Source organism: Anser anser (assembly GCF_964211835.1).
Source record: "Anser anser genome assembly, chromosome: 12".
NCBI classification, from domain to species: domain Eukaryota; kingdom Metazoa; phylum Chordata; class Aves; order Anseriformes; family Anatidae; genus Anser; species Anser anser.
Window position 1 is genome coordinate 9,449,502 of NC_139733.1, and position 444,675 is coordinate 9,894,176.

The 444,675-nt window shown below is 41.8% G+C and overlaps 4 protein-coding genes and 1 long non-coding RNA gene across 22 annotated transcripts; 1 reads left to right on the plus strand and 4 right to left on the minus strand.

Moving 5' to 3' along the window:
- Positions 1 to 14,758: 14,758 nt before the first annotated feature.
- Positions 14,759 to 230,727, minus strand: LOC310880496 (uncharacterized protein). Its single transcript, XM_083796368.1, has 50 exons — positions 230,039 to 230,727; positions 229,332 to 229,530; positions 228,012 to 228,136; positions 224,681 to 224,790; positions 221,930 to 222,193; positions 221,179 to 221,300; positions 219,591 to 219,725; positions 213,483 to 213,616; positions 209,852 to 209,968; positions 206,748 to 206,776; positions 205,421 to 205,570; positions 192,320 to 192,446; positions 177,482 to 177,658; positions 176,823 to 176,988; positions 161,589 to 161,910; positions 160,801 to 160,882; positions 150,442 to 150,536; positions 150,021 to 150,295; positions 148,944 to 149,019; positions 141,505 to 141,678; positions 131,333 to 131,595; positions 130,392 to 130,490; positions 129,906 to 130,001; positions 127,025 to 127,231; positions 125,907 to 125,957; positions 124,779 to 125,366; positions 122,181 to 123,285; positions 92,989 to 93,054; positions 91,414 to 91,556; positions 91,237 to 91,341; positions 89,047 to 89,255; positions 85,939 to 86,117; positions 83,846 to 84,176; positions 71,509 to 71,687; positions 68,669 to 68,806; positions 67,183 to 67,675; positions 65,810 to 66,546; positions 62,715 to 62,778; positions 61,907 to 61,989; positions 59,879 to 59,980; positions 56,737 to 59,638; positions 51,192 to 51,335; positions 49,665 to 49,920; positions 46,158 to 46,716; positions 42,369 to 42,502; positions 41,151 to 41,350; positions 37,710 to 37,937; positions 35,005 to 35,793; positions 33,568 to 33,628; positions 14,759 to 27,115 (listed from the first exon to the last, which is right to left on the minus strand). The coding sequence occupies exons 15-18, from the start codon at positions 161,714 to 161,716 to the stop codon at positions 150,277 to 150,279; spliced, it is 324 nt and encodes a 107-aa protein (XP_083652494.1). The 5' UTR covers positions 161,717 to 161,910; positions 176,823 to 176,988; positions 177,482 to 177,658; positions 192,320 to 192,446; positions 205,421 to 205,570; positions 206,748 to 206,776; positions 209,852 to 209,968; positions 213,483 to 213,616; positions 219,591 to 219,725; positions 221,179 to 221,300; positions 221,930 to 222,193; positions 224,681 to 224,790; positions 228,012 to 228,136; positions 229,332 to 229,530; positions 230,039 to 230,727; the 3' UTR covers positions 14,759 to 27,115; positions 33,568 to 33,628; positions 35,005 to 35,793; positions 37,710 to 37,937; positions 41,151 to 41,350; positions 42,369 to 42,502; positions 46,158 to 46,716; positions 49,665 to 49,920; positions 51,192 to 51,335; positions 56,737 to 59,638; positions 59,879 to 59,980; positions 61,907 to 61,989; positions 62,715 to 62,778; positions 65,810 to 66,546; positions 67,183 to 67,675; positions 68,669 to 68,806; positions 71,509 to 71,687; positions 83,846 to 84,176; positions 85,939 to 86,117; positions 89,047 to 89,255; positions 91,237 to 91,341; positions 91,414 to 91,556; positions 92,989 to 93,054; positions 122,181 to 123,285; positions 124,779 to 125,366; positions 125,907 to 125,957; positions 127,025 to 127,231; positions 129,906 to 130,001; positions 130,392 to 130,490; positions 131,333 to 131,595; positions 141,505 to 141,678; positions 148,944 to 149,019; positions 150,021 to 150,276.
- Positions 230,728 to 230,862: 135 nt separating this feature from the next.
- RFT1 (RFT1 glycolipid translocator homolog) lies at positions 230,863 to 273,455 on the minus strand. Of its 3 annotated transcripts, XM_083796363.1 has the most exons (18): positions 272,515 to 273,455; positions 272,084 to 272,222; positions 269,742 to 269,840; positions 268,439 to 268,543; positions 263,683 to 263,742; positions 251,181 to 251,267; positions 247,199 to 247,284; positions 246,784 to 246,900; positions 244,830 to 245,019; positions 244,157 to 244,258; positions 243,053 to 243,187; positions 242,086 to 242,164; positions 241,777 to 241,827; positions 239,425 to 239,555; positions 238,117 to 238,261; positions 236,274 to 236,379; positions 234,736 to 234,985; positions 230,863 to 233,783 (listed from the first exon to the last, which is right to left on the minus strand). In XM_083796363.1, exons 6-18 carry the CDS (start codon positions 251,202 to 251,204, stop codon positions 233,619 to 233,621), a joined length of 1,581 nt encoding a protein of 526 aa, XP_083652489.1. In that variant the 5' UTR covers positions 251,205 to 251,267; positions 263,683 to 263,742; positions 268,439 to 268,543; positions 269,742 to 269,840; positions 272,084 to 272,222; positions 272,515 to 273,455; the 3' UTR covers positions 230,863 to 233,618. The 3 variants fall into 3 exon arrangements, 2 of the variants coding, with proteins under 2 accessions (XP_083652489.1, XP_083652488.1); XR_014571726.1 differs by lacking the exons at positions 251,181 to 251,267; positions 263,683 to 263,742; positions 268,439 to 268,543; ... (1 more) ...; positions 272,084 to 272,222; positions 272,515 to 273,455 and adding an exon at positions 247,397 to 248,676 and having other exon boundaries at positions 233,645 to 233,783; positions 234,736 to 234,828; positions 234,920 to 234,985; XM_083796362.1 differs by lacking the exons at positions 251,181 to 251,267; positions 263,683 to 263,742; positions 268,439 to 268,543; ... (1 more) ...; positions 272,084 to 272,222; positions 272,515 to 273,455 and adding an exon at positions 247,397 to 248,419.
- A 9,123-nt stretch (positions 273,456 to 282,578) lies between these two features.
- On the minus strand, positions 282,579 to 317,901 carry LOC310880501. Its single transcript, XR_014571727.1, has 4 exons — positions 317,667 to 317,901; positions 314,454 to 314,594; positions 294,061 to 294,151; positions 282,579 to 291,571 (listed from the first exon to the last, which is right to left on the minus strand). It is a non-coding gene; the product is annotated as an uncharacterized lncRNA (long non-coding RNA).
- A 9-nt stretch (positions 317,902 to 317,910) lies between these two features.
- On the plus strand, positions 317,911 to 386,847 carry PRKCD (protein kinase C delta). Of its 6 annotated transcripts, none has more exons than XM_083796346.1 (19): positions 317,929 to 318,055; positions 355,123 to 355,335; positions 356,563 to 356,702; positions 360,097 to 360,296; positions 363,069 to 363,129; positions 372,301 to 372,457; positions 373,118 to 373,149; positions 373,811 to 373,896; positions 374,590 to 374,719; positions 375,375 to 375,475; positions 376,683 to 376,773; positions 378,138 to 378,271; positions 378,998 to 379,171; positions 379,722 to 379,813; positions 381,329 to 381,391; positions 383,598 to 383,736; positions 384,583 to 384,771; positions 385,020 to 385,148; positions 386,293 to 386,847. In XM_083796346.1, exons 3-19 carry the CDS (start codon positions 356,588 to 356,590, stop codon positions 386,449 to 386,451), a joined length of 2,052 nt encoding a protein of 683 aa, XP_083652472.1. In that variant the 5' UTR covers positions 317,929 to 318,055; positions 355,123 to 355,335; positions 356,563 to 356,587; the 3' UTR covers positions 386,452 to 386,847. The 6 variants fall into 6 exon arrangements, with proteins under 6 accessions (XP_083652471.1, XP_083652476.1, XP_083652472.1 ...); XM_083796347.1 differs by having other exon boundaries at positions 355,123 to 355,301; XM_083796345.1 differs by lacking the exon at positions 355,123 to 355,335 and having other exon boundaries at positions 317,911 to 318,055.
- Positions 386,848 to 388,501: 1,654 nt separating this feature from the next.
- LOC310880489 (6-phosphofructo-2-kinase/fructose-2,6-bisphosphatase 4) lies at positions 388,502 to 438,129 on the minus strand. 11 transcript variants are annotated; one of them, XM_083796355.1, is made up of 17 exons: positions 428,520 to 429,023; positions 417,816 to 417,902; positions 417,236 to 417,269; positions 416,308 to 416,424; positions 413,213 to 413,309; positions 410,852 to 410,918; positions 409,510 to 409,584; positions 408,554 to 408,610; positions 408,114 to 408,235; positions 406,241 to 406,448; positions 405,535 to 405,681; positions 404,816 to 404,920; positions 403,004 to 403,133; positions 402,550 to 402,612; positions 399,388 to 399,452; positions 396,049 to 396,140; positions 388,502 to 391,375 (listed from the first exon to the last, which is right to left on the minus strand). In XM_083796355.1, exons 1-16 carry the CDS (start codon positions 429,006 to 429,008, stop codon positions 396,081 to 396,083), a joined length of 1,923 nt encoding a protein of 640 aa, XP_083652481.1. In that variant the 5' UTR covers positions 429,009 to 429,023; the 3' UTR covers positions 388,502 to 391,375; positions 396,049 to 396,080. The 11 variants fall into 11 exon arrangements, with proteins under 11 accessions (XP_083652481.1, XP_083652479.1, XP_083652484.1 ...); XM_083796353.1 differs by lacking the exons at positions 396,049 to 396,140; positions 428,520 to 429,023 and adding an exon at positions 437,856 to 438,129; XM_083796358.1 differs by lacking the exons at positions 396,049 to 396,140; positions 428,520 to 429,023 and adding an exon at positions 437,358 to 437,373.
- Positions 438,130 to 444,675: the final 6,546 nt, after the last annotated feature.

Consider the following 444,675-nt stretch of genomic DNA (forward strand, 5'->3'; position numbering starts at 1 on the left):
CGCCTGGGGCAGGGGCGCAGCCCGGCGGCGGCCCGGGGCGCTCCGGGGATGCGCGGCGCCGGCCCCAGCCCCAGCCCGCCCCCGCCGGGGCCCCCCGCGGGGCCGAGCGGGCCTCGGCTCTCCCTGCCGGCGGAGCCCCGCGCCCCCGCCGCCCGGCCGGGCGAAGCGAAGCGAAAGAAAAAGGAAGCGCCCTGCGTGTGCAGCGCCGCTCCGCCGGCCGGGCGCCGCGCACCGGGCTGGCAACGGCGGGGGAAGGAGCGGCGGGGCCGAGCCCGGCGGCGGGAGCGGAGCGGAGCGGAGCGGCGGCAGGGACGCGCCGCCGAGTCGGGCTGGGTGCCGCCCGCTGCGGGTGCCGTGCCCGCCCGCCGCGCCCCCGCGGGGTTCTGCCCCGCGCGGTGCCGGCCACCAGTTGCTGGCACCCCGGCCGGAGCGGAGCGGAGCGGAGCGCGCAGGAGCCGGCGGCAGGAGCCCGGCGCGGCCCCGCCGCCACCCGGCCCCAACGCGCCGCTCCCCGCCCGGCAGCGGAGCGGCGGAGCCCCGGGCCCGGGCCGTCCGCTAGAGGGGGGCCTCGCCGTGCCGCCGGAGGGAGCCCCGCTCCCGGCCCCGCCGAGCCGCGCCGGGCAGGTGTGGCCCGCGCCGCGCCCGGGGACCGGGGACCGGGGCAGCGGGACGGGCGGCGGGGAAGCGCCGCGAAGTTCCCGCACCGGCGGCGGACCCCGAAGCGCTCCGGCGGTCCCGGAAAGGAGGCTTCGGTGCGCGCCCCGGGGGAGGCGCAGGGCCGCCGAGAGGAGCGCGCTGCCGGCAGCGCGGGCAGGGGACAGCCGCGGGGCTCAGCCGCCGCTCCGTGCCGTCAGCTGGTGCCAGCCCCAGGAGCGCTCACAGCCTCCTCCGGCTGGCCAGCTTCGGGTTGGATCGGCTCTGCGTCCTCCTTGGCGACCGGGAGGAGGTAGAAAGGCACGGCAGGAGGTTAAAGCAGCCCTGCCGGCCCCGCTGGGCGGTGAGCGGAGCCCTGAGACGCGGGGCAGCGCACGGCAGCTCGCAGCCCGCGGTGCGCTCAGCGGGAGCCCTTCGGGGCAGGGCCAGCGCTCGGCGCCCGGCGCCGTGTCCCTGCCCCGCCGGAGGACGTGGCCAGGCTGCCCGCACGCAGCCCAGCTGCCCTGCCTTCGTCTTCAAGGCTTTTCTGGCATCCGCTCTTGTGACAAACTAGCAACTTTCTAATTTCCACCCTAAATGTATTCGTTACCGATTTATAGCCGTTTGATCTTTACCGGTATTACCCTTCACATTAAATGATAATTCTGTGCCTCTGATATTTACCTAAAATGTCCCTATAAATAGCAATTAGATCATCATCCCTCAACCTTTCGGCTGTGTTTTTAATCTTCTCTCTAAATACATTTTCCATTCTTCCAGTGTCCTCTACACCTTCTGCCCTGTGCGCACTGCTCTAAACAAGGTCTTAACAACTGCCTCGCACACTGATATTAATACCTCGCCGTCTACTGAAAACACCTCACTCGATGCATCCCGGAATACATTAGCATTTTTAAGACCGCATTACAGTGGCATCTTAGTTATCCTACAACCAATAACATACCCGCACTCCTCTCCTCGTAATCTCACAGTTGATGAACCTCCAAGCTTACTCGCAGTTATTCTAATTAATCTTTAAGTGCATGACTTCTTGCTATTATATTCCATCCCATTTCTGGTACTCCAGGCAATAGATCATCTTCAGCAATTGTGCTAGCACTATTTAAGGTGATGCCATGCCTTAAAAATTGGCATCCTTAAAAATTGTTTTAAGCTCGTTTAGCATCAGCCTCCTCAGAGGTCTCCCCTCTTACACGGAAGCTCGCTCACTCTCTGTGCAACCCATCCACACCTTTTGCCATGTCAGAAATGCAGAAAAAGTGCCCCCAGCAGTCTGGTCCAAGCCTGCACCAGACTTCCCAGCACACGTTACCCACATTCCTGAGTACGCCCCATTCTTGAACCAACACTATCTCTTTGGCAACAGGCGGATCTCCAAGAACCACCGTGGTTCAGCTGTTTTCCCACAGCCTTTTCCTTTGCTTGGCACTTGTTTTGGTTTTGCTGCAGACTGTGATACACCATTTCTACAACAAAGGTAAACCTGAACACTTCATGCGCTTCACACATCTTCAAAGATCATCAGCTTCCTAATCACCAAACTTATTTTTCTTGTTTGTATTAAGTGGTTAAAGAGGGATTCTAAATTTTCTCTAAACCCTCAGTACCCGAGCCAGTAAAGTCACATACCTTGTTAGCAGCACACTGCCTTTTCCTGCTGTTGTTCCCTAACATTAAGGGAAACCCTTTTTGACACTAAGTTTTCAATCTGTGTGAACAGCATTAGACTATCAGTATCAGGAGTAAGTGTCAGCCAGCTGCTGCCTAAGCAGGGGTTTCTGTTTCTGCTCCATTCAGAGAAACATTCAGTTGGGCTTCGTTTTGATACATAAATTAGGACCACACTCCTAGAGACTGCAAGGGCCAAGAAGATCCTGCCACTACCATGAACTTTCTGAGTGCGCAGACAGCAGGCTCAAGCCGTACCTCTCTGCGCTAAGAACAGGACCGCTGGGTTTTTGCAGTCCTGTGTTTGTACCCAAATGTATCCCAAATGTAGCTGAGCATTCCCATCCACTGAATGGGAATAATTCAGTTACAGGAACATCGCGAGTGTCTGCGAGAGCAAAACCCAGAGATGATAGTTTAAGTTATAGATTCGTAAATTCAAATTAGCTACAAGTTGGTTACAACTTTTTGTCTCTACCTGTAGTTTAATGGAAGATTTGCTCGGGTAAAGATTGTGAGATGGAGCCTACATGAGTACGCACAGAGTACGCACGTGAGTGCCATATGCTGGTCTTAGTGGAATTACCATTTGTATCTTAAAGGGGAAGGCAAAAGTGCTTCTGAAATCCTGGGTCCCCTCATGATCCTTGCCTGCATCGCAAGCCCTTAATGGGGTAAAAGTAGGTGTTTGGGAAGGAAACCAAATGCAGGGGCATAACATAAGAGCAGCATGGCCCAGGATGCCCAAAGGGGAGCTGAGACAAAGCCCTGTTAACTGAGCTTTCTACTCCACACAGAGCTCGACACAGTGGCTAGCACTCATTAAGTTTTCCCTAAGTGTAGGGACTTTTTCTGCAAACGCTGCTGAAGGTGTTTAGCTGTTAACTTAGAGCTGCATGTCTTATTCCAAAATATACAGAACTTTACTACCGTGCTACAGAACAAAAATTGCCAAAGACTTATTAATATTCATTGCTCTCCACTGCTCCCGTGGGCATCAACATACAGAGAGTACTTTTGGGGTAATAACCTGAGACATACGTTTCTGGAAATGAAGTATTTGCAGTTGCTGTTTCTGTGGTCAATGAACCAGACGAATTCTAACCCAGAAGATAACCTTCTGTGGGTCACTGAGCGACATCCCTGGACTTCTGCTTTGCTCTTCCTGTTTTCAGACTTTATAGAGTCTGAAAACTATGTCGGTGTTAAAATTGGTGAGAGGCTCAGCTGACAGCCCTGTGACAGACAATCTGTTCATCCCCAGAGGAACCGTAGCACAGACGCAAGGGAAAAGCCACTGGGACTCCTCCGTTTGCTGTTGCAGAAGCATGCCGATGGCACACAGGGCTAAGTGCAACTCAGACTGTCCTCCTCCTTCAGTGGCCTTTCAAAAGATGCTCCCCCAGTTAGCAGCAGGTGCCAGATGCTCACAGCTTATGCTGCGGGCACTGGGGATGTTAATGGTTATTGAGGCAGCATTTTCCTTTGCTTCAGATATTCAAGACAGCTCTCTTTTAAAGGCATTTCATTGGCATGTAGATATGTCTGATCAGGTTCAATTGCAGGAAGGAAGAAGAAGCTGAGATCCAAGGGCTTTGGTCTGTTCCTTTGCTTCCCCATCTGACTGCCTTCTGGTGTCACAACTCCAGACTCAGGACAACAAGGTTTCAGGGCACATGCAGCTCCCTTATCAGACATTTTACATCAGTGGTAAAAAAGGCTACATGGTCTTTGGTTAGATGCCCAGCTGGCAGCAGAAGAAAGCATCTGTAACCTGGTCCCTGTAGCACGGGACCCCACCTTCTACCTTTTCTCCAGTTCAGCTTTTGGGCGTGCTCTTTTATGCTTGGCTGCTTTTTCCATCTATGTTTTTGCTTCCTTCTCATTTCATCTGACCTCTACACTCCCAATTTTTATTACTTCATATTAATATCCATTCCACCTCACTTGGGTTGTTTGTTTTTTTTTGTTTGTTTGTTTTGTTTTAACACTACAGATCCATTTTCACTATGTTAAGGAAAACAAGTTCATGAAAGAAACCTGGCTTTTACCTGCCATGATGCTGTTCACTTTTCACATACATAATTTTCCCTTCCCCTTTGTTTAGTCTATTTAGACTAGCTTGAATAATGGTAGAAAGTGTAACCCTTTACCCATAAAGGAAACAAGTAACTTACAAAGTGATGCAAGCCTCAAGCTGAGCCTTAAGAGAGTCCAGTGTGTCCGAACTGGAATCCTGCTCCTTTTTGAAGCCCCCCCTGCACACAGCTGGAGATAAAAGCACGTAAGCTTTCACGTAGCTTAACGGCTGTTCTGCAAAGCGGAATGCAAAAATATTCTCTCCCTCCAGTCTACCAGCATAAGCTATCTTTGGAAGTTTTATTATAATGCCAAAATGTTGACCCTATTATGAGATACTACCCATACGAAAGCAGTGCCATGCCATCTTGCACCTTCCCCATGGTAAGGTCTCGCATACTTCCTCTGTTGGGTATGAGGATAGTTGCAACCTTTTCACATTTTTTTCATAACTGAAGACTTTTCAGGTGTAGGACACGCTGTACAGGTCACAAAGAAGAAGGAAAAAGATCTCGGGCTAAAGCCTGGGAGGTTTAGGGAGAAGAGATTTTAAGTAACATTGCAGATTTCCCTAAGCTACTTGCAGGCAGATGTGGCTGATAACCTTTCCCCAGGAAATTATTTCTAACTCCACAGGTCTGTGATACCTAATAAAATACAAGAAGCTACAGCAAGTCCTGTTCCTCCACTATAGTTCCTTGCAGTCCCTTCTAGTCAATCTCCAGAACGCTAGCTGGCCTCCTCTCATCACCTGCTGCCTCTGGAAGCTCTCCGAGATGGCACAAGTGAAACATGTCATCAGGTAAAAAAAACAAAGCAGTCCGAAAGAGATCCTAACAAGGACCTAAAGAAAAGTCATCTCCAGCTCTGAAGGTAACCCCAGACCGAGAGCACTTCCCCTGGCACTCAGGGGAATCCTGCTACTGTAGGTTGTTCCAATCCCCAAGTCTTTGTAATGCTTACTGCACATTACCGGTGCAGTACTGCTGCGCAGCTCCTGTGCAGGAGGAACCTCTTCCAGTCGCTTGCTTCGTACACTGACTGCATGCCGACAAGCAGTCAGATTTGTTTCTGGTCAAAGGCAAAATATTCTTCTGCAATTTCAGCTGACACTTTTGAAGTTGTACAAGTAAGGAGCTGGATGTATCACCCAAGTGCTGCACATGTACTGCTGTGCCAGTGCTGTTGCTGTATTAAGCTCTATGACAGTGCTGCCAATTATCTGATAGAAGTGTGAATTCCTACAAAACACTTAGTGACTGCAGTAAGAGACGTAAAGATGTTCTTGGACACCACAGGACAAACTGTGTATGTGCAGATTAGGGTTGGTGGCGGTGCCATAAAGTAAGCTAGTGTGAAGCATTAAAAACTGATGAAGAATAGCCACTAGCATCAGGCAGCTTCGTTTGACCACTCCATCAGTCATGCATAAGGTATGGTTAAGGCTGCACTGCTCTCACACTAGAAGAAATGTACTCACATGAAACTAAAGTTCACAAGTGCTTAAGAAAATATTGGCTTTTTGCTGGAAGAATATTAAGTTGTGGAAAAGATTTGTTTCATTTTATCTCTGAAAGGGTAAAACAGTTTAAATAACCAGGTCAGGCTTTCTGGAGTGGCTGGATAGATTTAGATTCTAATATTACAATCGGATTGCATTTCTCTTTAAGTCCTTGAGTTTGCTTTCTTGATTTATTTTTAATTACAGACTGATTACGCAGGGTAAGATTTCACCGTGTGGTGTTCACTTTGGACTTCTACAAGGTTTATAACTCCTCCAGTTTCTGTGAGGTGTTCAGTTATCATGTAATATTAGCACAATAAGCAAACAAATGGAAGGACTGTATTCTCTGTCAGTGTTTACATTTCTTTTTTACGAGCATCAAGAGGATGAGAACATTGCAGAGGAGAAAGAGGAATTTCCTAACTCCCAGTACAATTTTTTAGGTACCTGGCAAGCAGCATGCATCAATATTCAGATGCCATGTGCTTCTTTGTGTCCCTCATGTTTCTGCAGTGTGGGCCATCTCTGTACATACACCACCACAGCGGAAACAACATTGACTTCAAAGCAAGTAAAATCCAGGCCATATAAACTCAGACTAAAAAATTAAATAGAAGCAAAGCAAGCATAGTCACAACATACAGAAAAGTTGAGTATATAAGTACTCAACATACAAGACACTGTAACAACTGGAATATGCATCTCTGTAGAAAAGCAGAGCCCTTCCATGTGACACTAACTTTGCTGGTTTATGGTTCTCCTAACATTTTTGAACACTTTCCAGCTTCAATTTCAAGTCAACTCATCTGCAAGATAGTTACCACTGATGCTGAATACTGAAGAACCCTTTCCTTCAGTTGGTGCATACACTTGCTAAGATTAACTACAGGATACTGACTGCATTGTCAGTATTTTGCTGAATTTGACTATAATCTTGCCAATGCTAATTAGCATTTGCAAGGAGACAGTGGAAACGTGTTTTTTTAAGAGATGTGAATGGAAAAGAGGGGCAGGCAACATGCTCTTTGTAAGTACAGTTTAGATACCACAACAAGATTATGCAAAAGCAATATTGTCATTTACCTAAGAACAAATACCCAGTTTATTTGTTTCAATACAAGGGCAAAGCGATTTTTCCCTCAAATTAGACATGTTTATGTAGTTTTAGAAAATCCTGATCAGCGCTGCCCGAGCACAGAAGACCAGATTAAGAAGACAGATTATAAACAACAGTAAAGCAGCACATCTAGTTTCATTATACAAGCCAAATGAAACAGAGAAATTAAACCAAGAGCTGGAAAACAACTAAGACTTAGAACTGTGCTGGGAATACTCCAAAGACTCATTACCAGATGAAAAAGTATGATTATCTTATTAAGCGTACTACCACCCATACAGAAGCTCTGATCAAAACAATAATTAAACCACCAATAACAATCTCTCTGCATCATTAAATACTTTTGTACAAATAAATTAACTCTGCCAGCCAGAAACATCAAATGGAGATAATTTACCTCAACCAACTAATAAGTCCAAATACTCAGAAAGCCTCTCACATTCTTACCTGGGAATCCACTATCATCATTCTTCCAAAAAAAAAGCTTTTAAATAAATGATCATGACAGCATCCCTATAAATTTCTGTATTTACACCGCCACTGATAAATCAATGAACCATGTGGCTTGAGATAACAACCTGTCCCTTTGCCAGTGGTGAAAACTGATTCTCTTCCAACTAGCACACGCAGCTGAGCAGGAATATTTATTTCTGAGCAAAGTAAATGGTCACTCAAGTGCAATTGTTGATATGCAGAATCTGGCAACAAATCAATATTGACTTTAAATAACCAATTTATGCCATTACTTTTTAATACCTATGAATCTTGTTAAAATCCCATAGCATGCCGACATGAAGCAGCAAAGGCTGCTTAATTTCTTTTGGTTTGTGGGTTTATCGAATTTGAGGTTTTAAGAATCCTGTTATTGGTGAGTGTCAGTTTCTAGCTTTTCTCTTTTATTGTCTTCCTTTGAAATATCTCCTGAGCTCTTTTATCTTCACTTCAATTTGATTTTTTGTCCTCAGTCTGAGAAAGGTGCAGGTCCAAAGTTGGTATTTGTGTATTTACCACCTTGACACTCCACAGGCAATCAGTACCAGTTTTATTTGGGGTTTCAGGGGCATAGATTAAAGCAGATATATGGAGCCTTTATTTATGTTCCTTTAAGCAATCTAAACAAGTATATTAGATAATTTGCCAGACCACACCAAACTGCATTCTTGAGCTACATAAACAGCAGTGCTTACGTATATATCATCTTGCAGCCTCATCAGCAAAAACTCTAAGATCTAAGCAATATGACTCTGAGGTCAGAGTCAAAATTTAGGCACAGAAATAAAAAAGCAGAAACCAGGGGGTTGAAATTCCTACCAAGCATAAACTACCCTTTTCGGATGCACCTCTGAGAATGGGTCGGGGCTGAGATACAACAGCAGAGCAGCACTTGTAGGGAACTTCACCAGCTGCAGCACATGCTGTACCTGGTTAGGAGAAAACAGAATAATACAGTTGCAGGTGCGTGTTACTCTGGCTGATTTTATTACTAGAAAGCCCAAAAGAGTCTAAAATTACTGTCTTGAAGTAGATGAGAACTGAGGAACCTTATGTTAGCACAAGGGCTTCATACACACTTTTAGGAGCACCTCACAAGACAAGTTTGGCCCGTTTATGTAAGTGAGGAGCTGGCAAAACCCATTGGAAGTACTGTGGAGAAAGATAACTTGGTTTCCTAGTGGGATAGACTCTACACCTTCTTTGACTAGCTACTGTTTTAGCCATGGCTTGCAAATATATAAAGCAATTGAACAGGTTTACATGTTTATTTTCTCTCTTAATTTAACAGGAAATTGTACAACAAATATAATTGTGCTGCCATAGGGAAAAAATCTAAGACCTACAGGGAGCATCCCACAGTAGATGCAGTGATCAGCACAGCCTTATATCTGTGTTCTTTAAGAAATGCCACCTAATTTCTGGAGTGTTTGTCAGGTGTGTAGTACAGTGAGAATCAGATCTCACGCTTCTGGTGTAATTCAACTAGTGCTACAGAGTCAGTGAGCAGGCCCTTCCCTTCAAGTGTCACTGAACGATTTGGGGGCTTATTTTGTCATCTTGCATGCCATCCATTAGGAACCATCTCTGGAGAGGATAGTGAACCACTGCCAGCCTGATTCATTCCAACAAACCCAGTATTCCTAAATCATGCTCTTTAGTTTCCCAAATTAACTTACCTCATGGTTTCCTCTTTGTTCCTAGAAAGATATATTGTTTGTATTCAACCTGAAAATCTGCTGGCATTAGATATATCAGGATACCCACAGGTGGTTCCTTTGTCATCCTATCACTGCAGTGGGAAGTTAGCAAAATAAATCAATAAAAACAATGTCTTGGTTGATGCCTGGGGAAAACAATCTGTGGTTGAATATATAGCTCAGCAAAAGACTGCCCCGTGAGCAGACAACACTGGGTAATATGGCTTCCACTCACTGGAGATCTCAAATAAGGATTCTGGTTTTTATTCAGCTTTTTTCCACCACTCAGGTTTCTATCTTATTTTGCATCATTTAAAAAAATCAACAAAAACAAAAAAACAAACAAACAAAAGAGCAACAGCAACAACAAAAAAACCCCACAGTTTCTTATCCTTTTTCAGATATGCACTCGACTGAGGGTTGTTTTTCCACAAGGTCATGTTTTTGTTCTCTGATTTGCACACAACATTTGCAGCAAGAGCCTAATATAAAGCTGGTTTTCAGTTAGCACTATCTGATGCACTGTTTTCAAAGACTACATGCAAATAGAGTCAGTGCTGCCTTCTGCACTACCTCCATTTGATTTTCTATTGAGACTGAACGTGAAGAGCTGCAGTCTGTTTAGATGATCATGGTTGTTGTAACAGAAAACCAAAGCTATTTCCAAAAGTGGAATTTATTAGAATCAGTGTATTTTCTTCTGCTTACAATACAAAAAAGTCTGAGCATGTTGCATCCTTAGTTATTCTCCCAGGTCTGGGAAGACATGAGAAGCAGAGTGGGTATGGAGAAGACAAACTGTTGACTAGTAAATCCATTTAGAGTAAAGACTGCTGGAGCGAAGTGATATGTAATAGAAACAAGTGACAATTTACCCTATAGCTGCATTTCTCAAGTTATTTTTCCCTAAGAATATGGTGGAATTACCGGGCTGAGGCAGAGGCAGCCAGCTCCTGCAGAGAGCAGCCTCTCTCAAGCCACAGTTGAATCCGGTACCCTGAGAAACACACAGCTCCAGGACACTCGGGGAAGTTGTTGCTACCCCAGCATGCATGAAGGTGCTGTGCAACGTGCCCTGCGTAGACATACATCTACACCGCATAGACACAGGTCTACGTTTTTGTCTTTGTACTCTAGACTTAGTGCCAGAGGAATGATACTCAGAGCTTGAGCTGACCCAAGAAGGCACGAAGCAGTGTCTGTCACGACCTAACTATTTCAGTACCCTCGGAAGAAGGGTACTTTGTCCTACTCTCATCAAGTCAACGTTGATTTCATAATTGAAGCCATTGATAAATGAAAACTGATAAAACATAACTGAAGCCATTTCATAACTGAAGCCACTGAAGAACATCTACTGGAAAGCACAGCCTTGCTTTCCTGTTCAGGGAAGGAAGACTGGCACTCTGCGTGCTGAAGATTTACTTGATAAATTCATGTTTATCTTTAATGTAGCATACAAGTGCATATGCAAAAAGTGAAATACATAAACAATAAACAAAGGCTGTTTCCTGTGGGCTGCAATACCTACTCTATGGAATATTTTTCATCTTGTCAATCAAATATAGGAGCTATTCAATAGAGGTAGTTGCATAATAGCACAGGGCTTCCTGCTTTTCCAGGATTCTCAGGTTTAAATTCCCCTCAATGCAGAGCCAGGTTCCCCATCGTGTTCCTGCTACAGAAGTGAAGCTGTGTGTCTCACTGTCAGGGAAAGCATTTGTTAATTGTTTCAAAAAAACAAAACAAAACAAAACAAAACAAAACAGAGTGAATAAACATTTAGCTAAATAGCTAAAACATGCATAAGGTGCCCTACGCAACTTTCAGTGCTATCAGCTGCAGCACAAGATGCTCGTACAGCAAGAACAGTCATGCCAGATGTTAGGCATGAACCCACTTGTTTCCACTGTACATCCACTGTGGTTGTGTTGTTTTAGCTCTGTGATGATTGCAGGGAGACCCTGCTGAGGCACTAAAAACCCCTCTATGCCCTAGCCTTACCAGAGACCACTCCTGGACCAGAGCCTTCATGCTTTGTTTGCATGCAACACAAACGGTTGGGAAGCCTTACGGTGGGACTAGGAGGCAAGACTTGGTCACCTTATTTATGAGAAAGAGCCAATGGAATCAGTATTGTAAAACAAGGAAAAGACACACACACACACATACACATTTAAAACATTCACAGTTTGCTGCAGCAAGAAAGAGCGTGCAGGGTTTATTACAAAATAGCTGATTTTACAAATTGCTGTTTTATGTCGCTTGTATTGATTTGATTTTATTTTGGTTCAAAAACCAGACAGCAGAGGGTGCCAAACCCCCAAGAGGGAGAGCACCCAGACCCACTGAGCTCTCATGCATCACTTCAATTCCCCCGTGTTGATAGCTGTACTCCAGCACGAGTGGTCAGGCCACATCGAGACACTTCAGCGCTGCATGTTCCCATCTGCGCTGATAGCTGTACTGGAGTGTATTATCTCATTTGGTTGTGTCAGCACTTCCATTACAGTTTATAACCTCTTACTTTGTGGATCAATCTAGGCTATTGCAAGCCAAGTTATTTTCTCTCTGATGTGCAATTGGCACTCAATGTTATCTCAGGAATCTGAAGCCATGTTTTGTTATCAGGATGTTCCAGAGACGACTCACTAAATTAAAAGCAAGCTCTTGATCATAAAGAGCTGGGCATAAACCCTCCCCCACCTTTAGCATGTGGTACAAATATGACAGAGACACTGATGAACTAAATCTGTTTAACTTACATTGTTTGTATGTACAACACTGTTATGTATGTTGTTTGTACTTGGGACAAAGAAACATGAGATTAAAACATCAACAGCTCTGAAATCCCATTCTCATCCTACAGCAAATTATGAACTGAAGCAGTATTATATTGTCAGACATTTCTTCCTGTTCTAATAAAAAGATACACATTCTACATTTTCTGCAAACACTACTTATGGGAATGAAATGGAAATGGTTCCTCGAGTAGTAACTAGTTACAATAGCTTCTAAAAAAGCCCACAAATTATTCTGATTGTATTTAGGAGCCAAATCCTGAAGCCTTTGCTGCATTCAGATTCTTGTTCTTTGAGTCAAAATTACTGCACTTGGTCCAAAGAGCATTTGTTTCTCTTCTGTTTCTTGACAATTCCTGTCCTGAAGATGAGCACACTCAGGTGGCCAATTTTACTGTTCACATACCTGATATACATAATCACTGGCCTATTATTTCTACACAGGAATGGGATCCATCATTCCTAATTGAAAATTTTGCAGATAGCAATCGATAATTTGTAAACAGTTACTCACTTCGAATGAGTTATATAGGCTCTGTTTACTTAATCTAGCTACTTGTCAGCTTTATCAGTCACTTATCAACAGAAGCAGAAAGCTGGCCACATATTACCCATTCATCATCCTTTTCTGTCTCTGGAACATGCACAACATATATTGGTATATGCCACAGAACTGGCAAAATAGTTCATAATATAACGAAGTTGCCAGCAGAACTATGTATAATAGTTACTTTCTCAATGCCAAAAACATATAGGATGCTTCGTAACAGTGGCAACATTTTAACGCAGTCTCAACCATAAGGTCTAAAGAATTATTGCAAATATGACAGTGTTAGCTCACACAGGAGGTGTTGTGATAGATGTCAGGTTGGACTGGGAATGCCCGAGACCCCTGTGCAGTAATCTGGGGAGAACATTTCCTGAACTGAGGAACGTTCAGGGCAGGAGATGCTGCAGGAGAGGCCCTGCAGTCCCTCAGACTACAGAGAGGTACCATTTTAATATCTTCATGTAGTATCACATGATACCAAACTCAGTTTGTGCAGAAATAAATCATTCCTAAGGCACGTCGTCACAGAAATTATCTGTAATTGTTCACTGCACAGGTAGTGTGCGACCCTCGGTTTGCAGCCAGCAGTATTCAGGGTTGTACACCCCTGAAGGGAGGAAAAACCTGGTAATTTCATCTCTCTATTATAGTAATAAAATCCAAAAAACAATACGGTCTCACCTTTCCATGCCTCACTAAACCCGTTGGTGCTCCAAGCTGAAGGGAAATGTTTTGACTGAAGTGTGAAGTTTATCCCAGCCACAGGGCCTCGGCTGGGGTTTCTCCCAGCAGATCTCTGCCCCGGGTGCCCAGCTGCCTCTCAGGGCACTCTCCACAACCCTGTCTCTGCCGAGTTGGGGACAGCCGCCAGGGCCAGGTAAGCAGCCTTGAGGGAGGACCCAGCCTGAGCTGCCCTGCTCTGGACTGGACTGAAGAGAAGGTTCCAGAATGTGTGGGGCGCCACCCCAGCCACTCAACATGACTGCCCCAACATGGCAGCCTCACAGATTCTACCGCCTCAGATGGCACCCTGCACAACCATTTTTCCCGATACTTGTTTTACTGTGTGTACAGGCATCCCTTACCCCCTCCTCTGTGCCTCGTACTTAACCTTATATATTTATTTTTCCCTCACAAATGCTCTCCCATGTCCCAGCCCAGCTGGGCTTCATCCAGCTCAGAAAGTGAGCACGGGCACTTCAGTCACGGTTTCAAACAAAACAAAATTAATGCATGCCCTCACAAAACAGACATGTTGGAAAGGCAAGGTTAGACAAATCACCAACTCTGCCCTCGTCCAGCAATAAATAGTTCACTGTTAAAAACAGGACACACACGCCCTGCCTTGCTCAAACGAAGGCGATTGGGCTCAGTACAAAAACTTGACTAAAAACACCAGGAGAGAAGTATGGATACCCTATAACTTTTTAACCAAAACTGATGGGAAGATGAAGACTTCGAATGGCTTTAAAAATACAGCCCTTTCTATTAGCTCTTTACAGAGAAAGTGGAAAGCTGATGTAAGGATTTGGGATATACTATGGCATGTAAAGATTTTTGATTGAAAAAAAAACATGCTGAAATGCATAAAAGGTTATTATTTTTGAGTTCCCACAAATCTTTCATTACCTACAAATTAAATATTTGCTCCCATTCCCCCCAGTCCCCCAAGATGTCTCTGTTACTACCTTCAACTCAGGGAGGATAGTTTTGTGGATTACTGTCGTGATCAGCAAATTTCTTTTCAAGGGGAAACTTGTCCTATTTTTAAATTCAATAATTTAATTGAGAACTGTAAAAATAAAAACTTACAAATACGAAAATGGTGTCTTCAAATTTAGGTAAATTGCTCAAAAATGAGCTAGTGGTAGAACAGAAGCTGACAATCTGTGTTTCACTCATAGCCCAACAGTGAATTGGGAAAGGGGGGAATTGCAAATCTTGCTTGGCTATTTGCCTCCTGTGAACACTATTTTGGGTAACCAGAACCTCCTAAAACTGATACCCTTCAGGACATCATCAAAAGGAATTTGGAATGATGTTAAAAATCACTGTTAATGTCACTGATCCTTAGCTCAGCTCTCATCTCAGTCACCAGTAAATTCTGCAGCATAGATGAGCCCTTTGGAGAGCTTAATACGTTAAGAGAATCCATTACTTTTTGTTGATTTATTTTATAATGGCTCATTTACATGCACTAGGAAAGTGTATTTTTATACTAGTAGAAAGGCACAGATTGCCTCTTTACATTCATACAGGTTTTCAATTTTAGACAAGATCTTTAAAAAATTGACAGTATTATGAAGTTCCAAGAAGCTTTTCAAAGTCACTTAGGTTTCTAAAATCTATTACAGTTATTTTTTTTCTTCCTATTCCAAAGGTTGTATTGTTGGACTGGTGGCACTAATGAATCCTGTTGGATATGTTGAGCAATATGAAAAATAGGGCACTAATGTTTTAAAGTCTCTAAAACATTTCTCAAATTGACTGTAAAACATGGCATTTCTACAATACACGATTGTTTGGCAGGATATAAAAGCTTACTGGTTCTCATTTGGATGATTTGCATAACTCGTTCATGGCATCATTTGTAAATATTATGCCCATCCCAAGCTGCTGCTGATAAAAGAATAAAATTGCTTTTGCCAAAGCATATCACGCTAGAGATGAGAAAAAAACTTCCTGTGCAAAAAAGAGTAGAGCTACACAAAATGAGTTAAAATTATATACTGCACTAATCTCGGGAAACCAATTTTGATGTCTGCTAGAGAACATAAAAGTGAAAAAAAAAAATTGTTCACTTTCACTGCACAAAGTGGTTCTGCACATGTTGGGCAAACCAAGGAGCACTGGCTCTTCCCCAAGGGCTGTTTGCTGTGAGCATCCTGTGTGCCAGCACCCAGAAAGTTCCTTGGCGCATGCCGCCAAGACAGACTGGGCTGAGAAGGGTTTTTCTGGCTCCCCAGGCTCGCTGCTGATTAAGACGTAACCAGCAATTCTGTTTCACGCAGACAGATGACAATTCAGTTTGCTCACTGACCTGTGTTGACTCTTCGGTACTAACAAAACCAAAACACCACTACAAATCTATGTCACCCAAAAGACTGAATACAGAGGAAAAGCTCATTTACTCAGCAAGGCGGGGCAACCTCCATATAATCATTTTAGAGTGTGCTTTAATATTCATGACTGTCCTAGATGGTGGCAATTTTGAATCACGCTACAGAGTTCACCAGCCTGTGCTTGGTTAGGAGAAGTCCTTCGAGGGATGCTGGACTTCCTGGGAAACAAGGCCATGGTGAACATGATGCTGCCCATCCTTGGTGGCTCTGTCACAGTTCCCAAACAGACGGACTTAGATCTGGAAAGCACATCTGTTTGTTCCCTGTCAGAGTCAGAAATATGTCATTGTGTCTACCTTCATGAACTCCCTGATTAAAAAGCACAAATGAAGATTTTCATCTCTATAGCTAGAGTATTTGGAGGGAAGGAAGAAGAACGTAACTAGGACATAGAGTGCAACTATGCCTGACTGCTTCTCAGAGTTTCAAACTCACTATATTAGCAACCATGCTAACGTCCTTGCGCTAATTTTTATGCAAGCAGTTGAACTGGCAGTTGTAAACTTTTAGGAAATATGCCAGGCACTGAGAGATGCTGATATCTCTAGATGTGAGGCTAACACTTTAACAAGGCACCATTTATACATTATCTGCGGCAGAGCTCTGAAGTTACTAGTGTGCCGCTGGGCAGGGAGGGTAATATACTGCTCAGCCCCACTAAACCTGACAGCTGGCTTAACTGAGGCGTTTGTCTCCTCCATGAGGAATATAACAGAGCAAATATCTCAGAAAAGATACCATGACTTCTTGAATAGGTGGAATTTAATGACTTGATTTGGATAGTGCTTTTCCTCCTCACCTTGCATTTTTCTGCTTCTTAAACTTAGCAGACTACAAATGAGTGGCATTTTTCAATTGAACCTTAAACTAGGAAAAAATTTACAAGTCAGCAGCCAAGGCAAAGGAATCCCCAGAGAAAGTGCTTGGCATTATTTCCTGTGGTGATTCTTTGTCTGCCAAGTTGAATTTGGGAGAAGAGGCAGAAAAGAAAATGAGAATTTGCTTTCATTAAAAAAGATGGGGAAAAAAAGAGTAGGTGACTAATTACATCTTTAAGGTATATGTATTCTGTTCATATTGTATATAGATGATAGTAATAACCTCATGTATAGGAATATTTTTAAAGTACAGAGTTAGCAATTTAGTAGACACAGCAAAATAAAAGTATTATAGATTGCATTTCTTATATCTCAGTTGTAACAAGATTAAAACAAGATTTCAAGCCATTAAAATCAGCGTATTGCCAAAGTAAGATTGGAACATAATGCTGGATATACATGTGTTATTCACTAGAAACCAAGATCATCTCAGTTAATGAATTTGTACTGATGAGCGGAGTTCAGAGCTACTGATTCTTGAAAGCAGACCCAACTAGCTGGGCTGCAGCATTGCCTTTGGCAATATATGGGCAGTAAAGCTTAGAAGTATGCAAAAATCTTGTTTTTAAAGAAGTATTCCTAATCAATAATCCTACATTTGAGCATAGAAGGTACAATTAACCTTTCAACTTGGTTCTTAGAGCTTGGTATGGATATTTTTAGACCATAGCACAAGATTTGGCTGTTCCTGCTGCAGTGACAAGCAAAGCTTTTCTTTAAAAGCTGTAGAAAATATGAGTTTTGTGCAGTGAAAGTATGAAATGATAAGGAAAGCTACAGATTTGTATTTTAGAGTTGCAAACACCATTGCTATATCTGTGCTATCCGCTGTAAAGTCTGTACTATAGCACAGCAGTAAAATGCTTTCCTTTGCACAAATTTTTGAGTTTTGGGAATACTTTGCCCCCAGATTCCTTTAGAAAAAAAAAAATCACAAGTTCTTCCAAAATAGACTATGCAAAATAAGATTATAAAAGGCTGGTGTCTCTCCAACAGCTACACCATTATTAGAACACAAGTTGCATGTGCAAAGAATCTGGATTCAAGTTCCTGGTCTGCTTTGCAGAAAGAGGAAATTGAACCTGAGACTTTCACCTTAAATACCAGAAGCCAGATACTCAGGAGATTGATCCTACTTTGCAGGTTTAATAAGAATGGGATCCAAGAAATTATTTTTCAAAACCTCTATCTTCCCACAAACACTTTATTTCACAGAGTCCACATTCTTCATGAAAAAGCAGGGTATAAAGTCCCATCTGAATCTTTTTCTCTGTATTATCCAAATAGCTTTATTTCATGATCCCTACTTAATTAGTGCTAAACATGTATGCCAGCACTGGGTCCAGAAAACTCACCAAGCAGAATTTTAAAAAGTGAGTATGTAGCATTTGTCAAATCCAGAATCCAAACTAGCTGAGGGAATAAGAAAGCCAGAGAATCACATTTCTTTAAAGCAATTTTGAGTAAAACCAAGCCATAGAACCAATATTGTTATGGCATCATGACAATTATTCACGGGGCTTGGCTGGAAAGATGACAAGATAAATGAATAAAGCTGACTGAAGCTGTTGGTGACCTGGTCTGGCTGACAGCACATAGCATCTACCTAGCAAACAGCATGATGCAACAAAAATGGAGGGTCATCTATTCAAGAAAAAATAGAAAAAGCAGAAAAAAATTTGGAGCTGGAGATCACAGTGCTTACCAAGTGTGGCAGTGACACATGGCCGTGTCCTGGAAATTGAATACCTTACCATGCTCCCAGGGCCTCCCCAGCAAAACGTAGAAGAGGCAGCTCAGAAGAGATCCAACCCCAAAAACAAAGCACCTAACTTGCTTGACTGCTGGCCTCGTTAAGTGCCCGTGACAGGAAAAACAAGGCTGACCATGTGGGAGTCAGCAAGATGATCTTGGCTCCATCACAGAGCCCCAGTCCTCTCTCTGAAACAGATGTAAATAACCTTGAGCCCTTTGGGAGGAGCAGGTATGGACCTTTTATTTGACTGAAGCTTCCCTCTGCAGCGAGACTTAGGTAAGAAATCAGCAGCTGGAAATCAATAGATGGGACTAGCAGCAGGAGAAAGATAACCATAAACTGCACCTTCTGAAAGATAGTGTTGTGCATGTGTTAATCCCCTTCCAGTCTATAAATCCAGGAGCTGTTGCAATTATCATGCTGAGCAAGGAAAACCAAAAAACATGATGGCGGAAGAGGCCCAAGAATGTATTAGACACTTCAGTGAGATTTTTATTTAAGGAGTCCCTCGGTTTAATTTCATTCTCTCTGAACATAGAACGGGATCTGGTCATTTAAACACAACTGCCCCGAGTGGGGCCCTAAATTAAAGGAGGAGGAGGCAGCAGCAGAGCTGATGCTTTCCCCTCTTAAAGCAGCTGCAGACATTGCATTTCTGCAGCGTGCTTTGGTGCTCACTAACCTTTGGGTTGACTGAGGGGCCAAATAAGCTGGGGAGCTGTGCTGTGGATGAAAGAAGAGGGATTAAACCTTTGTACACACCTTGAATCCCCTGCAGGCCCGACGTAACAGAGCGACTCAAAGCCCTGCGCATAATGCTCTGTTGAAGAACAATACAAGATAAAAATTCTCAAAAAAAAATCCTTCTTTTCCTCAAAACAGTTCAAAACAACAACAAAAAGAAACTATAAGCATGTGAAAACTAGGCTGAAAGGTCTCGCTTCAGTAAAGCATTATTTGCTACCCTGACAGCTCTACCACTACAGGTCATATTTTTATTACATTTGATGTATCTGTTTTCAAAGGGCTGACCACAAAATAAACCTTGACATAGCCAAAATTGGATGGCACTAATGAAGTACCAAGACGACCACATGCTGTTCCTCTATGCTAGCAGCAAACGATTGGTAATTAAACAGCTGCCAGTGGGGGGTGCTTGATGTATTTTTACTAACATTTTGTGTATATTGCCTACATGCTCCAGAGTGACCAGCTAAGGTGGTTTACATGGCATTTGAAGCTGAACTTCCTGAGGTGAAAACGCAATAACCTGACAGAGCACAATATTACAAGTGCTTCAACCTGCTAGCTTCCTCATGGTGGGTGCACAATTAATTTTTGATCTGGAGAGGACTGACTGACATTTACAGGCTTTGCAGACACTGCTTTAGAACCAGGCTTTCTTTCTGTTTCTGTAAAGTACAATGCACAATTCAGCTAACACCAGAGAAATAAGGTCTATAGAAAACTTTGCAGCTGCTTAGTGGTCTGAAACCACTTTTTTCTTTGGTAGAAGAAAATGACTGTATCACGTATGAAAAGTTTTTGGGTTGGGGATTTTTTTCAAGTGAGAGTGTTGTGTAGTACAAAATGAGTTTTACAGATAAATACCATAACGTTTGATGCTGAAACCCAGAGATTAGCTGAACCCAGCCTGAGGGATGCACACTTAAGGAGCAAACATTAAAAAAAAATACAAAAAACTTTTCTTTTGGTTTTGTTTATTACTGCTTAGTAGAAAGCATCAGATGGTCCAAGAGAACAAATTAGACCCACAGTTTTAAAGACTTTAAGCTGTTAAGCAGCGTGATTTCACAGGAAGATTGCAGAAGACACACTGTCTTTTGAAGGAAAATCGCAAATATTAACACAATAACAAGTAAGCAGAGATTTTGAAGATTTGCCAAGCATCTTCAACATGAAAAAGCAAATCATGTTGCATTTAAAATAACATTTGATGAGTAAGGACTTGTAATCCCTACAGGAACATGACTGGATCTCTAGGTAAAGGCGACATGTATAAGCAATCTCTGGAATGCTGTGCAAGGCCTCTGGGCTTTATGAGAAATGCTGAAGGGAGCATACAGCATGTAGTCCTAGAAACAATGCTCTACACGCATACTGCTCTTTCACCAAAAAAATAAAAAAACAAGGAACACGTTCAATTCAGGTTGTGTCAGTATTTCTCAAAGGACTGCCAAACTTTGTGTTTACCCTGAAACAGGACACAGTTGCCATTGGCATGACTGTGTTTACGGATCAAAGCAGTGGCTTTTGCCAGGTCCTCCTGCTGCTGCAGCATCACTGGATGGTGAACGGTGCCTGCTGGGGAGGAAGGGTTGCTCTCATGGAGCACAAGGAGCGGACAGCTCTTCAGGAATTTCTTTGTGTGTTGCAGACCATACATCAACACTGCACTGTGCAATTTAAAAATCTAATATTCAACTACCAAGCTGCCACATTTTCAAGAAATCCTTGGAGAAACGTAGGAATCCTATCAAAGCTGCAGCCTTATCACTCCTTGGAAATTTTCTGGCGTGCAGCAGAGCAGAGGGCATGTCTTATATTGAAAATAAGATCAGGCATTTCCTTTGTCTGACAGCCAACTGTGGCTAATGGGATTCTAAATTAATCAGAGTACAGAATGGGGCAGATGTAACAATGATAAATTATAACAGGGATCAACATGCAAGACTAAGGCAGGCAGGAGTTGCCAGAGGAGAGTGGCAACTGCTGGAGAAACTACCAGCATCCAAAAATGATTTAACATACAGCAGCAGTTCAGTCCCCGCAGCATAACAAGTTGAAGCAAACCTGGATTTTAAAGATGCTCTAAATTTTCTTATGTGTTGTTCTCTGTCCAGCCCTACTCCAGCATTCACATCATTTTTCAAATGATGGAGGATGAGTTGTTTCAAACACCACCACCACAAGAGCACTTATTTTTTAAGCAAGCTAAGCTGCAAATACACAGAGGAGATAAAAGACAGTTGAGGAGACTTAAGCTCATCCAAAACCTTCATTTTTTGCTTTCCAGCTGCATCTTGCCCACTGAACGTGAGTTATGACTGCATTCAAAGCTTGCCTTGTGGAAATCTCCTTTGCGTACCTCTGAGAGCAGCCCAAAGAGAAGCTCTGAGGCAGAGGTTTGACAAGAGCTGTTCTACACATTCCACCTCATAATCCCTCCCCTAGAACTACTACTTCAGGCAGACAAGCAGTGTGAGATGGATGACGATCCTTCCCTCATCAAGGGACCTCCTTGCCACAGAAGGCTGTAAATGCAAGCGTTCATAGGGATTCAAAACTTATTGGAGTGATAAAAGGAAGAAAACTCAGTCAAGGCTGTGCGAAACAGGCACCATCACTGGCTTAGGAAACATTTATGCTGCAGATCACTGAAGACTGCAAGAGTATTTTAAGTAGCACTACTGTACGCATGCCCTGTCTTTATGCTGTTTCCCTGACATTTGCTACAGGCCACTGGTGGAGACAGATATTGTGGTAGACGGGCCTTTTGCCTGACTCGATGCTTCATTATTTTCTATAGTGATGGTAAATGTCCCTGTCCAAAGAACTCAGTGCACTACAGTAAGCATCTGGATCTATTTTGTTTGCAGTGATTATCAGCTGACTCAGCTGCATAAATTAACCCAGCCAACCAGCAGAGATGGGCAGAGTGCTGTGTGGGCATCTGAGAGGTTCAGTGCTGCTGGGATGTTCAGGGACGTCTAGTCGTTAGACTTTAGCAAGGCATATTTAATATATGTAAATAGGCATTTTATAATGAGTAACGTTGCCAGTTTTTCCAGATTGCTAGCACTGTCCTCCATTAAACTTGGAGGACAAACTCACAAAACACATTATTAGGGCAGGGAGCAGTATTGCTAGCACATAAATCTGGTGATGCTCTTAATCTTGGGAAACAGAAAGCTGATACGCTCGCTTCTCAAAATTTATGTCAATATTGTTATTATAAAACCATTAGAAATATTCCACATTATTGTTCTGTTTCAACACATTTAGTCAGAATACACAAAATTAAGCAGAAACACAAAGAACAATATCATAAAGGCTATGAGAAAATGTTCTAGAAAACTGAAACTGAAATCATGTTACTTACAGGGTAAATGTAAGTGATGCAAGTTAGAATTAACATATCACTTAAAATAAAAATATAAAATAAATGTATTAATTATTGCAAAGATACTTGCACTTAGATCCACCATAAGAATAAGAGAACATTAAAACTCCCACATCTCTAGCATGGATTTATTTTGATCTGGCAACAAAATCTTCAACTATCTTAAACACATGCTGTGTGACTTCTCAGGGCAGAGTTAAATTGGTTTAGATGCTAGAATGCTATATGGCATCCTTCATGGTCACTCCCCTCCAATTTCAAGTCGGTAAAAGATGAAAATGTAGAAGAAACTTTTCTACAGCAGTGTAGGTATTTGAATGGATGCAGCAGTTTCAGTTAGCAGTGTGTGAAGAAGGCAGTTCTGGAGAATTAATGTTACAAGCATTAGCCAAAACAGATTTTGGATCTTCTTCTAACACTCTATTCATCTTGCTTCATCTATTTCATGTTTTATTCATGATTTTTTGAGTTCATTTACAAAATTACAATGCTTAACTAAAGTGGTGCACTGCTAACAGACCTTTTAAAAATCCTCACTAACTCTTTTTCATGGTGGTATGGTGCAAAATGCTACTTAAAAATGGCTTTTTTATGAACCTTAGAAAAGCTATTTAATAACTGCAATAACACACACACACACGTAATAACACACTCTGTTGATTTGATTATCACCAAATAAACACACTTTTTGGTTGGCTGAATGTACCAGGCATAATGCACGCACTGTAAGCAGCGTGGTGATTTCAGGGCATGGTGTCTGTGTTTTCTGACCACGTTCCATCAGTACCATAGGCCGTAACAGGAGCAGATAACTTCTGGAATTACCATCCCATGCAATTTTCTATAACTAGCTACACCAGGACAATTTTAAAAGAACAGCAGAACTGCCTGCTTCAGTAAATCTTCTGCTTCAGATGAATGATGGTCAACAGATTACCTAAAATTTAAGCCGGGCTCAATCAGGGACAGCGTTTCTGGTCTGAGGATCTCCCATCACTTTCAGATTAATGTTCTGTGCTGTCCTAGCTGCATCCTACCCCACCACTTCTGTAGGCACAGCATCTATAAAGGTTTTGCGATATTTCACTCTCAGAGCCTCCTGTGAGCTCTCTCCTTGGTCTGTCAAATGAACATCTTGTATTGCCACTACTCAGGTGCAGAACACCACTTTCTGCAAACATCCTGATCCCTGGCTGCAGCTTTTGAGTGGGAAGGTAGGAGTAAGGCATTGCACCTCCAGAAAAGCAGATGATATGCAGATGAATAGGCCAGGCAAAGTATTGTGTGATGGCAGAGCAGGAGGACCACCAAAGTAGTCCACAGTGCAGAACTGCCACTTAAATGTATCTGGACCGGCAGTTAAATCATCACTGTTACACAAGAGGAACCCAGAATCTCCCCCTGCCCCCCCAGATGGTTGGGGAAGGACAAGCAAGATCACAATACAAGTCACTTCAGGGAAGGCACCTCAAACAATGAATTAAAACATCTGCTGAGGACAAAGGATGGAGGTCCGAAGGATAGCCTAACCTCATGGCTGAGGAGGCCACCTCAGCTCCAAATGCAGCTGTCTTCTTAACCACATTGAACAAGACGTGTCAGTAGACAGGCTGCACCCAAGGAAGGAGTTTGGCAGACTCCTCAAAGCAGACAGCTGTGTCAGCACAAAGAGTGATGGGCTTTGCCTTTCTGACTACCACTGAAGAAATTTTGGTATTCTCACAGTTAGTACCAGCTCAGTGCTCAGGAACAATCCAGACATTGGGATTTAATAGGAAAGCAGTGGGACATCCACAAAGTGCCTGTATCAACCATGAGCCATTCTGGTCCCCATCCCTTTCAGAAAGCATTTACTCGAGCTGCAAAGGACATGAAGATGGGCAATAATCAAAGTTATAAAATGGCTTCTGGTTGATGAATGACTACATGGACTAGGATTGCTAATGCTGAGAAAGAGATGACTGAGGGGGATGATTTAGTAGAGGGCTGCACAACTGTATGTGTCAGGGAAAAGGTAAATGAACAATAATTGCTGCTAATACCAGTCATCAGGGGCATCAGATAAAATCAGCAGCTTCAACTCAAACAAGAGGAAGGTTTTCTTCAACCAGTGCATAGTTAAGCTGTGGAGCCTATTTCTGGGCTGTTGCAGAGGTTAAATTTGATATGAATTCAAAAACAACTAGGAAAATTAATAGAAAAAAAATCACTAAGCAAATAAACACACAGATACCATCTTTGGCTCAGGAAAGCAGAGCTGTAGGTACTTGGACACAACAGGAATATTTCTGATGCTTCTGCATTGCTGTAATCTTCCCGGTGGACCCTTATGTCAGTCTCCAGTCCTAACAGGTACTAGCCTGGATGGGCTTTGTTTTACCCATTCAGACTGGCTTTATGTTCTACCTGCAGTCTTTCTGCATAAAGCTCCATGATCACATGCTAAAATATGCCTTCACTCACTTGCTTGACACCCAGGGAGTGGCAGAATAACAAACCACAAGGGACAAAACATCCCCCCAGGCACTTCGGCTGTACATCAAGATACAGATCATCTTCCCTGACAACTGAGTAGCACAAGGGGCCAAGCTGGTCTGAGCGCTGATCTCCCCCACAAGCAGCCCAGCAGTGGCAAAGACTTGCTGCACCTGGTGGAGACCAACGCTGCAGCCCCTGACAGAGGGAAGCACGTCTGAGCCCAGGAGAGGAGAATGAGGTTCAGGAGGCTGCAGCATATGGGCTGGTGTTCTGAATCTCTCCTACCAATTTGTATAGCAAACCTGCAATTTCTGTGGTAGCCATGGAAACTAACGTACTGGAGTACAATGAAACACATGTAGGAATGCTGTTGCCACCACTGAGCGTACATCACTCAGCATTTCTCGACAGTGAGGGCAAAGACAAAGGTATCTTTGTAATTAGTTTGGTTGTGGCCCCTGGAGTCTAGACTGGGCTGAATAGATAGATGTCTGCAGCAGCTCTTCTTCCCTGATCAGGTGCAGGTTGGGGTGCAAGGCTGATGTCGAGGAAGACAACCATGTCCACTCCAGAAGAAAAAGACAAAGAATGGATGGTGTGGTGGTTTTACTCTGGTGGGCAGCCTAGTTCCACCATGGCTGCTCTCTCACTCCCCCTCCTCAAAGGGAAAGGGGGAGAAAATACGACACAAAGGGCTCAAGGGTTGAGATAAGGATGGGGAGATGGCTCAGCAATTATTGGGACGGGCAAAACAGACTCAGAGTAGGGAGACAGTAAGATTTATTTTCTATTGCTAACAAGCTAGAGAAGTGAGAAACAAAGGAAACAAACCAAAAACGCCTTCCCCCCATCCACCCTCTTCCATCTCCTCCCCTTGAGAGGTGCAGAGGAACAGAGGAATGGGGGTTTTGGTCAGTCTATAGCACTTTGTCTCTGCTGCTTCTGTCACTCTCTTCCCCTGCTCCCCATGGGGTCCCTCCCACAGGATGCCATCCTTCCTGAACTAATCCTGTGTGGGCTTCCCACAGGCAGCAGCTCTTCAAGAACTGCTCCAGATACGGGTCCGTACCACGGGGTCCATCCCTCAGGAACAAACAGCTCCAACCTGGGTCCCCCACGGGCGGCAGCTCCTGCCAGGTCACCTGCTCCTGCGTGGGCTCCTCTCCGCGGGCTGCGGCTCCGGCCCGTGGCCAGCTCCTGCGGGGGTCCTCCACAGGCCGCTGCCTCTGCCAGTGCAGGTCCACCTGCTCCACTGTGGTCTCCTCCACGGGCTGCAGCGTGGAACCCTGCTCCACCGTGGTACTCCGTGGGCTGCAGGGGGACAACCTGCTTCACCATGGTCCTCACCACAGGCCGCAGGGGACTTCTGCTGTGGCGCCTGGAGCACCCTCCTTCTTCACCAACCTTGGCGTCTGCAAGGCTGTTTCTCACTCCTCTCTCTCTCCCAGCTGCTGTCTCCAACATTTTTTTTCTCCTGTCTTAAATATGCTCTCACAGAGGTGCAAACAACATCGCTTTTTGGCCCAGCTCTGGCCAGCGGCAGGGCCCTTACCTAACATGGGGCAGCTTCTGGATTCTTCTCGCAGAAGCCACCCCTATGGTCCCTGCTACCAAAACCTTGCCATGTAAACCCACTGCAGATGGGAAGAAATATTCCCAGGTGAGATGTACAAAAAGGATAAAATCTATCTCATTTTGTCTCTCTTCACATTGCTAGTAATCTTGATGTCCATAAAGATTTGCTTTCTGATGGTTTTTCAGCCAGTGAGCCACAGAAGTCAACAATCATCTCACCTGGAGCAACAGGCAAAAAAAATGCTCCCAGCAGTCAATTTTCTTGTGAAGGAACTAGCTGGAGGCTGATGAAGGACTTTAGTTCAGTGTACAGCATAAACCTGTGCAGAACTGCAAACCAGGAGACTCTGCCTTTAAAATATTCAAAAAAGACGTGTTATTTCCCTCAGACGAGTTCTCCGCAGATCACTAGCTTTTGTTTAGCCACTGCTACGCAGGCTGGTGTCAAGCTATCTGCCCAGATACATTGAGAGGACTGTGCTGTGTAAGATTTTAAGCTAGCATAAATCAGGTCAGGCTCTGGCACAAGGATGTCCTCCCTTAGGATGTGAGGCAGACCTGAAAATGGAGATGTAAGCCTCTCAGGATGGTTTACACCTGTAAAAACAGGAAAATAATTTCAATGTAGAACAAAAACTGCTAACGTTTCAAACAGGTTGTATTAAAGTAGAAAAGCCCCCAAACTGCATTGTTTAAATACTGAAAGAGACCGCATGCAGTTAAGTGACAAAGGGGCTTTGAAACAGGGCAAAGCTCTAAGGTTTCCTTATAATCTGCAGCTGTCACTTGTCACCTGTAGAAAGGCTGACATAAAAAGTTGTCTAACAGCGAGGTGATGCCGAAGATGATGCTGAGAATGGGCTGTTTGGGCAGGGAGGTGAGGGGGCACCAGCAGCGGGCCAGCTCGAGGGGCGGACCGGCCAAGAGCAGACAGCTGTGCTCAGCTCCCAGCCCATGGACTAGTGGCACCTTCTATGAAATGAAACGATACGGATTTCAAGTGTCAAGAGGTTCTTATCCTCTATCAGGCAGACGTTAGAGTTGAATGCTGCGGCAGGAGTGCCCGGTCCTTGGCTGGGGAACCTGTGCATCATAACTCTCTCTCCTAATTAGGGACCTCTGAGTTCACGTTTTTAATGGCCAAAAGCCCACTTAGCCTACCAAACTACTACAATCCTAAAGATCAAAATTCAGCAGTAAGCAGTTTGTTTCTGCAGGCCTATGTGTTTACTTTCCATTCTTTTGAAAGGAAAGATCACTGCCACCAATGTCCTCCTGTAAAATCTAACCCTTGCAGTCTGGATGTGACAATTTTTCAAGCAGTAAGTGTCACTGGACTCAGCAGCTGTTCTCTAGTCAATATATACCTGTGTAGTGTCTATACCTATACCCAGGTGTGAAGTGAAGACCTGTCAGAACTGGTTCTGATTCATGCTTTTTTTGTACTTTGGTCTCACTAGCTAGTTCACAGTTGCCTTTTGGGATATCATTCTCCCCAGGTGCTTGATATCTGCAGCTTAAGATTAACGACATTATCTAATTTAGAGTGCCAAATTTGCAAACATGACAGCTCTATCACTGGACCGCTTCTCCAACCCAGCTGGCTTAGTAAACATAGCCAGAGGTACCTGGCCTGTTGGCTGGTGAAGGGCCGCTGACGGATGTGCCGTTAATTCAACGGGCTTAGGAAGGTGGTAAATCTGGGCACCGAGAGAAGGCTAGATTACATGCACGACAATGAAGTATTTCACGTGGGATCTGTACGTCATGACCGACTCCTCCAAAAGACTTTATTTACTCCAGTGGTAATTTTCATAAACAATATGCAGATTTTAGAATGAAATCAAGGTATAAGTTTAAAAACAGGACTGAAATGTCACTTACCTTCTAAATTCTGTTCACTTCACTTTTGCCTTTCTTCCTATTGACACTCATTTAGCTATTTTTCTACATTCTTGAATCCAATACTCACAATATCTGGGGGGTTGTAGATTGTCTTATTTGTCCAGAAGTACTTCCCCCCCCTCCCTGGATCCTGATTCCTGCCTGTCATTTCCAGAGACTCGTAACATTAAACAACCACAGAGAAGAGCAAGGCTTTGCAACAGGTTACAGAAAATGACACTGAAATTGGATGAGCCAAACTCCCAGCTCTGCCAAAGGGACAAGGCTCTAAAGGAAAAACTACAGCAAATATTCACTGGCAGTTGAGCAAGAAAAATTGGCATTTAGTTCACTGGTCTAAGCAGAAAAAGAGAGGCAAGAATCACAGGTTAATTCTGCTCTGTACTTGAAAGTCACAGAGGCAAAAGAGATCACGGATCCCTTGTTAATCTTCTCCTTTACAGAAAAAACAACACGTGGCTGTAGCAAGAGGTATGGGCTTATTGATATCCAGGTCAGACATTTTAAAAACTACTTGGAAGAGTAATGGTGGGAGGGAATTACATGAAAGCATGTTCCTAATTGCTGCTCTTTTTCCAGTTGAACATCATGTACTGTTAGTGAGTAAATTAAAAGTTAAGATTTTAGCAAACGCACAGCCCCATTGCAAATGTTCTGTAATTTCTAAAGTGGAATAAATAATTTCCAGTGAATTACCCCATTGCACTCTGCATATGAATCACAGAGAGATCACTATGTCCTCAAATTATTACTGGTCAATTAAACTTCACAAGTTTGACTTTACAAGCTGTGAATATCTGAAATCTGAGCTGCTGCTCAGGGCTGACATTGATTCTCTTCTCTCACTGGTTGAGTGCACAAGCTTGTCTGTGAACATTTATGGTTAACAAGTGAAAATTCATCATCTACAAACACACAGGTGTAACTGAAATTTGTTTCCTTCATAAATTTTGGGTGGTATAATTCAATTACTTAACTTAGGTCTTAATTTGATGTTATCTTTGTATTATACAAGCAGTCATAGTCAAGTGCTGCCAATGTTAAGGTACTCCGGGTGCTATGGAAGCAGCCTGTATCTTGCAAATAAATGTTCTAGAGCTGCATAAACATTTTGCAAATGGAAATATGTTTATACCCAAAACAAGTTGCTGGACTTTGGGGTAGTCACATTTCTTCATAGATTTTTATGGCTATTGAATAGTCACAGAACACTTTGTTATCTCTCAGGAGGCTAACAAATTACAAGATGCAATGCAAACTCTTCACAAAAGTTTGTTATTTTTGCAGTGAGTACTTCAGTAGTACAGCTACGAAGGTGAGAATCAGACTAATGAAAATGGGAAAACCTCACACTTGCTGTTAGCAGTACTCAGCTGCAGCATTAGGAGATCTCCCAGGCAGGCAGCCAGCGGGTTGGACCAGCAGCATCTCCAAGCAGCAGGGAGCTGGTAGGAGTTCAGGTGAGCAGCTCAGCAGCGATTAATTGCTGGCAGGGACTAAGACACAGCTCTTGTTACCCCTCTCAGACATGCTAAAGTGGCTTAAGACAGAAGGCCTGCAGCATCCCCTCCAGGGACACTACTTCAGGGTACAGACACAAGAGAGAAACTGTGTTTAAATTATGGGAGATCCCTGTACCACTTGACTCCAACTCCCAACCGATCCATCTCAGCTGGCTGACATGGTAAAGGCAGTGCTTAACTTGAGCTCTAGTAAGCCTTGGCTAACCTTTTCTTCAACCTTAACCTCTTAATTTTGAAACCTTTTCTCTAAACAGAAAACTTCAGTCTTTGTAAACCTCACCTCATTTATTCAGAATTGAGTTTTTGAGTTACTGAAAGCAGCTGTTTCTATCTTCCTTGTCTTTCTAGTGACCTCAGAGGTTTGCCACACAGAAATGCTGCTTAATTCTGATTGTTTATAAGCCTAGAAATTGGGTTATGAGCAGGACAAACACTGAGCTACAGACAAAGAAAAGGAGATGGCAGGGAGCAAAGTGCTCATGTTGTCATTCTTTCCTTAGATTCCTTCACTGAAGATGCAGAAGATGCAAACAGGTACAAAGATATATTAGGAAAAAGAAAAAAAAAAAAGAGACCTCTTTAAGCAACAGGTTTTTTTGCCTGTTCAAGTGGCAGTTCAGCCATCATGCACTTGGTTTTGACTGATGAAAACACTGGTCCAAGAGGATATTCTATGGAACAGTGGAATTTAAGAGCAGTGAGACATGATTTACCAAGAAGACAAAGCAAGAAGGAATCCCAGTAATGCACATGAGGTATATGATATGGCTGCACTAACTGAATTAAACCATGATAACCAAAATAGCTAATGCACTAGTAAACTCTTCCTATCCCACAGTGCAAAACACAGAGGCCAGTGTAAAGAGTTGTGAAAGAAATAAACAAACAGAAATCCATGACACTATTTCTCTAATCCACATGAGCTCAGAACCAATAACCTCAGATATGAGCTGCAAACATCACAGCAACTTGATTTGCACTGCAATGAGACCACACATAGCCCTAGCACAGCAAGTTCTTTCTGCTTTACTTAGAAATGCATTTGATTTTACTTTCCTTCTCTTCTCCAGAGATTCTTTAAGTTTTATAAAGGCAACAGACTTGAAAGCACAGCTAAAAGATGCAGCCCCTCGTTATGCATCATGCAGGAGCTAACCCAGACATGCTGCAACATAACCTCTTAGGCGGGACCACCTCAGTAATCTCAGCAACACCCCTGCCAGGAGAATACAACAGAAGAGCTGGGAAGTATCTCCTGGGAGCAAACCTGGAGCCACCCCACTGCAAGTTGAGTCCTTGCTGCTTTTCTTAAGCTTAGGAAAACCTCAGGTGCTGCCAGACTCTGAGCTCTGCCTTTAAAACACTTTTAAGGAGTTAATGTACAGAAGAAGTGTTACAGTCTTCTTGCAGTCTCTCGGAAGAAAACCTGTCTCTACAGAGAGGTAATGAGGAAAAAATAAAATCCTCTTTTACTTTATTTCTCATTTTCAACTTATATTTTATTTCCTCTCAATGTCCATGTTCTTTAGCCTGCCAAAAAAATCTTTTGGCCGCATCTTTCAGTCAGATGTATATCACAGCATCCCTATCATGTTTTTCTGGCCTCATGTAGGTAGTGCATGTGTCCGAGCCCAAGCCGGTCCCCACACAAGGGGAATCTGGATTTAACTCTGACATGTTGCTCTCCTCCTGCTTCCCAGCGTGGAGCCGATGTTGGCCTCTTGCAGCACCCTCCCCCCCCCCTTCAACTCACATTTGTTTTGATTAAATTCCCCTGATAACCAAAACTCTTCTGCCCTTTGAAAGTTATTGCCTCCCAATAACCTAATAAAAGAAACATCTGGAAACCTTTAAAGGTTTAGATATGTCCTATTTGATTTACTCTATAAAGGGAAGAGGAGCAAGACTGAAAGAGTACAGGAGATTGAAAACAAATATATGGTTCAAAGCTGAGAACTTCAAAACCCTGCTATTAATGCCGTGAAGGAGCAGTATAATCCTGGGGTCAGGCTCTGTGATAAATGAGATTAATGCAAATTTTGTATTCCGTTACCATCTACCTTCTCTTTCTTTTTCCAAAATACATAGGACATCACTGCATTACAAGCAAACATGAAGCAGTTTCTGTACCATGCAAAATCATCCACGTGCATATCTAATACTACATCTGAATTGCTGAATCCTGGCCTCTGGAGTGGTTAAATAAAACAAGTTTGTGGGACTGGCTGCTGTCTTACAAATGAACACCGACTCAGAAGAGCTCCCTACACTTGACCTGGAGAGTAAGGATGTGCAACTGCTGACAGCAAACAGAGGACATTTCTGTAGAAAAACATGTTCTAATCTACTTCTCCAGCAGTGCCAGGAAACATTAGAGGGTACAGTCCCACATTTGTGCACACACACATCCATGCTCTAAATACAGGTTGAATTTCAAATAAAAGGTTCTAGCCTTAGTGAAATCTTCTGTACTAACCTCTGCCCTTGCCTCCTGATTTATTGTAATTATATTTCTAATAGTTCTCAGTGAGGGAAACTTTAGCAACAGTTTTGGCTTTTGTTTTTTTATCCATTCTCCCCAAATCCACTTGTTTTTCAGATTCACTCAGGCCTTCTGTCACTGTCCAAAAAATCTTCTGCCCATCCTACAGCTTCCCATGAGTGGGGTCTTTGTGGCAATTTCTCTTGTCCATCCTCGTATTAGGTTAGGAGGCTCAACTTTTAAACATTTTCCCTTTGGTTGGGAACTGCCAGGTTAACCTCCTGACTGCTTCATTCTTACTCATTCATCTTCTAGTTTCCCACTTGAATGAGAAGCTTTTGCACATACCAATGCAAGGTATAAAAATAGGAAAAGTAGTTAAACTTGAATTGTAAAAAATATTACAGTACATTGCCAGCACTGGAGCTACTATTCAAAGATAGCTAGGTTTGGAAAGCTGTGTGGCAAGATGCCAGCAGCGTGCTCCAGCTTCACAGGAGAAAAGGAGAATGCTTTACTCAGAGATTCCCAGTTAACTTCACAGCTTGAAGGACTCTTTTCCCGCTTGAATTCAAGTACAGCTGCAACCTTCTAATCTATATTGTAGCAGGTTGTGGTACTTGCAGCCATCAGGAATAAAACATTTCTGAGCTTTTTTTCCTAATTCATAAGCAAACAAATTTTTGCAAATGTGCAAAACAAACAAGCTGATAATGTATATTTTCTGAACACCAATAACAGAGCTTTGGAAAAAAAATCATCCAGTAATGAGGTTCACAAGAATAGTGTCTTTGCTGTATTAATACCTGAACTATTCTGAAGCTTGGTAGAGACTCAGTTAAAACAAAGCATGACGTGGTATGAGCTAAGTAGGACTAATATATCTCCAAAACTGAAACCATATCAGATTTTTATACAAAAAGTAATTAACTTCTGGCACTTTCATTTCAGAATGCTGAGTTTGAAATCCCAGTGGGTTCGATTTTGAAGTGCAGAGCAACTGCCCCCGCAGCAAAATCACTTCAATATGTCACAGGTTGGGAACCTAAAGCCAACAGATGTTTTGGAGAAGCTAATCAATAAAGCTATACCAACAGTTAGATCAAGAAGAAATTATTCCAGCTGAGAGATTGACTTACATCTTTTTTCCTATGAACAGTCAGCAATTTTATCTACGTGCAATACAAAGAGACAGATTTCCTGCAAATAAAGGAAAAGTGGTTAGATTTTGTTACATTGGGATAAATCTAAGAGGATTTACTATCAAATTCACCAAAAAAAAATCTGGCCAGGAATTAATGAAAGAGGAGATGTGGCAGATGGTTGTGCTCACGGAGCAACATGGTCCTATCTACATTTTCTTCCACTGAAAGGAAGCATTCAACAATAAAAAAGGAGGCTCCTGGAAATGAATTTGGAAACTTCTCAGAATAATCTACTTAACACAAGGAATACAGAAGAATTATTTCCAAATGGGGATTTGACATTTACACTAGCAGGAATAATATATCTGGTAAGACTAGGGAGTTCAAACATACAAGAGCTGTTAATATTTCCATTTCAGTACCTAAACTTGTCACCAACTGGGGGTAAAGAAAGCTCCATGGCATTGCATCACACTTAATTAAAAAAATTATGGGAGGTCTAAAAGGGAAAAGAGTAGTGGGGAAGGGGCAAGGGATGGATTATTCTTTTTTTTTTCTTTTTTTTTTTTCCCTGAGTTCATCCATCACTGGTTACAATTATAAACAAAAAATCAAATTAGTTGCACCAGTGGTCTGTTCAAACCTGACAATTTCTGTATTTCTAGTTTAGATAGGAGGAGAATCAATGAAAGTTTTACAAAGGTAAGTTAAAGACAAAGCTTACAATGCAGAGTGCTCAATCTGTCTGCCAAGGCAAGGTTCAGCCTTACAGGAGTCATTAAGGTTAATGCAATCTATACTGATGTGACAGTAAGATGCTCTATTTTCATTACACCAGAAAGCAGCTCTGATTCACTGTGGTTAGGGCTAATTGACAGTTTCCAAATCACACAGTGGTAATTGTTTACAGTTGTAGAAAGAGAGTATATCGTTTTCACTGCTGGTATACTTGATACATTTATCCACTTAACCTCTCTCACTTAATTCCCTTTGATATGTGGAAATAAGAAATAATTGAATCCTAGTATCTTTTGACATTTACCTTTCAGTTAAGAAACTGCTTTGCCTTGTAACCAGGAATTCAGGTCAGGGAAAGCTTGAACACGACTGCCTCTTCCTTCTGAGAATGACCACCTGTGCCCAGGGAGGTTGTGGAGTCTCCTCTGGAGATATTCAAGGCCCATCTGGACACCTACCTGTGCAACCTGCTCTAGGGAACCTGCTTTGGCAGGGGGGTTGGACCCAATAATCTCTTGAGGTCCCTTCCAACCCCTACAATTCTGTGATTCTATACCAGCTCATCCAGCTACTTGACTCAGTTTGGACAAATCAAAAGTATAGACACTGGCTCCAGAAAGTTAGAAGACACATTAAGAATGGCACAAGTTCCCAAGAACAAAGTGTGTGCTCAGTCTGACTCATCTGTCCTACCTCCTCATCCTGTTCTTAAGATACTTGCTTGTAGCAGCCTCTATTGTATGTGTTCTCAACATCCATTGCTATCCTGGGAAGAAGTCTGGTACTCCGTTGTCATTGCTGAGCATCAGAAGGTCCCACACATAAGGAGAAAGACCTACTTCAGGACAGCTCTTCTTGTGAGGACAGACTGATGCAGGACTTGGAAGAGGCAGTGGGTAAGTTGGGGAAAGAACCAGAGCAGAGGGAAGCCCTGGATGCTGCATGGTTGAGGTGTGGCAAGAGAAGCCCCTGTGAATGAGCTCAGCTTCCATGCAGGGTACGGACCACAGGTGTCCAGCAGCTTCAGGGGCTTTATCCAGTCATTCCTTGCATTTGCAATTTAGTAGCTCCAGAAAGGTACTGGTGCAATACAGCTAGAGTAGGTCTCTGTAATCTTCAAAAGCAGCAGTTTAGAAGCCACGCTCCTCAAAACAACCCTCCGCCAGGCTCATGCAGGACATTGTATAACATGGTCCCAGTTTGTGCAGCTTTCCATGCAGAATGGAGAATGCTTTCGAAGGACTGTGCCATTTGGAAGCTTTCACAGACAAGCACATACTGAGGGACCAACAGAGCTGGTTATTTAAATGCCCTCCTCCATGGAGGTTTTCTAATTTGATTTGGAGATCCTGCTGACAGCACTTCCCTGTAAGAGATTTGCCTCAGAAGAGCGATCCATTCCAGGGGCTTCCACAGATACAGACAGCCAATGCTTGATGAAGCCCATTTTCTGCACAGCAAGAGGGGGCATGCTTTCACCTCCTGGACAAATGATCAAATGGTTAAAAATAAAAGAATGAAGTAAAGTATCCATTTATGCATTAATAGCCAACAACTACTAGGTAACAAGGAAATAAGATGGAGACAGTTTAATAAGGCAGGGCTAGATGTGAACATTGCTAATGCAGAAAGGTACTTTTAAAAAAAGACTTAGAGATAGCAGTTGTCATCAGTAGAGTCAAATATATTTAACTAGTATAGAATCTAATCCTCATATGAAATATAATGAATTCTGCACGAAGTAAATGAAAAGCAAACGTCTTACAGGCTCCCTGAGTGAGCCTGGACATTTCATGGTTTGTAAAACTGACTGTCTTGGTATTTGATGCGATGGCGGTCACAGGTTCTGACGCACTTTTTGACAGTGAGCAGTGCTGTGATGCGTCAGGACAGAAAAGCTTGTAGTCAGCTGGATCTCTTCATTTGTTTCACACATTTTATAAACTTTAAAATGAATTTAGGAAATGCATCAGCTATTAAGGAAGGTACCATGTGATGCTGCACCTGCTGAACTAGGTATTTCATGTTATAATAAATGCCATCGAGACTCAGATATTCATAAAATAAAAAAGGAAGGGGTAAAATCAAGTGCATGCAGACAGGTCCATTAAGTACTACCTGGTACATAATAGGGTGCAATACTGAGAAAAAAATAAACCGTCAGATTTTGGAAGTTACAAGATAGAACCCAGCCACAGGGCCAGCCACTAAATCCAGTGAGACGCTGAAAGAGATTATTAGTTTGGGGGAAGGTCCTAAAAGGTACTAGGCTCAATACTACAAAAGGAAAAAGAAAGAAAAAAAAAAGTAATTTCAGAGGGTGTTTCAGTGGCATTTGTGATGACAGTGAAAAAGTTAAGTAAGCCATTGCTGAAGGACAAAGTTAATTTGCTAAGTCTATGAGTTAAGGTGTTGTCTGTTTGCACAAGAGGTCTCTGAAGCATCCATACACACTTCCTCCAGCTACTGCTTAATGAATCCTGCAATTTTCTTTCCACGTGAGGCTGCAAACATCTGTAATTCACCGTCTTTCTCAATACATGTGAGTTTAGCAATTTCTGCTGTCTTAGAGCCGGTTATAGTGTTTGCCAGAAAAATGCAGCTCTCTTACAACACAGAGCTGCTTCTTCCAAACACGGGTGTTTTCAGAAAGTCTGTTTTAAAGCAGTAATGGGGATGGCAGTGGGTCCAAATCATCTAGGACCCTCACCATCTTGTGGCTGTGTTCCCACATCTGCAGGGTCTCAGACTGTACCTGTTCCTCACCAAGGCTGTGCTTTATTCCTCCGTTATTTTAGGAACCCTGAATCAATGAATTGTTCAGGAGGTTGTAATGTCTGAAACTTCAAAATGTGTAAATCTACTTAGTTTCAGTACCTAGGTCTGACAATAACTTCCTTCCTCTGACCAGAGTTATGATCTCTTGTTTTACACACTTAGCAAAAAATAGGATGACTACTGCATCCTTTGAAACTTCCACCACATCCCATCCCTGAGTCCTAACTTTGGACTTCCAAAGCTTAAGGCAGCAACCAGTGGAAAATATTATGAGAAAACCAGTTCTTTAATGGCCAAGAGACGAAGTACTTAAGGAGTCCTGTCTATTGCTAGCTGCAGTTAAAGCTCTTGTTCTGGTCTAAGATGAGGATCTTGCCAGGGACAAGGTGCCAGCTCCCTTCTCACTCAAGCTGAGGGCACTACTGATGTCTTTATTCAACAGTCTGATTTGACACACCAAGCCAGTTGCAGCCTATACAAACATGACAGAATGGGCTATACTTGGAAGTGCTACCCCAGAAATGCATTCGTTTTTTCATTTGCTTTTACTGTTAGCAAATTGAAAGAAGCAAAAAAAAAAAAAAAAAAAATCCTTCAATTAGCACTTTGCCTTTACTTGCCTGAAGAAGAGGAGTGATGCCTACGGCATCCTACGCGACTCAGCCCAAGTGATACAGGACAGCAACACAGACAGGATGCAGTGGTTTGTCTGCTCATCCTTCCTTGGCTATATGGCACTTTCTGCCATCCTTTCTTTTGTCATCTTCAGCCTGGGAGTCTCTTGAGTCTGTGCAGTTGCTTACTGACATGAAGGGGCTGCCAGAGCCATTCAAGGACTGTTGGTGCTACTGGAAAACAAAATAAGTCTCATCAATGATTAACAAAGAAGGCACTGAACAGACACACCTGCAGAATTACTGTCAGGCCCCAGGTTATAGCTCTGGACTCAAAACTAGGTTGGACTTTCTGTTTAACTGAAACGGTGTAGGAGGTTTGCATGTTTGTGCAACAGCTTTCTCCCGCTATTACAGGGCCTTGCATTATATTGCTGTCCTAAGTAGGCAGAATGGAAAGTTATTTGAAAGAATATTGTTGTTTGTGGTGGTTTTTAATATGTAATTGAATTTCTATGCAAAGGAAGCATTTGTTTTCTCTTCCCTAACACATCTTCCTTCCCGCTCCAACTTGGTTAATTGAACATTAACAAATTTTTGTTTGGTTGTTTTTAGGAATGTCAACAAATATCTGATACGTGTCAGCAAATCTCACAACTCACTATTTCTGTGAGATACTTATCAGTGACATCTTCCACTTCTCTGCCTTGCTAAAGTTCCCGGCAAAATCTACGTGGCTCTGGGGGTCTTTGATATTGTCCCATGCTAAAATAGTGGTGGTAATTAGACCTGGTGGTAATTAGACCTGTCAATAAGTACTGGAGCTCACTGAACTGAAATGATGTAAACAGAGGCTTGTCAATGCCACCTCTCTATGGCTCAGGCAGAGCTCTCCTGTCATGAGCCAGCGGCGTGGTGGGGTTCGGGCCTAGCAGGGTTTGGGCCTGGCTGACCCCCAGGCTCTGCCCACACACTCTGTGGTGCCCAGGACCCCCAGCCCTCTAACCAGAATCCTACTGATACTACAGTGGTTTATAAAAGCCTGGAAGGCTGCTCTGGCACACTAAGGAGATGCGGTTGTAGCTTCACCGCTCTGGAGGGCTCCCTGGCGTGACGGGCCCTCTGGGGAGCAGCAGCACCAGCTGTAGCGCAGCTGTCTGCACGCACCAGAGCCATGCAACCACCCGCACACAGGTGGGAGCCTGGGGAACGGCGCCCCTGTGCAGCTGGGGGGCACAGGGTGGCTGAGCATAACACACGGCACTGCTCTGCGCCTCTGATGCCAGCTGGGCCCAGAGCCACCGTCCCAAACCCAACGGGAGAACGGAGGTGGGGGTGACGCGTACAGAGGTTGTGCGTAGCCCCTGGAAGCAGTGTAGCCAAAGTGCTTCGCCTGAGCTTCAGAAGAACAGCAAACAGCACAAAACCTGACAGCTGGATTTTGTGGGCATGTCTGGATGCAGAGCCAAACGACAGAAAATGGAAAAGCAGAGTTCAGACCCTTCTCAGGTGTTTTCCTGCCACGGGGAGGGAGGTTCCCAGCAGGTCAACCTGAACGCCCCAGTCACAGACAGAGGGGTGAAAACACAGGTCCAAATTGTCATGTACTGAGGTCTGAAACAGAACCTTGTGTTGAATACTCAAAATTTGAAGAAAATCTAAAAACTGACACCTTGGTCAAACCCTGCACCTTGAAGTCACCTTTAATGGAGCGATTCTGTTAGTGGACAAATGGGCTGGCAAAGCAAATCAGCTGCAGATTTTCATACAGTTTTGCCAGTTACTTAGGGGTTCATTGGAGCAGTCCAATGCTCAGACACAAACAAGACAGAAGCAGTTCAGGCTTTGCAGGGTTCATCATATTCTCCCCCAATACCTTTTCTCTCTCAGGCCTGGGATTTGTTAAACTTGCATTGCGCTACACATTCCTGAGATCCGCAGTGGCTGCTAGAGCTAAGCTGAGCATTTCAGCAGCTCATCCTCTTCCCAAACCATATAAAACTTCCCAAGCTTGAGCAGTTTTCACAATTCGTCTCAGGTCTAGCTAAACACAAAGTGTCACATTTTCATTTTGACACCACCAGATGCCTGGCCCTGATACACTATGAGATGGAAACTGCTTTTCTGAGTAGAGTTTCACTCTGAATTTTTGCAGGTGCAGACCCAAGTATATTTTTAACACAGTGGAAACTAAATAAGTTAAGTCTCAAGGGTGAGTCTGCTGGGTTAGCACAGCTTCAGTATGTCTTGATGTTTAACACTTTTGGTGTTTTTATTCAAGGTAGCTCGAAGCAAATTCTGGCAAATCCATAGCAAATGCAGAGTTTGCCCATGGAGCACCTCCATTCTTTACAATCAAAACACAGACTGCAAGAACTTTCATAATCTTGGGCAAAAATCGTGTATGAAAGCTGAAGCTAAGAGCACCTGTCACTGCAGTGGCCTCATTGGCAATGTCTATGCTCTGATCTGCCTCAAATACAAACCAGTAATCTAAGCTGGGCATTGCAAGCACTGTCTACATGTGAGAAAGAGCAAAGCTCTTTCTTGTGTGAACTCCTTTGATGAATCCTGTTTTGATTCAGTCTTCTAGGAAGTGAGCGCCTCTAAGACAATTTGCTTACACTGCTTTGTCAGCAAGGCTCTCAGGGTGGTTATGGAAATTCCAACTTTCAATAAATAAAATAATTATATTTGAAAAAGGAACCCAAAAGTAAATTATACTGTATTTAACTAAATAAAGGTATTTGTGTTGGATCTCATGTAATCCCACCAGCAACAACAAATGGGTAAAGAAACATGATAGGTGAGATTTTCATAATTTCTTAAGCTATTTCCAATGCATTGATATTTTTCTTTGCGATTTCTTTAACAGGTGGAGAAAAAAAAAGAAGAAAAGTCAACAGTGACAGCTGAGACACCATAATTAGTGCAATTTGGCTGATGGAAGTTTGCAAGGATACAGCGTGCTTTTATCCTATGGTCTATGTTCCTCTGTGTACATACAAGGTAAGGCTTTTGGGCTTTTCTCGCAGTTCATTTGTACAGACACAAGTACAGTGAGCAACCACCCAAACTGGTAACACATTTACAGAAAAATGCATATACTGAAAAGAAAATCAGATAATCAATGTGAAAACAACCTCTGTAAGCCTTCCAATCAATGATCTTTACATTACTCTTTCCTCTAATCACATTGGACTTTAATAAAGACTCTCTCTCCCCAGAACACACAGTGTCCATGTAAGCTAAATACTTATCTTTGCCTGTATCCCCCTTTCCCTTCCAAACTACAGCACACTGATCAATAATTGCCATCGAGCCCCCTATATATACAATAGCTTTAGATCTAAAATAAAGCTTTTGGAAAACCTAGCATCTTCACATGAAATTCTGTGAAAAAACTTCCATATATATAGTGTCACTACCTGAAATAATGAGCCAAACCTGAAAATAGAGATAACTGGAGACCCTTTGAAGCTTGGAAAGCAGCTAGCAACCACGTGCACGGAAGGCTCAGCTTCCCAGATGGTGACGCTTGCAACATCTTTGCTTGGCTTCGCTGATGAGCTCCAGCCACACATCTCTGACACTTCGTGCAATTCCCACTACCAATGGTTTTTGTTTTATTCCTGCTTCAACGTTCACTGAGGTTTTTAAAACAAGAACATAATGAAGAGAAAATATTTATATGCAAATATTTGCATTCATACATACACTTAGCTGTTTGTACGTGAGGAGTTGTTTCCTGCGTGAATAAAAACCTTGCAAACAGACATATCAGTGAATATTATCATAATGGAGAAATCCTTCAAAACAAGGATTACAAATAGAGTTGAGTTCAATATAAGTTTATATTCAATAGCCAAAAGTCACTATTCTTTAGGAGGTCACAAAAAGAAATGCTAACTAACTCTTTTAAGTATTGAAACCATTCCTCATCAGGAAACCTGAACTAAAAGCATTCAACCTAGCACTTCCATTTTTGACCTTTCCTAACTGATAAATAATGCCTGCAGCACAGATTAATATCCACCATATATGCGAGAATACCATATACGTCTGCTAGTTACTTCATATGTGCTGTTTTTCCTCTCCTCTGGTGCCCTCTCTGCTTTGAATGTGGTTTTCATTATTGCTCTGTAAGTGTTTTGTACTAAAGCATTGGTGTACACTTGTTCTCTGAGCTTGGCTTTGCTGCACTGATTATATTAAAACCTTTACAATTTACAAAGTGTTTGGATTCATTTGGCCTATCCATTTTTGCCACCCTACAAAAGGGCTGAAATGAATGAATCAATTTTTAAAACAAATAGGACTTGACAGCAGAGACATAGATTTGTGTGAATGGCAAAAGGTGCCTAATTAAGAGCTCTGGGGATGATGAGGCTTTTATTTCTCTAATGAAAAGGAGCTTTGTGAGTTTGCAAGTATTCTCCAGCTCCAGCAGGATGGATCTCTCCTCTGGGGAGAAAAAGACAATTCATTTTTCATGCCTCCACTGAGCTATTGGCATCCATTCTGCCTTCTGGGTCAAAGCTTTCAGGTGACCACCAGTTTCTAAATGCTGAAACAAATACCTAGAAGGGATGTTCTCACTTTCCAGACAGCACAGAGCAACCGTTTCTAAAAATCAAAGTTTCTCACTGATGTCCCCTAATGTACCTGGTATTTTCTCTCTAAAAAACGGAAAGATCCCAGTTCCATGTTGTGTATGTTCTCCAGACATAATGGCAACACTGTGGTGTTGGATATAAATTAAACTGATTAGCCAAGCACAGTGGTCTCCCCATTGTCTTCTGTAATAAAAATATACAGAACATAAAATAAAATGTTAATGGGCAGTATTGTGCTAACTATTGTACTGCTATTAGGAAACCAAGGAGGAGGTGGCTGTGACCAGTAATGCAGCTTGCTGTGAGCACTGCCGCTCATTTGAAGCCCCCCCAGTGGGAAAAGGCAGGGTGTTTCTACATCTGATTACTCCTTGTACAACTAATCTGGGTTTGCTTAATCCTCACCCACAGAGCGCTACATGCATCTGCTTTAGAAGTCTGTTGGAGTATTTTAGTGGGTGCTAAAACCAAAGAAAGAGCCCTTAAAGCAGCAGCTTTACTTTTATTTTATATATATTAATAAAGAAACAGGACCATATGAAAACTGGGGAGGACTTGTGGCTGCTTCAGCCTTCAGTTGTTCTATTGTGCCACAGCAATTACTGCGCTAGCGTGGGGCAGGCACCAGGAAGAAACCAAGCTGCTGGGTTTCCATCATCTTCACAGAACTTTTAAAGACCTTCTGGAAAGTGTTATAATACCAGCATCCAAACTGAGCCTGTGCTTTGCAGAAAGTTTAGTTGTACTGTTCCATGAGCAACGTAACAGTCTTATTTACAGACCCTGGATGAGGCTGGACTTCTTAGCCCAGGAGAGTGCTTTAAAGCACTCTCAGGCTCCTCATAGTCTTTCAGCTGGTGTTGTTCTCTAGTCCTCCATCATTTCTCACGAAACTTTGTCGTCTCGATTATTTTGTTTTAAAATGAGATAAGCCCAAAATCCCAATACCCCTTTGTGTGCCAAATGTTCCTTGGCGCACACGTGGCAAAGTGCATCCAACACTTTTTTGCCCTCAAGCAGCACTGCAGGGACCCACAGCCTTCAGTGTGGCAGTGCACGCACAAAATCAGAGACAGATGAGGAAAGCAGGAGCAAAGTTAAACATGCTCATTTTCCTCAGAAAAATCACGAGTTAGTGAGGATTTGACACAAGTTACAGATCTTTAGTAATGCCTGAGCTCGACCTGCGTACAGCAAAGCACTGTGTTGCTGTGTGAAAGAAGTCCTTACTGAAGAGCATCCCAAAGCATACGCCCATGCCCTGGCACTGAGCAGCCGGCAAGTTTCAGGCAGGAGACAAACAGGGCAGAGCCTGATGCAGAATATTTGTGTGCTGTGGACATACTTAAAGGCATACTTGTGTGGACAATTCAGTCCATGCAAGTGAGCAACACTGGCCATTTTGGCCATTGTACCCATTAAGACAGGTTGGTCACATCTGATGCCACCTTTTAAGTCTCCATAGGCATTAGGGAATCTGGACCAGAAATCACAGACACAATGTCTGTGCTTTAGTCTGCCCTTATTCAGAGAAAAATCATAGTTATGCCTAACAATGAGAAGCAAAGAATAAAGGCAAGCGGAAAAAAAAGCATTTCCCCCATATTCAAGAAGCAGTGCGGCTGCTGAAGCTGCAAAACCAAGCAAAGATCTCAACGAGAACATACAAATGCAATCTCTGCAAGAGTCTGCACACAACAGTGGATGCTCTGCATCCAAATAAGAGCAAAATGGCAACGTCCCAGGCAAGGATGCTTTCATCTAGGAGTGTAGTACATAGAAAACAGAGCAGAGCTTGTTACCCACCCACTTATAAAATATTAGAGGTAATGAACCTAAACAAAGCATCTCATTTTTCCTGGCAAACAAAAAAGAAAATCATTTTAACTAAACTGGCTTAAGTGAAACATGAGGAGTTGCTGCCAGCAATCCAATTTAGGACTTTACTTTTTTTTTTTTTCTTTTTTTAGTTCATAACCTTTCAAATGTGCCTGCTCAGGCTAACTCTCTGGTGAGCAGGACTGTTTATTTCACTGGACGTCTTTAAAGCTCAGTGGGGAAAGTTTGTATTTCTTCCGATTTTCTCCATGATAAAAACATCCAGATAGGTAGAAGGTTTGTAGGACGGAAGAGGACAGACAGAGCTGCTGTTTCAGCTTATAAAAAAAGGGCAATCCTTTGATTTTATATATTTGTATACCCCACACAAGCATCATTAGTACTGGAAAATAAAGAGAAAGAACCTGTCTACAATTTCGATCTTCATATGCAAGTTTGCCCTTAACTGGGTGGGGATAACTGTAAGTTAACTATATGCTCCAAAAGCCTCAGAAAGGTTAAGATTTGCTGTATTGTGAGCTCAAAACACAGCAGCCATTTTGGCTGAGGGTAAATGTAGTTTAGAACTGCCCTATTTCTAAAATACAACAACTGATGTTCAAAACCTTCAAAAATATGTATATTTTAAATTTCAGTAAATACATAGCTAGAAATTTATCAGGAAGAAATACTTCCACATACCTCCAAAAAACAGGAGTAAGTCTCTTATAGAAGTTACCAACCCACTGTGGTTCTGAAATGCAGACTGCAAAATTAAAATTACAGCCAGATTTTCATATATATATGTAAATACTTGCACTTTTAAGTAGTGACTTGGAATTTGCATAAAAGCCTCCAAAGCAAAAACGTTGGAGATCATATTAAATAGTAGTATTAACGATCTTCATGATGTGCTCTGAATACCAAAAATGAGTTGAATTTGAAATATAACCTGAAAAATTCAAAGTGGATCCAACGTTAAAAATGAAATCTTGAATAACAATTCATACAACGCTGAAAAGTAACATGCTTAAGAGCAGGTAAGACAAGGGTCTGTTGGGAAAAACCTTTCAGGTTTCATTATAACTATGAATCTCCCCTTGTGCTGTCTGGAAGGCCTGATGAGACCTGCAAGTCTTTCAAAACTAATATTGGTTAATTTATGGTTTCACATACAACAAACATTTTTGCATGCATTGGCAAATAAGTCAGTCACATTTCAGTAGTGATGACTGAATTCATGATTTTTCAGGTTGACTGAAATTGAAATCCTTGAGTTATGTTTTGATTTTCAGAAGATTTTTTTTTCAGGATTAAGTCTAAAAGCTGTAAATCAAGACCATTTTTTATACCATGCAAAACAGTCAGACCTGCTTCTCCTGCATATCCTACCATCATAGAGACCTCGTCTAAAGAGGTTTACAGCATCCCATTCTGGTGTTGCTTAAGTTACAGCAAACATGAAAATAACAGCGGCAAATGGAGGAAGAAAAGTGGGCTGGGTTGAATTAGGATGGTTGATGCGATAAAAGAAATTGCCAAAAGAAATTGATGTGCTAGAAGAAAGTGGAAGTTGGTGCCAAAATTATTTGAATCAGTTTTGGAATTTTCATCTGTATTTGCACAGGCTGCTTCTCACCCAGGGAGGAGTGGTGCAAGCAGTGCTTGCTTGCTTGAGCAGTAACATCGGGAAGAAACAAGTGCTCTGTGTAGGTTCACCAGACAAAAAATCCCAACCGATTATTGCAGCTTACAGGGTCAGGCTCAGCACAGCCATGCAAGGCCTGGGGCTGGCAAACAGCTCCAACCAAGAATTCCGAGCATCAGGAAAACGTGTGGTGACAAAGAAGGTCCAAAGGGAAGCCGAGAAGTCAAGCTGCAGGTTGGGCTGGTCAGGGCCATGCCAATGAGAGCCAGCTGGCCCTGACAGACAGCTGCACTGGCTGCGGAGAGCCTTGTATTCTGAGAAAGAAATACAAACCATTGGGAAAGAAAATGCAGCCTTTCAGGCTTGTTTTACCCAGCCGCAGATCTGCCGAGTTAAATCCGTGTAAGCCACCGGCACAGTGAGGGAGAGCCTGGCTGAATAACATCCTCCTCCTCCTCGGTGTGTGCATGCAGGCGTCCATACAGCCTTCTCCTTCCTTTAAGAGCCATCGAAGCGTGTAATTTCAGGAAGCTGATCAGACCATCCGTGCGGCAGTCAGTAGATGGCAGTTACACCTCTGCGAAAGGCTAACCTCAAAATCGGGCAGATGTTACTCTACCGAAAAAGAGCTGATGGAAATAATACTTAAATACAAAAATAAGAACTGAGTTTCAAACGTCTTTGGATTGGGATGGCTCGGCTAGAATTTGTTGTCTTAGGTAACAAAATGTTTGTTCCTTCTGGCTTTCTGCTGCTTCTGCATCAAGACAGCCCACCTACCCCCCCATGTGTGAAATCCCACAACTCCTGATTTCATTAATATTAGACTTCATAAATTTTACCTTTTGAGCCTAAGAAGCTCTGGCTACATCCTGTGAACAACGCATGGCAAAGTGTCTTGTTTCTCTGAAGTCGCCAGAATCAGTTAAATCTGGAAAGAATGAGCTTTAAAAAAGGAACAGAAATCCCCTGACTCCCAGGTCCTATGGGCAGGGACAAGCACATGCTCCCAGGAAAATCCAGAAGGGCCAAAAGGCAAAATAAAAACAAGCAGTACAAAAAGAAACTACTCAGTTTCTTCCAATTCCACAGGGCGTTTACTTCAGGCTCAGCAGGAATGTTGGGCCAAAATTAACAGAGAAAAGGCATCAAACTTATTTTTATCTTAAGCAGGTTTCTTTTTCCTTGCTTCCTCACCCATGTAATCATTCAGAGATTTTGAAGCACAAAAAATACTCAGAAGGCTGAAGAGAAATAGTTACTATTTATTTGCTTCCAACTGAAATTAAGGACTATATCCTTGCCTCCAAGGGCAGTGTTTTCTTTGGTTTTATATCCACACCCATTGAAACAATCAGCTTTCCAAACAATTTTTCACAAAGTCGAAGGCAGTGAGTAATGCTGTAATAAAAGGAATGATTTTTAACCATCTGACAGCCTTTCATTTTCTTCCTGGATTGCTAGAGCATTAACAGCAGACACTGCTCATGCAGCCGTGAGAGCTGCTTCCTCGCAGGGCTGCCTCAGCTCTCCAGCTCCCGATCCTGCCCGTCCCCTTTATTCCTGAAGGATGACACTTTCCCTCTGTTTCCTTTCAGAGTGAAAAAAAATCATGTAATATCATAAGTTTGGGAATAGATCCTTGTGCAAATTATTCATAAGCTATGCATTATGCATAGGGTATTGTGGTGGTACAAGGCAGTAGCTTGTACTCGCATATTTACCGTGTGCAGACATTTAATCTACATGCAGCCTTATACATCGGCCACTTAAAGTCTGGTTTCTCATGTGAATAAAATATAGGATTTCCACAGCCTTCAGCAGGGAGGTGTATCGCAACATCACTGCCTTGCTGCAGGTACAATCTGTTTCAGGTTCTTTCCTTCCCACTGCTGAGCCAGCTCAGCTCACAACAGCACCATCCTGCTGCACCAGCTCAATGCTTGCAGCTTGGCCCCGAACCTCGACTCCACTGTCAGTCCAGCTGCAACCGTGTGCAGCAAGTTCCTTCCAAATAGTTGTTGTCAACTTTGGGGAAGCCGTGGAGCTTCCCACAGGTGATTCTGAGCAGTTGCTCATCTTTCCAGACCTGCCTTTAAGGCCCTGTGTGCGGATGTAGCAATCAGGCATCCGGGGGCTCTGAGCATCAGCAACCAGCAGCCGTATGGCTCAAGAGAGTTGTGACATGAACCTGTCTTAAATCCGTATGTTAGGCTATTTCACTGTTTTGTTGGTGGAACTCTTCTTAAGATGGACAATAAAAGTGCTTTTTCCTTCACTGTTCTTTTCCAAGTATCTTTTCCCAGGCACAGTCACACAACCCATGAACACACCAAGAGCAGCAGCTGGAAGTCCCTCCTTGACTGCATAAAAGCAGTGCTTGAGCAAGTAGCTAATTGTGATAGCGGGGAAAAATAAAAATAAAAAATTTCAGGAGAAACAAATTGTTTGGAAGTTTCTGAAGCAGGACTTTATGAGGCATAATCTTCATTTACTCTTTGCAATTCCACTCTGCTGCGTAAGAAAACAAAGCATCCTTCAGTTTTTACAAAAACATTTGAGACTTCTTTAAAACCCAACCCCAAAAGTCAAAAGCACTTTTCTTTCCTCTGGAACTGTCATTTCTTGTGGAAAGTAGAAAGCACCCACAAAAGTTTGCATTTCAGTAAGAACTCCATTTCCTCGTGGAAAGAGCAAAGTTCGATCTGAATTTAAGCAACACTCTTCCCTTGGCTGTGATCTGACATGCTGTAAGCCCCCATTACTTGGGCTGCTTTTTCTGTGAACAGAAGATGATGAAAAATATTCTTCACAGACAGTCATCAGCTGCATCGTTTCCAATTGTACAAACCCTTTTTGAATGCTTATCTGTTTAAAGGGCTGCCCAGTACTAACAGGCCCTAATCTGTTCAGCACTCTCCAGTTGCTTACATCTGAGAAAGCAATCGATTTTATGGTAAAATACTGCAGTGCAAAAGTCTGAGATTATGACATTTCATGCCAGTTCACACTCCATTACTGGCAGACCAGAAGAGTAAAAGCAAAAAACTTTCCTAGCTGATCCCCAGCCCTACAAATCAGGTGCAGCATCTACACAAGTCCAGCAGCACCACTCCCCAAATGCATCTTAAGACCCAACTAACCATTGTATTTTTCTCCTTTCTGTGCTACCTTTGTCTTCTGAGAACACGTGAAAAAAAATTCCAGGTTTTTGTTCTAGCTCTGTGGGATGAGCAATAGATAAAGAGAGCAGAAAGTCCCCCAGATTGCTCTGGTTACATGGGCTTGGCATCCTGAGGAGGATCCTCAGGAATAATTTGTCTCCTGATGTAGTAATGGAACTTTGAAAGTCATCAGTGATTAGCAAGCCTCATTAAAAAAAAAAAATTGGCATCCTTTAAGAACAGAAAGGACAGTGACAGCTTCTGCCTCTGGAGCTCCCCAAGGGACACAGCCGTCCTTGGACCGGGAGGCCCTGGGGCTCCCTCCTCCGCCCAGCTGAGCGTGAGCGGCTCCGTTCAGCCGTGGGAAGGCTTCAGGAGGCAGGCACGTGGCTCTGCGCCGCCTCGACGGCAGCATCTGTAGGGCTAACACTGCTTTGTTTGTACAGGGGTGCACACCTCCGTGTCGATAAAGCTGTCCTTGGCTACAGCGTTGGCGACTTCAATCTGTGGGGCACTGCGAGGGGCTGGGAGAGGAAAGGCAGGGCTGTTGCAACAGAGCAGCACTGTGCGAGGCTGGCAGCCTGCAAGAGCCAGGGGCTTTCTGGGGATAAACACATTCACTAATTAGAATTTGCAATCCTTGGTGGCATGAGGTAGTAAAAATTATCCACCAGCTATTAACAGGGTGTATTTATATGAACACACAGACACACACCTCTTAAACCCAAGGCTTTCAGCTTCTCAGCCCGAGCAAACACGTTGGTAGTGTATTTACTGCATCAGTCATAACATCGGAAATTGTTGGTCTGCTAATGCTCCGACACCAGCCATGCTGCTATTGATACTGGCTGATATTGTCGCGTCGTGTCTGTCACTCGTTATACACAGGAAACCTTTTGGAAACTGCCTTTCCCTCAGCTCCAGGTTTGTTCCGCTCCTACCACAGCAGAATCTGCTGAAGCCTCAGACTGCTGCGTGGTTCATGGACACAAACACAACCTGAGACAGAGGCATTAGCATCACCAGAAGTCACATTTCTATTGCAGGAAGAATTACGGATTATTCTTTGTACAGAATTTAATCTAAGCATGCAATTCTAAAGAAGCTGATTTTGTATTTTTAAAAAAATAAGCATTCTCCCTGCCAGTGATTTCCTCTTCTCCAATGTAATGTAAATAACACTTTATACATTTCCTGTTTTATGGTCTCTCTGATTGTATCTTACACTTTCCTTCAACAACGAAAATTATTCATAAATAATAATATGTTTCCCCAGTAAAAGGAGGACATTTAGTTTATTTTTCCTTCCACCTTTTCAAATACCTTTATATGGTGTGACAATTACCCGTTCAGCTGGGCTCCTGCTGCTGTAAAAATTTTATTATTACATTTCCTTGCACTTCTGAGGCTTGGAGGGAGAGAAATGCAGCACAATGTATGGAACATCTCTGAACTCAGTTCTGTGGCAGCCAGGAAGGACAAAAGATTTCCATTCTGTGCATGGAAATCGCACTGATACGCGCTCCTTCCCAGGGAGCAGTGCCACCCTCAGAAATGAGTTGCCCAGCACACCCTGCAGAGGAAGACTCTCCTGCCCACGGGCCGTTATTGTGAACAGTTATGAAATTTCAGACCACTCAGAGCAGACCAGCCCTGAAGGAACTCTCTTCCCCAACATTCATGCACACCATTTATTAGTACAGTGGCTAAAAATCTTCACAGAACCAGAGATCACAGAGGCCCCAGAGAAACTTGAGGTGCTAGATCCAGCAGAGGTATCTCTGTGTGTGCAAACATCTTACAAGTGCATACATTTTTTTTGTGCTAGAAAGCACAAAATTCATGCAAAATTTGAATTGATAGTAGCCCCCATCCTAGCAACCATTAGCTTTTTCTTTTTAAATGCTGCAACACCAACAGGCATTTTCAGTTTTAAGCAATTACCTGCTTTCATATCAATGTACATCATGTTTGAAGAGAATCTTGTATTAGAGGATGCTAATAAATAGATGGTTGCAAAAGATAACTACATGGAAACACTTACATGGATACAAAAAGAGAGACTCAAAAGCCAAAGCTTAACTGCGGTAGGCAGGATTGAGAAAGGCTGTTAGAGTACACAATATAAAGATGTACTGAAAAGATGTGGGAGACACCATGACAACCTCAGCCTCTCTGGGAAGACAGCTGAGTGGCATTTACTTGGCATGTAAATAAATGACCTTAGTGGCCTGACACTCACTCTTGGTGACCAGAACATGGGAGCTGGGGCCCAGCGAGCAGATGGAGTGCTGATAGCGTGTGCCGAGGAGCCGAAGCCTCAACAAAAAGTCTTTTGTTTCCTCTTTCCAGCTCTCCCTGCAACACCTTTTTGGGTAGAACAGTTCTGGAGGAAAAAGAAGAAGAAAAAAAAAAAAGGAAACCCATGATATTAGTGTAGCTACAGAGATGTTTATAAACCCAGCACAGAAAGGGAAGCTTTTTTTCAAGCCTGTTGTCTCTTGCAGTACTGCCAAGAGCGGGGGGATCAGAAAGTACTGTTCACATTAGGTCTTCCACAAAGCAAAGCACACACCTCTCCAGTCTGAGTGTCTTTCAAGGAAACAAACATCTGCTGCTGCCAGTAATGAGGCTTACATGTAATCAGAAGGGGACAACGGAAAAGCTTTTCAGTCACTCGATAACCTGTGCTGCCGCCGCAGCCCGACCCGTGGCGAGCGGGCAGCGCAGAGCTGTGCTGGGGCAGCATGTGCCAGCTCGGCGGGGTGCCAGCCCCAGCCCGGGCGCTTTGCTGCCTTGGAGAATTTTTTGCCTAATTAACAGGCTAGGTGGGGGGGGAGTTCTTTGTTTTCCAGACCCCTGCATCACAGACCAAAAAAGCTTCCTTCCTTTGCTTCTCCCCCGACTCATCTTCTGTGATCGCTGCTATTCTCAGGAAGGCATCGGGCATGTTGTAATCTTCCTCCAAGCTTCATTTATCCTAGAGCGCGTACTGGCTTTGCCCTGAGCTTGCTGTTTTCTCTGGCTGAGCACAGGGTATGTGAACGTACACGGCGCGTCGCTGTCTGTGTGCGGGCTTGCAGGGTGCTGAGGCCTGCACCGCACACCTCCATTACGGCTGCTGCCCAGGCTGGCAGGCTCAAAGCAATTGTGCAAACACACTGTGTTGGTTTTTTTTCTGTATGCACGTTCCCTGAGACTGGCGAGCATCTTGATCTGCAAAATGCTGTTTTGCAATTCCAGCCCGTGCATGCAAAGAAAACTGCGCTGGCTCTTAACGCCCTGCAAACTGCTCACGGGGCCTCTGCAGCTCGTGCCAGAGGAGGGGTGCAGCGTGCGTCCCCAAACGGGCACCGGCGGGTCACCAAGGCAGCGGTGGGGTGGGAGTACCGGGGGCTTGCACTTCCCCCTGGGGAAAGGCACAGATGTAAGGAGGAGGAAAGGAAAGCGGCTTGGAGCACTACAGGGACGAGAGGAGAGACGGACACTGCAGGTAGCAGCTTCTTGTAATTTGGCCACACTGGGGCTGCAACTGCATTATTTCTGATGACATAGTCCAAGAAAGGACTATGACCAGAAAGGCATGACTGAGAATATCACAAAATGGTTTGTGCTGGAAGGGATCACAGAATCCACCCAGCCCCAACCCCTGCCATGGGCAGGGCCCCCTGCCCCCAGCCCAGGCTGCCCCCAGCCCCATCCAACCTGGCCTTGGGCACTGCCAGGGATGGGGCACCCACAGCTCCTCTGGGCAGCCTGGGCCAGGGCCTCACCGCCCTCTGAGTGAAGAATTTCTTCCTTACAACTAACCTAAATCTCCCCTCTTTTAGTTTAAGCCATTACTCCTCGTCCTATCACTACACCCCTGACAAAGAGTCCCTCCCCAGCTTTCCTGCAGCCCCCTTTAGGCACTGGAAGGCCGCTGTGAGGTCTCCGCGGAGCCTTCTCCGGGCTGAACAACCCCAACTCCCTCAGCCTGTCTCCACAGCAGAGGTGCTCCAGACCCTTCATCTTCGTGGCCTCTGGACTTGCTCTAATACGTCCCTGTCCTTCTGGTGCTGGGGTCCCCAGAGCTGAGCACAGGCTCCAGGTGGGGTCTCATGAGAGCAGCGCAGAGGGGCACAATCCCCACCCTCTCCCTGCTGCCCACGCTGCTTTTGGTGCAGCCCAGGATAGGGCTGGCTTTCTGGGCTGCAAGCGCACATTGCTGGCTCATGTTGAGCTTCTCATCAACCAGCACCCCCAGGTCCTTCTCCTCAGGGCTGCTCTCATCCATTCTCTGCCCAGCCTGTAGTTGTGCTTGGGATTGCCCTGCCCTAGGTGCAGGACCTTGCCCTTGGCCTTGCTAAACTTCATGAGGTTCACATGTGGAAAATCACCCCTGTAAAAATGGGACTAGCTTCAGGTGCGGGAAGAAATTGCCACATGTGGGAGCACAGACAACCCCCTGCCACTCCTTGGCCTGGGCCCCTGCACAGAGAAGCACCACCGGGTGCCTGCCCATCCTGCCTCCTGCTCTTTCAGGGACCCTGTGCGCCCAGAAATACTGAGCGAGGCAAAAAACAAAACAAAACAAAACACACGGGTCTGAAAACACTGCAGCAGCAGATGACTTGGATAAAAGCATGGAAGATGTTCTCACTTGGATTGCTGCAAATCAGAAACACCTCTACTGACAAAGATGCAGCAACGTCTGTCTGGGTGAGCAAGGTTGGAATCAAGCTGACAACAATTAGGGCTCTCTCATTATTTTTCTCCTCCGCTCCAGTTGTTTACCTCTGCCTCCCTGCCTGCTCCCTGCTTTGACATGTTGAATAAAATGTATTTGTTCACAGTCTCACAAATCCTTTCTTGAGAGCCTTGCTTGCAATGTTCAGATTTCACATGGTCACAGGGTTTTGCCTTTAAATTTCAAGCTCCTTAGGGCAGAGACAATGTCAAATCAGTGTGAAACATCGCGCATACTAATGAGGCTATAGAAACAGTAACTGTACATGTAGTTAACATCCTTTCTAATCCACACCCTTTAAGCAGCAGCATTTTGTAATCCACACTGCCAAGAATCAAGGGCAGAGAGCAGGGATGTCTTCCTCCTGCCATTAGATTTTACAACTAGCAAAGTACTTTTTCTGGTTTGCTACAGCACATCCAAACTGAGCATGTCCGTACATTGTGCTCTGGAGCCAAGAGATCTTTCCTCCCCTCTGTGACAAATTGTAACTCAATAGGCTTCAGTTGCTTAGAATGTATTGCTCCCTGGAAAGAGTTAATAAGACTCCATAAAAAAGTTGTATTATAACAGCTTCTGGCAGTGGCCCATAAATACCAATCACCTCAATACAGGATTTTTGGCAGGGATTTAGGTGCAATTTTCCATTCAAATGGCTATTTTATTAAGAATCCACAAGTAGTTGCTGGCCATTTCACTCGAGTATGGATGAACTCTGCACAGCCACCCCTTCCTCTCGAAGTAGGCGCCACACGTTGGGATGCAGCAGAGACACGGGACTGCAGCCCCTAGCACCTGGATGCCACAGGATGGAGAGCAAGAGCTTACCAGTGGGACCAGGAGAAACACATCCCACGATGACCCTGTGACTTTAAACAGACATGATGGGGAATATTTCACTGACCGCTTCAGCATTTTGAGATGGGCAGCCAAAGAGACAGGCAGGATTTAGAGATGGGCTTCCACGTTGTTCAGAAGCCTTCCTGCCTCCCACATGGAAGACTTTGAGCAAGATTTTGTGCCACTGAGGTGGCCTTTTCTGCTCCCCCGGGTTCATCCTCACAATTTCAAGTGTTAGTGCTTTCATGTCAGAACCTAACACAAGGCAACAGTACAAAGGTGAAAAGCATTTTACAACAGAATGAAAATCATAACAGCATTCAGGAGGCTCAAAATGACTCATTTCCCAAGGGGAAATTATTGGTATTCTCTCTGCAGCTACTCTGCTGGTGTCAGTGTTATTAAAAAGACAGAGCAGGAAGACAGATAAACAAGAAAGTCTTAAAAAGCAAATACGTTCTAACTAGTGGTTATCACTGCACTTAATAATTAGGGTACTAATTAAGAGGGTAAGTAACACACTAGCTATTAGCTTCTGGTAATTAGTGTTGTGTTTTGTTGTTTTGTTTTTTTTTTTCCTCTAGATAATAACAAGCTGAGAAGAAAATAAAAAGGCCTGAATCCATTCCGCTATTCACCCTGTCCACATCATGAAAACCTATTATGCTTATTAATATTAATCATTACTACCACAAAACAATACTTCCCAATTTCGCAGCACCTTGTAGCTTACCATTTTACCCATACAGACTGGACCTTGCTGATGTCTAACGGGATTTCCAATCCTGACCCATAAGCCAACGCCTCACACTGCCCAAGCTCAGTTACCTTGCTGTGCTGGTGCTAAGGGATGCACGCACATGCGGCTGATCACCGTGGGTATGCCACAGCACAGCATGATGCTACCATTGCTGGTGAAAGCACAGAAAAAGTCCTTCTGAGAGCAGGGCCAAGATTTTCCAGAGCATTGTCCTCATAGGTGGGAGACTTGGATTCAAATGCCTGAAGCCAAATCAAGCAAGAAGCAAATCTGAGTTGTTTCATATACCTGTCAGTCCAATGTCAGGTTGCACTTAGGGATAACATACCCAAGAATTTTCAGTCCTTCTTCCCCCTCAAACTACAGCCCTGCAAAGAAGCAGAGAGCAGTGCCCAGGTCCCACTGTGCTAAGGCAGGTGGAGGGAGGCAACTTCTTTGCGGGGCACAGCATAGGCTGACCTGCCCCTGCCTCGTGGCTCCCCAAGCACTTCAAACCTCAACAATGATCACAAGGAGCAAGAAGTGATATGAAGGGATGTTTCTTCGATATCCTTTCAAGATGTGAAGAACAGGGCCACAAGAAAGTGGTATGCAGCGTGTGCACCTATGTCAGCATTTTGGTTGCTGTCAGGAGGGAGCAAACCTCCCCATTGCCCTCCACTCACCATGCTTCAGTTTGCACTGCGGAGCACGAGATGACGGCTGCACCCCTTGGGGTTAAGCCAACCCTCAGCCATGCACCTCATGTGCCAGCCCCTGGGACCTTACGTGGCTCGTGGGGAACCATCCCACGGGAACGTGCATGGTATGGATGTGGACGGGAGGCCTTACCTCCACACTCACGGCATCACACCGCTTGCCAACGGGGATACAGCCAGTGCTGCACTTGTTCAAAAAGGAATACACTTTAGGTAAGCAATTAGCCATATGGTTGTTTATGACTATTTGTGCGGAAAAAGAAGATGCTCGAATTATGCGAATTGGGTTAAAAGTAATTCAACAATAAAGATTTTGAAAAATCTCACATTTCTATCTTTTCAATGTCACGAAGAAGAATAACAGATGACTATTTTCTTGTATGTATTGCTTTTGCTGATTTCAGGGGGTTTATTAAGATGATAAAAATACTTAATGCTGAGCTACATTCTGTGTGTTGACTTTCAAAATAAGTCTTTGTGTGGGCAGCGGGTAGATTAATACTCCCAGATTAGCCCATGGATAAGAATATCCATACAGCCAAAGTAATTGTAACACATCAATAATGTAAAAAAGTAGTATCTTGCTAAAGCACAATTTTTCTAAAAGAGATGTTGAATGACTATACACAGCTGGACACAACGTACTGGTGCTAGATATCAATGAAATCGAGTCCTATCTGGGGTAAAACACAACAGCCACTCTAGCTAACAAAGTTACAGAACTTCAATAAAAGACAAGGAAGAAAATGTCACACCTTACCTTGCTTTTAGACTTCCCTCTTACATGTATCTCCTCACACACTTCTGGAAAGCATAGGAATGGTTCTCAAAGTGCTATTGTTTCGAGTGAACTGGACTTTCATTGACTTCTAGAAAAAAACACTTGGAACAACAAAATCAAGAGTTATTATCTGCTAAAGCCATATTCCTGTGCTTTCATATATTACAATACCATTTTATGAGCAGACAGACACACGTGCATGCACATCGGTCCCACTGGGGAAACAAGGTTTTTTAAAACAAACAAACAAACACACACATAACTAACAGCAAATATAAGCTTGTTAGAAAATGTTTTTTTAGTTCATGTTATATAAAATGAATCAGGTGCTAAATTTAAAATTGTTGGTAAGTAAACAGTAGGTAGCATTATAGAGAGCCACTCTTCATAAAATTCTAATTATCCCTCTCCGATTTGTTGTGACATGCCCTTGCACAGATTATGGGTTTGGACCAATGCCCAATCTTCTTTGAAAATGCAAAGTAATCACGAGAGCTTTGCATAACCTCTGATTGGTTTTCTGTGTACGGTTAGGACATTTTGTGAAGCTGCTGCAAGTGAAGGTAGCTCGAGCTGTCTCACTGGCTTCTTCTCACCCTTTCCTGGCTCCCGAGGAATCAGCATTTCTCCCCATTGCGCACACTGCAAAATAGAGCTCCTCAGAGACCCTTACTGATGGGCCAGTGATGATCCCTACAGAAACTCACTCTAAAGTCATTCATAAAAAGCATTTCTCTCAAGATGCTCTCCATCAGTCCCCCTGGCAGGGTCCGCTCACACGAGCCAGATGTTGTCCACGACCCAAGGCCGCTGGGCTGATGCAGCACTGTCTGGGGCTGTGCTGTTCAGCCCTCTCCTGGGGGCAGCTCCCATTGATGTTCCCATCTGTCTGGGACGTTGGAGAGTGAAAATAAAAGGGGTTTAATAATGTTCCTCTTGAGTCTTTCAAGTGGGAAGTAAAGGAGAGCACTGGTGGGTTTGGAAGCAAACAGGTCACCAACGCTTCTTTCAAATTAGCATTTTTTTTAATTTTTTTTGTGTCTTAGTCCTTTGTGTCCTAGCACACAGGGTAAAAGACAACTGGGTAAATACGATCTCCATGAAAACCTGAGAACCGAGGAATCCCATGGGCCTTGGGTGTGGAGCACTGGCCATCCCCATGGCCCAGTGCCTCACCACTGCAGTTTGATGAGCGCTTAGGACGTACGGGGCAATAATCAGTACGTCAGCTCTAACACACTGTATTGTGTGTTTAACCCCAAGGCTATTACCATTATCCAGCTTAGCCAAATGAACGCAGTAGAAAAACATTTACAGTTGCTGGAGGATTAATCTTCTGAATGATGCATGGACGTGAGAGAAAATGCCTTTGATTTATATAATGCTGTACTAGGGGATATAATTTCAATTAGTAATTGTTAATTTTGATTTAGTAGGTTACACACTAGATATAGCAAGTTTATTATGGTTACATTACCTAATTTATTATTATATATATTTACTGTAACGGGAGTATATATTAATCATTAGATACACTGATAAACTAGGGACTATTCACTGCACTGCAGCACTGAAATGACACAGTCAAGCCAGTAACAGACAGATGACTGTCAGATGCTGTGAATGATGCATCTCATTCTGAGTTTTATCCTGGAACAAATAAAAAGCTAGGCAATGATTATCAGGTTTTGAAATTAATATATCTGTTTTAACAGGCAGTATGTCAGATGTAGTAGCTAATGTACTTGCCCAGAGAGTCCAATTCTTCTCCAAGTGGATGATTTATATATTTTAATATGAAATGTATCACTTACCAAACAGTTTTTTCAGTACTTGATATATACACTCCACCTGCCAAGAATGTTTTGATGCTGTAATATATCCCATTGTCTTGCTTCTTTCAGAGGAATCTGTTTCTAATTCTTTCCGTGCCTCCTGTGTCTGAACAGTATCAATCGCATCTTTCACAAAGTGAGTCTTCTGATGGCTACACCAAACCTTTGCCCAGTGCTCTGCAGAGTCCTGTAAGCAGCTGTCCTGGAGCAATCGGGACCTCGTGAGAGCAGCCACAAGCCCCCTCCGTACAGGGCCACAGCGAGCACCCCGGACGCCTTCTTCCAGCCCATGAATTATTTTACACATATAAGTCAGCATAGCGGGATGTTCCCAGCCGCTGGGCGGAAGGAAATCAGCACCCGGCTGTGACAGCCATCGACAACTTCAGTCCCGTCAGTAAGGGGAAGGGTGTCCCTTTTTGCCCGTCCTTCTCTAGTGACCTTCTTCCAAAAGCTGTACGGTGCCAAAAGCCGTTTGTCCAACTGATTCTCCAAACCTTCGCAACCGCCTATGCGGCACGCTGCAGCCTCTCAACCCCCAGCAGCCAACACTCACCTTATGTTTTCCTTGTTGCAAACTGTACATCCTTTTGTCTCGTTCTTGTGGAGACAGCCAGGGGACACCAGGGAAATGGTCCCTTCACCTATGACACGGCTACTGTCGCAGCTCAGGCTTTTCTTTTCCATGACAAAACGCTGCTCACAGGCCATTTTTTCTGACCTCTTCTCTTTCTTACTGCTGCCTTTCAGCATATTGCAGACTCGTCTGTATCCTTCTCATACCGCACTGCCCAGAACCGGAGGCAACGGCAGACGTAGACCTCACCACTTCCAACGAAAGCAAAGTAACAGCAGTTTGCCACATGCACAGGACACATCCAACAGCGCATCCCAGGATAACATGTGCCACATTGCACCACGTTGCTGGTCTGTATTTAGTTTGTCAACGTGAGATACAGCGTTTCCCCATCTTGTGCTCGGGGGCTCACGTACCCCTTTTATCTTTCCAGTCAACCTCAGCATCCCATGGGCAGCACTGACGCACCCTGCGATGAGACAAGGGATGCCAACAAGGTGACCAAGCTCTGAGATAATGCCCAGGTCGAGGTTCCTGTACCTCACCCACTAACTACACCCCATCAGCATCCCCACAGCAGCAGAGCAGACGGCTGCTGTGGCTAACAAACACCCAGGTTATTTGGCTGGGATGAAAGGGCAAAGCAGACATTTGGCTGACAGGTGGATGATGGACAATACACAACCCAGAGGGGAAAGGGAATTGTTACCTGTAGACATGAGTGACTACAAATCATGTCAGTGGCAGAGGGAATCCATCAGCACAGACCAAAAAAAGTACTTCCAGCTCAGCAAAAGTAATTGGAGAATTTCTGAGAAACACAGGAGACAGAGAATGGTTTTTTGACTACCACCACCAAACTCCTCTTCCCCAAAGCAGATCTAGAGAACACAAATGTGTTATATACAGGATTTCCAAGGCCAAGTGCAGCAGAAAGGGCACTGTTTGCAGAGTAAGCAGAAGCGCTGCTTAGCATATGAGGAGCATATGCAGCAGAGGAAAACATAGTCTAGTTCCAGCACTGAAACAAAAACAGCCCCAGAGCGTAGATTTAAAAACCATCTGCAGGTTTCTAAGTAACCAGCCTGATTTTTCTGATGCATTGAGGGCTGACTGGTTCCCAGTGAAATCAATAGGAGATGTCAATTGCTTGGTGCTTTTGAAAATCAGGCCAACTCTTCAGGAGTGTTCGCAGGGGCCTGAAATGCCTGATTATGCCCCATTTGAAGTCTGAGCCTCGATACACAGCACTGCGCCTGCTGTTCGGAAACGTGTCTCACAACACGCACATCCTCTGCGAGGATGAAAGAGGAACCCTCCCTGCGACAATCAGACTGGGGACAGAAACCTCTGCTTCTTCTCCCCGCCTTTCAAATTGAATGTACCATCTTCAATTATGAAATGGGAAAAACCCTTTTATAGATGCTGCAGCACATTATCAGACGCCGCGTGTTACATAATGCAGATACAAAGGAATGGGAATTTAAATTTGCAGGAAAATAGAAGCCATGATGTGCACCTAACTGGGACCTGTCCTAACCAACTCATGGGCAGAAAGTAAGCCAAGAGGTGAGGACAGGATGAAGCAATCAGAGTTACATCCAAGCCTTACAAAATATATTTCCTAATTAAAAAAAAAAATCCAAATACTTGTCTGAAGCTCTGTCTTCCTAGTGCTGGCTACCAGCATACTTCACTAAGCGCTTTGGCTGGGTCTGGGGTAGGTCGGGTGCTCAGCCCTTGCCTCCTTTATTACCATTTGGTGCCAAATGGCTGCGTTGGAAAACGCACAGCATCCTTCCTTGAGAGCTTTCCTATCTGGTGCATGCTCTGACATCTCTAAGTAGTGATTTAGTGCTGAATCACACAACAAAACTGACTATATCCTTTATAAATTCATAAATCCTGGGTAGGACAGTTTTCCTATTATGGCCGCAGTATTGTTTCAGAGGTATAACCTGCATGGCTGAAGGAGAGACAATAAACTGTGATGCTGTGAAATCCATTGTATTTATATATGAGGCTGCTTTTGGTCTCCATTTCCTAGTCACAAATAAACCAAGATCTTTGGGGTTTGCAACAGTGATATGCATAGATTGCAAATGGTGACACATTAAATCAGTTGGCTCCTATATTTTCTTTGCGTTATTTTATTGTTTCCTGAAAGCTGATGAGTACTTTTCTCATCCTACAGACTCTTTTCCACCATGTGGAAAAAGTCTAGATGAGCTTCGGCTTTCTTCACAGTCTTCCTTTAACATATATGAGGCCATGATTTATATATTTACAGCCATGCCTACCTTGCAGCAGACACAAGCAGCGTGAAAAAACGCATTTCTTATATGGCTTTTTTGTTCGTCACTTTTCTGTCTTGTACCTACCAACGCATCTTCCTAGAGTTACTTAAATTACTTTATCACAGAAATTCATACATGCATTGAAAATACTATTCAAAGCATTTTCTGAGAGTTTTTGGCAGTACCATTGTGTCTAGAATATAGTCCTGGCCCAGGACCAGAGGTGTTAAGATAGTGCCATCACAAAAGGAGGATTTTCGCAGATCCGTATAATGCAGTACGAACCCATGCACGTGAGGTGCAGCCAGGTGGTCATATGCTCTGCTCTGGTCCCCAGAAGTTAAATATCAATAGTTTTAGGGGACCACACAAGGAAGGGAACATCTCCCACTATAAATTCACTCAAAAAGTTAAAAAGAAAATTAAGCCTGTGAACCTACCTGAGCTGCGTGCCAGCTGTGTGAAGGAAACATTTCTCTTTCTAAAACAAATCAATGAGAGTGCTGCAGGAAGGACAGCCATTCTGTAAATTTCAAATCAGACAAAGATGACAGAAAATGGTATAAAGGGTGTCGATAGCTACCTTGATGGAAACAATATCTTAAAAAAAAAAAAAAAAAAGATACCCATTTATATCCTGCAAATTGTGTCTTTGAGTAGGGGGCATTCAAGACACAGGAGAAAAAGTGCAGAGACTGCTCTTGGTGCTGAAGGGACACGTTTAGGTTGTGAAAACAAACAAACAAAAAAACAAAACAAACAAAAAAACTTCTGTTTATTTTCTTCTCTGGTGATGCTGTCAAAAGGATGTAACAGGATTTCCTCCAAGTTCAGTTTAATACTAGGGAAGTGTTGCAGCAATCCTGTCCACAGCAGCTATTTCAGCAAGACTAATTCACAGAGTGCAGATGAAAAGCTCAAGAGTTTGGAAACTGGTTCTTCTAAAGGAGGTTTTGTGTCTGTTTTTGTTTAATTCACACCCTCAAAATAGCTTTAAAGGTCTAGGATTTTTATTATGTACTGCTGAAGTAAATGCATTTATGCTACACGAAGCAACTTCAGCTTACTGCTGAAACGGCTTTATGTTCTAATTAGTCAAATACAATAAATGGGTTGTTAAATAGTGCAGCTTATCCTTCTGCTTTTACTTATTTACTACTGCTCTGCAGTACTTGGTAAACCTTCAAATAATTCTGTAACTGTCTGCAATCAAATTTCTACAGATAAACTTTGCTGTTCAGATCTTACCTTTTTGGTATATAAGCTTGGGGAGGATCTCTAAGGAATGTCTAGAACCCCAACAGAGACATACCTGTTAAAAGACAAAAAGCAATGTAATTTCTTCTGCATCTGCCAAAACCAGAGCTCCACATTACACAGGATGCCAGTGACAAGAGCAGGGGGAGAAGCGCAGAGTGCAGTTCTGTGCTCTGGTTAAGCGAGCAGTGATTAACACGTTTCGCCAGTCAAACTTTGACTGGTGGTAAGCTCTAGTAATCTTCTGGCGTTTGATTAATCCTTTTATTTCTAGTGTAACGGTTGTAAAAGTCAGAATTTAGACAAGACTACAACTGATGCAAGATTAGCAGGCTTCGAACTCATCATACAAAGGACGAGCTGTTAACACCGAAGGACTGAACAAGGAGCAGCAGCACCATGCAGGTGCGTGCTGCAGCAGCGGGGTGCAGAGGGCTCCCCTTACCTGTCCCAAGGCTCCCGACATGCACAGCACTGTGCCAGGGGCTGGAATAAAAGTTTTCCCTGCGACACTCAGTGAGGCAAAGGCTGCAGACAGGACTGGAGCTCGTGGTGGTGCTGCCTCTGCCAGCACAGAGCAGTGGGTGGAAGCACACAGAGCCTAGCCATAGAAATCTTCCATCTTTAGATGTTAAATACTACTTCAGATATTAAAAGCCACTACAATTCACATACTGAACACTCCCAAAAGATGCTCAGGAATTAGTAATGTCAGGAAAGCATCCTCTTGTTGCAACCTAATGATGCATTAGGCACCTCCTTGTCTGAGGACTCACGAGCCCCACCGTTCCCACAGCCCAGTGCTGTGCTGACCTTTCAGCAGTTCCTACAGCAACAAGCTGGAGCAGATGTTGCACACAGAAATGATCAGAAACTTCTTTGGACTCAAATATAAAGTACAAACGTTTCTCAGCCCTATAAAGATCTGCTGGTCATCTTCTTCCTGTAAGTGGGGCTTTGCACATCTTACCCCTAATAAAGTTCTCATTACAATTTAAACTGTTATCAAAGGTCTTTGATTCCTTACTCTGTTTCATCATTGTCCATCCCAAACAAACGCATCTCTTTGTAGCATTCTGTAGGCTCAGGGAAGGATGAGTAGAGAGCAGTGGTAAAGCTGTTGCTGTAAACATGATATAGTTTCTTAATGAAGAGGAAACCTGAGGGTCCTAAATAGCTCTGTGTCTTCTTTCTGAAGGACCTAAAACCCACGAGTCCCTGCCTGCCCCCTACACTGGGTACTTAGGTTCCAAAGAAATGAGGTTTGTTTAAGTCCTTGAAGAATAAGAACAAATAGCACGTTCAGGTTCTTCCTGAATGAGCTGCCCAGTAATAATTCAAACAGATTAAATCTCTCTTGCTTATGCCCAGTGAGCTCCCGGACAGCTGAAATCGCATCTCCAATGAAGCAGATGTAGACATTTACGTGGGAAGTTTTTAACTTAAACGGAATAGTGCATTTTACAAAAACAAACCAAGAAGTGAAAAAAATTAAAACGTATGCAGTGTGCTGGCAGAACCAAGTCAGAACCTCCTGCCAGGTTTGGACACAACTGTCTCCCTGCTGGGAGGCTCCGTCCTTCCTCCCAGACACGTTCTGCCTCCTGGGCCTGTCTCCCACCCACTGCCCATCGCAGCCCCCTGCTTTCCAGCACGGCCCAGCACTCCCAGTCGGCATCAGAAGAGTCAGAGCAGCAGGACAGGAACGAAAGCTGGCCCCGTTAGCTTCCTGCTTCTCCTGAGCACATACCAAAGGGGAAGAAGAAGGGGCCTTTGCTGCAGGCCTCCCCTTTATCCTTTGTCTCTCCATCTGTCCAGGGATTTCCAGCCGCAGCAGACAGTAAACACCAAGCCCCAAAAGAGTCAGGTGAAGTCCTTCCCAGAGACAGTGCGGGCACCTTCAGGTCGTCTTCTAACAGCAGATCTAAAACCCCTCACCTCGCCTCCTGATACCCAAAGTGAATTTAGCTATTCTGTAAAGCTCTGACAGGCAGCAATGCAATTAGACTGAACGTGCTTTTCAAATCCCTCTCAACAACTGATCTCTGCAGGAAAAGTACTTGTATTTCACTCCAGTTTCCAGGTATTCGCGAAGTACAACAATGGTAGGTGAAAGACACGGATGCTTTGTACCAAAAATACTTTGCACACATGCTATTGTGTTGAGCTCACACAGACATTCTCTATTTAGATAGAGACGTTTTGGTAAAGAGGCCAAATAATCTGTTGCAGGTAGAGAAACAACCTGCTGGAGCCGCAGGGAGCTGATCGAGCCGAGCCTCCTGAGCTGTAGCGTGGCGCTTTGAGCATGGCCTCGGCTCCTTGGGTCAGGGAAGGGCTGCTTTCCTGACACCGCCTCGACGCAGCTGATTTGAACACCACTGCATCTTTCCATGTCGACAAGGAATCAGGTCAAAACTTTCTAGGAAATTTCTCCAGCCTGTTTTAGAGCTCAGTTCAAAAGATCAAAGTAGAGGAATTCTGTAGAATCCTGTACCTCACGTGGAAATGAAACATTAACAGGAAGAAATCGTGTGACTGAACACTGCTGAGCAGACATCCAGGGGCTTACTGCTTTACAAACCCCAGCACAGCTCAGCAGCAGCAGAATATAAAGCAAAGAAAGCGAGTAAACATAAACCAGCCCTTCCATCAGTGCCCACCACAAGCACAGAGATGCCATTCATTTTGTTAACGTTGTGGCATCGTTTCATTTCCCCGGCTCCCATCTCCACCAGCAGCTTGGCTGCAAAGAGCCACTTTAGCCTTTTACCAACTGTAACAAATCTTACCCTAGCAGTGGAGTTTTTATCAGTAGTTAGAGCTCCTTGCTCATGTTCAGTATTAGTGTTTTCTTCTAAAGCACTATTTTGATTAGATGATCTCTTCCCTGAGAAAAAACACTTACGGCCAGATTTTTAAAAAGCTATTAGGCTCCTGCTTAATTTAAATGTGTAACAGCAGGCAACTCAGCCTAATTCTCTACTTGAGCACATAGTCTCCTGATTTATACACACGACTGGAATAGCTTTTGCAGATGCACATTTTGCCTCTTGCTTTATCCTCCTCATGCTTTAAGAACTTACCTTTACTTATGATTTTCTTAATTTGCACTTAAATTACACAAATAATCACTTAGCATACAGACTGCGTTGACCAATTTCCTGTAGTTGCTTTGAAACTGAGTTCAGTGCACTTCTTTCATCCCAAATCATCCCATGGTGTAGGAGTTTTGGGGCCAGCCCCACATTTAAGAGAGAAACCTGTGAGTCATGGGGAGAACTATCAGAGGGTTTAAGTCCACACATCAACTCCTCCCACGCAGCCAGAGGCAACGTCGAATCTCACAGTAAAACAACTTTTGCCACTGATATATCTTCTTGCAATTTCCACGCTGGAACCTCCACAGGTTGCTTTGATTTATGAGGTTATTTGTCTGTTAACAACTGATTGAATTAATTACTGCAGAAGAGCATTTCTGTCCCAGAACAGGGAAGGTTTTTTAACATTTTTTTTTGCTACAGTAGTTGAAATGAGTGGTTGGAAATGCAGCTCATCTCTATTATATGGTGGTTAATTTCAAACACTCCTGGGACTCTTACAACTTTCTCCAGAAGATTCAAAAGAGACAAAGACCTTCTTGATCAGGGGAATAGATTTTGTGTTGTTTCTTTTTTTGGAGCAGAGGAGAATAGCAGGTTGCAGGATATGATGTTTAGAAATTTCTCAAGCATATAATTATTGCTGATTGTAATTTATACTGGAATACAGCTATGTGAGCATCACTTTCCAAAACACTTCCACCTGATCCATGCCCTTTTTCCTGAAAAGACACCAGAAAATCAAGCTTCTGCTGAGACAGACTGCAACTAAGACTGCCACCTAAGGACAGCACATACAAAGTAACACGGAGCAGACGCTAATGCTGTACACTTCGTGGTGTACAGACTCCAAGCCACAGATAAAAACACTGTTGGACTGGAGCTGCATAACCTGGGACAATTCCTAATATTGTGGGCAAGTGGGGACTGAGCACAGAAATGCCCAAGGGCATGTCCTAACACCAACAGAGTAACGTACACCTTTGTGTGGATTGCTACGTAGGTCTACAACCCCAGCTGGATGACGGGGAAGGGGACGCAAAAGAAATAGTTATATGCAGCGGACAGTAGGCGGCAAAAACTTTTCTCCTGCGCAGCTACAAGTGGCCACGGAACAAGACCAGTGGGGTTTAGGCAACCACAGACTACACAACCAAGGCCAAGGGTCACATCTAGTCTTCCTAGGAAGGTGTTGCTCAGTTAAGTGCTTTCACTCACCGCATTTTCAATGCTGCATGGACTGGATAATAGAATAGAGTCAGTGAAAAGCAGCATTAACTGGTAGTGACCCTTCTTGTATCAGGGTCACCACCAGAGGGGCAACAGTACTTCCATTTCTCTGAAACTCAGCAACTTACCCTCAGAACAAGATCTGTCCCACCAGGCTGGATTCTTAATTGCCCTGGTGTTTCTGCTTCTTCATGCTCTTAAACTTACCAGAACTTCAACATTCAGATTCTTTTTTTGTTTGTTTGTCTGTAAAATTATGCTAAGTTCTTCTTGCATGCAGTATTGTATTACACCTTTTGAGCCATCTGTTGTACTCCATCATTAATATTTTAGTACAGTTTTTCTTTAGAAACAGTTCTTCGGATCGTGTTGTGTTTTTTTTTTGGCATTGATTCATCTTTTTTTTTTTTTTTTTCGGTTCACATCTCACTTCTCAAGGCTAAAACTCCACAGGCAGGATTTCCATCAATTTTAGTTTGAGTTCTCACCTGATTAGAAGCTGCAGCAGAAAGTTTTACAATCGCACTCAGAGCGTAAGGCTTCTGCTTCTCCTGACACATCACTATTTCAAGATTTGATTACAGCCCAAAGTGCACATCACAAGTTCCTTCCCAAAATTCCCTATAATGGAGAAGATACTGAAATTAAAAACACTAATAATTATAATAATAATGAAAGTAAAAAATTCTTTCCTCCCAAATAATACTGAGGTAACTTAAAACACTGTTTTCTATTTACTTATTTATATTTCCTATTTGATTCAATCACATGACAAACCAGTAACAATATTTCTACTCACCATATCCAAGTATAAGAATATTTCTTGGTAATGCTTAACAGGAGTTGTTCTGACCTGAAAATAAAGCTAACATTCATCTGCCTACAGTACTTAGAGTAAATAAAAAAGAAATATACTACTGGGAGTATACCATGTGAAACAATTGGAAATGCTGGCGTGATTTGACATGTAACAGCCCATTTTGCTGGTATTAACAGGCCATGAAGTCACATAAAATAATAAAACAAGATTAAAAAAAGAGGAGGTTTGTAAGAAAAATGCATTTTTGATCTTTTCTCAGAAAGAAAGTCTCTGTTCTGCATTTTTTCCTACACCTCTTTTAGAGCTGCTAGGCATGATACTTTTCCCCAGCCACACTAATAGTTAATAAAACAACCAAATCCTTTTGCAGAACAAGCCTAACTGAACCAAACTAACTGACAGTTAGCTGATGCCTACCTCCAGTGGCTTCTTCAGGTCCCACCTGTGTCGGCTGCTGTTCTGACACTATCAGACAGCTCAAACGGGGAAGTTTTGCAGCGACTCCCACCGAGGCTTAGCTCCACCAGCACATGCCCATGCCATCACCAAACTGGAGACGTCATCCTACAACCCTACCGCCAGTCAGAAATCCTCCTGGGGACAGCTCTGATGCTGGGTTAAGCAAAGTGGGGCCACTGATGGACGTGATGCTCCACAGATGAGGGACAGCCCCAGCCCTGGTGCACAGCATGGACAGGGAGGATCCAGCCCCTTGGACTGAATGGGTCATTTCAGTCTCTCCAGACAGCCCACAGCCTACAATGTACAGCAGAAAAGGTCACAGGGTTGCCCACCTTTGCCTGCTGCACCTGTTCAGCAGGTGGAGATGGACAGTCATTGCAAGTCTTTGCCTCCTTTTGCCGTCTGTGCTGCTCAAGAATTAAATCATTTCACTGTTTCACCCTTCACTTGCAGATAAGGTACTGTTGGTCCTTCAACATGAGAGTCAAGGAACAAAGAAGATAATTATAGGTGGAAACAGCCCCAAACAAAAACAATGCAGTTAATGATCGACGATCCATTGAAATCACTACAGCTGAAAACACTCTTTCCTTCCATCTAGTACTCCATTCATTAGAGGGAACTTAAATTTCACTGGTTCTCCGGTTTCTCCTCTCAGCTGAGATCTTCAGACAAGATCTGGGTTGCAAAATTCATGTGGAGGTCTTAGGGGAGTTATGGTCCCACCCCATAACACCAGGTTCTGGGATGAATATGTATCATAAAATGAACTTCTTTTGAGGTATTTCTCTTTGCAGTATTAAGATGATATCTTAGCCTGCAGAGAACACATACACAGAATTTGTGATTCACAGATTCTTGAAGTGTTTTCTCTGGAAGTGAGCTAAAATTTCTAAACATGACAGAAGTAATTTGCTTCATGGAGCTGCACATAAAACATATTAGGATCTACAGAGACCTGAAATTAGAGAAAGCAGGTAGGTTTCACATGCAAACCTGAACTAGTTATGTCTGTCAATACATCCAGGAGGATACCTAGCTCATTTGAACAATCATTTCCATCCTGAGGGTGGCATTCTGAGGACAGCCACTTGCACAGCTCCTGAGCAAAGCGCTCTTCTACCAGAGTACAAGGTGATATCACCCTTTGTTTCGGGCTCTTTGTCCTCTCTCCCTCCCTGTCCACATGCAAGGGGCAGCACAGTGCCTGGGAGCTGCCAGGGAAAAGCAAAAGAAATCACAGAACTGTGGGATGGTTTGGGTTGGAAGGGACATCAAAGACCATCCAACCCCCTGCCCTGGGCAGGGATGCCACCCCCCAAGCCTGGGCTGCCCACAGCCCCGTCCAGCCTGGCCTTGGGCTCTGACAGGGACGGGGCAGCCACAGCTCCTCTGGGCAAATATCGGCTTCCTCAGCAGCTTGGTCTGAGAGCGGAGCTGACTTCTTGTAGGATCAAACACAAGCTCCAGCTGCCCCACAAATGAAGGACAAGTTCTGTGAGTATCAGCTAATCAACGGCCTCATCTTTCTCCTCGTGCAGGACCTCTGTCTCCCTACACTCCTGCCGGTCAATGAAAAGGCAGAAGAGCTTCGAGAGGTGGATTCAGTCCCTAAGAGCCAAAGTTGACCGCAGAAGGCAGGCAATGAGGACAAAGGGAAAACATCTCCCCAGTACATTTAAATGCTGAAGATGGGTGATGGGAACCTGCCAAGGAGAGGCTTCTGCTCCCTTCCCCCTCAGAAAGGCCAGTAAGAGTGGGAAGAAACAGTGCTTGGCTGCTTTGATTGCAGCAGATCCTGTTAGCACGGCTCTTCCAAGGCTGCAGCCCCAACCCCACTGATCACAGCTCTGCTGGGCTCTGAAGGAAGAGCTCGAAAGCCACCAGAAGAGCAAACACTGTCAGAACATTTTGCACGTGGGGGAGATGCCCAACGGAAAAACTCTAGAAATGGGGCACTGCTATGCCTAGCCCTGCAGCCTTCCCTCTTCCCCCTCCGCTCCTGGCGGAGGACGACACAGTTCCTGCTCCTCGCAAGGGACTTGGGTGCTCTGCACATGAAGCAGCACCAGCACGTCCTGCTGGGAGCAACGGCCGCTCGCAGGAGATGCCTCAGCACTACAGGAGGTGGGGACGGCAGGAAACGCTCTGATCTGAGGCTCTTCTTCAAGTCCTTCCATGGACAAAACCACCAGGCAGGTCATTGCTTAGCTGAAGGGTTTTGCGATGCTGCGACCAGCCTGAGCCTGAGGTTAAAACCAATCCACTGGCTGAGCAAAAGCCACTGGCAGCCCCGTGCAGGTCTGCTGGGGACAGGGGGAGAGCAGCACCGCAAGGGGGGTTAGCAGGCCGATAGTCAACAGTCTAAGAGTTTGTAATTAATAGACTGATAGTTCTGGAAATAAACTATCTATCCCAGCATAGGATATACTAGATAGAGTAGGCACCTGGTTGAGAGTTTATACTCTAACAGTCAATAATCCAAGTAGTTCTGGAGACAAACTGAATAAAAAACCTTTTCCAGTTGTCCTGTGTCTGATTTTGCTGTGCAACCCCAGACTTTTTTTTTTTAAACCACTGCATTCTCTTGTGTCAGAGACATTTCATCAATATTTGTAAAAACATACAAAGTCCTTTGGTTTGAAAAGCACTACGTTAGTACATTCTGGCTTTCAAACACGCATTTTTCCAAAATTATCATTTTTATGCATGAAGATACTTCAAAAGGAAAGATTAGAAGAAACAATGCTTATTCCCCCCTTATTTTATCTGTCATCAGTAGGTAATCTTTAATATCAAACACAACTTCCACTTCAGTCAGCACTGAAGCAAATGAGTATTATCATCATTATTCCATCGGCAGTTTCTCTGTTTCACTTGGAAGCTCCTGATCGAGACACTGCTCCTGGTTAGTGCATTAGCGCTGGCAAGATCACAGCCAAAGCCATATGAGCAAAGGTTCTTAGAAACACAAATTACTCCATGAGCTTTTAATGCAAAAAAGAGGTCAATAAAAACAAGCACCCCCAGGAAACTAATTGGAAGTGAAATATGGACTCAAACGATAAACTATAGCTCAATTTTATAGAGCTTAACGATCAAATGCATTTATTTCTGACATCCAAAGAAAACAGTATGAAAACATCAGCCTAGGAAGTGGGTTTGCACTTACCTTCCTAACTGTAGTCATAGCACTTTCAAGGAGAAAGAATCAGCAAAACCAGTGATCTCAGGTGGGTGATGTTATTGCTTAAATCATTTCATCAGAACTTCCAAATATATTTGAGTAGCATCTCAATCACTGTCCTACAGGCATCACTGACCAAAGTAACCTGTTAGCCTATAGAAAACCTGAACACACGTTAGATATGTGGCCTTTAGACACAACATCAAATTTCAAAGTTTAGGAAAAAATTAGACATTTGTGAGGATGAGAGCAAGTAAGCCCACATGGTGGGCTAACCTCCAGCTTAGAACCCACACATGGGGTGCAGAGAAAGGTATTTTAGATTAGAGCTTTCCATGGGCCCAGTTCGAATTTGAAAAGAATTACAGATTTTGCTGTGAATCTCTCCAATAGTGAAACTGTATTACTTAACAGATGGAAGAAATCTGGGACATAGGCTAGTGCCCAACCTGGAAGTGCAGGGTGTTACCACAGCAGCAAACAGCAACACCACCAAGTTGCAGAGCTTACATCTCCCTCCAAAATCTGCAAGATTAAGAGAAAGGACAAGATGTAATGTGTAGAAATTGATACAAACCTAAATACAGACCTCTGTCTGCCGTCTGACCCGTATCTACGTTAGAGCCCAACATGGACTTCTCTTATAAAGCTCAACTGCTCATAAGTGAGCCTGCTGCTCCGGCCACCCTGCCCTTCCAGCAGCCTCTTCTCCTCTCCTCCATCTTCCTGTATAATTAACAGGAATAACTGGACTGAAGCAGTGTTGGGGCACAGAGAGGAACCACTTCTGTGTTCTGCTAACAAGACACGAGCCAATTTTCATGCAGGTGCGTGTGTGACAGTTAAAAGAAAAAAATGCAAAATGCTGGCACAGCTCTCCTTTGGAGAGGTCATAAACCGCTCTCCTTTCCAGCAGGCAGAAATCATGCCAAGAGAAGTGGGCTTAGCACCTGCAAAACACTGTCTGATCATGGTGAATATACAAGCATCTGTTTTCATGCTCCAGATAATTGGGTCCTTGGGAGGCAAACTAAAAAGAAGAACAAAATCTCTAAAATTCAAATTTTGTTTTAAGTCACTCATTGTTTGCCAACATATTTTTTTATATATTTATGAAAGAGTAGTGACTGAGTACAGATGCCACCGCAGTTGTCCTGTCAAGCAGCCCTCCATATCTTTCAGGTCCTGTTCCCCTCTAACAGGCATCACTTCCCAGAGATGATGGTGTCACAGCACTAGCACTTTTTACAGTAACCTTTTTTTCTTTTCTTTTTTTTTAACCTCTTCTTTCTCTCTGCACCCACTGAAATCTGCATGAACACCTAAAAATCTGTATGACTTGGCAGATGTACGCGGGGCTCCTCACACATCAGCAGTCTGCCTAAGGCATTGTGTCCAAAGGCTGAACATCATTATAAGGTATCCAACTAGCTGATAAAGTGTTACTTCATTTTTGCTTCCATGCATTGATTTCCCCCTTGATGTGACAGCCCAATCTCCCTCACTCACCGTCAGCCACTGTTTTCCATTTCATGCTGACATTCAGTCACTCAGTCTCTTCAATATGCACCTTCCCTAGCATTAAATGTACACTTGCTATGGGTTTGGCTTGCTGAAATTCCTCAGGAAAACTTTTTTTCTTTAGCTGAAACATCATCTATGATATTTCTTCATAATTTAAGGTAATCACTCCCCCTTGGATCTTGGCATCATGCTGTCTTTTATATGTATATTGCAAACAAATACATTAGATATATCTATATGCATATTATGTGTATTTGTATTGTGTGTCTTTTATATATATATTTAAAACCAAAGTCTTCAGTGACCTCTTGCTGTCAATGTCCCTGTAAGGTGCCCACCTGCACCCGCAGCATCCTTAAAATTCACCAGCAAACCTAGCTGGAAGGATACACTTTCCTTGCTGAGCTAAACAAGCCTTCAAGCTTTAGGCATATATTTTTGCTGGGTTTCAAGGAGGTGAACCAGGAGGCACTGCAAGTCACCTGCATGTAACTGCATCTTAAAGCAAAATCAGCATTCATAAACTAAACATAGTGTATTTGTTTGATTTGATGGTTTAGTTCCTTGCAGAAAACAGGGCACGTATAATGTACCAACATTTTGATTGCCAGCGTTGGCTGTGTTCTTTCTACTGTAAAGTCGGTCTGATATGCTAAAGCATACACCCAGACTTTTGGATGATGGATTTTCTGTTAGCATCTGATATCGTTTCCTTGAGCTTTATGTCCAAAAGCTTTTGAGATGGTCTTTCTTGATACACTCCGGTTATCCCAGCCCAGTCATTCTCTGGGTGCTTAAAGCTATCCTGACTCTTTATACAAGATAAAGGGTATGTGCATCTGAAGACCAGATTCCGCCTGGCTTCTGAGTTCAGTCACACAGCACTGGGAAAGCACCAAGATCACATTCTCTCTTTAAAAAAAGATTTTAAAGAAGGAGCAGGTGCTTCCATTCTGGTACCCATCTTGACACAAAGAGCCTCATTTTCTGGGGATACACACCAAGTCAGTTTAGGGTTGTTAGTTCCTTTATACTCCATTTTCTAAACTTTCTATAATGTTCAGAAATCTTTCTCAAGAGAATATGCAAAATGAACTTAGCATCTCATAATATGCAATATAAGTAAATTCTGATTGTTCTCTACTCCTTAACATGTATTTACCATATCCAAGTGATAACTCCTACCCATCCTTTTCAAAATAATGAAACATGGTAAGACAACATGGTTAAGCTGGACAGTGTTAAGATGAACTAATGGTGTGTATTCTTAAAAAAATGGCCAAGGGTACCGTGAGATCTGGAGCACCTTCCTGGAGTCAAGTTACAGAACATCTTCATTAAACAACGACTTGCCCCTCAACCAGTGCTCTCCAACATCTCTACATGTCTCTGCTGGCACAATTTTATGCTGCTTCTTGGAAACTTTGGACAAGTATCTGAGACTTCTGTGGGTTTTTTTTTGTTTGTTTGTTTTGTTCTGTTTTTTAAAGGTTCTGGAATCACTTAGCACTTTGAAAGTACTTGGTATGAAGAAAAACAAACCAGGCCCATTTCCCTGGTGCATGTCTTTTGGATTTGGCAAGAAAAACAGAGCTACACTGGATTGGATGAATTTTGCATACACGAGCAAGTGTGCAAGCATTGCATAACCCCCGGGTTGCAGTTTCCAGATGACGGGGGATGCTCGCAGTACTCTTGATGCCTGTAGCTACCGGCTGTCAAGAGAGAGGAAATGGCACCAGCCAGGGGAACAACAAAAAGTCAAATCTTATAGCAGTAACCTGCTATTACTGTCTTTTACTTACACAAAAACAAGTGAGATGAGCACTGCAGCCAGGCAATGCACTCCTTTCCAGGCAGCGGGCAGGACAAGCAGAGTCCTGAGTGGCCTCGCAGTCTGGACCTGATCTGTACTTTGATCCAAAATAGCCCAAATTACATGGCACTTGGCATTTTTCTAATCTTGAATTTTATTCACAAGGATGTGCATCCTGTACAGAAACACAGGGTGAACAAGAGTTCCTGTCACTGCTGCTGGCAACGAAGTCCAGCACGGGATGTGCTCAACAGCAAAAGAGATTTCTATCCTGGTCCTCTCAGCCCGAGTACAATTACGTTTTAAACCTAAAACAAAGGACCTCAGCTCAAATTGCAAAAGAGCTTGTACTCATAATTGTGAACAGATTTTGAAAAAGCTCCATGTATCCATGCTGAGTACTTCTGAGTTTCTGACCACAAAACCAAACAATAAACTTTTTCAAAAGTTCTGATGCCTCAAGTCATGCTACAGACTATATTAAATTATATTTTTAATATTTCAAGGTTTTTTAGTGGTTTTTAATATTTCAAGGTTATTTCTTACTGCTAAGCAATTAAAAAAGTATAGACTGATTTCCTTGGAGCAGACCCCTCCCTCCACCAAAACCCAGACAGAATGTCAATCAAAATAGTGAATTACTAACCAAAAAAAACCACTATTTGCATGGATTTTAGTTTTATGAGATAGCATTATCCTTATGAGTGCTCTTCAAGCTGAGGTTGGAGAAGGAAAACTGCCCGAAGAGGAAAGAAGTTTTCATATCACAGAAGAAATGCTAAGGTTGAATTTGATCTCACCTGCTCCGATAATTATGAGGATTACGTCCATAAAAATGAGTGAGAAATAGGTGACAAATGGGGTGACAATAAGAAGAGGAGAAGGATCTTCTTTAGAAGAATTTGCTTTTGCTAGACCTAAAATTGCCTTTGGCCTTTCATCTAAATAGTCTCCAGGAGGTAAACAGTTTAGCAGACTACTAGCTACAAAAGATCACTACAAAAGCATCCTAAAAATGGCTATTACATTGAAATCTTGCACAATCTTTCTCCCCTGCCCAGCAATAATTGGTCCCAAACAGGGAACAGTGACGACGCAAAACCTCCACATGGGATGCTAAGTATTCTCATGGAGAACAGCAGCGTCCATTGTCAACATTTTAGCTCAAATTTCACACCTGGGTTTTTTCTAGAAGCCCTGAGGGTGTTTTAAATCTGTGACTAGAACTCACAATTGCATCAGAGAGCTTGAAAGTGTAACATGGAATAAAGTGTTCATTGCCAATGCTCAAAGCCCAGTGGCACTGGGCACAGGCTACAGCAGGTTCCTGCTGCGGAGGAATGCTGATTTCAGTGGCCCTGCTCACAAGTGCAGCCGTCCTGCTCCACGTTTTGGCATTCAGCCTCCTGTTAGCACCAAAAGGGGAGAGGGCCTGGAAGAGCAGCGCTGAACTTCACGTGCCACATCCATCACCTACAGTGTCGATGCCAACCGGCCGTGCTGCTATTCCAAGAGCCTGGCTGCAAATCAATCCCAAGCTAAGAGGAAATTGCTATGCTGAAGCTAAATAAAGCCTTTCTTTGCAAGTTCCAAACTGCGACAGACAAATGGTGGCACTCCCACGCCACATGGGGCTGTAGGAGTAGTACGGCAGGACACGGAGCAATGCTAGGCACACCCTTAGCTCCTGCTGGCAGGCACTGCCAGGCAGATTTTCTGTGCACGTAGAACTCCCTTTCAGATATACCTGTTTATCTCATTCAGTGTCACCTTCCTTTTCCCACAGAGATTGCTCCAGAAGTGATTAAAGCAGAGTTTTTGCCCAGGTGTCCATAAAGTAAGCTAGGGGGGTTTCTAATAACCCATCCCCCAAAAAGGTCCCCACAAATTACCCACAGGCTGGGTCCGCTGAAGCAGCTTTTACTGAGGAGTAAGATTTAAGTGGTTAATGTGATTAAGTGAGTAAGTGATTAATACCTTCAGATTTTTGCTAGTCACAGCATCAGGTAACTTCAAACGGTTGAAGTTGTTTATTCCCTCTTGGTTATGCTCTTTAGTTCAGCACAGCTTTCTTATTGTTTTCTCATCAATTTGACATACATCCATGAGTTAAAAATAGCAAACTAAGAGTGCATCCATCAGCAGTCTTTCCTAGAGAAAACCACATATACTGAACGTTTGAATCGCATGCAGTAACACACCCACTCTATACCCTCTGCTCTGCTGGAGTATCACTTGTTTTCCTTGTTTTATTTTTTCTCTCATTGCAAACAAACTGCTAAAGAACGCCCATGTTTTACCACAGAGGTTTTACTCCTCTATATGTAGTACAGCACACGCCAAACCACAGACAGAAGAACAGCACGGCTGCACTGAGTCCACTGGAAGCCTTGAAGCATTGTAAGGTGTATTTTAGGTTTGAAAATTTTTGTCTCTGGAAACTTTAATGAAGTCTTTTTATAGAGATAATAAACAATTAATGCTCAGTGCTGATGTGATTGTCATGTAGAGATGTTCTCTGAACTGGACAGTTTCACCAGCTGGAAGGTCACAGTGATAAAATGTATACCTCTGCTTCATGTCAGGGGCAACTGAAATGACATGGGACTAATAAGTGGCAGCTTTAATTACAGCTCAGTTACTTCATTAAAACAGCTGTTAATTTAAATTGGAAGAAGGATTCCCCATCCTTCTGGGGGAATCAGAACGAACTGCTCATCAGTAGTAGTGCTCTCCACAAAAAGGGAGAAGCAACAGCTCTGCTGAGCAGCTCAAAGGATTGTTTGAATGATGCACAGGAGAAAATTACAGGAGAAAATGCAAAGGAGATCCTGTTTAGTGCTGGTGCCACAACTGGATTCCATTAAGACAAAACCGACAAGAATATTTTAAACTTCCAAGAAAACATTAAGCAAAAGCAGAACATCTTGGAAAATCCACTTGAAATACTGTTTCTAAACTTTCCCAGCTCACTATGTCAACCTAGTGCTTTATAGGAAACGTAGTTCTGTACTTCATGTCATTATTCTCCTTTATGAGCAACCTGTGTATTTTAGGTAATAGAGCAGCTAATACTTCCCTTCTGTTGTGCCATTGCAGGCATGAAGGCAGAGACACTCCTCACTGACATCTCAGAGGTGCTCTGCTTCAGACTTTGGCAGTATATCCAAATAGAAAGTTTCCACGTTTTCGATGAAAACAACATATTTAGTAAAAGGAGAGAGAAGGAAAAAAAAATAAAAAAACAACAGTGAAATGCCATTAAAACTAGGTAACAAAGCAAGATTCTACCGCAATGGGGTGATCACTAGCCATGAATCCAGAACCTCTTCCTAAATGTTTGCTGCAAGAGCCCCGGGCTCTGAAAGTGGAGGCAGCGATCTGGCAGAGACAACATCCACTCACCGCCCAGCCAGGATTTGTTCCCTGATTCATCCAACACATGCAGCAAAGGAGCAGAGATCCCAGGGGAAACAATGCTGATTACACAACACGGCTATCAGAGGACAATCACCATTCGCCAAGCCAGTGAGGAACGCGCAATTTAGGAAATAAAAGGCAATGGTTAATCACGTAACTCTTTATACACACAGCTAAACCTAAGCACATGTGAACAGCAGCCAACTGCTCCAACCCTTCTCAAATAGGACAGAGGTTGCAGGAAAAAGCTGCTCGAAGAGTGAGTGACTAAACTAGCCAAAGGCAGTGCTCGGCAGGGCTGAGCCTCCAACCCGACGGAGGGATTAGACTGCCAGGAGAAAAGTAGCCCAGCAAAGAAAAACAAAATGAAAGGAAACGGATATGAAACGACTCACTTATTGATTTGCACTGGAGATTAATTACTTAGTTATCACTGCAGTTGTAGAAGAAAGCCATGCCAAAGGGGCATAACATCAAAAGGAAAACAAATTAAATATGTTCTCTTGCTTGCTTTGTGTAGAGATTGTGCCTGACTTCAGAAAGTTGCTGCAACAAAAGCTGAAAAACAAACAAAATGAAATAAATGTGTCCTGCATAGGGAAAAGCAACTTTCAGTTGTGCATTTAGCAATGAGTTCACGGCCAGAATCATACACTTCCCACCCCTGAGGGCACAGCAAGATTTTCACAAATCCAGAGGGATTTCCAAGAGAAACCACCCATCGCAGCATTTCAAGGTTCAGGTTGTCAGCAAGGTCTGAACCTCCTCCTTACGCTGAAAACCTGCGCTGGGAAACAGCAATCCTAACACCCAAAGATAAGCCATGCACACACGATCTTAACCGCGACTTGTGAACTCACAGAGGGGCTCTGTTGTCAGATGAGAAGGGGTTGGAAGGAGCACAGCTCCCAGCGTGTTCTGCAGCGCTCAGAGCGCTGCGCCAGGGAAACATCCCCTCCCTCCTCTCACGTCCTCTACCTGTTGCTCACACCGGTGCTGCCTCAAAGCGCTCCGGCAGTGCTGCTCTGCTCTCTGATTGCTCCTTCCTATTTTTTCATAAACAAAGCCAGATAATTTTGTGATTGCAAGTCCAACTCACAAAACACGTGTTTTGTACACTCACAAATGATCTCAAAATGATGTTGGTTTTGGTGCTGATCAGGCTTCCCACAGCAGGGAGTGAAAGCCCAGCTGATGTGGTAGGCAGGGAGTCCTCTCCCCAACAGAAAGGAGGTTTCTAACCCAGAACTGCAGGATAAAAGACATGAAAGCTGTGGGTTTTATGCACGGAAAACCTGTCACTGCTGCAGGACTGGAAACTGCTTATCTTGGCCTTTCACATGCTGTAATTTGACAGGGCCCACAGAACATCTAAGCAGGAGATGGAAATGCATCTAACAATTGAATTTATTTATCTATTTATTTTTAAATAGTAGCAGAAGTTAATCTCTTCAGCTCATGAGCAGTCCCTGTAGAAGCAGATTAGTACACGGGCCACAACAGGTGGTAGAAAGTAAAATCTTTTACAAGGTTTGCCTATGCTGGTCAGAAATATATTCGTAAGTAGAAGAAATCATTGTACTCCTGAGAGTCCTTGGGTAGGAAACGAGTTTATCATTTGCTAACAAATGATTTTGACTTTTCTGGCAAAGGTTAGAGGACAAAGATATATTAACTGGAGTAATTTAAGTCAAGTGTAAAGTAACAAAGAGTTACGTGGCCTTGGGGAAGAGTCTGAAGTTTTAGTTGCTGAAGATGTTTCAGCATTTGAAAGCAAAGAATGTTTTAGTGTTCTTTATTAAGAGCAAAATTATCACCATAAATTTCTGAGGTTTTACCTGGATGAGGCTAGAACAATTTAAATCTCTTAATAAAGTTTACTGCCAACTTCATGTGTCACTTGATACCTACATACCAACACTGCACCAGACTGCCAGGTTATACTGTCAGCTCTAACACAATCGTTGCAATGAGAGACAGCACACGTGCTCCATCATAATCTCCATGAGCGTTACTGTAATGGGGCTTACTTTGGGGCTGCAAACCACAATCTTTGGGATTTGAGAAAAACTCAGGTCCTCAGGTGGCTGGGTGAAATATGTTAGATGGAAACGTTTGGATAGATTCTTCACTTTCCCCTTGTAATCCAGGGCTGGTCTGAACAAGCAGAAGCTCCTACGACAGCCTCCTGCAACCCACATGTCCCACTGGCTCATACAGCCTGTGCACAAGCAAGTTTCAAAACTGACTGAAATAGACTTTACTGCATTACCCTAGATAAGAGCTTGCTGAAACAATATCTGAGCTCATTACCTTAAACACTGTATCACTGCTTTTTCAAATGTCAAATGGAAAGCAGGAATCCCTGTTGTGCTCAGATGCCTTGAACTTTGCTAATTCTCCATGTGTCACCCAGATTATTGCTCCTTATATCAGGCACATCAGATGAACGTGTGTGGTCCTCTACTCTCACTCGCCAACATAATGAAAGCCAGCTTACTTCCTATCAGTTTCTAAAAGACCTCAGCTATCTAAGGTTATCCACAACTTGTTCTATTATCTGCCATTAAATGAACCTTTGGAAAAAAAAATCAGGTTTGAGAGATGCAAATATTATTACCGATAATAGTTAGGAAATCAGTTCATTATCACCTACTGCCAACATTTGAAGGCTATACACAGAAAAGCTAAATGTTCAGTCCTGCTGACATGGTGTTATCGGATTACCTAGGAGTAGGAGAGGCAGAAGAAAAAGCTTGGGAATGCAATGGCTCAACTCTCCCCCAAAATATCTCCCTAGCCCAGCCAAAGGGAGATGACTCCTCCTAATGTCAAGAAAGGCCATTCCAGGGAAGGAGGAAAACAGCCAGAGAAGTAAGAAACAAAGCATCCGGGTCTATCTTCCAAGGTGGCACAAAAGGCTCAGCCTCTCTGGCTGGAGTTCATCTAGTATGTCAGAGAGACTAATAGCTGCTGAGCTGGCAATGAACAGAAAGTCCCCCTGGTCTGATTAGAGCATCTGCTTAAAGCTGGGACACCATTGTATCAGTTCTGCTCTCATAAATATTTAAGTTCTTTAGGCAAACTGGAACTGTACTAATAAAAGACTGAACAACCCTGCAGCCTCCACCATGGTGGCTCGAACATCGTCTGCTGAGGTCCTTTTAGGTAGGAATTTTGTCACATCTTTGGCAAAGACCGTCACCCCTGATGCATGGCGTTTGAGGAAGTAGGGTACCTGCACTCCCTCACAGCCCTGTATACATCCAGCTCTTCATTTCCTTTGCTCCTCTGATGTTAAAGATACTGTGCTAAAGACTTTTTTTCCAGACTGTTGTGGATTTGATCCAAATTCATTTCTGCTTTGTCTTTCATGTTAATGAAAAGTAGTATTTGTTGAATTTCAGACAAATCTTAATTTTTCTTCCAGCAATAAAAAAGGTTTATGCAGTAATAAGTCAGACTTCCTGAGAGCGCAGAGAACAAGGAGAAAGAGAGAAATGCTTTAATAACAGTAATAATATCTAGAGTTTAATACAACTTTTCCACCTTAATGCTTTGTTTCATGCTAATTTATGTTTTCTTCTAAAGTGGCACACCATTCACCAACTCTAGCTGAAGGCCACAGCAGAAGATGACCACGGGCCACATGCAGCAGATCGTGCTGCCCTTACCACAGCGGTCAGAGAAATTTTTGTCGTCAAACATGAGTTGAAGCACATGCTACATTTCATAAAATCCAATCATCACTCTGGTGACAGGTCACGGAGTGAGGCAGCCTGTTTTCTCTATGACAAAATAACTTTTCCTGAGAACCACATGTTAAATCAGGTTTAGTCTAAAGAAGACGCCCACGTGCATTCAATGAAATACCAAGTGGAAAATGAGCACAAACAGTTTTCAAGCTCTACAGCAGGATCTTGGCACACATTTGTCTGTTCTGGCCTGTTTTAACACTCAGCATTTTCTAATTGCACTTACAGCTCAACGAAAAAAAGAAGCCGGATGGTCTATTGAAAGATTGGGCCCTGAGGTTACCAAGGCTGCAGATTTCACTTTTTTGTATTTTGAACAGGGAAAAAAATCACAGGTAGCATCTCTTTCCTGTGATCTCTGCTGCAGCAACAATGACCACAGCCACCGCAACAGCTGCCTCCACCAGCAGCCTCCACCTTCTCCCAGAGAGCGTGAGCCCGTTGCTCACCCAGATGTTCTTCCTCGAGAAACCGCTTTAGGGTGGTCAATGGCTTCCTTGGTCCTGCCAGGCAGGACAGCGCAAAGGACTACGAAATACAGAGCCTGTGATCAAGTTTTTTCTTTAAGAGGGTGAAGACGGAAGTCATGCAGTTCAGCTACAGCATGGAAGATCACAAGATTAACAACCTGCCAAAAACCATGAATGCTGTGCTCCAGTTGGGCATGTATGCCCTTCCCTCCAAATTAACAGCCCCGTTCTGTCTACCCCTCACTTCTGAACAGCCATCTGGATGCAGACCCGTGCCTCCCTTACTGGCTTGGTCATAATTACCCCAAAACTTGCTGACAATTACTATGCCAGCAGCTCAGTGCAGCTTGCAATCAAAAAGAGCTGAACTGCCCTCTCCTGGGAGCAGTGCAATCAGCAGGGCAGCCTCTAACAGTCAAATGCATCATTAGCAGGTGGAAAAAGCTGTTGAAATGGGAAATGAATGCATCAGGCAGCCTCCTCCAGATGGACTGCCTAGCTTTTCAATTTGCAGTTTCACTCAAGTTGGACTTTGTGTTTTGGATTCAACCTAAACAGCATTTCTTCTCCTGCCTTCAGAAGCAAGTCTTTTTGCGTCAATTTCTTCATAGGTTTACACAGGTAGGAACCTATAGGTATTTTTAGATTAAATCAATAGGTCAAAGACTAAGCAAATGCTGTGTCAGAACAAGAGCATACAGAGGAGTTTAACAAGATATAACACAGCCTGAACAGACAACTGGTACTGTACAGAAGCTTATCTGCACTCAGGATTTTTTCCAAATTGGCTGTTAGTTTCCAAGAAAAAGGGTCCCAGGTCTATGAGCGATGAGGAGAAGTAAATCAGCCTGCAGCTATAACCCAAAGCACAGTGAAAACGAACTCACTGAAAGCAAAAAGAGCTTTCTTTGTTACATGATTTTGTGATTCCAGACTCCAAGCAAAGGACCTGTAGCTGGGGGACAGATTAGTGACAATGTGATACAACTGCAGACATCAGCCTGCTCTTTCAGGTCCCCACAGACAGGAAGACACTAGCACAGAAGAAAATGAGGAGTTAGCTTACAAAGGCTGCAGGTTATATATATAAGTTTATATATATATTTATACATAAGGTTTTTAAAGTAGTTTTAGCAACAAGAAGCTGGAATTGCCAGGAACATCACTATATTATAGACAGAAATCACCAGGTAGGTGATTTCTGCAATTTACAGAGTGGGGGAAGTGGCAGTTATTATGTTAATTAGGAAAAGTTCTAGGGAAAATATAGAAAACAGAGCCCACCAGGAATAAGATGCAACTATGCTTTTAAGATAAAAAGCATTTAAGCTACCTACCTTAGCCTCAGATGTTTTTGTTTCTTTTTTTTTTTCTTTAAACAAAGTTACATTTCTCCTATAACTTGTTCTTCCTCCGCAGGCACTCAGGATAAAGACGATCAGGTGAGTCACTTCATGAATATTCTTGCATCCATATGGCACACACAGGAAATCCATTAGAATTAATATTTCTTTACATGGCTATTTATGTGAGTAAGCCCTCCCTTCAAAGTGCTGCTGCTGTTCTCTTAACATAATAATCTTGATAAATTACTCTTCTCTTCAATGCTCCATAAGCAAGGAACATAAAGACTCAGCACTGCTACATCAAGACCCATTACTCTGCTCACTGCAAAGAAAACACCATATTTTTAAACACATTTCCACCAACAACAGATGCCCCTCTATATTTTAGAAGCTTCAGATGCCATTTTTAAGTTAAAAAAAAGAAAGTCTGCCACCGCTTGTAATTATTAAAAATATCATTTGTTGCTGACAGCTTATTGCTCCCACGTACGTTTGGGCGATATTGCCATTCGTTTCCTGATCAACCCCAGGTGCTTCTGGACTTTCAGTCTGCCAGGCATCTTTGATGGGACTCTTGATACACACACAAGCTGTCGAGTACTTTGAGCTCAATGGGCCACAACAGCTAGATCCCCACTTTGATTTCAGCTGGAGTCACTCTGCTGAGTACAACTCAGCTAAGCAAGTCTCCACCTGCTGAGGATCTGCTGAGCTTCCCATGCAAGACTTTCCCATGTGCATTTAGTTCCACTTGAATTAATTTCTCTGAAGAGCAATTGGCTTTTTTATTGTGTCTTGATCATAATCAGGTTGACTAAATCTTTAAGTGCGTGGACTGGTTCAGAAAATTCAAGTATGCTCTACTGCTCATATTCGGTTTGTGGGCATAGGATTTTGTTCATTTTTACAGAATATGTAAGTTGCAGCAGGAAGCCCTGTGATCTTCTCATCAAGGGCCTGGCCTCCTTTGCAGGACTGCTAGATGTAGGTCACACTCACAGGACCAAGGGGCCAGAGTGATTTCCAACCCTTTAATTTTCCTCCTTCCTTGTATATTCTCTCTTCTCCCCCCCAGGCTGGCATCCTCCCCCTACCTAGCCAATACAGTCCCATCCCAAGACTTTCTCTCACACATAGAGGAAGGGGTAGCCAAAAAGGCAGCATGAGCTGGAAAGCAGAAGCAGAAATGACAGAAAAAAACTGAAGACCACAAAATCTTAAAGAAATAACGGATGTTATCCTGTCCATGAGTGGTGGATAAGACAAGGGACTGTTTAGAGGAGAGAGTAGGAAGGAGAACCAGAACAGAGCAGCTGCTTTCTGTGGACTTCAGGAAAGCAGACAAACCTGGCTGTGTAAATGATGTCTCCCAGTCTCTTGCCAGAAACAGACTCAGTGGCTAGGAAGCCTTGCAAGGAGCAAAGCGCTGGCAGCAGGTGGTGCCATCTGTCCCACTCTAATTCCTTCTTCCTCAAGCAATTTATGTCCCAGGTTGTGAGGAAGGTAAGAAAAGAGAGCCCCAACTTATAGTCAGGGAGAGGGGGAACTGAAGGCAGGAGGAAGCAGAAGACTAATTTTAGCTAAATAAAATAACTGCTGAGTGATGCCTTCTCTCCACTGTCTACCCTCTGTCCCCTGTGCCTGAAGCTGACCAACTAGACAGAAAATTAAACCGCCTATTCCTTTGGCCTGAGCAGGTACTGGAGGCTGGAGCAGGACCGCTGCCCCGCAGGGCTCCCTTCCCTTCCAGCCTTTCTGCTCTGCACTGAAGGGGAGATAATTTCCCAGCTGTTACCTGAACATCCCTGCGCCCTACACCTGGCTGTGCAGATGGGTCTCCACTAGACAAAAACAGTCCGTAGGCACTCCAGGTACATTCTCTTGAATATAGTGAGCAGTGTGAGTGGAGGCACCCAGGAGATGAGCGCAGCCTGAGCTCCCAGGCACGCTCCCTCACGTGCTGCTGGTACTGCTAAGGGGCTGGTAAGGGTGCGCTGGCACCACAGGATGAGGTGTCATGTGCAGGTTGGTGTGTTCTGCTGCCAGGCAAGTTCAGCTGTTGTTGAAAACTCACCTCCACTGACATTCTTCCTTCCTTCCTTCCCTGCAAACGCCAGAGGAGCGAACCTTTCCACCTGCGCAGAGCAGCCCTCACGGCGCGGCACACGCTGGGCAGGTCAGCGGCCAGCTGAGCAGAACACTTCCCGGCACACCAGGCACCGCAACACGTGGGGAGATCGGCTTCCGTGACTCCCTCTTGTCCCTGGAAATTAACACAAGCATCAGCAACCCTTGAGCTGAAATGCAAAGGCCCAGGACATCTCTGGAGAAGATGCATCGCTGCCTCCCTCCTGTGCATCACCGTTAGTGCTAACCTGAGTTTGGCAGCACGGTGCCACCCCTGTGAAACGAGGTCAGGCACCGCCTGGCACATCTGCCCTTCCCTTGTGCCAGCAGGGGCTGATGCACTTCAGACAGGTTTGCACCATTTCTGCCAGCACTGCTTTGTCTGTGGCCAAAATAAAGGATCTTCTTCATCAAGCCTAGCTTACATCTCGCAGACGCTCTCCTTCCTTAGCTCTGTTTTCAGATGTACCCATGGATTAAGCACTCTGGAAAATGCTGAACAATAAAAGTCAGCTCCGCTCTGTAAGCGAGACCCTGCTGCAACCTCAGCAAAACCAGCCAGGAGCCACTGTGCTCTTTGCTTCTACACTGCATATAGTGTACGAGAGGCTATTTCTTCCCCTTGGACTAAACCAGGTTGAAAGAAATAACACTTTGCTCTCCTGAGCTCATGACTAACTTTTTTGGAGCAGATGTCAAAACAAATACCTTAAATACAAGGTAAAATTGGTGTTATAACAAAGCAGCAAACCCCCTCAATTTAGTTACAATTCCTGCAGTTCCTAAGTTATGAGAAAAACTAAGGGATTCACTTCTGAGTGATAAGGAAGAAATGACAGTAAGTGTTTGGCACAGCTTAAATTAATTTTATTTTGGAGCCATTCAAAATTTAGACTTTGGATGAATTCCTCACGGAGGGAAATAAAGAACTGCTGGCACAATGAGGAATAATCTCCTACCCCAACAAATGGAACAGGGCTTAATTTGATTTAATTTCCCCAATGGTGCAATGAATAATATTCTTTGTGGATCTCTGTTTCCGCTGGCCATGCTTGTGTTTTCACTGTGACATCCTCGTGTTGCAGACATTTTGCATAGGATGCTGTAAGAGAAGAGCACGGAAGGATTACAGACATCAGCGTTCTCTTATGGAACTTCCCTGACTTGCCCATCCAACCGCTGAACTGTGGTGCCATTGCAGAGCCTCTCCAGTGCAACACAGGGCATTTTGGCTCACAAAGCCCAGAACTGGGCCGAACGCATTACCTTTGGGGAAGTCTTGGGCACAGACCCTTCCCATTCCTCCTCCTCCCCTTGCAAGTCCAGTAATTCACAGCTCAGAGGAAAGGGCAGGGGAAAAGGGGGCTGGTGTGGAGCTTAAGATGCATCATGAGTTGCTTGTAACCACACATGCCTTACTGCTAAGCACTGACAGACAGAAATAACAAGCATAAAGACATTCCCCATTCCACCAGTACTGTAAGCACCAGAGTATTCAACAGTCACAAAGTAGTCTGTTTTTCACTTGCAACCTTAAAAGGAAGTGAATTACCTCAAAAAAAAAAAAAAAAAAAAGGACGTCTGTGACTCTGTGACTGCCTGGTCTTCATAGAACACCGCAATAGCAGATAAATGTTCCTCTTACAGAAATGAACATTAGCACCCTCAGATGACATTTTTCATTCTGCGAATTGCCCAATTACTTCAGAAAGACCCAGTGGTATTGTTGAGCACTGGTATAAACTCATTGATCTGTTCCCAGACTTACCAGTACACACAAAGGATGGGAAACACTCCTGGCTCAGAGTTTCTATAATGTACCTTATTGATTCTCTGGAATGCCAAACAGTGCAGTTGTTTTCACACATGCTGCACTGCAAAGCCCCCATGCACAGAGAACGCCCAGTCTTTTTTTTTTTTTTTTTTTTTTTTTGCTTTTTACTGAAATGTTTTGTATGAAAAGATAAGTCAGCTGTAAGTAACACACATGGATTTTTGCTCATGTTTGTGGAGTGGTTTTACTCAGAGAGAACTAAAGGTGGATTTGCTCAACACAGGGTTTTGCAGAGATTTTTCAGCTCAGACCAGCATAGGTTTAATAAACTTGCCCAGACGTGTCTTACGAACGCTGGGTCAGCCTTGTCCAGGACTCCAGAGTTCTCCTGCACAGCCTGCCCATGCAGGATGTACAGGAACAAGCGAGTCTGCTCGTCCCAGATCTGCAGCGTCCAGCCGCTGTACACACACGCAGAGTTTATTTGAACTTGCATAAAAAGCTAATTTTCCTGCAAAAGCCCAGGAAAATAGGAGTCAGAAAAACACCTGGCTGCCACGAAAAAACTTGTCACTGATTTTAAGGCTGCTTTCAAGCTACTTTAGAACCACACAAACTTTATCGTAACTAATGCTGTAACTGACCAGCAGGATTTCAAGGGCTGGTTTGGTTCTTTATAATGAAGCAGTTGCTAGTCAGAATGCTTTTGTTCTCTCGCCCTTAGAGGGTTCTCACTGATAATGCTTCAATCTCCAAGTATGATTTTTTTGCCAACACAGTTCTACTGCTTTCCCCAGTACTGTCTGCTTTACCAGCCAGACTGCTCAGAGCTAAGAACTTTTTCTTAAGTACTTTATATGTTTAACCACTTCTGAAGCAGAGTAGTCTCCCTCCACCTACACTAAACGTACAGTAGTTGCATTGCTCATGCAGATGTGTGCAAGTGTTGCTAAGACACTTCTCTGAAAAACCACAGGAAGCAGATCTGAGTAAGTGCGTTCCATTTTCCATAATTGGCTCTGGAATAGCTCAAGATTTGCCCCACTCTAATTTTTATCAGATTAATGCGCATCACAGCCTGCACAGTTCCCCAGGAGCAGAAAGATGCCCAATGGACCACATGTGCTTTCATTACACCTGCAACAGACAGTGCAGACAGCGAGGCAGGAAGCAGACACAACCTCCTAATGGTTTTATTCCAGTGTTTCTATGGGCTCTCGTCAAAACAGAGAGTACTTTGCAACACAGCAGATGCTGCTCTCTACAGTGTACGAACTATGGTTCTTCCTACCTTCTTTCAAGGCAGGGATTGATCCCCAAACCGACACGTGCTCTGCATAGCTGGGGACAGGTAGGTCTCTTGCTCCAATCCTCTGCGGGGCTCAGCCACTTGTGTGTGCTGCCTCTGCATCTCCTCCCACCAAGCACGGTGCTGTGTCCCCCTGGGGCTGCCAGCAACCCACAAGCTCCCAGCAGGCAGGAGTGGGGCTCCCAGCTCTCCTGAGCAACAGAAAGGGGAAAGAGAGCATCAGCAGCAACCGGGTAATGAACTGATCTTGTGGGGTTTGGGCTCTGGAAAGGAGCAGGAGAGGGGATAAAGGGCAGAAAAGCACCCAAAGTCCAAAAGGTCATCTCCCCTCTGCCCACATCAAGGGGCGCTGATTTGTTCCCCAGTGACAAGAGAAGCAAACACCCTCCAAGTACCTCCAAGTACCTCCCAGAAGAACCAGGTTAATGTGCAACTCTGATGCATACGAAAGCTGGCCTTTTCCCCTGGGATGTATTTCACCCCTAGAGTTTAATTAAACTCTCCTCCTTAAGCAAACAGTATATTCTTACAAGATTCTGAAGACAATTTATCCTTCTCCATTTGTTTTCTTCCAGCACCGTATGCGGTCATCTCTTATTTATACCACACCTTGTGCACATTCCATACAGCAAATCCACGTACCACACTATTAGCGTTCTGTAGCTGCATAGGCTGTTTCCAAAAACTTACAGTCCTGGGCTAATCCCAGCTAAGTACAGAAAGCAAAGATCAATTTTACCACATCTGAACTAGACCTGATTTAATTCCAGCTGACACATTCAAATGACAGGCTGGGAAACACAAGATTTTGTGAGGTCCTGAGCTGAATTACAACCAGTTGCAGGCAGTGGACTGGAGATGCCTATTGTGGAATACTCTGCTGCTGTTTATTAACTTCTCTGTCAATGAGGATCGCTGCTCCAACAACAGAGTGGCTCATGCAAAGTCATTGTCCATCTGCTCGCAGCTCCCATCCGGGTAAAGGACCTGCTTTCCTTGCTCAACTGAAAAAAACTCACCAGAGTTTAAAAAGCAATAGAAATGCCTCTGCAACCGCACCCAGCCAGCTGCTCGGGTTGCTTTTGAGGGGCACTGCCACAGCACAGCAGGAAAAAGCCTGCAAAGCCATTTAAAGACTTCACAGCCTCCCGCTGCAGAGCCCAGCTTCTTTCCGCCCCGTGTCACCACCCAGGCTCCTCTGCAGCCTTAACTTCAGACCAGGGCTCGGCCAACGCCACGTGCTGTTGCTTGCCATCAGCTCCAGTTACAGAAATGCTGTTTCAGCATCCCAGGACACTTTTTAAAATACTGTGCAAGAAACCACAGCGGCCAGAAATGAGTCATTAAGGACTCTAGGTTCTGATATTTGTATTATCACATACAAATGAGTTAACCAACTTCCTCCCGACAGATATAGCTACTGGGAAGCCTGGTACAAGTCTAAATAATTCACTGAGTTCAGAGTTTAGAATATAATAAACTGTATGCTGCACTCCCTGCAAAGCTTCAGGCCCCAGCACTAGGCAGGTTGCATCAGGTACGCTCACGTGATAACACTAATTAGATAATAAAACTACAATGTAAAACAAATGATGTCTAGATAAAAAAAACATAGTGGGTGTTGGAGACTTTCCCTGTCGGGAGAACGCAGGCACATGCATTATTCTGGAAAGAAGTGAAGAACGACTTATCTAATTGAAACTACAGGGGTGGAAGAGGGAAGGGGCAGGAAAGACAGACGGTAATTACAGGAGCTGGAAAGTGGCCAGGACACTGGGGTTAGAGCTACACACTTTCAGAAGCTGTCGAGAGATCTTATGTGATTACAAACCATCAAGAACCTAGTTTTAATTCACATCCAAGCTACACTTGGCAGCAGGGCATTTATTAGCAGTCCACAGCACTGCTTTTATTTGAGCTGAAGGACGGGAGTCACCTGTATCTTCACATCCCTATCCTTCCTGCCAACTTCTTTCAGCGGTTTCTCGTCCAAACACTAGCAACACCCTGGAGAGAGAGCCCCTGGTGCGACACCGCTCCCCGGGAGCTGTGCAGCTGCTGGCAGCAGCCCACTTGACCTGGCCTCATGCGAGCAACTGCAAAAGGGTTCAGGAGCGCTGCCTGCGTGGCCAAGGCCCTGCAAGCAGCACTGTACAGGGTGGGTGCAGTCACCTCAGCCGCTGCTATCCAGCTGAATTCCCACATCTGAAGATGTCTTCGTGCAGCCTTCTCTCAACGGTGCGCAGCCATCGCCTCCTCTGGGGACAAGCAGCAGCCCTGTGGCAGCAAACAAGCGATCAGAAATTCCCTTCTCCAACCTTAAAAGCCCCAAAGCCCATTTCATTGTACCTTTGACAGCGGCAGGGATCCTTTTGATTGCAGAGAACATAGAGGGTGCTGCTCCCAAGATATGGCAGTTGTTTCTGTTTTTCATGCTCTTATTACACGTTATTCCCCCAAGTTTGATTTGGAAAGGACGCGGCTCACAAGAGCTGAAACAAAAGGCCAATACCACAATTTGCCGTTTACAAATACGCTACATGTTATTTCCAGGCACGACATAATAGCAGCATAACAGTTTAAATGTATTACATGCGCCACAAACGTCTAAATTGCTGTTGATATTTTTCTGAAGGATCAAAGAGACCTGAGTAAAGAGAAATCCACTTAATTGGGAACAATTGTGAGCATTTGTGCTAACGTCAGTGCCCCCAGAGACCCTCTGGGTCCCCAGCCCCAGCAAACAAGGGCTGAGGAGATGAAGCTGCAGATGACATTTTGCTCAGTGCAGAGCCTTGCCGTTAGAGCCCTGCGTGCATGGAATCTGCATTTACTGGTAACCAAAAGAGCCACAGGCTTAGATTTCAAAATACACCTACTATCTGGGGCCTCTCTCAGCACTTCGTTTTACCAGTGTTAATATAATGCTCTCACGAACACACTTGCTGGAGTTGTGGGGGTTTTTAATTGTGTGCTTCTTCATTAATTACTTATTTGCATATTTGTTTCACTTTCTGCTTCAAAAGCAAGTCTCTTCTTTATCTCACAAGATCAGATCCACTTAAGAACAAACACCATAAAAATGCACTTTTATATAAAGGAACTCTTTTCTAAACTTGAAACTTCCCAGCAACTTCTATTTATTTCTTTCCAAACATCAGCCTCATGCATCACAAAAAGGAACCATTTTACAATCAGTACCATTACAGAAACATAAAGGTGGTTACGCAAACGGCTCTTTGGGCACCCCACAAAGCCCAGTGCTTGGAAGCGTAACACCAGATCATTTTATAGAGGCTAGGTCAGGGGAGTTTGGACACTCTCAGTATCTGAGGTTCAACCAAATGTCCCTGCAAGGCCCCCTGGCTTTCCCTAAGAAAAGGATCTATACTCCACCATGGGGGATGCACATTTTGTAGTGTTTTGTGTCCCGGGTGTAGACTTTGTGATGCTTTACTTGGCAAATCACACTCCGGATTACTAGATGGTGGAGCAGAGAACGTGGCGCAAGTGAGTGTTTCATGGCACTGCACAAGATTTCCTCTGAAAGAAGGGAGCAAGATTTGTTATTCAGCACATCTGGGGATATTTGCCCTTGAAAGTGCTGCTGAGAGAACACCAGTATTCATGACAATCCAAATTCTGGGACACTTTTGGACCCAGATAATATTAAGGAGAAAAAAATAATAAATTGAAAGGTAATTCCATTCTCGTTGTTATTATTTTTTTTAATCTCTTCTCTATGAATTCTTGCTCTCAGGGTTTTATGTCTTGGTCATCTTTTAAATCTCATCAGGCACTAACCTACTAGGCAAAAAGCAAACCTCCAGGCACTTATTATTCAACAACAGACTTAAAATTAATGTAGCAATTTTTAGTTACCTCCAAGCAAAACAAAAACATTTCCAGAAGTTTACAACTTACAGAAAGAAGAAAAAAGATGTATTTGTCTTCTTTAGGAAAGAGGAGAGAGGAAGTGTACAAGTTGCCCTGCGAAAGAGAAGGAAAATAAATCAACATACAGAAGACGACTTGCAGTGCATCTCTGACTGCAGCACATTTTCATTGGGCTGAACCTCACCTTTTGCAAGCCCAGAAGCAAAGCCAGAGAGGGTGCAATTGCACGTGGCCGTCTGAAAACTCCAAAAAAGCAGATCTCAACCTGAGACACTGCTAAGGGACAGCTTCCCAACAGGTACTCATTGGTCTTTTATTTCCCAAAGGGTAGAGAGGGAAACAAGGATGTCAGTATACGTTTGAGCACCAGAAAGATAAAAAGAGAGCGGGAGGGAAGGACCAGTTCAATCCGCATTAGACACTTGTTGCTCAACAAGGTGGTGTTGCCATTCTTTTGCTCTGAAAGCAGACGTGGCTTTCACTCCTGCCTCCAGGAGCCTCAGGCTCTACTTCTGGGTTTCTTTTCAGGCTTGCTCTGCATTTCCCCCAAGGTGAAATTCCCCCACAGGAGTGTCCCCTTCCAAACAGGGATGTTCTGGGAGCCTCCTCCCTGCCACGGGGGGAACCAAGGAAAGTGCAGCTCCCTGCAAAACCCCCAGCTGACAAAGTGTCTCCCCTTTCCCCCGTTACACACAAAGAAACATTGAAAAGGAGCAGCAGGAGCAGCTCGGGAATACAAGCCTCAGCAGATGTTAGCACATAGCATCAGCAGAAGACACTCAGGGGAAAAGCCCTCCGTGGGCTGTCCATTTAAGCCTCCGCTTGGCTCTGTTTGCCTCTTGGAGCAAATCAACCTCGGCGCCAGCCCTGCCAGACCGACAGATTGGCTTGAGAGGAGGCAGACCGGTGAGCCAGGTACCGTGAACATAAAGCATGGGGTTGCTTTTTAATTGCACAGTACCCGGCCAGAAACATTGTCCTTGCTGGCCGGCCTACAAGAAGCAACATGCCTTTTACTGCGCCAACACACAGTGACATTTTATTCGGAAATTCAATGGAATGGCATCTGCCGCTGCAATGGCCAAGCTTCTGCCTCAGCAAACCTTGGACCAGATTTTAGCTAAGTGTCCAGGCAGGTGACAACACGGCCAAGGCTCCATCCTCCTTCCACTGCTGGCATTTCACAGGGATGCAAAGGGGTGAACACCACATTCAGTGGGTGTGGAGAAGCTGCACACATCAGGTTTCTATTTCTATCCAGAGGTGCTGTCTTGCTTGACTTCAGGGAATAAATTCACCTGAGTTTGTGAGAGGAACGCTAAGGTGAGCAGAAAGGGGGAAAAAAAGAGGGATGTCAAAAGAAAGAATCAGCCTTAGGCTCTCCAGAAAGCTATAAGAAGTGTGTGGGAGAACGTACTGCCCTGTCTCCAAAATCGGCTGTCACATTCACTCTTCCTGTGCACACTCAGGAGGCAGCAAAACCCCAAAGAGCAATTCTCTACACCAAGATTTATGGGAGGAAGGGGAGAAAAGGTGTCCAGAGACATGCAGCAGCGGTGTACCCCAGGCACAGGGATACAAACAGCAGCAGCCCCATGCTACGTCCTTGTGAAGGGGTGCAAGTCACTGGGTTAGAGGAGCACACAAAACTTTCCTGAACAGGCTTTATCCCGCTGCATGATTTTGCTCTGAAGAAATTGAAGCCACTGTAACATCAAGCCAAAGCCATGGAAAAAAAAGGCCTGCAGGCACCAACGCAGGCAGCCGGTTTTATGCTTTATCTTAGCAAAGTTAACAGCCAGGCTGCGACAGGGGGACGGTAGAGTCAAGCCAAAGTGAAGACACCAAAACCTGCTTTCCAATCAGTAGAAGGCTTCAAAATTATAACAAAAAATGCATCCGATGAAGATGCAAGTACCTTTAAGCAATTCTTCGATCACACTGCCTCATCCAACTCCTCCCTCCCCCCCCAGCAGTGCCTACAGCCCCAGTGAAAACATTCACTGGAGGGAGAAGGCAGGACGTAGGGGAGGAAGAACAAGGTCTGGTGAAACTCCACAAGTTTCTGCGTTCCAGCCCTGGGCTCTGCACGAGACCTGGACACACACCATGCCAAAGGCCCTGGAATCAGCCTGCTGAGATTAGCCAACGCTCACACCATGCAGCAGATATCCAGATTTATGCGTGCAGGAGATGAGAGAAGCCACAACCTCCTCACTGCTGTGGTCATCGCGCTCCTCAGTTCAAGGAAAATTCAAGAAACTGGTGTTTGGGAAGACTTGCCAAACAGGAGATCACACAGAACACACAGCAGGCAGATAGCAGGAGGGATTTCCAGGGTTATTGCACACACATGTCCTGAGCTGCTAACACATTGGGAAGGGAGCTCCCTTCCCTCAGCAGAAACTCAGGAAATCATCCCCCCAGAGATGCTCGCCCCTCTGCAAAGCACGCTCAGCCAGCCTCCAGGAGCAGCCTCCTCCGCCCACACCCCCGGAAGGGAAAGGCAAACCCCCAAATCCTCACGGGTAGGCTACGAGATCGCAGACCGGCCGCATCCCCCTCCTTACACCAGGGACTGCCCTCAGCTTCTTGCAACGTCTCGCAGCCCCAGCCCAGCCAGCAGCGCGCTGGCAGCACGTGTTTCTCGTTATTCCCTTTTAGCCCCCGGGCTTCATGTTACAGAAGACCCACACAAGGAACTCAGGTTCGCTGTAGATTGGTGGCAGCAGAACTGGATCCAAGAAGAGCAGAATCCCGCGGCTGCTATCGAGGCGAAGTCCCAGCACAGCGTTAAATCATGGGCCCTCCAGTGCCTGGCAGAGGCTGAACCGCACGTGCGCGCAGGATTAAGTCACGTCCGACTCCAAGCCTCCCATGTACAAACACATTTTAACAGCTACCTCAGTACACCCAGATTAAAAACACAAGTGAAGAAATGCAAAAAGCTTAAGTGGGCCTTCAGCATGCGCAGCTGGGGCCAGCTGGCATGGGGCTGTCACAAAGCGCCGCGCTGCTTTGGTGGAGTGGCAACCAAAAGGCGATCTCCCCTCTCCTTGAAACACTCCTGAAACAAAGCCTCGCTGCTCAGACCTGCCAGAGCTCCTTTATTTGGACCGAAGCTCGCTCACGCTTGGCAGCAGTTCGGTGCAATTTGAAGCTGGCTCAGACCTAAAGTGAAAAGATTAATGGGATATTTGAAATCTCACTCCCGTTTTTCCTCGGATCTCACTTATGTAAAAAGCTCTGATGTTGGTTGCTGAGCTCCTTAAAACATAATCTGCACAATGTGCCACAGTAAATAAACAGATTTAAGCAGCAAGTCTGTTTAAAAGGAGTTTATTTAGAAAGCACACGCATCACTAAAGAGAGCTTATTTCTTATCTAACTCCCAGCACTTAGAAGGCAATTCTTCAGGGGTGTTCTGCAGGCAGTGTGAGATTAGTTTTGTTTGCAGCAATTATTTTCAGGATGTTCTCCACTCGTATGAAGAAGCTGGAAGTTCAGTTAGTTTCTTGGCTTGGGGATTAGAGAAAAGCTGGAGACATTAAAAGAAATGAAAACCAACTTCAGGCAAAGTTACCCGGAAGAGTGACCTTCCCTGCTCGGGTGGAGCGGCCTTCAGCGGGGGAAGCAACGAGAGCTTAAGGCTCTTGGACCCGCACGCGGAGGATTTGACAGACCGTGGCTTCAGCCTTACTTCTCGTAAGGAGCCTCAACCAAACGCAGCAAGGTGTCCGGACGGTGTCTGAATCAAGTGAACCCCCACGCACCCATTTAGTAGACAGAGAATGGGAGTTGCTCTTTGCACACAGAGGCTGGTGAGGACCTCAGCAACCGCCAACACGGCGACAATGCTGGCTGTCACGGGACTAAGCACACCGTCTATTGCTTAAAGACAGACCTTCTCATACTGCCCCAGGGACGAGTTGCATCCTTTTCACTGAAGTCACAAGTGTCCGTATTCAGGTAACAAACAGCACATGTTCTACAGTCTCCAGCGACACTTCGGGCTGGCAAAAACTCTGAATTCCCTCTGGGAATCAGGCAAAAGCTGATGTTTGTGCAACCTGGAAGCCCCCTTCAGGTCCTGCGGAACCATTATGCCCATTCCCCACGGGCATCAAGCCCACAAGAGGGGCTTTGATTTAAAACATTACAGGAGAGATGGCAACTTCAGCCCTTAGCTTTCCGTCCTGCCGCCCGGAGGAGCTGGTTCTGTGCTGGCTCAGGAGGACAGCAAGCAGCTCCTGAACCTGCAGAAGCATTTTCTTTGCCGGCTGCTCAGTCATCTGCACCTCAGGGTTTAAATGTGCAGAGACCCACAGTGCCTGGAGCTTAACTCAGGAGCTAAGATACTGAATTAATAATATTTAATCTCAAAATATTATGTTATGATTCAAGTTAGAAGAAGATTTGCACCTCGATTCTCCAACCTGAAGCCAGTTAGTCTTTCCAGTAGTAGCAGGGAACCATATTCTGCTGCGTGGACTCACACTCTGGCATTCACACAAAGCATTCCCAGCATCCTAAATCCTGCCGTGCTGTTTCCTTCCACCCCTTCCCTCACTCCCACACCCACGAACAGGCCCAAATCACCAGTTCCGAGGCACACGAGACTGTGGGCTCCCTCTGCTTGTTTGCCCCTGTTTTTCTGTGCCCTGGCAGTGCCATCTAACCAATTCAGACAGCTCCTGAGTGCCTCCTTATTTTTTCTGATGTCAGTGCCTGTGGCCTCAGATCTGAGCGCGCCCAGCTGGTACCGAGCCCATGCTGACTGTGCATGTATTGAACAGGGAGTTACCAGCTACAGCAAATGGCATCTGTTCTACAAAGTGGTTTTTAATGTTGCAACAGTGGTAAGAATATTCTGGAGAAAGTAGGCACTTCCATTGTCTCAGGAAATTAATTCCACGTGGCACACTGTTACCCTTAGTTGTGCAAGTGTATCGTAAATGCTAACTCCGCGTGACGTGCTCCAGAAAAAAAAACGCCTACACTATCTCATGCATAACCTTTTGCCCATGAAACATACGGCTCATGACTGGCTGGTATGAAGGAGCGACGACCACAGACTACTGAAGAATAACAAGCTGAGTGGAAGCTTTATAACCCGCTGGCAGATCAGCAAGAAAGTGCCTGACCATCGTGACACCCCCTCTCGCTGAAGGCAGCACGTGGCCAGGGATGCACATCGGCTTGGTTTCCTCGGGGTGGGTGCACCAAGTGCTGATTGCAAGGTATCATACAAAGCAAAAGCAGCTTTATTTGCTATCTTTGTGCAGTAAGTTAGAGAAGCGCCTTGGCAACTGTCCTCCACAGGCTGTTTTGGTCCTGTAGTACATCTTCCACTGTAACATTTCCCAATGAGCATTTCTTACCAAGACAGTAACAAAAAAGGTTAAATATTGAATGGGATTTTGAGTACGCAGATAGCTAGGCTGCTGAGCATGGCCATTTTTCTTACATTATTCTACCAACAGCTTTCCTGAGAGCCCCTTTGGCTTTCATACTTAAAGCTTACAGCACTGTTCATCCTGCCTGCAGCCAAAAAGGCTGAGCTGAAGTCTGTCTGCCTCTAATTTGATCTTAGCATCTTTACGCATTTGATTATTTACTGTAACAAGGGACAGAAATTCAGACAGACCTAGTTTTTCAAACAAATCATGCCCAGCCATCTTGAAGACATCTCTAGCTACCTGGAATAATCAAATCAAAACCCTCTGTAAAAGCAGGGATCAATGATACCAAGCCTCACCATTACAGCATTTCATAGACGACTTGGCCGAATACAGAAATGTCATGTTTTTTTCCACTGCAGTGCTCCCTGACTCAGTCCCAGGGTGATGCTTTCTAGGAATTTTCAGTGCCGTGAGCCTTTCCACCGTCTTCCAAGGTCACAGCGTTACGTGCTCTGACACCTCTCATCGTCACTCTACATTTGTCAGGTCTTGCTCGTTACTGCAAGCTGGCAAATACAACAGTTTATACCTCAGATTTAAGGCTGTTGCTCAAATCTAGACAGCAAATCTGCAAACCTGCTACTGATACTAATATAAACACCACTCACAGAAGGAGCTGAAAGAAAAATGCAGGATTACTGGTCTTTGTCTTCTCCTTTCAACCAACTCGTTTTCCTAAGGACACATAGGACAAGGAAGTACCAAAATTTTGCAGGGAGCATACACAGAAGGGACTACACAGCCATCCTGAGCTGACGTAACATGCAAATACAAGGATCACACACAAATCCCCATGTAATTCAAAACCATTTTCAGGGTGAGGATCCTGCAGAGCGCCGGGTGCCTCCCTGTGTTTAGCACCATCAGCCCCGCTGCCATGAAGGGAGCTGAAAGCGTTGTGTGATGGGAGCCCAGGCTGGAAGTCGGAGCCACGGGGAAAGCCCAGTTCAGACCTACAGGCACTGTGCTTACAGCTCAGCTGCCCTTCACCTGTCAGCCAGTCTCTCCCAGAGGAGCCCTTCAGGTAACAGGTTTCAGTCCTTGGGATCGCTGTGCTTTAGCCCTTTTCACAGGCTCACATCTCTGGATTTCAGGTACCTCCGCACCTGGCCTGGCCCAGCACTGACACCTCCAGCAGCTCTGCAGGGCTGTGGTTTCTTCCAGCCATGCCGACCACCCTCTGCAAGACCAGCCGGCTCACCGAGCACAGAGTTTTAGTTAAATAGTTAAAGAAAGGGAAAAAAAATCAAACAAACAAGCACAAAGGTTCTACTTCATTTTTACCCAGTGCCCTTTTCTTCTCTAACTGAGGCATTTCAGCCTCTGTAAGGCTCTCCTATTTCTCTGCTGATATCTCCAAGCACTGCTGCCCATTCCCATGTACTGCACCCGCATTTCTAGGTGGGCTCTTTATGTAAGCCAGGTGCTTCTGAGCTCATTTTCTTAATCCTTGTCAGGTTGACAATTATATCCATTCATCCACTGCCCATTCTCACAGTCACTGAAATACCTTTTTCAGGGCTATCACTTCTTTATATTCCAGGAATAACAGGCTGCTCTGAGCTAGTCCATCCACTCATCGTGGCACGTGCTTCCTCATCTAAAGGTCACAGATTATCCCCAAATTCTCCATAACACAGAATTACTTTTGGGGTAAATGTATTAATTGGCAAAGCTGAACAGCACCATGGCACAAACCTCTTGCTGACATCCTCCAACCCCACCGTGAACTTTCTTTGTATTGTGAAGTTGTTAGCAGGCACTCCTCATCCACGGAGCAAAACCTGAGTGGCAAGCACCCCCAGTAGAAGTGCAAGAGCTTAGCTGACAATGAGTAATTCCCCACTTGGGGAACACGTGGGACAGTATCATACAATGGTAAGTTTGTGGTTTGTACCAATAAGGTAGTGCTGATGTCAAAGCTTTGGGTGGCAACTTCTGAGATACAAAGGAAGAGCTCTGTATAAATGGGATCTCAAACTACCTTTTGCTTCGTTGTATGACTGTGCTGGCAATAGGTATGGAGATAGCCTTTAATTCATCCGTGCAGTGATCCAAACAGCTCTGATACACATCTGCTTCTTTCTACATGGTCTGTGCTAGGGCAGCTGCAGAGATTTTTGTTCAGAGCAGGAGCTTGTCACCACTGGTACTGTCCTGAGCCTTAGCAGACACTGACCTTGCAGCCTAAACCTGAAGTCCTCAAGCATCTTGCTACAAAACTGTTATCAAATGTTCACAGTGGGCGACTAGGCTAGTGAAACAAAACCTCTAATCCTTTACGAAACATCGAGTCCTCAGCTTGCAGAATTTCTGAAAAATCTGGTATGAAAAGCCCAAATGTCGCCCTTTCCAAGTGCGTAGCTACAGCTTGCTGACAGAGCTTGTTCACAGAGCTTTGAGCTGGTAACAGGCATGAATAATTTCCTGGACAAGGTAAAAGATCCATATATGTAGTGGCTTACAACTAAGTTCGGAGCAAGCCTTTCAGTATTTTAAAGTGCACTAACCATATAGGAACAATTGTTTCTGAACAATTAATGAAACAATGGTTTCTTCAAACACAAATGCTGATCCTACCCATCACTGTAAAGCGATTAAAATCCTACCATGCCCTCCTTCAACCTTTTTACTACTGATTTACTACACTCAGCTCTAAAGTCTTCATGAGTGTGTGACCATTAACAAACTTTGGGAACAGCAACACAAATCCCAGTGAAGACACCCATCTATCGATATCCTGAAGGTTGCAGCCCTTCCTCTTCACACAGCAATGATACCAAGTTGTACAAGGGCCGCTCTAGTGTGCGCCTCATGTAATGAAAGAATACTTTAGGACAGGCACTTCTCCTTCTCAAGGGTGTTTTTGGATGCTCTTCTCTGCATTCAGAGTTGACCCCAAGTGGTGGGAACTCATCCAGACATGGATAGTCCCGTTACTGTCTGTCCCTATTTCAATACAGTGTAATCCAAATAATAACAATAACAACAATAAATAAACAATAAGCAACACCAACACAATCCACCGATTCCCAGAAGCTTATCAGTCAGCTTTGTCACCCTCATAGGCATCACAGTACCGCAGGAAGGACGGGGCCGTATTTATCAGTGGTTCCTCAGATTAAAAATTAAGACATTCTCATCACACGAGATGTAGATGAGCAGTTTGTAAATCATCTGGCGAGGAAAAAAGCAGGCTCTGATATATTTAATATTGCACATTATCAGGCGTGTAGTGCTTAGCATCACTCATTTGCTTTCTTCATGCCCATGATTCAGTCCGTGGTTCACGGGCAGCCCTTTCACCAGGAGCATCAAGGGCAGCTGGGTCACCTCCGACACAGAGCACCATGCACCAGGCACCCACAGCACCCGCTCCTGGCCGAAAAAGCCACTGCAGGAATAAGGTGAGCAACAGAGAGGGTGATTAGGTGAGCTCTGCCCTAGGCAAGTTTTCACCTACTTGCTAATGGCTGCGCAGGTTTCATGCGACTTTTTACTCTGGAATGCAATAAAAGTAGTTACCATAGCAATTTCCACATCGCTTGATACTTGTGCTACCTCTGAGAGTCACAGCACCTTTTTATAGAAACTCTTACCAACACACCATGTGAACTTTTGATTTTTAGATATTTTTGGAAGAAAAGAGACAGCTTAAGTTTCCTGCGATTTTAGAACCCTATTGAAAAGTGGAGCCTTTGTTTCAGGGGGGAACACTGCATATTGCACAGTAGAAACTTATTGCATTTCAGAGGAGAGAGAAGAAAGCGACTTGTTCCAGAAGTATTCATCATCCGCAAGCCATCCACAAAGAAGATGGAAAAATGTCTGCCAAAAAGAAGCCTCTTGCTCCATCAAAGATACGGCATGCTTAAAGAGAAGTTTTGTTTCCATGGTGACTGAATTTGGAGTAAGAACATGCCCAGCATCAGACATGGCGAGATCAAAAACCCAGTTGCTTTTGTTCACTCTGTGAGCTGGGTTTTTAACCCTGCCTCATCCAAACAAACATCCCACTTGTATTTTGCTCTCCCATCTTGCTGTGTACAGCTTCTCTTTGTAAAAGGAGAAGGCAGAAGGGAAAAATAATAAGAGAAGCCTGATCATGCAATCTTAATTATTAGAAACAGCACTAGTTTTTAATACTGTACCAGAATTTTCAGAAAGCACTATTTAAAAAAAAAAATCACCAACAACCTGTATGCTAAAGACAATTATGAGTTAGGAATATGTCACTGATGTACACGTTTTTCTTTGTTTTCCTCACCTCTCAGATATAAAAGCTCACCCTCCCCTCACTCTGTCAATCTCATGGTTTTCTAAAGAATGGGAAAAAAGGGTTCTCAGCAGCCACCTTTGAAGGGATGACTACCTGGAGCACGCTCACATGTAGGAAGCAGCAATTCAGGGCTGAAGGTCCTCAACAGCCACATTTTGATCAGTCATCTGCCTGTTTATAATTCTGATCTCACCTATATCCCATAAAACTGGCAATGGCTCCACTTGAAGCAGTCAGATTGCTGCCATTCAGCCTAATACCAGGCATGGGACTTGAGACAGAGGTCGTTAGCTTGAGCATCTCACCTGACCCGTTGCCAAAGCACCGCACGATGCAGAAAGGCTGCGTGAAGGCAGCAAGGACAAAAACCACAAGTGGTGTGAACTTGTCACTTTCTGCTGCTCCTTAAATTCACCTAGGCTGAGCGTCAGGTTGCATTCACTGGAGTCCCAGTCTCTGGCGCAAACAAGATAATTTGCTGAGCAGCCGCCTGAACGGAGATTATTAAATCCAGACACTACAAACATGACTGTGGGCAGCCTAGCTTCCCTCCTAGTGCTCCCAACAACCTCCCGCACTGCAGCATGAGGAGAGGGGACATCACAGCACCACAGGAGACTTTGCAAGGAAGGCAATTAATCGCCTCATCTGTAATCTGGAAAAAAAAAAGCAATCAATAGGTTTACTAAAGAGCAATTGCATCTGTTGCTATTGCCAAAAGTCAGGTGACATTTCACAGCCAGCTCCCTGCATCTGGCAGAAATTTCATGAATTTTCACGATGCAACCGGCGTATCACCTGCTGGAAACAATGCTCCTTTCCCCTGTTCGATAAGAATGATAACCAGTTCAGGCGGAAGCAGCTGAGTGTGAAGTTCCCTCTACTACATCTCACCCCCAAAAATTTTCACGGAGGTGAAACTGGAACAACTTTGTGCCAGAGCAGTACCAACAGGCTGTCGGTAGTTCAGCACAGCAGGGCTAGATGACAACGGGACAAGTGGTGGGATCCATCACTGCTCTGGGGACATTTCTCTGCTGCTGTCACACATCACAGAATGTTTTGCCACTGAAACTGAAGGGCTAATTTTAATGCTTGCTACAGTCACTGAAAGCAAGATCTGGCACAGCCACTAAAGCCACTAGCACCTTCTGGTAGCTGCAGATGATCTACTGCCATGTAGAAGGCATGGGAGTAGTATGGAAGGGGGAAAAAGAGTCTACGGTAACTCAAAATAAAAACAGAATTCTTTTAGAAATATAGCAATCGGAGTTAACTTAAAAGGGTACTTGACAGTCAGTTGCTCTAGCATTTCTGGCCATCATTTGCCAAGTTGCACAATTTTCAGCATAGAAAACTTTATTTTTTCCAGCAAACAAAATGCTTCAATACTTCTTTCTACATAAAAGAGAATGCCAGCTGCAAGCAACATACTCAAAAAACAATGGACATTAGATGTTTCCATGTAAATGTATCTGAAGGATTAGAGCCATCATTATCCAAATTGCCCAATGCTTTCCAGTACGAGACCCTCTGTCAGTTATTTATACCACTGCCAGGCTTTAGGCTGAAAGTTTACATGCTGGGTGTATGCCTCAGGCAATTTCTTTCATCTTTTTTTTTTTTTTTAATTTCAGCTAAAGCAATACAGAGGTTTCTGAATTGAAATGAAAAACAAAACAAAACAAAAAAAAGAAAAAATGTTGCTTTGCCCACAATAAAAAGCTTTCAACCTTTGCCTTGCCTGGCTATACCACCCTTCGACTGAGCATGCAACTCAAAGCTTTGGCAACTCGTGCGGTTAGAGCAAGAACATTTTCTGGCATCGCCAGGAAAATCCACCCAAATTGAGCCACTTTGCTAGCTTTGGGGAGGGGAGGGGAATAAAAAAAAAATTAGCTGGTATTTGCCCATGAAATAAACATTCAAGATTCTTTTTCTGAAGTATGGCACTCCACACTTTGGCCTTGAAGTGTAACGTTTTGTTGACTGCTGTCAGCAGCACCGTCTGGAGTCCCAGGCTCCACGCAACCAAGCAGGCAGAAGCCTGATGCTGAATAAAACATCCCCCTTTCAGATCCCCTGGCTCTGACTACTTTTCCAACACCACATTGCCCTGTCAATAAACATTCTCAGTAGACTGACTGGAGAAACAAACAAAAAGAAAAAAGCACAGAGACAATCAAGCCCAATTAATTTAGAAATGTGAAAGGTTCTTCATCAATGTCTAAAGATGGGATTTTTTTTTTTTTAACCTGTTTCATATAAGAGACAATTGAGGCCTCATTTTCATTTGGAGCTAAACAAAATGATGGTCCAAAATTAAGCTTGTTTACAAAAGCTAAGGCTTTAAGTCCTTCCAAAAAATAATTTTAGACTACTTTGAGTTAAATGAAATGAAATGTTCTCACTCCAAGGTTAGCTACAAACACGACCGATTGCTAAGTCATATCTTGTGATATCAACAGCTGAATTCTTCAGCAAACATGCTGAATGGGACAGCTCTTGGCTCACTTAATGATGGGTGTCTAACAAGGTGGCATGAAGTGGCCTCTAGAGATCCCCCCCCCCACACTCAACTGGCTACTGAGTATAAGACCAGGCAGTTAATTTCTAGACAGCAACAGCTAGATGAAATGGGTCTTATCCGAAGATAAATTTCATTAAAAACTCTGAATATCAACTACTTCTGCTCCCAAAAGAAAAAACTGCAGGATGAAAGCTTGGCTCTCCTCACTTCTAGACGTGCTCGCGGCTGTATGTCAGGGATTCCAGCTGCAAGCATCAGCTTGACTTGCATTGCTTTCATCGTCCTTTAAAGGGTTCTCTTTAGAACTGCAACATGAAATACGTGGAAATACAGTCATAATTTCTTAGTTTGGAGAAGCATTTCTGGATCCTGCACAGTCAGGGCCTGGGAAGAAAGGTTCTCATTGTGTCATGATGCGCCAGAAGGATGCAGGGAAGGGATACAGCCCTTTTACCAGTCTCAGCCATGAACGTCATCTTTAAAAAGATAAAGGAAGCAAATAAAACCTCTTTCTTTAGATACACCACTGATGTGCAAGCATGTGCTGCTACTCCACTGCAAGAGAGCAAACACAATACCTCCCATTGGCTTGTGTTGTTATGCCACAAACTTTCTCCCTAACTGCTACCGAGGCAGCTCAAGTTCTTGTCTCCCAGCCTCTATCTTTGTTACCTGAGCTCCTCACAGCTGTCCATTTTAAAGGCATAGCTGAAGTTTCAGATTTATATTCTGGGTCAAAGGGTCCCACGCAAGTGTGAATCCAGCATCAATATGCTGAGATGTTTTGTGATAGACATATCACAAATTTGTGCTCAGGTAGCAACAAGCTTTACTTTTCACCATAATCTACTAGACACAGCCAAACCAGAAGGTGTCCCTTTCTTCCACAACCTCTGTTTAATCTCATTAATACAAGGTGTAGCTGACAAAACAAATGTTTTCAGTCAGCGTGAATTGGGCAGCACCCTTTTGAGCTTGCTTTCCAACAGAAGTTGCATACACCAGAAAAAAGGAAAGAAATACATCAAACAATAGAGCTTAATAAAGGCTCCCAATTACTATGTTTTCTTCTTCAATCCTAAAACTGACATTTATGACTAGAAAGAAAATGATAATGATGTTACGAAAATGTTCAAATAGAGAAGAAAACATTTGAGATATACTGTGCATAGGCCAAGAATTTAAAAAATGAGACTGGGAGGAGAAATGCATTGTATTTCCAAACCAACTAAAGCCAGCGGTCAGTGGGTTATAAATTGCTGAATAAGATGCCTGTTCATAAAAGCCCTCTCCATGATTTACTCATTAGTACTTATGAAAAAACAGGAGCCTACTAACGCGATCACCGGAGCCTGTTACTCAAAGCACCCTTTACAACCTTCTGACAAGCGGCCTTGCTGAAGGATGAGAGAAAGATGGCAAGAAGCAATTTGGACACGGCACCATGTCACTCAGCCCTACCAAACCCCACAGACCGCAAGAAATTAGATGGCTTAGTGCAGTGCCACATCTCCAGCAGCTCTTCTACCTGCCAGTGTCTTGGCCAGGGGAGCCAGCAATTCTGCATTAGCCATTACTTGTCCCGCAGACCCACAAGTCTTTCCAGGCTCGCTGGTGCTCTCCTTCCAGTTATTCCGATCCCCAGAGCACTGTGATTTTCTGCCAATTTTGCATATGCTGCTGTTTCCAGAAATTCCAGTTCAGTGTTTACACGTGTTTCACAATGATCACTCCTAACAACCATTGAGAGAGACAATATTATCATGTTTTAATTTCCTACAAACTGCTGGCTAAGACTGCACAGAAAGTCGTGAGTGCCAGATGGTCCAATTTATTTTATTTATTCTTTCAGCATCTATTCAGAGCCATAGGCACTTTACACATTTTGTCATTTTAAATCATAAACACTTTGCCATCACCCCTAAAATTCTGCCAATTGCCTTGGCTATTACTTTTGCTATATCATCAGCTACCAGTCAGCTTTCACAGGCTTGCCAGCACCACAGCTGAAGTACAGTTAAGAGAACTGCAAATCCCAAACTGCAAACATGTCTTAGACAAACTGACTGTCAAGCAAAGCCTGCTTGGTGGCAATCTTGGAAATCCTCTCATTAAGTCAGGTATACAAAGCACTACATGAAATCAGCAACGTTCACTTTTTCTTGGTTCAGATAACTTGAAACACTTTGTAGAGACAAGCAGAAAGTTTGAGAGCTGTTTTTATGTCTCCGGTTGGCTCTAACTTGGCTGACTCAAGAAGATGGGTCACTTAGATAAATAATGGAAGGACATCAGCTGGAAGAGACTGTCTTGAAAACAGAAAGGAAATACCAACATATTCCTTTCTTATTTTGAAGCAAGTCTATGAAGCAATACTCTTTGTTAACAGCCAAAAAGGAAAGCAGAAAGTTATCAAGCAGTTGCAAAAAGGGAATTTGAATTTACAGCTCCAGATCAGCAAGTGTGTAAGTAGACACTTGAGAGTGCTTCTGAGCAGAGCTGGAGCCCTTTGCTGAGGCAGGATCCACCTCCCCATCCAGGAATAACGGAAATTGTTTACTCATCTTTCAGCTTGAGTATGTGTGTGTGTGTGTCTGAGAATTCCTGCGACAGATCCTACAACACAAAGGAAAAGCTGCTTCCCAGCCAGTCGCAGACCTAGCCAACATGAAAGTGGGATCCTTACCATCTGCTACCTGGAAGCAGTTCAACATGCCTCATTTCATCACGAAAAACGATGAAGGCAACTGTTGTGTTACTCACAGTTATATTTAATAACAAAAACCCTAAAATCTCAGTTTCTTCTGAGGCCCAGGCTTCCTGGAGTCCCTGGTCAGAGCTGCCTCCTCTCCCAAGCACAACTTGCTCTGGAACCATCCACACCCTCTTGGTGTCTGGAGCTGCTTGCTGCATCCTACCAGCTCTGGTCCCAAGCAGTTCTTCTACATGCTAATTTAGGGGCAACTAGCACAAAGTCGGATCAGAAGATCATGGCAAGCATTTCAGGATTAGTAACAGTTCCCAAGTATTTTATTTATGGCTTGTAAATTGACTTTTTTTTTCTTTCATTTGTTTTAGCACTTACTGTGCTGTTAGATTTCGAAAAATGTCTAACATCATGGAAAAAGGCTGGGGGCTGCTTCACTGAGACCAGAAAGCGTAGAGATGGTCTGGCTTTCTTATTTATTGTACCACTTAGGTTCTCCTTTGCCACCAGTGTTGCTCAAGTCACTCTGTTGTACTGTGTATTTGCCCAACCAACAGAATTACTTCTATGCCATGGGACAAAGCCGTGATAATGCAGGCCAGTCACTCAGGAGAAGCAACAGCCTACACTTTGTTTATGTGGAAAACAGTAACTTGCAACAGCTTTAACACGTGAAATATTCTGGATCAGATAACATAACCATCAGTCTATGCTCCTCAGAGGCCAGCAACTCGCATTCAGCATCTCACCTAGGAAGAAAGCTTGCCTATCTGAAATAAGTGCTAATTAGCTAAAACTCAGTTTTGAAAAATAGTATCTGCATAGGAGAGTTTGGCAAACGCTTCTTTTCCAAAGCATTTATCTGAACAAAACACTGCATTTTAGCTTTAATTACAGCTTGACCAGCTATACTGTTGCTTCCCAGGGAACTACAAATCTGCACCACAGAAGCAGCCAGACTGCCTGGATTAACTTTTTCTTTTTTTCTTTTTCTGGAAGCACTGTAAGTCAGCTGTTTGACCGCTCTTCTCTCTGGGTGAGAGCCATACTGGATACAGCTTTACAGTCCAACTGCAAATCCACTGCCTAGGGAAGCTGCTAATCCAGAGCCTCGCAGCTGTATCGCAGTCTGAAGTAACATTTCTGGAACTGCTGAAGATGTAGAAATATTCTTACTCATTTGACAGATGGTTGGAAGGAGTTTTCCAGGCAGGAAAATCCAAAGCATTGTGTAGATGTTATTCCTTAGACTATTTATGTAAACATCAGTGGGAAGAGTAGAGGAGTATGACAGACAACAGAAGCTTCCCACCTCAAACCATACCTTGGCAGGCAGGTACCCGAACTGTGAAGGAAGTAGAAATTTTTTGTTTCCATTAAGACAGCACTTAAGAGAACCTCTGTGCAAACTTTGAGCAGTTGTTCAGAGATTACTGAAGTGATGTAGAGAATGGAGGACAGTCCTGAGAACATCTTCATGTTACACAGGAAGGATGTTTAGGGGGTAGTTTCTAGGACAAGCTGCAAACAAGCCTGTATGTTATTTATACAGGCATCCTAAAAACGCCCTTCAGTTGCTATGTGGGGGTTGGCAGAGGAGCACAGGGAGCATCCTAGGAGACGGAGCCAGTGCAGCGATGGCTGAGTGCTCTTCTGCTTCTTTTCTGCAGCACAGGGAGGAGACGAGACTGGTACTGGTCTCTTGCCCATGGTGCAAGGGTCTCGCAGAGACACTGGCAAAGTGCTCCTTGCTACACAGGACAGTTACCAGTGCTGCAGGGCCTGAATACTCCCTGCTGTCATCTGCTAAAGGACACCCTGTGCAGGATCCCAAGGATCTCTTCCCCAGCTCCAGGACCGTATTGCCACCATGATGGAAAACTGCAGGACAGTAAAATATTATCCACATTATTAGTGTTACGGTGCACTTCTTTTGTACTCTTGAAAATCCCCAGGTATTTTGTGAGCATCTGGTATGTGATCTTTCCCACTGTAAGTACAGTTCGAGTCATGCAGCTTTGCCCATGTGGCACATGCCACGATTCACAGAGTGTAGGTCACCCTTGCCTTTCAAAATAGCTTGACAAAATCCACAGCTACTAAAGCTTCAAGATGCTTGCAGTTCTCACAAGTGTGATGCCTTGGGGAGGGAGATCACATATCACAGTCACGTATTTGCCAGACAGATCTTCCCCTGGCACGGACATACAGGCAGAAAGACTAAGCTGCGGTTCCAGTAAAAAAGGCTCCCTTGCTGAGGTGGCCGCTGGGGCATTTCTGGAGTAACTCCGTTACACCCAGATCGCGTGTGGACATCCTTGGGCTAGGTCTGCTTGCCTTCAGGAGGCAGGCTGGCGTTACAGGGGAAATGCACAGGAGAAAAAACTGCTTGTGACAAACAGCCAGGCTGGGGCAGCCCGGGCACGAGCTGCTGGAAGGGGGTTCTGCCGGGATGCACGCTGCACGTCCAGCCCGGGTGTGCAACAGCCGCACTTCTGCACAACGGTGCGCGGCTCCGGCTGCCCTCTAGTGACTTGCTCGCAGGCAGCTCAGGATCCACTCTTCCAGCACGGCTTTAGCCGCTGACTGAACTCCTTTTGGAGCTATAGATCTGCTGATCCAGCTAGCAGTTAACGTCTGTAAATTTGGACATGGTTTTGATGTGTTTCACTAACCACACATTAGTATCCTCTCTCCATTTTCAGAAAAAAAAAAAAGAAAAGAAAGATACTTCCCATAGGCAGAAGCCAAATCTACCAACCACAAATGGGAAGAACAGACCATGAAGCCCTCTGCCCGCTTACGCATGTGCTAAAATCATTAGTGCTCCTCTTTCTAAGAAATATTTCTTAGCAGTGAACCAAAATATTTTCAATCAGCTTTCGTACTCTTGTTAAATGCAGAAATTATGGTTCACCCTTCCTCTTTCACCCCAGTTTACCAGCTTTGACAGATTACCTTGGGAAAGACACCTCCACAACAAAGTGCTGGGTTTGTGCGGAGCCTCCACCCTTGAACTCAGCCAGGCCTCAAACCCAGATCCCCTCGACTCCGCCAAGGAGTTATTCCACCTAAATAGCTGCTGTTTTTTTTTGTGTTTGTTTGTTTTTTAACTTTTAGTCAACAAGCATTTATTTGCAGGACAAAAAGATAGCTCTGGATCAGTCTCCTGCTTCCCTGACACCCTTGTTGTGCCACAGCCATATTAGATACTCCTGCAAGCCTGCTTGTTTAAGCATCTATAAAGAAAACTCATAGTATTAAACAGCTGCACAAAGACCTCTTGGGATGTTTCCAACCAACCCGATACATAAAATTTCAGTTACAGATTGAGCTTCAGTTTTCACTATGTCAAACCTCATTATACTCTGCTTAAACGAATGGAGGAACAATTTATTTTGTCACAGTCTGATGAGACTCCGGTGCCAACACTCCCCTGACCCACATACTCCCTTCTGAGCCATTCAGATGGAAGGAGCTGAAGACCTATATTTTTAATTACTTTGTAGCATGCAATTAAGATAACTTGGAGTAAACTCAAGGGAAAAATGAAGAAAGAAATATTAACTCTTGAGAAAACCACATGTTGCTGACATGAAGTATACTCATTTCTTAAACAACAACAAAGAAGTCAAGTTGTGACTCATCACGTGGAGTTGCCTCCCCAGTCTGAAAGCTGGGCTGTATCATTTAATTTTTAGACAGAAAATCACATATAAATTTGAATTCTATGAGTAAGTTTTAACTACAAGACAGCCACATTAAACCACAGAAGCTGCTGACTCGAGCTCTCAGACCAGACATTGGCCATGCTCGTGAAGTCACATAGAAACATGACTCACTGGTACCTCACTAATCATTTCTGTTTCATTTGTACTATTTTTTCCTTTTTTAAAAAGCAAGAGTGAGTACTGGTGATCACTATATCAGCATTGAAATGTCTGGATTCTGCTGCTGTGGCAAGAAGCACACAGCCAGACATACTGGGTTGCAAAATCTTGAACAATATATGTATTTTAGAGCCTTGAGAAATTATGTATTGACAAACAAAATCTACAGGTGCCTCATGAATTTACAGATGTGACATACTCTTACCACTGGCAGAGTTCACACATGATAAAATAACTGATTTACCTCAGGGTAAAATGTGTTGCTTCCTTTAGAAGTAAACGACAAAACTTAATTATACATCTGATACTTCCAAGTTATTTTGATTTTTTTAATCAGTAAAAACACTTCCTCTGAATTAGTTTTACTTATAGATGATGAAACCAAACCAAACAAGAATTCAAATCATGGAGTTACAGATCTCTGTAGAAGTCTCTTATTCACTGCCCTATTATTTTAACAAGATAGCGATTTGCACAGCTTACGGACAAAGTTAGTTCAATTTTAGGGTTCCTCCAACCTCTTTTATAGCACCTGTCATAGACCCTGAAACCACCCAGCCCCAAAGACCAGCAGAGCAAGCCTGAATACGTGGATTCATTGTGCTGCTTATGTCCAATGTAGCTCTGGCCATTCTGACCACCAAAGCAAGATAGAAAACCTTCTCTCTCAAGCCATTGCTGCAGCCCTGCCAAGGAGACATTTTCAAAATACAGATGTTTGCTAAAGACACCGTCTTCCAACTGGTTTAACCCCACTGTGCTTTGTGTCCCCAAGCCTTGGGGGAGCAGTCATTTCAAAGCAGCTTCCAACTATGCAGCTTGATGCCCCTCTAGCATGCACACAGCAAAATCCCTAATATATCAACCCAGCAGCCAAAAGTCCCAGCTACTCGATGAGCCCATCAGCAGGGCCGTCCGAAGCCCCTGCCCCTCACCAGCAGACGGGCAGACAAGTGGTGGAGGAAGACCCAGAACTGCACAGCCTCTGCCCCGGCTCAGTTACAGATCAGGGAGGAACTACAAAATAGTTAAATAAAGTCTGTGGAAATGCTGAAAGAACTTATCGATCACATTATCTTGCTGGGTTTTAAGCGGTCATTTTATTGTAGAGGGAATTAATCCTACCAGCCTGGCAGCAAATCTAACACCTAAGGAAAATATCCCTAACACTTCCACCTGAAGCACTGTCTGTTGCGGAGCTTAGCAGGACTGTGCCCCTTTCACTTCTAATATTTGATGTCCAAGTTTTAAGATATAAATCTTCGGTTTAAGAACAAGTTCTGTAATTCTCTCTCATTCTATCCCTTGGTTTAAACAAAGCATAAACAAAATTATGCCCCATTTAACTAGGATATTTTTCTTATCGTTGTAACACAAAAACGTAAGTGTGTTTTGAATGCAGAAATCTCCAGGAGCAGCAGTGCCACGTGAAATCAAATGCTCACTGTTCAAATCTTACTGATGCGAATAATCCCGAACATCACCATGCTGGCCAAACAACTTCTCCTTGGAGAAGGCTATATAATGTCATGGAGCACAAAGGGATGAGGGGGTATTCTCAATTAATATGCGTAATAAAATTCAGGGATTATAAAGGTAAGAAAACAACAACTGATTTTGCCTCTACACACTGGCTGGCAAAAGGAAGACATGCCATCAGCATGGAAGGGAAATGAAGCTGCAGAAGCAACAGGTATGCAGAGCTGCTGTAGTATCACAAGGGTAGCTGGAGAGAGAATTGCTAGCTGATCTCAGATTTTTGTTTTCAAAGATCAGGATTTCTCAGTAGACAGTAACTTTACCCCCCCAAAAAAAAAATCCATATATATTAACACCAGCACACCAGCTTTCCTTTTATCCATCAGGAAAAAAAAAAATCAAGTCAAAGGCTCTATCAAACTTGTCAAAACGAGAGAATGGAGAGAATGTTCCTATGTGTCAGCCTCATCAGTCACCTGGTGCCATTGCAGGGAACGCAGTATTAGGTTTCACACGGATAATAAACACTTTTTATATTTGACATTGATTTCTAGCTTGTCATTTTATTATTTTTTTATTATTAATACTTCAGACCAAAAAGGAAGAAACTGTAAAGCAAGGCTGAGAGAGATGAGAGTCTCAGTGGACGTACTGTATTTGATCTTGCTGATAATTGGCATTGGCCCTATCCGCCAAGGAAGGTGAACTCTACTATCCAGGACAACTGATCTACACAGTGCTACAAGGGCCTTATCTATTTTAATCCAGTTTTCACAGTTCAAAAAGGACATGAAAAATAGTAGTACGAGTGGGAGAAATACCTGGTTGCCATACTACTTACGTTTGTCCAATGTTGAAAAGCTAGGTAAATCTTGCTGTATTTGGGAATTCCTAATACTTGAACAATGATTGCAATTAATTTGGACAGCAGCTGTAGGCTTCATTCCTACAGCAAAGATGACAACATTCATAAAAACTTTACCTGTTCAGCCTGTAGATACCTCAGTCTAATCTGGACCCTGTGCCCTGGAAAGACACAATGAAAACAAAACTCCCAGACCTAGAGGCAGGGGGATTCTCACAGCATCTGTGCACTGAGGCACTGCTAAACTGCTTCCACTTCTGGCAGGATGCGGCACCTGAGGGAAGTAATTCATGCTGTTGTTTTTTTCCACCTGTATACAAAGCAAAATTACTACCTGACAGCAAGATGGCAAATGATTAGTTAACATTTGTGAAACTCTAAGAATTGTTATGACAGACCCTACCCCTGCCAAACGCAGGAAAATCAATTAATCCATCTCAGTGCCAATCAATCTAGTAATCAGCTGCATGAAGGCTATTTTCCATCAGTTGCACATACTTATATTTTTCACCTTGTTTTAATACAAGCATAGTTTATTTTAATGGAAATGTTGGTTTTTGTTGTTGCTGCTGCTGAGGTTTTTTTTTTTGTTGTTCTTTGGTAAGCCACACGAGGGAAATTAAATTTCATGCTAGTTTTCACCAAGTGTTTAGTCATCTCTAGCCTCTGCTCTAACATCAAGCCAGACACGAAGTAAATACACATTCAGGTTAATTCCTACAGTCAGTACCTTGATGTACTCTGAGTGAAAATATTGACCAAGTAATGATTAAGATGCAAAAATGTGACTTTTCAGTGCAACACATGCTTGGAAGTTGTCAAATTACATAGGATTGCCTCTGCTAAGATGTTATGCAGCTGGTGTGCTGGGGCTGCTGTTTACTGTAGTAACTATCTCGTTGTTATATCCAACGCCCCCATCTGTTTGGTACAGTCATCTTTTGTTTCTCTCAACTAAAATAGTGTTTTTCACAGGAATCTGCTTTTGTTCTGCGTCCTGCCTTGCCGTAATGGGGCCTCAATGCAGGATTCTACATGCTAAATATTAACGTTGAGCACTTTTACGTCTTCCATTATGACTGTTCTGCATTGGCTGGTGCTCCTGTGAGAGAAAAATAATCAATCGAGCACCTCGTGGTAATCCTGGTCTTGGGTGAAGTGTGAAACTGAATTTTAAATTCAATGTCTGATAAGCCAGGCAATTTCTGCTGATTCAGGGGTGTGTGTGTGTGAGACAAGCCGCTGCCCTGGGGAATCCAGCGCGAATCTCCCACCCACAGGCTCCACGAGACAAAGGGAAACCCTTCTGATGGCATCACACCGCGGGCAAGCCCCGGTACATCCACACAGACCAGGAGGCTTCTGCAGCGGACACTGAGGACAGGTCGTACAGGCGGGCATGCAGCTGAAGTGGAATCGCTAGGAAATATGCGCCCAGGCTGAGGAGTCTGCAGACACCTTCTTTAATAACGCACAGGCCTGCAGCCCCTGCGTCCCTGCCTCAGCCTCAGGAGCTTCTTTTCCCAAGTGACTTTTAGTATGCAGAACAGTGAGATAAAGCCAAGTCATGGTAATCAAAAGCCTCAGGATAAAGCAGCAGCACATCAGGCTAATTCAGCTATGTTAATAATGTCTTGGAAAATGTAGTACCCGTTCATTAAATGTGTAGTAGAAAGCTTCATTAAAACTTTGTTTTGAAGTAATTTTTCTGCTCTTTACTTTCTCTCGGTTCCTTTAAAGTTTTTTCTCTTGAAAACAAGAATGTAGAATTATGTAGAATAAAGAGACTGCTGACCTACATTCCCACAGCTGTATTACACTTAATTGTGAGGCACGTCAAATGGAATTCAGCAGTGTAGCGATCGGCACCGAGACAGGCTGCAAACACACCTACGTCTCAAAGGCCTGAGCTCCTCACGTGGAACCATTATGATAATCTCTTTGAAATACCCAAGAAGGATTTCCAATGACTGAATTTATCTTCTGCCGCATATCAGAGTAAGGCTTTTCACACCACAGAAGCCATTTACTCTAAAGCACTGACCAACCTGAGATAACCACAGGCCCATTAAAATCAGAACATCTTGCCTAAAAACTCCTCCAGATTGAGGGACAACATGACCATAGTTTACTGTGGTCTGTTGAAATAAAAGCAAGGAGAATAAGCCAAAGCAGATGCACATCTCTGCATATACTGGCTAGAGACTGTTAGGGAGGAGATAAAATAGCGCAGTATTAGGCGTAGTGTCAGTTGTTTTGGTTTATGCATGTTATCCCGATTCAGGATGCTGGAGCTGCTAAAGAGATGCCGTTTATTGGCAGCTGGTTGCTAACGAGTGGAGCAGCATTTCAGCAGAAAGTGGAGCAGAGGCTTGTCCTGGGCACTGGGCAGGCGGTGGGATGCAGGGACCGGCACCCCCACCAGGACCCTTTGCTGGTCCTGCCCGGCAGCTGGCTGGGAAAGCAGGAGCTGCCCGCAGCCACCTCTGCTGGCTTCATGGGTACCCCAAAGCACCCCTGAAGTCACCTTACCTTTGGTGAGCAGCCTTCAGCACGGGTCACACCCCTCAAGCCTGGTGAAGGGTTTGCACAGGCCCCCGACTGTCTCTCCTTGGCTGTGCACAGCTTACATTTGATAGATTATTGTCTACTTTCAGAACAAATGCATAGAAATGCAAAAAAGAGCAGGAGCAAAGACTGCTGAAAACCATTACTAAATACCAATCTAGATAAAATCAGCCAAAACCAAACTGTAAATGTCTGTTTCGCCACACCATTGTTCAAAAAACAGCTGATTTGAGAAAATGAATGTTAGCAAAGATCAAGGTGATTCATCCTGCCTTATAAAAGCTTAAAAGAGAAGTAAACTATAGATAATGAACAGCTGGAAGTCCTTACTCCATTTGCTTGTTTAGGTAGCAGTGAAAGAAATCCCTAATCTCTTGCTGTTACACAAAACATATTCAGAATGTGCTACAGATTTCATATTCTGAGCAGCCTATCACCTCCTAAGACTATATGTATGTTTTTTCTTTGTGCAGTACCAGAAACTCCATAAGGGAATAAAGGCCAGCAGAAAATTTCCAAGCTCATCTTAAGAGGCTTTTGTTTATCTTGCCTTATTTTGTTCTTCATTGTCTCTCAATGGCCTCTTGAATGAAAACCTAACACTTACAAGGGTGTCAAATTTTCTAGCAAGCAAGCAGTTCGAAAGATAACATTAAGCATAAACTGTCAACATGATGCAAATATTAACCCCGATCTGCATGTCTGGAGGGTGAAAGAAAAAGTCTCACTGTATGATGACACAAAGGCCTTGCTGTAAACACTGCGCATCAGGAATGTTTGCTGTTGTGTGTTTAATGAGGTCCTGCTGCATCGGGGAGAAGGAAGCAGCTGAGGCTGGTGAGCTGCTTTCACTGGATGGGTTTGGGGGAGCTTCCTTTCAGGGAAGGTGGAAGCTATGAAGCAGCGGTGGTGGCAACTAGAAAAGAGCCTTTAAAAGCACCCTGAGTTGAGCAGCAACCAGAGATGCTCACTGCGTGGTACGTGTTCTGTGTCTGCAGAAACCCAGCAGGCAGACCTGGCACCGGATTGTGTGCTGCAGCTCTCAAAGAAGGGGCAGAAGGGAGATTGGCACCTAGGGTGCCCCCAGAGCTGGAGGTTGGAGGAACACAGAAGCACAAAATAAACCAAGCTGGGCCCTTTCACTGCAGGTCAGATTCTGGCATGGAGACGCTCCAAGTGTGCAGTTTGGTGACTGTCACCGCAACGCGACTGTACTCCAATAAGCAGCGAATCCTCCTGATCTTCTGGCCATGCTGAGCTGTGAATCTCAGCCTAGAGGAAAAAACTGCAGCCTCAGCTCTGTTGTCTCTCCTATTTTGACAACTCATGAAATACTCTATGAATGTTTCATGGATGAAACACCCTCAATTCACCTTTGCCATTTGGAAACTGCTAACTGACACGGCTCTTAATGAGTCCTACGGTATTTGCAGAGACACTGTTGATTTGGAATAGTGTTATCTCGCAGATAGTTCCCCAGTATATGCAGTACTGAAGTACACCAGGGTATGTGTGACAATTATCATTCCTGTCACCTACTGCAGCTGTACAACACCTACCCTGAATATTCAGGTCAAAAATATCATCCTTGTCACAAACAAAACACCCCTGTGCCACAGGTGTTCCACATGACATCCTGGTTTAGATTATTTTAAAGTGAGATTTGTCCATCTTGCCCTGCCTTTTCACCATATCAAAATTCACACAATCCAATCAAAGAAACTCATCTCTCCCACTCTTTTTTGACAGGACACGATATATTTCTGCTATTCTCCAGCTGTACAGCATCTATAACTGCAAAAATGCTGAAAAATGGTTTCAGTAACGGTTTTTAACGGATTTCTTCATGAGACATATTGAGCTCTTTAAAAAAGAAAGGCTATTGCCTTTTAAATACATTATTGTGGATCCATATTTATGGTTCTTCAAATCTATTTCATCTTTGACTTAAAAAAAATAAGAGTTCTCAATATATCACAGCAAAAAAGATCACAGTAAAATGTTAATCCTAACAACTAGCTTCTTGATTCATGACATGACATAATAGCTACTGATTTGTTGATGAATTCAGTTTCAAAAGCTCCCATCCTACATGTTCACCCTATACTCGCAGGAGCTGCAGGACCTGAGAGTGCTCTGGATATGATCTGCAGTCGTTGCTGCCATTGCTGCCTTAGTAAATGCCAGGGCATCACTTTCTGTGCCAATAAAATGAAAAGTAAATCCTGCAATTACACCAGTCCGAAACAGCTCAGATAAAAACACTGAACGCAAAGCTCTGCTCAAGCTGAGGATTTAGTTTCAGGATTGTATTTGTTGCATTTGGTTATTATTCCAGACTGACACAAACATTACTTTTCAGGAGCCCTGCACCAGAAGGGCAGTAGCAGATACTAGAAGAGAAGCAATGCTTCACGGCCACCCCGAGGTGGGCATGGTGCCACAGGAACTGCAAAGATTTTGTTCCTGCCAGACTTCCTGGCCTGTTTTGCCAACATCAGAGATTCCTCTCAAATACCCAAATATTGATATTTATGCAAATATAACAAGTTGCAATATAAACTTTTGAAGTTTGCTCATGTGTGTTTCAGAATCAATAAAAAGCATTTTTGCTTTGAAACTTCCATCTCAAGCACCAGAAAGAAAACCCACCTTTCAAGTAAATATCATTCAAATCACGATAGTACATGCAGTGTGAAACCTGTGACATTGTAAGGCAGCAAGTACAGTACAGGTGTGCAGATTAGCTTGTAAGACCAAGATTTTGTAGTAAAAGCGCTGACAGACCCTTAAGTATTATAGTGCCTCCTGGCAGTGCTATAATTAGATTGAACATAACTATTAGTCATCTTAATTAGTATACACATTTCTTGTTTAGCACAATAAAAGTTACAAAGCAAGGATGCCACTTAATTAGGTGACCTGGGAATTGATACCTATCTATATTTCTTTTTCTTTTTTTTTTTATTGTGTCCTTACTGAGATTAAATCTAATATTTATAACTAAGTCCAGGTATTTATAGGTACACCTGTACATAAAATCACTTGTTAAATTAATATATATATATATATTAAATACCTCAAGGACCTCTGAAGTTATGCTAACAGTTCATTCGGAAACATATTCCAAGGAAAGAAATATATCGTAATTTTAGGAACTCAGGGTTGATTGCATATTCTAATAACTGTCTTATATACTATAAATCTAAAATAAAAGAAAATGCGCTCAGTTAAATTCCCATCACCCTTCCAGTTCTCTGGATGATGCCTCACTGTTTCCCTCGTGCAGTGCTTGGACGTGTTTAAAACCTCTGCCATGGGGACTGCCTAGTAGCTCCACTGTTGTGGGGAGAGGAAGGCAGTGTCAGGTCAGAAGTCCCACTGAGCTTCACCTAATCCCACAAGTGCAATATCTATCCACATTTAATACAACAAATATTTAAAACTACGTTACAGGTGCTGATAACACCAAGCTCGGCACCTGCAGCTCAGGACCAGTCTGCGTATTCATCCATCAGTGCTCCCACATCATTACTCAGTTTTAGGGTATGTACAAAGCAGGCGCATTTGCTCTACAGCCAGCAGAAAGGAGGTGGGGGAGAAGTATCAGAAGAAAGCAGACCGTTTCATGAGCATGACAAGGTAAGACCTGTAGTGAAAACAAATTCCTACCTGCTCAGAGCTTGAGCTATAACTTCTGCTCTGCCGTGACTTGGAATTCACCTGCACTTGTTTCTTTTAGGTTCTCTGCCTTCTCCACACTTGTTACAGAAGATTTCCTTAGAAGGCTGGAAAATTACTCAGGGTTACTTCACTATTTACTACTGCACAGACACTTGCCACCATACAGAAGGATGCATCAACCTAATAATCTTTGACTGAGGTAGCTTTCATTTTGAGGATCTAACAGAACTTATAAAAAGGCTGGCAATACATATCATAGGAAAGTACAAAGGAAAACACCACTTTAAATAATGGTTGTCAATGATTTAAGACGATAACATTCACCACATTTAGCACAGTTATTCAGTTACTTGAATACAATTTCCAGAAAATTTCCAATTTTTTTCCTTTCTTTTTTTTTTCTTCAAGAGCAGAACTACATAACTTTGTACTTATTTTAGAGAAGTGTTTTTAAGTATGAATGTCACCAATCACATTTTAAACCAGTGGAAACTTGGCATCAGTAATCCCAGTACGATAAAACCCTCTTGTACTTCACAAGCACCCTAATTTTTGTCGTGCTGGCAAGCCACAGAGTGCATCTGGCAAGCGGCCTGGGGACTTGGGTTTGATTTTGAGTCTCTGTCTTCACCTCAGAAAGTGGCAGAGCAAGGTGGTCGATACACGTTCCCATTTCCCAGGTCTACCACAGAGTTATTTATCTGCGGCTTACTGAAACTAGTTGCCTAAAATTGGAGCAGATGTTAGTTCTGTAGCATCAGACAAGGATGCTGCAGAATTGCTAATGATGTTTAACAATTTTAATTGCACTAGTTGCATACAAGCATTCCTTGAAAAGAAAACATGCCCGCTTGGCCATACACAGACACACCCTGTACAGTCGGGGACACAGAATACAGCAAGCAGCTGGCAGGCTCCAGCACGTGCCTGTAACCGTACAAAGGCAGTCCTGCCACCCTGTGTTTAAGCTCTGAGTGAGCAGGGAGCCTTTCAGCGCACCCAGGCCACGCTATCACATACCATAAACAGCTTAGATGTGATACAACGGCATTCTGCAATAAAGCTGCTGCTCAGAACAAGAGCCCACAAGAAAAATAAAGACAAAACAAAAATGTCATGACATTTGGTACAGAAACCAAACGTACTTTCTTGCCAGCTACCCGCTGACACTGCCAGACTTCAGCGTCCTCCCTCCAGCCCAGAAAGCCCACCACAGCAGTTAGCAATCTGTTCACACCGTCATTAAGCCGATTATCCCTTAGTGATGGAAAAGTCTCTACAAATGCCACAGTGCCACTGCTCTGTGACAAATTCTATTCCTTCTAAGGGGAGAGCATGTAATATTTACTATCCCAAGATTAATTTGAATTTAAAGAAAAAAGAATTAATGAAGAAATTTGCTTCTGTGGGCAGACCATGGTAAATATCAATATGTTTCATCAAAGCTCTTCTTTCATTAGTTCTAGGCCAATTATAGCAACCATTTCTTCTCCTGGATAATTCTTCAAGCTATTAAAAAATTGTGGAAAAACTGAAATGCTCTCTCATTTTCTCATTGCAAAAACCTTTCAAATGATAATTATTAAAGATATGGGGAGAATAGGAGGGTTATTGCTTGCCACAGATGAAGTGTCTTGCCAAAAAATGTGGAAGGGTTGATATTCAATGCACCCAGCAATAGAAAACAAAATAACATAACTCATGTATAAAATTTTAAAAAACAACAATACAGGTTTAGGAAGTAATTTTTCTTACCATGACTGGTTTCTGGTTTCTTCTACTTCACCACACTGGAAGTGTTCAGACCACAGGCCCCCTGTAAATCTTTTCTGATACTTCAAAGAAAATCTTTCAGGGATGTGGCTCCAAAGCTCTGGTGTCAGGCTGGTGGTGTCCAAATCCTTTCGACACGAAGCCCTGTGCTTGTGGACATTTTTCATGCATACTACACAGCACGAGCAGGTTGCATTATCCCCAAATAGCCAGGCACTTCTGCTAAAACAGTCTGGAAATGTAAACACATAATGCTTGCAGATAAAATGATGGTACTGGGCTTCAACTTTGGCACACACAGAAATCGAAATGGGCATCATCTATCTGATCTGATGGAATACCACAAGTCAGTCTGTATTGTATCATATTTGCCAGATTGCTTTCATAAATGATAGTTTGATAAAACAAAATGAAACAAATGAAAGGACAAGGTTCAGGACAAACCCACCATGCCACAGAGAAGAACCATTTGCGTAGACTGAAAGGGTCTCAACTGATCAACACAATACCCAGCAAGCATTCACTTCATTTTCTTTTTCTAGTTTAACATAATTCCTGTTACTTTAAAATGTCATCTGTAGGCAGTGCAGGAAAGTTATCTTATTATGTTCACTGAGAACAAGGTCCAATTTCTTCAGACAGAAATGTTAGATAACAGGGCTGTTGCCACCATCTCGCTCACAGGTGCCCTCACCACCAGTACCTCCATAGACAGGGACGTGAACAGTCAAGGTACAGCTACAGCCTCAAATACAAAAACAGACCTGGCAGCTGGGCCAGCAAAAGGCAACAAAGAGGGAGGGCAGGTGCTTAACAGGGGTGATCACAGAAGGCATCCTTGGAGGCACTGCTTTTCCACGCAGCTTTCCATGGCATTCAAACAGCAGTGCACCTTTTAGTCCAGGCTGACAAACCATGTGCACAATGCAAGAGGAACGGCATCAGGGCCTTAAGTTCCTTGGGCTGCCTCTCTTTTTAAAGCAGAAGGGTACGTGGGATCCCAGGGAGATGAAGCACCTCATTCGTTGCTTGGAAGTAGCCACTGTTGTGATGAGGTGTGACAACATGCCACCGATTACCAATTTCCCTGAAAAAGCCAAGGAGAACTGAGTCAAAGGCACATTACAGACAGGTGGATCATCAGATACAAGACCTTCCGGAAGACTGCAGGAAAGTATTTAATAGATGCATTCAGGCCAGAATCAGTTTTATGTCTCATTTAAACAAGAGTTTTCTTCACCACCATTCAATTCTCCTCCCCCAGCTCCCAGACAATTTCAGTTTAAGATCAGCATTCATGTCAGGACACCAGACAAAGTAATTCACCTGCACCAAACAGCAGCACAACCTTGATCTGAATTTGGATACAGGGAAAATGGTATCAGACAGAGGCCACATCTCACTGCTGCAAACAATTGCACTGCAGCACAGGCACATACTGCTAGAGGGAAAACCTACATGCTTCTCTGCTGCCCACAGTAAAATTGTGCTTACAACAATATAATAAATCTGCAGCACAGTGTTCGGTGAACTGTGTGCACAAACTTCAATTTAGATGTAGTCCTACTCAGATACACTGTTTAGCTGCACCCTGCTGTGCCCCACTCTATAAAGCATACATTTCCCATCCTTCAAAAAGTGACTTATAGACCTTTGGTGAAGCTTTTAAAGAATGGCGTCTTCAACCAACTCAGCACAGAAGACATAAGCATAGAAAAATAGAGATCCTGATTTTCCATTCGGTTACCCAGTGTTGTAATAGTATAATCTCATTTAAATACAAGTAAAAAAGGAATACGACTATTTTATTGTACAGGGCAATTGGGCTCAAAGCTTTAAAAATTTACAGTGCTGAGTCAGTAAGAGACAAAATTACACTGAAACTGTTCTTCAGTAATGATTATAACCTCCTGCAGGATGTTACCACAGAAATGTGCAGACCAAATGACAAGGGAGTACCCAGCCTCCTGAAGATACTGCAAAGATAACACACTCCTTACTCTGCCTTTCCTTCTCTTCCCAGCCTCCCCTCCTCCAAAATCAAAACATTAGTAAGAAAAATACACGTTTGGGGATGAAATTAGGAGCTTCTTCAGTCCCTAAGGTTGAAAGTTGAAATTAAGATTTTGCTGAAGGCTGAGACTGCATGCTAAAGAAAGGAAAGAGGACACTGGAAAAAATTCTTACGGAAAGTCAAAATGGACAAAATAACAAATGCGCAATCTTTCTTCCAGCTGGAGCTACCTGAAACATGACCTTGCAGCATTCAAAATCTTATTATATTTCCTGCCACTTACTATTAAAACAAAAATAAAGAACCCATCTGAACATCCATCAGTAAAAAGAGCCTGTGTCTCCATCTTTTGACTCCCTCCCATCTGACAGTGGTACACCCCAGCAAAATCCCCCTGAGCCTCGTCTTCTCCAGGCTGAACGGTGCCAGCTCTCGGCTTTCTCCCGGAGATATGCTCCAGTCTCAAGCGTTCCTTTGCTGGACTCTCTCGAGTGCGGCCACTCCCTGTCGCAGCACGGAGCCCAGCACCGTGCTCAGCTCTCCAGGTGCGTCTCACCAGCACTCACTGCAGGAAGGATCCCTCCTGATGCAGCCTGCGTACCATCAGCCTGGTTTTGCTGCAAGGGCAATTTCTGGCCCAGGGTCTGTTCTGTCACATCGCTTCTCAGCTGGCCAGCTGGCTGTCCCTGAGGTTGTTCCTCTGCAGGGGCACCGCTTGGCACTTCCCCTCGTGGATCTGCAGGATGTTCCTGGCAGCCCATGACTCCAGCCTGCCCAGGTCCCTCTGGATGGCAGTACCACCTCCTGGACCCCACTGCTGTCTACAGCTACCTGAAAGGAGGCTGCAGTGAGGAGGGTGTCAGTCTCTTTTCGCAAGTGTCAAGTGATGCGAGGAAATGGTCTCAAGTTGGGACATGGTTTAGTGATGGGATTCAGCACGTCAGGCTGATGGTTGGACCTGATGGTCCTGAGGGTCTTTTCCAACTTCATTGATTCTATGATTCTAATAGTAGCTTCTTTAGGTCACATCTTTCTGGGAGGACAAGCTCCAAATGTTGGAGCAGATTCTTCTGCAGCCCATGAGGAGACCACAGTGGAGCAGCTACCCCCATGGCAGCCCATGCTGGAGGAGGTTTATCCTGAAGGGCTGCAGCCTGTGGGAAGGGCCCAGAGTGGAGCAGGGTGTGAGTAAGAAGAGGATGGTAAGAAAAGAGAAATTACTATTGTGACTGACCACAGGCCCCATTCACCAATGACCTGTGCTACTCAGGGGAGGGATGTAAAGAACTCTATTTTTAATTGGCAATAAATTTATTATCCCCAGGTCAAGTCTGTTTTGCCTACTACAGTAAATGGTAAGTGATCTCCCCATCTTCATCTCAACCCACCAGTTTTTCCATCTTATTTTCTTCCGATCCTGTTGAGGAGTGAAAGGTAGGCTGGGTGGGCAGCTGGCCAGAGTCAGCTCATTCCCACCTACCAAAAGCCCTTCATATTTTAAATTCTTTCCAAGGTATTTTTTGATTAAAATTAATATATGAACTTATTAAATTCTGTAAATTACTATAAACATTTGAATTCTACAGAAATAATAAATACAGATCATCCCCCTTACGTCAGGGGAAAAATGATGCTCAAAAGGGAAAAATCAGTTTTTTAGTAGTATACTGTTTTAGTGCTTATTATCACCTCACCTCAACTTCACATGTAGTTCCAGGTAGACTCCAGTCTTAAAATTCTGGCATCTGAAATAGAGAGAAAGAAGAGGTTAATTTGTTATGAAAGCAGACACTGTCCTGAAACAAAACTTTAAGTACAGAAAGCATTAGCTTTCATCTTTACCAAGAAAAGTATATTGCTGCTGGGGAGAATTGAATAAACATTGTAGATTCTGCCTTTCCCTTGGACATACATGCACTTATTTTTAAAATATAGGGCTGAAGGATTTTACCCTAAGAAAAGTTTATTCATAATAAATAAAAGAAAAATAGTTTTGAGCTGAACTGCCCTGCAAATTAGAGCTTCACTTCAGCTTTTTCCATTTTATGAGTCAAGCCTTTTGCTTTTATTAAGGCAGTTGAAATTTCAATTTACTTGTGACTGAATATAGTCCTCCGTTCAACCCACAAAAAATGTTTGATTTATTGCAATGTTTCAGTTTCAGATCATTCCAAGCTAATATTTGTTCAGCTCAGCTAAACTGAAAACCAGAAGCATATCTGTATTTATATATAGTAGAATAATTTCTTCCATCCTTGTATAAGTGTCAGCCCAATCAGGTCACTGGTAGGAAATGTTGACTAGTAGAAACACAAAGCTTTCCCTTTATGAAAAATGACTGACCTTGCTTTAAAGCAATTTAGTTTGTGTCAACATTGCTTTTCTCATTAAATATTAGGCTCTAAGTGGCATATCCATTTGTCTTTAGTACAGACAAGAGCTTTCCAGGCAAATCCTGGAATGCTATTTTTAGGCATCTCGTAACAATAATATGTTCAAAACAATGCTTGGGGTATGTTTACAACAATTATTCCTTGTCTACTCTCTTGTAGTGGTCAACTCCAGAGAGAGTTCACTCTCTCTATTAGATATCCTTTCTGCATCCAAGTAATTGTGCAGTATCAAATAAAAGTAAACCTTGGTAGCACTTGGCTGGCTTTAAAAAAACACCATTGCAACAAGTTCATTAAATACACACAGCCACTCCTCCCAGTTTAGTGTCATCAACAAACTTGCTGACGGCACACTCCATTAAGTCATCCAAGTATTGCAGATAACAAAGGTAACTTTGATTCTGTCAGAATCAAACCACCTGCAGGCAAGAAATATTCTGTTCACTTGTGTTATCATATTTTTCTTCTTTTAGTTATAGTCATTTTGAATAATTTCACGCTGCTTTTTATACAGGTTCTCAGTGCAGATCTCCAGGTGGTGTGTATTACATTAAGTCTGTCAGTATTCTGAATAACTCCTTAGAACTTGCTGTAGTGATTACGTAGTTTTCAGCAAACTCACTCCCCTGGAATTAAACATTAAAAAGATGCCAAATGAGCCCGAAATAATCAAACGACCATGCTCAAATATATACTTCTGCCATCCACATTACTAGACCAAGTATCTAAATACCTTTGCTCAGCATATTGGTTACTAAATGTGTAGTAGAGTCAATGCAGCTTACTCAAATTGTTCTTCAGTGACAAGTCATCTCTACTGGGAAATCATCTGAGGTGTCAGTCATGCTGTAGCATACACACAGCTCAGAGCTTTTTAATGATTTATTAATTTAGTCAATCTGGTAGTGTTTTAGCACTGGTTATCAGAGAGCTGAAGTTAACAGTGTTGATTGTAGAGGATAATATCCTAACGTATCCTTTGCAATGTAATACAGGCTAGACTGGGACTGCTTTGACTAGACCCAAGTCTTGTTTTAACAAGCAGATGTCTGTCTGCATCAAAATGAGATTTGTCCTCTGCCCTCAACAGACATTATTTATAGGATCCCTTAAAGTTCTTGATCACATCTAGTGCAATGTCACATCACTATCCTTCCTCCAGGTAACGCCGTTAATCAGCATGATGTGATTTGTCATTTCTAGGTTGATGACACACAGCTCTGTGACTTTTCAAAGCCTAGCACTGCATGTGCTGTCACACCACTTCAAACAGTGAATTAAAGCAAAACTGCTTTCACTTGAAGTCAGATAAAAGAGAATGTCTGTTAATGGGTCTAGGAACTTCTTAACAAACAGCTCTCTCCCAAACTGAGCTCTGGAAGCGCAAACATCAATTTAAATCCCCGTGTCTGGAGTTAGAGTGTTAAATCTGCATCAGCTCGGTTCAGAAAATCTCAAGACAGCACAACACTTTTAGGAATATTCTTATTCTTACTCCAATAGGTTACAATCAGCCCCACTAGAAAAAGCAGGGAGATGGCAGAAGAGGAGACAGTTCGACTACCTGCCTTATCCAGACCATAGCCAGAAACGGGAGCAACACTCATCTTGCACATTAATATTCTATATGTTTCCCCAGGGAACCTTATACCTGGATCCTCAGAAGACAAACCAGGCTGAAGCATAGGTGCATGGTAGCACACAGCACCTCCAGCGCCAGGCAGCGGGGAGGGTTCCTGTGGTTTGTCACGATGTTTCGGTGTGCTTTCCCAGGGAAGCCACGGCTGCAGCAGCCCCTGCACCAGCACAGTGGGCACTGGGTGAGCACTCAGCTGGCAATTTGCGGAGAGGCACGTAGCTGCTCCCTGCCTGCTCCAGCACAGCTGCCCGTGGGCCATGCTGCACAAGCAAGTATTGGACCTTGAGGAAGCTTCTGAGCTCCACATGTCCTTGGCAAAAGACAACTTCTGGATATGCCCAGCCATATAACTAAGGAAAGATCACTCTATCTGCTCCTAGCCCCCTCAGTTTGAGCTCTTGTACCGCCATGAGTTATCAGACATAACATTAACTTGAGAAATTGATCCAAAGTAGCAAACAGTAACAGACAATGCCAACATTAAGACTTTTTCAGCCCTATTCCTAAAACACCACTACTACAATAAACCTCCTTGTTCATAATTTCAACAGCACTATGGCCAAAATGAATACAGGAACAAGACTGTTCCCTAAGCCATACAAATTGACTTGTAGAAGAAAAGGTTTGACTCTTCACTGAGATGAAGTAAAAGAATTTGACAAAAGCAACAAGAGCATGGAAAAAAACTCAGGTTTGAACTAACAAGGCAAAAGGAGTTAGTTAGGATAGTGATGTGATTTGCTGATCCAGCCCATGTCAACAAGAATTATTGTTTTTTAAATTTGTTTATTTGTCTAAATAATATTTTTTCCTCAGATAAGTCTACAACACTTTCAGGCAGGTCAGGGTTTAAAACAGGAAGATACCAAAGCGATAAATAATTGAAAAGGCTGTTTCTGAGACTGTCAGTACCGATTATACGCCCAAGCAATCCCCTGATAAGCAGGAGTGAAGAGGAGATCAGAATATCTGGCAACATGAAACAAAGTTCTGATTCATTAGAGACTGACAACAAGGCCTAAATATGTTATGTGATATGCATATTATTTATCACATTAATACTAAGTGGAATAGGGAAGTTTCCTGAGACCCGATAATCAAAATCCAGTCCATCAGCTCAAAAAAAGTTATGTGGTTAAGAGATTACTCCTCCTTGGCTGTTTAAAACAAACTGAAAATTATTTAAAAGGTTGCAAAATCCTTATTAATAGGAAAAGTTGATTTTTGTCCAACTCCTTGGGAATTGTACCTAGCTGAATACCTCTTTAATCAAATCATACCAATAGTCAGAAAATTAAAACTGTAGGATACATGTTGTTTCTAATCTTGGATATGTTAAATATCAGTATGAAAGTTATGTTTCCCGGGCTGAAGTCAGAACACTTAAAAGGACAAAATAAGTAACCATATCAGAAAAGAAATGAGAAAACTTTAATTAAGAGGCACTGAAGGCCTAGACTGGTTCTGGATTTTAAAGACAAGAGCCATTTTTCATCTTTAGCCAAAACACTTTAGTACCTTGCACTTGGTTTGCCTGAATACTTAAAAGATAACCAAGAAAAACCCAAAACAATTGTCACTGATCTCTTTGATCTTCAAAAGATGCTACTTGTTATTTCTAAACCCATGAAAAGCTTGTTGACAAAGGCATCAGTACTTACTGAATAGAGGGGGCTACTTGTGCTTCCCAGTTTTTCTACCCACCACAAGTAGAGGTGCTTTAAAGGAATCCCTGGGCTGATTGATACACTGCACAACTACAAAGGGGAAAAAATAGTAAGTTTTTATCTTTGCAATGTTCAGCCTAAGGTTTGTAAGGCCTTGGTACAAGCGTCAAATCCACTCCGGCTGTGTACGTGTGCGCGCCAGTTCTTTAACACAGCAGGAATCGCATGACCAAAATTCCGCATCTGCTATTGCTGAACCTCCACTACTTTCAAAAGCATTAAATTATCCCTCTCAAAAAAACACTGAGTACATAAAAACAGAGACATACTTTCATGCAACAATATAAGCTGCTTGCCAACAACACTAGAAACTGAAGACTTTGTTCCAAAATGGCTTTAAAAAGCATGAATTTCTATAATTAACAGATTATACACTATAAATATCACAGCAATAATCCACATTCTCATAATGATATATACCTGTTTTGAGAGTATTAAGGTCAGTTTATTTGGATGAACTTCAGATCTTCAGTAAGTTTCTGTCTTCCATGTAGGCAATGAACAGAAACAAAACAAATTCTGTAGGAAAAAAAAAAAAGAAAATAATTTGCAGTGATGTTTCTGCTATGGGAATTGTCTATAGTCTACAGCATACAGAAGCAAGCAACCAGTTGAAGCAGCTCTTATAGAGGTCATTTGGCAAACAGAAGCAAAAACACTGCAGGGCATTAGGGCTCTGCTCCTTTTGGACTAAGAATGGGAAAAAGGTGACTTATTCTGAGACCTATTCAATTTAGAAGGTTACATTTTTAGAACTGGAGGCGCTGTAATCCTTGAACTGTAAAAGCAATCACTTTTTCAAAATTAGTAGATATAATCTCTTCGCAATACCATAACACTAGTCAGTTCTAATTGAATTTAATTGTTCTCCTTTGTTGCTACAGTTGTTCACATTTTTATATGAGTATTAAAATAGATGTAAAAGTTGCAAATCTGAAGTTGTGGGATGATGTTCACTGTTGAATACACATCCCAGTTTTTCTACGTATTTTGATCTCAATATTGAAATTTCATGAAAGCATGATGGAATGCTATACTGAGGCTTGTGATTCAGGCCCTGAGACTGATTTATATTGCATCAAAAGGAAATACAAGCCAGACAAAACTTTGATGTGGGTATTTTTTCACTCAAACCTAATGGGCTTTGTCCCCTAGTGGAAACATTGGTGCTGCAGGAACATACAGAGAGGATGCAGGACTTTCTGGACTTTCAGGACTTGAGCAAACCCAATGCAACATTGAAATTAGCTCTGCTTTGTGCAGAGGAGGTGACCAACTATCTCCTGGGGTCCCTTCCAACCTCAACTATTCTTCCATTCTATGATTTTGTTGTGTATTAGAGGTTTAAAACTGCAGCTTACACTTGCGTCAGATCATGATGCATAAGTCTTCAGGGCTGTTGTTTTATGTTACTAGTTGAACTCCAGCACTGCACAGACCATAGTTCTTCTGACGTCAGCATAGCAAATCATTCTGAATTCATACTTGCTTCAAAAGATTAACCATCTACACAAAGACTTCATATTCCCCTTTTTTTTTGTACCAGCGGAACTGAATACCTCTTGCTTTGTGAACAGGGTTTTGAAGAGTTGAACCCAGAATTAGCTGAAGGTTATGCTTGCGGCTGGATGGCAGAAGTAGAGAAACAGGAAAGGAAGGTCAGATTATTCCAACAGTATCAGTAATATCACACATCTACAAAAAAAGGAAAGCTTCTGCAATGATAATATGCTATCCAAAAACTCTCCTGAAATTCAACTGTGATTCAGCAAGAGTAATTCAGGTCACAGTTTAAGCTTTTTGCATAATTAGTTTACATTTAATCAGACTGCTGGTATGTAAACATAATTACCATTCTCAGACCTTTAATTGAAATTGCCATAGCACTGCTACTAGCTACTTCTCCAAATCTGCTGAAATGGATTTCTGTTTCATGGACGCTAAGTGGGCATGACAGTTTTTTCAAGACTCTGCCACGCACCAGACTAATCCATGCTGTGCATGACTCTTCCCAGTTACACTGGTGAAACCAGACAAAAACCCCACACCGCATTTCTAATCGTACATGTAATGAATTAAGTTAAACTGATGTTAATCACGCCAAATACATTTAAGCTAATGCATTACCACCAAACTCATGACAAAGTTTCTAATCATGCCAGCAAAGCTTATCTCTAATGGGATAAATCTACACAAATTTTGATTTATGTGCAAGGGTGTCAAAAACACTTGTGATCTTTCACAGGCCTTTGTCTTCTTGAAGAAGCTTACAATTCACCTGCCCAGTCAGAAAACGAAACATTTTCATGAACATGCACAGTCTTTTTTACAATTAAAATGCCTTCACCTAAGCCTTAGAAAATATCAGCTGAAGTATTTAGAAATAGAATTTAAAACCAGTTTCTTCCTCTTAAATGTGCATTAACTTTGCATCCATTAAAAAGAGCAGGAGGAGAGCAGCTTTACACGTCCACTTCTCACAGGGCTGCTGTTAGGACACCTTGGGTCATCCCAACTCCATCACCATTGTCTCTGGTTCTGAACCGCTCCCAAACAAAGGCTGTTGAATATTCTTCTATGACTAGGCATTTCTTTATTTTTTAATGCTCTCATTTATATTTTCTTTTTGATAAGCTCAAGGGGCAGCAGCAGCAAAAACTGAGCTGGTACTGAACATGCTGGTCTCTCCCTCCAGCATGGATGACACAATTGCCAAGGGCAAGTGGAAAAGTGACAGGTAACTTCACTAATCCCAGCTCAGGATGCAATACGTTGGCAACAGCCTTTTTTTTTTCTTCCCCCTTTTTTCCCTCCTTTTTCTTTTTTTCCCCTTTAGCTCCTCTTGTGGGCTTGGCAAGTCCAAGCTTGATTCTATTTTATGGGGATGTGCAGTGAATGCAATTACACCAACAGCTGCTCAGTATTTGATGAGCAGCAGCCAAAGTCAGCCAGAAGGGTCAAGACAGCATGGAGCTGGGGGGAGATAATGTACACTTGCAAATTTTACCTTTTCTTTTTTTTTTTCCTAATTCTCCAACAAGTTTAAATTACTTTCAATGAAACATTAACTGAAGATTTGGCAAATGACCCCCTGAGACTTAAAGTTTCACAGGGAACTTGCAGTGAAATTAATTTAATAGGCAAATTTTCAGCACGCAGTTTTTCCTGTTAAACCAAAATCTTTTTACCACTTAATTTCTCACTTAATATTATCTAATTATGTCATACTTGAATCATTTCCCCTGTGCAAGTAATGCCAATTATTTACTCCCTCTTACTTATTAATGTCAGAATGTGTCTGCCCCAATTCCTTCTTGAAAACTAAATATCCTTTGAAAGGTATCTCCAAGATCTTGCCTAGTACCAATAAAATTGTAGACTTTTTTTCTCATTAAACACATTCAAAATGTTTTGCTTTGTGCTGCACTAGTTTAACTTCTAGTGTGTTTTCCTCCCAAAATAAAAATTTTGAATGATGGAAGCAAGTATAGCCTCATAGATATTTCCAAAAAAAAAAAAAAAATTACTTCACTGTTGTGCCGGGCCTGCCTCGAGTATACTTGTGAACATTTATAAGTCTATCCAGAAATCACAGATGGAGAAACAATACTTTGTAAAATGATGCTCCAACTGTGCAGCTCAAAGAGTTTTCAGTACTCTCTTAATAACATTGCTTCTGGAAACAGGCAGTTGTATAAAAAGGAAAACAAGCCTAAAAGTAACTGTTTGATAATTTCATAAATCAACTACGCAGAATCCACAGTCAAAAATGCCTAATTTAGGTAAGGAACTCAAATAAAGAGCATGGTCCCATATTAAGTGACGAGATCATCTGCACCCTTAAAGGTTTCCCAGGGATCAGAAGGCAGCAAAAGCCTTTCACATGCAGCAGAAAGGGTCTCACATCGCTAACACCTATTTCCAGTCTGGCCCAAGGCAACAATGATTAAAAATCTGTGACAAGTTCTCCTGGATCAGTGGCAGTTAAAAACACCAAATGCCAGGACAGCGCCAAGAAAGCCAGCTTTGGGTTTCAACAAGAACACAAGTAGCTCCCAGCCACTACGGAGAGGTTTGTCAGGTTTGTCACCTCTTCATCTAAATCCTAAATACAAAGCTGTACAGCTTTCTGAAGATTCAGCCTATCGCCCTCATTCAGATGCACAGGAGATGAGAAGAACAAAAGCTAGTGTGCAGACCCGCAACCTAGCTGCTGCAGCAGCTCTCACAGCAGTAAGAAGCTAGGCTGTTGCAGAGAGGATTTATTGGATTACTAAATGAATGAATCCATTTCCTCTAGTCCTCTGACCTGGGAACTAACCACAAAGTCTTGCTGGCTAACGAAGCCAAAGATTTTCCCATGACATAGCCTGAACTTTGCATGTACGTACAAGGAAGGGATCACCCTAACTTCTGTAGGGGTTGCCATAAACAAGGAGCTTCCCAATAGTTTCAGAACTACAAATACAGCCGCTGTAATCTCTTCCTTTTTCTTGGCAGAACAGCAACCCAGCACTCCAATAACAGCACCTAAAGAGTCAAGCCCTCCGATGCGCGTTTGGCACCATTCAGAAGAATAAGGCTAGAGAATGTGCTCCTGTGCAATTTCATTAATCAGCCATCTCTGTTCAAACATCTGTGCCCTGGCCGACCCACTTAAAAACCTGAATTAAATAACTGAGCTTCTTCCTTTTGAAAGGATAATCTTGTATTCTGTACTTGCACTCTTCCTGTAACACTAACACAACAAGTACCAGTTAGTTATTATAATAAGCCTTCCAACTCCTCATGCTAGCAATAATCATCCTTGAATGTTATGTTCCTTACAGTGCACGTTTTACCATTGTTTAATGTAAACTCACTGTCTGGGAATATTCATCAGACTACAAAATGAGCCGAGTTGTAGGTTATTCCAAGAGGAAAGCAAAGGTAATCTCATTGCAGTGCTGATGGCTGTGAGCAAGCTGCAGGCCTCGCTTGTCTATTTTGGCTTTAAAAATATTAATGTCTGAGTCTTCTACCGCAGTGGATGAAGGTGGGTTCTGCATTAGCACAGCATCCAAAACCTTGCTGAGGTCCAAATGGGGGGGGGGGGGGGGGATGCTACAGAGCGCTACCTCCAATTTCTTTCACCAAGGTTCGCAGAGCATTTTCCTATTTTCTATTACAAGAACAGTGATTGCTTCTGCAGGCAATTACCTGCGTTAAGAGGGAGCAATAGCTGCAGAAATGCATCACTTGATGTTATAACGCATCATAATTAGGTTTTCAGCCCTAATCACCAAGAAGGATATAAACTTTCCTTGCAACTCATAAGTGCCGCTATCAACGAGCAGCATTTTGTTGCATAAGCAATTCAAGTGATTGACACTTTTTTGTGGAACGGAATTGCATACATAAGTCCATATAAGGTGACGTGAATTTACTGAATTTGGTGCTGGAGAGCACTGCATTGTTAGGCCAACAAGTAGCACAATTGGGCTAATGATGGCCAGTCAACAGATGTCTTATCCCACTATGTTCAGGACAAAAATTTCTCTAAGATTAATCCACCAATACCTCGTGTTTGCTTCATACATGCCTTCATTCTTTTAGGGGAAGCCAAGAGGTCAAAGAAACCAAAATCTGTATTTTAATTGTGTGAATAGACAAACATTTGAAAAAATCATCTCTCTTGCTAATAAGAATGATAAGAAAACCTGCAATTTTAGAAGATAGCCTGCAATTTTTAAATGTTGCAGATTTTATTACAATTCAAAAGAATAAAAACATTTCCCATGATGTTTAACAATTCTTCTGGGGGTATTTGTTTTGATTGCCACTCGTTTCAACAATGTAACAACATAAACATACACAATAAACTTGTCTTGGAATAAATTTCCCACAATGGCCATTATGAAAATGATCAAACACAATGTTTCAAGCTTCATCACCAGATTTTTTCACTTTTCCTTCAACTCACAATCTACTGAAACAGAGAGATTCATGAAGAAAAGTTGTGTTTCAGCAACATAATTTTTTTCCAGTGGAAAAGCACAGAAGTTATACTAGCTCTCCCTAGAGGCCAGATGGGATGCACTCCAGAAAAAAGTTTTCACTAATGCTAGGGAAACACTTAACTATTCCTGCTCCAGATCTCTTGTTAAATACATCATTAGCACATACTCTAAATAAGAAACTAATCAAGAAATAAAGCTTACAGCATTATTTTTTTCTTTTTGTCTCCCAAAAGCATGTTTAGTCCTAAAGACATGCCAGATTACTGTTGTGGTGGAGGAAAAGTCTTTATGGGCAGAACATCAGCTGGCACAGCCGCTGCCAGTGCTCCCTGAGCACAGCCTGGAGGAACGGCCTGGCTGCCTCCCCGCCGCTCCTGCAAGCAGACAAAGTGGCACCAATCAGCAGCAGCTGGGGAAATTCAGAGGGACACCTCTTTTCCTAGGGCTGATGTAAAGGTCAGCTTCAAAGGATCAAGCATTTGTACGTAAAAGAGAGCCACAGCCAGGAACACAGCAAGAAGAGCCAGCAGCAGCAGTGTGTAAGCCCATTTACAGCTTTTGTACTCAGGAGCTATCCTAAAGACCTAGGGACTGAACTCAATATTGTCACCTCTGGTCTCCAGCATTCCCTGCGCAGGGAGCGATCCCCGGCTGTCTCCCAGCTGACAGAACACTGAGCGACGCAGACGTCTTCCCTCCTCCTCCATCAGAGCAGCGTGGGCAACGGCGGGCCTACAGCCGCGGAGCGGTGGTGGTCTGCCAGCTCAGCAGCACTGCGGACATGGGCAGCCAAGGCCCAAGAACAATTTGCTGAAGGTGTAAATTTAACACTGCAGAAGTGAAATCACTGCAGATGCCGAAGCTTCCTTCCTCGTGTGCTCACCCTTTCTGTCTGTCAGCCCCCGATTTAGCTCCTCCGTTGCAGTGACCTATTTAGCTTCACCAGCAGAATTGCGACGATGCTCGGTCTGAAAGGTCAGAGTTCTCCTTTAGGCAGCACACCTCCCCATGCACACACAGGCCCAACCGGACAGGAGAAGCTGGGGCTTTCATTGCAGTGTTGTGAGACACCACGGCTTAAAAGTATCGCTAGAGAAACACTGACATTATCAGAGGGCTAAGGAAGCAAATTGCCAAATAATTGCATCTTTGTCAGGGCCATTTTACTCCTTGCAGGAGTGTTGTAGGTGATAATTGACACTGTCATGATGCAAACAGCAATTGCCTCTGGGCACTAATGTGGAACATGTGCTGTTTTGAGTCATCCCCGACCTGGGGAACTGAGCGCAATCTCGCAGCAGCGTGTCGTGCGTTAGTCAGCAGCTCCAGCCCCACGGCTGCTGCGAGCTGGCTGTGGCACAAGGACCTGCTTCACCATGAGGGCATGGTTTGTTGGTGGTTTTTTTTGGCAGTCAACTGGTTTTAAAGTCACTAGTCTTATCTAGAGTCATACGACAGACGAGCGTCCAAGCACCCCGATTTTCTCCCATCTCCATACCCTGCGAGACGTGCGGTGAACCACGCTGCCCCAGAGAGGGACACGCTCGCTGTGTGCACGCCCTGCCGCTGGCATCACTTCTGAGCACCCAAAACTCCTGCAGGTCCACAGGGGAGAGAACGTGCGTGCTCCCATGCAGCCTGCCCAGTGCAGGACTGGGATCATGGGGGATATGAAATCCCCTCGGCTGATGGTAACGGCCCTAGTGAATTCACAGAACTATTAAAGTACAGCACCTGTATCTTGATTCTGCAAAAAATGTCTGCGTGCTTAAATTCACATGATCAGAAGGGTTCTCATAAGTTGTATCTCTATGAAAGTGTTCCTACAGAGCAACTTTACAGGATTAGAGTTTCAGTTAATTACAGTAGCTCCTCAATGAGCCATTTTTCCAACAGTCATTTGTCTACAATTTGTTAAAATTAGTTTTTTTTTTTCCTTTCCTTCTCGCACTAGAAGTCAGTGATGATTTGGACAAAGTCAAGCGTCCACAGACACAGAAATACTGCTACCAAAAACGAAATACCATGAAATCCAATGTTAGAAAATGAGAAAAAGAGCTGTTATAGATGTGGTGACTGAAGGAACAAAAGTAAAATAGCTTATACTCCTGTGTATTTAGGGTGAAGTCCAAAAGCTGTCATTTACATTAGACTACTTTACGCTTTCAAAAGGAAAGCATAAACAGAGGAAAAAGGTCCCCACAGAACAGACACTTGTTATTTTAAAAGTCATTCTTAAAGCAAAAGTGCAAAAGAGGAAATCACTACCAGCTATAAATGCTGTCATTGAGAAGAGAAATTTTAAGGACATGAATTACATAGCTACTCTTACTAAAGCTCTGCCTATATTTTTCATGAACATTCGAGCATTCAAGTGTCTGTCAGAAGGATACTTCTAAAAAGCAAGTATTAAGCCTGCATGTTCAGGTATTTCTGAATTTATTAAGTGCCTGTTTAGGAGTTATGTTCATGCAAAGGTGAAAATTAGCCCAGTTGTCTGCCTGAAATACTAATGTATTTTTCTGACAAGGAAGTATTTTTTTTTATTGCTCTCCTTATTGTACATCAACACAATATACTTGATAAAGGTTACCCCATAGTCTTTAAGGATTAAGAAAAAAGATCACAGAGTGACTTGCGAGTGAACCAAGCTCTGCATTCCTTGCGTGTTCCCAAAATGAGAGCCCAGACCTACAGAGAGATTTTTGTGCAGACCAAGGACACCAGCCACAGCAGCACCCTTCCTCCCACGAGGCTATGCCAGAGAGCCCTTATGGTGCCATGAAATGGCTCCTGCCTCAAAGCAAAGCTCACTTCCCGAGTCAATTGCCTTCATTTATTAATTCAAATCTCTTCTGAGGCTTCCTGCAATTTCTAGCTGTTGTGATTACTCTTGTACTGAAAATAGTCAGTGAGTGAAATGTAAATAGAAATATGTCTATTACACAACTGTATTGAACTCTCAGATAGTTTCTTAGTATTACCATGCTGTTTAAAATGTGAATAAACAGCCCTGAGGGGAAAGGGTCGTTAGTTACTAATGCACGATGCTATCTAGTTGCTTTCCAAAATTGCTGGCAGACTCTGCAGAAGGTACTCTACAACAAGCAATCATTCAAATCATTCATGCCTTCTGTCTAACGATGAAAAGACCATCAATAGCATCTGAAAGCTTTCAACAGAGCTGAAGAATTATTCCCATGGTCACTTCTGCACACCACAGCCCAACTAAAACAATTAGGAATATCAGAGACAATTAAACAAGAATGAGACTGACTGCAAGCAATGACAAGAAAAGCTTCAACTTCCATCTCATCTGCTAAACACTGAGACACTTAGCTGGCACCTCTAAAGTATTAGCAGGTGAGAGCCAATAAGAAGGCTGTACAGTGGACTACTGTAGATGCACACACTAGAAAATAGGATTTATAGTGGGAACTCTCAGGTAACCTCATTACGTGACATGACCTGAGTATAACATGGTTGAGAAGTCCGAACACTGAAGATCACAGCTACAAGTGCAAAAAAAAAAGTAACCTGAACAAAAATCTGAACTATGAGAAATATACGTAACAGAAATTAGGCTATGAAAGCTACAAAAAGAACTAGTAAAATAAATAATTTAAATGAATAAATAACAGCTTTTTAAAACTAGAAGGTGTTACTAGTAGCTGTCTTACCTAGAAAGCAGGCTAGTCAAAAAAAAAAAGCTGTTTTTTAATCTAATGCAAAGACAAATAACATTGCTCTGGGAGAATCAAGTTTTACCAAGCTACATTTCACCAACTGTTTTGCTTGTCATCCACCATGTGAATATTAGATGATCTAACAAATTCAGTTTCAGTTGCCAGATATCTGTTTGTGTGTAAAAAGTAAAACAGCCAGGCATTACAGAATCAACAGCGTATGCGGCTGTTGGAAAATTTCCTTTAGGAAAAGTTTATTATGCATAGAGTTTAATCTAGAAAACAAGACATACAGGAGAGGACCACCTAGTTAAGAAACGTTGGTTAGCCTCTCATCATTAATAACAACCTTAAATAACAAAAGGTGAGACAGAAAGAAAGGCTTAACCTCACTTAGTCTGGTAGAGAAAACCAGATTCCATTAAATATTTTAACACTGTTCATGAAAAGGCAGTAAGAGTGGAGTTCATCCTTTTTAAGTACCGAAGCAGGGAACAGGAGGTGAAGTACAGTCATAAGAAAAAAAGGCTGGATCTACAGAGCAGGGTGCACACTCATCTGCAGAGTTAAGTCAGTTAGCTTTCGAACACCAGTTAGGTGTGAACTATTAGCTAAAAACAAAGGTCACAGCAGCATACATAATATCATACAAATTTGAACTGCAGAGACTAGACAATGCCCTAGCAGATTCCACACAAGAAATTCAAATTTTATAGTTTTCAGAAGCTGGTTGACAGATTTCAATGGCTAGTAGACATGGGATTCATAAAGTCATTCTTCTTCACCAGAAGAGGCCCATTATCTTCTTATTAGTACTACCCTAACATTCCTATCCTGTTTCATTTTCTGGCAAATTTAACAGAAAAGAAAGCACATGAGTAAGACGTGAGCAAAGTCTTACAGGAAGGTTTAGTATGGCAAAGGCATGACAAGCTGCAGAACGTGGTTTAAGATTTGTAGCAAAATAAAACCTATTAATATAGCAGCAAGCACGTTGTTTGTCTTTGTTCTTTATTGCCTAGGACTAAAATCACACTACTTGGCAAATGCTTCACATGACTTCGTTAGTGCATTTCTTGCTGTCAGTTTTGTTGCTCCTTGTAGGAATTCTGAAAGATGCTCTGTATAATTGAGTGTATGTTATCCCCCACAATGCATTTGCAGCGTTTACACAAATTCACAGCGTGGGATATTATTGTCTCCAGTACGCTAGCACAAACACAGATTCAAATGCCTGTATGCAACGTGATGTAGCAGGAGCACTTGCAGACTGCTATTTTAGGAATAAGAAGTTTAGAGGGAGAGGGAATCTCTCTAATAAAATTGATATAGCTGGAAAAACTTTTGGGGGCACAAACACCCTACTTCAGACAGCTGGAAAACTGAACAGGCTTTCTGGGACACCAGCCCTTTCTTCAGCAGGAAGAAAGTATTAGGTTTTAGAAATGTAAAATATTTCATTTTGTCTTGTTCAGGCTAGCAACTTCATAGTTATTTACAGAGCAGGGCAAAAGAGAACTTACTGATGACTCCCAGTAATCCAGTGTTACAGGGTGGGAAAAGAGGACTGTCTACCCTTCCAAGAATGCTTTTGTGTTGTGAAGCTGACCACAAGTCTCACAAACTCCACAGAACTGAGAAATATGAATAGGAAACACCACCAAAATGCTTCTCTGAGGACTGAGCTGAACCTGTGAAAAAACATTAAATGCTAAAAACCTGGAGGTGCACGTGTCCTACTCTTTGGGAGAGCAGTGACTTACAAGTTTGGTGTTAACTCTCGGTGTCCCAGAACTGAACAGCTGTGAAAACAAAGCTTAAAATTAAGACTGCAGTTGCAACACTCACCCATATTTGCAGCCAGTGCTGAGGTGCCTGTCATGTGAGAGTTGACAGTGGTGCATCATCACACATGCCATAGAAGAGGCATCATTGTTCCTTTCCCAGAACACTAGGAGTTATAATTCCATCAAACCAAACTCGCTTCACTTTCAGTTTGATTTTGCCTCTGCCTTCATCATCCTAAATCAAACAGGAAGGTAAGACTGACAGTCCTTGTGAACATACACAGCAAGGTGCAGCACAGAAATCTCCTTTTGAAGTTTTCAGTGGGCTCATTACAGCAGGAAGCACAGTCCTGATCACACGCCACATTTGAGCATTCCCATCCACAACCGCGGATGCTCTGAAAAGTTTACTGACATGTTTTCATTGTGTAAATGAATTTGTTCTTGAACGAGAAACCTACCCTCTATTGTGCTCTACTCCCAAACAGCAGTGAAACATTAATTCCTCTAAAATCATCAGATTTCAGTTTTATGTTAATAAATTGGTTTTAAATGTTCATGTCGAAGTTGCTCTTCTTTTCTCTACGCTAGACTTTCCATAGAGTTCCCACTGATTTACACAAAAAATGACTAGCTTTCTATTCCGATGAGATATTTTCCATTTCCAGAAGTGAAGGCAAAGCATTCAAGTTGCACTCAAATGGCACTGATTTTATTAAAGCTATTGCTACAGAGTGCAAGACTGGTGAAAGGAGAATAAGACTCAAACTGTTTCAAAATCAAGTAAAAGTTCCTGTACTCGTCAGTGCTTGACGAACTGCATTTGCTATAGAAAGACCAAAAACTATGACTAAGAAACAAAAACAGAACCAGAAGGGAGCGATCTTGTTAAAATTCAAACAATGACAACACACTGAGGGTAGGCCAGAATCTGACACTCCAGCTCTGAATTCCCATCCTCACTCAGTACTTGGAGCCACATGATGAATCCAGCCAGCTTCCACCACTCACAAGACAATATCTACCCTTGCATCTGACTCAGCAGTTGTGGTCCACTTCAGCACCCAAAGCACCACAGTACTTAAAAGACATAGTTGCAAATTCTGCTGTAACTTACACCAGACCCTGGAGGGACCGGTTGCCCGCTGAGCACCAGCTACATTTATGCTGAGTGCCTGGAAAATGGGCTCCTGCTTTAACGTGAACTAGAATTTCAGCACCTTTCACTGTCCTCCTAAACTTGTCACAGTGGTTCCTCAAGATTCGTGGCTAGAAAAGCAATGCAAAAGGTATTTTGTGACTACATCATCAGCTTTTCATTGTGGAGATGAGCATATTGGCCAGACAAGAATGACACAGCTTCACCAACACGCTTCCAGCTCAACAGCCTCCACCTCCCATTTCAGCTGCAGCATGAGATCTCTGGGAGGGCACAACCAGATCAAGACAGGCTGTGGGAAAGCAGCTTGTGCCAGGAGATGATGGACAAAATGACGACTACTACATCAGCACGTAGCCACAAGTTGCTATTTTCTCTAGACACGGTTCTTACTGAGAACAAAGTCACCAACACATTAAAAGCAGGAGAGGATGTGATCATTACATTAAAACTGCAGAACTATTTGCTGCTTCTTTTGCTGTATTAGGCTCTTCTCTAAGATAAATATACTAAATTAAAAAATAACTGCAATTACCTTTTGAGTCATCTTTTTCTTTGGGGAACTTTTTTCAAACTTCTATGTAAAAAACCACCTAACATCAGCATGGCTTGTCCTATCCCCATCAGCATTCCTTACATAGGAATACCTGCCCCTGACACCTTCAGCAAAGAAAGCCAGTCAAGAGCAGTCCTTCCTACCTCTAACTTTCCATGCAAGGAGTACAACTTTCTCTACTCTCAGTCTCACATTTTTTGCTCAGCCTTCCAAATTTCTTGGCAAAACTCAGTCATTGCCTAGCTCTCCTGAGCTCACTTGGCTTGCACTAAGTCAGAACGTGGCTAAGACACCGACTTCTCTCTGCAGTCTTTCCTAGCTATGCACTGCACCCATCCCAGGAGCAGGTGAAAACACTGCAACGACCAATTACTATAATGAAAACATATTCCAAACATGGTAGAAATGCATGCAGAATAACCAGAATTAAATGAATTAATGTGCTAGGAAGACTAATAAAGTAATTATAACATGAAAAGTATGAAAGGTATAGAGAAAGAAAAAGCTCTGAAGCAGATCTCTGAAGTCTCTATCAGGTGCTAAGAATGAGGAATACCACCAACTGGCCACCATTGGTAACAGGTACCACGGAACATCTGGAACTCATGGGAACACCTGCATACAAACTCTCATGCTTCAGGAATGATTTAGCAATACACACTGATACTGGGAAATGATTCCCTTTTTTCCCCATTTTTTTGCTGTTAAGAAAAGTTTACAGCAGAAAAACCCTCTTAGATTAATTGCAGGATTGATCTAATGATTCTCCTATGCAGGTCTCATTGATCAGCTCTGCTAACAACAAGCCCTGTTGACATTTTATAGAACCACCAGAAATACAACAGAAGAGGAATTATGAACCCTCAAGTAAGGGGATTTCATTGTTGTAAACTGTGTGGCCATAAAGAATGAAATGCAGTGGTAAGAAGCAAGCGCTTTTAAATGCAGGGCTTGCAGGCCAGATCAGGTCTGGATAGCTCTGGAAACATTATCTGTCAGCACTCATCAACTACACCTTACCTTAAAACACCATTCATGCAGCTGGCAGTTACAGCTGCTCTGGACTAGAAAGGAGGAAGAGGAAAGGAAAGAGCAAGGTATTGCTGCACACTACTGAGAGCATTCTGAAAGATCACACAGTGCACATGCTCTCCTATTTATGTGAGGTTTTTCAAAAAAAAATTCGGCAGCTTGAGCTAATTCAACTCCCACAATCCTTGTTTTAAGAGGATTCTTCAGGAGCTATACAGTCTGATTCTACTAAGAAAGTTTAATAAGGCACTTTAAAGATGTGAAATGTTGTAAGCAGAAAAAATTTGCTTGCATTCATTCTGATAGAGCTCCTCCAGAAAAAGCACTGATAATGTGTAATACTGTACAGCTCTCCATTTTAGGTAACACTAAAACTTACAATTTGAGTGTAGGGCTGCTATCGGCATGAGCTCATAGCCATTGCATTGCAAACAGCATAACTGCTTATGCTGACACGTGCTTGCTGTCTTCAGAAGCGCATTGAGTATTATGTATCACGTTGGATTTTGCTACCGTGCTAGTTACTAGCAACCAAAATCTCATGCAGTACGATAGTTGCCAAGGTAACTACTCATCCAGAGGGAAGATGAAATCTTACTACAGTCTGTGCACTCTCTCATCTAAGAGAACATCTGCCCTAGGTAATTTAGGCACCCTGTAAATCTGAGGGGATCTCCATGCTTTAATATCCTCAACTGAAACCTACCACTCTGGTGGTTGCTCAGGGAAAGGGCCACTCTGCACAGATTTAGGAATTCTGGATCATCTGCATCACGGAACTTCGGCTCTAACAGAGCTCCCCCTGACCGTGCGAACATTACTTTGCTTCAGCCTGCAGAATGGAAACCAGGATTACCTTGGGGAGGGCAATAAAATTGTCTGATGAAATTTTGAGCATCTGAAGTGCAATGTAAGTTTTTCTTGACAGAATTTTTGAGTTATAATGCACCTGGAACTGTACAAAACAACGTTAACCACTGAATTTCCTGAAAAGAGTGCAGAAGAGGGTCTAAGATTATCTACGTGTCTGTGGAGCAAGGTCCTTTACACACTGCCGGTAACAACCTTCCAAAGGCAACAGGTGCAGCAGCAAATACAAGGGATGTAACACAGTTTTGCAGCCCCTGAGAATCATTCAGGATGTCCTCCTGTCTTATGTTGCTGTCAACTACACTGCAAGCACGGTGCTTATTTTGTCGAAGGCACCTCCATTAGCTTATGTCAAAAGACATCTCAGCCAAGCAAACAGGTTGAGCAGGAGTTTGTTAGTGCAGAGGTGTGAGTAAGGGCTGCCGAAGCTGAAGTGCATAATCCATAATTTGTATTTGAATAAAAATCTTCAATTTTTAATCTATGTACCAAGAAATCAAATACAGACCTTGAGTACAGAAACGTTTTCCCAACAGCCACAAGGTTTATTGACTGAAGTTAAGCCTTACTCCAGCTCTAAATTGCATAATGTAATGTGCTTGCAAGGGAGACATAACTATTGGTGTTCAAATGGTAACTGCTTTTACAAATTATTAGACTAGCTGCAGGAAACCTGTTTGAAAAAATCCAGCGTTGATCAACAGATTTCTGTCATAACCACTGACAATTTGGTGCAAGAGACTTGAGATAAACGAACATAGGCTGTTCCATACTAATAGTCAGATATGGGATATACAGAGCTGGACAAAGAATTACCCAAGGCTCGAGAACTTGTACAAAAGTATGTGCATACTTCTGTGCTTCCTTAACTATCAAATTATTGGGTATTCTTACTCCTACTCTCCTTTCTTTGCAGTCCACATAGCAACAAACCAACCAACACTAGTTTTCCATTGCAACAATCCTTAATACGCAGATTGCCTTTTATTTTAAGGACATTATCCCCTCTTGGGGACTTGAACTACTGCATCCTAACAGAGGAAATGAAATAGAAAAATAAGCCAACAAAAAAAAAATTAAAGCAATCACATAGCAAGGAAGAAAAAAGAAAAAAAAAAAGAAAGAACCAAACCCATGTATCCCATCAGGAAGCTAGAAAAAAGCTTAAAATTCAATCCATATACTACACTTCTAAAGGTTCAGAAGTCACAGTTGAGGCTACCGAGTGCTTCCATGAGATCCATTAAGGTTTTTTTATTTTTTTTTGGCTAAATTTTTTTAGCCAAACAATTCACTCTGTGTTCTTACAAGTGAAAATGTAGCCAGCATTATCACCTGGGTGGAAATTCAGCTTCACCTCAAACCTTCTTCACACTAGAAAACAGAACTTCCACGACTAAAATCCTTCTACTGATAATCTTTAGGATTTGCTGGTAATATGGCTCTACCCACAAGCAATACTCGAGGTTACTGTCAACATTTTGCATAGACTGGCCTAACTTATCCCCTGTTTTCCTCATTCATCTCTTCTATGTTTTTTTAAGGGGACAGATCCAGTAGTCCAGTCTCTGTCAATAGCCCTAGCAAAACTGGGGTGGAATAAGTCTAAAAAAGCTCTAAAGCTGTTGTAATAGAATGAGACAGATCTTCATTATTTATGGCAGGAGAAGTTACATGACACAGCAGATAAAATCCTAAGGAAAATCATATTGTTTAAAATTTATTGATTATTAAGCCATATAAAAGTAGAAGGCATCTCAACTGACAAGCTAATGCCAAATCGAGTGTCAGCCCTGAATACTTAAAATGCTTTTAGTTTTCTTCAGAGAATAACACGGTATGCCTACAAAGAGCAAGTAACAAAATGAGATAATCATTTATCCAAACTAAAAGCGCATGTGTGTAATAAACATTAAAAGGGCATGCACTGATCCATATATTAATCAGATTTATAACAGACCAATTTTTCTCTCCCTGGGGTGCGAAGAACAAGGTTATGAATCACAACATGAATACTTAAAGATCACACTTGAATAACCTAATTGTGTACAACAATGATAGGATGAAAGGAAACTTAATCAAATGCTGAACTGTTGTTAGATTTCGTCTTCTTAAATACAGTTTTGTGTCATGACTCTAATAAATTATTTGGATAGAAACAAATGTTGGTTTACCTTATTAACATCCCAAGCTTCCTATGCCTATTTTCTACTTGTTTTATCTCCTCTTTTGAATAGAAATAAACACTGTAACACAGAAAACCTTCACATTTTAATTTAAGTTTTGATTCTCTTCTGTACAAATCACATATACTTTTTTTTTTTTAAGAATAAATTTAATGCCTTTTCGAGAAACTAGAGTTTTGCTACATTCAAAAACTGTCAGCCAATCTTTAAATATTTATCTTTGAATTCCCCTGGTTGCATGTACTTGGGAATGTTTTCATAAATACATCAATAACTGTCTTGTACAGCTCATTAAGAAAGCTTTTTATCCTTTAGTGTAATAGTTCAGTTTACAGTTGCCTGTGAATCATTTTCACGGACTTCCATTAAGCATGCCCTTCAAACTGCAATTATTTGTCAAATTTTGTATATATGGAAGCAATCACCAGAGAAGGCGTGAAAGCTGAGAAGATGCATAAACATTTGGGACCAGAAATTGGCCCACCTCCAGCAGTGCACTTTCTCCTCTAACACAGGCTCTGCAGAGTACAAGACAGACCTAATGGATCAACCTATGCAAGACAGGCAGGTTGTCCAAAGGGTAGGGTGGGCAGACTGGTTTACATTAACCAAGACTGGACACCCTGAATTCCCTCGTCTGTCAGCTGCTGCCATTGCTGGTGGCACAGTGGCATTGTTCTGCCTTGGAGAAGAGGAAAAATCCCAACTGTGGAGAGACCGGTGGAGGTACACACTTACATCCTAGCTGGGCAAGTTAGTTTGCATTTCAGCGGGGATGGCAAAACGCACGTTCTTACCTACACTATGTTGAAGTACTAGCTATGAACACTGTTGAAAAGATTCTCCAGATTTCACACACATGCATATGCAAATACATGGATTGGTTTGGATTTACTGTACTTACATAGGAGTGGCTAAGAGCTACAGGATTGATACACCAACAAAATCTCAGTTCACTAATGCCAAAATCTCACCCACATCAAAATGTCATGGTTCTGCCAGTGCTGACTGAACACAACAGCATACCATTTAAATCAGCAGACCAAAACCAAGTAAGATACAAACAGAGAAGTGATTCCACTTACCAGACTAGAAATCCTGCTTTTAGGCACATTCTGCATACGCAGGGACACCACTGAAGTTACTGTCAGGCTATTAAGACAGCCACATACTTCATTCAAATTTCAATTACATTGGCCCATATATGCCAAAAAGATGTCACAGTCTGCCCATCGCATATCCAATCTGTAAGGGCAACTCAGCACAGATACTGCAAGATGAGATTAAAGGTGGATAACCTAGTGGCATCCATGCCTTTGACATCTCACCAGGCTGGTAGAGAAAGTTTCTACTTTCAAATGCCAAGAGAAAGGCTATGTTACAGTGAGCCAAAAAAATATGCAACAGGTTTAAAACATCAGTCCACTGCGCTAACAACAGTGAGCGTCTACACAAGCACTCTGTAAGGGAAATGTAGGACAAACAATAGCACCCAAGGCTACACTTGACTGATCCATCTAGTGAAGACAGATGTTAATGATGTTATAGAAATGGTAAGGTGAATAAAGAAAGAATTGCAGATTATTTTCTTCCAAGTGGGCAGTGCTCTTGCTGCAACAGCAGCCAAGAACAAATATTAGTGGCTTACCAGCACCCATAAACAACTTAAAGCTGTAAGAACAAATTAGATTACTTACCTGAGTTGTGTACTCTGACCTGCTGCTGGTGAAATCAATTAAATATTTCACTGTCAAAACTTTCCTTCTTAAAGGGCTGTGGGTTAAAAGAAGTTAACCTATATTGTCTATTATTGTTAAAGCAAATGCATTTCTGAATGTCAGTCTCACAAAACAAAACACTTTTGTAGATCTACAGAATACATTTCAACACACGGATATGTCTGCTGTAGTTTGTCACAGTTTAGCATCACACACTGCATTTCTCAAAGTATCAAAGCAATTTGTGATTAATGTTATAAATACCAAAGGATATCCATAAGGATTTTCCACATTCTGAAAAACAGTACTGCAATTTAATTCTACAGCATGCTTAAGTTATAAAACTAGATATGGGACACCAATCAGTTATCTATAAACTAAAATACTACTAACGCTTTTAGCAATACTAGGGAGTGACAGAAGGAATTTTGTCCAGTTACAATGCTGAAGAATAAAGGTGATGATGTGGTGACTGGTGCTACTTGCATTGTGCGCACATTGCTGCGTACTTCCTTCATTCTGATACTATTGATAGATTTCATTGCCCCTCACATATTCATGAAGGCAGAGCTGATGGATAATAGAAGGTAAAACTGGAGATTAAAGGAAAAAACTTGTTCAAAAGTGGCAGAAAACCTACTTTGCTGGCTTCCAAGGAGGTTTTTGTGTTTCTTTGAGCTAATCTAAAAACAGGTAACTCCATTTTTTTTTTATATTGTTATTTTTGTTAAATAGACCACATCTGAAACAGTGATAGCGTGCTTTTAAACACTCCTTGACATCCAGTGCTGCCACAGATTTTATTATTTGCTTTTCACAAATGAGCAGGTGGAGGAAGGAACTTCATACTGTAACACATCTCCCAATCTCCCTAGCTATGCCGGTAGATGTTTTTTTTTTTTTTTTCCTTGAATACTGTAAGAGTAAATCTAATTACCATGTGCTTTGAGGAACTGCAAAGAAGTGATACCCATTACTAACAACTGCTGTCAATAGAATTTTTTTCTGTAGCATGAACAGGAGCTTTTCGTCTTGTACAGCATTAAAAGCTCTTACCTGTGTTCCAAAATTCCAGCAGCATTTCAATGCACAGCAACGCAGCTTTCATGGCAACAACTCTGTACCCATGGCTCTGTAGCCTTGTGCTGTAGGAGGCAGGGATCTCTCAAACTCAGAAACAAAGCAATGACCTAGCAGAGCAACAGTGCGTATCCAGAGATGCTGATGGAAGCAGCAAGCAGGAGCACTGAGCACTGCAGCTTTCATAAGTCTGGCGATCCTGCAGGCTCTCAAGCAGTTGTTGGCCATGTCCTCAGTGCCACTGGGCACATCTGGAAAAAAAATCAGAACTCAGTATCCCAGCAATGCACTGGGAGACTGAGATCTAGTATCAAAGCTAAAAATACAGGCGTGTGTGTGTGTGTGTGTAAGAAACTGGTTTAGATCTCGACTTGAAATTTTTCTGAAGTGAACTTACTCTTGTAACTTGAAACTCTTCTCCACATCATTTGTGCTTTGTCCAGCTCTGGTTGAAATTTCATCTCTAGGACAGAGGTTAGCCTTTACATGCATCTAAAAGGGAAAAAAAAATCAATAACTAGCATAATTTAATCTGCCATGAGCTTCTTTGTAAGAATTCAAATTCACATTCAAAGCTGTCTGCAAATTTGAAGTATGTATTATTTATTAGTCCTACAGAGTTGAATAATGATCTTCTTGCTAAGGAGTAGTGTTTACAGAAGGTTCACAGTGTAAAGGAGGAAAAACTGCACCTGAAGAAAGCTACATTTTCCTACTGTTAATTTCCTTCTAAGAGACAGGGTCATGGCACCATTGTTCTGCACTACAAAGCCTCTCAGATCTATATGCAAACATTGTGTGAACAGTATCCTTGTGTGTATAAGCCTGATACTCACACAGAAATAAGCTCAGAATCAACCTACAGCCTCGGTGCTTAGCTATGAATTTCCAGCAAGCTGTAGTGCTGGTTAGAGTTGGAATATGTAGATAGGATCTCCCAACAGCCACGTCCTGCAACAACTTGCCCAAGGAGGCCTAAGCCATTCTTCCCAGGCTGCCATTGCTAATGGCCATGGAGCCATGTACAAGGTGACAAGAGTAGAAAAGTCTTGCCTAAAGCTGTTTTTATAGAGTAAGGCTCAAGGTCCCATTAGCTTCCTGATCTGAACCAGAGCATGTCTGGACAGTTCCGAATCATTTCCACAAGGACTGCATCACAGTAGCATTAGTGCTTAGCAAATCCCTATCACCTCTCTCGGAATACATTTCTTTCCCAGCTGCTTCTGCTTTTTAACAGAGCTGGTATTTTATTTAGGGGGAGGGAATGAGGAGAGTGAGGATTTTATTTGTTGGTTTTATTTGCTTTGCCTACATATTGAATTGCTGGCAAGATTACTCCAGAATCTCCACAGAACATGTGTTGTGGCAATTATTACAGTGGTAAACTACATAACACTTCAGAAACTTCCTTCCAAAGTAAACAGGCAGCCTCCATAACCTGATGTTACTTTCCATATCCAAAGCTGCATGACTCAAGAGCCACCCTGCATGCAACTTTTCCTTGCACTGAGTTCCTGGTCACAAAAATCTCTCAAATGACTAACAAATAACTCCAGTTACTCAGGTGTTGTCTTAACAGAGCCTCTTGGAGCTCCTCTGGCCCTGGGCCTATTTCTGATTTCCTGTGAAGCAGGAATTGAACTGTTCCACATCGCAACGATTCCTGCAGCTTTACCGATGCTTCCCCCAGGATGCCGAACACCCTGCAAGGTTCTGCACGCTGGCTGCTTGATTTGACATGTCAAGCACCTTGAAGGATTGCAGCCACAGCCCCGAGGCTGTAAATTTCTTCAAGTGTGTTTGTTCCATATGTTCAAGTGTTACACAAATTCAATGACCTATACATACTATACAATGCGATAAAGCATTCAACCCAGCCATTACTGCATATCAGCTAAAGGGATATAAATTCTTCTAGACTAGTTAGGAGAAAAAGGCATCTCTTTTTGGTTTGTGCTCTACACGGGATGTTCTGGAGATTTTACACTGTCAGTATGAAGTAAGTTGCTGCACAGTCAAGCAGAGTTGATGCACTTGTGTACAGCTTCTACGTTATTTTCCACACCTATCCCAAAATGAAACGCCGTATACAGAGACTTGCACTTTATTGCTTAATTCATCACTTCCGCAGCCGCGATTGCTGGTGAAGCTGGTGACACCACATCGAGCAGCCTATCGCACTCTCCCCTAAAACCAGCAGCAGGATCATTGCTTTGTTTCACTACAATTGTGCACATCAAATGATCCTTTTTATATCCTTTTTCTTCAACAACTGCACTGTATCTGAGAAACCTTTTATTCCTCATACTATGTCAAATGATTAATGCACTAGCCATGCTATCAAGAATTACATTGAAACGTACAGGTTGCAGTGGCACAAACATGTAGTTACAGCATAATTCTCTGCAACAAATTCAGTGAAATTTAATCATACTGCACAGTTGTACCGTAGAAAAACCAGCTGAGTGCTACTATGATCTAACTCGCAGCTTCAGGTAACGCTAACCAAAACCATCTATTATTAGGATCCACAAATGCAATGTGAAACCATTATTGAGAAGTTAATCTTCCTCTGAAGACTAAAAAAAAAATGACAAAAGGTTGTGGGAGCTGCAAAACGCCAAAAGGTAAATTGAACCTTTAAAGGAGAAATATACAGTAGAACACAGGAACAAGTTCAGGACCGTACATACAACCAGATAGACAACTCCATTGTATGTTAACCTGGACAGAAACCAAATCAAACAAAACAAAAAGCAGGTAATCATTATAGCTTCATATTTCTAAGATTAATTAGACTTTGGGTTATCTTGATAAGGTGCTCTTCTGCAAACTTCAGTCTTTTTTATTTTGCCTGGAAAGTGTATAATATCAGCCACACTATGCAAATGTAAGGTTTCTCTACAATGTGCCATGGGAGAAATTTTATACTGCATTTACCACCATCTTATTTCTATGATTCTTCCACTTTGCAGTTTCAGTGATGAACTAATGCTCACTTGAAATGTGACTGTTTTTTAAAACAGCCAAGTATCACCTCTTCTATAGAAGCAAAGCAACATGGTTTTAATTCAATGTAGACTTCATGACAATCTGTTGCTTTTGAATAAGCAGAAAAATAAATTAGTCATGTGCAGTGCTTTGGAAGCAGAAATGATCATTCTAAAGCCAAGACCGTTAATAAGCATTCACAGCCTTACAAATGAATAATTGTAGGGAACCCAAAGGCTGGCCTGAATTTGCAGCATCACTTTAAATATATTATTTAGTGAACAAATTTACTAGAATGTAGGACACAACAAATTGAAAGAAAAATAGATATTAGATGACACTTTTTGAATTCGCATCAAACCTATCTAGCTTAGCTTTCCATATTTTCTCCATAGCACAGATCATATTAATCCGTTGTGTTGCTTTCAGAGCCAAGTTATTCTCTACGTTTGACATATTTCAGGTTTACAGTTGTGTGACAAAAAATGTCTGCTTGCTTTGTTGACTTGAACAAAGTTATTCTAGGAATGAATTTGGTGTGTTGCATTTTAGCATTCAAAATATATTCAATGCAGAAATTGTGCATTAATAATGAGATTTAATATCAATGTTCTAATCTGGACTATTTTTAAGGAGTATGAATACTTCTCGTCTCATCTGTTCTGTTTCAGCTGAATCTCTTTTGATTCATTTACTGATCTCCAGAGGAGGTGGCAATGTTGCTACCTCCTGCTTTTTTCAAACCCCACATGATCCAAAACCAGGAGAAACAATGCACATATTCACCTCCTTCATAATGCCGGTGAACATAGCCTATGTAAATGCTTTGTGAATATCTTACCCATCCTCCTGCCCATACAACATTGTTCCTAGAAATCTATTTGCTGCTATCAATTTTTCTTGTGTCAAGCACTAGGTCTTTGAGACCAGCATTCTATCTCAATAATCACGGTGTTAAAGTCTTTTTCCCCTATTATTGCTTTAATCTTTCTTTTCCTTCCAATTTATCTGTTTCTTCTTCTCATGCTTCTTTGCTTATGTCTTCCTAACTACGGGAGTGAATGGCAGAAGGCTGTTCTGATCTGAGCTGTACTCATGCTTAAGCTATTTCTACCCAAGTCACGCCTGTTAGCTATTTTTCCCAGTAGTTTCCCAATAGTCTAAAACAGTTGCGATGTGGCCAGGTTTGTTCATTTCATTCATAAAGCATTTCAAACCCTGCTCTGTGACTATTTGTTTCTGAGTAAAGCAGCACTATCTCATATAAACAGCATGAGCCCTACTACTAGTGGATGGGTTTTTAACTCCAGATTTAAAGGTAACGACTAATGACTTGGAACAGCCCCCTGCATATTTTAGCAAGGCATTTCATTTTAACTTACAGTAATACTTCAGCACAAAAGTAAACTAATTGTATTAAAGGGCGTAAAATGATGTCTTAGTAATGAGATTTCACCTTCTATTCTAGCATTTTTTAAAAACCTTGTAGAGAAATGAATTTTCACCATTTTTGTGAAAATTATTGGTAACAGGATCTCTTGTACCGATAAAGCTTTATATAGCACGGGAGATGGGTACATTTAGACCATTTTTGAGGGAAAAAAACAGTACGCGTGCTCCTGCTTCATTCTGCTTTCACACTACTTACAGATTCAGGTAATATTTTCCTGCAGAAATGAATTTCCTGATTTTTGACCAGCTGGCTGGTCACAAAGTGCTGACTCCTCTATTGGCTCCAGGTGTTAAATTTCATTAAGACAGGTGGTATATGATTAGCTGAATAGCACAAATGGTAAAGCTGCTGCAGGAATGCTACAAGATCCAGCAAGAGAGGGGTGTGCTCTGAAGAACAATCCTGTTTGCCAGTTGTTGGCAAAGATCGTGCAATTCTGTATCCTGTGCCACCTCACTGCATCTGAACTGTACATGGTATGAAACAAGACCACTAAACACTTCTCATTTTCTATTCATACTGTGGTAAACCAAAGCCTAAATATAATATAGCAGTCACCATTAGGAAGCTTGACACCGACTGTCTTAGCAACTTCAGTTACCATGGCATCTCCTTATATAATGCCACTCTCTTAGATCTACTGTAGAATAGTGAATACAGGGTTTTATAGCTTTTATGCTCATTCCTGTAACATATAAAGAAAAAAAAAGAAAAAATCCAGAACATCCATTATTTAACAAAGCACGTTTCTGTGAGTTTCCTAGAATAAGCATCTGAAATGTTTGCATAGTGATAAACCCTTTAAATTTCAATAAGAAAAGGCAAATATCACCCTAAGACATCTGTGCCTAAATTTGTAGTTAGTGATTTTTTTGGCTGTCCAAATGAAGACATTAGAAGTGAAACATATTTCCAAATTACTGAGTACACAACCTCAGAACACTTACCCAAACTGCCGGGTTAAAAAGTCAAAAGCACAAACTTGCAGATTTGCCACTCACTTGAACTGACAGCTAAGAGGGAAACAAGCAAACCAATTCAAACACTCCAATACCTAAAATATATTAATTCCTAACATAATGACTTATGAATAATGAAGACTTGGAAAAATTACATCAAAACAAACAATTTAAAAGACAGAGTGAAAAGAAATGTTATGAGCATCTACAATTCTTTAAGTCAGAGACTTGCAAATCTAACCAAAAAGTGTGACTAATTCCAATTTCAGACATTCATATTTTCAGTCTTTTTTAATAGCTCATTTTCACTCCCACATATGGGCTTGTTTAATAGTCCTTATACTTTAGTAATTTATAGCAACAATCTTACAGAATTACTACCAGGACAGGAATTTAAAAGAACATCCATGTAACAGGAAAATGTCATGCAGCAGAATACCTCAGCCTGTGCCTGGCACAGTTTGACATCGGAATCATAGCTGCTGTTTGATTAACATATTTCTGAACCTCACCTTAATTTGTCTTAGCTCCCAGTTCACAAAGTTACAAATTTCTCCTCTGGAGCTTTTGGTCGCAAACAAAGAGAGATCACCATTCATAGAGCTGGAAGGGGAACTTCAAAAGCCAAATGCAGATGGTACTACAGGCGCGTCTGTACAATTTCGGTATGTTTTCTGTGGCACTTACCAGAGATTACGTTCTATGCCATTTAGCTGTATATTTAAGAGTAGATTCTGAATTGGTGGTAACAAACAGTAAATGAATTAATTGTTACTATCTAACACTGCAGTTGTACTTGATTAAAGCTTATTTAATACTGCCTGTGCACTGGATTCTTTCAGCTTTCTTGTCCTTACATAACGTGCTCAGCATTCTGCAAAAACTCCGCACACAACATCCCTGAAGAGTGCTGGCTTCAGCACAGAAGGTATAGGCCCTGGGCTCCCAACCAAGGCTTCGGTGCCAAAATCAGAACCCGTGGGTGAGAACTACCCAGGGCAGTTGATGAAGGACCACAGACTGCAGCCGAGGCTCCGCAAGCCGTGCCTGCAGACTTGAGCCTCGGACATGAGGCTTGACTGCCCTCAGGACAGTTTTTTCTCTTCAGATTGCCACCAGGCAGGAAGTGAGCAGCCTACAAAGAACTTACATGTATATTTACAGCCATTACGTGTACAAGAAGATCCACGAAGGCACTTCACAGCAGCCCACGTGATTTTCCTTGTCCTTGACACCATCCATGCTCAACGTCTACAGCCTGGTCCCCAGCCAATTTGAAAAGACCTTGCACAAAGCCTACGATGCACCTTCTCTCTTAATGCCTTTGCTTTGTGCTTTATTGAAGTTATTTGCTGGTGAAATTTAGCATTTGTAGGCCTCTTGTTATTTTCCTGAAAAAAAGTTAGATCTGCATGCAGGTGATCTGCATCAGCTACAGGCCTGATTACAACATAAATACCACTGACAAGTTCCTAAGCATACAACAAGCAATGTTCTGTACACCCCTATGACTTAGACAATCAATAGGCCTGTCTAAGACTCATTTACAGAGCAATTGTCATGGGTGGCTGATTGGCCGGTGGTTAAAATTGAATTTAGGCTTCCTATAATTCAGAGCACAATCTATTTAACTTCATATTAAATGACAGATTATATTTTCCAACTATCTCATGCAACCTTCTTGCCACATGTCACAGCAGCAATCAGGTTCAAGGCTGGTTTGGGTTTTAAAAAAAAATGTTTTTCACAAAACCTTCCACCTGAAATCTGGACTTCTGCATTGCTTAGCAGCTATCACAGCCTGCAATCAAATTTGTAAGTCTGGGGTTTCAGGTTCCTTTGTTTTGCCCCCCCCCCCCCCCTTTTTTTTTTGCTTATCTGCAAGCCTTTAGGAACAAGAAAACTGCCTGCACGTGACCAAGTACAGAACTGTATATTCACAAAACAGAAAATGGATGGCTATACCACAGTTGGTCATTAGTTGTCAAGAAGGTTAAGATCAATCCAGCCTCCTGGCTGGGAGACTACCATGTCTCAAACTCCACGCGGCCTGGTGGTGCCCATCCGGACATCCGCACGTGGCCTGGTTCCTCTGTCATTCTGCTCCAGCTGAGCGATGCTGGCCCTCCTCTGGCACACTGCCACCTCCAGCCATGTGGAAGTAGCTCTTGAAGTTCCCAGCCACGGGAACCGAGTGCTGCTGCAAGTCTCTCAGATGCCTGCAGCTGGATACCAGTAAGTTATTCACAGAGCTCAGGGAAACTGCGAGCAAGGCAGGACGCCTAGAGACAGTCCTATGCTCCTTCCTGATAGCCTACAGGTCAGAGCCTTGCTGCTGAAATTAAGGGACCTTGCACAAGTCTTCCATCTGCATAGTGTACCATAGTGTACTGTTTTTTCACCTCCCTTTTCTTCCCCCATCTTTTCCTCAGAAAAGAAAGCTGAAGCCACAAAGCAAAGCAGAAGCAGGAAGAACCTCCTGACACTCACTCCACCTTCTGCTACAAGCCTTGGAGAGCCCTGGGTTGGAGCAACGGTGAATGGGAATGTCTCAGGGGAACCTACCTGCACATACGCCCAGACAAGTTTCAACAAACAAGTCAATACAGTGATGATGCAAATTCAGCTCAGTCCTGGGCTGCAACCGAACTGATCATTCCAACTGTGCTGTTGACTAAAGAGACCTTCATTCAGTTTGTTGGGGGTTTTCTGCATTCCAGCTCTCACGCTGACAGAAGAGCGGTCATGGCTTTTAGGACTCCCACGATCCACGTATTTTAGAAACTACGGGTAAACTAAGAGCCTCTTCTGACATTGCAAAAGAAGCTTGTATGGGAACAAGTTTTTGACTGAGAATCCCAGTAAGATTTTTTCTTCCCACAACCTTTTCTTTATGTTCTTTAACAGTAACAAAAGAATGTTTTACATTTTTAAGTCAAGAAGAATTGGCTTCAGGTAGGTATTTTACAACAGGATAAAAAAAATGGCCCAGTGTAACTGTATGGCTTCAGAATATCAACCTCTTTGCATCAGCTTTCCTTGCAGCAAAGAAAACATAGCTCAAATCCATGCCTTGCACCTCAAATCTAAAATGCCAAGGTTAATCGGTTTTGAAGAGCCCAATATCTTCAGTCACCCTCCTATTGTCAGCTTCTCACACTGGACAGACTCCAGTTGAAATAAACACCAAATGCATAAGCAACGTTCTACAGAAATCTGAACTGCCTACATTGCTGAGTCTGATTTTGCAGTTGTGTCTTCAATCTTTTACAGAATGAAAGTCACTATAAAAAGCCGTAGCAATGCTGTGCTGTAACAGCAGTACTAACCAACAAGAAGAACTCGGAGCAAGTCGTCTGCCTAACTGAATGGACTTTTTTTAATATAGTTGAACCTCTACAACAAATATTAAAATAAAATATAGGTCACCTACAATGTCTATAACAAACAGGAAATACACTTTTGGGTATGCAAAAGCCCAATCCCTTTAAATTTATAAATGAGTAAGCTCTGGGGAAAAAACCATACCTTACTGGTCCAAAAACCACAGAAAAACTCAGAAGAGAAGTGTTAAAAGTGAATAATTAATGCCAAAGAAAAAGGACAAAATTCTTCCTTTGACTTGCACTGCAGACCATAGCAGAAGTACAGATGAAATGCTTTCATTTTTAAAAAGAACAAAAAGGCCCAGATTCCCCCGCTACAGACTCCATCCCGCATTTCCAACTAACCTACACATGGCATTCCTCTCAAATCAGAGACTATTAAATTATGCCCACAGCTATTCACAAAGCCGGAAAATCAGTCAGATTAATATGGCCTCGAACACTCCAAAAGACATTATTAATGATTTGATGCTGATTGCTGTTGGATGCCTTATAAGTTAACTCACACAAGCTCCAGCCTCTCTGAACTGATTTCAGTAGTCATTGAGAATTTTTCTCTTTTCCTCCTTGTGATATGGGAACACTCAATACCTGATCCAGCACTGGAAGTTCCCGTTAAAGCGCGTTACCACACGCATTTATGCCCGTGGCCAGACATGTACGGGGCTGCAGATGCTTAGGAAAAAGGACAGAACTAAGCAAAAACCTTAAAAAAAACCACCTTAAAATTGGCTCAGACAAATGTAACAAAATTATATTGATTGTGCTCAACCACAACTTTCCTAGTAGGGCTGTTAATAGAACTCTTCCAATTTCTAAATTTCAATAATCTCACATATCTCTAAAAGACTGTACCCACAACAGAAACTCTTCCAATTTTTTATCCAAACTGAGCTATGAAGCTCAGCTGAAGTCCATGTAAACAAAAGCAACCCTCATATTAACTGTATTAACTCATAAATTTTCTTTTTTTTTTTTTTCTCTAATATATCTTCTGTTGAATATGCTTTACTGGAATGGATAGCAACTCTGATCTATTCAGGAACGCTTTGCTAGTCTAGAAAAAAAAATATGTCCTAATGAAGGATTTTTCACTGTTGGCTATTAAGGCTTTGAAAAGCTCCAAATTGTCACCAACACTGGAAGGGAAAAAATGGCAAAAATAAATAAAACTTATAAGCACTACAAGAGGCTCTAGAGAAAGGCGATTCCCTCAAATCCTGCCTTGTTCCTACAGAACTGACAGCTGCTTCTCCTGACAGTTTTGGACAGGTAATGTAACTGGATGTCAGAGCAGAGTATTTCCACCCATGCTGCCTCACCAGCTTTCAGGAGCTTTCTGTAGGTATAGAACAACAGGAGGAGTGACTTGGGCAACAAGGACAGTTTTAGGAATGGGAGAAAAGTTACTGATAAACATTTTGGTCTGGCTGAGGAGGTAAAGTTTCTGTTTCAGGGCATTTCAGTCCATCACAACAGTTGCTTAAGGGTCACCAGAATTCAGTGGAAATCAGATCCAAGAGAAATCAAGACTGTGCATGTCCCTTTGCTCATGCTTGGCCCAAATAAGTTCAGCTACTAGAGGAAACAGCAGCAAATCATACCCTTGCCTGCTAAAGGCAATTGAGTTGCTGGAGCTAACAGCTGTCACCAAAGGCTTGGTTACAAATGCTCTGTTGATTGGAAAAATGCCCACAAAGAACCGTCAAGTGGTTGAAACAAAGACATTCAAACTTTCCATCAAAGTTAAATGTGCTCGCAGTATATTGCAACCACTAAAATGAGTAGTTTTTGCCAGCAGTAATTACTGAGATGCCAAAAATCAAATGATGAATTAGTTCAATAGAAAGTCCAACACAGAGAAGTGAAGGGCAGATTCATCTTATGCAGCGCACATCCTTGCCCAGGACGCTGTGTGTTTGCACAGCCTCAGCACATTTCCCCTTGCATGAAGTTTGGCATTGTACCTGCTCGAGGTGAAGGGCACATTTCCTCGCAGAAGCCACCACTTCACTCACTTCTTCCACAGCTCTGATCAAGATGCATTCCCTGAGCGAAACAGGAATAAAAGCATCGTCTCAATCCTGCAGTTAGTAATTCAGTGAACCACAAGCCAGGTCACACACGGGGTGACTGCTGAATCAACTAGCCCATTAGGAGGAATTAAACGGTGCCAGCTTTGCATTCACTGCATGTCTTAGCAAATATCCAATGCTGATGTGCTATATAATGTTTTTTGCTGTTGTTTTTGCTGTTGTTTTTCCTACAGCATGCATATTTTAAAGAAAAATATTTTTTCTTCTGCTGTAGATACGATTAGAATTTTAGAAGTAACCCCACTGCACATTTTGTCTAGGTGATGGTTGGAAGAGTGTGGGAAAGGAAAATTTGGAGTTTAAAAATAAATAAAAAAACACTACATTTACTCATTCCTCATGACTGAAAATCTTTTAAGTTAATACAACAAAATACAGTTCATTCAAACAGAGGGATGAACAGAATATCTGTTTTCCTAAGGTTCAGTAAATCAGACCTCACTGCATCTTTCTACTGAACTTCCCAACAGTTGTTGTTACTGCATTTATATTTTATACATTATGTTAGTCCCTAAAGAGGAAGAAAATCCTTAGTGGTCTTTATTGGCTAACTCAGCTCCGATCTTCTTTAAACTACAATTGCTCAGTTTGCAAACCACCCTTCCGGAAAAGAAGAAAAGATTTTTCTCTCTGAGAATTTGTTTGCAGGTTTCACTCACCCACAGGACCGGCCGGGTGAAACCTGTCTGAAGCAGCAGGTCCAAGCAGCACTAAAGAGAGCAGACACAGGGGCGCTACTTTCTTCCAACTGGCAGGAGCTCACTGGCAGCACCAGCAGCAGCACCATATTCTGAGCTGCAAACTACTACTGGTAGGATAAGAGGTCAGCTGCAGCTGTAGAAATCAGTGCATTCTCCCAGCACCTTCTGTACTTCTCTCTTCATGTCCTTGGAGAACACTGTCCATTGTAGTAGTAACACGATGTTTACATGACACTTGTAGATCTCAATGCTCTTCACAAGAGGCAGCAAATATATCATCCTGTTTTCAAGATATGGAAACGAAGTGACTTAAGGAGAATCAGTGGTTATTTCAGGAAAACAATCCAGGTTTCTTGAGTTGTAGTCAAGATGCTCTTACTGTCATAATATTTGTTAAAGCATTTCAGACAATTGTATATGGATTTGGGCACAAAAACTTACTTAACACACGGGCACATGCCTATACTGTTTACCTCAAGAAAAAGGGTGAATTTTCTCCTATGTGCTCATTAACAATATATAATTATTGTTGTAAAATGCAGTAGTACATAAATATAAATTGTATAGACAAATTTCCACCTCTTAAAAACTTCAGACGCTATTAAAATAAGTCCTACCCTTGCACTAGTATTCGATCAAAAAAAGATCAGGGAGAGGTTACTTCAAGACAAAAATATTTTCAAATTACTCTATAAAAGAGAAAAGGTAAAACACATAGCCCCAAACATACAGCTCTTTAAGAGTTTAAGATAGCTTCATTCAAAATATTTCTCCTGAAGATAAAGTGTGCTTTTACATTGTCTTCAATGTCTTTGATTGCAAAATATCAGTACAGATTTTAGAAAAAAGTCTGTCTCATTAATAGTCAAATGTTAGATATTGGAATGAAAGCTTCAATGATGCTAGCACACCAGAGTAATAGAAATGTTTTTATAGCAGTACGGAATACCAAGATTGGTGATTTCTGTACGGTTTTGTAAACCATAACAAAATTTAACAAACTGCCAAAAGGAAAGCTGGGTACTCCTTTGACAGAAAAGGTCTTAGGTAAAGGCTGTTTTATTTTCATGAAAGCACATCTTCGCACAACAAATCTGAGTGAACAATCGCAGATACCTGTAAAAACTATTTTTAAAACAACTACCGTATTTCCAACCAACTGCAAAACTATGCTGTAAGTTTAGTCCGCTAATATTTAGCGGTCATAACAGGACAGAATAATAGCTGACCATTGCAACATTACATTTCCTTTCCATGGTGCTAGCAAGACATCAACCATTGCTTCTATGGACTTAGCCTTTACTTACATAAGCGATTAAAAAAACGCACAACAAAACTCATTGATTTCACAAGATGTGACTGCCAAGAAAAATGGCTTTCATCACACTTCATAATAAATTTATCTAAAAAGTCATTTGTTTAAAGTATTGCTTCAGAAAGCTCCCTTGAGACATGCCATTTTGATGGCACTCTTTTCATTATTCAAATATAATGAAGTGATTCTGCATGGTTATGCTGGACTATAAATCACCACTGTAAAAAAGGCATGTTCAGCATGTTAACAGACTGAAGATCAGATTTTGAAGAGTGTATTATAACTGCACATGCACTTTATCTCTTGCACATACATACCAGATAGCAGCTCATACTACTTTCCCAAATTCCATCATTATTAAATTTGGGAACTGACAGGGGAGAGAGACTTTAAACAGAGACTGTAATTTCACAGTTCATGTCCAGCGCTACTGCAAACATATCATCTTTATAAAACCTCTCTGTGGTCTTGCACAGCCACCCTGAAATATCAAGTGAAGTCAGCAAAAGAAGAAAGGAGAGTCCTCCAGGTTTTAGAAAAGCTAATTTATAACAATACAGAAGTCAAGTGTAAGACAGGCACAGCCTTGACAGTTCAGAGTGCCTACAAAAGAGAAGCTACCAAGAACACCGGCAGTAGCATTTATCACAACCAACTTCAGGTTAACAAAGAATTAAGCATACATTAATGGCTAGATCTAATCAGCACCTTGAGAAGAAACTGCTCAGCTGATAGGAAAACTCACTTTTAGAGGAGAGTAAAAGGAGTCTAGAAGGACTCGTCTTCTTTCCAAAGCTGATAGGATTTATTTTTTTAATCTATACCCAGGTTTTTAACTGAGTAAGCATCAAATGCTTCTCTAAGGTTGCAAACTAAAACCCAGTGGGGACCTGTTTCACACAGTGGATTATCCAGAGAGAGACTCGTTCCAAATTTACAGGATAAGTTTTTGACCTGAGTCCCGGTCATGCCTCGCAGAAGTCTGAAGTTTGCAGTTCTCAGCAGAAGCACTTCCCTGCAAGTGGGCAGGTTCCCCTTTGTCAGAGCCACGCCGACCGTAAGAGCACTGAGTTATTTCAAATTGCTGAGAAATTAATTAAAAAGGAAATCTTCTATTATCAACGTAACTTAGGAGTGATATAACTTCTGGGCATAGGAGGAACAAGCCTTTGCATCTGCATGTGGCCCACTGCACCGTTTACTAGCTTTTTCCTACAAACTTGTTCTGAAGAATGGATGCGGGTTATCAAACAGCCCAGCTAAGCCCCCACCAGCACTCCAGTGGGTGCTGCAGTTTTACTGAGACCTCTGAACCCCTGCGCATAAGAGAATTTCTGGGGAGATCCTAGGAAGATTTAAAATTGTACAAACAGTATCAATGGAGTGCAACCAAGCGATGGTAACTGTGATAACCTGGATAAGGCATCCAAAACTTACTGTGTGCTTCTGCGTGAAAAGCAATCAGTAAGAGCAGATTACACACAAGTTTCAAAGACTGCATTCCAGTCAATAATGTCTTTCTCCTATTAATCATGCAGTTTTGCCTTACATTTTTATTGCCTTTTGTCATTATATCATATATCCATTCAGATCTTTGAAAACCAAGCCAGAAGACACAAAGAACATTACCATCACAGAAAGACCTAATCTGCAATTAATCTAATGTAAGATAAAGTATTTCAGGACTTCATAAATCATTTCCACATTAAGGATGCAAATCTGGAACGTATGCCAAGTGAGTAAGCATGGTGGAATGCTATTTAACCTGGCTGATAAGAAAACCAGAAAGATGAGGGATATATATAGTGGAAAACAGAAGAGGTTAATGCGTTTAGCTTTTTATTTTTTTAAATCAGACTTGCTAAAAACATAAGAAGGTGACAAACAGAGAAGATCTCAAGATCAGGACATCTGCTTAAATCTTAAAAACAATTGCAGCGCTGCGTACAGTTAACAGTTCAAGTAATATGCTGAACAACAAAAAGCAGACAATGTGAAAGCTGAGTCTTGAACCAATTCAGTGCTCCCTATTGCACGAGAAACTGACAAACCAACATATTTTGCAAAACTCAACAGAATACGTGTCCCATCTAACACAGTTGGCTTCAATAGAGCTAAACGTTCGATTTGACCAAACAAATTCAGTTAGCTGGTATGGAAGCAGACAAATTCTGCTTACTGCTTTCATGGGCTGCACAGGTATCAGTGTGAAAAAAAAAAATACTGACTTACTTCCTGTAATCCCACACAGGGAATAAGCACAGCAATATTTTTCCAGGTTTACTGGGCAATACCCCAAAATGTTGCTTCTTTGTAAATAAGTGAACAAAGGAAACAACCATGTTCCTACCCTGAAACGTAAAGAATTTTAAAGTAATACCAGTGTCACTGAGAAACCAGAGAAAGACATATCAAGAGACTCAGAAGACTTTTGATTATATGTGTTGCATCATCTTACTAACATCTCACAATTGTTCCTCAAAATTTTGAACCTTTGCAACTCTCATCCTGGTCAGAATCTCCAAACTTATCTTTGGGGGAAAAAAAAAAAAAAGCATGATCAGAATGGGGTAAAAAAGAGGGACGCAAAAAAAACAACCCAATCAAAATACTTTGTTTTGCATCTTTGTTTTAAACCCTCATTCAGATACAATCCTTCCAATTTCTTGCTTTTTCTCAGAAACACAGTTTAGGCTGAAATACTTTAGGGAAAGGAACTGCGACTTGAAAAATAAAAAGTGTTTTTCTACAGTTCTGTGTTCATAATAATAATTACTGTGTCTTTATGCTGTCTCTACCATCAGACCATTTCTGACAAAGAGGTAGAGATGTTCACATGCACAACTAATTTGATTGACAATGCACAGGAAAGGACAAAGGCTTGTTTTCCTTTTCACTCTCAACACGGGATTTCTGCTGAGAAACAAAGGGACAGTAACCTTGTCTGTACCTTCGGATAACTTCTGGATTACACTCCCAGTAAAGTGCTGTGCCTCGTATTTGAGCTGTTCCAGATCACAGGTTCTCCGTTCCCCCACTGAAGCAGGACCATGGTGCCATCAGGCACATATTTGCTGTGCACTGTATCCAGCCTGAATTTGGATGTTATTACTCATTTATAGTACTGCGCATGGGATCACAATCGAACTTCACAGAGCTAAGACAGACTGGTACTCCATTCTGTCAGAGAAACAAAGGGAGTTACCAGTTTGGCTAATGCCATCCATCTATTCATATTCACTGCTTCACTCTGTTCAGTTTTATCCTTGTGCTTAGCATCCCCACCCACAGTGAACTGCATATGACAATTTAAACCTGACACACTATTTTAAAAAAAATCTGTCTCATCCTATAAGGTATTGTAAGAACAATTAAAAAAGAGAAGCAAGCATGAAGGGCAACGTGGCATGCACATATCTGTTGCTAAAGCTGATTGAAACATTAATTTAGGCAAGCTTCTCATTCTTGCCGTGATCAGTCAAAATCATTCACGCTCTAAAACACTAGTCATTAACCACATCAGCTATGTACTAAAACAAGGGAAGATTGTTATCCAACTGACATCACCAAGCAGGGCCTTCAGGAACTTTGTTTCGTAGCAATGAAATGCTACAAGTTTCAAAAGAATTTAGTACAGCCATTAGAAATTAGCCAAGTTACTACCGGGTTAAGTTTTACTCAAAAATATACACTGGAAAAGCAGAGCATAAGTATTTTTCCTGGACAGCTGAACTCTTATCCACCATGAACTGAGGGAGAAAAACCTTACTTAAAGTCCCCAATTACAAACTGTGCTTCCATGCTGATTGCATTATACACCACAGGGCAGCAAAGAACTTCTTCAAACTACTGTCAGAAAATAAGATTAGAATTTTTTAGGATTTTATAATGAATACAAATTACAATCTGGCCTAAGCTCCAGTCTACCATTAAAGTTGGAAGAAAAAATAAATTATATTAGGCTACATGTTGCCAGGCACTGGTTTTCAATGGGAAAAAAAAAATCTGACATTGAAAACAAAACAAGACAAAATTATGAGGCAGGCTCACAGGCAACTGTGAGCAAGAGGGAAAATACTGCTACATGTCAAGACTTTCAAACTGAAAATAGTTGGTCATTTCAACCCTTCATTTTTCTTTAGAAAGATTTTCATAAAATCTATGGAAATAGCCCAGACAGCACAAAATAAAAGTAAAGACTATTTTATGTGTGACTAAAGTTAAAGAGAAGATATCAAGTGCATCACAAAGAGCCAAAGTTGTAAAATAAAACTGGACCCAGAGTTCTTTGCTAGCTCCGTTCCTTGGCTTTTTTTTTCTTTCATATTCTTCATCAAAAGAAAACTGCTATTAAGTTCCAGCCGGTAGAGCTGTCAAAGGTTAAAAAAGTCTGATTGGGATCCTGATTCAACTTTTGGTTTCAAATATTAATTTTAAGACTACTTAAAATTTGGAACAAGACAACATTAACAAATCAACTTTCTACTGAAACTTGCATTCAGATTCAGGTTTTTACTTGTTTTTAAAACAGTGATGACTTTCCCTGAAAACCTTTTATCTAATAATCTAAATAAATAAATAAATAAATCTCATCATCAGGGGTTTCTCCTACACCATGCTCTCTCCTTTCACCAAGTAACAGTCACCAATTTCCCCTCTTCCAGCCCTTTTGATAGGAGTAGAAATTGCTGCGACAACCAAGCCAGGTTTCATCCTACTCTATTATTCCCAGACTGCAGCACTGAATCGTGATTTATTCCCAGTTTCCAATGGGATTGAAGGCACAACTCCACTGTGGTAGACACACACCGAATTTTAAAAGTTTTAAATAATTTTTATCACCATGACTTTAAGATACACACTGAAATGAAGGCTAGCAACCCCCATCAAGTTTGTCAAATTAGAAAAGCTAACAGAAGTAAGCTGCGCAACGCAGGTATTAAGAGAACGAGTCAAGAGGTAGGAGAGGAAAACCAACACTTGTAAGGGCTCCCAAAATATCTTCCCTGTATCTTATTCTATGTACATTTTTAATAGTGCTATCCTTTAGCAATTCTCTGCCAAAAGACACACTGACCAACCCCAAAACTACCTCTCAGGTTCAACATACTTTTCCCATTTGCAAGCTTGGAAGGACGGGATGGAGGGGGGGGAGGGTAATCATTTTCAGAACTTAGTAATATCAAATAGAAAGAAAATGATGGTTCTGATTGCAAGAAAATAAAATCTGACTTTTTAAACATCACAGCTTCATACAGATCCTTGAACTGTGGTCTCTTAATAAATGAAACAGCTTTCAATATTCTCCTTCATACCAAACTTAAAACTCTTCACGCTCTTCTCTTCTTGATGAAGCTCTTTGGTATTAGTGGAGTAAATAGAGTACAGAAGTTGCTGAAGTACTGAACAGTACCTTAATGCTTATGAAGAATAATGTACACTAATGCATAAAATAGATCTCACCTTTCACCTTTAAATTCTTCAGCTGACATGCTCTGAAAGGCAGTCACTTGTTAAAACCATATATAATTTAATACAAACTCGAGGTTAAAAGGCTAAGAAAAATTGCATGAGTTTAGCACAGATCATGTTTAAACTGAAACACACTGGCCTTCCCTGTTACCATACTCAACTGCAGCATCACTGAAAGAATGTGCTTTCAACTGCAAGGGAAAAAAAAAGAGACACGCTAAGGAGACAGAACAGACTCAGGCTGGGGCATAGAGAAGATGGTACTTTTAACATTAGAAAATAAGATATTTTTATGCAAGGGAATAATTTTGAAAACTTTTGATGGGCTACTCCTAGATGCAGAAACATCTGCTATTTTATCATATGGCAAAGTAATCTGCCTGACAGGCAAGACAGAAGTGACCTAAAGTTTTTATCTTGCCAAATCTCCAACTAAGATGCATCAGGCTTTAACAGTATCTGGACACAAAACTTCCATTATGGGAACGCTCAGGAAAGGAGGAGCTGGCACTCCTCTGAGACCAGTGCAAACTGATGCCTCATTTTGACCTTGCTCTGACACTTATAGTTTGGCCAGCCTCGGTTTGTCCTGTGCTCATCTGCACATCAGACTGCATTTCACTACACAGAAGTAACCATCGGTGGGTGATTCAAGATCTAAGGCAAGCCCCAGGTTTTGTAAAGCATTTTGTAATCTTGATTAAAGAGGTTAGAGGCACCAAAATAAGTATTTTGTAGTCCTCGCATTCATTAGAATTTTCTCTGAATATCAAATATTGAAATAATGTAAGGTATTACAAGAGCGGAAACGTACCTGCATTGCTTTACAGTCATGCCCATATCCATGAACAATCCTGTATGTTTATTGCTGGTTTTACTGCATCCTTCCCTTACTGACTTTGTACATTTTCTGAAACTCTAGAGACCCTATAGCTTTGCAACTCACTCTTTACAGTCATTAAAGCAGTGAATGGGATTTTGAGTTTGCAGTTGCAACATCAAAAATGAAAAGCGACCTCTTATATTTTACAAACTATTTGCACAAAAGATATCAGCAGTTAAACACTGAAAAATGCAAAACTATTGCAAAACAAACAGCTCTTGCAGGATACCTTGTGTTTTTATGCACAAATATAACAAATATGAAATGTGAGTGATTTAAATACATAGGTGGATTTTACTAATAGACGTGGTACAGTTGAACAACCTAGCTATACCATCATAATTCCCCGGGTTTGCTTTCTCATTCAAGTATATCTCCTTTAGTCAAAACACATATCATGAAAACAGAAAAAGGCACTGTTCCTATTACACCAGGAGTACCATCTACGTAAGGGTTCATGCCCTGTATCTTTATGAGGTGTTGACCATAAATGTAGCCGTACTGAAAGAGGAGTATGTCACAGAATGGTTGAGGTTGGAAGGGGCCTCCAAAGGTCATCTAGTCCAACCCCCCCCTGCTCAAGCAGGGTCACCTAGAGAATGTTACACAGGATGGCATCCAGGCGGGTTTTGAGTATCTCCAAAGGAGACTCCACAGTCTCTCTGGGCAGCCTATTCCAACGCTCTGTCACCCGAACTGTAAAAAAGTTCTTCCTCACGTGGCAATGAAACCTCCTGTGGTTCAATTTATACCCCTTGTCCTATCACTGGACACCACTGAGAAGGGTTTGGCACCATCCTCTTTACATTTTACCCTCAGGTATTTGTAGAGGTTGATAAGATCCCCTCTCAATCTCCTCTTCTCTACGCTAAACAAGCCCAGCTTGCTTAGCCTTTTCTTATAGGACAGATGCTCCAATCCCTTAATCACCTCAGTTCTGCCAAAGTTTTGTTCTTTGTAAGCTAGTATTTTTCAATTACAAAAGTTTACTCAGAAAGCTCAAAACTGTGATGACTTCAGATGAATTTAACTTCTTCCTATTCAAGTAATAAACTACAGAATTCTGTTAGTTCCACCTGACTAGTGTTCAGTAACTGAGAATTAATCTAATTAATACTTCCTCTGATTCTAAAATCATCCTCAGGAGTTTTTCAAATTTCTGTAAACATGTCTTAAGTAGGGATTGAACAACTTCTAGCCTATAGATCTATAGAATTAGCTCTGGGTTTTTTTAGATGACATTCCTGCTCAGAACATAACTGGCAGACATATTTCTGGTGTTTAAAAAGTTCAGCAAAGCATTGCAGATTCTGCAAAATAGGACATTACACCAGGAAGTAATATGAGATGCAAAAAAGGACTTGATCCACACCAGTTTCACTTGCATTGCAACACAGGAGCATAAACACATTAGAGCAGTGAAAGAACCCACCTCCACATCATACCCACAGCCCCAGAGAACCTCGTCCTTCACTCACTCACTCTTTCCTCCATGTTCCATAGTGCTGTCTATACGCTCAAAGACCATCTACAGTCTTACAAGATAAGAACATAAGCAGTAAACTGTTAAATGGATTTATGTGAGGAACATACAGTAATTTAAACATTTAATTGATTGGAGGTACAGAGAGAATGTCTACTATTTCTTCACCATCTCAGGAAAGCAAACAGCTTCCACACTTTCACATTCTGCCTTTTGCGAGAAGTACAGGAGATTTTAGCATGTCTTTCGCTTAGTTTTCAACATACCCATATTATACATCAAACACCAGTGAAAGGAACATGAAAACTTTTACCCTTAGGTATAGAATGAGTGTTGGACAGGAACCCCATTTTAAACAAAGTACTCCATTACCTCCTCTTAGAGACTTACCAAACATTTAATAACTTTTCCTATTTTCCTGTAAGCTACCTTTTTTTTTCTTTATGAACAGAAATCCACTTCCATATATGAGTTCATGACCCCTGAGTTCATGACCCCTGGATTCCAAGATATTTATATAACCCCTAATACAGAAGGAAAAAAACAAGATACATACATACAAGAAAGCGGTAGTCCTTTTTCTGCTCTTGTATGGTCTCACTAATTCCAACTGGAAAAAAGTATCAGTAACAATTTCTAAGCACCTTCTAGTGCTTCCTTTTTACCTTTTCTAAGTTAACAAAATAAGAGCTGCTGTAAATATCTTAAAAAAAAAATATTAAAGAAACAGTAGTAGAGTATATGTCCATTAAGCTCAACAGGAGAAGGGCCCTTTTGACAGTATTCTCTCAGCTATCCACCCAAAGATCTACTGGTGCTCAGATGAACAAATGGAGATAAATATTCTTACATATGCTTAGAGATCTTTCAAGTAAAAAAAAAATCTTAAAACTTTTTTCCCCAAAGGAAAACTCATTCTTGTCAGATGGAAGGTAATACAGCTGCCAACTACAGAATAAAAAGCCAAGCCAGTTGCAACTCCTGCTGATACTGAAATACTTCCCACGTGACAAATAATTGATTTTGAAGCAAAAAATACAACCAAGTCATACACATTAAAAATGAACGAGCTATTTCTTATCTGTATAAAATATCCCTCCGTTCTGTAGCAGCTGGAATGCAACCTAAGTTTATTAACAAAAGAATAGTCCCTTGAGACATGAACTCACTGAATTGATTGCTGAGTACTGTCAAAAATATTATGAGATACAATCCAGACACTAAATCTCCACTGCTGAGAGAGCTTATTTATTTATTTTCTTGAATGGGGCATTTCTTGACATGGTGGGCGAGGGAATTCACTGTCAAGAAGGCAACAAAATTAATTGTGCTGCAAGGAACATGCCCGTTCCATTATGCATTCATCATTGTGCGCTTGAGATGCTGTATTACAACCAACTTGCTGCATTTCTCTTTTAGTTTTGTGGCTGTTCTTCAGGTTTCTCTCCTCTCTTTCCTGTCTTTGGAAGGTGAAAGCAAGAGGATCACCTTCAAATAAAATTGCTTCCCTCCTGGTCTTAGCTAATCAAAAAGCCCTAGAGCCTTTTAGGCCAGAGGTTATTTGTAATAGCAAACTTCCAGAGAATTTCACTATTGTATATAGCATTAGCACGAACAGCCATATAAAATTGCACAAATCTGATAACTGTAGCTAAAACACAAACCTTACATCATGACATCTTTGGTCTCGGTGCACTTATTCCAAGGTCAGCCCTCACCCTGAACAGTTCCATCCATCAAAGCTAACAGGTTGCAGATCGAATCAACTGCTAAGAGGCCAGAGTGCAAGATGCAGAGTAATAGCTCTCCCACATCAAGGTTATAGCTTTTGACTTTCACTGCACAGCAGGCCAAATCTAATATTCACATATGAGCTATAAGAATCATTGAGACTTCATTACAAGAAACATAAAAGAGTACACGGAGTAACTAAGAGCTCCTCTTACTTCCTGATGCGTGGTTACATTGGCAGACATTGCTCAGTAAGTTTGCATCCACCCACATTTTTTCAGATAATAGAAAAGCAAATTAAAAAAGCTCTCTAATAAAATTCTGCATCTCCTACACTTGCAGGGATTTTTAGAACATGGGAATTAAATTGTCTTCTATATTGTATTTACCTGCACTTTTTTGATGGGTAGCTAGGGATCATAGAATAAAACTATACATGAAAACAGGAACAATGAAGCAAGTGAAGAAACTGCCCTTCCTTCTCAGACAGTATCACTGTGGGTGTAATACAGTCAGAAGACAAGCCCAAATTTTTCACAGACTTCTGAAGACAAAAGCAGATTCCTGGCAACAAAAGACAACATTTCTGATTAATTTCTGATGCCCAGCAGCTACTTCTGACAGTAAGAAGCCTTAGCCAAACGCAACCCTTGTGCAACTCCTCTGACCTCAAAACACAGGAAAAAATTGGTACTTGATTTTCAGCTTTGTCCTAATTAGTGCTTGGTATTAGCAAGGGAAGTATATATACAGACAGAGCAAATCACAAGCCCAGCTTCTCCCCCGAATACAGCCTGTCAGTATTTGTGATCTGCACAATGCAAGTGTTAAGTTCAACTGTTTTGCCAAACACTTCAAGTCGATTTCAGAGTACAATGTGACCGGCACGCAGAGCTCTCATTATTTTGCTAATGCAGCATGCTTGGTGCCTAAGCACAAAACCACAAGAGAGAAAGCTGAAGCAAAGCATCCCTCAGAAAACTGATTTAACATTTAAGGCATGCACACCAGGCTTTGCAATTCATACTGCAAAGCTATTGCTAGCAACAGGTTAACAGGGCCTTCCCAGGAAAACTGTGCCAAAACAAATGAGAACCATAAACAAATAGAAGCCCGCACTATTTAACAGCTGAGAGACAGAAAGCAGGACTATTTTACCAAAATTAGATTCCATTAACTTGTAACCTTCTACATTTGTTATTAAAGATGGCATTTATAACCGATGTAGGGATTTTTTTTTCCCATCCACTGGACTAGGCTCTTGGTAGGATGATGAACAAAGTCTATAAATTGTCTTTTGTCACACTGCTTTTAGAGAGAAAAATTATATGCTAATATATAAATGAAAAATTATGATTCATTGTAAGAGCAACAATGAAATGCTCTATTTTGTCTAGAAACCTTTTCAGAACATGTATTTTAATCAGTAGCAAGGCGAACCAAAAAATGCAAACTCATGGTAAAGAGCCTGATGTTTAGGCACAAGACGTTTTCAAGTTTTCCCTGGGGAGAAAATTCAATCTGAAAGAATTCAAAACGACACAGGCATGAATTCATCACCTGCTGGCTAGCTTACTATGTCACAGCATTTTCTGATTTTCTTCTCTACATTATTTCTAATAAACAGCTATAACTGTAAGCAAAGGCATTTTCATAAAGCTCTGGCATTGCAGACGATCAGATTCTAAGACCGAAACTGTCTTCACATGGGAGAGGCAGTACAGTTCAGTAAACTGCACGGGGGACTGCAACGATCATTTGCGACTGCTCCACACAGTTTTGAAGACAGCGTTAGGTCCAAAGGAAAATTTTAAGAAGTAGAGAATGCAGCAGAAAATCTGAGCTAATCAATAGTTCTGCTCCTAAATACTTGTTAGGACTACTGCCCTGATAAGAAACAATTTTCACAGTAACTTCTATTCTCTTTTCTGCTCTGCAGCCTTTTTCTGTTCCCTGACGGAATCTCTCTGCGTAACTCCCTACAGCATAACTTAGGTGCCCTGGTATTTTATGCCCAAGACTGACAAACGTAACTCCTCAAAGGCTGCCAGCTACAAATGAACCTGGGCAAGGGACAAAATATTCCTCAGATCTTTCCTTTCTATTCCATTTATGTTGATCGTTGGGCCTTGCACTTTTCCTTCCGATACAAAGGTTTTAAAGCAATGGGCAAAGCAGTGGACTTTCCTGAGATAGCGCGAAATTTCACTGAATATTTACTTAAAGAACATGTAATAGCAATAATTTCTTGCTAACAGACCATATAAAATTGAAAGAAAATTGAAAGCTCCAAGCTTTAACTTTGCATAAACAGTTCTTGAGCCTAGAGCAGCATTCAGGATGCTGTAACATCTCTGGGAGCTTTTAAAGGCAAGAAAATGGCATCTTCCTTCTCGCTGCCTATTATCCACCTGCCTACCTCCAACTGACGAAATCAGATGGCCAATTTATAAATGCCCCTTCACCTTTATAATTAACAAAGTGTGTATGTCTACTTGACACTCCTGAAGCTCTTACAAATGTCTCTTCTTGGCACCTATCCATCCTTAAAAATTGCTGCCTAATAGAGCCAATGTGGAAAACCTTGTGTTCCTCTTTCCCTGAGCAGGCTTCGAAGAACAACGGAGCTGTTTATAAACATTACGACTGAGCATCAATAAGGAATCAGCAAACACCTTCCGAACTGCAGCTGTTTCACAGCTAAGCATCTTTTAAAACTTTGCCTTAAAACTTAATTACTATTAGGCCCTGCTTCAAGTGCATTTTAGCGCATGTTTGCTAAAACAGAAAAAAACTTAAGCATGGGCTGCTGACAGGAGTCTCTCCTGCTCGAGGTGCAGCTGCAGCCTCTCCTGCCCTACGCTGCAGTCTCACTACGTGCTGTCAAACATCTGGAGGGATGCACCGTGATATGAAATGCAGTCCCGTACCTGACTACCTGCAGTTATTTCACATAGGTCAGGTCCAAACAAGGCAGGACACCAGTGTGAGCTCAGCACCTTTGAGGCTGTCAGTAAGAAGATACGTGTATAAACCTAGAGAGACAAACTTCGGGGGGGATCACACAAGACTCAAACCATGAATAACAAAGTGATTCCTACAGCTCCTCCCACGGGCGGGGAACAAAGAGTTTGCACTTGGTTCCCTTGCCTGGAGAAGGCAGCTGCTGTGGTTCTGGAGGCTGGTCCATTTCTTTCAGCTGGGCTGTACATGGGACCTGGGGGGGATCAGCCACAGCACGTCCCCTACAACAGCCTTACTGGGGGATGAGAAGTGTCACACTTACTTTGCACTGGGCACCTCAAAACATTTACCAAGTTCATTATTTCCTCAGTTTTGTTCTTTAAACCAGCCCTTATTAGCTGCAAAAAAAAGCATATGGAACCCTGCTACAGCAAAGCTATTCGATATTTCTGTCTGATTTTGGATCAGCATATCATCTGAAGCAATCACCCCTCACATTCAACTTTAATGAGGCTAACTGAAACAGAAGGACTGAGAAAGCCACAAGTTCCATTTCCAAGCAGCATGTTCAACCGGCTTATGAAAGGTTAACATCAAGAATAAGAACACAGCTTTATTCCTCCAGGAGTAATATCATTTGATCAGTTTAAACACAGATGTTTTGAACTCCACATCTAATAAAAAGTATACCAAGGCTCCAGAGATCTGCACCAATAGGGAAATTCCTTCCCTTCAAAATAGATTCTCATTATAATGTCTTCTACTATGCAAATATCTGACAGAGAAATTATAACAGCCAAAGTAGCGGGTGGTCTGCTTGGGTGACAACGCTGATACATCTCTAATGATAATACATGATTTGTTACTGATAAAGAGCACTCAATATTCTCAAAATGCAGATATTTACGTAGCTGGACAATCAATTGATCTGTCCATAGAGGCTGAAAGATTAATGGCTGCATACTCTAAACCAGGCTTCTGAATGCCTCAGGGGAAATAAAGGCTCATTGCAATGGCCAATTCGCAGGCATCTCTTAAGATAAGCAAGCAAAATACCTTTTTTTTTTTTTTTAATTCCCCTGCCCCCTCCCCCCCCCCGAAAAAAATGAAACTCAAAACTTGAAAGTTGTCTTCTCCCTTAAAAACACCGTAATAGTCCAAATGACTTTATAACACTGAGCAAACATTTGCACATGAATAAATAAGGCTCGTAAAGAATTTATAAAATGAATTTCCTTAACCTCATCCTTAGCCTAAGCATGAGCAGTGCTGCAGTGCCGTGTTAACAATCCGAAGTACCAGAGTAATGCAGTGCTTAAAGAGCGGTTCTGGGTAAATACTCACAGCGCACTGGTAGTTTGTGATGCATCCCACTCCCTGACTTCCATCTTCCTCCTTTCTGTTGATCTACTTCATTTTCACAGTATCACAGGTGGTTCCTGTATTTCAGGTGGTTCCTTTTGCACTGGAGTGGATGCTTTTCTATTGCCTTGCAAAGATAAGGGAATTTCTGGATGGGAAAGCACAGAACACGTCCTAGAGGTTCAACCTGTAAACAGCGAACCCTGGGTTCATTGTCAAGAGAGAACTGGTGACTGTCACAGGTACTTCCTAACATGTCACAAAAGCATTCCTAAATAGGGTTGATATTTGATGACATTTTACAGCAGCTACCTTGGAGAACATGACAGGCTGCCTAATAGGTCCCCACAAAGTGTCCCTCATTCCCCTGTACAGGAGGATTCTGTGTTTACAGGTAAGGAGTATTACTGAATAGAGGAAGAGGAGAAAAGGAAAAGTTGTCTGAAATTAGATATTGCACCCTGACTTACCACAGTTAAAGATGGAAATGGATACATTTGTCTTAAAAGATTTTTGTTAGATAGCTAAAGCTGATAATGAGCAGGTAATATTCTTTTCTTTAAGTTACCTCTGCATTTCATTTTGTGCTTTACCCCAGTTCCTCAAAGCTTTACACTAGAGAAATATAATGCAATAAATACCATCAGTGAGCCATATCGGCTTCCAAACACGTAGTCGTGTACTCCAGCCTGGGTGACATACCAGGGCACAGCACTCAGAGCAATTGCAGCAGGTGTAACTCTGAACATCAGCATAACCAGCTCTTTCTAATCTCCCCAGGAACGCTCCTGGATGCTGATCTTTGACATAACTGCAAACTGCATTGTGAAAAATGAACAAAGCAATATTGACAGCACTGATTATTTAGAAACCATGACCGGTTTCATTGCAGCACTGCAGACATTCATTTGCCCTCTGATTTGAGGGTGGCATATACTATCTCAGGTATCTGTCATTTAGCCATAGGTTACGTTCCTCTAAGAGACTGACTGAATCTTGCAAACCCCTGGCAGGACAGAGGATGTGCCATCTCCCAGGAGCACAAGCCTGCTGTGGAGAACCCTGAGCACAGCAAGAGAACCGTGCCCGGGCACAGGGCTGGCAGCCTGAATTCCTTTGGTAGCACATACTGGTGACTCAGTCAAGCCCCGTGGATGGCAAAATGTGTTTTCTGGGGACTGAGATGACTGTGCCAAGTTTGCTGCAACTACAAGGTTGTGAAATGAAGGACCACGACAGGTGGGTTTGGCTGAGGCAGCAGTTCGCACAGTTGTAGTTCACGCTGCGCCTCACGCTGATTTGCAATAAACCTCAAAAAATCTCACCTGATTATTAAGGGTTTGGGGAACTCGCAAGATGAGAAGTAGCATGGGGTTCCCTACACTTCCTTGTGAGGTGTCCTGTGAGCTATTTCAGCTGGGCCAGCCTGGCCTCAGCTCTGGCAGGGTGGAGGAGATGCGCCCTGTCAGCATCCCTTGCACTCACTGCAGCGACTACACCCAGCGCGTCCTGCCAGAAACAGCAGCACCACAAAGGTCACCAGAGCTACCGAGCCCGTGCCACCCTGAGCAAGCCAAGGCAAAGCGCTGTGGTAAATGTATCGGACAGGTTAGAAGCAGGGCTCTGTTGTTGCTGAGATGGATCTAAAATTACTTACCAAGAAAATAATGCTTAATTATGAGGCCTGTGTGCTCAGCATCTTTAGGTCACCCCACTTCATTGGATATATTAATACCTCCAAGGCACTTTGGCAAATGGAAGGCTTTATGAAAATGCTAAGTAGCCACCTGCATATATGGAATTTAGGTTTGTACTTGACGCTGAACTAAGAACAAAACATTGTTTGACAAGGCCAGAAGAGAACGCTGAGTACAGCGCTTCCCAAGAGAAACCTGGACCCATGCTGGTGTACCAGCAGAGGCCTCTCTCCAAGAAACCTATAATACCCTGCTTAGTTTTCAATAAAACCTGTTAGTACAATCACTGACTTCTAATATGCTTTGTCTTGTACATCACTTGGTCATTATTCTTTGTGAACATGTCACTATTTAATTCAACTAAGTTGTATCCATGGCAATGGCTAGGAGTTGACTAAAGAAAAAGGAATGTAGTCATAGGCCAGTAGCTCAGTAACATAAGGAAAAACAGCAGCCCATTAATGAAGTGAGAGGAGGTGAACAGGAGCTAGAAGAATGCTAACAAAAGAGAGGGGAGTTGTAATGACAGTAGCGAAGGAGGGCAGGGAAGTACAGGAAGCTGCCGAACTCCGGTTGAACTGATTTGGCAAATCTTGTATTTTTAGCATTACTAATCTTCAGTGGTCACTTCGAGTATTCAAATAAATACAGACAAACTTGGAGGAAGATACCAGATACCGACTAATTCCTCACTGAATTAGGTCTATCAAATTTAAGTGCTTATCTACACTAGTGCCTTGTGCTGCTTTATATTCCACGGAACAGCAAAGCAGCATGGGCTGTAGCTCCTAAGCAAATTCACTTGCATGGATTTAAAAGGTTCCAGAGCTTCCTTAAAGGATAATACAGTTGTCAAGAAAGTAACAAGGCCCACGGTGAAAACTGTGCCTCTTTCTGTAAATTATCCATACCAGCAAACAGTGACAGCAGTATAACTGCAACTGTCTTTACTATGTAAATAACTTACCATTAGCAGCTCAAGGCAAAGTCCCAGGTTGTGAATTTATAGAACTTTGATGCTGATCTTTATTGAAAACTACACATACCACATTAGTGAGCCATCAGGAAGAAGCTTTGATGAAATTCACCCAAACTGGAAAAGCGTTAGAGGCTTTCCAGAATTACCACAGGCTACAGTGGTTAATGAAACACAAACTACACAAGCAGCACCCTCTAGTTTCAGGTTTCGTTACAAAAAAGCCTCATCCAGGTTGTAAGGCAAGAAGAGTACCTCAAGCAGTTACATCTCACAGCTTAGAATCAGAGCTTTGTAATCACGTCTCTAACAGTACATTGTGCCTTCCAGGTTTTGAGTCTGAAAGACTGAGTTAAAAGAGTTTAATACCAACACAAGATAAGTTATCGCATTGTTGTGTATGCTTCTCAGGTACAGGCTGCAGCTTATAAAATAGAAATTACCAGCTACTTATCCCCATTTCCAGCTAAAATGGGTTAACTGTTTCTTCATAAGGCAGTAAATTCTCTTTAGTAACTAAAAGTGTCAAACCTTCTGTGCACAAGAAAAAAAACTGATTTCGATCTGTTTACAAACATGAAGAGTTAAAATTCCTTCTGCATGACTGCTCTTTAAACAATAGATCTGAAATCACCTGAGCAAAACTGCAAAAGATCTTATAAACTGAAGCATCTTTGTCTATAGTAAGATGCTGTTGCATTAATTTAACTAAATCACTTTTGAAATCACTTTAGCTACCAATTTAGCACAATTCTCTCATAAGACTGCATACATCATCTTGCATCTTCCTTAAATAAAGCGAACAAAGCGTTACTTTTAACAACAAGAGCAGAATACATCTGTTGCCTCAAATATTCAATCAACTGGAGACTGAGGAAACATTCACTCGCAGTGGCAGCTGAACATATGGGGGTTACTATTACACACATTATTAGCTTAGCTTCATATTTTACCACTTTTGCCACAATAGACAATCTCAATCTTGCTATGTAAACAGAAGGGCTATCTCAGAACTGCAGGAACGATCTTATGAGAAGCTGGAAAACATCAGCTTGGACAAGCTATTTTTTCTCCTAACACATGGCAACATAAAAGATATCTAGGCTAAAAGGTGGACTAACACTTTTTCAGTTTAGGAATTCTTCCCATTACCACGTTCCTCTTCCTTATATCTGCAGCGTACTTAAAAGCCATTAAATATGGTCCTGGGGCCTCTGAAGCATGTAATTACTAAGATAAAATATGAAAGCATCTATTTGTCTATGTTGCCAGCTCTACAGGCTGCCAAAAGGACTGTGCCCTGTGCTACGTTCTCTCAGGCTTTGACAGAAAGATTTTATTTGTCCAAACCTGCCAGAGCAGATGCATCAAAATATAGACTTTTACACCACCCACAAAGCTTTTTAATACAATTGGAACACTCAAAGAAAAGGATAAAAGTCACCTATTATTCCAAAGGCAGCAAGTAGGCACACTCAGTACTACTGAAAGTGTCTGAAATCCCTCTTACATTTAGTGATATGGGAATGCATAAAAAAAAAAAACACAACTCCATCACCCACTGGCAGCTGGGATTCTGAAGTCCCCTTCAGAAGAGATCGGCGCCTGCCCCTCCACTCCCCTCGCGAGGAAGCTGTAGGCCGCGATGAGGTCTCCCCTCAGCCTCCTCTTCTCCAGGCTGAACAGGCCCAGTGACCTCAGCTGCTCCTCATACGTCTTCCCCTCTAGGCCCTTCACCATCTTCATAGCCCTCCTCCGGACACTCTCCAACAGTTTCACGTCCTTTTTGTACTGTGGTGCCCAGAACTGCACACAGTGCTCGAGGTGAGGCCGCGCAGAGCGGGACAATCCCTTGCCTCGCCCGACTGGCGATGCCGTGCTTGGTGCACCCCAGGGTACGGTTGGCCCTCCTGGCTGCCAGGGCACACAGCCTGCTGTCAACCACAACCCCCAGATCCCTCTCTGCGGGGCTGCTCTCCAGCGTCTCGTCGCCCAGTCTGTAAGTCAGAAAGAAGTCAGAAACGGTCCTTGTAGCCAGACATACTCCTGTGATTTTTTCTAGAAGTTTTAGGGTCATATACACTATTTACTCAACTTCAAGATACAGCCTAGATTAGTCAAAAAGACCATCTTATCCTTATTTTCATTTGAGGATAAACATGGAGCTTGCTTATCCCTTAATTCTTTGCAGTACTCTGAGCTACCAACCAAAACAGAATTAACTCTACTGAATGAATTGATCAGTTCTATCAGAAGTGAAATTTTAAAAAGTTGCATTCCCCCACTTTTCTGAGTTACTACTAAACTTGGGATGACAAACTGAAAGAATGCATGCCAGTTTTCATCTCCTGCCCAGTTTAAAAAAAAAAAAGAGCAAATACAGCACAGCCCACTGGAATCCTTTTCCTAGGCAGAGTAACACTAATCAGGACACTGCCAGTATCATTCAAATTGCAAACCAGGCAAGAATGATTTATTTCCGAGATATTCTAGTAAATCTTTGGTCTTCCAGCTTTATCAGCCTTCTACTATCTCTGATCCTTGCCAGAACTTCCAGCAGCTCCTTTATTCAGTAAGGCTGTGTTCCAATGGTTAATTTTTTTATGATTGTGTGTGTGTGTATATATATATATATTTACATATATATCAAATATTCATGGCTTTTTTTTCCTAGTTGAAATCTGTTTTAAGCATTCCTATCTTACTGAAAGTGGGCAATTTTAAATTTAATAGCCAGCATCTCAAACAATTACCTTCGGCTTGAGTGCATTTTGTTTGGGTTTTGGTAAGTACTTGATGTAACTTGTTCCTCTGACCCATGACACTCAGGAAGAATAGCGTCCGGGAGTGCATGGTTTGCTGTGAAGTGACTTATGGCGTACCCACTGTCCTGGTTTCAGTTAGGACACCCTAGGACACCCACAAGGAATTTCTGTAAAGTATTCCTCTCTAGGACTAGGACCACGTTCAAGACCATACAAAGAAAAAAACAAAAGGCTCAAGATGCACTTTATCCAAGCAGACAGGTTAGATAGCTTCCATGATGAAAGATATAATTAAACTTAGAGTCAGGCATCAGCATACCATTATTTTGCAGTACATTCACATGAAGGGAGAGGGATGTCTTAAGAAACAATGTTAAATCATCACACTCCAAACCATACATCACAGCCTTCAGTCAATTTGTAGAAGCACAAGTGATAAATTAATAAATTTACACTGCAAAAGTACTTTCCAAATATAGCTAAAGACCTAGGTCTCTGCCTGTCAGAATACAGTGTAGCCATGAACAGTGGACATGCATGAACTTAGCACATAGTGCACGGCTGTACAAAGCACTTGATTGCTAAAGCTACTCAAAGTACACTTACTGGGAAGAGAAAGACCAGCCAATAGCTAACCACTGACAAAGCATCTGTAACAACTGTATGAATGAATGGTTTTAAAGAGTTAGTAAGGAAAAGGGCATCATTTCTTGCAGAAGCAACTAGCATTTAGCAACTCTTGTGCATGCAACCCCACTGTACAGTAGCTCCCTACTACTTAGTGGGGTAAGTGCACGTACGTACAAGTGCATACATTGCGTGTCTGTAATTTTTTCCCCCCTCAAAGCACATTCACAGTTTGGTGTTGTGAATGAGCAGTGAAGCGTTATTGAGCATGCTGAGAAATAGACTGCAGTTGAAACTGTAGTCCTTGATGGCAGTGGGACTGGTGCAAAGCTTAAGTAAAGAGAAGCTGTGCTTCCCCATGCTCATTTTCAGTAATTATGCCAGCTCACAGTGGCACAGTTTTCACTACGATAAAATTAGTTGAAAGGCCAAGGGAAAGCAAGTCTACTCACCTCCCAGAGACAGGGGGATAGTAAGGTGCACAACCATGCACAGAAAATACTGTCTTGAACCTTCACTAATCACAAAACATGGTTTTCAAAATATTTTTGAACTGGGCAGAGATGGGGAAAATCTGAACACACGTGAAAATCCAGTCCTCGAGATTTTCAGCCCAACTTCATACATGAAAGCAGCTTAGATATGGAATAGTCCTCTGGATGATTTGTTTCTAAAGCAAGAAAGTTTGAAGTTTGACAATCCTGAACCATTAGTTAAAGCACAATATTGCCAGTTCTGTGAGCTGTCTACAGCTGTACAATAAATAGCTAAAAATATAGCTAATATAAATAGCTAAAATCAACTAAACAAGGCAAGGAAAGTTTAGTTGAAGATTACAGAATGTTTATGCTAGCCTTCAATAATGGAAATGGTCTAGGCCAACTGCTGTATTTTGTTATACTAGTTGTCACATAAATACCATCAGGCTAGTCAACAACACGCATCTGAACATTTTAAAACAACAAGTCTTTAAAAAAAATGTAGTTACGTCTTCCAAAACATGTTAGCCTTGAACTGTATTTGTACTGCATCACAGATTTACTAACAAGCTTTAACTGGTCTTGAAAAAATGCAGCAAACAAAATATGCAAACTGTCATCAGAATAAAAGCCACTTCTGTCCTGTTAGACTTAGTGTCAAAAATAGCTCAGTGCCACTGGAGTGCTGCAGACACAATTTGAAGAGAAGCTTTTCCAAGGTTTTCAATGTATTCATCAAATAATAAGTATTTCACAACATTTCCTTCAGTCCCATGGAATTGTAAAGGATAAGCTTTTTTCTAATTTTTTTTTAAAGAAATCGTTAAACAACCAAACCTCTCCATTTTGAAAAATCTTAATTTATCACTATCTCCATTTGCCTACTTGCTTAGCAGTGTTTTGCTATAATCCTATTAGTACAAAAGGAAAATAAATCTTGAAATCAACCTTTCACTTAAAGAAATGGCAAGGAATCCATTTCAGCACAGAGAAGGGCAGTTAGTGTCTGCACTGCTGCTCCAGATCTTTGCTCTCCCTTGTCTTTTCTCCTCTCAGCACTAACATGCCATAAAACAAATAATCCACTCGTGCAGTTACAGCGCTTTCAATATTTTCCTCTGTGATGCTTTGTTCCCCACCACCTGATCAGCTGGTGATACAATTTTATACACACCCAGTATGCGGGTCACACAGTGAAAGTGCCAGGCAAGCCTGCGTTAGAGCAGCAGACAGAAAAACCTGCTTTCAAAGGTAAGCCAAAAAGAAAGCGTTTGCTCTACCCTGTAGTTCAGTTTATGCCCTGAAAAAAATGGATCAAAATGATTTTCTAAATTCCAGTGGCTTTGAGAAGTCTCTCGCTAGGGGCCAAATCCTCTGCTCACTGTTGTGGACCAGTGTCTTCAGGACCAAAGTACGTCTATTTTTTTTTTCTTGCAAACAGAGATCTTAGCAATTGCATTAATTTTAGGTGTCAGAGGATGCTGTATATTTTACTTCAGTTATGCCTCCTGACTGACACTGACATCAAGTTAACACAAAAAACTATTTTGCTGCAGTTGGATGAGTTACCAACATATGTTTCCCAACTGATTATTCTGGCTTTGAATTAAGGAAGTTGTGTGTTCAGGTCTCCTTAGAGGAAAAAGTTTGTCTTGCCTTAAAAAAAAAAAAAGGCAAGATCAAGTGTAGGCAAATCTACTGAAAAATGACAGGCTTGTCAGAGCCTTGGGTTATATGACATTTTTTCCCCCCAAGAAGAATTTTTCTCTACCTACACAAGGATACTATGTCACAGTCCAACCTTCCGCAGTTGGACAAAGAAATACCTAAAAACTGTAAGCTGCTCAAAAAGCCCAAGCTGTTACTCACTAGCAATCTCACTTAACAGAAATACGTATCAAAGGTTTTTTGCGAGCAGAAATCAAATCTCCACAGTGCACTGCTGAATACACAAACCTGAAACCCATTTTGGAGATGCGGAAACAAAGCGAGGTGTGTCAGGGATTGCACCTGGACAGAAGCCTCTGGCAGGAGGCTGGTGGAGCCGTGGGAGCACCGCTGGGTGCAGCCTGCGGAAGGGTAGCGTGCTCGCGCGGGTACAGAGGGGTCTCTGATCCATTATGGATGAGCTGCTATTGAATTTAATACAAAGCAGCACAAACCTGAAGACATAATGATAGGATTTGCACTAGAGTTTTGATAACACAATGAAACTAATTAAAAGCTCATCATTAACAATCTTTGCAAGTGCGTGAAACAACTGTTTAAGCTGAGACAATAACCTTTTTAAGGGTCTACACAATCTAACATCCATGATTTCACACATTCTTTTGTTAAGTGGTTCTTTCTGCAATTAGTGTCAGTGCTGTTAGAAGTCATAGATGAAAACGCTCCTCCACAGGGAAGTGTCTTAGTGTAGACCCATTAAATACTTTTTTTTCTTTTTTTTTTTTTTTTACACCATTTGAAAGGAAGGAAGGAGGAGGATGAAATAGAAGAAAGAATCTCAAACAGAACTTAATTTGGAATCCACACCAGTTAGAGGATGTTTACTGGCTTCATTTCAAAGCTCTTCATACACCAGTCTCCCCACAGAGTAAAAATGGAGGGGAAGGAGTTCAAATTCCCACCTCCCACCTTTTTAATTTGCCTGAGCAGAGCTCCATTTCCCCATTTTAAAATACTGAAAGAGAAAGGGGGCATTGCCACTTCTACATTCCAAAATCTATTCTCTCTCAAATATCTTTGGCTATTAGGAAGTAAATTTAGCTACTGATCTAATTTGTTTCAGCTTATAAGTACTAATACCCAAGCAAACATATGTTGAGCAGGCTGGTTAAGAATATTTAATGAGAATTTAGTTACAGATTTGTAAATGGCAAGTGCAAATGTGGCAGTTGCCATAGATCCTTGTAGTTTCTTGCTGGCATTGAGCCCAGCAGGGCTTAAAAATATGCAACGTATTGACAGGGGAAAGGAAGAAAAAACTGAATATTACGTATAAAACTTGCTGTGAAAATACAATTCTGCATATGGACCTTAATGTAAATTGTATGAGCAAGACAAAATAATCCTGAATACATTTATGTATGCTTTGTGCTGATGGGATTAATGCAAATATTATAGTCACACTATAAATTCACAATGAAGTGAATGCCTACAGGCAATTCAGCTTCCTGTCCTTGGTAGCTGTGAACAGAACTGTGCTCTGTTCTACATTTGTCGGCAAATGAAATGGTGAGGAATACTCTTCAGTTGTACCTACCTCTGTGTGACATTTCTGCCTTGGAAACAGGAATGCCCTTTATTTAAGGAACAGCCAAAGGGGAGGCATATCATGTCCTCAACATGAAAAATAGGAAGAATGCAAAAGAGAGCTAATGGGCCCATTATTAAACCCTAATGCTAACAGAAGTTAAGCCTATTGCATTAATAATGATAAAGTGTAATACTTCCCCCCCTACGATTATCATATCAATTTCCATAAACTCTTGCCCCATTTTCCTTCCTAGCCCTTGTACAGGAAGGAAAAAAGTCCCAAGAACTGGACAACTAAAGAGCTGCTTTTGAAGGAGATGATTTGTCAGTATCCCATTTCCATTACAGGTCAGAAAAGAACAACCTCAATAAAAGATTTGAGTTTGAAGAGGTCTTTCTGAGTGACCTGCCCCACATGGCACATAGTGAAGAAGTTTTCCTAATGTGCAATCTGAACCTCCCAAGACTCCATTTGTGGCTGCTGCCCCTTGTATCACTACTAAGGGGAGATTTTAGTCACACCTGGTTGAATTTTCAAAAATTCCAAAAGAAAATCTCTGCGGTTAGCAAGGTTCCTCTTCTTTGGATTTCATATCCCAACTTCAGATTAGCACCTTAGAATAAAACCTTAGAAAGATGTTTTAAAGGCAGAAGAGAACAACATATTCCTCCCTTTTATTATTCCCAGAAATTCCAACTACTTCAGCTGAAATTCTTCCTTTCACTCTACTACCCAAATCCATCTAAGAAAATGTACATGAGGCATACGCAAAAAACAAGCACTCTTCACTAGCCTGAGTTGTTTAAATGTGGCAAAGTTATGAGCGTATTTTGATTTTTTTTTTTTTTTAAACATGGAAATTTTCAGAAAATCTCAACTGGACACGCTGCTTCTTACACCTTGTAATACACTAAAGGCAAAACCCCTAGGAATTAATAAAATATTACACAGGCTGCTAAGACACCCCACCAAAACAAAAAATCATTGAAGAGTGAGAACAGGAAAAGAAAACTATTTTCAAAAACCAAATTTACAAATAACTATTTCAAGTAATTTTTCTGTGACTGGTCTGAGAAGACTTCTGCTCAAATCCCCTTTATGGATGCTCACATCCTGTAAAGGTCACACAGACAGCAGAGCTGCCATAGGGGTGTCTACGCGGTCACGCCAGCCACAGCGCCCCGTGCTCCGCAGAGGGACAGAGCACATCATGGGCCATACAGGCATGAATCCTTACCTGTGCAGGGCTCAGTAGCAGCAAGTACCGCTGAGTCTCTCATGGGAAAAGCCTCCAGGTTAAATGAATCTATCTACCTTCTCAACTATGACTCAGAAGAGCTATAAAGCAATTCAGTTTTTGTGTGTTTATAGGTATTTAGAATAATGTTTATATATCCTAATTACATTTCTATGGTGCCTTCTAGTTTCTACCATAGGATTTCTTCTCATTCATGAATGGTTACATACTGCTTATTAAAGCTGATTACCCACCAAACAAAATATCTGAGTGGAGCTATAAAATCTTTATAAGAAGCCATGATCTAATACAGGATCTGTGTGGCTCATTAATAATCTGAGGAATTACCCTAAAGAAATGTGACAGTTTTATACAATATTATTTGTGTAAAAAGCATTTTTATTGAGTTTTTAAATTAAAGTGGTGTATAAACTGACGATCACAATAGCCAATAAAGAATGTGTGAATGAAGTGCTGGAAAACTGCCACAAATTATGAAGACAAGGGCTCAGAGATCAGATGAGTTACAACCAAATACAGCATCTGAGGCAAGATACCTCTTCTACAGGCAGTAACATTTATCACAACTATCAGCTCAAGTCTATTTCCACCCATAGTTCATTCAAACTTTAAAGAACTTCAGAGGATACTTTTATAAGGATAATTCTCCCCCAGCAAAGTAGGAGATGAACTTCAATGCCATTTGTCACTGGTTCCCATGGGTTCAGTGGTTTCACTTGGCTTTCCTCAGGCAACGGGCCAAGATTGGGTATATAAAAGCTCGTCTCATTAACTTCAAAATTAATTTGCACAGAACCTGTTTAAGTAAAAGTCAGAGCCCACCTTCCTTATAATGATGGGAGAACAAGTTATTTCGAATAGGCAGAGCAACTGGTGGTGTAGCTATTCATTTTACCAAAGAGAGTTAACTGTTGAAACGGCTAAACTTTCTATTTGTTGTCTTATTGTTTCTAGAAAACCTACCTCAAGTCAGCCAGCTGAGTACCACTGTTATACACAGGATTTTATATGCACTCTTAGCCAATTAACACCATGAGGTCCTTCCTCCTCCCTTTGGGTCAGCACACCTAAGGCAAGCAATCGTTCCATTACATTGACTCTCATTCTACCAACCTACCGATGTTGATGCCTCTGCTTAAATAAGCTGATGAGGCCCAGCAGCAGTGACACTTGTGACACAGGATGCTGTCTCCTCCAGGTCTTTCAAGCCTACCTGTGACCTTAAGGCCCCCTCAGCCAACCTATTCCTGGCAAAGTTCAAAGCACCAAGACCATCCAACGGTTTCATCTCTCCCTTCCCACAGATAGCTGGCACTACCATTTCACAGTGGCTTACACCCTGTAGTTTAAGGTCATCACTAGCTTGGGCAGCAACTATTCTCAGCACGTCTATTATAGACCTGCTGTATTTTCAGATGCATGAGCTGCAGCGAGCACGTTCATCAGCTGCGCTTCACTTTAGTAAGGAAAAATCCTAGTATCTGGAGAAATGAGAGACAGAGAGAGAGAGGAACACAGAACTTCCCGTTTCGTCTTTTTTGTTATAACTTGCTATCCACTCCACACAACAGGAGTAGAATCTGCCCACTAACTTTAGCAGGAAGACTTATGCAGGCAGTAGGCAACTATTTAGCATTATAATTTTTATCTGTATAGTCTGTCTTCAGGCTTCTTCATTACCTTTACTGATGAAAGGCCTATGCTTCTTTTAAACATACACAATCCTATTAGTAGTAACTAGTATTGACATAACATTAACGATTTTTATCATCAGTGGTAAAAACGTTAAATGTGTTTCTCATGTTAATTTTAATGCATAACGTTCCCCAAATGCTCCTATACTGTCTTGACACGAGCAACCATCTAAGACTAAACCCACAATTATCATAAATAATTTAACAACCTCCCAAAGACAGGTATCCTCAGGCTTACAGTTTATCTTAGAATGTTAATCCAATATTAAACAACTTAAATGTATAAATGATTGTGCAGTGAAATAGCAAACGGCAGTAAATCAGGGAAAGTCAGCACTTCTAAATAGCACCCCAGGGGCTGCCCAGCTTGCTCGAGTTAGGCAGGATTGCAGAATGAGGTTTGTCAGTTCAAATCTAACCCAAATTGGTTGCAAGCAAATTCAGCCACTTAGTTGCAGCTGAAGCCATCTGTCCATCAGACATAAAAGGACAAAAGCCCAAAGAACAGCTCACAAGCAAAAAGGTTTTTCTTTTTTCCCCGTTGCAATTTGTAGGACTGGAGTGCACCCCAGCTGTGTACAAGCTTGTAGCCATCATTAATATCATTAATGATCTTATAAACTTTCATTTTAAAATAAAGGGTAAACAGATTCTTATAGAAACAGTCTTTAAGTTGTGTTACTGAGAAAAAAACATGAACTGCAACAGCAATTTTTTTTAATAGGAAAACATTTTCACTGAGTGCGTTGCAGCCAAGCACTTTGCCATTATGCTACGCAAAGCTGTCTTCAAAAAGTAGATTCCAATGTAAGATTCCAATGTATTTTAAACTGTTGTTAAAAACACTTCTACACCAATATTCCGAGAGTATAAACCAGCTCAGTCGGTTCTAAACAGATTTCCTCTTGAAGATTAAGTCTTAAAGCTTATGTTTTTCAAAGATACTTCTGACCTGTTTTATATCTGATCATCACAGAATCAGCTAACTCCTTGAGTCACAACAAAGATTTAATTGTATCTATCAGCATCTGTGAAAGTCATTATTTGATAGTTTGGCGGGTGAGGTGTTCTTTTGCCTAAATAAATTTTTGAGAACCTTATACTGGGAATGTTGCAGTATTTCTAGTAATAATTTACTTTACACAGAAAAGCTTTTGTCTGAAGAGTTCCTAAGACTCCGCAGCATAGTATTGCATACGCAGCATTTCTTCCAGCCTCTTAAGCAGGTTAAAAAAACCTTGCTGTTCAGGGGCAGCTGCATGCACAGAACTAGTCATCACACTGATGAATTTAAAAAAAAAAATTAAAAGTGAAGTGCAGCTGCAAACTTCAGAAACATACATACAGACCTTCTCAAGCAATTCTAGCAAACCCTGCCTTTTCTTTGAGCACTGCATGCTAAAGAAGAAAATAAGGTCACAACTGGAGATGTCAAATTAATTGTCTCCCTTATCTGAAAAAGTTCTTCACTGCTGCTGGTTTTCAACATGCAACTAAAAGCCTTCTCTTCTAAGGGCTTTTATCTTCAATTAGCCAGTGCAGATACACCACACAAAAGAAACATTTAGTGACAGTCTCTCAAGTTGCACAAATAGATTAAAACCATTTTTAGAAATGTCATTGTGCCACCACTCTTCCTATCTCCAGGCCTTGCCTCTTCTAGTCACTCTCGTCTCCATTTTGATCTGCTATGTGTGCACTGTTTCTTGCCCTGAATAAAGAGTCATGTTTGCTGAAAGCCAAAGTCAGTAAAGTGAAATGTATCAATACATTCTTTCTATGTGCTGAAATGTATCAGTAAATTCTATGTACCTAAGATTTTATTATTTCCCTTAAATCTTTCACAGAAATCCTTGAGCCTGAATGTGTTCTCAGTGCCACTGACTGCAATAGGAAGGTCTTCCCAACTTATTATTCAGGCAGGATGAGCAGAGTCATTCAGCACAGAAACCCAAGTTCATCTTGAGGCTCCGTATTGTCAGGTTAAGACTAAGGCAGGACAGCAAGTGGAAAAAAAAAATGTTTCTTGTATTCAAGCATGTAAGTTCTCACTGCTAGTTTTCTAGCAGTCTGAGATTCCAGATACCAGTAACAAAGAACGTGGTATTGCAGCTAAAGGCTAACTAAAACAGATCAGATTCCCATTTACGCTTACTACCACTCTAGCAGTATAACAAAGCCCAGGAAAACCACTAGTAAATTGGTTCAGTATTCACACCCCAAGGCTCCTCAGTGTTAAACCCATAAAAGACCACCTCATTTAATTCCACACTACCTCCCAGCTGAGAAGTACCAGCTCACGCTAGAGGAAGTACAAGCTCAGCAGACAAGATGAGCCAGAGCTCTGTGCTAGCACTGCTTGTTGGCTTCTGGCTCCCAAACCAGCAATGTGCAGAACACAGAGCTCTGTAGGAGTTAGTAAACAAAATGTGCACCACTCTTAGTATCTGAGAGCTTAATGTCAGTTAATCCGAGCAACAGACACACTCTTAGTACTAGAACGACCTTCCTATTGTGTAGGGAATAGACCCACAGCACTGACATCGTCTCTAAATGAGCAGACTAAAAAGTAACTTGGAAAGGGAACGTTTTCATAAGCACCTATACTTACGCACTGCAGGACTGCTGTACCACACACATTGGCCACATTTTCCCAGCCCCCCTCTCAGTCTACCCTCACGTGAAAATTCAGATGTCAAAGTTTGAAACTCTCACTCGACTCACCAGGTAGCTGGCTCTGGAAGGGTTATGCCTCTCAGCAGCCAGCACTGCTCCAGCCAGCCTTTGACAGCAGTAGCAGTTTCCATGTGGCCTTGCCACAGGCCATCTTGACTCCAACAGGAAAGAATCACTGAACGGAAAAAAAACATCCAATTTGAAAACATTCATTATTGTGTGTAGAATAGTTTTCTTCCCACTACTTCTTTAATCCATAATTATTTAACAGCTCTCAAGTCACTGAAGGTCCAAAAAAGAATGCAGAACTTTTAAGTGTTCCACGTTCCTTTGAAATGACAATTTCAGTTAAATCCTAAGGACTTTGCTCATAAGAGGAGATAGAGGCTACCCATGGGCTCAAAGCACATTACAGTACAAGACAATTAGCTGCACTCTCTGTAGGAATTGCTTGTGAAAGAGACAGAATAAACAGTCTTCTCTTGGGCTTCATAAGAACTACTGACATGCAGATTTTATCAATCCTTTTTTTCCTAAAAATAGACCAATGGATAATATTAGGTTTTAGTACTACAGCCAGTAATAAATGAACACATTTTACTGACTCCGCTTTATTACTGAAAGATGACTTGCTTTTTAGATTTCAAAGTTAATCTTTTCCAGAGGGCCTTTATATAGCAGAGGAAAAAAGTCCATCCAATTTTTATGAGAGAAACTAAACAAGTTTCCCTTGGAATGAATAATTTTAATTATTCTAGGTTAGCATAAAGGCATACGCACTATTGTTTATCCCTAGAGCCTCAGGTCCTGGTTTCACATCCACGTTCAGATTATTTCTCAACTGAAAAACGGAATATATCCACAACTCAGAGAACACAAAGTGCCTGGACAGGACTGCTGTCCTGAGTTCTGCCTGAGTATAGAAAACTTCAAAGCCTTTCTGGGAGGCTTTGTCTCCCGTATTATCTTTTTTCAAATACCACGTGAAGTAATGGATGGCATCAGTACCCAGGAGAGTCACCAGCCAAGAGAAAACTCCAGGCAAGGGGACTTGCTCAGTAAACTCAATTCACCCTGATTGCCACTCGCAAGTTGCAGCAAGCCCACAGACGTCATCCTGACAACCCTGAGAAAGGGAAGCACGCAGCAGGAATACAGAGGTACACAGAGCTTTGCTGGAATTGCTCCGTGCTCCTGTGTCTTTGGGAGGGAGCAAAAAGCACTGCTAAAGCTCACCGCAGGCAGCAGACTTCCATTTCGTACACTCTAGGAGTGGGGGGCTTTCCACTGCTGTGTTTCCATCGTGTCTGAACCCAGCCTGCATTAGACAGAGCTGCCAAGGATGATCAAGAGACTCACTTCTCCACAGAGCCAAAGAGGGCTGGCTTCCCCCCTCAAGCAGGGAATTTACAATTTGTTGAGGACCGGCGTTTCCAGGGAAGGAGTGTTACTCTTCTGTAATGGCTGTGTGGGATTTGTGATTTTGCTTTCCCACTTTTCACTTGAACTTGATTTCTCACCAAAGGACATGGGCAGAGAAATGGTGCCAAAAACAGTGCCTGGTACTGAGAACCGTCTCAAAGATGTAAAAACATCCGTGCCCAGGAGAGGAAAGTTTGAAGTACTGATAAACACCAATATAACGCACTGCCAGGGTCTCCATTACACAGTTCTGTAAACGCCAGCAAAAGACGTGGTTTCTTTTTCTGACACTTTCCTAAACAACATCAGTTCTAATCCAAACAAATTAGACTTCTACTTCCAAAACAGCAGCGAATGTTACTGCTCAGTGGGGACTCCCATGACAGCACTTGCTTCACCGTTTAACACCCCAGGTGCCTTTGCAGGTGTCCTAAAGCACCTCAGTACTGCCAACACTTAAGCAATTGTTCAGCTCACTTGCACAAAACCCCAAACACGACACCAAAACCTCAGGCTTTGTTTGCCTCCCTCACCTTGAAGAATTTAAGCTATTTTGCAGTCCACACAAGCGGGATGAGAGAAGGAGGGCAATGACTACAGTCTCCTCCTCCTGGAAAAGGCTTGCCGTCTCCAGGAGACTTCTCCATCAGGTTGTGCCGTGCAGAACTGCTCCGATGCAGAGACAGTCACAGGCCAAGCACACTGGGCTCTCGCTTCACTGAGAGGCCACCCCACAGGGAAAGAGAAGCCCAGCGTATCTGGTCCCACTCATATTTTATCTGGAGAGTGCTCACTGGTGTAAGCCACTGACCTACTGCACCCACTTTAGCTGTCACTCCTCAGACAGCTCCCTGCTAGTCTGGCCAGCAAGTTCTAGAAAAACACCGAAATAAACTACAAGTCTCCATCACTAGTGTTTCAGAAATCATTATACAAATATCACCAGAGTTCCCTCAATGGTCTTTTCCAACTCTATTTCCTGTGACAATGACAGTCGTCACACACAAATTATTTAAAAAAAGCCATCCCCTAATTTTTTTTATTTCTTTTGGTATACAAAGATTCCTAGACTTTATAGCACACCTTTTGTAATGTCTAAGTCCTTCTGATAAAGGATTTATTTTTAAAAGTATTTCACAGTCACAATTTTTGTACGCAGAACTGCTTTTGTTCATCTGATACTTAGAAGGTAATAAGAACAGGCATTACCCGACTGCGGCCTGTTCCTCTCCTGTATGAAGGATTATGAGAGTATATTGAAAGTACTGAAAGCCTAAAGCATCTTAAAAAACAAAATATGATTGTCTTACTACTACTGGATAGCAGCCTAACTATAGCAGAAGCATGCTACACAAACTGTGTGATGTTTGAATGGCCTTGCTATTAACTACATCATTTGCTAACTAAATATATATAGCACGAAGCTCAAAATTTATTAATGCTGCCTTTATTATTAATCACCAAGCATTTGCAGTGTCTTTACTTTTTTTTTTTATACATCAAGAGGAGTTTCATGCTTATTTACATATTGTTTGGAAGAAAACTCATTATATTTGACTGTATGCTTGCCTGCTTGCTTTTTCAAATAGAGACCTCAAGAATTTTAAGTACTTATGATCTGACTGCCAGTTCTGCCGATGTAACAGGATAGCTGGATCTATTTCACTTATTTTGCCAAAAGACATACCCTTCTCCAAGTGATTCTTTCCAAAAATAAGAGCTTGGTTTGTCTTTCAGATCCTTACCCAGTGCCCTAAGCAGTCTATCCAGTGATGCTAAACCAGAATAAATTACACTATGTCACGGTTGTTTAACTAGAGACTGGTTCTTTCCATGAATTAGGTTGGGATTTTTTTGTAGTAAAACTACAAAACAACAAGATGAGCTTGCCTTTCATTTAATAAAAGTGGTTCAATATTTAACATCAATCCATCATGAAGCTAAATCCTGAACTAAGAGAACAGACTGACCTTGATTATATTCTTGGTTTCAACAATTCAGAACTCACTGCCATTAAAATCTGCCACAAGCTAAGTTCTTCAGCAGCATGTGAACAATAATACTTCCAAGAGGAAACACTCTTCCCATTGCAGAATCTTAGCTTACATATCTGTAAATATTAATCACCCAGAAATTCCCACGCAAGAATATAAAAAATTACCTCTGTTATACTCAGGAAGAATTGCTATTAAAATTGAATCTACAACTTAATTTCATTGCTACTACTCATAGCTGAGTATTTTTTCATTACTTTCAATCACATTTAGTGCTGGCAAAAAGCATTTAATTAGCTATTAAAGAAAAGAAGTTGTACGTACACAGCAAGATGATTTCATTAATGTCTCTACCAGCCAAAGGCCAGAAAATCTTGGTGTTTGAGGAACTCCTCCCAAGTAAATGCAATCTCTAATCTCTGCTGAAGTTCTGAAGAGAGACAGTTACTACTACTCCACATTTTTGACTATGAAATGATTTCAAAGCACATTCAAAAGGTAATCACGTTGGAACACGTTGTAAAGGTCTGGATACAAATTTTGACCAACAAAGAGTTCAAATCCCAAGGAAAGTCTCAATTTCCAGAAGGAGCTACTCATTGAAGATTCTCCTAAGGTACTTATCCTTCAACTGTTCAAATAAATTTAAGTCATAGGACAAAGAATCTTTATCAAAAGGTAGAGCTATTATTTACTGTGCTGTCAGTGTTATGATTTAAAGCACTGATCAAAATGAGACAGACTTCAGGAAGGGTTATTCTAAAGCTCTGTAAGTGCTGAAGTAAAACAGTATCCCATTTGCAATTTTTGAACTTGGAATTACTGAGGAACAAGACACCCTTAGTGAGGTACATCCTAGAAGCGTCAGTGCCTCTGGAAAAGAATAAGCAGAGGATTTGTGTGTGCAGCTGCTTTGTTGCGCCTAAGTAAGGTACCCTCATATTAAATATATTAAAGCATGAAGTTAACAACCCACTATAATGAGGATTCTTAATAAAGCTGGTAAATTTTTCAACGCAGATGTTCCCACAGAGGAATTAGATTTAATCAAAAAAACTTTTTATTTCTCCAGTAAAAAATGTTTGCCATATTTTTCATTAGCTAAAAAAAAATAAATCAATGAAGGTAATAGAAAGTTCAGTTCTAGTTCTGTTTTCTCCAGAAGGTTTTTAAAACAGTTTCTTCCCTTGTGTAAAGGTGAGGAAAGACCAAAAGAAATGAAGAAAAAGAGTTTCAACTTGAGAAGTGTTTTTAAAACACAAGTGCTACTCGTTAATTACTTTTACTTCAGTCATGCATCTTTAATATGCAACCCCACATCTTTACCACTTTCACTTCACCCATCCATCAGAAGCTATGGGTCCCCAAAGCCATAGCTTTGTTAAAGCTTCTAACAGAAGTTTTATAAAAGTGTTGGGATTTTTTCCATTTGGTTGGTGATTTTTTTTGGGGGGGGTGGGGGGGGGGGAAGCAAGTATAGAGTCCTGTGAAGGAACAACCGGACGTATCAGTACAGGCTGGGGGACGACCTGCTGGAGAGGAGCTCTGAGGAGAAGGACCTGGGGGGTCCTGGTGGACGACAGGTTGGCCATGAGCCAGCAGTGTGCCTTGGTGGCCAAGAGGGCCAGTGGGATCCTGGTGTGCATTAAAAGGAGCGTGGCCAGCAGGTCAAGGGAGACGATCCTCCCCCTCTACTCTGCCCTGGTCAGGCCCCACCTGGAGTATTGCGTCCAGTTCTGGGCTCCCTGGTACAAAAAAGACAGGGATCTCCTGGAAAGAGTCCGACAAAGGGCCACAAAGATGATACGGGGCCTGGAGCATCTTCCCTACGAGGAAAGGCTGAGAGACCTGGGTCTGTTCAGCCTGGAGAAGACTGAGAGGGGATCTTATTAATGTTTACAAATACCTTAAGTGTGGGAGACAGAGGGATTTGGCCAACCTCTTTTCGGTGGTTTGTGGGGACAGGACAAGGGGGCAATGGCCACAAAATGGAACACAGGAAGTTCTGCACCAACATGCAAAAGAATTTCATGGTGAGGGTGACAGAGCACCGGAACAGGCTGCCCAGTGGAGTCTCCTTCTCTGAAGATATTCAAGGCCCGTCTGGACGCCTACCTGTGCAACCTGCTCTAGGGAACCTGCTTTGGCAGGGCGGTTGGACCCAATGATCTCTCGAGGTCCCTTCCAACCCCTACAATTCTGTGATTCATGGTCTTCACTTGCACAACCGCATACTTATTTTCTACAGGGCTCCCTCCTTATTTTGTATATGAGCTCTATAAAGCTGTAAAGCTGTTGCTTCCTAATATTTTAATACTGTTTCAAAACCCCATTTCTATCAGTAATTTAATAAGCATACCTTATTGAGATGCCTGAGAATAACATAGATGGAAACCTGTAATATGCTGCTGACAGATTGTTTTTCTCAGCCTATGTACATAATCTTAAGACTAGCAAGAACATTACCATATCTCCAGTGCAGAAGTACGAGACTGATGCTGTGTTGTCAGGCAACCAACTGCAAGCTAAATATCACACTTCTCAACACATGTATCTCTCAAGTTCATTAAATGCAGGAACTACATAAAGGGAGTTACGTAACAGAAAACATAACCACCAGGTTTTCAGAAATCAGTGCAACAATAAAAGCACATTTGCAAATCCAGTTAGCTAAGACTGAATCTTATATATTGGTTATGAATACTCTCCTAAAAAGTATATAGTTCCCTAATAAGCATGAACACCTCACTGTCTATGCTTAAATGTAATATCAAGTTCAAGGATTTCTTGTGGAACTGGTGCTGGTCAGATAGCTGTTCTACTGCTCCCACAACAGCCTAGGACAGCTTTGCCTGTGGCCTTAATATAATTCATATAAAAACTATAAATTCAGAGTGAGATTTTCTTCCTTTCATAGCAGTGAGTTGCACAAGTAGGTACAAAGGAGGAGCAGAAAGTTTAGTGTCAGAAATGAAACACCTGAGCGTTATAGGAAATGAATAAAACAGTCTGCGTGTAACATCCCTTGAATGCCACAGAAACTGAAGGTGGCAAACTGTAGCGCCAATTTTCAAAAAGCACTTTGGGGACATTCCAGGGAAATACAGACCAGATCTCTGGCTTCCACAGCAGGCAAAATGCCAGACATGATAAGGAAAATTTAAGGATACGTGCATAAACAGAACATATGGAAGAAGAGTTAACACTGTTTCTAGAAGAAAATCAGAACTCACAAGCTACCGGAATTCTTGGAAGGAGACATGGAGCATATGGACAGGGAATATACGCTTGATGTAGTCTCAATGGATTTCTGTAGGGCTTCTGATAACATTTATCACTAAAAGTTCTTATAAAAGCAATCTGCCAGGGAACAGAAAGATACAAGTTGAATGGGTTATATGTTCAGCTAAGAATGATACAGAAATGAACACATCATCTACTCCAGGAGGCCTCCAGTGTGGTCCCACTGCTCTAGCTGCAGTCATGTGGAGATCATAGCACAGATTTCTGCTAAAGACTGAACTGTTCAAAATATTCATAATTCATCTGGAGAAGGGGCGAATACCAAGATAACAAAGTCTGCTTACGTTACTAAAACATCTGTTATAATAAAAACATAATTTGACAGCAGAGAATTGCAGAGGGTTCTCACTGTACTGAGTGATTTTGATTAAACAGCAGACAAAATCCCAGACTGATAAATGTAAAGTAATGTATACACAGAAAGATGATCCTAACTTTTTACACGCAGTGATTGACTTTGAAATTGCTATTACCACTCAGGAATGAGATTTTGAAGTTATACACAGTTCTGTAAACACATCAACTCAGTCTTCATTAGCAGTTTAAAAAAAAATAAAATCGAATGCTAGGAGTTATTAACAAAGGAATAAGTGCACTCCCTTTTCTCCCCATCATAACAAAGCTGTCAGACTAGAAAAAGTACAGAAGACAGCACAGACAATCAAAGAAATGAAATAGCTTCCATTCAGATGAACAATAAATACATCAGCACTATGTCTGAAAAGAGACTGCTGAGAGTACGAGAAAGATTTTTAAGATACTAGAAGCCATGGAAAAGGTAGATAGGAAACAAGTGCTCAATAGCTTTCATAATACAAGAGCTATGGGATGTCAAATGAAATTGCAACATGTAATTACACTGTAGAACGCATTGCCTTAGGATATAAAAGCTTACACAGGTTCAAAAATTAAGTGGAATACTGGAAGCATGAGAGAAATGTTAGTACGTGCTTATCTTGCTCTTCAGTATTTTCCTAGGCATCCACTTGTGCACTGCCACAAACAGGCTTTACGTTTGGGAAAGAGTATGAATATATACTGGGCCAAACAAGTATACTACAACCCACTTCACAACACCCAGGAATTGCATTCTGTAACAGATTTAACTTAGATGAAGTATTACTGCATATTCTGAGTGGTTTAGAAACAATACAAAAGAAGCCTAGGTAACTCTCAATACAGAACTTTCTCATCTTCACAAAAGAAAAAAGAAAAATCACTTAATAGACCCTACCCAGCTGTAAGGTACATAACCACAAACTGTCAGAAAAGTCAGTGCAGAAGCAGAGGCTGCAACAGTTTTTTCTACTGTTTTGGAAAGCATATTAAGAAATTAACCATGAAGAAAACAGTAAAAGATTAAAAAAAAATCTGATCTAGAAACATTAAATTATAACAGGAGGCATTTTAGTAATAGCTCCAGATCTTGCAATTTTCCATATCAGGTTCTTCCTCTCACCAAGCAGAAAGGGACATTCCCTGTTTTATTGCTGTTTACTGCTTTTGGAAAAAAAAATGTATAGGAAAATGCCACTGTTGAATTCTTAGATTACTTGTTTCCAAGTTTAACACTGAAGCAACAAATATGTTCTCTCAGCCTTACACTAATTCTGGAGCAAGAGATAGCACCATCTGCTTTGACAGCACAGCTACATAGGAGATGTTATAAACTTGTAACAGCTCGTTCAGATTATTTGTATTTCAGTGAATTCAAATCAAGGTAACGATATGCTTGTGAAACAATCCAGAGCTGGGCACTTAGTATGACTACTAAATAGACAGGGAAACTAAGGCAACAGAACAAATATTTGCTGACTGACCCAAAACAAGACTGGCAGAAGAAGGAACATAGCTTCATTCCTTTATTTAACAGCAAATCTCACTTTCTGCACAGCAGCCACACAATTTCCCAGCCAAGGGAAAAGACTTCACTCAGACTTCACTCCCATATCCTAGAGTAATATGTACAGTAGTAATATGTACAGTAGGCTTTTTTCTTATGGATTTGATCCCTTTGAGTTACGTAGTTCTGACTACCTATGCAGAAGTCAAAGCACAGACAATATAACCTGCAGTTCAGACAACTTGTGATTTATTTCTGGTTCCACCCCTGCCCTGCTGCATTGCCTCGAGCGCATTTTACCTCCCTAGCTAAACATGGCTTCACATCCCATCTTCTGCCTCTATGAGTAGTGTTCTAAGCAGACTGGAAGTTCTTCCTGGTCAGGGATTGCGTTTTTATGCTCTGCAGTACCACTGCCTAGCGCAGCTGGGTCTCTGTTATGGTGGAAGTCCTAGCAGGAGGTGACAAGGATCCCATCGCATATGCAGAGAGAGGAAAATAAGGTAATGGGAAAGGGACTAAAGGTAAACAAAAATCCGCTTTAGTTGCACATGTGGAATATTCCTGACCCAGCAAAAAGGCTCCACCTGCAAGAGAAAGACTGCCCAAAAAGCATTCCATAAAGGAAACCTGGAAGGTTGTGGGACTGCTGTGGTTTTTGCAGGCAGGTCGCACTGGCAGCGCAGACTTTTCGGCCAAGGCTAAGCCACACGGAAGGGTGAGTGTGAAGGTCGCCGAACACTCCTGGAATTCTCTCCCCCTCCTGAAACACCTGAGCAGAATAACTCTGCACCTGAAAGAAAAATGGTAACTCACTAGCCATCCAACTTCCCTCTTCTGTGGGGGATGTGTGATGCCTGCAGGACAGATCAGCAGAGCACAGCATAAAACAAGCCAGGCAAGCACACCTGTTTTCTAGGCTCAGGCAGGGCATTTGCAGGACAGGCAGGAAGATTGGGGGGCAGAACGGGTTTATTCATTGGTCAGCTTTTGACTTGAATGTAAAAAGAGCACAACGGAGAGCTTGAAGTATTCAGGAAAGGTTGGTATCTAACCCTGTCTTCGCCAAGCTGAGCAAGAATTATTACAAGGCACCTTTAAGAACTTTTGCCTATGATTTCTGTGGAATAAGAGATGGTCCTCTGGGATGTTCAAAGAGTCCACAAGTAGCAAAAAAGTAAAAGTAGGATTTGTGCCATTCCGTTCATTTAAGAAACACTTTCCACAGTTAATTTGAGCAAGAAACCCTTGCTTTTCTGCAAGAAAGCAGATGTTACAACTGTGCAAACAAAAGCATTTGCAAATATTTATGATTTATTTATAGACACTCAATGCAAGCTGAGTATTCTCCCTAAAAAAAAATCACAGAAACGTAAACAATGAAGCAGGTTTTTTTGTGATATGCACATTAGGCACTTTGGAGATTAAAGCATATTCCAGAAAGAATAAAAGTAGCGCACGAGGGGCCATCCAGTCATCTAACTAGAAGAAATTTTGTATTCAAGGCCTTAAGCCACTAGTCCCAGCAGTAGGTACGCATTGCTGCTATGAAATATGGTAATATCTTTTAAAATAATTCAAATCGCTCCTTTTGACTTTTTTTTCAAATAAATCCATTGCATTTGTCAAGTCAGTTCATTAGAGAAATGGGTCTTTACGTTAAGAGAGCTAGAGGTTTAAATACAAGAGACCTTGTCAGGAAGAGCACTTATGGATGCTTTAAGCAGCAATACTGGGATGTGGAGGAAAAAAAAAGAAAAAAGAAAAAAAGGTAAGGCCATTTACAGCTCTAGTATCTCCCAGAACATTCCTTTGTATAAATGCAGGAGAATAAGGACGTGGAAAGAAACAAGGAAATGCTCACAAAGTCCATGCTAGATTTGTGTCAGGAAGGAGAGGGACGCAGCAGAGATCTGGATTTTTGCTGTGTCCTTGAAGTCAGCCCTATGAGAGTACACTTCAGTTTCTTCTTCAGATTTAATAGGTTTCCGAGGGACAGCCTCAGGAAACCTGCTATAAAAAGTAAGGACTTTGATTACATTACTGTCAATATTTTAGGTTTAAAAGACAGACATGGGAGCCCACTCAACCTTACTACAAATGAATACCACAATTTAAACCGCACTGCCAATATACAGCAACATCCCTTTTAAACAAGGCAGCATAACTTTTTGATCTCTAAAATACATTTATATATACAAACTGTATTTAGGATAAAATATATCTTAATTTTAACTTGATTTTAATTGAAAAGAAAAGTTTCATTACTTCAGTAAGAGTAAGATCAGATAAAACCATCATATGATCAAGTTGAGCGTATAAGCTCTAGATAAGCTCTAGAACCAAAATGGCAGCATGACTCTGTTCTCAGCAGCTCTATGAACAGAACATCCAGAAATCAAACTAAACCCACATGCTGCAATTTTCAGTTTGCATCTTCGTAAAGAGATCAGGCAAGGCCTCTGATTTCAGCTTCCATTAACTTCTGAGCGCTCCAATTGCAAACTGATCCTGTAATCTCCAGTCATTTTATTGAAAGGCATTAAATGCCATGCAGAATCCCCAGTCATATTATCGCACAGTGCCTTGTATAAGCTTGTGTGAAGAAATGTACATTTTACCCTGGGTAAGCCACATCTAATTGAACTAAGACCACCCCTATCTTGTCTAAACCAGCAAAGATGGACACAGCTATCTTTTATAGTCAGTCCTGGTGTCCAGGCAAGAAGCCACCACAGGCAATGCTTTTAGTGCAGCCCATGTCCACACCAAACACAACAGTAGCGTGCCTGCAACCTCAAGTCTTTTGTAGATTAAATTCTGTAGAGTTTATACAGAGCTCCTGGCACTGCTAAAACAAGCAGAGCATAGAACAGAAATAAAATAATGCCATTTTACAGAGTGTTTCTCAAACTCTGGTCTACCTCCATATATTATGTCTGCTTCTTACTGTTAAAATGGACAGCAACACACCATCTCCTGGGGCCCACAGGAACCTAAGGTCATTTGGAGTATCTGGGCAAAAGGCACATTTTCAGCATTTACAGTAATTGGGACCTTTAAACCGCAAGTACTACATTGGTTATCTCCACACTGGAAGACCCTTCCCACACTTCCCAACACCCAAAACACTCAAGGTAACTGCAAGTAGAGCTTACACCAGGCCAACCTCACAGCACCCTAAGGTTTGCAACTGCTCACCACAGCTCATGAATGTTTGTTTCCTGTAACTTTAAACATACACCCCCCCCAACAATATCAGGGTGTACATTATTTTCAAAACATGACTTTTTTTTTTAAGCAATGAAAAAGTGAGTAAACCTGTGAATTGTAAGTACTATTTCAAAGGTAGTCACACAAGGGATGAAGTTAAAGATCATCTTCTAGAAGGAACTCAGTCTTACACACAGAATCCCTTTTTCTCCTTTACCTTCGTTTCCCTTTCCCTCACCCTTCTCAATTCTCCTAAAATGAATACACATCAAGTGGATAAAGCAGTTGAATTCATTAACATTTAAGTTTGTTCTTGCAGATAGTTATGCCTTATACAGAATAAGCAGTGAAGTGAGTATTCCGAATACAAACTGCTAAAAGTCTGAAAGAGTCCTTTTTTATTTTAAGAGCAGTGCAAGTAATATGCAAATATGGCGGACTCATTTAAATAAGAACTCACCTTTTTCACCTTTTATGTTACATCACAACTTCTTTTCCTACTTTTCCTCTCAACATGAGTGTTCTTCATGCCAATTTGTGATCTAGCTTAAGTCTCGTTTTTTTTTGTTTGTTTGTTTTACAATAATGGACAAAAATTACACAAATGCACATGAAAGCTGAATGGTCTGGTAACACACAATTAGAGCTGTCAATGTTTGAAGTGCCCAAAAACGTACAAAATGCATTGAATCAAACGAACCTGCCCATTTGCTGTCACTATTACTTCACCTTCCCACACTGCAATCCACATTTATCATCCTTAAGTGCTTATATTGGTTTGGGATTTTTTTTTTTTGATAGGACATGAGGGAAACAGGGTGCAATGTTTAAAATCTAATGCAGACAGGTTGATGTTATAATAATCTGTACCCTGAAAAAGGTACCAAAATCCAAGCTCTGTTCATCTCTGAACTGCAATCTGACACTGACTTCCTATGTGCATCTGGGGGAGTCCTTTAACCTCCTTCTGCCCCATTTATGCCACCTATCAGACACTTCATTTATGCTCTAATGCTCCAAGTTACTGACATTTAAAGGGAAAATCTACGTTACTGGAAATGTTCAAAGCTAAAAGTACTCCTCTGCCTTTCAATTCTGTGAAGAGGTACAAAGTCTGGCCTGAAAAAGGGATATTCTAGAAGCAAACAAGACTGCCTTTATAGGTGAGATTGCTATAGATAAATGGGAATGCTAGGGAGAAAAACCTAGGCAATACAAGATATCAGACATTAGATGCTGAATGTAACCTAGCAGCTATGTCAAAATAGCAGCTTACCAAACCATACCCTTTGGAAAGTCACCATAGTGTTACCAAGCAAAAAAGGCCACTCTGGGACCAGTTTTACCCATAATACTCGTCTGTAGTTCATTTACCTGATGAATCTAAATTACACAGCCTCTCCCCTGTGATTCCAGCCTCCTCCATCTTATCTTGATGAGTCTTTCCAGCACTTCTTAGTGGTTCACGTTGGCAGCACCTACCTCAGTAGCTTAGTGACAACATCAAGTCACCTGAGACAACACCTGAGAGAAATAATTAGAGTCCCTCAGCACAAAGGCAGACACTAAGTGAAGCAAACAGTGACAAACATAGAAAAACTCTACAGCTTTCATGCTAGTGTAATTGATGAGAAAAGCTCACTTGCCAGAATCTAACAGGTAATTCTAGCACGGACAACGAAATGAAAAGCCTACAGAAAAAGACAACATGTACCCAGCTACATTACAGCATGCACATGATCTTATTTGCCAAAGAAATTTAGTGTTCCATAGCAACTAAAATAATTCCCTTGCACTACTGAAAATGTTAGCTTTTCCATTTGTAATTATGACATGTCAATACTGATTTTAGTTTGATTTGATAAGGACCCCTGTATTTGTAGAAGGGACAGTTCAGACCACCAGTAGCACACGCAATTCTTTTTCCTGAAAAAAGTGAAAGGATTATTTTAAAATACCCTTTCACACGTAAGTAGACAAAATAGTTGAAATAAAAACTGATTATATAAGACCTCTAATTAACCCATTTGTCACCAACCCATCTGTTACCACCCAGTTTCATCAATTTGTTACAACAAACTGCCTCATTACATTTAGCACAAATTATGAGAAGTATAAGCCTTTACATTGTAAGGCAGCAGAAAACCTTCCTTCCTTGCAGAGAAGTTCCCAGTTGCCTAGAAAAAACAATTAGCTGTGCAGGCTGTTTGGTAGGTCATTCACTCCATCTTTTGGCAGATGAAAGGACTGCAATGCTATTGGGTTCCCCTCTTCCTCCCCTACTCCACCAACTGTTGGAAACCCAGACTGCTAGAGATACGAATCATTACAACATTGCTTATGCCACAAGCTGAAAGCTTATCATTGATCATCTCACATACAAAAAATAAAATTAGATGCCCAATAGCGATACCTTGCTATCAAGCAATACTGAACTTGAAGCTACCGCAAGTTTCTGGACTCCAGCCCTATAGGTCTCTGTCCTCACTCAAGCCAGTAGAAGTTATTGCTGAGTTAGTTCACAGAAAAAACAAGATCCATACCCAAAAAGGGGAAGTCAGAACATCCCCAGAGGCACCTTAAAAAGCCAAAAAAAAAAATACTTTGACAAATATTAAAATTTACAACAGATAAAGGAAACCACCTCATTCATTATTTACTGATCAATTCACTGAAAGTAACGTATTTACCCTGTGCTTACCTTTTCCCACCAAGCTCTTTTATTAGCAGCTGTGTAAAACCAAAACAAGGATAGAGAATTATTTAAATTATTTTAAAAACAAACATGTAATAGCTGGGGTTTTGTTTTGTTTTTAAGAAGGCTGACAGAACTAAGTAAATAGTTACCACAGAATTCTGAATGCACGTTTATGAACAGCTTTAGATAACGCAAAGACAATATCCAGCACAGGAAACATCAAAAAAAGCTACCGCATGGACCACCACAAAAGAAAATAAAATCATCTAAGGAAAGCATCACTTCTCTTTGTCTTGGGAAATACTTTTATATAACTTCACATTGCCATTATAGCGTATTGCTTTAGGCTACATTAGCACAATGTGCTGTGATATAACCCATGATTACATCAAGCAGATAAATGGCCTTACAGGAGCTACTTCCTGGTAGTTCTCATCCGAATAACACTCATTTTCTTTTGTTAGCATAAGAGGAAAGCATTAAGCCTTATTTGTAAATCCATTTAAAGAAATATAAAAATGGAATGCTTCAGTAAGAAGAAAAATTTTTGTTAAATATGTTCTCAGAAGTCCTGATTCTTAATTAAAATATCCCCCAGAACATCCCTAATTCCACAACACAGAAACATGTGGCAGAAATGCCCCCAACAGGAGTGGAAGCCTCATCCAAATAACAATGTCAGCTTGATCCCTCTCTGCCCCTTGCATACCTAACAGGGAGGAAGAACCTGGGGAGCCCCAAATTTGACCAAGTTTTACCTGTAATTTTAGAAGCAAAAGCCCCCAAAGAAATCCTTAATTAACTGAAAACTGTTTATGCAAAAACAGCTTGGGGGAGGAGAATGCTTTGTACTTCACAGCTATAGATCAGATCACAAATAACAAATAAAACCCACACAAGCTCTCAAGTACTGCCAGTAAGTAGCAAAGTACACTTTCACAAACAGAGGTCGCAAATAATAGCTTAGTTAAATCATTCGACTACGATCAACATTCGAGTTAAATAAAAATTATATCTTCATACTGAGAAGCAAATAAGATAAGTATGTTAATGGACACCTCATTATTATAAGAAGTCTAACATTTAACAAAATTAATCTCACATTTTTATGCTGATGCACACAGACAGTAAATCCCACACAACAGGAGAAAGAAAACCCCAAGCCTGGGAAAGAAACATCTGGAGAATATGTGAATCTAATGCTAGGGTAATGCTAACGTCAGTGCTAGGGGAATGCAACTACTGAAAGGCAAATGGAGATGAGGGGAGTAGTACAAAAGTGATGGGGAGAGGCAAGGGGGAGAAAAGTTGACAGAAAACAATACGGTGTTGAGGAAAGCAAAAGTGTATCACGTTAAAGCCATTAAAAATCACAACCATGTGCTGAAACAGCAGTTATAATAAACATCACAGAGGTTGCATCATTACAAATGGGAAGGTTAAAATTCATGAAGGCTAGTTAGTGAAAGATGAACACAATTTCAAAACACGTGTCTAAGGAACAGGCAGACCACACAGATTTTAGTTGTGTAGTTGTGTGTGTGTGTGTGTGTGTTTAGTTCGGTTTTTGCTTTTTTCTTCTTTTTGTTTTGGGCGGGGGGGGGGTTGGGGGGGAGGGGTGGGGATCACTGAAATTTATTAAAAAGGCTCTTGACTTATTAAAAAGGCTGAGCTAACTCTCCAGTATCCGGTACCAGTTCTACTGCTATATAATTTGCAAAGCCTTTTCGCAGGTTACTTTGGTTAAGAAACTCAGTGAAAGTTTCCCCGTTTCATTATGCCTAGAAAGTACGTATGTTGACTGTGAAAGCCTCAATTTTGCATTCCATTTTAAGCCAGGAGTTCCAAAATGCAAGCTTAACCGAAAAGGCTGACCAGCAGCATCTGTCAACACAATAATCCTTATGGAGCCAGTGAACTGTCCTTGTCCCTTTTAAATGGCTTTTAAGCATCAGAAGAACCTTGGATAAAACTTGTAGCACATTAAAATCCATATCAGTAAACAGAAATGGAAGTAGCTCTTTCCAGCACAGAGTTCATCCTCTAGGTGCTATTTGAGAGAGGCTGAGGACACATTTCCTAAAACGACCCTGAGCAGATTCTACTGAAGAACTGGGTCAAATGCAGCTTGTATCTAACACGGGAGGAAAGGCTCCACTGATTTAAGTTTACCCCTGTTCTCACATGTATCTTGCACAAGTTTCTTTCCCTGGTTCTATGCTGAGCTTGACTCTACACCTCAAGGCTCTTATCCTAGAAGAAATACAGGACAGTAAACACCTGTTGGGCTATATAATCTACAGTATATAGTGCATCTTTATGGAGGTTAATTTTAGTGCCTCTCAAACAAGAAGTCTTTGTTGCCAGTTCTACAGAGATTGTTTCCCAAACAGGTTTAAACGAGGAACAAACTAAAAAGTTATATTTAGGAAACATTCCTACCAACTGTTGCAATTCTACCACATGCCAGCTGTACAGTGCTAACCTACCTCACCCCTTCCTTACATTTCACACCTTTCAGATTCTTGTAGACTATCACAATCCTTTGCCTTTCTTGCACGTATTTAGCAAATGTCTCTATAAGCATCTGTTGCTGTGTGACCAACTGCAGGGCAAACCCACAGTGCAATCTAAACCCATGCTTAGAACTGAGATGGATGTGCCAGAGCTAATAGGTGAAAGTAAGCTAAGTAGCAAGACTGTTGCAGCTGCAGAAGTCGCAGCCCAGCGTAACTTTCTAAGAGCCACAAGCAGGTGAGGTGCTTGCAAACATCAGTGCATCCAGCACTGACAACTGAACTGCCACCAGGACCTGGGCTTGCTACACTGGATTTAGCTTAGCTCTGCTTTCACAAATCACACTCACATCTTCCTGCCTAATACAGCCTATAAAATTCCAGCCCTGAGAAGAGTGCAGTTTCATTTAACCTTTCAATGCCTTTTTTTTTACCCCCAGCCTGTCTACATTTTACCTACTTTTCTGATAACTGTAATTTTGTCAGCTCTGTAGTGATGAAATGCCCTGATCAGAGGCCAAGTTCTAGCAGCAGTCACCCACATGATGCAGCAGGAGACGGTTCTTACAGTTAAATCACCAATCCACTTACAGCCTTCTCTTTGCCCTCCAGGAATGCCGATATCTTTGGGAGCTGATAATAGTTTCACTGGTAAAATTCAGGTGCTTCTGGTTTTAAGTAGATCCATCATCAGAATTTGAGCAGTTCCTGTGAAGAGAGGCCAAAGACATTCACATTCGTCTTGAACCTTCCACCGTTTAAAAGGTGATCCAACTCATTTGAGGCTCCCTCAGAGAGCTGTTTTCATACCTATCCATAAGCACAATAGCTTTGCAGATTAGAGTCTGTCCCTGCTTTTAAAAATTCAGCAACAAGATGAAGCAATGAAAGAAGATTACACAGAAGAAACACAAAAAGGAACAGAATAAAACTCCTTCTCACTACCCTTTCAGGAGATGGCTAAAGAGAAACTGCATTTCTGTATTTAAGAGAAGACATACTCCATATAGCACAGTATCACCCATTCAGACAGGCACACAGCTGTCCACAGCACATGCAGGCAGAAGGGTTTCAAACACAGGCATGTGTTTTAAATAGGACGAGCAAGAGCACGCAGGCCTAGAAGGTGCAGAGTGAAGAAAAGAGCACAATCAGGAGCACAGAGCTTAAGGAGGAAAAGGTCATTGACTGCCTGGGAGCCATGAAAGAAGTAACCTCTCTCTTCCTTGTCTTATCCCCTTCTTGTCCATTTTGGGGAAAGGCGACTTGCTTTTCTGACACTTAATACAGCACATCATCATGATAGCTCCTTGATACGAGCTTCAGCACCGCCTCCATCCTTCATTTTGGTAAAGCAGTTGTGGGAAAGGATTTCGCAGGTGGCTTCGCGCTGTTTCACATGTCCCTAAATTAGAGATAATGAGGAAACAAGTGGTAGAAACAAAAACTTGAGCAAGGTTGAGATAAAGTAAATTGGCTACAGCATTAAAGATGAGCTTTGGGCAGTGGCCAATTGCTGGCTGGCTCAAGGCACGCGTCTGAGGGTCTCTAACCAATTACATGACAGATTTGGGCGTGTGAACAGCGCATGGGGCTACGGGGAAAGTATATGTAGTAGTGAACAGGGGCAATAAACGTCTCCTGTTCAAGAGCCATCAAGAGTCCATGTCTTTCATCCCTTCAAATGGTGACCCTGACGTGGGAGGACCAGTGCTGCATGAGCACCTGAAGTGAACCCAGTCGAATGACTCAAGCTTGCAACTGGACTGCAGCTTCAACCCCAGGACATCGCCTGAAGGACAGGTGAGCAGCTGGGCATTAATCATGGGAGCTAGCCTTTCGGCAGAGGAAGAGGCTATAGTGAAACTAGTAACACATCTCCTAATAGAAAGGGGAGTAAAATATGATCCGTTTAAGATAAAGCTATTATTGAAATTTTTGCGAAAACAAGGGTTCCCCTCAATGGCTCCCGCAGTATTTGATGTAAAAACTTGGGACCAAGCGGGGGAAAAAATATGGGAAGCAACGTCCAGTGGGGATACTAACGCTGCTGAGGTGATGACTACGTGGCAGCTGGTGACTGAGACTTTAAGATTGTGGCAGGCAGAAAAGAAAGTACAGAACACTGCTGCCCAGGCAATAACAGCAGCTGAACCAAGATCAGAGCCTGCAATGTCACCAGAGCAGTGCAATTTGATAGACCTGGGGGATGACAAGGAAGAGGGCCCCTCCCCGCTGACCCCCTCGGCTCCCGCCTTGCCTGCCCACGATAATGCCCCCCTGGGGGCCCGAGCTTTTGACCCGTGGGAACGATGGGAGCTAGTGCGCCGGGAAGCGCTAAAGGACGGGGACCCAGTAGGAATGCCTTTCCCGGTGCAGGTGCGACCCAACGGTCCAAATGAATATAACGCCTTCCAATGGGACCTAATTAAAGAATTAAGAAAGACTGTGACTACATATGGATTACACGCACCATTTACTCGGTCATTGTTAGAAAACGTTATGACTGGTCAATTGTTGGTGCCGTACAATTGCCGTCAGATAGCCGCGATGATTTTAACGCCAACACAAAAATTACTCCGGGAGCAAAAATGGAAAGAAGGGTGCGAATTAGCCGTCCTGGGTAACAGGGACCGGCAGCCTGGCGACCCCCTCCGAGGAGCCGGGATCCCACAGTTGACGGGGACCGAGCCGTCACTTGATCCGAGATCGCAGGCTAGGCTCAACGATGCCATCCTGCGGCAGTCCGCGTCTCTGGCCCTCCAGGCTATGCTGAAGTTGCCTGAAGTTGGAAACGTCCAGCCATCATTTACCAGCAGTAGGCAACAAGTTACCGAGCCTTACATGCAATTCATTGATAGATTGCGAGACGCTTTGGACAAACAAATTGACAACCGCGAGGCCAAAGAGGCCCTTATGCTAAAACTGGCAGTGGACAATGCAAACACAGACTGTAAGAAAATACTCCAAGCCCTGCCTGCTAATACTACATTAGTACAAATGATAGAGGCTTGCAATCGAGTCGGATCCATAGAACATCACACTGCCGCTTTGGCCGGAGCTTTCGCTGCTGCGCTTAAAACCGGGGGTAAACGGTGTTTGCGCTGTCGAGCCACGGGGCACTTTGCCACTGAATGCCCACAGCGAGCAGCGGGGGGGGGGGAACGCGGTAACCCTGCTCCTCCCACTCTTTGCCCACGGTGCGGCAAGGAATGGCACTGGGCTAGCCAGCGCCATCCGAAGCGTAAAGCGGAGGGACAACCTCCGCAACCGCAGCAGGGAAACGGGAAGCGGAGCGCGGGGCGGCACACATGGCTTGTGTCATGGCGACTCAAGAGCCGCGGCCCTCGGTGGCGGGCGGGCCGCCCTCGCGGCAGTCACCGCCCCGGGCATGGCGACCGCCGGGCCGCGACGGCAGCCGCCCGCTGCTCCAGCGCTCCCGCCCGCTGCGTCACCGCGGATTCCCCCACAGCCAAAACCCGAGGAAGCGCCGGACCGGATGTCTCCACAGCAACGACCTGCACCCTGTGGGACGCTCGGGTCCGCAAAATGCCTCTAAACGTAAAGGGACCGGTAGGGAAGGGATGCAGCGCCCTCTTGCTAGGACGGGCTAGCACCACACTAATGGGTCTTTTTGTACTGCCTGGAGTAATCGATGCTGGTTATGAAGGAATAATACAAGCAATGGCATGGACTCCTCCTCCTCCAATGCTCATACCCAAGGGGACTAGAATTGCACAGTTAATACTATTTGAAGCCACAGTTCCACAAGCAGAGATGCGCGACCGGCACGATGCAGGGTTTGGATCGACGGGACCCCCATCACTTTTTTGGGCCTCGGCAATCGCCATCAAGAGACCTACACGGACCCTACCACTTCATCACCCAAAGGCCGACCCCTCGAGCGCACAAATAACCGTATTAATGGATACCGGGGCAGATGTCACGGTCATTGCTCTTCAGGATTGGCCCAAAGGTTGGCCATTACATTCCACCACAAAAGGCCTTGTGGGAGTCAGTGGTGTCTCTGATACTTTTCAGAGCTGGTATATGCTTACCATTAACACTCATGAAGGCTCGCTGTATAACGTCCAGCCATATGCTGCCCTCATACCTGTCAGTCTCCTGGGGAGGGATGTGATGGGACAGGGCGAGTTCACCCTGAGCTTTCCAGAAAATTTTCGATAGCGGCCATTGATGAACGACCGCACATGAGACTCACCTGGAGGACTGATAATCCTGTGTGCGTGAATCAATGGCCGCTCCCTGCGGAAAAGGTCGCTGCTCTCCAAGAACTTGTCCAAGAACAGTTACAATTGGGACACATTACCCCCACAACCAGACACTGGAATTAACCTGTGTTTGTTATTAAAAAGAAAAGCAGAAAATGGCGATTACTTCACGATTTACATCAAATAAACAACGCAATGGAAGACACGGGAACTCCCCAGCCCAGATTACCTTCTCCTGTTATGATCCCTCAAAATTGGAATATAGTAATTATCGATTTAAAGAACTGCTTCTTTACTATTCTGCTTCACCCTGCTGATGCTCCTCGATTCGCGTTCTTGGTCCCAAAAATCAATAAGACTGAACCAATGGATAGGTATCATTGGACTGTGCTGCCCCAAGGGATGAAAAACTCCCCAGCAATTTGCCAAACATACTTAGCAGGAGCACTACGCCCCGTACGCAAACGATTCCCGCACGTATACATCTATCATTATATGGACGACAATATTGCTCTCCAGTCCGACAGAAAACTTAACGCAAGAAGTACTGCCTGTTCTACAGCAGAAGTTACAGAAATGGGGATTACAAATTATGCTGGAAAAAATCCAAATGGAGGCACCTTGGAAATATTTAGGCTGAAAGATACTGTAGCAAAGTATTCAACCGCAAAATGTAGCCATTACAACGAAAATTCGCACACTCAATGATGTCCAGAAGCTTATAGGCAATATAAATTGGATAAGAATGCAACGCGGAATTGACAACCATACACTAGCACCCCTGTTCGAGTTGTTAAAAGGGGACACTGATATTAATGCGCCCCGCCAGCTGACTAATGAAGCCAGGGCAGCACTAAACCACATAGAGAAGATCTCTGCCCAACAATGCCAGCAGCGAGCAGAAAATTTACCCATTCAGCTCTACATATGCAACCAGAGCCCACAACCTTTAGCTATTATTGTGCAATGGGACTCCAACACAACAGACCCGTTGCTGCTATTAGAATGGGTGTTTCTACCCCACCAACCGACAAAGACACTTGCCACCCGCACTGAAATGTTTTTGGATTTGATTAAGAAGGGTAGAGAATGAATTATAGAAATGGCCAGAGAAGAGCCAAAATCCATTATCATTCCGATAGTTAAAGACTACTTTGATTGGTGCCTCCAGAATAGCTTAGAGCTACAATCAGCCTTTTCGGGTTTCAGTGGTCAACTTGATATATACATCTCCCGTCTCATAAAATGCTTACCTTTTATAATAATGTACAGGTTGAGGACAAGCCACTAGATCTATGGCACCCAGTCCAAGGACAAACAGTATTTACAGAAAGGTCAGGGAGAATGGGAAAAGCTGTAGTCACGTGGGAACAAGGAGGCCACTGGCAACATGTGATAGAAACAATACAGGGCTCCCCTCAGATAGTAGAATTACATGCGGTAGTAATAGCATTCAAGCAATGGGACCAGGCTCCACTAAATATTGTGTCTGATTCACAATATGCAGCAGGAGTAGCAAAACAAATTGAAAGATCTCAAATCAAACACATCCAGAACAAGGCACTATTCTTAAAATTTAGAGTTATTATTTCTTGTAGAGCACCGTACCCACCCTTACTGCGTGATCCACATTAGAAGTCATACGACACTCCCGGGATTCTTTACAGAAGGAAGTGCCCAGGCCGATCAATTGACCAACATTGCATTGCAAGTCCCAGTGCCAAATACATTGTCCCAGGCTCGTTTATCACATCAATTCTTCCACCAGGCAGCAAAAGCATTGTCCAAACAGTTTGCCATCCCCATAGGAGATGCTAAGCTCATAGTACAGACCTGCCCGGATTGTCAACAACGATCAGGCCCACCGACTACAGTTAATCCCAGGGGCCTCTCTTCTCTTCAGATTTGGCAAACTGACGTTACTCACGTTCCCGAGTTCGGGAGGCTAAAATACGTTCACGTGTCCATAGATTCTTTTTCGCACGTGCTCTGGGCCTCTGCAATGACAGGCAAAACAAGCCGTCACGTCCAGGCACATTTCCATGCGGCCTTCGCCGCCCTCGGAATCCCTGAAGAAATAAAAACTGATAATGGCCCGGCTTATGCGAGCCACTCTATGCAGGTTTTTTTTCCATACCTGGGGTATCACTCACAAGACAGGCATCCCACACTCACCCACAGGACAAGCAATAGTAGAGCGTGTTCACCGCACATTAAAGGACTTACTGGCAAAACAAAAAAAGGGGGAGACACAGGAGACCCCGCAGAATAGATCAAACGAAGTGGTATATGTCATGAATCATTTGACACTACCTTTTCAATACAAAGAAATACCACCTACAATTAAGCATTTTAAATCAATGCAATCAGGACTGCAGTCCGTTCCAACAGGAAAAGCGATGGTTATGATGAGAAATCTGGATACTGGGGGGTGGGAAGGACCATATCCCTTAATAACCTGGGTGTGAGGGTACGTTTATGTTTCGACAGGACAAGGACCATGATGGGTGCTGGCTCGTGGCATGCGACCATGGTTGGGACCATCATCCTCATCTGCCTCTGCAGCTTCGGCACCTCAATCCAGACCAGACAAAACATCTGGGTCACCCTCGCCAACATGATCGGACAAAACCATATGTGTCTGTCTATGGCCAGCATGGGAAATCCATTCACGACCTGCCTAGTCGGGATTCCGCTAGAAGATAAGGATCTGACAAATTTGGTTAGCAGCACATCAACAGGGCCACACCTTGGGGGGGGCGGGGGGGTGGAACCTCTCAGATAAACGAAATGCCTCCAGAGAGGCAATGAACAACTGGGATGGTTGGGTGGCCCAATTACCAATAGCCCTGTTGGAGCCTCAGGAGCTAGATATCTTGGGAAGTGTTAATGCGCTTGCCTGCTTAAAGTTCAGTTATACTGGGAAAAATATTACTGCGGTTAACATCACGGCCAGCCTATCTGTGTACCGGAATGAATCTGAATGGTGTAGTATACCACCCCTAACGTATCTAGGTCCTCAAACGCACCACTGGCCTTGCCAGCCGGGGTGTTCCTTATTTGCGGCAACCGGGCCTGGCAGGGTGTCCCCTCGCATATTGTGGGAGGACCTTGCACTTTGGGACGTTTAACTTTATTGACACCTAATACGTCTATGATCTTGAATATCACGAAGCTCCATAGGCAGACGAGATGAGTGGTCAATCACTACCAGAAAGACTGCAAGGACAATCTTGATTTCTGGGAGGCTGATAAAGTTATCATAGCCTCCTTCCTTACACCCGGTGTTGCTGCCGCCCAGGCTCTGACAACACTCGATAAATTAGGGTGCTGGCTTTCCAAACAAAACAACGTCACGTCTGCTGCACTAAGTGCTCTCTTGGCAGATACTGATTCTATTCGACACGCTACTTTGCAGGAGGGAGGTGGCTTGGGGGCATAGTGTAGCAAACAAGCTAGAAAGGAGGAAGTTGGAACTGATGGGAGGGGGTTCCTGGATCTGGTGGAGCCAATGAAACGACCTGTCTGTGACATGTCTGGTGGGAAACCTGGCAGATAAAAACTGGACTGTCTACTTACCGCAAGCACCCCTAGAGCCACAGGAATTAGATATCCTGGGATGTGTAACAGCAACAGCATGCGTAAGGTTCAATTGCTTGGGCAAAAACCAAATCACGAAACAAATGGTCAACAAACTGCTCCTTATTGCAATGCATCTCTTTGGTATAATTATACAAAACTATAATAGCATCATTCCTTGAACCAGGAGTCGCTCTGCTCGGCTGTGGGATTGACTGTGGAATGGACACCCCTAGGTGCACCCTGAGCATTTTCCTCAGAGGGGTCCCCACTCTCAGCCGCTCACCACAGGAGTAGACAAGACCTCCTGAAGCCGCAGACAAATTATTTTAAGTGATATTTTCTTGTGGTATGAATGAGAAGTGCAAGAGGCCTCTTTGCGTGATTGTGCTGTGCGAGTGAGAAGCAGCATCGCTGCAAAGCAACGTCCCTAGCGCTTAGTGGCTTGTTGACTGATGTAGATTCTAGCAGGCACGCTACTTTACAGTCGTAATTCTGCATGTGATTCTTACCCTGTTGATTATTGTACCATGCTTATTGCAATGTTTTTTGCTTATGCGATGACTGATAGAAAAAATCTATAGAAAGTGTTTGGTTGGTTGAAAATAAAAAAGAGGGAATTGTGGGAAAGGAATTCACAGGTGGCTTTGCGCTGTTTCACATGCCCCTGAATTAGAGATAGTGAGGAAACAAGTGGTAGAAACAAAAACTTGAGCAAGGTCGAGATAAAGTAAATTTTTAGATAGGTTGAGATAAAGTAAATTGGCTGCAGTGTTTACGATGAGCTTTGGTCAGTGGCCAATTGCTGGCTGGCTCAAGGCGTGTCTGAGGGTCTCTAACCAATTGTATGACAGATTCGGGCGCGTGAACAGTGCGTGGGGCTACAGGGAAAGTATATGTAATAGTGAAAAAGGGCAATAAACGACTCCTGTTCAAGAGCCATCAGGAGTCCGTGTCTTTCATCCCTTCAAGCAGTGATTATTATTATTATAGATCCTGGATATGGTCCAGTCTAACTGAAACCCATTCTTTCATCCAAGGACCAAGTTATTTGGCAATACAAGGCAAACTTTGCCAAGACAGAAGCAAAGATAGGTTATTAAACACACACTAGAAGTACTAAATTCAAAATCCCTCACTTAAAACTATCTTTCTACCTCTGATGACTACCAATCTGCCTCTTTCAGTAACAAATATCGTAAGTAAACTACAAACTTATCTAGTTCATAGACTCTATAAAAAGAAATTCAGCCTTAAGTTTTACTCAATGCTAAGCAATTCCTCTTCTAAGTAATTCCTCTTTGTTCGCTACTATATATATATACACAAAACGCAAAAGTACAAAGTCAGTCCAACCACTCTCCAGTAGCTGAAATACAGCAACAGTCCTGCTTTACAGCTTTAAAAAAAATAGAAAGTTAGGAGAAAGCTGCCAGGGAAAAGAGAAAATATTGGGTACCCACGCCCTACTTCTATGACACAAAAAACCTAAGTGACACCTTTGGAAAGAAAAAAAATCTAACAAACCAAATACCTACCTGGGAGAGATACTTTTCATGTTGAATGGCCAAACCATCAAACTACAGTTCAAATGAAGTATTTCAAGTCAACAAATGGAGTACTGAGATATATAATACAGTGAAAGTGTAATCATGCAAAACAAGGACAGGCTATTCTAAGCATACAGAAAGTGTCAGGATGATAAACCACATAAGCACAGAATCAAATCAAAGTTAATGGCCACTAGCTGATATTTAACTTTCTTTCATTTCTCTTTTCTATTTTTCCATCTAACCTGCTTGGCTAATAAAATTGCCGTTGTGAGAAGCAAAGGCACGACTCAATGCTACATCAATTATTATGACTTTGTGACACACCGGTATTCAGCTGATCCCAGCAGGCTATCCTGATGCCTTATATGCAATTAATTTTTGATTGATCTAACTCACTCCACATGTAAAATGTTCACAGACATTTGAATAATTCTATTACATGCAGATTACTGCACAGAGATCATTTGAAATTAATTGCCAAGTTATTTTAGTAAATGTAATACACCATTCCAGTCCTATTGTGGTAACAGTTATGTAATTGCTTCACGAAGTAAACTAATGAAATTAACTCCCACTAATATGTGGCACAACAGGGCTCAAAAAGTGAAATCACACTGTAGATTTATTCTGTACCACTACAGGGTTGGGTTTGGGGACTTAACTTTCAACTGCAAAATTGAACAAGAATGAATGACCTCATAAAAAGGATTTTCTTTCACTGGCTGCAGGTGACCTCAGTAGGGGGCAACTTTTAAAAGAATTGATAGAATATAACTTCTCAGTACCTTGCTTGCAAAACCTAAGGACAAAGAAACCATCATTATCACAAAAGGTTGCTGGGGTTTGTTTGTTTTTTTCTCTAGCCTAGGATCATCTCAGTTAAAATCAAACCCAGCAGCAGTGTGAATCGCAGCAGACATTACAAAGGCATAACAAAATGAATAGCCAGTTTCCCCGTTAACTCACTGTATTTGCAGGACTAGGTAGGACCTGTTTGTGACATGATAGAGCTATCGTGTCCAGATTTTTAAAAGGAAGGCATTCTTCACAGGTTTCTTCTGCAAAAGACCTCTACTCTGTCCTGGTCAAGCCTCACCTGGCCTGAAAATAAGAGACAAGAAGACTGAGAGGGGATCTTATTAATGTTTACAAATACCTTAAGTGTGGGAGACAGAGGGATTTGGCCAACCTCTTTTCAGTGGTTTGTGGGGACAGCACAAGGGGCCAATGGCCACAAAATGGAGCACAGGAAGTTCTGCACCAACACACGAAAGAGCTTCTTCACAGTGAGGGTGACAGAGCACTGGGACAGGCTGCCTAGGGAGGTTGTAGAGTCTCCTTCTCTGGAGATATTCAAGGCCCATCTGGACGCCTACCTGGGCAACCTGCTCTAGGGAACCTGCTTTGGCAGGGGGGTTGGCCCCCGTGATCTCTTGAGGTCCCTTCCAACCCCTACAATTCTGTGATTCTGTGAAAAGACTTTTAATCAGATTTAATTTTGGGTACAGTCTGAAGTTCTTAATCACAATCCAGACTGCCATCTATGGGGAAACAGCACTCCTGCAGACCACCTGAAATTGATAGCGCTGATTAACTTGTTAGATTTCCTGTGTGGCTTATTTCTACTGATAGAAATTGATAGATAGAATAGATTGATATTTCTATTGATAATATTTTAAATGAAAAAATGTAGCAAACTATCCACAGAAGAACAGCCTTAGCATATTTTCAGAACTTCTCCAATGTACCAGGGCTATAGATACAACAATCCTTGACAGTGTATTCTTGCATTAAACACATTATTCCTTCAAAAAGAAATCCAGAACTGTACACTACAGGTTTTTAAAAGACCTACTTCATTATTACGTATTATTATAAATATTATCCTAATGTTAATTAACTCTTCTAAAGATTTTTACATGCATACATAAACACACATTTTAATAAAAAATGCAATTTAAATACCTTATAAGAAGTAAATTTGACTCTGACTGACGCTACAGCAAGCATGACATACTCCAAATTCCAAGGGCAAAAACTCTTTTGCCCTGTTTACTCCAAAGAAACCAGAGTAAAAATGAGTGCATATAGCATGCATTTTTAGGGAGTCTGGACTATCTGGAAATGACATTGAAAACTAGAATGGGCAGGCATAATTATCATTCTACAAAAAGTATTTGTTCAATAGTGTTTTGTTAGAAGAATCTAGCATGTGTTTTGAGTAGCTGGTACACCTACAAAAAGTAGTGTCATCAAGAAGAACACAAAAACACTCAGCCATCGATACCCATGCCGGCCTGTCAGTGATCTACCAGGTAGCCCGCAGCAAAACCCCTCTGGCCAAGTTTCTTATAGAAAGTGGGCTAACATTAACCCCACTCACAGGCATCAGTGCAGAAAATGCACCATACTGTCACTTTGGCACACTTCACATTAAGACCAATAGAAATAATAAAATCCCTAGCTGCTCAACTAGCTGTGGACACTGACTGGAAGTCTCTCTCTGATTAAAACACCCTGGATGTAACTGGCAACTGCTTTCTTTACTGTTCACCTGCTTAATGCTGCAAGCAAAGCTCCATGTCAACTTCACGTTGGTGCAAAAAGCAGCCGCTAGCACTTCTTGTTTTGCAGGGTCATGGCCTTATTTGTGGCTGGAATTATTCCTTGTCAGGCCTTAGAAGAGGACAGGAAAAGTTGGTCAGGATCCAAGCAAATAAAGTAGATGTCTGATGGTGTCAATGCTTTAAACATGGAAGTTACAAGAAAAGTGCTTTTCCTAATTATTTGAATACTTTGTAAAAAGCAGGTGCTGAAAATATCAGCACAGAGCAAAATTCATATTGTGGAATAGTCAAAAATCTGAAAAATCCCAGACTCCCTTGTCTCGGGCACACAAAGGCAATCACCCCAAGGAAGAGGTAAGTTTTTGTTACCATAGTTACTACTGGATAGCAAAGCACAATTACTAACTAGCACAAGGAAACGTGGTAGAGGAATCAAAGTCAGTTCAGATTAGCAATACAGTGGAGCGAACTACCCACAGTTAAGTACAAGATGAAATCCCTTAATGTTTCATATGGCCTGTATTTAACTCAAAATCTAAGAGCAATGTAAATCATTACAGGAGTTTAGGAAACCTTAGTCACAGGCCTCCAGACTGCTGCCTGCAAAATCACTAGCAACACTGAAAACATACTAAGGAAATAGAGTTGTGGAGATCTTGAGGTGGAAATTATCACACACAAAAAAAAAAACAGCTCCACCTGATGTTTGAGCAGCGTGAGTATTTTGTTCAAACTCACCTTCCAAGCACACATCTAGGGGAAATCCAGCTCCTGTAACCCACACAATGGTCAAAGACATTACTACAGCAGCTCTGGTCTAGAGTTACTTTTTCCATTCCAGCATTCACAGTATTACTGGTGGTAATAACTATGCTCTCCACAAAACAGATGTTGTGTCATGACCTCTTTACTGTTGCAGGCTGAATTCAGTGCCAGCAGTGAATTTGCTAGTGACAAAACAACGTTATGTTCAGCTGCAGTATTTTTCCATCTAATTCACAGCTGCAGGGGGGAAAGAAAAGTCCAAACAACCAGTCAGAACCCTTCATAAATTGTTCAAGTTATCAGGAAATTAGTTTTAGATGGCATATTTCAACTCAGATGACAGAATCCATTAGCTATTGGAAGAGTGCATTTGCTTAAAACCTACTGGCTTTGATCCTGTCTTTCTCAGAATCCACTTTGGCACCGATTTTGTAATACTCATAAACTGAAGTTTATGTCTATAACAGGGAGATATTTTTAAAACAACTAGTGTTTGTTGTTTCTTTGCTGTGAGCAGACACACACATTTAAGTCTGAAATTAGGTAGTGGAGTGCAATGGATCTAAATCCTGTTCTAAACTGCTATACATGGACTTCGATCAAATAATAATTAGAATGACTTGGGTTGAAAGGAACCATGACTCTGCTCAAGAATAAACTAGAGCAGGCACGTAAACTTGACATAGTTCAGAGTACAAGAAGGATGACTTGTTGGGGGGTCCCACAGCCCATACAGCAAAAGGACTTGAAGGAAAACACAGATGCCACCAAGAGACAGCAGAGTGAGGATGAGGAGACGTAATACGCAGCAGTTTTAAACTTTTTTCTCCCCACTACAACAATATTGTTGGCAAAGGTTAGCAGTCTATGTATCAAACAGTTTATACTACCTTCGGGATGTTCTGGGGAGGTAAGAAAAAAAATGATGCAATGAATGATCTCACACAGAAATTAAGAAACCTGTAGCATTACTTAAAAATCAGTTTCAATTTGCTAAAACCACTACTGTTTAGCAAAGGCACTCTATATAAAACCTTATGTAATTTCTCAAGTGATTGTCTGAATAGAAAGAAAAGTCAAGTCGCTCCTTGCACATATCAAAAGAACAGCCCATTTTTACATACAACCAATCTGCCGTGGCCCAGCATGAGAAGCAGAGCACATTGGCTAACGGTTATCATAGTCCCTTTGTCTAATCCTGACTTCGTAAAAGTCTTAGCCAAAAAGATCCTGAATGCCTCACCACAGAGAACAACAAAAATATACCATACAGTTTTACAAATTATTTCAGAAGCAAATTTGCAAGCTATCCCTGATCTTCTGTAATAAATGGTTTTCAGAAGCTACTTGGCAGAAATGTAACTTACTGAAGTCTATTAATATTTATGTGTACATCAATAAAAACGGGGTTTTACCAACAATCTTTCTCTAGCTACAGAAATATTTCTTTTGGTTTGTGATGTTCTGACACATGCATATTTGTTTGGCATATATGTTCATGTTCATCTGAGTGAAATCTATCTGGCAGTCATTGCACATTGTCATAACCTATACAAACACCAGAAGTTTGTGATGGCAGCAAATGGCACAGAAATTGATTAAAGTTTTAACAAGAATAATTGTTTCCAAGTGTCAATGGCCAAGTTATTTATAGATGATAGACTCAGCACCAAAACATTCCTTATTAGTTGCAGTACCACATGTTAAAAATAATTGGATGTACTGACTTGCTCAAATTTGTTACAAACAGCTATAACTTACGATTATACTTATTTTCTTTTTAGGAGCGTAAAGCTTATTAACTTTTTCTTCATAAAGTTTGTTTGTAGTTAAGAGAGGTCTTCAGCTAATATTCCATGACTGATATTCTTTAATTGTAAATTCATATGCTGTCACTGTTGCTTGTCAGTTCTAATGGCAGAGAAATATTGTTAACCATTGAAGAAAAATAGAGTATTATTATCTGTATTATTTTTTAATCTGATGAAGTTAATCATTGAGCAGACTTCCTACCTTTGTAAAGCATTAATTGTACTCAGCAAACTTCTAACCATAATTTGGGGTGTTTTTTTTTTTTGCTAATATTCTTGTGAGTAAACTAGATTATTTCTCTTGCATAACATTGTTGTGATCTGCTTATACCTCTTGTCTAGTCCAATTAAATAATCATTAAATCTATAGCAGTATGCTCATACAGCAAGCAAAGAGCAATAATTATGCCAAGATGACATGATGATTCTTGAGTAGTCTCAGTGCAGATGTCTGTGCTCTGAACTCTGCTTCTGCACAAAAAAAAAAATTCTTTCCAAGATGTTGGCTACTGTTACTAGCCTATGGACATCTCTACAATTTTTGCCTTAAATCTGAGAAAAAGTATTCATTTTCCATTAGCTTTATCAACATTAACCATCTTCATCAACTGAAATTGTGGTTAACATTTGAAAAATATGATGCAGATACACAAATGAAGGGAGGCAGATTAAGCAAGCTTTTGTTACCAGACACATATTAACCTCCTCTTATACTTACCTATCCCATCTTCCTTGAGCATTACCTCTATCCCAGTTTGATGGCACTATTTCATTAGTCATTTTTCCTTCGTATCCATGTTAAACTCCTTACTGAGTGTTCAACTCCTTACTCAAGAACAGTACTTAGTGTTCCTCCATTTCAAACCTTTTCCCTTCTGTTCTATTCACCCTCCTGGAGTACCTCTATACTTACACACTTTCTTGAAGGGACAATACTGAAGTCCACATCATCACTAGGTTGAGCTGTTTCTCTTTAAACCATTAATGCTGGTAGTGTCGTTCCGTAAAATAAATGGTAAGAACCTACAACAAACATTAAGTTAGTTTTTGATTTACTCTTCCAAGCTTTAACTGAAACCAATTAAATCACATCATCCAAGATCGGTCTTTTTTTTTTTTTGTCTATTCTGTTTTGTTTCTGCTTCCAGATCCACTATACAACCAGGTCATTCCACAATTAAAGCTAGGCTGTGACTTTTCACAAACATTTAGTCATCTATAAAACTTGGAGGCTGAGCTGCATATTCCCGAGGGTGATATGTTATTGTTCTACCACTTGCTGAGCACATCTCTCTTTACCTGTATCAGTCATGACTTCGCAACAGCTTGTCAAACCAACTCTAAATCTATGAAAACAGTGATTTGAGTTTTATTACTTTATTGGCTGAAGTTCTACCTCCTCAAACAGAAGGGAGGCTCCTTTTCTTTCATCTCCGTTTCTTGATTGACCCAAATTGTGTAAATCCTGCCCATTCACCCTGTGTCTAAAGTAGATGGAACTGTAACCAGTATTTGCTAATCTCCTTCCTTCATTCATTCAAGAAGGAGTCCAGACTTAAATTTCTTCTTCTGTTTAGACAGTGAACACGCTTCTATTTGCAATTCATGCATTAGCTTTGCAAAAACCTACTTCTCTACCACTGTTTCCTAATTCATTAAACCTAGGATCCCCTGTGCCAAGCATGCCCTTGCTGTATGTCCTGTGTATCTTGTTGGGGACAGTGTGGTCTGCACCAAACTTAACCCTTTATTGCCATATGCTCCGTGTCCTATGATCCCCATTAAAGATGTACATTCCCATCCACATGGTGTGACAGCTTATGGAGTGTCAGAGCTTTTGAGCTGCTGGCCACAACCCATGATTTCTCCCATTGCTTTGCATCAGGACTGCCCCACAGCAGGGTTAGTACAAGAGAATTGTTTTTAAGGCATGACACAAAGAAGCCTGGGGAGAGGAAAGGGGCATTCTCCAGGTAACGCAGAGGATCTCCACAAAGCAGTCAGGATCATACCAGCTATCTCCACCTCAGTCCCAACAGTCGAGGTTTTCCCATCTAAATCCTGCACCGATTTCAACCACACCTTGTTCTACCTGCAACACTCTTCTCAAACACTAAGTAACTCCTCTAGCAAGCTGAATGATCCAATCCACAGCACTACTTACCACCACCCACCCTGAAGCTACTTAAGCTTCTTTCAACCGTCAGTCTGACTCTCAGCTTGAGTTCTCATTGTCCAGCCTTTTCTCCATTCATCACACACCACCTGGATGCACTGCAGATGCTAAGCACAGGCTCTTTGCAGTGGAGGCACCCCACTCTGCACTACCTTTCTTCTCCAGCTCTTCCAGCTCAGCACTCTGATTCCATCTCCAATAATTCAAGCCCTGGTTTCAAGTCCACCTTTGCCTTCCACATACAGACTATTTTTCCTTTTCTTAGTTGTAATAGACTAGTCAAAATAGTTGCAGCTCTCCACAAGGCCCATCCTGAAGCAGCCTTAACATAGCCTTAGATACAACGCTCCCCTGACAGAGTGCAGATGCTCTTCCAGCCTCGCTCAATGCATCTTCAGCCATGAAAGCTTCCTGCTCCCCCATAGGAATATCTTTCAGGTGACCTACACCCCTAAACTTTCCTCTGGATGGGAGGAAGTCACTCCCTCTTCTCCCCACCTGGTGGGCAGTCAGCCCCAGTAGTATTCTATGTATGCCAAATACCCGGTTACCACAACAGTCTGCTGGGCATTTGTTTTCAACTTTTGTTATTCTGCTTTTCTGCACTCAGACTCTGACCTTCACTCTAGAAGACCTAGTTTACCTACAGTCTCCATCAATTTGCAATCCTCCCTCTGAGTTATTCCATTCAGACAACTTTTGACAGTTGCAAATAGACTCCACCAGCAGGATACAGTCAACATAAAGGGATAAAACATTTATTGGCTTAGATGCACAAAACCAGTGGAACCTCAGCTACCGAGCCTAGTAGAACAGAACAGTTCAGTTGGAAGGGACCTACACGGATCATCAAGTCCATGTGTGTGAGCACTTCAGGGCTAACCCAAAGTGAAAGCACATTACTGAGGGCATTATCCAAATGCCTCTTGAGCACTGACAGCCATGGGGCATCCAGCACCTCTCCAGGAAGCCTGTCCCAGTGTTCGACCACCCTCACCTTAAAGAAATTTTTCCTAATGACCAGCCTGAGCCTCCCCTGCTGCAGCTTTGTGCCGCTCCCATGCGTCCTGACATCCGTTACTGGGGGGAAGAGACCGGCGCCTGCCTCTGCATTTCCCATCCTCAGGGAGCTGCAGAGAGCCATGAGGTCGCCCCCGGCCTCCTTTTCCCCAAACCAGACAAGCCAGGCATCCTCAGCCTCTCCTCACAGGACATGCCCTCCAGCCCTTCTACCAGTTTTATTGCCTCTTCTGGATGTTTTCATGCACATTTACATCCCTGGAGCCCAGAACTGCATGCAATACGCAAGGTGAGGCTGCAGCAGCACTAAACATAGTGGGACAATCACCTCTTTTGACCAGCTGACCTTGCTAAGTTTAATACACCCCAAAATATTGTTTGCCCTCTTTGCTGTCAGGGCACACCGCTGGCTCAGTAAGCCTGTTGTCACCAGCAGCCCCAGGTCCCTTCCTACTGAGCTGCTCTCCAGCCGCTTGTCTCCCAGCCTGTACCTGTGCCAAGCATTACTCCATCCCACGTGCAGAACCCACATGCATTTACCCTTGCTGAATTTCACGCTGTTGATCATTGTCCAATGCATCTAGATCCCTCTTCAACACCTCTTGTCTCTCCAGGATTTGACAGCAGTTTAGTATCACCATCAAATGTGCTGAGGATGCATTCCACTCCTCCCCCTTGATAACACGGAACAGACCCAGCCCTGACATCGAGCCCTGGGGAACACCAGTGGCGTGCAGCCAATAGCCAGATGCAGCCCTGCTCACCATGGCCCTTTGAGCCCCGCTGTCCAGCCAGTGCATTCACACATCCCAGGAAAACTTCAGGGTGCTTCTGCTAACAGCCAGTTAGGCACAGAATCTCCGCAGGATCTTTGCAACTCCCTGGAATGGACCTTCAGGCATCCTCCCTATCTGCACTCCTAACTTTCTTATCCTGCACAGCTTCACTACAGACTTTTTCCCACAACTCTCAACCTCTCCTTAGAAAACGGGGCCAGGGTCACACAGCTGTGCAAAGCAAGCCCCAGGTCACGGGTCACACCACCTACCTGCTGTGGAGCAGGGGAAGTCCCACACAGCCCTCAGGGGAACACCAGCACCTCCCCAGTCCTAGCCTGTGCTTCAGCAAAGTTCCCAGACCAAAGCACGTTGAACTACTCTGTGACAAAGACATCTGAAGGAGAAAAATATATATAAATACCATTCTGAAGTAATTAGAGAAGTCCACACTTCGCTGTTAATATACAGTCAGCTCAGATGGGAAGACTGTTAGTGTGCACACGTGTGTGCCAAACAGCATTATCACACACCACTGCCTCTATTTTCAATGCATAAATTAATAAAACCATACTTGACCAGCAAAGCAGAAAGATGAGTAGTCTGTAGCCAAGTACAAACTATTTCATGGGCATAGTTTGCTTCTTCCAAGCATGTTCTACTAGTTGCCTAGAGAAGCACTTGTGCAGCGCACTCTCAGAGCTTTCACCTGCGGTGACAAATACCTGCAGAGAGATGGAAGTAACCCAGAGGCTGAAGAGCTCTCCTTTGACAGAGACACTATGCTCCTTGCACACGTACCATACCCAGACACATTCCTTCTTCCTCTCCTCATACCACAGCATTTCCCCCTGCCCTCCAGACTGCTGAAAATCCTTATACTAGCAAGAGAAGGCATCTAAGTACACTTTTTTGGTACTTGTTAAAGTTACACCAAAAAAGCCCTTCCTTAGGAAGGCACGATTGACACTGCCAAGCATCCCAACTGAAGCGAGGCCACAATTAAATTTTCCTGTGCAACCGTAACTTGCTCCCTCCTCGCTCCGTCGTCAGGGCTTCCTAGCAGGCTGTAACATGACCGTCAGCTTCTGCCCAAAACATTCCTCATTCTATCCCAGTGCAGAACTTGATGACCCATCAGAATTTTACATTGAGACTGGCTAGGTTGATTTTTTCAGAGAAAGAGAAGAGATCTACATACACAAGTTGGTTACGAGCAACTTCCCAACATCCAAATGGAACAATCTAAGGAATCCACGAATTCCAAACAATAACAAATTGAGGGTATTAACAAGTGGTCCCAAGGCTCTTGCTCACTTGTAGGCCTCAGTCAGTCCCCAAGACACAAGCAGAGCTAACAACACTGATACGCTTGCTCTTTCACACTCCTCCCTTTCCCAAGGAGGAGCCACGAGGGAGCAAGAGTCTGCAATACTCCTGCATTCACAGGAAGTTACAGGCAAAACCGTGAAGTCTTCCCCCAGGCTCTGATATGTTCTTCTATTTTTCAAGGTCTCTCTCCAAACCGTATCATGAAGAAAAAAAATTCAATTCTTGTTCACTAGCAGATTCAAAGAATTCAAGTTCCTTACCTCTATTTAAGGACTGCTATCTATGGGTTTTTTTTTCCATGACACAGCTTTAATTATTCCTGTCTTCTCAAATGGGTCACAGATGTAGCACGTCTGTCTTCCCGGTCACTTTCCTTTCCACTTTCTCAGTTTAGGGAGATGGCATAAAGCTCTCTGGAATTAAGTCATGCTGAAGACAGACATCTGTGAACCAAGAAACCTACCCAGCAAATGAACACACAGAACAGAGCTGTATTAGATTTGCTTACGGCGACTAAACAGGAAGTCACAAAAATTTGTCTACCTATTCCCTACAATTATGACATTCTGCCTTAGCTGCAGATGAGAGCACACATCCAACTCCATGAATGAAGCTCACTACAGCAGCACAAAGTTACAAACATCCCAACAGAAAACTGGTGGTTCCTTCTCTTAGATCACAGCAAGGTAGTGTATTAACCACAGTTCAGATCCATAAATAAAAGAGCACAAGCATCTTTTTGTGTCCAAAATGCACGAGATAAGCACTTCTGACCACTGTTTTGTTCAGATCCCCCAGCTGTTATGCTTTTGAGCGTGTCTTGCACTTAGCTTCCATGGCCCAGCTGTACATCAGACATGGAGAGCCTCAAACTTTATTTTAAGCTTATAATGAAAATAAACTGCACTGACACAACACTATCAGAATGCAAATGAGTTGGGCATTTTATGCCGACCAAAATCCCTACCTCTCAGCAGATGTACTTATGCAATGTTGTGGTTCAAAATCACTCTGATCCTTTCTCTGCAGTATTCTCTTTATATAAAGGCAATGAAGCCATAGAACTATGACCAAACAGCAAGAGACATGAAATTCACAAAAAGCACTTGAAAGTTCAGATTTAAGCACTATCCAGAAGCCAGCAAATTAGGCTGAGGTCAAGGTACCCACACTCAGGCAGCCCTTCATATGAGCTAACAATCCAACACCTCTCATGGGTGCTGAACCATCATCAACATCCAAGCCTACGCCTCCTACCTTCCATGCCTACTGGAGCAGGTTACCCACCCATCAAGGTAAAGTGTTAACTCCTAATTTCTTTTCCTCCCAGAAAATGCACACACACCCCTACTCCTCTATAGGTAAAATACTTCTGATGCTAGAAAAGAAAAAAATAAACACTTGCTAATATTGCCAAATGCATAATTTGGCTAACTAACTTCACTAAATACCAGGTTTACTCCTGGCCATTTAAACAGCATCTGCCACAACACCACCCTGTTTAAAAGCAAACAAGCCAGCAAGCAAAGCCCAGTCATTCCAATCCATACAAACATACGTTCTGGCACAAGCAAGGAGGCAGAAGGAGGGAGGGGACCATGGTGATTATCACAGAAATACTTCAGTAAGTTTCCTCAATGAGTTTGTTAGGGGACAGTGTACAAGTTTCTAGGTCGATAAACGTGTTTATACATAAGAGATCCTAGGAAAACAGCCAAATTTAAGCTTCAACCGTACCAAGATACAAATAGTACTCCAGTAAGCCTGCAACAGCAAGAGAAAGACAAAACATAAGGGAAATAAACTTTATTTGTTATCCAATTATATAGCCATCGTATATTACAGTCGTCTGAGTGTCAATCATTCAAGTACTAAAGAACCACGTCACATGAAGCATGAAATCAATTTTCTCTCCGAAGAAAAACAGTTTAATCCTCCTCTTGCTTAAACCAAAGAATTTCAGAGAAACTCTGCAAAACAGCTTCACTAAATTTACAAACATCCTACTGTGCCTCTGACAGAAGGAAGCATAAACAACTGCAAAATCTAGTCAAGTTCAATCCCAAGGTTGTCCCCAGGTTTAACATTTGCTTCTTTATAAAGCAATTAACAGCTTTCACATTAAGGATCACAAAGATAAATAAACCAGGAGACAGCTTTGTAGGTCTGTAAGTCCTGTCACTCCTTAGGTTTCCTGCCACATAAAATACAATAAAAAAACACCCACTTAATTGCTAAAGATCAAGCTTAAATAGGAATGTATCCTTAATTTGCAAACGAACAATGACTAAGCCACCTTAGATGTCTTCTTGATATATGAAATTCCATTTTCACTTGTTGAGAAGAGATACCAATAAGCCATATCAATATAAAATCAAAATAATTAAAAAAAATATAAATTCTCTTTAGTTCATATACAGCATCTATGGGAAACAAGATTTATGAGACTAGTCAGCATACTGTTTGAGCAGTGAGACCCCACATCACCCTATTTATGACAATACTAGTAGCAGAAGTACTATCACTGTACAGTTGGGATCATAAGACTAGGCAACACAGCAAGACTTCAAGCTCATTTTGCTTTAAAACTCCTTCCATCTCCAAAGCACGTCATGTGCAGGGCTACACAAAATTTCTCATTCTAGGAAGCAGTTATAATTCACCATACAGATTTGAGGTATTCCCACAATAAGGTCCCAGAGTCGTGCAGAAAAAGACAGACCCTAAGAAGAGTCTGCAAGTGCAACTTTTTTTTTTTAATTACAAATTAAGGGGTAAAAGACCCAAGCCCCTGCAATGTATGGAGCTGCACTTCATAAACTCCGTATGCGATAGAAAAATAAAAAAAGCTGCAAGACAACTCAAAAGAGAACAAATTTAAAGGCAAACAAATACCAAATTCACGTTAACAGGACAAACTGCTGTCAAGTTTATTTAAATTTCATAACAACTTCAGAAGAACCAGCAAATCTCTATCTACTACCTTCCGTCGAGGCAATGGAAACACCACCATGCTCTGAGTAGCGCACTTTTCTTTTCCTTCTACTGTTGTATTTTGATTTCTCTGAGATAATTTTTCTATCACTAAATCTCATATAAAGTATCTCTGGTGATACCCTCTGTGTGAAAATTACAGGAGTTTACAAAGTGTCTCTAACAGCACCAACCTGAAGACACTGACACTAGAGCTACGACTACCAGTATGAACGCCACAATGCCATTACAGTGAAGTATTTTTAAAGCTGTCTCAGGATCTGCAGAGTTGCTATGTAATTAAACTAAAATCTTCAGACTGCACATCGGAGCGCACTTGACATTTCTGGTCCGTTCAGACACCGCAAAGGAACACTGATCGTTATAGACGCGATTCTTGTACATTCTGAAACTGACAATTCAAGTCTTAGACCAGCAACCAAATAAACCTTTGGCAAACACAAATCAGCAACCTAATACATCATTTTAAAGTTTCTAAGCATCCCAGTTTTCCATAATTTAAGTAAAAAAATGAATATAAAAGCTAAGACTGAACATGTAAAGGAACAAGATAAAAAATCTCTTTGGAAGAAAAACAGCACTTTCTATCCAAAAACAAAAACATATGCACAAATCCTTGAAAGGCATCTTATTTAACATTCAGTTTCGGAGAAAAGCAAAAGTCTTTTTTATTAAGACATATTTGTTCGCACTTGTATTGAAAATCTCAAATAAAAACAAAAAACAATGGAGTGAAAGAAATTGTGTTTAACTCAACCTTCTGGAACTTCAGCATGGTTGCACTCCAGACCTGTTTAACCAGTGCTCAAAAACATATATATATATTTTTTTTTTTTTGAGTTAAAGCTTCAGAGTATTTTTGACAAGTTAATTAATACCATCATTAAATGAATGACGCTGAAGGAAGTAATCTTACATAGCTAGCATGGACACATGCTGTGTATTCTATTAACTTATCTGCAAGCGTTGGAACTTTCTGTTTAATGCTTTACACTTCAGGACACTGATAACTCAGATTTCTCTGCACCACATTACATTCTATTTTGGTAACAGCCGGTTATTGGTATTTGGTAATAGTTGCTACTGGTCCTTGCTCCAGTGTTTTGTTTTGTATTTATGTCAGACCATTTCTTTTCTAATGAGTTAAACAGCCCACCGTGCTCACTAAGGTCATTCTTAATTACATCTTAATTAAATGTAAGTCATAAAATACCTTCATATATGTACTTCCTATTGGTAAGAATGGAAGCTCCCTACATAACGTCTAGCAACTATGTTATGTCAGAAGGGTATATCATAGACCTTCATCACCAAAGAGGCTCTTTGAAGAAAAGCTTGAAACAAACGATGCATGAAGAAGAAATTACTCAGCTCTTTCACTGTACTGACCAGTTTAGAAGAAGAAATAATATTCAAATGGCAACCATCTACACTGCTATGCCAGTATCAACGCTTCCAACAAACTCATGTGGAAACCTTTTTCCACACAGATCAATGCAAAAGACACAGCCCTTCACTGCCAGCGTAAGAGACTTGTTTTGCACATGAGTGTTTCATGTTCCTTTCTTCATATACCGGGAGAGGAACTGGCTTCTGACAAAGTGAACCAGCTTGGTCTCTGTGCAGAACATAGTAATGATGGTTGCTGCAAAGCACACAGCCCCAGTGCTGATGTGAATCAGCCTTGCCATCCAACCCTTATCGCAGCAGAAGAATACCTAAAACAAAGGAAACAAGCAATTGCAGGAAAACTAGTCAGTACAAGATAGATGAACTGTTGCAATAAACAATAAGGTCCAACACCTCTCTTGACCACGCTAACACCATCATCAAGGTAGGCATGGCAAGTAGATGCAAGAAAGATTTGCTACATGTACTCATCCTACAAATTGCTTCAGTAGTCACAACATTTGCTTTCTTAAAAACACAACAACAAACAACTGTCAAATTGCAGAAAATGAGCATTCAGTATGTACTTGATAAATGCTGAAGTTATTTACCACACAGAAGCAAGTTAATTTACCAGGAAAACTCTGCATGGATATTTGGGTGGATGCTATCCACACAAGTCTGACATTTCACAGTAACGTATTAGGCTATTTTTCAAAACAAAAAACAAACAAAAAACACCAAAAACATTGGAAACCTCCCACGCCAACAAAGCTCTCCCTTCTAAGGCATAAAGGATTTTCCATTTGTCAAATTTTTGAATATTGAAATGCTACCATCTCTGTAATAACTAGTCTGTGCAGTTACCATGCTGTAATCTGAATATATGCAATACTGAATATTGCTTTTAGCAATTTTTGCTTGTTTTTTAGTACAGAATTTTTGACTACAGTTTTTGTGCTATCACTATTTCAGTTACTAAGAACCAAGGACATGGATTTACATACAGATAACAGAAATACTTTAAATTTTATTTTACTTGTCAGACAGATAGTCCTCTGCCACCTGGAGGTGCATCAGATACACACACGAAGTTCAATATAACCACATGTATTTGTTTTATCTTTTAATAGATATAAGCAGCCTTGCAAGCCTGTAACGGAAGTCTCCTAGCCTATGGTTATAAGCCTTTTTTGCTAATGATATTTCTCTGCTTGTGGAAACAAAAGTCATCTGATATTCGCTTTCACAGTGAAAGAAAGGTCTGAGAAAGACACTCACCTCTGAAAAAACAGTAATTACTCCACTTATGACATAAACGAGTATCAACACTGGTGAGGGAAGCAAGCCTGTCAAAGGTCTGTAAGTGCTTTCCTTGAAGTAATCATAGATATAGTGGGTACTGTGAGCAATTCGAATACCCATATTAAAGCAGTTTGCAAGGATAAAGCCTACACTGCCATACCAGTGGGTCAAGAAGTAGGAGATGCACAGGAACGTGAAGGACAAGGCCAGCATAACAAAATTGTACCTAGGAAAAAGAAAATTTGAACAATGTATACAGTTACAGTATTTACTAAATGTATCTTTGAAAAATAAAAGTCCCACAATTTAGTACAATAAGGAACAAATTCTCTCACCTTGAAACAGAAGAAAAACTTGAGAAAAAAAGATAAAAAATGACTGAAAGAATAGAAAATACACCAAGGAAACTAAACCAAGAACTACATGATGTTACATAAACTCTATTTTACTATTCAGCTGCATACTCATTTCAGAAAGTCAAATTCAGTAAAAATAATTAGTAACATGAAAACCTGAGGATTTTTTGCTATTTTATATTAGGTATTAAAGAAAAAGAATATTCAGCAACATGACACAGTTCCTGCTCCAAACAGTGCCTTTGAAGCGAAGTTCTAGGTTACGACAGCAGCCCTTGCTAGTCTAAAAGGATATTTCTTTGTGGAAAGCAGACCTCGTTAATTAAATGACTTTTTAAAAAATACTTAATTGATTTGGTATGGTCTTTTAATGGACAGCTGCTACAGAAGCGAAAAAAGCCTGATGGGAGCAGAGGGGAGGCCACCAGGCTGCAACACCAATATGCCAGGATGAACACAGAACCAAGAAATAATGCAGGCTGGAAGGGATCTCAGGAAGTCATCTAGTCCAACTTTCTGTTTAAAGTAGATTAACCTGAATTCAGATGCACAAATTAGATCCATTCAGAAGTGTACTTGATATATAGTAACTGTACATGAAAAATTTTAACAGTTGCAAGTTCCTAATGAATTTTAAATGATAGTCTGCCTTAAAAGCTGAAACTCTAAATGCATATGTATAATAAATAAGACTTCACATTTAAATTACTTTCCCAGTTAGTCATCTACCAAAAGCTAATTGAACCTTCTCATTTCTTGATTTCCGACCTTTTTACCCCAACATTTAAACATTTGCTAAAGCTTCTGTGTCTAATTCTGCATACCAGCACCTAAAGAAGGAGTTTGGGTTTCTGTGGGGCAAGGCGTTTTTATGCTGGTTTCAAATGCACCAAGCTCTTTATCCGGTCATGATAAGCTGATATTAAGACAACATTCATTAACAAACATGTAAAAAACAAAACTAGCATGCGTGTCCTTGCCCATCTGTTGCACCTGGTACAAGACAAGAACAGAGTTCTTAATGGCTGCAAAAAAGAAATTGGCTCTTGGGGGTGGGGTGGGATATGTTTCCAAGCACATACCCAAGCAGAACAACTGTCCTCTAAACATACCATACACAGATTAATTAAAGAACGTTCTGGGGACTCTACTACTTACCTGTCTACCTCTTCTTTGCACATCAAAGCAAATGTAAAACATTCTGTTACTCCATTGATAGCAAGAAACAGGACATATAAAGAGTAACACCGGAGAAGATTTGGACCTTAAAAAAAAAAACCATTTAAATGACAGATTATTTCTTTTTACAAAGATATGTTGTTTTTACACTTGCTGATAAGAGAAAAGGTTGTGATGTTATCGCTGATGATAATGGGAACTTAAATTCATTTGAAGCTTCTGGTTTAGATATCTTTACAAGAACATGAACAGAACAAACAAGGCAAAATAAAAACAAATCCAGAACGCAAGGAAGTAGCAGTTATGGTAACAGAAAAGATCTCCATTACCAAAGTGGTATTTTATTAAATGGGATTCCCCACCAAATTAAAATTAACATTATAACCCAAGCCTTCCTTTGTACAGAAATTGGTGAAAATGAATTCAATAATGTGAGGTTCTCAAGGCAATAAAATATATACGTTTTGAATACAACAGCATAAAAAAACTAGAAGGCTGTTTAACATATTCAAAACTGTGCTAGATAAAAGATATTCCAATTTTACAAGTCAGAGGTAATTTATATATGACTTGAAAATTCTCCATTCGGTCTTGGAAATAATTTTCTTGTCCTTTTGAGACTAGTTTTAACACTGGGAAAAATATTCCCATGGTTTTTAACAGGTTCTTGTGCATCCCTTAATATTCCTTCTTGAGAGCTAGCTCAACAGCAGCAATGTAGTTCCTATCACATGTCCTCCCATTTCAGTCACTGCCCAGGGAGCAGTAAACACACTGCAGACGCGCGGGGTAGAGCTGAGGACATTCTTTTCAGGCATACATAAAAGCATTAGACTAGGGAGCACTCAGAAAAAAATCCAAAAGAATATATCCACAAGTAAGACGGTCCAACAGCTTCTGAGAGACCAGATTTGCATCCAAACCTGATGATACTTTTCTTAGAGCTCCTCAGCACATTTCAACTTAAGGTGAGTATATATGTAAAGATGCTACTACTAAGGGATCTAGTTCTGGATTTGGACAAGCTAAGACATTGATTTCAATGGGAGTTTCACAGAAAAAAATCTGTAAAGAGCAACTAACAGATCATGAAAGCAAATTATTATTACAAAGCTATAATTCTGAAGCACTGCTTATATACATAGGCAAAGCCCACACCTAACAGTTTTTTTCTGCAAGCTTTATTCATTATGTAAGTAATTGTGTATCCTGATTTAATTTTATCCTGTGCAATTCACACAAAGCAATCTTACAAGGGATGCTCCACTAATTATTCATGAGAGCAACACAGCAGTGATCAGCTTCAACTTTACCAACATCAGGACTACTAAGAAAGTCAGAAACAACAGACAGTTCGGAGTGAAATGGAAGGCACTTCACAGCAACACAATCATCATTATGCGATACCACATGACTACACGTAAATGCACTAGTGCGTAAGACATGAAAAGACAATTTCTTTATTCTTCCTTCCCAGTAAGTCTCCACATCTGGTTAATACTACTGTTCAGCAACATTCCAGCTTCCGTAACAGTTGCTTCAAAAACAACTTCACAAGCTAGAATTCTACAGTCAGAATATTCTGAATTTAAGCATCTACAACAGGACAAAGAAATCAAACAGTTTAGCCAAAATAAGGCCAGGTCACAATATACCAGTGCTATTCAGTTCAAAATGAGCAATACGACTCAGTATTTTAAGCTTCTTTTAATCTGAGATGACTTTTCTCAAAAAGATCAGCTGATTTACCCAAGAATTCATAATAGCTGAGCTGCAGTTTGTTTATACAGAATGGCTTGGTTGCCAGCTCTACCCTCTTTACCTGTTCCAGAACTGAGCATTGAGCCTCCATAAATATCCAGAGCCAGCTGAGAAAAGGCATATCCAAAAACAGTGATGGTAAGGCCAATCAGAAGCACAAGTTTCAACAGCAGTTCTAATACATTCGCAGCCATAGCAATGTCATCCTGAAAAAAAAAAAAAGGCAGACATTTACATGGATCAGAATCAGTATAACAGTTATTTTGACAAAGCAAAACTATTCCATGGAAAAAAAAACAGCACACCTGCACACTGTAAAAAGGTGTCAAAACTATCATTTGGTATTGATTTATCCGTACACATGGTCCTAACTTCCAACAGTGCTCAGATACTTATTATTCTGTTCTGTGTTTTATGCATTCAAAGCTCTAAACAAATATAAGCCATCAACATGCCTGCTAAACAGGTGCAACTGCTGTTTCCTTATACAGTAAGAACTAAGCTCAGGCAAACAAAAGAAGGGTGTTTGCCCAAGGCTGCAATCTGAACCAGCAGAAGGGTCAGATTTTTATTGCTGCATGGGACTAGAGATCTGTCACACCAGAATAAGCAACTTGTCAGTTCTGCCACCACCTAAGATGCAGCTGATGACAGAGAGAAGTCAAACGTTTTTACCAGTTACGCTATATACATACATGCAGCACACTACCTATAAAATATCAAGCACACATATAGGTACACCTTTGTTTAGCCTCCCCATGATCTGAGGCACAGGAATTGTTTAACTGTGTGACCCTCACACCTGATTGAGAATTTCTTATCTAGAGCATACAGAAACCTCTTGTTCAACATTCATCGTTACTCCACAAACGATCCCGAAGCACAAGTAAAATACAATTCTCTTCATAGAATTGCGCTCTTTGGAAGCACTACTCCTTAATATTTATGAGCAAAATACATTCACAAGTCAGTCAAAGCATGCTTTCATGATTTAATCTACAATAATTGCCTAAGTACCTCTAGAAATACACAGTACACAAGTGTTTACACCTCATTGTTCAGAGCAGATGATGTTAACTCCAGCTATAATACAGTGCAGTACTATGCCACTGCATATCTTAACTTGTATTTCACTGGCTTTTTACCTACTCTCTTTTCTTTTTGGTACAGCCTCCCTTGACATATTCTCCACTTCAACTAACTTTCAATTTCAACAGTCTTTATACTCAAAGACTTTATAGTTTTTCACTTTACATGTTTTTCACTTAACAGTCTTCATACTCAGTTTAAACACACACTTCTGCCATTCACACTCCTGCACCAAAAAGCAAGCATCCGACATTCGGTTAAACCAAAAAAAAAAACATACCTGCTTCTGATCCTTTACATTCTTCCCTCTTTCCAATACTTTAGCAAAAAAGACATAAAAACTCTCTTCAATAGGCAAAAAAATGAACCTGGCCACCAGCGAACCAAGATTATTCACAATATCATATACACCTTTAAAAACAAAAGTTAACAGCATCCTGTAATTTAAGACATTTCAATTCCAAGTCTTTAACAGTGATACACATTCCAATTTAATGTTTTCACTGAACAAAGAGAACACAAGTGGAACTTAATGCAACATTACAGCTGCATTCCCCAACATCTTCTGACAGTCACAGCAAGCACAGCTCCAAATTAGACGTCTTGCCCACAGACAGATGGCAAAGCTAGAACAAGAATTTGGTAACAGCACCAGACACATTCCAAATTCGTACTGTAGAGGAAGTTCAAAGATTCTGATGAAAGAAAACCTATTCACTGACTGGGGACGGAAAGATAAGGATTTTACTGATACAAAGGAAGAGAGAGATATCCATTTTTCATGTTTTTTCTTTCTTTCTGTTTTCATTGAGGTGGACAAGAAACCCTACGTAACATTTTACTACCACTTCCATCCTCACCAAGACACTGAGCACTGCTCCAAACCCACTCAGACATCTGTGTGTGTTACTGTAACACAGTGACTGAGAGCACACCAATTCAGGCATATGGATAAATGCTTTACAGACTCACACTGAAATAAAATTCTGACTGATTTCACAGGACTCGGAATCAATGTTTCCTAACATTTTGAACACGCAAGTGCTTTTGCTCTCATTGCTCTTTTAAAGACCCTTTGAGTAAGAGGCAGCTCATTTGTTCCTCCGAGAAGGATTAGAGTGGCTGCACTTACTGGTGGCAAGCATATACAGCCAGTACTTATGGGGGAACATACTTGTGCCAGCAACTAAAAGCAATTCAAACTTGCCAAGAAACTTCTAACATCAGGCCAACAATTATAGCCTATTTTCCTTCCCAAACTGTAAGACCCGAGGTGCTGCTAATGCAGGCATCTGAACTGCTACTGCCATACATTATTCTGTAATGACGCTGAGTTGTTTTATGGAACACAACTCAGTTTTGAGAAGTAATGCTACAAACAACGATGCTTCAGCTGTAATGTCTGACAGATTCAAGAGGAAGACAAAACAGAAAAAAAACAATTACGAAAAATGAAGAGAAAGACAACTGTAATGTATCAGATACTAAACTATATGATGAAGTTAAAACCAAGTATCAGGTCCTGCACTTTGGCCACAACAACCCCATGCAGTGCTACAGGCTGGGGGCAGAGTGGCTGGAAAGCTGTGCAGAGGAAAAGGATCTGGGGGTGCTGGTTGATGCTCACCTGGACATGAGCCAGCAGTGTGCCCAGGGGGCCAAGAAGGCCAATGGCATCCTGGCTTGTGTCAGGAATAGTGCAGCCAGCACACCAGGGAGGTGATCGTCCCCCTCTGCTCTGCTCTGGTGAGGCCGCACCTCGAGTGCTGTGTTCAGCTTTGGGCCCCTCACTACAAGAAGGACATCGAGGCCCTGGAGCGTGTCCAGAGAAGGGCTACGAAGCTGGTGAAGGGCCTGGGACACAAATCCTATGGGGAGCGGCTGAGGGCACTGGGAGTGTTTAGTCTGGAGAAGAGGAGGCTCAGGGCAGACCTTATTGCTCTCTACAACTGCCTGAAAGGAAGGTGTGGGGAGCTGGGGGTCGGCCTCTTCTCACAGGTAACTAGTGACAGGACTAGAGGGAATGGCCTCAAGTTGTGCTACGGGAGGTTTAGGATGGAAATTAAGAGACATTTCTTCTCAGAAAGAGCAGTTACGCATTGGAACGGGTTGCCCGGGGAGGCGGTGAAGTCACCGTCCCTGGGGGTGTTCACGGAAAGGTTGGACATGGTGCTTAGGGACATGGTTCAGTGGGTGATAGTGGTGGTACCGGTATATTTGGATGATCTTGGAGGTCTTTTACAACCCTAATGATCCTGTGATTCTGTATCTACTCAAATTTTAAAAAAAGAAAATAAATGGCGCCATATATGCAGTTGTAAGTTTATGATCCAAAGGAAAACAATTAAAATCCCGTACAAATTAAGTTTTCTGAGCAACGTGGTCTAGAGCGAGGTGTCCCTGCCATGGCAGAGGGTTGGAATTAGATGATCTTTAAGGTCCCCTTCAATCCAAACCATTCTTTGATTCTATCTCCTTTTTTCAATCATTCTCTGAAAGATGTCTCAAAGTTAGAAAGGCTTTGAAATCTGAGACTTTCAAGTTATTTTTAAGTACTGTAAATTATTTTTAGAATCAGGTGAATAGTACCAACTACAACACTGTCACCGTTCCACAATATCATCACACTTACCCTGATCTCCAAAATTTAACACATTCAAAAATGTCATCACATATCGTTCACCTGGAAGTTCAAAATAAAGAACATAAGAATTCCTAATACATGTTCAGGTACGTCCAACATGAAGTATTCAAGAGACAAGGTCAAATGGGACAGGACCTAGTTCAGGTGTTGTGAAAACCCTCTAAACTTAATGTGAGTAGGTAACATCTGCTGCTGCCACCCTCTGAACATCACCACCCAGCTTTCTCAAGCTCCACCTCCATTTCGTAAATAGTATTCGCTCACCCTTCCCCAACATGCCTATACATCACACCTCACCCTCTGTCAAAATCTGCTTCAAGAAGGATTGTTTGAAGAAGCTCCACGTCAACCGTGCTTCCTTCCAGTTAAGGAAAGTCTGTTAAGAAAACAAATACTGAAATGTAATAACCATGATTGAAACTACAGAGCAGAAATACAAAATAGAAAGTTCGTCCATTACGCTAGCTCTAACTACTCTGTATTGATGAGGAAAACTCACAATGTCATAGCGACTAATATCTAAAATATCACTAAACTCAAGCGCAAATGTCACACTCTGGTCTGGCTGAGTAAGAATTTTTCCTTTGCTGAAAATGACTCATGTTGCAGACAGACAAAAGGACCTGAATAATCTTTCTACAGAAAACTAGCAGAAAAAAACAGAGGAGAGGGGGAAAAAAGTTGATAGCATGCCAACTCTCACTCTCATAGTAGATGTAGGGACAGTTTGAAAAGTAGTAAATAATTTACAAGTCCCACAAGGAAGAACAACCTTTATCTTCTCAACATGTAAATCTTTTTCAGAATGTCTTCCTTGCTGTTTTTTTTTTTTTTTTTATTATTTCTTTGTCCCACTTCCTTTTGAGAAGACAGAGATATGAGTATCTGTAGGTTGCTGTATACTACCATGCTTATTTTCCGGAAAAGCCGAAGTTCTGGTTTCTCTTCTGCCTCCTACCTGATACTAGGTCATTCCCCTTAACACTGTAAACGTTCCATCTCCAATTAATGGTTCATGCAAAGCTACTGAAAGATAAAGACAAACAAGCCCCTAAAAATACAAAGGGGTCAAGTTTCATAATGTTTTTCTGTTATACTCATGCAAACCGTAAACAGAATTTAATGTAAATGTTGTCTCCTAGCCATATATTCTAAAGCGCAGAGCTACCCTCAGAATCGTTCATTTACCTCTACTATCTCAAAATAATTTTCAAGGCTCTCTCAACAAAGGCTTAAAAAAAAAAAAAACAACTGTGCAACCTACCTCATCTTCCACCAATTTAGGTAATAGAGCTTTCACTCTAGCAACTGGAAATGACTTCTTTGTTGCTTCAGGAGATCCCAAAAACATTCCAAAATAAATTACATAGCACATTACCAGAACACTGGTATATAAAAGCTGAAAAGATAGATAAGGAAAGAAGAAAACCAGTAAAACAAAATTAACTTACAAATGCAGAATTACATGCTAGAATTGCATGTGGAAAAACATGCTGGAATTACAAATTCAGCAAGAACAGAACATAGTAAGTAGCTTTTACTCCCATCAAATTTTAAACTAGCTCAAGACATTGATTTAAGCCTCACCAAGAATGCTGTTGATTTTGATTAAAGAAAAAAATAGGGCAACATCAATAGTCCTTTGCCAGCTTTTGTAACGTTCTATTCAGCATTTTTAGAAAGATCATGTTAAGTCCAATTTTAAAGTCAAAAAAAGTTGACAACTGACTACCAGCTACATCTCTCACTTTGATCAGTTATAAGCTATCTACCCAGGTCACTGCAAAAACTGAAAGATAACAGCCATGTCTGCAGCGGCTACATTTTCCTATCTAGGTGAACTGACTGCACAGGCCACAACATTTTTCAGGTGCTAATATATCCATTCTTCATTGTAGCAAAGACAAACTTGTAACCCAAGTACGTGTTACACATGATTAGCACTTTCTGATAAGGTGATATTATAAGGTTGGTGGTGATAACGTTACATAGGATTATATTCTTCTACACAACAGAATCTGAAGTTGAACCTTAATACTGCCCAGTGGTGAGCAGTCTTCTAGCATTACAATGCATAACTGATTTAGAAAAAAGTCAACATAAAGCTTATTTAAAGCAATAACCTTATTTGCAAAACATGCCTTTATAGACAGAACAGGGTGCTTTCTTATACCTCCATTAAACTGATTGCAGTCAAAATGTCAAGTCGGTAAGTATCAGCAAAATACTACGTATTTAAATCTTAAACCTCACAGGAGCAGTTGGTCTCACCTCCCCAGTTATGTACCAGGCTAAACATCAAAGCTAACAGCAAATAATTATTTTTGAGGAATTAAGAATTCATAGAGAAAGACCACAGGAAACTTACCTGAGCCAAGGAAAAAATGTAAAGGCCCCACTGAGGATAAAGGATTACTAAAATAACCGTCAAAACACATTTTGACACTACCGAAAGGCTTTCAGCAATTACCTTTAAGAAAGAGAAAAGAGAGAATGTTTAGCCAAGTTAACCACCTACAGAAGCATAAAATGCTTAAGTTTCACATACAATTTATGTACAAATATAAGACTTTGAAAGTCAGTAAGGCTATCACATTTTTTCTGCTGAGTTGGCCACCTTAGATTGTAACTTCTCTGATTTCTCTAATCTTACAGTTTGATTCCTCCATTACACTTCCCCAGTCCTTTGCACAGAACATAAGGGGGAAAGTTTTGTGTGAGAAAATCACAAGTTCATGCCAACAATCATTTGAAATGCAAAGCTGTGGAAGCCATTTATGGCTTGTTAAAATCATGACTATACATTTCAAGATCAGTTAAGTGATAATTTGTAAATAAACTGATTTATTTAATAGGAACAAACTACGTTACAATTAAGTCATACAGTATTAAACAGTTCATAGCTTTTTAATGTTATTGAACGTAGGAAGATCTGGTTCAGGAATCTTTTCTTTACATTCTTTGCATCATCTTTTCAATAAAAATCATTTTCTCTCTCTCACACACACACACACCCCTTTATACTTAGCTTCTTTACTAACCTTAAGTCTTACAAACAAATGAGCTTGAGCTAAAACCCAGAATGGTTCTCCCAGAAGCTCAATAATTGCAGAAAGGCCAAATGCCACTACACCAGCCTGATAATGAGGAACCACAGAAGGATCAGGTACTTCAAGTAAGTGTAGCCAGACTAAGCCCAAGAAAACAGACCAAAAAACACCGAGAGGGACTCTAAAAAGTTAACATAAAAACAGTCAATACAAATCTTAATTAAGCAGAAGAAAGAACACATGAAAAATCAATTAAAATTTTAAGCATTACCATAATTTAAAAAAGAACGCCCTGGTGAATTCATTTCTATTCTAACTACACCATGAATATCTTTTTCTTTTTTGGAGTGAAAACTTAATGCATTCTTCCACCAGACACAAAACATTTTCCTGACCTACTCTTTGTCTACTCAAGAACCTAACATAAGGCCACCTATTTGCATTTCTTATTCTGTAGGACTCAGTAAGTCTGATCCCGCATCACCCTGCAGAATACTGTAAATCTCTTAACAGTGTAATTTTATTGTCTTCTGTGATTACCAGAGGTTTGCAGACAAGCTTTGGTGTATCTTGCTGTAATAGACACAGATGCTACTGCTCCAACTGCTAGTCTGTCTTCCAGAGACCACTGGTTCTCCAGAGAGCAACAGCAGAGGCAGATGAAGGAAATGCACGCCTGCACCTCAGTGATCTACTGTAGCTCAACAAAGCCACGTTGATTAGCAACTGCAGCTAAAAAGCAAAGCTAGGCACAGGAGTATTACCCTCTGCTGACAATGCTTCAAGAACTCACAGCCTATTGCAGAGCACAGAAAATTTTATACCATTGCAGCAGGACTTATCTGACCCTCCCATTATCAGATTCCTAAGGTATTTGACAACAAACTCCTAGGATGCATTTCAGATCATTCAAGAAACGATCTTCATTTTAAGCTATGCTTCTCTAAGAGAAAAAAAACGCACATGGTCATTTATAACTGTATCATTCAATGTCCATTTGAAAGGCAGTCAAACAGAAGAAAATTGATTAAAAGAAGTTACAAAGAAGAGATTTAATAAATTTAAATTATCATGTTTAAAGCTCTCTCTGGAACAGACTATCCCTCTCTTACACCTGGATCCAGATGACAACACACAAGCCCCCAGCTCCTGGGTCAGATCTAACCCAATGGAAGATCACTATTTTGTCTTGCAGAGGTAGTTTTCCAACATATCACAGACAAAATTGACTTCCCAATCCACCCGTCACTGCACAGCTGCTGGATCTGACAAGGGACACAGGAGAACGGTGCGTCCAGGAGCCAGAAGGGAAAAGCTAGCCATAAAATCCCTTTATCTCCAATGGGTGATTATGCACTCTGGCTGCAGCTTCACATGGACTTTAAGCATTCTACTTTCTGATATAAAACGGCACTGCAGTTAAAAGAAGTGGACGTACTTACTTCCCGTTGCTTTTTTCCAACCTTTCACATCTCTCCTAACACAAACATTTATGTTTCCATCCTCATTAAATTGTATTAGGGTTCAAGACAAAAATTTAGTTTGAGGGGAAAAAAAATCTTAAGCAGCTTCATAAACACATATCAGGTAACAAAAGAGTAAGACTAAGTAGGCAGAGAAAGAAAAAAGACTAAATATCTGGGTAACAGAGCTGTCCTTTACCAGCTACAACACAGGTGAAACTCCAGGCTGGATAACGGAATAAACAGCTCCTGATACCACCTTTGGTGACACACTTTCCTATGTGCTCCGAGACCAAGTTCATAAATACTAAAGCAGTAGATTGACCCGCTTCCTGCGGCTGTCCCGAAACGTGACTGGGATTACTAAACACTCAAGGGTGAAATAGGTACCTCAGTAAATACAAATAGCCTTTCATTTTGTATGTTCTTAGGCAATAACCAGAAATAAGTTCTAAAGAAAAAAGACTTTAAAGAGATCTTACGTCAGCCACAACAGATTAATTGTTTTGGTCCAGTTTCGCTTCGTACTCCCACTCAAGCAAGCTCTGCGGAACGCCTCCCTGGCTAGGAAGAGAACTGTTGAATAAAGTAGAGTTAGCCTAAAGATAAGGAAGAAAAAAGAAAATTATTTTATTACATACCGTTTCTGAAAGCACACAGTACAATTACTTTTTTTTTTTTTTTAAAACACAAGACTTTCTGGAAAACAAAAACCCCAGTTACACAAAGCGTTTCAGCGGCATACCCCACAGCCTACAAACCCCGAGGCCCCGCAACACCCCCAAGCACTTTAAGAACCCGATAATAAATGAAAAAAGAACCCAATCGTGCTGGGAACCCCGACGCTCCTGGGAGGGAGGCCGGAGCGCGGCCCGGGCTCACCTCACGCCCGCTCACCTCACGTTGACGACGCCGAGGAGCTCCCGAGAGAGGTGGCGCAGGGTGAAGGCGTTCAGCCCAAACGTGACCGCCCGGAACAGCACCTGGCAAGGAAAGGAAACACCTGCGGGCTGGCTGGGGCTCGGGCGGCTCCCGCCAGGCACCTCTGAGGAGGAGGAGGAAGAGGAAGAGGAGGAGCCCGGTGCCGCCGCGCACCTGCAGCAGGGCGCTGGAGGAGGCCAGCCGGGTGGTCTGGCTGAGCACGTCCTGCGAGGCCATGGGCGCCGCCGCCAGGAAATGGCGCCGTCGCGCCGCGATCCCGTCAGGAGGAGCGGGGCGGGCCGGGGCCGCGGCCTCCTTTCCCTTCCCTCCCCTCCGCCCCGACCTGCCCAGGTGCCCGCCAGCCTCGCAGGCTGGCATTCCGCCGAAAAATATCTAAGGTGACAGACACCGAGAGCTGAGAAGAGATGCCTGGTTAATAGCGTTTTCTGACAGATGGGGTTTTGCAGTGATTTCTGAAAAAACTCCATGCGGGTTTGATCAGGCCCTTTCTGAACAGAGTAAGCCCACTAGTTGTGCAGATGTAAGGAGAAGATGAAAGCTGAGGTAAAAGTGGAGGAAAAAAAACACCTCACTTAATTCCGTTTAAAAAAAAAAAAAGCTTCAAATAGCAAAAATACAATCTAAGTGGAACCTACTTGAATTTAATAATACACTGACTTAAAATCTTAAAGACAGTTAAGACCTTTCTCAGCATAAATCAGAACACATGTCCCAGACTATTTCAGATTACTATTTCAGCACCGATATGTAAAAAGAGTACAGCTGTCAGTGTTACAGAACACGTCCCACCAGAGCGTGGCTCTCAGCTCAGAGCAGTAATGTTTTTCTTAGCAATTCTACAGTCGAACCCAAACTTTTTAATTCTAACAACAGCTGTTAGAAAGCGCTCCCAGGTGGGAAAAAAGTGTCCAAGGCCTACTTGATTTCAACTTTATGACAGAATACAAACAGCAACAGTTTAAATTGGGATCTTAAGAGAAACTGGAAAACCAAATGAAATTCAAGATCATACAGAGCAGCAGTCTCCCCATCAGCCATCCTTCTTCCTCCTCTGAGATGTTATCCACCACTTTAGGTGTCCAGAGCAACATTTTTCAGACCCTATCATCTTTGCTGATAGCATTCTTTAAACAATCTGGAAGTGATGTACAGAGGTGGATGTACGCAGCAGAGGAATATATCCTGTGAATGCTTAAGTGTGGTACTAATATTGGTAACAGCTAACTTGTGTTTTATACATCAAAGCACCTAACAAAAGAGATTATTGTAAAGACAGGGCAATGGAGACAAAGAGAAGACACTGGTCTGTGTTGGTTCAAGTAATCAGACCAATGGCAGAGACAGGAAGACGATCTCAGGTTTTGCGTTATGGGAGTGTTCAGGCTCCTCCACTGCCCTTTCCTTCAGTCAGCTTTACACTTCTCACAGGGAGAAGAACCTGATGTCATGTTAACTCAGGCTCTGGGCCTTTCTTAGTAGAAGCAATGGTGACAGTGGAAATCAAAAGAGTATTTTACAGCTTGTGCTGATGCCAATAGTGGTGGTGAACTGTAGGCTTTGAATTGTCATATTAAAATCCTTCACAAGTTACTATATACGCTGCAGAGGGAAACAAAAGTGCAGTTGAGCATAAAGTATGCAGCATCTACCAACACTGTGGTAAGGATTCACATTGTTCTCTGCATATGGCTGTTCTGACAAAAGTAGGGATCTTCAAGTAATAAAACAGAAGAAATCAGCGTGCTAACTGGCGGCAAGAGTCCAACCTTTTTGGGCATCTGTCATGGGCAACAGTGAGTGACAATTAATGATGTCTTGTTGGACAGTTTGGTTTATCACCTCAAAGTTGAAACAAACAGCTGCAAAGCACAGGGAGCTAGGAAAAAAAACCCTGCAGCTTTAACTGGTTTTAATAGGAAGTGGCTTTGCCACTTACACCGTTTTGGCATTAATGCATCTAAACCACTAGATGGCAAGCAGCCACAGATGAGGCAGCCAGCAGCTAGACAGCCCGGTCAGTCCCCAAAGTACGTGGTTTGTCAGAACATTTTTTTTTTTTTTATGAACAATTTGAGAATGGTAAAACTTATGGTAATGAATGGTAAGACTGTTACTGAATTTGTATGCAGTTTGAAGAAAACTTCACGAGAAAATGTATTCAAAACCATTATTCTCCAATTCCCACAGCAGGCAATGCCCACTTATTGCATTCCTCCAGACTCCCATCACAACCTATCCCTTTTTTGGTTGTCCTGAGACAACTATTTACAACGGCGTATTCTAAGATAGTTCAGTTTCCTTAATAGCAAAGGCAGGAAGATAAACTAACCATTACAGAGGTCCTTACTCCCAAAGTTAGGCTGCATCTGGAGCTAAACTAGGCTGGATGTTCCTCCAGCACTGAACAAACATACTGCTTGGCTCAGGGCAGTTGGATAAACCCCTGTTGTATGAAAGGTACGTAGAACCTCTAGAGCAAAGAGAACCATTAGATCTACTCTGAAGTTAAACTAGTCCAAAAAACACCACACAGTTGCATATACAGGCCTCAGAATGAGTTGCAACTGTTTCTATAAACTTTCAAAAAGAAAAATGTTAGCGTTTATAACTTCATTTTACTATCACATTAATAAAGTATTTCATGACAAAAAGTGATATGAAGTCAAAGTCCACAATTTTTATACTAATTGATAAAATTTTCTTGAGCACTAACTGCTCTTAACATGTTATAAGACCTTCCATTATATCACTTCATCACAAGGGAAATCATCTTCAGCTAAACTATTACAGCAAATTTCCTTTAGGACAAAAGCTTCCAAATTAATGACAAAGTGACAATGGGCAGCAGGAATCTTAAATCAGCAGTGAGATCTTGAAACAAGACCACATTTTAAAACAACTCATTGCAGGACCAAAATTAAAGCCCCTATAAAGGATCAATAGTAAACATGCAAGTTATTAAACCAAATAAACACTACACTTTATATTTATATTAATGTAACATATTAATGTAACTTCACAGCTTTGTCTTATTTGTGCATTTTTTTCCCTTAAAGGTTGCTTTTAGGAATCAAGTTAGATAACCAACTATGCTGTGAAATCATAGACAAAGTTCTCTGCTACTGCCCAACACCTCCTGGAATAGTGCATGATGTAGATGACTACCTATGCTGTGAGCTAAAGACTGTAGATTTTTACAGCTGCTGCAAAAGCCTTTAGCTTTGGAGTCAGGACTGTTTTTAGAAATGAACAAAAAAAATCAAAAATGTTGCTGCTGGCTGAGCACCCCTGTCCCCAGATGGCATCCTCTCCAGTTATTTTGCACACAGAGACAAAGCAAGATCCCTGACAGCCAAAGCGGGCAGCTAAAGGCTGCCATCCATGTGCCCAGCCCTGCTCTGTGCCTCCGTTTGCCTGGACTCTGCTGCAGCTGAAAGGAGAGGCTCCAAGGGCAGCAGGCCCTCCCAACAGGGCATACTGCATTTAAGGTTGATATGCACCCCTCTTCCCATCCCTCCCCCTCTGACCTGCAGCCCGCAGATACCACTACAGGAGACAAGGGGGGACAGAGCTGGAACCGTACGGTGCTGGCTTTGCAGAGCCCCATGCTTTGTAGGAAGCATGAGGCTCAACAGAACTGCTCTACCTCTGCTCTAAGTCCACACTTTGCCATTTCATTAATGAGGAAAAAATACTTTTTTTTTTTCCCCTGGGATCTTTTCCAAAAGAATTTCCTTATACTGCTCAGAAGCCTTGTGTCAGTACAAGACACAAATTATGTGGGTTTTTTTTTGTTTGTTTTAGATTTTTAGAAGAATGCATGTGAGAGATCTCTTTGTTCCTGATCATATAAAGCTTGTCCCTCCACAAAAACTACTAGGAGTTTGGGGGGCAAAGCAAGGAGTCACATCTAGATTTACCAGACTTGGAACCAAACCTCATTAAGCTCTCTGGCGATCATTCCTCTCTCAGATCAGGGATGTATCTGGATGTGAGGATGTACTATTTCCATTTCAGTGCAGAACTGCAAGAAGAGATAGAAGAGATTCACAGGCCATTCACCAGCAAAGTACACTAGCAATTACTGCTGTGACAGTTTCTCTTCTCTCCAAAGTGTCCCTAAAGGGCTTTTCAGATTAATGTCCCCAGGCTTTGTGGATTGAGTTAATCTCTCAATGCATGTTACGTGGTTAAACAAAGAATTGCATCTTTTTCTGGCTACATACTAGTTCAGCAAGGATTTCATTTATGTCTTTTCTTTGGGATTAAGGGTCTCCTTGAAGAATGCAGAGGATTTTTTTCTGTGATATGCTACATTTTAAAAAAAATGCACTCTCTGCTTTCCACAGTAGCCTTGGACTACTAATTAATGTTAACACAAGTTAACATTAACTTTGCCTCACACATTTTCAGAGTACATTGGTCTTAAATACACTGCTTACATGTAATTTGATCAACTGTTTTGCTGCTTTATCAATTTCACTTTTAAATTATTTTTATTTATTGAAATATTTTAAGTATATAGTGGACTTTAATATGTAATGTAAACTAATATTCAACTCAGGAAAAGCAAAAAATGCAGCAAATACACAACTCAAATAGCCAAATATTAAGGATGGGATAGTGCCAAGTTTTCAACAACTGTGTCAAATGATTACACTGCATACTTCACAACATATTAGACAGATTTTAAGAAATAGCATATATTAGTTAGAAGAGCAAAAAAGGAACGTTCTGTGCAATGCTGTGTGCTTCCAGTAAGCTTTACGCTTTTCTTGCTCTCTTTGCACTTTAAAAATCCATAGTGTTCACAGACACTAAAATCTAAAAAAAAAATAAAATAAAATCAAAGTTATTGAATCTGGGGGAAGTAATAAATTACAGTAGTTTTGTCACTGGAGCTGGCAAGCTCCTTGCTTAAATTCTTGCAGAATTTGTACATTCCTTAAACACGTACATATTCAAATCTGCACGATCTTTACTGTTCAGTATGTTCTAAATGCTAAGCATTTCCTTTGTATGTACTTTTACGTGTTCAACTGAATTTGATTTTTGTCTTGCCTTCCTCAAGGCTAGAAATTCCAGTCATGTTCACTACAATCTAACATTCTCTTCTTACCTCTCTCATAATTGGCTTAGGAAACTTTGCATCAGCCACTCACTTCAAACACAGCTTAGTCAATTCATCTAACTATTGTGGCTCTGGAAGTCTATCAATATATAATGGAAACATCTCTATCTTTTCAGAAAGTTCATAATGTCAGCAGCAATCATAAATGAGAAGTTCTCCTGAAGGCTGTTTCCTTCACCTTGTAAAATATTAACTGTCTTCATTTATCGTTCGTGCCAGATACATGCAACTTTAACTATCATTGAGATAAGCATTATTTCCAGGGAACAATACATCTCAAATTGTAACTTACAAACATGAATTACAAATGTGATGAGTAGGTGTTGCAAAATTCTTCTTCCTTCATACACATTGTATAAGGTTAAACTTCGCAATTATGCTTGGTGCTGGTGAACGCATTATCAGTGAGAATACACAAGTATTCTCTGGGGTATAAGAGCCATACTAAAGTTGTAGAAATAGATTCTACAGCAGTAAGCACTTAAAAATCTCTGCTAACCGGTGCTTGGTATCTTATCCTTCCATAAGCTCCAAGCTACTTCCCTTGAGGAAAAGTATATTTGAAAGATACAGAGGTGCATAAAGTCTACAAGAGACTCCTAGTTGCTATGCAAACACATGCTCATATACACTATTTCCTCTAACAGTCATATAGAAATAAGGCTCTGTTCATTAAAACACTTCACAGCTTCTGAGTATTCATGCAGGGTGATCCTCCTATATTTTCAAATTCAGCAACAAATGCTATTACACTTGCTTTGACCTCAGCATCACTTGTTTTTGCGTGAAATGGCCTTAAGACTTAAAATCAACAGTGACAATAACTCAATGAACATGTTAAAATATTCACCCTGGAAGGACCCATCTAGCAAGTGCTTCTTCAATACATAGTAGAGCTTGGATTCTGAAAATGCATTAAATAAAAAATATTCTTGTAAAATATTCCAGTTTCTCTTTTCTTCTTTGAGTCACTGGAGATTTACTTATAAAGAAGCTAGAAACATCCAGGAGTTATACTTTACAGCTAGTAAAGCTTTATAGCTGACACAAAACAGGATACTTTTTTTTTTTTTTTTTACTACTTCAAGTACTTCAGTATTTGAAAGGAAAAGAATCACTTAAATGGAATACCTTCTAAAACCTGAGAATACAGGATTTGTGAGTCACCATACACCACCTTCAGATTACCATCGTATGATATTACATAATACTGTGAATGATCACCTGTAGAACAAAATTAATTATGAGTCAAGTATTTCTTCATGTCATACATTTCCATCTCCCTCAAGAGCTGACTTCCATTGTTAGCTGAAATAACCCCTCTGAGCATACAGTGATCAGTTTGGCAAACTGAAAAGATTAAAATACCTCTATCCCCCTTACGGGACCTCCTCTAGCATTCATTACAGTTACAGCTAAGTGAAATACATTTTTTGGGTTCCTCTTATTCCTTAGTGACAAGTAAGCAATCTCTTAAAACAGTCAGGAACACTCACGTTATCCTTCAACGGCTAAACTTCACTTCCAGTGCAAAACCCTGAAAATCCAATTACAAAAGCTCATTAGCAATATGGGAAGTAAAGCGACTCCTCCATCAGGAGATAACTTCTTTTCCCAAAATCTCCATTTTTGAGAAGGGCTCCCAAGAGGACCATCCACTAAAAGGTAAATAAACACCTAAAAACAACATAGGGGGTTGAAGAATGTTAGAATCCCCTAAATTTGAATACAGGGGAACAATCTTGAGAATCAAAATCATCTCTGCCTCTAATCCAGATCTGCATAAAGTCACATTACTGACCTGCGTTGCCTCAAACTATATTGAAAATATGACTTTATTGCATACCTTTCTCTTCAGAAAAAAGTACTATTATTCTGTCCTAGATTAAGAAAGCCCAAGGTCATAAGACAACGCACTTTGACAAGTCCTTAGTTTGTTCTCAGTTCATTAGGAACAAGACTACTCTCCAAGTTTAGCTGCACTGCTATCCCAGCTGGCTCAGTCTGTAGGCTTACACAGAATAAACATAGGATGGCTTAGAGTCTAGTGACACCACCTGCCCCAACCACTGTGCTGATGATGGACAAATAGAAAAGACAAGTGAGATCAGTCATTATATGAGATGCCTTTCTGAAAGTCCTCAAATACAAGATCATGCGTCACGCTAACAAAATCACGGGCTTTACCAAACCTCTTCCATTAAGGAGGACTGTAACAGTTACAATTTGTTTGAATAAAGGGAAGTATTTTTTTTCTACTTGACTGTATAGCACAAGCTCAGAGTGACAGGCAAAGCTAAAAAACAAAGTATGTCTTCAAGAGGAAATGCAATGCAACAGCTTATTTAGTAAGGAAGCAAGAGGGGACTTTTTATTTTACAATTAAACCACAACGTTTGCAACTTGAAAAAGACAAACTAGAATGTCCACTCAATTCTAAAGGTTTGTGGGTAAGGGTGGTGTTTTTTTGAAGCGGCAGCATAACAATACATGGGGCTAAATTCACAGCTGGAAGAAGCAACTAAAAGAAAAAGATAATGAGCAATTAATTTAGGTTAGTTGTTGCCTCAACTTAGCTATCCATTTTTTGCCTTTCCTCTCCCTCTTCAGACTCATGGTTTAGTTGCTGAGGGTAAAAATCTGCGTATTACAATAGATGTCATCATCCACTAATGCATTCCTGACCACACCTACAACCTGGTGGGTATATTGGCTCTAGTATCATCAAGACACTTGGGCATAAATAATTAGGGACCTTACTTATAAAGGAGTTACGGCATTTAATAGACATTTAATAGACTGTTTCCTTTCCCTGGTAATCATCGGGGCCACATGGGCACCTGGATGCTGGTATGTGTACATACTCTGTAATTCTTACCTTCCCAAGAACTTATGCTATGAAAAGTTACATATATCCTACTAGATACTCTATTTTTACTAGGAAGTCTGCATTCCTACCACGAGTCACAGCTTGACTTCTTGCCCAGTGGAAGAGAGGTTGAAAAGGAATGCAGTCAGCCCTGCAGCCCATAAGAGGGCCCAAGTAAGCCAATCGAACAACAAAAGTAGGTCTTCCCGGGTTCAAGTTTACTCAAGAAGTAAACTTACAGAAGAGGAATCTCAGTGGAAGAACTTTCATCTTCTTGACCTCACGAGCATCATGTTAGAAACCTAAAGGCATGGCACATGACACACTACTAATCTGGAGCCATAAACTGTCACTAGTGCCTTTACGTACTGTTCTGCAGCTTGTAGGTCACAGTTCACACCATGGTTCTTTCATCTGTACATTTCAAAAGGACTATGTATTTCAACATACGTTTTTAGTTCTCCATGTTCATCATACCTAAAACAAAATTCTTTTCTGAGAAACCAGTAATAAAGGAGGCTCATCACAAAATGTTACAGGAGTCATTTAAAGTTTTTGTAAATGGTAGAATACTCCCACTCACATCCTGAAGAATGTTGGGAGGTTCAAACAAAGGGATCTGACCGTATGTCTGAGACTAAACCAGCAGTGCATATCTTCTACCCACATCATACTCCTAAAACAATGTTTACTATGAAGCAAGTTCCTGTCCACTAGCATGCAAAACCTACTTGATGTTATCAGTCATGCTGAAAGTCCAATGCAAAGAGTGAGAAATTGTTCTGTCTGTAGCAAACTGTTCAAATTCCTTCCATCAAATACACAGAATCTCACAACGTAAGCACTATATAAGCGCTTAAGCACATATGGTGCTTCTAACTATTTCACTGACACTGTACCCTGAGCCTCTGACTTTAATACCTAAGAGAGGGGGAGGTGATTGAACTGTGCAGAACGAATCCCAGTAACGTTGTTCATAATGTCTTCAAGTGTGGTATGCGAGTTCACTGCAGCCTAGGAAAGCACTAGTCAGGAAATTATGAAATTAACCTTTTTTATTGCAATTATGGCAGTTTTCCAAACCTTTACATCACTAATTCCATGTGATTATTGAAAAAGAAAAGTGAGCCATGATACTAAACAGTGAGATCTAATCCGTTACACAGATATGGAATATATAATTTGCAACAATGTAGGCCCAATATCTGAGGTGCCTTGTTAATGCATAAGTACAAAAAGTAAACAATCCTTTTCACTATACAACACTGAATATGCACAGGACTGAATATATAGTGGGTTTTTCAATAAAGTCTACTCAAAACTGCCCTCATCTTTTGTTCGTTTGTTTTTTAAACTTGCTCTTAATTATTTAACAAAATATTTACACTTGCAGGATGAAGCCTGACAAGTTTGACTGACAATGGACAATATTAAAATAATTTTTTTTTTTACATATTTTTACCCCTAAGAACAATCTATTTTAAAGACCATGATCACTTGTATACATCTGTAATTAGCAGTTACAATTGTTTCCCCATGAATAAAATTGTTTGCTTTAAAGTGCCATTTACTGATTTATGTCCCCAATGTGACATTAAACATTCTTTCCTGTGCTGAAAGTGGAGAGGTTTGAAGGTGCTGCAGGCCCCTAAAACTGAGACCTACACGGGCAGAATTGGTTCAAAATAGTTATGCAATAAGTCATTGTAAATTTGACAATAGAAAATGTTGCCAAAGCAGTAAAAGCTGTTCAAATCTCAGATTTTGTTCTAAGCATATTATTAAAATCATAGGCTGCTTCCTGCTTTTTGTGTAGTGAATATAAACACACAAAGTTTCACCAGTTTAAAAAAAACACTCATTCAGTTTGCGCTTTTTTTTTTTCTTTTTGCAAACCAGACTGACATTTGGTCTATTTTCACCTGAATCAAAATCTAGCATCATTAACAAGAGGCAATGCAAAGACATTCATTTAAAGGTATTTCAATTTCATCATGATAATAATGCAGAAGTACATAAGGAGGTTACAGCTGGGTAGCGCTGCGAAGAGACAAAAGCTATTTGCTCAATACTGAACTGAAAAAACAGTAAGCTTCATCTTTGCTCATACCATCATCACTACTTTTGTTCTACAAACACAAACTAAGAAGCACAGCTGTGTGAAAAACAAGCTTTATGCTAACTGTGGGACACAGGCAACTCACGCATGGCTACTCTTCCACTGATAGTGTTCTCTTTATGCTTTTTGCTTCAAAACTGAGCAAAAGAGATACTGACCAAAATACAGTGAAACAAAAAGAACAGTAAAATTACATGAAAAGTGATTGTGAAATAGACGCTAAAAAAATGCTCAAATACTTATAGAAGGAGAAAGACAGGTTTTGAAAACAAGTGAAGCTTAATGCATCAATCATTTTAAAAGAATGATGATTCTATATTTAGGAAAGAAGTCAGACACTGAATTTCACAACCATATGTGGAAAACATTAAAGAGAAAACTGGATGGGATTGCTAAGGCAGTGTGGGACCAAGAACTGCCTTTTTTTTTTTTTTTTTTTGAAATCCACCCCGGAACACCATAGGAGGGGGGAAAAAAAAAATCGCAAAAACCTCCCCTCTGCAACTATTTCTAAAGTGAAGTTGGCTAGCAATATGCAAAAGCTGACAGCACTGTACTGCCACAGAGACTGAATTATGCTGACAGCATCAGAGCTGGTCGGGCAATTTTGGGACAGTTTCCAGTGTTACTCCCCATCATGTGCTGGTTTATGAATAAATAGGAAATTTCAGTCTAATTATCCTGTGCAATTTGTGAGATGAATAGACAGCACACGGAACAGAAAGACTTCCCAATTTTCCTTTGGAAGTGCATGAGAGGATTTTTATGGTCAATGAGCAGCACAAGTTTGCCAAAAGTTTACTGTGAACAGTAGAAAACTAGTGACTGTATTGTCAACACAGATAAAAATAAATAGACTGAATATGCATTGTTGCTACTTTCTTCTGGATACGTACCAAAGGAAAGCAAAAGATAAGAACAGTCTTGCTCATAGCTCTCTAAAGATTGCCTCATTATTAGTTCCTTCTTCCTCTATAAGAATAGATTAAACCTAATGAAAGTTTGTACAACTTAAAAAGTCAAATATTCTTTTTTAGACCTCATCTAGTTTCTGCCAAAGGGCACACAGTCACGTTGGCACTTACTCTGTTCAATCCTTTGCACATTCAGAGCATCATATCAATATTAATTGTCAGAACGCTTGCATGAGACAAGCACATAGAAATATGACAACCAGATGCTACAAACTGCACTGTATTAAATCAGATCTTATCGTTGTTGCTTTCCCCTAGTATTTTCAGCCTGGATAATGTAACTTAAGTTGCACATTCTCAATAAGCACACCATAGAGTATACATCAATATAACTAAATACAAGTCACAAAATAAATCAAAATAAAGGGAAAGGGGGAAAGAGGGAGCAGATCATTCCTTTATAAGATTAAAAAAAAACTTGGGATTCTTATTTGAAAGTTATGCCGTGCAATTCCTGAACTTCCTTTTCATCCCAATGTTTCCCAGATACTTTGTCCTTCACAAGACTGTTTTTGCCTCTGGGGAAAACACAGTATTTCCACTGTTCAAGCATTACAACTTGAAAGCACAGGACAGGAAATAAAGTATATTTAGCTGAGTGAAACTGTAAGTTGCATTTAGAGACTGAAATAATGTAGAGATCCTAAGAGTGAAAGTCCTCCTCTTATAAAAACAGCACGGAGGTTTCAAGAGCCACAGATCATCACCCATCTTCCCCTCTGGCACTGAGGGAGCATGCTGGCTCTTTAAAAGGACGTCTCTGTGATCCTCTCATTTTCTAAGGCAACAATCTGAGAGGGGTCGAATGACTCATTATGGCTCAAGGTCTCACAGGACTCACTAATGCTGCATCCCCCCAGCCAAAGAGTAAGCACATGTAGAACTCTGCACAACGCTCCCAGGAGATGCATGGGAAGACACGTACTGAAGGAACCAACAGCAACTGTCACCTCCCTGGGAAACAGACTGATGAGGCTGAGACTGAAAGGACAAAGTACATGCTTCCAGTTTACTGTTCTGCCTTCTCAAACAGAAAAGAGGAGTTGCCCACGACTGAACAGTTTTGCTAATAATTCACACTTCCACTACCTGGAATGAGAGTTCCACTGCTTAGCAATCTGCGTAAAGAAACAGGGAACACACCTGCGTAGGTCAGAATACCAACCACGACTTCACAACCAGTATCTTTACATTTGTCTTCTTGAAACCAGCCAGGATAGTCACATCTCAAAGACGACAGCTGTCTTCACTGACTGATTTCTAGACCAATTTCTCACCCTGTGACTCTTTAGCTCTTTTCTGTCACATTGTAAAACCGCAAGCATTAGAGATCTTGCATACACCTGCACAGAGAACAGTGCCTCCCACTTAAGGCCCACAGGATGTACTCCAAATCAGTCCCTACGTCACGTAGTATTTCATCACTTCTGGGGGCACTGGCTCTAAGAGATTATATAATATGCTCTACACCTACATAAACAGGGCACTTATCTGCGTAGTGGGTTTTAATCTAGGCTCTTTGCTTGCCAGCTGTTACTCTGGGAGACGGATAACGCAAATAATTAACATGCAGCACATTCTTTCAGCTGCTATGCTATGAAATAATTTCTTAGAAGTTATCCCAGAACTAGATTAATACTGATTATTAAGTACTTGATAACGATGGGCAGTTGTAGACTGACAACTGTAACGCTGAACTAACAGTATACAGGAAGTGCTGATTTTCATCTTACTGACTTTCTGCTTCTGTTTCTCTTTTTTTTTTTCCTTCAGCAGTGACAAGAGTGAATTAAGAAACTTTTTTCCTGCGTGCAGACAGTTTTTTAACTCCCCTCCCTGCACCCATATCACATCTCTGATAATAATATCTTTCATTAATGATGGGCCAGCACTACCTACCACCACAAGCTGAGTCACATTCAGGTGGGTGCCCACAGATTCAGGTGTGCCCTGCTGTTCAGAAACAGATGTCTCCCTCTTACAGCTAACTGCACAGGCTGGCTGTGCTGCACCAAATATCCACATCCGTCTTGGCAGACAGAAGACAGACAGTAACAGTCATCAATATACTCAGCTCCATGCAGCATTTCTATGAGCCACCACGTATATTTCAGGCAGAATCTGCCAGGGTTTGGTTGTTACACTTAGTTGTCAGAATTAGCAGACACTTCCCATGAAGTTTTCTCTGCCCTAAGAGCTGCAGAAGAGCCCACTGCCACTGCTTATAATGGGACAGACGTTATTTCAGCCCTTGCAAGAGTCAATGACTTCACATAGGCTTTTGAGCAGATCCCAGTTACTAATACACACACAAATTTACCAGTGTCTGTAAAAACAAGCCTTCCACAAATGTTCAATCAACCATGAGGCTCTCTGTGAGGATCTGCATCTCATCATCACTTACAGCTTGCCCAGGACCTGAAATCAGTGAACCCAGGCAATGAAGACTCACTATTTAGGAAACAGGTAAGTTCACAATTAAAGCTACACTTCTAAAAGGGAAGTTTAAAATTAGCATGTCTATATGGCTTTTAAACTGGAGTACCCAGAAGCCATAGTGCTTTGGATTAGGGCATGTTCAACTAATTTTATATAATTAACCAAGACGCAGAATTCTTTAAATGCTTAAAACTGCTGTCCATATACTGTCTCCTGCTTCCTCCTGTACCCAATCACATTCACCCTAGTATATTTGTGGACTTCAGTTTCAACAGCATTAAACATTCTAATTTAGTGAAATATGTTGAATTTGTTGAGAGCACTATTTACATTCACAAAGCCAAAAATATTAGTTACTCTAAGAGCTGAGTGTTACGGATATATCAGCTGAAGGCACTCAGTACTTGGATGCAATTCCTGGAAAAGCTTCAGGAAGCTGTTTCATTAACGGTGCTAAATCAGTAGGCTTCATACTTCTCAGTCGCACAGTTACTAAACTGATTTTTTCATTATTTGCAGAGGCTCCCAGGGTCTGAAAAAAATTTTTGGTAAAACTGGAACTACACACTCTGAGTATTAAAGGTTACTAGATTAAATTTTCTTTGTATGTGAACACATGGGTTGTGTCCTGAGTATCAGAGTATCACTGCAAACCCAATCAGGAGACTGCACTGACTTGCACTGACTAATGAAGTTTAAGGCTGCACAGCAGTATATAGAAGTACTGTTCTGGGGCAGTTGCTTAAAGATGAGAAATCACATCTGAATTTGACCTATGAGATGGTAGTCAAGTCAAAACCCTCAAAATTTTCCTAAGTGTCAGTTAAACTCACTTTCCTGTTGGATGAACTCTCAACTCCTAGCTGGAAGAATCACAAATGAAATGCTTAGTGCTAGGACCTGAAAGACTTTTTTCTTCAAAAACTACAGTTTTACTGTAATTCTGTGTCATGCTTTTGGCTGGGATGGAGTTAATTTTCTTCACTGTAGCTGGTACGGTGCAACGTTTGGGGTTTTCGATGAACATCAGTGGTATTAACACCAGGGGTTTAGCTGTTGCAGAGCAGCGCCTGCGCAGCCAAGGACGTTTCTGCTCCTCACGCCGCCCTGCCAGCGAGGAGGCTCCAGGAGCTGGGAGGAGGCACAGCCAGGACAGCTGGCCCAGGCTGACCAAGGAGATATTCCATACCATACGATGTCAGGCTCAGCAAGAAAAGCTGGGGAAAGGAGGAGGGAGGGCACTCAGAGTGCTGGCATTTATCTTCCCAAGAAACTGTTTTGCATGACGAGCACTGCTTTCCTGGAAACAGCTGAACACCCATCTGCTGATGGGAAGCAGCAATGAATTCCCTGTTTTGCTTTGCTTGCAAACAAAGTTTTTGCTCTACCTATTAAACTGTCTTTATCTCAAACCCATGAGTTTTTTTACTTAGAGCTTTCAAATTCTTTCCCCCATCCCACTGTCGGGGGGGAGGAAGCAAGTGGCTGTGTAGTGCTGAGCTGCCTATCAGTGTTAAACCACAACATGCTGCTACCACGGAGCTGCTGAAAATTATAAAATTTATCAGTTAAAAAAAAGGGGAGGGGCAGGAGGAGACAGGGAGACTCATACCCACTCCTCACTGAAAGGCAGCTATTGCTTACAACCAAACATTATGAGGAACAAAAATCTCCTTGCGTGAGGCAAACAGGCCTGCCTTGAGGCTGGAAAAAGCAGAAGATATTTGCACATGATTAGAACAGAGTATCAGTCTGCAGCCTTCAGAATGTGGTATGTTTTCAAAGAGGTTCTGATTAATCAGATTGGCTGATTTAAGCGTCTCTTCTATAACTATTAAGTCCCTTGACTACTGCCTTGTAACAGTTCATTTTAAACTGTGACTGGATAGAAGTTTGACTGTGCTGATAATCCAGTTATGTTCAGGGAATTACTGTGCACCAGTTGATTAGATTAAGAGATGAAAACAGGATTAGGTACCATTTGCCATAGCTACATCAACATAGGCCTGTGTGCATGTCATAGGGCTTGCTGCTGCAAATGAAGCAGAATCTTCTGAAGTAAAGAGATGATATAGGCAAGAGCAGCTCTTTGCTATTTAGGTTAACCTGTGAATAAGCAAGGCAGGAATGTAAGGGAGGGCTATTATCTTCTTTTTGATTAACAAAGAAACAAGCTGTCCTAATAAAAACATAAGCAAATGTTATTTTCAAAACTTTGTCCTGCTTCTGTCATCACAGGAAGAACCAAAGCAAGCCACGTCAGGAGTATTTCTTTTTTTACTACAACACACAAGTTAACTGTGTTTATTTGTGTGGGGTATACTTTCACCAGCCGTAACTAGACTGCCAATCCTAAAGAGTACATCAAAACAAAAAGCAAAGGATGTGATTTTTCAGGGGATTACCCATACACACAACCACACCACCAGACATTGCACTTGAAGGTTTTACTATTAAATAAGCCATAGGTAAAATCTAGACTAATTCTCTGACCCTACATTTCTATCTCATAGTAAAATCTGAAAGTGCTTTGTAGATTTGCAATGGGAAAGATTAGATGCATGTATTCTTGTATTTAAAGAAGAAATACTTTTTGGTGGCAGGGACATATATTTGCAGTTAACTTGCCACACATCACTGCACATTATTCTGAGATCTCTCCCAAGCATTTTAAGAGTGATTCAGCAGTAATTCCAAAGCATTTCTCAGAAATTCTTTACCATGTATGGACATAGAAACTTTTCCCCCTTTTTTTTTTTTCGGAGTGCACTGCAACTTAACAAACCAGTGCAGCAAAGCAAGATTTCTGAAGCAACTTGAAAGTGGACTGTGTTCCAGGCTTGCAAATGATCAGTTATTTCAGTTTTGGGTTCAGCAATTCACCACCAAAGAGGAAATATTACCTACCGGTTAAAGAGAGGCATGTGAGTCAAGACTCCAGGCTCCATTCCCAGTAGTGCTCAAGACCTGTGAATTCAAGCAATCGTCTACATTTCAGATGCCTTTTTTCATATTAGAAGCAAAGTATGTCACAGAGTTACTATAGCATAGGACAATGAACTATAGATACACACACAAAAATAAACTAGTTAATAGCATAAACTTTTGAGGCATTAAAAACTAAGTTATGCTTCTATACCATAAAACATTAGTAAATACTAATGTATTCGCTTTGGGAAAGGAAAGAGGTGTTGCTGAAATGAATGCACAAGGCACACAGCTCCTAAATCCTCACTGATAGATGAAGATAAACCATATTTTTTCTTCCCAGAATTTATAAAATGCCTAATTACTGAATTATGAATTAGTGAAATTCTCAGATATTTCATCCACTGCTGTTAAATAGGTTATTCTAAGATGATACAGGATCTCTTTGTAAACCACCACCTCCAGTCCTGACATATTTCTCTGAGATATATAAAAATCTGCTAAATAAAGTTAGTTATATGAAAATTGTATATTTAATAAAGGGTCTGTTGCAAACTTTAAAAATGAAAGTGTTTAATTTTCACTCCTGCCTATTCACTACCCAGGAAATGGTGTTTTCTCCTGAGATGTTTGGGTATATGCCTCGAGCAACATTTTCACAGGCTACAGTTAAGAATTTTAATTGCAGTAACCCATACACAATACAGAACAAACAAAAAATAACACATTCCTCTAAGTCATTGACATCCCCAGATCCAGACAGAGGTAGTAAATCGACAGTTGGCCTTAAGGACCACAAGAATCAATAAAAAGACATAAAACACAGATGCTATTAAATGCCTGACTTTGGGACTGATTATTGGTTTTTATTGTCAAACTGTATCTGCTGCAGGCACCAGATTCACTACAGACTTCTGTTTTGCATTGATTTTGTTAAACAGTAATCAAGAGTTCAGTATTTAGTGGCATGCAGTTCAAACTGATGCTCCTGCTTACTAGACAGAGGTTTTAAATTAATTCTTCCCATTACTTTACATATTCTCATTCGCTACGTAACTGCCTTGCATAAAAACATAAAAGAGCGATAACACGATTTTGTTGCCATTAATACTCCATGAAAATTCCCTTTACTCATTAATTTAGCAACATTTATTGATCTTCAGTGTGCAAGGCTTCAAAGCAGTCTGAAAATTGACAGATTTTCTGCATGACTTCTCATCTTTGCTGCTTGGAATTACACAACTGTAATGAAAGAGGCACATTGGAGAGAATAATTCCATCACTTACACAGCACTGAATCAACTTGACCTTATTATAAGGGGTCCAATTAAGATTCCCTTGCCATCTAGAGTTTAAATGACCCCTATTGATTACAGTTACAACATCCGAGATAATGAACCCTCTCTCCAATAAAAATGAAGTATACTTCGTCTTTGGGAAAGGTGGTGAAATCACAAAAAATAAATCCAAGAAAAAGCAGAAAAAATAGTAAATTACAGACTTTGCTTGATATCAACTCTTCAGATTGTGTGTGAATAGTCTTGCACATGTAATTACACATGCAGAAATTCATTTCTACGTTTGTAACCTCACCTTCACAATGACTTCTGGTAGAGACAATTTGTTACTACCATAAGAGCAGAGTAATGAAAACCTGAATCAATACTCATACACTCGCTGAATCCACTGCAAAGATAGAGAGACAAACCAAGTACAGCTATGTGGAAGGTTAGATTTTGAGAAGACTTTTAAGTAACTAAGAATTATAGTGGACAATATGAAATAGAAAGAACTATTAAAATCCATTTGTGTGAAAAACAAGCTGGAGAACGACAAATATAATTATGGTATGAGATTATTCCTCCCAAATTACATGAAGCAAAATATAATCAGGCAAAACTTTTTTGAAATACAAAAGTGAAAGAAAGCAAAGAAACTAATTAGGGCTTGTAGCCAACAGATGATGCTGGAAGCATGGGAAATGACAGTATGGTCTGAAAGAATTTAGATACATAGCTAAAAGACAGACAGTACTACAACAGAAAAGCAGGTCCATTTATATATGTGAAAAGAATGAAAATCAGCTAACTAGATTAAGTGTAAGTAGCTTTTTACACTTTCCTACTAACATAGAGCCAACTGTGATCACATTCCAAAAATAACTGCTGATAAAAAACTAGTGGAATCTCCGGGTAGTTCTCAGATCAGCCAGTCTCAACGGTAGTACACAGATGTGATATTAGTAGAATGATAATTGTACGAAATTTGTACGAAAACTGTACGAAAGCTAAAAATTATTTCTGAAAAAAAAAATATTTCTGAAAAAAAAAAAAGGACTAGAAAAAACTTGAAACAAATGACCACAAAAAAAGGAGAGAATGGTCTTATCCCTTATAGTCTCCAACCTTTGAAAAATTCGAAATGTTAACAATAAATAACAAGGAGCTTTGTTAAAGAAATAAAAACAATAATAATAAACTGTAAATGATGCAGTAATTTTTTGATGCTGTGCGAAAAAATAGGAGAAAGAATTAAAGGAGACATAATAAATTTTCTATTTAAAAAGTGAAAACTGTTTTGCAACACTTGAAACTGTTTAGCTCTCCTCTGAGAAGAATGCTCTGTACAATGTATGTCATGAGATCTTTTTTTAAAAAAAATTTAAGTGATAAAGACAAGAAGCAGAAGAGCAAGTTTCTGATAAGAAGAGTTTCTGATAAGAAGTGATAATTGGCCATGGTACAGAGGCAAACTCCTACCCAGAGTTGTGTGTTGTCTACCAGTATTCACCACCTCTGTAAACAAAGTTTAAAGTTTTAACAAAGACATTCGATTTTTTTACTCTGCTCAAAGTATTGTCAATGAAGTTAAAGCAGGAAAAACTATTACCAGGAAACAGTATCTGCAAAGTACAAAAGAAAATACAATTCTGGAAAACAAAACAAGAAAAAGTTAAAGATGAGGAGGAAAGGCAAGAAGCGGAAAAAAGCTTCTTGTTGCTTTTCCACCCTTCTCATTGAGCTCTGTGCTAACTGATGCCAAACACACAGTGCCATTGATTCTGTTGATCATCTACACAACAAAGCAGGGAATCCTTTGTAAAGTCACTTAACTAGCAATACAGGTATGTTCAGATGAAATGGTTGTGGCAGCAATTGAGAGACAAGATAGGGGCTCATTCAGCCACAGTAGCTCTTAGCTGGCTGGGAAGCTGGATGGATTGCTGCAGACACAACAACTGTCTACTGCCAATACCCAGATAACCTATCAAATCAGTACTGATCCGGGTGGCCACCTGCCAATAACTCCAAGAAGCTTTTTGATCATGAGTGACTCCAGCCAATAAACATAACACAGAATTTCAGGTGCAATCTATTGGTTCCCAATGCAAGACAATTTGTCAAAAAGCTTAAAGAAGTGACATTCCAGTGACAAGAGCTACAGGTATCAGGAGCAATGCTTCATTCCAGCAATGCCTCCTTAGCTAACGAACAATATCCACTCTCTGTATGGTTATCAGTCCATTTAGTGATAGATAAATAGCGAGTCTTTGAAACTACATTGGTTTCTTATCTAAGACAAGTCACAGTGGACAACTGTAAATCAGGAACAAAAAGTCAGTTAAGAAAAATGAGTATATCTGAAATCCAGTAAAAGATGCAAAACCTCCTCTGCTGCTGTAAGGTTTTCGTTCTGAAGTACTAGAACACTAAATGCAACTAAAGTGATCAGAAGATGTAGTTACTGAACAAATTATATCCTTGTTCCACAGGAACTGCATACTTTTTCCCCATAGTCCTCACACAAAGTACTTCAAATGAAACTGCCACGAATATGTAAATAATCATTCTGCTCGTATCTTATGAGGTCTAAATAGCAACAAATACGCTCTATTTATGATGTGGCATCATCTTCGGGCAGCAGACTCATACTCTCTAAAGGGTAATGATTTTAAGTCAACATTCAGCTGTGTGCTCCTCTGCCAAACCCTGAGCTGGATACTAGCAGAGGGATTCAAAGGCCACAGATTTCAGTGTTTTACTGACAGGAGCTTCTTCATGCAAGTGTTCAAGGTCAGGTACCAGAATTGTTCAGCTGCTGCAGTCCAGAACTCTGCATGGCCCAAAATGATATAGTGGGTGAGAAATATTATTAATATTAGCAGATAGCTTGCCACACTTAGCATTCATTGGACATGTACTCAGGAAGCCCAACACTATCAGTTTGCTAATTCCCATCAGCATGAGCTGAATTTTGCTAGTGCCTAACAAACTGACTTGTGCATGATCTTCCCCACGTTTCCTGTTTTAGATTGCGAGATACTATGCACCTGAAGCACATGGAGCCAAGCATATATTTTAAGGGAAAAAAAGGGTCCATCTTCAATAGGTTATGCAGCGATAAATGTTTCTATCTGTAATGAAGCATGAACATTACAGTAGCCAGACAAGGCTGTCACATCCCCCTTGTGTCACTAAGCAGCACATGGGACTGTAATCCAGTGTGCTAAGGTGATGGTCAAAACCAACCTGAAAGTACCAGGGGAAACCCAAGCTACGTGTCATCCTTCAGACTTCTATGAAGAGTGATTTGTTCATAAAAGAATTTAATTGAACTACAGGTTTTGGCCGATGATCAAACACGATAGATTCACAAAAGATAGAAAAGAGATGTACAGCTGACAGCGCTAAGAGGAACACAACACTGCCTTTTTAAATGATTTAACTGCTCTTACCATCTGCAAGGAAGCCATCAGACTTTGGCTGCCCTTCCGCTGTATTCCACTTCCTTTCATCTTGAGCATGTTCTCCTCAGGCTCCCGCAGAAAAGCAGCTTTTTACTGGACAGGAATGAAAACAAATAAGCTGTGAAGCTAATATAAAATTCAGCCTCTTAAAATCTCAAAAATAAGACCTACTCCCTTCCTCCCTCCATCCACCCAAACCTTGCCAGACAAGAGTGAAGCACTACTGGGTAATACCAAGACAGGAGAATGAGCTTTTCAGGGGAGAACATCTTTGCTCTTACTTTTCTGAGTAGTAATGTTTCAGGCTACCTTTACGAAAAGGAGGTGACCTTTTAAAAAAGAAAAGTCTGCTTCTTTCATCGTAATCAAAGGATACTCAAAGGTCACTCTGGAGACTCTGCCTCAGTCATAAGCAAACTGTGACTTCACTACCCTTTGTGTTTCATACTACAGAATGGAAATCGTCTGTGCTGAACATGTTAAACATGTCATATACAGTTGTGCTTTTTAAAATGAAAATTTAAACTCAGGACACAAATGTGTGAACAGATCACAGAATAGTTTGGGTTGGAAGGGACCTCAGAGCCCACCCAGTTCCAAGCCCTCCCACCATCCCAGGCTGCCCCCAGCCCCATCCAGCCTGGCCTTGGGCACTGCCAGGGATGGGACAGCCACAGCTCCTCTGGGCAGCCTGGGCCAGGGCCTCATCACCCACATAGGAAAGACTTTTTTTCTAATGTCTAATCTAAATCCACCCTTTCTTAGTTTAAAGCCATCCCTCTTGTCCCATCACCAGACTCCCTGACACAGAGTCCCTCCCCAGCTTTCCTGCAGCCCCCTTTAGATATCTAAAAGTCACTCTAAAGTCTCCTTTGAGCCTGTGCAATTCTACTATTAGTTCTTTAACACAAATTCCCTTAAAACAGCAACCATACTCCCCAAAAACAGTCTGTTGGACAACCCAGAATCTCACGTCTTTCCTGCACTGGGTATTTGCTCCTGTTGCTTTTTTCTTACCAAGATTTTTCCCTGTTGTACTAGTATTAGTTTGGTTCTAGATTCTTCACTGTACTTTTTCTGTGACCAAAGACAATATTACTCAGCACCATTTGCTACCTTTCACTACTCTCTGCAGATGCCATTCTGTTCATTCAGGCATCCACCTCTACAATGTTATTCTCTATCAATTACCTTCTCCAAAAACAACAACATTATCCACATCACCAGAGATATGACAGTGCAGCTCTGAAGAAAAGTCCATGTCAATAAGCAAGGAGTAGACATACTTTACCTTTGGGCTAGAAAAAAAGGACCAAAGCGTTTAAGAACCGATATCCCTGACGCAAAGAAAATGAGCCATGTTTTCAAATGCCGCTATACATCCATTTCACTGTAGAATGTACAAAAGGAAATAATATCAGTGTTGATGGAGCATCCAACTGTGGGAATGAAATGGTAACTCCTACCCAGTATGAAATGAAGCACAGTGTTTAATTGCCCTCCTGTGCTCATATCTACATCAAGCTAAAAATGCTGGAGGACATGACAGCCTTGTCTACATTCCTGATGTAATCCCCAAATTCTGCAGTCAGCAAGGACAAACTTGCTGAGAAACAAATTTAGCCAAGTCAAATGTCTTTTCAAGCATGGATGTGGCCATATGGTTTTCCATGTGATGCATCTAAAGCATAAATCTTTATCTGATGTATTTTAAGAAGCAAGGGAATAAATACATTTTCTTATTGCTGTGCCTGAAGGATTCTAACATTATTAGTGATACTTCTGTCCCTAACAAATACCTTCTTACATACAGCTTTGTGAATGAATTTCTAAACTAACAAAGAAAAGCCTGATCCAGAGCTCAAGCTCCCCATGAAGCATTTCCTGTCAAAGAAACTCACAGAAGCATCACTGGTCTGGTCTGTACACAGCACAGCAAGATTCTGGACCTCATCACTTACTGCTGAGGATCTTTTCCGGCACCTTAGGGCTCTGCAGTCTGGTGCAGAGCATTAACAAATCACAGTGCTTTTTGTCTAAACTGGAGTAATAACTTAGACCTAATTTACACTTGCTTTACCTACATAAGTGACAATAAGGTGCATATCACTTGAAAACCTGATCCAAGAGTGAGCTGTGGAAACAGAGGTTGGAATGAACTGCTGAAAAACAGAAGAAAGGAGTCATGGGGTCTTCTTGTCTTTCAAGAGGGAAAGAAAAAAATATTCAGGTAGAAAGCAATGTTGAGAGCACTCAACAGTGATGAGTCTGTATTGGATACACACAGTATTTGTTTCCAAAGGAGTATTTAAAGCTGCATTTGTCTGCTCTGTAAAGAATGTGAAAACCACATAACAGATGTTGGTCTGTTATGTAATTTAAATAGATATCATTAATACAGATACTGAAATAAATCACAGAACATGTAAAGTCAATACTAATTTAGAACAGCCATGGTTCAATGAATCTCCCCCACCTCATTACAAAGACTTGTAGCAGGTGATTTTGTGAAGATAGCAGCAACAATACTTTACATTGCCTGATGTCAGCTGCAGCCCTCAAGCATTCTTCCCTATAATCAAGGTTTGCTGTAGGAGGATGTGGGGGCTGTAATTGTCCCACTGAGGGCTTTTGATGGATGATTGTATTTCAGATATCTGGGCCTGCTATACTGTAGGTTTCTTTGATTTGGCTTTACGTTAAAAATAAAACATTCAGACCTCTGCCAGAAAAACTCATTAAAATGGTTGTTCCCAAAGTGATCCACTACAAAAGGAGAGGATAGTTTTTACTTTCTCTATGTAATTTTAAATAAAATTGAAGATACCAAATAAACACAGGAAATTTCACAGAAATCCTGGATGCATGGAATCATCTACTATGAATGTTAAGCTAGGAAGTCAGTAGATTGTCTTCAACAGAAGAAATCACCAACAGAGTATGGGAAATTCCTTTCCTACATCACTTTTCTTAGGTTTACTTCACTGAAGAGATTTAAGAAAGAACTGTCCCCGAGATATTTGCATTAGTCTTTTGCCAGAGGTTATAAACAAGGTAGCAGAATGGGACACATGCCTGTGCCTCAGCTGTTGTGCACAGCCTACTACAAAAAGAGATGAGTTTGAACCCAAAGCTTTGAATGTGTTGGCAAACACGTGGTGAGGAGCAGAACTTAGTTACAAAATTTTAAGCTACATCTACTAGAGCTCACCTCTCTGAGACCTTCATCTAACCTCAGCACTTGGGCCCACAATAGCCTGATTTTGCTCTTAGCATCGTAGTTATGTAATCTGTTGTTTTTAAATTGCATTTTACCACCTTCAAGAAATAAATCACAGTAACTACAACAGCTTTGTTTTCCCTAACTCCACAGAAATCAATAGTTACTCGTTCAAGCAAAATCATTCCCAAACTATTCAAAATTCACGTGATGTGCACAATTGAGTACTTGGACAGACAAACTGTGAGAGACAAATTAACAGATGACCTGAAAATGGTATTCAGGAATAGAAATCTTAGTTGCAGAGCTGTCCTGATTTCTCTTCCTTTACTAACATTACAGAACACAGACTGCTTGCTGTTTACATGTAACTTTCTACATTAACGGCTGAACTCACAAGTCCACCTACTTACCATATGTAAATTTGTTGCATACGAATGCCAAACAGCTTAAAGTTCCATTGTTTTTTCCTCAAGTGACATTTTTATGCCATCCCCACGACCGAGCGATGCACTGTGCTCCTCAGGGGTATCGTGTACTCCACTGTAAGGCCTACCCAGTGACATGGGAAAATATACGAGTTTATAGAAGTATTTAAAATACACAAGGGTCTGACTGCATTTTAAGTTTTCAAATTATTCATATTATTATTTCATATTATATTTCATATATTTCAATTATTTCATATTATACAATATAGACAAAGGTGATATGATTGTTTAATCTAGGCCTCCACTTTAAGAGAATTACCCAGAGTAGTGGCTTTAACAGACTGCTGATACAGAATTGAAACCAACCAGCTTTGGATGCAAATTCACACCAGTCAGTACTTACCCATACGTACCTTCAAGCTATTGTTTTATTTTTTTCCCCACTGTTTTGATGAGCATCAAGTAGCTATTTGATGATGTCACATATGTCAAACATATGTGCTCCAAATTCGATCTGTATAAAAAAATTAGATTAAGCTTTGGAAGAGGAAATGAAGTTGCATTCTTGGACTTCTTCAATGTAAGTGTTTTGGAAACGTTCATAAACCAGTCAGTTCAAGATAATTCCATATGTTCAAAGGAAAAAGAAGCTGTTTCTCCACAAATGCCTGTTAGAACTACTGGTACTAGAGAAGGAAGAAATATTTGATCAGTTGCCAGTGATTAAACTCACAACGGTGCTGAGTGGGGATCTGAGAACTGAGCTCAACATCAGAGCAGCTATTCATTTCTGTGAACTTGTTTATCGTTTCCCAACTTTTCAATTCACATCTCCATTATGAAATTTCAGCCCTTCTATCTTGCCCACTCTGGATACACCTTTCCCCACCACCATCAAAAGTGATATATGAGTGATAGCCATAGTTTTACTACACATATAAAACACTCATTTTAAGGCATTAGCTTGAGTACCTGCATACAGGAGCGATCACGAACTTATATTTAACAGATGAGGTAAATTTCTTTTAATTATTTATTAACACCTTAAAACATTTCAGTGCATAGTATTCATGAAAGGAAGCCTTTAAACATCTTTAATCTTTCAACCTAGTATTGTAATCCATAAAGCTCCCTTTTCATCCCAAGCTTCTGTTGCATTCAGTTGGCATCCCAACACGCTCCAGCCACCAATGAATCTCAAATATCTGAGCTGCTTGCAACTGTCTGCTTCCCCAGTCAAGGTGTGAAGAGTTTTGATAGCAGCAATTCAGAAGAATAAATTTTCTAACTTTTTTTTCTCCTATTGTAATTTTACCTACCCAATTAAGCTGTTTGCTGGTAGAATACCATAGGAATGTTCCTCTTCTTTTTTCATCTGTTCTTCTTTATGGCACCTTAACACTCCACAGACTGGTCTACTTTTAAAGACTATATCTCTAAGTCAGGCATTGTGACCTCTTTTATCATAATAATATAATATAAACCATAAGTAGATGCCCTAATTGTAAGAAGCACCTAGAACTGGTACCTTATTAGGCTTGCCAACACGGACTATCGAAATAGCACTTACTTGAGAGTTTAGCTAGTGATCAAAGAACAGAATGCATCGACTTAACTCTAGGCATTCAGCTTGCTACATTATTTTTAAGTTCCTTAAATGGCAGATTGAACTTGCTACTGCCCCAGAACATACAGTTGAAATTGTCACCTGTTCATTTAACTTAGAAAAAAAGGTACATTTTCATAACTAAAGCCATGCTCTCATTCATAAGGGTACCAGTAACAGTACCATTTCTGGAGCACCCTTTGTTAAGTTCTTTTTGTAGTATTGCACAGTCCATACATTGTACATACATACAAGGCTGGGCTATGAACTGAACATTCATCCTGCTTAGGAATGATTTGAAAAATTGCCCAGTCATAGGAAAAGCAAACATATCATATCCTTCCCATCCCAATTAGCAGGCCATGTGCAGGCCATTGAAGTAAAAGGCACGAGACTGCACCTGATCTACATGGAAAAACTCTCAACACTCAGCACAGCCAATTACATTACACTGTTCTAAAGTTACTCATCCTGCTCCATAAAGTTTTTGTTTCCAACTAAAAGCACATTCACTACTTATTTTTCCATGAGAGCTCTATTCTTTCTGTTTAGGCTTTCATATTAAATGCAATTTAAAACAAATAAAAAATAAATAAAAGACTCCTAGAGATAAATGTTTGACCGTGCTAGATACATATGAAATTTATGCTTTTTAATTCAGGGAGAGAAAAATCTCCTAAGTATTGTGAAACAGCTTGCCTGAGTACTACTTGCCTGAGTATTTTTAAACGTCTTTTTGCCGTTCCTTACTTGATGGCTTGCCATCAGAAACAATGGTGAAACATCCAGGACACAAATTTGATCATTTCAGAAGCCAAAGACAGTAAGGGCTGTGGATGACAATCTATTCCCAGTGAAATTATCAGGGTTTAGATATCCTTGGCCCTTTTATATAACCATAAAGCATCATGAGCTTTCAAGATCAGAAAACATCCCTGCCTGCCTGGCTCCACTGACAGTGTTAGCATCCAGGTTGCATCAGAAGCCTGAGTAGTTAAAAATCCCTTCAGAATCTTATCCATCTTTCTCCCTTCAGCTCCTTTTGGAGTTGTTTTCATATCCATAAAAATACATTAAACTCTGATGTTTGCTCTTCTAGCAAAGTTCTCGAAGACTCTGAAAACAGCCTTCCCGTTCTTTCCCTCTTTACTACTGTTAGATAATCTGTACAGAAATAGCTACTTTGTAGATCTGGCCAAAAAAAAAAAGCAAAAAAGCTTTTGAGACTTTATTATGACCCCCCACCTGCATCACTGTTTCAAGATGCTGCTGGGTGTTCTGCCTTGGCCCCTCGCAGAGAATATTTTTTTTCCCCCCGTGTTATGGGGAGAATGTCAAAGGGTTTTGTGCTAAACAACAAATGTGGGTGGGAGCCTGGGGCTCTTCTCTTAGATCCCAAGAAATAGTCCAAATACATAGCAAGAACCCATGCAAAATTAAAATAATATTATTAAAATATTTTTGCATACTGCATCTGTTCTCAACGCCCACTATCTTGCTCCTGCCTTGGTACTCTTGCCTACTGGTGTGAGTATTTCAGCTTTAGATAGAACCATTTTAGGGAGGAAGGTTAATGTCAGTTAGCTTTTATTTTTCAGATTTAATATGGCCAAAATTAAGGACCTCTCTTTGTATAAGAGCAGGATCTCTCTCAATCTATGTTCACAGACAGTTTTAATAAATAGGCTTGGCCTGTGGTAGCAGACAAGTTCATTATTGCAGAAGAGAACCGCCATGTGAGCTTTAGCAACACTTCCAAGACTATGCCTATGCAGCACCTTCAGGAAAAAGTGTTTTTTGCTGTTTCTTAATGATGCTTTTTGATCAAGCATGTCTTTAGGAAGGCTGCCCATTTCATGTGCTAGGATAACTCTGACATTAAACAGATTTGAACTTTTAAATCTGTCCATGATCCAACTAAAATTTTGAAATGAGAAATTTGTTCCTATGGCTCTGCTTCTCAGACGTCCTGTCAGCCTAACCATTTCCCGTGTAACATGCTCTAGGTGACCCTGTCTGAGCAGGGGGGTTGGACTAGATGGTCTCTGGAGGTCCTTTCCAAACTCAACCATTCTATGATACCAGTCTTAAATTATCCAGTTCAACAGACAGTTGTACAATTATTAGAAAGTCAATTTCAGAACCACTGTAGTGAAATTGTTTTTAAAAAGCTATTAACTTACATAAAGGTGCACTTGTCAAATCAGACTCCTTACTGCTGTTGAATATGTGGCATATATTTTCTAAATTAAGGTGACTGAATTTTATAGTCAGCTGTTAACTGGAAAAGTAACAAGGCTTGTCAAAGCACACAGGACATCACAATGTCATTTTTGAAGTTTTCTACAACTTCCACTACTTGAATAATTAAATCTGAACTTTTTTTCTGGTATTTTTATTATTTACATCATACTTGAAACTGATACTTTCCTGAACACATAATACTCACTAAGACCACAGGAAACAAAAGTATTCAGTCCAATAGTCCCTCTCACCGACAGCTTTTATTACTGCTGAAATGGGAAAAAAATATATCAAAGAAAATATTTTATTACAACTCTCCCTATTCTTTCTTTTGTAAGGAAAAGTAAGATGAAATGCAACAGGGAGAAAACGATAAAAATGTCACCACTCTAACAAAAACATCTAGGTTTACAGGTTTCCTACCCCATACAACTCAAGAATGGAAAAAACAACGGATTTTTTCCCCTCCTCTCAGATACCTGAGGTTGGCCAGGCTTCAAGTGGGAGGCTGGGCTTGATCTCTCTTCCAGCCTAATTGTTCTGACTCTAATCCCCCCAGCAACGCACTTCAAAATGGCTAGAAACTACAGTATAAGAAAGGATTCCTGTGACCAAAGTACCTCTCCTACAGTAAGGAGTTTATGTGCTTCATGACTGTACAATTTAATGTCAGTTTGTTCACACCCAGATTCTACTGCAGAAATGGGGTGAGAGCAGAAGTCACACTCAGGCACAGCAACTACCCTGAGCTGTCAACCGGGACCCTGCTTCAAGGGTCATTGGGAACATTAGCCTGCAAACCAGTCACCAGATGGATTTCCCTGCAACATGAGATAAACAGCTGATTAAAATCCCAGGTAAAGCACCAGAACGATGATACACTTGCCGAGAAGTAGCCTCCTCTGTTTGGGATCACACTTCAAAGAAAATGGATGTAGCAGTGAGCAACTGATGGTCAAAGACTATGTGATTAAATGGATTTATCCATTTTGTTCCCTAAGAACATTTTTCTACTATATAGAAGAATCTTAGCCATCGCAGACCCTTTTCTAGGGTGTTTCCCTACACTCTGAGGTCTTGGCATTTAGAAGGAGTATCAACACAAGTTTAGGACAATCACTATTAAAGCACAAGCAAAATCGGCACCCAAGAGCAGTTTCATTGTTACTTAGCTTAATAACAGAAGTTAATGTACCTGAGAAGTACATTTCTTATTTTTTTGTCCTCCTTGCAACAAGACAAGAGTTCCATTTATTCCATTGCTCTGGATTTGCACAAGGGTAACTCACTCCAGTAACTTCAGATGAGTTATTCTGGCAAGAACCCAGTGTAAGCAAAAGCAAAATCTAGTCTCTCATTTGTTCTTATAAGGCTTCTGATCCTTAAATATCAGACTGTCCAGAACCAGTCCATAGCCTTCAAGTCAGAGAGGAGAAAAATCTAACATGAAAAACACAAGTATGCCAAATAAATATGGTACTGTTCTATATTCTATCAACTCAAAGATGCAGAAACTTGTTTTTAAAGAAAGGTTATTGTGTTTAGCAAGAAAGCACTCTTAACTGGGTACAGCTTACTACTGAAACTGCTGCTTCCCTTCATTACTTTTGGGCAAACTGACAATCTTTTCTTAAATGGAAACCACAGTTCTTGCCTACTGTGCTTCATGAAAGGATTTAGAGTTTTGACAGCTATTATAAAAGGTTGGGTTTATGACAGATAAAACATTTACTTCTGAGGTTTCTTAAAGCATGACTTATGAGAATAACAATACAAAATCATCCCGTGTATCATGGTAAGCTCATCACAGGAGACATTACATATTTTGCTGTCTAAAAGTAGCAGCATAAAGCTTGTTAGTTTTGAGGTGAGGGCTCAGACAAGCAGACTTCCTTTTGCAAAGATTTCCCCCTATGCTGCTAATTGTTGCCTTAAACTCCTTTTCTGGGTTTCTCTCTCCATCAAAACAAATAGAAAGTGACAGTAATGACACCAGTGATGGATGGAATATGCGATCCACAATTATTTCCTGTTTCTCTCCAGGGATTGGGCTGATTAACAACATTTGAATTGTACTTGCAGTTATATACCCTTTATGAGAACATCAATGACCAGTCATGAAACTTAATACCTATCTTTTTTTTTCCCCCCCCAAAGCAAATTGCCAACTTGGGAACTATCATGGTTCTGACTGTAATCACTCATCTAAATGCTTATTTGAGCCAATTTAGTTATTTGGACCCAAAACACCCAAGTATGGCAGTGTACAGACACTGTATCTGGAATGCAGATGTTTTCTAAGATGTGGATCCTCTGCCTTGCTGCCCTGCTAGAAATGAAACTGCAGAGACCAACAGCCTCAGCTAAAAGAACGCTACCGGTTCCCTTCATCTTTTCAGCTGGTTTGTGCACTGCTTTGTAGAAATTAGCCAAAACATCCACAAGATGCATTTTTTCCCCTACAGTAAATGGTAGTGGAAATACATAATTAAGAGAATGCAGCCTTTACAAAAAACAAAAACAAACACACAAAAACAGGGAAAGTCTTTCAAAAGATACAGAAAATATTTAGATCCTGAGGAATAGCAACCCTGAGCACCTCAGAGACCCTGAATATGAAGTTAGAAGACTGTTTTCTAACGGGCCACTGTAAAGGCCTCATCTTCACACAGGCACTGACAGAACATCCTGACCATCTGCTGCTGCACAGTCCCAGCATGACAGACAAATTTCCAGATACCCTGCAACATCTGGTAGGGTACCAACTTCACCATCAATAAGCTGCACACAGAGACATTTTAGAATCATTCAGGTTGGAAAAGACCTCTAAGATCACCTGGTCCAACCTTTAACCTAGCACTGCCAAGTCCACCATTGAAACATGGCACTAAGCTCTACATCTAAAAGGTTTTTGAAGACCTCCAGGGACGATGACTCAACTGCTCTCCCAGGCAGCCTGTTCCAATACTTCACAACCCTTTCAGTGAAGAAATTTTTCTTAAAATCCAACTTAAACTTCCCCATTGCAACTTTAGGCCATTTCCTCTCGTCTTACCACTTAATGCTTGGGAAAAGAATCTGATCCCCACCTCACTACAACCTTCTTGAAGGTAATTGTAGAGGATGACGATAAGGTCTCCCCAAGCCTTCTTTTCTCCAAGCAAAACAACCCCAGCTCGCTCAGCTGCTCCCCTTAAGACTTGTTCTCCAGACCCCTCACCAGCTTCATAGCCCTTCTCTGGACACACTCCAGCACCGCTATGTCCTTCTTGTAGCGAGTGGCCCAAAGCTGAACACAGCACTCCAGGTGCAGCCTCACCAGAGCAGAGCACAGGGGCACAATCACCTCCCTGGTCCTGCTGGCCGTGCTATCTCTGATACAAGCCAGGATGCTGTTGGCCTTGGCCACCTGGGCATGCTGCTGGCTCATGTTCAGACATCTCTTGACCAATACCCCCAGGCAGCTTTCCATCCAGTCTGCCCCCAGCCTGTAGTGCTGCACAGAGCTGTTGTGCCCCAAGTGCAGGACCCAGTACTTGGCCTTGCTGAAGCTCATACAGCTGGCCTCAGCCCATCGGTCCAGCATGTCCAGGTCCCTCTGCAGAGCCCTTGTACCCTCAAGCAGATCAACACTCGTTCCTAACTTGGTGCTGTCTGTGTACTTACTGAGAATGCACTTGATCACTTGTCCAGATATTTTCCTATAGTGAGACAGGGACACACTATTTGTAAGCATAACAAAGGTATGAAGTTCTGATGGAGTATTATTCACTAAAAATCAATGTTACGTTTAGTAGAAATAGGTTCTTGTTTTATCAAAGGGATCTGAACCAACAATCAAAAAAACACCAACTGTCTTTGAGAGTGGCTCATTTATCCTACTATATTTCACTGATTAAGAATTCCATCCCCGCATGGCATGTGATTGACACACATTACGCTCGGCAGCCAAATCAGTGACCAGCACAAGGCTGTAGCAGACACCAAATTAGCCATTATGCATTGGCAGCTCTGTGCGGGTACTACAATCTCACCCAGCAGCAACCTGAAGTACCATGCTAACACAGGTAGTCAGGAACGCCAAATGACAAAAACACAGCAGTTGCTGAACATTGCTCTGCGACTGTGCAGTCATTTTAGCTCTAACAGCTTCTTTTTGCCTGCTATAATTTAGTGAGCAAAAGCTGCTAGGAGATAATAGTCCATATTAAGAGCTATTCAAGACATCTTGATTGAAACACTTGTCACTTCTAAGAAGTTCCTCAGCACTGCTAATGAGTCCAGTTATTAGGACCCTCCTAGTTTTCCTCAGCTGCAATGCATCTGCTAGCCTAATCTCTCAGAAAAAAAATTCAAACACTTACTTAATTAGGCCCTCAGGACCCTTACCACATCAATGCTATTCAAGTCTGTGAGGCTGCTAGGGATACAAGGAGCTGCTGCATTAATGATTTACCATATGGTGATCGTTTCAAGATAACAAAAGGAAAAATTCATCGGGTTTTCTTCCTTTACATTTATTTACAGGACATACATGAAGCATTTAAGACAAGTCTTAATAGGCTTTGTTACATTTTTCTTTTCAAGAATGTCAAGGTATCACAAGCAAGCCTCCATCATTTAGGCAAAATTGGAAGTAAACAGATGAGGCAAGAGATGTAAGATCAGAACTGCATCAGAGGATGACAAGACACATCACAGGATCAGCTCACTCACCCAGATTTCCAGCTCTAAACAATGCAGTTAAGGTCAAAGCAGACCACTTACAGTCCTGAAAAGTCGTCATAAAAAAAAACAACACACCACTTAGTCGTTCCACAAATCTTTAGTTAGGAATAGAGAAGTTATTTAGAGTTTAAACTAGCATTTGTATAGCCCTGCAAAGATTTCTACAAAAGCCAGTATCTGAGAATAGGAACAAGACAAAACCTGTGTTTTAAAGAAGGATGAGCGCACTCTGAAATAACTCAGAGCTAAAATAGACCATTTCCTATGGTAACGATCGGTGAAATCCGGCCTTCCACCCTCCGTCTTATTAACCATGACCAGTACTGAATAAAGAAAACTGCGGACAATATACACATTTTACAGGGAAATTAAGGACAGATCTGAAGGATAACAATGCCACAAGTCAAGACAATACATTTGATATTACTGAGGACCACACCTCCTCACACAGTTCTGTTTTACCAAGGCTATAAATCTCTCTCTCTCTCTCAACCCTCTCCCTGCTTGGCCACATTTCTACAGGGAATTTTTGTTCCTCCCCCAAAGCCCCACAACAACAAATGAAACATTTGTGGTTGGATTCAGAATTATGAATTAATATCTTTGTGTAATGTCATGAAACCGGAACATTCCTGAGGTTCTACACCAGAAATTATCTCAGAATTAGGTGCAACTGTAAGCTGGGGGCTCTAAGTAGAATGCTGACCCACTCATGTTTGGAGATAGTAATGGTTTCAGCTCGTTTCCATACAAAAAAGGTAAAGAGTATTGAAGGGGTTTTTGTTTGATTTAAAAAGTTTATACATAAGCAGGAAAGAACAGCATAGAGCACATCAGAATTAAGTGTGCTTCTAAGAAACACCAACCTTCCTCCCTCTTCCCCCTCCTCACCTTTAGAAGTTCTACCTAGCCAAAAGACAAGGTTCAGGAAAGCTTCCAAACAATACGATTATTGTACAAACAGCTTTAAAAGTTAATACATCTATTTTTATATCTTTGAAAAGAGGAAAGACAGATAGAAGATTTACACATTTTTGCAAAATGCTAGTTGTAAATGGCTTTGTTCTTCCCAATTGTGTTTAAATTATCTTTTTTTCCCCAGTTCTTTGACATTCTTCAAATAGACAGTACAGTTAGCAGCTTCTAACTGCAACTTCCAGTTAACGCCAATTCCTTTTAAATTTTTTTCTGGATAAGGTTTCATGTACTGCTGCTTTACAGAATAAGAGCTGTGCTTTCAAACTTCCAGGGTTTCGGCTTACATTGGAAAGGGGCAAAATCCCATCATTCTGCATGTTCAAGTCCATTACGGTACAAGAAGATCTAAACAGGAAACTGAAAGAATAATTCATCTCTCTAACATATAGCTAAATGAAACTAGAAGCAACTCAGCAATTCACTGCCACTGTAAAAATATGACTATTTACTTGTCTGTTCTTGAAATCAAAGCTTTCATCGCAAACTGGAGAGAATCTCTCCCCACCCCTTTCAAAAAAAAATTACACCTGAAAATGTATTGGTCTGGAACAAAACAGCTGTAAATAAAGACTGCTTTGAATCTTCTGGTGAGTTCAATCTCCTCTTGTAAAGCTGCAAGCTGTTACAACACGTGTTATTTATTTTTAGGATTAACACAAAGTTTTAAAGCATTAAAGCTTTATTACATGGATTCCAAGGTTTGTTCTAAATCAACATTTTTTCTTCAAGTGATTGCTTGAGTTGTGATGCTTGAAACTTCAAAATTAATGATGTCATCCCTGCCAGTGTATCTTTGAGTTTGAGCTTTCCACTGTTTGGGGGGGGGAAATCAAACTTGTGCTAGTTTCTACCTGACCTTCATTCACAGAATTCTGATTTTGAAGAAAAACAACTTTTTTTTGTTTTGAGCGACAGAAAAAAAAAAAACAAACATCTTCTCATCTCAATTTTAAGGCAAGAGAATTAATTCTGACCTTCTATTACAATGTCTATTGTTAATGATTAGAGATGTACAATCTTTATTACACAAATATGAAAGGACCACAACTATTATCATCACCTGAGAAAGCAGTTTCCTTTAAAATTGGTACTGTATATAGTGCTTGTTTTTATTAAAAGAACCTTACCTTTGCCAATCATACCTGAACGCTAATGTGAACTTTCCCATGCCTGTGACCCTCCCCTTCCCATCTCCATAAGGACAACTCAAGGACCCTAACAAAGCCTGATGATATTGCACCTGCACTGGATCAGAAAGCACAGACACAGCTTTGTTAGCATTTTCTGGGGAAAAAAAAAAAAAAAAAAAGGATGTTTCTCCTGACTAAACTTCACTTCCATTAATTGCTGTCTGCTTCCCCATACTCATCTGCAGTTCTGATTGGAGCAGGAGCTTTCTGCTTATTGCAGACTGCTCTGCACCAACATAATACCAGTGGTTTATTCTCAGGCGGCTTACTTTACAAGCAACTTCAACAACATCTAAGTGCACCTCACACCTACTTAAGACCTACTTGATACATCAACACTCCCTTTATGTCCATGTGCCTTCTGTGAAACGACTAGCAGAGTGAAGTTAACATAAACAAACTCTTGCACTGGGACACCAGCAGGCTGGGTTAGCCTGTAATTTGTATTCTTGCACTGTTACTCCAGGATGACTGCATAGCTATTTGCAATGCCATAAAAAGGTACAAGAGACCAAGCCCTGCCCTTCTTGGTCAGTCATGACCCTGTAATTTGTGGTAGCAACAATCTTAGTATAGCAGGAGGGGTGTGATGGCACCATGCTTAGGTGTTTCATGTGTGCCAATAAAATGGACCAGATGAAAATGTTAATCTACAGCAGGAATGAGAAGGGTTGCTGGCAGGGCTCTGCTCCAGCTAGTCTTCCAGCTCATCCATCAAGTCTCTTCTGCAGAGTCGAGAGCACAAGTTTTCTCCCCAGTTATTCTGCAGTTAAACATGGCCTTGTCCATGGTCTGCTATGTAACATTACCTGGGACTGTGCATTATTACAGAGGCTTAGATACCATAAGGCAAGCGTACTCTGTGACATTTTATTCTGCAAAACCATTAACATGATTGCTAGAAATACAAGCAGGCAGCTGAAAGCTGAATACAAAGGCTCTTCTTAAAGAACAGGTTTCATAACTAATTGAAGATGCTTTTTAAAGTAATAGAAATAAGTAATGAAATAAACAGCACAAGTAATTAAGCAATAGAAATAAGTAATGAAGAGCAATTTGAATGTACCTAGGGATGATTCCTGATTCAACTCACAAATCAGTGAGCTTCTAAACATACATCTTTTTATTCATCCATCATATAGTTTATTTTCTTCTTCCCTTGATATCATAGACTCAAACTTTAGAAAAGCCACTGGAAGATGTCAGCAGCTACAAGTATGTAGAGATTGTATAAAATCTATATAAAAATCTATATAAGGTCCACAATATGCTATCAAATATACAGGGCAAATAAAAATTAATGCAATTATACCCAAGCTAAAAATCTATCCAGAATTTTTATATTGTTTATCTTTCTCTGCTGTGTGACAAAAAAAAAAGCATAGTTAGTTGAGTCTACAAGGAAAATATAACAATGCTCACAAAAATGTTGCTATCTTATCTGAGGAAATCAATCAGGGAGAAGGGTAGTTTATGAAGGAAGTTAAAAACACCACTAAACATGTCTGCTGGAAGTATAAAAGAAGGTAGAAAAACATTCCTAAAATGTCATTCTGTGTATGTACAGAGGTCAATAAAACAGACTTTAGTCAGAAAACTGAGTTACAAGTCCTTTTGGCCCAGCTGTCACTTCTTTGAAAAACATCTAAAACAACCAAAATTCAAAGTTGACAACAGCTTAGCTTAACTCAGGTTACTTGGCATCCACAACACCCCAGTAACAATCAGTAATTGCAGGCAAAAGTAAAGTGCCAATTCTAAAACCTCTCCTGTGCAACTCCTTGTGACTGACAACACTACAGGCCTGTTAAAAAACACAATTGTACTGCAAAAAAATAAATTGAAAAAAAAATCAAGTGCTGCTTCACTTAAAACCAAATGACAAATGGAAGTTTGTTTCATGAAGATTGTTCACATGAATTCCAGTCTTCTCATACGCAAGAGATGAAGAAAGAAAATCAAAGGCCTAATAAGACTCAGACCTGAAATTCTGTACATGCACATTGTTAAATTTAAGACCATAAATTTAAGACCATTTAAGACTTCAGGGCCTAGGCCATATTCAAGTATGAAAACTTCAAAACAAAGCCTTCCAGAAAATTTGAGCTCTGCCTTAAAACTGTATTTACAAGCAGCTATTATAGTATTGCAATTACAATCTCAATTGAAGGCTAAAATATGCTGAGATATGCAATAAGGTTTACATGGAAAATAGCTGATAGTCTCAGTGATAGTCATAAACCAAGCATTTTTGCAACATTATTTCTTAGTATGATGATTAAGTATGAAGTTTGTAAAGGAAAGAAATGGTTTGAGGAAGACAGAGTGTCAGTACCATAGAGTGCATTCAAGCAATTTCTTTCAACAGCATTTGATACGGTAGAATGGCTGAGGAATAACCACTTACCTTTGAAAAACAGTAGGATGCTTTTGAGAGATGACATGCGCAATGCTATATCTCATTCTAGTGAAAATGTAAACATACCACAAAGTGAGCAGTGGGTAGTTCTGGTCAATCTAGCTAGGAACTGCCATCCTTTGAGGTTAGGCTACAGTTTGTAAAATAGCAGTATCAATTTGCATTTGTTTAAGGCCCAAAACAGACCCTAAGCACTACTGAAATGCTGGAGATCTACAACACATCCCAGCAGAGGCTGATACTATTCCAGATGACTGAAAACAGCTATTCTGCCAGGCAGGTTTTCAACTGTACTTGAAGTTTTTATTTCTTAAAACAAAGCAAAAAACTCACTCTGAACACACCACTCAAGTTTTCTTTGCTTCCTGACAAAGTAAAGTTTATTTCCCCAGGCAGCTGATCTATCAAGGCTCTGTAGTTCTTAATTGCATTTTAAACAGACAGACGCTCTGTGATGCACTCTGCGTGGTGAAACAGAATACACATCGTGAAATGTTCTCACTATATATAAAGAAGTGCTTTGCTAATGTAACCCACTGATTAGTACCTCCGCAAACAGCGAGAAGCTATTCTCTAATGCCAGGGGAAAAGATAGGAAGGGAAGAGCTGACTTGTACAGCTCTCGTACATGACTGTACAACAGAACAAGCAGAAAGCCATTAAGCCTCCTCACAGTGCTCCTGAAATAGAAAGCTCACTCAAAAAAGAAAAGATGCCAGGGTTTTTGGTTATTCTGAAAACAAAAGGTATTTTGCTAGGGCTATTTTGTATTCTACCCCATCTCCCACTCAAGGAAGACTGCCTACACAAAATGCTCAAATAACAATAACAGGATCATAAGTGGAATAAGTGTATTTATCATTCCAATTTAAAAGAAAACCGTAGTATATTCCAAAGTGAAATACTAATCAAACTGTAGCCCAAGTTCTGCACTCTGTATCTGGCTTAACACTGCAACAGTAACAGCTTCAGCCTATTTGCTCCTAATTAATAGCTTTGGAAATGCAAAATTTAATGCCCATTTTCAAACTTTAACTTCTATAACTAATATAATTTGTGTTTTATGTATTTTCACTGTCAGGCCAGTAGGGAGGCACAATGAATAAAATAATATATGTGTACGAAACCACATGAAGAAATAAACTGTGGCATACAAGATGAAATCCCCAGACAATTTCCTTTTCTAGAGAAGCATCTTAAAAGATGAGTCTGTAGAGGATGAGGACTTAGCCTTTGTTAGGCGTTTCCAAGGTGCTTTTTTAGAGAGCTGGCCTCTGTTTATTTGCTCTCACTGTTACAACAAAACACCTTACCATCCACAACAGGAACCGTCCCTACCCGATCATATAATGGCTGCAATACATCAAATCATACAAGAACTGGAATAGTATTCATTACAAGCAGGAGAGCTTTTGCCAAAATTCACTCTGTTGTGTGACCTAATTATTCATCCAACATTTAAGGAATAATAATTTGAAAACCAAGCAAAACCAAACACACCAAAAGCACCACTTGTGCTGAACGCACCTTGTACATTAACATACCCTTTTAGCTAATACATGGACCCCCACGCATCATCTCAATATGAATGTGTTCATACATAATCACACTTTTTGTACTATCAGATTGCCAATAGTTTGTTTATACCCTAAGCTTCTTAATTTATACCCTAAGGTGTCACAAGTTTTCTGTCTAGCATACTTCATGCTGTATCTTCAAACAGTGTATCTCAAATAGTGCTTTCTAAACAAAGGACCCCTTAAATTCAGTCAGGTACAATAGGATGATGTGGTGGGCGCAATTACCAGGGCTCCAGATGTTCTTCCAGCAACTTGAGATAGCTTTGCAGTGACTGAATGAAAAAAGTGAGGAACTTGTGTAAAAAAAGAAAAAATAACAAAGTTTAAACAACAAAGACAAGAAATCCTCAGTGAAGACCTCACAGTTTTGTGATGCATTAGCAGCCGAGTTAATTTAAGCATTAAATGTTTGCTTTTGTGAAGCACACAGTATTCTCGGCAGAATGGGATAAAACACACCAGCTCATCCCCACTCTGACTAGACCCCTGAAAATGACAGGCTGCATCTTACTGACAAAACAATTCCTGTGACTTTAGTATTATGGAAAGTTAACAGCACTCCACTAATGTCTCAACTTCTAGCTTCAAAATCCCCCAAACGAACCATTTCAAAAATTCTCTGATCCAAGGGGCAAAATGCATGTTTCCCTTCTATTTTGCTTTTTGTCTGTTGCTCCGGCTAATAATTTTGTTGAATGTGGTTAGTGGCACTGGCACTTTACCTCAGAAAACTGTAATTTAAAAATGGAGATGTGTTTTTCATCATCCTCCCTCGTACAAGAATCAATTCAGTGGAGAGCAGAACTAAAAACTGCTTTCATTTTGCTACACAAAAAGGTTAAGGACCAAAACAGAAGGAGAACTTAGGGCACTTCATTAAAGCCATTCATTTCTCTGAAACTTTCTTCCTCCCCCACCTCCAGTTAGGCCTAAGTCCCATCCTCTTGTTCCTGTGCATACCAGTCATAGTACTTCACTTTCAAAATACAAACAGGGCAACACTGAAAGCAGCTACACTCAGCTTCCACATCACAAAAGGTAACTCTACAAAGAGCTGCAGGGCCTGGAGAAGAGGGCACCAAGGATCTCGAAGATGACAACACAGAAATAACTCTTCTTGGGATCCTGAAGCACAGGCCTTCTGCAGAGATGACAAGGAAAGCCTTTCTTTCACATATTAGAAGATCATTAAGATTTCAGTATGTTTTCATTTCAACTACTGCAGAACACAAGAAAGGGTGGGAGCCAGAGGGAAAAATTCTTCCACACATACTTAAACTGTCAGAATGGAAATGAAGACAAGAAGTCACAGAAAGAAAAAAGAAAAAAAAAAGGAGCTGAGCTGTGATAATAGTGTATGACTCACATGCTTTAACAAACTGCCTTCAGAAATATTGTTGGGCAGGGTAAAGGCTCCCTTGTCTCTTTTCCATTTACACATTCCCAAGACTTGCTGCAAAAGGAAACACCAATATTTTCCTCCAAATCTTTCGGGAGAAACAGCTTCATGTTTTTGCAGCTGCACTTGCCAGAATGCTGTTCCCACTAGTCCCTCAAGCTCTTTCCTCAAATGTGCCACAGTTCAGATTCCTTTAAGAATAATTGTTGAATCCACTTATTAGTGCCCAAAAGAACATGCTGTGGTGGTTTAACGTCAATAAGTAGCTCAGCTCCATCACAGCATGCTCTCTCCTTCCTCAGTTGGACAGGGGGAAAAAATGGGATGAAAAAGCTCATGGGTTGAGGTAAGGACAGGGAGGTCGCTCACCAGTTACTGTCACGGGCAAAACAGACTCAGCGCAGGGAGACCGATGGAATTTATTGCCAGTTGTGAACAGACGAGAGCAGTGAGGGCTGAAGGCCAACCCAAACCACCTCCCTCGTCCTCCCTCTGCTGCCTCCCCCCAGCAGCAGGGAGCGGGGCTGCGCTCAGTCCCCAGCGCCGCGTCCCCGCCGCTCCTTCACGCTCACCGCCTGCCCTGCTCCACGTGGGGTCCCTTCCCGAGCCGGTCCCGCGTGGGCTGCCCACAGCCCGCAGCTCTTCGAGCACCGCTCGGTGTGGGCCCGCACCGCGGGGTCCGTCCGTCGGGAGCAAACGGCCCCAGCACGGGTCCCCCCCTGGGGACGGCTCCCCCGGGCCTCCTGCTCCTGCGTGGGCTCCTCCACGGGCCGAGCCGTGGGGATCTGCTCCGCGGGGTGCCCGGGGGCTGCAGGGGTCAGCCTGCTCCACCGTGGGCCTGCTGCCCTGGCACCCGGAGCACCCCCTGCCCACCTTCCTCACCGGCCTCGGGGGCCGCAGGTGGTTTCTCTCACTCCTCTCCCAGCTGCAGTTGCACTGCCTTTCTTTTTTTTTTTTTTTTTTAACCTTCTTAAATCTGCTCTCCCAGAAACACAGCCAGCACATCTCAAGGCTCAGCTCTGGCCAGCAGCGTGTCCTTTGTGCAGCCAGCCGCGACTGGCTCTTGTCTGATATGGGCAGCTCCTGGTAACAACCAAAGGCCATTCCTGCAGTTCCCCTGCCATCAAAACCTTGCCATGTAAACCCAACTCACACAGACATAGCCCCATTTTAAAAGAATGATTCTCCCATCTTACAGTTGGTACAGCTCCTGCTATACAACCCTACCAAAAGGGATCCAACACAGTTCAGTGACGGCACCAAATTTTTTCTATTTCTTCTCCTTTTACAGGATCCATAAGCATGTTTATCCTGTCAGAGCTCACAGAACAGCCCTGCAGTCTTCACCCAGTTTGTACTTTAATGAGAGCGGAAAGACAAAACAGCCCTCTAGTCATCTTGAACGCACCCTTTTGCTTGGCTCTACCTGCATAAGCAGTCAATCTAGTAGAAGGAAGAGGTCAGCTACAGGTTGAGAATATGAATATGGATGGACTAAATTTAAGTAAGAAGGCTGATGGCACAAGGCAAAAGCAAGTAAGATACATGTCTACTTCAGTTCCTTCCCTTGTAAGTGCTCTGACTGAGTTTAGAAACAAAAAGAAAAAAGATATATTACAGGTTCACAGTAGCCACGAAGTACCCCTGCACATTAAATAGCTATACTCTGACCTGTAATGTTTGCCTAACGCATCAGTAGGGACATTCCAACATCTTAAAAGAAGGATTGGTATTTTACAGCAATTAAGACCATACACAATATCTGGTGCAAAGAACAGTAGCCATCAGGTTCATTGCAGGTCTTTTCTCTTTGAAATGGATGGTTGGAAGCACTCTGCCTCCAGATTATGCCAAAATCCTTTAGAAACTCTCACTAGCACTTGCCTTAGAAATAAGGACTACAGAATCAAAATAGTCTTGGTTGCCTCCACAGCATCACACTGCATGTAGATGCAGTTCAGTAGCACAGTGCACAAGATGTGCTAGCAACCTGAAAACAGCTGTCAGACAGAAATACCGCTCTTAATAGAGGAGAACTTCCCTCCACTCTCTCTGATCCACTTTACAGGTACTGCAACCAAAATAGCGCACGCTGTATTTATAGGTCCACAAAGTACTCCAGGAGGCTTAGTCATCAGTGTGACGATGGACACACCCCTCCTTCAAGGTCTAAAAATAGGAGACTGTTAAGGACTTCTGAGCCAGACTTGGTAAGCGATGTAGTGCTACTCACCATCAGCAGAGAAATGTTATTAGCTTAAGGTTTCCCTGCAGTTACTTACCCAGTGATACCTGACTCCTCCTTAACTACTTGCCTCGAGCATAGCTAATGATTACATGATTAATCTGTACAACCCTTGACTCTAAACAAGGGCTGATAACTCTTGTTGACAAGAGCAGTTGACAGAAGTGCTTTCCTAGTCCCTCCAACACACAGTACTTCACACAAAAGACATTCTTAAAAGGCAGAGGCAAGGACAATTGAGTCCATTTGTATCACTGAATTTTAAGTACATATATTCACAAGCATGAACAGAAGAAAATGGCTTTACTGTCTTCAAAGCGAAAGTGAAACTTGAACTTTGCTTCAAGTGAATGGAAGCACGTTACACACCTGGTAAAACTTAAAATAGTAACGAATCCTGAGCTTTACATGCAATCAATTGCCAAGACAGGTTTTAGCAGAATTAAGGGGCTTAAAGAAAGAAAAAATAATGAGAGCTCACCTGGTGAAACCCCTCAAACCCAGTTTTTGTGCCTTTATTCATAAAACTCATCTGGTGCTTCTCAGCTTGTTGACAGCACAGACTTCATTAGTCCAGGTCTTCCTTCCACTGCTCTTTCAAAGAGTGCACCAAGATGAGATTTCCAATAAGTCACAGCTGATGCGTTCACAAATGAACAGCCAAAACACACAAAGAGAATTATTCCACTTAATCCCCTGCATAGTATCTATTTCCTTCTTTGTTCTCCAAACCCAAAACACTGATCTCAGCTCTCATAGAACTTTATACACCATGCCTGAAACTCCTGGTGATATCGGAAGTTCTACTGCTTAGCTGCAATTAGCTGCGATTTCAACTGCCAAAAATCATCTTCGGGATTAAGTGCTCTGCATCCTGTTATGATTGCCTCTCTCTTCCATTTATGTGCCAATGGATAAAGAGCATTCAAGAGCAGTGGGGGGGGAGAAGCAAGAAAAACAAAAACAAACAACCAAAACAGCCACGTATCATACAGACTCACCATCTATTTCCTTGGAACATGCATTTTTTTTTTCCTTTTGCTTGTTGTGGTCTAGAAAAATGTGGAAGTGTTCTGTGCAGCTGTAATATTAGAGAAAAAAATTACTTAAGCATCTCTCTTTACCAAACTAGTACTTCCACACAGTGTTACGACAGAACAGTTTCAGACCACGACTGTGGAATGAAAGTAGTTAATTCAGCTAACAATTGTCCAAAACCGTCCCAATTGGTCTGCTAGACACTATTTCTATGAAAAGCATCTTTGCTGAAATCCCCAAGAAAAGCAGGTCTGTGTTTAACCTCTGCTGTACAAAAAGAAAGTAGGATAAGCAATAGAATGATAGACAGGTACCTAATTAGCATCCTAAGTAAGTTTTCTGACAAGTCATCTCCAGTGGAAACAGAGGCTAAGAATATAAATGGGCAAAACTCCTTCCATTCTGGGTGTTAGTCTTGATTTTAATACTTAATTGACAAACTGCTTAACTCCACCAGTTTACACTCTTGTTGCTGACAGATGAGGTTGACATTACTTGTAAGAAAGGCTTGAGAATCCACCTTCAGGCATTTGTCTTCATAAAGAAACTAAAGGGAAGATGGTAGCACTAAATTTGTGACTGTGCACAGAGGTCTAGAGAAGATAGACTTAATTTTGAATCCTTTTCTAGCATACACCTACCTAGATGTATTTTATATAAGTGATTTAGTTGATTAGGTCTTCTCTGTACTTAATTTTAATGTACTCTCTTGAATTTTAGATGCTGGCTGAGCAAAAATAAAGGATTTCTGGACATGGCTCCACTCAGGACAGTGTCAAAAGGGCACAGACCTAAAGAATCTTTTCCCACAAGGTGTGTCCCTTCCCGGGTTGTCATCCGACAGACGCATGAGAAACACCCACTGACCACAGAAGAGAATAGCCTAAGGGACAAAGGTGACAGCTGTACAAACATATTTTCAATGCCAGGTTTATCTAGGACAGCAAAATATTTGCTTCTTAGCCTTCTGAAGCATCATACATTGTCTTCCCCCACAATTACCAAGAAAACTGAAAGGCAGAGCACTGCAACATCTGATTTCACAGAAAAGCCAAACGTCTTGTAAATGAAGAAGTCAGCTTTTGCCTGCGGCAAAATTTACAAAACCTCTTGACACTGCTTAAAAGGCTGGGTTTGTTTTGTTTTTCTACCTCCTGGCTCTCCCTTACAAATACTTGGGCCACATTCAGTTTTAGCATCCAAATTACAAAGTATCCATGGCGTGCTTGACACAGCTCCAGGACAACAGTGTCAAGCAGGCTTCTCTGTGCTGCAGAATGGCACAGTCACCAGCATCTGCCAGGACAGTCTGCGACTTCTCTCCAAGAGTGACTCAGTGCAGAAAGAAAAGCAGAAGAAGGATGTAAATAGAAGACTGAAGCTTTGTCTTTGTTTGGCATACAAGGGAAAATAAGTTAACTCATGAAACAAAGGAAATCAGAAGGAAATAATTCAGTGAAGAAATGGGGACTCCCTTTAGTAACTGGTTCACCATTAGTAAAGGAAACAGTCGATGAGTTAGATTCTGATAAGGCCAAAAGGGACCCTGCCTTGCTTGGGTACTTATTCATCAGTCATAGGGGTTAACATTTGGCCTGCATCAAGATGAATTCAGAAACTGATAACTCAAAGGGCTAAGTAATAGAAGGAATTTTTAACCCATCTGAATAGAAACCAATCTTGTCCTCCTTTATTACTTCTATCTTGGACCTTCAGACTGTCTGTGAACTATGCTACAGGAATCAACAGAATTGGAGGAAAGAAATCTGCTGCCTTCCACTAAAACACATCCTTGAAACTCTCAAACATTGACAGTTTTACAAACTGAGGTTGAAGCAAGTGATAGAAACATGGTCCTGTGCTCTACGTTCTTATAGTTCTACCTTAGGTTTTTCTTGAAATTATTTTAAGCAGTGCAATTAATTTCATAAGATCTTAAGAAAACCAAGCAAACTTGAACAGAAAACAAGGTATGCAGCAGAGCTGGTCAGAAACCCCTCCATGAAGTACTAAAATGAAATTTCTGATCAGGGAAAACCTACCTGGGTGATGGCACTGGTGCCATTTTGCTGGCCTCCAGTCAGAGTCACCACAGCACACCTTGAGGTGCCAAAAGGTACTTAAATCAGCCACCACCAGTTAAGAAAAAGCAACATTTTATTGTGCAGTGGAAGAGAGGTGAGGGCATAAAGGGGAAGTCTCACAGTGACACAAGAAGTCTGGATCACAAAAACCTTGGGACACTGGCAGCTTTTGTCAGGTTCCAGGACACGTGCTCAGTCCACATGGCCAGACCATTCAAGACAAAACAAGCAGGCTCAGGGAAGAGAAATGCTGCAACTGCTGACCAGATGGTATGAACGTTAGGTGATGTGTTTCGTTCCTCAGCCCAGACAAGCTCTGAATACTCCTCAGCTAAATACATGCTCCATTTAATCTAATTTCTCAGGTGTCAAGGGGCTTTAAGACTTGCATGGCTTAACATTTGTGAAACCTTCTGAAGATGCAAACAAAACGTAAATACCAATGCACCTGAAACTAACAGGCTTTTTCCTGTAACTGTCACGTTGCTTACATTGCACCTGAGTCACAGTATGGAAATCTTACTGAGGCACAGATTCTTCTGGCAAGAGTATCCACATGAAAACAGGAACAAAAAAAAAAAAACAAGAATTACACCTGAGTCAGCATCATCAACCAGACTGAATCACCGTCAGACAAACAAGGAAGTTAAAAACTGTGTAACAGGTATTTTGATTGGAAGTTTCCTCTTTCATATAACTTGAAATATTTTAAACCTTTTTTGTTGCAGAAATTGATTAGAGGGATACTGTGGAATAGACGCATGGAAAATTAAATGTTCTTCAAAGTTAGGTATCAAATTTACAGTAATAAGCTGACGTTCTCTAAAACCAAACACCTGGTTATTGATATATAGTGATAGAAACTTTTATACTTATTTGGTAGATAACAATGCAGACATGAACTTAATGTGGCTAGAACAGTTTTCCCATCATCACATGTAATCACATTATTTGCTTGTTCAGACTACAGCACTCCAAAATTTCTCCAAAGAAAAAAACTTTCTTTCCTGGTATAGAAAACCAAGTTCAGAGAATACACATTTAACTGCATAAGATATGTTGACTTTTACCCTAAAAGGTGTCAAATGCACATTGAGTAAAACGTATCTGTATTTCATGGGTGACATGGAAGAGAGCACATTGCCTCTTTAGCAGGCAAAACAGCATTGTGTGAGTACTGTAAGTGGAGAATAATCCACACTGGTGAAACCACAAGAACGGAAAGTCAGGAGAGTAGCACTGCAGTTACGGGTGATGTGCTTTGGCCAGGTATTTTGCGTTACAGGTTATCCTGCTCTTTACTACTGAAGTGCCAGAGGATTGGAATTCTGATTGCTGTACTCACGGCTGAATTTACCAGCCTTTGCTTGAGCAAAAGGCTTCACACAATCCTCAGACACATCCTCTACAGGTTAGACCAGATAGACGGAACCCATGTTAAACTCAGGGGTTTTCTTCACTCTTCTCACCCAGTAGGTCATCCACCAGCCTCAGCACCCAACCTCTCTTATGCCCAATGTGCTTATAAAGGAAGTTACTCTGCACCACTGAAGTCACAGGATGGAACTGTTACCAACTGCACTAAACTTCTCCATCAGCTTCAGCTTTTGATCTATAGCTTGGTCTCTAGCAACCAGCGCACTGTACAGGGCACTAATTCTACACATTAGGAAACCTTCATTTAGTCATGAGACTTTGCTACCAGATTTTACTGGTGCTAATTAAAAAAATAATTTTCATTTTTACAGAGTTAGTGTTATTAAAATCAAGTATTCCTAATCAAACATATTAAACTTATAAACTTATTTTATAAATATATACTGTTCAGTGGTTTGTGGGGATAGGACAAGGGGGCAATGGCCGCAAAATGGAGCACAGGAAGTTCTGCACCAACATGCGAAAGAGCTTCACAGTGAGGGTGACGGAGCACTGGGACAGGCTGCCCACGGAGGTTATGGAGTCTCCTCTGGAGATATTCAAGACCCATCTCGATGCCTACCTGGGCAACCTGCTCTAGGGAACCTGCTTTGGCAGGGGGGTTGGACCTGATGATCTCTGGAGGTCCCTTCCAACCCCTACAATTCTGTGATTCTGTGAAACCCTTTTGAAAAAATAAGTGTTTCAGCACACAGCAACAAAAGACAATATAAAGCTTTCATGGTGATTTGGACAGAAAAGATAAAGCAAATATAGTGAGAAAAAGTGAGTTTTTAGTGACTTGCTGCCATTGGTCAAGTAGCATTAAATAATTTTTGTCTAGGAAATACTCATGAGAGAGGAAGCTTTCTTTATTCTGAATCTTTGTTCTTAAAATGGCAGTATGAGAAATAATCGTCATTCCACTCAGTTCATTCCTGAAGAACCCTGGAGCTGGCATGTTCACTGCTAAAGAGTCTGAAGTAAACAGACAGATCACAGGTAAAGAAACAAAAGGCATTGCCTATATATTTTAAAAAGTCGTTCTGTGAAAGAGACCAAACAGCCTGCTCAGTGGTGTCTACATCTGTGACATTACTGTGAAGTATTGTGGGTTTGCATTTTTCTTCTCCTGAAGGAAACTATTTTTTCACCTGGAAGAAAACATTTCAAATCTCTAGCCAGCAAAATCAGTTAAGGAAGGATCCTAAAGACAGACTCAGATCATTCTGGGTTGGGCTGAACTTTCTCTGCCTTACTCTACAAATTTCTCTATCCCAAATCTCTTCTTACACCCTTATCAAACTCTTCAATAAACTTTACTCCTCACTTGCCTACCTCACCCATGGTCACTCACCTGTCCCTTCACCAAGGGGCATCCTTCCCTTTTTATTTACATGAGCATCTCCTAAAATATATTCACATCTCAAATTTAAGAAGCTACAGTACTAAACTGACTACCGTGTCATTATCTAAATCACTCAGCCATACTTTCTAATCTTTCCTTCCCCCTTACGGAAGTCATGTCATTCAAAATCATTAATTTTCTGAATTTAGACATGGTTGCTGAAGAGGACGCCTTCAAGTACAATCACAGTAAGCAATAGTAATTAATAATGAATTCAAATGGTTGCCTAAGAACGTCAGCTATCACTGAAGTTTCTAGCCACCACAGCTGCAAGACAAAAGAATAAAACTATGACCCAAACACACTAAATATTTAGAAAACAAATAAATTCCTGCTTTTCATGTTTTTACATTTTTTTTCTTGATTTCTAATAACTTCAACAGCAGTATTATCGGCCTTGATGCTGTGTCAGTTTCAAGCTGAAATTTGGCAGTCATTTGGCAGTAAGTGTGACAGCAAATAGTACAGGGAAGAATCACATGATGAAAAGCGTTCTTTCCACTCTTACACACAGGTTCATCAGGTTAGAATGCAACATCCTGTTTTGTTTTTCTTCTGGTCTTTCAAACCTATTTCTTCTGCTTATCGTAAAGCACAAACCAAAAATAAAAGGGTCCACATGACAAGTGTACTTTGCAAAGAACATAATAGGATTAGGGAAACAGTAGCATTCCTTGTTAAAAAAAATCACCTTGTTCCCTATTTGTGAAGCTTGGACTTTACTTAACTATTTAGGAAAGAGTCTTACAGACCAGCAGCCAGTCACAAGTGGAAGGCATGGAACACAAGAACAAGAAAATCAGGCCACAAGTGCAAGGACAGGTGAACTTCTTTCACCTCTGCTGTGCACTACCGAAAGAAAAAAGTAATGTTTAAACAATTACTGTGGACTCATTAAAGTAAAATATTCCATCCCACTCCCCAAAACCTTATTCAACAACCAAAATGAGTCACATAGAAAGAACATGGGAAATGGAAAGGAAGCACAATAATATAGACGGAAAAATACACATCTAAATGATATTCACTATCCCAATTCATCAAGAAATCTAACTCAAGTCTAATTACCTTCACGTCCCTTAGGATTTGTATTTATGTCCCACTTACTACATTCCTGCTGTCAGAGACGAGCTTGGTTTATTTTCCTCTGCAAGTATATTTGGAACAACAATACGAAACAGTTTTCCTTACAGGGAAAACAGAAATGCGAGCCTTTTCCATCCTGTGAGACTAAGATGAGCAGCTTCTAATTCATGAGGAAAATCATCCTCATTTTGCATCTGATGTTTGCAATGAGTAAGAGTTACAAGCTAAGTGACGAAACTTGACACCCTAGGTAATCAGATCTTGACAGAGAAAACAAGTTTCAGGATCTATGGAAGTGAACTCCGCACTATATTTCCATTTGATTTCAAACTTCCTTGTGGATAAAAGTCCTAAATATATTTTAATGCATGCCTGCACACCACTGCCTTAGATAGTTTTCTTCAGGAAGTCTCATTTTAGATGTTTCACTCACAACGCAAATAAACAATACAAAAAGGTCACTAACGGACGGCCTTAAAGACTTTGCTTGCTTTCACCAGGACCTGCATTCTTTCATGTCCCCTGGGGCCTATTTACATGAATGATTTTGTATTTGAAGTTCCTTACCTGTACTTTACATATGTCTGAGATAACGTAACACAGTAACTTAGCAGAAGTTACAGAAGTTACTATAGACTTAAATGCTTTGAAATGAAGTTTTCAGCAGACGCAGCTCAGGGTTCTCTATTTTATTTGTTCTTTATGTTTTTTCCTCAGTGAAGAACGTTTTTGCTCCCTGCTTGAGGAAGAGTGACCCTCAAAGGTAAGCCCAGTCAAGGACTGCAGATGTTTCACCTGAGTGCTCTAGGAGGTTGTGCAGAACTGTAGTGAGGCATCAACATAATAGTAAGAGTCTTTCCTCAAAGGTGTGCTTTTCAGACCCCTCTCCTTTATCTTGTAACTCCTAGATTCAAAGCCTGGAAACCCCAATATTTCAGGACCCTACTTAAACACTGGCTGAATTTCAAAGCTTCTTTTGGAACAATCAATGGTCCAGAGCAGAGTTTTAAGTTACCGGGGTTATACATGACAGATAATATATGAGTAAGAAGGAAAGAACAAAACCACAAGAGTGCAGAGAGCTGAGCTCCCATTCCATTCTTTCAGTCCATACAACACTTAACACATTTCACTAAAAAGAAATATGGTAGTCATAACTAAATAACATATAACAATCCTTACAATAAAAAAAAAATCAAAGTGTCAAATTACTTCATGCTCCACAAACAAAGGCCCTTGATATGTAGGGAGCTATTCTGAAACACAAGTTGACAAGAAACTAGGCACCATGTTCTGCAAGCACGTGCTCTGTGGATGAACCCTTCAGAACAGCAGCAGCTTGTAACTTAAGCAAACCCAGCTGTTGCAGAGCTGGGTGTGGTTTCTTTATCTTCATTCTACTTGCACTGCAGCTGAACTTAATCTTTTAATATATAACAGTAAGGAGACAGCAATGAACTTAAAACAATAGGTAAATGGTATTATTTTCATCTTAGAGAAAGCAAGTGATCACGTGACAGCTCTCCCAGTCTGCAGATACTTTACCCTCTGAAACACACTCCAGCTTCACGGGCTCACAGAAGACAACCTCTCCCAAATCAGGCACAATTTTGGTGCAACCAGCCCTTCCTCATTTGCAGTGTCAAATATAATATGAATCAGAATCCCCAAACCCAGCATGTTTCTCTAAAGTGTATTCTGAAGTAACAAAAGTTTCTAGAAAACAGGGTGGAAACATAATATGAAAACATAAGAAACCAGCACAAGAACACTAATTAAACAGCTACCTGGCTCAAGTTAATTAGCAGAGTCTTAGTAAACCCAAACTCACGACTTGTCAACCTTTCTAGTCCCTCAGATCAGATTGGTTAGAAATACACAGACCTAGATACATCACTCTTAGGCTGAGACAGTATTCCGTCCAATGATCTGCTACAAGTATTCTTTTGTACATCCACACCTAGCCCTAGCCCTCCACATGAGCTGGCCACAACCAATCCCAGGGTACGTGTGCCAACTATTCCTCCCAGCAGCACGGCTGCACCACCACTCTCACACTGATGCTACACGCTCCTACCACCCCACAACCATGTACGTGCTCAATACTACATGCTCAGATAGAAACAGCCCCCACCTACACTTAACTGGACCGCTTCCTCATTACTGTGGTAACAGCATATTCAGATGGAGAGTCAAGAAAAGGTGAGCCCAGGCTTTTCAATCTATTCCACATGACAGATGAGAGACTTGTTTCCACCAGCCTATGCCTGAAACATGACATTAAATTACCTATTAAACCAGCTACACGTTAATGAGTGTTGGAAAACAAGACAGGTTGGTGCTCAGTCCAGAGCTGCACTGAACCTCAGGTAAGTAGCTTATGTGCTTTTCTGTCTCATGGCAAAACTTCCAGCAACTTGCAGAGTGAAATTTGAAACTTGGGAAATTATGTACAGCTTAATATACCACATATAAAAGTAATACCCATCATGAGTGCACATCCGTATTTACCTGCAAGCGAAAAAGATTTTCAATAGGAATCGTCATAATAAGACTGGGGTGCCACTATGCTCTGGCACAAGAAGTTCTTGACAGCAATGATTTGAAGCATCTCTGCAAAGTAGGTATCAGTCTATGTGAGTTTCTGTTCAGAGAAAGTATATTGCAGACATTAACGCAAATCGAAATAGCTGTTGCATCTACATCACACGTTCCAATGCCACTGATTTATTGAGCTTCTCAGAAAATGTACCTGCTACTGAAAGTCTGAGCCAAGAGCTGTAGCCATATAATATTTTTAGGCTCTGAACAACAGCTTTGTACGTATGTCACAAAGAGAAAAGCAAAGTGATCTGCAATGACTCTTTGTCAATCATGGTACAATTTAAGGCATGAAATTATAATTCCATGCTGTCAAGTGAATAGTTTTAGCCAAGAGTTTCTTTAGTTCCTTAGGGTTTGCTTTGATGTTTCTGCAATATCTTCAATGAAGTATTTTTGTAGCTTTCTTTTAATGAAACAAAAAGAAAACGGTACATCTCCCGGCAACAAATCACTACCTGGAAAGACTCAATTTACTGAGGTTTTTTCAATTCCTGTAACTAAAACACATGATGCATTTCACCAAAACCAGAACGTTATTGGTATTAAAACATGGATTAAGTTCAAAAGGTAATTATTCCTAATGCCTAAGAAAGTGTCCCTCAATCTGCAATGACAGTTAATAGCTAAGAGAATAATTAGTCAAATTGTCCTGAATGGGACAATATTCCAGTTGACCTTCTCATAGTCATTAGTATGTCACTTTTGTTAAGGAGGAAGGAAAAAAAAAAAAAAAAAACAGATTTCACCCCCTCCCAGTAGTATTAAAAATGGATGATTTCTGGGCCAGTTATATGAGCTCCTTTAGAAATCCTTAAACAAACCTTGCATATAGAGGAAAAAAAAGATTTGTCTGGGTTTTTTTGTTTTGGAAAAAAAAGAAAAAAATCAAGCTGTCAAGAAGTTCTTACTTTATCCCCTAATTTAAACACTTTATTCCTTTGTTTTACTTAAGTGAATTAAGTCATACTAGCAGGTACTTCTATTGCTTTGCCTTTCAGTTTTGTTATTGCTTAGGATAATGAAACAAACTAGTTCTTCTATGCCACTTTATGTCATTGCAGCCAATGCGTTACCTCCCCTCACAAGAAGAAAACCTTATATATTTCAGAAATACAAGTTTCAGCGTGCATAAACTTATATCTGTTGACAAACTACATGCTGAAATATTAAGTTTGTTGTTAATGGCTCAGACAATTAAAAAACTGTGTGCCACCGACCAGAAAAACACTGTCATTAAAACCTATTTCACGTAGTTTGATGTAGGGTCCTGAAGAGGCAAGTAACAAGCCCCTCAAAATGCAAAGTCTTTAGAAACATGAAATCACATTTTACATTTTTTGCTATTTAGTTTACATCAGGTAAACAAAGGTAAAAAGCATACCAGATATTCTCAGTATCCATGTTGAATACTGTGCTGAAATTCCAGTAATAACAGAAAGTTAGTTCAAAGTTGCCCAAACCAGCCACTATTCTCAGCCTTCTCAACATCCCAATCACTCAAAGCATACCGAATTTCTGACTAGCTATCATTTTAAAACAGGCAAAAAATAGCATTGTGAAAATATCCTTCAAACATATCACCATTAATCACACTTGTAGTACTGGACAACAATCTCCAAAAGTAGCATTTACACTGTCATGTGCAGGCCCCCTGCTTTAAATGAAAAAATACACAAGCTCAGTATTCTGGACAAATAAAAATATCTAAATGAACAGCTAATAGGCAAGAAGTGAACAAAAGAATTCATATATATATAAATCTCAACCTACATCAGAACTACTAAGAGCTACTAGTCAATCTTTTTACACAGGCAGAAAGTAATAGGACAAGAGGGAACAGCTTTAAACTAAAAAAGAGTGGAGAGATTTGGATTAGATGTTTGGAGGAAATTCCTTACTGTGAGGATGCTGAGGCCCTGTCCCAGGCTGCCCAGAGGAGCTGCGGGTGCCCCATCCCTGGCAGTGCCCAAGGCCAGGCTGGATGGGGCTGGGGGCAGCCTGGGCTGGTGGGAGGGGTCCCTGCCCATGGCAGAGGCTGGGACCGGGTGGGCTCTGAGGTCCCTTCCATCCCACACCCTTCTCTAATTCTATGACCGTTACAGACAGTGGCTTAGTCATATACTTAGCCTTATGTTTTTCAACAGCCTGCTAATTTTTAAGTCTTGGTATTTGCCGCATACTGTTAATCTTTTGAATTATTGTGCATTCAAGTAGGTGGATTACATAGTTCCAGGGAAATTCCATTATAACTTATCATAAATGAATGCTACCACCTACTATATCATCATGTTTCTGTTGTGCCTACACATTAGTTCACTCCAAGTATTTAACTAGTTTTTTACTAAAGCATTTCAACTCTGAAATTGTACTTTTTCTAAGATGTACTTCTGTACATCTAAATACATCTGAAGTGTATTTTTTCTGCAGATGATAAGCATCTATGAGGAATTCACTTCAGAAGAATGAGTCATTCTCGCATTTTCAGTTTGCGATGACTGCACTCGTGCTTCTATTTTATTAGGATCTTTTGCAAGTTCCTAATTACTTGTATACCTGCCCTGATTAAATAAAGATTAAGAATTAAAATCACAACTTTATGATAAAACATAACCTAAGCATCCTGGTGTTAAATCATCTGAAGAACAACTTGCATAAACAATACATTCATATTCAAAGAATACACCCTGGAGTGCACATAATTTCTTCTCTGAATATCTTGACTTTTCATCTTTCTTGCCTCCATACCAAAAGAAAAACAGAGACTATTTTTTTTTTTTTTTGCATTTACAGATTAAAAATAAATTCACCCAGACTTCGTTAGACAGCACACGGCATGGATTACTCCAACTAGTTCAAAACAGCACTTCGGTTTTGGCACAAGCACAGATCTCAACTAATGGTGGCTCACAGATTAACAAAGCAATTAAGAAGACAGCTAGCTATTTTCAGCACACTTAATTTCACCTGAGAGGTTTCAGGCTGAGATACAAAGTAATGCAATCTGAAAAGGAGCCACACAAGTTTCCTGTCACCATCCTGGCAACAGCCAGCAGCTCTGGTGTCACTACACACAGCAGTAATTGAAGAGTTAAGTGTTTCATCTCCGACAGGAACATCTATTTAAGCCATCTACAAGGTTCCATCTTGTCACCATTTGATCACCAGAAACAGGACTAAAACTATAGTTACCTTGCATGTTAAGAGATACCTGTAGGAGGAGGAATTAAGAGGAACAAATTAAAAAGAATAGAAAAGAGAGGAACAAAGAAACATACAAATAACAGAAGGAATATCCAACAGAAGGATATGCCACAGACGACAAAACCAGCAGGAGAAGTCCCCGAGAAGAAAACAATGAGTTAAAGAATAGACAGATCTAAGCTGGAACATTTAGACCTGTGAGCAAGTCGATCCTGGATTCCAGCTCAGACTTGCATCCAGCTGATAGCACGTGGGAGCAGGCCACAGTGCTCAAGTACCCACTTCCAGGCTCCATATTGCCTGGAAACAAAATAGGTTACAGTTCAGATTACAGTGATGTTAAAGCTTTCTGCTATGCTATTATACTTCCATAATTTACTGAAATGGCACAAACATATCAAACAAGGTGGCTGTAAGCATTTTTTAAAGTAGTACTTTTAAAAACAAGACTTAAATGTACCTGAATGGGAGCGGCACTTTGAACACCTTTCTTCCTCCCATCTCCAGAATATCATATAACCAGAATCAGAACTCAGTTCATGAGAAAAGCAAGCCTGATCTTGAAAAAACTTACTATTTGGAGTAAGCCCAGTTTTAAAAGGTGGATGAGTGAAATGTAGCAGCCAGCCCTCCAATCAACTTGAAGACCAGGGGCACACTTACAGACAGGCTTAACTTCAAAAAAAGCAGTTGCAGTACGTGACATGCATGTCTCCCCTTTATAATATACTTACATCATACTTAAATATTTCATGCTTACTTGCACATGGCCAAAAAAGACATGGACCAAATGCAAATTGAACCACTTAAACTCCACATGTAACTGCAATCTAATTTACTCAATCATTTTACATTAGGCTGTTTCATGCATTCCAGAATCATCACAACAGCTCCAGCTGCCAAAAGGCAGAAATTTTGCTGCTGTCATCTTATTCTGTTCTCCATTTACTCTGCATCTCTCAAGCACACAAATCCTTCATTGAGTCTATGTAATTAGAGACAGAAAATTGACCATGTTTAGAACAGTTCAGTTGGAAGGGACCTACACGGATCATCAAGACCACGTGTGTGAGCACTTCAGGGCTAACCCAAAGTGAAAGCACATTACTGAGGGCATTATCCAAATGCCTCTTGAGCACTGACAGCCATGGGGCATCCAGCACCTCTCCAGGAAGCCTGTCCCAGTGTTCGACCACCCTCACCTTAAAGAAATTTTTCCTAATGACCAGCCTGAGCCTCCCCTGCTGCAGCTTTGTGCCGCTCCCATGCATCCTGACATGGGGAAGAGACCGGCGCCTGCCTCTGCGTTTCCCCTCCTCAGGGAGCTGCAGAGAGCCATGAGGTCACCCCCGGCCTCCTTTTCCCCAAACCAGACAAGCCAGGCGTCCTCAGCCTCTCCTCACAGGACATGCCCTCCAGCCCTTCTACCACTTTTATTGCCTCTTCTGGATGTTTTCATGCCCCTTTACATCCCTGGAGCCCAGAATTGCATGCAATATGCAAGATGAGGCTGCACCAGCACTAAATATAGTGCGACAATCACATCTTTTGACCGTCTGGCCATGCTGTGTTTAACACACTCCAAAATGCAGGGGTTTTGCTGGGACAGCTTGCTGACATTTTAATGAGTTAAATCAAAGAATGGAGTACTCTACCAAGCATCAAAGCTGGAACAAGGTACCTAGTGAGAACAAGAAGACAGGAACAAAAAGATGAAGGGTATGACTCCTCATTACAGCAGCAGTGAGCTGTAAAGTTTGTGTTAAGAAGCACTCAGGTAGTAGACAAATCTTTAGCAATTTTTCCTTCTACTTCACAAAAGTATCCCATGAGTGAAGTCACACTTAAGGGAGATGTCAAGTATCCATGACAGCAGTCAGCACCCACACAAGATAAAAATCATCTCACCTCCACTCGTGGAAGTTGTGTACAAAGTACTTCCACACATAGAAACAGCTTGGCTCAGACTTCCTGGCTACTCCCCAGAAAAGTCAAATGAAACTGATTTTATACATATTTGCTACCAAACAGCTGGGGGAGATGCCTATTTTCCCTCCCACACCCCCAAGGGAGCAATAAATAGCTATTCTATTTGCTTTAATTCCCTCTAGTTAATGCAGAGAAAACACATTCTTCTATAGGGCAATTCAGAATAGGAACCTATGCCAGGTGCTCTGAACCATTGGTAGAGGAAAATTGCTTTCTAAGTAAGTCCATGGACTAACTACTTAAAAAAAATGAAACTGATATCAAATATATCCCTACAGCCCACTTTCCAAAATGAAAGTCATTTAAACACCAAAAATTCAGTCAGTCCTATCTATTCCTAAAATGCCAGAAAACAGAACTCCACATACGTGTGTGGCATTTTATCAAAAGAAAAAACAACAACACAAAGGACTTGAACGATTCTTTTTCAGAGCTCCTATGGAATGTCAGTGCTACTGTCATAATTCCTCAAGGCATCTAGAACAGCCTTAACAACTTTGTAGTTCTTACAAGTATAAGTGAAAAGCAGTCTAGGAGTGCTTTCTATCTCTAGTATACAGCAACTGCTTTTTAGCTACACCTTTGCATGCTCTAAGTCTCACAGATTAAACTTTTGTTTTTGTACGGTTACATGACGACTAAGATGAACATTTCCCTCCTAGTATTCTAGAAAACAAAATGAAAGCTTGTAATTTAGGTAACTAAAAAAAATGCAAGACAAGTTCACATCACAAAAAAAACATTAAAATACCTGCGTTCATGCTAAACCTTCTACTTCTCTAGTAACTTTGTAAAGACAATATAGGTTTTAGCAAGAAGAATCCTGCTGTGACAATTCAAGAAAGCATTTTCCATTTCCTTCTACTTACACTGAAGTTATATTCCCCCCCTCAGTAAAAAGGCAAATTCAATGGTTTTGATGGCACGTCATGTTCATGACTCCCAAATGCCAACATTTACCTGATTATTCTCAGAATGTCATCTGACGCAGGAACTTCACCTCATCTACCTACAAGCAATTTTTTAGAACATTTGCTTCTAGTCCTGCTATAAACTAGCTGTAGCATGGTAAGTTAACAAGAGAAGTATTTAAATAATCCTGCTTTATGAACAACCTGATAAACCTCAACATAGGAATATTATAGGCTATCCAAAACATGTCCATTTATGAAATGTGATCCCACACAATCCAAAAAGGAAATTACTAAACAGCACCATCTTTTTGTAATTTGGTGGTCTTTCCCCTTCCCCCCCCCCCCCCCCAATAGATATATGGAGACTAAAGCAGTATTTCTGGATTTTGGTCTGCACTTCCCCAAAGGTCAGATGTAAATATATGGGCTTGTTCCAGAAACACCGCTTTGTTCTTTTTCACAGTGATACTTTTCTACTGTAGAATGCATTAATCTACATTTAAACAATATAAGGCATTCAGACAACCTGAATTTATTCTACTGCTAAGGAAGAAGGCAAAATCATTAACACAGGGAATAAACACTGGTTCTCAAACCCGTGTAGAGGGTCAGAACACCAGAACAATTTTTTTCCCCCCTCCTGAAAAGAGTGAGCAGGAAGACACACATTTAACTAGACCAGGAATGACTTCCTCCCTCCCACTCTGGACTTACCTGAAAACAAAGTTTGGACAAACAAGAGAATCATTACCACCTCCTTCTCCAAACGATTTGTATCACTGGCATGTTCCATATAACTGGCTAATAAAAGCTCCCAGACAGTTCTAAATCTGCAGGTAAAATACAGCCTTTTCTACATCCAAAAGTAAAGAAACATTAAAATAAGTCTTGCCTTCAAAATTCTTGAATCTTCTTGCCTTGAATCTTCTGCAGCCAACAGGAGAGTAAAAATAGCTGGAAGTATAGCAGACCTGTACTTCTAAAAGTTCTGTACTTATCTACAAACAAATCAAATAACAAACTTTGCTGTAGTGACAGCATGATAAAAACACTAGGTAATATTTGAATACTGAGTGGTTCTTCCATTTACCTTCGTGTCATGAAAAAATGCAGATCTTTATCATGAGAATGACTGATGGTGAACCATATCTCATATCAGACTGGAAAAAAATCTGGGGTGGCTTAGGACACAAAGCCTACTGAAAAAAATCTAAACACATTCAGGGATGTTGTAGATCATAATTAAGAAAAAAATTAAAAAAAAGTTTACAACAGCAAAAGAGAACCCAGAGCAACTGACTGTGGAACATTTAAGTACGTGTACTTTCAGTGGTGTTACCTTTAAACTTGTATAAGGGTCAGGTCAACAACAGCCAGAAGTATGTGTGTGATCCCATAAACACTTTCTAAATGCAGAAAAGCAAGGCCACATCTTAGAATTTAGTAGACACACTTGCATCAAAAAGCAGCAACTCTACAGCCTCTTTTTAACAGAAGAATTGTAACCTCCCAAATTAATTTTGACAAGAGACAACACTATCAAATTATACCAATGGCACAGTTGCACGTAGATCAGATATGCAACAGAATTTATTCAGGAAATGTCTGGAGCACTGGCCCTAGTGTTTGTGACAATATAACCTATCTCTAGACACATCTGCAAAGTAGCTCTGCTGCAGATAGGCTTTTCATCTTTAATTCTGCTGCTATCAGCCTCAATTTATTTTTATGCACAGTAAAGTCCTCAGGGAATGAATCAATTTTTTAGCCACTTTCTAAAGATTAAATATGTTGTCTTTGCCATTTAAAACCTGATGAAATGATAATGTCAAACACTACCCTTCACCCCGCTACCAGTAGCGGTAAGCAAGCGCAAGTAATAGGAGTTTGGTTCACTCGTTATTTGGCATACTCAGTGCAGAGCTACTGCTTCCACCAACACTCCTCACCAGGCAGCGTGGGTAAGAGAAGCCTGTTGACATCTCTCCCTGAATTCCCATGACTCAACGTCTATGCCATGACATTACAAAGCTGTCCACTCTGCTGAGTCTTTCCTGCACGGTTCAACAAAACTGTGACGTGTCTACGGCAGGTGACTCCAGTCTTCCATGTCACCCTCCTCCTGTGCAAATGCACAACCTATAGTTTCATTACTGATACTTGCTTTCATTTTAAATGTTTACTAGCATTTATCTGCATACTATCTTGTTTCACCGATACTATGCTCAGCTTTTGATAGCAGCACTTGTACCAATAAAAATAAACCCAATTAAACAATTATCACAACACAATAGTTGTCTAAACAGCCTATGCCAGAGTACAAGCAAGTAGAAGGATAAAGAAGGACAGCCTGGAAGAACATGAAAACAAATTTATGATGCATCATGTTGTTCATTAACAAGAAAAAATACCCAAGCAGAAAAGAATTAGCATTTGAAAATTAAGTGTCAGAAGCACTAGGTGCCAAAAACCAGTGGTAAAATTACGATATAAAATTACACAACCAGCTGATGAAATTAGAACTCAGGTACTCCCATATTCTCACGCCAGGTTGCAGTAGGTCACATTTTTCCTTTTGCAAACAAAAGCCTTGCTCCAGTCACACTGTGGGACTGATCCATGTTATTGTTTGCACAGTCTGATATCATAGCTAACGCATTCTAAGTGGACAAAAAGAGCGAAAAAACACTAACTCCCCGCCGTCTTGCATTTGCGGATAAATAATCATTATACCAATAAAAGAAATTTTAATTTATAACTTTTGTCTGACAATCTGAAAATAGCAAGCCCTGGGGGTGGGGTTGTTCAGGTGCTGCAGCTCTTATTCCTGTGCCTTGCCAGCCCTGCTCATTCACTGAAGAAGGAACGGCACAGAGCAGCTCTCTCCCTCCCTGCTGCCCACTGCCAGCAACTGTTGAGATAGGGCGGAAGCGTGATGCAAGCAAAGAGCAGACAGGCTCACATGCTCTCCCCTTACAACCTTACCTTGCTGCCACTGTGAGTGACAGATCAACAGTCTGACCAGCAGAACTTTCCTCCTTTTCTAATCCTTCCAAATTCACCATGAACACAAATTCACAATGATGCAACTCTGATCCATACAAATAACTAAGTAAAACAGGGTTAACATAAAAACAAAACTTACAAATATTATCCTAACATCTCACCATTTAATCAGTTACTACTATTGGCCAGAATTTCCTGAATGTTGGAGCCCTTGATACCTGACACCCCTGAAACATCATCCTTACAGCAAAAAACATTCAGCAGAATTGTATTCCTTGGTTGGTTGCATGTTAATTCCTCTCAAGTGAGTAGCAAAGACATAAGGTAGTTAGTACCAGCTGAAACCATGTGAAAGTCTAAATTCATTGACTTGATGGTCTCCAGTTGGTTCTCATTGACTGATGAGTTAACTTCAGCTGCAGAGCAAAAAGAATCATAGAACATCCCAAGTTGGAAAGGACCCACAAGGATCATCAAGTCCAACTCCTGGCACCACACAGGTCTACACAAAAATTCAGACCATATGACTAAGAGCACAGTCCAAACGTTTCTAAAATTCAGACAGGCTTGGTGCAGCAACTGGGTCCCTGGGGAGCCTGTTCCAGTGCACAACAACCCTCTCAGTGAAGAACCTCTTCCTGATGTCCAGCCTAAACTTCCCCTGCCTCAGCTTGACACCATTCCCACAGGTCCTATCACTGGTGACTAAAGAGAATAGATTGGCACCTGCCCCTCCTCTCCCCCTCGTGAGGAAGCTGTAGGCCGCGATGAGGTCTCCCCTCAGCCCCCTCTTCTCCAGGCTGAACAGGCCCAGTGCCCTCAGCCACTCCTCATACATCTTCCCCTCTAGGCCCTTCACCATCTTCCTCGCCCTCCTCCGGACACTCTCCAACAGTTTCACGTCCTTTTTGTACTGTGGTGCCCAGAACTGCACACAGTGCTCGAGGCGAGGCTGCACAGCGCAGAGCAGAGCGGGACAATCACTTCCCTCGACCGACTGGCGATGCCGTGCTTGGTGCACCCCAGGGTACGGTTGGCCCTCCTGGCTGCCAGGGCACACAGCCTGTTGTCAACCACAACCCCCAGAGCCCTCTCTGCGGGGCTGCTCTCCAGCGTCTCGTTGCCCAGTCTGTACGTATAGCCAGGGTTGCCCTGTTCCAGGTGCAGGACCCAGCACTTGTTCTGGTTAAACTTCATGCGGTTATTTATTTTTTTTTCCAAGTTTGGCCATCTTCTCGACGCTCTGGCAGAGCCGTGACTGACCCCACCATGGCTGACCCTAGGACCTCACTAAACCATCCGATTGGTAGTAGCGACAGGCGGGGTGTACAAAGGGCAGGGACTTAATCAATGCAAGCTTATGACCCACACTTAATGGGAATTCCTCGTTCATGGGGAATAATTGCAATCCCCGATCCCCATCATGAATGGGGTTCAACGGGATGTGGGGGAAGAAAAAAACTGACCGGTACTCCTCCCCTGTCCTGATAGGATTATTTCCATCTACGGTGTCTCTTCTGCACAAACAGGATTTTAATTTCCTGAAGCTGACACAAACATCAAAAATCAAATGGAACTGTTCAAGAGAGCTTATAAACAAAACAAGAGGTCAGAAAACCATGTTTGCATTATTTATTACACACAACAGTTCTTGCTTTAATACTCACTGAAATATAAAATCAAGTAGGAATAGACTGTGGTCAGCAAGAAAATTGCATCAGTACATACACTTCCTTATTCTACCATTCTATTCACTTCGCAAAGTAATGCTATCATAAGGGGAAGCAGAACCACTTACATTGCTCAAAATCAACACTGCCAGCGAGTGTGTTGAAACTCAATGTAAGGGAGTGTCTGCAATATATACTAAAGTCATTTTAAACACATTCTTCTGAAAAAAATGATTAGATTAAGTTACTACTACAGCCTCACACGTTCAAAACACAGTTATCAGCTCCCTACCATCAGGAAAAGGCAGCGGGGTTGGATATTGATACGATCTTAAGAGATTCTGAGGTTTCTTTTATTTGTAGCCCAAATTTTTCAATTTTTAGGGTAATCCAGATCACATCTGCAAATCTTCTACACAAGCATACGGAATAGATTTTATTTATAAAAGAGGAAAGAAGTGCCCAAGACTTTCATGTAATTACTTTCTCAAACATGTGGGCCTTTAAAAACAAACATTGTAAGAATCAGTAATGCTCTCTAGGCACGAATCTCAGCAAAACCATCAGAAAACTATTTTCTTGCCTCAGTTATAAGTGAACCATATTTTAAAAGTGCCTTCAAATAAGTAAAACTGCAGAGTGGTTGGGACATAAAGCTTATCTCAGTTTTAATCTCAAATTCTTAAGATTCACATCTGATAACCAAACCACTCTGCAATAAGTTGCTTATACAAATATTTAGAAATTTACATGCTTGTATCTGGCACCAGAATGCCCCAGGTTCTGGGGCACAAGTCAACTAACGTATATCTCATCCTTCAGGAAAAACAAAAAATCATGTTATATAAGCTCTACTAAGCACAGAAGATTATGCAACTGCAAGTTCTAAAACATAGTAAATTTACATACAGAGATTCTAGCTCCTCCTGCTTGTAGCACCCAACCACAGTGTCTCACCTGACCAACTACAGCTCTGCACATGCACAGCAACTTGCACAGGAGCAAACCCTTAAGCAGGAAAGACCAACTCAGCTGCAGATCACAAGAAGCAGCACACTGACTAATAAAGAAATTCTTCTTTTGTCAGCATAAGAACTGAAATAATCTGCAAAGTTAAGTTGTAAAAGTTAATTTATATCATTATGGAAAGAATCTTGAAAGTTTCAAGACTTTAGAGAAAAGGAAGGGTAATTCCTGTTTCAATTGGACATCAGTCCAAACATATATGGCAGCCAGACCTCCACATGATGAAATTCAGTAGCTGTTTTTGTCACTGCTAATCCACAGAGTTTGTGTTCTTGAAGGAGAGAAGTAGGAAAAACTAGAGGAAAAGCATTATACATAAATCAGGTCTTTGACCTTAACCTTGAAGGAAAAAAAAAAAAAGCTGAATAAATGACTATGCATAATGATCAAAACATTTCAAGAAGAATCTACTCAGTAGACCACAGACCCGTGCAGTGGGTAACGAGTGGAAACCCCCATCACTTTTAGATCATCACCAGACTCCTTTTTTCTCACCCCCATCACTACCAGAAAAGGGGAAATGAAAGCAGGCATTTGGTGGTTAAACTTGGAAAAGAGAAACCGATGAACCTCTGTCACAATGTGAAGCTCTGTGAAAAAGACGCTTACAGTAACTGCCATGATTCTTTTCTGTTCATCACATCGTAGAATCTGAAGCGATACTTCTGCATAAATAATCATCTTTGCATAAATCACTTATCTACCAATAGAATTAAAATCTGATTTGTTTGTTTGAGGTAACAGACACTGTAGATACTAGTGGTTCAGCTCACAAAATGTTATTACATGCTTTTAAAAAATGTTTTTTTACTCAAATAGCTCTGAAATCTTCAGGGGACTAGTTCTTACTCTCCACTATGAATTTTATTTACTTTTTGCTGCAGAAAGCTTAATTTCCCACTTTCCTTTTTAATATATGTTCATGAAATTGCTCAGAGTCATATCACCACCTAACTTCACCACATTACATGCCAAAAATTAAGTGGCCTCAGGCAAAGCAGGTTTTCCAAATGGGAGAATTCAAACTAAGTCAGCTGCAGAAGGCCCTGCTAGTTAATTTGATAGCACATCTCCTCCACACATTTTTCTGTACAGAAACAGTGCCTTACCATGGGGTTGTGAGTTATTGTGCTATCTATTCAGCTACACGAGAGATGAAATGCAAAGAGAAAAAAGACTCAGGATGATTTAATACAGTATCTCAAGGCACATTTCAGGACAATGGAACAGAGTAACACCCACATCCCTATCCCTCTTTACATCCCCTTTCCTTTTTTTTTTTTTTTAAATGATTTACCTGTTTCATGCCCTGAAATTTCAATGAAATCCAGCATGCCTTACCATTTACCTAGAAGCTGACATAGAACACCAGTAAATACTGTTCAACAGTACTGGGTTTTGTCCCCTTTTCAATTATCCTGAGTATGAAATATGTTAATAAAGCCTTCTGAGTTGCATCAGGATCTACTCTGATGAAAGAATTTCCAGCTGTAAGAGTGCTACCATGTATTTTGCACTGCTGAGTTTTAAAAGCAAAATTACACAAAACAATCAGTCAGCAAGAGTTTCTCAGTACCAGGAAATACCTCAAAGTTCTAAAGTCGCATTCCTCTACTAGTTGAGAAGATCCTCCATTTTATTTTCTAAAGGCCAAATTTTACATCTTTACTCAGTCCTAATTAACTTTTAACCCACTGACTGACTAATCAAAGACGTAAGATACAAATCTCTTTAAGCCTTGCACTTTTCTGACAGGCTGAAACAGGAATGACTATCTGTTTCAGAAACACTTTAGCCAAAGTGATACTCTAAATAATTGAAATGCAACAGTAGTTAACAAATGGCTTGCTGCATCATTATACGATAAAGTCACAAACTAAAATGAACTCTCTCTGACCACTTACACCCCCAATGAACAGGACGTTAAACAGAACACATTTTTTATTTTGCCAAACTTCACTGGAAGTATTGAAATGAGGAAAACCACTTGGCAAAAGTTAGTGTCTGCTTTTCCCCTCTCATTCAAAGTAGTTTTAGTTTTACGAACGTAACATTCATGAGTTGCTCATGCAAATAAAGTTCCTCAGATTTCAGCAGCAACACAAGTAGTTTTAAATGAGGGTCCTCATGGAGTTTATTACAGCGTTATGGTTAATTCAACAATATTTTGTGCCAAAATATGAAAGTATTATTTATTATTTGTAAGCTAAAAACAAAACAAAAAACACAACACTAAAATAGACCTAAGAACATGTACAAAGTACTACATAGTTTAATTTGCAGCAGAAATAAAAAGCAACTAAAGACTCCTCTGCTGCCTTGACCCAACCTGTGATTTTCACTGTACCCACCAGAACTCTCAGCTGGTGGTATTTTTGTGTTAAAACTAGACTTAACTTAAGCTCCCCATATATCAACCCCCCCCCAAAGAAAAAAAAAAAATCAGAAGTCTGAGTTACATACACATCATAGCCTTTCAGATTTGAAATGACACAGAACAGCCGATGAACTTCCAGAGTACCTCTTGAGCATGAAGTGCAACCTTCTGGAAAGAAGCTGGACACTGAACCCGTGGGACGTGGGTTTTGGAGATGGCTCCACACACAGCCTCCTGACGGCCGGCTCTAGCACCCTCAGCTGCCAAACACAGCCTCACACCTGCCTGGACAAACAATAGCGGCTCAGAAAACGTTGGGAGTTTCATCACGGTTTTCAGCTAGATCAGAACGAGCTCATTTAAGATGAAAATGCAAGAGTAATGACACCCAAATTAGTAATACGTTTACCCATATGAGCTAGAAAACGATGACAAAGGTCTGCTTTGGTTCCTTCAGGAGGAAGATTCACAGATTCACAGATTTTTCTAGGTTGGAAGAGACCTCAAGATCATCGAGTCCAACCTCCGACCTAACACTAAGTACTCCACTAAACCATATCCCCAAGCTCTACATCTAAACGTCTTTTAAAGACCTCCAGGGATGGTGACTCCACCACCTCCCTGGGCAGCCCGTTCCAATGCTTAATAACCCTTTCGGTAAAGAAGTACTTCCTAACATCCAACCTAAAACTCCCCTGTCGCAACTTTAGCCCATTCCCCCTCGTCCTGTCACCAGGCATGTGGGAGAATAGACCAACCCCCACCTCTCTACAGCCTCCTTTCAGGTAACTGTAGAGAGCGATGAGGTCGCCCCTGAGCCTCCTCTTCTCCAGGCTGAACAAGCCCAGCTCCCTCAGCCGCTCCTCGTAAGACTTGTTCTCCAGACCCCTCACCAGCTTGGTCGCCCTTCTCTGGACTCGCTCGAGCACGTCCATGTCCTTCCTGTAGCGAGGGGCCCAAAACTGAACACAGTACTCGAGGTGCGGCCTCACCAGAGCCGAGTACAGGGGCACAATCACTTCCCTCGACCTGCTGGCCACACTGCTTCTTATACAGGCCAGGATGCCGTTGGCCTTCTTGGCCACCTGGGCACACTGCTGGCTCATATTCAGCCGACTATCCACCAATACTCCCAGGTCCTTCTCGGCCAGGCAGCTTTCCAGCCACTCATCTCCCAGCCTGTAGCTCTGCTTGGGGTTGTTGCAGCCCAGGTGTAGGACCCGGCACTTGGCCTTGTTGAACTTCATGCAGTTGACCTCAGCCCATCGCTCCAGCCTATGCAGATCCTCCTGCAGAGCCTTCCTGCCCTCGAGCAGATCGACACACGCACTTAGCTTGGTGTCATCTGCAAACTTACTGAGGGTGCACTGGACGCCCTCATCCAGATCATCAATAAAGATATTAAAGAGGACCGGCCCCAGTACCGAGCCCTGGGGGACTCCACTAGTGACCGGCCTCCAGCCAGATTTGACTCCATTCACCACAACTCTCTGGGCCCGGCCATCCAGCCAGTTTCTAACCCAGCGAAGCGTACGCCAGTCCAAGCCCCGAGCAGCCAGTTTCTTGAGGAGAATGTTGTGGGGAACGGTGTCAAAAGCCTTACTGAGGTCAAGGTAGACCACGTCCACAGCCTTTCCCTCATCCACCAAGCGCGTCACTTGGTCATAGAAGGAGATCAGGTTTGTCAAGCAGGACCTGCCTTTCATAAACCCATGCTGACTGGGCCTGATCGCCTGCTTGCCCTGCAAGTGCCGCGTGATGACCCTCAAGATAATCTGCTCCATGAGCTTCCCCGGCACTGAGGTCAAACTGACAGGCCTATAGTTCCCCGGGTCTGCCCTGCGGCCCTTCTTATAGATAGGCGTCACATTGGCTAGCCGCCAGTCAACCGGGACCTCCCCCGATAGCCAGGACTGCCGATAAATGATGGAAAGCGGCTCGGCCAGCTCCTCCGCCAGTTCTCTCAGTACCCTCGGGTGGATCCCATCCGGCCCCATCGACTTGCGCACATCCAAGCTCCGTAGCAGGTCGCCAACCATTTCCTCATGGATAGCGAAGGCCACATCCAGCTCCCCATCCCCTTCCACCAGCTCAGGGCACTGGGTGTCCGGAGAACAACCGGTATTGCCGCTAAAGACTGAGGCAAAGGCGGCATTAAGCACCTCAGCCTTTTCCTCATCCTTAGTAACTAGGTTTCCCCTCGCATCCAGTAAAGGATGGAGATTCTCCCTAGTCCTCCGTTTCGCGTTGATGTATTTGTAAAAGGATTTTTTGTTGTCTTTAACGGCAGTAGCCAGGTTGAGCTCCAGATGAGCTTTGGCCTTTCTAATTTTCTCCCTGCACAGCCTCGCTACATCCTTGTAGTCCTCCTCAGTGGCCCGCCCTTTTTTCCAAAGATTATAAACCCTCTTTTTTCTGCTAAGCTCCAGCCGCAACTCTCTGTTGAGCCAGGCCGGTCTTCTTCCACGCCGGCTCATCTTTGGGCACGTGGGGACGGACCGCTCCTGTGCCATCACGATTTCCTTCTTGAGGAGCGCCCAGCCTTCCTGGACTCCTCTGCCCTTCAGAACCGCCTCCCAAGGGACTCGGCCAACCAGCGTCCTGAGCAGCTCAAAGTCAGCCCTCCGGAAGTCCAAGACAGCAGTTTTACTGGTCCCCTTCCTGGCCTCGCCAAGAATAGAGAACTCTACCATTTCGTGGTCACTCTGCCCCAGACAGCTTCCGACCACCACATCTCCCACCAGTCCTTCTCTGTTTGTGAAGAGAAGGTCTAGCGGGGCACCACCCCTGGTAGGTTCACTGACCAGCTGCGTCAGGAAGCTATCTCCCACGCTCTCCAGAAACCTCCTAGACTGCTTTCTCTGTGCCGTGTTGTGTTTCCAGGATATGTCCGGGATATGTCCGGGCTGCTGAAGGCAGCATTTTCTCTCCTATTTATGTTTGTCATGCTCCTGTGCTGTAACCCAACCCCAAACCACCTCACTTTAACACTCATGAGCTCCATCCCTCAGAGCATGAGTCCAAGGACGGCTGGGCCAGGACACCCGTGGCCTGCGAGGGCCTGCGGCCTACGGCACCCCACGGTAAAGGTGCTGAGGCAATGCCAGAGCTCACAGACCTAGGGCCTACCCAGCTTTAGCCCTGTCATTAAAACGACATTCACGGCTTATGAAACCACCAAAAATTATTTTAAATAAGAGCCTGGAAGAGGAAGTGGTGTGGCGAGGCAGTGGGGAAGCTTGAACGCCGCTCCCCACAGGGTAGAGGCACACACCAAGCACTCTGCGGCCAAGCTCCAGCTCCTCAGCCCCAGGCGTAGCTCCACGTCTCGGCCCAAAATAAATAAAATAAAATCACCTCCTCGCCTCAGCCGTGTCCCAGTGCCCGCGGCACCGGCACGACACCAGGGCCTTTGGCCAAGGGGCGCTGTGCTGGAGGAGACCGCGAGGGCTGGGGCATCCCCGGTGCGACGGGACGGAGGGGGCCGGGACCGGGGCCGGGGCTAGGGACGGGGACAGAGCCAGGCACCGCCACCGCCACTCCTCTTTCCTCAGCACCTCCGGGGCGCGGCGGGGGGCGGCGGCGGCGGCCGCAGGTGAGCGTGCGGCCCCGTGGGCGGAGCGCGGGGCGGGGAGCGCCGGGCCCGGGCCGTGGCGGCGGGGAGCCGCCGGTCGCTGCCCGCCCGTCTTCATCTCTCGCTCGCTCGCTCCCGGGACGGCTTCCGATACTCGGCTCCGAGCAGACGGGTGAGTGCCGGTACCTGCCCCCGCGGGGGGGGGGGGCTCCCGCTGCTCGGCGGTTCCTGCCCCGCCCGGCCCGGGGTGAATGAGGAAGCGACGCGGGCTCCGGCTTCCGTGGGGCGCACGGTGGGGAGAAAGACGCCCGGCCCGGCCCGGCCCGGTCCGGCTCGGCTGGGCTCGGTGCTGCCGTGCTGGGGCGGGCGTGAGGAGCGGCCGGCGGGGCGGGCGCGACAGAGCCGTCTCCGGCCGCGGGCGGGTGCTGGTGCTGCCGCGGGGCTGCCTCCGGAGCGGCGCCTCCATGTTGGGCTCGGGGCCGGGGGCCCAGCCCCGCGCCGCGCCCCTCGGCCGCCCTCACCCCCGCGGTGCTCCGGGACGGGGAGCCCGGGACGGGGCCGCCCCCGCTGCCCCTTCGCCGGGCACCGGCCGGAGCGGGGCAGGGCGGACCCGGGGACGAGGTCCCGAGCTCCCCGCGGCTGTGTCCCCGGCACACGCACGGAGTTTGCTCTTGGCACGAGCGTCGGCTTTGATAGCAGCAACTTTTGGGTTGTTTTTCCTTTTTTTTTTTTTTTTTTTTCCCCCTTCCCCCCCCCCCAGCCCGGCCCCGTGGATGCTCAGTTTCTGTGCAGCAGCGAAGCTGAAGCAGACAAGAGGCACTGTCTCTGAAGCGGGCAGTTTCCAGCTGACCGGTGACAGACAATGAGGGAGCAGAAACGGCGCTCCTTGGGCGTGCATGCCGGGCGTGCATCTCTCAAAAACCCACTTTCAATTCATCACTAGGGAATTCCCCGTTTGCGTTAGGGGATGAGCTGCAAAACCAGTGGGGTTATGACACCGGGTGGTTTCCTCTGACACCTGTTTGCTCGGGGGCTGCTGTACCGCTTCACCTCCACGTTACTTGTCCAGGTAGCGCAGGGTGGCGAGGCCGGGGGTGCTGCGCCCAGCAGCCGTCCCTTGGCAGCTGGAGGCCTCGGGGGACGGAGCCGGACCCGCAGAGAAGGCAGGTGTGGGGGAGTCAGTGCCAGCGCTCTTCTTGGTTTTAAAGATTACTTTAGAGCCTGAGTTACCATGCTTACACATCTCGCCGAATAGCCCGTGTCAAAATTCTGCATGCTTGCGTGTGCCCAGCTTTTGTCAACTCTTCTTTGCACCCTGACCTCGTATGGTCATTAGTCTCGTAACTATATAATAAGCCAGGAAATAACCTGTCCCAGTTTTCCATCCGTCAGATAACGCCGTGCAGCATTGTATTGATCAAATAGGAAGCTGTAACAAATATAACCATGATGGGTTTCTGAACAAAAGACTGCAAAGTGCTTCTTAACTCATTAAGCAATAATTCATAAGCATCATTTAACAAAAAAAAAGTATACGCAGCATTTCCTATTTATTTTAGTTCCTGAAAATGGTGGTTTTAAAAAATTCAAAATTACAGTGGGTATTTAATCTTTGGACTGACAGATTTTCAGTTACCCCAGGATGCTGCTGTGGGAATTCTGGGGAAAAAAGCAAATGTAAGAGACTGCAACACGTCAATTTACATTGTGGGTTTGTTCTTTTTTTTCCTTTTTTCCTGGGTTTCAAGATAAAAATCTGTTTTTAAAATACAGCTATGTGCTTTAGTTTAAGAAATGTTTAAATATTGTCATTTTCAGTTTTGATCTTTATAGTTTTAGGATTTTTTTTCTGATCTTTTCAGTTATCTCTTTGTAAAATTGGCTATAGCAAACCTCTAAAGGTGTATGATTATCAGAGTAGCATGCATAATATTTGAAACTAACAAAAAAAAGTAAAACACATAAGCAGGTATTTCACTAGGCATTATTTCTATGGTTTTATATAATTCTAAACATAAAAGAATTACAAGTTATCAATACTTTGAAATTTTCATCTTACATCTAGGAATATGGATTTAAGTATGCAGGAATTGCTGCCACTCAGTGGCTGATACAGAAGTATAGGAAACTCTTCTCACGTATGTAGCTGTGATGTATGTGCAGTTATTGAGTACAACATAAGGTTCTGTTCCATGAATCCCTGTGAGATATTTGATCAGGAAGATGCTCGTATTGTTCTGAACTGTTCTCAAACTCTTTTCCGTTTTGTATTTCATAAGTTGTGACCCTTCTGTGTAGATAAGTCTAATGAGAGAGGGGTTACAATTTTCTTATTGAATGAAATAGTGAAATAGCATTATATAATAAATCAAAAAAATGACCACACAGCTAGTTGAAAAGGTACTGTGTAAAGAAGGAGTTCTTTTAAATCTATTTCTGATTTGTAGCTTTTTGTAGATTTGTAGGTTTTGTAGCTACTTTTGTTAAAGAGAAAATTTTAGAAGAGTCTTTCAAAGAAAACGGCCTGATGCTTTATAGATTAAGGAAACATCAATAGAACCTGGAAAGATGACATCTTTTATTGAAATAACAGCTTTCCTCGGGAAAGCGTACAAGCTTTCAGGCCTCCGAGTCTATTTTGTCTAAAAGCTGCAGTCATTAAAGTTAATCTCAAATTGAGTACTTTAGGACTTCATCGTTAAAGTTAACCATCCATCCTGGTTTCCATCTGAAGGCCTTCCATGCCATCCTCTCTGTGCTTGTTCCTCTGCCCCCTGGCTGTGTTGCCCGTCTGTAGCTGGCTCTCAGCTCTGGCTGCTGCTCCTGGAAAGAGGAGCCCCTACAGCACCCCTCGATCTGCAGCTGCACTGCGACCGGAGCTGGGACTGCAGCGCTGAACGTCAGTCCACCAAATATCAGTAGCATCTGCAGTGAAGCTGCAGTGGCACGAGCCGCAGTGTGGACTGTGCCGTGTAAATGCTTTCCAGGTGTTAGCCAGCACTGGGGTATGTGCCTGTATAGGGTTCATTGACATAGGTATTTAAGTTCCCTAAAGCTAACTCAGATGTGTCTGTGCATGCTGCAATCAAAATGCACAAAGTATCTATAGTCTGCCACCCCCTTCATTAAATATATGAAGTACATATTTAACCTACCATAAAAAGAATGGAGGAAGAAAGGAATAGGGCAGAGTTTGAAATGTTTATTGCAGATGAGTCAGAGCTGAATGTGAAGGATGACAAGTGATTTACCAGTGGAGTCTGGGGGTTGGCTGACTTCATTAGGAACCAAATCCCTCCGTTAATCATCCACTGCTGAGAAAAGTAATGGGATTTTTATTCTGGAGTTGTCCTTGTGTTAAATGCAGCATCTCCATTCTGGTTGTCAGGTTCTGGCCAAGAGGCATCTAATAAACACCAAATTCATTTGTGTTCCAGCAGTTGTTTTAAATGTTTTCCATACTCTGTGAGAAAACTTCTCAGCTTTCTCTGAATCTTCCTTTACCTGAACGATCTGAGTACAGAATTTTACCTTGTGGAGGCAGAGGGATGAGCAGGAACAGGGAAAGGGGGAAAACTATCTGTCCTGTGCCCATTCACAGGTCTCTGGGCAGCACAGGAAAATTAATCCCTCCACATCCGCTTGGCTGTGCTTTGCAAAGATACAATTAACAGAGATGAGCCTGGGAGAGCTCTTTACAGCCTTGGTAAAGTAATGCTGAAATGGCTTGTGTTATGTTCTCATTTAAAAAGCAGTTATTTTTAACTGTAAGAGTTTTTGTGCTTTATTACAGAGGCATTACCACTGCAGACAGAATTGAGTTACTCTATTAACTTTTTATGGTATTCTTTGAGTAATCTTGCAGAAGTGCTCTGTAGGAAGCAGTGTGCTGTCTCTAGCTCTACAGGGCCATCTAGATTATACGCACTGCCTTTATGACTAGAAGCTGCGCCGGTGTTCTGCTGCTGTTACCGGTCACCGGTAAGGGTTAAGAAATGAGAGATCTGGCACAGGGACATCACAGATCTGTCCTTGGCAAGAGTGGTGCAAAACGTATTTCTGGTCCATCTAGACCAGACTCTGCTACTAGAAGTATCACTGACAAGGAGAATGGAAATACAATGTGTATAGCTGCATGTTTCTGATTGTTTTCCTTTTTTTTATGATAACGTATGTAAAGGAAGCATTGTGTCTACCTTTCAGTGACAGAAAGGTGCCCTGCCATCCATGCAGTAAGTTATGTTTTGAACCTATTAAATTAGCTGTTGCTGTTTTCTGATTGATAATAGATTTGACTGTTTCTGTCTCGAATGTAGAAGTGAAGTGGGGCAGATGTATATCTATAGCTCTGAAGCAAAGAGGCAGGCCATAAAATTTTTAAGGATATTTTTCCAGCTAAAAAAGTGCATAAAACTGCAGAATACACCTTATGGTATCCTCTTACTGCGGTTAATGTTTTTGCTGGTAATTTCTTTGCCATTGAGTGTAATGCTCTATCAGGAAAAGTTTATTTAAAGATACTCACGTGCAGTTGGTATTCATCTGATAATACTCGTGATCCATAAATTCTTGGAGTGACTGTTTCAGATAACTTCATAAAACTGATGCACATTAGGTTTTTAAGCCTTGCACGATGTTTGTCAGACTTCTAAGGGAGGAGGATGTGTGCTTACCATCTCCTGCCTTTTGATGAGCCATATATTAGATTTACGTAAAAAATGAAAAGCAGCACCTCTCTGTATGCCCCAGAACGGGATTATTTTGAATTCCTAGGTGCTACCCACCTGTGAGAACAGAACAGATATGCAACACATATTCCTGTCATGCTGTTCCTAATATGTTTTCTTAGAGCTGTGAGCGATATCTGGTCTTGTGTGGTTGAAAAGTAACCAAGCAGTGTCACTTTTACCCTTTGATAGCGAGAGAGGAGTTGGGATAGCCTCTGGGAGCATAGGTGATAGGTCAGTATTGCACTAGGCTTTGTGTGTTTCTGTGGCAAAGAGACCCTACTATAACAACTCTTCCCAAACCACTTAGGAAGCGTGCCACTCTTTTCTGAGAAGTACAATGTGGGCTGAAGTCCTTCCAGCTTCACTGGGCTCAGAGGAATTGCCTGAATTGTCTGAAATAGTATCCTGTTTCTCATCTCCCAAATGGCTGCAAACCTCTAAATTGGGTTGTATATTTGTGCATAAGTGTCTCTGATTTCTGTTGTGTTCAGTCTTCTTCAGTTTCATAAATGATATAAGTGTTAATGGGCTTGGTTTAATCCCACCTACCTGTAAGTATGGGGTATCTTGAAACATACACAGTAAATCTAAACCTCAGTCCCAGCTTTGTTCCCCACCCCTGCGCCATCAAGTCATATGTGCTACTGATTCGGAGCTGAAAGCCTAGACCTGTGTTGGATTAGCCTTGCTTTTTGCTCTATGTCAGTTTTGTAATGATGAGACGACCAAGAGAGAAAATTGCATGTTTTTTAGCACTCAAGTGTCAAGTTACCTTCTGAGCATGTGACAATCTCTTTTTTTTCCCCCCCATCAATGCCTGTTTATTAGATCTGAGAACACAAACAAGGATTTTAGTAGTTCCTTATCTGATTCTCTGGTTTCTCTTGGAAGAGCAGTTTAAGCTTTGACGTAGTTTTTCTGCCTAAGGAATTCATGAAATCTGTGTTTAGTCAGTACTTCTTTACACTAACTTACTTCAGTGCATTTGGTGTTTTAATATTCAATATTAGACTAGAGAAGAAATATTCTTGGTTGTGATATCAGGCTTGTCTTCCAGATAATAAAGTGGTGGTTTTAGGTTGTTTTTGTTTGTTTTGTTTCATTTTGTTTTTGTTTTGTTGAAGATTGAGATGCTTGAAGATGTAGGTAGGTACTTGAAAAAGTGATCTGAAATGCCTCACGGACAAGCTCAGTGTTCAGCCTGGCTCCCTGAGGCTGCCTTTTTCTGGGAAATTCCCCAATGAGTACAAAGGCAGCGTAGTTAAGCTATTGCTAACGCATCGTTCAGTAGCTCGGGTGAGCTATGCTTTTCTAACAGGAAGCTGTATTTGATTCTTTTTTTGAATGAGGGAGGAATCCTATATTTCTTTCTTAAAAGACAATTCTTCTGAAAAAGCCCTCTGCACAAAAATTTGGTAAGAATTTAGAAAATATGGTCCAAGCAGTTGCTAGTAGAACCCATTTCATGCTTTTTAAACTTCTATTATGAGGAAAAATTAAGACGAACAGGCACAGTGCAATAACTTTGAAAGATGGTCATGTTTGTCACATGACACTGACTGCCCTGTAGATTTTATCTCAATTTTTCTTTTTGTTTGTTTTGTAATGCCTCTGGATGACTTTGCATTTTGCTGGCACGACTAAGTAACCAGAGTAAGGAGTATTTTGTACCTTACTGATTTTGTTAGTGCCTGTTGAACTGCAGAACTCAGTATTTCTCTTGCTAAAGACCAGTTGTTTGTCAGAGTACATTCCTGGAAAACTCTTGTGAAAGTAAGGTTTATTCTTGCTTATTTTTAAAATTGTGTTTAACGTACATGCCTGTAAGAGAGCACAGATGGTTGTCTTGTATCAAGAAGGTGCTGCCAGGATTTTTGGTGTTGATAATTAACTGTTCCATTTATAGATTAAATAAATAAATAATCTTGCAGTAGGATCTGGAACCCTCTATCGTACAAGTATCTCTGCATGTGAAGGAGTAAATTTATTGTAGATGCTATTATAGATGCTTTCAATACTGATAAACATCTTCCCCCCCATCTTTTTTTTTTTTTTGAATAGCACCACTCAGCGAGCAGAAGGAGCAGTCCGATTATTGTTTCTCACATCCAGTGTGCTGGTCCACGAATGCAGCATTTTTGCTGAGCTGTGAATTGCTCAACAGCTGTTTTCTCGTGTATCCGTTGGCCAATGACTTTGGCCTTCAGTGAACTCGAGTGTTCTTACTAATGAGTCGGGAATGCAGGGACTTACTAATGAGTAGGGAGCAGGGAGATGCAGCTCGAAGCAACATGACAGCCTTCCCCTGTGAAAGAAGCACCTCCCGCCGTGCATGACCAGTGAACGTGCTGAGACCAAACCCTGCACAGACACCAGTGTTCACAGTGCTTCCTGGAGGTCTGCCATTTTATAGGAAGTTAACTACAGGCTACTCCCTGTCTTCTCCCCAGCAGCAGAAGAGAAATTTCATGCGGTAATATTGATAGATTTTTTTTTTCCTGGTAGATTTTTTTTCTACAGGCCTTTTTGGAGAAAGGTGTGATTTAGACCAAAGGATTTATACGTCTTCCTGTTAATCCCTATGGGGCTTGCATTAGGCCCTTAGTCATTTTTTTTTTTTTATTCCTCCAGTTCCCTTAGGCCCTTACAGTAAGGGAATCTGCAATCAATTTGTAGCTCTCAGCACATCCATAATTGCAGAATAGCTGTTCGGTTAGCAAGACTTGCTTCACTGCACTTGAGAAAAGTATGGAAGGTTCTCTGGGAATCTGATTGTCCCCATTTATCGGGTCTCACTTGAACAGAGGTTGCTTTCTTCTCCAGGAAGTCAGGGCATGCCTGCATCAGTCGGGTTGGCTGGCCAAACAGTCTCGGCTATGACTGCTGACTTCTGTGGTGGTGCCATGACAGCCTCGGCGCAGGTTCACCAGAAGGCATGGCTGCAGGATGGTTTGTCTCACTTTAAGGTCTGTTTCACATGCAATTATACTGCTGTCATTGCATCTGATGTGCATGCTTTCGCATGCAAATATCTCATTACGCTATTGCTAGCCTCGTTAAGTACTTCAGCTAAAATAAGCACATACACCAAAAGTTAGAACGAGTTTCATTTAGAGTGGACGATAGCGCTCTGTGGCAGCTTAGAGACCATCCTGTTTTTTTCAACAAGCTTTTCCAGATTACTCTACAAGTTGAAAGGTCAAGTTACTGGATCTGCACCACCAGCTTGCCTCACCACAGGACCCCGTGCACCTGCCGAAGCCATCCACTGAAGGGGAAATTGGGGCTGCTGCTCATGGGGAGCGGGAATGCCGAAGCTGCCGTTTGGGCACAGAGGTTGGCGGGTTGCTGCAGCAAGGCAGGAGCAGCAGTGTGAGGGTACCGACAGAGCTGGCTGCAGCAGGAGCAGTGCTGCGCAGAGCCCCCAGGGCTGCCTGGTGCCACCCGCCCTCCTTGGGCCTCGTGTGTCACAGAGGTGCTGCCGGCTCCCTCGCTTCGGCCTTGCAAGCTCCAGCTCCTTCCCAAAACCTCTGTAATACAGCCTAAGTGCCTGCCTGCTGGGGCAGGGAGAGGAAGTCTCGCTGCTGTTTTCTGTTTCAGTTTAATTTGCGAGTTCTCTATTTTCTAGCAGTGCTGCTAAGGGTTTCAAGGCAACCCCAGGAGTTTAATGTAGTCCATATTGGTATCTGTCATACTGGTTTTCTGACCTGTTTTGGGGTATTGCAATTTGGAATTAATGTTACTTTCCTTTTCCAGTGGGTGGCAGTTGAGGCAAAGAGAAATGTTTATTTGCTTGGAAGTTTATATAGATATGTATTTAAGGAATGGGAAGCAAAGCCAAAGTAGGCCAGCCCTTTATGGCCGACCGGTCTCTCCTTATGCCGGTTCTTTTCTTTGTTATTGCACCTCCTAGCTGGGAGGAAGGACAAATCAAAGGAGCTCTTGTGCCCAAAATCCGCTTTTAGTTTCAGTCTCCTGTGTGTGTGTTGTTCTGTTGCTTGTTTCCTTCTTCTCGTACTGCTTAATAACAGTGAGCCCAATCTTTCCGTCATTAGAGCTTTGCCTTATGTAAACCTAATTTCAGAACTTCGAAACAGAGAGCTGCTAACTTTTTGCAGCAGTGTTCAGCCTCTGAGATCCGTAGTTTGATGTGGAATGCCATCTGTAGTAGCACTCATTGCCATTTTTCTCTGAACTCAAGCCAGAAGAAAAATCTAAATCACATTACAGTAAGTGTTTTTAGTGTTTCAAGAGCTGACGACAATATAACAGCCTCAGCAATGCTGACTTTATATGGTTTTTCTTCTGACCAGATGCTCTGAGGCATTTCATGTCCTGCATTACATTGCCTTTGTCACTAGAGTGCTTGGTACATTTGAAATGGTTTGTGAAGAAAGGAGCTTTGTGGGTTTTTATCAAAGGTTCCTGTGTGGATTTTCAAAATACTCCCAGCCAGCAGCCAGGAATGTCCTTTCTCCTTCAAAAGCAAATCTTGACAAGAAGTCTACAATACCGATTCTTACAAATTGATTATATATAAAACCCCTAAACTCTATTTCCTTGAGGGGCAAAATTGTGACGGAAAAGTATTTTCACACGTGTTTCTTGTACAGTTAGCATATATCTTATTTACAGCCGAGTTTCAAGCATATGTTATTAAAATAGCATGCTAGATTCCAAGTGCTGCGTAACTAAAGTACAGAGTGAATTCATTTAGTGAATATAAAATTATCAATGAAATATAAATTAAGTGTGTATTTATGGAAATATTAATATATACTCTCATCTGTAAATTACTTGATTTCTAAAAGTAGTGGAGATTAGGTTAAATCTGTTTTTAAAAATGTAAGAATATGTATATCAGTGCTGAAACCAAAAGTCAGCAAACCAAAAGGTTGAGAATTGTTGTTGGGTGATGAGGCATAATTTGACTTACTTTAAGAAGAGCTAAATTTCTTTTTTTTTTCCCAAGCCATTAAAGCAGTGATAGGGCTTTTCCACTACTTTCCATGCTTTACATTTTGGGTAAATACTTAATGCTGCATCAAAAGCAGAAGATGCCTTTTATTTTCTTTTTTCTTCTTTTTTCCCTAGGGATGAACCAGTGGTTTATCTTCTATAATATGTGATTATAGCTAATTTAACGATTAATCCCCATCTTCTCCCTGAAGAAAATGAGGCCTTACATAGTTATTTAATGTACCCAGGCCAAAATAGATCTAGTTAAATTGGATAACATTATTATCAATTCATTTCAACAGCTTTGCCAAATCCAAATGGAGTCAGCTTATCACAGCTAAGCCTTGTCTAAGCTTATGTGACATTCCACTTAAAGTCAGTTTTTACATTGATGCAGTTAAATACAAAAGCTTTTGCAAACAGAGTCATTATAAACACTTACAGCGATTATCCACCTAAGTGGATACAAATTCTTCTGCTGCTGCTGTTAGAGCAAAGTTCAGCCTGACTGGTAGATGAAACTTGTAAAATGATTTCAGATTCTTACCCCTTCCGGTCACGTGAAATAAATGATGAGAAATTAATTGCCGGAGCAGCAGTGAGTTGAGTTTCATCTGGTTGATAGCAAAACTCTGATCTTACTTATCAGCAGTACTCTTTGGTTGTAATGGCTTAAAATGGAGATCTCTTTTTATGCTGAAAATATTCTGAAAGCTATGACATAGCATGTATTCAGTTTTGTTAAAGGGACACAGTCAAATAGAAAATTGTTTTTTTTCCCTTTCTTGTTACAAGAGTGTGAAAACATCTGTGGTGACTGTAATGTTCGTCAGTCACTAGAAACAAAAATCACTTATTTTCAGTTCCTTCAATTTATTTAGCTGTCAATTATTTGTTTGCCATTTGTTGAAAAAATATGGTGTACACTAAATTCTTTTGAAGGGTTTTGATGCATGCACGTGTGCACATGCAGTGATGGCATACTTGAATTCTAGAGGGTGATTTGTTTATTGCTTTTTTTTGTTTGTTTTGTTTTTTTACTGTCTTGACACCTGTGTCCAATTGACAAACAAATCTTATTTTAGGGGCTAGGGAAAAGATACGTGCATTATTTCTAGTCCAGATTTAAAAAAAAAAAAATCTATACTAGTATTATGGTTTAGATCTTTTTTTCCCTATAAGTTTGATTTCCTTCCTACTTCTGGTACTGCTTTCCAGTGTGAAAGTTGATCCTAGTACTAGAAAAATTTTTGAGGGAGTCTCAACAGAGGGATGTTTTGTTTGCTTTAAGCAAACTGTGAGGGTTGTACAGCTCTGTTTTAAATTAACAGCTCCCCAAGCCAGGCTGCACGCTTAACGCTTTTCAGACACTGTCATGAGGCAGGAGTACAAGCATTCAAATACTTCAAAGGAAAGACAGCCATATCTAGAGTTTTATCTTAAAAACATAAAAAAGGCTGTCAGACTCATGTAATTGAGAATGTTTGCCATAGGCAAGGTGTCCCAGACAGACCGAAATGGAAGAACGTATGCTCATGCTGCTGCGTTTAGTTTTACATTAGTTACCAAGGGAACCCTATTGCCTAATAAGTAAAAGTTACAGGAAACTTCAGAACATGCCTGTTTGCGTCTCTGTGCTTGGGTATTACTTCCCTGGTCCTTCAGCCCTGGTTTGGAGTTCTAGACTGCAGTAAGTAAATGAAGAAGCATGTACTTAGGGTCTTCTGATCAGACACTTACTTTGGAAAGTCTGCTTAATGTCACTTAAGGATTGCTTAACCATTGAATCTCCCACAGTAACTTGTTAGGAAATTTTGCAAAGCTACAAAAAGCGAAAACATATACTTTGCAGTACATCAGTCTCTATATGTTTGAAGTTGTTTAAAGCCTGTGAATAAATATGATAGTACAGCTTCATCTAATGCGTGTGCTCAGTGCATGAAGCAACTGGGGGCAGTGACTGGAGCTGGATGTGGGATTCTCAAGAGATATTACAGAAAGACTACTTCTGTGCTGGACAGCAGAGTTGTTCTGCTTCTTCATGACCCCCTAACATGCTGTGTTGTTGGGGTAAATTGCTTGCTGGTTGCTTGCTCAGAAAACTGTGGGTAATGCATTGTGTTTTCTTCCATTGGTCGCTTGTCTTACCTATTGCAGTAGCCTGAATGCAGGAACCTGTTTGGAGGGCCTCACTGTAAGATGTCATCTGCTGCCAGCCCCATCTCTCACAGGGCAAGTGCTGAGCCATCTGCCTGGCTTATTTCCTCGCATCCAGTGTTGCAGGACTGGCAGCGCTGAGCTCGGCCGTGTACACTGCGGAGCAATCCCTGGTTCTGAGCCCCTCTCTGTTGGAAACCGGAGAAATCTCCGGGTAATTGATGACATACAATATTGCATCAAGGCTGGAACAAAGATGAGGTCAATGTTTCTGCCAGCATCCTGGGGGAAAAGCAAATAGTCTCAAGACATTGTGGGTTTTCTTGTACATTCTTTAGGGCTTTACGGTGTATTATAAAGTTTCTAAGATTTTTTTTTTTCCTTTAAGTTAGACTTTACAGCAAGAATTCACATCCTGTATGCCAATAAAGGTAGGTTAATAAGATGGGGAGGGAACGAGAGGCGCAACTGAGAAAGAGGGTTTTGCCATCTTGGAAAAGAAGCTGGAGAAGCTTTTTTGGTTCGTTTCATCTTTCTATAGATGCCAGTGAGACTCACTTGGTGTTGCTTTGAGCCCTGTTCTGGTGCTGACTGCTTCTCTCAGATGGGAATGACTGCAGAAAATCAGAATAGCAGCATCCCGTCTGCTGCATATTTACCTGAGATTGTGTTTGGCTGAGCTTGCAAATCTTCACACTCAACTGAACAGTCTTTATTTTTTGAATCTGCTGAATGCTTGACCTGATAAACGGCAAGAAAGGTCTGCTGTATTTATCAGTGAGCAGAACCCTTTCCTTTTGGAGAGGGGACATGGTAACATGAGGTGTGGAAACTATGGGATGTCCCTGTTGTGTGTTTGGTGCAGCCACAAGCTGGAGTCACAAGTTGGACATGGACGAAAGAATGCGAGGTGTGAGCCTGTCCTCTCAGCCCCTGAGTCTTTGAGTGGCATGCAAAGACTTCAGCTGGGGCAGGGCTTTTTCTTCAACTTTTCTGAGCGCTCCCGTGTTCTGTAGAACTAGCACTCGTGTAATTTGTGTTCAGCTCAAGTTGGGGAGATGGAGGGGGCTGGCTAAAGAACCTTTGTACCATGTGCCCATTAGTTGTCTCTCCCCACAAAGTCAAACAGTAGATTTTTTTCTTTGTTGTTTTTTCTTCTTTGCAAATGTATGGTGCCCTATGACATCAGGTGCATATGACATTCATAATTCACCTGTGGTGAAAATGTTCATTCTTATACCAGAGTGATGATAACAGCTACAGGTGAGCAATTATGTTCCCAGCCAGCAATATATTTTGAGGGAGTAGGCTGGTTGCTTCTGTCCCTTTTATGTGGGTTCTGTAAGCCAGAGGCTAGTTGGCTTTGACCATTCATTTGAAAAATGCATTTCTAAGCTAGCTACCAAATCACTGATGTGCTGAAGATGTCAAAGTTCCGACCTGGCTTTCTGGAGCACACCGTGGGCACTGTGGGCAGGCTCTGTTTTCAGGTGCTCCTACATCATAAAAAATAAAAGTAAATAAAAATAAAAAAATGCATGAGCTTTGACTTTGAAAGAGTTTTTAAGATGTTTGGTTGTGTGTCCCATGTATGCAAATCCAAATGCTGTGTTCTTTATAGGTCAGCAGAGGGGACCAAACGGGCAGCAGTGATGAGGCTGGCGTGGTGCTCGGGGGATGTTGCAGCAGCGTACGGGGCTTGCAGCTGCACCAGTGAGAGATGTCAAGGGGTCTGAGGGGGTGGCAGATGAACCTCATCCTTTTACAGATTCACAGATTCACAGATTTCTCTAGGTTGGAAGAGACCTCAAGATCATCGAGTCCAACCTCCGACCTAACACTAAGTACTCCACTAAACCATATCCCTAAGCTCTACATCTAAACGTCTTTTAAAGACCTCCAGGGATGGTGACTCCACCACCTCCCTGGGCAGCCCATTCCAATGCTTAATAACCCTTTCGGTAAAGAAGTACTTCCTAACATCCAACCTAAAACTCCCCTGTTGCAACTTTAGCCCATTCCCCCTCGTCCTGTCACTAGGCACGTGGGAGAATAGACCAACCCCCACCTCTTTACAGCCTCCTTTCAGGTAACTGTAGAGAGCGATGAGGTCGCCCCTGAGCCTCCTCCTCTCCAGGCTGAACAAGCCCAGCTCCCTCAGCCGCTCCTCGTAAGACTTGTTCTCCAGACCCCTCACAAGCTTGGTCGCCCTTCTCTGGACTCGCTCGAGCACGTCCATGTCCTTCCTGTAGCGAGGGGCCCAAAACTGAACACAGTACTCGAGGTGCGGCCTCACCAGAGCCGAGTACAGGGGCACAATCACTTCCCTAGCCCTGCTGGCCACACTGCTTCTTATACAGGCCAGGATGCCGTTGGCCTTCTTGGCTACCTGAGCACACTGCTGGCTCATATTCAGCCGACTATCCACCAATACTCCCAGGTCCTTCTCGGCGAGGCAGCTTTCCAGCCACTCATCTCCCAGCCTGTAGCTCTGCTTGGGGTTGTTGCAGCCCAGGTGCAGGACCCGGCACTTGGCCTTGTTGAACTTCATACAGTTGACCTCAGCCCATCGCTCCAGCCTATCCAGATCCTCCTGCAGAGCCTTCCTGCCCTCGAGCAGATCGACACACGCACTTTTAGTTACGTCCAGCACCAACAGTGCTAGAAGTGGCCCAGCAGGGAAAGCAAAACACTGTTTTACTTCACGGCCCATGCAAAAGCCAGAAACCTCTGCACTTTGCTCTGCCTACAGGCTTTTTCTATCGCAAAAATGACCAAGTTTATCTAATGCTGTTGGACTGCAGTTTGCCTACGCATACTCAAGTACCGTACAGCCCAGCATATCAGGAAGGAGTTAGATAGTGACTTGAATTACTTGGGTTCACCAGTCTTTGAACAATATTTGAGGAAAAACAGATTGAAAGCAGTTAAACCAGTTTTTATGTTGCACCAGATGTGAACACTAAGATCCCAGTATGGTCAGAATTTAGCTGGCATAATAGCACTATCATTGACATTGAACATAAAGGTTTATTTATGCCTTACTTCATGCTGTAAGCTTGTGGTTCAGCAATGGAGGTTCCCAGGCTTTAGCCAAACAGCCTATTTGAGTTAAGTGTCAATGAAGGCAAGCATTTTCTCTTGTTGCAAGTGTTTGGACCAGTAGCATTGCACCTGTTGGGGGACACTTGTCAAGAAAGAAGAAAAAACAAACAAAATTACTTTGTTATTAAAGTTGATGAGTTCAAAACATAATTTTGATACTGCTTTAAGCATGAGAGGAATTAGAGACCTCAAATTTTGTACTTTTTCCAAACTGATTTTCACATGACCTTCTGGTGATATTAATTTTAATAGGTCATATTTCACAGAATTCTTTCAAACTCTCCTTTCGTTTTTCATTTTGTATTCCTATGATCCATTTTCTTATCCTATGCCTTTTAGTCCTGTGCTTTGCCGAAGATCCAGCTTCTGTTCAGTATTTTTGTCTCTAAATGAGATTTTTTACAGAGAAGGTTTGCAGTGAAACCGGTAAATCAAGAAACTCCAAAAAACTTTGTTTTTCTGTCATTCACCTTGCTCTTTTCTTTGCCCTGTGGTTTCTGTGATACATAGTAGTGTAATTTCTGTGATTAAATGGTATGTAAGTAGCAAACAGTCTAAAGCTTTTTCTGGGTTACTTTTATTTTCTCTGATATTTTTTTCCTTCCACAGACTCATGGCAATTCATGCGAGTTCCTAGGAAACTTACTTTTCCACAGAGAGTTCATTATTAAAACAAATAACCAATGCCAGCAGACATGCTAGCAGGATGCAGTATACTGCAATTTAATGAATATTTGAGATCAGTCATTAAGTTGTCTTTCTGTACCCTTAATTTGCTATAGCAAAACTGCTGGTTTTACAGGTGTCCAAATTTTGGAGAAAACCCAAATTAATGGTCCCAGAAAATGTGTGTGACCTTAGTATCTAATTTATTCAGCAGTGGATGATAAAACTCTGGAGGAAAAATGTGATGTGATTAAAAAGGTGCATTTTGCCCAGAACAAAGTCTCTCAAGGCAGCCTGAAGAGATGAGGATGTTTGGGTGTTTTCCCACTTCTTTTTTCTCCTTTCTTCTGAACTGAATCTGTTGTGTGTTACTGTAAGGTCCCCTGCAGTTTGCAATCTGATGTTTCCAGGATCTGTCACAATAATTAGTTTGCCTGTATGACTCTCTTCAAAGAAGAAATTTTTATTTTCTTTTAGTTGCTGAAGTTATGTATTAACCTTTCCAGTGGGTGTATTTTCATCAGCTAGCAATGCAGGCAATAGCACAGTGAGCTGATATGCAGAAGTAGCTTATAGATTGAGGCTTTTCCCTTTACAGAAAAAAGGAAAATGCTTTGTATAATCAACAGAGCTCTGGATACTTGGTGTGAAATATGGAGCAACTACGTTGCGATCAAACAAGTCTGCAAGTGCGTACAGTTCCCTGCCTTGAATTTGTGGCGGCTCCGGATAGTTTTGTTTAGTGAAATACTTTAGAAGAACTGGTACGACATTAGTGTCAGGTGTAAGGGTATACAAATAAACTAATGTATTTCTATAAAACCCCACCTTTCAAAACCTCTCAGGGTATGGAAGTTTTGGTTCTTTCACAGTGGCTGTTTTGTCCTTCTTAGTTAGATTTTCCTGTGCTTGAAAGGATCTTTGTTACGCTTTTTGGCTTCTCTTGCTGTTGATATGCAGGGCAGGGGTTTTCCTGTTCGGGGAAATGTTGGCTGGACTCAATGTGCTTTTTCCAATAAAGCTCATCGGGCAGGGTGTCATCTTGGAGTATATAACAAATTGAGTTTTATTTAGCTGGTATACTTTGGACCTTTAATGTGTTCTCGTTTCTCTCTCACTCACAGGAACACCCTAAAATGGCAGCCTTCTAATCTTTTTCAGATTACAAAGCATTTGTTATGGCTCCAGAGTTTGGCTGAAACTTAACTACAGGCTTTGAACTGTAGTTTTTTTTAGTATTTTTTTTCTTCCCCAGTGCTTGTGGAAGCATTCAAACTCCTGACCGTTCTCAGGGGCTAATATAACTTCTTACAGAACAGAAAGATCTCTGTTAAAGTACTGCTTGCTTTACTTCATTTTGCAAAGTTGTATCTACGGCGAACTCCTAACTCTTCTCTATGAAGGTGAAGGTTTCATCATTTCGCATTCTTCCTCTGGGCTTGCTCTTTGTGACCAAGGGAAGGATTCTTGGTGACACCCCTTATAAAACATAAGGGTTCCTCTTTTGTCTGCCCTCCGACATGTTTTCTGTTCATATTGTAGTTGTCCAAGTTCAGGAGACTTGGTGCAATAAAGCTATAGCACTTGCAAGAAGCTTGTGCCTCTTTGTCAAGAGCCACATGCACTATTTCAAATCACAGAATCACAGAATTGTCTAGGTTGGAAGAGACCTCCAAGATCATCTAGTCCAACCTCAGCCCTAACACTAACAAGACCTCCACTAAACCATATCACTAAATAATTGCTCTTGACTAAAGTGCAAGTGCTCGAGAGAATGAGGAACGTGCAGTTCACGTTGATTGTTGCTCCATTTACAGTGTGGAAAGCTCGTCTCCTTGGGCTGTGCCCAGTTTATCTGGAAAAGCAGGAAAAGTTTTCAATTTACAAGGCTCATTTAGATGGATTCTTCTTGGTTTTGCTCAGTTGTCAGCTACTATTTCCTGGCAGGTACACACACTGCGTCTGCTTCCTGAATGGACTCTGTCAGTGTGACTTAGATTTACCAAAGACTGGGTCTCAAAAGTTGTAGGCTATCTAAAAGAAAACTCGTATGTCTGAGAAGATACTACCAAAGAAAAAAAAGAAAAAGAGGTAAACACTGAGTCTGCAGAATTTTTATTTTGTTCTTTATTATTTGAATTACATTAGTTAAGTTAAATTTTTGCAGTTAGGCTGTACTAGAAACAGGCAGGAAGCGAAGATTGTTGTGCTGAAAAAGACAAATCTGGTGGCTTGTTGGGTTAGCACATTACTCATCTGTTACCTCATGTATTCAAGGAAAAATCCCAAGCTGATGATGTGACTGTTTCTGTCTTGCTTGAGCATAGTTAAATGCGGCCTATATCCAAGAGTTTTAGAAGAAAGAAGGAAATCCTTGCCAAGTGTGAAAGACAGGTATGATGGGTGAGTGCTCTTGGCAGACAAACTATTTCATTTATTATGCAGCTATTTGAAGTGGCAAGCTTCCAGATTTCCGCATATAAAGGAAGATAATTGCCTAACAAGGTCACTGGGAACAAGGAGTACAATGTGAAAAAAATTCTGTCCTCCTGCCCTCTGGTAGAACAGGTCCTTTTATTTCATGGTTCGTTGGCGGGACCCACTAGGCCAAAATGAGGCCAACTCCAGACAGTGTATGTATATTGGTTATGACTCCCATCACTTGTTAGAAAAATGAGTTTATGAAATGTTGGCAAATGCCCAAATGAAGGTTAATATGTGAACTACATCTGGGCCAGCTTCTGGATATGTTCATGGTGCAGGCTGTAGTTTTTATGGTACCTCCTTCCTTAGTGCATGAAGGCTGCAGGTAGCTGGGTGGGTTTTGTTCTCATCCTTTAATTCTCTGGGATTAATTTTTTTTTTTTATTTGTATTTGCTTAAACTGTTGCTCTGAAGATAGTAATTTTCTGGTTTGTTTGTTTGTTTTTTACATTCTTTGCAAAAACTTGAGTCAGTCGGCGTGTCGTTGAGACGTGGAATCATCCTCATTTTAAGGGAGGGAAACTGTTACAGGAAAACTAGAACTCTCATTTATTTCAGATGCTAATCTCGTATTTTGTTTTTAATTATACCTGTGATTTCAAAGTACATCCCAGGTGACGTCTGACATCTAGCCCTGTCCTAAGAAAGAGCTGAGTTGTTTTGGGTGAAACTTTAAAAACACCCTGCCCCTTTGAGGCAGAAAACCAGTCTGTGGAACTTTCATGTGGTGATTAGTTTTAGGCATGGTTGTAAGTAACTGAAAACAAGTCTAGTAATCAGAGAAGTTAAGCAACTTCAGTGGAGTTTGCTAGCAGTCATGCCTGCAATGCATGTCAGAGGCTATTATTGCTGTTTTGAATGAATCATTTTGGTGACAGAGGTCATAACTTAATTCACAGTTGTATATATAAGAGCATAGAACATGGGAACTACCTATTAACTACTTCTGCATTATACTATCTTTTTACTGTCTCATCATTCAAAAATGTATTTTCAAAGGAAGAGAAGTACTCTTATAGAACTATGTGCTTGTAGAGGTTAGTCTGCTTGTATTCAGATTTTTATCTGGTGCCACACTGAAATATTTGTTATATTCAAATAATACATGTGGAATAGACGCAATCAAGTGTCAGTCAGCTTCCAGAAAAGTTGTCCAGTATTTTCTCAGAAGGCACAATCTTTCTTCAGCTTCCTGGCAAAAGAGGAACTATCATTTGGAAATGAGCCAGTGATCCATCTAACGAAATACCATAGCTCAAACAATAATCAGCACCAAGTGGGAGATTAAAAAATCCTGTAATGTATGGTTTGCTGTTATATAATTTTGTTCCTAACAAAAGCCCCCTGTCACCCTCACAAAAAAACAAACAAACAAAAAAACTATTGAAATGGAGCATTTATGGGGGGAAAAGATCAGCAGAAGGAGCTGCTGCTGAAGTTAGCTTGTCCTCGCAGGTTTTTTTTGCATCAGCAACACACTATAAATGTAAAGAATGGTTGTAGCGCTGTGATGTTCCTCACATCCTCCAAAAAACCTCAATATTACTTGGTTCTATTTTAAATATTTTTTCATGCAAAAATGTTTTCGTCCAGCATTGTGAGACATCAACACTACAGGCTCTAAAAATCTAAACTTGTTCTTGCCTTAGCAAATGGCACATGTCTAGATGAGAGTACTGTGAAGCTTTGAACTTAAGCTTTTATTTTAAAAATCTAGTCCTTATGGGCTGCATGTAAAATGTGTCCAGCAAAAAACCAGGATCAACTGAAGTGACTTTAATGAACTTCAAGTTCCAGAAGTGTCAAGTCCTGATAGAAATCTTCAGGCCTCAGCAAAAGTGAGCAAAAGTGATTTGAGATTTATATAGGTATAGATATTTCATTATTTCTATTAATCTTTTCTAAAACTTATGTTATTTTCCCCTGCTTAGAAATGCTTCTAGAAGCCACAGTTGCAGGTTTTGGAGCTTAACAGAACTCGGACAGCAAGGCTGGACAGGGAAGAATCCCATGAATAGACTTTTGCAGCCAGGAAGATGAGTGATGAAGGCAAAAGATAAACTTCTCCACTCATTCCTTTGAACAAAGATGAAGAAGAAAACAAAGGCAAAGTATCTTCTGTTCCTGTAGATTCTGGGATTTATGTAGGGCTTGAAGGCTGCAGGCAGCCTGCCTAATTGGGCTTGGGGATGATGGTAGCTGCCTGGGGCAGCAGTGTGCTAGGGTGTTACGGTTTGGTGCCTTCTATGAATGTGTCAGAGCACAGTAAAGTGAGCCTGTCTGGTGCCAGAAGGGGCATACCAGGCACATAACAGCTCTTGGGGGTTTTCCTAGTCTGCAGCTCAGGACCACTCCTTTCCATCCTTCCCCTTAGTGCAGCAGGAACATCCCTTCTCTCCAGTCCATGAGCTTAAAGGCCATACAATCCGGCTTTACTTAAACTGCTGCAGAGCCGGGATCCTTTTCAGGGCTGTTTCATCCAGCACATCCATTCCTGGCATGTGTCTTGGCATCCGCCTCCTCCTAAGAAGACATGCACTTCTTTAGGAGCTCAAGTGAAGCAGCTAATCATGGTCCCTGGAATGCATCCTGACAGGGATGTCGCCACCTCCGAGGAGCATGAGAAATGAAGTTGGCAATATCTTAAGGTCGAAACACTTAACACATGAGTTATTTATTCCCTTAAATCGTGGAGTGCGTGATTGCCAAGTTGTAGCACAATGTTTTTTGTTTTTTTTTTCCCACACTGCTTAATGGCCTATGTTCTGGAACTAGGAGTTACCAGGTAAAAATTTTAAACATCGCATCAGTCATGGTGCTTTGTTCTTTATTATGTTTTCCTAATAAACTGCATGTTCCTGTCTACTCCCCTAGCTTACTTGAGCAGGAATATTTATGTCTCTAAGCTTTGCAAAATGTAGTATTTAAACCCTGAAGTGATAGTTGCTAGCTGAGGTGTGATGAGAGGAAAACAATTCTTCTAAGATATACTTAAGGGCTTGTCAGTTGATAAATGCAAGCAGACAAAAATCTCTGCTTACTGTAATCCAGAACTCACTGCCTGCAGTCTGCTAGTTTGTTGGTGATGGATCTTAGATGTGTTGTCCATGTCCCCAAATTCAGGCCATCAAAGTCTGTCCCCTGGATGATTAAGACCTGTTGTTTGGAAATGGGGGAGAAAGCTAGCAACAAAAGTCGTAATTGTTAAGTTCCTCTCCATCTTTCCCTCCCACCTGTTGCTTTTTTTTTTTCCTGCCCCCCTTCTAGACACAGTTGTCATGCAGCTTTCTAAGCTGTTTTACCCTTTTGGCTTCCAAACATGTTTGAGTCATTTGCTAAGCATCTACATCTCTCCACTTTACTTCGTGGGTTGGCTGTTGCGGACTTCTGTCTGCACACCGTGTGGTCCACAACATTCATTTCAGCTACCAGATAGCACTGAGGAAACAATCTTGAGTTCTTACAGAGCTACGTTTTTAAGTATGTTCTTTATCTCTGTTAGCTGATCTTAGTCATATTTTGCATTACTTATACTGTTGGCCCTCAGTGTAGTGTCTGAGCATCTCTTTCCTGGTAGATGCTTAGATGTTACTGTGGAGTGTTTGTAAACTTACAGGCAGAGTGTCTGGGAATGTTTGGTGTGTTCCCATAGAGCTGCACTGTGTTTTGACAGCTGGTTGATGCAGAGCTTCCAGTGCTACCACTCTCGCTGTGATTCCTCCACCAGTTACATGGCCTGTGACAGTTCTGCAGACGTGGCTGTGACTGACAGTCTCGACTTTAAAATACAGGCTCTTCCATGTAATTGGGGTTTGTGGGGTTAGTTCAACCCAAGTAATTTTGCTTTGTTGCAAGTTGAGGTGAGAGTTGGTGTTAACAAATTTCTTCCATGCAAAATATTCTAGTTTGCATCTCCAGTCTTCATAATTAAACACTGTGGCAAGTATGTGTTTATTAGGGCTAACTAAGGAACAGAGGAGTTCAAGGGTTGCTCAAGGTCCTGGTGCATTCAAGGTTAAACTCAAGGGAAAACAGTACAGTTCTTGGGACCTTGACTCCTTTTATGGATACTAACCCCTCCCTCTGCAGTAGCAGAAGTCACTGATTACTGCTATATAATCTAATCTCTCCGTGTTCTTGCTTATTTTTGGATGTGAGGTTTCAGTCACTGTTGTTTGTAGGGAGTCCTACGGATGGTGAAACCTGAAATAATGATGCTCTTTTTTCCTGTTTGAGAGATGCCTGCTGAAACGAAGGCAAGCTAGGTGTTTGTACCAGAATAAAAAATGAAGACCCTTAGCTGTAGTGTTCCTCAATGTAAGGAATTTAGACGAGGTGTTGTGAAACTTCGATCAAAATAATTCTTTGCTCGTGTGTAAGGAATAGGAGAAAAGAATGGTATGTTTTTAAGCCTGGTCTTGCCATCAATCTGTTCTGGATAAAGACTCTCTACAGACACCTTCTAGCCAGGTGGCTAAGTGGATAGCTTAAGAAACTCTTGCGAAAATGTAGTTTGCTAATGCTGGTTGTTATATCAGGAACAGAATATCGTAAAATAAATTTATCTTTCTAGTATAATGTATGTGCTTTTTTTTTTTTCCTACTTCCCTTGGTATTTCCATACTCCATCAGTCCTTATATTTAGCTATGTATACTTAGTGTTATTTAGCGTGCAGGTACTGGTAAAGGAAACTTGGGCTTTTCAGGGGTAGCAGTTTTATATAAGTAGGTTATGCTAAACATTGCATGGTATAAACTGAGGACTTGTCAGTTAAGGTGCTACGACATCAATTAAGGTGCATCTCCATCAAGCTTGACGTATAGTCGTGGCATCCAATACCAGCACTCAGTTATGTTCACGCGCCCTTCAGTTTTTCCCCAGATCATCCTTTTGGTTGGTTCCAATGCCCAGCCACCCACCAAGCCCATTGAATTGCTCTGGGCTTCAGAGGATGTTGGAATCTTTCTTAGGAAACATTTGGAGTGTCAGTGGTTTCCACTAATGTTTTTAAAAAGTGATCTTCATAGATTTACATTTAAAATCTGTGAAAGAAATTGAAGAGGGCCAAGCATTTGCATTTAGCATGATACCATCTTAAAAACAGTATTATGGTAATTCTTACTATATTTTGTTAGCTGCTACAAAGTTTTAAATAATCTTTATGATAGGTTATCAATATATTCAGCTCTAAATAGTTTAATTAGCTATTAACTTAGTAGGAATATTTTTTGCTCTTACCACGATCACAGAATCACTTTTGGTTTTCAGGCCATGTGGAACAAACTTGTTCCAGGGCCCTTGAAAAGAACAGCTTTTGAAAAACATGCCTGTTGATTATTCTTGCTTAATTGTATAGATACTTGTCTCAGAGATGAGTAGGCAGTCTACAGGTGCCTTGAAATGCTACTTGGAAATTCAGAGCAGTTGTTTTCGACTTACTCTTAGCTCCAAGTTTGCTGATTTTTGTTTCAGATCTGAAAAAAAAAAAAGGACTTTCATGTCTGGAACTTTTAATGAGTACTTGTAATGGGAGATTACCTGTCCCTGCAATTCTGAGCTATACGCTTACTTAGTCAGCACTGGTGGCCCTTGGCTTATGAGTAAGTGAGGAAGCTGGGAATTTCTGCAAGAATGGCTCATATCAAGGAAGAATCCTAATACTCTTCTCTCATGTCTAATCATAAGAACAAATTAATTAACCTAGTTACATAATGCATCTTCCCAAAATTACTGAAAGATTGTTGATTTAAATTCTGAATATAGGTTTGGTAACTCTGCCTCAAAAGTAGAATTGCTGCTGGGAACCTATAACTGGCCATCCTGGCACCTTCCTTACAGTACAACATTGACTTTCCTTGCTGATTGTTTTTGAAAGAAGTCGTAAAACTTTAGACTTTTAAGACTTCAGATTATAATCCTTGGATATGATGTCATCTTGCTTCTAGACAAGCCTTTTTCAAACCCTTTGGGTAGCTTAACTTTCTAGTAGGTAAATGTTGTTAGGAAACCGGAAAGGGGGCATGGAGGTCAGCAATAAGTGGATTACAAGTCTGAACCAAGTCATTTTGACTCTCTCATGCCAAGATCATAAATATATCACTGTGCTCCTCTAAGCCTGCACAAGGATCTGAAATAACCATTTCTTTATGTAGCTGTTGTGACTTCAGTAGTTGATGCTAGAGAACATTTAACTGTCTTGTAACCTTGCTACTGCAAATTACTTGGAGAATCTCACTGTTTTCTGTTTGGAGAGTGGAAACTCCAGAACCTCTCAGGCCAGCTTTTAAGTTGGGTGAACTCTCTGTTTCTTGGGCAGTGCCAGAGCTATGCACCATTGCACATCAGCAGTGAATACTTGTGCCATTTGTTACATGTTTGTCTCTGAGTCTTTCAGAGGTAGCAACCTTAGAAAATTTAAATCAAGCCTGGAATAACTATGGATTTAAACTCTTGTAACTCCTAATGTCCCCATCTGTACAGGTCTGCCAACGTTAATTGATGCTGCACTGAGCCTTTTAGTTAATGTTATGTATTTAGAGAAAGGTCAATATACAAATCCAATTTGCAGTGTGATTAACACAGTGTATTAACACAGGCTGATAAGAGTATGGTTAGCACCATTTTTTTTTTTTAAGGAGCTATCAGTTTCACCTAATTTGCTCATGCTAGCTGGGTGTCTTCTGTCTATCTTGAGCAACCTGGGCTGGTTCCTGCCCATGGCAGGGGGGTTGGAACCGGATGATATTTAAGGGTGCCTTCCAACCCAAACCATTCTGTGATTCTATCTTCCATTGTAAATGAATGCAGTTGCTCAAAAAAAGTGTTCAGCTTATTTGCAATGACAAAAAAAGGAATCTGCCTTCACCATTTTTTTCTATTTCTTTCTTGAGAAGTATTTGCTTTATTTTCTAAGTAACTTTTTGCCCTATAAAGAAGGGCAGAGCAGCACAGATGCAGGCTTTGGTATTCCAGAGACATCTGCATAGTCCTTACGGGTAATGTCTGAAGTCAGCAATTTGTTCTTACAGTTCCTCTCCTGTAAAATGGAAAGGGAAATGAAAGCAGCTTGAATGGTCTGTATCATTTTCTTGAGATGTGTAAGTTGTTACTACGTGTAATTTTTTATACATCCATGTTACTAACCAAAAAGGGAAATATTTATATAAAACTGCCAAGCAAGTACAGGAATGTGCATTGTAAATGTGCATTGTACTGTATTTCCATCAGTAGCAGCTGAAACACTATTCTCAGTTTCACTTATGCATAGGTATGGAAGTTCAATAATGCCTTTTGTCCAGGGCACTATTATACATATCTGTATATGTTTGGTAGTCAAAATTATATCAAACTTTATTGTACTTATTGAATATATATTAAGTATCATGATTTCTTTATGCAAATATTCTCTGAACATTTTAAAACTGGGAAAAAAAAGTCCTCAAACTTCAGCAGAACAAAATTTTTGAATGGGGATATAATTACGTAAATGATCCTTGTTCTTTGTGTTATGAGTTCTGTTCATATGGTATATATTTGTATATCGTAACCAATAACCAGTGTTTATCATTACACACCACAAATGAGCACAGAGCACTGACAGCTACAAGAGAATTATGAGGTTCCTTTTCCCTTTCGCATTTCCTCAGATTAATTTTAAGTGCCCCCCCCTTCCCTCCCACCCACCACCCACTCACCCCGATTTTGGCATTTTCTGACAGAGATAAATTTTGTGGCTTTATTTTTAGGTTTATTATTTTTATTTTTAGGTTTAATTTTAGAGCAGTTAAGAGGACCCTAACCACTAATGTTCTAATTAGAGAACTGCGTCTTGCATGAGGAAATTTGTTATATGAACATAAAAGTTAGATTTACAAAACTAAAACTACTTTGAATTAAAAATTTTCACCATACAGGCAAATACAGTTTTCAGCATAGCTGTGTTGCAGTTCAGAGTAAATATTTATTTTTTTAATATTCCCACAGAGGCAGAGTGGGGTTGTGTATTAGAGCTGGAAATGTAGCGCTCTGCATCTCCTTCCCACAGAGTTTATTCATTGGGCCAAAGTTGATTTTGGTTTTGTTTACTCTAAACAGGACTCTCAAATTATCTATGACATGGTCCAACTTTTCATCAGAAGTGGGTTACATCCACTTGCCTCTTCTCAGTTGTGTGGCTTCCCTCTTGGTCCTGGTCACATAACATGTCTGTGGCTTCGGCAGTAATTGCTGACACGGAAAAGCAATATTAGAACAGCATTTATGTACTTAGCGTCCTGTAGCGTGAGCAAACATGCAGAGCTGCGGGGAAGCGCCAGCTCCCTGTGGCCAGCGGGGTGCTGAGCACCGTCAGGCAGAAAGGAGCCTTTGGGGCTGAGCTGTGCTGGCGGTGAGGCTGGCGGTAAGCAGCGGGAGAGCTACGTGCCAGCATCCCCTGCTCGCTCATGTGAGCTGTGTCAGCGGCTGAGACTGAAGATGTGGCCACCGCCGCATGGAAGCGAAAGGTATTTCGGATATACAAAGTGCTGGGGTGATTAAGCAAGCTGCAGAGTAAATAGCATGAAAGAGCTGCTTGGCGTTCAAGGAGGAAAGAATCAAGACGGTATGGATAGAGCTAATACACAGAGGAAAGATTTGGAGGCAGGACTAGGCAGACCGTTCAGGGTAGATCCACTCAAACAAATGACACCATGGGGAAAGCGAATTTCCCGCTCCGCTGCCTGGGGACATGCTGAGAGTCTTTCCATGCTGAGAGTTAAGAAAGGGATCTTCTCTAATTGCAAGTGGGAACATTGCATTTGGAACCGCTAAGAGCATGTTGGTCTGTGTGCTTCGCTCCCCTTCTTGCTTTCTTCCCATTATGCTGTCTGTCCCTTTTAAAAATACAGTCGCACCCTGAAGATTGGGCCAAGCACTGTACGAGTGGTGCATGCTATTGCCTTAGCGGCATTGCGGTTTTTAGCTGCTTGGTTTTCTTCTTGAATATGTCTGTGTCAGTAGCAGCCATACGCTGTCCTTTTTAGCTTCACGATCTAACAGAAATGGCATATCCCTCATGGTATGTTCCCCAACCACAACACGGTACACAAGGTGGTATCTGGCGATAGCAGTGATTTAGCAAGAACTGTTACAGATTGCTATCAGAATTAGCACAGAGGAGCACTTCTGTGGCAGAAGAATATGTGCAGCAGAAAGTCAGACGTACTTGAAAGGTGCAGGGAAAGTAACCAAGACTTTAACTCATTTATCCATTTAGTGATGGAGGAAATGATAGGCCGTAATGAGCCAGGAAAGCTTGTCTGTAGGAAAATCATTACATACTCCATTGCTTCTGTGGACTAACTGGGACGTGGGAGCAGAACCATAGCACAGTTTGTGTCAGTTACTTCTTGGGGCAATCTACAGATACCCTTACGTGTCAGTAGCATATGTCTTTTCCTTCTGCGAGTAGGTTTCATTCAAATTACAAAGTTTGTATGTTGTTTTTTCAGGGTGCTCATTAGTGCAGTGACCCGATAACGTAATAGAACAGATGCTGACTTGCAGTGGTGAGGGAAGCTCTTGAGTATATGTTTTATATTTCTGTGTGTGGGTTTATCTGTCTATATGTATGTATGTACAAAGTGTTTTGCTTATGGAAACTAAACATCTCATTTTTAGATGACTCTCCAAGATTAGTAGGATGAGCACTAGAGTGGAAGCTGGACAAAGTCATGACAGACCATTATGCATCTAATAATTTGATTTGTGCTTGTTCTCCAGAAGTTTGGATCTTTCAAGGAGTAGAAGTAGCAGTTCTGGAAGGTGGCCAGAGGGTGTTTTTGACAGCACTCATCCCATAGGAGAAATTCTGCTCTCTCAAAACTCAAAATAGCCAAGTATGCAGTGGTTGTCTTTTCAAACAAGATTCTGGTTCATCTAAAGCTCCAGGGATTTTTGTTCAGTTTTTCTTTCTTGTTTACTGTATTGTGTCACAGACATGTCAGTATTTAAGCGTTTTCTTCCTCAGTAAGGGTACTAGAATGATGTGTTTTATTTGTTTAGTCAGAGATCAATTAATACGGCTGATAGACACATAACAAAGTGTTTTAATAAAAACAGCATCTGAGCTGTTGTGGTGTGTGGAGTTTATCTGTTTAAACCACAAAATTCAGGCAGAGGTCAAAAATAAAAATTTGCTCTTAACTTCTTATCTTGTAGATTAAAAAGGAAGGAATAAAATTGGTATTAAATAATATATCATCTCACCCTGAGTTTACACTATAACTTGTACTGTAAACTCTGTTCTACTTTTAAATAACCCAAGTATCTCTTAACAACCCCATATGCTTTCATTGACCTTGCTGTTAATAAGCCTTCTCCATATTTTTGTGTATATATTTTAGCTGGGAATGCCCATTCCACTGTAGAGCTTTAAATGTTCATTTCCTCTAGAAAATGACTCAGAGAGAAGTTGAAAAGCAGTTGTGATTCCATTTTCCTGCTTTTGGAAATCTTAGCTGGAGATTTGAAGTTACAGGAGGAGCAAAGACTTCTAATTAAAAATAAATTTCAGTTACACTTACTCCTTTCCAGTTTCTCCATATCAATCATTCATTATTTAGCATCAACCTGTACATACCCCAGTGTCACTTGGTTGTGCTTATTTCATCTCTTTGTTACAAAGATGAGAGATTCTTTCATAAGTAGCAATGCAAATATCCCTCTATGGCTTCACTGTTTATTTTCAGTTATTAAACCAAAAAGTCTGATTAAGTGGATGTTTATTGGTTATTTATATTTCTGACATATTTTTTGGCCTTCATATTTTAGGTAATACAAAAAAAAAAAAAAGAGGATAAAAGGATGATTCCTGCCTATGGCAAAGAGTCTTGAAGTAGTCAGGAGGAGAAGCATCGTACTCAGCAAGGCAGATTCATCCCGTCTGATTGAAGCAGACTAAATGTTTGTGGCCCTCAGGGAAAACATGGCTTCTCAAAAAAAAAAAAAAAAAAAAAAAAACAACAACCAACCCCAGCAACGCCAAATGCACTCAGGAGGGAGGATTGGAACTGTTCCTGCAACTCAATACGCAGTTAATGAGCAAAAATCTTGGCTCCTAAATCTTGTGTCCTTTTACTTTAAAAGCCCTGGTTAAAACCATGCATCCGTGAACTGAATATGGGTTTCATCTGACGAGGTTATCTGAGCAGCAGATTTCCAGTGTGTATGAATGATGATACAGTTCTCTTGGCTAATGAATATTGTAGCTTTCCAGATACTTGGAGGGTTAGGTCATAGTGCTGGCGGTAATGCAAATTTCTGGCTTGAAGGCTTGTACTCTGCAAGAGGCACTTACGCTGCACAGTCTGCTGGTGTTTTTCAAAAGTCCAAAGTAAAACTGTTCTCTAGTTACAATGTTCAGAAGACTTTTTTGTGGTTTTCTTTTGTTTGTTTTGTTTCTGTTAAATACACAATTTCTCTTTTTCCATTTTTCACTTCTTTATTTTTGATATAGAAGTATTAACCTGGTACATTTGAAATAAGACAAAATTCCAGTTTCCTTTTTTTCTTAAGCAGTAATCGGCATACTCTCTTTATGATATTTTGCAGTTTGTGTCAAGGGAAGAGATGGGAGATGTATTTTGGGTTGTAAAAGCTTAGCCGAAGTGTCATGTTTTACGTTTGATTTGAAAATGTTGTTGGCACTTTGTATTACTTGGTCTGGGAAATATAGCTTAAATTCCAGGGAATTTATAATCGTGAAGAAAATAAGTTTTGTGTGCATAGTTATATACCAGAAGGAAAACCTAGAATGTTACACTGAATCCTAGATGAAAACACTGAGTGGGAGTGGGGATGGTGCGCAGCTCCTCCCTTAAAGGTTTCTGATGGACTGGACCTACTAATTGACGCTCACTGCATATTTAGTGCTTTGCATAACCTGCTGGCAAGAACGGTCTTAAAGGACCTGAAATGTAATATCTTCAGCCATAATGCCTTCATTACTTGTTAGTGGTATTTTCTCTCTGTGAATACATAATTCCAAGGCTTTTCTCAGAAGTGGGACAGGAAGAAAATGAGCTCTTCAGAAATCACCGGAGTGAGCCTGCACGAGGAAACTTAACCTTGTGCATGCAGACCGTGAGCTGATAGCTGTCTGAGTGATGGTTATGCCCGAGAAGACAAAAAGCGCTGGTACCAAAGCTGAACGCGGAAGAGGTGATTGCTTTATGGTTATGGTGATAGCTAAATAGATCCTGTACAAAATGCTGGATTCTCTTCGGCTACCTTCCTCCAGTTTGCTGCGCCTGCAGGCTGCAGGAGTAGCTCAGCTTTCCCAGTGCTTACTGGCTGTCTCGGAAAAGTCTGAGGAAAAGTCTGAGCCTTCTTGCAGAATTGCATGCTGCCTTTGGAGAACTCGTATTCACAAGATAAACTTGAGGTACAGTTTTGCAATTTACTTGTGCTGACTAAATGCAGGCAAAGTCCTTGAACAGAGTTGAGGAAGTGGGAGCCGAGAGCTGGTCGGGGACATGCAGGAGGCATCCGGGAGTCTGCTTGCTGACAGAGCCAGACCTGGCAGGGAGCTGGGGCTCCAGAGCCTACTAACGAAGGGAAGGAGAGGGGTAGCTTCATCCCTTTCACCTTAATAAGGTTTTGCTATCATACGAAGGGAATTGTGTTACTTAATTGCCAAAAAGCACCCAAACTTCAAGTTACTTCCCTTGTCCAAAAAAGCTTCCTGATTAGTCTACCAAGATATGCGTGTATAGAAGCAGCGTTTGCCTCCTGCCTAATATCTGGAACATGCTCCTATTTCAGAATGTGATTTGATATTAATGAATTGTTCCCTCGCCCAGAGCTTCAGGAACATCTGACTAGCCAGCCGTGTTGTTGCAGTTACTGCTTATCAAGTGGTGTCAGCTCGCGCTATCAGAAGTAATGAACTAAGCCTTTGGGCATCAGGCAGTGTTTCTGCTCTTGCATCTTTCTAATGTCTGGTATTTGTGCTTCAAGTTAGTGAAGAGGATTCTTTGGCAATCTTGTTTCAGAACTGATTTTGGTAATGGTGAAAAATAGCATGCCTACAGCGTTTTGACTATGTAGTCCTGTGCTTTCAATGAGGAAGGAGAACTTGGGGGTAAAAAAAAAAGGTATTAAACTTACTATTTCTACTATTATAGAAAAAGCAGCTGACGGTACTTCCTCACCCCCAAGTAGTAGTTGTGGAATATCAAAAAAGCCAACTTTGGTGCTCTGAATGTTCCCTTTCCCTTTCCAAAAAAGGGCATTCAGTGTAAAACGCCTTTTTTTTATCTTGCAGCATATGCTGTGTAACAGCCTGTCCTGCTGTCTGTTTCAGACTCCAAAATTACCTCAACTGCCTGATCTTTTAGCGTAGAACCCAGATTTGTCTTACTCAACGCACTTGAAAAAACCACTTTAAAACAGTCAACTGTTGTTATTGGGCTAATCTTATGTTCTCATATGCTCAAATAAATCGGGCTGCTTGTCTTCCAAAAAAAAAAAAAAAAAAAAGATAAAATCAGATCTGCAGTAGATCTTCCTTGCTTACTAACTGCATTCTCCTCAAGCTTTTCAGGAGTTTGCACTTCCAAGATTTAGAGTTGGCGTGTTCAGTAAAAGGTTTCTAATGCTCATATTGTGAAAAGCTTGTCATAATAAAGATAGGGAAAGCACCAATAATTATTTTTTTTGGCCTTTGGGAATTAGTGGAAGTAGTTTTTTTGGGGAAGTACCAACCACTTATAAAGTAGCCATAAATTCAGGCAGTTCGGGGACTGCTGGACGTGCCAAAGAGGTGTGGAAACTCGGAATTATCTGTGCTTCTGGCCAAGCAGGAGAGACCCCAGGAAACATCTCTTGCTACGTGACTTATCTAGATGGATTTTCCCCGTGCTGTTGCTACACAAATAATGAAACATTTTATTATGTCATGTTTCTAGTCCTGTCCAAACCAGCAAAAGCAGAAGTATTTGAAAGAAAATAATGGGGTGAGGAGGGAAGAAGGAAATGGTAGCTACATTTTTCTCAAGCTATATTTATAGGATATTGTGAACCAATCTGCATGCACTATTTGAAAAACAAAGCAGACCCCAAAATTTATATAACTTTCACTAAAATTCAGTGTACAGGATTATCATTTTGAAATTATGAACCAGAAAATACATATATATATATATATATATATTTGTCAGTAAATTTAACAGCAAGTAAATTGAATTGTGTTAAATTTCTCATCAATCTTTTCTCACTTTTCATAGTCCTCTGGTGCAATTATTTCAAAATGTTTTATGAAGATGCATTGTTTTGGAAATACTGCTGCAGAAGTTGTAGGTGGTTAGGCCACTTTAAAGATACTCTTTTCATGCTTGACTTCCCGAAGGTAGCTGCATTTTGTTAAATATTTCCTAATCCATTAGGTGTGTTGCTTTTCCTAATCAATTAATTTTGCTTTTATCAGTATAGTCCACCGGTTCTAATTTTAAGGTCTATTTTATTTTGTTTGTAAAATCTTCTCCATATGATAGCTCATCAAAATAGTTGCTGTGAAGCCTCATGCATCTAATTACTGCTCTTGGTTTCCATAGACAAAAGAATCTGTCAAATTAGTAACTGAAGTAAATAAAACTTTCCATAAGAGATAGTTGTAACCTGAGTGGCTAAACCTGAATAACAAGTGGCTGAACCCAAATAAGAGCGGGGGTGATGCTGATGCAGGGGCCGTAGCTTTGGTTGCTTCTCCTTTTCCTGCAGGGATGCACATGCAGCATGTGAGGTCAGCCCTGTGTGTTGGAGACTGCTCTTCAAACCCTCTGTCGATGTTAAGTTTTGAAAGCAGTACCTGCAGGTAATGTTTTTTGCAGTCTCTGGCATCTGTGAGCGTTCAGCTTCACGACGTGTAGTGACGCAGCGTTTGCTGTGAGTACCTTTCTCCGCCTTTAGCTGAATGGCAGCAATGCAACAGTCTGCAGTCCTTAGGGAAGTCCAGCTGATAAAGAGTGCTGCAGTGTATCTTCTTGACAAGGCTGCTAACAGCAAATATAATAAACCTTTTTTAAACTGGCTTCCTTTTTAGACTGACTTCTTCCCACTGAACACCAAATAGAAGCCAGGGCTTGCAACAGAACCTCCTAAAATTCTCTGTAGAATAGTTGCAAGTCTGCAACTTAAGCAGTGATTACCATCATTGTTACTTTGGTCCAGTGATACGTCCTACAGCACCATTACTGTTTCTCCTCTCTTGCAGATGGGATTTTGATCGGCTCAAAGAATACCTGTGAAGGGGGAGGTATTCAAGCACTGTAGCCAGCCTGCTTCCTATGAGTTATTCTTTAATGTAAGCAAAAAGCAGCATAAAAGGGAATGATAAAAGCATAAACATGCACGTTAGTGCTATGCACAGATGAAGGATGTTAATCCCATGTCCAGCATCTCTACTTGCAGCCCTTCCTGTGTTATCATCCTGACAGTACAAGCACCTTTGTAGGAAGTACACAAAGAGGAGGCAGGTTCTTCACCATGTTTTTGAAAGTGCTGTGGGGGAAAGGAAAGTCAGCCAATAGTTCATTGCTGTCTTTCTAGAACCTTTTGTCCATTGCCAGAATGGAGGATAGGAAACTCATGTGTAAAAAAAGATGCTTGCTAGTTGGAAATAATTCATATTTTTGCATCTTAAAAAGGAAAAAAAAAAAAAAGTATTGGTGCATATTTTCAGGGATGACCACCCATCAGTCACTGATTCTGGCTGCTGGTGTTGGTGTTCTCCAAAACATTTTTGTGTCCTCAGAAGTGGTCACAGTGAGGAACTGAGCAGAAAGCAGACGTTTTTTGCCATCTGGAGCGTTTTTGTGAGACAGCAGGGAAAAGACATGGCTCTGTGCTGCTTTACATCCATTTACTAAGTCAGAACTTGATTGCTTTTCAGACTACTACAAGGAAATCAGAGAGGAGTTATCTCCTTTGCTTTTCTCTTGGACGTACAGACCTGTATTGGTGATGGAGCAGCCTGTTCTCTCTTTGGGCCTTTCAGTTTTCATTCCCTTCGATGTTCTGTTCTTGGCCTCTGTCGGTGTTTCCTCCTCCACTGCTTTGATGTTACTTCCTGCTCCGTGCAGAAGTCACAACTGCCTCTTTGTTTCTGGATTGTGTTTGAGGTGACTGGTCCTCACTATTTACAACAAGGAAGAGTTGTAGCAACAAAGGACTCTGACAAGTAACGCCTTCAGCTGCAGCGTGAGTCCCCAGTTGTCGTTGTGCACTGTTGGAAGGAGAGAAACTGTAGAATTTACCCTTTGTCCCTTGTGTCTCTGTGGAGAAGATTGTTACTGTAATATGAAATTTGTGCTAGCAAATATTGTGAAAATTATCCTTGGAGTTTTTTGAGATTGAATTTATCCAGAAGATTTCCTTAAAACTAAGCATTACAATCAAGTGAAAACTAAACGTTTGTTCGCCCAGCAGATGTTGGCATTGAGGGGAAGGTGTTTCATTTTTTTCAGTATCTCTCCATGCTTACTATAGTCAATGGTAACATGATTGATTTTCTTTTGATATTAAGAACAGTCAAAAGCTTCCAATTGTAAAGCTTCATGGAAGTTACTGTGGATTTTACAGAATCTACTCCAGATGGTGTTGAACACAGCTTTAGCTTGCAGTAGGGTGTGTCGGGGATCCTTGAGGAAAGGAATATTGTGCTGGACAGCATCAGAGAGCGCACAATCAGGGTGGCCATCTCAGTGTACTGCATACAAAACAATGCTACTAAAGCATTCTTTCCCCTATTTTTTTTCTCAGCTTGTAGATAACTTTGAAACTGTTTGATATACTGAACCTGTAGTTTGGAGTTGCAGTACTTTTGGAGTTTGCATCTCAGTTTTTCCACTATTTGATTTTAATAATATCACACCCTTTAGGGAAAGTAGTTTGGCTTTAATACTTTTAGCAGCAATACAGGTCATATGAGTAGATTGTAAAATCTCCATGTCCTAGCTGTTGTTTTATAGCAGTTCAGATCTTGACAGATACAGCTCTTAAAACTAGAGTCAACACTTTTTCAGTCGCTTCGGAAATAGTCGAGGAGACCTGAGGTGCTTGTGTCTAAAATGCAGTGAACAAAATGCATGTATTGCTCTGGATGTTTTTGCTTTTCAAATGTGACAAAAGTTTGGATGAGCACATTCTGCAGGGATTTTGAGAAACTTTGTTGAATTAAAGTGAATCTCTGTGTCTGGAGCTTTGCTGCCAAAAACAGTTTTAGTGAGGTATGTTTTTGTTTTTTCACAGCAGTACAGCCAGGACATGTCAACTGCAGTATTTTAGCATAGACAGGGATTGGAAAATGTACCTGAGGAGCAAATCCAAGCCCTCCTTTCTCACTTAACCTCCCTGCATCACAGTACAGTCTATCATATATGGTGAGATTTTACATGAGACCACTGAACATCTCTACTTTTCTGAAAAAAGCAGAATGTGTAAGGATAGAGAAACTTGGCAGGAACAGGTAGTTTGTTATGTGAAACTAAGTTGTTGAGATTTTTCTGTTAAATGGAAAGGTAATTTCTAGTTTTCTTCATAGCAACTTTGAACTGAGCTCATCATCAGAAATTCCTGGGGTTTGGTGTTTTGTCTTAACTCCTTTAATTGCTTGTGTTTAGTACTGCATTTCTGAGTGAGAATTTGAGATTGCACGGAAGCCAAGCACTGTGAAGCTAAAACAAATAACCATAGTCAAAACTGAAAAACAGCTTTTGAGAAGCAGAGTAGAAAATGTGGCCTTCAAAGTAGATTTTGTATTAGGCCACCAGAAATGAGGAAGATTGTGTGATTATATAAAGTCCATGTGCTTTTGCTACCCCTTTCTATTGTATCTGTATATTTGCTGTTGAAGTAAATGTCAAATGACAAGCCTTGTGTTCCGTTTCAGGACTGCTGTTAGTTTGAGTCAATTTGAGTGAAATCAGTGCAATTGTTAGTTTAGCGTTGTCGATGCCTTCCAATTTTTTGTTAGTGTCATTCCAGACTTACTGGAAATTGTGGTTTCTAGCTGGGCTTTTCCTTCCAACCTGAATTATCCTGCAGTCCTGTGATTCTGTCAAATAAAATTTCCTGTGGGAGCTGCACGCTGACCTACCCAGCTTGTTTCTACCTATGGCCTAACTGGGTCTTAAAGCTGTTTCCCCAGAGGTAAAAGATTATGAAATCTGGCTTCTTTTGCGTCTGCATTGAGTAGTAACTTTTTGTTATCCAGTATTGGCAAGTCACATAGCTAGTCACTTGAGGGTAGTTCTGAGTGTAGTAAGCATGAGGTCTCTCAAGCAGTTAAAATATGTTCCTCGTTAAAGCTCTTGATGAGCATTGTTGCATTTGTCAAAGGGAGGTATCTGATGGTATTTGTTAATTTTTACAGAAGCTATTTTCTCTCTTTGTGGGGTCATCTCGATCCCCAATCTCATCAACTGGTGTTCCAAGCTATTTTAACCAGTGGATTAGTGTGGAAGGGTTGTTGTTTTACTGAAAGTATGGATATCAGGCTGTGGGAATGTGAATTATAGTGGTGGCTCTTAGTTGCTCAGTGGGAAGAGCAGCAGTGCCAAGTAATCCTAAACCTGCTTTCTAACTTTGTCTTACCCTACAGAAGAGAAGGTAGGGAACCAGTCAGTTAATTAAAAACAGCTCAATAAATGTTAGAAAATAGTAAGAGTTTTTTTCCTTTTTTTGAGAATGGTTTCCACAAAGGGAGATTCTGCATGATGTGGAGATAATGGTGTTAGGAGCTATATTTTGTTTTGCTCCAAAAACCGATTTCACAGTCTTATCTAAATGACTGGTCTGGGCCTTAAAAGATATGAGAAGGATGTTAATTGCTTCTCAGGTTGATGTTTTATATAAACATTTAAAAAATAAAAAATACAAGCATATGCAGTATTGCTTGAACTGCTCTTCCTAGTGCTGGTTAACAATCTACAGATAAAAGGCCAGCTCAGCCCCTTTTTTTTCTTTCCTGTAATCTCTTCCTATTACCTTGCTAACTTTTCTCCTAATCGCACCTGTTCGTTCTCTGATTGCGCTTAACGTTCCTTGCTAGCAAATGACTCTTTTCTCTTACCTTTTGAATACCTCATTTTTGCTTCGCAGAACAAGTATTGACATACGAGCTACAGAGCCTAGCTGTATTGCTGAACATGCTGCAAGCTGTGAACTGAAATCTGCTCTGAGTTCAGGAGCTCTTGAGAACGAGGGAAGACCAGTGAAACACCAGTTGCTGACTTAGAAATTGCAGGATTCTTGCGTCTTGGGTTAAACCAAGTGACACTGTACTGCTGTAGTTTTTCCTACTCCTTTTGTCTGGTATGTGTTCCCACCTTCAAAAAAGGCTATTTTCAAAGTTTGGGGTCTCACAGTTTGAATCAGTAGCTCTGTGATGTGTCCTAGGAGTAGTACAGCACCACCTGAAAGCAACGCAGGGAGTTGTGTGTTGTTATTTGGTTTGGTTTGGTGGTATTCTCTGGAAGGTACATCGCTTTCCACATTAAGTGTCTAAGTGGAAAAAAAGTAGCATGAACTCATGATGTACGAACCAATTACTCAGCGTGTTAATGTTGACCAAGTAGTTATATGCAGTGCAATTACCTGATCATGCTTAAGAACATGTTACCCTTACTGTACAGCTAGTAGTGCTTTTTGCTGCAGTGTCCAGAAGTTATGTGTATAGTTCAATAGTTTCTTGGATAATCTTTATAAATAAAATTAACAAGGGCATTTCTTTTGTGATTTGATTGGCAATTGAAGCATCTAGGTATTCTGAAGCTTTTTGAGGTTGTGTAGGAACTGAAAAATAAAACCTTATACACCCAAAGGAAAAAAAAAAAGTGTATATATATATAAAAACAGTTTTAAGAGATAAATTTTGTTTGTGTTTGTGGCACCTTGCATTATGGGAGAGATTGGGAAAGGGATGTGTGGAACAGACAAAACCATTCTTCCTCACTTTTTGTTTCCCAACCCAGCCCTTGGTCCAGTCATGATGGTTTGTGTTTTTTTTTTTTAAACATTTATACAATGTAGCTTTAAGTTCCAACATACCGAATGATACTTAAATATACACATTCTATGATACAAATGGCTCAAAAACCTAGTTTTTTATAGTAACAAAACTCCATAATTAAAAATCAAAGGATCATCAATGTGTTAAGAAATGCATGCAGTTTGTCCGCTTGAGTTCTAATCTGTCTCTTAGTTTGGGAACTACTTCTTTAATAAGAGTGTCCATGTAACCGTGTCTGTTAATGAGTAGGGTCTCAGCCAATTAAAAACTGAGGAAGGTCTAAGTCAAAGGTATAAATACTACTTATTTTTAACAGGATACAGTTAAAAGTGGGTCTTAAGTTCAGTCTTTGATCAAACGTGTTTTTTGTTTCAATGCATGCCAGTTTTACTTAAGCTTATGATCTCAAAAGCAAATTTAAGACTTGCAGACTTCAGTGGATGGGTTGTGTTGGTTATGATGGCTGAGAACTGTGTATTGCTTTCTCCTGTGTCTCAGACCAAGTCTTTTATTCTATTCTTTCCACATAGGTGTGCATCAGCATTGCTGTGAACAATGGCCCCCTTCTTAAGGATATCTTTCAACTCGTTTGAGCTGGGACCTGTGCAGAATCAAGGGGAGCAACTACAGCCTTTCTGTGCTATTAAGATGAAGGAGGCATTGACTACAGGTGAGGTTACAAAGGGTGATGCTTTTCTGAGTATGAATAAACTGTTGAGAAATACTGCAATCCCTCTTAGGCTGTGAGTAGTAACGAGTGCTGCTGTTCCTGTCACACCAAGCACTTCAACACGGGCTTTTCTTTCAGAATGCAAGAAATAACAATGACTGTTGTTTCTACCCCCTACATAAAATTAGGCTTCTTAATTAGAACTTTCTTGTCCAGCAGCAAGAGTGCTCAGCACTTGGTAGAACGAAGTCCAAGCTTTCTTGTCTCCCGCTTCACCACCAACACATAACTATTCACAAAACACGTGGTGAAGCAGCTGAAACAGTTAAAATGTCACTTTTGCACAAGTTAAGGTGCATCGCGAGTTTTGTATGATGTAGGTTTGCAAATGTTAAATAAAGCATTGTTCTCTCCAGTCCTGCAAGAAGCAGACTGCACTCACAAGTGCTCTGCAAGGAAGATAGTTGTGGAGTGCCATGAAAAGGGATCTGAGCCGCAACAGGTTGAAGAATACCCTCCTCAAGCACAGAGCAGTACACTGTTTGTATTGACTTAGAGGATGGGTATATTAATGAGAAACATAATTGGTTACAATAGTAACTGAGGCATTTTGGCAGAATTATTTGCTTGGAATGACTTGCACCCAAGGTCTTGTTAGCACCTCCGTATTCATCAGGCCCTAAGTCTTTGAAGACCACTTCTTCACAGAATCTGGTCAAAAGGTTTGTAATAGATTCAGACATTTACCTAAAATATGTCACTGTAGCCAAACAGGATGAGAGAAGAGCCTAGGAATTGCTGTACAGGGTCGGACAGGGCCTTTTAAATCCTGCCTTATGTCTTTAGGGCTTCACAAAATGCCAAAGAATGCAGAAAAGGGGTGAATTTTCTTCTTCCTCACAACATGATTGAGCTATCTCCTTTTTGTTTAGATAAAGGCTCCAAAGCAGCTGTTTCTTTGTGTGTTGGGAGAGCCTCTAAAGAAATGGTGCTCAAAGTGTTGTTCCTGTTGGAATGTATGGAGAGGTGGAAGTGGTCTAAATAAATCCCCTTTAAAATTTTGCAGCTTATGTCTCCTGACAAGTGTAATCATCCCACCATTTCTCTTCTCTGCTTGCATGTATCATTGAAGCACTGAAAAGTGGGGGAGAAGGGTGCCGTGTACCTGAGTGGTGACTGACTGGGGAAGGGAGGCGCTCAGGAAAAGAAATTGATGCATCCATTATCAGTTTGACAAGATCTGGAATAATAACTTCAGTTCGATTTGCATGCTGAAGCATGATTGAGGAAAAGCTTATCATATAAAAAGAAAATAATTTGCCTAATGATTAGGCATTAAGCCAATTTGCAAACGTGTCAAGTATTTTGAAGCCACCAGTGTTAACAGAGAAATAAAGGATGCCTGCATTCAGAAGGGGTAGGAGAAGTGTTTTTAAAGGCTGTTCTTTTCTGAGATTGAAGTGTTCATTTTCAGTCAGATGTTGTGATCCATGACAAGTCTTGATTAGTATGATTTTAATTACAAAAGCAGCGTGGTCAGGCTGGAAATTGTTGCCAGTAATTCAGGCAACTTCTTTTAGTTCTATGTGAGGTAAGAACATGTATAGTAACTGCTCAAAACAGATCTTAATTGGGATATGAGAATAGGGAGACTTCTGTGGATGGACTGAAATAGTTCTCGCCTCTAAAAATCCAACAAAAAGTATTAGCAACATGTCTGTAAACTGCTGCTGCTTCTGCAAACTGTGAATTACTGTCAAAGGTTCTGCAAATAGCTGCAATTTTTCATGTTCCCAAGGATGATGGCTGAAGTGTGCCTTTATGATAAGTAGGTTTAGATCACTAAGAATTTTTTTGGTGTGTTTTTTTTTGTTTGTTCTCTGTCTGCAAAGTTCCCCAATTTCCAGATAAAAGCTTTTGACTGAGTAGAGGAGGAATGGTCAAGTTTTCTGTGAAATGGTGGAGGTCCTCAGGTGGCTGTTTGTGAGCATTTTAGAATGCCTTTTGGCAAGCAGAGTTGGGTGTGCTTGTGAAAGTTGTAATTTGTAATGCTGTTGTTGGCAGGCATTCCCTAATAAAGAAGTAAAAGGGTGCTACTTGTTACTCTCATTTGGATAGCGCAGCACAATTGAGCAAAGGGTATTGAGCAAGTTACTACTGAATGAATGCAGACTTTGCCTTGAGTTTCCAGGAAGTTTTGCTTTTTTTTAATAAGATGCATCTAATTCTTCCCTCATTGAAGTGAATGAAAATTTGATTGCATTTTAGGAGGCATATCACACTGCAGCTTGTTGAAGAAGGGTCAAGCTATTTAATCTGCTTTGTTACTGCCTTGATATCATAAGAACAGGTTACACACTTATGAAGAAAAAAATGGATCATTCAGAGCTGGAGAGGAATTTAGAAAGCACTTTCATTGCAGCAAATAATTTTGATAAGTAGCAGAAATTGTACAGAATGTACAAAATGATATTCGGTTACCTGCGTACAAATGGGGAGTAATAGGCTCGGGAGTAAATCAGAGCAACGGTGAGGAGGTGGCATCGCGTACCAGAGTCAGAGTGAAAAACTGGATGTGGTTGCTTGGGAGGCTGTATCATTTTGGGTGTGTTGATGGGACTACTGAGAGACTCGGGTCAGGAAATAGGCTGAAGCTTGTTATAGATAGGGACAGAAAACAGCTGATTGGTGCACTAAGGTAAAGATAGGAAGAAATTACGTTAACTGGTAGCAAGAGAGATAGAAATTGTATATTAGAAAAATCATAATCTAGCTAATAAGAATAGTGTGGCATAGTGTGGCATTATAAGACTTGAAGGAAAGAGTCTGTAGAGATGTTCTTACGGGAAACTAGGTAAGTGTTAGGTGGAAAAAAATTTATTTTGAGGTTCTTTCAGTCTTTTCCTTATTCTTTAGGAATGCAGGGTCTGCATGTGCTAGAGAAGACTGATAAAGCCTTGTAATACCATTTAAAAAGTGGCAAACATGGCAGAGAGAGTGCAATGTCAATGAAGTGACTTGCTTATGAATAGAAGTGACATGTTGGGATAACTTGGGTGTGGATTAATGAAATGTGAAACTTTTCATCTCTCAGCCACTAGTATCAATTTAAACTTAAGTCAACCTAAGATCTGTCTTAATTTATCTTCTAGCAGCAGGTATTCAGTATGATCAGATGGCCCGTGATGGAGATTGATGCCAAAAAGCAGACATGCAAATATTCCCTGTCAAGATGCAAATAACTAAACCCACTTCTGAATTCCATAACGGGATTTGTCCCTCCTGGTCTCTTGGGCTGCACATTAACACCTTCACTGCCTTTGCATGCCCTGTTTGTCAGGGTGAACTTTGCCTTTTGATTTTACAATTTTCTCTTATTTTGTGTGGCTTTCAGAGAGAGGAAAAACTTTGGTTCAGAAGAAACCCACTATGTATCCAGAATGGAAATCAACTTTTGATGCCCACATTTATGAAGGACGCGTGATTCAGATTGTTCTCATGAAAGCAGCAGAAGAGCCATTATCTGAAGTGACTGTAGGTGTGTCAGTCCTGGCAGAGCGGTGCAAGAAAGGCAACGGCAAAGCAGAGTTCTGGGTAAGGGAAAAGTTTAATTTCTTAAACCTGCCGACCTGGTTATGCTTCTTTCAAGCTGAACAGAGACCTTATGCCTGTGAGTGTTCAAGCTCTTTAGCATGTGTGGCAGGAGTTTGTAAGACAATTAATTTAGCGATGTACAATCAAAGTTCAAGAAACTGACCATAAAATCAATGGCTTTGGTATCTGAAATACTGATGTAAGTCACGCTGAGAGCCTATTTCAAAAAGCTTAATAGTCATTGCAGCAATTAGCAAATGTTTAAATTGGATCTGATCGTTGTGATTCATCCAAAGGTGAAGAAAAGTGAAGCTGATTCCAAGGCATTTCAGTTTAGAATTCCTATTTTACAAATTTATTTTTACAGAAAATTTTACTTGGGTTAATGCTGCTGAAATGGGCATTTTTTAATCCCCACTCTGTTTTAATCATATCTTATCTGTCAAAGTACATAAACCCAAAGAACAACTGCTAAATAATTGTGTGTGAATGTCTTTCAATTACTACCATAAACATCAAATAAAAAGGAATTTAAAAACATATTTTCTATTTTTCATTGAGAGGAGTAAGTGACAGGAAGGATCAAAACCCTGAACCAAGAAATCTGAAACATTAAACATAAAAATTCATTCATTCAGTTGATGTGTTGCAATGATTTCTCAATGAATTAAGGTTTTAATGATATGTCTTTTATAAAATCCTATTCTCTAGCTTCTTTATTGATTTTCAGGCGAAACTGAATAGGCTTAAATAAACACAATTGTTTTGGGGGGATGAAGTTGTTCAGACCCTTGTGAGAGCATTGTGAAAGTGTGACGAGGCATTAATGTCCCACAGAATTGTATCAAATTTTGAAGCAACTCTAATTAGTGGCCTGAATAGATAACATTTCTCAAAATGCAGAAATAAGACTCAGAGAGGAATATCTGGATATCTCATGATTTGGGTGAGAGCTGTCTAGCTGGGTGGTTAGGTGCTATAGTATTGCCCAACATCCAGTTGTACATAAAGCTGTACTCCAGACACTTTGCACAAAAAGTACATGTATTTGGTACTACAGGAACTGACAAATTCTGTATTTGGAGTATGGGTAATGCAAAGGTAATATTTGCTAAATACAAGCAGGTGTCCTTAAAATCTCATGTGTAGTCTCATATTCAAAGCCTTTTGGACTGGGGTGTTGCTGAATTTGCCCAGAACACTTCAGGAGACTTTTTTGTTGGTCGAGCTAAAGCAGGATCAGCAGGTAGCAACAGGTAGACAACTTGACGAGTCATCTTGCTCACACAATCGACAATGCTGGTCCCCACTTGGAAGGGGATGGATATGTGAATGGTATCTCTTCCTGAATGCTAGGTGGGAGTTTCAGAGGGGGAGAGGGAGTACCCAGTTATTGCTTCACATAGTATGGAAATACTTCTTTAAAAACAAAACAAACAAACAAACAAGACCTATTCTCTTTCAAGTCCATTTTTGCTGTAAGTAGCAAGATCTTGCTCTGAGTATGTGCAAGTCTAACTCAGCAAGCAGATTTTGGGGGGTGGGGAGACGAAAACTTAAAGGGACGTTTAATATTGAAGGTGCTTACAGATTTGGCTGGGTCAGTAATATCTCACTATTTTGTGCTCAACTGTTACATTCTGAAACTGTACAAGTTTTTTCCCACCTTAACTTGAATTCTGGGATGAGCAATTAGTCAGAGGAATGGTTAAAACTAAAAGTGATCAGTTTTAGTCTAGCCAGTTCAGTGTTTTGAAATCCTCTGCGTGTTACCCACAGAGCAGGTACCATATAGTCACCGTCAGCATTAAACTTCCTCCTAAACAAGCTCAGTCATGGCTTGGACCTACCATCATGCCCAGAAGAGGTATCAGTTCACTTTTCATAGCCTGTAAGGTTGGTTTTGTGTACAGAGAGAAAGTCATTAGTAGCTGTTAACTGAAGTCTTTGCTTTCTGTAAACTTTGTCAGGCAAATGTTTCTGAGTGTCAGACAGTGCCTTAAAATGAAATAAATAAATAACCTAGGCAGTATCCCACTAGGGCAGTGAGATTTATGGAGATATATCTATTTTAATTTTTCTTGTTTTTTCCAAGTTGCATTCACCAATTTGTTATTAACCCAGTGGTACTTTGCTCTTTGCTAAAGTGAAGACTGAATCAGTCTTTCAAACTTAATAGCTTCCTACCTTGTAGGAAGGCAGCAGGTTAAGCATTAGTGGTTGCTCTCTGAGCCCAGGAACTGGCTTAAAAGGCATTTCTTTTTGCTGTAGGGAGCTTTGTAATGATGCTGGTCTGTAGGACATTCCAGAGAAACCATGTGTAATAGTCTGGTGGGAAAACAAAATAAATTTTGATACCACCGCTATTTTTATGATGATAGGCAACGGTATTTAGTATGTCTGTGGTTTTGTTGTCAATAAACACACACGGCATTGTATAGACTTTAAAAACTAAGTTCCTGTGCAAATTGAATTTATGAAAAGTAAAAATAGGTGCTGACAAACGTCTTTGCAGAAAAGGGAAAGGAACATGCAAAAACAATGTGAACTTGGACTGCAATGAACTTTTGGGTAGACATCAAAGCAATGCAGCATACTAGCAAAAACAATAGAATAAAAGCACCTGGTTCAGCTGCAGCAGTGAGATATAGAAGAGGATTGTAATCCAATAGTTACTGAATATTACACTTTGATTCCCTAGAAAGAGCTGTGTAAATTCCTGAGAGTTTCAGTTAGCCACATGCTTCACTGTTGGTATCTTTCTTTCCACAGCTTGATCTACAACCTCAGGGAAAGGTGCTGATGGCTGTGCAGTATTTTTTAGAAGATGCAGGTAATGTCAAATTTGTTTTCAGTTGCTTTTGTAAAACATGGAGTGTCGCTTACAAAAAAAATATCTGTTGTGCTGGGTAGAATATTCTAATGTTGTTAATTTGTTTTGTAGGGTTTTTGTTTTGTGGAGTCATAGGGGCTGCATTTTTTAATTTCTAAATGCCTTCATACTCTGTATTCCTGTTGCGTTCAGCCATTTTGGGGTCGTTAGTATGTCTGTCCTCATGTTTTGATGTAATAGAAAAGTATAGTAAGACCCTAAATAGGCATAAATAAGTTAATTTTCTTGTTCTGATTTATGTGGTAAACTTTTGTGGATTGGGGAAATAAGCCTGAGTTTCCTGAGATTCAGTTGTGCTATTTGTTAATCGTGGAAACCAATTGTAGCAATGAGTGAATGGTTAAATGTTAAAATGCAAATCTAGTCAATGTTCTGCCATATCAGTTTAAAAAGCGAACAAGCTGTACGTGATAGAAAAGCTACACACGCTGTTTGGAAAAGAAACTATGAGGTAAGAGGAGATGGTTAATTATGAGAGGGAAAGCTTTAGGTACACTAACAAAAACAAATATTTTAGCAGAGATTTGTGTAATTTTCCTAAAGGAAATGATGTAAACCTCACAACTTGCTTAACTAGTGGTTAAAACTTTCCTATGCTAGAAATGACAAAACCATTATTTCTTGGGAATTAAACTGCTCTGACATTTCAGCTTATCAGTCTTACATGGTTTTATACTGTGTTTATAAAACATAAGTAGAAAGAGTAAGCAGTAAGTCTAAAAGCATTGTTTGTGGGTTTTGTTGGTGGTGGGTTTTTTGTTTTCTGGTTTTTTTTTTTTTTTCCATATGTATACAGGGAACATAGTTCTACTCTCATAGAACAGCAAATTGTGGAGGTTTTTTTGTACCATATGTGCAATCTGTGTAAAAGCTACTGGAAAAGCTGCTAAAGATAGAATGTGATATGCAGTAAATGACATTTCAGAGCTGACATTTTAGCTTTGCAATGGCAAAAAAAAAAAAACAGCCATTACTTTGGTCTCCTTTATGAAAAGTTAACTCTTTAAAGCTAAGTGGAGTGAATCTGAAGAGCCCATAAGTAAAAGTAAGTCTCCTAAAGCTTAGAAGCTCTCTGATTATGCACCAGTAGTATTCTGGCTTGTATTCAAACTGTTATGAACCATGATGTTAGAAAACTTTCGTCTTGGACTTCATCATGGATTTCCCATGCACGGCACTATGCATGCACTGAGGATTTCTCGGTTTAGTAAGACATACAGAAATGGACTTGTCCAGGAAGCTTAAATGTTTCTCAACTGAAAGTGCACAAAAACAACTTCATTTTTTTTCAGTTGCTCATTTAATAAATCTGAAGCTTATTTGCTTTTTTCCATACAGATATAAAAAACAGTAGAGGCAGAGTAAGTGAAAACCTTCTGTAATTTGCCATCAGATGCTAGGAAGAACAGCTAATTTGTGCTATAAGTACTAAAATAATTGTACTTAGTTATTTGTCAGAATAAATTTAAAATAGATACAATGCTCTTTCAAATGCTTGTCATTGCCTTTATTATTAGGCATTGCAGATGGCAGTGGATGAAGTGTAAATACTGAACAGATCTGTAAATCATCCAATCATACTTTAATTGGCAAGTTGAAATTCATGTGCTAATGTTCCTGTTCGATCTTCTATTTTGCAAGAACTTCCTATTTACCTTCCATTTTACAGGCAGTTACTGACCACTAACTTTTTCATAACCAAACCATTGAGGCAGTGGAGACTCCTTTTCAAGATATAGCTATACAACTACATTTTGTGAAGGAAAGTCGTTCAACCTGACACTTGGAATGCTCGCATCAAACATCAGTACACTGTAACACACTAACAGTCCTCAAAATCACAGACTTCCCTTGTGCCACTATATACTTGCTAAATTGGAAAACATTGCAGTGATTTTGGCTCATCGTTGCACTGCTTTAAATGTTTTCTGTAGTTAAATTAGCTGTTACCAGTACTAGAGCGGAGAAGTTTGTTAGTGCATTACAAGGATGTTTGTGTTGACTTCCATTCTTCACATTGCTAAAACCCTTAGTTAATAGTTGAAAGCTCAGAGACTGTTCACATTCCTTCCTGTGTACATACCATTTGGTTTTCTCTCTGACGTGCCTTTCCATACAGAACTGGATGGTAGAGTGTCTAAAATACTAAAAAAGGCTTGTTCTGAAAGTGGTATTTCAGTTGTTCCCTAGTGAAGGTATTGCTAGCAGCAGTGTCTTTGAGTTACAGGTGGTAGCTTTCGTTTGAAAAACTCCAAGCACTTTGCAAAAGTGACTAATTCTTTCTTTGGCTTGCTTTGCAGATGAAAGCTTTTGATTTCCAACCCTTCCTTCTAAGTAGAACACATTCTGCCACCTTTAGAGAAAACTGCTTTTCTTTGCTTCAGTAGTAGGCAGTAGTGTTGAGAAGTAAGCATGTTACTGCTCCGTTACCAGATTTACTGTTAGAGAATAATTTTCTTCGAATTAGCTGGTACTGAGGTCTGCTCCATGGTGGGCTACACTGAGCCATTTCATTTCTATGTTCCCTTTGCCTACTGGAGCCTGGTCGGCTACTTTAGAGGCACATATGAAAAGTTTTCCCAGTTTTAGATGCATTTTTCTTTCTAGACTTTGTAAAACAGGGACTGCTGAGCCCCCTGACTTAGAGCTGTTGAAGAATTTATTTTGCCTCCTGTCCTGTGGTCTGAAAATAAGCTTGTGCTGGAAATCAAAGCTTGTCTTCTGATGTGTGAAATACGAGAACAGGATGTTGACCCCCACTTTCATTTCAGAATACTGTTTTCTTTCTGCCCCTCGTTCTCTTGCTGTAGCATTGAAAATAGCTTATAATTCTGGAAGGCAGCTTTAGCTTTAATAGGTGGAAGTTGCAGTGCGTTTAATGCTTTGCTTGATCGTTGTTTATTTAAATGTAGTTAATGACCTTACCGAGTAAGAAAACCCAGGATCACCGAGGTGGCTTACTGTACTACCGAGTGTCTCCCTGTGTTAGCAGCCTCAGAGGTTTTGGAAATACGCTTTTTTGTCTTGCTTTTGAATTCTGAATTACTGTTTTCCTGGCTTCAGCTTCCTGGAGAAAGGGTTAGTGAATTCTTTCCTTCAAATGCTATCAGGTGGATCAGATTTGCATGGGAACCTTTGATACCTGAAGTATGCGACTTCTGGGAGAGGATTATGAACCGGAAAGCTGCAAATATTTTGAATATGTTTTTCTTTGTGTCTGTTGTGATGAGTGATGGGCGAGTGTAAGATCTGAGAATTTTTCTGAGATATTTGAAAAATAATGCACAGATTCTCTGATAGCACGGTCTGCATATCCTACGGGTCTAGATTCAGATATAAAGCAGGTTTCTGTGTGGTTGAGGCATGTTAGGGAAGAGTTGTCATGTTATCGATAAGATATTATGAGGGCTAAAAAGCCAGAAGTGATCCCTCATAGATGGAAGTGGAGAAGTTGATATGATTTAATCATTTAACTGAGAAAACACTATTTCTAAAACGTGGTAGATGTGATGGTTATTCAGTGGCACCTTGCATCTGCTTAATCTGCATCTAGAAGTGTGATTGCACAAATTTAATAAAAATGTCTTCCGGCTTAATTTTTTCTTTTCAAGGAAATAAAACATTCAAAGATAAAGTAATTTAATAAACGCAAAGTTGGTGGTGTATTTGGTTGGGAAGGTAGGTAATGTGTTGTGTAGAGCTGAGGAAATGATATAATATCTGTGTTCATAAGAAATTTGACTTAGATGCTGGTTCTTTTTTTTAAGGCTATTTTTTCTGTACCTTTGTAATTTAAAAAGGGGAAAAAGAAAAAAAGGTGTTTTCCAGTTAATTCCCTGTTTTACCACAAGAAATGAGATAATATCTCAGGTATCTGTGTATATATATCACAGATATATTCTCAGGTATCAGAACTGTTAACTAAAACACTTGAAATTAAAGCAAAAAAAAAAAAAAAGGAAAAGAAAAGAACACCACACACTGTACAACTGGGCACAGACTGCGCTCGGACTGCGCTAGTGCAGCAACTCTGCAGATGGTGTGAGCGCTACAAAGAGCGTAGCCTGGACCCAGGATTTTCTTCTCCTGGATTGAAAGGCGAGCCTTATTCAAAGTCTGTTCTGTTTTAGCTCTTTTCGGAAAGACCGCTGGCTTCATTCATGCCCATGACACAGTAGGTCGGTGTGGTGAGGCGCTAAAGGCAGCTGCAGAGCAGTGCACCTCAGCGCTTTGCTAAGCACTGGTCAAAGCGGCGCGGGCCCAGCGCGTGTCCGTGGGTGTCCCGGTCTGCACGCAGAGCAGAGCCCAGCACGCGTCTTAGTGCAGCAGAAATGCCCCAACTCTTACATGTATCGTGTGTGCCTTTGTAACGGGTGCAACAAAGGATTCATAACAGTGGTTTTGAGACCACGTTAAAACTTCTAGTGTTAGCTCCTGGGTTGGGAGAGGTAACGTGAAATTTTGTGCCAGCTTTGAGAGCAAATGGCTTGTGCAGGATCAGGTCGTTGGTATTGCTGCTTCCATGTCAGAAGCTCAAAATCCACAGGTATTGAGAAAGGGGGAGATGGCTTAAAAAGAGAGATATACACAGCAATACTAATACCTTGTGTATAATAACGAAACTTGAAGATTGCACAACCCAAAATGATTTAGCAAAGCAAATTCATGTCAAAGAAACGTAGACTTTTGGGAAACTTGTACTTCTGTAAATGTTTTTCTGTACAGATCTGTAAAGCAGTCCTTTCCTCGACCAGGTTAAAGAGCAGTTCTCTTCTGAGATAGTTCATACCAGGAAGGTTTCCCTTGTGAGAAATAAGCTTTTCTTTTTAATGATTGCTCTGTGAGATTAATATTTTTCTTGACCTGAAGGGCACGCTTAACTTTCAAACTAAGCCAAGTGCAAGGCAGTAGACCTGCAGAAAAAGACATTGAACAGAAATGTCGGTAAGGTTTATAATTTATGGTAAAGTTTCTGGCAAATCTCTTTCAACTCGATCAGCCATTTAGCTCAGGAAATGTTTTGCCCATCCCTGTTTGAAGCAAAGTCCCAGTTCTCAGTTTCTGACAGTAGCACTGTTATCTGTTCTCTATTCAGCTTATAAACAAAACCAAAAAAATGAGCAAGTTAAAATGAAAAATGAACTCTGAAGATGGTAAATATTTTTCTATTCCTTCTTTTTAAATCTCTAGTAGGGTTATTCTGGAGGTTGTTTTCTTTTGTCCTTGAACTTGAGAGGTTGAACTGAGACAACTTGACATCTCGCCTTGAGGTTTATTACAGTTCGGCTGAGTCCTAGCGATGTTGTTTTAGGTAGCTCAGTAAATGCTTCTCAGACTTCGCTTCGCACATTACGTTACTGGCTGAAAGGACTGCAAAATAGTCTGAAGGGCTGGCGCTGCAGTTGTGTATACAGGGGTATGGTTATAGCACTTCTGGAGAACTGCAGCGTTAGTTCACAGGTGTGCTTAATGATTTCTTAATGAATATCCGTCCCAAAGGAGTGTCGGGTCCTTTTGTCAGATCAGCTGCAAGTTCTGAGGAGGATCCTTGAAATATATGAACAGCGTGTCAGTGATAAATATTAACCATAGCTCTCAACAGAGGAAATAGAGGATGTTTAATGGTGTGTGCTGGGTTCAAAATGATTAATTTTGGGTTCAGGCTGCTGCTACAGAGGTCACCAGGATTTTAGTTGCTGATTCAGCTGTTTTGTCCGAGACGGTTTCTGACTGTGTGCTGGCCCAGCACAACCGTTTTGTCTGTGTGAGTCCTGGCTGGAGGGGAGCAAAGGCTGTCCCTCTGCGTTTCTTCCTCTCTCTCACCATCTACACCCTGCTGTTGGAAAATTCACTTCCTCGCAATTGTCAATTCTCTCTGCATCTCTAAAATAAAGCCTCTGTTCCCTAGCTGAGTCCGTTCTTGGCTGAACTTCTGAAAAATTTCTGGAGCAGTACACATTAAATGGTAACTTGCTAAACATACTCATAGCAAATAGAAATGAACTATACTATCGTTTCAGAGCCATCTTGGGTTCAGATACACATGACCTGCAGCTGCTGTCCAAACCTCTCAGTTTCTTCAGAAGCGTACAAAAATGTTTTCAGCTATGCTTTGATATATTGGTTGATTTTGGCAAAGGTATTTAATAACGCAGCTGCTTGTGAAGACTGTGTGTTCTCACATGCAGATTTTGAAGTTTTGCTGTGCTTTTTTGTTATTTTTCACAGTCAAAGTATGCTTAAGGAAAACATTTATTTTCCCACTTTTTTTCTTTGCACAAAGAAAGTAAGTGATGCAGCCTAGTTTACTAATTATCCTTTAAAAATGGATGTCAGTCTAATAGATTTCTACTAAGTTCAGTATCAGTTTTCAAGACGGGATAGAAACACCATGTTTCCCGTATGGTTTCTCGTACCCTGATCGGAAGTGTTGTCTGGGAACTTTGCACGCAATATCAGCAATGCTAAATTGCTGTGTTATCAACACAAGGTGAAGCTTTATCCTGTTGACCTGGTGAATCCTGTTTGTTTCTCATTCAACACTTCGATTTCAGACGTTGGGAAGATTTTTGTCCCTAATCTGTTCCATCACAGGGTACCTTAGAATACACGTGAAAAAACACACCTTTCTCTGCTTTGTTGCTGTTGCTGATGGAATCCCCCTTCTGAAGACATCCTTTCCATGGAGCAGGCAATATGAAGTTCTACCAGCTCTCGACATCATTTTCCTCGCGCACCCATTTCAGCGTGTGGTTTTCCTGAAGCATTTGAGGGACGGTGGGTGAGGCCTGTGTATTTGCTCAGCAGGGTTTAACAGAAAGATAGTGCTGTTGGCAGACATCGACGAACTGAAGTACAGCAGTTGATGGGAGTTTTTGCTGGGTGAACTCAGTAGCGTGTTTGAACAGCAGAAATGAATCCTGTTCCTGGAGGGGAAGTGGTGTACGTAGTGTCAGGGTGTCATTATGAACTTTTCAGGGCAAGACAGGGTGGGGTTTTCTTTGAACCAGATGGTCAGTTTCTCAGAAAAGAACATTAATACCTGGTGGTAAAACCCTCTATTGATCTTCCTTTGCAGTAAAATGCTCAGTCTCAGTCTCAGGGGAGACCTCATCGCTCTCTACAGGTACCTTAAAGGAGGCTGTAGCGAGGTGGGGGTTGGTCTATTCTCCCATGTGCCTGGTGACAGGATGAGGGGGAATGGGCTAAAGTTGTGCCAGGGAAGGTTTAGGTTGGATGTTAGGAAGAACTTCTTTACCGAAAGGGTTGTTAGGCATTGGAATGGGCTGCCCAGGGAGGTGGTGGAGTCGCCATCCCTGGAGGTCTTTAAGAGACGTTTAGGTGTAGCCCTTAGTGATATGGTTCAGTGGAGGACTTGTTAGTGTTAGGGCAGAGGTTGGACTAGATGATCTTGGAGGTCTCTTCCAACCTAGACGATTCTGTGATTCTGATTCTGTGTGATTCTGTGATTCTGTCTTTCCTCAATCCCTGAACTGACTTTGCCCTTTCTTTTCTAAGACGGCAAATGCTGCTGCAGGCTGATGAATTAGCTCAGGAGACTCAAAATGGTATCGAATGATATATTGTGCTCCAGGTTCAGCGGTCTGTTGGAATAGCAACAGTGGCAGCCAGCTGATAAAATGATGAAGAACAAGCACAGCTAGCAACAAGAAAAACAGGGCTCCTGGGTAACTTTGCAGTAAATGCAGGCATTGTGGTTAATGTGACTTGGCAAAGGAATCTCTTTCTATCAATATAGAAAGCAAAGTGCTGACTGATATTGATGCCAGGCAGCAATGCCACGGAGCAAATCTAAACCAATTGTGTTGGCAGTGGGAAAAGTACTTCTAAGGCTCTCTTCTTACTCCATCGCCGTGGAAGCTCTCACCCTGCAAGCTTTGCAGCACCTGCAGCCTGTGAACCATGTCCACGTTGTTCCAGGTTATGACCCTAAGCTGCTGACGAGAGCCGATGTGGTTAGCAGTCCATTTGCTTCCATTGTAGACTCAAGCTTTTTTTTTTTTTTCCCTGCCGGATGGGGATTGTCCCTCATCAGCTCTTCTCTATCTGAAAGAAATATGCCCTACAGTTAAATTACCAGTAATCCCAGTCTTGTTTGATGCACCTTTAAGTGGTTATTTCCATTACAAACTCCTCCTGTTGTTTTCAAAATGTGTAAGTAAAACTACAGAGTCTTGAGTTACGGCTGAAAGATTGTGATGTAAGAGACTCATTTTTGGAAGAGAAACTCAGAAGCTTCCTTGGAAATTAGTGGAAATAACTAGAACCCATAGTGAAGGGCCTATATTGAGCCAGTTGGACTCAGATCCTTAAAAGTTCATGTGTTTTTTTGTTTTTTTTTTTTTTCTTGGGTAATACTACACTGTATGTAGTATAGTACTATATGCTACTGTATATCTCCAGCATATACTGTTGTTACTAGAGTATTTATAGTACTATATACTTATAATCCTGTGGTGGCTGGCAGGGAGAGGAATGAGACTGGGATGTGTTGACAGACATAGCATCAAGACTTGTCATGAGTTAGCATAATGGGAATATCTAATAGAAAATTTCATTTATCCTCACTGTGTAATGATCTTGGAGGCCAGAAGAAACTCATCATTCTGTCAAAATGGAACGGTCATATGGCCCAGTGCTGACTCAAGGTCAGGTGCAGGAGGGCATGCAGAGCATGAAGAGGTTTCTACTGATGGAGAAGACCTCCTGCTTCCAATAAAACATAATTTATCTTGTGCATAAATCATAAAGTAGCAAAGCTTACAATTTTTCAAGAAACATCTGTAGTTGTCATTTCTCTAGCAAGGCTGTACTACTTTTCCTGATTCTTCCTCTCAGCTTGTTGGCTGAAGGCTTCCTCTGAATGAGCAGGAGTGGGAACTGCCTGCAAACAAGAACATGGAGACCCCTTAGGAGCCAGCGCATTTGTGTGCTCTGCCCTTGTTGGACTGACAGTCTGCAAGGACGCGTGGAATAGAGACATGAGCTGGAAACAGAAAAACAAACTGAAGGTTTTGGGGAAGCATGTATTAGTCTTTGTCATAACTTCAAGAGTTAAAAGTATGCCTTGTCTTCGTTCCTCCCCCTTAGATTGCAAACAGTCGATGAGGGAAGAAGAGGGAACAGTAACTATGAACAGGAGAGGAGCTATCAAGCAAGCGAAAATCCACTACATCAAAAATCATGAATTTATTGCTACCTTCTTTGGACAACCCACATTTTGCTCTGTCTGCAAAGACTTTGTATGGTAAGAAGGAAGTGTTAAGCTTCCCCCACCCCCAAAGGATTAGTAATTGTAAAATTCGCTTCAGGTGTATTGAAACAAAACATGACGTGTAAATTCATCCGTGGTATGAGAGAGATGGAAATAATTTATTTACTATGAGTATTGTTATGCTTCAGAGCTATAGTCGTCTCTTTCACATTAAAAAATAGATCTGAAATAACTGGCAAAAATTCCATCAGCATCACAAGTGAAATTTGGCCTGTAAGCAACAGCAGCTCTTTCACGAAAGAGTGAGATGGGTGGAACTGACAAAATAGTGCTCAAACTTTGAGATGTGAGGTGGCTGACAGCAGAGTAAAGGCCCATCAAGAGCAAGAAGCTGGGTCCCTTTCATAGGAAGGCTGTTTTTATAGTAAGTCAGATCAGGACTTCCCATGTAATTGAAACTTTGTCTTTTCGGGGTTTTCCTCCTAATGTGATGGTTTTTCAGAACATTCTACCTTTTCTTATAAGCCTTGCCTTCCTAAGACAGAGGATTCTGAATACCACAAATTAGATCAGTTTCTTAATTGGAACAAATATTTATGTAGGCAAAGACTATGTTTGTTGACATGGTAAAAATAAAATAAAAACTTTCATTCTAGCAAGCTTATACGATTTCCCATATCATTTGTTTTTCAGGGGACTCAACAAGCAGGGATACAAATGTAGACGTAAGTTGATTTTTGCCTTTTTCTTGTATGACCTTCTGCATTATTTTATAGATCTAGTATTCACTATTGAAAAATCTGTGAATGTGCGTGGCACAGTGCATGATCACCATGTTTGTTAGTAGATGTGAAACATAAATTTTGCGTGATAACTTAAGGCTTTCTAGTTGTGATTCCTACCTGAAATTTTAGTGTCAAGATTTAGACTTAGCTATTCTTCTCATGTGTGTAATGCATTTGAAAAGTTGCAGTCATATATGACAGCAGCTTTTGTGAAACCTTTTCTAAAATGAATTACAGTTATTGATGGGTTTTACAGCAAAATTCAAAAGCACTTTTTAACTTAGCATATATCTCGCTGCAGTATTCCAAACAGCAGGGGAGGCATCAAAGAGGATCAAAAGCAGAATATTGTCCTCTTATTATCAAATGCTGACAGCATTGCTAAGTGGAGGCAGATTTAGTGTAGAAATAGAGGTTATGATAACAGAGAATGGGGGGAAACAGCTTTAAGAAGATCATCATCTTGATAGAAATTATTTTGATGTGTATGCTATGGTGGAAAGGAGCGTGTTTCTCACATTGTGCTAAGAAATGCAAACACTTCATCCTATGTACGTATTATCTGAAGAAATCCTTTTTTTTTCTTATGCATGTCTTGAAGAATGCAATGCTGCTATTCATAAGAAATGTATTGATAAAATCATCGGGAGGTGTACTGGTACTGCAGCCAACAGCAGGGACACAATGGTAAGAGCTGGAACAGTGTATTTAGAGTGTAACTAAATACTCTTGAACTAACAAAACCTGTAGAAACAGCCAAGTCCATTTTGGGAGCTACTTGGCTGCACAACTAAGCTACTGTCTTCTCTTTATGATTACATGGAATGTGTAGTGGAGGAAACTTTTAAGCAAAAAATGTGCTTAAAAGCCCTGCAAGAAGGTGGGTAGTGTTGCTTGATTGTTTCTTTCCCTGATAGATGAAGGATGAATTTTTCTCTTGGATATGTTTTGTGTGTGGTGTGTTGCTACACCTAGAGGCGCATCGTGAGGGTGAAATGACATCTCTTCCTGATGTTCTGTGTGCATTTCACAGGGACTCTCCTATCCTTCATCAGTGTACTACAACATCGATTTCACTCTTGTCAGGACCCTAAAACCTCACACAGTTGTCTCAAATATTTTTAAACTCCAAGCGGTTTATGCATGTAGCTTCACGTTCACTGCTAATGTGGTGAGATGTAAAGAGATGCTGCTAAAAGCACAGTTTTGTTCAGTTACTGTCCAGTTAGGGTGGGATGTGTACCCACCTTCTTACTTGCAGTATGTTAAGGCTGGAGTATTGAGGATTAAATTGTTGTAGCTTTGTAATATCCAAGCTATTTTCTGTAAGAAGCTGGTCCTGTTTTGGGTGAAGTGGCTCACCCCTCTCCCTGCCAACAGTTTCAGAAGGAACGTTTCAACATCGACATGCCTCACCGCTTCAAAGTTTACAACTACATGAGCCCTACCTTCTGCGACCACTGTGGCAGCCTGCTCTGGGGGCTGGTCAAACAAGGACTCAAATGTGAAGGTATGGAGGCAGAGGGAAGGCAGCTCGGACCTCTTCCTGCTTTTCCAGCATGGTCTCTTTCTCTCTGCCCCCCACTAGAGATTAGCTATTGCTACACACGGTGCATTTGTATATGTGTTTTACAGAATGAGATTTATCTCATCCATGTGTTGTTTAAACACTCTCTTTTAGTAGAGAGAAAACTAGGCACTTGGCTCATGTAACCACTCAGCCAAGGTGAGCTGCTCATGCAGTCAGAAAACCTGGTAGAAGTATCATCTTGCATACAATTGAAATTACTTCTGGGAATAGGTGAAATTTGGTGAGTCTGACTCAAGGTAGCACCTAAAAGTGTCTTTAAAGTGTTCGTGGTAAATGCCATTTTTATAATTCTACCACAAAAATGCAAGATGATCTTTTCTTAAGATTTTGGTTAAGAGGATCTTTTGAAAAGATTTTGAGAAGAAAAAAAAACAATTGCAACTTCTTCCTTTTGAACAGATTTTTGTAGTCTTCATTGGCTTAAAGACTGAAATTACAACTTCATTAAGAACCATAAATCAGTGTCTAATCTGGGCTTGCTATAATGTTTATGAACTGCACAGCAGAACAGCCATTTTGTTGTAATGTTGGCCAGTATTTTCCTGATGCTTGTGTAACTGTACATTTCTTTTAGAATGTGGGATGAATGTGCATCATAAGTGTCAAAAGAAGGTGGCAAATTTGTGTGGAATAAACCAGAAGTTGCTAGCTGAAGCTTTAAATCAAGTTAGCCAGGTATGCTTTACTGCTGTTTGTCATGCAATTTGGTTTCAGAGCTTTTTATTTTTACTTCCCTTTCACATGTCACTTTTATGGGGAATGGAAATTTGGCCCTGAGGCAATGGAAACAGCTTTCTCTTCTTAATTTGACCTATAGAGAGACTAACAAAGATGGCAATAGCCTAGAGGAGAAGCTGGGGGAAGAACATCCCACCTGACAAAGAATTTTTAAACAGAAGGTTTGTGTTTTCCTGAAATACAGCTTGGTTCTTTAACGGTGCCAAGGTTATTTTCTCCCCTTGTTTGATTGCATTCAAACAGTAGTAGCATAAAGCTGAAGTCTGCCCACACTTCAACTTTAGAATTCCCTTTGAATGCTAAATTAAATAAGTAAGGAGAAATAGAGCAGAGAGCTTCCATTTTTATTAATCTGATATATATACACACAGAAAAGTCTTCTGGAATTAACACAGGCCCCACAGTTTACATTGTTGGTCTCCTGCTGCAGCATAGCCGTCTCTTGTGTACGGATTACCGTCAACTTCTGACTTGCAAATAAAGATTCAGACACAAGCTCTGAAATTAAAACAGGAGAATATATCGTAAAAGCCAACAGTATTTCCTGTCAGCTGAGCATTCCTGAGCTTTCACAGGATATTTACTTTGAAAACAGTGAGAGCTGTTACACCAGCTTTTTCACGACAAAAAAAAAACAAACTTGATCTGCTCATTACTAAAACTTGATCTTGGGGATCTTCCATACATAAAATTTGTTTGCATGTGCTCAAGAAGTATGTCACACGCTGTCTTCAGCGTGTTCAGAATGACAGTGGTTCCCACCTTGTGTTTCAAAACCCAAACACTAGTCCAAGGGGACGCTTTCCCACAGTGGATTCAAACCAAGCAATTATTCTCACTGTGGATTCAAACTGTTATAACTTTCATAGTTTTTCAACAGACAATTACATAGACTGTTCAGGAATTCTAATATTTTCTTGCAGTGAAGAAAGTAAAGCAATTGGCTGAAGCTGTAAAAAGTGTGGCTAAATAGTCTGAACTACATTTTGAGATTTTGAGAAGAATTATGTACTAGGAGTTAATTATTTAAAAGAAATGATCATACTGCCATCTGCCATCATAATGTTGTATTTAACAGCTTTTGTTGTAAATATTTCTAAAGTAATAGTGCAAATATAATTTCAAATGTTCCCTTCCTCCTCAGAAATCTACACGAAGGTCTGATTCTGGACCTGTAGAAAGTGTTGGTATTTACCAAGATTTTGATAAGAAACCTAAAGGAGGAGATACAACAGGTGAGAAAAATTTTTGTTTAGCCATTTGCCTACTAGACTGTACAAACTGTCATGTTTATTTATTCATTCTTGCCTTATGTTAGGTAATATTTTTTGAACAAGCATTGTTAAAAAAAATATGCACATAATTCTTTTTACCTGGCCACACAAAATGCTTATATAGTTTTTGACGAACACCAGTATTTTTAGTCCATGAGCATACCCACTTTTATGCAAAACGCTCGCTTTATTCTTCGTGGCATGGTTCCCCATGGTGGAAGCAGAGGATGGCTCGCTAATCAGACGTGCGTGTACAACACACCTCTCCCTTCTGTAACTGAAATGTCATGAATATTGTTAACTATCTCAATTTGTTCACAGAATGTTAGAGGCCTTTGTACAATACTGCAAATTTTAGAATTTAAGCCAAAAGACTAGTTGCAGTTAAACAGCTGAGGTAGTTTAAGGACCTGGAATAGAGAATAAGCTTCAGCTTCAGAATAAGGGTTTACTTTGTTGTTGTTTTTGTTTGGTTTTGTTTTGGTTTTATATTGCTAAAAAAGTTCCAGCATTGTAAAAGTCTCACAAAGACTGGTGAGGTGCGGCCTCACCAGAGCAGAGCACAGGGGGACGATCACCTCCCTGGCCCTGCTGGCTGCACTATTCCTGACACAAACCAGGATGCCGTTGGCCTTCTTGGCCACCTGGGCACACTGCCGGCTCGTGTCCAGGTGAGCATCAACCAGCACCCCCAGATCCTTTTCCTCTGCACAGCTTTCCAGCCACTCTGCCCCCAGCCTGTAGCACTGCATGGGGTTGTTGTGGCCAAAGTGCAGGACCCGGTATCATCTCATGATTGCCATCAGAGTGTCTTGGTGGCACAGGAGATCTGTGCAGCAGGGGTGCAAAAAAAAAAAAAAGTTAATTTTAGGATATAATCAAGCCTAACCTGTATGTTCATGCTTCTTAGCCAGGATCAAGCATAAATCAGATCTTTTCATGGCCTCTCTGCTTCGAGGGACTAGCTTCTTCTATTAACAGAAGAAAATACAAGCCATCCTTGTAAAGTACTCTGTTCTCTAAACTATGCTCTGAATCTTAGCAATAGGGGAAATTTAGGACCCTTTATTTTTGTAATTCCTGCGTATGTGTTGCTTAAAGCCAGCATCAGAAACAATCACAGATCCAAATGCAACATTATCAAATATACTTCAGTAACTTAAACTTTATTATGAACTACATGATTTGACCTGTATGTTTAGATTTGCTAATATCCCAGCAGCAGATGAACTGAAATGGTATGTCAGTACTTAGTTCCTAATAGAGAATCTGAGTCATGCAGTTTTTCTGTATATGCTGAACTTTAAACTCCCTGTTTCAATTAGCAGATAACAGCCAGTACGATAAACTCTGGGAGGGAAGCACAGCCAAGACAGCATCACGAATTGCAAGCAGGAGAAAATTCAACATAGACAGCTTTGTCTTCCATAAAGTATTAGGGAAAGGAAGCTTTGGAAAGGTATGTAACAAATTTACAGAGCTTAAGGTGACTGCCTTGCTTGATCTCTGCAATATTATGGGCTATTTTTGTTAACCAGAAAGGTCTTACAGCCACTTGACTAGATAATATTTTAAGAGAACAAAATATAGCCATCTCTGTCAAAGACACTGGAAGTTCTTTACGTGCAGCTTGTCTGAACTCAGAAGTGTTTCATAATGGACAAGGGGTTTTCAACCCAGTCAGAGGAATAGCCCTTTATCCAAAAGGGCAATTACGTTCACATTCTGTCTACTGAAACGGCCTCATAATGCTCCAGAGTAATGGCAGAGAAATGTGGGACAGCAGCGTGACCTTCCACTCCCATCTGCCTCCGCTCCTTGTGCTCCTTGCTTACCCTGTGCTTGTCCGAGGGTGATGTGACCTCCACAGATTCTGTCCTCTGTCATCTGTGAAACTCCAGCTGTAATGAAGGAACAGACTTTACGCGTCCTCTGTTCATACTCTCACAAGTCATTGACAGAAAAACTGCCCTGGAAGCTGCTGTGCCTGTGTTACAAGGTCCTTGTACCCTGTCTCCTCACATCTATGCCCAGCAGCTTCACCTTGCCAAATCTCACCATTTGCATAGCTGCCACAACTACTAAAAAACCAAACTGCTATAAACACCTTTGACTTCTCCTTACTGATATCATCAGCAACAGGCTTTTCCACACATGCTGTAATCTCATCTTTGTTTTTTTGTAGGTTCTGCTTGCTGAGCTGAAAGGGAAGAACGAATTCTTTGCTATCAAAGCTCTGAAAAAAGATGTGGTACTGATTGACGATGATGTGGAATGTACCATGGTGGAAAAGCGGGTTTTAGCACTTGCATGGGAAAATCCATTTCTCACACACCTTTACTGCACATTCCAGACAAAGGTAAGGGGAGGAAAAAAAAAGGCGAGGGCAACACAACGGATGTTGCCTTTTAATGGATACTGTTACCAACAGTCAAGTGAAAATAACTTTAGTGATGCAAGAGTTAAATCCCCCTTCTTGTGTTCTGTGTAATAGTTCACAAGCCTTGTGGAAAGTGCGATACCCATATATGCTGACGAGATCAGAATGAGATCAGAGTAACATCTACACGATCTGGAGTAAGAGACAGTTTAATTTAAAACCTTGACCCTAGCTTTATCCTCAGTGAAGGGAGCAAAGATGACTGTCACAGGTAGAATTCAGGAAATATATTTGAATGTATATTTATATTAAATCTAGAAGCCCACAGAATATGAGGTGAGCTCCTTAGCCTTGCAAGACCATGCTACTGAAACCTGCAGCAGCCTCTTGCATTCTTAGGGGTGCATGAAACAGAAATATGTCAGGACAGGACGAAAGTGGCTGCTGGGTCCCCACTGCCAGATTGCTACTTGAGGTGCGGTTGTGATAGCATCAATAATGTTTCCATTCTCTGATTATTTGCAAACAGGATCATCTGTTCTTCGTTATGGAGTTCCTCAATGGGGGAGACCTGATGTTCCACATACAAGACAAAGGGCGTTTTGATCTCTACAGAGCAACGTAAGTCTACAGCACTTCAGTCCCTAATCCCCGTGAATTGTTATAATCTTTGTGGTTTTACTACTTCTAGTTCTGCACCACTTAGCTGTTAGTCTTTCACTCGTGTTTCAGTGTCTGATGATTGAAAATGTGTTTTATAGGCATCAGTTTGATACAATGAAGCTCACTTAATGACGTATTGAGTTAGGTTTCCATCATTTGCATAGCAGTGTGATGTTTTGCTTGAAAGGATACACCTGTATGTGGAGATGCTAGGTAAACCTCAACATAAGCCAGCAATGAAAACATATGGTCTTAAAGCACACTAAAGCTGTACTGTCATGGAAAAATTAATTTCCTAAGAAAACAGCACTGGGGAGCAGGGGGAGCCTAGTAAATAATATATCACTGTTACTGATAAGTTGACATAATATTACAGGAAGATAACCTGCACTTTCTACAAGATACTAATTAAAATGGGAAAACACTTCATTTAACAAGTGTCATTTTGTCCGTTACCTATGGCTTGAAGGTAACTGAAGCTGAAGACTTACAATTATATAATGGTTTTGCATCTTGTAACTGTAACTTTTAGTTTTAGAACAATTTGAATGGGTTCATGAAAGACCTTAAAAGTAACGCAGGGTGGGGTAATGGATCTGCCCAAAAGCACCAGTGTAACCGACTGGAAAACAGCTTGCATTACTGTGCTAACTAAGAAATAAATACAGATTGGATTGGATTGGATCAAGAAGACCAGCATAAAAAGTAGTCTGCAGTAGCCAGCCTCATGGGTCAGGGCTAGCTCTGTTCTGACTCTCCCCAGCAGAAATCTGGACAAAGTCCCCCAACTTACTTGTGTTTCAGCAAACTTCTAGCAGCTTCTCCTGGAATTTTCTGTACATATTTCTCAAGTTTTGGGTCAACATTCATTCTGCAATACAGAAGTGAAAATCACTTTTTTTTTTTTTTAACAATTATGAAGTTTACATCCTGGGAGGAGGAGAAAGCATTCCTTAAGAGTTTTTCTTCACATCCTGTAGATTAACACCACCTTTTTGAGGAGAAACAGCAATGCTTTCTGTCTGCTGCAATTGGGTGGGTATAGGAGTGTAGGCAGTTGAGGTCCATTCCAAATTTAGCCATTAATGTGCCGTCCCTCCTGAAGCCGCCCCATAAGTACTGACCTCCCAGTAGCTATCTTTCAGAAGGCATATGCATATCTCTCATAAAACTGAAAGAAAAGGGACAGTGTTCCCCAATGGAAGGGGAAGGAAGCATTAAAGAAAGCTGGTGTCCCCTTTACTGTTTGGCATTAGACACCACAGATGTGTGGTGAAAATTAACTTGCAGATTATAGCATCCATCTGTATAAATACAGGTGCAATATTAAATATGGGATTTCTCTTTCCTAGTGTTTAAAGAAGTGTACAGTAATTTTCACTGCATGAAGTTTATGGCAGCTCTTCTGGCCAGCTGCATTGTCTCATGTTTTAACTGAGAAAGACAGACTAAAAGATGTTTTGGTCTTTTCAGGTTTTATGGAGCTGAAATTTTATGTGGGCTACAGTTTCTTCACAGCAAAGGCATTATTTATAGGTGAGTACCAGTTAGCACCAGCGTGGGACCTATGAATTGTCTTAGCACTTCATGCATGCTTGAGTTACTGATTGATGTAACAAGTAAAAACTGTCTGTCAGAGTTCTGATGTTATTCCAAGGGCATTAACATGCCTGAGATGAATCTGTATCTTTGTGTCTTTTCCTTGGCAACCAGAATGATGGAATGCTATTTACATTACACAAAAGCAGTTTTGTCTGTTATTTTTAAACACTCCCTTCACATCACAAGTCTTTCGAGTTTGGTGGCAATGGTGAGTGTCCTTGAGGGTCTCAGTTCCTACCGTTCTCGGAAAACCACTGAGGTGGAAGTCTTCTGCTTTTACTTTCCATGTGAAAGCAGAGAATTGATGCTTCTGCCTCACCAGATTCTTAAACAGCAAGGAGCAGATCCTGACCAACTGTTTCTTAATGTAAATATCCACATTACAGGAGATCAGAATTTTTTGTTTTGTTTTTAAGATGTGTTTTTTCCTCTCAATTTCCTTTCTCCAGCCTTTTCACCCCACCTCAGCTCTAAAACCCTGTTTGCTAACTACTTGCTCAGGTAGCTCTTACCTCTAACAAACAAGTATGAAGGATAACAGGTGCGTGCTTGAGAGCAAATTCTGCATAGCCTTAGGTAAAGGTGCCCCATGATGTCCGCTATTGCCCACCTCCCTTTATAGAAACAGGAAATGTCTGGTGGAGCACCGTCCTGTAAAGCAGTTTTCTGAAGTTAGACTTGTATTTCACCAAAAAAAAGTGTTTGTAAGGAGGATCAATGTTACCAGAAAACTTCTTGATGAAGAAAGGTGATTCTTCGAAGCCTTTCTGCCTCACAGAGAAGACAACCATAGCCTGGGAAGGTACTTAATGCATCCAGCTCTATTCCCACTGCCTCCTGCAGGTTTATACATGGGAAGGGACCAAACTCCAGGACGTGTTATCCGCAGGAAGTCTTTCCATCCCAAGTTTTCTATATATTTTTAGGCTTGCTGTTAAATTTCCCTGTGTTAAATTAGTGCTTCTAGAGTGAAATTTCACAGTATAAAATATTTTCAGACAAACTGGTACCGTTTATCAACAGGACATCAGCAAAACCAAAGGTACTTTTTCCCCTCTTGCACAGGAAGTTTACCAGTATAGTCACTGACCCTGACTGTAGTGGTTTTAGGTAGGTGTTGCATTGCAAGTAAATCCTTCACGCCCATACAAAAGATTTTAGAAGTTGCAGCTAGGTAAGTGCAGTGCCCTACATTACGATGAGCTTTCCCTGTCTCAGAAATATATTCAGTTTACTCAAGGTGAACAGCAGCTGATGTCCAAACACAGGTTTTATAGCACATTGCGTTAGAGCAGGGGCTCTTGGTTCAAGCTGCAGCTCACCCTTTTGGCAGCGTAAGTAGCTGATACTGTAAGCTCAAGTTAACAAAGAGAAAAGACTGCCCTGTTCCTATGTAAAATCTGCTCTATTCAAGGCTTTCTTGGTAAGCAGAAGGGCTGTTCAGTTTCTCTTCAGCCTGCCCTCTTCGGTATGCGCTTTTGCAGCCAGATGGACGAAAAACACTTTGCAGTCAAAGGGAGGGAATGTAGCTTTTGGAAACTACAGTTAAAAAGCTCTTCCTTGATTGAGGATTGTTATTCTGTAAAAAAAAAAAAAAAAAAAGGCATGAATAGGCACTTCACAGACTGTGGCCGCAGCACATGAACTCCCCCTCGTGCTGTAACTAGGAGCAAGTCACACGTAATATTAAAATTGGGCAGGCTTTGAATATTCATGCTTGTGCCAAATGCCCCAAGAATCCAACAATCCTTCTTTTGAGCTACGCAGTCCGGTGCAGCGCTGCTACGTTAGCTGGTGAGGCGTTAACTCACACCTCTGTCCAGAGGCAACAGAAGCACTGGGTGTGATTTTTGGATGTAAAAGCAGATGATGAGGATTATATGGGCATGCTATATACACACCTCAGCCACTTTCTTATGCTTACAAGCGATAATTCTTCTTTTCTCCCTACCATCTTCCAAGTATCAAAGTACAATTTTGCAGGTATTATGTTGATAGATGATTATTTATTTTCTTGAAAAGCGTCTTTGTACAACGTAGGGAGGGCATTTTTAATCTGTGAAGAAACTGCATGCATCTGAATACAAAAATGACATACTTGTCCTTAAATGTCTCTTTTTTTTTAATATACCTTTTGCAGAGACCTAAAACTGGACAACGTGATGCTCGATAAAGAAGGCCATATCAAAATAGCTGATTTTGGAATGTGCAAAGAAAATGTAGTTGGTGAGAACAAGGCAAGCACATTCTGTGGGACCCCAGACTACATTGCTCCTGAGGTCAGTACGTCACCACCACATACTGCAGGGGCAGATTTAATAGACTGATGTTAGAATGGCCATTGTGATTTTTCTTCCCTTTAGAGAATAATCATTCCAAAATGTAATAATAATAATAACAAGCATAGAAAAAAAAATGGATGCCTTCTTCTGTAGAGGGTTCTGAAGATAGAATACTTACAAGTACTACAATGTTTTTTTAATAGGTTTTGAAATGTTAAAATTTTCAGTTGTTGAAAAACTAGTTAAAATTTTCAGTTGTTGAAAAACTAGTTTTCTTTTCTGCTTTTACAGCTAGCATACATGCAGGACTCCTGCAAAATGAGCATGTGCACTGCAGCTGATAAAGCAGATGCAAGCAGCCAGAATTCAAAGGAGAATCTTAGAGAGTTAAATTCCTTGTGTTCATAGTTGGCTTTTTATCTGATTTGCATAGTAGTCAAATAAGGTAGTTAGCTTTTAAAGCTATAAATGTCAAAGTCTGTTGGTTAATAATCTGCTTTCATTGCCACACGTTCCTTCCTTCCCCTACTTTATTATCTTGTAATGAAACTAGAGCAGCTGTTTTCCAAGTACAATGGTATTTAAAGTCAATGGAGGAAATTTCAGAATGAGAGCAAAGATCTGTCCACTGAGCTGTCCACGTTTCCACAAACAGCAGCTGAGCAGAAAACTACAGCTGTACTTCAGTGTCAACAATCCTCTCAGACTGCTGGATTTTTCCCTCTAGATATGCTAGTTATTAAAAGATTCCCTCTTAAATTCACTGATCTGTTTTTTTGTACATACTTCTGTCTTTTACTAATTACCCATATTTCTTCCCCTGCCCCTCTTCTGTGGAACAAGATTCTGCAAGGCTTGAGGTACACGTTCTCTGTGGACTGGTGGTCATTTGGGGTCCTGCTGTACGAGATGCTTATTGGACAATCCCCTTTCCATGGGGATGATGAAGATGAGTTGTTCGAGTCAATCCGAGTGGACACACCTCACTACCCACGCTGGATTACCAAGGAATCAAAAGACATACTAGAAAAGGTAAGGCTGAAGATTGATGAGTGGGTCACGGTCCATTATTTCCTCCAGGTAGGGACAAATCTAGGCTTTTAAAAGGAGCTGTTTATCCATGTTAGCAGATGACACAAATGGAAAGCCAGGTGACCTTAATACTAATGTCTGTGTACTGTTAGCAACTTTTGTTCGTTCAGCAGTATACCAGTTATTTCTTCCACTGCCACCTACCTTTTGAGCGGATGTAAGGCCTTGTTGGCTATCTTGTCTTGCAGCTATTTGAAAGAGATCCAACAAGACGACTCGGGGTCACTGGGAATATCCGAGACCATCCTTTTTTCAAAACCATCAACTGGGCAGCGTTAGAGAAGAGGGAGGTAGACCCTCCTTTCAAGCCAAAAGTGGTACGTGGATTATTCTGTGTTCCTGTAACAGTGCTGCACATGTCTGTTGGTCACCAACCTAGGGGTGATGGGTGAATCCTCCAACTTGCTCAAAACATCCTTACAGTAGTTTATTCTGAAACCTGAAATCTTTTCTACCCTAAAATCTTCCTATTAAGACCATCTTCCTATACAGCTTTAAGAAACCTCTTCACTACCGTTGTCTTCAGGAAAATAATGAATAGTGCTGCTATCCATTCTTTTCAGATCAATGGATGAATGCAGTGTTTTGTATGCATTGATGTTAGCACTGTTAGTGCTTACTGATAGTTAACTTCAACTAGAGCAGCTCAGAAAAAGATGCATTCTCCATACTGGTGAACTTACAGCTACTTCGAATGCACATCCCTAGTGTTACCTGAAAAAGTGTGTAAAGAACAAACCATCCATTGCTTGATTTGTGTCACCATAGGCTTCCACTGCTTCATCACAAAAAGTTCACATTAAAAATTCAAATCAGTTTTCCTCCACCCCAGTACCAGAATGGATAAAACAATCTGGAAGGAAAGTACATTTTAAAGAGTGCTTACATACTTGATGCAGGAGGGGTGTTCCATTCGAGAACAGGAGGCTTCATGTTGCATTTTCCCATACAGATGGGCTCTGGAAGTTTAAGAATCCTGCAACCCATAAGCTTTGGAGGTTCAGAATGTAGAATGTAGTCTTAAATAATATGAATTCTTAGGAAATATGCACAAATATTAGTTTTATCTAGACACAAAGTAGCTGCAATAGTTGAACAAATGCAGACCTTAAAATGCTTTCAGAAATTAAAAAAAAAAAATGTTGTTAATGCCAAGGAATGTTGGGTTTAAATGTAAATGCATTGATTTTTGTCAAGATAGACTCTTTGGCTAATTCATTGAAATGTTATCACATATCCAAGTGGTTCTTTTCCAAAGCAACCCAGTGCTGTTTGTTTTCAACCAACAGGTAGTAATTTCCCAGTTGTAATGTTATAGTAATGCTTAAAATAGGCAAAGGGATTTTTTTTTCAGCAGGGTTTGAAAAATAATTTGCTAAGCTTTCATATTTAGCAATCTTTTCTGGAAAAAAAAATTTGCAACTATCGTCTCAAACTGTCTTCCCTCTCTGTTTAACACAGAAGTCAGCAAGTGACTACAACAACTTCGACAGAGAATTTCTAAATGAAAAGCCAAGATTATCTTACAGTGACAAAAACCTGATCGAGTCTATGGATCAGTCTGCATTTGATGGATTTTCTTTTATCAACCCTAAATTTGAACAGATCTTAGAAAAATAATCTCTGAACAGTTGGACTTTAAAGCAGGGTTAAACAATTAAGAACAGAAAACTCCAAGTGCTAAGTGTTACCCTTCCAACGATGTTGTCAATACTTCAGAATAATAACACAATAGTGTGATTAATTATGTCTAGCTGCTGATTTATTGGCAGTGTTCTTTTATGCATGGTTGGGTTTAAGGTATGTGAATCATGTGCATTATTTTCTCTATTTGGGAAAATGTAAATTGTTTGGTTACTTGAATGTAGTTATGTTATATATATATATATATATATATATGCTGTATATTTTGCTCGGAGGAAGACATTGGGGAACATAATATGTCTTTTTAAAAGTGTTTGAGCCCTTGGTTCTTTTATTTGTCTTCAATTAAAAGAAAGTTATGTTAAACTTTCATTCCTGACTATGAATTTTTTTCCCTAGAAATATTCAGTTAAACTCCAGTTGATTTAATCTACAGTAAAAAATAATAATTTGCAAGCCCTCTTCAATTACACAGATAATACAAATATTTTAGGAGAACTACTGGAAATGAAGAATTAAGGAAAAGCAAAGATTCACAGAACAGTCTGAAGCCTGAGATGCTTAATTGTTAGGGGCAACGGGGAAGTGCCACTCTTACACTGCAGTCTCTCACCCAAAGCAGCCAGTGCCACTCCTATGGATAATATCCTTGACTACTGCAGTTAATAAAAACCTCAAGTCTTTGGCTTTACAAGTCTGGGAAAAATTAACAAACTTTTTTTCCCTTCCACCAAAAGGGCTTTTAAAAAAACCTGCATGATAGAGTAACTCCAGTCCACTTTGACCTCTGCAGGTCTCCGGCTAGAGTGTAGCTGGGAAGTATTCTGGAGCTCCTCTCCTCTCCTCTGTATGCCAGGCTTTGGTGGTTATTCTAAATACGTACTCTGAGGAAGGAGAAGCATTAGACAGTTTGGTCTAAGTATCCAGCAGCAGCATACCACTGGGGAATACGACTTTCCACTATTAAAAGTCCAGTTCTACGGAGGGACCTCGGTTGAGGTGTTTTTCCTCCAAGAAGTAGCTGCTGTATTCTTTGCCAGCGGCAGCACTGTGCCCTTTCACCAGGTGTGTCACCTTGATCGCACCATCTGAGTGGGGCACTGACCTGCTACAGGAGCCTGCTCAGGTTGGAGCGACCAGAAATGAAAGCACCGCAGGTTGTACAGTTGCACGGCCTCTGGACTGCCTCCACTGAACGGCTGTGCCCGAGGGCCACCTGGTGGGCGGTAGACAGAGAGATTAGTTCATGCGTTTCAGACCAGGTGAGTCCTCACAGTACACTGAGAAATTACATATTGAAAATTCAAGTTTTTTTTTTTTTTTTTTTTTTGGTCCAGAAAGCAGCCTGAAAGCACTAAAACAAACAAGAAAGCCTCCCCCACAACCATACAATGTACAGTTAAAGAAAACACTGACTTATTAAACAACACCATAGCAGAGAAACTACAAGGTGAATACCACGCAAAAGTATAGTGATCAACAACGTGACAATTTGAGGATGTAATTCTAAACCACAAACTATTAATTTTGTCCTTATCTTTCTGAATGACAAGTGCCCCTGCAAATTACAGGCCATCTAACCTATACATGCAAATACATACCAGTAGGCAGCGTTTTGCTGTTGATTTTCAGCCTTGTGAAAAATACCAGCAGCATCTGGAAGATTATGTCAGAAGATTGTAGCTTTAAGCGCATGAGTCAGATCTTAAAATACCAGTCACAAGGAGAAGGTAATAGTCTTCTTACCTTTCTGCTCCACTGTGTGGACAAATCTTGATGTGCTTTTATTTAATGCATTCTTCCAACTTTTCCCTCAGTTACTGAGTTTGTTACTTAAATTACAGTTAGTTTATCTGAGTAAAGTTAGTTATTCTACCAGCTGCTTAATTCTTCTGTTTATGTATAAGCTGTTTTAAACAAGCTACAATTCCTGCACTTCAGAAAGCTGTGGAAACCAGCTGACCTGCAGGAACCCTCACCTGGCACTTCAGCTACCGTAACAGACACAGAAAGAAACACAGCAGTGCAAGGTGTAGCATTTGATCTTTATTACTTGGATCAAACGTCAAATGATTACATTTGTCTGAAAGATTACAACGAAGGCCAATGATGTAAGAAAAGATAGTTTAACCCCATTCTAAAGACTGCATCTGAGCTAGCAAGTGTACTAACAGTCAAAAGGTAGTAAAATACACATGGGAATAAATATGCAAGGCCAGGACAAGGATTTTTACCTCCCCTATCAGTGACAGATCGGTCAGTATTGCATGGTCAGGAACACGAGGGGAGGACGTACACAGCTTTTAGACAGGGACGATGATCTGCCATTCTTAACGGTGTCTCCCCAGAAAGGTAGTTAGGCATTGGGGAGAACTGCTTCACATTTACATTCATTGTCTACATTTGCTCTTACCAGCTAGAAAGGGTTGGATGCAGTCAATGGTTTAAAAGTACCTTCCTAAAGTAGAACAGACAACTTCGTATTTTTTTCTCTTCAAGTATCAGCATAACAGTTTATTTACACTTGTATACAACTCTTTTTACTGAACACCCACTTAGTAAAACATTCATCACAGTATATTCAAAAGCAGGCTATAAAAATACCTACTATACATAAAACATTTAGCCTCAGGGAATTTTACAGCACCTCTGAAAGTTTAGAGGTAAAACAAAGAAAAGGAGAAAGGGGAGACACCTCCAGCTGTGCTTGCCAGTGCAGAAGAGCGGCCTTTTGGCTCGCCTCTCACTAGGGGAAACCTTTCCTTCCACATTTCTTCAACCAGGTTCAAGTACCACACCCTGATAGTAAAACCCTGCTTTTCTGATATAGTATCCTGGGATCTGCCGCCTGTAACGCAGAATAAACCCTGACTCTTTCAATTTAAAAGCTGTCAAACAACTCCTGGTCGTGGCTGGATGGCAGAGCTCCAGAGCAGCGAGGGCTGCCTGGAGCACTGCCCCGCTTCCCACGCGAAGCACGCACGGTATCAGACAGGGGGATGTTATTCCTACACTTTGCCACAAAGGTGACCTTGTTTACTATGCATCAATAAATTAACTACTCTGAGTAGCGCTGTGTGGTCTCTCTCCTCAGATAAGAGCTATGAACACAGCTGAATTAATAAAGATCTGAAATGCGCGTTACTGAACTAACGGATCACACACACAAAGCTCTAGACGGCAGCACTTGAAGCAAGTGTTTCTGGTCATTTCACGCCCTACCCATTCCTCTTCTGAAATGAAACCCAGCGATGTGATATGGCTTACTTCCAGAGCTGAACATATTGCTGAAATTAGCTTATTAAAACAAATCACAACAGCAGCACGTTATCTTATAAACCCTGCACAAACAGAAGACAATGTAGCCCTTCCCTGCAAAACTACGAGGGCCCATTATTTCACACAGGAATTGAGCAAACAAACAAAAAAGTTTCTTTAAAAAAAAATCAACAATGTACACGGTAAAAGTTCAATCAATTGAAGAAAAGTCCTTAAATCAAAAAAAAACAAAAGCACGGTCTATCTACAAAAAAATAGTTCTCACTTCAAGAACTACGAGCCAGCAACAGTGTTGGCAGCTCACTTCAGTTGTCTGGTAACACATACAAAATACACTGATTTAGTACAGTCAGAGGGCTGTAGCCTCAACAGACATACAAAATTCCATTTTTAGCACTGGAGTTTCACAGAGAAATATAAAAGAGCAGCAAAGAATTTAAATAGTGGAAGGTTGCTTAAAAACAATAAAAAAAAGGTAGGTGCACCTTGTTAAAAAACAATTTCAGAATTTACCTACTGTTTTTCTTGCATGAGCTGTAAGAAAGGTTAAATGCCACCTAACCTTTCTGTACTGTTTCCTGATATACGTTAGATGTGGCTATAAAGAGAATCATACATGTTGAAATTCATTCCAAAAACTGCCAAAAAAATCACAGCACTAGTAAGAAAAGCAGCTTCTCCAGCCTTTGGCAGTCTGAATCCTTCTTCCCTACCTCCCAGTCTCAGAAAGCTGCTCATCCCCTCCTGTGGCCACAGCAGAAGGGGCATTTCTCTTTCTAGTTTCATTACCCGAAGCTGCTGTCTTACACTCACACTTGTATCCCACAGCCGTTACTTAATTCCGTGTCCTCCACTGTGATCTAAATATATCTGGTTCCTGGAAAACATTAAAATCTTGCTAGAACCGCAGAATCTTTCAGATAGCAAGTCTACTTTTAATGGTGTTATTTCCAAGGGGTAAGTCTCCCCATCCCATACAAATTTAAGTTGAGGTTGGTAAACCAAAAATCACTGTAAGAGACAGAAGCTAACGTGACTGATGAGCTTTCCAATTTAAAGTACTTTTGCAACGTGAATCCTCCAATGCTCAAAATGCAGAATTTCACGTGTTAAATACGCCATCAAAAAAAATCTTTGTGTAATTCTAGGCAACCATTCACAGTAAAAATAAGAGGAACTCTTACAAAAACACTAAAAGAAAGTAAAATCTAGTTAAAATCTGACAGTAAAATTGACACGGGCAATTAGCCATCTTGCAGTATTCCACAGATGAACAATAAAAGCTACTGAAACTGCACAAATTTACATATGAAAACCTAAAACCAACATTACTCTGCTTCTATGAATCTTTTTACCAATACCTTTCGGCACTGGGAGTTAACCAGAACTACAGGTTTCCTCCAAAGAAGCTGAATCACATTCGAAATGTCTTAAAGTGAAGGGGAGGCGCATTTGTTCCAACTTGCTCAGCGTTCAGCACGCTGTCTCCATTCTCAGGGACCCGAGCTGCTACTTAACGCTGTCGCGGTGGAGGGAGGGCTGCTGCCAGCAGAAACTGCAGCTATAGATGGTTAGGTACTGTCCTCAGAGCTTCTTCTCTCGATCGGTCCACGCCTACGTTCTGCAAGTTTAAAGACAAAAAGGACTTTAAAGCATGAGTCTCGTGATTAGCCACAGCTTGGCTCAACACACAACTATTACACAAAACAAAAATTAAGCAAGTTTTGATGCTTATTTCCTCAACGTGTCTTGTAAAACAAAACAAAAGGTCCCAGCCCAGAACAGAAATCAGAAGCCAGGCTCTGACCTCGTCCCAGCCTCCACGTGCTTTGTTGAGACGCAACAAGCCTCTCTCAAAAAGCATCTCAAAGACACACATCACACCAGGTCTGGTAGGACAATCGGTCTCTCCACACTATATGGAGATCACACTGTTATATTTAAAAAACAAATAAATAAATTATAACCACTGTTTTTAATCATTTTTTTCTAATCACTTCTAGCCTTTCAGACACGCGTACAGTATAAGAGAAGAACAAAGCCACACAGCAAAAGTCGTAAACCAGACAAAAACTGACAAAAGTTGGAGGGAGGGAAAGCCACCTCTCCTTTGTGTCAGGCATGCTTCAAGAAACAACTCAACATCGACAGCCAGAAAGCTGTTCTGGTCCTGCCTGTAAGCAGCTATCTCACTGGGAAGCCTCTGAGTAACTCCCTAAAGAGCTGGTAACGTAAAGTTTAAATGCACTTTGGGACACGTGGGCGGATTGGCATGTCACGCTGACAGCAGGTAATGTTCCAGTGGTTTTATAACCACGTTGATTAGAGTTGACTTTCAAAACAAGCCTCTCTAGTCCAGCTCAAGGAGAAGAGCCTCATGCAGAGAGGGGGACTCGGTACTGCTCTCAGCCTGCAGGCACACAACTCCGTCCGCCAAAACTATCCCACGAAAAGCAAACCACTCCCCTCTCCAACCCCAGGTTCTAGGATTTTCAGCCATTCCATAAGTAAATGAGATAAACGAGCAGTACCTGATTTGATTCGGGGCTAAAGTGTGCCAATGTCGTTTCTGCCCTCACTGATTCTCCTGTCAGCCCTCTCCTCTCTGCTCAGCCTTCCAGCCCTTGGTAAATCAGCCCGTTTTCCACCATAAGCACACCACGCAAAGCTTTTTGAGGACACACACGAACGCTGCCTGCCCCACTCTCCAACTGCTCTCTCTGAGTAAAGAAAACAATGCTCCTGTTTCAGAAAGATGCTTCCACAGGCAGCATTCCTTCTAGAGCGAAGGATACAGAGACAGCACTGGCATCTAGGAACATGAGGAGCTGGCAAAACAAGTCACACTCTGCATGACCACAATGGGAAAAAAAAAAAAAAACACCGCTGCGTTGGCATTCGTTTTATTTGTTCATATTTTCTTAGCAACTGATGCAACATACCCAGAAATTCCTTGAGACTGTGGAGATGTCTCCACAGGCAATCTGAGAACACTGGCTAACATCTTTTAAGCTGAGCATCTGCTGTTGATTCAAAGAAAATTAAACGGAGCATGAAATGGAGCATCAACATGCAGGAATCCAGAGGTACTGGAAATTACGTCCACAAGCAACAAGAACTAGACAGCTACAACGCAAAACTAAGAGGAAACAACGTGGTCAAGGCAAAAGATACCTCTCATTGAGTTAAATAAGGTGCGTCAGACAAAAGCAGCATCCCAGCAGCTGGGGCAGCCACAAGAGGGAGCACTGATATGCAGTTAAAGCTGGAACAAGACGCCCTCCAGTCAGAGTGCAGGCAAAAGGGAAAAGGCCGTGGAAGCAAAGCACACCGAACTGCCACGTGGAGGAAACAAAACCTGTGCAGGACAAAGCCTAATAAATAAACCCTGGGGCTTATTAGACAAAGAAGGCACCTAGCTCAAGTCCAGATGAAGCGAGACTTAGAAAGGGACTACCACCCCCTTGAACGGAAGGTGGATTCCTACCCTCAGCAATCACGTTAGGTCTAATTACGGCAGCTGGGCCCCTGCTCCCACGTGGACTGAGAAAGACAAGCGTGCAGTGAGAACAATGCTGCTGCTTACAGAGAAGACAGAGGTTTTTGCCTTACTTTTAGGACCAAAAGGCGTCCCCACAGCCATCCAGCAGCACCTTACCCGAACACACTTGAACAAAATTACTGTCCTGGAACAGCGCTACTGCTGCTTCATACTGGCGAGCACAGGAAACGCAGCAGTGGGAACCCAAACAACAGGCGCCTGGTTTTGAATGCTATTTCTACCAAGGCGTATGGGATCTCCGCAGCCTTGGAACACGACATCAAGTCAGCCAGCACCATCAGGCACGTTTCTTTTAAGATTCAGAAAGGCCAAGGTTTCTTAGACCACAAAAATATCCATAAAGAAGATAAAAAGCTCAAATTGGCCACATGAAACAACAGAAGGTGCACCTCACCGAGTCCTCTCTGGAAAGACTCGGCACAAACAGATAAACACACGCCGACACCACTGCTTCTCCTCTCCTCATCACACTCTCCCTTGTTTTGTGTTTTTCTTTTTTTCCCCTACAGAACAAAGCATTCCCCAGAAACAAAGTGCTACAGATTTCCAAACAGGACAGCCTGCCATCTTAGTTTCATTGCTACATGCAACCCTCACAACAAAGCCAGCAGATTTTGCAATAACGGGCTCCTCCAGGGAAGAGGGTTCTGAGCCGCACAGGAGTCACAAGGAAAGCCAAAACAGATGAAGTTAATAAGGGCCATCCAGAGCCAAAGAACAAGCATAAAGTGGACAACGCGAAGAAGTGCTCTTATCAGCCAGGTTCCTCCTGGTGCGCTGTACAGAGAACTCACTGTCCCTTCCCATGCAGCGTTAGGCCTTTCTTTTACTAAGAAAATAATCTAGGGAGGACTACTAAGCAATGCTGCCATAACAGGAGACCCCTTAAAGGGCAAAACTGCTTTTAAATCCCATGTTACTCCATTATACACATCTGCAAGAGGTTTTGTTTTGTTTTTTGCATGGATTTTGTCTTAACCAAAAATTGAACGTGTTTAGCTTAAAATTGCACAGTATTTCCTTAGTCACGAACCACAGAGGTGAAAGCACTCCAAGCCAGCTCTGAGTGGTTTGCCAGCACCTACGGAACGTGTCCCTGTGACCTCTCAGGGATGTCACCTCGACAGTCAGGTAGAAAGAAGCAACCGGGCTCCCTAATTAACTGTGCTAGCAGGTACAGCAGGCTCAGGTCTCCTCCTCCATGGCATATCCAAGAGGATGCAGCAATTAAACACAGAAAAGCGACAAAACCTCCCACATCATAATCACAACAAAGAGAATTCCCATTCCCCCAGGCCAAGCCCATGCTGCTTTAACTAAATATCAACTGGTACAGCAGGAGGCCCTCTGTCCAGGGGGCTCTTTAGTTATATTAGACATTCCTGAATGCTATAAACCTCAGAATACTGCGGTGTAATTTCAGAAGTGCAAATGCGTAACACTTTTTTCCAAAACCCTAGTTCTGGAAAAAACTACCGTATGAGAAACCTCCCCAGCAGATAAAAGCGTTCCACAACATGCCACTCTTGCTTACACTCAAGACACAAAGACCCCCCTCAGAAAACAGCTCAAGGACTCGGCGATTTACCGCCTTTCCCAGACTCAATGCTACATAAACAAAGCTGCTTCAATTGCACAATGCTTCAGACCATCTCGTTTTGCCCACCGTAACATTGCAGAGAAGGGAGCCAAGGCATGACACCACATCGCAAACGAGCTGCGGTCTCTCCAGCATGGGAGAAGTTTTGTTGTAATTCTGTTTAGGATGCATGCCCTGCTGTTTTGAGATCATGTGCCTGCTGGAGGGAGGAAAAACCTCCTGTTTCCATGCCTTTCAAGGCAAGTCACAACCTAGCGAGCAAATAATCTGCCTAATGCTGCTGCTGCTTTGTGAAACAGTCAACACTTCTTACTGCAGCCTAGGTAAAATTCATCGCTGTCAGAGCCAGCCAGTGGTTGCACCGAGGCACTCATCCACTCCTTGCATTTCAGCAGAACAAGTACCACCTATTTTTTCTGTCTTAGTTCCTCACTGAAAGGAAATTTAAAATCACTTCTGCCGGCAGGCAAGCTCTGAAGCCCAGTTAATGCAGAACAGCTGCTAAGGGAAGTCATTCCTATATTAAAAACACTTTTACACATTCCTGTACCTTCAATAACTGTTGCAGGCTTAAGTGAAAACTTGCTACCCTCTTCCAAACAGCATCATTGATTAGCACATCTAGAACACTAGTGCTACAGATCAGCAGGATTAAGGTTGTACAGTAACTATGGATTGTTATTTTACGCTACATAGCAGTCCAATCACTCCCAAGGGCACTGAAGTAGATAATAATGGTGCCTAGAAAACAAACTTCAGCTTTTTCGTATCTCATGCGTGATGTTGTGCTTCATAGTTTTCACAAACAAACACACTTCAGCTAACATCAAATGATTGCTGGCCATTACAATAGCTTTAAAAATGAATGCTGCAGGATCTTTACATTACAGCAATTTACAAAAACAGCTTTCCAGTGTCAGCCGATTAATGTTTGACAACCCATCCACAATAAATTAACCAGGGCGATGCAGTTTTATTGTGATTTGATAATTTTTTCAAGCCATGCACTGTACAAAGATTTACTTTGGGTTTTGAGTTGTTGGGTTTGTGGGCTTTTTGTTTGTTTTATTTCAAAGTGATTGGAATGATTTGCTTTTCAATTTATTTTGAAGTAGTAGGATGAAAACGGCACCCCAAGTTCGATAGTTGATCAGGACACAGGATTCACTGATGAGCAGGGACTGTTACAAGAGCTTCCTCAGGAGGTCTGGAAATGTCTACATTCTGTATAATAATAAAAATACAGAGGAGAATATTTATCATGCAGCAGTAAGACCAACAAAAACACCAATCACTTGTACCTTCACAGGTACACAGCTGCATTTATAGAAAAGCAGAGATTTTTATGTTTATTTTTAATGCCCCCGCCCCAGAATGCAGCAGACTGACAGCCGGCTGGTGCCCCAGAACCAGACAGCAGGAAAACGTATGTACAGTAATCACTGATCCCATGCTGATGCCACCAAAAGCTGAAGTCATTCACATTTAGGAGGGAGTCTTTTACGGGCCCAGGCAGGAATCCACTTAAACACATACTCCAGCATGTACACTTCTATCCAAATAAGCAAACTTGAAGTGCTTTGCTAAACTATGCCACGTGCTTCCTTCCCAAGCTTTAACTTTGATTGTGTGATAAGCAATGTATTATACCTGCCTCTTCCCAGACACCTTCATGGCTCAAGACTGATTGCACTGACTAGATCTCACCTCATTTTGCAGAGGTCGTATGGAGAGAGAGAAAAAAATAAGTAAGATGTTCAGTGCATCAAATTATTTAAAACAAAATCCCCCCCCCTCCAAAAAAAAAAAAAAAAACAGCACAGAAAAAAAACCACACTAGGAAGCACAGCTTTGACTCTGGCCACCCAGAACAAGTCTCAGGAATCAGGCCTGCCATGGTACCACCTCACATAAATCCAGAAGGCTGTTTAATTGCTATTCTCCGTTCTACCAAGAATGCAGATTATGAGAAACTGGGCTGAAGATCTTTCTAAGACCTTGATCTAAGATTTGGCCTACTTTAGACTAAAACACTGCCAATTCCGCTAACACATTCTTCAGGCTTCATGCTGACATGCTTGACACTGTGGTAAGCAAACTCAGCTTTCAATAATCCTCCCTCACTTCACACACACACACACACACACACACCCAAAAAAAAAGGAAAAATAGGATTTGGATTTGTTGCTATGAGCAATATCCCTTTCTGTCACTTACCACCTAAGACAGAAGCACAAAGTAGATGTTTTACCCCTGCACTTGCTTTCTGACCCGAAGAGAGGACCCAAGCAATAGCTCAAGTAGTTCCCCTGATTTATATTCAGTAAAAAGACTGGACTCCTTCATTTGAAAAGGTCAGGAACTTAAGCTGCTACAATGCTGACAAACGCACAGCTTCAATCCACTTGAGACAAATCATCCCCACAGAATGAGGTTTACACAGACTGTAAACAAGTACTCCAGTACTTTGCCTGCAGTGTGAAAATACGTCTTTTCAGCTGAAGCAGATAAGGAGCACGTTGTCCTGAAACACGGACTACAAATTACTTGTGGGGGCACGGAACAGTACAGTAAGCAATTCTTAATCAAATAGTTTCATTGTTTAACAATGTCGTTATCTGTGATGCTAAACTTAATTAAATGCTTTGACTTCAATAGAGTATTTGAAAATTTAATTTAACAGAAACAATTAACATTTGAGTAGGTTATGTAAATGAAAGCTTTTGAAACTCTCAGAGCCCTCTGAGCAGTGTTTAAATGCAGACAGAATCAACCTGGCCCTCCATCCAGCTATCCTAAAACGAACAACATATCATCACCTAAACTCCACTGCTTTGGGTAACTTTGTGGGGACAGGGAGAAGGGCATCTAGGGGATTTTGATTAAAAACATCACTTATTTCTTTTAAAATTCATTATGTCATTCTATTTCTGTTCTAAACAAACAGCTTTGTGCCTTTGTGTGCACTGCAGTGCCACTGTCCGTATGATCCTCTACGTGCACCTGAAATACAACTACACTGCCATGCCAGCATAACCACACTGTTTGCTAAACATGTTAAAAGCTTTCCCCCAAAATTAATGCCTTCAGTTAGAGAAGTCGTATTTTCAACAGCAATTCCCAAGAAACTTTAGCACATTGTAAAGTCAGCACCAGTATTTTATCAGACAAACTACAGGTGTTCAATTGATCCGCCTTATTTAACATAGATGATGTTAACACCTGCCCTAAGACATCTTTTTTTATGTTCACCACGCTTTTAGGCACTGTGAAATCAGAACGGATTTCATGAATCTAACAAACTGAACGAAGACGCAAAAGTGGTAAAGCACAAAGATAAAGAGGGAAAGAGAAAGAGCGAGAGGAAATAAGTAATATGACTATCGGATGGAAAATGAATGACCAGAAGTCCGTACTCTCAGAACTCATAATGCCTGCGTCGTTAAAACAAAAGTTCTCTGCAGACACTTCCAGCATTTCTGCACAACTACCAATGTGTACCCTCATGTAAGGTATTTTGTGTCTTGTGCCATACTGTACACACACATAAAGAACACATTTATCTTTATATTCTTTTTCACCATAAGCCATTGTTCTGAATAGCCCTTTTTTCTCACTTTATCAGACTGACTTTTAATTCACTAGTAGGCATGGCTCATAACCTCAGCAAGGACTCACTGCCATACCTAGCGGCATTAGCATGAGGACATGCAAGGGAACAGGAAATTTTTAATCATGACACACTTTACATAACTTTCATAATGCAGCAATGGAAGAGTTGGACTAGATGATCTTTAAAGGCCCCTTCCAATTGAACTTTTCTATTTTAAGAGCTTTGCATGAGCAGCAGAATCAACCCAAGCACATGACACAGGGAGAATATGAAGCTAGCGCAGCCTGCCATTCTACCTCCACTTCCAGTTTACACACACACTCAATTTCCTTTTCCCCAGTTCTGCTGTATCCTGAGACCTAGTGTTCCGCTCCAGCCTTGGCCTCCAGCTGCTGCAGTATTGGCAGCACCACCAGTACTGCTTTACCAAGTGTACAGTAATAATCACAGTGACGAAAAAACCTAACGACTTCATTACTGACTCTCTCCAAAATAAGTAACAACAGCATATTAAAAATAATTCATAACAGTACATGTTTTTTTGACTCCACTCTACTTATGCTGAATGACAAAGCCTGGAAGAACTACAGTTTTTAGATTGATATCGTGTCTTCAAATTCTCATTCATCTCCATACATATTTTTTTTTTAAAGATAAAACCCTACTTCTGTTAGAGCTCTAGGTAAATTTGCTCAATAAAAAGGATCCTCACCCCCACAACAGCAGTAAAGCTTGTAAAATGTAAATATGTAAAATTAAATATGTTCTGCAGAGTTACCAAATCATTTCTAACCACAAGGACAACGGAAAAGAGCTCGGTACATTACGTCAAGTTGTCTGATTTAAAAATATTCTTACCTCAGGTTTATCTCTGTGTGTGTTTACAGCTTCAACATTCAGGAATATAGATTCTACTTTACATCCTGTTGACAGAAAACATTTTTAGAATTTGACCGTTTTAAAAAATGAAGTTACAGTTAAGATGCAATCTAATTAATCTAATTTTCAGTTTGTAAAGGTTAAACATTGATTCATACCAGAATTTCCCAAACTGTGAACAGATAAATCTATTGAAATGAATCTATTTCGCCAGGATGAATACAGTTCTCAGTCTGACAATGCATCCCCTATTCTGACCTTAGCTTTATCATTATTTTCTTTGAAACACAAATTCCCACTTTTAAACATACAGAAACAAAAGCATCCAATCAGAAAATTCTTCTCTGTAATTTTGCATTGTTTTTTAACATCCTAGATTTACTAGAATTTCACTGTAGTAGAGAAAATAAATGCTGCCATTTTTTAGAACATGAAAATGATTACAGGGTACACCTCATGTTGCTAGCAACTCATGTTCCTCATGTGTGCAAAACAAGAGTCTTAATCCGCAGCTAAATTGGAATTTAAAGTTCTGGAGAGGATCTTCTCCTCTTCACCCCAAAATGGAAAACTTCAGAGAGTAAGAAAAATTAAATGCTCAGAAGACACAGCTATTGACTAGTACAAGCTGACCCACTTAGAGAATAATTACTCAATACACTGTGACCACACCATTTTAAGCAACATCAAATTGCCAAACACAGTCAGATCTCACATGAACATGATTTTTATAAAGCTACCCAATACAACATTAATAGTTAAATTCCCCTGACATGCCACACGTAAGTCCATCATCTACCACAAACGGCAGGTTAAGTTCTTAGGAAATAAGTGAACAGAAAACTGAATTCATAACATACTCCATAAGATTATTGCATGCCAGAAAAAGGTGACTTCAGCCTTTCCTTAGAAAGCCACTGCACTTCAATAGACTAATACAAAGTAATATGGCAAATATTTGCCTTTCCTTGGGGAAGCAGATTCTGAGGAACCCCATTTGTCACAAACACTGAGCAAACACCACAGGAAGGCAAACACTCAGAAATATCCAACAAAAAAAAGGGGGGGGGGGATGGGGGGGAAGCATGCTTCTCGCACTGGGAGAGTACCCTAGTCACCCTTCTGTTCATGGATCCCTGCAATCGAGCAAAAGAAAGCTCTGATCTCCCATGCTGGCCATTGCTGAGGCCTGGTTACACAGAGGCCTTGAAAAAAAAAATCCCTATGGTAAAGTTTAAATATAAAGCAGAGGCACATGAGTTACTGCACAGTTAACTGCTGATGTACATATTCCTAACTTATTTTTAGCTACTGACGTGCAAGTTCATAAGCACAGCAAGGTGCAGTTCCTCTCCCCTGTGTGTTCCCAACCAGACTGTCTGCTCCTCAGCCCCCCCATAAATACATTGCACTCGCTGGGCTGAGCAGTAAGGGTCTAACTGATCCTCATCCATCCCTCAGGCCGTAACAGAGTTCCCCTTCTAAAGATCAGACACTGCGGCTTCAAACGCCAGGAAGACCAAACCCCTGAGGGAGATGCTTCCCCAGAACAGGATTAGCTGGAAGGTGCGAAACACACCACGTTTGATCACACATCCTGCCTTGCTGGGCCCAAGTGAGGCATCAACTTGAAAGGATTTTGTAGAAGAATTAGTGCAGGAATATTTCACACAGTCCATGTATTTTAAGATGGTCAAATTCCAGGAAGTGGGTCAACTGAAACGTCCTAATCAGACATGTTTCAAACACTTTTAAAAAAGAAACATGGCACTTCTTTCACTGCAGTCAAAAAGGTCAAGGATAGTATTTCATACTACTTCTTTTCCTTCCTCATTTCGAGTGCGAGTAAACACTGAAAACATCCAGGCCCTCTTAAAGTTTATGAGCAAAGTCATGCAAGTTCCCACTAAAACAAAAAACAAACACACATACACAAACAAAAAAACAACTATACACACACACACACACACACAAAAGACCAAAGGACAACCTCTCTGTGGAAGCAGTCCACGACTACTGAGTCGACATATTCCAGCTTCCAAAAACTGACTGTATTTTAGAAAAGTATTAACTGTCCTACATCTTGATTTTCAAAACTCCAGCTTGTCATGCAAGGCTAGGAACACCAGATGTCACCAGAGCACAGAGTGTTACTACTTACTGTAGGAGCTAACTGCAATTAAAGGACAAAAATCTCTTCTGACATTTCCCAGTGTAACCACTAGTTACTGTGTCTCAACTTTATTTGAAACTAAACACAGAACAAAGTATGGTTGTAGACTGCTTCTTTCAGAGCAGATAATCAAAGACAACTTCGCATTTTCCATGAATAACTCAACTAGTTTTTGGTTGTGGGTTTTTTTGTTTGTTTGGTAATCTATTTCATGGGTACTTTGTCTGAAGTGTGATTAGGTATCAGAAAATACAATTAAGCCATCACTTAAAGAAAATTAACAGCAGGCACATGTTAAACTTAAAACAAAACTTACTTAGCAAGCAGCCTACAACCAGTAAGAAGTACATGTTGCAACCCATACCCTGCACTCTACAAGCTAGCAACAGATCTCAGCTAAGGCCCCCAAGCTAAGCACTAATAATAGCTGCCGACAAGCATATGCCAGCAACAACAAACGAGAAAAGCTCATGTGGCAATGTGAAGGTCCACAAACAAATACTTCAGGAAAATAGAACAAAACTATTTAAAGGGTAAGGGGAACACTTCATAATATGTTAAACCTACATTAATTTAGATTTGCTTGTTTTCTAAAGCACAATACCCTCAAACACATCAACAGAAACTGAGATCTTACTGTACTAGAGCTCAGTGGCACAAGTTTGCCAGACAAGTTAGTGAAATAGCCTACGAGCTAAATATCCAAGACAATTCTCCATTAGCAGTTTCAACCACTGGTACTTCCAGACCCTCGCTAATAAAAACGTATTTTTTGGCATAACACAAAGAAAATAAAAAACAAAAGTGAGTTGATTCTAACATAGCTGCACAGGCAGACATGCAAAGTCAGACCCGTTTGATTCTCTTTTACAGCAAAACATATGTTTTAATTGAAATACTTCACAAACTTTACCAATGGCACGGACATTAGTAACACTATATCTAGTCTTTTTGGAAACACTGCTTACCATAAGCCACTGGGGTTAGCTTTAAGACAGTATGTAGCGGGCACTTCAGGTAAGGCAGTTGCTCTGAGAAATGAAACATCAAATTATATATAAAAAACACAGATTACAAAAGCATTAACTCTATCATTATGTTACAGGCCAATCACTTAAGTTTCTTTTTATCTGGCAGCGTATCTATTTTACTCCCTAACATACAACAGAAATGCTATTAAGACAGAGTAGAAAAACAAACATCACAGCATTTCAGGTGAGAAGCAGCTCAATAAAATCACCTACCAAGCTACATGAGCACATCAAATATGAAAAATTATAGTTGTATACTTGCCTAGCACAAACAATTCCCTCTACCATCATGGCATGGTTGAATTCACTGTTTGGAACCTTAATCAGTAAATTTTCAAACTAACTTAATAGAGCAAAATAGACCATTTGTAACTTATCGAGGAAGACTTACCTGCGGGCTTGTCAAGAAAATATGCAAGCAAACAGCGCATGACAGCTTGGTGACATATGACAAGCACATTTTCCTGCCTTTCAAGTTCCATAATTACTGGCTCCAGCCTCTGAACAAGATCTTCATAGGACTGGGGATGGAGAAGCAGGGGAAGAAAAAAACATAGCACATTAAAAAGAGAACTCTTAACAGGTATATGTATATACATTGGATCTTAATTTCACATTAGCCACTTTCTAAATGTTATATTAGGACGCTGGCAACTATTGCAGTAATAGTTTTCCTGAAATTAAAAACCACCATTTAGATCTTCCATATATCAAAGAGTACGCATATAACTAAAAATAACAAACATCTCCTTCATGGAAAAGCTTTATTAAATTAGTCACTATACTCAGGAATTTCAAAAAAAATCCCTAGAATTTAATTCAGAACATCTGCAGATGTACAGGTTAAGTCTTGCACAATATTTTAAATACCTCATCTTCAAAAGCATCTCTCTTCCAAGCACAAATCTGGGAAGCCCAGCCTACAGCCATCACACAAACAGTTCACAAAGCACAAAGCCTAACTTGTTCAGGCTGCTCTTTGAAAACAAACCATGGGCTAGATGAACTGGTATGGCAATGGCAGCCACCATCTCTTCAAGTCACAAAGCAGGAGGCAGGATCTCTCTCACACCACGTTGCGAATAGCACACGCACACCAAATCTGCTGCTGTAGGTCAACACCAAGGTTTCTATACGTGTGCACTCAAGTTAATCTTCACATGCACAGCAAACAATATTTCCAGGATGCGTCACGCATTACATGCAGGGAGCACAACACGTCGCCAGGGCCCAGCAGAGCAGGAAACGATGGCAGCAGGCGGCCTTCCCCTCGTCCCAGGCAGGCATGGGGCCTGCTGATCCAGCCCTCGTCATGGGAACCACCGGTACTGGCAGCATGGAAGCTGCTTGTGACAACCACCAAGATCAACCAGACAGTCTGAGGCAACGCAGTGCTTCAAGATGTTTGTCACCATCCCAGAGGAGACTTCAGTTCAAAAAAAAGAAACACTTCTTCCAATGGATTAGGAGAACTTTGCAGCTTAATGACTGGCTCATTAGTAAGACAGGGGTCGCACCTGCAAGCACATGCTCACATGCTGCTCTCATCACCCTGATTACTCTTGACCGCTAGGGAAAGAAGATCTCACAGCTCTGGTTCCTCATTACCAAGCGTGCAACAGAAACAACAGAACAGCTGCTCCAATTACTCCCCTGCCCCACTGCCCTGAATCCTAAGCCTTTAGCACCCACACCCAGGCCATGTGGCATCTGGTAATTGCTCCACTGGAATGGCTTTGCTTTAGAAAAGCTGCCAGCAAGTTACTTTCCCAGAGGCAAGGAGTTTATTAAAGTGAAAGACCAATATGGCTATGGATTTCCATAGCTTTTCAGCCTTAACTGCTTGTAAAATAACTATTGTCTACAACGACAATGAATAGAAAAAGGTAATCTTGATAGTTTGCACGTGCAATATGCTGAAACCTTGCAATCAGTTTTCCTGCAGTATCACTGCAGGACCAGCATAGAAACGATGCTCGCAAGACCAAATACCTCAACTGTTTTTTTAAATCTGAATTTTCTTTTCAAACCCTGAATCAGACAAATGGTCTCAAGCGCTGTCCTTACAAGTCCCTGTGTGCCTTCTCCTGGAGACAGAGACAACCTTTTAATTAACTTTAAAACATTTTTCTTTCCTAAAGCCAGCATGCCTGCACTCAAGAAGACAAGGAATTCAGTCACCTTGGGAGAAAAAATAGCATACCTCTCCTTTAGGGTATCTGTATCTGTATTTGTCTTGGTCTCTCAGTGCAAACTCAAGTGGGTAATTTTCCTGTATTTCTTCATACGTCATTTCTTCACACACTCCCTAGAGGTAATACAAATAATCAAAATATGCATGTTTCCAACAGTGCAAAAAGCAAATATCACTCTGATAGTAAAATCATATGTAAATGTCATTTGACAATTGCTTTCACTTAATCTGGCACTTACAACATCTTTATGTGTGACAAATGCAACACTTGGCTGGACCCAGACTGTTACAATGAATTTCTAAATCACTCTATGAGTAAAGCTACATATATTGGCAAGCAAGGTCACTAGGTGAGCAAGGTTTACATGGTACCTATTGCAGCTCCTTTATATCTTAGAGGTGCAGTTGGAAAGTGCCAACCACCAGTTTGGGGTTTTTTGTTTGTTTGTTTTGTTTTTCTTTCCAATCCCCACCTACCAAAAATTTCTTAGCACTGTTTCTTCTACTAGGGAATGTTTTTACCAGGAAAGGCAAAACAAAATTAAATTAATTATTACATGTTAATAAAATATTTAACCTGGTAAACAGGAATTAGTTTTTCTAGCCTCTTAGAACCACTGCTTAAATTAATTTCTATCCCATAAAAGGCACGTCATTATAAAGTGACACATTTCCTTCATCCCTAGCAAACAAAGAAACATTTAAACATTCACAAAAGATGGACTTACTGCATCTATCTCATTCAAAACCTTCCACTGTTCATAAGGCACTCCCAAAGCTTCAGCAGTCTGAATTGTCCTTTTCATCTGACTGGTCCAAACTTTCAGATCCTTGATATTTTGCTCATTAATAAACTGTGCCAAGCTCTTGGCAAACTGAAATAAAAACCATGAGACACTGGATGAGGGCTCAGAAACAGGACACAACGTTCAGTTTGGGATCTGCGGGCTCTAGCCTCTGTAAGCTCATAACAACTTTTCTACATGATCTGTCAAGTTTTTGCTGAAAAAAAATACATGTTCTGTTAAGCCAAGAGGAACAGGGGAGGGAAGGAAAGGAGTACAAGGAAGACACAAGTGTTCTGCCATTCCCATCTTTATTCTCCAGGAATTTTCCCTTCATCTTTAACTTGTGAACTTTCCCTATTAATCAAACAAGTTAGGATTTTACAAAAATATAATTAAATTTATAGCCTCCTTGACAACTGCTTTCTGATCTAGGATAAACATGAATTTAAATCAATGACAGAAAAAAGAGCTGATACCAAATCACAGCACAAAGCGTGTCCATCCACATACACATCCAATAAAATCTTTAACTTGTTAAGAGGAAAAGGGTGTAGAGGCAGAAAGTTGTAATTACACAGCACAGGCTGTACACACATGCAGAGATACAATCTAAACCCAGAGGCACGCTTTTTCTGGAGGTACTTACTTCTTTACCCCTGACAGACAGTCCAGGATCTCCTCCTATTCTCCCTTTCAGATTGAGTTCACTTTCTCCATGTCGACAGAGGTAGATTGACCGAGGAGTCACATGGATATTCATGAGGTAGTAGACAATCCGGCTCTGGATGTGATCCATCACTCTGTTCACAAGGTAACTCCTTCCAACATCCATAATTTTAATATAAGAAAGATCCCTTTCATAAGCAAACAACAACAATGAAAAATGAAGATTCCATATAGTTTCTATTACCACTTATCACAATCTTCCCACACCCTCTCTCACTATAAAACACAGAGAAAACAAGCCAAAGCAACAAATAAACCCTCAATTACCCATGGAATATGTAGTAGTCCTAAGGGATAATCCTCAAATGGTGACAGGAACATCGCAGTACCCTGGAAGTACAAGATTAATTCTATTCCTCTTCCACGTGTGAGCTCCTCACAAAACTTCCTTTTTTGTTCCCTTCACTTGCAGTCTGTCTCTCAAATCTAGATCCTGTTCTTGGGAAAACAGCCCTCTACTGACAGGAAGATTCAGTGTAGGCACTCAACAGCAGCAGCTTCAAAAAGATTTCCAGCTGTTTTATGATACTGAATATTTTTCTCCAGATTACAAACACTTTTTCCCACAGCAACTATTTGCCTGACTGCACCCAGGTTCACAAAGCCATGGTCTCTGGGAACCCTTCCAGAAAACCTGCAGCATCAGATGGACTAGGGACTAGCCTGGAGCAGGACATTTACTCAACCACTCTAACAACCATTTATTAACAGTACTGCAATTTACCCCACTACTTTCTCTCAGCCTCAGAAAGGTTATAATTTCAATTTTCTTTCCTTATCCTTTCTCATCTAAGCTACAATTTCAGAGTAGCATCTAATTTAAAGGACAAAAGTCAAATAAGCTGAAAATAACCACCACTGTTTTCTAGAGATGCATTTGAGACGTTACACTATAATAACACAAGAATATTTGTAATAAAACCAAATGGAGGTGATGAGAAACAAGCATCATCATCTCATCTTTGACTGTATTCTTTGGAGTTAATCATTACTGTTCCACACAGGCACAACAGTTAGGTCCATCACAGATATTTCATGCATGAACTGATCTAAACGAACCAGCTTCACATTGCTTACACTCAATTACATTAAAATGTAGCTCAGCCTTCCTATAGCACTGGTCCTTAAACAAACCAGGAGCCCCTGGTATGACCGCAGCTCGAAATGAAATCCTGGACTGTACCAACAAAAACGGGGTTCATCCTCACATGATTCATCCCTACCTTACTTTCAAATGTTGAAAATTAATGAAAAACAATTGAATGCTTTGGCAGGAGGGCAGATAATCTAGATGTGAAACTTTCTCACAACTCTGCATGTACAGCATTATTTGCAAGGGTAAATGAATACATTTAGAAATCACATTCAAGAACAATGTGTTCCAAATTCGTCCTAGCCATGTCAACAAATTAAGTTATGCTTACAAATCACTCAGGCCCCTGCTACACATTAAAAATAAATTTAAAAAAAAAAGCAACAACCGACCAGTACATCTCATCTGGAATCATTTAGAAATGGTGGTTCTATCCCAGAAAAATCATACCATTCTCCAAGTGGGAAAATCAGAAAGAATATTGTCCCAGAATAAACTCATAAGCCAATTTTCCCTCAAGCAAGCAAGCTTCCAGGCTACGCCTCCAGAGTCAACTGTCTCTCATTTACCAGTGGAAAAAGATGTCCGGACATGAAAACCATGACTAGAAAGCCCCCATCCCTAATATGGGATCCTCCAACCTCTAATGAAACATCTTAATATAACCCAGTTGTGATCACAGTGTTACTGAATCTCTTACTTGTCAAGAGTTTCATCTAACGTCTCATAAGAGTTCTTGTAGCATTCTATTCTTTTCATGAAATCTTCGGTTGCTTCATCGTTACTACAATCGACATAATCTGGACTACCCAGCTTCACTTGCTGTTTAAAACAAAAACAGGAGAGTAATACATGAGTTTACTTCCCTTTTTAGTGGAAGTTTAAGTAAATGAGGGCAAGGGCAGAACACAACACAAAAAATTATTTGTTAATTAGAATGTATGTAGAGCAAGAAGATTTGTTATTCACAGAATTTAACTTCTGGGATAAACGCAGATAGGAAAATAAATGAAAAGTATCACACTAAAGGGAGCTAACAGTTTTTGCTACTGGAAGTTCTTATGAATGTACCTGTAAACATACTGAGCTACTTTAAACTTCTTGACTTAGAGCAGTTAAAGCAAACTTTCCTGTACTCACCACAATGTTTGCAGCAATGACCTCTGGATCTACGCATACTGACTCAACAAAAAATGTCTTCAGCCCGAACAGGAAGTCACATGTACAGAAAGAAGGAAGAAAGAAGATGAATTGGATGGAGACCAACATGGACAAGCAGCAGGCTGACCACTTCTATGCCCTTTTCTAACAGCGCCTTCCTTGGACTTTCCTCCATTGACTCAGAAGGTCTGCTTCTCCAGACCCTCTCAGCAGCAATGGATGGCTTACAGTTCCCTGAAGCATCGTGCTTTACACCCTTTGCCCCAGTAATGCTTGTAAGTGGAAACATTTTGGAGTGAGAACAATTTAGGATGGAAGAGGGAGAAATAAATGGAGAGGACATAAGTTCAGCCATACAAACGGTAACTAACACTTCTGAAATAATAAAGTAGGAACCTTTCAGTTAATGGAGTAGCCTCACTCAAGAGGTTTCTGTTTGGCTGTCTCAAAGGTTTGTGGAGATGCAAGGTTAGAGCAAGTGGAAGATTACTGGCAAACAGCTAAATGCAAAACAATCCTGGATGGAAGGCAGAAAGACACAGGAAGTCTTTGGTTTGCACAGAATTAACGCAGATTTCCCTACATGTTTCTGCAGGAAAAACCTGGCCAACGCTAAGAACCACAGTTTAAATAGCTCTTGCTAATAGTATGCTAAGAATTACACGTCCAGGACAATGCAAGTGAAGCCCTACCATAAAAGAGATTAGCTCCGAAGAGTACAAACATTAAAAGACAAGAAAAATTAACATGGGGCAACTTTTCATCACAAACAATGCTTGAGGACACAAAACACCACACTGACTGTACACCTAGCAATGATGTGCCTAATGCTAGTGCACGTCTAAACTCAGATTACAGACAGGGCGAGGGGGCAAAACTACCATCACCATGCTTGTCCAGGCATTAACTAAGAACGCTTCTGCTTTTTGACTCACCTTATACCCATTTTCTTCTCCAAATTTGTAAATAGTTTCTCTACGTTCTCGAGTTGTATTTGTAGCATCAAAGACCTAAAAATAATTATAGAGAAAGAGCAAAGGAAGAATTAGAAAAGCATCATAGCCTGTGAAAAATGGTCAGTGACAACAAAAACAAGGGTTCAAAATCCCTCAACGGGAAGGAATGCAACAAAAATAATTCCCCTTCCCTTCATTCTGCAACCTTTTATTAAGTCAAGACACTGTTATTCCCAGAAAAAAAAAAAAAAGACATAATTATGAAAATAAATTTATTTTATCTGACTCAAGGCCATGCTCTTCTTACATATCTCAGTCTGACCACAGATGATCACAGATGGAGGCTACATTACATTTCTATAGCAGCTTCTTTTGGTGATACACAGAAAGACATCTTTGAATTTTCATAGTCCCTTGTCAGAGATTAATGCTGTGGCTCTTAAAAGGTGCCTCAGTTCAACAGCCTAATGGCTTGAAAACAAGCCGAAGAACGCATAAAAAAAGATGCTGAAATCAATGCTACTGAAAATGCAAGTGTAAAACTATGCAGAAGACCTGCAAGACTAGCAAATCCTGTCTGTGAATTATAAGGAAAAATGCAGAGGCTTTTCTGAGAAAATATGTTTAGCTTTGAACACACCAGCATTTTACCAAAGTATAAAGTTTACCTCATACGCACAGCAGAACTTGTAATTGTAGCTAATGGTTTTCCCCGTTCATTAAAACACCAGAGTTGTGTCAGTATAGTCTTTAAAAAAGCAATGTTATATATTTCAGGTGAACGTACAACATACACAACAGTGTAGTTTGTTGAACACCTTATATTTTGCATCCCGTTAAATACTCAGATATACCATAATTTAAACTGAGTTTTTTGTGCTCTCTTCAGAGATTTCTTCAGTGTCAATAACACAACTGCCTAGCAATACTGAGGATGCTTTTTGTTCAATAAGTCATTGCCATCCACTCGAAACACTAAACTATCAAATAAAAACACAAGTGCAAAAAAACCCAAAAAACAGATGTACAGATGTGTTTAACAGAACATCATATAGAGTGGAGAAGGTAGACAATTTTCTTAGTGTCATTCTATCCCCTGTTAACCCCTCAAATCAAAGGTGATTGCCCAGTGTAATCCTCAACCTAAACTTAAGTGCTCCTTTCACTGCAGCAACACGGCAGATCTAATTTACAATTACAAGAGAAGAAAATCTGATATACTGAAGAAATACTGGAATAACTCAGATTGCATATTACCCATCAGAGAGACACTGTTTTGTAGAGAAAGATCTCAAGACTTTGTCTTCATCAAGAAACTTACAGCCACGTGCCCGTTTTCTTCACTGAGGTACTGTCGGACGTCATTCAGCGCTGCTAAGGCACACTGTCTTAAAAATGAAAAAGAAGACAATTCAAATGCTGGTAAAAGCCATCTTATCAACACACTTACGCCTTGAGATCAAAGTGCCCTGGAAATATAATATCATCTCCCTCAAAAACACATATTGCCAATCAGTCTCTCCGTGAGAAAACCGACAAAGGTGAACTAAGCCATAGTAAGGAAATACGGTGATGGCTATCTGCCTAAAAGACCAGTCCCATGCTCCTCTGGGCAACCAATACAACTAGACATCAACACAGAATAGCCATCATCTATTCACAGATAGTTGCTTCCTAGTTTGATTCTCAAAGAGAAAAGAAAAAAGTTAGCTTCAGCCTTTCATCTTGTTTCAACATTCACTTCAACTTGAGGCCACAACAGACCTTACAAGCATTTTTCAGTAATCTGCTTCTCTTGTTAACTATTGTGTAAAAATTGCTTATGGCAAAAAATCCGCTAAAACAGAGAGTAAAACAAAGTTAGTGTCAAGTATTAGAGAGAGACATGAAAATAATACCCCATTGTAATCACCAACCCAATGTAATTTGTACTGGAGACTGCTGAAGACACAAACACCAAAAAAATCCAACCCCAACACTTCATACTTGTGTTAAATCTGGACAGGAATAAATTCATTATCAACTTTCCTATTTGCCCAGCATTGGTGTTATCTCCAAAGTCCATTATGATTTGTAACACATAAATAATACTGTGGGCAAAATTAACATTGTGTATGATTTGCTCATTAATAGAGCAAAGTCCCATTTATTTCAAAGAACTACAATCTGTTTGAAGGGCCAACAGAAGAATCTGCCCATTTCAACAGCCTTTCTGTGCATTACTACTCTGTTCTAACTTCCAGACTGAAACGCACCACTCTCTCTTTATGTACATTCTGCATGCAGAACTTTATTTTAAAAAGAAAACATTTCAATCCTGACAGTATTTCCATATTAGTGTGGTTAACAGATGTCAGGAACTGAGATTCATCAGTCAAATCTTCACTAAATAAATATAAACTCATTGCTAACTAGGCAAATTAGCTCACACAGCCCATTTCATGTGCTATTCCCCACCATTTAGTCTAATAGGTGACATGGAGCCACACAAAAGGTTTCGTTCTACCACTAAGCAAAAGGCAGATGCTAGCAAGGCTAATGCACCACTCATCTACAAAGGTTCAGAAGCTTTTATGCAGGTTATAGCAGTCCTTAATTGCTGCTGAAGTGGAAAGGAAGGGAGAAGAGAAAGAGGACAAGCAGAAGGGGAGCCACAAAACAAAGTCCAGACAGCAGGGAAGTCCAGGTATTTTTGATGCTTGACCTGAAACAACTAAAAACAAAATACACTGTATTTTAAGCAGCCTAAACATATGACATTTACATTCCTCTAGAAATTCTTTTCCTTATCGCTTCATGGTGTACTAACTGTTCTCCTGAGCATACAAAAATGAAGAAAATCAAAAGATCATCCTAGTGAATCTTCCATAAGAAAGGCAGCTCCCCCTTGCTCTGATCTTTTCTTCATCTGTCCTTTCTTCCAAAGGTACTTTCTCTACACTGAAGAGCAGATTCTTTCCAGGAAAGAGGGGAGCCTCAAGTGCTTCTTCTGGGCACAAATGCTTATTACCCCAAGCTCACCTTCCTTTGTACAATATTAGCAAAGTATTGCAGCTGCTCAGGTACTGCACTAGTTGAGTGCATGAAGCACCTGTGTGGAGGCCAAAAAGAAACTCAGGGAGAGAATGCTAGTGCGTCACTCCTGCTCATTTGACTGGATAATGACAAATACATTCAAAGTACTGCAGGTGAAAAATCCCAGTACGCAATCCTGAAAGAAAAGCTGTGTGGTTTTTCTTTTCCTTTATGATCCACACAACCGTTCCGAAACGGCATGATAGGAATTAGATAGTGGAAAGGTCAAGCCTAGTAACTGGTACCTGACAAAGAGGTAAAAAAATAATAATTTTCTCCTTTGTTTTGTGAGAAAATTTCCTGGAATATCCATATCAACAACAGCTTACCAAAAGGTCAAAAGGAATCAAGTTTGAGTATTTACCTTCTCCACATTTTGATGCTTCAACTGAAGCAGTTAAGAAAAAAATACCCTAGATTTTAAGGAGCCTAAATAAATCACTTTTCCATCCCTTCTAGATTTCTTTCCCTGTCATTTCATATTGCGGTCTCTTAAGGGTCTTCTGAAGCATACAAAAATGAAACTTAAAGCAGTATTCAAAAGCAAATTACAGAGTACCATTATAATACAATTAGCATTGCATAGCCAAACACATTCAAAACTTACTTCCTGATTTTCAAGCCTTCCTCATTGTCAGGCAAGAAGAATTCAAAAGATTTATATTTCTTCACCAAATCTCGACGATACTGACCGACATTAAATTCTGCCAAGAAGAAAACAGTATTAGTGGGAACTAACAGTATTCACATAAAAAGGATAAACGTTACGACAGCTTTGAAACCAAACTACCTGAGAGGATAAAATAATTCAGTGTGCTTTTTTTTCTCCTTTTAAATACAAAGACAACAATAAATCATAGAAATGGCAAAAGCATATTTGAGCTGTAGGCAGCTTCTGTGGAGTCACTTGACCATATGGCTATGCCTTTCTCTGCCAGTTTGCCTGAACAATAAAAATCTCTTTTCCTGTTTTGCGGGGGTGGCTGGAAGTCCATTTCAGTAGTCTACAATGAACAACTAATAATCTAGCTTTTCCTTCTGCACATATGTGCAATATTCTGACAGCACTTCCCAAACCTTTCAGCTCTTATTTAAGCAAGGAAGGGCTCTAAACGGGACTAGCCAATCTTGCTTTTGATAAAAGACACTCAAGTTGTGGAAACAATTTTTCTCTCTTTTTTTTTTTTTTTTTTTTTTAAGGACCTTGCTCCTTAAAATAGTTCTGCTCCTTAAGGATCAGTATATACCATTTCACAACCCCTGTTCCTTTTGCTAAAACAAAAAATAATATTTTAAATGCTTAAATTGGGGGAAATGTCACTACAAGTACTGAACACAATCTTACTATCATCTGTTAACGGTGGTCAAAGAAAAGCTATTCCTTATCTGGGCAAAGGTCTACCTGTGTCTACGTTTCACACTGTATCAGAGAGGGGATTAGGGCAAGGCAGCTCTGTTTTGCCACACAGCAGGCAATGACATTGTACCTTAATTAACTTCACTCAACAGCTCTTAAAGTAGGTCTCTGAAATGCAATTAATGTTTAACTTGTTTTCTGACCTATAGGTTTTCTCTGCTGAACTGCAAAGCATTTTTGTTTAATGTTAGATCACACAAGTACTCTGAGAAGCTGCCAAGGTATCAGTACTTGCCCAACTTCATTTCTAGGGAAAGAAATAACAGACATCATTACTGAAATGAACTTAAGAATTAAAAAAAAGACACAGGATTAAAAAGTTCAATCTTAAGTTTTCCTGACAGAAGCATATAGACTGCTGTTTGGATGAGGGCAAGGAGAGGATAAAGAATAATCATTATTTGTCCCCTCCTCAAAGTTGAGTTTTGTTTCAATTCTACAATGTTGATCTATTAGGTGGATTATAGTACAAACCAGGTTATTTTGTGACAGGTTTAATGAGCACTGGCCATACTGGCTACAGGAAAAGGTGGTTCCTTGTAAGAAAGAAAAGAAAAAAAGAAAAAGAAAGAAAGAAAGAAAGAAGAAAATGCAAGAAGTTCAGATGACCCATGTTGTCAAGCCATGGCCCTTTAAGTAAACAAAAATGAAGAATTTCATATCAAGTAATAGCTACTGCAAGAGCGTCATGCACAACAAAGGAAAAAGTGCTATCTGGTGACATAATTGTCCGTCCTTATTATTAGCACCTACCTCTGTGGAGTTTTACAATGCTAACTGCTATCACAAGTACCACACAGCTAAAACCATTCAAAAAGCTTCCGAAAGTTCAGTATCTAAAATCCACACTGAAATACAATTCTATTCAGGCATCTAATTGACCTCATTTCCTTCAAAAAGCCCAGACAAAAGTCCTTTGTGTTTTTAAGCATTTAAAATTCTTAATGACAAAGGATTTTGGAAAGAACAAAAGAGAAAACAGAACTGATGGCTTACATAATTTAAATAACATCAACCCTGGGCTATTTACCTCCAGGGTCTGTTCTTGAACTCTGCAGCTTGCTTAATGCATGTTGCATGAAAAGACAGCATTTATCTTTTCTCTGGTTTACATAAACTAATAACTTTAACCATCTGTCTCAGAGGATAAGAACTGTATTAAGTACACACTAATTTTAATGCATTAAGAGCCAGAGGATAACAGATGTTAGTAACACTTGATAGTTATCATATCACTCATCGATTCAGTCCCAAACAACAGGAAGCATGAGGCCGTGTGCAATCCAGTCCATCAGTGAGGTATTTTAAATTGATCTCCGTATCAGTAACATTGCATCACTGATGACCACAATTATTGGACTGTGGTTTTCTAAGAAAACCCTGTCACACTTTCTAACAAAGGCAAACCATAACCAGCAACCTAGGATGGAAGCCCATATACTAACTTTATGTTCCGTATTTTTGTAAAGTAAGGCAGCAGTGTTGTAACTATTTGTTAAGCAGCACAGACACAAATATTTTCTGATGTGCTGCTTCCTATAACTGAAACAGTCCACTGCTACTTATTTTACTTTACTCAGGATACATTCAACCAGCCACTGAGTCAGATGTGGACAATATTTTATTTGTTGCCTGGTACTACATTTCTGCTTTTCAAAGTTCACATAGTAGAATGCTCAACACGAACACATAGCCATGGTGTAACCAGCCTAAGCCATTGCTTCCCACTCAAAACACACATATAAAGTCCTTAGGAGAATGAGAACAAGTGACTGGTTCAGTTCCTTGCACTCTTAATGTTCAGACAAAGACAGATCTGTAACCTATTCCACAAATACAGTTAAACAACGTGTTGTTACACAGAGAATTACACACTGCACAAAGTTCACAGAGAAAAGAAGACGAAGAAGCCAGAACTTTAACCCAGAAGTGCTGACTGCTCATCAGCTTGTAAACAAGCTTCCTTTTCAGCCCCATACAGAGAAGGGGGGAGCAGCTGAAGAACCGAAGTGTTAAGGGAAAAGGGCACTGTTGATTTAGGCGTCTGTCATAATATGGAGGTAAATGAACAGCCGCTAAAACTTGATCAATAAACATCTAAACAGAGCACAGAATGTGTATTACTTTAAAATATAAAATAAAAATAAAAATAAAAATAATAAAAATAAAAATAAAGCAGACATTCTAAGTAGTCAAACTGGGCAACAAAATTACTGGGAATTAGGGTTATAAAACACCTAACCTCACCCCTGCACTTCTGATGCAAACAAAAGTCAGTCCATCACCTTTTGTAGGCACTCCAATCCAATTTAAATATCGTGTCAGCTTCTTCGAGATGTAGGTTTTTCCTCTTGCTGGCAGACCCACCATGACAATCAGAGTAGGGCAGTTGGTCATACATACTGAAACAGAAAAACAAGACAGTTATTTACCAATAACATTCCCACAAAGCAAAAGCTTATACTGCAGCAGCAAATTACAATCCGTGTGCTCGCAGAGGAAGTGACTGTTCAAGCAGCTCATGCACAGTGTCTCCCTGTTTCAGGGGTTTCTTAAGCAGGACAGTGGACCTAACTGGGATTCGTAGGCTGTGTGGAATTTCAGAAAGGAAAACCAGTAGCAGTACAATGCTGGACACACAAGTTGTATATGGGTAGAAGATGAGAATCAACTGTCTTTTCAGCTATGGTTTAAGACATACAAAAACAACAGCAAAAAGGACACTGATGTCTTATGCCCCTATGCACCTCAGTTCAGTGCTTGCATTGAAAGGAAACTGCAAGGTGTACACAATTTCTAAGATAATTTTTAAATCCCTAGGACGACACCTCAACGCTGCTCAACCTTTTCTTGGTTTGGAGAAAAGCGAGGATGACATATGCAGCTTAATACATTGTGGTGTGACAAGGTGCTCAGTATTTATGATTTCTCCTTCAAATATTATTAACAAAAAATCTCTCTTGAAACAGCACAATTTAACTGCTCTTGGTTGGTTAGTAGAAGACATAAAGCACGAGTATTCTAGGCTATGAAGCACAATAATTGGATGTACAGATATACACAATCACTCTTAAATCAAAGAGATAGTTTTTAATTTAAAAAAAATCACTGTACAAAGTTGGAGGAATTTGTGTCTATACTCTGAACACCTTGAGGCATTCCTTTCAAATGACAAGGGTTTTGCATGTTTTAATGGTACAAAACTATGGATACCTTGTACGAATCTATCACCGCTACAAGGAACTGCCTAAAAAGAAAGAAGATATTAAAGTGGCTCACAGATCGCCCACATTCTGTATTTCAAAGGGACTTTACTTGCATACCACAATCCAGATGTGCACCGATTTCCTCAGTCTCTCCATTGAGGAGTCAATTCCCTCCAAGAGACTAAACCTCAGTGTCTCACCGTAATGTGTAACTAAGCTCTGCTGCACTGCGATTGCCTGAGATTCCCAACGCTTGGACTCACCCAAAGTCCTATCCCACTACGTTACACGTGTAAGTCTTGCACAGCAAGTCCATCAAAAGAGAACGAACAAATTAGCTAAGACAGATGCACTTTCTTAAACAAACACTGGAAGAAAAGAACACCACTTCTCACAGCAGAGCAGGCAAAAGCTGTACTTAACCTCAAACCCGTGAAAGAGAGGCTACTCTCCATGCAATGAACGTGACAGGGGACTGAATGCAAACCAAAGCAGATCCATCCACACACATGCAGGTCTCCAGAAGAACAGTGATAAAAGCCCTAAAAGTTAACTTTGCTGTGCCCAAGTCTATGAACAAGGATTACATTTTCTTGTCCATCTTCCTCTCCGTCCCACATTTGTGCCAGGGAACTCTGACTCCAGGAGGAAGGCAGGCTCTGGGGAAACGAAGTCTAGGAGGTGCAAAGAGGACAGTGCTTACTGAGCTTAACAGCTTTGCTTCTGGTTTTACAGGCACAAAAAAAAATAATAAAATTAAAAAAAAAAGTGTGGTGAGAGAAAAACAGAGCCCCTAAAAGTTTTAAGGGAAGTCGTTGATCTTTGAAGCCAGTGTAAAAGGTCCTTCATCTGAAATATCCTGCTTGAGTTTTAAACTATCTTCCAGAGTAATACTGCAGTGAAATAACAGTTGGGAAAACGATGACAAAAATCAAGATCTGCACAGAAAGTCTATGCACACTGCCTCAGGTCCACTTGCTCTCCAATGAACCTGTGTAAGCCACACTGGATTCCCAACCAGGCTGAGCAGAATTTACCAACTGACAATATACCCAGCCCACCTCAACTCTTTTCCTGTAGCGGGCCACACAGATCTACCCATCTCATGGAACATCTGTCTTTTAGTAATGTAACGATGGGCGAGTGCATGACTGTTTGGAGCCCCACACCGCTCCGACATGGCTGCCCCACCAATGAGGCCTGTGAGAACCCCGCGCCCCTCCGACATGGCTGCCCCACCGACGAGGCCTACAGCCTCGCGTGAAGCTCACGTCCCGTCGCTGGCACCACTCTGTACTTGGCCACCTCAGCGAGCAGCAACCAGATCTACAGCAGCATGCGAGGAGGACGCTTTCTCCCACTTATTGCCCAAGCCTGGCACCTCGTGTATTTTCACACAGATTTCCTCACAGAATGTACGAAACCCAACAAAATTGCCTGTATCCGAGGCCTATGCGTACAGATTAGCACACAAATCCCATCTGCTGCTCTAATCCCTCTGCACGGCTGTTCGGCGTGCGACCACAGGGCAGAACCCAAGGGACTTACCGGCTGGTCCCGATCTAACAAGTGGCATTCCTGTTCTGACAATGTGCCAAGCTGCCCGAGTGTCCCCTTCTGGCACACAAAGCAACTGTTTTTATTCCTTCTCTACCTCACTGTAGCATTATAAACACAGGTAAGACTCAGCACAACAAACACTGGTTTTTGTTTTCTTCCTTATCATCACGTATAGTTCAAAGGGCTGAATTTTGCTCATTAGCTCGGTAAAAAAGTCAAGTCTAAAGCAAAACGGTAAGTTCTAAAGATGTACCAAACACTCAAAAGTTAAAGTTAATTCAAGCATCCTCCATGTTATCTGATTGCAACTTTCTCAATAATGTTGCAAACACTTATTACTGCAAGTGGGAAAGAACATCCATTCAAATAACATTTAAAATGTCAATGTCTCAAAACTCACACATTCCTTTAAAGAAATGTACGCAATTTTGACATGAGGATGTGAACTGATGAAAAACAAACAAAAAAACCACAACCACACAAGTAGCATATAACTAACTCCCAAAATAAAAAAGCCTCTATGGTTCAACATCTTTCCCAATGGCTCAATGCTCAACTTCCCTTTACACAGCACCCCTCCATCATTCGCTTCACCTAAAAAAAGCTTGCAGCACAAAAGCAAAAGGAGCATATAATTGCAAGCTGCAGAAACAAGGCACAATCTACTCTCAAGAAACCAAACTCATTTTTTAACACCGCTTCAGGTAGACAAACCCTGAGGGTTTCTGACAGCGCCGACCTGGGATGTGCCATCAACGTTAACTAAATTTGCTAGAGGAACATACACATTCAGAACAGCAAAACAAAACTTAGAGGGCTGTATGTTATCACTTAAGAAAGATGTTCTACTGCTTTATTCATTTTTTTTCTTTAAAATAGACGTTTGCAATACATGCACATAAGTTTGCAAGCTTACAAACAGCAGCATCCAAAGGAAATGTATGTTGTGTCCCCTCAGTCAAAAAAAAGCACACACACACATAGAATCATGGAACATCCCGAGTTGGAAGGGACCCATAAGGATCATCATCTAGTCCAACTCCTGGCTCCACACAGGTCTACCCAAAAATTTAGACCAGATCACTAAGAGCACAGTCCAAATGCTTCTTAAACTGTGACAAGCTCAGTGCTGTGACTACGTCCCTGGGGAGCCTGTTCCAGCGCGCGACCACCCTCTCAGTAAACAACGTTGTGAAGAACACACAACACCAATCAGTGAAGGGAAATGGCCAAGTGACAAAGCACATTAAAATCAAATATCAAAATTTAAGCAAAGTCATTACCTCAGCTAAAAAAAAATAAAAATATATACTGAACAACACAGAAGGCTACATCTCAGTGTAAAATTATGACTGCCTATCCTTCTAATGTTATACACTGAACAGTCAAGGAAAAAATAAACTACATACTCGTTTCTTGCCTCTTAAGACTCTGTTGCGAAATAATGCAAGATACTGAAGAAGGTTTTAAATATGAGCTGGGACATTGTATGTCCTAGATCAGCTGCACAGAATTTCAATAGCCCTCCAAGCTTGCATCATCACGTGAAAACAGAGTTGATTATTTTCAAGTTCATCTACTACCTACCATATCATCAACTATCCCTTTTCATCTAAAAGGAGACTTTTTTCCCCCATATTTGTTAATATTTATGGTGAGGTAGTTTTTTTGTATTAGGCTGCTCTAGTTAGCCATGTGAAGTTTATTGAAGGATTCCTGCTGTTCCAATGGCCTTCAATGCAAGGCCTGCTCCTGTACTATTTAGAGGCTCATACACAAATATCTTTAACTATATGCCAACACAACCACTCTTCCGAATCACACTAGGCTTACATGTTTTCCCATATCATCTATCCAATTTAACTAATTCTTTTTCTTTTCCTGTTGATCAATACCAACAGTTTGTCAACCTTCTTTGCATGTTGCAGGGAAAAGTCCCCCATTCGGTGCTCTTCCTCCCTCTCCTATACCTGAAGAAGTCCATCCTCTTCTATTTCTCTCATCTCTTTTTTCCAAGCCACTGGTTTCGAACAGCACTTTGGTACGAGGGATACTTGTCCTCTGGCGGCCAGCCTTGTGCCACCATCTGCTCACAGCAGCTCTGCCACCCACTTGCTCTGGGCTAACATTTGCTTCCTACAGCTTTGACACCATCAGTGATCGCCCTATTGTACATCCCGACCTCATTCACTTTCTCCATCTTCAGTTCCTAGGGCTGGGACTACTGATACGTAAAAGCAGCGTCAGCTCACAGGGCAGAGTTCTCTAGAGCAAAGATGACCTCATTTTGATACTCCTCTTTTCTTTTTGGACCTGAAGTACATCCACGCTGCTGTAGGAACAGCAAATAAAACTCATTAGAACGACCAAATTCCAGCTCTGGGAAAACAAAGCTGTTAACTGCAGTTGGGGGGGAATAATCTTTAACCATAGGAAGCTCAACGTTTATCTGCCACTCTGTAAACATCCTCTGCTAGTCTCTCAAAACAGCTTTCGCTGTAGCATACTTTGCTATTTATTTTTAATTCCTGTGCTTGAAGCCCATTCATTGAGCTTGTACAAGTCCAACAGCCAATGCCAAGAGTAGCTCCAGTGCAACCCATTTAGAGACAAAACCTTTCACAAAAGACCACAGAAGATGAGTGGAAGCTATCAATAGAAATGAACATCTCTCTACTGCCCACGTCTTACTTTGGTAGGTCCTTTAGAATAGTTATCTCTATTTTCCTCATCTCAGCAGCCGTAAAAGCGCAGTCTGCTGGGTAGGGTACATGCAGTCAGAACTCCTTGATCTTCCTCAAAGAGCTCGTGATGCACAGACTAAAAGAACCAGTGCTTCAAAGACCTGCAACAGCTACAACCCAGACATACCTAACCAGGTTTCTTCTTCCTCAGATAATTTCAGCTGTTAAAACTTTTTAGAAAAACACAGAAAAAACACTTAGAGTAGGTAGGTCCCTTTGAACGCAGATCTGCTATGTCCTCCACTGGAAGCATGCACAATTCTGCTCAGCCACCTTCTAGAACAATAAAGACTAACAGGTGGTGCAGATCAATGTAATCAGCAGTACAATGACCAAAAAGACACTTTAAGAGTTCATTTTGCTCAGCCAAGAAACAGAGAAGATGTCAGAGAAACTAGCTTCACTGCACCCACCAGGAAGCTGAGGACCAGAGATCTATTCCAGACTTGAGCTCACCGTTTCTGAGCAACGATCCTTAACCTGGGTACCTGCAACAGCAGAGAACTGGAACTGGTCAACCCAGCAGTGCCAAGGCATCGCCCCGTCAGGGCAGTGCTGAGTCCCACAGCTCGGCCACAGGGCCCGCAGGTCACGCTGCTCATCAGAGCATGAGGCGACACGTCCTACACAGACATGGAAGATAAAGAACACGGACGAGGCCCCTGCAAGGGAAAAACTACAGCGTGTTCTCAGCGGGCTGATGCAAGGGAGATGGCTTTTAACACAGAAGAGCAAGTCCTGCCCCTCTCTAGGCTGTCTGAACTTAGTGGCTAGCACAAATGGCTGGAGATGTACCAGAGGTACACTGCAAGAGCAAATACCAGCAGGATTAAGAAAAACAATCTCCAAACCTGGCTTTCTAGCTAAAAGGCTTCTCAATTATAATGGGTCTTGGGAATCCAAAAATTGCTGAAAATCTACAAAAATAAAAAGACTTGGGAAACAAATTCTAAAAATCTAATTTCTTAGTCAAGAGAAACTAAATAATTCCATCACGGAGACTCCATATGTCACCAGATTACACGTGACCAATGTGCGATTTCGTACTTGGTTCTTTTATTTTTATTCATTTATTGGTAAAGCACAGTGTTTGCATCAAAGCCGTAATAAATGCCATTTTGTTTGGAAAAGAGATGCCGTGTTACAGCCAAAATGAGACGTTCTCCTTAGCCTGTTTACAAAGGCAATCAACATACAGTGCCCGAACCTTTTCTTATTGCGGCATTCTCCTCCTATTAATGCCTGCTATTCTGCAGACGCTGGAGCAACGTTTCACACCGAAATACAAGCCTGCTTACCTAGCAGAAATCAAGACGGTTTGGGCTATTTTTTTTTTTTTTGTCCTTTTAAAAAAGCACAGGCTGAAAAGCAAAGCACCGATGAAGAAGCCCGTGGCCGCCTGCCACGGCGGCGGAGCCCGCAGCCCATCCTGCATGCCAGCCGCGAACAATTCCTCGCCACAAAGCCCCTTTTGTCTCCAGGGCCGCCGCAACCTGGAGGGGGGGAACGAACCTCTGCGAGACCTAAATAAGAGTTAAATAAGTATGAAATAAAATAAAAAAATAATAAAAAAAAAACAAGCTGCAAGGCAGCTTGCTAACAAGCGATGGTTTACGAACGCCACAGCCCAAACCCTCAGAGCCCGGTGCCTTGCTCGGCTGCGCCTCGGATAAGAGGAGCCATTAACCCACACGCCAGATGGCCGATAAAGCATCGGCTTTAAGGAACAGCACAGTAACGTGTTCAGGCCTTTCTTCTGGAAGAATCTACCGAAGGCGGAACCAGAGAGACTGCAAGCAAGCAATGCCCCACACGATGCCCCTTCCAGCCTTCCCCCCCCCACCCCCCGGCCGCCCTCCCGGCTCGGGGGCTCGGTGTCCGCGGCCCCCGCGGGCGCTGCGCTGCCCGCCCCGCCCCGCTCACCGCCGCGCTGGGCGCTGTGCCCCGCCGGCAGCCCGTTGTCGTACGGCTCCCACGTCTTCTGCAGCGGGTTCTGCGTGAGCTCCCGCGACGGCGACGCCGCCGCCGCCGCCATCCTCGGCCGCCTCCCGGCTCCCGGCGGCGCCGCCCCCTCGGCCCGGCCCGGCCCGGCCCGGCCCGCGGGGAGCTGCCCGCCCCTCAGGCGGCGGCCCCTCAGGCCCGCTGCCGCCCCCCAGAGCCTCGAGCCCCCGCTGCCGCCCGCAGCCCGCGCTAGGTGGGCGGGCCGCGCGGCCCCGTCACGGCGCCAGCCTGCTGCGCCGCCTGCCTGTGGGCAGGCCACGCGGGACACCCGGGTTTTGACAGGGCGCCCCTCACAGCGCAGCCGGGACAGAGGGACGTGGATGCGGGGTTCCTTCCACGGGGGACAGTCCTCAGCGACTCTGGGTGGCTGATGGGCACGGGAGGGGACTGCGCTCTCAGCGGCCAGCACAGTCAGCCCACAGAACGATATCACAATACTTCCAACAGGAATGGTAGGGCTTAACAGAGTCCCATGGCCGGTCAGCAAACGTTGGTTTAGAAAACCAGACACTGAATAATACATGTGTTCAATTACACTCTACGTCACAAGGAAGGCTAAATTAATACCAGTGCAGAAAATCATAAGTAAACAGCAAGTTCCTAACATCTTGTTTAGCCGTAAAATAAACTCACAGCATGCAGTGGAAGAATACAGTTCTGCAGTAGAAATGGTGTGGCTTAAATACAGCATCCAGCTGCCCTGTTTCACATCAACTTTACCAGCTTTAGGGCTCCAAGAAATCCCACACCTACGTTCATTGGTGGACTTGCTGGGTTAGCTTCACCTGGGCTAAGCAAAGTCCTTAAAGAGGTGAATATTTCACTATTGCATACACCTCCATCTTCGTATTTTACACGCAGATTCTCAGGGCACTTAGCTTATGGTGGTCAAACGCAACATGCATTTTTGTTCTTGTTACCTATCAGGTACTCAGACACTTTGACATTAGCATATATATAAACATGACTCAATATGTCTGCAAACGTGTATATACATATATTCAAATACTAGTCAGAGTCCGAGCATCTGAGGATCATTTTCAGCTTTTCTACTCCACCACAAGCCAAAAGGTAGCTTTTTAAACAAGAAAAAATCTGTCCTCGGAGACATTAGGCAAGACGCTCACAGGAAAGTTGATGCTGTTCTTCCAAAACCACGTGTGCTTGACCTGCCCTTCCCTCTTCACAAAGTTCATTTCCTTCTCTTCAAGACTGATTATAGTTTTCAACCCTTGGGGCCCGCACTATGTTTTTATGTTAGCAATTCTTTCTTGATTTTGTTTTGACTTTATAGCTGACGCAGGGGGGCAGAGGGGTTACAGGATTTACGTTATAAGGGTCAGAAAACAAGGAGCAGAGAGAGGAAGGACTTTATGAACATTTAAAGGCTTCTGTCTTTTTTCTGTTAAGCATGTATTTACTTCCAAAAGATACCAAAAGCCCCGTGAGCAGGAGCAGCTTAATCTGTGTTCCAGGTCAAATCCATCGCCCCGTCGCCTGTGTGTAGACGTTGCATCGCAGCCAGCCGATCACTGACTGAAGAGCAGTCCAGCAGTCCAGCATCAGTCCAGCAGTCCAGCATCAGCCCTGATGTGTCTGCCTCAGACTTCTGATCAGGGCAATGACACAGGGATGCTCCAGCTTTCCTAACAGTTCCTCGAGTAAAGACGGCAAGTCCACAATTAACAGAACAAAGTATTAAGAGAAAAAGGAGATTCATGCCAGCTTTGGAAAGGCACTTCTCAGGCCTGTCGTGCATTCATTAAGTAGAAAACAGCAAGGTGCCATCTCCCTCCAGCCTCTACAAATGAAGTTTGTTTCTCCTTTCTGCAAATCCACTCAGCACACAAGAACCGAACTCCACTCACTGACCTACCCACCTCACACCTGAAAGCGCTGACCTGATGTTGTTAATACAAGAACAGCATTCCTCAAAGGCCTGCAGGGTAAATTACCACATTTCTAAATCTTGCCCCAAACATTAGGCGCACCACACACAAACTCTCTTGCTCTGGCAGATTTAAGGCTTTTGCACCTGTGCAAAACTTAAACAAGGGTTTGTCCAGCTGTTATAACCTCATGGTTATGGCCATGGACTGCTTTACTGAGAAGACAGTGAATACAGAAATATTGTGCCACTCCTGAGGTCTTCTTTCAGAACATGGTTTTCAAGGGTACTACGTTGAATTCCTAGACAAAGACAAAACAAACGTTGCTCAAGTACACTCCAGATAAGTGATGGAGATCAGCTTCTACACAATCACCTTGTCATCAACCCCTGTCCTAATACAAAGGCTGGAGAAGCAAGGTTGGTTTCTGCAGGTGAGCTGTTGCAGACTTGGCTTTGCTACAGGGAAACCACAAATAAGCCTCTTCTCTTTGGAAGGGTTTTACACAAAGCTTCTGCTCTCAGGGCCATGCTGAGCTGAAATCTGACCTGCAAAAATACCTCTCTGAAGAGAGAAAATGCCACAGAGAAAGGTAGCCTTGGAAAGGAACTGCTGCATAGAAACAGATCACGCATGAGCCAACTAACCAAGCTTTCCTTATTGTTTTCAAACAACCGGCTGACAAGACAGGAAAGTCTCATGTCTTCATGCATACAGCAAGTGGTAATTATTTCTCTGAGACAAGGAAAGAGAAAAGAGGAGACTGCAACAAGGCTTCTGCCTGATCGTACAGGAACCCTACCTTCTATCTGTAAATAAGCGGGATCGTATTTTAACTATATAATAGAGTTCCACTGTATCTGCAGTTTACTTTCATGGGTCTCTTTTCCCTGCTCAAGATGTCACTTTGTAGCCTGACAGCCTATAAGACATCCATAAACCACCCAACATCTGTGGCTTCTGTCTTTCTACCATTTCTCTGACAGCACCAGCTCACTGCTTGGAGTGAGAAAAGAAGACTTTCCAGTCCTCCAGGTGTCCACACCCTCGCTACGCCAAGCTCAACAGATACAGGTCATGAAAAACCAGTTCACAAACCTTTCTGCAGAGCAGAAGATTCTGCTACTTGAAAATATATTTGTAAAATGCTTAAAGAACACGCCGCCAGCCAGCGGTCACAACGCACGCTGTACATAAACAGGATATTTACAAAGAAGTCACCACACTGAGCCAAGCCCTGGAGATGAAGCATGTGCAACGTTTCAGCTGAGGCTGACCAGAGCTGGGAGCGCTGTGACAATATCCTGTTCCTAGTCGCAGCAAAACGAGAAACGGCTTCTTCGGGGAAGTTCCTGAAATACACACGGGAACGCCTCCACGATAAAAAGACGGTAAAACACAGGCTTTCCGTTCTCACTCCCCTCTTATCACCCTTGTTTAAACAAGCCCCGTGATGCCGGCCGTGCTTTCCAAGACACCGCGAGCCGCAAGCCAACGGCACGTAGAGACCCACCGGGCGTTGCGTTACCGGGATCACCGGCACGCCTGCAGGGAGGACGCAACCCCAAAACCCCGAGACCTTTCGCACCACAGAGGCCAGCCTCCGCGGCCCGTGTCACCGGGGGGCCCGGCCTCCCCTCTCCCTGGGGAAGCCTCGCGCCCCCCCCCCCAGCCCGGGCACCGGCCTCGCAGCCCCGCGGGGCCGAGCTCCGCGGGCGGCCGGCAGGCGGCACCCCGGCACCGCCCGGCGCCCAGCGGGCGCGCAGGCACCGCGCCGGCCTCGGGCCGCGGAGCTCGGGCAGCCTCCGGCACCCACACCGAAAGCGAAGCGGCTTCGCGCTTCCCAAACCCGGCACCTAACCTGCCCGCCGCGCCCTCCCCGGGGTCCTGACTGGTATTAAAGGGTGCCAGCCCTGGGTTCCGAGCTCCCAACGCGGAGTTAAAGGCTGCAGAAGGGTTATCAGGAAGAAAAGTCTTACCTGCTAATCCTGACTTTTTTCCCCTTAACCAAACACATTAAAAAACCAGACATTATATTATTGGGTGGGGGGGAGATCCCCAGGCAGTCTTAGAACTAAATCCTCCCCCTTTATTTTTTGTATGTATCACTAACAAATGATATTTCTTCATTAACCTAACACTTCCATTTCTCTAAAGCAATTCTCTTCCCACAATGTCATGAGGTACATTTTTTTCCCTGCAGTATCAGTTGTTTACTCAGCACTTTGAGGAAACCAACAGCATCCAACCTCTACGCACACAACTGGCAATAAAGAGCTAGCAAAAGCCTAAATCCAAGCGTTCCCTATTGCAAGTAGCAGGCTGCTCTAGCTGAAAGTAGCAGGTAGGAATTAGCATAGATGATCCCACCTTTAAATAGGCATCCTCATTGTCTACATATCACAATGGTGAGAGGAAAGAGAAGAGCTAACAGTCCTTCTTCCCCCTTTAAAAAGTTGTACAGACAGGGCTGTATATTTCTGCAGCTTACAACTCTGAAAGACTTCAGCCACACAACACAAGCTTATTTTAAAACAAGCTAAGGAGGCACAGAAGAATACAGATTTTGCAAAGATCTTTAGCATGAACGTTATTTCAGAAACACAGGCACGCACCAGCACAGTCTTCAGGCACACACATCTCTCGCCTATCCAGCGTCAGCGTCCAACCAACGCTCCCTGCTTCCACGCAGGCTGGGCGGCCGTACCCAGCTAACTGGCAGCCTGCTGTGCTTGAGTCACAATATTTGTATGAAGCCCACAGGATAATTCCTACCGAAGTTATAACTGATTTTCTATTTTAATGAAGAAATGATGTCACATCTACCTTTAGCAGGCTTGCAGTGGTCCTTCATTGGCCAGATCTGTGCAGCTGGAAGGAGGATTAGAGGATCACATAAACTAATTCAGCTAAACAACCTGAGGACAGCCAGCAACAGCTATCTAATATACAAGGCAGTTGCAACACTGCGAGCCAATTAAAAGAGATGGTGACCAAACACACAGCTATGCTTCACCCTTTTTGTTCACAAGCAACAACACTCCAGCATTTCAGAACCAGATTTTGGGTGGAACGGGAGAGATTTCTCCCCACGCACCTTATAAGCAACAGTGCTGCTTTCATTTTGACCAAGCACTTGCTGCGGTGCTGATACATGGTGAAAAGCTGCTGCTTGAGGGTAATGACGGCATCCAAGCTTGCACCTGCACTGAGTTTCAGCTATAATGACCAAAACTACCATAGAGCAGATGGGACACTTGGCCCTCTCTGTGACAACCCTTATTACATCAGCTCCTCGGCTGGGAACACTCTGTTCCCTCCCCTGGGCAATTCCTATATTCCTGAAGCACGGATCAGGCCCAGCAGGTTTTTCTCTCAGTGGAAGAGATGCCTTTAACAAGCTGCGTAGGTATGTTGTCACCTTTGTAAGGCAAGAACTAACCCAACCTTGCTGTGAAAGGAGCCAAAAAGGCAGCTCTCTTCCTCCCGGGCTGTTTGTGAGTTCCTGGATGATGACAAAGATGATGCCTTCAGAACCATCATCCTGCCTTCGGAACCATGCATCCTTTAACTCATGATTCCTCATGAGTTAAAGGACTTCTCACACAGCTTCCCACAGAGAACAGGATGAGTTCCCTCCATAGCGAGCTTAGCAAGCACAGTGAGCAAACGGGGAAGAGAGCTGTAATACCACCTTAGCAAAACGACATACATTGATTCATGCCTTCTAAAGTCAGTTTCCCAGAACTTTCAATTACGTCACCATCTTAAATGAAGATTTCCCATCTCCTCAAGATTGCCAATGGTTATCTCCACAACCAAAAGTACCATCCATTTTGTTTTCCTATTCAGCCTAATATCACAGGAGTCAAACCAACAAAAATGAGGAATAGCCCACTAAGTCCTGAAAAAATGTCAAGCATCCCACATTACGAGTTCAGCAGGTTCCCCATACCATCTCCACTTGTCTTTCCATTTAGCACCTGATTCCAAATCAACTGTAATCAAGAGGACCAGATATTTTGATACACAGGCCTAGCACTTACTCCATTTCTTTTGAGAAGAAAACAGTGCATTACTGGTACCATTCACCCCATGTCCTATTTCATATCACTGCCTAAAGGGAAAAAAGTTTTAGTTCTTTTGAAGTGGACCTGCTACATCAAAGACAAGCATAGCCTTAAGGATTCAGAACTTTAAAAAGAATCTGGCCTCAACAACACACACCTATAGATGTTATTTTTATGAGTGTTTATTTTATTATTGGACTTCCTGGCTACAGTTCAAGCTACTAATGAGATTTGGGGGGGGGGGAAAAAAAAAGAAAAACACAACATCACGCTCTACATGAGAATGAGCTACTATCAGGAGCAAGACATCTCTTCAGTGCTAATTGGGGATTAAATTTAAACAACACCCTAGATCCCACATTGACAAAGCTGTATAAATACACACACTAGAGAGATTTCTTAAGCTGAAACAAAATAATATTCCTTAGCATACATAAGAAAAACAAAAAAATCATCTAAACAGAAAACATTGGTATAAAGTACATCAGTGAGAAAACGAGCTCATACCTATTCTAACAGGTCTGACACAAGGGAAGATCTTACAGGGCTCAGGCACTCAGAAGCCTCAGCCACACTTCTTGGCTGGAGAGAGGACTAATTCCCACACTAATTTGCATTCATTATATTTTCTTTATCATCTGCTGAAACATCATAATAGATATTCATCATGCATGCAAAACAATGATGTATCCCTTACAGCACTATTTATGTGTGGCTTGATTCCAGCATGGTTATGTGCTTTCAAAAGCATAACAACCTAGCGATCAAGAAGCAAGCACTTGCTATATAAGCGTTTTTATTGCAAGAATTCTATCAATAAAGCCTTGAACAGCTTTCTACTGAACTCATGCATTGTGTTGTATGCATATAAAACCTATCAGGCAATCAAGATAACTTGGGGGTAGATGTGTTATCAGCAGAAGGTCATGTCACCAACACAGGGACCGCATGAGAGTCCAGGGATATTCACATGCACATTACTGATGTCAGCAACAACAGCAAAATACACCTTGCTACACTGACACTCTGATCCTTGTTATCTTTACGTGAACCACTCTTGAAAGCATGGCCTTTCAGAGTAGTTTTATTATTTCTGAATGTATAAACATGTTAATTTAGATATTTTTTACATTCCAGAAGAAATAATTGCTTTATCTTAAACATGGGAAAAACCTAACACCTGGAGAAAACCATGTTGATTGGACGCCGTGGTTTTCCTGCAAGGAAGGCTAGATCGCTAATCCATTACACCTCCCATCCAAGCAGCCACCTCCCACCTTCGACTCAGAGCATGCTGAAATGAGTTCCCTGAAAAATTAGGCTAGATCCTCAAGTGATGCTCCCAGGTATGGCTTAAAACTATTTCCATCATCACAACATTAAAGCAATGTTTTAAATCTTCCTGTTATGATGCAAGATAAAGGAAAGAAGGCATCCATTATTCATGCTATCTGAGTGCAACCCAGTTTTAAGAAACCCTTTGTAGCTTACTGTACACCAGCAACTTCAAACTATTTACACGAGGGGATGGCTGCTCCTAAGAGCAGCAGAAAGAGAACATTAAAACTGGTGGCGTTTGCACAAATTGCCCATTTGCATTCACAGGTCTAGAGGGTAACTGGAAATACAGTTTCCAAGACGGTAAGCCTGCCATAGAAAGTCGTTCCTACACATTGTTCCGGTAGTGTCCGATGTTGTTACTACAGCAACAGCACGTACAGCATTGCACAATCTCTGGACAGCGGGTGGGTGTACCCTGAAACATTTTCCTCTTCCTTGGTAGTGTGATGCAGCAGCAAGGCCGCTTCCCCCAGCTGCATCAGTTACCTGGAATCCGTGATGCAACCCAGGACAGCCAAGGCTAGCGAAGCTTGAAATATTTGAACAAGAAAACACAAACACACGCTTGCATTCACCAGCGTGTTTGTCTTTGCGCCTCTTGAAGCTACATGAAAACAACGTCTACAAAGTGGTCTGAAAGTGTACCTATCGCCTTGAACCTCTCTATTCCTTTGCGGACACATGAGCATATTAGAAAAATCTTCCCAATTCCTAGCGTTTGGGTTTGCTGTTATGAGTAAAAGTATACTTAAAAGAAGCATGAGAGAAGGATTAGCAATTTTAAATAAAAGAGAGAACCCTTCTCTAGGCTGAAAGGCTTATGAATTATGTTCACTTACAGCTAGTTTTGTATTAGGTATTTTAACATTTATTATGTATACATATCCTTTGTATACATATCCTTCATTCAGCTAGGACACGATGAATGCCACTTGTTTACAACAGCTAAAGCTGTGCTGCTAAATGTAAAAAACAGCAGGGCAAGGACAGCTGACTTCTAAGAGAAGAACTTAACACTATCTAAAACCAAACGCTATCGGCTGACTTCAGCAGTAGAATTTCTCAAGACATCCATTTAAAATAAAAACAGCTGAAAAGACTTACTATATGCATTAGGAAAGAACAGTTATATGGTGAGCTGGAAAAGGAGAAATACATTGACAATAAAGAATGTGCAGAATTTGTACGGGATTCAAGCACATGAAGTAAGCCAAAGGAATAAAAACAACCTAAAAGGCTTCAGGACGAAGCTACCCATCAGATGGCAGCGTTTTAAAAGACAAGAGAGAAAGGGAACTCGTGAAGCATGGTAAGGGGCGTTGGGGTTTGAAATATTGAGTTACTACTGATGGAGAAATCAAAGAGAAAAACACCAGCAGAAAGACAGATGCTGGTCTGGACGAAGCAAACCGTCAGAGGTATAGAGTGCATCTGTGAGTCATCAGCACATAATAGAAGTTGAAGCCATGTGAATGCCTGAAATAGGGCATGGGGAGACAAGAGCAAAGCAAGGTCACGTTGTGGGAGGAGGAGGAGGAAACATGGGCTAGGGGGTGGAAAGAGTATCATAAAAGCAAAAACAACAAGACGTTAGAAGAAGCAGTGACTATGCAGAGAGGTCGGGGAGGACAAGAAAAAAACATGGCTCTTTGAACATTCTGGTTCCATCAGTAAGGTGTAAATTGGCAGAGACCAGTTTGAAAACATCTAAAGCGGACTCAGAGCAGACATTGAGTTGGAGGTTGTACAATCTCACGTTGTTAGAGGGACAGGACTTGTCCAATAGCTAGAACAAACAAACAAAAAAAGAGGTGAGTACAGCTCCAGCAGAGTATAGCATTCAGCATATATTACCGTATGGGATAAGCGGGTCACTAATGGAAAAGCCCATGGTGATGGAAACAACAGCAAACAAGTTAATGGGGCAGCAACTGGGCCTGAAGTCCTGCGCCCACACCTACAGTTACTCCTGGTTTCATGTGCATGCTGTACGCAGCAGAGATTGGAAGGCAGGTTTTTGAAAATGAGGAATAAATCCCCCTGGAAAGGCAGCATGGAAAACTGACACTGACACAAGGAGCAAAAAAAGCCTCGCAGCATACATGACGCCAGCTGCCTCTGGAACTGTTCTTGAGCTCTGTGGAAAAGGAGCATATTCATCCAAACAAAAAAACAAGAGAGCTAGAGCAAAGCTTCTCAGCAGAGTTTATAATAAAAGCAAAATTCACCTGAATTTAGCAAGCTGCAATGCTGTCATACAGTCTAAAACCTAGCACTGGAGGTGACAGAACACCGGACAGACATACCGTGATCCCAGTCACAAGCAAATCTGTGTCTTCATAGCCTCCAGGGCAGATTTCTCATTTTCTGTGTGTTTTGCAAGTACAGCTAGATGGCTTATCAGCTTCCTGAGACTAACAGGATCAATACGTAGATGAGGAAGCTTAATAAGGATAATAAAATTACAACAGCCAAAATAATCTAATTTGTGAAGTGCAGGCAGGCTAAACAACAGAAATATTACAAATAAAAACTGCTGCAAAGGGGAAACATTTACCAAACAACAGTTGCCATCATAATATTAGCAAAGAAACCTTTTTTGTTTGTATTTAAAAACAAAATCCCTCAATTCTCAATTATATTTCTAAAAAGAGCTTTGTTTCAGCACCAGTCTCTGTAGAGAAAATAAATCATAACGAATGATTGCAGAGTGGAGAAGGCCATACTCCAGCATGTACAGCATACGGGAGAGACTGGCACCACAATATGTAAATACACATCCAAAGAATTAAATTTTAATATAAATTGAAAGCAAATAGCACACGCAGCAGCAGTGGTAGCAACCTGACAAGCAGGGGACGGATGCTTCAGGTTAGGAGCACCCACGTTATTTTGTCAAAGTGCATTAGCCACAGCCCGAAAAGTAGCTCCAGAAAGAAACAACACTCGAGGAAACTGGAAAAAAAAAAAAAAGGTTCCCTGTGATGTAAGGCAGAGAGGTTTGCTAGAGGAAAAGGAAACCAAGAAGCTTGGGTGCCCAAACACAATCCTGAATATTAATGTTGTTAGAAGACTTTCATGTCCCAGCATAAACAGCCTCCCTCCAGTATGTGAGTGGGGATGGGCTTGATATAATTCACTTCATGTTAGTATTCGGCTATGTAAACGGGATATGATGGTGGAGCAAAACCAAAACAGATCAAATGCAAACGCATGCACTCTCCACCGCCCATGAAACATCAGCTGTTCAGGCTCGCTTGCTCGAGCCCTGTCCCTTCAGGAATCACATGGCCAGGTCATCCATTAATTTGAACCTTTTTGGACACAGGTCTCAAAAACATTAAAATCTCCTACATTTTAGTGAAAACTGGCTACCAAGAGAAAAAAGATACCCTGCCTGCACTTCAGCCTTCCCCATCAGACACGAGACTGGCACTGGATGAGCCCAGGTCCTCAGACCTGACCCAGACCTGGGGAAGAACAAACAGTTACAGCCACAAGACCTATATCCATGGGAGACATCTCTTCCAGAACTGCTTGAATTTTACGTTTCCATACCCTAACCCCCAAGTGGAGCATTTCTCAGAGATAAAATAAAATAAAATGAAAGAGAGGGAGAGAAGAAAAAGAAAAAAAATACAGCTAGATCAATCTTCTACAAAAAATGAGGAATGAGTTTGACTAACAGGAGAGCTGCTTTCCTCCACAACGAGGGCTGCCTTGGTGCTTGTTCCACTCCTCCTTCATCCCTACCAGCCTGCCTCTTGCAAGCCACCTAAATTTTTTTGATTGCAAGAGGTCATGAACCCCTGAAATCCCCCCATAGTTTTGGGGAAACTGGTTTCACACTGATAAGAGAAAAACTACGAAGCTTTTCTGTTTTTCTCCCTCCTCAGCACAGAAGGTGGATGCTGCAGAGCTCCAAGCTGAAGAATATCCGTCGGGTTCCCATGAATGACAAATGTTGCTTGTTATTAACTGACAACATCGATTAGATCTCCAGGGATACACGATCATAAGAGAAAACTTAAGAGGAAGAAAAAGGCAGCCTTAAATCCAAATATTGTTGTGGCAGCAATAATTGTCAAAAACAATCTCAGATGAGTTAAAACAACTCAAATTTTTAATTTATGTCAAAAGAGGTGTGCGTAGCCATACGGAAGCTTTTAACTATGAATCAATCGCTACAAATATTTTGTCCCTTGCATCACTTGACATAAACTACCCATGGGCAAACTGGGTATGTCATCCAGCAGTGAGGATTTCTTGCTGTTTAAGGAAACTTTCCTGTTTATGCACCTAAATACACGCAGGATCAAACCAAGCCTCGGCAGTTTCAGTACAGACGAATCCAGCTCACAAAACTTACTGCTATCTGCAGATGGAGAAACCATCCGAGTGTGAACCCGTCTCAAAAGACGCCGCACCGCAGCCCTTCTGAGCGGGGCAGGACCAGCGCGTCCGAGTGACGTGTCGCTGTCACCACACGGCTTCGCGCCAACCCCTTAGCAAGCTGAGAGCCCCTGAGCCCCGGCAGCCCAGAGATCCCTGTCCTGGGGCACAACACGCACACAGCCAGCCCCGAGCCCATGGAGAAGAGAGAGGCTTGACGCTACGCAGAGAGAGGAGAAAACGCACATCAGAAAAAAAGAATAAGGTTGGGAAGAAGTTTGGTAGTCCACTGTCTAGTGACAAGGGGAACTAAGGGCTTCATGGCCTGTAAATAAGATAGTAACGTCCTGAATCATCTGAAAACTAATGCCACGCAGTCATTTTGGATATCTAAGTAACCAGTCGTGCTGAAATTATACCCACACGCACAGATTTAAAGCTGCAACAGGCACATTATATCCACAAGGGCACTCACGACAAATCCATCCCATTTTATTAATAAAACATTACAAAACAACCCTCTTATCCATCACGTGGAGAAAAGTCAGTGCAATTAGGAGACTCGTCGTCTGCATTCAGGCCCTACCACAGAAGTCGCTCACTGAAAGATTTCAGGCTCATCGCAGCGCGCAGATTCAGCTCCTCAAACGTTACGGATGCCAGTGCCCCGAGGAGCCCCCCCTTCACCAGCCTCTCAAACAAGAGACGAGGTTTTTGGACATAGCAGAACCTCAAGGGCACTTCAAACCATGCGGGTAACACAACACACTTCGTGCAAAACCAGAAACATCGCTTCTCGTCGCAGCGAGACAAACTCACGGACCCACCAGGTCGGAGCGATTTTACCCAAACCACGCTGCTACACTCAGCGACTCCAAGGTTAGCACTTCACCTGGCAGCACATTAAATACGTCTGGGGATCAGTATTCATAATTAGCGTGCGATTACAATATTTAGGGCCAGGGTTTGGCAGGCACCCAAGAACAAGCCTGGTTATTAGCCAGCCTGAGCCAACGCAGTCTCCTGGAGTGAGCCAGGCCAGCACTCCACCGGAAACTTCCCCTCCGCGCAACCAAATCACGCCAAAATAACCCCCCGGCCTCTGCAAATACCAACGCGTGTGGCTCCTTTCCACGTCCCCACTTTGAGCACCTAATAAAAATTGAATAAAACCAGGAATCCACTTAGCTTACTTAATTTCAGCTGCTAGAGTGCCCAACAAGACAGATGAGCGACTTCAGACTTCTTTATTCCCTTTTACCCCCTTGTAGGATTTAATCACTGGACCTCTTACGCTCTCAGAGAGCACAAGTCAAGCACTGTCTGCGACAAAAGGTTAGCAGACAATTATTTGACCAAAAATGGGACAAAAAAAGGCTTCTGGGGAAAACCAGAGCAGGCACAAGGAACACAGCACTTCCCATATCTGTGGCTGCTGCTTCCTCCACTGCACGTTGGGAGTTTTTGTCATCTCTGCAACCTTTGCCTTGTGAACTTTTCCATGGACCTGCCCCACGCAGGGCGTGGGGACAACAAGCCTACCCTATATTCCGTACGCAAAACAATAATCAAAAATAACACACAGAGCGAGAAGGTGAGGGTGCCCCACCAAGTCTTTTCCTTCAGAAAAAAAAAAGCAGAAACCCTCCCTACAACGCCTTCCAGTGCTGAAAGTCCGATGCAGAGACAAACGGCCGGGCCAGCGTGCGGCTCGAGCCCTAAGGAAACCACACAGCCTCAGCCAGCAATCTGGGATGCAGCTGCGCTGCTCCGCCGGCAGCGAGACACCAGACACAAGCTGCGCTGACCAAATCTCTGATTCAGAAGAGCAAAAGGAACGTTGATGCAATCCAATTGAGAAATAGGCTGGTGTAACCAAGCTGATTTTTTTTTTTTTTAATTAGATGGATGACACAAAACCCATAAAACTGCTAAAAGCACTTCATTTAATCCAACAACACCCCGCTGCTGGGCTACGTTGGTAAAACTGCGTGCTTTTTCCTAACAAAATGTCCTATTTCACTCAATCCGAGCAGACCCTCCCTCCGAGTGACCTCGACCAAGTTCCCAAACAAAAACCCTCCCCGAGAAGCTCCCCGCGCAGTGCCCTCATCCTGCATAGCTATCCCTACACGAACGCCCTCATTAGATGATGGTTCAAAATGACCGGGACCTGATGTAAATGGATGCTGCTGCTTTTAATTGCAGCCGTAATTACGGGAGTGCCTCGCAGCTGAGTAAGGCCACGCGAAGCAAACTTACGGGAAGCCTCGCCGCGAGCCCCGCGCTCGCCCCCCCCGGGTGACCCCACGCGGGATCGCTCCCGCTCGGCTCGGGCCGGTTCCGCCCCGCGCTGCCCGGCTGCTGCCGGACACCTGCGGAGGTTTAACTGGAAACGAGCGGGGGTTTGAAGCCCGAGCCAGGTTCTGCCCCGGCTCCCCCTCCTGCCCCGGGCTGCGGCAGAGCCCGGGAGGAGCGGGGCTCGCCCTCCGCAGCCCGGTACCCTGCGGGGGGGGGGCCGGATCCCGCCGCCCCCCGCTGACCCGGGGCCGTGGCCATCGCTCTCCCCCCCCCTCCAAAAAACCCCCCCGTGGGCCTCCGCCGCCCCCCAGCGCCCCCCCCGGTCCTACCTCTGCGGTGCCGGCCCTGCGGGCGGCGGCGGCCCCACATCGGCGCCGCTGCCTCCGCTCCTGCGGAGCTGCCCGCGGCTGGGCGCGGAGCGGGGGCGGGACCGGGACCGGGCCGGGGCCGAACGGGAGCGGCCCCGGGCAGCGCCCCCCCCACCCCCCCCCGCCGCCCGCCCCCGGGCAGCGCCCGCCGCGGAGGAAGGGGCAGGTGCGGGAGCGGGGAGGGCGCTCGGAGCCCCCCACGGGGGCCGCGGCCGGGGCCGGGTGGCTCCGAGCCCCCCGCAGCGCTGGGCAGGGAGCCCGAGGGGCAGCAGCCCGGCGGGGGGGGGGGGGGGGCAGGAGGATTTCACCTTAAGACCGAAAGGGTCGACACAGGGAACGGAATTTGTAGGGTTGGTGGTTTTTTTTTTTGGTTAAACTTCACGTGCCGTTTTATTTATTACCGCGGCAGGATGGTTTTTAGTCAATGCCTTCGTCCTCCTGCCTGGCTCCCTCCAAGAGGGCTCAAGCCATCGCTGCGTGCTGCCTGGGCGGCTGGTTCCAGGCCGACACAGGTACCGAAAGCGCCGCAACCGCCCTGGCTCTGCCTGGGAATCACCAGAGGGTTTAAACCTTCAGTTACCAACGTGCAGCTTCTTAAACGTTAATCACTTACAGAGAGATGAAGTCATGTGAAAGAAAGGCTGTTTTTTTCACAAACACGGAGTGTTTATGTGCTTATCTCCAGATGATGATGCCCCCTGCAATGAGGAAGCTCAGCGCCCGAGGTCAGCACGGTGCTGGTGTCGGTGTCACTTCCCTGCCGCGTGTGTGAGGTGACTCACACCCAGCTCCTGCTGCTCCCCTGGTCCTGGGCTGTACCTAAAGAAAGCATCGACCTACTCAGAAACCCCTCTGGAAATCAGATTGTTAGGGACCGTGGGTGACTGGGGAGAAAAAAGTTGCCCTGGAATTAAAGGGGCAACCTTCTGTTCTTTGGGGGAACCCTCAAAGTAAGGTCCAGATCCTTGTGCACCCCCTGGAGCACCGAACGGCTTCTAGGGGTGTCTCCGTGCGAGTGGTGGTCTCTGGGGGGGGGCAAGCAGAGCTTCCTGCCGTGCCCACCTCCTGGGCAGCACATCGTCCTCCCTAACTCCCTGTGAGTCCGTCTGGGCTATTGACACTTCATTTGCTTCACTGGCACGGACAAAACAGTGCAAAACACGATTTGGGGCTTGGTGTGCGACTCCTTCCAGCTTGGGGCTGCTGGCTGAAGCTGTCTGGGAGTTGCTACGTGAGAAATGTCCTCAAATTGCAATCCCCCTGGGACAGGGGCAAAGCCCCGTCTTGTCTGGTCTCTCCCCAAAACAACTTATAGTTGTGGTTTCTGGGTTTAGCAAAGTCTTTTCCCAGCATTGCCTTAAAACAAAATGTTAAAAAAAAAAAGTGTAAATATATATATATATGTATGTTATTTTGGTAGGTGGTATGAAGCCACATGAGGAGCAAAGAGCCAGGCCACTGCAGCAGCCATCCTGCATATTCATCCTTCTGTCCTTGGCCTTAAAAAATGAAGGAAAAAACAGCAAAACCACACGTCTGCAAGGAATCCTCATTGCTTAACGTAGATAAAAGGGTTCAAAGTTCCCCCTTCTCCCCCCAGCCAGCGGGAAGCAGCTCAGTAACCACGCCAGGAACTTCAACTGCTCCTCTGGCAGAAGAAACGCTCCCAAGTACCAACGGCAAGGAAAGCCTGTAATCCAGCCTGGGCTGCAGCACAGCCCGTCACTGATCAAAGGGCTCCCGCATTTTCTTTCGGTGTTTTTTGTCCTCTGTCTGGCCGCCTCTCTCCTCCAGCTCTGCGGGCTGGGAAGGGCAACGTGAGCGCTCAGCGCCGCTGCTCTCCTCCCAGCGCCCGCTCCGGGCTTGTCCTCTCTTGTCCGGGCGGTGTGTGCAGCCAGCGAGGCTGGATGCGAGCTGTGCTCATGCGCTCTTAAAAGCAAAATACGGATCGACCGGGACGGGGTTTAGCTGAGGGAGTTGTTAGAAAGCTGGGGTTTCGCTCAGCACCCACGCAGTCAGCGCGTCGCGCAGGGGGATGGCTTGCTGCCTAAGCTAGGAGGGCCCGAGGGAGGTGGAGTTGGTTAGGCTGGCGTGGTTAGGAACGGATTCAAGGAACAAAAAAATCGAGATAAGCACTCACACGATTCACACCTGGGATTTTTGTCTGAGCTTGTTCTTGGATTAAACTGAGCAAGCAGGGTCATCCTTTGGACTTACTTGGTCCTGTGCCCTTCTCTGACGTTTTCACGAGTTAACTTTCTTCTGCTTTAGTGCGAGCCAGTAGCCTTTCTCTCTGGATCTCTGGATGACAGTAATTTAACGATGGTTAAACCCAGTGAGGTTTTATAACTATTTTAGCTGGCTTGTAGTCGAGTTCCTTGGTTTCAATGGAAGGTTTAAGCTGTTGGTCCTTTGTTTTTGTTAAATCTCTTGGGAATCGGGCAAATGCAGGACTGTGCTGTAGCTGGCTGAGCCAGGCAATGCAACTCTTTTTTTTTTTTTTCCTTACAAAGACATTTTGCAGTCTTTACCCAGACAAACTGCAAACTCTTAGAAGTGTAAAAGGCAGAAATACCCATCGTCGAGCCAGCAACAAAAGGTTAGCGCACTGCAATTATTCATGTAACCACATTGTACCTCATTTTTCCTTACTCTTAACTACTTCATTTGGCCAGACAGTAAGATCTGCAAAAATGACGTGGGCCCTTGTCCTGAGGCACAGGAACACGTCAGGGTACCCCGAGGCTGGAGACTGCAGAAGTCTGGGATGCTGAATCTTATCAAGTGGGAATTCTCCCCTCGCCCAGACCCCAGGCGCTCGCCTGGCCTTTCTCGGGCTCCGTGGCAGGGGCCACCTCGTTACGTGCATTGCTGGCGTGTTTGCCTGGCTATTTTTGTGCTCCTCGCTTACTGTACGTGCAGCTGCAGCCAAGTGCTGCGTCTCTATCAGGGACAGCTGAGATTTTCCATAACCTTTGACTAAGAAATAGCCGCATCTTTAATCGTGGCCCCTCTGCACAACAGGTAGCACGTGAGATTACATAAATATTACTGCATTAAACACGTTTTTGGCACGTCGTTTGCTTCGGTGTTGCGCTCCTTTCCAATAGTGGCTGTGAAGAAGAGGGAATAAATGGCACATTCATACCATGGGAAAAATTAATAGTCTGATGTATTCTCTGTGTCGCTTAGGGATTACTCACTGATTAATCTCCTTGTTATTTTAAACCTTTATATGGATTTACCTAGCAAGAACCCGGACTGAGGCACCCTTAGGAGGGAATCCCCCTGTTCTGTGACATTGGCAGGTGTTTCCATATCAGCCTGCATATGAAGAAATAGTTTCTTCTTGCTCAGAAAGCACAGATGGGGGTTATTTTGCAAGCCCCAGAAAAGGGGCACTCCTATTATGCCTTCTGGCCATGGCAAAAGAGGAAAAGGTTGAATGTCTCTTCTGCCCAGCATCCTGAAGGGTAGCTGCTGGCGGACGTTGGTGGTGGTTCTCCCTGGGCTCACCTGACTTCACACACCGATGGGGAGGGTGCAGCTTTTCAAATTGATTCATTTAATCTGGGTGCCATTTCTGTAAACGATCAAGGGAAACCGAGCAAGTCTTAGTACACAAAATAAAAAGCAATACGAGTATTTTTCAATATGATTAAACCCAGCATGTTTTTTTGGCTGAAAATCTGCTCCACCTAGCTCATTTTGTTAGGGTGGCAGAGGTGCGGGGAGAGCAGAGTCACTTCCTTCAGCGAGGTTGCTCTGCTCCAGGCCAGCGAGTGCCAAGAGGCAGCTGTGCCCCACGCGCCGTTCGCACAGCCCGGGGGAGCAGGCCGGTTTCAGGTGACCGTTCGCAAAGGTCACCACCTCCGCTGTTTGGTGAAAGAAAAATAAGTTTAAACACAGCCCACTCCTTGTCCCAGCTGCCTCGGCGACGAAGCGAACGCAGCGCTGAGTGTGGTGCAGGTGCCTTGCACCCCGCGGTGTATCGGACATTCACGGGCACGCACCCGCTGGAGCCCTGCAGCACGCGCCGCGGCCACATACGGAGGGTTCTGGCTGCCGTCAGTCTGCCATCAAAGCTGCACCTGCCGTGCTGGGTACTGCTATTTGTTCCGTGCTTTGCAGGTTTGTTGTTGGGGTGAGAAAAGCTGGGCCTTGAGCTATTCAGCTCCCTGCTATCTCGGCTGGTATCTGCGTCGTGCAGGTATCTGGTGATGCATATTAAAACAAGTAAGATAGCAAAGCGTATGCGCTTTGCACCGAGGGTCAGATACAGCCTGAAGGTTTTCTCCCCTGCTTCAATTTCAGCTTGTTTTGTTTTTTTGGCCAGAGCTAGCCCCAAACTGCCCAACAGTACAGAGGATTGCAGCTATTTCATCTTCATTGAGAATTACGGCTAGCAATCTGTCAAATCAGACTTTTCCTCCCAAGAAAACTTAGAGCCAAATGCTTGGTGGTTTGCGCAAACTGCTTTGCTGTCAGATTTGCTATAATGTTCAGTGTTTACTTTAAGTTTGCCCACAGTGTAGCACTGGAGCATCAGAGCAGCATCTCGGAGCACTGTGTGGCTGTGCATTTAACGTGTCATGGGAGGAAAACTCGTCTGCAGGGTGCTCTATAAAGCACAAGCGAGTCGGTTCACAAGTCTGACGCTCCTTGGTCTGTTGATAACCCTCCTGTTGGCTTGCCAGCACTAGCACAGGACACTGATGAGCCTGTTTTTAAAACCCCAGGGTGGAAAATAACCAGGAGGGGAGTTACTGCCAAGTCAGAGCAGCAGAGATGCTGCAAATAGCGCAAGTGTTGTGCCTCCCAGTAAGCGAGCTTCCCAGCGCGGAGGCATTTTTGTTTACATAACCTGAAGCAGGCTCTGCTGTTTGGGCTGGATGTCTAAACAGTTGTTGAGAGCCAGCAAGCCATGCTCAGGGTTGGCAATTTATTATTATTATTTTTTTCCAAGTAACTTCTGAACTTGCAGTCCGCTGAGCCAGAGGAAGGAGCGCTGCTGCCCCTGCAGTGCTCTGCAGCGAGGTCTGTCCAGCACAGGCCGGCTGCGGACTCTGCGCCCCGGGAAGCCCAGAAGTCTGGATCTTTCCTAGAAACACCAGAGCAAGACAAAAGAGAAGAAGCGGGAGTTTTTCAAACGCCAAATCCAAATAGGCTGTAAGGAAGGGCTGCCGTCACTTGAGATGATGAGAGCTGGAAGCTCTTGTGTTCAAGTCGGTGCTGCCCTGAGCGAACAGAGGACGAAGCCCGTGTCGTGGCGCGAGGTGCGGGCTCTTTCTGGAGCTTCTGGAGACGACTTCTGCAGGTGTTGGTACTTTAGAAACAGTCGTCAAAAGTGAGCTTCGACACTGCATGTGAAAGAGAAGTTGCGGGTTTAATTTGAAGCAGTAATCAGCAGGAAAGCTACGAAGCCTCATGCACGCCCTTGACGCTACTGCTGTGTGTGGGGGCAGGCTTTGTCCAAAGCCAGCAGAACCTCTGCTGCTCCGGGTAGCACCCTGCGCTGCTCACACAGCCGAGCTTCTCTGGAAGAAGTTTTTGTGCCGCCTCGTGCTCCTGAGGTTGCATTTCTCTGAAATGTCCCTCTCCCAGTCCTGCGAACCGGCGCGGCTGTGACTTTCGGCAGGGCGCAGGGGGCGTGCTGGGTGCCTGGGCGCGCCTTGGCTGTGCTAAGTCCCGTGCAGGTGGCAGGGCCTCGCCTCTCCAGACATCGCCACCAAAAGCACGCCTCTGTTCTGACACCTCTAGCGCCGCCAAGCCAGCACCATCAGCGTCTCCCCCAGGACCGCAGCACCCCGCACGCCTGCACACATGCAGAGCAACCTGAGCTACGGCCAGCCGCCAGCGCACGGTGCCACGAGCCTCTGCTGCACGTATGGGAGAATAGCAGGCACCTTAAAGACCCACATGCTTGATTTTAAGCCATACAGCTCCTGAGGCTGCTTTCAGCATGGATTTTGTGCCATCCAGAAGAGCTTTGGGCTCACGCCAGCTCCACGCACCCAGTGGCCAGGAGCATCGGCAGAGGGAGCCTGGCTCCAGCCCCTGCAGCGCCGTCCCGTGACTCCCGCGCAGAGCTCTGCGAGGTGAAATGCGGCGGCAAGAGGTGGCGGGTGGGGGACTAGCACCGCTCGCCAGATGCCACCGTGCTCCCTGGTCACCTGCTGCTAACCCTAAGCGTGGGCTGGTAACGCACAGACAGAACCGCAAGCAGTGTCCGAGTACGGTGATGTTTGGCAGCGCCGGGAGTTCCTCTGTGCTGATTTTGATGTTTTTAGTCAGGGTATGAGGTAGAGGAGAATTCTTATTACCTAATTAACAGCCCTCTTATTTCCAACTTGTGTCTGAAAAGCCTTTCTTTGGGGGGGAGGGCTTTCTTCTTTCTCTTTTACGCAATCTCCATGCTTTATTCAATCTGTACTTTGCCTTTCAGCTAAACTACTTTATGTCCTAGTCATATTGAAGTATTTAAGGGCTTCTGCCCATTAGCATCTTTGTTCTAGGTCCTACAACATTCTGCCTGGTTTCAGAGCAACCAGCAATTCAGTTTTCACTGTTTGGGATAGTTAAACTATCCTAAGCACTTAAGATAGATTCTCTTCTGGAGACAGCACGTGGCTTAATTTACCTAGACCAAAAATACTCAACAAAACACTTTGTTGAAATGAAAAACCAGGCTCTGTAAGGACGGATTTAAGTGACCGCCTGTGTTTCTTGGAGCAGCGCTGCTCTGAGCAGTGCAGATTTCCTCACCCACCCTGAAAACCGT

Excerpts from the sequence above, each read along its gene's own strand:
- LOC310880496 (XM_083796368.1), bottom strand. The coding sequence starts at position 161,716 with ATGGTGCTGCTGCTGGTGCTGCCAGTGAGCTCCTGCCAGTTGGAAGAA. Across the intron at positions 160,883-161,588 it reads TCACCCGGCCGGTCCTGTGG|GGAATGCATCTTGATCAGAG; the intron begins GTGAGTGAAACC and ends TGTTTCGCTCAG. Across the intron at positions 150,537-160,800 it reads GTGCCCTTCACCTCGAGCAG|ATGCATGTAAAGGCTAACCT; the intron begins GTACAATGCCAA and ends TTTCCCTTTTAG.
- LOC310880489 (XM_083796351.1), bottom strand. The coding sequence starts at position 429,008 with ATGAGGAATCATGAGTTAAAGGATGCATGGTTCCGAAGGCAGGATGAT. Across the intron at positions 417,903-428,519 it reads GCAGCACTGTTGCTTATAAG|ACTTCGTTTCCCCAGAGCCT; the intron begins GTGCGTGGGGAG and ends TGCACCTCCTAG. Across the intron at positions 413,310-416,307 it reads GATTGGAGTGCCTACAAAAG|AATTTAATGTCGGTCAGTAT; the intron begins GTGATGGACTGA and ends TCTTCTTGGCAG.
- PRKCD (XM_083796345.1), top strand. The coding sequence starts at position 356,588 with ATGGCCCCCTTCTTAAGGATATCTTTCAACTCGTTTGAGCTGGGACCT. Across the intron at positions 374,720-375,374 it reads ACAAGGACTCAAATGTGAAG|AATGTGGGATGAATGTGCAT; the intron begins GTATGGAGGCAG and ends CATTTCTTTTAG. Across the intron at positions 376,774-378,137 it reads TAAAGGAGGAGATACAACAG|CAGATAACAGCCAGTACGAT; the intron begins GTGAGAAAAATT and ends TGTTTCAATTAG.
- RFT1 (XM_083796362.1), bottom strand. The coding sequence starts at position 247,600 with ATGCCAGCCTGCGAGGCTGGCGGGCACCTGGGCAGGTCGGGGCGGAGG. Across the intron at positions 246,901-247,198 it reads CTCGGCGTCGTCAACGTGAG|GCTAACTCTACTTTATTCAA; the intron begins GTGAGCGGGCGT and ends CCTTATCTTTAG. Across the intron at positions 242,165-243,052 it reads CTAAATTGGTGGAAGATGAG|ACTTTCCTTAACTGGAAGGA; the intron begins GTAGGTTGCACA and ends TTTTCTTAACAG.